Source organism: Opisthocomus hoazin, chromosome W, assembly GCF_030867145.1.
Source record: "Opisthocomus hoazin isolate bOpiHoa1 chromosome W, bOpiHoa1.hap1, whole genome shotgun sequence".
In the NCBI taxonomy this organism is placed as follows: Eukaryota; Metazoa; Chordata; class Aves; order Opisthocomiformes; family Opisthocomidae; genus Opisthocomus; species Opisthocomus hoazin.
In genome coordinates, this window is record NC_134453.1 from 46,937,365 (window position 1) to 47,388,071 (window position 450,707).

At 45.0% G+C, this 450,707-nt stretch overlaps 3 protein-coding genes and 1 pseudogene across 15 annotated transcripts; 1 reads left to right on the plus strand and 3 right to left on the minus strand.

Moving 5' to 3' along the window:
• Nucleotides 1-109,013: 109,013 nt before the first annotated feature.
• On the minus strand, nt 109,014-112,373 carry LOC142365522 (uncharacterized; annotated as a pseudogene).
• Nucleotides 112,374-172,652: 60,279 nt separating this feature from the next.
• Nucleotides 172,653-179,116, minus strand: LOC142365689 (uncharacterized). Of its 3 annotated transcripts, none has more exons than XM_075446747.1 (3): nt 176,852-179,116; nt 175,580-175,701; nt 172,653-175,308 (listed from the first exon to the last, which is right to left on the minus strand). In XM_075446747.1, the coding sequence occupies exon 3, from the start codon at nt 174,839-174,841 to the stop codon at nt 173,759-173,761; it is 1,083 nt and encodes a 360-aa protein (XP_075302862.1). In that variant the 5' UTR covers nt 174,842-175,308; nt 175,580-175,701; nt 176,852-179,116; the 3' UTR covers nt 172,653-173,758. The 3 variants fall into 3 exon arrangements, with proteins under 3 accessions (XP_075302862.1, XP_075302863.1, XP_075302861.1); XM_075446748.1 differs by having other exon boundaries at nt 172,653-172,750; nt 173,714-175,308; nt 175,580-179,116; XM_075446746.1 differs by having other exon boundaries at nt 172,653-172,760; nt 173,714-175,308; nt 175,580-179,116.
• Nucleotides 179,117-180,609: 1,493 nt separating this feature from the next.
• On the plus strand, nt 180,610-407,546 carry LOC142365534 (tyrosine-protein kinase Fer-like). Of its 7 annotated transcripts, XM_075446347.1 has the most exons (21): nt 180,610-180,652; nt 185,134-185,191; nt 190,479-190,560; nt 190,730-190,987; nt 195,818-195,991; nt 204,479-204,578; nt 242,789-242,972; nt 246,286-246,423; nt 247,830-247,949; nt 250,060-250,182; nt 268,190-268,379; nt 277,411-277,503; nt 286,796-286,999; nt 289,949-290,071; nt 321,514-321,570; nt 324,612-324,727; nt 327,138-327,232; nt 355,323-355,446; nt 401,590-401,744; nt 405,054-405,176; nt 406,133-407,546. In XM_075446347.1, the coding sequence occupies exons 4-21, from the start codon at nt 190,781-190,783 to the stop codon at nt 406,273-406,275; spliced, it is 2,469 nt and encodes an 822-aa protein (XP_075302462.1). In that variant the 5' UTR covers nt 180,610-180,652; nt 185,134-185,191; nt 190,479-190,560; nt 190,730-190,780; the 3' UTR covers nt 406,276-407,546. The 7 variants fall into 7 exon arrangements, with proteins under 7 accessions (XP_075302462.1, XP_075302466.1, XP_075302463.1 ...); XM_075446351.1 differs by lacking the exon at nt 195,818-195,991; XM_075446348.1 differs by lacking the exon at nt 185,134-185,191.
• LOC142365535 (uncharacterized) lies at nt 225,437-233,807 on the minus strand. Of its 5 annotated transcripts, none has more exons than XR_012766483.1 (3): nt 229,672-233,807; nt 227,273-228,947; nt 225,437-226,119 (listed from the first exon to the last, which is right to left on the minus strand). XR_012766483.1 is itself a non-coding variant. In XM_075446356.1 (3 exons), the coding sequence occupies exon 2, from the start codon at nt 229,474-229,476 to the stop codon at nt 228,394-228,396; it is 1,083 nt and encodes a 360-aa protein (XP_075302471.1). In that variant the 5' UTR covers nt 229,477-230,336; nt 231,487-233,807; the 3' UTR covers nt 225,437-226,119; nt 227,273-228,393. The 5 variants fall into 5 exon arrangements, 4 of the variants coding, with proteins under 4 accessions (XP_075302471.1, XP_075302469.1, XP_075302472.1 ...); XM_075446356.1 differs by having other exon boundaries at nt 227,273-230,336; nt 231,487-233,807; XM_075446354.1 differs by having other exon boundaries at nt 227,273-229,943; nt 230,215-233,807.
• Nucleotides 407,547-450,707: the final 43,161 nt, after the last annotated feature.

Here is a 450,707-nt window from a genome sequence, read left to right on the forward strand (position 1 = left end):
GGTGGAGTCCGCGTTCACACAGACGACCCCTCGGCACTATAGGTACCATAGGAGCACGCGCGAGCCCTGCTCATCCCGGCTTTGTGCAGAGGGGTTCTCAGATTACATAACTAATTTACAGATATTTAGCCAAGTACTCACACATAAATCTCTAGAGAATTCTCCTCTCTGTCATACCTGCAAGGCACAGTCCAGGTTCCCCAATATATCAAAACTTTTGGCTCTATGTCCATTGTATGCAATGTATCTAGGGGTTAAACTGTTTTCAAATTCCTGTGAGGCATGATTTAGAGCTGGAATAGTGAACTCTATTCTCCAAAGGCAAGTGAAAAGTGTCTTAAATACTCTCTGGATATCTTTAAGTTACTGAATACGCAGGGTTGAGGTTCAGAGTTGGAGTTCAACTTTATATGTCATTTAACATTCATTGCTCCAGAGAGATAGTGTCCTGGGTTTGGCCAGGATGGGGTTAATTTTCACAAAAAGCCAGGAGGGATACAGCCAGGCAGGCTGACCCAAACTGGCTACACAAACGGGGTATTCAATACCATGTGACATCATGCTCTGCCTTGAGTGGGGGAGCTGGTGGGGGGGAGGTCAGTCGTGGCTCGGGAGCATGCTGGGTATTGGGCGGTGAGAGTTGCTCTCTGCATTTCGCTGTTTGTTTTGTACATTCTTCTTATCAGTATTGTTGTTGTTACTGTTAGCTTCCTTTACTGTTCTGTTGAACTGCCCTTATCCTGACCCACGAATTTTTTGCCTTTTTCTTTCCATTCTTCTCCCCACGCCAGCGGGGGGGAGGGGTGATAGAGCGACCGCGTGGTCCTTTGTTGCCAGCCGGGGCCAACCCATGACAAAGTGCAAGATCAAAATTAAATTCTGTTGATTAAAATGTGCACACTGACTGCGGGAATATCAGATTTAAGTTCTAGTCCAGTAAATATTCAGTTATTTTTACAAAGTAAAACAGCTTCAGAAGAAGAAATCAAAGATGACCTCTGTAGTCATCCTGATTGAAAAAACATTGTACGCTGAGGAGTTAGTGATCCACATAACAGGTAAACTGATGTACTGGTTTTAGCTGGGATAGAGTTAGCTTTCTTAAATAGTAGCTTGTATGGTGCTGTGTTTTGGATTTGTGATGAAAACAGTGTTGATAATACAGGGATGTTTTAGCTATTGTTGAATAGTGCTTCAAGGCATCAAGGCCTTTTCTGATTCTCGCACTGCCCTGCTGGTGAGCAGGCTGGAAGTGCACAAGAAGTTGGGAGGGGACACAGTTGACCCCAACTGACCAAAGGGATATTCCATACCACATGATGTTGTGCTCAGCGATAAAAATGGGGGGGGAAGTTTTGCTGGGGCTGACATTGCTTGGCTACTGGCTGGCCATTGGTCAGCTGGTGGTGAGCAACTGGGGGTTTTTTTCATCACTTGTTTTTCTTGGTTTTGGTGTTTTTTGGTTTTTTTTATTAAACTGTCTTTAACTCAACCCATGAGTTTTTACACTTTTGCCCTTCCAATTATCCCCCCTATCCCACTGTGGGGAGAGTGAACAAGTAGTTGTGTGGTGCTTAGCTACCTACTGGTTTTAAACCACAACACCTGAGTAGGCCCAGGCCTGTGCTCTGCTGTGCTGCACATGCAGCTTGGCCTTCAGGCCTGCATTGTGATGCTTACATTCCTTGGCCTCAGGATAAACTTAGCCAGTTCATTGTAACAGAGGAGCCTGAAGGCAGCTCCCACTTGGTACAAGCGATTATGCCACCTGAGTGTCCTTGACTTTATCTAAAAGCACAGCAAGAAGTTCTCATGTGAACATCCTTTCTGTTTGACAGTAGAAATGATGAAAAGAGTCGTTTCCTTGTAAGACAGTCTTATAATGACTTGAATGACTACAATGGGGTAACCCTGCTATGAATGGGATCTGCATGATGTGTTGCACCCTGATTGGAGGCCTATTTGATCCTGCACAACTTGAGGCTCCCAGCATTTAAAGAGATGCAAGATTATCTATACTATTCTCTCCTTCTTTATAGTGTTAGCTCTAATAATTAGCTTTTAAAATTATACTTTACAGAGTCTGACTGTCTTTCTTTCTGGGATCATAATGGACCAGCACTTTCTGGTGCAAAACAACCCCCATCCGTGTATTTATTTTCCTGTGGAAATCAGGCAGAGCAGGGAAATGGGAAAACTGATACCCAATCTCCCAGGTGAGAGAATGAACCTGAAATGAGTTAGGGCTGTCCTCCTGTGATAGGTTGACCCTGGGCCAGCCATTAAGCACCCACCCAGACACTTGCTCAATCCCCCTGCAGCAGGATGGGAGAGAATCAGAAGAGCAAAAGCGAGAAAACTCATGGGTCAAGATAAAGACAGTTTAATAAGTAAAGCAAAGCTGTGTGTGCAAGCAAAGTAAAAGAAATGATTCATTTAGTAATTCTCATTGGCAGGCAGATGTTTAACCACCTCCTGGAAAGCAGGGCTGTATGCTTGTGAATACCAATGGATCCACGGGATCACGGGACTTCCAGCCGGCATCGAGGGATTCTCGAGGAGAACCTCTGATCCCCGGACCGAAGGATTCCAAGTAAGTCCCCTGGAATTTAATTAAGGCATTCTTTTAATAAGTAACGTGGGTTAAAGCCTGCTCGTAAGTCGCGGTGAAAGCCACGCAGGATTGGGCTGAAAAAGGTACCTTTGTGAAAAATCTCTGCTCGGTGAAAGCTGGTGGAGCGGGGCCCAAGGGGGAGGTCTTCAACAGGGGGTTGAAGTCTCCAAGATCTCAGTGGGGGGCTGAGATCCGAGAGGGAGATCTCAGAGAGGGTGGGATCCTTCTGGCTAGTGTCTGTGATATAGTGCACAATCACTGCCACTGGTCGTTTGAAGGATGGGCACCTTTCCGAGTAAAAAAACCATCCCACGGGGCACACCTTTGGGATGTATTTTAAAACACTGGAAAGAGCTGGGGGGGGGACCCTTTAACTCGGAAACAGTTAATTGAGTATTGTAATCATTGGTGGCCGTTGCATACTCTGGATGATTAGAAAAAGTGACCGGAGGACGGGACACTGCATTATAATACCATTTTGCAATTGATGTTGTTCTGTAAAAGGGAAGGTAAATGGAAGGAGATGGCATATGTAGATTTGTTTTTCTCGTTGAGAAATCATCCGGAATGGCAAAGGCAGTGTGGGATACATCCGCGCGGTTCTATGGTAATGGCTTTGAAAAAAGGGAAAATGTGAAAAAGGTTCAAAGAAATGCTCCGCCGCTTGTAGCGTCGGGAAAGAGTGTTTGAAATTTGGGTCTGAGGAGGATGATGTCAAGCTAATGGTGGTGCTGCGTCAGAGATGGGGGGATAATCAAGAGGAAGAATCCGAGATCGGTAGCCCTTCCACCTCCCCTCTGGGGAAGGGGGCGGGAGGATTTAGGCCGGTTTCAGGAAGAACGCAGGGATGGACAGGAGGGGTAGCAGAGCCAGCTCACCTCCAGGCTCCTCTCTGAGAGGCAGTAGGAAATACTGGTCCAGTGACAGTAAAAGTTCCGTTTTCACTAACTGATTTAAGGTCGTGGAAAGAAATAGCAGGCACTTATCGAGAAGACCCTGAAAGAGTGGCAAAGGTCTTTGAGACAATAATTAGGACCCAGGACCCTGATTGGAATGATTTACAGGTGATTTTAGATACTTTGCTTGATGACACAGAGAAAAGGATGGTATTGAATACTGCTAAGAAACAGGTAGAGGGAGCTCACGCCCATGGGGATTTGCAGGGAAAGGTAGATCAGAACTTTCCCTCTTCAGATCCTGACTAGGACCCGAATCAGCCGGGACCCAGGGGAATGTTGACCAGATATCAGAGATGGATTTTGTTTGGTGTTAAACATGCGATGCCAAAAGTGATAAATTGGTCAAAAATTTATGAAGTAAGGCAAGAATTAAATGAATCCCCTTCAGCCTTCATAGAGAGACTGAAGGAAACTGCCTGAAAATACACTAATCTGGACCCAGAAAAACCAGAGGAAGCAGTTCAATTGGCCTCCATATTTATGGGTCAATCAGCCCCTGATATTAGGAAAAAACTCCAGAAATTGGAAGGACCTGAGTCTAGAGATTTGGGTAAGATGCTCGAAGTAGCATGGACTGTGTATAATAATAGAGAAAAGGAAAAGGAAGTAAAACAGGCTTGGAGGGATGGAAAGCTGTTGGCGGCTCTGACTGGGAATAATAGGAGAGGTAGAGGAAGAGGGAGAGGGATGAATATTGGAGAAAGGGGAAGGATAAATCCTCGATTAGCGCCAGACCAATGTGCTATTTGTAAGGAGCGTGGGCACTGGAAGAGGGAATGTCCTAAGACCAGGGAATTAGATCCGACTCTTCATGCGATCAAATTGATGACCTTAGATGAGGAATCATGAAGAGGACCAGGGGAGTCAACCCTAGCTGAACCCCTGGTTACATTAAAGCTAGGAAATGAGGAAATAGAATTTTTAGTAGATACGGGAGCCACTTATTCGGTATTAAACACATGCAAAGGAAAATGCAGTCATCAGTCGGTAGATGTCATTGGTGTGACAGGACAAAGAGAAAATCGGCCTTTTTTGGAACCATTGAAATTTAAATTGGGAAAACAGTGAATAACACACCAGTTTTCATATATGCCTGAATGTCCGTTGCCTTTATTAGGGCGAGACTTGCCAAGTAAATTGGAGGCACAAATAACTTTTAAAAATGGGGAAATTGAACTATTGATACCTGAGTCAAAAGCCATAGAGGCGAAAGTATTTGTGTTACAGGATTCTTTTAAAGAAGAACGAATTCCAGAAGAAGTAGAAAACGCAGTAACCCCTTTAGTCCTGGAACTTCACTTGCCCAAACCATCTAAATTGGCAGAACCGGTAAAAGTGACCTTAAAACCTGGATCCAAACTGGTAAGACAAAAACAATATCCTATTAAGTGGGAGGCTCGAAAAGGATTGGAGGGGTTAATCACAAAATTTTTGGAATATGGACTTTTGGTAGAATGCCAGTCAAAATATAACACTCCTATATTACCGGTAAGGAAATCTGGAGGAAAAGAATATCGACTAGTCCAGGATTTAAGAGCTATAAATCAGATAGTTCAGGATATACACCCAGTAGTAGCCAATCTCTATACTTTATTGACATCCCTGAAAGAGGAGCATAAATGGTTTACTGTACTAGATTTAAAGGATGCCTTCTTTTGCATACCTCTGGATATACAAAGTCAAAGCATATTTGCTTTTAAATGGAAGAGCCCTGCTACAAGACGAAAGATGCAACTGACATGGACTATACTTCCACAAAGATTCAAAAATAACCCCACAATATTTGAGAATCAGTTGGCAAAAGAATTAGAAATATGAAAGAAAAGAAGCCATTTGCCAAATCCCAGAACCCAACAGTCCGAAGGAGCTGAGAACCTTTTTGGGAATGATTGGATGGTGTCGACTTTGGATTCCAAACTATGGACTATATGTGAAGCCACTCTACGAAGCTTTAAAAGAATCCAAAGACTTGTATCTGACATAGACACCTGAATGCCAAAAATCATTTAAGGAACTTAAAAAGGCATTGATGATGGCCCCTGCTTTGAGTTTACCTGATTTAACCAAACCTTTTGAGCTGTTTGTCCATGAGAGGCCTTCGAGAGCCCTGGACCACGGGATTCCTCCCAGTAGCTCCTTGAAGAGGCCAAAGTTAGCCCTCCTGAGGTCCAGGGTTTTGATCCTGCTTATCGCCCTGCTTCCTCCACGCAGGATCCTGAACTCAACCATTTCATGGTCACTGCAGCCGAGTCTACCTCCAACCTTCACATCCTCCACCAGTCCCTCCTTGTTTGTTAACACGAGGTCCAGCAGCGCGCCTTTCCTTGTTGGTTCCTCCACCACTTGCATCAGAAAGTTATCATCGATGCTCTGTAGGAACCTCCTGGATTGCGCCTGCCTAGCTGTATGGTCTTCCCAGCTGATGTCAGGGTGGTTGAAGTCCCCCATGAGAACCAGGGCCTGTGACTGTGAGGCTGCTTGCAGCTGCCTGTAGAAGGCCTCATCAACTTCCTCTTCCTGGTCAGGTGGCCTGTAGTACACACCCACTGTAATGTCACCTGTATGAGCCTGTCCCTTAATTCTAACCCACAAGCTCTCAATTCCTTCTTCATCTGCCCCCGGGCCAAGCTCAATGCATTCCAGTTGCTCCCTCACATATAGAGCAACTCCCCCACCTCTCCTTGTTGGCCTGTCTTTCCTAAAGAGTCTGTAGCCATCCATGACAGCATGCCAGTCATGCGAGTTGTCCCACCACGTTTCTGTGATGGCGACCAAGTCGTAGCCGTCCTGCTGTATAATGGCTTCCAGCTCCTCCTGTTTATTGCCCATGCTACGTGCGTTGGTATAGACACACTTGAGCTGGGCTGTCAGTCTCACCCCTGACCCTGGCACTCCAAGCCTGGGCTCGTCCCTAGTGAGCTGGGTGATGTCCCCTTCCCCCTTCGAACCTAGTTTAAAGCCCTCTCAATGAGCCCCGCCAGCTCGTGGCCAAGAATCCTTTTTCCCCTTTGAGACAGCTGAGTTCCACTTGTTGCCAGCAGGCCCGGTGCTGTGTACACCTCCCCATGATCAAAGAAGCCAAAATTTGACCAATGGCACCAGTCCCTGAGCCACCTGTTAACCAGGTGAGTTTTCCTGCCCCTTTCAGTGCTGTTCCCTGCCACTGATGGGATGGAGGAAAACACCACCTGCACCCCTGATCCCTCAACCAGTCTCCCCAGTGCCCTGAAGTCCCTTTTGATGGCCTTGGGACTTCTCTCTGTGATCTCATCACCGCCAACCTGCATTACCAAGAGGGGGTAATAATCAGAAGGCCGCACCAGACCAGGGAGCTTCTTAGCAACATCCCTAACCCGGGCCCCAGGGAGGCAGCAGACTTCCCTGTGGGATGGGTCTGGTCGGCAGATCGGGCCCTCTGTTCCCCTCAGAAGGGAATCGCCTATGGCAATGACCCTCCTTTTTTTCTTAGTTGAGGCAGTCGTGATACGTGGGGCTGACTGACTCGTCCTGGGCAACCCCCTGGATGGAGCTTCACCTTCACCCACTTCCTCTGTGGCCGGTCCCTCACATTCCAAAGCCCCATGTCTGTTGCTTAAGGGCAACTGGGCAGGTGAGGGAGGCCAGGAGGGGATTCGCTTGCCCCCCCGAGCAGGGACCCGTTTCCATTCCCCCCCATCTCTTAGGTCCCCTCTTTCTGCTCGGTGGCAAGAGGGTAGGGGGTTCTCTGCTTCTCGTGGAGCTGCCTCCTGCTGCCTCGGCCTCAGGGAGGGCAGGGTGCTGCCCCACCAGTCGATCTCCCTCTCACACTCCCGGATGCTCCTCAGCCTCTCCACGTCCTCCTTCAGCTCTGCCACCAGGCTGAGCAGGTCATTCACCTGCTCGCACCGAACACAGCCGTTGTCTCTGCTGTCCGCCGGTACGAGCGCCAGGCTCAGAGACCTGGACAGCTGCGTTCTTGCGCGGGGCCTCCGTCTGGGTCCCCACGCTCCTTCTAGCAAGAGCTTTACCACGGGTGGTAACCAGGGCTAGAATATCTCCTGGAAGGGCGATGCGCACTACTTGAGTTGCCAGGAGGGGGGGCTGCACCCCGCTCGCCTTCCCCGCGCCAACTGCTGCGCCGGCTCTGCTCGCCCGCGCTCCCTGGGAGCTGCTCTTATCCGTGAGGGGGTTTGGCCGCTGTCACACTCGGCTCCGCCCCCGCTGAGTCAGAGCTGCCGCTCCTCGGCACCTCCCGCTTTCCCGCTGGGGGGGGGCGCTGGGGTCTCCTCTCTCTCCCGGCGCTTTTTGCCGCCTCGCCGCTGCGGTTTTGCCACCGGAGAAAGGGTCCCTCGGCGCGAGCCTCTGCTCCAGTACCCTTCACCTTCAGTAGCTTGTTATTGAAATTAGCCACACTACTTAAAAATCGTATTCTGTTCATCAGTTATGTACCGTCAGTTCGGGATGGGCCCTCCATTTGTGGCTCGACCAAAAGTATGGTATAAAGATTTTGGGGAATCGCAGTGGACAGGTCCTGTAGAACTAATAGCATGGGGAAGAGGGTATGCGTGTGTTCTTCTTTTAACAGGCCCTCGATGGTTACCAGCAAAATATGTGAAACCATATCATGAGCTGAAAGAACGTAACACAGAATCCGATGCCAGAGATGACCATGCTCACTCTCAGGGAGCAACCTCTGACGTGGAAGCAGAAGAGATCCACTCTGGATGATCCTATTACACAGGGAAAACTGAAAAAATTACAGCAAACGCAAGTACTCTGATGACTGCAGTGGGTGTACTGTTAGAGATTGATTATAAAGATTGATTATAGAATAGAATAAAATCATAGAACTAGAACATTGATTCATCTGTGTAAATACAGCTGTGTTAAGAAACCATACAGTGTGTATGTTGCAATTGGGACAGAAATCAATTGTATGGATTGTATCAAACAGAATTCACAAAAGAAGCCGAGACGACCCTGAAACCAAGCAAGACCTGAAACCAGCGAGGGAGAATTCTACAAAGACAGAAGAATAGAAAGAACTTAATAAATGATGTACTTAAAGGAACGGAACGGTTGCTTAGAAACTTATGAAGATTCTAGACTTGATGTAATCGGTTTGATAAATGCATATAAACTGGTCTAGCAAGTTAAGCTTTGCCACTCACTGAGGTGGTGGCCCAACTCTGAGTTGTGAATAAAGCAATACCTAGTGTAACCCACTCGTGTGAGGATAAAATCTTTAACAGAATTTGGAGACCCAGATGGGACACTAGGACACAGGAGATGGATACTCAGAATCTTTTCTGGGAACACTCGAGACCAACGCTCAAAGTGCCGGCACAAAACAAAAGGACTAGGTGAGTCCCAGAGCTTTTGGTCTCGAGTGTTTTCAGACTGATTGTTGAGATTTTCTCTTGTGCTTAAATTTTGCTTCAAGTATTTGATATGGGAACTACACCCAGCATTGAAAGGAGGACACCCCTTGCTGAGGTTTTAGAAAATTGGAGTAAGATACCTTTGTCTCAGACTTTGAAGAAAAAGAAATTGATATTATTATGTCAGGAGGAATGGCCATTTCTCACTAGAACTAGAGGAGAGGGACCTACGGATGTGTGGCCCCCTAAGGGAACTTTTAAGATACATAAGTTAAAATTTTTGCGAATCATTCTAGAAGATGCAGGAACTCAAGACATTGATTATTGGTATATTTGGTATAATTGGGCCCAACAAAGAAGGAAACCTGCAGGTAATCATAATAATAGAGGTCGATTATCACCCTCTGCTCCCTTTGCTCCCTCTTCTCCGGAGGCAGACGATGATAATTCTACCTCAAAAGGGGCTGGAATGTATCCCATGAAATTGGATTACATTCCAAACCCTAGGGCTGGACCAGGAGTCCTGCCAGAGGTCCCTGCAATCCAAGCCATGGTAAGACATGAACCTTGGAAACAAGGAGATTTAGTAGCTTGGCAAGCAAAAATGCCGAGACTACGAGATGATGCAGAAAAATGTGCTCAATTATTATCTGGCATCATAACTGATTATTTTCCTAATTGGAATGATGTAAGAACTCTCCTCCGAGAATTATTCCAATCAGACAAAAGAGAAAAAATTTTACAAAAAGCTAGGGAAATTGCTCAGAGGGGAAATGGACTTCATCCATGGCCTGAGCAAAATCCAGGCTGGGATGTAACTACTACAGAAGGACTTCAAGCATATCAAACTGCTGTTCAACAATTAGTTGAAGCAGTTAGACAAACTGGAGAACGAGTCACAAATTGGACCAAAGTAATGGAATGTAGGCAAAAACCTGATGAACATCCCAGTGATAATTAGGGAAGACTAAAAGCTACACTTTTAAAATATGGGGGAATGACTCGTGAAAATTTCAGGAACCATTGGCCGTAAGTGTGTTTGTGGACCAATCTGCTCCTGACATTAATAAATATTTCCGAAAACACATGCCAGGCTGGCAAGGTGAAACTTTGACTAAAATTCTGAACGTAGCAACTTTTGTTTTTGACGGAAAGAGCGAAGAACAACAGAAGCAAGAAGAGGAGAAACTGAAGGCAGAGAGGAAGAGAGAACGTAAAGAAAAAGAAAGAGAAATCGGCTTGCTCTCTGCAGCGAATGTTCAGAATTATAGCCAAAGAGGAAGAGGCCGGGGGTTTCCCCGAAGAGGAATCAGAGGAAGAGGCCAAAGAGGCAGAGGTCTTCCTCCCCCTGTTTCCCCACATTTTAACAATCCTGAATGTTTTTATTGTGGTAATTTAGGTCATACACAGCGTGCATGCCCCTTGAGACCAGTGACTTCGACAGTCGAAGTTAGAAATTATGGAGAAAGACCTCCCAGACCTCACTCACAGTAATTGATGGAAGCGGTTGGAGTTAAGGTAGATCATAATGGTCACGTCACAGCAAAGGTAAATGGTACTTTTGTCAATTTTCTAGTAGATATGGGAGAAACTATATAATTATTAAACTTTTTTGTTCCGCAATTATCAGGAGAAAAAAATAAAGGTAGATGGAGTGGTGGGAGGTAAGGAATTGCCCCTTTCGCTTCCCCTTCCGGTGGTATTGGGAGGAAAAATGGCTTGGGGAAAGTTTGTTGTCTCCCCTGAAACACCTGTGTCTTTGCTGGGATGGGATTTGTTGCGAGAATTTCGCGCTTGTATCTCTTTAACTCCAACTGGTATCCAACTAATAGTAATTGGCATGTCTTTAATCAAAATACCAGAAAATAAAAAGGAGGGAAAAAAGATCCCTGAGGAACTCTCTGATATTCCTCATGAATTATGGAGCACTTCTGGAGATGAAGTAGGGCTGTTAAAATCAGCTGAACCTGTGGTAATCCAAACAAAAGGAGGGACACCTCCTTCTATTCGACAATATCCCATAGTTTCAGAAGCAACTCCTAGTATTAGTAAACAAATTGATAAATTCTTAAAAGAGGGAATTCTAAAAGAATGAAGGAGCCCTTATAATACCCCAATTTTACCTGTGAGTAAAAGCAGGTTGGACAACGACAGAGACCCTGAATACAGGTTTGTTCAAGATTTACGAGCAGTTAATGAACATGTCATTGCACCCCATCCAGTTGTTCCAGACCCGAGTTTAATATTAACTCAAATACCTCCTTGGGGCCGGTATTATACTGTGCTTTATTTAACAGGAGCCTTTTTTTCTTGTATACCAATAGCAGAACAAAGTCAACATATTTTTGCCTTTACTTGGCAAGGGAAACAGTTAACCTGGACACGATTGCTGCAAGGTTTTACTAGTTCACCCACTATTTTCTCTCAGATTTTGAGAAATTATTTACAAGGTTTAAATTTTCCCTGTTTGTCTGTTCTGATACAATATGTGGATGATCTTTTACTTGTGAGTAAGACAAAAGAAAATTGTATACGTGATACTAAATATTTGTGTTGTCAGTTGGTGAAGGAGGGTCATCGAGTCTCTCCATCCAAACTGCAGTTTTGCCAGACTAAGGTAAAGTACCTGGGATTTTTATTAAGACCGGGAAAAAGAGAAATTGATCCTGAAAGAATTAATACAGGAACTGCCAAGACCTACCACTAAGAAGCAGTTAAGGGGATTTTTAGGGCAAGTTGGATTTTGCAGACCTTGGATCCCTGGATTTAGTGAAATAGCAAAACCGTTGCATGAAGCAACTAGGAATGAGGAGGTGGAACCTATAGCATAGGGATCTGAAAGAGAAAAAGCTTTTTGGACACTAAAGAATGCCTTATTGAATGCCCCAGCATTAGGACTCCCTGATTATACCAAACCTTTTAAACTTTATTGTGATGAGATAAAGGGAACAGCCAGAGGAGTTTTAGTTCAAACTTTAGGGCCTCATGAAAGACCAGTAGCTTATTTTTCAGCTACGTTAGATCCTGTAGTAAAAGGAACTCCATTTTGTATCTGAACAATTGCAGCTGCAGCTGAGATGGTAGAAAAATCTAGGTCAATTTTTTTAGGACATGCACTAACCGTATGCGTACCCCATGAGGTGGAAATTTTGTTAAAACAATATGCTGAAAAGTCTCTTTCACCCCAAAGAGCACATCATTATGAATCGGTATTGTTATTAGCTGACAATTTGAAATTGGAAAGGTGCAACATGCTTAACCCTGCAACACTGTTACCTTTGTCAACTGATGGTGAAAAAGATACTCATGACTGTACACAAATTTTAACCTTTACTAGCAAGTTTTGAGACGACATAACAGATCAACCACTTGATAACCCGGAGATGAGTCTTTTCACAGATGGATCATCATATTATGATAAAGGACGATGGGTTGTGGGTTTTGCGGTGACGACAGGAACAACAGTATTAATTGCTGGACCTCTACCTTTGTCTCTGGGAGCGCAAGGTGCGGAAGTTGTCAACTCTGCAAGCAATATGCTACCTTGCGAATTAACCTGCCACAAGGTAAAAGGCCTCCGGCCACCTTTCCTTTTCAAAAGTTCCAAATTGATTATGCTGAGATGCCTAAAACTCTGGGTTATGCATACTTGTTAGTGACTGTAGATCAGTTATCTGGATGGGTAGCAACTTTCCCAACAAGAAGGAATGATTCAAAATCAGTAGTTAAGATTTTGTTAGAAGAATTAATTCCATGATATGGCGTTCCAGAAATAATTGACTCAAATAGGGGAGCACACTTTATGGCAGCTATTTTGGTTCAAATAAATCATGCTTTAGGAATTAGACAACAATTACACACCCCTTATCATCTGGAGTCCTCTGGACAAGTAGAAAGGATGAATGGAACTATTAAAGAGAAGTTAGTTAAGGTTTGTAAACAAACTGGATTAAAATGGCCAGAAGCCTTGAACTTAGTTTTATGGGATATTAGAAACACTCCAAGACAACCTGTAGGAGCGTCCCCTGCAGAAATTCTTTTTGGTGGAATTCTTGCTGTTCCGGGAGCTTATGTTCCAGCAAAAACGAGCCTTTTGGATGGAGATGAGAAAATCACTCAATACCTTTTGTACCTCCAGGATTCTTTTTCCCAGATGAGAAATCATGCTTATTGGTATCAAGGTATATCTCCTAAAGTCCAGGTATTCTTTGTTGCAATATTTGTTGTTTGTCTGTTTATGATTTTTCAGTGTATACTAACTTGTTTAATGTTAATCATTAAGAAGTGTCAAAAAGAAGTTTAAAAATATAATAATTAGTAATTGCAGGGATGCAATAAAAACAAAAGGAGTGTAACCCACTTGTGTGAGGATAAAATCTTTAACATGCACCACCCACACCAATTAATACATTCCTTGCATATTTGGCAATTATCTCCCACAACAGCTCTTTGTATAACGAAGCAATCTTGGAGGACACGGTATACGTGATTTTAGAACTGAGTTTGCACAAGAGCAATGGTCAACTAGCAGACACCGTGAGGAAAGTATGAACCTTCATCTGAGGGCTCCCGACAACTGCCCAGAGGTGCCAATATGCATGTACAAAGGACATTAATATATATATATTAAAAAAAAAAGGAAAATGATAAGCACTTCTCAGAAATGTAATGATTATGTACGTTAACATGGCATAAATATCTAGCAGTAGTGACTTTTTGGTACGCACGTTTGGGTAGAACTATCCCCTGTGCGTCCAGTACTGCAGTAAAGAATGCCTGCTTTCTAAGACTCCAAAATTAAGTTTTAGAGAGTGAATTATTTTGGCGCTTTCCAGTAACAGATTTTGACACCCCAGATGGGACCCTGCTCCTGAACCTCAATGATTCGAGGGATCGCAGGACCTCCAGCCGGCACCGAGGGATTCTCGGGGAGAACCTCCAATCTCTGGACCCAGATGTTCTGAGCAAGGACCATCAATAAGGTAAAGGCATTGTTCTAGTATTATTTCTTGTTGCCTGCCTGTTAGTCGTAGTGAAAGCTTCACAGCATTGGGCTATATCCCTGGGGAGAAGGGAAAGTACCCTTCCTAAAGCAAACTAAAAAGAGAGTACTCTTCCTGAAACCGAGGCTCGGGAATTTGTCTGTTAAATGTTGAATGTTATTGTAAGTCTCTGTCTATTTGTAATATTTGGATTTGTGTTGAAAACTTGGTGTGCTTGTGCATGTACGGTCGTGACTATGTGTGGTTTTATGTGTTAGTTGTCATAGTGTTTGTATTTCTGTGATCTGATGGATTTATTTGGTTTCTGTGCTCTAACGGATTTGTCTGGACTAAGTAACTGCCTTTGCATCTTTGGTTTGGTGAGTTCTGCAGGTATTGTATATAGTTAATGAGTTATGCACTTAGACACATTGATTTTAGCCTAGGTGATTAATATGAATAGCCAATACTAACTGTTATGGATCTTTGTATGTGTGATGAGTATACCTATAACCCAAGTGCAAATTTACTGAGCTTGTATCATTGATCCACCATTATTTCGATTCCTGACATAGTGGGATACATCCCCTCTGATTTGCAATAATGATATATTGTGGTCAGGTGGTGCTTGGATCCCACCATCCACACAGAAAGAAAATTGGATGCAAGTAAATCAATCTACACCCATATGTTAGGTAACAGATTTGCCATCAGTATATATCATTCTCAGGCTAATTTGATCTTTCTTTACACCCGGCAGGTTACGGTATGCACTTCACAACTATATGTCTTTTCATTAGCTTTTATGTTCTTATGTCTGTTTTTAGTATTGTAGTTTGTGTGGGCCTCTGAAAAGGTTGTAGCAAGCTGAAGGCCGAATTATGTCAGCTCTTGTCATCAACAGCGTCTGGCTAAACAAAAAAGGGGGAGATGTGGAAAACCATATAATTTGAGACAGAACAGCGCTGTCTCATGACCCTGAAAGATCATCGCATCCTGTGCCTCCCTTCTCTGTTCTCAGGAGATAAGCTGTTTTCACACATCCAGCTGCCAAAGATCCTGGAAAACAGCAACCGTGAACTGGCATTCGCAAAGCCACGAATCCAAAGCTGATTGGCTCTAGTAACTATTGTATTAGTATATAAGGTATTCACTTGAGCAATAAAATGATTCTGATCGAGCACAAGATTGGGGTCTGTGAAGTCATTCACCACAAAAACACACAAAGCTGTAGTTATGTGGAAACAAACAGATTCATCAGATTTGCTATCACCTATTTTAATCGTTGAAGGATCCACACAAATTGTTGAACTATCAGCGGCCTTGCACGCCTTTGAATTGTTTTCGACTGAACCACTCAATGTTGTCGCAGATTCTGCATATGTTGTGGGTATTGTTCAACACATTGAAGATGCAATGATAAAAGAGGTCAATAACAAACAACTTTTTTCCTTGCTATTGAAATTAGCTACACTACGCAAAAATCGTGTACATGTATATTTCATAATGCATATATGGTCACATACTACTCTACCAGGACCAATAACTGAAGGAAATGCTGTAGCAGACAAATTGACAGTGGCAGCAGTACTGCCACGCAGTTTTCAGAAATCCCGATTATCTCATGACTTCTTTCATCAAAATGCCTCTTCCTTGCATAAACAATTTGCTTTGTCCTGAGAGCAAGCCATAGAAATTGTTCGTGCATGCCCTGACTGTCAACGTATTACACCCGTATCATCATATACAGGAGTGAACCCTCGTGGTTTACGAGCTAATGAGTTGTGGCAGAGTGATGTTACACATATATCAACATTTGGTCGACTGCATTATGTACATATTAGTGTGGATACTTTCTCAGGATTTCTGGTAGCCACTGCACATATGGGAGAAAAGGCACGCGATGTGACACGCCACTGGCTAAGATGTTTTGCCGCTATGGGCGTTCCAAAAACAATTAAAACTGATAATGGTCCTGCATATGTTTCACGGATAATTTCTATTTTCCTACAAGACTGGGGTATACAACATGTTACAGGTACACCCCATTCTCCTACTGGACAAGCCATTGTTGAACGTGTCCATGGGACCCTCAAAGCTATGCTAAATAAACAAAAAAGGGGGAATCCTATGGGCAGTGTTACCTCACAGGAACAGTTAGACAAAGCATTATATGTACTTATTTTTTTAAATTGTTCTGATCATCAATTATTTACAACAGCAGCTGACCGCCAATTCGGGATGGTCCCTCCATTTGTGGCTCGACCAAAAGTATGGTATAAAGAATTTGGGGAATCGCAGTGGACAGGTCCTGTAGAACTAATAGTGTGGGGAAGAGGGCATGCATGTGTTCTTCTTTCAACAGGCCCTCGATGGTTATCAGCAAAATATGTGAAACCATATCACGAGCTGAAAGAACGTAACACAGAATCCGATGCCAGAGATGACCATGCTCACTCAGGGAGCAACCTCTGACATGGAAGCAGAAGAGATCCACTCTGTGATGTGGGAAATTTACGATTAGTTCAATTTTGCTATAGCTTTAGTTTAATTTTGTTATATAACTTTGCATCTGTGTTAAGGTGAGAGTTAAACACTGTTATTTAGTTTAGTTCTGTTCTTTGTAACCTTGCTAACAAAGACTGCTGTGAGCTCAAATGTTGCTAACAAAGACTGTTGTGGCTCAAATGTAGTTAACAAGGACTACTTGCGAGACAAACGAAGAGAAACAAGGACTGATAACCAGAACTTTGTTGTCTGTAAGAAGCAACTCTCTAGCTGAAACTGGTCCTATGGTTTGGGACTCAGCCAATACAGACAACTCAGGAATTTTTGAGCCAAAGGTGAAAGCACACAGCGAAGAAGACTACGAGCCTTCATCCAGAAGACCCCCACAGACGACCACCAGACAACACTGCGCAAGTGCTAAAGGGGGGTGGAGTATGATAATGAATTCCTAGAAATAATTACAATAGTCCAGCCTACTTAGATAAGCTTTGTAATAAATAGGTGCATGCTTCGTGACTTGGTGTGCAAGTTAGGAGGAGCGATCCCCCTTGCACCCGGTGCCGCAATAAACATACCTGCTTTATAACTCTCTGTGAGTTGTGAAGTTTCTCTCCGCATGTCAATTTGGCGACCCAGGTGGGACCCTCTCTGTCTGGCTGCGGGATCTGCTGAGGATGGGACTCCTCTGGGCGCCCCCCGAGATTTCTCAGGAGGACTCACCTACTCACCCAGGTCACTGCAGGGACAGACAAGGACCATCACCAGCGGATCAGGTATGTTTATACTGTAAGGGGATACCTGTAAGTCGTGAGGAGACGTCCTATGTGAGGTAAAGAGCATTGGTGCTTGCCACTGGGGTTGGGGGTTTGAGGTCCCCATAAGGTGGTGGTGGGGTAAGTCTTGTGAGTCTTGTACCCCGACTAATGGTAACTTGGGTTCTCCTGACTGCGGTAGCAGGAGCTGTATTTGGTATTGCTGTGGTTATTGTTATATGCTGTAAAAGTTCGGTACTGTGTGTTGTGTGAAGTACCATACCATCTAACACTATTATAACACCTAACAATAAGGCCTTGATGTTTGTATGAAGTGCTGGGCTAGTCCTAAAAATGTACGTTTATTATTGTGTTGTTATTGTGTGTTAAAAGCGTTCAGTGAGTGAGTGATTGGGCAAGTGAGAAGCAGCCTGGCTGCAAAGTGAGTGCGGAGCTCTGATCCGCAGTTCCATGTTCTCCGTGAGGAGAGCGGCCGGAGACGAACGAAGCGTGAGAAAGGAGTGAATGTTGATTTTAAAGTAATTATCCTAATGTTGATATTGAGAGAACACTACTAGTGATAATTGTAATAGTATGTTGTACTTGTTCTAAGTGTTATATACTGTTCCAGATTATAGAATATAATTGGGGAGGAGTGATATTATATGAGACGGTTTAAGGGTTACAGTGTGTAGTCCTCTGTAAAAGGTGTAAAATTGCAGTCTGGTAACTATTTCTTGGTGCTAAAAGTATAGAAGTTCAGTTAAGAGTTGGAACTGTTAGAAGGATTTGTTTAGGTGCAAAGTTGGTTTGTCGTACGTTGATTGAGGGACAGAGAGGTGGACTTGGTAAATAATGAGAGGTAAACAAAGTGGAGGCATAGTGAAAAAGAGCTCTTTAGGCTGTATTTTGGCTCACTGGAAGGATACAGGAGGACCACCAGGAGGGAGTGTGAACAAGAAGACCTTAATAAAGTATTATAATCAGTGGTGGCCTTTGTATAAATCAGATGATGAAGAAAAATGGCCCCTTAATGGAACACTGAATTATAATACTTTGTTGCAATTGATGTTATTTTTGAGAAGAGAAAGGAAATGGGATGAAGTTTCCTATGCGGACATGTTCTTTACCCCTCGAAATCACCCCGAGTACCAAATAGATTGTGGATTGACGGTCCCACAGGACCCCCTAGTGTTAGCTGTTGAAAAGGACGCTAAGAGAGAGGGAAAAGGGAAATTGGAAAGATGTTGCTCAGCATGTAGTATAGGGCAGAGGTGTACCAAGTTGGATAAAATGAAGGATCCCAGAGGGAATGACTTGCCAGAACATTACAAGCCGCCGGTGGGGGTACAAAAAAGGGAAAGGGAAAGCTCTGACTCGGAAACCTCTCCAGGTAGTCTAGTATCTTCTCGCACCCGGAGAAAAGGGGAGAAGGTAATAATACAAGCACCCCTAAGAGAAGCAGTCAGACCAGAGGGAGGCCCCATTTTCATAAAGGACCCCTTTTCCTCCTTTGACCTGGAGACATGGAAAAATGTGGTAAAAAGCTACCGGAGTGATTCTGTAGGGGTAACTAGACATTTCCAGTTCCTGATGAAGCAGTATAATCATGCATTTTCGGCGAAGCTACTGAAGGTGAAGGGTTCTGGAGCAGAGGCTCGCGCCGAGGGACCCTTTCTCCGGTGGCAAAACCGCAGCGGCGAGGCGGCAAAAAGCGCCGAGAGAGAGAGGAGACCCCAGCCCCCCCCCCAGCGGGAAAGCGGGAGGTGCCGAGGAGCGGCAGCTCTGACTCAGCGGGGGCGGAGCCGAGTGTGACAGCGGCCAAACCCCCTCACGGATAAGAGCAGCTCCCAGGGAGCGCGGGCGAGCAGAGCCGGCAAACAGAGGCGGCGCGGCAGCCGGGGAGCGGCGCGGCAGTTGGCGCGGGGAAGGCGAGCGGGCAGGGTGCAGCCCCCCCCTCCTGGCAACTCAAGTAGTGCGCATCGCCCTTCCAGGAGATATTCTAGCCCTGGTTACCACCCGTGGTAAAGCTCTTGCTAGAAGGAGCGTGGGGACCCAGACGGAGGCCCCGCGCAAGAACGCAGCTGTCCAGGTCTCTGAGCCTGGCGCTCGTACCGGCGGACAGCAGAGACAACGGCTGTGTTCGGTGCGAGCAGGTGAATGACCTGCTCAGCCTGGTGGCAGAGCTGAAGGAGGACGTGGAGAGGCTGAGGAGCATCCGGGAGTGTGAGAGGGAGATCGACTGGTGGGGCCGCACCCTGCCCTCCCTGAGGCCGAGGCAGCAGGAGGCGGCTCCACGAGAAGCAGAGAACCCCCTACCCTCTTGCCACCGAGCAGAAAGAGGGGGCCGAAGAGATGGGGGGAATGGAAACGGGTCCCTGCTCGGGGGGGGCAAGCGAATCCCCTCCTGGCCTCCCTCACCTGCCCAGTTGCCCTTAAGCAACAGGTATGGGGCTCTGGAACGTGAGGGACCGGCCGCAGAGGATGTGGGTGAAGCTGAAGCTCCATCCAGGGGGTTGCCCAGGACGAGTCAGTCAGCCCCACGTATCACGACTGCCTCGGCTAAGAAAAAAAGGAGGGTCATTGCCATAGGCGATTCCCTTCTGAGGGGAACAGAGGGCCCGATCTGCCGACCAGACCCATCCCACAGGGAAGTCTGCTGCCTCCCTGGGGCCCGGGTTAGGGATGTTGCTAAGAAGCTCCCTGGTCTGGTGCGGCCTTCTGATTATTAACCCCTCTTGGTAATGCAGGTTGGCGGGGACGAGATCGCAGAGAGAAGTCCCAAGGCCATCAAAAGGGACTTCAGGGCACTGGGGCGATAGGTTGAGGGGTCAGGGGCGCAGGTGGTGTTTTCCTCCATCCCATCAGTGACAGGGAACAGCACTAAAAGGGGCAGGAAAACTCACCTGGTTAACAGGTGGCTCAGGGACTGGTGCCATTGGTCAAATTTTGGCTTCTTTGATCATGGGGAGGTGTACACAGCACCGGGCCTGCTGGCGACAGGTGGAAATCAGCTGTCTCAAAGGGGAAAAAGGATTCTTGGCCACGAGCTGGCGGGGCTCATTGAGAGGGCTTTAAACTAGGTTCGAAGGGGGAAGGGGACATCGCCCAGCTCACTAGGGATGAGCATAGGCTTGGAGTGCCAAGGCCAGGGGTGAGATTGACAGCCCAGCTCAAGTGTGTTTACACCAATGCACGTAGCATGGGCAATAAACAGGAGGAGCTGGAAGCCATTGTACAGCAGGACGGCTACGACTTGGTCGCCATCACAGAAACGTGGTGGGACAACTTGCATGACTGGCATGCTGTCATGGATGGCTACAGACTCTTTAGGAAAGACAGGCCAACAAGGAGAGGTGGGGGAGTTGCTCTATATGTGAGGGAGCAACTGGAATGCATTGAGCTTGGCCCGGGGGCAAATGAGGAACAAGTTGAAAGCTTGTGGGTTAGAATTAAGGGACAGGCTCATACAGGTGACATTACAGTGGGTGTATACTACAGGCCACCTGACCAGGAGGAGGAGGTTGATGAGGCCTTCTACAGGCAGCTGCAAGCAGCCTCACAGTCACAGGCCCTGGTTCTCATGGGGGACTTCAACCACCCTGACATCAGCTGGGAAGACCATACAGCTAGGCAGGCGCAATCCAGGAGGTTCCTACAGAGCATCGATGATAACTTTCTGATGCAAGTGGTGGAGGAACCAACAAGGAAAGGCGCGCTGCTGGACCTCGTGTTAACAAACAAGGAGGGACTGGTGGAGGATGTGAAGGTTGGAGGTAGACTCGGCTGCAGTGACCATGAAATGGTCGAGTTCAGGATCCTGCGTGGAGGAAGCAGGGCGATAAGCAGGATCAAAACCTTGGACCTCAGGAGGGCTGACTTTGGCCTCTTCAAGGAGCTACTGGGAGGAATCCCGTGGGCCAGGGCTCTCGAAGGCAGGGGGGTCCATGAGTGCTGGTCGCTCTTTAAACAACACTTCTTCCATGCACAGGAGCAATGCATCCCCCTGAGAAAGAAATCGAGCAAAGGAGGCAGGAGACCTGCATGGTTAAACAAGGAGCTTCTAGCAGAGATCAGGCAGAAGAGAAAGGTCCATGGAATGTGGAAAGAGGGACAGGCCACTTGGGAAGAGTACAGAAACGTGGTGAGAGCATGCAGGGATGCGACGAGGAAGGCCAAGGCTCACCTGGAATTGAAGCTGGCAAGGGATGTCAAAAATAACAAGAGGGGCTTCTTCAGCTACATCAGCAGCAAAAGGAAGGCTAGGGACAATGTGGGGCCGCTGCTGAATGAGGCGGGTGTCCTGGTGACGGAGGATGCGGAGAAGGCAGAGCTACTGAATGCCTTCTTTGCTTCAGTCTTCAGTGCTAAGACTGGCCCTCAGGAATCACAGAATCACAGAATAGTAGGGGTTGGAAGGGACCTCTGTGGGTCATCTAGTCCAACCCCCCCGCCGAAGCAGGGTCACCTACAGCAGGCTGCACAGGACCTTGTCCAGGCGGGTCTTGAATATCTCCAGAGAAGGAGACTCCACAACCTCCCTGGGCAGCCTGTTCCAGTGCTCCGTCACCCTCAGAGGGAAGAAGTTCCTCCTCATGTTCAGACGGAACTTCCTGTGCCTCAGTTTGTGCCCATTGCCCCTTGTCCTGTCACTGGGCACCACTGAAAAGAGCTTGGCCCCATCCTCCTGACACCCACCCTTCAGATATTTGTAGGCATTTATTAGATCCCCTCGCAGCCTTCTCTTCTTCAGGCTGAACAAGCCCAGCTCCCCCAACCTCCCCCCGCAGGGGAGACGCTCCAGTCCCCCCACCACCCCCGCAGCCCTCCGCTGGACTCTCTCCAGTAGCTCTTCATCCTTCTTGAACTGGGGAGCCCAGAACTGGACACAGTACTCCAGATGAGGCCTCACCAGGGCAGTGTAGAGGGGAAGGAGAACCTCCCTCGTCCTGCTGGCCACACTCTTCTTGATGCACCCCAGGATCCCATTGGCCTTCTTGGCAGCCAGGGCACACTGCTGGCTCATAGTTAACCTGTCGTCCACCAGGACACCCAGGTCCCTCTCCGCAGAGCTGCTCTCCAGCAGGTCCACCCCAAGCCTGTACTGGTGCATGAGGTTGTTCCTCCCCAGGTGCAGGACCCTGCAATTGCCTTTGTTGAACCTCATCAGGTTCCTCTCTGCCCAGCTTTCCAGCCTATCCAGGTCACGCTGAATGGCAGCACAGCCTTCTGGTGTATCTACCACAGCTCCCAGTTTGGTGTCGTCAGCAAACTTGCTGAGGGTACATTCTAACTCTTCATCCAGGTCGTTGATGAGGAAGTTAAACAAGGCTGGGCCCAGTACTGACCCCTGGGGGACACCACTTGTTACCAGCCTCCAACTAGACTCAGGGCCGCTGATGACAACCCTCTGAGTTCTGCCATTCAGCCAGTTCTCAATCCACTTCACCGACCACTCATCCAGCCCACACTTCCTCAGCTTCCCTAGGAGGATATCATGGGAGACTGTGTCGAAAGCCTTGCTGAAGTCAAGGTAGACAACATCCACGGCTCTCCCTTCGTCTACCCAGCCAGTCATGTCATCGTAGAAAGCTATCAGATTGGTCAAGCATGATTTCCCCTTGGTGAATCCATGCTGACTACTCCTGATAACCTTCTTTTCCTCCACTTGCTTCATGATGGCCTCCAGGATAAGCTGCTCCATCACCTTTCCCGGGATGGAGGTGAGGCTGACCGGCCTGTAGTTCCCTGGGTCCTCCTTCTTGCCCTTTTTGAAGATTGGAGTGACATTGGCCTTTCTCCAGTCCTCGGGCACCTCTCCTGTCCTCCAGGACCTCTCAAAGATGATGGAGAGTGGCTCAGCAATGACATCCGCCAGCTCCCTCAGCATTCGTGGGTGCATTCCATCGGGGCCCATGGATTTGTGGGCATCCAGATCACTTAAGCGATCCCTCACACAGTCCTCCTCGACCAAGGGAAAGTCGTCCTCTTTGTAGGCTTCTTCTCTTACCTCCGGGGCCTGGGATTCCTGAGGGCCAGTCTTAGCACTGAAGACTGAAGCAAAGAAGGCATTCAGTAGCTCTGCCTTCTCCGCATCCTCCGTCACCAGGACACCCGCCTCATTCAGCAGCGGCCCCACATTGTCCCTAGCCTTCCTTTTGCTGCTGATGTAGCTGAAGAAGCCCCTCTTGTTGTTTTTGACATCCCTTGCCAGCTTCAATTCCAGGTGAGCCTTGGCCTTCCTCGTCGCATCCCTGCATGCTCTCACCACGTTTCTGTACTCTTCCCAAGTGGCCTGTCCCTCTTTCCACATTCCATGGACCTTTCTCTTCTGCCTGACCTCTGCTAGAAGCTCCTTGTTTAACCATGCAGGTCTCCTGCCTCCTTTGCTAGATTTCTTTCTCAGGGGGATGCATTGCTCCTGTGCATGGAAGAAGTGTTGTTTAAAGAGCGACCAGCACTCATAGACCCCCCTGCCTTCGAGAGCCCTGGCCCACGGGATTCCTCCCAGTAGCTCCTTGAAGAGGCCAAAGTCAGCCCTCCTGAGGTCCAGGGTTTTGATCCTGCTTATCGCCCTGCTTCCTCCACGCAGGATCCTGAACTCAACCATTTCATGGTCACTGCAGCCGAGTCTACCTTCGACCTTCATTCTCCACCAGTCCCTCCTTGTTTGTTAACACGAGGTCCAGCAGCGCGCCTTTCCTTGTTGGTTCCTCCATCACTTGCATCAGAAAGTTATCATCGATGCTCTGTAGGAACCTCCTGGATTGCGCCTGCCTAGCTGTATGGTCTTCCCAGCTGATGTCAGGGTGGTTGAAATCCCCCATGAGAACCAGGGCCTGTGACTGTGAGGCTGCTTGCAGCTGCCTGTAGAAGGCCTCATCAACTTCCTCCTCCTGGTCAGGTGGCCTGTAGTATACACCCACCATAATGTCACCCTCATGATCCTGTCCCTTAATTCTAACCCACAAGCTTTCAACTTGTTCCTCATTTGCCCCCGGGCCAAGCTCAATGCATTCCAGTTGCTCCCTCACATACAGAGCAACTCCTCCACCTCTCCTTGTTGGCCTTTCTTTCCTAAAGAGTCTGTAGCCATCCATGACAGCATGCCAGTCATGCGAGTTGTCCCACCACGTTTCTGTGATGGCGACCAAGTCGTAGCCGTCCTGCTGTACAATGGCTTCCAGCTCCTCCTGTTTATTGCCCATGCTACGTGCATTGGTGTAAACACACTTAAGCTGGGCTGTCAATCTCACCCCTGGCCTTGGCACTCCAAGCCTAGGCTCATCCCTAGTGAGCTGGGCAATATCCCCTTCCCCCTTCGAACCTAGTTTAAAGCCTTCTCAATGAGCCCCGCCAGCTCGTGGCCAAGAATTCTTTTTCCCCTTTGTGATAGCTGAGTTCCACTTGTCACCAGCAGGCCCGGTGCTGTGTACAGCTCCCTGTGATCAAAGAAGCCAAAATTTGACCGATGGCACCAGTCCCTGAGCCACCTGTTAACCAGGTGAGTTTTCCTGCTCCTTTCAGTGCTGTTCCCTGCCACTGATGGGATGGAGGAAAACACCACCTGCACCCCTGATCCCTCAACCAATCGCCCCAGTGCCCTGAAGTCCCTTTTGATGGCCTTGGGACTTCTTTCTGCGATCTCATCCCCGCCAACCTGCATTACCAAGAGGGGGTAATAATCAGAAGGCCGCACCAGACCAGGGAGCTTCTTAGCAACATCCCTAACCCGGGCCCCAGGGAGGCAGCAGACTTCCCTGTGGGATGGGTCCGGTCGGCAGATCGGGCCCTCTGTTCCCCTCAGAAGGGAATCACCTATGACAATGACCCTCCTTTTTTTTTTAGTTGAGGCAGTCGTAATTCTTGGGGCTGTCTGACTCGTTCTACGCAACCCCCTGGATGGAGCTTCACCTTCACCCACTTCCTCTGCGGCCGGTCCCTCACATTCCAGAGCCCCATACCTGTTGCTTAAGGGCAACTGGGCAGGTGAGGGAGGCCGGGAGGGGATTCGCTTGCCCCCCCGAGCATGGACCCATTTCCATTCCCCCCATCTCTTAGGTCCCCTCTTTCTGCTCGGTGGCAAGAGGGTAGGGGGTTCTCTGCTTCTCGTGGAGCTGCCTCCTGCTGCCTCGGCCTCAGGGAGGGCAGGGTGCGGCCCCACCAGTCGATCTCCCTCTCACACTCCCAGATGCTCCTCAGCCTCTCCACGTCCTCCTTCAGCTCTGCCACCAGGCTGAGCAGGTCATTCACCTGCTCGCACCGAACACAGCCGTTGTCTCTGCTGTCCGCCGGTACGAGCGCCAGGCTCAGAGACCTGGACAGCTGCGTTCTTGCGCGGGGCCTCCGTCTTGGTCCCCACACTCTTTCGAGCAAGAGCTTTACCACGGGTGGTAACCAGGGCTAGAATATCTCCTGGAAGAGCGATGCCCACTACTTGAGTTGCTAGGAGGGGCGGCTGCACCCGGCCTGTCGCCTTCCCCACTCGCCCTGCCTGCGCCAACTGCTGCGCCGCTCCCCAGCTGCCGCGCCGCCTCTGTTTACCGGCTCTGCTCGCCCGCGCTCCCTGGGAGCTGCTCTTATCCGTGAGGGGGTTTGGCCGCTGTCACACTCGGCTCCGCCCCCGCTGAGTCAGAGCTGCCGCTCCTCGGCACCTCCCGCTTTCCCGCTGGGGGGGGGGGGGCTGGGGTCTCCTCTCTCTCTCCCGGCGCTTTTTGCCGCCTCGCCGCTGCGGTTTTGCCACCGGAGAAAGGGTCCCTCGGCGCGAGCCTCTGCTCCAGAACCCTTCACCTTCAGTAGCTTCGCCGAAAATAAGAGGTGCCAATAGACATGTACAAAGGACATTAATATATATATATTAAAAAAAAAAAGGAAAATGATAAGCACTTCTCAGAAATGTAATGATTATGTACGTTAACATGGCATAAATATCTAGCAGTAGTGACTTTTTGGTACGCACATTTGGGTAGAACTATCCCCTGTGCGTCCAGTACTGCAGTAAAGAATGCCTGCTTTCTAAAACTCCAAAATTAAATTTTAGAGAGTGAATTATTTTGGCGCTTTCCAGTAACAGATTTTGACACCCCAGATGGGACCCTGCTCCTGAACCTCAATGATTCGAGGGATCGCAGGACCTCCAGCCGGCACCGAGGGATTCTCGGGGAGAACCTCCGATCCCTGGACTGTTCTTAGCAAGGACCATTAATAAGGTAAAGATTTTTTTCTAGTATTATTTCTTGTTGCCTGCCTGTTAGTCGTAGTGAAAGCTTCACAGCATTGGGCTATATCCCTGGGGAGAAGGGAAAGTGCCCTTCCTAAAACAGAACTGAAAAGAAAGTACTCTTCCTGAAACCGAGGCTCGGGAATTTGTCTGTTAAATGTTGAGTATTATTGTAAGTCTCTGTCTATTTGTCATATTTGGATTTATGTTGAAAACTTGGTGTGCGTATGCGGTCGCGACTATGATTGTGTGGTTTTCTGGTTTTGTTGTCATAGTGTTTGTATTTCTGTGATCTGATGGATTTATTTGGTTTCTGTGATCGAACGGATTTGTCTGGACTAAGTAACTGCTTTTGTGTCTTCTGGTTTGGTAAGTTCTGCAGGTATTGACTATTTCTGGTTTTTGACTTTGGATTGTTGTATGGGGATTCTGATTTCTCAGGGCTGCGGAAGCATTTGATGCAGCAGGGAATAGATGTGGTGAAGTTTGCAGATTTATGCTTTTATGTACATGGATTTTAGCTTATATAGTTAGTGAGTCACTTTTAGACACATTTATCTTAGCCTAGGTGATTAATATGAATATCCAATACTAACTGTTATGGATGTTTGTATGTGTGATGAATATACCTATAACCCAAGTGCAAATTTACTGAGCTCATATCATTGATCCACCATTATTTTGACTCCTGACATGGTGGGATGCATCCCCTCCAATTGGCAGTAATGATATGTTGTGGTCAGGCGGTGCTTGGGTCCCACCATCCACACAGAAAGAAAATTGGATGCAAGTAAATCAATCTACACCCATATGTTAGGTAACAGATTTGCCATCAATATGTACCATCTTCTTTACACCCGGCAGGTTACGGTATGCACTTCACATCTATATGTCTTTTCATTAGCATTTGTGTTCTTATGTCTGTTTTTAGTATTGTAGTTTGTGTGGGCCTCTGAAAAGGTTGTAGCAAGCTGAAGGCCGAATTATGTCAGCTCTTGTCATCAACAGCGTCTGGCTAAACAAAAAAGGGGGAGATGTGGGAAACCATATAACTTGAGACAGAACAGCACTGTCTCATGACCCTGAAGGATCATCGCATCCTGTGCCTCCCTTCTCTGTTCTCAGGAGATAAGCTGTTTTCACACATCCAGCTGCAAATATCCTGGAAAACAGCAACCGTGAACTGGCATTCGCAAAGCCACGAATCCAAAGCTGATTGGCTCTAGTAACTATTGTATTAGTATATAAGGTATTCACTTGAGCAATAAAATGATTCTGATCGAGCACAAGATTGGGGTCTGTGAAGTCATTCACCACAGTAAAACAACAGGGTGCCTTGTGGTGTGTTCCGTCTCTCTTGAGCAAGGGCATGCTTTTTCCTAATGGGTGAGATACTGGTCCATACAGGTGGGGAGTAGGACCTATCCAATTTTTTCAAACAGTTTTTCAAACAGGTTCTCGGATTTTTTGGACAGCCTTTCCACAGCCGTTATGCAGGCCCGTAGGGAAGAAGAGATATTGTCTTTGTAATGCCGGAGTTGGCCAGCCACTTCATTCACCATTGGTGCATCTTCTTTCCAGCCGATTACTGCCAATGAGTTGGCATACGATGGTGGTGCACTGTGTTCAAACTTCCGCCACATGGGTCGTACGCATTGGATTTCATCTGGATCTGTGGGTGGCTGCGGGTTGTCCAAGTCATAATAAATCAGCTCCTGCACAGCTAATTCCCTCAGGTGCTGGATACCTCTCTCCATGGTGGTCCACTTGCGTGGGGGGCACATAATATCTTCCTTGAAGAGGTACCTGTTCTTCACAGCTGACTGGAGTCGCCTCCACAGGCTGAGGACTTGTGTCCTTTTTCCAATCGCCTTGTCAATGCCCCCTTCCCTAGACAGGCATCCCAGCTGCTTGGCTTCCCTTCTCTCTAATTCCAATCTACTGGCCCTATTATCCCAGCACTGGAGTAGCCAGGTAGCAATGTTCTCACCTTCATGATGGCTGAAACCTTTTTGCATATTTCACAGTTCACCCAGAGGTAAGGATTGGGTGGTTACCTCTGGTTCTTCCTCCTGTTCTCCTGATGACCTTGGTTCATCTTGACTCCTGATAACCTTTTTCTCCACTTGCTTGATGATGACCTCTAGAATGAATTGCTCCATCATCGTTCCTGGGATGGAGGTAAGGCTGACCGGCCTGTAGTTCCCTGGGTCCTCCTTCTTGCCCTTTTTGAAGACTCACGTGACACTGGCTTTTCTCCAATCCTCGGGCACCTCTCCTGTCCTCCAGGACCTCTCAAAGATGATGGAGAGTGGCTCAGCAATGACATCCGCCAGCTCCCTCAGCACTCGTGGGTGCATTCCATCGGGACCCATGGATTTGTGGGCATCCAGATTGCTTAAATGTTCTCTCACACAGTCCTCCTCGACCAAGGGAAAGTCTTCTTCTCTGAAGGCTTCCTCTCTTACCTCCAGGGTCTGGGATTCCTGAGGGCCTGCCTTGGCACTGAAGACTGAAGCAAAGAAGGCATTCAGTAGCTCTGCCTTCTCTGCGTCCTCCGTTACCAGGACACCCGCCTCATTCAGCAGCGGCCCCACATTTTCCCTAGCCTTCCTTTTGCTGCTGATGTAGTTGAAGAAGCCCTTCTTGTTATTTTTGACATCCCTTGCCAGATTCAATTCCAGGTGGACCTTGGCCTTCCTTGTTGCATCCCTGCATTCTTTGACAGCATTCCTGTAGTCTTCCCAAGTGGCCTGCCCCTCTTTCCACATTCCATGGACCTTTCTCTTCCACCTGAGCTCCACTAGAAGCTCCTTGCTCATCCATGCGGGTCTCCTGCCTCCTTTGCTAAATTTCTTTCTCAGGGGGATGCACTGATCCTGAGCATGGAGGAAGTGATGTTTAAAGAGCGACCAGCACTCATGGACCCCCCTGCCTTCGAGAGCCCTGGTCCACGGGATTCCTCCCAGTAGCTCCTTGAAGAGGCCAAAGTTAGCTCTCATGAAGTCCAAGGTTTTGATCCTGCTTATCGCCCTGCTTCCTCCACGCAGGATCCTGAACTCGACCATTTCATGGTCACTGCAGCTGAGTCTACCTCCAGCCTTCACATCCTCAACCAGTCCCTCTTTGTTCGTTCAAAAGCCAACACCAATGTTTGACATATACAGCAAAAATGAGAGCATGATGAATCAGTATCGTGACCCGCAACTGTGAACAGATATAAATCTCTTAATACACTCTGGTGAGATCTGCTGTTATCTCAACCCTTCGAGCCCCACGTTGGGCACCAAAAAAGGACTGTCGTAGTTTAACCTGGCAGCTGGCAACTAAGCACTAGGCACTCGCTCACCCCTCCCCTTATCCCCAGCGGGATGGGGAGAAGTGGACAAAAGGTAAAACTCATGGTTGAGATAAAGACAGTTTAATAAGACAACAAATTAAATACTACTACTAATACTACTACTTATGATAATAATGATGATAATAAGAATGATAATAAGGAATATGCAAAACAAACTATATACAATACAATTTTCCTCACCATCCGATGACTGATTCACAGCCAGTCCCTGAGCAACTATTGCAGAACCTGGAAAATCGCAAATTTCACGAAACTCCTGAAAAAGACTGAACTCCTGGAAAAGTTCAAAATCCCATACAACAGAGGATTTAAACTCACGGAAACAAGAAAGCAAAAGATTCCTACCCCCCAGCCAACCCCTGTTCATAAACTGAGCATGACATCCATGGTATGGATTATTTCCCTTGGCCAGCTTGGCTATCTGTCTGGCTGTGCTCCCTCCCAGCTCCTGCACACCTGCTCGTTAACTGAATATGAGGAAACTGGAAAAAAGTCCTTTATTTCATAGCAACAACTGAAAACATCAGAGTTAACATTCTTTTTGTTTGGCCTGGATAAATGCCAGGTGCCCACCAAAACCGCTCTATCACTCCCCCTCCTCAGCTGGACAGGGGAGAGGAAATATAATGAAAGGCTTGTGGGTCAAGATAAGGACAGGGAGATATCACTCACCAATTACTGTCACGGACAAAACAGACTGAACTTGGGGAGAAAAGGAAGTTTAATTTATCACCAATCAAATCAGAGTAGGACAATGAGAAATAAAACTAGATCTTAAAGCACCTTCCCCCCACCCCTCCCTTCTTCCTGGGCTCAACTTCACTCCCGATTTTTCTACCTCTTCCCCCCAAGTGGCACAGGGGGACGGGGAATGGGGTTACAGTCAGTTCATCACACGTTGTCTCTGCCGCTCCTTCCTCCTCAGGGGGAGGACTCCTCACACACTTGTCCTGCTCCAACGTGAAGTCCCTGTCATGGGAGACAGTTCTCCACAAACTTCTCCAACTTGAGTCCTTCCCACAGGCTGCAGCTCTTCACGAACTGCTCCAGCATGGGTCCCTTCCGTGGGGTGCAGTCCTTCAGGAACAGGCTGCCCCAGCGTGGGTGCCCCAAGGGGTCACAAGCCCTGCCAGCAAACCTGCTCCACTATGGGCTCCTCTCTGTCCATGGGTCCGCAGGTCCTGGCAGGAGCCTGCTCCAGCATGGGCTCCCCATGGGGTCACAGCCTCCTTCAGGCATCCACCTGCTCTGACGTGGGATCCCTTCCACAGGCTGCAGGGGGATATCTGCTCCACTGTTAACCTTCATGGGCTGCAGGGGGACAGCCTGCCTCACCATGGTCTTCATCACAAACTGCAGGGGAAAAACCCTCTGCTCCGGCGCCTGGAGCACCTCCTCTCCCTCCTTCTTCACTGACCTTGGTGTCTGTAGAGCTGTTTCTCTCACATAGTCTCACTCTTCTCTCTTGACTGCCGTTTTCACTGTAGGCTTTTTCCCCCCCCCCCCCCCTCTTCTTAAATATGTTATCACAGAGGTGCTACCACTGCTGCTGATTGGCTTGGCCTTGGCCAGTGGCGGGTCCATCAGAGCCAGCTGGCACTGGCTTTATCAGATATGGGGGAAGCTTCTTGCAGCTTCTCACAGAAGTCACCCCTATAGCCCCCCTGCTACCAAAATCTTGCCACGCAAACCCATAACACATTCTTCTCGTACTGAATCCAAAACACAGCAGCTACTGAGAGGAAAATTAACCATATCCCAGCTGAAACCGGGACATCACCACAGAAAAAAATCAATGTCTGGGATGTTGAGTGTAGCTGGGGTCGAATCTGTGGATCATCCATGCAAGGTAATTACTTGCCACTAAAATGTCTGCCCTGTACAGTGAACAAGGAAAGGTAAAGAGGCAATATATAATGGTGTTTTTGAGGGGTCCCAATAAGGCTCTTTAATGGCCTGAAGGCTGTGTGTGGAGGGAATAACAAACCATATAATTTTATCTGCGCATATATGTCTGTAGCAACAAGCTATGTAGGACAGCTAAAGTTGACACTTCGCAAAACATTTCTGCAAGCAGAAAAAGCCTTCAAACTATGGTTTTGCTCACTGTTTAGAATTGCTCCAAATGTTATTTATTCATAAAACCTATGTGAAAGTAAACAGCACTGTTCTTAAGAATGAGGATATTTAGAGCACATGAATTGCCTAATTCAGTGGCAGCTGTACAGTACCTAAGAATTATAAAATTAAGACTTTGTGCAATATTCCCATAATTTTATTCTTATTGATGAATCTTAACGTCTCAGGACAAATTCTCCATACTTTATAAAACCTTTACTGTTACCTAACACGGTCCTAGAAAAGGTATTGTTTCAAGCACAGCCTGCTAAGTTCTCTAAACTCTGCAAATTCCCACCTTTTTACCCAAGAGCTGTAAATTGATGGTTTTCAGCTTGGAAAGCTGCCTAGATTATATTCTACTCTAATATGCTCACAGTTTCTGTCAAGTCAGGAGAAGAGGAAAAGAGAGAAATAAATCAGTGTAAGTAAAAGATGTAATTTAGTTCCTTCTTTTTGCCAGAAAGCTTTGCTGAAATGGAATGGCAGAGGGGTCTGTCAAGAAAACAAGATTCTCATCAGAGATGCCACTTTTTGTTTTGTTTGTGCAGAAATTGTAAAAACTCAGGCTTAAGTGTAAGTCCTGGGAAATGAATTCACCCTAGGTACTGATAATTATACAAGTATACAGATCAACTTTACGCTGAGTTCAAGAGGGTTTAGTGAGCTACAGGGGAAACGTACAGCTCTTATCTGTTTGAGATTCTTATATTACAGTATTTTGGGGATAAGAATCTTTCTAGCATATTCAAGCAACTTGAGCAGCTCGTATTGTATAAATCATACACGATACAGGATCACAGAGCAGGAAAAATAACCCATCCGGGATCATGAAATACTCCAATCAACATTTAGCTCGTATGTTACAGCACCTAAGTCATTCAGTGGATGATTTGTCATCATTTGTTTTCTTTCGCGCATCTTTTCTGTCAAGACCCACTTAAGGGAATTAGCTGTGTTTATTCTAGAATGGAAAAGCATTTCCAGTGATGGTGAGAGGAAATGAGTTACAGTCCTGAGCAACTTTCCCTGCACTGAGCCCAACATTCCAGACTAATCTGCACTTTCACTTCAAAGTGCTGAGGGACAGACATATCTTCTGTTTAACATGTGTTTAGTGCCCTGTCTCTAATGCCAGAAATACAGTGAGGAAAAGTCAGGGCAGGTGTCTGAGTGACCTTCTGCAGACTCCCAGAGGTATCACTATCCAGGCTCCAGCAGACAGAGGTGAGGCACGAGCTATGTATATATATCATGAGGAATGAGACATTTGCAGTAAGGGTAAGCAGGACCATTTATACCCCTCACATTAGGTTGCCAAGGAAATCTGTGTTTTTATTAAAAGACAGCTTTCTAGCAAGGAGACTGATTGGGATTTGTTAGTAGCATTAATTGTATTGAGTGCTAAGCAATGACAGTGCTGAAATACTAAATACAGCACTGGAAAAAGGAAACCTTGCTGCATAGTAGCAGTGGGATGGGAGGAAAAGAGGAAGAGATGGCTGTTAACAGAACACCAGGAACCTACACCAAATGATCATCATTATACAGGCTTGTACTTGAATAAATTCTGTTCTTCCTTTACAGACTGAAATAACAGACTATGCTGAACTTCTCTAACGAGTTTCATAGGCTACCAACCATTACAGTGGGTAAGCGAGGTAAACCAGCATGTCAGAAAAAGGAAGAGCAGCAGTCACAGGGTATACTGCTAATAAAGTTGTTTTCCTGGATGTTAATGCCTTTATGCTGTTTCTTGTAACTCTGACACTACTGAGGTCAGTGGGAATTGTGCCATGACTTTACTAGCATTAGAGAAACTGAATTTTCTTCTGCCTGAAGAAGGATAAGAAATGACCTTTGGAACACAGCAGTATCTGGAAAAGCAGAGTCTGCATATCAAATGCCTAACTGAATTCATTTCAAAGCTAATCTAAAGACATCCATTGATGGGAGTTATATGAGATTATATGGGTGCAAGCCTGAGAAAATGGAAAATATTTGAATAAATGGGCTCTGTTAATATGCAGATGCTGTGGACATGATAGGTCTAAGGAAGAAATCAGGGTCAGTGAATTAATGGTGAGTATCCATGGACCAGTGTAATTTTCTACAGTGCTCTAGATAATGTTTTGACTTTGTAGATCCCCAACTAGTGAGGAATGTATTAATTTGTTCCTCCTGCTGTGCATTTCCTTCTGGAGATTCACTTTTACAGTGTTCAGTGCCATAGGATCTTCATAGGTTCCCTATCTCCTAGATCCCAAACACTAATCTTTCTGGGTTCTACTGTGCTAACTCCTTAAGTGCCTCCAGAACTCACTTTGGGATTGAGAACAATACAATGGAGAGATATAAAATGCATTAGTCTAGTGATAACACTCAGCATCAGCCTATGTCTTAATGTGGGTGTCAGTGACAAGCTTAGGGACTTTCTGAGAAGCAACCCCATGCCCATGTTGGGATCTAAAGATTTTTGCAACTATGGAGAGCAATGCAAAGTGGCAATAAACTCTTATGTGCAGGAGTTGCAAAGTAGGCAATCAGTCTAAGCAACCCTCAGAAATTCAATCAACACTGAGTTCTGCAGCATTGAAACAAGTGAGGATGAATGCTACAGAGCTGATTTAAGCACTGTTGAATGACACACATTATGCTGTTTCCAGCATAGTGTTGTGGCACGGGCTCTAGGACTCGAACCATAACAGTCAACTTAATTAGCAGAGAATCTGGATTATATAGACAGCACTCGGTTATGATTAGTCACTATAGATAAACACTCTATACAGCACTCAGTTATGATTGGTCACAATGCATAAAACATCTATCAATAAAACACCCGGGTTACGTAAGCAGTACTCAAACTATGATTGGTCATTATTCATAGAATGACTATTTACCTGCAGCTGGCCTGAGAATGACTGTCTTTCCCACAGCCAGCCTGGGAAAGGCCTTGAGGCCTGTGCTGCTTGAAGCCTGTGCTGCTACAAACCGATCGAGTCCATATTCAGAGTGTCTGGGTTGCTCACAATATGTCCCTGTTCTTCCAGAAACCCCACAGCATAGTCACAATAAAACCAGCAGAAAGAAAGGGCGTGAATGAAATCTGACATAGACCACATACATTGTAGTTCCTGCAAGAAAGGTTGAACACATTTGTTCCATAGATAAACAATGTACTCTCATTTCTTTTTGGGAGAACCTTAATAAAACTGACACTCATACTGAAGAAAAATAATAAAAGATATTTCAGCTACTGCATTCTATGTGTCTGGCTTAATGGAATTGTGTGGTTGCTGTCAAGATACCAGAATTACCTCATACTGATTGTGGCCAGGATGGAAATTTACTGATGCCTAAAGTCAATCATCTTGAGACCCTATAAACAGCAGTACCAAGTGAGGCCCTTTGAGCTCTCCTGGACTGCAGCGGGCTCTGCCCAGCATCTCCCTCTGAGTGGGATGCCTCTCAGAGCACTTCGTACTCTGAAGTTTGAAGTTACCATCGCTGACGGGACCTGGGCTGAACTACAGGGATCCCTCACTCCTCGAGGTTCAACCTTTGCCCGCTGAGAAAAACCATTTGAATTGAGTATTTCACTGAACTCGAGGGGAATTTTTAACAAGTACCTTTATCTATGCATATTGTCTGTGTGCATGTATGCATGTGAATTGATTCAAATCATAATATCCTATTATTCTTATTAAAAAAATTTCTTGCAAATATTTTTGGCAGTGATTCTTTAGGTGACCTAGCCACTCATTCACGACATGTACAGAAGGTGTATATAGTTAATAAACATGGATGTCTGGACAGACTGTACCCATAGAGTCTGTTATATTTGTCTGACCTCCACAACAAAAGAAATCCTTTATATAGCCTCTTTAAAAAGTAAATTATGAAATCAAATGTAATAGCATGTCCAGAACAATACAGTCCTTAAACAGAGTTCAGAAAATGCTAGGCACTTAGACATCTATAGTGATCCTGACTGGAAGACCATTGTACATTGAGGAGTTAGTGATCCACATAGTAGTTAACCTGAGTAAGCCCAGGCCAGTGTTGTGTTGTGCTGTGCTGCACATACAGCATGGACTTCAGGCCCGTGCTGTGATGCACAAATCCCTTGTGCAAACTACTGGACAGAATCTACTGGAGGGCTACTGGAGGGCTACTACAAACTACTGGACAGAATCCAGTGGAGGGCTACAAAGGTGATTAGGGGACTGGAGAATCTTTCCTATGAGGAAAGGCTGAGGGAGCTGGGCTTGTTTAGCCTGAAGAAGAGAAGGCTGCGAGGGGACCTTATAAATGCCTATAAATATCTCAAGGGTGGGTGTCAGGAGGATGGGGCCAGACTCTTTTCAGTGGTGCCCAACGACAGGACAAGGGGAAACGGGCACAAACTGAGGCACAGGAAGTTCCGTCTGAACATGAGGAAGAACTTCTTCCCTCTGAGGGTGACGGAGCCCTGGATCAGGTTGCCCAGGGAGGTTGTGGAATCTCCTTCTCTGGAGATATTCAAGACCTGCCTGGACAAGGTCCTCTGCGGCCTGCTGTAGGTGACCCTGATTCGGCAGGAGGGTTGGACTAGATGACCCACAGAGGTCCCTTCCAACCCCTACAATTCTGTGATTCTGTAATATTGTCGCCAGTGCACCATCATAGAAGCAATCAGCACCTGCTGTTCTTTAACCTGCAGCAATCCAACAACAGAAGGATCCTCTGAGAGACCAGGCAAGCTAGACAGCTGTTTGATCTTCTCCATACTCAAGGCAGTTATACCAAAAGCCCACTTGTACCCTTTTGGGTCCTTGAAGTACCCTTTATAATCTGATGATATCAGGGTACACTGTGCACCAGTGCCCACCACAGCTTTATACTCACGTGAGTCTGACATACCAGGCCATAGAACCTACACAGTCTAGTAGAACTGGTTGTCCATTTCCTCTGCCTAGATGGAGGCAAGGCCTCTCTATTCCTGGTCTGCCGGGTCTCAGCATCCGAGAAAGGACGGGAACGACTCTCACACGCATTGGTAAGATACACAGCTGGATCCTTTTATTCCCCCGCTTCTGCCCTTATATACATTTGCCATATCTGTACACACGATTACGCTTACATCGGATAGGCTACAGACATAAATCACACACTGTTCACACGCCCCACACTCCCTTATGATTGGTAACTATGCACTAACGCCAATAGCAACAGACTGCCTCCACGTCCTTGAACACATCTTGTTTTGCTAACCCACACCATGTGCACTATCAGAACTTTCTCAATGGCTATTCTTAGCTGTCTTTTACCAGCAGCCTCCTAGTCGTGCTAATTCTCAAGCTACATCGACCCCAACACTGGTCAAAGTATTCATTACTTGATTTTTGTAACTGCAAAACAGCAGTCCCTTCATCAGGGTCAGAAGTAAGATCATCTCTTCTACTCTGTCCAACAGAAACTGGAGCAGTAGTTTTCCTGGATGGATGCCTTTTGGTTGTTGTTTTTGCTTGCAATTCCTGTACCCGAGCTTCTAGTCTCCAGGTAAGTTCATCATCCCACTTCCTCATGTCCTCCCCATGGTCATATAGGTAGAACCATAGGGTGGCACGTGGTGTGCGCCAGTGGTACCCTTTCCCTTGAGCAGAAAAAGGCTGATTCCTAATAGCTGAGATATTGGTCGAGATGAACGAGGAAGAAGACATATCCTTTCTGAATTACTGGAACTGTTGGGACAGTTTCTCCACATCCAAGATGCAGGTCCATAGGGAGGAAGTGAGATTCTCTTTGAATTCTTGGAGTTGGCTGGCCAATGCATTCACAGTTGGTGCCTCTGTGTCTGTCCAGCTCTTCATCGCCAGGGTGTTGGTGTATGACATTGGTGCACTTAGTACAAACTTTCACCACATGGACCAGATGCACTGGCTTTCATCTGGGTCTCTGGATGCCTGGTTGTTGTCCAGGTTGCTGTAGATCACCTCCACCATAGCTAATTCCCTCAGATACTGGATACCTTCCTCAATGGTGGTCCATTTGCTTTGGAAATTTGCAAGATTTTCCTTCAGGGGATACCTTTCCTTCAGACTTGACAGGAGCTGCCTTCAGAGACTGAGGACTGCTCCCCTTTTCCAGTCCCTTTGTCAATGGCCTTATCCCTAGGTGAGGGATCACAACCGCTGGGCTTCCTCACCCTCTAATTCCTGACTATTGGCCCCAGTATCCCAGCATCAGAATAACCAGCTGAGAATTTGCTAGCCTGGTTGATGGCTGAAATCTTTTCACGTATCTCACAGCTCACTTAGGGATAGGGATCGGGTGGTTTCTGACTCATTTATGATTTCAGTCTCTTCCTCCTCCTGTTCTTGTGACTGCTCTGCTGCAGAACAGGCTGCCTCTTCTGATTCTCCCTCCTGCTCCTGCTTAGGAGCAGCTTTTTCCTCCCTTACTAAATGAGTTGACTCTGTCCCAATTAAAACCAGTACAAAGTGATACTGAGATCTTGCTAGATCTTAAATTTAAACTGTTCCTGTCTTTCATTGCTGTTCATAACTAGAAATACAGCTACATCTGAACTCAAATACTTTTAGAAAGAGAGGGAACATTGTTCTGGTTCGGCTGCAGCCGGTAACAAAAGCGCCACGCGGCCGCCCCTCCCCCCGCCGCGGTGTGGAGGAGGAAGGAAAGAAACAGGCAGAAACTGGTGGGTCAGGATAAGGGCAGTTTAACAGAACAGCAAACAAAGGGGACAGGAACAACAACGATACAGATAAGGAGAAAACACAACACAAACCGCACAACCCGGAGAGCCGCCCTCCACGACCGCCACCGCCAACTCCCGGGCCGCGAGTGAGTTCCCGCCGCGCCGCCCCCCCCCACCGGCACCCAGCATGACGGCACATGGTATGGAATACCCTGCTCTGTTTGGCCAGGTGGGGTCAGCCCGCCCGGCTGTGTCCCTTCCTGGATTCCCTTCCTGGATTCCGGTGAAAATTAACCCTGTCCTGGCCGAACCCAGGACAAACATTCATCTACTTGCAAACACTTTTTGTAAAGATTTAAGATTCTGGATAGACTTGCTGGCTGTTCTGTCCTTGAACGTGTGGATTTCTGTTAAGGATAGCTTCCTTGTTCCTTTAAATGTTAATTGGCCTAAATGTAAGTCATTCCTGCTCTCTGGTAACTGACATGATAGCACAGGAACAACCTGCTCTTAATTTGCACGTGGTCATGGGGTAACGCAGTTACCAAATTTAAGTTATATGAGTGCTGCTGATGACATAGCTGTTCAAGCAGGTACAAGGGACGCAGGAATCCTTTTGCAGCCAGCACCTCTCACTGAGCAAACCTTGGCAAAGGAACTGTCTGAGTAACTTAAGAGACATGAAACAACGTTTATGTTTGCAATGGACATCTATTTTAAACTGCTTCTTTAAACCCAAGCATTTTCTTTTGCAATTGTTATATGTTTCATAGTTGATGACAGCTCTATGTGGCTAACACGAGAGGCACTTGATAGAAGCTAATATTGGACAGTAGGTCTGAGATAAACACAACAATTTCAGCCATGAAGATACTTGAGATAGAGGTTACAATTGCTTAAACTGAATTTTTTTTGCCTTTTGTTTTCCTAATACTATCAGGTAGCTGTTTGCCTGTAAAGTAAAATTTCTGACAGGAGCAGAGCAAAATCCCAGTGTCAGAGCTCATAAAATAGTCCCCAGTCTGCTTTCATACTGCTTTAATAATTAGTAAGAAAGGGTTTTGTCCTTGGAATTTAATTGAATAAAAAGATGTTTTAAATTTTCAAGGATCATAGCTCTTATTAATTGTTAAATCAATATAAAAGAAGGCTGGAGACTAATTTAAAGGCTCTGGGTGAGCAAGATCCCTGTGTCAGCAACTTTCTAAAAAGATGGACAGAATAAAGTACGGACTCCAAATGCCATTTATATTTAAGTTCCTTGATTTTAAATACCTACAACATCAAACTCCTGGTGGATAGTTCTTCTTAGCTTTATTAACTTTCAGGTTAGTATGTATACTGGTTTTGTCTGGGATAGAGTTAATTTTCTTCATAGTAGCTTGTATGGTGCTGTTTTGCAAACAGTGTTGATGATAACACACTGATGTTTTAGTTATTGCTGAGCAGGCCTTTTCTGCTTCTCACTCTGCCCCACCAGTAGGCTGGGGGTGCACAAGAAGTTGGGAGGGGATAGAGGTGGAACAGCTGACCCCATGTGACCAAAGGGATATACCATGCTGTATGACGTGCTCAGCAACAAAACTGGGGGAGGGGGGCATTGGTCAGTTGGTGGTGAGCAATTGTTTTCTTTTACAACACTTGTTTTTCTTGGTGGGTTTTTCTTTTCCCTCTCTTTGTTGTCTTTTTTCCTTCCTTTTTTTTTTTTTTTTGTAAATTTTTGAACTGTCTTTATCTCAACCCATGAGTTTTCTCACTTTTACCCTTCCAATTTTCCCCCCCAATCCTACTGCAGGGGGAATGAGTGAGCAGCTGTGTGGTGCTTAGCTGCCTACTGGGGTTAAACCATGACACACACTTTGGTCAGTGGTATCAAAAATTGCTGAGACAATTAATCTGGTCATAACTGAGAACTGTTGTTTATAATTTTATGAAAAAGTTTCCGTGGAAGTCTCTAAAGAGAGCTAAAAGCAGATTGCCAGTGGCCCAAGAAACTTGAAATCTCTAGGTTCTTCAAGGATTGCTTCATCATAGGCATAAGGAGGGGAAAAAATTCTCCCCCAATTAGGAAGTTAATTATTATTGGAGATATTCATGCATAGATGATTGACTTTCTGCAAGCTCTTTGACGGATGAGTGAGCTCTGACAAACCTTATTGCAGTGGTTTAGGATGTTATTTCCCCAGCTGTCTAATTGCTCTTTTGCTGAAGATTATGTCCTCAGCACAGTCAGAAAACAGAAAGAAGTTCTTGAGCTTCAGTTTCTCTGTAGCCAAACCTTTAATGGAAAGTTGGGCTGACAAGGGTGGTGAACAGCTGACCAAGAAGCATGTTGACTCTGCCACACAAAAGTGACTTCTACCAGAAAGTTGGTAACAAGTAACTGCCACTTGGTAATATCTTAGACGGCCACATCTGCTTGATCGTGTAGTTCAAAATTCTTAATCTCTTTCATATCTAATGGATGTTTAGTTTACCATATGTGAAGTAAACATATTTATAATGCATTTCCCACAATCAACAAACAACTTCTTAATGACAAAATTGCACACAAATGATACACTGGTTTGTGGAGTCCTGGCTGGACAAGAGGGGACATAGTTTGGTGCGTTGAGCAACCCAGGTTCTGATCCGGAGGTGAGCCTTGGGAGCGGCTGACACGGAACCCTGCTGGGAAGGCAGAGCGACGAGCTCGGGACACTGGAGCAGGGGGAACGTCACCGTTTCCTGCCACACTGTCACTTCCTTCCTGCCACGTTGCTGTTTCCTGCCACAGTACTGTTTTCACTTCGAGATGCAGCTCTGCACCAATCACAACGAGTTGCAGTAGTTTTGCCTATATATGGGTTGGGGTTTTAACCATTCAGATGCTGTAATAGTTTTGCTATATAAACCTTGTTTTGCTGACTAATAAAGGTGAACGATCATACTCATATTGGGGTCACATCGTTACAACGGTCCGTTACCCACGCCTACATTTGGTAGCAGCGGATGGACGGTTTCCCCTGCAGGAGGCCCTCGGTCTGCGGTGAGCAGCTAGAGAGGGGGGCGTGGGAGTAACGGCTGGGAGGGTCCTGCCTGGGTGCGGATGCGCAGGGCAGGTACGGACGGCCGACTCCCAGGGATTTTCGAGCCACACTGGGGCTGCCTGGCGCAGCTAAATTTTAACGTGGAGGCCGGGGTCGCTGGCATGGAGGTGGATGCCGCGGCAACGTTGTTAGTCGGTATTCTCTCTAAGAGAGGAATAGACGCAACGGCAAAGCAACTCATAAAGTTGATTAAACTGGGGCAACGATGGGGTCACTTTGCGGATACCCCGGTACTGATTTCCGTCTCGGAATGGCAAGAGTTAGGAGAGATGATGTGGGAAAGGACAATAACGGGGGAGGACAAGGAGGAAAAGGAGATAAAAGCCGTCCGCGAGCTCTGGCGAACAGTATTACACACCTTAAAAGCCATGAAAGCTGAACGAGAGGTGGCGTGTGCTGCAGCTCAGATGCTAGCTCCGGAGCCCGGGAAAGATCACGCGCCTAAGCCTGGGACATTAGCACGGGTTTTCGGGCTACCTGCCGTTAGAGGGATGACTGGGATCACTTGTAACACAATTGCCGAGATTCGAGCGAGTGCAGAGTGCGGTTCCGGTCTCGGCGCAGAGGGGGGTGGCCCACCGGAAGTTGCTGCCAGAGACATCAACTCGAAATGCGAGCCGGACGCGATAGTACGACCGCCCCCAGGGAGCGGGGAGGAGTCGGGCGCGGAACTGCGACTGTCTTTCGGAAGAGGGGAGGAGCGGCTAGTACCACCCCCAGAGGGGGAGGGAGAAGGGGTGCGGCTTACGACATCGGCCCCTCCTGGGGCGCGGCCTGCAACATCGGCCCCTCCTCTCTATTCACCCCTGCCACATTCCAGTGAGGCGTCTCCACTCACGACGCCCTCTGATGCCGGCCAGAACGAATTACTCAAAAAAAACCAAAAAAAAACCAACAAAAAAAAAACAACAAAAAAACAAACAAACCCAAAAACCGTGCGATCTGTTGCAGTCAGTTTTGCAGCATCTTCAAGACAAGAGCTCGCAGTTCCAGCATATGTCAATCGTTACCAACCCCCCCACTGGGAAAATGAGGTTTCTTCTCCGAGATGTTTAGCTGGGCCTCTGGCACGGATCACACCTACCCGCTGGAGCGGTGTTACAAGAGATGCCATCCTAGATGGACAGTGGAACGTTGCCACCATTATCTGAGGTACACAAGCCTCAGCCTGTCCTGTGGAACAGGTTAATGGATGACAATCGTAAGTACAGGTGTTTGGCCGGAGGAGTGGCCACTAAGTTACCACCTGAAGAAAGCCGTGAGCAGGGGCTGGGTCTAACAGACCCTGAGCAGGAATCAGGTCTGTTTCCCCCCCCCCCCCCCCCCCCCCCCCGGCTCGCTGGAGAATGGGACAGTCACTGAGAAAAGGAGCGAAGGCTCCATTAAAGAATTTTTTTACAGTGAAGTTTGAAAGAACAAAGTCTTGCAGTTTAAAATACCTGAGGAAATCATTACTTGGAAATCAGTGCATACAGCTTTAAATGCTCTAAAACTTACAGAGACTATCTCAGAAGCAGCTGCTATACCTCTGTCTTTATCTCAAAAGCAAGGACAGAGCAGCAGTCTGCTGAAATTTAACCCTACATACGACGAAATTCCTACCGAACATGAGAAATGCGGGAAGTAAATCTGCCAGAACCTGACGATCCTTTGAATCCAGAGAAACGGGAAGTGGGGTGTAAAAATCCGGCATCCCGAAAGTGTACAACAGGGTCTCTCGACAGCAATTGGCGTACCCGACCTGAGATCAAAACGAGGTGAATTCCAACATAAAACTGCACAGTCCCTCAGACGCTGTACAGCCGCCGCGCCAGCAGTCACCGCATCGAACGGGTCAGCAAACCTTACACCTGGTGGGGCACATGGCTCCCCCCGGGCAACCGGCGGCACGGTTCCTCCCCCACCCCCACCGTTCCCCCCCCCCCCCCCCCTCGATCCCAGCGCGCCGGCCCGTTCCGGCCAGCCCAGAAGCGGCGCGGCGAGAACCATCTTTTCTAACATTCAAGGACTTGGTTACAAAAAATGTATACAATTCAATTACTGCAGTAGAATTCCTTGTGAACAAACAGCTGGACTTTATTATCTTTCCAAGCTTCAGATAGTCTACCTAGATGATGTTATTCACTCTGCTGAAAAGTGAAAATATTGACTTTACAGCTGAAGATTTGTCCCCTCTATTTACTTTGTCAAAAAGGACTCAGATTTATTATTTTCCTGAAGATCAATGCCAAAAGCAAAAACTGTTTTAGAAAAGATTTCAGATAGAATTGCAATTGCCTTTACCTTCAGAATTAATGTCGAATTGCCAACAAATTTGTATATCATTTATGAAGGTTTTGTTTTACAGCCTTACCCTCTTTTCGATCAGTGGTGTGTTAACACGCAGAAGTTGAAGACTCTGGAATGAATCTTTTTGTCTCATACGCCCATGAAAACATTGACTTCAAAGGTACACTTCATAGTGTCCTTAATAGCACAAGGTTGGAATCACTGTCAGCAAGTTGATACTGTTTGCCTGCTGCTGGCTAAAGATGACTTTGTGGCTTTAAACAGTGAATCCTTATCACTGCAAGCCGCTCTAGCTGATTATTTCAATAACATACGTTATACCCTTCCACAACATAAGCTGTTACATTCCCTCTCTCAAATTTCATTGCAGCCAAAAAACCGACGTGTTTCTGTTCCTATTAAAGGAGCATGAACAGTGTTTCGGAAACAAACAAATTCATCAGATTAGCAATCATCTATTTTAGTCGTTGAAGGATCCACACAAATTGTTAAGCTATCAGCGGCCTTGCACGTTTTTTGAATTGTTTTCGACTGAACCACTCAATGTTGTCACAGATTCTGCATATGTTGTGAATATTGTTCAACGCATTGCAGATGCAATTGCTATTGAAATTAGAAAATCGTGTACGTGTATATTTTATAATGCATATATAGTTACATACTACTCTACTAAAACCAATAACTGAAGAAAAAGTTGTAGCAGATCAATTGACAATGGCAGCAGTACTGCCACACAGTTTCAAGCAAGCCCGATTATCTCATGACTTCTTTCATCAAAATGCTTCTTCCTTGCATAAACAATTTGCTTTGCCCCAGGGGCAAGCCACAAAAAATGTTCATGCATGCCCTGACTGTCAATGTATTACACCCGTACCATCGTGTGCAGGAGGGAACCCTCGTGGTTTACGAGCTGATGACTTGTGGCAAAGTGATGTTACACATATATCAACATTTGGTCGACTGCGTTGTGTACATGTTAATGTGGATACTTTCTCAGGATTTCTGGTAGCCACGGCACATACGGGAGAAGAGGAACGTTTCACGGACAATTTCTGTTTTCCTACAGGACTGGAGTATACAACATGTTACAGGTATACCACGTTCTTCTACTGCACAAGCCATTGTCGAAAGTGTCCACGGGACCCTCAAAGCTATGCTAAATAAACAAAAAAGGGGGAATCCTATGGGCAGTGTTACCCCACAGGAACAGTTAATGTACTTAATTTTTAAAATCGTTCTGATGATCAATTATTTACAATAGCAGCTGACCGTCAATTCGGGATGGTCCCTCCATTTGTGGTTCGACCAAAAGTATGGTATAAAGAATTTGGGCAATCACAATGGACAAGTCCTATAGAACTAATAACGTGGGGAAGAGGGTATGCGTGTGTTCTTCTTTCAACAGGCCCTTGATGGTTACCAGCAAAATATGTGAAGCTATATCATGAGCTGAAAGAAAGTAACGCAGAATCCGATGCCAGAGGTGACCACACTCACTCTCAGGGAGCAACCTCTGACATGGAAGCAGAAGAGACCCACTCTGGATGATCCTATTACACAGGGAACACTGAAAAAATTACAGCAAACGCAAGTACTCTGATGACTGCAGTGGGTGCACCACCCACACCAATTAATACATTCCTTGCATATTTGGCAATTATCTCCCACAACAGCTTTTGTATAACGAAGCAATCTTGGAGGACACGGTATACGCGATTTTAGAACTGCGTCTGCACAAGAGCAAAGGTCAACTAGCAGACACCGTGAGGAAAAGTATAAACCTTCACCTGAGGGCTCCTGACAACTGCCTAGAGGTGCCAATATGCATGTACAAAAGACATTAATATTAAAAAAAAAAAAAAAAGGGGGGGGGGAGAAATGGAGAATGATAAGTACTTTGCAGAAATGTAATGATTATGTATGTTAACATGGCATAAATATCTAGTAAGAGTGTCTTTTCGGTACACACATTTGAGTAGAACTATTCCCTGTGCGTTCAGTACTGCAGTAAAGAATGCCTGCTTTCTAGAACTCCGACATTAAGTTTTAGGAAGTTAATTATTTTGCTGCTTTCTAGTAATAGATTTTGGGTACCCAGGTAGGACGCTGCTCTTGAACTTCAATGGTCCGAGGGATTGCAGGACCTCCAGCCGGCACCGAGGGATTCTCGGGGAGAACCTCTGATCACTGGACCAAAAAGTTCTGAGCGTGAACCATTAATAAGGCAAAGGCATTCTTCCAGTATTGTTTTTTGTTGCCTATTTGTTAGTCATAGTAAAAGCTTCACAGCATTGAGCTATATCCCTGACAAGAAGGGAAAGTGTCCTTTCTAATCCAGAATTGAAAAGAGAGTACTCTTCCTGAAACTGAAGCTTGGGAATTTGTCTGTTAAATGTTGAATATTATTGTAAGTCCTGTCTTTGCAATATTTGGATTTATGCTGAAAACTTGGTGTGCCTGTGTGTGTGTGTGTGGTCGCGACCATGAACGTGTGATTTTATGTTGCAGTGTTTGTATTTCTGTGATCTGATGGATTTATTTGGTTTCTGTGATCGAACGGATTTGTCTGGACTAAGTAACTGTTTTGTGTCTTTTGGTTTGGTACGTTCTGCAGGTATTGACTATTTCTGGTTTTTGACTTTAGATTGTTGTATTTGGACTCTGATTTATCAAGACTTCGGAAGCATTTGATGCAGCAGGGAATAGATGTGGTGATGTTTGCAGCTGTATGCTTTTATGTACATTAATTTTAGCCTATATAGTTAATGAGTCATAGTTCTAGGTACATTGATCTTAACCTAGGTAATTAATATCGATAGCCAATACTAAATGTTATGGATGTTTGTATATGTGATAAGTATACCTATAACCCAAGTGCAAATTTACTGAGCTCATATTATTGATACACTGCTATTTCGATGCCTGACGTGGTGAGATGCATTCCCTCCCATTGACAATAATGATATGTTGTGGTCAAGCGGTACTTTAGTCCCACCATCCACACAGGAAGAAAATTGGATACAAGTAAATCCAGCAAGAAAATTGAATACAAGTAAATCAATCTACACCCATATGCTAGGTAACAGATTTACCATCAGTATGTATCATTCTCAAGTTAATTTAATCTTTCTTTATATCCAGCAGGTTGTGGTATGCACTTCACATCTCTATGTCTTCAACTAGCATTTGTGTTCTTATACTGTTAGTATTGTAGTTTGTGTGGGCCTCTGAAAGAGTGGTAGCAAGCTGAAGACCAAAATTAATGTCAGCTCTCATCATCATCAACAACCTCATCAACTATACCTGGCTTGCTCAAAAAACAAAAAGGGGGAATTGTGGAGTCCTGGTTGGACGAGAGGGGACATAGTTTGGTGCTGTTGAGCAACCCAGTCTTGGTAATGGAGATAGACCTTGAAAGTAGCGAACACGGAACACTGCTACAGAAGTAGATTGGTGAACACGGAACGCTGGGCAGAGAAGCAAGCCAGTGTTACCACAAAAGTCTTGCAATCCCTGCTAGAAGATCAGAGTAGTCTACGACATGCAGTATTGCAAAATAGAGCCGCAATTGATTTTTTACTGCTGGCCCAGGGACATGGTTGTGAGGATTTCGAAGGCATGTGCTGTATGAACTTGTCCGATCATAGTAAGTCCATCCACAAGCAATTATAATGGCTTGAACAGCACGCCAATCAAATACAACAAAGCCAGGGATTTTTTGATGGATTTCTCACCTCGCTCTTTGGTAATCTGCCCGCTTGGCTTAACGGTTTAATTATAGAAATTTTGCGCATATGTATCGTGTTACTTGCTGTTGGAGTTATAATATGTATTTGCTTTAGCTGTCTTAAAAAGGCTCTCTCCAAGATGACGAAGCAAACCTGGCTTGCTCAAAAAACAAGAAGGGGGAATTGTGGAGTCCTGGCTGGACGAGAGGGGACATAGCTTGGTGCGTTGAGCAACCCAGGTTCTGATCCGGAGGTGAGCCTTGGGAGCGGCTGACACGGAACCCTGCTGGGAAGGCAGAGCGACGAGCTCGGGACACTGGAGCAGGGGGAACGTCACCGTTTCCTGCCACACTGTCACTTCCTTCCTGCCACGTTGCTGTTTCCTGCCACAGTACTGTTTTCACTTCGAGATGCAGCTCTGCACCAATCACAACGAGTTGCAGTAGTTTTGCCTATATATGGGTTGGGGTTTTAACCATTCAGATGCTGTAATAGTTTTGCTATATAAACCTTGTTTTGCTGACTAATAAAGGTGTACGATCATACTCATATTGGGGTCACATCGTTACAACGGTCCGTTACCCACGCCTACACTGGTTGACCATTTCAACAGAAGGGTGAATAAGTTTAGTAACAGAGCTATTCTTTTGTCCAAAATAGAGATAAAATACAGACAACCCATTTAGCTACTTGCTCTTTAGATATAACAGGAAGGATTACTTTTCAATCATTTTTATTCTGTGAAAATATGTTTATCATCAAAATATCATATTTGTAGTTTTGGATCTATATGCTAACCAGTCAGGACAGTCTTTAATTGCCTATTCAAAGCAAAGACATTTGCTCCCTCCAACATATTAAAGAAAAGTTAGAACAGGTACCCAAAGAACTATACCTATAGAGATTCCCTTTTAATCTCAGGTTCTGAGAGCTGATGAAGATGCTGAAGTATTTTGATATGAGGCTTATGAATATATCTGTGTAACCTTTCTAACACCAGACCACAAAACTGGGTTAACAGGCACAACGAACAGCATCGATTTGCCTCTTTATGACAAATGTATTCAGTTATCAGACCCAGTATAGAGGAATCAGGCAATTCCTAAATGGGCTGAGAAAGCTGAGTTGCAAGGGATTAGGTAATATTCTCTGGCTGACTCTCTACTTTGTCTCAGAAGAGAACGAGCTAAAGGAAAAAGACTCTGGTTACCCAAAACCTACTTCAACTAGTGATTACTTTTGCTTGTATTTACTGTGTAGTTTTCATTTGAGAAATGAGGAATAGAGGGAAGGTCCTGGATACATATTAGGGCTTAAATTGACTCTGGTTGGAGTGATATACCTAGAAATTTTCAGGACTTCTCAAAGAATATTTTCTTCTTCAAGAATCAGAGAACATATAAATCCATCATAGCAGAGAGTTTTGTTGATTATCTGTCACTTTGATGAGCATATATGGTGTGATTAGTGAGTCTTCACTGACCACGGAAGCTGTCTGAAGTGGAAATCAATCATTAGTACAGTGCTCCTTGTTGTATTTATTACTCTCAGCTCTGCTCTGTTTAGTGGCTTCCAGTTCTAGCCGGTCCTTCCCAGCTGCTCAATAATCTGATCCTTTACAGATTTGGGAAGGCTTTGAGATGTGCAGTATTTGTAAATAACAGTTAGTTTGGATCATTTGTTATTTCCAAATGTCCTTATTCTAAAAGTGAGATGATCCATTTTTCTCCAGAGCACAATCCTCCAAGATGGTTGGCCATAGAACACATACACACTCTTTTGTAATTACATGGTCTCTAGTGATAAACACTTGCAGTGCTGACACTAAAGTAATACATAGAACTGATAGTATTGTTATTTTATTAGGAACGGAGATGGCAGGGCATTTTAATCATAGTATGACTTCTTAGTCACATTTGCCCCATGTGGCAGATGCAACACTTCATAAATTTCTCTAGTTTCTTCCACCTTTCCATTTTCCACTATTATTCCATAATAGCTTTTCTGAAGTCTAGTATTTATGCCTTTCTAGGATGGCTTATTATCACACACAGCATAAAAAGCCTTTGAGGTTCCAATTTATAGTCAATTTCTCTCACATAATTTATGCCATCCTCTCTGCAAACTGCTTCATCAGCCTATCCTTGTTCTGCCTAGCAGGAACTCCCCAAATTCTTTCTTTACTAGGTTAGCATTAAACTCTCTCCTTGAGTTGCTTATTCACCTTTCTGGGCAGATAATGAGCACACTTTTTCAACACCACCTAAGCTATGAGTCTTAGTTTTGGTTGTGCTGTGTGGTCAAATTAGCAACTACTACCGTCTTGTCTTCAGCCTTTGTCAGCTCCAGCTCTTTTGTCTCAATCAGTCAGGACAGTCAAACAAGCCTCTCTTGCACTCTTCAAGCTATATAAAGTTTCTACCAGATACTAACTCACTCTTCCTGCTTCGTTTTCACCACAGTCATAAGGTGAAACAGCCTACAGTTGGAAGGAAGTCAAAAGGTCCTTACTATCTCCATAAAGCAATATATTAAAATACAAAACTAGAGCAACTGGTTTCTTGGCAAATATCTCTTCTCATTTTCCCTCTGCTACTGAGGAACAAACTCTTTGGAATACCCAAAACAGTTTACCATTTTTGCCTTAATGAGTTTGGCAAAGTAAAGCTAAGTGTTCTTCAAGGAGTGTGAACTTTTTAATCATAGAATAGTTAGGCTTGGAAGAGATCTTTAAAGGTCATCTAGTCCAACCCCACCTTGCAATGAGCAGGGACATCTTCAACTAGATCAGGTCGCTCAGAGCCTCATCCAACCTGGCCTTGGATGTTTCCAGGGATGTGGCATTTACCACCTCTCTGGGAAACCTGTTCCAGAGCCTCACCACCCTCATTGTAAAGAATTTCTTCCTTATATCTAGTCAAAATCTACCCTCTTTCAACTTAAAACCAGCACCCCTTGTCCTATCACAACAGACCGTGCTAAAAAGCCTGTCCCCATCTTTCTTACAGGCCCTGTTTTAGGTAGTGAAAGGCTGCAATAAGGTCTCCTCGGAGCCTTCTCTTCTCCAGGCTGAACAGCCCCAACTCTCTCAGCCTTTCCCCATAGGGGAGGTGCTCCAGCCCTCGGATCATTTTTGTGGCCCTCCTCTGGACCCGCTCCAACAGCTCCATGTCTTTCTTGTGCTGAGGGCTCCAGAGTTGGACGCAGTACTCCAGGTGGGGTCTCCCCAGAGCAGAGTACAGGGGCAGAATGCCCTCCCTCGACCTGCTGGCCACGCTTCTCTTGATGCAGCCCAGGATACGGTTGGCCTTCTGGGCTGCGAGTGGTCATTGGTGGCTCATGTGCAGCTTTTCATCCACCAGTACCCCCAAGTCCTTCTCGGCAGGACTGCTCTCAATCCCTTCATCCCCCAGCCTGTATTCATGTTTGGGATTGCCTCAGCCCAGATGCACGACCTTGCACTTGGCCTTGTTGAACCTCATGAGGTTCACACAGACCCACTTCTTCAGCTTGTCCAGGTCCCTCTGGATGGCATCCCGTCCTTCTGGTGTGTCTGTACCACTCAACTTGGTGTCACCTGCAAAGATGCTGAGGATGCAATCGATCTCCCTATGTCATTGATGAAAATATTAAACAGTACTGGCCCCAGTGCAGACCCCTGAGGGACACCACTTGTCACTGATCTCAATCTGGACATTGAGCCGTCGACCACTACCCTCTGGCTGTGACCTTCCAACCAATTCCTCATGCACTGAACAGTACACCCATCAAATCCATATTTTTCCAATTTAGAGAGAAGGATGTTGTGGAGGACTGTGTCAAAGGCTTTACAGAAGTCCAGATAGATGACATCCATAGCTCTTCCCCTGTCCACTGATCTTGTCACACCATCATAGAAAGCCACAAGGTTGGTCAGGCAGGACTTGCCCTTGGGGAAGCCATGCTGGCTGTCTCAAAATCACCTCCCTGTCCTCCATGTGCCTTAGCATAGCTTCCAGGAGGATCTGTTCCATGATCTTCCCAGGCACAGAGGTGAGGCTGACAGGTCAGGAGTTCCCAGGGTCCTCCTTCCTACCCTTTTTAAAAATGGGCGCAATGTTTCCCTTCTTCCCGTCACCAGGGACTTCCCCTGACTGCCATGAATTTTCAAATATGGTGGAGAGTGGCTTGGCAACTACATCAGCCAATTCCCTCAGGACTCTGGGATGCATCTCGTCAGGCCCCATAGACTTATGTACGTTCAGGTTCCTCAGGTGTTCACGAACCTGGTCTTCCCTTGCAGTGGGAGGGGCTTTGCCCCTCTGGTCCCCATCTTGCAGTCCATCGACTCGGGAGGGGCGAGGAGAGAGGTTGCCAGTGAAGACTGGGGCAAAGAAGCTGTTGAGTATCTCAGCCTTCTCCTCATCTGTTGATACGAGGTTGCCATTCTTGTTCATCAGGGGGAATATGCTTTCTTTAACCTTCCTTTTCTGGCTGACATACCTGTAGAAGCCCTTCTCGTTATTCTTAGCATTCCTTGCCAAATTCAGCTTCAGCTGTGCCTTGGCCCCCCTGACCCCATCCCTACACAACCGGGCAGCATCCCTAATACTCTTCCCAGGATACCTGTCCCTGCTTCCACTGCCTGTGCAGTTCCTTCTTGGCCTTTAGTTTGACCAGCAGGTCTTGACTCAGCCATGCTGGTCTCTTCCCTTCCTTGCCTGACTTCCTACACCTGGGGACTGAGAGCTCTTGTGCTCTATGGAAAGCATCCTTAAAGATCTGCCAGCTCTGATCTGCTGCCCTGTCCCTGAGGACTGTTTCCCAGGGGGTCCTACTGACTAACTCCTTGAGGAGCTGGAAGTTGGCTTTCCTAAAATTTAGGGTCCTGACTATACTCCTCACCTTTCCCATATCCCTCAGGACTGTGAACTCCACCATTGCGTGATCACTGCAGCCCAGCCTGCCTCCAGTCTTGACATCACCGATGAGCTCACTTGCATTGGTGACCATCAGGTCCAGCATTGCATCCCCTTGGGTAGGGGTGTCAATTACCTGGTTTAAGAAGTTATCCTCAATGCATTCTAGGAATCTCCTGGATTGCCTACAGCTCGCCATGCTGCCTTTCCAGCAGATGTCGGGGTGGTTGAAGTCCCCCAGGAGGATGAGAGACTGCGAGCGTGAAGCCTCCTGGAGCTGGAGGAAGAAGACTTCGTCAGTAGGCTCCCCTTGATCAGGCGGCCTGTAGTAGACACCCACGACCAGGTTCCCTTTGTTGCCTCTGTCTCTGATTCTTACCCATAGGCTTTCACAGAATCACAGAATGACAGAATCACAGAATCACAGAATGGTTGGGGTTGGAAGGGACCTCTGTGCGTCATCTAGTCCAACAGAATCACAGAATCACAGAATGGTTGGGGTTGGAAGGGACCTCTGTGGGTCATCTAGTCCAACCCTCCTGCCGAAGCAGGGTCACCTACAGCAGGCCGCAGAGGACCTTGTCCAGGAGGGTCTTGAATATCTCCAGGGAAGGAGACTCCACAACCTCCCTGGGCAGCCTGTTCCAGGGCTCCGTCACCCTCAGAGGGAAGAAGTTCTTCCTCATATTCAGACGGAACTTCCTGTGCTTCAATTTGTGCCCGTTGCCCCTTGTCCTGTCCCTGGGCACCACTGAAAAGAGTTTGACCCCATCCTCCTGACATCCACCCTCGAGAAATTTACAGGCATTTATTAGGTCCCCTCTCAGCCTTCTCTTCTTCAGGCTGAACAAGCCCAGCTCCCTCAGCCTCTCCTCGTAGGAGAGATGTTCCAGTCCCCTCACCATCCTTGTAGCCCTCCGCTGGACTCTCTCCAGTAGCTCCTCATCTTTCTTGAACTGGGGAGCCCAGAACTGGACACAGTACTCCAGATGAGGCCTCACTAGGGCAGTGTAGAGGGGAAGGAGAACCTCCCTCGACCTGCTGGCCACACTCCTCTTGATGCACCCCAGGATCCCATTGGCCTTCTTGGCAGCCAGGGCACACTGCTGGCTCATGGTTAACCTGTCGTCCACTAGGACACCCAGGTCCCTCTCCGCAGAGCTGCTCTCCAGCAGGTCCGCCCCAAGCCTGTACTGGTGCATGGGGTTGTTCCTCCCCAGGTGCAGGACCCTGCACTTGCCCTTGTTGAACCTCATCAGGTTCCTCTCTGCCCAACTTTCCAGCCTGTCCAGGTCACGCTGAATGGCAGCACAGCCTGCTGGTGTATCTACCACAGCTCCCAGTTTGGTGTCATCAGCAAACTTGCTGAGGGTACATTCTAACTCTTCATCCAGGTCGTTGATGAGGAAGTTAAACAAGGCTGGGCCCAGTACTCACCCCTGGGGGACACCACTAGTTACCGGCCTCCAACTAGACTCAGCGCCGCTGATGACAACCCTCTGAGCTCTGCCATTCAGCCAATTTTCAATCCACTTCACCGACCACTCATCCAGCCCATACTTCCTGAGCTTCCCTAGGAGGATATTATGGGAGACTGTGTCGAAAGCCTTGCTGAAGTCTAGGTAGACAACATCCACGGCTCTCCCTTCATTTACCCAGCCAGTCATGTCATCGTAGAAAGCTATCAGATTGGTCAGGCATGATTTCCCCTTGGTGAATCCATGCTGACTACTCCTGATAACCTTCTTTTCCTCCACTTGCTTGTTGATGACCTCCAGGATAAGCTGCTCCATCACCTTTCACGGGATGGAGGTGAGGCTGACCGGCCTGTAGTTCCCTGGGTCCTTCTTGCCCTTTTTGAAGATTGGAGTGACATTGGCCTTTCTCCAGTCCTCGGGCACCTCTCCTGTCCTCCAGGACCTCTCAAAGATGATGGAGAGTGGCTCAGCAATGACATCCGCCAGCTCCCTCAGCACTCGTGGGTGCATTCCATCGGGGCCCGTGAATTTGTGGACGTCCAGATCGCTTAAGCGATCCCTCACACAGTCCTCCTCGACCAAGGGAAAGTCATCCTCACTGTAGGCTTTCTCTCTTACCTCCGGGGCCTGGGATTCCTGAGGGCCTGCCTTGGCACTGAAGACTGAAGCAAAGAAGGCATTCAGTAGCTCTGCCTTCTCTGCATCCTCCGTCACCAGGACACCCGCCTCATTCAGCAGCAACCCCACATTGTCCCTAGCCTTCCTTTTGCTGCTGATGTAGTTGAAGAAGCCCTTCTTGTTGTTTTTGACATCCCTTGCCAGCTTCAATTCCAGGTGGGCCTTGGCCTTCCTCGTCGCATCCCTGCATGCTCTCACCACGTTTCTGTACTCTTCCCAAGTGGCCTGCCCCCCTTTCCACATTCCATGGACCTTTCTCTTCCACCTGATCTCCGCTAGAAGCCCCTTGTTTAACCATGCAGGTCTCCTGCTTCCTTTGCTCGATTTCTTTCTCAGGGGGATGCACCGCTCCTGAGCATGGAGGAAGTGATGTTTAAAGAGTGACCAGCACTCTTGGACCCCCCTGCCTTCGAGAGCCCTGGCCCATGTGATTCCTTTGGACCTGCTCGTGACTGTTCTTCAGGGACAGCTCTTCACACTGTATCGATTTCTTGATGTAGAGGGCAACGCCTCCACCCCTCTTTCCTCACCTGTCCCTTCTGAACAGCCATCGATAGCCACTCTCCAGTCATGGGATTCATCCCACCAAGTTTCAGTAAGGGCAATCAGGTCATAGCTTTCTAGCAGCACGGTAGCTTCCAGCTCTTCCTGTTTGTTTCCCATGCTGCGTGTGTTCGTGTAGAGGCCCTTCATCTGGGCTGTTGGCCGTGTCACCTTCATAGAGGAACACCCCTTGTTTCCCTTGGGGTGTTTCACAGAAGCTTCCTTGTTGGCTCCTACTACCTCAGGGGCTCCCAGCTCATCTCTGCAAGACTGTGACTGTGCTGCAGTGTCCCCAGCACTCCTCAGGGCAACAGGCTGATGGCCCGTACTAGCATTCTGTCCCTCCAACCGTTGTGTATCACCCCATAGTTTGTCACCGGGAAGCCTGACATGTTCCCCCTCCCCCTTCACATCTAGTTTAAAGCCCTGCCAATGAGCCCCGCAAGCTCCTGAGCAAAGACTCTCTTCCCCCTTTGAGAGAGGTGAATCCCATCTGATGCCAGCAAGCCTGGTGCCGTGTAGGCCATCCCATTATCAAAAAAACCCAAAGTTGTGTCCGTGATACCAGCCACGGAGCCATTTCTTAATAGACTGTGTGCATCCGTGTTGTGGGTTTGCATGGCAAGGTTTTGATAGCTGGGGTGCTATAGGGGTGGCTTCTGTGAGAAGCTGCAAGAAGCTTCCCCCGTGTCTGATAGAGCCAATGCCAGCAGGCTCTAAGACGTACCTGCCGCTGGCCAAGGCCAAGCCAATCAACGACGGTGGTAGCATCTCTGTGATAATATATTTAAGAAGGGGAAAAAACTGCTGTGGAACAGCAATCGAGAGAGAGGAGTGAGACTATGTGAGAGAAACAACTTTGCAGACACCAAGGTCAGTGAAGAAGGAAGGAGAGGATGTGCTCCAGGTGCCGGAGCAGAGATTTTCCCCTGCAGTCCGTGATGAAGACCATGGTGAGGCAGGCTGTCTCCCTGCAGTCCATGGAGGTCCACGGTGGAGCAGATATCCACCTGTAGCCCATGGAGGACCCCACGCTGGAGCAGGTGCATGCACGCAAAGGAGGCTGTGACCCCATGGGGAGCCTGCATTGGATCAGGCTCCTGCCAGGACCTGTGGCCCTGGTGGAGAGAGAGGAGCCCATGCTGGAGCAGGTTTGCTGGCAGGACTTGTGACCCCACAGGAGACCCACGCTGGAACAGCTTGTTCCTGAAGGACTGTACCCCGTGGAAGGGACCCACGCTGGAGCAGTTTGTGAAGAACTGTGGGAAGGACTCAAGTTGGATTACTGATTACTACCCCCTCTTGGTAATGCAGGTTGGCGGGGACGAGATCGCAGAAAGAAGTCCCAAGGCCATCAAAAGGGACTTCAGGGCACTGGGGCGACTGGTTGAGGGATCAGGGGCGCAGGTGGTGTTTTCCTCCATCCCATCAGTGGCAGGGAACAGCACTGAAAGGGGCAGGAAAACTCACCTGGTTAACAGGTGGCTCAGGGACTGGTGCCATCGGTCAAATTTTGGCTTCTTTGATCATGGGGAGGTGTACACAGCACCGGGCCTGCTGGTGACAAGTGGAACTCAGCTATCTCAAAGGGGAAAAAGAATTCTTGGCCACGAGCTGGCGGGGCTCATTGAGAGGGCTTTAAACTAGGTTCGAAGGGGGAAGGGGATATTGCCCAGCTCACTAGGGATGAGCCAAGGCTTGGAGTGCCAAGGCCAGGGGTGAGATTGACAGCCCAGCTCAAGTGTGTTTACACCAATGCACGTAGCATGGGCAATAAACAGGAGGAGCTGGAAGCCATTATACAACAGGACGGCTACGACTTGGTCGCCATCACAGAAACGTGGTGGGACAACTCGTATGACTGGCATGCTGTCATGGATGGCTCCACACTCTTTAGGAAAGACAGGCCAACAAGGAGAGGTGGGGGAGTTGCTCTGTATGTGAGGGAGCAACTGGAATGCATTGAGCTTGGCCCGGGGGCAAATGAGGAACGAGTTGAAAGCTTGTGGGTTAGAATTAAGGGACAGGCTCATAAGGGTGACATTACAGTGGGTGTATACTACAGGCCACCTGACCAGGAGGAAGAGGTTGATGAGGCCGTCTACAGGCAGCTGCAAGCAGCCTCACAGTCACAGGCCCTGGTTCTCATGGGGGACTTCAACCACCCTGACATCAGCTGGGAAGACCATACAGCTAGGCAGGCGCAATCCAGGAGGTTCCTACAGAGCATCGATGATAACTTTCTGATGCAAGTGGTGGAGGAACCAACAAGGAAAAGCGCGCTGCTGGACCTTGTGTTAACAAAAAAGGAGGGACTGGTGGAGGATGTGAAGGTTGGAGGTAGTCTCGGCTGCAGTGACCATGAAATGGTCGAGTTCAGGATCCTGCGTGGAGGAAGCAGGGCGATAAGCAGGATCAAAACCTTGGACCTCAGGAGGGCTGACTTTGGCCTCTTCAAGGAGCTACTGGGAGGAATCCCGTGGGCCAGGGCTCTCGAAGGCAGGGGGGTCCATGAGTGCTGGTCGCTCTTTAAACGTCACTTCCTCCATGCTCAGGAGCGGTGCATCCCCCTGAGAAAGAAATCGAGCAAAGGAGGCAGGAGACCTGCATGGTTAAACAAGGGGCTTCTAGCGGAGATCAGGTGGAAGAGAAAGGTCCATGGAATGTGGAAAGAGGGACAGGCCACTTGGGAAGAGTACAGAAACGTGGTGAGAGCATGCAGGGATGCGACGAGGAAGGCCAAGGCCCACCTGGAATTGAAGCTGGCAAGGGATGTCAAAAACAACAAGAAGGACTTCTTCAACTACATCAGCAGCAAAAGGAAGGCTAGGGACAATGTGGGGCCGCTGCTGAATGAGGCGGGTGTCCTGGTGACGGAGGCTGCGGAGAAGGCAGAGCTACTGAATGCCTTCTTTGCTTCAGTCTTCAGTGCCAAGGCAGGCCCTCAGGAATCCCAGGCCCCGGAGGTAAGAGAAGAAGCCTACAAAGAGGACGACTTTCCCTTGGTCGAGGAGGACTGTGTGAGGGATCGCTTAAGCGATCTGGACGTCCACAAATTCACGGGCCCCGATGGAATGCACCCACGAGTGCTGAGGGAGCTGGCGGATGTCATTGCTGAGCCACTCTCCATCATCTTTGAGAGGTCCTGGAGGACAGGAGAGGTGCCTGAGGACTGGAGAAAGGCTAATGTCACTCCAATCTTCAAAAAGGGCAAGAAGGAGGACCCAGGGAACTACAGGCCGGTCAGCCTCACCTCCATCCCGGGAAAGGGGATGGAGCAGCTTATCCCAGAGGCCATCATGAAGCAAGTGGAAGAAAAGAAGGTTATCAGGAGTAGTCAGCATGGATTCACCAAGGGGAAATCATGCCTGACCAATCTGATAGCTTTCTACGATGGCATGACTGGCTGGGTAAATGAAGGGAGAGCCGTGGATGTTGTCTACCTTGACTTCAGCAAGGCTTTCGACACAGTCTCCCATGATATCCTCCTAGGGAAGCTGAGGAAGTGTGGGCTGGATGAGTGGTCGGTGAAGTGGATTGAGAACTGGCTGAATGGCAGAACTCAGAGGGTTGTCATCAGCGGCGCTGAGTCTAGTTGGAGGCTGGTAACAAGTGGTGTCCCCCAGGGGTCAGTACTGGGCCCAGCCTTGTTCAGCTTCTTCATCAACGTCATGGATGAAGAGTTAGAATGTACCCTCAGCAAGTTTGCTGACGACACCAAACTGGGAGCTGTGGTAGATACACCAGCAGGCTGTGCTGCCATTCAGCGTGACCTGGACAGGCTGGAAAGCTGGGCAGAGAGGAACCTGATGAGGTTCAACAAGGGCAAGTGCAGGGTCCTGCACCTGGGGAGGAACAACCCCATGCACCAGTACAGGCTTGGGATGGACCTGCTGGAGAGCAGCTCTGCGGAGAGGGACCTGGGTGTCCTAGTGGACAACAGGTTAACCATGAGCCAGCAGTGTGCCCTGGCTGCCAAGAAAGCCAATGGATACCTGGGGTGCATCAAGACGAGTGTGGCCAGCAGGACGAGGGAGGTTCTCCTTCCCCTCTACACTGCCCTGGTGAGGCCCCATCTGGAATACTGTGTCCAGTTCTGGGCTCCCCAGTTCAAGAAAGATGAAGAGCTACTGGAGAGAGTCCAGCGGAGGGCTACGAGGATGATGAGGGGACTGGAGCATCTCCCCTACGAGGAGAGGCTGAGGGAGCTGGGCTTGTTCAGCCTGAAGAAGAGAAGGCTGAGAGGGGACCTAATAAATGCCTGTAAATTTCTCGAGGGTGGGTGTCAGGAGGATGGGGCCAAGCTCTTTTCAGTGGTGCCCAGTGACAGGACAAGGGGCAACGGGCACAAACTGAAGCACAGGAAGTTCCGTCTGAACATGAGGAAGAACTTCTTCCCTCTGAGGGTGACGGAGCACTGGCACAGGCTGACCAGGGAGGTTGTGGAGTCTCCTTCTCTGGAGATATTCCAGACCCGCCTGGACAAGGTCCTGTGCAGCCTGCTGTAGGTGACCCTGCGTCAGCAGGAGGGTTGGACTAGATGACCCACAGTGGTCCCTTCCAACCCCTATGATTCTGTGATTGGTCCTTACATGTCTCATCTCCACTTAAAGTCACAGCATTCTCCCTTTTTACTGCGCACTTCGCATGTTTGGTGAATAAGGGTCTCTGCCTGGGCCAGAGTCTCCAGCTCAGGGAGTGTGATTTTTAGTATTATAATGAGGATACTTCATTTAAGGGCACTCTATCATTCGTCTGCTGTTGGTTCCAAACTACTCAAAAACATCTTAGCTTACTTATTGTTCCAAGATATACTTCATTCCTAGGACAGTAGTTCCTGATTAGATGCTCCTGTATCAGCCACTCTTGTCAATATCTTGGTTTTCTGTTAATCCTAGACTACATATTCTAGCTAAATAATTAGGTCAGACTGACCTTCTACGCACACTTGTGTAATGCTGAGTTCAACAGACTACAGTGACACCCATTCTACAAGAAGGGCCGGAAGGAGGATCCCGGGAACCACAGACCTGCCAGCCTGACCTTGGTGCCAGGGAAGATTATGGAGCGATTCATCCTGAGTGTGCTCACCGGGCATGTGAAGGACAAGCAGGGGATCATGCCCAGCCAGCATGGGTTCATGAAAGGCAGGTCCTGCTTGACCAACCTGACCTCCTTCTATGACCAGGCGACCTGCCTAGCGGATGAGGGAAAGGCTGTGGATATTATCTACCTGGACTTTAGTAAAGCCTTTGACACTGTTCCCCACAGTATCCTCCTGGAGAAACTGGCTGCTCATGGTTTGGATGGGTATAAACTTCGCTGGGTAAAAAACTGGCTGGGTGGCTGAGCCCAGAGAGTGGTGGTGAATGGAGCTAAATCCAACTGGCGACCGGTCACAAGTGGTGCTCCCCTGGGCTCAGTTTTGGGGTTGGTCTTGTTTAATATCTTTGTCAATGATCTGGATGAGGGGATTGAGTGCTCCCTCAGTAAGTTTGCAGATGACACCAAGCTGGGTGGGAGTGTCGATCTGCTTGAGGGTAGGAAGGCTCTGCAGAGGGATCTGGACAGTTTGCATCAAAAATATCAATCCAAACAGTATTATGCTTAATAATTTCTTTATGCACAGACTTAAATTAGGGAACCAAGAGGTTAGCCATTTCCATGTCTCTTCAAATGCCAAAGAAGTGTCATCGTTTTGAATTTCATGTAAAATTTCAGTTTGTTGCTAAATTCCATTTAAATCAGTTGAGATTCATCCACTTTGGTCTATATCCTTCCACAGATTTCACCATGAAATATTTGCTGGAATCAGGATCCCTGCCAAGGGGATTCCTTTTTCTGCGTGTTCTGGAAAGTGAGTACATACTCAGAAGTCTGTTTTTTTTGAAATTTTCGTAGTTACTATTCTATTAATCCCAGACGGATGTTAAAGTTCCATGGATTCAGATAACTTACCTGGTTCCCTTGGGTGGCATGTAAAAATATGGCAAGATAGAAGAGGGATATCATACCCTCTGCTTCTTTCACTCCTTACTTTGAAGAAATCAGTATATCTACAAAGACACGTAAGTAACACTGTTGTTCCTAATAGTGTAAGAAAATAGAAGAATAATTCCCCTCTAATACAATCTATGTGAGCTATAGATTCTATTTGAGTCCAAGTACAGTTCATTTAATTCCGAGTCAGCTTCAATTTAAACAGTGCTGTTTCTCTTGATGTCTACTTTTTTGGGGGGGGACGTTTTTCACTTGTGTGTAGTGGATCCAAGAATCGAAAAGTATGCACTGCAGTATCAAGTGCAACAGGTGCTTTCTCATTCAGGTACCTGTGAAGTGAAGACAAAGTACGCCCTAAGGACAGCAAATATTCAGTTAGTATCTGGTGTCACCTTTTAGAGCAGGACGGCAATAAACTGAGTGGCAGATGCTGTCTATTAACCCCCACCCCCCCCCACCAGAGGAAGGGAAAAAGGAGGAAAAGGGAGAGAGACTAACAAATTGAATATAAAAACAGCTTTACTAATAACACTAATCATATGGTCCTCTAGAACTGATAAGCAGCTCATCTGGCCCCCTGAGCCAACAGGTTTTCGAAACCTTGCCAAAGTGCTATCCTCTCGTGAACTTTGCTCATTTTAATATCATTTTAATACCAAAACACACCTCCATCCCGAAGGCTACCCGCCTCCGAGGTGCGACCACTCCTCTTCGAGTCTGTGCCCTCAATTTTTCGTAGACTATACCTTTAAATGTGAAGCGAGAGAATTTTACACCAATCATGATAAAAGGTATGTATGACTACAGTCACTCAAACTCCACCTTAAATGTAGAAAAGATATAAAAATAGCCAGGGAAATAGGGGATTTTCGGAGAAGAATATAACACCGTGAGCAAGTCAAGGGAAACTCCACCTCAGACTGCCTCCGACAACCGGGATTGGCCGATGGGCTGAGCCTTGCTTCTCTCCCACTTGGGACGCCTTGGGTGAGACTTAAACTAAGCACTTTTCTCGGGAATCTTAGAAATCTCTCTAGAGAGTTGCAGAAGACCACTATGAACTGGTTTTGTCTCGACATTGCCATTGTCGTCTCTTCCTGGCCTCTGAAAAAACCGCCACGACCTGCAGGAAAGTGCTTGCGCACAGAGTAGCGCATGGATTTGCAAGAGCGGACTTGTCTAAGCGGGCAGCACGCATGGCACAAACTGCACGTACGTGGACATGCTCTGCGCATGCACAAATGCCCCTATAAAAGGGCAGCACATGCTCCTCGGAGCTCTCTCTCTCTTGCTCTCCTCCTCAGCGCCTCGCTGCTGGGTTCCGCCCTCGCCGGGGCCTCCACGCCTGCACAGAGACTGAGCCGACCGGACATCACTGGACATTGTCGAATCCGTGGTGATGGTAACTGATCCCATCCCCCCGCACTTCTTTTCCTCGCCCGCTGGGGTTTTTCCAAATTTACTCCTTTTTTTTTCTGTCTCGTCTTCTCCTCCTCCTGCTGCTGTCCCTGCCTGACCTCCGATTCCCAGTTCACTGAAATAAAGTTTACAAGGTTGCATGGCATATGACTGCGTTTGTGTCTTAATCTCGTCTCTTGGGATCACATTGAAACCTCCCCGATATCGGATCGGGACAAGAGTTACTATTATTTATATCTTTTTCATGCATTTTATACTTAATAACGTCATATTTGCACATGCTTTCTTGCAGTCACTATCACCGGCAATTCAAAAAACCTATATACCTGTTGCACCAATAAAACTGCACTGTTTAAGTAGCCAGTTGTCACAGTTTCTCACTGAACATGACCAAACACGGCCGTGCCAGTTCATGAGCACGACTGGACTGAAGGTGCAGACCGCTATTAGTGTATCCAGAATCGTGGTAGCTTAATATACATATTAAACGCGACTGGACTGGTAGTGGCAAATTGGATATCACTCAGAATTTAAACCTAGCCGCACCTAGCCTCCCACTCTGGTGAAGAGAGTTAGAACGCAAGGAGGTTTATTTTCTGCCAAATTAACGCAACACCTCGTGATCCCCCAGCTTTAAATGGAGTATGACGTGCATGGCATGGAATACCTCGTTGGTCAATATCGGGTCACCTGTCCTGTCTGCCCCTCTCCGCAAGTACGACCCCTTCCGACTCATCACTTGCGGGACCTAAGAGGTCTATCGGTGACCTTGGCTGCTATAGTAATAATTATAAACAGGGGACTTTTTCTGCCTTCCATTCCTACCGTTAGCTCAGTAAGACTATAAACATTAGGTGTTATCAGCTTTGGAGCAGACACTGTCTGTAAAATATGCAGCCAGCTTCAGAAAAATGCAGTCACTTCAAAGAACTTAGCTGTAAGGAAGATTCGCTAAAAGATAATTGGTTCTGTTTTAACCAAAATCAGATCAGGTCTCCATTAACATGCATTTGATCACTCTTTCCTGTTAGCTTATTTACAGGATATGGTTTACCATACAGAATTTTGAAAGGACTAACCCCTTCCCTGATTCTGGGAGTAATTCTTATCCTTAACAGTGCTATAGGTAGAATTTCTATTCATTTGATTTGGGTTTCCTGGCATAATTTTGAAATTTGTCTCATTAAAGTTTGATTCATCTGCTCTAGTTTCCCACTGGATTGCGATCTCCAAGAAATATGTAAATCCCAACCAAATTCCAAAAACTTAGCAACTTCCTGTAAAATTTTAGCAATAATGTGGGGCCTGTTATCTGAGGCCATTCCTTCAGAGACACCGAATCTAGGAGTTATTTCTTTTAACATTACTCTGACTCCATCCCTAGGTTTGTTGGTCCGACATGGGAAAGTTTCTGGCCATCCGGAAAAGGTATCTACCAGTAGCAGTAAGCATTTAAATTGATTACATCTGGCTAATTCAGAGAAATCTGTTTGCCAGTACTCCACTGGAGTTTGTCTCCTTTTAACTTGTCCCAGAGGAGGTCTTTTTTGTATTTTTGGATTGTTCTTGCAGCATATTAAGCACTGTCTTACAATAATATTTGTTAGTTTTTGCATTCTCGCTCCTATGGCATATCGTCTGATGTTTGCTATTACCGCATATGCCCCCATATGAGTTTATTGATGAGTCTTTTTTATTAATTCCCTCATCACTCTGAACATCCCCCCTTCCTTCTTCTTTCCCCAGATTTTATTGCTGAGCATGATGCCATATGGTATGGAATATCCCTTTGGTGATTTGGAGTCAGCTGTCCCAGCTGTGTCACCTCCCAACTTCTTGTGCATCCCCAGCATACTCACTGGCGGTGTTTTCCCAAAAGTGGGATTGTTTACCTGGTGTGCAGTATGCCAATATACACACAAAGCAGAGGTGTTGTCTTTATTGCATATTTGCACAGATATGGGTGCTAGGTGATAATTCCACAAAGCTAGCACACCGCTTAGCAGAGTCACAAGGACTATATACTCTTACAAAAACAAAGAAATTACTCATTACATTCTGATTGGTTCAGCGTGTTATACCCTTATCTTAGAGGTATACTCCTTCCTTACTTAACTACGCATGCCCACACACTGGGGGGGTTGCAGTCTTTTTGGTTCTGAATTGAGTCGGTGGTCAGGATCTCCCCCTGCCACCTTTACCTTTTTCCTAGTTACCCTTGATCTTTGTTAACTTCATGCTTCTTCAAGCAATCATCCAGCTTTTGGTGCCTTCTGGGCTGGATCTTCCCCTTTTAACAGTCTGTTAGCTCCTCTTCAAGGGCATAATTGTTAGTAAGGCACGCATTGTTTCTACCAAGTAGTCAGGCCTAAGTTAAACAATGTCACTAGGACCTAAGCATTTCTGCCCTATATCCCAGGGTGCGGCGCGTCAGTTAGCATGGCAGTTCAGGCAGGCAGGGCATGCGGGCAGGGCGCAGTCCCCCAGCTCAAGAGGTAAGTTCAAGAAGTTCGGTTGGTGAGAGGGAGCCTAGCCATGGTATCCACCCAGCAGAAGGCTGAGTCCTCTGCACTTGCCAGAAAGGAGGTATCAACCCAGACTGAGCTCCCAGGAAAAGATGCAGCCATCCAGGTCTCTGGCTGCAGGGAGTGCCACTAGTTTGCACTGGAAACGGATGGCAGTGGAGAGAATAGTTGTGTAAGGTGTGATCAGCTGGACTATGTACTCGGCCTGGTGGCAGAGCTAAGAGACGAAGTAGATGATAGGCTAAGGAGCATCAGGGAGTCTGAGCAAGAGATAGACTGGTGGAGCCATGCTCTCAACTCCCTGAAACCTGAATAGGGACAGCTACCAGAAAAAGGCAATGATCAAAGGGATCCAGTATCCTCTCCCCACCAGGATGTAGGCAGGGTCTTAAAGGGAAAAAACAGGTGGAAACAAACCACAATTGGGGCAGCAAGCAAACCCTCTCCTTGCACACCATGCCTCCCCAGGTGCCTCTGCACAATAGGTATGAGGCTTCAGCTGTGGAGGACCAGCCAGTGGATGATGTGGGTGTTGATCCATCTACACCAGAGGAGCTGCAGAGAACAGAAAGACCCATCCCCTGTATTACTACAACATCCACAAGGAAGAAAAGAAGGGTCATAGTTGTAGGAGACTCTCTTCTGAAGGGAACAGAGGGTCCAATATGCCGGGCAGACCCTCCTCATCGGGAATTCTGCTGCCTCCCAGGAACCCGAGTTAGACATATCACTAGGAAACATCCTAGCCTGGTGCAGCCCTCAGACTACTACCCATTACTGCTCTTCCACATGGGAGGGGAGGAAGTTGCAGTACATAGCCCTAGGGTGATCAAAAGAGACTTCAGGGCCTTGGGATGGCTACGGAGGCAATCTGGGGCATAGGTTATTTTTTCCTCCCTCCTTCCAGTTGCGGGCAGTGATGTTGCAAGCAACAGGTGGACCCAATCTATTAAGAAATGGCTCCGTGGCTGGTATCACGGACACAACTTTGGGTTTTTTTGATAATGGGATGGCCTACACGGCACCAGGCTTGCTGGCATCAGATGGGATTCACCTCTCTCAAAGGGGGAAGAGAGTCTTTGCTCAGGAGCTTGCGGGGCTCATTGGCAGGGCTTTAAACTAGATGTGAAGGGGGAGGGGGAACATGTCAGGCTTCCCGGTGACAAACTATGGGGTGATACACAACGGTTGGAGGGACAGAATGCTAGTACGGGCCATCAGCCTGTTGCCCTGAGGAGTGCTGGGGACACTGCAGCACAGTCACAGTCTTGCAGAGATGAGCTGGGAGCCCCTGAGGTAGTAGGAGCCAACAAGGAAGCTTCTGTGAAACACCCCAAGGGAAACAAGGGGTGTTCCTCTATGAAGGTGACACGGCCAACAGCCCAGATGAAGGGCCTCTACATGAACACACGCAGCATGGGAAACAAACAGGAAGAGCTGGAAGCTACCGTGCTGCTAGAAAGCTATGACCTGATTGCCCTTACTGAAACTTGGTGGGATGAATCCCATGACTGGAGAGTGGCTATCGATGGCTGTTCAGAAGGGACAGGTGAGGAAAGAGGGGTGGAGGCGTTGCCCTCTACATCAAGAAATCGATAGAGTGTGAAGAGCTGTCCCTGAAGAACAGTCACGAGCAGGTCCAAAGGAATCCCATGGGCCAGGGCTCTCGAAGGCAGGGGGGTCCAAGAGTGCTGGTCACTCTTTAAACATCACTTCCTCCATGCTCAGGAGCGGTGCATCCCCCTGAGAAAGAAATCGAGCAAAGGAAGCAGGAGACCTGCATGGTTAAACAAGGGGCTTCTAGCGGAGATCAGGTGGAAGAGAAAGGTCCATGGAATGTGGAAAGAGGGGCAGGCCACTTGGGAAGAGTACAGGAATGTGGTCAGAGCATGCAGGGATGCAACGAGGAAGGCCAAGGCCCACCTGGAATTGAAGCTGGCAAGGGATGTCAAAAACAACAAGAAGGGTTTCTTCAACTACATCAGCAGCAAAAGGAAGGCTAGGGACAATGTGGGGCTGCTGCTGAATGAGGCGGGTGTCCTGGTGACGGAGGATGCAGAGAAGGCAGAGCTACTGAATGCCTTCTTTGCTTCAGTCTTCAGTGCTAAGACTGGCCCTCAGGAATCCCAGGCCCCGGAGGTAAGAGAGAAAGCCTACAGTGAGGATGACTTTCCCTTGGTCGAGGAGGACTGTGTGAGGGATCGCTTAAGCGATCTGGACGTCCACAAATTCACGGGCCCCGATGGAATGCACCCACGAGTGCTGAGGGAGCTGGCGGATGTCATTGCTGAGCCACTCTCCATCATCTTTGAGAGGTCCTGGAGGACAGGAGAGGTGCCCGAGGACTGGAGAAAGGCCAATGTCACTCCAATCTTCAAAAACGGCAAGAAGGAGGACCCAGGGAACTACAGGCCAGTCAGCCTCACCTCCATCCCGGGAAAGGTGATGGAGCAGCTTATCCTGGAGGTCATCAACAAGCAAGTGGAGGAAAAGAAGGTTATCAGGAGTAGTCAGCATGGATTCACCAAGGGGAAATCATGCCTGACCAATCTAATAGCTTTCTACGATGGCGTGACTGGCTGGGTAAATGAAGGGAGAGCCGTAGATGTCGTCTACCTAGACTTCAGCAAGGCTTTCGACACAGTCTCCCATAATATCCTCCTAGGGAAGCTCAGGAAGTATGGGCTGGATGAGTGGTCGGTGAAGTGGATTGAGAACTGGCTGAATGGCAGAGCTCAGAGGGTTGTCATCAGCGGCGCTGAGTCTAGTTGGAGGCCGGTAACTAGTGGTGTCCCCCAGGGGTCAGTACTGGGCCCAGCCTTGTTTAACTTCTTCATCAACGACCTGGATGAAGAGTTAGAATGTACCCTCAGCAAGTTTGCTGATGACACCAAACTGGGAGCTGTGGTAGATACACCAGCAGGCTGTGCTGCCATTCAGCGTGACCTGGACAGGCTGGAAAGCTGGGCAGAGAGGAACCTGATGAGGTTCAACAAGGGCAAGTGCAGGGTCCTGCACCTGGGGAGGAACAACCTCATGCACCAGTACAGGCTTGGGGCGGACCTGCTGGAGAGCAGCTCTGCGGAGAGGGACCTGGGTGTCCTGGTGGACGACAGGTTAACCATGAGCCAGCAGTGTGCCCTGGCTGCCAAGAAGGCCAATGGGATCCTGGGATGCATCAAGACGAGTGTGGCCAGCAGGTCGAGGGAGGTTCTCCTTCCCCTCTACACTGCCCTAGTGAGGCCTCATTTGGAGTACTGTGTCCAGTTCTGGGCTCCCCAGTTTAAGAAAGATGAGGAGCTACTGGAGAGATTCCAGCGGAGGGCTACAAGGATGGTGAGGGGACTGGAGCATCTCTCCTACGAGGAGAGGCTGAGGGAGCTGGGCTTGTTCAGCCTGAAGAAGAGAAGGCTGAGAGGGGACCTAATATATGCTTGTAAATTTCTCGAGGGTGGGTGTCAGGAGGTGTAATCGATGGCCTTGCTGGACTTGTGGAATGCAAGACAAAAGACAAACGGACTGAGGCATCAAGAGCCGAAGAGCTGACAAAGGAAGTAAATAACTGCTGCTTATCTTATCAGACCAAAGTAAGGGGGGATAGCCCATCACTGTAAACTCAGTGATCTGTGGGGCGCCGCTGAGGCTGCGCAGCCAGAGATTGCTTCAGAGATTGCTTTGGACAAAGCACAGATGGCCCCCGAATGCACATACCAAGATGCCTGCTCTGAAGGCGTGTCACACTGCTGAGTCCCGCTTCTGACGACACGACATTCCATGCCAAGAGCCAATCGATACACAATAATTGACTTAGTCCCACCTCGCAAAAAGATTTCCAAACATATAAAAATTGGCACTTGAAAACTCTCTTTGGGAGGAGGAGCCAAGCGAGAACTTCACCTGATGGACGGGTCGACGGGCCTGAACCTCTCTTCCCCCCCCAAGAAGGGACGCCTTTTTGGTAAGAGTCGCGCCTCTGACTTTGTCAGACGTATCCCCGGGAACACTAAAGCGCTAAATTATTACTTTGAGCTCAACTTTTGTAGACAGTGAATTTATCAACGGCAATTCCGAATCTGTGATAACTGTCGCTTGAATAAATTACCTATTGTTTCAACTTTGCGAAACTGTTTCAGTGAAAGTCCTTGGAAGGGCTCTGGCAGGCTAGTTGAATATCAGACTCCCCTTACCCCCCCCCTTTAATGCGACAGTAAAAAAAATTGGCGTAGTCGGCAGGATTGCCATGGATAAACTGCTACAAAAATATAAGTGTGCACCTTCACAAGCAGGAATTGAATGGGCCCAGAAATTCTGGAAAGATGAGGATAAAGTGGTAGAACGTATAAAACAGTGTTTAAGTGAGCAAAAGATCAAAGGCACTAAAGGCAAAAAAATTATTTGTGCTGTATTAGGGGCTTGGCTATCTTGCGCGCAGAAAGAAATTAAAGAGTCCCCACCACCTGAAAAAATTGCAGATGTAGAATATGCTGCTCTAAAATCAGAAAATGAAGTGTTAAAAACTTCACTGACTTTTGAAAAGGAAAGTCAAAAGAAATTTGAGACACAAATCGACACCCTAAAAGGTGAAATCGGTTACCTTAAATCGCAATTGTTTTAGGCCAATAGGCGAGAAAAACATTTAGAAGAAAAATTAAATCTCTCATTAATACCGTCCTCGGTCTCAGCTAAACAAGTCCGCAAATTAACACAGTATGCGGATCCCGAGATGTGGGATGGAGACATCTGGGACAGTGATGATAATGGTGAACTGGAGGAAAATTCTGATTATGATTTGGCCCCAGAACCTATACCTATTCGACCATTGATTAAAACAGAAACCACCGATGAGGGTGGAGAACAGGCTCGTACTACTGTACAAACCATTCCATGGTCTCCTGCTGAATTGGCAAAATTGCAGGGAAAATATTCCAGGCGTCCGGAGGAATCCGAGACGGAATATGTGTGTCGAGTCTCCCTTACCGGGGGAGATCGAATCCTCTTAAATGAGGAAGAAGCAGGAGGCTACTGGGGTCCTGGAGTATTCCTAACTACCACTCCAGGTAATCATAATTATTCATTAACTATGCGAGCTGCTTATTGGGCTGGTGGCATAGACCCACATGACAGAGGAGAACCTTCTGTTATAAAAACCTCAGGGTTCTCTGATTTGGTGACATCTGTGCAAAAGGCTGCCTGCATACAAGCAATGCATGAGCGGGATGTGTTAATAAGATCCCCAATGTTAGCCCCTATAGATCCAGCAAGATTAACTCCACTGATCCGAGGCCTCCCAGACAGTTTAAAAACATATGTGGCCAATATACAAGATCGACTTCAAGTCACTCTACCCAGACAAGGCCGACGCCCACATCGAGGGCAAGATCAGGATCAGGACCAAAATCAAAATCAAGTAATCACTTGGAGTGAATTTGTACAAGATATGGTAAACTACGGGCGCAGGATGGGATGGATCAGATCCTCACAGTTATCTGATCCGCCACATCGGCGACTTCACCAGATTCACAGCCCTAAGGCTAAGCCCGAATGCAAATTAAAATTTGATACGAGCTCTGGCGTAAAGCTCGAGCTATTGGGATGCCACGGCATCTACTGATTGGTATATCCACGACTGACCTAAAAATTCTGGTACAGTCGTTAAGCCATAAGCTTAATTCAGCAAAGACAGGTCAGCCGGTAGAAAACAAAGCAACTTTTAACACTGCACCCCCCACCCCACAGCAGGAGCTAATTGATCTGACGGACCCTGAGGCAAAAAACGCCTATCCCCGGGGAGGGCTGTGAGCCTCCTTCCTCGGCGGGTGCTAGCTATACAGTGGCTCTCTGATACACCTCCCGAACCTGTCATTGCCATCCCGGTGGGACCAAAGAAAGTTTTTGTAAATTTTCTCATTGATACTGGTGCTCAAATTTCGGTAATCACCAAGGAGACTGCAACATGCTTAAATGTAAAACCTGGTCACCGTAAAGTAAAATTTACAGGCATTGATGGAGTCATAAGGAAATGCCCTACAGCAAAAATTACCCTGTGGCTCCCGGGCGAACAAAGATTAACCCGCACTGAAGTATTGGTCGGTGCTACTAACACTAATATTTTGGGATTTGATTTGTTGTATGGCAGAGTGTGGAAACTCCCTGATGGTTCAGTTTGGAGTTTTGCTGGGCGAGAAATTAAACAGAATGAGCCTAAAAAAATTAATTTATTAGAAATGTCCATATCTTTACCACCATCAAAAATTACAAACACAAAACAGTACACCTTACCAGCAGCTGCGCAATCGGGTATTGACGGGGTGGTAAAAGACTTAGAAAACCGAGGCATCATCACTCGTACACACTCACCCTATAATTCCCCTGTCTGGCCAGTAAAAAAACCAAACGGGCAGTGGAGACTCACGATTGATTACAGGCGATTAAATGCCAACACTGCACCTTTAACTGCAGCTGTACCGAGCATTGCAGAATTAGTAACTCAGATACAGGGAGCATCTCACACATGGATGGCAACTTTAGATGTAAAAGATATGTTTTTTATGGTTCCACTCCAGGAACATGATAAAGCCCAATTTGCTTTTACCTGGAAAGGGATACAATACACCTTTAACAGGCTGCCTCAGGGATATAAACATTCCCCCACCATTGCTCACAATGCTTTAGCTAAAACACTGAGTGGAATTCCTATTCCATCAGACGTTACTATATATCAATATATAGATGATCTTTTGATTGGAGGGGAACAATTTGACACTGTTAAACGGGCTATGGATGATGTGACATTGCAATTAACAACCTTGGGTCTGGAAATTCCCCCATCCAAGTGTCAGGGACCAGCACAGGAAGTTCAATTCCTAGGGGTCTGGTGGATCAAAGGAGCCTTATCTATGCCTCCTGACACACTGGAGAAAATAGAACAGGGACAGGATCCCTCTAATGTTAAGGAATTGCAACAAGTTTTAGGAACTTTAGTATACTGGCGTAAACATGTCCCTGGATTTTCTATCATTGCTCGACCCCTTTACAATTTGCTGCGAAAAAAGAAATCATGGGAGTGGACAAATCAACATTCTAATGCCCTGGAGACACTGGTAAAAGAATTGAGACTATTTCAGCAGCTAGGTCCTGTACATCCCTCTGATCCAATTCATGCGGAATGGGGATTTAGTGAACACGGTTCTCACTGTAATGTTTGGCAAAAAGGACCTGAAGGGCCTGAGCGTCCACTTGAGTTCAGTTCAAAGTCCTTTAATGATACTGAATCGCGATACTCAGATGTGGAAAAGGGACTATTGTCTTTGGTAGGAGCTGTAAAGCGAGTGGAACAAATAAGAAACAAACAGAGTGTAATCATTCGGGGACCTTTCCGCCTCCTAGACACAATATTTAAAGGGACGGTGCCGCCTGCTGGCATTTCCCAAAAGCCCACGGTCCGTAAGTGGTATGCCTATCTGGAAAGCATCCATGACATTATGCCTATTACAGAGGGCAATACTAAAGTGTCTAAACTGCAAAAAGATATAGATAATACTTCACTGTTCCAAACTCCTCCAAGCAAACCATCTCCAATTCGGGAGGCGCTTCCTCTAACAGAAACCAGCAACCTCGAAGGGGTATGGTTCACTGATGCGTCATCCTACAGGCAAAATAATGAGTGGAATTATAATGCAGTGGCACTGGAAGTGGCCACGGGAGAATGGGTCAGCGAAACAGGTAAAGGAAGTGCACAAGTGGGGGAGCTTAGGGCAGTTTTACTAGCTGCACAACACGGTGCTGACTATATTTACACTGACTCATATGCTGTTTTTAAAGGAGCTACCGAGTGGGTGAGCCACTGGGCAGTCAACGACTGGCAGGTAAATAGAGTCCCAGTCTGGCAAACTGACAGCTGGAAACAATTGCTAAAAATAGGAGAACAAAGGATACTGCACATTGGTTGGGTGAAAGGGCATGATCGATCAGCCTCTGCTGCTGCCCAGTTCAATCAACAAGTTGATAGCCTCACACGGCTACACAAAATTGATATTGTAAGTGATGAATTAGAATGGGAACGTTTACTTGAATGGTTACATGTAAAACGAGGGCACACTGGCCGAGCTGATTTGTATCGGGAAGGCATAGCCCGGGGATGGCCTGAGTCAACAAAACTGTGTGAACAAGTGGTCACTGCCTGTTCACAGTGTCGCCTGTGACTTAACAAAGATCATCCAAGTAAGGCACCTCCCATGCACATCCGAAATAAAAAAACACTGTGGCACACCTGGCAAATTGATTACATAGGTCCATTGCGACCCTCAGGGGGTAAAATACATATATTAGTAGGGGTGGAAGTTGTTTCAGGAATTACCATGGCAACAGCTGTCCCGGCTGCAACTGGAGATAACACAGTTTACAGCCTGAAGGAATGGTTCAGCACACTCCCCCTTCCTGAGGAGATTCAAAGTGACAACGGATCACACTTTACAGCTACAGTGGTACAAGACTGGGCAAAAGAAGAAGGAATTCGGTGGGTATTCCGTACTCCGTACTACCCCCAAGCAAATGGTATTGTTGAGAGAACAAACGGGTTAGTTAAGCGATTTGCTAAAACCCACGAATCTGGGTGGCATCTGCGATTATCCAATGCCATCTATCAATTAAATAATAGATGGGTTGGAGACGGCTGTCCCAAAATGAAAGCATTCTCTGCTCCTGCCACAACTCTGGTGCCAAAGGCAGATGTAAAACCAGAACACCCTACTGGCTTTTACGCAGGCCAGCCAGTGCAGGTTAAAATGCCTCAGATTGGAACAGTGGCACTAGTATTAACAAAACCAAAAAATCTTTACACTTGGGAAGCGAAAGATAGCTCTGGAAAACTACATCGAATCAGTGCTAGATGGATAGTACCTACCTTTTAACCTATTATATGCCGGTTTCAATGACAACCGAGCATTTTCCTTTCTTTTCTGTTTACAGGTATTTTCCAAACGCTGGGAAACTACGCCTGAAAACACAGACTGTCACGTGTCAAAACAGACTGCCATCAAGGACTGCTGATTTATACTTCTAGTCCTAATCTGTGGAATCATCTGTGAACCAAAGTTTCCAGAAGGTCCAAACAATCTGACAAAAAGGACAATAGTGATTTAATTTTGATAGGAATACTGATTTCTAATTTTAGTTGTATATTATGTGACCTTTTTACCTTTTTGCTTTATTGTTTAGGTTACTGTTTTTATAATGCAAAATAGCTTTATTTTGTTGTGGTTTTGATAGTTATAATTTACTATAGAATTGTCAATATGAATCTTCTATCATGCATTGGCAGTGGTAGACAAATATGTGTAAGTTTAACATGTGTTTACATATTGGGTGTAATAATTGTGCATGTGTTCCATAGAAATTATAATCAAAAAACAAAGAAATCTTTGGGTATGATAGAGGAAAACACAGCCTTTAAGTTATTACAAGGATTTCTTAGAATGATGAATTGGACTCAAGGAACCACTTGTCTTATGTTGCCAACGACCCCTGCAGAGGGACTCCCTTTTATGGTTATTCCCCTTGACTTCAAAGGAGCACTGCTGCATTTATGGGAAATGAAAGACAATACCATCTCCATACCATGGGGAAGTGGAATTACCTACAAACATTATACTTATCCTTCAAATCTTAACTATACCAACATATGGTCTAATTCTAACTGCACTCGAGAGCTTGACAAAAATTTCCTGAATTTAAACAACAAGATAAAATTGTCTATCGACTGTACGGAGGTACCCTGGCTTGACCAGCCTCCTCGACCATTCTGGGGTGTACCTATTACCTTTAAATATAGTATCCCAGTACAAGCTGAATGGTGTATTGAATTTCCCTCAAACTATGGATCTAAGTGTAGTCCACAATCTAATGATGTACCTTGTATGTGGACTATTGCTGATCATAGAACTCGTTTTACACAATGGGGAGAAAAACCTCCAATTACCATGCTGCTAGGGCCAGTCCAATTATGGAATTGCACTAACAAGATAACTTGTTCTAATATTGATGACTACCCATGGGTATGGATGGTTGCAGACCTTTACCATGCTTTAAGAAGTGTATGTTTATGTCATAATTATAGTGCTCCAATCCCTAAGACAAGGTCAGAGTGTATGATAAAAGTGGATCCCAAACAGGTTAACACATGGGCATATCATATAGTTTCTAGCAACAATGCTGAGCCACAGGCCAAAAGATGCCGAGTTCCTTTCCAGCATTATCTAAATGGACATAATAGCCTCGATGAACTCGAAAATAGTACGTGTAGCACTTTAATGCTGCCTGCACCACCTGAAACTGTATGGGTGTGTTCTAATGGACAAATATCAGACTACATTCAACCCTACTGGGATGGATTAGAATGTACTCTAGGTATTCCAAGCTTGTGTCCTACTATAGCTTTTAATTTCATTCAATCCTTAACAAAATCACGAGGACATAGAGCTAAAAGACAGTCACAAATGTGGAACTCTATGCAAGAAAATGGTAATCTTTTTGCCTGGCCAAGCTATTATACACCAGCAATGAGAATAAACTTGGGAATGAAAGCTTTTTGGGGTTATTGGACAGTAATTACCAATAATCGATTATATATAGAAAATTTGACATGGCAAGTAGAATCCCTAGCAAACTGGACAAAAACAGCAATTAATGCAGTTGACTTGCAGCTGCAAGCTACATCCAAAATGACGCTACAAAATAGGCTAGCCTTGGATATGATTTTGTTAAAAGAAAGTGGTGTTTGTGGATGGCTAAATGCCTCCTATCCTGATGAAACCTGTTGTGTTTCTATCCCAAATGTATCCGTCACTTTACATCAAGCCATGGATGAAATGCGTAAGATTGCGGAACAGTCTCGAGAACTCCGTGAAAATATGAAGCAGAAGCCCTGGGAATGGACGGGGTGGATCTTGAAAGTTTTTAATGGACTTGGACTAAACATTAGTGGATGGATACAAAGTTTGATTCAATATGTACTGATGTTTATTGTACTCCTTATTGTTATTTGTGTGGGTTTATCATGTGTACAATCTTCATTAGCTAAAACTTTTAGTACGCGTATTAGAATGCTTAAAGTTCATAACCCTGATTATGTTCCTTTAATTCCTTCTCCTATTAGGGAGGAAGATGAGCCCCTCAACCCGTCTGAACCTAAATTCATCTAATATTCCTTTTTGACGAGAACCTAAATTCATCTAATATTCCTTTTTGACGAGATGTGACTAAAGTCACGGGGTGGATAATGTAATCGATGGCCTTGCTGGACTTGTCCGAATGCAAGACAAAAGACAAACGGACTGAGGCATCAAGAGCCGAAGAGCTGACAAAGGAAGTAAATAACTGCTGCTTATCTTATCAGACCAAAGTAAGGGGGGATAGCCCATCACTGTAAACTCAGTGATCTGTGGGGCGCCGCTGAGGCTGCGCAGCCAGAGATTGCTTCAGAGATTGCTTTGGACAAAGCACAGATGGCCCCCGAATGCACATACCAAGATGCCTGCTCTGAAGGCGTGTCACACTGCTGAGTCCCGCTTCTGACGACACGACATTCCATGCCAAGAGCCAATCGATACACAATAATTGACTTAGTCCCACCTCGCAAAAAGATTTCCAAACATATAAAAATTGGCACTTGAAAACTCTCTTTGGGAGGAGGAGCCAAGCGAGAACTTCACCTGATGGACGGGTCGACGGGCCTGAACCTCTCTTCCCCCCCCAAGAAGGGACGCCTTTTTGGTAAGAGTCGCGCCTCTGACTTTGTCAGACGTATCCCCGGGAACACTAAAGCGCTAAATTATTATTTTGAGCTCAACTTTTGTAGACAGTGAATTTATCAACGGCAATTCCGAATCTGTGATAACTGTCGCTTGAATAAATTACCTATTGTTTCAACTTTGCGAAACTGTTTCAGTGAAAGTCCTTGGAAGGGCTCTGGCAGGCTAGTTGAATATCAGACTCCCCTTACACCCCCCCCTTTAACGCGACAGGAGGATGGGGCCAAACTCTTTTCAGTGGTGCCCAGGGACAGGACAAGGGGCAACGGGCACAAATTGAAGCACAGGAAGTTCCGTCTGAATATGAGGAAGAACTTCTTCCCTCTGAGGGTGACGGAGCCCTGGAACAGGCTGCCCAGGGAGGTTGTGGAGTCTCCTTCCCTGGAGATATTCAAGACCCGCCTGGACAAGGTCCTCTGCGGCCTGCTGTAGGTGACCCTGCTTCGGCAGGAGGGTTGGACTAGATGACCCACAGAGGTCCCTTCCAACCCCAACCATTCTGTGATTCTGTGATTCTGTTGGACTAGATGACGCACAGAGGTCCCTTCCAACCCCTACCATTCTGTGATTCTGTGAAAGCCTATGGGTAAGAATCAGAGACAGAGGCAACAAAGGGAACCTGGTCGTGGGTGTCTACTACAGGCCGCCTGATCAAGGGGAGCCTACTGACGAAGTCTTCTTCCTCCAGCTCCAGGAGGCTTCACGCTCGCAGTCTCTCATCCTCCTGGGGGACTTCAACCACCCCGACATCTGCTGGAAAGGCAGCATGGCGAGCTGTAGGCAATCCAGGAGATTCCTAGAATGCATTGAGGATAACTTCTTAAACCAGGTAATTGACACCCCTACCCAAGGGGATGCAATGCTGGACCTGATGGTCACCAATGCAAGTGAGCTCATCGGTGATGTCAAGACTGGAGGCAGGCTGGGCTGCAGTGATCACGCAATGGTGGAGTTCACAGTCCTGAGGGATATGGGAAAGGTGAGGAGTATAGTCAGGACCCTAAATTTTAGGAAAGCCAACTTCCAGCTCCTCAAGGAGTTAGTCAGTAGGACCCCCTGGGAAACAGTCCTCAGGGACAGGGCAGCAGATCAGAGCTGGCAGATCTTTAAGGATGCTTTCCATAGAGCACAAGAGCTCTCAGTCCCCAGGTGTAGGAAGTCAGGCAAGGAAGGGAAGAGACCAGCATGGCTGAGTCAAGACCTGCTGGTCAAACTAAAGGCCAAGAAGGAACTGCACAGGCAGTGGAAGCAGGGACAGGTATCCTGGGAAGAGTATTAGGGATGCTGCCCGGTTGTGTAGGGATGGGGTCAGGGGGGCCAAGGCACAGCTGAAGCTGAATTTGGCAAGGAATGCTAAGAATAACGAGAAGGGCTTCTACAGGTATGTCAGCCAGAAAAGGAAGGTTAAAGAAAGCATATTCCCCCTGATGAACAAGAATGGCAACCTCGTATCAACAGATGAGGAGAAGGCTGAGATACTCAACAGCTTCTTTGCCCCAGTCTTCACTGGCAACCTCTCTCCTCGCCCCTCCCGAGTCGATGGACTGCAAGATGGGGACCAGAGGGGCAAAGCCCCTCCCACTGCAAGGGAAGACCAGGTTCGTGAACACCTGAGGAACCTGAACGTACATAAGTCTATGGGGCCTGACGAGATGCATCCCAGAGTCCTGAGGGAATTGGCTGATGTAGTTGCCAAGCCACTCTCCACCATATTTGAAAATTCATGGCAGTCAGGGGAAGTCCCTGGTGACGGGAAGAAGGGAAACATTGCGCCCATTTTTAAAAAGGGTAGGAAGGAGGACCCTGGGAACTCCTGACCTGTCAGCCTCACCTCTGTGCCTGGGAAGATCATGGAACAGATCCTCCTGGAAGCTATGCTAAGGCACATGGAGGACAGGGAGGTGATTTTGAGACAGCCAGCATGGCTTCCCCAAGGGCAAGTCCTGCCTGACCAACCTTGTGGCTTTCTATGATGGTGTGACAAGATCAGTGGACAGGGGAAGAGCTATGGATGTCATCTATCTGGACTTCTGTAAAGCCTTTGACACAGTCCTCCACAACATCCTTCTCTCTAAATTGGAAAAATATGGATTTGATGGGTGTACTGTTCAGTGCATGAGGAATTGGTTGGAAGGTCACAGCCAGAGGGTAGTGGTCGACGGCTCAATGTCCAGATTGAGATCAGTGACAAGTGGTGTCCCTCAGGGGTCTGCACTGGGGCCAGTACTGTTTAATATTTTCATCAATGACATAGGGAGATCGATTGCATCCTCAGCATCTTTGCAGGTGACACCAAGTTGAGTGGTACAGACACACCAGAAGGACGGGATGCCATCCAGAGGGACCTGGACAAGCTGAAGAAGTGGGTCTGTGTGAACCTCATGAGGTTCAACAAGGCCAAGTGCAAGGTCGTGCATCTGGGCTGAGGCAATCCCAAACATGAATACAGGCTGGGGGATGAAGGGATTGAGAGCAGTCCTGCCGAGAAGGACTTGGGGGTACTGGTGGATGAAAAGCTGCACATGAGCCACCAATGACCACTCGCAGCCCAGAAGGCCAACCGTATCCTGGGCTGCATCAAGAGAAGCGTGGCCAGCAGGTCGAGGGAGGGCATTCTGCCCCTGTACTCTGCTCTGGGGAGACCCCACCTGGAGTACTGCGTCCAACTCTGGAGCCCTCAGCACAAGAAAGACATGGAGCTGTTGGAGCGGGTCCAGAGGAGGGCCACAAAAATGATCCGAGGGCTGGAGCACCTCCCCTATGGGGAAAGGCTGAGAGAGTTGGGGCTGTTCAGCCTGGAGAAGAGAAGGCTCCGAGGAGACCTTATTGCAGCCTTTCACTACCTAAAACAGGGCCTGTAAGAAAGATGGGGACAGGCTTTTTAGCACGGTCTGTTGTGATAGGACAAGGGGTGCTGGTTTTAAGTTGAAAGAGGGTAGATTTTGACTAGATATAAGGAAGAAATTCTTTACAATGAGGGTGGTGAGGCTCTGGAACAGGTTTCCCAGAGAGGTGGTAAATGCCACATCCCTGGAAACATCCAAGGCCAGGTTGGATGAGGCTCTGAGCGACCTGATCTAGTTGAAGATGTCCCTGCTCATTGCAAGGTGGGGTTGGACTAGATGACCTTTAAAGATCTCTTCCAAGCCTAACTATTCTATGATTAAAAAGTTCACACTCCTTGAAGAACACTTAGCTTTACTTTGCCAAACTCATTAAGGCAAAAATGGTAAACTGTTTTGGGTATTCCAAAGAGTTTGTTCCTCAGTAGCAGAGGGAAAATGAGAAGAGATATTTGCCAAGAAACCAGTTGCTCTAGTTTTGTATTTTAATATATTGCTTTATGGAGATAGTAAGGACCTTTTGACTTCCTTCCAACTGTAGGCTGTTTCACCTTATGACTGTGGTGAAAACGAAGCAGGAAGAGTGAGTTAGTATCTGGTAGAAACTTTATATAGCTTGAAGAGTGCAAGAGAGGCTTGTTTGACTGTCCTGACTGATTGAGACAAAAGAGCTGGAGCTGACAAAGGCTGAAGACAAGACGGTAGTAGTTGCTAATTTGACCACACAGCACAACCAAAACTAAGACTCATAGCTTAGGTGGTGTTGAAAAAGTGTGCTCATTATCTGCCCAGAAAGGTGAATAAGCAACTCAAGGAGAGAGTTTAATGCTAACCTAGTAAAGAAAGAATTTGGGGAGTTCCTGCTAGGCAGAACAAGGATAGGCTGATGAAGCAGTTTGCAGAGAGGATGGCATAAATTATGTGAGAGAAATTGACTATAAATTGGAACCTCAAAGGCTTTTTATGCTGTGTGTGATAATAAGCCATCCTAGAAAGGCATAAATACTAGACTTCAGAAAAGCTATTATGGAATAATAGTGGAAAATGGAAAGGTGGAAGAAACTAGAGAAATTTATGAAGTGTTGCATCTGCCACATGGGGCAAATGTGACTAAGAAGTCATACTATGATTAAAATGCCCTGCCATCTCCGTTCCTAATAAAATAACAATACTATCAGTTCTATGTATTACTTTAGTGTCAGCACTGCAAGTGTTTATCACTAGAGACCATGTAATTACAAAAGAGTGTGTATGTGTTCTATGGCCAACCATCTTGGAGGATTGTGCTCTGGAGAAAAATGGATCATCTCACTTTTAGAATAAGGACATTTGGAAATAACAAATGATCCAAACTAACTGTTATTTACAAATACTGCACATCTCAAAGCCTTCCCAAATCTGTAAAGGATCAGATTATTGAGCAGCTGGGAAGGACCGGCTAGAACTGGAAGCCACTAAACAGAGCAGAGCTGAGAGTAATAAATACAACAAGGAGCACTGTACTAATGATTGATTTCCACTTCAGACAGCTTCCGTGGTCAGTGAAGACTCACTAATCACACCATATATGCTCATCAAAGTGACAGATAATCAACAAAACTCTCTGCTATGATGGATTTATATGTTCTCTGATTCTTGAAGAAGAAAATATTCTTTGAGAAGTCCTGAAAATTTCTAGGTATATCACTCCAACCAGAGTCAATTTAAGCCCTAATATGTATCCAGGACCTTCCCTCTATTCCTCATTTCTCAAATGAAAACTACACAGTAAATACAAGCAAAAGTAATCACTAGTTGAAGTAGGTTTTGGGTAACCAGAGTCTTTTTCCTTTAGCTCGTTCTCTTCTGAGACAAAGTAGAGAGTCAGCCAGAGAATATTACCTAATCCCTTGCAACTCAGCTTTCTCAGCCCATTTAGGAATTGCCTGATTCCTCTATACTGGGTCTGATAACTGAATACATTTGTCATAAAGAGGCAAATCGATGCTGTTCGTTGTGCCTGTTAACCCAGTTTTGTGGTCTGGTGTTAGAAAGGTTACACAGATATATTCATAAGCCTCATATCAAAATACTTCAGCATCTTCATCAGCTCTCAGAACCTGAGATTAAAAGGGAATCTCTATAGGTATAGTTCTTTGGGTACCTGTTCTAACTTTTCTTTAATATGTTGGAGGGAGCAAATGTCTTTGCTTTGAATAGGCAATTAAAGACTGTCCTGACTGGTTAGCATATAGATCCAAAACTACAAATATGATATTTTGATGATAAACATATTTTCACAGAATAAAAATGATTGAAAAGTAATCCTTCCTGTTATATCTAAAGAGCAAGTAGCTAAATGGGTTGTCTGTATTTTATCTCTATTTTGGACAAAAGAATAGCTCTGTTACTAAACTTATTCACCCTTCTGTTGAAATGGTCAACCAGTGTAGGCGTGGGTAACGGACCGTTGTAACGATGTGACCCCAATATGAGTATGATCATACACCTTTATTAGTCAGCAAAACAAGGTTTATATAGCAAAACTATTACAGCATCTGAATGGTTAAAACCCCAACCCATATATAGGCAAAACTACTGCAACTCGTTGTGATTGGTGCAGAGCTGCATCTCGAAGTGAAAACAGTACTGTGGCAGGAAACAGCAACGTGGCAGGAAGGAAGTGACAGTGTGGCAGGAAACGGTGACGTTCCCCCTGCTCCAGTGTCCCGAGCTCGTCGCTCTGCCTTCCCAGCAGGGTTCCGTGTCAGCCGCTCCCAAGGCTCACCTCCGGATCAGAACCTGGGTTGCTCAACGCACCAAGCTATGTCCCCTCTCGTCCAGCCAGGACTCCACAATTCCCCCTTCTTGTTTTTTGAGCAAGCCAGGTTTGCTTCGTCATCTTGGAGAGAGCCTTTTTAAGACAGCTAAAGCAAATACATATTATAACTCCAACAGCAAGTAACACGATACATATGCGCAAAATTTCTATAATTAAACCGTTAAGCCAAGCGGGCAGATTACCAAAGAGCGAGGTGAGAAATCCATCAAAAAATCCCTGGCTTTGTTGTATTTGATTGGCGTGCTGTTCAAGCCATTATAATTGCTTGTGGATGGACTTACTATGATCGGACAAGTTCATACAGCACATGCCTTCGAAATCCTCACAACCATGTCCCTGGGCCAGCAGTAAAAAATCAATTGCGGCTCTATTTTGCAATACTGCATGTCGTAGACTACTCTGATCTTCTAGCAGGGATTGCAAGACTTTTGTGGTAACACTGGCTTGCTTCTCTGCCCAGCGTTCCGTGTTCACCAATCTACTTCTGTAGCAGTGTTCCGTGTTCGCTACTTTCAAGGTCTATCTCCATTACCAAGACTGGGTTGCTCAACAGCACCAAACTATGTCCCCTCTCGTCCAACCAGGACTCCACAATTCCCCCTTTTTGTTTTTTGAGCAAGCCAGGTATAGTTGATGAGGTTGTTGATGATGATGAGAGCTGACATTAATTTTGGTCTTCAGCTTGCTACCACTCTTTCAGAGGCCCACACAAACTACAATACTAACAGTATAAGAACACAAATGCTAGTTGAAGACATAGAGATGTGAAGTGCATACCACAACCTGCTGGATATAAAGAAAGATTAAATTAACTTGAGAATGATACATACTGATGGTAAATCTGTTACCTAGCATATGGGTGTAGATTGATTTACTTGTATTCAATTTTCTTGCTGGATTTACTTGTATCCAATTTTCTTCCTGTGTGGATGGTGGGACTAAAGTACCGCTTGACCACAACATATCATTATTGTCAATGGGAGGGAATGCATCTCACCACGTCAGGCATCGAAATAGCAGTGTATCAATAATATGAGCTCAGTAAATTTGCACTTGGGTTATAGGTATACTTATCACATATACAAACATCCATAACATTTAGTATTGGCTATCGATATTAATTACCTAGGTTAAGATCAATGTACCTAGAACTATGACTCATTAACTATATAGGCTAAAATTAATGTACATAAAAGCATACAGCTGCAAACATCACCACATCTATTCCCTGCTGCATCAAATGCTTCCGAAGTCTTGATAAATCAGAGTCCAAATACAACAATCTAAAGTCAAAAACCAGAAATAGTCAATACCTGCAGAACGTACCAAACCAAAAGACACAAAACAGTTACTTAGTCCAGACAAATCCGTTCGATCACAGAAACCAAATAAATCCATCAGATCACAGAAATACAAACACTGCAACATAAAATCACACGTTCATGGTCGCGACCACACACACACACACAGGCACACCAAGTTTTCAGCATAAATCCAAATATTGCAAAGACAGGACTTACAATAATATTCAACATTTAACAGACAAATTCCCAAGCTTCAGTTTCAGGAAGAGTACTCTCTTTTCAATTCTGGATTAGAAAGGACACTTTCCCTTCTTGTCAGGGATATAGCTCAATGCTGTGAAGCTTTTACTATGACTAACAAATAGGCAACAAAAAACAATACTGGAAGAATGCCTTTGCCTTATTAATGGTTCACGCTCAGAACTTTTTGGTCCAGTGATCAGAGGTTCTCCCCGAGAATCCCTCGGTGCCGGCTGGAGGTCCTGCAATCCCTCGGACCATTGAAGTTCAAGAGCAGCGTCCTACCTGGGTACCCAAAATCTATTACTAGAAAGCAGCAAAATAATTAACTTCCTAAAACTTAATGTCGGAGTTCTAGAAAGCAGGCATTCTTTACTGCAGTACTGAACGCACAGGGAATAGTTCTACTCAAATGTGTGTACCGAAAAGACACTCTTACTAGATATTTATGCCATGTTAACATACATAATCATTACATTTCTGCAAAGTACTTATCATTCTCCATTTCTCCCCCCCCCCTTTTTTTTTTTTTTTTAATATTAATGTCTTTTGTACATGCATATTGGCACCTCTAGGCAGTTGTCAGGAGCCCTCAGGTGAAGGTTTATACTTTTCCTCACGGTGTCTGCTAGTTGACCTTTGCTCTTGTGCAGACGCAGTTCTAAAATCGCGTATACCGTGTCCTCCAAGATTGCTTCGTTATACAAAAGCTGTTGTGGGAGATAATTGCCAAATATGCAAGGAATGTATTAATTGGTGTGGGTGGTGCACCCACTGCAGTCATCAGAGTACTTGCGTTTGCTGTAATTTTTTCAGTGTTCCCTGTGTAATAGGATCATCCAGAGTGGGTCTCTTCTGCTTCCATGTCAGAGGTTGCTCCCTGAGAGTGAGTGTGGTCACCTCTGGCATCGGATTCTGCGTTACTTTCTTTCAGCTCATGATATAGCTTCACATATTTTGCTGGTAACCATCAAGGGCCTGTTGAAAGAAGAACACACGCATACCCTCTTCCCCACGTTATTAGTTCTATAGGACTTGTCCATTGTGATTGCCCAAATTCTTTATACCATACTTTTGGTCGAACCACAAATGGAGGGACCATCCCGAATTGACGGTCAGCTGCTATTGTAAATAATTGATCATCAGAACGATTTTAAAAATTAAGTACATTAACTGTTCCTGTGGGGTAACACTGCCCATAGGATTCCCCCTTTTTTGTTTATTTAGCATAGCTTTGAGGGTCCCGTGGACACTTTCGACAATGGCTTGTGCAGTAGAAGAACGTGGTATACCTGTAACATGTTGTATACTCCAGTCCTGTAGGAAAACAGAAATTGTCCGTGAAACGTTCCTCTTCTCCCGTATGTGCCGTGGCTACCAGAAATCCTGAGAAAGTATCCACATTAACATGTACACAACGCAGTCGACCAAATGTTGATATATGTGTAACATCACTTTGCCACAAGTCATCAGCTCGTAAACCACGAGGGTTCCCTCCTGCACACGATGGTACGGGTGTAATACATTGACAGTCAGGGCATGCATGAACATTTTTTGTGGCTTGCCCCTGGGGCAAAGCAAATTGTTTATGCAAGGAAGAAGCATTTTGATGAAAGAAGTCATGAGATAATCGGGCTTGCTTGAAACTGTGTGGCAGTACTGCTGCCATTGTCAATTGATCTGCTACAACTTTTTCTTCAGTTATTGGTTTTAGTAGAGTAGTATGTAACTATATATGCATTATAAAATATACACGTACACGATTTTCTAATTTCAATAGCAATTGCATCTGCAATGCGTTGAACAATATTCACAACATATGCAGAATCTGTGACAACATTGAGTGGTTCAGTCGAAAACAATTCAAAAAACGTGCAAGGCCGCTGATAGCTTAAAAATTTGTGTGGATCCTTCAACGACTAAAATAGATGATTGCTAATCTGATGAATTTGTTTGTTTCCGAAACACTGTTCATGCTCCTTTAATAGGAACAGAAACACGTCGGTTTTTTGGCTGCAATGAAATTTGAGAGAGGGAATGTAACAGCTTATGTTGTGGAAGGGTATAACGTATGTTATTGAAATAATCAGCTAGAGCGGCTTGCAGTGATAAGGATTCACTGTTTAAAGCCACAAAGTCATCTTTAGCCAGCAGCAGGCAAACAGTATCAACTTGCTGACAGTGATTCCAACCTTGTGCTATTAAGGACACTATGAAGTGTACCTTTGAAGTCAATGTTTTCATGGGCGTATGAGACAAAAAGATTCATTCCAGAGTCTTCAACTTCTGCGTGTTAACACACCACTGATCGAAAAGAGGGTAAGGCTGTAAAACAAAACCTTCATAAATGATATACAAATTTGTTGGCAATTCGACATTAATTCTGAAGGTAAAGGCAATTGCAATTCTATCTGAAATCTTTTCTAAAACAGTTTTTGCTTTTGGCATTGATCTTCGGGAAAATAATAAATCTGAGTCCTTTTTGACAAAGTAAATAGAGGGGACAAATCTTCAGCTGTAAAGTCAATATTTTCACTTTTCAGCAGAGTGAATAACATCATCTAGGTAGACTATCTGAAGCTTGGAAAGATAATAAAGTCCAGCTGTTTGTTCACAAGGAATTCTACTGCAGTAATTGAATTGTATACATTTTTTGTAACCAAGTCCTTGAATGTTAGAAAAGATGGTTCTCGCCGCGCCGCTTCTGGGCTGGCCGGAACGGGCCGGCGCGCTGGGATCGGGGGGGGGGGGGGGGGGGGAACGGTGGGGGTGGGGGAGGAACCGTGCCGCCGGTTGCCCGGGGGGAGCCATGTGCCCCACCAGGTGTAAGGTTTGCTGACCCGTTCGATGCGGTGACTGCTGGCGCGGCGGCTGTACAGCGTCTGAGGGACTGTGCAGTTTTATGTTGGAATTCACCTCGTTTTGATCTCAGGTCGGGTACGCCAATTGCTGTCGAGAGACCCTGTTGTACACTTTCGGGATGCCGGATTTTTACGCCCCACTTCCCGTTTCTCTGGATTCAAAGGATCGTCAGGTTCTGGCAGATTTACTTCCCGCACTTCTCATGTTCGGTAGGAATTTCGTCGTATGTAGGGTTAAATTTCAGCAGACTGCTGCTCTGTCCTTGCTTTTGAGATAAAGACAGAGGTATAGCAGCTGCTTCTGAGATAGTCTCTGTAAGTTTTAGAGCATTTAAAGCTGTATGCACTGATTTCCAAGTAATGATTTCCTCAGGTATTTTAAACTGCAAGACTTTGTTCTTTCAAACTTCACTGTAAAAAAATTCTTTAATGGAGCCTTCGCTCCTTTTCTCAGTGACTGTCCCATTCTCCAGCGAGCCGGGGGGGGGGGGGGGGGGGGGGGAAACAGACCTGATTCCTGCTCAGGGTCTGTTAGACCCAGCCCCTGCTCACGGCTTTCTTCAGGTGGTAACTTAGTGGCCACTCCTCCGGCCAAACACCTGTACTTACGATTGTCATCCATTAACCTGTTCCACAGGACAGGCTGAGGCTTGTGTACCTCAGATAATGGTGGCAACGTTCCACTGTCCATCTAGGATGGCATCTCTTGTAACACCGCTCCAGCGGGTAGGTGTGATCCGTGCCAGAGGCCCAGCTAAACATCTCGGAGAAGAAACCTCATTTTCCCAGTGGGGGGGTTGGTAACGATTGACATATGCTGGAACTGCGAGCTCTTGTCTTGAAGATGCTGCAAAACTGACTGCAACAGATCGCACGGTTTTTGGGTTTGTTTGTTTTTTTGTTGTTTTTTTTTTGTTGGTTTTTTTTTGGTTTTTTTTGAGTAATTCGTTCTGGCCGGCATCAGAGGGCGTCGTGAGTGGAGACGCCTCACTGGAATGTGGCAGGGGTGAATAGAGAGGAGGGGCCGATGTTGCAGGCCGCGCCCCAGGAGGGGCCGATGTCGTAAGCCGCACCCCTTCTCCCTCCCCCTCTGGGGGTGGTACTAGCCGCTCCTCCCCTCTTCCGAAAGACAGTCGCAGTTCCGCGCCCGACTCCTCCCCGCTCCCTGGGGGCGGTCGTACTATCGCGTCCGGCTCGCATTTCGAGTTGATGTCTCTGGCAGCAACTTCCGGTGGGCCACCCCCCTCTGCGCCGAGACCGGAACCGCACTCTGCACTCGCTCGAATCTCGGCAATTGTGTTACAAGTGATCCCAGTCATCCCTCTAACGGCAGGTAGCCCGAAAACCCGTGCTAATGTCCCAGGCTTAGGCGCGTGATCTTTCCCGGGCTCCGGAGCTAGCATCTGAGCTGCAGCACACGCCACCTCTCGTTCAGCTTTCATGGCTTTTAAGGTGTGTAATACTGTTCGCCAGAGCTCGCGGACGGCTTTTATCTCCTTTTCCTCCTTGTCCTCCCCCGTTATTGTCCTTTCCCACATCATCTCTCCTAACTCTTGCCATTCCGAGACGGAAATCAGTACCGGGGTATCCGCAAAGTGACCCCATCGTTGCCCCAGTTTAATCAACTTTATGAGTTGCTTTGCCGTTGCGTCTATTCCTCTCTTAGAGAGAATACCGACTAACAACGTTGCCGCGGCATCCACCTCCATGCCAGCGACCCCGGCCTCCACGTTAAAATTTAGCTGCGCCAGGCAGCCCCAGTGTGGCTCGAAAATCCCTGGGAGTCGGCCGTCCGTACCTGCCCTGCGCATCCGCACCCAGGCAGGACCCTCCCAGCCGTTACTCCCACGCCCCCCTCTCTAGCTGCTCACCGCAGACCGAGGGCCTCCTGCAGGGGAAACCGTCCATCCGCTGCTACCAAATGTAGGCGTGGGTAACGGACCGTTGTAACGATGTGACCCCAATATGAGTATGATCGTTCACCTTTATTAGTCAGCAAAACAAGGTTTATATAGCAAAACTATTACAGCATCTGAATGGTTAAAACCCCAACCCATATATAGGCAAAACTACTGCAACTCGTTGTGATTGGTGCAGAGCTGCATCTCGAAGTGAAAACAGTACTGTGGCAGGAAACAGCAACGTGGCAGGAAGGAAGTGACAGTGTGGCAGGAAACGGTGACGTTCCCCCTGCTCCAGTGTCCCGAGCTCGTCGCTCTGCCTTCCCAGCAGGGTTCCGTGTCAGCCGCTCCCAAGGCTCACCTCCGGATCAGAACCTGGGTTGCTCAACGCACCAAACTATGTCCCCTCTTGTCCAGCCAGGACTCCACAAACCAGTGTATCATTTGTGTGCAATTTTGTCATTAAGAAGTTGTTTGTTGATTGTGGGAAATGCATTATAAATATGTTTACTTCACATATGGTAAACTAAACATCCATTAGATATGAAAGAGATTAAGAATTTTGAACTACACGATCAAGCAGATGTGGCCGTCTAAGATATTACCAAGTGGCAGTTACTTGTTACCAACTTTCTGGTAGAAGTCACTTTTGTGTGGCAGAGTCAACATGCTTCTTGGTCAGCTGTTCACCACCCTTGTCAGCCCAACTTTCCATTAAAGGTTTGGCTACAGAGAAACTGAAGCTCAAGAACTTCTTTCTGTTTTCTGACTGTGCTGAGGACATAATCTTCAGCAAAAGAGCAATTAGACAGCTGGGGAAATAACATCCTAAACCACTGCAATAAGGTTTGTCAGAGCTCACTCATCCGTCAAAGAGCTTGCAGAAAGTCAATCATCTATGCATGAATATCTCCAATAATAATTAACTTCCTAATTGGGGGAGAATTTTTTCCCCTCCTTATGCCTATGATGAAGCAATCCTTGAAGAACCTAGAGATTTCAAGTTTCTTGGGCCACTGGCAATCTGCTTTTAGCTCTCTTTAGAGACTTCCACGGAAACTTTTTCATAAAATTATAAACAACAGTTCTCAGTTATGACCAGATTAATTGTCTCAGCAATTTTTGATACCACTGACCAAAGTGTGTGTCATGGTTTAACCCCAGTAGGCAGCTAAGCACCACACAGCTGCTCACTCATTCCCCCTGCAGTAGGATTGGGGGGGAAAATTGGAAGGGTAAAAGTGAGAAAACTCATGGGTTGAGATAAAGACAGTTCAAAAATTTACAAAAAAAAAAAAAAAAGGAAGGAAAAAAGACAACAAAGAGAGGGAAAAGAAAAACCCACCAAGAAAAACAAGTGTTGTAAAAGAAAACAATTGCTCACCACCAACTGACCAATGCCCCCCTCCCCCAGTTTTGTTGCTGAGCACGTCATACAGCATGGTATATCCCTTTGGTCACATGGGGTCAGCTGTTCCACCTCTATCCCCTCCCAACTTCTTGTGCACCCCCAGCCTACTGGTGGGGCAGAGTGAGAAGCAGAAAAGGCCTGCTCAGCAATAACTAAAACATCAGTGTGTTATCATCAACACTGTTTGCAAAACAGCACCATACAAGCTACTATGAAGAAAATTAACTCTATCCCAGACAAAACCAGTATACATACTAACCTGAAAGTTAATAAAGCTAAGAAGAACTATCCACCAGGAGTTTGATGTTGTAGGTATTTAAAATCAAGGAACTTAAATATAAATGGCATTTGGAGTCCGTACTTTATTCTGTCCATCTTTTTAGAAAGTTGCTGACACAGGGATCTTGCTCACCCAGAGCCTTTAAATTAGTCTCCAGCCTTCTTTTATATTGATTTAACAATTAATAAGAGCTATGATCCTTGAAAATTTAAAACATCTTTTTATTCAATTAAATTCCAAGGACAAAACCCTTTCTTACTAATTATTAAAGCAGTATGAAAGCAGACTGGGGACTATTTTATGAGCTCTGACACTGGGATTTTGCTCTGCTCCTGTCAGAAATTTTACTTTACAGGCAAACAGCTACCTGATAGTATTAGGAAAACAAAAGGCAAAAAAAATTCAGTTTAAGCAATTGTAACCTCTATCTCAAGTATCTTCATGGCTGAAATTGTTGTGTTTATCTCAGACCTACTGTCCAATATTAGCTTCTATCAAGTGCCTCTCGTGTTAGCCACATAGAGCTGTCATCAACTATGAAACATATAACAATTGCAAAAGAAAATGCTTGGGTTTAAAGAAGCAGTTTAAAATAGATGTCCATTGCAAACATAAACGTTGTTTCATGTCTCTTAAGTTACTCAGACAGTTCCTTTGCCAAGGTTTGCTCAGTGAGAGGTGCTGGCTGCAAAAGGATTCCTGCGTCCCTTGTACCTGCTTGAACAGCTATGTCATCAGCAGCACTCATATAACTTAAATTTGGTAACTGCGTTACCCCATGACCACGTGCAAATTAAGAGCAGGTTGTTCCTGTGCTATCATGTCAGTTACCAGAGAGCAGGAATGACTTACATTTAGGCCAATTAACATTTAAAGGAACAAGGAAGCTATCCTTAACAGAAATCCACACGTTCAAGGACAGAACAGCCAGCAAGTCTATCCAGAATCTTAAATCTTTACAAAAAGTGTTTGCAAGTAGATGAATGTTTGTCCTGGGTTCGGCCAGGACAGGGTTAATTTTCACCGGAATCCAGGAAGGGAATCCAGGAAGGGACACAGCCGGGCGGGCTGACCCCACCTGGCCAAACAGAGCAGGGTATTCCATACCATGTGCCGTCATGCTGGGTGCCGGTGGGGGGGGGCGGCGCGGCGGGAACTCACTCGCGGCCCGGGAGTTGGCGGTGGCGGTCGTGGAGGGCGGCTCTCCGGGTTGTGCGGTTTGTGTTGTGTTTTCTCCTTATCTGTATCGTTGTTGTTCCTGTCCCCTTTGTTTGCTGTTCTGTTAAACTGCCCTTATCCTGACCCACCAGTTTCTGCCTGTTTCTTTCCTTCCTCCTCCACACCGCGGCGGGGGGAGGGGCGGCCGCGTGGCGCTTTTGTTACCGGCTGCAGCCGAACCAGAACAATGTTCCCTCTCTTTCTAAAAGTATTTGAGTTCAGATGTAGCTGTATTTCTAGTTATGAACAGCAATGAAAGACAGGAACAGTTTAAATTTAAGATCTAGCAAGATCTCAGTATCACTTTGTACTGGTTTTAATTGGGACAGAGTCAACTCATTTAGTAAGGGAGGAAAAAGCTGCTCCTAAGCAGGAGCAGGAGGGAGAATCAGAAGAGGCAGCCTGTTCTGCAGCAGAGCAGTCACAAGAACAGGAGGAGGAAGAGACTGAAATCATAAATGAGTCAGAAACCACCCGATCCCTATCCCTAAGTGAGCTGTGAGATACGTGAAAAGATTTCAGCCATCAACCAGGCTAGCAAATTCTCAGCTGGTTATTCTGATGCTGGGATACTGGGGCCAATAGTCAGGAATTAGAGGGTGAGGAAGCCCAGCGGTTGTGATCCCTCACCTAGGGATAAGGCCATTGACAAAGGGACTGGAAAAGGGGAGCAGTCCTCAGTCTCTGAAGGCAGCTCCTGTCAAGTCTGAAGGAAAGGTATCCCCTGAAGGAAAATCTTGCAAATTTCCAAAGCAAATGGACCACCATTGAGGAAGGTATCCAGTATCTGAGGGAATTAGCTATGGTGGAGGTGATCTACAGCAACCTGGACAACAACCAGGCATCCAGAGACCCAGATGAAAGCCAGTGCATCTGGTCCATGTGGTGAAAGTTTGTACTAAGTGCACCAATGTCATACACCAACACCCTGGCGATGAAGAGCTGGACAGACACAGAGGCACCAACTGTGAATGCATTGGCCAGCCAACTCCAAGAATTCAAAGAGAATCTCACTTCCTCCCTATGGACCTGCATCTTGGATGTGGAGAAACTGTCCCAACAGTTCCAGTAATTCAGAAAGGATATGTCTTCTTCCTCGTTCATCTCGACCAATATCTCAGCTATTAGGAATCAGCCTTTTTCTGCTCAAGGGAAAGGGTACCACTGGCGCACACCACGTGCCACCCTATGGTTCTACCTATATGACCATGGGGAGGACATGAGGAAGTGGGATGATGAACTTACCTGGAGACTAGAAGCTCGGGTACAGGAATTGCAAGCAAAAACAACAACCAAAAGGCATCCATCCAGGAAAACTACTGCTCCAGTTTCTGTTGGACAGAGTAGAAGAGATGATCTTACTTCTGACCCTGATGAAGGGACTGCTGTTTTGCAGTTACAAAAATCAAGTAATGAATACTTTGACCAGTGTTGGGGTCGATGTAGCTTGAGAATTAGCACGACTAGGAGGCTGCTGGTAAAAGACAGCTAAGAATAGCCATTGAGAAAGTTCTGATAGTGCACATGGTGTGGGTTAGCAAAACAAGATGTGTTCAAGGACGTGGAGGCAGTCTGTTGCTATTGGCGTTAGTGCATAGTTACCAATCATAAGGGAGTGTGGGGCGTGTGAACAGTGTGTGATTTATGTCTGTAGCCTATCCGATGTAAGCGTAATCGTGTGTACAGATATGGCAAATGTATATAAGGGCAGAAGCGGGGGAATAAAAGGATCCAGCTGTGTATCTTACCAATGCGTGTGAGAGTCGTTCCCGTCCTTTCTCGGATGCTGAGACCCGGCAGACCAGGAATAGAGAGGCCTTGCCTCCATCTAGGCAGAGGAAATGGACAACCAGTTCTACTAGACTGTGTAGGTTCTATGGCCTGGTATGTCAGACTCACGTGAGTATAAAGCTGTGGTGGGCACTGGTGCACAGTGTACCCTGATATCATCAGATTATAAAGGGTACTTCAAGGACCCAAAAGGGTACAAGTGGGCTTTTGGTATAACTGCCTTGAGTATGGAGAAGATCAAACAGCTGTCTAGCTTGCCTGGTCTCTCAGAGGATCCTTCTGTTGTTGGATTGCTGCAGGTTAAAGAACAGCAGGTGCTGATTGCTTCTATGATGGTGCACTGGCGACAATATTACAGAATCACAGAATTGTAGGGGTTGGAAGGGACCTCTGTGGGTCATCTAGTCCAACCCTCCTGCCGAATCAGGGTCACCTACAGCAGGCCGCAGAGGACCTTGTCCAGGCAGGTCTTGAATATCTCCAGAGAAGGAGATTCCACAACCTCCCTGGGCAACCTGATCCAGGGCTCCGTCACCCTCAGAGGGAAGAAGTTCTTCCTCATGTTCAGACGGAACTTCCTGTGCCTCAGTTTGTGCCCGTTTCCCCTTGTCCTGTCGTTGGGCACCACTGAAAAGAGTCTGGCCCCATCCTCCTGACACCCACCCTTGAGATATTTATAGGCATTTATAAGGTCCCCTCGCAGCCTTCTCTTCTTCAGGCTAAACAAGCCCAGCTCCCTCAGCCTTTCCTCATAGGAAAGATTCTCCAGTCCCCTAATCACCTTTGTAGCCCTCCACTGGATTCTGTCCAGTAGTTTGTAGTAGCCCTCCAGTAGCCCTCCAGTAGATTCTGTCCAGTAGTTTGCACAAGGGATTTGTGCATCACAGCACGGGCCTGAAGTCCATGCTGTATGTGCAGCACAGCACAACACAACACTGGCCTGGGCTTACTCAGGTTAACTACTATGTGGATCACTAACTCCTCAATGTACAATGGTCTTCCAGTCAGGATCACTATAGATGTCTAAGTGCCTAGCATTTTCTGAACTCTGTTTAAGGACTGTATTGTTCTGGACATGCTATTACATTTGATTTCATAATTTACTTTTTAAAGAGGCTATATAAAGGATTTCTTTTGTTGTGGAGGTCAGACAAATATAACAGACTCTATGGGTACAGTCTGTCCAGACATCCATGTTTATTAACTATATACACCTTCTGTACATGTCGTGAATGAGTGGCTAGGTCACCTAAAGAATCACTGCCAAAAATATTTGCAAGAAATTTTTTTAATAAGAATAATAGGATATTATGATTTGAATCAATTCACATGCATACATGCACACAGACAATATGCATAGATAAAGGTACTTGTTAAAAATTCCCCTCGAGTTCAGTGAAATACTCAATTCAAATGGTTTTTCTCAGCGGGCAAAGGTTGAACCTCGAGGAGTGAGGGATCCCTGTAGTTCAGCCCAGGTCCCGTCAGCGATGGTAACTTCAAACTTCAGAGTACGAAGTGCTCTGAGAGGCATCCCACTCAGAGGGAGATGCTGGGCAGAGCCCGCTGCAGTCCAGGAGAGCTCAAAGGGCCTCACTTGGTACTGCTGTTTATAGGGTCTCAAGATGATTGACTTTAGGCATCAGTAAATTTCCATCCTGGCCACAATCAGTATGAGGTAATTCTGGTATCTTGACAGCAACCATACAATTCCAGTACTTCCTAGTATGTACAGTTCTGACAGTTACCAGGCAGGTACGATCCAGGCAGCAAGAGTTCCAGGTGTGGTCAGGGAGTGCCTGATCAGCCCAGCTCACTGCTCTTGTACAAAGACAAGAAAAGTGCCAAGTTGTCCCAGCTCACTGCTCTTTCAGTACAGGCAAGAACACAGTGTCGGCTGGTTCTGAGATCACCAGGTGGCCTGATGGGGGCGGGGGGGGGGGGGGAGCTGTACCACCACAGTACATACATATGCTAGCTACATATATATTTAGTGCTTTTGAAGGGTTTTAGTTGTCTTCTGAAAAGTGGACTTAAATGGAGCCATAAGATCTCTTGTTGTTTTAAAGGGTAATTCAGAGTTCCAGTGGGTTACAATTAATATATTCTGAAAATGAACTACAAAAATATGAAAAAAATATAAATTTGTACTTTGTGTCAAATATTCCAACTAACTAGACATGGGAGGTACTGTACATGGAAACTAATTTTAATTTCCAGATTTTAAAAAATCCCTCATCTGTAAAATTGAGATGATACGTTTTGTTCATTGAGGATAACCAAAATTATTATCAGTGTATTATTACTGATTACAGGATCAGATGCTGTTATCTTTTGTCAAGTGCAGTTCCCATTTATTCAGTAGGAGTTTTTTTCAATTAAGGACCACAGAATTTTGTACCTCAACTGTAACTGCACTCCTGGTACTTCATAATGAGAGTTCTATTATCTTAATGCTTCGCTTCCAAAAATCAAGAAGTTTCAAATGGGCTTTCAGAGAGAAACTCTCTTAAGGAGCAAACTAGGTTAAATCTCAATGTTTTATGTACAAATCTTATTCTCTTAGATCCATTATAATAATTTTAACAAAATTCTTAATTAAAACTGTATTATTGCTTTGCAATTTACCTTTAAAGCCTTTTCATATGGCATACTGTCATGGTTTAACCCCAGTAGGCAGCTAAACACTGCACAGCTGCTCACTCACACCCCCACACAATGGGATGGGGTAAAAGTGCAAAAACTCATGGGTTGATATAAAGACAGTTTAATAGGGAAAGCAAAAGCTGTGTGCACAAGGAAAGCGAAATAAGAAATTCATTTACTGCTTCCCATCAGTAGACAGGTTTTTAGCCATCTGCAGGAAAGCAGGGCTCCATCATGCATAAGGGTTCCTTGGGAAGACAAACGTCATAACTCCAAATGTCCCCCCTACTTCCTTCTTCCCCAAAGCTTTTATTGTTGAGCATGACGTCATATGGTATGGAATATCCCTTGGGTCATTTGGGGTCAGCTGTCCTGGATGTGTCCCCTCCCAACTTCTTATACACTCCCCAGCCTACTCACTGGCAGGGAAATTAGAGAAGCAGAAAAGGCCTTGACTCTGTGTAAGCACTGCTCAGCAATAACAAAAACATCCTGTATTAACAACACTGTTTTCATCACGATTCCAAAACATAGCACCATATAAGGTGCTATGAAGAAATTTAACTCTATCCCAGCCAAACCCAGTGCATTCTCCGCCACGTATTCCATACTATTTACGCCATGCTCGAGTCCTACACTATCCAGTACATCCTCATTAATCACCACCTCCCTTCCCATCCTTTGATATAATATGAAGATACCATTCCTTTAGTATATGGACCACCCCTGTAAAATGTCTGTAAAATATCCACAAAACATTAATTGAGTTCATTTAGTCCATGATTTTGGGCTCCATCTGTTATGGTGGTCACTCAGGACAGGAGAGATGAAATTATTGGGCACCAAAGCCAGCTCAGGTCGGGTCAGTGCTGCACTTGCGCTGGATGATGAGGGAACTGGAGCATCTCTCCAAGTTGGGCTTGTTTAGCCTGAAGAAGAGAAGGCTGAGAGGGGACCTTATAAATGCCTATAAATATCTTAAGGGTGGGTGTCAGGAGGATGGGGCCAGACTCTTTTCAGTGGTGCCCAGTGACAGGACAAGGGGCAACGGGCACAAACTGAGGCACAGGAAGTTCCGTCTGAACATGAGGAAGAACTTCTTCCCTCTGAGGGTGACAGAGCCCTGGAACAGGTTGCCCAGGGAGGTTGTGGAGTCTCCTTCTCTGGAGATATTCAAGACCTGCCTGGACAAGGTCCTGTGCAGCCTGCTGTAGGTGACCGTGCTTCGGCAGGGGGGTTGGACTAGATGACCCACAGAGGTCCCTTCCAACCCCTAACATTCTGTGATTCTCTGATTCTCGTGAGGCTCATCTTCCATTGGTTTGGGTGATTTCTGCTGCAGTGCTTCCTATAACATGCAAATCAAATCAGGGGTTACAAAAATTTAAGGGTAGATCCATTATAATCTCCACCCCTGGTCCCTTTGGACCAGGCCACAGGGTTTAATACTGCAATGAACTCCTCCCCTTGCCTCTAGACTGGCTAAGAAGGTTCCTGCTATAACACCTTTGACATATGGCAGTCACAGCAGTGGTGACATACAGCATCATGTAATACTGCCACTATACAACTCAAATCATGGATCATTTTCACCCGGGAATGGGTTTGCCTTTTCCTGAGTTCCCAGACTGTCTTTCCCAATCAGTTCCTTATATGTACTGTGGGGACCTTATCTCCTTCCACAGTGCGCAGGAGTTTTGATTGGGCGGGGCCAGGTCAACTGGCAGATCCTCTAGTGTTAACTAGCCAAGTGGCTTCTGCTAAATGTGTATCCCAATGCTTGAATATCCCAGCACCCATTGCTCTCAGGGTAGTTTTTAACAGTCCATTACATCGTTCGATTTTCCCGGAGGCTTGTGCGTGACAGGGTGTCCCAATCCAATATCAGGGAGGTTTCAATACGATCCCAAGGACGAGATTAAGATGCAAACAGAGTCAGATGCCGTGCAACCTTGTAAACTTTATTTCGATGAACCGGGAATCAGAGGTCGGGCGGGGACGGCAGCGGGGGGAGGACACGAGAAAGAAAGAAATAAAGAAAGGAGTAAAGTCTAAAAAAACCCAGGAGGCGAGGAAAGGAGTGCGGGGGGGGGGGGGGATCAGTTGCCACCACCACGGATTCGACGATGTCCAGCGATGTCTGGTCGGCTCAGTCTCTGTGCAGGCGTGGAGGCCCTGGCGAGGGCAGGGTCCAGCGGCAAGGAGGAGAGCGAGGGCTCCGAGGAGCATGTGCTGCCCTTTTATAGGGGCATTTGTGCATGCGCAGAGCATGTCCACATACGTGCAGTTCGTGCCATACATGCTGCCCGCTTAGACAAGTCCTCTCTTGCCAGTCCACGCGCTACTCTGCTTTTCATGAGAGAACAGCCAGAAGGGCTTAGCAGTGTCTGGTAATCCCAAAGCAGGGGTGTCCATCAGCTTTTTCTTTAGCTGTTTGAATGCTCTTTTCGCTTCCTCATTTCAGATGAGGAGTTTTTTATCAGATTTTAATAGTTCATAGAGCGGTTTTACCAAAAGTCCGTAATTATATATCCATAGGTGACACCATCCTGTCATTCTCAGGAACGTGCAGAGCTCTTTAGGTGTCTGTGGTCAAGGGGTCTGACAGATGGCCTCCTTCCTCCTTGTCCCCAGTGTTCGTTGGCCCGCAGCTATCTCATGCTCGAGGTAAGTTACTTGCTTTCGAGCTATTTGGGCTTTCTGTGGAGAAACTCGATAGCCATTAAGTCCAAGGAAATTTAGCAGACTGATTGTCCATATTATACAAAGTTATTTCATTTCAGTGGCTATTAATAGATCATGTACATATTGTAATATTGTTCCTGCTCCATGGGGTCACTCCCATTGTTCCAAGTCTTTAGCTAATTGATTTCTAAAAAGAGTGGGGCTGTTTTTAAACTCCTGGGTAACACAGTCCATGTCAGCTGTGTCTTCCTTCCGGAGTCTGGGTTTTCTCATTCAACTGTCTTTCTAGACTTAATGGGATGCAAAAGAAGGCGTCTTTTAAGTCCAGGACGGTAAACCAGGCCAATTCAGGTATCAGTTTAGTTAATAATGTGTATGGGTTTGCCACGACACGGTGCAGGTCCTCAACAATTCTACTGATAGCCCTGAGATCCTTTACTATTCAATAACTACCATCCGGCTTTTTAATCGGTAAAAATGGGAATGTTATATTCTGATTCACACTCTGTTAATAACCCATCTTTGATGAACCGGTCGATCACTGTTCGAATTTTTTCCCTATCTTCCATTCTAAGAGGATATTGTCTAATCCTTACAGGTCGTGTTCCTTGCTTAAGTTTGATTATTATTGGAGAGGCCTGTATTCTTTTTCTCCTGCTCTGCCTTTTTGGACACTCATTTTTTTAATGCCTCCTCTGCCTACAACACACACACTGGTTTCTTTCCAAGGACCTCTCAGGTCCTTCACTTCTGAATCTTTCACTGTCTTGTAACACCGCTACTAACATCCGCTTCTTTTACTTTCTTGTAACGCTGCTAACAACATCTGCTTATCTTTCTTTGGATCCTCCTCCTCCCTGTTACTAAACACTCTCCACGCCTCGTCTAGTAAATTTTCCAAATTCCTGCTGTCTGCCGCTCTCACTTTCTGCATCACTTGCTGACTGCCCAATGAATAATGTTCTGGCAAGTCAGATACATGATCCCTCCGGGATCTTTCATTTTATCCAACTTAGTACATCTCTGCCTTATACTACATGCTGAGCAACATCCTCTCAAATTCCTTGTTCTTCTTTCTTATTTTATACAAAATACAGCCCAAAGGGCTTTTCTTCCGTATTTCTCTGCTCTTTGAAATCCTCGTTATTTACCTCGTCCACCTCTCTGTCCCTCAACCAACATACGACAAACTAAATTTGCACTTAAACAAATTCTTTTAACACCGACAGCTCCAACTCTTAACCAAACTTCTATACTTTAAGCACCGAGAAATAGTTACCGGCTGCATACGAAACCTTATCCCACTTCTTTTTCTGCTCAAAAATAACATCAATTGCAACAAAGTATTATAATTCAGGGTTCTCAAAGGGGGAAAAGAATTCTTGGCCACGAGCTGGCGGGGCTCATTGAGAGGGCTTTAAACTAGGTTCGAAGGGGGAAGGGGATATTGCCCAGCTCACTAGGGATGAGCCTAGGCTTGGAGTGCCAGGGCCAGGGGTGAGACTGACAGCCCAGCTCAAGTGTGTTTACACCAATGCACGTAGCATGGGCAATAAACAGGAGGAGCTGGAAGCCATTACGCAGCAGGACGGCTACGACTTGGTCGCCATCACAGAAACGTGGTGGGACAACTCGCATGACTGGCATGCTGTCATAGATGGCTACAGACTCTTTAGGAAAGACAGACCAACAAGGAGAGGTGGGGGAGTTGCTCTATATGTGAGGGAGCAAGTAGAATGCATTGAGCTTGGCCTGGGGGCAAATGAGGAACAAGTTGAAAGCTTGTGGGTTAGAATTAAGGGACAGGCTCATAAGGGTGACATTACTGTGGGTGTGTACTACAGGCCACCTGACCAGGAGGAGGAGATTGATGAGGCCTTCTACAGGCAGCTGCAAGCAGCCTCACAGTCACAGGCCCTGGTTCTCATGGGGGACTTCAACCACCCTGACATCAGCTGGGAAGACCATACAGCTAGGCAGGCGCAATCCAGGAGGTTCCTACAGAGCATCGACGATAACTTTCTGATGCAAGTGGTGGAGGAACCAACAAGGAAAGGCACTCTGCTAGACCTTGTATTAACAAACAAGGAGGGACTGGTGGAGGATGTGAAGATTGGAGGTAGACTCGGCTGCAGTGACCATGAAATGGTCGAGTTCAGGATCCTGCGTGGAGGAAGCAGGGCGATAAGCAGGATCAAAACCCTGGACCTCAGGAGGGCTGACTTTGCCCTCTTCAAGGAGCTACTGGGAGGAATCCCGTGGGCCAGGGCTCTCGAAGGCAGGGGGGTCCAAGAGTGCTGGTCGCTGTTTAAACGTCACTTCCTCCATGCTCAGGAACAATGCATCCCCCTGAGAAAGAAATCGAGCAAAGGAGGCAGGAGACCTGCATGGTTAAACAAGGAGCTTCTAGCGGAGATCAGGCGGAAGAGAAAGGTCCATGGAATGTGGAAAGAGGGGCAGGCCACTTGGGAAGAGTACAGAAACGTGGTGAGAGCATGCAGGGATGCGACGAGGAAGGCCAAGGCTCACCTGGAATTGAAGCTGGCAAGGGATGTCAAAAACAACAAGAAGGGCTTCTTCAGCTACATCAGCAGCAAAAGGAAGGCTAGGGACAATGTGGGGCCGCTCCTGAATGAGGCGGGTGTCCTGGTGACGGAGGATGCAGAGAAGGCAGAGCTAATGAATGCCTTCTTTGCTTCAGTCTTCAGTGCTAAGACTGGCCCTCAGGAATCCCAGGCCCCGGAGGTAAGAGAAGAAGCCTACAAAGAGGACGACTTTCCCTTGGTCGAGGAGGACTGTGTGAGGGATCGCTTAAGCGATCTGGATGTCCACAAATCCATGGGCCCCGATGGAATGCACCCACGGGTGCTGAGGGAGCTGGCGGATGTCATTGCTGAGCCACTCTCCATCATCTTTGAGAGGTCCTGGAGGACAGGAGAGGTGCCCGAGGACTGGAGAAAGGTCAATGTCACTCCAATCTTCAAAAAGGGCAAGAAGGAGGACCCAGGGAACTACAGGCCGGTCAGCCTCACCTCCATCCCGGGAAAGGTGATGGAGCAGCTTATCCTGGAGGCCATCATGAAGCAAGTGGAAGAAAAGAAGGTTATCAGGAGTAGCCAGCATGGATTCACCAAGGGGAAATCATGCCTGACCAATCTGATAGCTTTCTACGATGACATGACTGGCTGGGTAGACGAAGGGAGAGCCGTGGATGTTGTCTACCTTGACTTCAGCAAGGCTTTCGACACAGTCTCCCATGATATCCTCCTAGGGAAGCTGAGGAAGTGTGGGCTGGATGAGTGGTTGGTGAAGTGGATTGAGAACTGGCTGAATGGCAGAACTCAGAGGGTTGTCATCAGCGGCCCTGAGTCTAGTTGGAGGCTGGTAACAAGTGGTGTCCCCCAGGGTTCAGTACTGGGCCCAGTCTTGTTTAACTTCTTCATCAACGACCTGGATGAAGAGTTAGAATGTACCCTCAGCAACTTTGCTGATGACACCAAACTGGGAGGAGTGGTGGATACACCAGCAGGCTGTGCTGCCATTCAGCGTGACCTGGACAGGCTGGAAAGTTGGGCAGAGAGGAACCTGATGAGGTTCAACAAAGGCAAATGCAGGGTCCTGCACCTGGGGAGGAACAACCCCATGCACCAGTACAGGCTTGGGGTGGACCTGCTGGAGAGCAGCTCTGCGGAGAGGGACCTGGGCGTCCTGGTGGACGACAGGTTAACCATGAGCCAGCAGTGTGCCCTGGCTGCCAAGAAAGCCAATGGAATCCTGGGGTGCATCAAGAAGAGTGTGGCCAGCAGGACGAGGGAGGTTCTCCTTCCCCTCTACACTGCCCTGGTGAGGCCTCATCTGGAGTACTGTGTCCAGTTCTGGGCTCCCCAGTTCAAGAAAGATGAAGAGCTACTGGAGAGAGTCCAGCGGAGGGCTACGAGGATGATGAGGGGACTGGAACATCTCCCCTACGAGGAGAGGTTGAGGGAACTGGGCTTGTTCAGCCTGAAGAAGAGAAGGCTTCGAAGGGACCTTATAAATGCTTACAAATATCTGAAGGGTGGGTGTCAGGAGGATGGGGCCAAGCTCTTTTCAGTGGTGCCCAGTGACAGGACAAGGGGCAATGGGCACAAACTGAAGCACAGGAAGTTCCGTCTGAACATGAGGAAGAACTTCTTCCCTCTGAGGGTGACGGAGCACTGGAACAGGCTGCCCAGGGAGGTTGTGGAGTCTCCTTCTCTGGAGATATTCAAGACCCGCCTGGACAAGGTCCTGTGCAGCTTGCTGTAGGTGACCCTGCTTCGGCAGGAGGGTTGGACTAGATGACCCACAGAGGTCCCTTCCAACCCCTACTATTCTGTGATTCTGTGATTCTGTGGAGAAGTTTGTGGAGAACTGTCTCCCATGAGAGGGACCTCATGCTGGAGCAGGGGAAGAGTCTGAGGAGCCCTTCCCCTGAGGAGGCAGGAGTGGCACAATGTGTGATGTACTGACTGCAACCCCCATTTCCCCGTCCCCCTGTGCTGCTTGGGGGGAGGAGGCAGAAATCAGGAGTAAAGTTAATCCCAGGATGAAGGGGGGGGGGGGGGGGGAAGGTGTTTTTAAGATATGGTTTTGTTTCTCATTATCCTACTCTGATTTGATTGGTGATAAATTAAACTTTCTTTTTTTCTCCCCCAGTTCTGTCTGTTTTGTCTGTGATGGTAATCGGTGAGTGATCTCTCCCTGTCCTTATCTCAACCCACAAGCCTTTCATTATATTTCCTCTCCCCTGTCCAGTTGACGAGGGGGAGTGATAGAGCGGCTTTGGTGGGCACCTGGTATTCATCCAGGCTAAACCATAACAATCTGTTTCTTCCAATGTCGCTGCCTGCAACCGGAAGGCACGAGGAAAAAATAACCTGTGCTCCAAATGCCCTTACCAACCGCCCCAAGGGTCTGAAGTCTTTTTTGATCACTCCTGGGCTATGCATTGCAGCTTCATCACCACCCATGTGGAAAAGCAGTAATGGGTAGTAGTCCGAGGGCTGCACCAGGCTAGGAAGTTTCCTAGTGATGTCTTTAACCCAGGCCCCAAGCAGGCAATAGACTTCCCTAAGAGGAGGGTCTGTCTGGCATATTGGACCCACAGAGGTCCCTTCCAACCCCTACTATTCTGTGATTCTGTGATACTACTGGGTAGAGATCTTCCACGATTTTATTAATTGCCCTCAAATCTTGTATTAACCTGTAACTTTTCCCATCCGACTTCTTCACTGGCAAAATGGGGGTGTTGTATTCAGATTCCAATTCTATTAACAATCCAAAATTTATAAAACTATCAATTATTTTCTTAATTCCTCTTCGGTCCTCTAGCTTAAGGGGGTATTGTTTGATCTTAAGTGGTCGAGCTCCAGGCTTCAATTTTATCTCTATTGGGTCTGCATTTTTGGCTCTTCCTGGGGTTCCCGAAGCCCATACCCCTGAATACACTTGGTCCAGTATATCCTGAGGTATTTCTCCTTTTTCTGTAATTTGAATCAATGCCAGGCTGAGAATTTCGGTTAATTTAGTATCCTCAATTTTAAATTCTATTTGTCCCTTTCTGAAAATTATTGTGGCATTCAGTTGTTCCAATAGGTCTCGTCCTAGAAGGGACTTAGGGGCCCCAGGCATGTACAAAAATCTGTATATTCCAATTTGCTTACCTAATTTGTACTTTAATGGTTTTAGAAAATACGCCTTTTCTGATTGGCCTGTAGCGCCCACAACGGTTATAAAATCCTTATCCAAAGGCATCAGTTGTTGATTTAAAACAGAAAATGACGCACCAGTGTCTATCAAAAATTCCACATTCCGTTTCCCTAGCTTTATATTAACCAGTGGATCCGCTAGGGTGGATTCCCCAGGTCCCCGTCATTCAGTATCCTGTAGGTCAGCAGCTATTCTGGGGCAGGGTGCCTTTCTGTTCTGTGGACATTCCCTTTGCCAATGTCTGAATCCCTTACAACGAGCGCACTGATTGATTTTTAGTCTCCTTTTATCGTAATTCCTCTGTCCTTGCCCCCTTAATATTTCTTCATTCTGTTGGTACAGTGCAGCCACAGTAGCTGAAGCTAATACCTGACCCATTTTCTTCCTATTGTTCTCATCCCTGTTACGATACACTCGCCATGCCTCTTCCAATAGTTTCTCTAAATTCCTTACATCTGGTTCTTTAAGTTTCTGCAGCTTCTTTCTAATATCATTAGCAGCCTGTCCTATAAATAGAGATACCAGCTGCTGTCTAGCTGCATCTGATGCCGGATCTATGGTAGTGTATTTCCGCACTGCTGTTCATAATCTATCCAAGAATTCTGTTGGGGTCTCTGTCTGACCTTGTTTTACCTCATATAAGGCTGACCAGTTTACTGCTTTCGGGATCCCGTGTTCCAACCCATACTGAATCCAAATACGGTATTGCTGTAACAGTCGATACTGGGTTTGATCATTAGGGTCCCACCCCGGGTCTCTGAGTGGAACATGTTGTTCCTCGGTCCCTTGTAAAATACCTGCACTAATTTGTGACCTCACATGATCCCTTGCTGTTTTTAACACAATTCCTTTCTCAATCTCTGCCATTGCCTCTAACATCAAATCCACATCTTTCCAGTCCAGATCCAAATTCTTAACTATCCATTCAAATTTCTTGGCTACCCCGCTAGGATCTTCCCTGTATTCCTTTACAGTTTCTCTCCATTTGTCTATATCTTCCATTTGGAAGGGTATTCCTATCAGGGTCAGCCCCCCCTGCCCCATTGCCTGTCTTAAAGGGGCTTGGATTATGGGTCCCACCTTACTATGAGTACGAGCAGTGATGGGACTTGATCGGCTAGATGGCGTTCCACCCTCATCAGAGGACTCATCCCCGTCTGCGCGGGGGGGGTTCCCGCAGCCGACCAAGCATCAGGGAGGTGGGGGGGGGTGACATAAAATCCTCCATACACTCCTCCAATTTCTTCTGATTCCCTTTTGTTTTTAGACACCTTTGCCCTATGCTGCACGCAGAACAACACCGCTTGACTTTTCCTGGCTCTTTCTTTCTATCCCTTTCTAATGCCAACACAAGGGGATCCTGTGGGGCTAGATTTATACCACTTTCTTTTTGCCACTCGGGGTGATTTCGCAAAGTGAAAAACATATCGGCATGTGAGACCTCATCCCATCTTCCTTCTCTTCTCAAGAACAACATTAGCTGTAGCAAAGTATTATAATCCAGGGTCCCATTCTCAGGCCACTTTGCCTCATCATCTAACTTGTACAACAGCCACCATTGATTACAATACTTAACTAACATCCTTTTATTCACACTACCTCCCGGAGGTCCCCCTATCTCCTTCTAGTGTTGCAAAATACAGCCCAAGGGGCTCTTCTTCAGAATCTCTTTGCTCTGTGAAGTTCCCATTATGCAGCATGTCCACCTCTTTGTTCCCCAATCAATGTACAGCAAACCCTAACAAAAAAACCTAAACAAATCCTTCTAACACCGATAGCTCTAATTACTTAATCAAAATTCTATACTTTAAGCTACAAGAAATAGTTACTGAACCGCGATTTTACACCGGAACTTTGTACGACACTTATAACAAATACAACATACTATTACGATTATCACTAGTAGTATTCCGTCGATAACAACAATGGGATAATTACTTTAAAATAAACATTCACTATTTTCTTACGCTTCGTTTTTTACCGGCTGCTTCCCTCGCGGGAGAACAGAACCACAGGTCAAAACTCCACACTCACCCTTGTTTATATGTCTCATTCACACAGAGGCCTCACACACAGTCACACAATTTTAACCCAGAGTTACTGCAATCTGAACCGTTTACCAGAATCGTAGTCAATTTCCAGAATAATGATCCATATATCAGTCAAGACTGCATCCAGTGGGGACTCAAACCCCTCCAGTGGGGACTTGAACCCCTGTATACCTCTAAGGTGCTAGCAGCCCGGTATATTCTCCCTGCGTAATTAAATTACGACTTAGGGGACTCAAACCCCGTTAGTAGTAAAGAGTAGTAAAAGAATACCTTTACTCACGTATGGTCCTTGTCTGTTCCTGCGGTGATCCAGATAAAACGAGGAGCCCCTTCGGGAAAAGGCTCCCAAGGGCCCAAGGGGGTCCTGTTCTTACCGGGTCCCACAGCCGAACAGAGAGAGTCCCATCTGGGGTGCCAAATTGATTCGAAGATCCGGTAGGAAAAACCTAACAGTACAATGTATACTGTTCAGCAGGTATTCTTTATTGCGGTGCCGGGCACATAGGGGATTTCTCCTCCAAACGTGCGCACCAGACACCCTGTTACTTCAGGTTAAATACAATCACACATGTAAATATTCATTATATTTCTAAGAACTAATTAGCATATGTAAATATCTTTCATGCATGTCTGTTAGCATCTTTGGGTGGTCTTCGGGGGTCCCAAGATGAAGGCCCATCCTCTTCATCACGCTACTGTTCACTGATTGACATTTGTTTCTGTGCAGACTCAGTTCCAGGATCACGTATATCATGTTCTTCGCGTTGTTTGGCTCTAGTCTTGTTGCTCTCTTGGTGCCTCCTTATCTCTGTAGCTTGGCACATTTGCTCTCCCAAGGCCGAGCTGTCTGGAGTAGAATTATTTAGGAGTCTCTTTTATCCCACAATTATCCCAATTATTTGCTGAGAACCAAGACCACTTTTGTTTCACTTAATTATTTTGTCTAACGACTAAGTGATAGCTTGTGCCCATGTCCTTCCACTACATTCCTTAATGAGAAAACAGGGATTAGTGTAACAGTTACATCGTTAGATCACTATGCATGCAGGAATACAAGTTACAGTACTAAAGACTACTAAAACCTAGAAAATATTAAGGCTTTTTTGTTATAGTTTCACGTTTCTTACAATTCCCTCTATCAGGGCCTGTATCTTTTCGGGCGGAATCGTCAATCCTATGCTTTCTAAATGGGTAATAATGTCCCGCTGTGCCTCCCCAGCTTCCTCTATCGGACTCCCTCCCACAAGCACATCGTCTATATACTGATAAATCTTCACCCCTGCTTGTATGGGGATCGCTTCTAATTCCTGCGCTAGGGCATGGTGAGCTAACTTGGGAGAGTGCTTATAGCCCTAGGGAAGCCGCATGAAAGTGTACTGCTGTCCCTCCCATGTGAAAGTGAAACGGGTTTGATCTTCAGGTTGAAGGGGAACCGTAAAGAACATATCCTTAACATCAATAGTTGCCAAAATAGGGTTCCTGAATGGTGCTTAATGAGCTCGGCAATGTTAGGCACAGCAGCGGGTAACGGTCCCGTATTAGCATTCAAACGGCAATAATCGACCGTTAACCGCCACTTTCCATTTGGTTTTCGCACCGGCCAGACCGGGGAATTGTAAGGCGAGTGGGTGGGAACTACGACTCCTTGTTCCCACAGCTCTGCCAGTACAGGAGCTGTGCCTGCCCTGGCTCCTAACGGCAGCCAGTAGGGTTTCGCATTCGTGAGTTTAGAAGGGGAGAGGGCAGGCGCCGCTTGTAGCAGACACACCTCCGCGCTGGGGGAATTTCCCTGGGTATCACGTCACTGTTTACCCTTTAAAACATCCATGCCCAAAAGGTTCATTTGGAAAGGTCCCACAGCTACCATGGTGTCCACGGGGTCTTCCTCTCCCGGTAGCCATAATGTCACCGGAGTCATGGGCACTGTCTGGGTTTTCCCCAAGGCGTTTCAAACTATCAGGTGTCTGGACGGGACTGAAATTCCACATTGTTCCGCCTCGACCCGGCTTAGCGCAGTAATTTGTGCTTTGGTGTCAATCAAAAAGGTTACCGGTCTCCTCTTTGGCCTTACTGCCACCGTAATCGATAAATCCCCCTTGTTATTGAAGGTGAGTTGTCGTACAAACATCCACCCTCCGCCTCCCCCCTCACCCTGGGGGGGCGGAGGGTTTAGTTTCTCACCATCTTCTTCCTTATTTCGTTCCCCCTACAGATTCACCAAGGGTGGGGGACCAGGACCTGGCCCAAAAGTGATTTCTTGCCCTGACCATCTCTGCACAAGCTGTTCTAGCTTCTTGGTCGGGAGCCCATCCATTAGGTCCCGGGGAATGCCCTTCTGAAGCCCTAACTGCCACAGCCCCTGCCGATTCAGGGGCTTTTCTTTCCCGCCTAGATCCGGGCTTTTCCCCGAGGAAAACGGCCTTTTACTCCCTCGTTCTGCAGCTTGCGCGGCTCAGGTTTCAACCCTTTGATATGGCTGGTTAACAGATCCATATCTCCTCCCATAGTTAATCAGCTCTTGAGCTGTCTCCCCCCATGTCCACACTTTCCTCCCTGGCCACCGACGGTCGGGGGCCGCCCCCCCCCTCCAGGGTGTAATAAATGTATACATATAAAATTTGTTCTCAAACCAGCAGATGGAGAAAAGAGGAAAAGCCCCCTCCCTTTCCTTTGGTGTTAGCTTTATTACTGTTGTGCAACGATTGTAAAAACCACTTCTTAAACATTCTTAAATCATAGAACCTTGGGGCGGGGAAGTTTTGGACTTGTTTGCTCGGCGGGGTGCCGCGGCTTCCCTGCTTAGTGCTGGGCTGGCATGGCCGGGAGGAGGGGGAGGCTGGTCCGCGGCGCGGAGGAGGGGGCTGCAACCTTCATCCTCGCGGCCGCCGGAGGGAGCAGGACGACCCCTAGCAACAAGTACGCGCAGCCGCAGGAAGATACCAGGATGGGCTACATAGACCGCCTAGAACCTTCTCCATGAATATGTATTAGGGACAGGGAGAACCTATGGCAAAGTCTAGAACTTTCTCTATGAATATGTATTAGCAGACCATATATAAACTGGGGAAGGGGACTGGGCGGCATGCGCCGTTGGTAGAGCAAGAGACTCCCCGGTCACCCAGCGCTGTTCTTGCCCGCTTTGCTTGCTTAAATAAATTTGGCTTTAATAAATATAACTGGCTCTTAGCCTTTATAACAAGGGCAGCCATGGTTCTCTCCTCGCTGGGGTTGTTTTGAATTCTCCCCTGCAGCTGGATCCCTATAGGTTTCAGGGAACTGGGAAGCCCCCGTATCAGGGCAGTCATTCTTTCGGGGTCTACCGGCAGCAACATTGGGGAGCTTAGATTAGGTTTAAGTTCCCGGTCATACATCATCTGAAGGCAAGCCACTCTCTGCACATTTTCCAATAACTGATCTGTTGTGCCCATTATGGCCAGGGGATCCCCCCTCTCCAGCGGGTTCAACCCCCCCGCCCAGTATATGGCCCTCTGAGTCAACGACCATGGGGCTTGGCGATCGTCGGTGGTTAAGAACACGCCCGGGCCCCAGTACCCTTCCGCTTCCCTTTCCGACAACAAGATCCCGTCCCCCCCCAACAGGGACACCCTCCAGACATATTCGGTCTCCGATTCTCTCGCGATTCTCACAAAATATTTTCGTAGCTTTGCCAATTCAGTTGCCACAAAAGGGATTTCTTTAGTAATAATCTGGGGGCGATTGTCACCATCGTCTTCATATATGTATTCCGTTTTGACGTGCGGAAAGCAGACTCCACAATCTGTAAGACTGTAAACTAGGCATGCTTATTCAGCACTGGGCAGCACAGGGGGTAGTCCCACCAAAGTCGTGCGCACCGAGCAGCAACGTGTCTCTTCAATTTATACAATCAAATAGATTTCCCAATACACCTATACATATGCATCTATCCTCATTGCATATCAAAATCAGTTCCGAGAAATAATTTCCATATTATAATTAGTTCCAAGAAGTAATTTCCATAGACTCCTCCCAGCTGCGCTTGCGCAGTGCCTCCTGGTGGTGGTCATCGGGGGGTCCCAAGATGAAGGCACATCCTCTTCATCACAGTGTCCGCTGATTGACCTTTGTTTCTGCGCAAACTCAGTTGTCTTCTGGCTCCCATCCATACAGCAGGGTCGGTCTTGACTGGTTCTAAGTGACTCCCAGCCCCTATCAGGAACTAACCCCTTTGTATGGAGATGCAAGACCCTCTGCCTCAGTTAATTTACACAATAGATAAGCACTATTGTCACCGAAAATCCCGGAATAAAACCTCGTAACACCAATGTAGTGTTAAAAGGCAGCATTCTTTATTGCGGCGCTGGATGCATGGGGGATAATTCCACCGAACGTGCATACCTCATACCTTTTCCGTGCAGTTTATATAGATCAAAATATACATATTTATTAGGTTACATAACTTATCCCTTTCATAGTAAAATTAGTCCATTTTCATACACTCCTCCCACTCGCGCTTGCGCAGTACCTCCTAGTGGTGGTCGTCGGGGGTCCCAAGATGAAGGCTTATCCTCTTCATCACGGTGTCCATTGATTGACCCCTGTTTCTGCGCAAGCTCAGTCTCCTTCTGGCTCCTGCCCCTGCAGCAGGGTCACCTTGACCGGTTCTAGGCAACTCCTAGTTTTAATTAAAAACTGACTTCTCTGGTGGGAGATGTATGATTCTTCGCTTCAGTTAGTTTCCACAATATAAGTACCCTGAATATGTCTGTGGTTACAATATATAAGTACCATGAATATGTCTGTGGTTAACTAACAACGTTATTCCTATTTACCATTGCTTAATACTTAATGATTGGAAACTTAACTGTTCATTCCTACTAATGTCCAGATAGGTAGGGCTGTGCAAGGGACATAGCAGCATTGTTCATGTTTATGGTTAACTGATTTCATCACTCTGGTTACACTATCAGTTTTTTAAATGCACAGCAACTATTAGGTAATGTCACTTCTATTAAAATCCCTTTTAACCCCTTCCTTCAGTTTTAACCAATGGCTATATGTGACGGGGGCTCTCTACGGTCTCTTTTGCTCCCTTCAAGTCCCCCTGGGGATAGATCGATCGTATCCCTTTCTCTGCCAGTGCTACTTCTGTTTCCGCCAAGGAGTCTGCCTCCCTTAGGAGCTGATTCCTTAACTCCTCCTTCAATATTACGTTTTGGCACCTTTCCTCCTCCAGTAGCCGTTTACTTTCCTACAACTGTTCCCGCAGCGTTTCTATCGCTGCTTGTAGAGAATCTACCACTGCCTCAGCCTGACCAGACCTCTGATTCCTTTCCTCCACTGCAGCAGCCAGACTCGCTCCCAACACTGCACAGATTATCACTTTTCCCTTCCCCCTCTTCACTCTGGCTTCTTTTTGCAACACTTTAATTCTGTCTACCACAGCCTGTAACCGAAATCAATGGTCCCTCGCCCAGTCTTGCCCCTGGAGAGAGGGGCGAGATCGGTGTGCCTCTAGAAAACCATACAGTCTCTCTGTTTGCTCACCCCGCACAGACGCACAACCACACGTATCGGCTGCCTGCATTTTCCTACAAAGGGGATGTCGTCCTGGGAGGGCCACGCTTTGAAATCCGAGCTTCCCCTATACACTCCCGGGAGGCCAAAGCGTAAACTAACACGCAAAATTCCTACAAAGTTCCTGCAAAAGTTCCTACAAAGGGGATATCATCCTGAGAGGGTCACACCTTAAAGTCCGAGATTCCCCTATACACTCCCAGGAGGCCAAGCCGTATACTAATACACAAGTCCATGACAAAAGCAGTACAAAAGGAAACAGAAACCGCCATTCACGCCTTCCTTACACTTCATTTGTCCTCATTCACACGCAATCACACAGTGCACCACAGCAAGGAAGCACAGCACTCTCGTCTCGAGGGATCCTGTCCATAACGCCAATAAAAATGTCCCGATCCAATATCAGGGAGGCTTCGATACGATCCTGTAATCGATGGCCTTGCTGGACTTGTCAAATGCAAGACGAAAGACAAAGGGACTGAGGCGTCTCTCGACTGAGGTGTCAAGCACCGAAGAGATAACAAAGGAAGTAATTAACTGGTGCTTATCAGACAAAAGTAAGGGGGGATAGCCCATCACTGTAAACTCAGTGATCTGTGAGGCGCAGGGAAGGCTGCGCAGCCAGAGATTGCTTCAGAGATTGTTTTGGATAAAGCACAGATGGCCCCCGAATACACATACCAAGATGCCTGCTCCGAAGGCGTGTCACACTGCTGAGTCCCGCTTCTGGACACGACATTCCATGCCAAGAGCCAATCGATACACAATAATTGACTTAGTCCCACCTCGAAAAAAGATTTCCAAACATATAAAAATGGGCACTTGAAAACTCTCTTTGGGAGGAGGAGCCAAGCGAGAACTTCACCTGACGGACCGGTCGACGGGCCTGAACCTCTCTTCCCCCCCCAAGAAGGGACACCTTTTTGGTAAGAGTCGCGTCTCTGACTTTGTCAGACGTATCCCCGGGAACACATTGTAAACTAAAGCGCTAAACTATTACTTTGAGCTCAACTTTTGTAGACAGTGCATTTATCAATGGCAATTCCGAATCTGTGATACCTGTCATTTGAATAAATTGCCTATTGCTTCAACTCTGTGAAACTGTTTCAGTGAAAGTCCTTGGAAGGGCTCTGGCAGGCAAGTTGAATCTGATAAGTGGCTACACACTTAGCCCTTTAGACATAAACCGTTGACCAAGTCTGGGACTAGGAGTTGATCCAGCCGCACCTAGACTCTCCTCTGAGAGAGAGTTTAGAAAGCAAGGGGGTCTTCTCTGAAGCTCGTGACTCAATGGGAGGGCTCTCCTTTTGCCACTTATCAGACTCCCCTTACCCCCCCTTTAACGCGACAGATCCCAAGGACGAGATTAAGATGCAGAGTCAGATGCCGCGCAACCTTGTAAACTTTATTTCGATGAACCGGGAATCAGAGGTTGGGCGGGGACAGCAGCAGGGGGAGGACACGAGAAAGAAAGAAAGGAGTAAAGTCGAAAAAACCCCAGCAGGTGAGGAAAGGAGTGCGGTGGGGGGATCGGTTACCACCACCACGGATTCGACGATGTCCAACGATGTCTGGTCGGCTCAGTCTCTGTGCAGGCGTGGAGGCTCTGGCGAGGGCAGGGTCCAGCAGCGAGGCGGTGAGGAGGAGAGCAAGAGGGCTCAGAGGAGCGTGTGCTGCCCTTTTATAGGGGTATTTGTGCATGAGCAGAGCATGTCCACGTATGTGCAGTTCGTGCCATACGTGCTGCCTGCTTAGACAAGTCCTTTCTTGCTGGTCCACACGCTACTCTGCACGCAAGCGCTTTCCTGCAGGTCGTTATGACGGTTTTTTTGGAGGCCAGGAAGAGACAACGGCAATGTTGAGACAAAACCAGTTCGTAGTGGTCTTCTACACAGGGGATGATGCACCCACTCAATGCCATGCTCCTTGACCCGGGTGTTTATGAGTTTTTTTCAGAAATGAGTCCCGTTGTCTGATTCAATTGTTTCTGAGGTGTCGTGTCACCGTAAAACCTGACTTTCAAGGCCCAAGTTTGTGTTCTAGGCAGTGGAATGGGTCACAGAGTATGTTTCCAGCCATCCAGTAGTCTTTTCCACCACTGCAGAGCACATGGTGCTTGCCATGGTGCGTTTGTGGTAGTGTGATATAATCAATCTTCGAGGCTTCCCCATATTGGTATTTCAGCCATCATTCTCTATACAAGAAAAGCTTTAGCTGCTTGGCTTGTTTGATTATGTCACGTTTTGCATTCATGGATAACCTGTGCAATGGCATCAATAGTCAAGTCCACCCCTTGATCAGGAGCCCATTTGTATGTTGTATCCCTTCCTAGATGTCCTGGTATGTCATGGGCCCACTGAGCTATAAATATCTCACCCTTATGTTCCCAGTCCAGGTCCACCTGAGCCACTTCAGTTTTAGCAGTTCTTCAGTGGCTCGACTCCCGGGTATGTGAGCATCTATGTGATGTACTTTTACAACCAGGTTCTCTAGCCAGGCAGCAATATCTTTCCATAATTCAGCAGTCCAGATGGGTTTACTTCTGTGCTACCAGTTGATCCGCTTCCATTGATGTAGCCACCCCCACAGGACATTTGCCACCACCCATGAGCCAGTGTAAAGTACTGGCCATTTTTATCGTTCAGCAATACCTAAAGCCAGCTGGATGGCTTTGACTTCTGCAGACTGGGTCTATTCACCTTTTCCTTCAGCAGTTTCTGTGACTCATCATGCAGGACTCCACACAACAGCTTTCCACCTTCGATGTTTTCCCACAATATGACAGGATCCATCAGTGAACAGGGCATATTGCTTCTCATTTTCTGGTAATTTATTATACAGAGGGGCCTCTTCAGCATGAGTCACCTCCTCTGGCAACAGTCTGAAGTTTCTGCCTTCTGGCCAGTCCATGATCACTTCCAGAATTCCTGAGTGATTGGGGTTTCCCATTCAGGCCTGCTGTGTAATCAGTGCCACCCACTTACTCCATGTAGCATCAGTTGCATGATGCATAGAGGGGAGCCTCCCTTTGAACATCCATCTCAGCACAGGCAACTGAGGTCCCAAGAGGAGTTGTTCTTCAGTACCAGCTACTTCTGAGTGGGCTTGAACCCCTTCATATGCTGCTGTGCTAGTTTTGGCTGGAATAGAGTTAGTTGTCTTTGTGGCAGCTAGTATGGGACTATGTTTTCGATTTATGCTGAAAACAGTGTTGATAATACAGGGATGTTTTAGTTACTGCTGAGCAGTGCTTACATAGAATCAAGGCCTCTTCTGCTTCTCACACCATCCCACCAGTTAGTAGGTTTGAGGTGCACAAGAAGTTGGAATGGGACACACTTGGGACAGCTGACCCCAACTGACCAAAGGGATATTCCATACCATATGATGTCATGCTCAGCAATATAAAAACTGGAGGAAGAAGAAGGAAGGGGAGGACGTTCGGAAGCGTTTGTGTTCCCAAGTAACCGCTGTGTGTGATGGATCCCTGCTTTCCTGGAGATGGCTGAACATCTGCCTGCTGATGGTAAGTAGTGAATGAATTCCTTATTTTGCTTTCCTTGTGTGCGCAGTTTTTGCTTTCCCTATTAAACTGTCTTTATTTCAACCCATGAGTTTTCCCACTTTGACCTTTCTGATTCTCTCCACCATCCTGCCGTGGGAGGAGTGAGCGAGAAGCTGTGTGGTGCTTAGTTGCCGGCTGAGATTAAACCATGACAGCTGCTAATATATCTTTTTCAGTTGGAGTGTAGCAGGCTTCAGATCCTCTATATCCTTACCTCCAAAACCCTAGAGGTCAACCTCGAGTCTCTCTGGGCACTTTCTACCAGAGACTCCAGGTGGAGTGATGATCCCTGGCTGTGGTGTTGTCACAGTCCATTTGGATCTCTCAAATTTGCAGGACAATGTACTCTGTAGATTAAAATTTATTTTATGAGCTCATTAGGAAAGAAAACAAACATGACAAACAAGGGCTCAATCCCCTTTGCACAGACTAGTCTAACGTCAATTCACTAATTCATCACTTAAGTCATGAGGTTTCTCACTCATGGGTTCTCAAATTCATAACTCACAACTTATAACTCATGCACCAATCAGAAAAATAGGTACCTAGCCAAGGGGGAGAGTGCTCATCCTTCCTCTCCATCATGATGCTGGCATCCCATGTATCACACTGGGAAGCATGAAAGTCTCAGCAGTCCAGCTGCTGTTCTACCCACTTCAAAAGCTTTTAGGGTAAACTGATGTTTTTATACCTTCCTGCTTGGAAGTTTGGTCTATACCATTGCCATGAGATAGCAGATTCTGAGGAAACTGCTGGATAATCAATATGCAAAGATGATGGCTGCAGGAGACAGCAAGTTGCAAGTGATAATGGCTGCATAATGGCAGTGTTAGGTTTATGGTTGGACTCAATGATTTTAAGGGTCTTTTCCAACCTAAATGATTCTATGATTCCATGATAATGGCCTTTTAGCTCTTTCTGGCCAGCTATCCTGACTATGTGTTGCTTTGACCTAAAAGTGCTGCTCCCAGCATACATCAGGCCTTAGTATGAGTTGTGTGTTAGCCAAAATCTGAGCAGGACTTGAGTGAACAGTCACAGGTGTAAAGTGAGGAGATTGACGACATGGACTCCGATATCCAAATCGAAGGCCTTTTATTTATCAGAAAGCTGCGTTTTATACCCTTACAAAGCTGTCCACGCGCTCCAGCCCAAATGCTTATTGGTTAACATACATTGTTTATGCGCCTATTCTAAACATTCAATTGGCTAACTTAGCTGTGCATGATTTCTCTTTCGTTTGCTCCGGGCGTTCTGCCAAAGTCCTCTGTTGCAACTGATAACGTCGTTATTTTTCTCTTGTTCAGAAACTCTCAAGGACATCATGACTTTCGTTGATATAGAATGTTCCCACAGTAAAGCACATTTTTCACATCTTCTCCTGTCCAGACTGGCCCAAGGGCTGCTGCACAAACTATCTCCTGTTTAATTTGTTCAAAGGCTTGTTGCTGCTCGCGCTGGCTATATGGGACTATTAAAGGATGAGTGACTCTTGCTGATCACTCCTTGGCTCTCCAATTGATGAATCAGCTTATAGATGGGAACCAGGCAGCTCTTGTGAGCAAACGAGCAAGGCTGATGTGGCGTGGGCATTGCCAGGAGCAACCACGAGAGATTTAAAGGCAGTGAAACCAGCAGCAGCACTCAGTTGGTGAGGAAGGCAGTGGTGGCAATGGTAAGATCCGCGGCTGGGCACTCCGAAGCGGACAGGGGGGTTCCCGGAGCTAGGGAAACCCAAGAGAAGAGCAGTGAGACCTGACAGGAGCTGGCAGCTCTTGCGAGCGAGGGAGGTTGATGTGGCCAGGAGCAACCGCGGGAGATCTAAGCGGCCCTTAAGGAGCATGAGCGACCAGGAGCACAGTGAACAGGGCGGGCGAATGGGGCATGGTGCAGAAGTCAGGGCGTGGTGCAGCAGTTTGCGCAGCAGATCAGCAGAAGGGCGTGCAGGGAGGGCCCTGCAACCCACCTGTAGGCCGCAGCCCAGGGAAGAGCTCTAGGTCTCTGTCAGAATGGCAAGCACTCACTTCAGAGCTAGAACCAGAGTTCCCACAGTCAGCACCCCTGTGATGTCTGATGCTTCCACCAGATGGAACTGGTAACAAAGGAAACTTCAGTGCAGGTGGCAGGTTCCAGTGAGTGCCCAGACCCTTCTTCTGAAGCATTGGTAAGTGCCTGCACAAGATGCAGGCAGGTTGAGGATCTGATACATCAGGTGGCTGAGCTACATGAAACAGTTAACAAGCTATGCAGTATCAGAGGAGCTCAGCTGAAGATAGATAAGTGATTGCAGAACCACGCTCCTGTGGTGGCCACCACTGAGAATGAAGCACCTTGGACCCTGGTGACCCACAAAAGCAGGACTCTGCTCCAGCCTCCACCCTCCAGCATCACTACCAAAACCAAATATGAAGCTTTAACAACTACAGACACCCAGGAGCAAGATCTGCAAGAGAAATCTACGCCAGCAGCACACAGCGGGTACTGTAAAAAGAAACAACGGGTACTCATGGTGGGTAACTCCCTGTTAAGGGGCACTGAGGCACCCATCTGCCAACCACACAGAGAGGCACGCGAGGTATGCTGCCTTCCAGGAGCTAAGATCCGAGATGTGGCTGAGAGGGTGCCACAACTTGTAAAGAGCACAGACTACTATCTGCTGTTACTCTTTCATGTAGGCACAAATGACACCACAAATCAGAATGTTGCCAGAATTAAGGAAGACTTCAAAGCCCCGGGGGTGAAAGCAAAAAGCTTTGGTGCCCAAGTTATCTTTTCCTCCATTTCATCAGCTGGAGGAAGGGGATCAGCTAGAAACAGATGTGAAGGAATGGGTTAAAAGGGATTTTAGTAGAAGTAGCATTATCTAATAGTTCCATCTTTTCTTCTTTTCTGAAGCAAAGAAGGCATTCAGTAGCTCTGCCTTCTCTGCATCCTCCGTCACCGGGACACCCGCCTCGTTCAGCAGCGGCCCCACATTGTCCCTAGCCTTCCTTTTGCTGCTGATGTAGTTGAAGAAGCCCTTCTTGTTGTTTTTGACATCCCTTGCCAGCTTCAATTCCAGGTGGGCCTTGGCCTTCCTCGTTGCATCCCTGCATGCTCTGACAACATTCCTGTACTCTTCCCAAGTGGCCTGCCCCTCTTTCCACATTCCATGTACCTTTCTCTTCCACCTGAGCTCTGCTAGAAGCCCCTTGTTCAACCATGCAGGTCTCCTGCCTCCTTTGCTCGATTTCTTTCTCAGGGGGATGCACCGCTCCTGAGCATGGAGGAAGTGACGTTTAAACAGTGACCAGCACTCTTGGACCCCCCTGCCTTCGAGAGCCCTGGCCCACGGGATTCCTCCCAGTAGCTCCTTGAAGAGGCCAAAGTTAGCCCTCCTGAGGTCCAAGGTTTTGATCCTGCTTATCGCCCTGCTTCCTCCACGCAGGATCCTGAACTCGACCATTTCATGGTCACTGCAGCCGAGTCTACCTCCGACCTTCACATCCTCCACCAGTCCCTCCTTGTTTGTTAACACGAGGTCCAGCAGCGCACCTTTCCTTGTTGGTTCCTCCACCACTTGCATCAGAAAGTTATCATCGATGCTCTGTAGGAACCTCCTGGATTGCGCCTGCCTAGCTGTATGGTCTTCCCAGCTGATGCCAGGGTGGTTGAAGTCCCCCATGAGAACCAGGGCCTGTGACTGTGAGGCTGCTTGCAGCTGCCTGTAGAAGGCCTCATCAACTTCCTCTTCCTGGTCAGGTGGCCTGTAGTACACACCCACAATGATGTCACCCTTATGAGCCTGTCCCTTAATTCTAACCCACAAGCTCTCAGCTCCTTCTTCGTCTGCCCCCAGGCTAAGCTCAATGCATTCCAGTTGCTCCCTCACATACAGAGCAACTCCCCCACCTCTTCTTGTTGGCCTGTCTTTCCTAAAGAGTGTGGAGCCATCCATGACAGCATGCCAGTCATACGAGTTGTCCCACCACGTTTCTGTGATGGCGACCAAGTCATAGCTGTCCTGCTGTACAATGGCTTCCAGCTCCTCCTCTTTATTGCCCATGCTATGTGCATTGGTATAGACGCACTTGAGCTGGGCTGTCAGTCTCACCCCTAACTTGTTTATCTCCTTCTTTAAGGGCACAGGACTGTTTTGCCAAGGTCATACTCCTCATATACTCCTACAAATCCCCCTTTTTGTTTTTCCATGACCATCACTTGATGGATGAACACTCCCAGCAATAATATTTCTCCCTTCCCTAAGGACAACAACCATCCTCTCAGGCCCCATCCCTGAAGAATTCCCAATCCAAAAAAACCATCGTCCTCTTTTAATTTCTGTGTCTGTTCCATCAGCTTGTGGATGCTGGCATGAATCAATTCCAAACGATCGGACAATTTCATGCAACATATCCCTTCGAAGTTCTCGCATCCTTGCCCATTAGCTAACAACAAAAAATCAACAGCTGCTCAATTTTGTAATGTTGCATGCCTTACAGAACCTACATCATTTGCTAAACTACCTAAAACTTCTGCTGTCAGACTACTCTGTTTTTCTAGCCAACAAGCTAATCTTTTCAACTGTGTTAATGCTTTTGCTGCTGCCACTCCAGGCAAAAAAGGCTAGCCGCTATGGTTTCTCTCCTATTTCACAGATCGACATTGTCCTCAATCTTCAGATAATGCATGTTTGCGGTGACTTCTGCTCAGAAGGGTATGATTTAATATCATTGTTATATTTGGTGGCAGCAATGTTAGTCGACCTAATGTACAAGGTCCCCTCATCGCATTACTCGGAATGCCTGGCCACGCTCTGTCCCCACAAATCAAAGACACCCCTGGGGGTAGCTTTCACGACAAGCTTACTGCTTTTGTCTTAATCCGTGTTTCGTTGCACCACAAAGATGCCTTTTGATAGACCTGTTCATAGGGTGTAACATCTGTCTGCCTTACCAGACACGTGTGAAATGGCTGTGCAGGTGATGCCATGGATGCACAGAATGTGGTTTGATTCAGAGCTTTAGCTAGCATTACCCATATGTTCGAACTGTTCCACGGCATCAGGTGATGCGGATTGTGTATCTTCCCCAGTGCTGACATCGCTGTCAGGGCTGTTCCGAGCAGGATTCATGGCAGGGCGCATGAACCTTGCCGGAATCCACTGAGTGCCATTTCCTGTAGAGACACAAGCATATCCTCTGCCCCAAGTGATTAATGTGAATGGACCTTCCCATTTGTGAGTTAGTAGGGATTTAACTCAAACTTTAGCCTGTTTCCCTGGTTGTGTACCTTCTAATTTTTTCATTGATAGGAAATGTTTCAAAATAACTGGTTCTTCTGTGTTCTCTCCTAATGTTAGATGATGTAGGAAATACAGGGCTTTTTGCAGCCGTGCCTGCAGGGATTCCCCTATCATTCCCCCTTTTTGTTTTTCTAAGGTGTTTTTCAAGGTACGATGTGCTCTTTCCACAATCCCCTGACCTTGGGGGGAATGTGGAATGCCTGTGATATGCTGAACTCCCCATGGTGACAAAAATTCCTCCATTTAACAACATAAACAGTGGTGCCAGTTCCTCATTACTGATCCCCAGCAATGTCTGCACCCAATTGATTGCTCCCAACAATTTCTTTAAGTCATTCAGAGTCTTTACTGATGTTTGCAGGGCCATTGACTGAGGTTCTACAGTGTGTTCGATAATTTTCCACCCCAAATATCTCCAAGGAGCCTCCTTTTGTTCCTTTTCTGGGGCTATTTCCAACCCATATGCAGCAAGACTAGAAATCGTGTCTTGCACCACAGGCGCTAAGAGCTCGGGTGTTTTCCCTGCCAACAAAATGTCATCCATGTAATGATAACAAATAATGTGTGGATGTTTTTGTCGAACCTCAGACAATGCTCCCTCTACACACATTTTTTAACAAAACTTTAACAGGTTTTATTTTCTTTTAAAGCTTACTTGCAAGTCATGTTTTACAGGCAATATTCTACAGCCTAGCTTTGGTAGTGGTTGATGTAACATTTTAAAGAATATTTGCTCTTCACACAGTTTGCATTAGATGTTTAAAACACTGTCACTGAAACAAAAGTTAATTTGTACAAACGGACAGTCAAAGAGGCTAAAAAGATATTTTAGAACAATCATTGAAAGCCTTTACTGTATCATAGTCACTTCAAGTGTTGTAAAGCAGTTTTCTACAATCTTCAGCTTTTCTTCAGAAAGCAGGTTTTCTTGCTTCAGCTGTCCAATAAGAGCTTCCAAGGTGGTTGCCCATTCTTGTCAAATTTTGATCTACATTGATTAGCAAAATGCCTACCCTTGCCACACCGAGGACAAATGCCTGGAGGGCTGCCGTTACCGGGTTCTCCCCTTTGTCTTTGGGGGCAACTCCTCTTGAAATGTCCTGGTTTGCCACATTAAAAGCACACCTTGTTCTCAACTTGAATTGCAGCGGCAAAGGCCTCTGTGTTATAAGTTACTGATCTCACCCTGTTACAGGTTTCAATCATATCTATCAAAGTGTGATTCCTTAAGGACTGCAACAGTTTTTTGCAATCGACATTTGCATTCTCCACCGCCAGCTTCAACATCAATGTCTCCTTGGCTTGTTCGTTTTCTACCTGTTTTTGTAAAGCTTCCTGTAATCTGTCGATAAACTGCATATATAATTCACTTGGGCCTTGCTTAATGCTTGTAAATGATTTAAATGCCTTACCAGTGTCCGGCACCTTCAGCATCGCCTGATAAGCAAGCTCTGCCGACTGTCTCAATATTTCCGGTGCTAACTGCGCCTGCAACTGCAGGGTAGCTACTGGTGCCTCCCCCATGAGCTGGGGAATTCCAGCCAGCTGCAGTGGATCCCCACTCTGCCTTCCCAGATTATCTAAGGCAGCTGTGTGGCAAAGTGTTCTCCAATGCAACTCTCACAGCACACTCTGCATAGGGGTAAAAATCAAGTCTGCCAATGAGCGCATATCAAAAGGAGTCAAAAGGTGTCCTCTCATTGTAACCAGAGTGATAGAGTCTGCTAACCATAGCAATGAACAACAAAAAGGAGGTGGGGGATTGATACCAATTATTGTATTCTTTTAATCTGTATTCTAGTCTCTGGGTAACCATTAATGCTAACAAAATAGTAGACAATGTGTTTCTGTCGAAAGAGAATGATGAAGTGTGGTTTTGTGAAGCGAACTGAGAAAACTGACCAGGACTGCCAAGATTGTGAGTCGAGTGGGTAAAAGGTAATTCCGACAGGGGGAGATCGTGACACCGACTTGTTGACCACCTACCCAAGTAATACCACCCACTCAAAAAGGAACAATGGAAAGAGGGTGACTGAGTCTGTGCAATAATTTACATGTGAAGCGAGAAAATTTGCATGAATCACCGAAGGGAATAATAATGAGTATGCATAAATAAAATAAATATGTATATTTTTGATTTATAGAAAACGCATGGAAAAAAGTATGAGGTATGCCCGTTAGGTGGAATTATCCCCCGTGCATCCAGCGCTGCAATAAAGAATGCCTGCCTTTTAACACTACATTGGTGTTACGAGGTTTTATTACCGGATTTTCGGTGACATAATCACATTCTGCAGCAAGCTTTGCGCATATGGTGAAGTGAGACCGTGCTGCATGACCGTCTTTCTCAGTTCCTTTACTAGGTCCCATTGCAAGGGCTGACATTTGTTCGATCCCTGATTTCTTACTGTCACCAGACAGGCGAGAGCAGCGGCCATTTCAACCTCCCCTTCCCGCACTGCCTGTTTTCGCAAGTTTTGCCAGTGTGCTGCAGGGCCATAGCCTGCGGCCACGCTTGATCGAGTGCCGGCTCCTCCCAGCCAATCAAGTCCTTTCCAAATGGATTTGTCGGTTCTTGAGGGGGGGGGTGCAAACCTGGGGAGCCGCAGCGTGGGCAACAGCACTTCTATCCATGGGCCCGAGGGCGGGCCAGACGGCTGTGGAGTGTCCATCCCAGCGCTCTCTCCCCCTATCTCCGCTTCGGATTCCCCACAAGTTTCTCCGGGTGCAGTCGCTGCAGCCATAGAAGCTGCTCGATTGGACTTGAGCTGTTGCAGCGATTCCTTGACCATCCTCCAGGTCATAAGGACCTTTGTGGCAGTCGGCTCCCCCCTTGTTGCAGCCTCCCATAAAACTTCTCCAGCTTTGTCCCATGTAGATAATTGAAACGCTGTTTGCGAATCTGCTACAATGCCTTTGCTTTTTAGCCAAGCCAGCAACAGGCGTAAATTAGTCTTATCATATTCAATTCCTCTTTTCTCTAGAATCCTCACATAAATGCACAGGGTCAACCTCTCCTCAGCAGACATCCGCGACCCCATCTTCCTACATTCCCAGCCACTCACCTTCTTCTTGGCGATTCGTCGTCCAGACTGCAGCTCTCACGTTCCACTGCTTTTCTCATTCAGCTGGGCTTCTCCACCGGTCGTTCTTCACCACGATTCTTGCCCCACGTTGGGCGCCATTTGTGGAGAATTATGACACGGACTCTGGCGGGGTATAGACCAAATGTTGGCGTGGGTAACGGACCGTTGTAACGATGTGACCCCAATATGAGTATGATCGTACACCTTTATTAGTCAGCAAAACAAGGTTTATATAGCAAAACTATTACAGCATCTGAATGGTTAAAACCCCAACCCATATATAGGCAAAACTACTGCAACTCGTTGTGATTGGTGCAGAGCTGCATCTCGAAGTGAAAACAGTACTGTGGCAGGAAACAGCAACGTGGCAGGAAGGAAGTGACAGTGTGGCAGGAAACGGTGACGTTCCCCCTGCTCCAGTGTCCCGAGCTCGTCGCTCTGCCTTCCCAGCAGGGTTCCGTGTCAGCCACTCCCAAGGTTCACTTCCGGATCAGAACCTGGGTTGCTCAACGCACCAAACTATGTCCCCTCTCGTCCAGCCAGGACTCCACAATTCCCCCTTCTTGTTTTTGAGCAAGCCAGGTTTGCTTCGTCATCTTGGAGAGAGCCCTTTTAAGACAGCTAAAGCAAATACATATTATAATTCCAACAGCAAGTAACACGATACATATGCGCAAAATTTCTATAATTAAACTGTTAAGCCAAGCGGGCAGATTACCAAAGAGCAAGGTGAGCAGTCCATCAGAAAATCCCTGGTTTTGTTGTATTTGATTGGCGTGCTGTTCGAGCCATTGTAATTGCTTGTGGATGGACTTACTATGATCGGACAAGTTCATACAGCACATGCCTTCGAAATCCTCACAACCATGTCCCTGGGCCAGCAGTAAAAAATCAATTGCGGCTCTATTTTGCAATACTGCATGTCGTAGACTACTCTGATCTTCTAGCAGGGATTGCAAGACTTTTGTGGTAACACTGGCTTGCTTCTCTGCCCAGCGTTCCGTGTTCGCCACTCTACTTCTGTAGCAGTGTTCCGTGTTTGCTACTTTCAGGGTCTATCTCCGTTACCAAGCCTGGGTTGCTCAACAGCACCAAACTATGTCCCCTCTTGTCCAGCCAGGACTCCACAATTCCCCCTTTTTGTTTTTTGAGCAAGCCAGGTATAGTTGATGAGGTTGTTGATGATGATGAGAGCTGACATAATTTTGGTCTTCAGCTTGCTACCACTCTTTCAGAGGCCCACACAAACTACAATACTAACAGTATAAGAACACAAATGCTAATTGAAGACATAGAGATGTGAAGTGCATACCATAACCTGCTGGATATAAAGAAAGATCAAATTAACTTGAGAATGATACATACTGATGGTAAATCTGTTACCTAGCATATGGGTGTAGATTGATTTACTTGTATTCAATTTTCTTGCTGGATTTACTTGTATCCAATTTTCTTCCTGTGTGGATGGTGGGACTAAAGTACCGCTTGACCACAACATATCATTATTGTCAATGGGAGGGGAGGCATCTCATCGCGTTAGGCGTCGAAATAGCAGTGTATCAATAATATGAGCTCAGTAAATTTGCACTTGGGTTATAGGTATACTTATCACATATACAAACATCCATAACATTTAGTATTGGCTATCCATATTAATCACCTAGGTTAAGATCAATGTATCTAGAACTATGACTCATTAACTATATAGGCTAAAATTAATGTACATAAAAGCATAAAGCTGCAAACATCACCACATTTATTTCCTGCTGCAGCAAATGCTTCCGAAGCCCCGACAAATCAGAGTCGAAACAAAACAGTCCAAAGTCAAAAACCAGAAATAGTCAATACCTGCAGAACGTACCAAACCAGAGACAGAAAACAGTTACTTAGTCCAGACAAATCCGTTAGATCACAGAAACCAAATAAATCCATCAGATCACAGAAATACAAACACTGCAACATAAAACCACACGTTCATGGTCGCGACCACACACACACACACAGGCACACCAAGTTTTTAGCATAAATCCAAATATTGCAAAGACAGGACTTACAATAATATTCAACATTTAACAGACAAATTCCCAAGCCTCAGTTTCGGGAAGAGTTCTCTCTTTTCAATTTTGGATTAGAAAGGACGCTTTCCCTTCTCGTCAGGGATATAGCTCAATGCTGTGAAGCTTTTACTATGACTAACAAATAGGCAACAGAAACAATACTGGAAGAATGCCTTTGCCTTATTAATGGTTCACGCTCAGAACTTTTTGGTCCAGTGATCAGAGGTTCTCCCCGAGAATCCCTCGGTGCCGGCTGGAGGTCCTGCAATCCCTCTGACCATTGAAGTTCAAGAGCAGCATCCTACCTGGGTACCCAAAATCTATTGCTAGAAAGCAGCAAAATAATTAACTTTCTAAAACTTAATGTTGGAGTTCTAGAAAGCAGGCATTCTTTACTGCAGTACTGAACGCACAGGGAATAGTTCTCCTCAAATGTGTGTACCGAAAAGACACTCTTACTAGATATTTATGCCATGTTAACATACATAATCATTACATTTCTGCAAAGTACTTATCATTCTCCATTTTTCCCCCCCTTTTTTGTTTGTTTTTTTTTTTTTTATATATATATATTAATGTCTTTTGTACATGCATATTGGCACCTCTAGGCAGTTGTCAGGAGCCCTCAGGTGAAGGTTTATACTTTTCCTCACGGTGTCTGCTAGTTGACCTTTGCTCTTGTGCAGACGCAGTTCTAAAATCGCGTATACCGTGTCCTCCAAGATTGCTTCGTTATACAAAAGCTGTTGTGGGAGATAATTGCCAAATATGCAAGGAATGTATTAATTGGTGTGGGTGATGCAGCCATTGCAGCCATCAGAGTACTTGCGTTTGCTGTAATTTTTTCAGTGTTCCCTGTGTAATAGGATCATCCAGAGTGGATCTCTTCTGCTTCCATGTCAGAGGTTGCTCCCTGAGAGTGAGCGTGGTCACCTCTGGCATCGGATTCTGTGTTACGTTCTTTCAGCTCATGATATAGCTTCACATATTTTGCCGGTAACCATCGAGGGCCTGTTGAAAGAAGAACACACGCATACCCTCTTCCCCACGTTATTAGTTCTACAGGACTTGTCCATTGTGATTCCCCAAATTCTTTATACCATACTTTTGGTCGAACCACAAATGGAGGGACCATCCCGAATTGACGGTCAGCTGCTGTTGTAAATAATTGATCATCAGAACGATTTTAAAAATTAAGTACATATAATGCTTTGTCTAACTGTTCCTGTGGGGTAACACTGCCCATAGGATTCCCCCTTTTTTGTTTATTTAGCATAGCTTTGATGGTCCCGTGGACACTTTCGACAATGGCTTGTGCAGTAGAAGAATGTTGTATACCTGTAACATGTTGTATACCCCAGTCCTGTAGGAAAACAGAAATTGTCCGTGAAACGTTCCTCTTCTCCCGTATGTGCCGTGGCTACCAGAAATCCTGAGAAAGTATCCACATTAACATGTACACAATGCAGTCGACCAAATGTTGATATATGTGTAACATCACTTTGCCACAAGTCATCAGCTCGTAAACCACGAGGGTTCACTCCTGCACGTGATGGTACGGGTGTAATACATTGACAATCAGGGCATGCATGAACATTTTTTGTGGCTTGCCCCTGGGGCAAAGCAAATTGTTTATGCAAGGAAGAAGCATTTTGATGAAAGAAGTCATGAGATAATCGGGCTTGCTTGAAACTGTGTGGCAGTACTGCTGCCATTGTCAATTGATCTGCTACAACTTTTTCTTCAGTTATTGGTTTTAGTAGAGTAGTATGTAACTATATATGCATTATAAAATATACACGTACACGATTTTCTAATTTCAATAGCAAGGAAAAAAAATGTTTGTTATTGACTTCTCTTATCATTGCATCTGCAATGCGTTGAAGAATATTCACAACATATGCAGAATCTGTGACAACATTGAGTGGTTCAGTCGAAAACAATTCAAAAAACGTGCAAGGCCGCTGATAGCTTAAAAATTTGTGTGGATCCTTCAACGACTAAAATAGATGATTGCTAATCTGATGAATTTGTTTGTTTCCGAAACACTGTTCGTGCTCCTTTAATAGGAACAGAAACACATCGGTTTTTTGGCTGCAATGAAATTCGAGAGAGGGAATGTAACAGCTTATGTTGTGGAAGGGTATAACGTATGTTATTGAAATAATCAGCTAGAGCGGCTTGCAGTGATAAGGATTCACTGTTTAAAGCCACAGTCATCTTTAGCCAGCAGCAGGCAAATAGTATCAGGATCACGTCCTGTCAATTGCTGACAGCGATTCCAACCCTGTGCTATTAAGGACACTATGAAGTGTACCTTTGAAGTCAATGTTTTCATGGGCGTATGAGACAAAAAGATTCATTCCAGAGTCTTCAACTTCTGCGTGTTAACACACCACAGATCGAAAAGAGGGTAAGGCTGTAAAACAAAACCTTCATAAATGATATACAAATTTGTTGGCAATTCGACATTAATTCTGAAGGTAAAGGCAATTGCAATTCTATCTGAAATCTTTTGTAAAACAGTTTTTGCTTTTGTCATTGATCTTCAGGAAAATAATAAATCTGAGTCCCTTTTAACAAAGTAAATAGAGGGGACAAATCTTCAGCTGTAAAGTCAATATTTTCACCTTTCAGCAGAGTGAATAACATCATCTAGGTAGACCATCTGAACCTTGGAAAGATAATAAAGTCCAGCTGTTTGTTCAGAAGGAATTCTACTGCAGTAACTGAATTGTATACATTTTTTGTAACCAAGTCCTTGAATGTCAGAAAGATGGTTCTCACCGCGCCGCTTCTGGGCTGGCCGGAACGGGCCGGCGCGCTTGGATCGAGGGAAGAGGGGGGGAAAAAAGAAGGGGGGTGGGGTGGGGGGGAACCGTGCCCCCAGTTGCCCGGGGGGAGCCATGTGCCCCACCAGGTGTAAGGTTTGCTGACCCGTTCGATGCGGTGACTGCTGGCGCGGCGGCTGTACAGCGTCTGAGGGACTGTGCAGTTTTATGTTGGAATTCACCTCGTTTTGATCTCAGGTCGGGTACGCCAATTGCTGTCGAGAGACCCTGTCGTGCACTTTCGGGATGCCGGATTTTTACACCCCACTTCCCATTTCTCTGGATTCAAAGGATCGTCAGGTTTTGGCAGATTTACTTCCCGCACTTCTCATGTTCGGTAGGAATTTTGTCGTATGTAGGGTTAAATTTCAACAGACTGCTGCTCTGTCCTTGCTTTTGAGATAAGGACAGAGGAATAGCAGCTGCTTCTAAGACAGTCTCTGTAAGTTTTAGAGCATTTAAAGCTGTATGCACTGATTTCCAAGTAATGATTTCCTCAGGGATTTTAAACTGCAAGACTTTGTTCTTTCAAACTTCACTGTAAAAAATTCTTTAATGGAGCCTTCGCTCCTTTTCTCAGTGACTGTCCCATCCTCCAGTGAGCCGGGGGGGGGGGGAACAGACCTGATTCCTGCTCAGGGTCTGTTAGACCCAGCCCCTGCTCACGGCTTTCTTCAGGTGGTAACTTAGTGGCCACTCCTTCGGCCAAACACCCATACTTACGATTGTCATCCATTAACCTGTACCACAGGACAGGCTGAGGCTTGTGTACCTCTGATAATGGTGGCAACGTTCCACTGTCCATCTAGGATGGCATCTCTTATAACACCGCTCCAGCGGGTAGGTGTGATCCGTGCCAGAGGCCCAGCTAAACATCTCGGAGAGGAAGCCTCATTTTCCCAGTGGGGGGGTTGGTAATGATTGACATATGCTGGAACTGCAAGCTCATGTCTTGAAGATGCTGCAAAACTGCCTGCAAAAGATCGCACGCTTTTTTTCCCTTGCAATTCGTTCTGGCCGCCATCAGAGGGCATCGGGAGTGGAGACGCCTCGCTGGAAGATGGCAGGGGTGGATAGAGAGGAGGGGCCGATGTTGCAAGCTGCACCCCAGGAGGGGCCGATGTTGTAAGCTGCGCCCCTTCTCCCTCCCCCTCTGGGGGTGGTACGAGCCGCTCCTCCCCTCTTCCGGAAGACAGTCGCACTTCCGCACCCGACTCCTGCCCACTCCCTGGGGGCGGTCGTACTATCGCGTCCCGCTCGCATTTCGAGTTGATCTCTCTGTCAGCAACTTCCGGTGGGCCACCCTCCTCTGCGCCCAAACCAGAACCGCGCTCCGCACTCACCCAAATCTCGGCAATTGTGTTACAAGTGATCCCAGTCATCCCTCTAACGGCAGGTAGCCTGAAAACCTGTGATAATGTCCCAGGCTTAGGCGCGTGATCTTTCCTGGGCTCCGGAGCTAGCATCTGAGCTGCAGCACACGCCACCTCTCATTCAGCTTTCATGGCTTTTAAGGTGTGTAATACTGTTCGACAGAGCTTGCAGACGGCTTTTATCTCCTTTTCCTCCTTGTCCTCCCCCGTTATTGTCCTTTCCCACATCGTCTCTCCTAACTCTTGCCATTCCGAGATGGAAAACAGTAGCGGGGTATCCGCAAAGTGACCCCATCGTTGCCCCAGTTTAATCAACTTCATGAGTTGCTTTGCCGTTGCGTCTATTCCTCTCTTAGAGAGAATACCGACGAGCAACGTTGCCGCAGCCCCTATCTCCATGGTTGCGACCACGGCCTCCACGTTCAATTTTTAGCTGCGCCAGGCAGCACCAGTGTGGCTCGAAAATTCCTGGGAGTCGGCCGTCCGTGTCTGCCCTGCGCGTTCGCACCCAGGCAGGACCCTCCCAGCCGTTGTTCCCACACCCCCCGTCTAGCTGCTCACCGCAGACCGAGGGACTCCTGCAGGGAAACTGTCCATCCTCTGCTACCAAATGTTGGCGTGGGTTACGGATCCGTTGTAACGATGTGACCCCAATATGAGTATGATTGTTCACCTTTATTAGTCAGCAAAAACAAGGTTTATATAGCAAAGCAATTACAGCATCTGAATGGTTAAACCCCCAATCCATCTATAGGCAAAACTACTGCAACTCATTGTGATTGGTGCAGAGCTGCATCTCGAAGTGAAAACAGTACTGTGGCAGGAAACAACAACGTGGCAGGAAGGAAGTGACAGTGTGGCAGGAAATGGTGACGTTCCCCCTGCTCCAGTGTCCCGAGCTCGTCGCTCTGCCTTCCCAGCAGGGTTCCGTGTCAGCCGCTCCCAAGGCTCACTTCCGGATCGGAACCTGGGTTGCTCAACGCACCAAGCTATGTCCCCTCTCGTCCAGCCAGGACTCCACAACCAAAGACCTTTATTACCCTTACTTCCCAAGCTTTATAGTAGTTTTCCTTGTGCACGTGCCACCGGTCCCCCGCTGACAGGGTAAAGCCTTGCAATCACCCACCTCTGCTTCACGTCAACTGGTTAAAACTCTCCTTCCTGGGCCTCATCCTATTCGCCACCGCAACTTCCTGGTAAGTTGTTTATCTCCTTCTTTAAGGGCACAGGACTGTTTTGCCAAGGTCATACTCCTCATACACTCCTACATTTGCCCGTTGAAAAATCATTTGATTTGAAGTGAGTATTTCACTGAACGCGAGGGGAATTTTTATGATTGCGTGTGTGTATGTGAATTGATTCAAAACATAATACCCTGTTACCATGATTGTGATAGTAAATTCTTTTTAATCACTCTGTAAATGCTAAGTTAACCAGTGACTAATAACTGAAATTCCTGTGATTCTCTCTCTCTTTAAACTGTGAACACACCTTGAATTGCTGCTAAACATATCCCTTAGAAATAAACTGTTATGGTCTAAGGCCAATTCTGGATCCAGCCGCACCTAGGGTCCTCTCTGAGAAGGAGTTTAGAAAGCAAGGGGGTCCATTCTGAACCTGGTGACTCAACAGGAGGGTATCCCTACCCCCTTACACTTTTCTTTTAGTCTGTATAAATAATTTTCTACTCAAAACCTCCTTCGATTTTGTATTCCATTTATGTAATAAGTAATAGAGTGAACCTTGCTGGCGAACTCTGTAAGACCACATTTTCTAAGCTTTCAGTAAGATCTTTTCTTGCAAAACCTTTGAGTCACCTAACCACTCATTTGCGACAATGGGTTGTGGAGTCGTCTTTAGAGATTCAAAACCCACCTGGTGCAAGGTCCTGATACCCGTAAATGTAAAATTTCCACTTACCAGAGTGATTGTAATTAAACTAAACTAGATCCTTGCTGTTTTGAGAAGACAGGAAAGCTCTAAGATAAAGAGGCTCCTTAATAACACTACTTAGACAAACTTGACTTGCTGTTTTGGGGGAAGATAGGAAAGCTCTAAGATAGAGAGACTCCTAAATAATTCTACCCCAGACAGCTCAGCCTTGGGAGGGCAGATGTACCAAGCTACAGAGATAAAGAGGCACCAAGAGGGCAACATGACCGGAGCAAAACAACCTGGAAGGACATGGTATACGTAATCTTAAAACTGAGTTTGCGCAGAAACAAAGGCCAACCAGCAGACACTGTGATGAGGAGTATAAGCCTTCATCTTGAGACTCCCAAAGACCACCCGAGGACGCTAACAGACATGCATAAAAGATATTAACATATGCTAATTAGTTCTTGGAAAAGTCATGAATATGCTAAGCATTTCTCGGAAATATAATGCATATGTATATTGTGATTTCATTTAACCTGAAATGACAGGGTTTTTGGCACGCATGTTTGGAGGAGAGATCCCCGTGTGCCTGGCGCTGTAATAAAGAATACCTGCTTAATAGTCTGCCGACTATTGAGTCTTCAATTCCGGCTTTTCACGTCATCAGTCCTGTGCAGCCTGCTCTAGGTGAACCTGCTTTGGCAGGGTGGTTGGACTAGATGATCACCTGGACATCGAGCTCTAGTGAGGCCCCATCTGAAGTACTCTGTCCAGTTCTGGGCTCCCTAGTTCAAGAAAGATGAAGAGCTACTGGAGAGAGTCCAGCGGAGGGCTACAAGGATGGTGAGGGGACTGGAGCATCTCCCCTACGAGGAGAGGCTGAGGGAGCTGGGCTTGTTCAGCCTGAAGAAGAGAAGGCTGAGAGGGGACCTTATAAATGCTTACAAATATCTGAAGGGTGGGTGTCAGGAGGATGGGGCCAAGCTCTTTTCAGTGGTGCCCAGTGACAGGACAAGGGGCAATGGGCACAAACTGAAGCACAGGAAGTTCCGTCTGAACATGAGGAAGAACTTCTTCCCTCTGAGGGTGACGGAGCCCTGGCACAGGCTGCCCGGGGAGGTGGTGGAGTCTCCTTCTCTGGAGATATTCAAGACCCACCTGGACAAGATCCTCTACAACCTACTGTAGGTGACCCTGCTTCGGCAGGAGGGTTGGACTAGATGACCCACAGAGGTCCCTTCCAACCCCTGCCATTCTGTGATTCTATGATTCTGTGATTCTGTGACTGTAACTCTTTGAGTGCATCCATCGAGCCAGTTCCTTATCCAACGAGTGGTCCATCTGTCAAATCCATGTCCTTCCAATTTAGAGACAAGGACATCATGAGGGACAGTGTCGAATGCCTTGCACAAGTCCAGGTAGGTGATGTCAGTTGCCCGCCCTTTGTCCACCAACGCTGTAACCCCATCATAGAAGGCTACCAAGTTGGTCAGGCATGATTTGCCCTTGGTGAAGCCATGTTGGCTGTCCCCAGTCACCTCCTTGTTATCCATGTGCCTTAGCATGGTTTCGAGGAGGATCTGCTCCATCATCTTGCCAGGCACAGAGGTGAGGCTGACTGGCCTGTAGTTCCCCGGGTCTTCCTTTTTTCCCTTTTTAAAAATGGGGGTGATGTTGCTCCTTCTCCAGTTGATGGGGACTTCCCCAGACTGCCACGACCTCTCAAATATGATGGAGAGTGGTTTGGCAACTTCGTCCGCCAGTTCCCTCAGATGCATCTCATCAGGCCCCATGGACTTGTGCACCTTCAGGCTCCTTAGGCAGTCTCGAACCTGGTCTTCTCCTACAGTGGGTGGTTCTTCATTCTCCCAGTCCCCGCCTTTGCCTTCTGCAACTTGGACAGTGTGGCTAGAGCACTTGCTGTTGAAGACTGAGGCAAAAACGTCGTTAAGCACCTCAGCTTTCTCCACATCCTGGGTAACCAGGTCTCCAGCTTCCTTCCGGAGAGGGCCCACATTTTCCCTAGTCTTCCTTCTATCACTGACATAGCTATAGAAGGCTTTCTTGTTCCCTTTGACATCCCTGGCCAGATTTAATTCTGTCAGGGCTTTAGCTTTTCTAACTTGCTCCCTGGCTACTCGGACAATTTCTCTGTATTCCTCCCAAGCTACCTGTCTGTAAATATGATTTACAGTGTTTACAAGTATAAAACCCTAGATAAAATATTCACATTGATAGCTTGGTATGCCTTCAAAATGTCACCTTTCTAATTCTGTTTACGTTGCTCAGATTTTCTGATATCTAGATTCCTGCATCATCCCTTATTAAGTCAATGTGGTGGTTTGACATTGGCTGGCTGCCAGATGCCCATCCAGCTGCTCTCTCACTCCCCCTCCTCGACAGGACATGGGGAAAAAATAAGATGAAAAAGCTCATGGGTCGAGATAAAAACAAGGAGATCATTTATCATTTGCCACCGGGGAAAACAGACTTGACTTGGGGAAGATTAATTTAACTTATCAGCAATTAAAATATACTGGGGGAGTGAGAAACAGAAACAAAACCAAAAATTAAAATGAGACCTTCGCCCAGCCCCCTTTCCCAGGCTCAACATGACTCCTTTATTTCCTACTCCTCTACTCCCCTCCTGCTAGCGCTGCAGGGAAGAATGGGAGATGGGGGGGTTATCATCAGTTCATAACAGTTCTTCTCTGCTGCTCCTTCTTCCTCATACTTTTTCTCTGCTGTAGCATGGGTCCTCTTCACAGGCTGCAGTCCTCCAGGAAAAAATCTGCTCCAGCGTGCGTTCTCCACAGGCCACAATTCCATCAGGAAATATCCAGCTGATCCGACATCAGGTCCCACATGGACTGCAATGTGAAAATCTGCTCTGGCATGGGCTCTTCCATATGCTGCAGGGGAATATCTGCTCTGGCACATGGAATACCTCCTTCTCCTCCTTCTTCTCTGACCCCTACTGTTTCTCACTCTTTTTTCTCCCTCCTCCTCTGCCTGTGTGGCATTTTTGCCCTTTATTAAAGGTTAACCCACCACACTCTGTCTTTCTTCTAAATAAAATAATTCATCACATTCCAGATGAGTATCTGAAACAGGCAACTGACCACATATGGATCTAGGTATTAACTCCTGTTTTGTCACATTTTTAATCAAAAGCCAAACTCTTACAAGTAGACTTTATATTTAAGAAAAAAATCAAGTCTACCCTAAATTTTCAAGGCCTTAGTGAACTCTTTGGTATCTTAGCCCTATTTAGCAACCAGTAAATAACTACTTTGAAAGGAAGTAGCTTAAGTTTGGCTTCTAGTGTCTACACTACTCAGCTAAATAGACAAAGCAGCCTAGCTGGCCTCAGCAGAGGGCGCAAGCACCAAACAGGCAGAAAACTGGACAGTGCTCTCATCCCAGATGATATGAATTGCAGGTCAAATGAAACAGAGTAGGGAAGCTCAGAGTGCCAGCACCCTTGCTTTTCCAGGCCTACAGATAAATAAAAACTACTCTGTCCTCTTGTCTCCTAGCAAGTTTGAGGGATCATGTATTAAATGTTTAAAAATAAATGGCATACAAATATCTGCTTCCCACCATCTCCAACTCTAAATGTTAGCTGGAGGTGAACACGAAAGCTAGACCTTTTTAGAATCCTGTTACCAATGCCTCTACTCCTTATTGCAGTAAAATATTGCTACTTTTTTAATAAAGTTGTGTAAAATTTTTAATCAATCTCATGTAAATGAGCCTAATATTAAGATGTGGCACACAACTCCATAGTAATAGAAGGACAACTGATATCCAAGATGTCACAGGTGCCAATGACTCCAGCTTCCAGCAGAAGTCCTGCCCCCTGCAGGCAGTCACATATTCTGCATGCCCCAGAAGACCCCCTCCCCTCTTCCCATCGCATGCTATAACGACCTGGAAGTCCTTCCCCACTACAAGGGGGGGGGGGGGGGCATTTTATTTCAGCCACTATTTTATGACAAGGAGCCACCATTATGTAAAATGTCATACCCCAACATGGTTTAATACTGTTTTGTGATTGGCTGACTGCTGTTTTTGACACAATCACACCCCATGTTCTCAGACAGCCCTGTGATTGGCTGGCAGGACCAGTCACCCCTTCCTGCTGGATGTCAGAGCAGGAAGCCTCTTTGCAATAAATACACAGGGTCTGCCATGCTGTTTCAGCTGCCATTTTATGGCAGGTAGCCACTATTTTTTGCAACTTCATGCCCCATATGTTTTCACATTGCCTATGATTGGCTGCCAGGACCAGTCACCATCTTCCAGTTTACCTAGAAGAATGTCAGAAAAGGACACCCCCTCTTACTGTATACATGGAAGCTGCCATTTTTGACAGTGCAATTCCCCATGTGTCTTCATACTGCTTTGTGATTGACTGGCGGCTTGCCATTTTTTTAAACTGTCATGCCCATGTCATCTCAGAGCATACTCTGACTGGTTGCCCTTTTCCTTTGCACCAAGAATTATTCATATATAAATGTACATACATTTATATACACATATATACGTATTTATGGCTACAAAATGTACATAAAGAGGTGTACAAATATGTATATAATGGGTGTATGTGGCAAGGCTTGGTAACAGAGGGTGGGCTGCAGTGGTGGCTTCTGTGGGAAGCAGTCAGGAACTGCCCTGTGCCAGACACAGCCAGTTCAAGCTGGCTCTGCAACGGACCCACCACTAATCAGCAAAGTTTTGTGGTGCCTCTGTGAAAACATATTTAAGAAATGACAGAAAAGGTTGCATAGAGAAAGGAGAGGAAAACAAAGAGAGTGAGAAATAACAGAGGGAACACCAAGGTCAGAGGAGGTGCTCCATGATGCTAGAGCAGATATTCCCTGCAGCCTGGAGAACCCATACTAGAGCAGAGGAAAAGTGTGACAAGAAAGGAGTATCAGACAGAAACTGCTTTGTACTGATCGTAACACAGCCCTTTCCTGCCTTTGCATTGCTTGTTGCCTCACTGAAGGGACTGAGGGTAACCTGTGGCTATAATAAGGGAGGAGAAAAGGAGCTTGGAGTGAAGAAGTGAAGCTGAGCCAAGGAAAGTGAGGAGGAAAGGTGTTTTCCCTATGTGTTTTAATTTTTGTCTTTTTGTTTCTCAATACCCGAATTAGTAATTAAATATCTACAGTAATTTGCAATAAATTAAGTTAGTTTTCACAGAATCACACAGAATAACAGAATGGTTGGGGTTGGAAGGGACCTCTGTGGGTCATCTAGTCCAACCCTCCTGCCGAAGCAGGGTCACCTACAGCAGGCTGCACAGGACCACGTCCAGGCGGGTCTTGAATATCTCCAGAGAAGGAGACTCCACAACCTCCCTGGGCAGCCTGCGCCAGGGCTCCGTCACCCTCAGAGGGAAGAAGTTCGTCCTCATCTTCAGATGGAACTTCCTGTGCTTCAGTTTCTGCCCGTTGCCCCTTGTCCTGTCGCTGGGCACCACTGAAAAGAGCTTGGCCCCATCCTCCTGACACCCACCCTTCAGATATTCGTAAGTATATATTAGGTCCCCCCGCAGCCTTCTCTTCTTCAGGCTGAACAAGCCCAGCTCCCTCAGCCTCTCCTCATAGGAGAGATGCTCCAGTCCCCTCACCATCCTCGTAGCCCTCCACTGGACTCTCTCCAGTAGCTCCTCATCTTTCCTGAACTAGGGAGCCCAGAACTGGACACAGTACTCTAGATGAGGCCTCACTAGGGCAGTGTAGAGGGGAAGGAGAACCTCCCTCGACCTGCTGGCCACACTCCTCCTAATGCACCCCAGGACCCCATTGGCCTTCTTGGCAGCCAGGGCACACTGCTGGCTCGTGGTCAACCTGTCATCCACCAGGACACCCAGGTCCCTCTCCACAGAGCTGCTCTCCAGCAGGTCCGCCCCAAGCCTGTACTGATGCATGAGGTTGTTCCTCCCCAAGTGCAGGACCCTGCACTTGCCCTTGTTGAAACTCATCAGGTTCCTCTCTGCCCAATTTTCCAGCCTGTCCAGGTCACGCTGAATGGCAGCACAGCCTGCTGGTGTATCTACCACTCCTCCCAGTTTGGTGTCATCAGCAAACTTGCTGAGGGTGCATTCTAACTCTTCATCCACATCGTTGATGAAGAAGTTGAACAAGACTGGGCCCAGTACTGACCCCTGGGGGACACCATGAGTTACTGGCCTCCAACCAGACTCAGCGCCGCTGATGACAACCCTCTGAGTTCTGCCATTCAGCCAGTTCTCAATCCACCTCACTGTCCACTCATCCAGCCCACACTTCCTGAGCTGCCCTAGGAGGATATTATGGGAGACAGTTTCCAAAGCCTTGCTGAAGTCAAGGTGGACAACATCCACGGCTCTCCCCTCATCTACCCAGCCAGTCATGCTGAGGAGATTGACAACACGGACTCTGATATGCAAATCGAAGACCCTTTATTTATCAGAAAGCTGCGTTTTATACCTTTACAAAGCTGTTCATGTGCTCCAGCCCAAATGCTTATTCCTTAACATACATTGTTCACCGCCTGTTCTACACATTCAGTTCGCTAGCCTAGCTGTGCATGACTTCTCCTTCATTAGCTCCAGGCATTCTGCCAACGTCCTCTGTTGCAAGTGATAAAGTCCTTATTTTAGTCTTGTTCAGAAACTCCCAAGGACATCCTGACCTTCGTTAATATAGAGTGTTCCCACAATTCCCCCTTTTTTGTTTTCAATGACCAAGGCATGTAGTTGTTGGTATTGTCGTTGAATCGTTCTCTGAATACACTGCAAGAAACAAGGTAATATCAAAACAACAATCAAAACCATCATTCCTTCAAAATCTTCACCTCCATGTCCCCGAGGTAACAATACGAAACCTATGACTGCTCTATTCGGAAACTTTGCGTGCCTCACTAAATTTACATCTATCGCTAATTCTGATATTAAAGCTGACGTTAAATTCACTTACTTTGCCATCCAACATGACAAGCTATCTATACTACCTAAAGCTTTACCTACACCTACATTTGGAGAAAACATAGCTACCAATACTCTCGTTGCTTCACCCCAATTATCTACCTCTAAGTTCTTAAAATGCCAGTGACATTCACACACTCCATAAGATCTCTAAAATCATTCACCGCCTTTCCAATAAGATATGTTCTAAATGGATCTCCGGGTATGTCTAATGACAAACACAGTGAGTCTTATCCTGTTAGATTTGCAAATGGCACCCATAAGTTTTGCCTTGTTTGGATGGTCCATGGTCCTGCTGCCGTTGTTGTGATAATCACTGCTCCAAAGCTGACCCATCCGACATTTCCTTTTTTACCGCCGGTTTTACCCATTATGCCGACCGGACCCATCACACAGGGAAGTCTGCTGCCTCCCTGGGGCCCGGGTTAGGGATGTTGCTAGGAAAATCCCTGGTCTAGTGCGGCCTTCTGATTATTACCCCCTCTTGGTAATGCAGGTTGGCGGGGACGAGATCGCAGAGAGAAGTCCCAAGGCCATCAAAAGGGACTTCAGGGCACTGGGGAGACTGGTTGAGGGATCAGGGGTGCAGGTGGTGTTTTCCTCCATCCCATCAGTGGCAGGGAACAGCACTGAAAGGGGCAGGAAAACTCACCTGGTTAACAGGTGGCTCAGGGACTGGTGCCATCGGTCAAATTTTGGCTTCTTTGATCACAGGGAGGTGTACACTGCACCGGTCCTGCTGGCGACAGACGGAGTCCAGCTGTCACAAAGAGGAATAAGGATTCTTGGCCACGAGCTGGCGGGGCTCATTGAGAGGGCTTTAAACGAGGTTTGAAGGGGGAAGGGGACATCGCCCAGCTCACTAGGGGCGAGCATCCCTCAGGAGTGGTGCATCCCCCTGAGAAAGAAATCGAGCAAAGGAGGCAGGAGATCTGCATGGTTGAACAAGGAGCTTCTAGCGGAGATCAGGTGGAAGAGAAGGGTCCATGGAATGTGGAAAGAGGGGCAGGCCACTTGGGAAGAGTACAGGAATGTGGTCAGAGCGTGCAGGGATGCAACGAGGAAGGCCAAAGCCCACCTGGAATTGAAGCTGGCAAGGGATGTCAAAAACAACAAGAAGGGCTTCTTCAACTACATCAGCAGCAAAAGGAAGGCTAGGGACAATGTGGGGCCGCTGCTGAATGAGGCGGGTGTCCTGGTGACGGAGGATGCAGAGAAGGCAGAGCTACTGAATGCCTTCTTTGCTTCCGTCTTCAGTGCCAAGGCAGGCCCTTAGGAATCCCAGGCCCCGGAGGTAAGAGAAGAAGCCCGCAGAGAGGATGACTTTCCCTTGGTTGAGGAGGACTGTGTGAGGGATCACTTAAGTGATCTGGACATCCACAAATCCATTGGCCCCGATGGAATGCACCCATGAGTGCTGAGGGAGCTGGCGGATGTCATTGCTGAGCCGCTCTCCATCATCTTTGAGAGGTCCTGGAGGACAGGAGAGGTGCCCGAGGACTGGAGAAAGGTCAATGTCACTCCAATCTTCAAAAAGGGCAAGAAGGAGGACCCAGGGAACTACAGGCCGGTCAGCCTCACCTCCATCCCGGGAAAGGTGATGGAGCAGCTTATCCTGGAGGTCATCAACAAGCAAGTGGAAGAAAAGAAGGTTATCAGGAGTAGTCAGCATGGATTCACCAAGGGGAAATCATGCCTGACCAATCTGATAGCTTTCTGCGATGGCATGATGTGGGAACACTCTATATTAACAAATGTCAGGATGTCCTTGGGATTTTCTGAACAAGACTAAAATAAGGACTTTATCAGTTGCAACAGAGGACGTTGGCAGAACGCCTGGAGCTAACGAAGGAGAAGTCATGCATCTTGCGTCCTGTTGCAGGTCTCTCCAGAGGTATGCAAAAGAAGGCATCCTTTAAATCTAGTACAGTAAACCATTTATGTTCCTCTTTCAGAGATGTCAGTAAAGTATAGGGATTGGCTACTACTGTGTGTATATCTTGAACTATCTGATTTATAGCTCTTAAATCCTGGACTAGTCGATATTCCTTGCCTCCAGATTTATTTATCGGTAATATAGGAGTGTTATATTCTGACTCACATTCTACCAAAAGTCCACAGTCCAAAAATTTTGTGATTAACCCCTCCAATCCTTTTCGAGCCTCCCCCTTAATAGGATATTGTTTTTGTCTTACCGCCACTGATGACAACCCTCTGCGTTCTGCCATTCAGCCAGTTCTCAGTCCACCTCACCGACCACTCATCCAGCCCACACTTCCTGAGCTTGCTTATGAGGATGTTATGGGAGACAGTGTCGAAAGCCTTGCTGAAGTCGATGTAAACAACTTCCACGGCTCTCCCTTCATTTACCCAGCCAGTCATGCCATCATAGAAAGCTATTAGATTGGTCAGGCATGATTTCCCCTTGGTGAATCCATGCTGACTACTCCTGATAACCTTCTTTTCCTCCACTTGCTTGATGATGGCCTCCAGGATAAGCTGCTCCATCACCTTTCCCGGGATGGAGGTGAGGCTGACCGGCCTGTAGTTCCCTGGGTCCTCCTTCTTGCCCTTTTTCAAGATTGGAGTCACATTTGCTTTTCTCCAGTCTTTGGGCACCTCTCCTGTCCTCCAGGACCTCTCAAAGATGATGGAGAGTGGCTCAGCAATGACATCCGCCAGCTCCCTCAGCACTCGTGGGTGCATTCCATCGGGGCCAATGGATTTGTGGACGTCCAGATCACTTAAGCGATCCCTCACACAGTCCTCCTCAACCAAGGGAAAGTCATCCTCTCTATAAGCTTCCTCTCTTACCTCCGGGGCCTGGGATTCCTGAGGGCCTGCCTTGGCACTGAAGACTGAAGCAAAGAAGGCATTCAGTAGCTCTGCCTTCTCTGCATCCTCCGTCACCAGGACACCCGCCTCATTCAGCAGCGGCCCCACATTGTCCCTAGCCTTCCTTTTGCTGCTGATGTAGCTGAAGAAGCCCTTCTTGTTGTTTTTGACATCCCTTGCCAGCTTCAATTCCAGGTGGGCTTTGGCCTTCCTCGTTGCATCCCTGCACGCTCTGACCACATTCCTGTACTCTTCCCAAGTGGCCTGCCCCTCTTTCCACATTCCATGGACCCTTCTCTTCCACCTGATCTCCGCTAGAAGCTCCTTGTTCAACCATGCAGATCTCCTGCCTCCTTTGCTAGATTTCTTGCTCAGGGGGATGCACCGCTCCTGAGCATGGAGGAAGTGATGTTTAAAGAGCAACCAGCACTTTATGTCACCCTTATGAGCCCGTCCCTTAATTCTAACCCATAAGCTCTCAACTCCTTCTTCATCTGCCCCCAGGCCAAGCTCAATGCATTCCAGTTGCTCCCTCACATACAGAGCAACTCCCCCACCTCTCCTTGTTGGCCTGTCTTTCCTAAAGAGTCTGTAGCCATCCATGACAGCATGCCAGTCATGCGAGTTGTCCCACCACGTTTCTGTGATGGCGACCAAGTCGTAGCCGTCCTGCTGCGTAATGGCTTCCAGCTCCTCCTGTTTATTGCCCATGCTACGTGCGTTGGTATAGACACACTTGAGCTGGGCTGTCAGTCTCACCCCTGACCCCGGCACTCCAAGCCTGGGCTCGTCCCTAGTGAGCTGGGCGATGTCCCCTTCCCCCTTCGAACCTAGTTTAAAGCCCTCTCAATGAGCCCCGCCAGCTTGTGGCCAAGAATCCTTATTCCTCTTTGCGACAGCTGGACGCCGTCTGTTGCCAGCAGGCCCGGTGCTGTGTACGCCTCCCCATGATCAAAGAAGCCAAAATTTGACCGATGGCACCAGTCCCTGAGCCACCTGTTAACCAGGTGAGTTTTCCTGCCCCTTTCAGTGCTGTTCCCTGCCACTGATGGGATGGAGGAAAACACCACCTGCGCCCCTGACCCCTCAACCAGTCTCCCCAGTGCCCTGAAGTCCCTTTTGATGGCCTTGGGACTTCTCTCTGCGATCTCGTCCCCGCCAACCTGCACTACCAAGAGGGGGTAATAATCAGAAGGCCGCACCAGACCAGGGAGCTTCTTAGCAACATCCCTAACCCGGGTCCCAGGGAGGCAGCAGACTTCCCTGTGGGATGGGTCCGGTCGGCAGATCAGGCCCTCTGTTCCCCTCAGAAGGGAATCGCCTATGGCAATGACCCTCCTTTTTTTCTTAGCCGAGGCAGTCGTGATACGTGGGGCTGACTGACTCGTCCTGGGCAACCCCCTGGATGGAGCTTCACCTTCACCCACTTCCTCTGCGGCCGGTCCCTCACGTTCCAGAGCCCCATGTCTGTTGCTTAAGGGCAACTGGGCAGGTGAGGGAGGCCGGGAGGGGATTCGCTTGCCCCCCCGAGCAGGGACCTGTTTCCATTCCCCCCCATCTCTTAGGTCTCCTCTTTCTGCTCGGTGGCAAGAGGGTAGGGGGTTCTCTGCTTCTCGTGGAGCTGCCTCCTGCTGCCTCGGCCTCAGGGAGGGCAGGGTGCTGCCCCACCAGTCGATCTCCCTCTCACACTCCCGGATGCTCCTCAGCCTCTCCACGTCCTCCTTCAGCTCTGCCACCAGGCTGAGCAGGTCATTCACCTGCTCGCACCGAACACAGCCGTTGTCTCTGCTGTCCGCCGGTACGAGCGCCGGGCTCAGAGACCTGGACAGCTGCGTTCTTGCGCGGGGCCTCCGTCTGGGTCCCCACGCTCCTTCTAGCAAGAGCTTTACCACGGGTGGTAACCAGGGCTAGAATATCTCCTGGAAGGGCGATGCGCACTACTTGAGTTGCCAGGAGGGGGGGCTGCACCCTGCCCACTCGCCTTCCCCGCGCCAACTGCCGCGCCACTCCCCGGCTGCCGCGCCGCCTCTGTTTGCCGGCTCTGCTCGCCCGCGCTCCCTGGGAGCTGCTCTTATCCCTGAGGGGGTTTGGCCGCTGTCACACTCGGCTCCGCCCCCGCTGAGTCAGAGCTGCCGCTCCTCGGCACCTCCCGCTTTCCCGCTGGGGGAGGGGGGAGCTGGGGTCTCCTCTCTCTCTTCCGGCGCTTTTTGCCGCCTCGCCGCTGTGGTTTTGCCACCGGAGAAAGGGTCCCTCGGCGCGAGCCTCTGCTCCAGAGCCCTTCGCCTTCATTTAGAACAATTAAATAGTGCTGCTTTTTGTCTATAACTTTAGAACGGGGAATAGACTGCAGGGTTCTGCATACTCCACCCCCAACAGCTTTTACAATAATGACATCCAGGTGGAAAGTCTGATTAAAACACAGCTCTCTCCTATAAAGTAAGAGTGCTGACTCAATCTAAAAATTTCTCTGCATTAATATTGCTTAAATTAATAGTGAGAGAATGTAGTCGCGCATGCTAATAGCTTCAAGATGGAGCTGAGCGTAATCACCAGGTTCAAGCAGCTGGCATAAACAACCAAATATTTGCTCTACACCCTGAAGAAATGTTTCATAAACTTCGTGTAGCAATATCCAAGCTAAATTAACAAATCTTTATTCTTCTAGCCCCAAACATCTGGATCAGCCATTCCCCCTGCTGCACATACTCCATGGAAGCCACAGGGCGGTCTGTCACCACCTCCACCACCCCTGCTATGTTGGAGGATGTAGGTAAAGATGGACTTTCAAATGTGCCCATAGGGCTTGGGAGTGCAGCCTGTGGCCCCTCCAGGGAAACATCCTCATTGTAAAATTTTTGGGGCACAGCCTCTTGCTCTGCAGTGGGCTGCAACAATTGAGGAGTCCCTTCCAGGGGGTCAACTTCTGCCCTAGAAAGAGACGTTCACATCCCCATATTACGGTCCAGGAAGACCAGAGCTGTAGAGATTCGTTGTTATTCCCAGAGTGAGATTAAGACACAAACGAGGTCAAATGCCATCAATCAGACAGGTTTATTGATCACCTATTCAAACAAAGGCACAAGGAAACAGCAACAGGAAAGCGAGGAAAAGACAGGAAAGAAAGAAACCTAGCAAGCAGTCAGGATAGAGTCGCAAAAGATAGTCACCACCACAGATCCAGCAGCGTCCCGTCGGTCTGTAGTTCCTGTGTGCGTCGGTGGTGGGGGTCCCCGTAGTTCCTGTGTGCATCAGTGGTGGTGGGGGGGTCCCCTCATCGTTTGGTCGCACAGCCTTTTATAAGGTGTTCAGGGAGTTTGTTCCCTAGGCAATGGCACGTAACCCACATTCCCCCAGTCTAGTGCATGTGGTTTTTTTCTCAGTCCTGGCTCCGGCAGGTCGGGGAGGGGGTCGGTGTCTAGACACATTTTCCACAACAAGGTTCCTGTCCTCCAACTCCCTTCAAAGCTGTTTTGGGGCAGTTGTTTATTCACAGAATCACAGAATCACAGAATAGTAGGGGTTGGAAGGGACCTCTGTGGGTCATCTAGTCCAACCCTCCTGCCGAAGCAGGGTCACCTACAGCAGGCTGCACAGGACCTTGTCCAGGCGGGTCTGGAATATCTCCAGAGAAGGAGACTCCACAACCTCCCTGGGCAGCCTGTTCCAGTGCTCCATCACCCTCAGAGGGAAGAAGTTCTTCCTCATGTTCAGACGGAACTTCCTGTGCTTCAGTTTGTGCCCATTGCCCCTTGTCCTGTCACTGGGCACCACTGAAAAGAGCTTGGCCCCATCCTCCTGACACCCACCCTTTAGATATTTGTAAGCATTTATAAGGTCCCCTCTCAGCCTTCTCTTCTTCAGGCTGAACAAGCCCAGTTCCCTCAGCCTCTCCTCGTAGGGGAGATGTTCCAGTCCCCTCATCATCCTCGTAGCCCTCCGCTGGACTCTCTCCAGTAGCTCTTCATCTTTCTTGAACTGGGGAGCCCAGAACTGGACACAGTACTCTAGATGAGGCCTCACTAGGGCAGTGTAGAGGGGAAGGAGAACCTCCCTCGTCCTGCTGGCCACACTCTTCTTGATACACCCCAGGACCCCATTGGCTTTCTTGGCAGCCAGGGCACACTGCTGGCTCATGGTTAACCTGTCGTCCACCAGGACGCCCAGGTTCCTCTCCGCAGAGCTGCTCTCCAGCAGGTCCACCCCAAGCCTGTACTGGTGCATGAGGTTGTTCCTCCCCAGGTGCAGGACCCTGCATTTGGCTTTGTTAATTCCTTGTCTGGTTTGCATTTGGCTGGCCTGCCAGGGGGTCCTTCAGTGAGCTGGGCTGCAAACAAGCTTTGTCTGGCCTGCCAGGAGGTCCTGCAGTAAACTTTGCATACAAGCTTTGAGGCAATTGTCTTAAGATATGGTCTCAGACACCTCACTAGGTTCAGAAATGCAGTTTCCATTTAAGGGTCCTTGTGGTCACTGTAAACCCTTGCCAAAAAGATACTTGCAGTGAAACAAAATTTGTTTAGCCTCCCTGTTGTAGATGTAAGTCCCCCCCAAGCATAGGCAAAGGGAGCTCCACACCAGAGCCCACACTCTCCATGTGAAATTAACCCTAAAATTCATTCTTCACTTCATGGGCCCATTGGCTAGTTTTCTGGTTCATGTCCTTCTTGAAAAACCCTTTGTGGCTTTTCATTGCTGTCCCCAAATACACATTCTTCTGAAGCTGGCATTTTGTTCCGGTTTTCTATTTTCACAGATAGTGTTGTCTGTGTCTTACAGCACTGTGCAAAGCCCAGTAATCATGCATGGTCATCCTGTTGGTCTGAGCTCAGATGTGGGGGCCTCTTGGTCCATCTCACAGGGTTAGTCTCTTCTTTGCATGGGGTGGGGGGGGTTGTGCAAGGGGCCCTTTGATGGGCCTCCTAGGAGGGGTCTGTAGTCCTTGGGCATGTTCTAACTGGTTTGTATCCCCCACCCTTGTGACACCCCCTGCCCTCTTGACCTTCCTCCTGACCCCAGACATATTAAGACTTGTTCAGCAACCTAGTAAAGCGGGTGGTGGTGGGGAACCCATCTTCTATTTTTTTAATTCCTTCTATTCACATTCAAACTTTAATTATTCATTTCATTAGCTCTTATTAAAGAACATTTTCTACATTTTATCTCTACACATTTATGGATATAAAGATTTAATTTACATATTTTAATATATGTGTTCCTTTATAGATATATGTATACTCCTTTATATATATACACACGCACATACAAACATGTATAATTATGGTTATATAATGTATATATTTTTATATATGAATACTTCTTGGTCCAAAGGAACACAATCAGAGGGTGCTCTGAGATGATGTGGTCATGTCTGTCTAAAAAAAGGCAACCAGTCAATCACAAGGCAATAGGAATACATGTGGCAAATGACACTGTCAAAAATGACGGCCTCCATGTAATTAGACAGAAGGGGCTTCCTTGCTATCCTAGGTTCAGCCAGGACAGGGTAAATTTTCACAAGAAGCCAGGTAGTGATACAGCCAGGCCAGCTGACCCAAATTGGCCAAACAAACCAGGGTATTCAATACCATGTGACATTACGCTCATAGAATCATCAAGGTCGTCCTGAAGTGAAGGGAATACACAGCACAACTCTCTACCTGCCCAATGCTCAACGTGCTCCTGAGTAGCGATTAACCTCCCCCTGGCCAGCTCCCCCACTCAGAACTGACCAATGAACTCAAGTTGCATGGGGGAGCTTTAGACTGGATATTAGGAAAAATTTCTTTACTGAAAGAGTTGTCAGGCATTGGAATAGGCTGCCCAGGGAAGTGGTGGAGTCACCATCCCTGGAGGTGTTCAAATAACGTGTAGATTTGGCACTTCAGGACATGGTTTAGCAGGCATGGTGGTGTTGGGTTCATGCTTGGACTTGATCTTAGAGGACTTTTCCAACCTTAATGATTCTATGATTCTATGATTGTTGTTACTGTTTGCTTCCCAGCCAAACTCAGTACATACAGGCGCAAAACTGTTTGCATAAAGCTGCTTGGAGAATGGTTTTTAATGGGATCCTGACAGAGGAGCAGGATGTATCCTATGGGACATTACAGGACATATGTTGAGATTAGTTTTGGATGGTTTTTCAGTGTTTATGTTTGTAATCCTCCTTTTCAGGATGACTGGTTCAGAGTATGCTTATTAAATTCCTAGACATCAGTATGGCTGAAAGGATTGAAAGTGCACTGGAGGGCAATTGTAGAGTTAAATATCATTTGAGAAACTGGAGAAATGGTCTGACAAAAAATGTTACTCAGCAAGAACAGATGCCATAGCAAAAATAATCAGTAATACCATGTTTCCAGAAAGGCATGCATTTTTAAATTATTTTTTTAAATGAGTTTAACTTGTAGAAGTGTAAAGGGAATCTTTGGATTTCAAAGTTAATAGAACCTCAACTGAAGTATTGTCTGGTTTTGGGTACTGCATTTGTGGAAGGTTGTGAGCCAATTGCAAAAAGAAAACAGGATTTAGAAGACGTATGAGTTGTTTAGTATGAAGATTAGAAGACTGGGCGGAGCAGGAGAGTGTATAATCTTCTAATAAGTAAAAGATGGATTGTAGAGGACTGTAGAATCTATTTTTCATGAACATGTGTCCTGGGTTCGGCAAGGACAGGGTTAATTTTCACAAGAAGTCAGGAGGGGACACAGCTGGGCAGCTGTCCCAAACTGGCCAAATAAAACAGGGTATTCGATACCATGTGCTGTCATGCTGGGTTCCAGGTGGGGGAGCTGGCCTTGAGGAAGTTAGTCGCAGCTCAGGAGAGCGCTGGGCATCAGGCGGTGAGAGTTGCTCTGTGCATTTAGCTGTTTGCTTTGTATATTCTTCTTATCAGTAGTGGTGTTGTTACTGTTTGCTTCCTTTGCTGTTCTGTTAAATTGCCCTTATCCCGATACACGAGTTTTGCCTTTTTCTTTCCATTCTCCTCCCCACCCCAGTGGGGGGAGGGGCGACAGAGCGACTGCGTAGTCCTTTATTGCCTGCCAGGGAAACCACTACAGTCTTTATTTGGCACCCAACATTGGGCAGGGATAACGGCATGGCTGAGTAGAGTGTGTTAAAACAACTTTGTTGCAATTTCTTATATGCATTTATTGTATTAGTTAAATAGTCGCTGGTCAAAATCTTGCTGTCTTTGGTCACATGGTTGTGGTATGTAAATCCTTACTTGCTGTATGTGTTCATCGTGGTGCTGTTCATTACCTCTGGGAAAAGGATCAGGGTTACGATTTTGCTGTACTGTATAATATCGACTCGTGATATGATAACATCACTGGGCATGCTGTTAGGCTTGTACCTGTATTTAGCATTGCAGTCATTTCCATACCTGGGATGCCATCTCTCAGAATTTATTAATAATCGAACCCAATCAATAGGGAAAGCTGGAGGGGACAATTTCCCCCACTCTTTCACCCCTCCTTTCTCCTTCAGGCTAGTCATAACAGCTTTTGAGAATTTTGAGTATCCTTAGGATGTTCGAGCCATCATGCTTCTATTGTTGTATATCCTCAATGGGTTTCAGGTCCTGTTTAGGGTTCAACAACTAGTTAAAAATATCGCACAGAGATCTGCCCCATGGCTGGATAGCTATGAGTGGCAGGATGTGTGGGATAGGATGGGCAAATGCCTAGGATGGTGGGCACCCCTGGTGTTTTTGAACCTCACCCCTGAACAAGTGCAGAATTCCAACAAACTAGTGAAATATTTGGAAAAAGTATGCTGTCACCCTGGGAATTCCAGGGAGATACAAATTATTTCAGTGTGCCAGGGTCTGACCCATGCCCACCGAGCCGTCCTGTTCAACACTGTTCAGTGCTCTAAAGGGGAAGGGGGGGGAAACAAAGTGACAAACACTGAGGCTGCCCCAGTCCCCACAACCAGCTCTGCAGCTGCTCCAGCCTTCGAGACTGCCCCAGCCCCCCCCAGCCGGTGCTGTGGCTGCAGCTGCCCCAACCTCCACGGCAGCCCCAGCCCCCGTGGCCGGCATGGCGGCTGCTCCAACCTCAGTGGCAGGCACCGCAGCTGAACCAGTAAAATGAACCTGTGCCGGTATCAGTTGCCCCTATACAGAAAAAGGAATACACAAAGAAATCAGTTCGCCCAGTAAGGGATGACAATGAGCCAGGGCCATCACAGGAGCTGGAGAAGGAGGCAGAGCCAGAGATCATCGCCCAGTCCCTGTCCCTGAATGAGCTGCAAGATATGCAGAAAGATTTCAGCCGCCACCAAGGCGAGCACATTGTCACCTGGCTGCTCCGGTGCTGGGATAACGGGGCCAGTAGCCTGGAATTAGACGGCAGGGAAGCCAAGCAGCTGGGATCCCTGGCCAGGGAAGGGGGCATTGACAAGGCAATTGGAAAAAAGACACAAGCCCTCAGCCTCTGGAGGCAACTTCTGTCAGCCGTGAGGGAAAGGTATCCTTTCAGTGAGGATGTTGTATGTTATCCAGGCAAGTGGACCAATATGGAGAGAGGAACCCAGTACCTGAGGGAATTAGCCGTGCGGGAGCTGGTCTACTATGACCTGGACAATGAACAGTTACCCACAGACCCAGATGAAGTCCAGTGCACACGATCCATATGGAGGAAGTTTGTGCGGAGCGCACCATCCTCATATGCCAACTCAGTGGCAATAATAGAATGGAAAGGTGAAGAGGCACCAACAGTGGATGAAGTGGCTGTCCGACCCCTGAAATATGATGAAAGTCTCTCTTCCTCCCTCGTCTCAGCCATGGAGAAATTGTCCCAGGAGGTCCAGCGACTAGAAGAGAGTATGTTCTACTCCCCACCTGTATGGGCCAGCATCTCAGACATTAGGGGCAAGCGTTCCTCTGCTCAGGAGAGAGGATACAGAGGCTATACACCATGGGGCACCTTGTGGTTTTACCGGCGTGACCATGGAGAGGACATGAGGAAGTGGGATGGAAAACCCACCTCAAGTCTAGAGGCATGAGTGCATGAGTTGCGAGGTAAAACAATCACCAAAGGGGATTCTGCTAGGAAAAATGCCACTCCAGCTTCCAGTGGGCAGTTCTCCAGACAAGGCAGACAGTTTGATCTTGTTTCTGATCTTCTTGAAGTTGCCTCCAAGCCATTTTTACAGCAAGTGAGTAGCAAATTCTCCCACTAGGATTAGAGGGGCCCTGCCTCCAGCCAGGTGGAGGAAAGAGACAACCAAGTTTATTGGACAGTGTGGATTCGCTGGCCTGGCACGTCAGATCCACAAGAGTATAAAGCTCTAGTGGACACTGGTGCACAGTGTACGTTAATGCCATCAGATTTCCAAGGGGCAGAGTCCATCTGTATTTCGGGAGTGACAGGGGGGTCCCAAGAGCTGAGTGTATTGGAGGCTGAAGTGAGCCTAACTCAGAATGAGTGGCAGAAGCACCCCATTGTAACTGGCCCCTTGCATCCTTGGGATAGACTATCTTAGGAGAGGGTATTTCAAGGACCCAAAGGGGTATCGGTGGGCTTTTGGCATAGCTGCTTTGGAGAGAGAAGAAATTAAACAGCTGTCCATTTTGCCTGGTCTCTCGGAGGATCCTTCCGTTGTGGGGTTGCTGAGGGTTGAAGAACAACAGGTGCCAATTGCTACCACAATGATGCACCGGCAGCAATATTGCACAGACCGAGACTCCCTGATCCCCATTCATCAGCTGATCCGTCAACTGGAGAGTCAAGGAGTGATCAGCAAAACTCGCTCACCCTTTAACAGTCCCATATGGCCAGTGAGAAAATCTACTGGAGAGTGGAGACTGACAGTAGACTACCGTGGCCTGAATGAAGTCACACCACCGCTGAGTGCTGCCGTGCCAGACATGCTAGAACTTCAGTATCAGCTGGAGTCAAAGGCAGCCAAGTGGTATGCTACAACTGACATCGCTAATGCATTCTTCTCCATCCCTTTGGCAGCAGAGTGCAGGCCACAGTTTGCTTTCACCTGGAGGGGTATCCAGTACACCTGGAATCGACTGCCCCAGGGGTGGAAACACAGTCCCACCATTTGCCATGGACTAATCCAGACTGCACTGGAAAAGGGTGAAGCCCCAGAACATCTGCAGCACATTGATGACATCATTGTATGGGGTGACACAGCAGAGGAAGTTTTTGAGAAAGGGGAGAAAGTAATCCAAATCTTGAAAGCAGGTTCCGCCATTAAGCGAAGTAAAGTCAAGGGACCTGCGCAAGAGATCCAGTTTTTGGGGATAAAATAGCAGGATGGGCGCCGTCAAATCCCAATGGATGTCATCAACAAAATAGCAGCTATGTCTCCACCAACCAGCAAAAAGGAAGCACAAGCCTTCCTGGGTGTTGTGGGGTTTTGGAGGATGCATATCCCAAATTACAGCCACATTGTAAGCCCTCTCTATCAAGTGACGATGGCTGAAATATAAATAAGGGGAGGCTTGGCAGATTGACTACATCACACTGCCACAAACCCGCCAAGGCAAGCGCTATGTGCTCACAATGGTGGAGGCCACCACCGGATGGCTGGAAACCTACCCTGTGCCCCATGCCACTGCCCGGAATACCATCCTGGGCCTGGAAAAACAAGTCCTGTGGCGACATGGCACTCCCGAAAGAATTGAGTCGGACAACGGGACTCACTTTCATAGCAGCCTCATAGACACCTGGGCCAAAGAACACAGTATTGAGGGGGTGTATCACATCCCCTACCATGCACCAGCCTCTGGAAAAATCGAACGGTACAATGGGCTGCTAAAAACCACTTTGAGAGCAATGGGGGGGTGGGACTTTCAAAACCTGGGATACTCATTTAGCAAAGGCCACCTGGTTGGTTAACACCAGGGGATCCACCAACCGGGCTGGCCCTGCCCAATCAAACCTTCTGTGGGCTGTAGAAGGGGATAAAGTCCCTGTAGTGCACATGAGGAATATGTTAGGGAAGACAGTCTGGGTTAGTCCTGCCTCGGGCAAAGGTAAACCCGTCCACAGGATTGCTTTTGCTCCAGGACCTGGGTGCAGCCGGTGGGTGATGCGAAAAGATGGGGAAGTCTGATGTGTACCTCATGGGGATTTGATTTTGGGCAAGAATAGTCAATAAAATAAATTGTATAAAATTAATTGCTAAATAACCCTGTCACTGTTATTGCTACTGTAGTTGTTATATGTTGTATCAATAGTGTCACAGTAAGAATCACCCAAACTAATGAAGGATGGACTTTGATGAAACCTAGCAGAGCACAGCGATGATGGACCTGACTTCAGCAACTGGCACCCAGCAACTTCGTCAAGATCAACATCTTCAACCCGCAGACCATGGGCACAGGCCGCACCAGATACACCAGCCGCGAGCTCCGGATGCAGCATGTGACCTTTCATCACCACACATCATCTCTCCTGCCCTGAAAGATTGTTACAATAGATGGAGTCCAAAGCCATGGATTAAATAAACTCAATGGACTTTTTAGAGGGATGATCCATAGACTAAGGGAATGATACCTGTTTGCATGTATTAAAGACAGGAAAAGTGGTGGTGATCAACTAGAAAATAGGGGACCTGGGCATGACGCAGATGGTATAGAATAAGGGGTGGATAATGTCCTGGGTTTGGCCAGGACAGGGTTAATTTTCACCAGAAGCCAGGAGGGGACACAGCTGGGCTGGCTGATGAGTACTGTGTCCAGTTCTGGACTCCCCACTTCAAGAAAGATGAAGAGCTACTGGAGAGAGTCCAGTGGAGGGCTAATTACTTACAATTAAAGTGTTCTGAAGTTATATGCATGGGTGATATATAAAGAAAATCAGTTTTAAGTCAGCTAATCATAGAATCATAGAAAGTTTTGGGTCAGAAGGGACCCCTAGAGGTCATCTAGTCCAACCCCCTAATGTATAATTTAATTTTTATGAACAGTTAAATCACAGATCGGGTAATTCTTCCATGAGGTCGTTATGCTAAAGAAAATGTACCGGATCACATGCTCTTTCCCCTAGTGCTTCTGCAGAGTATTTGCATGTTGGTGTTGCATAGATAGTGCTTCAGTGAGTCAGTGGTCTGAAGGAGACCACAGAATCATGCAATTATAGAATGGTTTGGGTTGGAAGCGACCTTAAAGATCATCTAGTTCCAACCCTCCTGCCATGAGCAGGGACATCTTTCACTATATCAGGTTGCTCAAAGCCCCCTCCAAACTGACCTTGAACACTTCCAGGGATGGGACACCCACAACTTCTCTGGACAACCTGTTACAGTGCCTCACTGCCCTCATAGTAAAGAATTAATGGTTAAACAAGGAGCTTCTAGCGGAGATCAGGCAGAAGAGAAAGGTGCATAGAATGTGGAAAGAGGGACAGGCCACTTGGGAAGAGTACAGAAACGTAGTGAGAGCATGCAGGGATGCGACGAGGAAGGCCAAGGCTCACCTGGAATTGAAGCTGGCAAGGGATGTCAAAAACAACAAGAAGGGCTTCTTCAACTACATCAGCAGCAAAAGGAAGGCTAGGGACAACGTGGGGCCGCTGCTGAATGAGGAGGGTGTCCTGGTGACGGAGGATGCGGAGAAGGCAGAGCTAATGAATGCCTTCTTTGCTTCAGTCTTCAGTGCTAAGACTGGCCCTCAGGAATCCCAGGCCCCGGAGGTAAGAGATGAAGCCTACAAAGAGGACGACTTTCCCTTGGTCGAGGAGGACTGTGTGAGGGATCGCTTAAGCGATCTGGACGTCCACAAATCCATGGGCCCCGATGGAATGCACCCACGAGTGCTGAGGGAGCTGGCGGATGTCATTGCTGAGCCACTCTCCATCATCTTTGAGAGGTCCTGGAGGACAGGAGAGGTGCCCGAGGACTGGAGAAAGGCCAGTGTCACTCCAATCTTCAAAAAGGGCAAGAAGGAGGACCCAGGGAACTACAGGCCGGTCAGCCTCACCTCCATCCCGGGAAAGGTGATGGAGCAGCTTATCCTGGAGGCCATCATGAAGCAAGTGGAAGAAAAGAAGGTTATCAGGAGTAGCCAGCATGGATTCACCAAGGGGAAATCATGCCTGACCAATCTGATAGCTTTCTACGATGACATGACTGGCTGGGTAGACGAAGGGAGAGCCGTGGATGTTATCTACCTTGACTTCAGCAAGGCTTTCGACACAGTCTCCCATGATATCCTCCTGGGGAAGCTCAGGAAGTGTGGGCTGGATGAGTGGTCGGTGAAGTGGATAGAGAACTGGCTGAATGGCAGAACTCAGAGGGTTGTCATCAGCGGCCCTGAGTCTAGTTGGAGGCTGGTGACAAGTGGTGTCCCTCAGGGGTCAGTACTGGGCCCAGTCTTGTTTAACTTCTTCATCAACGACCTGGATGAAGAGTTAGAATGTACCCTCAGCAAGTTTGCTGATGACACCAAACTGGGAGGTGTGGTAGATACACCAGAAGGCTGTGCTGCCATTCAGCGTGACCTGGATAGGCTGGAAAGCTGGGCAGAGAGGAACCTGATGAGGTTCAACAAGGGCAAGTGCAGGGTCCTGCACCTGGGGAGGAACAACCTCATGCACCAGTACAGGCTTGGGGTGGACCTGCTGGAGAGCAGCTTTGCGGAGAGGGACCTGGGTGTCCTGGTGGACGACAGATTAACCATGAGCCAGCAGTGTTCCCTGGCTGCCAAGAAAGCCAATGGGATCCTGGGGTGCATCAAGAAGAGTGTGGCCAGCAGGACGAGGGAGGTTCTCCTTCCCCTCTACACTGCCCTGGTGAGGCCTCATCTGGAGTACTGTGTCCAGTTCTGGGCTCCCCAGTTCAAGAAGGATGAAGAGCTACTGGAGAGAGTCCAGCGGAGGGCTACAAGGATGGTGAGGGGACTGGAGCATCTCCACTACGAGGAGAGGTTGAGGGAACTGGGCTTGTTCAGCCTGAAGAAGAGAAGGCTGCGAGGGGACCTTATAAATGCCTACAAATATCTGAAGGGTGGGTGTCAGGAGGATGGGGCCAAGCTCTTTTCAGTGGTGCCCAGTGACAGGACACGGGGCAATGGGCACAAACTGAGGCACAGGAAGTTCCATCTGAACATGAGGAGGAACTTCTTCCCTCTGAGGGTGACGGAGCACTGGAACAGGCTGCCCAGGGAGGTTGTGGAGTCTCCTTCTCTGGAGATATTCAAGACCTGCCTGGACAAGATCCTGTGCAGCCTACTGTAGGTGACCCTGCTTCGGCAGGGGGGTTGGACTAGATGACCCACAGAGGTCCCTTCCAACCCCTACTATTCTGTGATTCTGTGATTCTGTGAATTTCTTCTTTATGACTAATCTAAATCTACCATCTTACAGTTTAGAACCCTTGCCCCTTTCCCTGTCACTACAGGCCCTTGTAAAAAGTCCCTCTCCAGCTTTCTTATAAGCCCCCTTTATTTATCAAAAGGCTTCAATAAGGTCTCCCCAGAGTCTTCTCTTCTCCAGGCTGAAGAACCACAACTCTCTCAGCCTTTCGTCATAGGAGAGGTGTTCTAGTCCTACAATATTTTTTGTGGCCCTTCTCTGGACCCGCTCCAACAGGTCCATGTCTGTCTTGTACTGGGGGCTCCAGGGCTGGATGTAATACTCCAGGTGGGGTCTCACCAGAGCAGAGTAGAGGGGAAGAATCACCTCCCTCAACCTGCTGGACATACTTCTTTTGATGCAGCCCAGAATATGGTTGGCTTTCTGGGCTACAAGCACACATTGCCAGCTCATGTTGAGCTTTTCATCCACCAGTATCCCCAAGTCCTTCTCCTCAGGGCTACTCTCAATCAATTCTGCAGCCAGTCTGTACTGACACTGGGGATTGCCCGGACCCACATGCAGGACCTTGCACTTGGCCTTGTTGAACTTCATGAGGTTCACATGGGCTCATTCCTCAAGCCTGTCAAGGTCCCTCTGGATGGCATCCATTCTCTCTAGGGAATCAACTGCACCACTCAGCTTGGTGTTGTATTGCGTTTGCAGGGAAAGGTTTTGGTAGCAGAGGGGCTACAGGAGTGACTTCTGTGAGAAGCTGCTAGTAGCTTCCCCTATGTCCAATAGAGCCAATGGCAGCCAGCTCCAAGACGGACCTGCCACTGGCCAAGGCTGAGGCAATCAGCGATGTTGATAGCGCCTCTGTGATAACATATTTAAGAAGGGTAAAAAACCTGCGGAAGACCAGAAGCAGTCAGAAGAGAGGAGTGAGACTATGTGAGAGAAACAATTCTGCAGACACCAAGGTCAGTGAAGAAGGAGGGGGAGGAGGTCCTCAAGGCACTGGAGCAGAGATTCCCCTGCAGCCCATGGTGAAGACCATGGTCAGGCAGGCTGTCCCCCTGCAGCCTTGGAAGAAGTGAAGCAACAGATTAAAAAAAATATGATTAAGTAGGAAATAAAGCAGAAAAAGTACTTTTATCGAATGATATATTCATGGTCTATTACCAGCTGAAAAAGTTATACTGTCAAAAAACAGCAGGCATAGCTGTGCAGTATGTTATACCATCAGTCTTCATGGGAACAGGCAAATAAATTACAGCAGAAACATAGTCCTATATTATCGACTATTAGCAATTTTCTGATGTTCATTATCTTTCCATTTTCACTTTAAAGGTTTTTCTTTTGTATCAGAATATAATATCCTTGCTGGAATTGGTTGTGTGAGAAATAAGAAAGATTCTTCTCATCTTCTGGGATAAGAGAAATAAAGTGAGTATGAAATGAAATAATATCAGGGATTTTTTAAGTGACATTTGTGTCTGACATATTACTGATCATGTGCTGTTAGTGCAAAGTTTAAAGGGAGATATAGTTCAAGGATACAATTTCTAAAATAGGGCTGTGTGAGCCAGCACAGGCAGGACACAGGAACAACCACAAAACCACAGATGAAATGCAGAGACTTGACAAGAGTCTTTATGTACTTCAGCCACCAGCTGCTGACACAGTTCTTTGGGACTGTGACTTAGAAGCCTCATTAGCAGACTGGGGACAGAGGGGAAACCCTGCTGACTCAGCTATGTCCAAGCAAAGCAGTTTATGATAATCTCTTTCATCTCTATTAATATTATGTGCCCTCAGTAGAAAGCCTGTAACACATCAGAGAACCTGAGCATCATGCAATTTGTGCAAGACTAATGTTTTATGTAGTATTTAATAGAAGAGCATACAGTCAACATTAGACAAGATGATTTCTGCTCTTTGAATGATGCTGACATGCTGATTTCTTCAGCTGCTGCAGTGTCAGCAAATAATAATACAGTGGAACGTAGATAAGTATTAAGGAACTACAGCCTGGGACATATTTAGGGAATCAGTAGTTGGGAAGTGCTTTTATACTACTCTGCAGAGATCATTCTGACAAGAGCTAAGTTTTAGATCACTTCAACACGCACAAATAAGTGCCCCTTATAGAAGAAACACATAAATAAGAATCTCTCTTCTCTTTTTACTCCCCTACAGATCTGACTGTACCCTGGAAACACCATAGGGGGCTATCGCAGCTGATGCTAAGAATACTCCAAGGCTTCATCTATACTGGTGTCGTAGTTTAACCCCAGCCAGCAACTAAGCACCACGCAGCTGCTCGCTCACCCCTCCCCCCAGTGGGATGGGGAGGAGAATCAGAAAAAAAAAGTAAAACTCATGGGTTGAGATAAAGACAGTTTAATAGGACAGCAAAGGAAGAAATAATAATGATAGTAATAATAATAGAATATACAAAATGAGTGATACACAGTGCAATTTCTCACCACCCACTGGCCAATACCCAACCCAACTCCGAGCAGCAATCACAGTGCCTGGCCCCCAACTTATATACTGAGCATGACATCATATGGTATGGAATATCCCTTTGGTCAGTTTAGTCCTGGCTATGTACCCTCCCAGCTTCTTGTGCACCTTTTCAGTTGGTAGAGTGTGGGAAGCTGAAAAAGTCCTTGACTTAGTATGAGCACTACCTAGCAACAACTAAAAACATCAGTGTGCTATCCCAGCCAAAACCAAAACAGCGACCTCCCCCCCGAGTTTTATTGCTGAGTATGACATCACATGGTATGGAATATCCCTTTGGTCAGTTGGGGTTAGCTGTCCCAGCTAACCTACTCGCTGGCGGAGTGGTGTGAGAAGCAGAAAAGGCCTTAATTCTGTGCAAGCACTGCTCAGCAATAACTAAAACATTCCTGTATTGTCACAGAATCACAGAATCACAGAATGGTTGGGGTTGGAAGGGACCTCTGTGGGTCATCTAGTCCAACCCTCCTGCCGAAGCAGGGTCACCTACAGCAGGCTGCACAGGACCTTGTCCAGGCGGGTCTTGAATATCTCCAGAGAAGGAGACTCCACAACCTCCCTGGGCAACCTGTTCCAGTGCTCCGTCACCCTCAAAGTGAAGAAGTTCTTCCTCATGTTCTGGTGGAACTTCCTGTGCTTCAGTTTGTGCCCATTGCCCCTTGTTCTGTTGCTGGGCACCACTGAAAAGAGTCTGGCCCCATCCTCCTGACACCCACCCTTGATATATTTATAAGCATTTATAAGGTGTCCTCTCAGCCTTCTCAGTCAACACTGTTTTCAGCACAAACCCAAACATAGCCCCATACTAGCTACTATGAAGAAAATTAACTCTATCCCAGCCAAAACCAGCTCACCTCATATGCTGCTAGTATCTCTTTTTCAGTCAGAGCGTAGGTGGCCTCAGATCCTCAATAACCCCAGCTCCAAAACCCTAGAGGTCAACCTTGGGTTTCTGCTGGTGTTTTCTGCCAGAGGCTCCAGGTGACGCCATGCTCCCTGTCTGCAGTGTAGACCACATTTTGCACTGCTGATCCTGTATGGATGGGCCCAAGGGCTACTGCATGAGCTATCTCCTAGTTGGTATCTTCAAAGGTCTGCTATTGCTCAGGGCTCCATTTAAAATACTTCTTCTTTTGAGTCCATCAATAGAGAGGGCTCACAAGCTGACTGTAATCCGGAATATGCATTCTCCAGAATCCCACAATGCCTAGGAAAGCTTGCATTTCTTTTTTGTTAGCTGGTGGAGACACAATTGTTATTGATCACATTCATAGGGATGTGACAATGTCCATCCTCCAATTTTATTCCCAGGAATCGGATGTCCCATGCAGGTCCTTTGACCTTGCTCTTTTTTATGGTGAAACTAGCTTTTAGAAGGATCTGGGTTATTCTTTTTCCCTTCTCAAACACTTCTTCCACTTTGTTGACCTACATGATGATGTCATCAATATATTGCAGGTATTCAGTTCAGTGCAGTCTGGATCAGTCCATGGTAAATGGTAGGGCTGTGTTTCTACCCCGGGACAACTGATTCCAGCTGTATTGGACACCCCTCCAAGTGAAAGTAAACTGTGGCCTGCATTCTGCTGCCAAAGGACTTGAGAAAAACACGTTTGCAATGTCAGTGATAGCATAGCGCTTGCCTGCCTTCGACTCCAGTTCATATTGCAGCTCTAACATATCTGGTACGGCAGCACACAGCTTTTGTGTGACATTGTTCAGGCCATGATAGTCCACGGTTAACTTCAACCCTGTGTCAGATTGGCCATATAGGACTATTAAGGGGTGAGTGAGCCTTGCTGATCATTCCTTGGCTCTCCAACTGATGATGCAGTTCATGAATGGGAACCAGGAAGTCTCGGTTGGTGTGATATTGCTGCTGGTGCACCATCATGGTAGGAATCAACACCTGCTGATTTTGACCCTCAGTAACCCCACAACAGATGGGTCCTCCGAGAGACAAGACAGGGTAGACATCTGTTTGATCTTCTCTGTATCCATGGCAGCTACACCAAAAGCCCATTGGTACCCTTTTGGGTTCTTGAATTACCCTCTCTTGAGGTAGTCTATGCCAAGAATACACGGGGCCTCCAGGTCAGTCACAATAGGATGCTTTTGCCACTTGTTCCATTAGGCTGAACTCAACCTCCAACATAGACAACTCTTGGGATACTCCTGTTGCTCCAGAAATCCAGATGGGTTCTGCCCCCTTGTACCCTCATGGCATTAGGGTACACTGTGCACTGGTGTCCACCAAAGCTTTATACTTCTGTGGATCCAATATGCCAGGCCATCGACTCCACACAGTCCAATAAACCTTGTCGCCCCTTTCCTCTTCCTGGCCAAAGGCAGGGACTCTCTGCTCCCGGTTGGACTATTCATTGTCTGACCCTTGCACTGTCAGACCAGAGGTCCTTTCACCAAAATCAGGGGAAGCACTCTCAGTCCTTCCACATCTGGGTGATTGCTGGTTGCCTTCTACCATCTCAACAGCAACTAAGCTGACAGCCTTCTTGGGTGGCCCCTTCTTAGCAACTGTCTTGCCCTTCAGCTCTCGTACATGGGCTTCCAGATTAAAGGTGCACTCACCATTCCACTTCCTCATGTTCTGGACATGCAGGAAGAACCAGAGAGTGCATGCAGAAGGCACCTGGAGAGTGTCACACAGAATGTACCTGGGGCTCCTTTTCCCTCTGGCCAGGGAGAGTCTTGCTCCACTGGGCACCCCTGACAGCCAGGGCGTGTGGGGACGAGGAGGGAGAGAGATTTTCTTCAAAATTTCAGACCCAGGAAGATGCTCTCTCCACAGTTGGTGTATCCAAATCATTGTTGCCAAGCTGTTAGGAATATGATGCTGGTGCATTTTGGACCACTTTCCTCCACGTGTCCCGTGATATGGATATCATCCGTATCTTTGGAGACCTGGTTGTCATCCATGTCACTGCAGGTGACTTCCAGTCTCTCAGGTATTGGATGCCTTCCTCAGCAGTAGTCCACTTTCCCTGGTAATCCACAAGATCTTCCTTGAACAGATATCTTGCTCTCATGCTTGACATGAGCTGCCTCCAGAGACTGCAGATTGTTGTCTCTTTTCTGATTTCTTTGACAATTCCACAGTCCCCAGAGAGGGATCCCAGCTATTTGGCTTCCTTACTTTTGGATTTCTGACTGCTGGCCACACTGTCCTAGTATCAGAGGAGTCAGGCAGCAATCTGCTCCCCTGGCTGGCGGCTGTAATCTTTCCGCATGTCTCTAATTTCTCTCGAGGTCAAGAACTGGGTAGTTTCCACCTGTTGGGTGATTTCTCTCACTTCCTTCTGTTTCTTTGCTGAAGGGCTGGCTTCCTGATCAGACCCTTCCTCCTCCTCCCCCTCCCTTACTAACTGATGAGATGAACCCATCAACCTGTGTGTCCACTGTTTCTTTTTCACTACTGGGGTGATTACTCCAGTTGGAGTTTGGGACAACCATGGTGTTCTCAGATGTGGTTTGGTTTCCCATCCCAGTCATGGTGTCCTCAGATGCAGTTTGGCCCCCTGTCCCAACCATGCTCCTCTGATGGTAATGAACAGAGGCTCAGTAGGTGCAGGCTAAGCCCCAGTACAGTGCTAGAAGCTGCTGGTTTTCATGGGGGGTAGGCAAGGCACCCTTCTATCCAGTGGCATACTGATTCAACAATATTACATACCTGTTCAGGTGTAAAATCCCAGGCTATTAGAGGTGATAACCACCCTAGGCACCAGTCTAAACCTTTCTACATGCCCTGCCACCCAGGGACTGACTGCCTCAGGGCACATTTCTCTTTTACCTCACCAACAATTTGTCCCGTCTTATGTTAGGATGAAACCAGGTTCCACAAACCCACAAAAAGCCAACAGTCTTAGATACTAGGATCAAACACCTTACATAAGGATGTTGCATTGGGAGCCCATGCAACAAAACTATGCACATCAATCCCAGAGGAGAAGAGTGTAGGTGTAATCCCTCATTCTCTCTGCAAGATAGCTCACTCAGTACATAAAGGGCCTCAATGTCAGGGCCAAGAGCACGGCCATTGCTTTTATCAAAATGTTCCCAGGCCCAACAAAAATAGAGATAAGCAGTGTAGCAAACAGCAATAGCTAAAACCAGTCACTAACAAGCTCTAGACTACTACAGTAAAGCAAGCAAGATCTATGACCGGCACAGAAGCCTGCCAATTAATAACTACTGCAGGTATATCATGCTCAGATCAAAACTGCCACTGTTTAGAGCACCACATTGGGTGCCAAAAAGGACTGTGGTGAGTTAATCTTGGCTGGCTGTCAGACCCCAAACCCAGTCACTCTCTCACTCTCCCTCCTCAGAGGGACAGGGGAATTGCACAATGTTTTACTGGTCAGGAGCAGAATATTATGGATTAGAAATGTGTGCTCCATAGAGCTAGAGGTAGAAAAAACAGAACAGTGTGTCAGTCTGCAATGCTATCTGATGCACAGGATAAAACTGGAGCTTGTCATTTTAACAATGAGAGTCCAGTGTTTGTCATGATTTTGCATAAGCTTTGTAATTTTTAAGTTGCTCTAAGTGCTTAGGAATGTATCTATGGGGTTTCTGAAAGATGTTGTCCTCTCCGTTATCACTAGTTGATGCATCATTTAGATCCCACATTTAGATTACAGTTGTGTCTATTCCAGGAGTTGAGCAGCATATCTGTAATATAGGTTACAGCCTATGACTCTGTCCTGGGTTCAGTGGGGATAGGGTTAATTTTCACAAGAAACCAGGAGGGGACACAGCCCAGATGGCTGACCCAAACTGGCCAAACAAATGGGGTATTTGATACCATAGAATCATAGAATCATAGGTTGGAAAAGACCTCTAAGATCATCAAGTCCAACCATCATCCCAACACCACCATGCCTGATAAACCATGTCCTGAAGTGCCACATTGACACATTTTTTTGAGCACCTCCAGGGATGGTGACTCAACCACCTCCCTGGGCAGCCTGTTCCAATGTCTGACCACTCTTTCAGTAAAGAAATTTTTCCTAATATCTAATCTAAACCTCCCCTGGCACAACTTGAGGCCATTGCCTCTCATCCTGTCGCTAGTTACTTGGGAGGAGAGACCAACACCCGCCTCACTACAACCTCCTTCCAGGGAGTTGTAGAGAGCCATAAGGTCTCCCCTCAGCCTCCTCTTCTCCAGACTAGCTCCTTTTAAGAATGAAACCATGCCTTCAATTCCCTCAAATCATTGGTAAGCTTCCTGTATGTCTGCTGATTTTTTCTTTGTGACTTTTAAATCAAAGAGAACTTGCTGGCTTCTTTTACTTTTCTGGTGTTGATGTAGTTAAGTTTCCAAGTATGGATTCTCTCTGAAAAGTTCAGTGGCAGATTCCAGTTTGCATATGACTGAGAAATAAATTGTGCATGTGTGTATGTGCACATACACGTGTGCTTGCATATGTGTATACATACATACATATATATATGGAAGGAATGACAAATATGTTTCCCACTGCTAACCCCACCATCTTCTGTTTAGTCACCATGCCCTAGAGAGGTAATTATTCAAAGTAATGTATACAAGGATAGAAAAGCAACAGCAGGTACTAGGATTTAGGAATGCATATCTGTGCCATAGCTTCTGATAGGGAAAACCCTGTCAGGTTATTCTAAGGAAATCTCCAGGCACCTTAATCACAAAATGTGTAGTTTTAAATAGCACAGCATGGAGTTGAAAAGTGCCTGAAGGAAACAACAGTCAGATTGTGGTGTCATAGCAACAGACATTGAAATTCAAAATATGAAATAGAAAATGGGCATGGGAGAAAAAGACATAGTAAATTGAAAAATATCAAGTAATCATGAAAATCCATCTTAAAAAATTACTTTAATGACCAATGATAGAAAAAATGTTTATTCTGCATGTTATTTGCATGTTTAGCTTGCTCTATACAATTTGAAAATGTTTTATAAATATTAAGAATTACTCTTTCTAACATCCTTCAAGTAAAGTATTAATGTTGCCATTTATAGACAGAGATACTGAGGCAGAGAGAGAGTGTTGCTGAAGTCCAATAGAATGTCTATGGCAAAAGTGAAAAGAAAAACGTCAGGTGTTTGCTCTGCTTTATATTCACATGTTCTTGGTTTTATTGGTTCAACATGCCTTGGTTTTATGATGTTATTCTCTAGATATGTAATAGAAGAATCAGATTAATTTTCATACATAATAATAGTAGTAACTGCATTCTATATCTGGCACAAAAGCTCCAATGTTTTTATATATATTTTATGTAGTTATTTAAACCTCTTTACTGTATTTCTTTATAGTAATAGTAATAGCAAATAGAAGACGTGGTAGGAAAGCAAAGAATGAGTAAAACAGTTAACTGCAATTTTTTCCAAGTTATGCAACAGTTTAGAAAAATTAATTCATGCCTAACCCATCAAGGAATTGTAGCAAATATAACTCAACATGAAAGAATTGATGTGCCCTTGTTGAGGATCAAGGAATCTCATTGTTGGTCAAAAGCCTGAAATTATTAGGGAATTTATTAATTTATTTGTATCCCTCACTTCAGTATATCCAAGAGATTTTTTGATGTTGAATTTTTGCAATGACTTGCCTTTTACTTTAGCAATTTAAATGAGTGATTTTGAGGAACACTTACATTTTTATTTCATTCTGCACATGTAACTTAATTTAAAGCTGTCAGCATTCTTCAAGTAATATAATGCTAAAGCGACTGTCCTCTAAGAACAACTTTAAAGTTTTTCAACATGAGTATTAGCAGTATAAAACAGATACTTGCATCTTGCATTCAGGAATCTAAGGCAATGAACCATAAAAAGAATTTAGATGAAGGTAGGAAAAACTATTCAAAATCATGAAAATGTGCTGACTGAATTATAGACTGGCAGCAAAAAAGAAAGGATTCTTGAAACCTAGAGCTTAGCTGAATAGGACAAGACTCACTATGTAAGGAGCAAATCCCTTGGGATTTCTAGGGTTACAGTGGTAGGAGAATAGAATATGATAGAAAGACTGAAGATTCTTCGGTAAGTAGGAAGCTTGCAAAAATGAAATCATGAAAGTTTACAGAAGATGAGTTATGTGAGAAGACAGAACCAGAATAAAAAATTTAATTCTTCTGGTATTTCTACTAGACAGTTGCTATTACTTCAGCTAGTTCAGCCATGAAGCATTCTGACCGGTGCATGTGTTCATATGCTTACCAAGTTTCTCAAGCAGATTCTGTATTTTGCTTTGATGTCTGAAGCAATGCTTGACTGCTACAGTTGTCCAAACTAGCTGATTTAAGGTGCTGATGTTAATGAGCTTATGGGCCCTGTCTCAGGCCAAGGTAGGACTGAGGCAGAGGAAATCATGTATGGGTCTGAACTGGAAAGGAACGCATTTAGAGCAAGAAGACTTGGGCAGGGAAGAGAGGAGAGGATTAGCATCTGCAACCTGTCAGGAATAAAGTTGTTACTTTAGGCTTTTAATTATAAGTGCTAATACAACTTTAATATTTTTCCTATTCAATTATTGGTTGCAATTTCTAAATGAAATTAATTTAAATTTCAGACTAGCTTGCATATTTCTACATGATACTGCAGTGACTACAGTATAGGCCTAACCTTTTTTTTCCCCCTTCCTTCATTTAATAAATATATAAAGGGTTTGAAAACAACTAATTATAAAAAGAAACAAGGAAACCTTTATTCCTCAAAAGTCAAGCTTGTTCTTTGGTACATTTTTTAAACTCTAATTGGAAAACTAAAGGAGAGAGATTCTTCTAACCTCACAGCAGCCTCTACTGGTTCTCATCAGGTTCAAGGCTATCAAGGCTGGCTAAATTACCAAACAATAGCTATAATCATAAAAGATCTTCTTTAGTCATGTGTACAACTTGACTGACAAGTTATCTGCCCAATACAACAGGATATAATCTTTGAGTGTAGCTGAAACAGGACTAAATAAGGCTGTCTGCATCTGCATTTGTCATAAAACCTTGTCATTGATGATTTCTTATGTTAAATTACGTTGAATTCTATGATTCTGTAATTTACAGCATTATGCATGCAAGATTACAAACTGCAATAATACAAACCACTAACAAAAACAGTTTATTTAACCATGACAAATTAGGTAACCAAGAAGTAAGAGTATTCCAAATCTCTTCAAATCCAAAGGAGGTGTTATCTTTAGTTACTTCAGTAACAGTTACTTTAGTTACTTTAGTTACAGACTACCCTGTCTTCCCCCCTCCATTTCATTCCATCTTTCTGTCTCTTGACTTCCAAGTACTCCTCTGCTTTTTCCATTCAAAGCAGCAGCTAGCAAAGAAGCCTGTAACTTGATACCTTTCTGTCCTAATCACTTTACACAACCGTTCGTGAAATCCAGAGGGATTTTCCTCTGTTGGTTTTTTTTTCCAATACTGCGTTAAACTTTTCATCTCCTGTACTATTCTAACTGTCTACAAAACATCATCAATTGTAACAGCATATCATAATGCTTAGTTCCTTTTTTTTTTAGGCTATTTCTCACCATCGTCCAAATCATTCACCAAACATTACAGAACAAATCAACATATGGTACTTCACTGGCCACCAATGAATACAATATTCAATTAATTGCTTCTTTGTGAGGGGATCACCTCCCTCCGAAGCTCGTGTTACAATAAAATAACCTCTTAACTTCTCCACTGATCGGTTAACACAACACACACATCCTCGAGGGTATCTTTTTAAAAATCCATCTGCCTACAAACTGTGTATCACTGAAGTACAACAATATATACAACATACCACCAAACTACCCCAACCAATATGTTTATATGCACATAGAGCTCATTCAAAACCAATATATACAGTATATATGATATATACCCCAAAACCAGAGTGCTGAAATGATCGATCAATGCTAAATAACCAGAGAACTTGTAATCCCACAATATGTAGCAACTTGTAAGTATCGCAAAACCAATTCCCAATTCAGTTCCTAAATCGTGCCAGTTTTTCTTTAAACAAACCAAGCCCCATACATTATTAAGCTGTTTTCGAGTGTGGGGGGGGTCTCCCCCTACTTTTCCCAATGTTTCAATATACATCCTAGGAGAGACTTTTTCAAAATTCCCCCGCGGGAAGATCGTGCACCCATACTTAAGAGATTATAAACTGCAGCCCCAATAAATCAGACTGCAACTACAAAAGTCCAAAGTCAAAAACCGGAAATAATCAATACTTGCAGAACTTACCAAATCAAAAAGCGCAAACGCAGTCACTTAACCCAGATAAATCTGTCAGATCACAAAAACCAGATCACACAATTACAAACACTATGATAACAAACACACAAAAACACACAATTATAGTTAGGACAGCACACACACAGGCATGCTGAGTTTTGAACAACAGTCCAAAGATCACAAACAGACAGAGACTTACAGTAATTATCACTGTGAACAAGAATACACAATTAAAAACACTATATTAACAAACACACAATTATAATCAGAACCGTACTCAACATTTAACAGACAAACTCCTGAGCCTCGGTTTCAGGAAGGAGACCTATTCTTCAGTTCTGTTTTGGGAAGGGTACTTTCCCTTCTCCCTGGGGATATAACTCAACCCTGTGAAGCTTTCGCTATGACTGACAGGCATGCAACAGGAAATAATACTGGAAGAATGCCTTTACCTTATTGATGGTCCTTGCTCAGAACTCCTCAGTCCGGGGATCGGAGGTTCTCCCCGAGAATCCCTCGGTGCCGGCCGGAGGACCTGCGATCCCTCGGATCTGTCGATGTTCAAGAGCAGGGTCCCACCTGGGTCACCAAAATCTGTTACCGGAAAGCAGCAAAATAATTCACTGTCTTAAACTTAAGTTTGGAGTTTTAGAAAGCGGGCATTCTTTATTGCAGCGCTGGATGCACAGGGGACAGCTCCGCCCAAATGTGCGTGCCGAAAAGACCCAATTACTAGCTTACAACCATCCTAATTATTCACAAAGAACCAAGACTTGCTTTTTTTTTAGTTACATCTGTTGTGCAATGATTCTGACGACCTAAAGTGATAACTTCTATCTGCATCCGCTACATCTGTTACATTCGCTACGTTCACAAGTATCAGTAGAGTGGGATATCTTAGCTAGAGGGCTTTCTGTGAGCTGAAAGACTAGTTTGTTATATTTTCAGTGAAACGAAAGTTCAGGGCCTATGGTAGGGTATATCCATTAAAGTGCAGTGTTGTGGGGTTTTTTTCTAGCAGCTTGCAGGCAATATAGACTTAAAGAAATAATTTCTTTCTGCATTCAGTTTTGGAATTCTTCATGACACCTTTCAGTATTTAACCTATGCAAAATGTTTCAGTTTGTGCTTTTGATTGTGAGGGGGATGCTTTTTATTTCATGTTAGTCAAACCTTGAGATTTTCTCCGTATGCAGGTTCTCTGTAAAAAGAATACATTTTTTATAAAATTGTTTTATTTTTCTGGCATGCACTTATATTGCAAGATATAACATAGCAGTTAGCCCAGGGCTCATAACTGAAGTAGCTTAATGGGAATTTCCTGTTTCAGAAACAATAGATTGGAGCCACAGTCATTAGTTTTACCTACTTTATCGTGAAGCTGAATTTGAAATTTGAACAGCTAAACCTGTACCACATCTTGACTTGAGTCTTAAACTTTACACTACAGATACCTGTCAGTACGTGGATCCTTGTCCCACATGATTAGTGTGAGCTTTACACTGAATTCCACAGAGTCAGAATTTCACTGTTTGAATAAAACATAATCTATAATGCAATATAATACGCCTTTGGTCAGTTTGGGTCAGCTGGCCTGGCTATGTCCCCTCCCAACCTTTTGCCTACCCCCAAAGAGAGAAAAAGGGGAGAGAGAAAAAGGAGAGAGAAAGCCTTGGTGCTGTGCAACACTGATCAGCAACAGACAACACACTGGTGTGTTATTATGACTGTTTTAGTCACAAATCCAAAACATAGCACCATATGGGTTGCTATGAGGAAAGTTAACTCCACGTGGTTCCTGCTGCATTATTTCAGCCACTAGTTGCTTCCTTGTCATCTTGTATTAAGTATTGCCGTGAGTGGGCATATGTCGATGGTGCACTCTGCACAACCAGAGACTTTGATTTTCTGCCTTTTCCCCAGTCGCCTTATCAATGCCACCATCTCTGGCCAGGGATCCTAACCGCATGGCTTCTCTGCCAAACTATCAGCCCCGTTATCCCAGCATCGAATCAACCAGGCGGTAAGTGACTCCCCTTCATGACGGCTGAAGTCTTTCTTTATACCTCGCAACTCCTCCAGGTATAAGGAGCAGATAATTATCTCTGGCTCTGATGATGATGATGCACCGCCTCCCTGGTCTGGTTTTCCCTTGTATTTCCTCTTGGCTGCAGTAGCGACTGATACCACTGGCACCTGAGTAATCACAGTACCTGCCGTGGGGGGTTGAATGGCCGCAGGGGCAATCACCAAGGTTGGTGTAGCTGCAGTGCCAGTTGTCAGGGTCAAAGTGGCTGCAGAGCCTGTTACTGGAGGTGGTGTGCCTGCAGTATCTGTTGTCAGAGGTGGAGTGCCTGCAGGGGCTGTAGCAGGAGCAGCAGTATTTGCAGTGCTTGTGGTGGAGGCTGCAGTATCTGTGGTGGGGGTGACGTGCGGAAAACAGACTCCATAATCTGTCAGATTGTAAAGTAGGTATGTTTATTCGGTGCCGGGCGGCACGGGGGGTAGCCCCACCAAAGTCGTGCGTGCCGGACAGTAACTTGCTCCTTTAATTTATACAGTTGAATATTATATTCACCAAATTTCCCAATCCGCCTATACATATGCATGACCTATCCCCGCTTGTATTAAAATCAGTTCCAAAAAGTAATTTCCATAGACTCCTCCCAGCCACGCTTGCGCAGTGCCTTCTGGTGGTGGTCGTCGGGGGTCCCAAGATGAAGGCTCGTCCTCTTCATCACAGTGTTCGCTGATTGACCTTTGTTTCTGGGCAAACTCAGTTCTTTTCTGGCTCCCATCCAAACTGCAAGGTCAGTTTTAGCCACTTCTAGGCGACTCCCCAGCCCTTATCGGGAACTACCCCCCTTTGTAAGGAGATGCAAGACCCTCTGCCTCAGTTAATTTACACAACAGATAAGCACTATCAGTTCTCTGCACAGCAACTATCAGGCAGTGCTGCTTCTACTAAATTCCTTAACTATTAGGCAAGGCTGCATCTACTAAAATCCCTTTAACCCCTTCCTTCAGTCCCCCCTTTTCTAAAAGGTTAGTAAATTCTTTTACTACTGTTAATTCTATTATAGTACATCGTTATTTAACATCTTTTCAAAATACTTATCGGACTTCAGCTTTCGTCGTAATTGGTTTCTTTTCCATTCACTGTAAGAATCTCCCGTACTCTTGCAACACCAAAGGTTACACCTAATCAAAATACACAAAATGATTCCTAGCATTATGATCAAGACCATTGTAACGAATAATTGCCTCAGCCATCCTAAATTAGGTAGCCAAGAATTGAGTTTTTTCCATATTTCCGAGAAACCCCAGGATGTGTCGTCTTTTGTCACTTCATGTAATATTTTAGTTTGTTTCTAAATCTCTTCTAGATCAGTGGAAATTTTTCCACTTTGATCTACATACATGCAACAACTCGTATTTATAACCGTACACACTCCCCCTTGAGAGGTCAGCAATAGATCCAAAGCCATTCTATTTTGCAATACAGTCTGAGATAAGCTAGATATTTCTAGTTGCTGAGCTTTTATTGCATCTGTAGTCTTGTCTGCAATATCTTCGATTACTGCTGAGATGTTAATTATAGCTTTTTTTAATTCATTCACTCCCAACCATGGCAGGAACCACCGTGCAAAACTATGAAAAGCAGTGGTCCTCTCTAATAAAGGATTTTTGGCATTTCGTCTTATTTTTCGTAAATGTGTGCGTACCCATCCTTTTGGTGGAGAATTATGTATGGTCATGTTTGGAACTACTGCCCCTAGAGTACATGTTCCTTTCCAATTTTTTGGTAATACTTTCTGAGCAGTGTTATTACATAGCCAGTACCACCCTCTTCCTTCCGGTACCGGCCATGCGGTAGTGTTAATATCAAATGAAGCTCTAATGCTTATAGTGTTATTACAAGCCGTATGGTTCCCTACATATGTCAATGGCACATCTTTACAATCCAATTTTCCTTTGTCTCTTGGTGGATTGCATCTCTGTACACATGTACAATAAGGTTTCTGGGCCTCAGGACTTATTATCTCTAATTCCAACACTTCATCGTTTTTGTCATTCCATGTGGTGTTTGTCCAGAGGTTAGCCCAGGAGATGTTCTTCGGAATTGGAATACCGATTAATGAAATCCCTTTTCCTCCATGTTCTGGCATGTGTGTACATATCTAACAATTAGTTTTGTTCAAAATCTGGGAAACATTTTGAGTTATTGCTAGATGTGAATTTAGATTCCACCTAGCTTTGTTTGAACCCAGTAATAACCACAGGGTTATTACTGTCTGGAGAACTGTAAACCCATAGGTCCAGTAGGGGTTACCATCCATGGTTTCCCACATGCCTTTTTAACTCTGGTGTGATGAATCCAGGTGCTCTGTTCCTTGATTCTGATGGCCGTGAAAGAGGTGAGTAGTATTTGGTATGGTCCTTCCCACTGTGGCTCTAGAGTCTTTCCTGTAAGAGACTTTATATATACATGATCTCCAGGGTGTATATTATGTACAGGTCCATCTAGGCCCCTCCCCCAGGTCCCAACCACATGTTTCCTGATTTTGTTTCGTTGTTTGCCCAGTGCCACTAAATAAGAAGTCATAATCTCATCCCCAATTTGTATGGCTATCCCCTTCTGTATTTCATAGGGTCATCCATACAGGATCTCAAAAGGGCTCAGTCCCTCTCTTGCCCTCGGCCTTGTCCGTATACGCAAGAGGGCTAGAGGAAGGGACTGAGGCCATGCCAAATTTGCTTTTTGCCCTAATTTCACAATTTGTTGCTTGATTAAGTGGTTTATTTTCTCCACTTGGCCGCTCGACTGAGGGCAGTATGGGGTGTGGAGCTGCCAATCTATACCCAGGTGACAGCTGATTTGTTGTACTATTTTTGAAACAAAACGTGGTCCCCTGTCAGAGGACATAGTTGCTGGAACCCCAAAACGTGGTATTATCTCTTGTATTAATACTTTAGTTACTTCCCGAGCTTTAGCCGTCCTGGTTGGGAATGCTTCCGGCCAACCTGAAAAGGTATCGGTTAATACCAATAGATATCGGTACCCCCCTTTTCTTGGGAGTTCCGTGAAACCAATCTGCCATTGCTGCCCAGGCCCATTACCTTTTCCAATCTGACCCATTTCTGGTTTAGGGTTATTTTTCGGATTAGTCTGGAGGCAAAGATCGCACTGCTGAGTCACCTGTCTCACCGTGGTGTATAGATTTCTGGCCACAATCTCTCCAATAAAGTGTTTGTACAGAGCCTCTGTTCCCCAATGCCTTTTCCTATGTCCTTCCCTTACCAAATGCCATATCAGACAGGAGGGAATGATTAGTTTTCCCTGTGGGGTTTGAGCCCACCCTTCCTCATTATACGACTCTTCTAGATCTGTGAGAAGTTTCTGGTCTTCCTTGGTATATTCTGGCTTACCTTCTAGGGAGATTCGTCAGTCAGGGATTAAAGCCCCTTCAGTTTTTACCTCCGTTTTGGCCACCTGTGTTGCCTCTTTGTCTGCCAGCTCGTTTCCTTTTTTTTCAATTTTGAGCTCACTTTCTGGTGCGCCTTAATATGCATGATTGCCACTTTCTTGGGGAGTTGAACTGCCTCCAGCAGTTTCAAAATTTCTTCTGCATGTTTGATGTTTTTCCCTTGAGAGTTCAATAGTCCTCTTTCCTTCCAGATCGCTCCATGCGCATGCACAGCTCCGAAGGCATGCTTCGAGTCTGTGTATATATTCACAACTTTGCCTTGGGCCAATTCCAAGGCACGGGTTAAAGCAATTATCTCTGCCTTTTGCGCAGAGGTGTTTATGGGCAAAGGTCCTGACTCTATGACTTTTTGACTGGTGGTAATAGCGTACCCTGCGTGTCTCTTACCACTCAGAACATAGCTGCTTCCATCTGTGATCCAGTTTTCCCCATTCTCTATAGGGTTGTCTTTCAAATCCGGGCGACTTGCATAGGTTGCTTCAATGGTCTCCAGGCAGTCATGGTGCACCGGTTCTCCTGTGTTTCCGCTGAGAAAGGAAGCTGGGTTGACAATGTTAGTAACTATAATCTCTACATCATCCTGTTCTACCAGTATGGCCTGATATCTCAGGAATCTTTGTGGAGAAAGCCAGTGTCCTCCTTTTGCCTCCAGTACTGCGGATACCGTGTGGGACACCAAAACAGTCATTTGCTGGCCCAAGGTAAATTTTTGGGCTTCCTGTATGTTTAATATTACAGCTGCAACCGCTCGCAGGCATCCAGGCCAACCCTTCGCAGTTGCATCCAGTTGTTTGGAGAGATAGGCAACTGCTCGTCGATATGGCCCTAGGTCTTGTGCTAGTATCCCCAGAGCAATCCCCTGCTTCTCGTGAGAGAAAAGGAAAAACGGCTTACTCGCATCTGGGAGCCCTAAGGCAGGGGCCGACATCAGGGCTTTTTTCAATAGTTTAACGGCTTGCATGGTCTCCTTGTTCCATTTAAGGTGATTTTGTCCAGTAGCTGTTAGTGCATATAGTGGTTTAACGAGTAGTCCATAATTATAAATCCACAGCCAGCACCAGCCGGTCATTCCCAAGAAAGGCCGTAGCTCTTTCACTGTCGGAGGTCTCTGAGTTTGGCATATTGCCTCTTTACGGGCCTGTCCCAAAGTTCTTTGTCCAGCGCTAATCTCATAGCCCAAGTAAATCACCTCGCGTTGTATTATTTGAGCCTTCTTCTTAGATACCCGCTACCCTTGGAGCCCCAAGAAATTTAATAGACTCACCGTCCAAATGATACAACTGTCCTCTGTTTTGATGGCAGTCAGGATGTCATCCACATACTGTAATAATTTCCCTTCTTCAGACGGGATTTCCCAGGACACCAAGTCTTTTGCGAGTTGATTGCCGAAGATGGTAGGGCTGTTCTTAAATCCTTGTGGCAGCACCGTCCAAGTGAGCTGAGTCTTTCGACCACTTTTGGGGTTTTCCCATTCAAATGCGAATAATTTCTGACTGGCTTCATGGAGAGGGAGGCAAAAGAAGGCATCTTTCAGATCTAAAACAGTAAACCAGGTTAATTCAGGAGCCAATACGGTCAACAAAGTATATGGGTTTGCTACTACCGGGTAGAGGTCCTCTGTTATTTTGTTTACAGCTCGCAAGTCCTGGACCACCCCGTATGACCCGTCAGGTTTACAGACAGGTAGTATAGGGGTGTTAAAATCTGACTTGCACTCTTTCAATAATCCTAATTGTAAAAATCTTTCTATCACTGGCCGGATTCCTTCCTTATCTTCCTCTTTTAGGAGATATTGCTTAACTCTTACCGGTTGCCGGCCTTCTTTGAGTCTAACTTCAACGGGTGCAGCATTCTTCGCTCTTCCAGGCACGTCAGTGGCCCATACCCCAAGGTATACCCGGTTTAGGATCTCCTCGGGAATTTTTCCTTCTGTGGGGGAACTGGTTAGAAATAGACTCAGTACCTGCATATATTGTTGATCCTTCACCTCCAGAGTAATTTCTCCTTTTTCAAATGTAATTTTTGCACCTCATTGTTCCAACAAATCTCTTCCCAGAAGTGCCTTTGGGGAGTTGGGCATATACAAGAATTTGTGGATGCCCCATTGTTTTCCTAATTTGTACTTTAAAGGTTTACAAAAGTATGCCTTTTCACTTTGGCCAGTCGCCCCTTTTACCATCATATAGTCACTCCTCAGGGGCATCAAGGCTTGGTTCAAAACAGAGTATGTTGCCCCCGTGTCAACCAAAAATTCTATTTCTTGTTGTTCCCTCCCTAGCTTCATTATAACCAGTGGATCCACTAGGGTGGATTCCCCAGGTCCCTGTCAATCTTCCTTTACATGGGCTATTGTTTTTTCTATCTGGCGGCCTCGTCCCTTCTCCTTATTTTTTGGACATTCCCTTTTCCAATGACCAAATCTCTTAACACAGCGCACATTGGTCTTTACCCAACCGGAACGATTCCCATCTAGGCCTTCTTTCTTCCTCTTCCCTGACAACCACCACCATTCTCCTCTGCCCTTGCCTGTATCCTTCCTCTCTATTGCTAAACACTCTCCATGCTTCATCCAGCAAGACTTCCAAGTTCCTACCTTCTGTAGGATGCAACTTCTGGAGTTTGCGCCTAATGTCTCCCGTAGACTGACCCAAAAATAGGGAGACTAGTTGTTGTATTCCTACCTCTGACCCAGGGTCCAGTGATGTGTTACGGCGCATTACATCCCTCAGTCGATCCAGGAATTCGGATGGGGACTTGGAAGGACCCTGTTTAACTGCATATAAAGCTGGCCAATTTATAGTTTTGGGAATGGCCCTTTCCATTCCTTTAGAAACCCACTCTTGGTATGTCTGCAACCTTTCCATGTGAGCAGACCTGTTAGCATCCCACTTCGGGTCTTGGAGGGGGAAATAATCCTTAACATCACCCTCCACAGTTTTATAGTGGTCATTATGAATTTGAAGTGTTTAGCGACACCTACTGGGTCGACCCGATATTCCTGGGCTACCTTTTTCCAAACATCTAAATCGGTAGTGGAAAAAGGTATTTTGATTAGCATAGTTCCACCATCAGGTCCTACCGCCTCTCGGAGAGGTGCTTGTAAGGCCGTTGAGGCGGATTTCTTCCTAGTCCGGGAAGATACAGGGCTGTCCGGAGGAGTGGGGATTTCATCCGAGTTCGCATCCTGTTCCTGTGGTCGAGGGGGAGGCTTAAACAAATCAGTTAGTACATTTTTGCCCAATGCTACATGCTGAACAACACCGCTTCAGTCTACCTCTAAGTTCTTTGTTATTTTCTCGCTCAAGTGCGAGTACCATGGGGTCCTGTGGTGGTACCAGTCCACAACCCCTTTGCCACTCCGGATGATTTCAGAGGGTGAAAAACATGTCTGCATATGAGACCTCATCCCATTTTTGTTCTCTCCTCAAAAACAGCATTAGTTGTAAGAGAGTATTATAATCTATTGACCCATTTAATGGCCACTTGGCCCCATCTTCCAATTTATATAGAGGCCACCATTGATTACAACATTTGATAAGGGTCCTTTTACTTTCTGTGCCTCCGGTCCCAACGATGTCTTTCCAGTGAGCAAGTACACAGCCCAAGGGACTCTTTTCCAAAATTCCTCCTTGAGTATTACCCATTTCATGACTTCTTCTATTGTTCTTTTAGTTTGGCCTTTGCTATTCTTTTAGTACGTTTCCACGCGAATCGCTTCTTACAATTCGTCATAGTTTTCTCTCAATCCTTCTCCCACACATCCCAAATTTCCGGGATCAAATTTTCCTTTCCACACACCAATTTTACTACTTCAGATTCTTGTTGAGCCCTTTTCCAATTATAAAACGGTGGGGTTCGGGGAAAGCACTTAGGGCACTCTGCTCTTCGCCTGCTAGATCATTTCCCCTTTTTATCCAATGCCCCCCTTCGTTCAAATACTCCCAAGGTTCGAGCCCAAACTGCCTAAGGAGTGATTTCTTTTGCCCAGTATCCTCACCAACATATAAAGACATTCACGATCTTAAACATACACCTAAAACCAAAAATATTAACATAAAGTTCCCAAACGCACAAAATACCAAAGAAATGTTGCCGGATAATGGAGTCCACCTACTCATCTAAGGCACGGACAAATCCGACTTCCTTAGATGAGAGTCATAACCAATATCCTCCGGCAAAAATTAAACAAACAAAATTAAACATTACACACAGAACAAGAGACTTAACATATACCTCTTAAACATTACCGTTCCAGTTAACATCCACCCAATATCCACAAAATACCCCAAACGCAATTGCGCGGAGGTTCCACTTTCCCTTCTCCCACTTCTTATATACCAGTCATTAGCAGGTCCGTCCTGGCTCCCGACACTGGGATGCAGCGGTACCCTCGGGTTTGCTCGATCTACCCTCAAGATCGCCAGCGGCCGCTCCATCGGTCAGCAAACCCCCCTTCCTTACCAGGGTACCCTTTCCCCATGGGGACTGTGCTGCACGCCAGACGTCTCAGTGCGATTTACCAGCAGCCCCGGCCACGCGTACGACTTACAGGCCCTTCCCTACAAAACATACCGTTTATGTCCACGGCTTCAGGAGGTTGTTGTCTGCTCTCCGGGTGAGCGGCTGGCAGCGGAGGCTCCTCCGAGGAAAGTGCCCGGGGCGCGCCTAGGAGCGTCCGCTCCGCAGTCGCTCCCACGGTCGAGCAGAGATCTCCTGGCTGGCTCGCCAAAACTGACGTGCGGAAAGCAGACTCCACAGTCTGTAAGACTGTAAAGTAGGGATGTTTATTCGGCGTTGGGCAGCACGGGGGGTAGCCCCACCAAAGTCGTGCGCGCCGAACAGCAACTTGTCTCTTCAACTTATACAATCATTACATATGCATTAGATTTCCCAATACGCCTATACATATGCATAACCTATCCTCGCTTCGTATTAAAATTAGTTCCAAGGGGTCATTTCCAGACTCCTCCCGACTGCGCTTGCGCAGTGCCTCCTTGTGGTGGTTGTCGAGGGTCGTGGGGATGAAGATAGGTGACTCCTCTTCGTCACCTCTAGTTAACCTTTTGTTCTTGCGCAGACTCAGTTGTTTCCATATGGTGTTTTGTGGCTCTTGGCTATGTGAAGATTTTCTTATGTGGCTTATAAAGTCAGGAAGGATAGTTTCTCAGGATACAGAAGACCAGAAGCCAATTTTATTGTACTGGAAAATAGTGTTTTCTGTTTGAAATCTTCATATGATTGCATCAGTGTGGTATGTATAATATTCCAATCTACTTAATAAAATAATGTTTTAACAAAGCTTCTGTGTTACACTTGTACATCTGGACTCTTGTCAGTGCCAGCTGTTGAATATAAAAGCAGAGGAAATCTGGCTGTGATTGCCTAGTAGAGAAAAAGTATGGTACAAAGGATGAAGGAACGACTGGGGTTTTTTTGTGTTTGTTTTTTTTTTCTTCTTCTTTTTTGAAGTCTAAGGTATTTCTAAATGCATCTATTAAAACAAAAAGGTTGGGGAAAATTTGGTGGTGGAAACTGATGTACATGGATTTTATTACACCCTTTGAAAAGAAGGCCTTTTTTTTTTGGCACTGTTTACTTCACATTGCAGCTTTATGGGATGGAGTGGTATACAAGCAGGTTACCTTGTGCTGCTGGGACACACTAGCAACATCGACAGGTTTCACCGTATTTCCAAGCCAGTCATGATGATGCCGTGAAAAGCCGGAATTGAAGACTCAATAGTCGGCAGACTATTAAGCAGGAATTCTTTAGTGCAGCGCCAGGCACACGGGGGATCTCTCCTCCAAACGTGTGCACCAAAGAGACACAGTTCCTAGGTATTTATGCTATGTTAACATACATATTCATTACATTTCCAAGAAATGCTTATCATCGGTGGGGTTTTCAGATTATCCTGCAGCCTCCTCATCTCTGTAGTTTGCATACCTGCTCTCCCAAGGCCCAGGCGCCTAAAGGGATTATTCAGGAGTCCCTTATCTTGCAACCCTCCCGTCCCAGTTATTCACAAAGAACCAAGACTTGTTTTGGTTATGCAATGATTCTGACCACCTGAAGTGATAACATCCCCTACATGTCACATTTGTTACATTCACAGGTATCAATGGGCTGGCAGTTGGTTGTCTGCCACAGGTTCTGACATAATAGGTATTACATATAATTCTGATAGCCACCTCTGGTTAGAGTGCTTGATGGGCACAGAAAATCACAAGTTTAATCATGCATAGTAAATTATGCCAGAAACAGCTGTGAACAGGTATTGGGCTCTTTCTCCCTTACAAGTATCTGTAGCAATACCGTTGGTGGCTTTGCCACACCATCTGTAGCATAACCGCACTGCCCAGCTAGCGCCCCGGCCGAGGGGCTGCACTGAGTGGACAAACCGCCTGTGCTACCTTGCCTGCCTTCTGCAGGGCCTAACGGTCCGGGCCTCTAACCGCCCGCACCGTCGTCGCCCTTTGGTTACTCTGCTCTTTAACAAGCAAGAGCAATAGGCACCGGAGTTCAGTGGTAAGAAGGCGAGGGTAGGGCGGTGGCCCTAAGAACACAGTTCACAGGCGCGAGCGGGGGTTGTCCATCCTCACCTCCCCTCAACGGTCTCAGCCCCCTGCGAGGCACCACAACACCCACCGCCCGCGGCTCCCCCTCCGGAAGCTAATCGCGTCCTCCCTCTCAGCCGGGAAACGGAAGCAGCAGCGCCTCTTCCCTCACTAGCCGCCAGTCACAGAGCGTCACCAAGGGACAGTGAGGGCCCAGATTGGTTGACGGAGAGAAGTGAGTCTGGCGTTGATTCGCTGATTCCGCTCATGTGATGCTGGTGGGATCGTGAACCCTGCTGTGGTGGAGGGGCTCGGTTTGTCAGGTAGGTAGGTTCTGTATATAGTGCGGTGCAGTTGATAGTGACTACACCCTAGAAGTGTTGTCGCTGAGGTGGGATGTGGTTACGCTCCGCAGTGTCTTGCCCACCCGCGAGGGAGCCGGGGTGGCGGCCGGCCGGCCCCGCAAGCTGATTTGCCTGCAGGTCGGGCGCACTCGATGCAGCTCGTGCTTTCTTCTGAGGGTGTGGTGGCGGCGCCGGGAATAGTCGGGAGTGCTTCTTGCTTGGTGGCGGCTCTGCCTTGGCGTAGCTGGTAGCGTGGTGGGTATGGAGTCCCGCACCCGTCTGAGGGGCTGCCGTCGGGCCCAGGATACGGGCTCTGCGTTAGGTCGAGTGGACCCCTGGGCATGGGAGGCCTGGGCTCGGCGGTATACTTGGGAATGAAGGGTGAGAAAGGGCCAAGTCAGTTCGGTTCCTGCTGCGTCTGCTCCGCCAGTACCCGGGGTGCCCTGCCTCAGAGCTGCAGCTCCCTTGCTTTGCTCCTGGTGTACTAAGGCACAACGGCTGGGCTGTAACTGCTGTGGCGAGGAGGAAAAATAAAAGGGGGGGAGGGAGCGCCCCAGTCACCTCTTGAAACTTTATGATGCGTGGCTCACCTCAAATAAATGGGAAATAAGCCCATGTTTTTCCTCTAGCAATGCTGTACAGCTTAGACTTTATTAACTTCAAATATACATTTGGAGGCTATGTAGATAGCTGACACAGTTAAACCAAGAAGTCCCTTTCTTATTCATGTGCCTTATTATTGAGTCTGCTATTAGTAAACATGTTGTTTTCTGTTCATGGGTTTGGTATTTAAGAATAATAAATTTTGACATGTTTGGTATGTGAGGGCAAAAGATATAGAAAGGTATTAAAGATACATTTTTGTTTTGGAATATGTTTCTGTTTTGTTTAAGCTTATGTGAACATATGTGCTTGGAAGTGACTCATCCCGTGTGAACATCTGTGTGTGTGGTGTTTTTTTTTATTTTTATACAAGTTAGCCTGTTTTCTGACTCTCTAAATGCAGTGAGAGAGAATATCTTCCAAATACTTGACATAACTTTTTCCCGCTTTATAAGAAAACTATGCAAAGTGACTTGGATATTCTGCTATATCTTGATGTAGTTTCTTTTAACAAGTTGCAATGTAAGAAAAACCTGGGCAACATCTGAAACTTTTTGATTTAAGGTCAAAATAATTTATTGAATATTATTTGAAGTTAATTATTGCACACGTTAGGTTATATATAATAAAGGTATATTGTCCAGAAAAGAAATGACTGTTACATGTGTTACTCTTTGGAAGAGTCAAGAAGGTGGAAAGTTCATACCTGTAAATAGCTCACAGACAAAGCAAATTGTAATTAATGGATATACCATAGGTTGAGTTACCATAATTATTATTGTTGGTGAGATGTGTATGTTGTGTATTATTCCTTTTTAATGTGTTTGTAGCAGATTATCAGTCCTGTTAAAAGTTTAGAGTAAACCTTTGTGGAATGTTAACCCCAAAAGAGTTGAGCTTTCAAAGAAGATACTTTTTCGAAGAAAAAGGTTGTCATATATATAAGGTTACTTTTAAACTGAACAAAGGCTTTGTTAATTATCACCAAGATCCTTCTTTGCTTTCCTACAACTATAACTTTTTGTCACAACTGAATCCTTCGAAAGAAGGTGGTTATTCAGTTGATATTTGGATTCGCAATGTATAAAGTGATCAGCTGCCACTTATCGATGTTTTTTGAGCTGTCTATCAGCAGGGCGAAGGAAGGTATGTTGCTTTCTCTGCATGAAAGCAGAGAAAGCTGGCAGTAAGCCTGCAGTTGCTCCATACAAGGATGGGTTAGCTGCATGAGGTCATCACTTCATAGGGAGGAGTCTTTTTCAGTGTGTGGGAAGCAGTTCTAGGAAAAGGAAGGGGAATTCTTTTGCTTGGTGGGAGGGGGGAATTAGTGGCAGCAGAGAGTTTACGCTCATTCCAGCAGAAAGTAAACCCCTACGTGCTTTTATTTTGAGAGAAAAGACTTTCCACTTAATACTGTCTTAATTATAGTGTTGATTTATTTACATTATCAAAAAAGGTTTTAGAAAACTTAAGAAGGGAGGATTATTATGCAGGAGAAACATGGGGATTGTTGAGTATTCACCATTTTAAGGAATAAAAAGATCTAAAATACTGTGTATGTAAATATGCTGCAAGTTTTTGCTCTGTAACATTTGCATTCGGTCACTGCAGCATTTCTGCAGAAATTCTGGAAACTTTTGTTAATAGTGAAGCAATGGAATTCTTAGCTTTGTTTCCAGAGTTTGAGAAAAGATAGTTAACTTTCTTTTTAGGAGCTTCATGTGTGTGATGGTACATGGTATATAGAAAGTTTTGGAAGTAGTTCTTAGAAAGCAGCAAGGGTGCTTCTAAAATGTTTGGTTTTTTTTTTAATTGACTTAATGTGATGGGGAACTTTGATTCTTGTCATCTCTCATAAAATCGTATTTGAGGGTATGACTTCAATTTTTTTTTTTCATATTATGGTTTTGGAAGTTATTTATGTTAACATGAGGAGCTGTTAACATTAGGCTTAAGCATCAAAATAAATGACCACAGTTAAGACCTAATGAAAAATCAGTTACCTTTCAAGTAGGGACAACCTGTGAGAAGTTTGTGATTTGTTTAGCTTTATGTAAGAGCTCTTTGGCAGAAGCAGCAATACAATTCAGAATAGTATTAAACTGCATTAATCACAAGTCCTTTTTTTTTTCCTGAAATTGCCTGTTGAGAAAATGGGACACTGACAAACAAAAACTGTCCCTTCTTTAATATTTGATAATGTAGTTTTTAGTGAAGAATGGTGTGTTGTCTGCGAGCAGAGAGCAGAAGATAGTTTGTCTGTGTTAAGTGGCTCCAATCAGTAATTTGATTTAATAAATGGAATTTTCAGACAGGGGCATTATACCACATGCAGTTCTTTATTACTTGCTTAAAACTTGAATGCCTTTAGGTGTTAGTGGTAATGTGCCTTTCAAGTTCATGAGTCTCTTTGAACCTGAAAAGGGTGAAGAAAGTGTTCTTGTCCAGTGGCATTCTGGTGTTTCTACCTGATTTGTATTTGTGATAGGAGGACTGGATCCAAATTTACCATAATGTTTTCCTCTAGTAAGAGAAAGCCCATACCAGCAAAAAATTACATAATTGAAAATTCGTCTTTGGAGTGTCTCATAAGATGTTTTTTGTATCTGCTATTAAAAATGTAGTGAATTATGTAATGCTTCTAGCCTGCTGCATTTTTTTTTTATCCTTTCGTATTTGCTGGCATAGCTGCTGTTTCTTTACAGTGACTGAATGTAAGCATCACTTAGTCTTTCCTATTACTGGTTACGAAGAATGGAAATTTTGTATTTGTATTAAGTAGCACTTAGTTTCTAGACTGTCACTAAGTAACCAGAAAGGAATACTAAATAATGTCTGCTTAAAGATTATGAGGATTATCCCATCATAAGATTTTTTTAAATGTTATGACAATGCTATTATAAGTACTTTGTTTTAAATAATGGAGATCTGCAAAACAGCTCTCTTCTTTACCCCTACATAGTCTGTCTGTCTCTTCTTAATTTTTTTTTAATTTGTGTCTTTATTTACAAGGACATATGGCCAAAAAATTATAGAATGCTTTGTCTAAAGATTTAATTTTAAACTGGTATGAGACTGTATGTGAACGCTTATATTGATCTGGATGTAGTTTATATAGATTAGCTTGTAATTACAAGTTATGTGCAAAGCCCATTTTTCACACAAATGTAAAGTATATTAACCCCCCCCCAAAAAAAAACCAACCCCAAACCCACAACAAAACCCACACAACTTCAGAGATCCAGTCTTCATTCTCAGTTTGCTTTACCTAGACTATAATCGGAGTTGCAGCTTGATTTTTTTTTTTTTTTTTTTTTTTTTTTTTTTTTTGGGTGTGTGTGTTTTGAGAAATTTCAGGGTCTTGGTCAGTCATTTTCTCAAGTTGCTGCTTGTTTCCTTATAGTCTATTGAAACAACTGTTAAATTGTCTTTCCCATATAATAGATTTGTTCTCCCATGCTTCTACTTTCCTTATTAATGGGCTTTCTTTTTGTTTTAAGAAATGTAATTTTCACAGATAAATTAATTTACCTAATTTTCCTGATATAATGTACTGTTTCATAAAAAAAGAAAATCTAAGAACTTTAAAAAAAAAGAAAAAAGAATTATCTTTGGTTGCATGTGATAGACAATTATTTCTTCCCTCAGGATTGTATGTATGAAGTCATAGCATGATACTACTTGCAGTAATTGAGAAATCTTTGTTCTTTCTCTTTCTTTCATATATTTTTAAATATGTCTTCTGATAATCTGAAAACGCAAAATAACATATCCAAATTTATTTTTTTGTGATATGTTTTACAATACATGCTGAAATAAAATTAAAATAACTTATTTGGTCTGTTTTTCTTTCACAGAGTTTCTAGAAAACTAAAGTATATTTTAGAAAGTGGAAGTCAGAAGAAGTAGCTGCAGGTATAAAGAGAAGTATACTAAGGATAATTTCTTGGGGAAAATTTTTTTAAGGTATTGTCCTGGTTTCAGCTGGGATAGAATTAATTTTCTTCCCAGTAGCTGCTGTGTTTTGGATTTAGTACAGAAGAATGTTGATAATACATTGATGATTTTAGTTGTTGCTATGAAATCAAGGACTTTTTTCCAGTTTCCCATATTCAGCTAATGAGCAGGGGTGCAGGAGCTGGGAGGGAGCACAGCCAGGCAGCTCACCCAAGCTGGCCGATGGAAATATTCCATACCACAGATGGCATGCTCAGTTTATAAATGAGGGTTGGCCGGGGCAGCAGGAACCTCTTTTCCAGGAGCTCAGCACCTTTCCACCACCCCTCCCTCCCCCCTCCCATGAGTTCAAACTTTTTCAGGACTTCCATGAAATCTGCGAGTTCCTTTATTGCTGGTCGGGGACTGGCTGTGAATTGGTGATCAGGTGGTGAGAAAAGTTGTATCGTGTATAGCTTGTTTAATAAAAATAATAATAAAGAATATACAAGTGTGTGTTTTTGCTGTCTAATAAGACTGTCTTTATCTCAACCCATGAGTTTACTTTTTTTCCATTCTTCTTCCCATCCCACTGGGGGAGGAGGAGCAAGCGAGAGACTGTGGTCCTAGTTGCTGGCTGCCAGGCTAAACCACAACAGGTATATAACCTACATTTTGCAGGGAAACATTGCTGAAAATAAGCTGATTATTTTTTCTTGGGTAGACTTATATTTCAGACCAGTTTTGGAATGATCAGGCTAGCTTTAGATTACTACTATAGATGTCTCTTAATAGCAGTAAATCTATGGAAATATTGTCAGTGAAAGCTAGTTTATATTACATACAATTACCCTCATGCATATATAGATTAATATTCTGACTGTGCGATTAGCATAAACAAATGATAGGTAAAGCATGCATTTTACTTTTCATGGGCTTTTTTTGTACATTCCAGGAGTAGATCCTATACAAAGAGAAATTTTAATTGACTAATTTTTATTTGGAGTGTGGATGGAGGAGTAAGAATGATTTCCTTGCTTTAATGGAATATGACTATTATAAGCCTCACATTCAGAAATCGAGATGGGCTGTCTAGTAAATTGATCACCTGTTGTAAAGTGTTCTTTAAATCATTACTAAAGCATTGAATTTGAGCATTTATTTCTCCTGAATCCAAGTTGTCTTCCTTTTCTGTTTTTGCAGTATTCTTAATGTTTAGGGTAGGGCTGCAAAATATGTGCTATGCTAGGCTGCTTGGAGCCTGTGTAGCATGGGAATTGATAGCAGATCAAGACTAAGTATGAGCCTCTTGGTGTACAATTTCTATTCCATATGCTGCCTTCTTGACGTTCCACATATGTGCTGTGCTTCCCTGTTCTCAATTTAACTGGAGGCCAGGCTTGCTTCTGCTTTGTGGTTTATCACTTGGGTCACACCAACCCCATGCAACGCTACAGGCTTGGGGAAGAGTGGCTGGAAAGCTGCCTGGCAGAAAAGGCCCTGGGGGTACTGGTCGACAGCCGGCTGGACATGAGCCAGCAGTGTGCCCAGGTGGCCAAGAAGGCCAACGGCATCCTGGCTTGGATCAGGAATGGTGTGGCCAGCAGGAGCAGGGAGGGGATCGTGCCCCTGTACTCGGCCCCGGTGAGGCCGCACCTGGAGTACTGTGTTCAGTTTTGGGCCCCTCACTCCAAGAAGGACATGGAGGGGCTGGAGCGTGTCCAGAGAAGGGCAGCGAGGCTGGGGACGGGTCTGGAGAACAAGTCTGATGGGGAGCGGCTGAGGGAGCTGGGGCTGTTTAGTCTGGAGAAGAGGAGGCTGAGGGGGGACCTTCTCGCTCTCTACAGCTCCCTGACAGGAGGTTGTAGTGCAGCAGGTGTTGGTCTCTTCTCCCAGGTAACTAGCAATAGGATGAGAGGCGATGGCCTCAAGTTGTCTCAGGGGAGGTTTAGTTTGGATATTAGGAAAAATTTCTTTCCTGAAAGAGTGGTCAGGCCTTGGAACAGGCTGCCCAGGGAGGTGGCTGAGTCCCCATCCCTGGAGGTATTTAAGAGATGCGTGGATGTGGTGCTTAGGGTCATGGTTTAGTGGTGGATTTGGCAGTGTTAGGTTAATGGTTGGACTCGATGATCTTAGAGGTCTTTTCCAACCTAAAAGATTCTGTGATTCTAGTTCCTGTATTGAACGTTGTTTTAATTTACATGAGAGGAATACTAAGGCTGTCTTCCTTAGTTGAGAATCATCAGCTCAAACTTTATCTCTTTTAGTCTTATAGAATTAGTTTTTTCTCTCTTACAAAACAAATTTTTGTTATGCTGCTTCTGTTGTGGTGAATGGAACGATTTAAAATGAAGATCAGAGTCCAGTATGTATGTATTTTTTGTCTATGTACCCAGGCATCTAATAATGTAATCTGAAAACAGTCTAATTGTTACTTAATGAATGGAGACTTAGCAGGCTTAAGTGAGATATTATTCGATCTTTTGTTCTATTGATTCACTGTGAGTCATTAAAAGCTGAATGAAATATCGTATGCTGAGAACATTTCCTCCCTCCCTTGTTTTTCTGTCTTTCAGTAAAAGATGAAGTCAGCACTTTACTAGTAGCACAGGGCCAGACTTTATCCTGAGATTCAGTTCCATTCTTTTCCGATTCTTAAATGTAACAAAGTAGCTTATAACGCTGAATTGTTGTAGGAGAAAAATGAGTTTAGTTACAAAAGTAGATATAAATCTAAAGCATGTCAAAGATTACAAATGAAGCACCAGTCATGTTAATAAGGGTCTTAAATTTTTTTCATTCATCTTACTGAATTTTTTTGCAAGACTGTTCTTAAACTTTAACTGTAAAAATATTAGCATTAATACAGCTGATGAGATCATCCTTTATAAATAGTCAATATAAATTTAGCGTTGCTCTTTGATAGAGCTCTTAACCATCAGTAAGAATTCTGAATATAATATGATGCTTTTGAAGTTAAGACAATATGAAAGCTTGTGACAGCAAGATCTAAGGCTACTCCTATAACCTTCATTTGTCTCTATTGTGTACATGCGTAACAACACAATACTACTTTTCTTTATAGGATCATGGTTTCTTTAGTTTGTGTTCTGAGGATAAATATGTAGTGAATGAGGCTTATTTCAGTAACTTTTTGGAAGAGCGAACTGAGGCAGGAAACTGCAGGAAGAGGAGGAGTGGTTTTGGGAGTAAGGCTACTCTGGAGATAGTGATTATGCTGCTATTACCATGATGTACATATTGGACAAATCACATAGATGAAAATTTCTTGTGATGACTGTTCTTCATTATCTGATAGCTTTCAAGTTGTAGATTCTGATTTGCAGAAATTCTGTGTGGTAACTGAAGCCAATTATGTCTTTGCTCTAGATGTTTAATATGCTAAAAAGGCTGGGCACTCTGAAAAGTCTCTTTAAGCCTTGCAAATTAGGTATCCAGTATTAGCTGGTACAATGTTGACATGAATTTCTGCGTTTTAGTTACCTGCATAAAATAAGAGTATTAGTCCTGCTTCACCTCTTGGACTGTTGGGAAGATAAATCTATTCATGTTTGTAAAGCACTTGGCTAATTTAAGTGGCAATGAAAAGCCTATGAAAAAACTAGTACTTCTGTGTTCAAAAGAACTAAGGCTTGTCTGGAGTGCAGGAATTGGTGAAAGAGCAGTGTGCAGGGTATGTTTGTACTATGGTCTAGAGCTGTAATTATAGTTTATGTAAGTTTTATCTGACCAAATTTGAAGCTGATTAGTATGGGGATAAGTTTTAGATGGATATACAGAAAATGGGGTTCAGTCCCCAGAGCAAAACCTATGTTAGTCTTTGGGAATTGCTCATGTGTGTGGACTCAACTCTTCTGTCATGTGGCTGCATGCGTATCAGTATCAGAAGCAGGTGTTTTAAAGCTAGCTCAGACATGTCTTTGACCTGCAGTTGTGCTGTAGGATTTAATACAGTAATGATCAATATTTCTTATCTGATTGACAAATGATGTCTTTTTTTTTTTGCACTGAAATGGAACTGCTTTAGGGAGAAATGGTATGAAATTAAGGACTCGTGATGTATGTGTCTCGGGGAGATCAATTTAAGGTAGCTTCTAACTTTTGGGAGGTTGAATCTGAAACTTGCCGCAGTATTTAGGAACAAACTACCTAGTCATCTTCCAGTTATCCATTTCTCAGAGATGCAGTGCTCTTGGGACTTAACACTGGAATCGAATATTTTGAGTCACTAGGACTACGAGGATGATGAGGGGACTGGAGCATCTCTCCTACGAGGAGAGGCTGAGGGAGCTGGGCTTGTTCAGCCTGAAGAAGAGAAGGCTGAGAGGGGACCTTATAAATGCTTACAGATATCTGCAGGGTGGGTGTCAGGAGGATGGGGCCAAGCTCTTTTCAGTGGTGCCCAGCGACAGGACAAGGGGCAACGGGCACAAACTGAGGCACAGGAAGTTCCGTCTGAACATGAGGAAGAACTTCTTCCCTCTGAGGGTGACGGAGCCCTGGCCCAGGCTGCCCAGGGAGGCTGTGGAGTCTCCTTCTCTGGAGATATTCCAGACCCGCCTGGACAAGGTCCTGTGCAGCCTGCTGTAGGTGACCCTGCGTCAGCAGGGGGTTGGGCTGGGTGACCCACAGAGGTCCCTTCCAACCCCTAACATTCTGTGACTAGTCATTTAGAGTTAGGGAGTGTGGTGGGTTGGCCCCAGCCAACAACTAAGCACCCACCAGCTGCTCACTCACTTTCCCTGCAGCGAGATGGGGAAAGAATTGGAAGAGCAAAAGCAAGATAAACTTGGGAGTTGACATAAATACAGCTTAAGTGAAAGGAGGGGGGAAACAAGTGATGAAAATGGAGTCACTCACCACCTTTCGAACACAGACTGATGTCTGGCCAGTTTCTGAGCAATGGCTGCTGTGGAAAGACTACCCCCTATTTTTATTGCTGAACATGATGTTACATGGCGTGGAATATATCCTTTAGGTCAGTTTGGGTCTGGTACCCCAGCTGTGTCCCCTCCCAATTTCTTGCCCATCCCCAGCCTACTTGCTGGTGGGGCAGCGTGAGAAACATAAGGCCTTGACACTGTGGAAGCACTGCTCAGCAACAGCTAAAACATCAGTGTGTTATCAACACTGTTTTAGTCACAAATCCAAAACATAGCACCATACAGGCTGCTATGAAGAAAATTAACTCTGTCCCAGCCGGACACAGTGCAGGTAGGTACTATTATACTACTGTATTTTACAGATGGGAAACTGGAGGCTACAAACTGAGATTAAGCTGACAGTTCAAAGTAACATGGAGGACCTGAGATCTCTTCAAGTCATAGGTTGGTGTTTGAAATTGTTTTGACCCTCCTTTCAGTTGGTTTCCAAGTAGTATATATAAGGTAATGCTTAATCTTATGACTGTTGTTTCAGAGTTTAGGCATTAATAGTTGCCTTTTGTAACAAGTTTTTTTTTCAATATGTTTCTCATAAATCCTGTTCCACTTTCAGATGTGGTGAAGAATCTATCTTGTCACCTGTGTGCTATAGAGTGCCTTAAAAATGGGGTTTGGAAGTGACCTGAAGTATTCTCATGATGCTTTATTAAAACTGCAAGACTGGGAACTACGACTGCTGGAAACAGTGAAGAAATTTATGGTTATGCGAGTAAAAAGTGATAAGGAGTATGCTTCTACTTTACAAAATCTTTGTAGTCAAATAGATAGAGAGAGTACTTGTCAACTGGATTATATCAGCAATGTGTCCAAGGTAAGAAAATCCTTAGAAATCAACAGGGTTGGTTTTTTTCATTAGTTTGGATTTTTTGTCTGTTTTTTGTAAGTAACAAAGTCCAGCAATTTTTTTGTTTTCTAATGGCCTACTAAAATGTGTCAGAATAAATATTATTCTCCTGGCTGCTTTGTGAAGTGACTCTGTCTTATATTCTGTCTACTTTATTTAGAGGAAAATGGGAAAGATAGTATATGGAATGATAACTGGCTCAGCTCAAAATAGTGTTTCTGTTTTATTCCTGTTGATTCAGCCTCTTGAGAATTGCTGCTGCCAAAGTGTTTTAAATACGCTTCTTTTAGTCCCTCAGTGGAATATGCAAAAGTCAAGCTCCAGTCTTGCTTTAAGAACAATAAAATAAACCAGGATCCTGAATTTTGACCTGGAGTGTTTTAGGTTTCTTGGTTGTCTGCTATTTTGTTTAGCATACTCTGTTTTCAAAACATTGTAGTAAGCTATTCTTATAATACAGTTAAATAGGAACTATTGTTTATGTTACAGAATTTGTGGCAGAAATAGAAAAATGCCAAGAAACCAAGGCAAAGGCTAGCATTCCAACTGTTATTCACACCATAATATATTTTTGTGAAAACAAAACATTAATTCAGGATGTTTCTCATAATTGTAGATTTGTTTAAACATAATTTCATACCCAGTTTAAAGTAACTGTCTTGACTTCTTATGAAGGTAAGACTGTCCTCCCCCTAAATGATTATTCATCACATTTAGAGGAAGTACAATTAAGGTAAAGATGACTTAAACTTCACTATTTCACTTGTTAGTAAGCTTTACTTCTGACTTAGATTCCTTCCTGACTAGAGAAAATAATTCTGTTTTAATGGCTTATTCAATTTTTGTCCCTTTTGCTACACAGTCACTTCAGTGTAGTATAAATCCTGATCTCCTACTCTGCAGGAAAGCATCTTTTTTTGGTCAGGTTAAGTTTTAGACAAAGCAGTTCTTAGCTGGCTTATGGAGTTGCTGCTTGAATGCTAGCCTCTATGTATGAGCATGACATATAGTATATCATGCTTATAGGAGTAGGAACATAACTACTCCTTGTTCATCAATCTAGATCTATACTGGATTAAAGTGGTGGTTTGTGTGATTTGAAACCTACTCTGGTATAGCTAGCCTGTTTTGGCTGTCCCAAAAGTATAACCACATAGCATTTAGCTTTACTGGAGAGGAATGGAATTTTTGTACTCTTAAATCGATGCTCTGTTTTTTTTATATGTGGATTTTAATGGTGTATTTGGAATGCTTTTCACCTAGTTGTCTTTCATGCACAGTTTGTTATAGGTTTTATCATCTAAGCTGTGATGATTTTGGTAAACTAATTCAAACATTTTCTGCTTAATGGCAGAAGTCGGATATTTTTTTTGGGATCCATCAGTATAAAATATGGCATAGAAAACTGTTTCATATAGTTTTGTTGATGATATGATTAATAATTCTTCCTACTGCTGCTCCAGTAGAATTGCTCTTATATGCTAGCAAAACTATCTTGCAGTTATTTTAGGCAGTGAAACTGAGAGCAACTTAAGGCTAGAACAATAAAGGAGCATGAATATTAGAGTATTCAGCATTGCAATCTTTAAGCTTTGTGGCTAGCTTACTCTAGTGCAACTTATGCCAGTAATATGGGTATCTTTATTTTGTGAGCAAATAAAAAAAAAAAAAGTGCTGAAGATGTATCTTAAACTATTTTCTCTGGGTTGCAGAGAGGCATCTGTGTCATTTTGAAAATTTATTTTGGACACTGGCACCTCAGCTGTTCTTTCAGGAGTTATTTTAGCCCCCTCCCCCCCCCCCATTTTCTGAGGAGATACCATGTTCCTCAAACTGCACCCTTGATCTCTGTACATCTTTGCACAGTAGCAAAAATATTCATATGCTACTGGCAAATCTTTTGTATGGGCTTGTCTTGAAATTTTGCCGTCAACTTAGATTTTAAGGTTGTGTAGCAATACCTTGTCTTACTGTTTTTAGGCAATTAAAGTGTCCAAATTATTGTTTTGATTACTGATATAATTCTAATTTACTTTGCTATTTCATGATACCTCTTCCTGAGAAGAAAGGTTTTCACGGAACCAAAATCTGACCAAATATTTTGCAGTGTAAGTCTAGTATCCTGTATTTCCTAACATTTGTAAAACTGTACATAAATATTTGATTTTTGGTGTTATGTGACATCAAAAATAACTATCAAGACCTATGATCTTTTATGCTTTTATTTAAGTGTACAGCAAGAGTGAGTAATTGGAGACAGGTGGGTTTTTTTTTATTTTTGAAAATGTGTCCTGTTTTTTTAATGAAGAGGCAGTAAACTTGTTGGAAGGTACAGTGGCAGCCTCTACTAATGCCAGGAGAACAGTATTTTTAAGTGCTTTCCATAAGCTTTTTTCTGTGTGTATGTCTAAAAAAAAAAAAACAACCCACAAACAACTCACCTGTTAAACCAAAAAATATTTTTTTGTTGCTTTTGACAGATTATGGTTTGTTATGGGGTTTTTTTTGGTTGGTGTTTTTTTTGTTGTTTTGGTTTTTTTGTTTTTTTTTTTTTTTTGAAAGGTAATGCTTTGCCTTTTTTGCTATCTGTCCCTTAGCTAGCTTTTTCTTTTTAAATAGATTTTGGTATTTAAAACTAATAAAATGTAAGCGTACAAAACACTGAAACCTTGTTTTAACCAGTGTTTTCTCAGTGTGGAAAGAGATGTAAGGAATGGAGAATGTGCAGGGTTTTTTTTAATTGGAAAGATAATTTTTCACTACGTATATGACTTATTTGGGTTTACTTAGCAAATTGTAAGCTAAGTATTTCTTTAGAGTACATGTTCTGTTGAAAAATGCATTTGCTGGGCTTTTCAGGATTGGTTGAAACTATTTAATCAAAGAGAAAATGTGGAACTCCTACAGTTCTACCTCTAGAAGCTCTCTCATGAACTCTTTTATAACCACAAGACTCATTCCTGTATTCAAGATGTTTAATATTAGTTTTTATCATACTCAACTTTCCAAATAACATCAGAAGACATATTTCAAAGTGTTCTTCAGTGAAAGGATTAAACAGTTTTCAGATAAAACCAGGAAGGTTTAGGCCCTGACCTTTTAGAACATTACTTTTTAAGCAGTCTGAGACAGCTCTGTGCCAGTCTGTGGAATGTGTATGAGCTAAAGGAAATGTTAAAGATAGTTTAATAGCTGTACAGGGTTTATCTGTTTTTCACTTTATTCTTTAAAATCCCACGTGATTTTTAGCGTTGTCATGTAGAGATGGAAACATATGTGATGGGTTGACCTCAGTAGACAGCAAAGTGCTGCAAAGCTGCTCACTTGCTCCCCCTACACCCCAGGGATGGGAGAGAGAAAAGAACAGCAAAGGCAAGAAAACTTATGGGTCGAGATAAGATAGTTTAATAAGGCAAAGGAAAGAGGAAGGAGAAAGCGAGGGGAGGCAGGCAAGTGATGCAAAGGCAATCACTCGGCACCTCCCACAAGCAGGCTGGTGCCCAGCCAGTCTCTGAGCAATGACTGCCTTCCCAAAATCCCCCTCCCCTCAGTTTTTATTGCGGAGTGTGATGTTATATGGTATGGAATATCTCTCTTGGTCATTTTGGGTCAGATGTTCTGGCAGTGTCCCCTCCCAACTCGTTGCATACTCCTGCCCTACTTGCTGTGGGGGGACAGAGTGCGAAAGAGAAAGCCTTGATACTGTGCAAGCACTGTTCAGCAATAGCTAAAACATTGGTGTCTTATCAACACTATTCTGGTCACAAATCTAAAACAGAGCACCATATGAGCTGCTATGAAGAAAGTTAACTTCATCCCAGCCAGACCCAGTATAATACATGTTTATAATGACATGTAAGAAAATCCCAAACCTACCAAACAAATACATTTTCAAATGTTTGATGATTTGATGTTAATTTGTATCTTTAGCAAGAACAAGATTTTAAAAACAGTATTGCAAATAGCCATTCTGCAATTTCAAATGTAACATAGCAGTCTGTTAGTGAATTACCTCTTAGTAATCCAATACTGTTCCTATCAACGAAGTGTAACAGGATTCTTTAGGGTATGAAATACTTTCTTTTCATCTGAACATTAATTTCAGGTCCATATCTGTTGTACATTGGAAATCTTTGTTCACATTGTAGTTTGCTCTTTATGTGAGGTTCAAAGCCACAGTATATTTTGCTGTCCTGAAAACTGACTGGCAGAATGGCCAAGGAAGTTATTAAAGTAAGAGTACAGAAAGATGTTCAGTTACTGTCACAAATGAGTAATCTGTTAGCACCTTATATTTTGCCACTGATGGACTGAACACTGATATCAATTAATATGGAGCAGCTGATGAATAGTATCCTCTTAAATAACAACTCAAATGCGTATTACTGTGAAATACTTAGATAAAGGCAGAAAAGTCAGCTTGAAGAGAGGAACTGTGATTAGAAAACAAGAGAACAAAGAACATGAGGACACAATTGTCAAAAGTGTTGAGGATGTAATCCAGAAAAGGCTGTACAGCTTTCATGGATGTTCAGAAGTACTAAAACACTGCTGAAATGTGACCATGCAATACTATATTTTTTCTCTGATACTTTTTTTTATTAATAAGTTCGAGGGATGGTTTTGCTGTAGCAGAAAGAACTTTTTTAGATCTCAAGATTTGGGTAACTTGAAAAATAAAATTACTAAATTGTTTTACAGTGATGCATTTTCCACACAATTCCTGTTCATCATTTGGTTATTTGTAAGCCAGAATAAGTAACTACTTTTCTGCCTTTTTTTTTTTTTTTTTAATAGTCTTGGTTGCTCATGGTGCAGCAAACAGAACAGCTGAGTAAAATAATGAAGACACATGCAGAGGATCTTAATTCTGGACCTTTGCATAGGCTTACAATAATGATCAAAGATAAACAGCAAGTGAAGAGGAGTTATGTAGGTGTTCATCAACAAATTGAAGCAGAGATGTACAAGGTATTTTATTCAACTGTCTTACAGATTTATTATAGTTTTGCTTAGAAAATTAAAGGTGCCTTTTTAGTTCTTCTGTTTTTGTGCTATGGTACAAGTGATGATATGTGATATGTAGACTGGGTCTAGTTTCAATTTTTGATACTTCCTCCACATTTTCTCTCTCCTGTTGCTGACAAGGCAGAGATTGAAAACGTTCTTCTGTATGAATTTATTTGGACAGACATGGCGAGTTGACCCCAGCCAGCAGCTAAGCACCATGTAGCCACTCATTGCTCCTGCCCCTAGTGGGATGGGGAAGAGAATAGGAAAAGCAAAAGCAGGAAAACTTGTGGGTCAAGATAAAGACAGCTTAACTGGTGGTGGTGGTGAGAAACAAATAAGTAACACAAAGGTGCTCATTCACTACCTCCCACAAGTAGACTGATGCCCAGCCAGTCTCCAGGCATTGGCTCCCTTCTCCAAATATCCCTCCATTCAGTTTTCATTGCTGAGCATCATGTTATATGGCGTGTAATATCCCTCTGGTCAGTTGAATCAACTGTCCTGGTTGTGTCCCCTCCCAACTTCTTGCCCACCCTTAGCCTACTCATTGGCAGAGCAGAGTGAGAAACAGAGAAGGCCTTGATGCTGTTCAAGCACTGTTCAGCAACAGCTAAAACACTGGTGTGTTTAACAACACTTGTAGTCACGTGGAGTATCAGGTTGCCGGAGGGGCAGTGCTGGTATTTGGGATGACCTGCGAGTGTGGAGTGCTTCTGATATGAGTGTAGGAGTGTGTTTCTGTTAATGAGTGCCAAGCTGGACTAGATAGTGGGTAGGAAGGCTCAGGATACAGGCCAGGGTATTGGAGTGTGGTGGGTTGACCTTGGCCACCGCTTCTTCCTCTCCTCATGCACTTCCCCTGCTCTGGCATGACGGCTCTCCCATGAGATACAGTCCTTCACCAATTGCTCCGATGAGGGCCTTTCCCACGGGCTGCAGTTCTTCAAGAACCGTTGCAGCATGGGCCCATACCATGGGGTACAGTCCTTCAGGAACAGACTGCTCCAGTGTGGGTCTGCAACAGACTGCAGTTCTTGCCAGGAGCCTGCTCCAGTGTAGATTGCTCTCTGGAGGCTGTAGCTTCCTTCAGGGTATACTATCTGCTGTGACATCTGAGGAGCTCCTGGAGAGAGTCCAGCGGAGGGCTACAAAGATGATGAGGGGCCTGGAGCATCTCTCCTACAAGGAAAGGCTGAGGGAGCTGGGCTTGTTTAGCCTGAAGAAGAGAAGGCTGAGAGGGGACCTAATAAATGTCTATAAATATCTTAAGGGTGGGTGTCAGGAGGATGGGGCCAGACTCTTTTCAGTGGTGTCCAGTGACAGGACAAGGGGCAATGGGCACAAACTGAGGCCCAGGAAGTTCCACCAGAACATGAGGAAGAACCTTTTCCCTCTGAGGGTGACGGAGCCCTGGCACAGGCTGCCCAGGGAGGTTGTGGAGTCTCCTTCTCTGGAGATATTCAAGACCCGCCTGGACGCGGTCCTGTGCAGTTTGCTGTAGGTGACCCTGCTTTGGCAGGGGGGTTGGACTAGATGACCCACAGAGGTCCCTTCCAACCCCTAACGTTCTGTGATTCTGTGACATGGGGTTCTCCACAGGCTGTAGTGTGTATATATGCTCTGACGCGGTCCTCCATGGGCTGCAGGAGGACAACCTGCCTCACTGTGGTCTTCACCACAGGCTGCAGGGGAATCTGTGCTCCAGTGCCTGGACCACCTCCTCCCCCTCCTTCTTCACTGACCTTGGCATCTGCAGGTTTTTCTCTTATGTGTGATGCGGTTGATATGCTGGAGGGCAGGGATGCCATCCAGAGGGACCTTGACAGGCTTGAGAGGTGGGCCCATGCGAACCTCATGAAGTTCAACAAGGCCAAGTGCAAGGTCCTGCACATGGGTCAGGGCAATCCCAAGCACAAATACAGTCTGGGCAGAGAATGGATTGAGAGCAGCCCTGAGGAGAAGGACTTGGGGATACTGGGGGATGAGAAGCTCAACATGACCCAGCAATGTGTGCTCGCAGCCCAGAAGGCCAACCGTATCCTGGGCTGCATCAAGAGAAGCATGGCCAGCAGGTCGAGCGAGGTGATTCTGCCCCTCTACTCTGCTCTCATGAGACCCCACCTGGAGTACTGTGTCCAGCTCTGGAACCCCCAACAAAGGAAGGACATGGATGTGTTGGAGCGGGTCCAGAAGAGGGCCACAAAGATGATCTGAGGGCTGGAGCACCTCTCCTATGAGGAAAAGCTGAGGGAGTTGGGGCTGTTCAGCCTCGAGAAGAGAAGGCTCCGGGAAGACCCTATAGCAGCCTTCCAGTACCTGAAGGGGGCCTACAGGAAACCTGGAGAGGGACTTTTTACAAGGGCCTGGAGTGATAGGACAAGGGGTAATGGCTTCAAACTGAAAGAGGGTAGGTTTAGGTTAGATATCACATAATCACAGAATGGTAGGGGTTGGAAGGGACCTCTGTGGGTCATCTAGTCCAAGCCACTTGCCAAAGCAGGGTCACCTACAGCAGGCTGCACAGGACCGTGTCCAGGTGGGTCTTGAATATCTCCAGAGAAGAAGACTCCACAACCTCCCTGGGCAGCCTGTTCCAGTGCTCCGTCACCCTCAGAGGGAAGAAGTTCTTCCTCATCTTCAGATGGAGCTTCCTCTGCTTCAGTTTGTGCCCATTGCCCCTTGTCCTGTCCCTGGGCACCACTGAAAAGAGTCTGGCTCCATCCTCCTGACACCCACCCTTAAGATATTTATAGACATTTATTAGGTCCCCTCTCAGCCACCTCTTCTCCAGGCTGAACAAGCCCAGCTCCCTCAGCCTTTCCTTGTAGGAGAGATGCTCCAGTCCCCTCATCATCCTCGTAGCCCTCCGCTGGACTCTCTCCAGTAGCTCCTCATCTTTCTTGAACTGGGGAGCCCAGAACTGGACAGAGTACTCCAGATGGGGCCTCACCAGGGCAGTGTAGAGGGGAAGGAGAACCTCCCTCGTCCTGCTGGCCACACTCCTCCTAATGCACCCCAGGACCCCATTGGCCTTCTTGGCAGCCAGGGCACACTGCTGGCTCATGGTCAACCTGTCATCCACCAGGACACCCAGGTCCCTCTCCACAGAGCTGTTCTCCAGCAGGTCCACCCCAAGCCTGTACTGATGCATGGGGTTGTTCCTCCCCAGGTGCAGGACCCTGCACTTGCCCTTGTTGAACCTCATCAGGTTCCTCTCTGCCCAGCTTTCCAGCCTATCCAGGTCACGCTGAATGGCAGCACAGCCTTCTGGTGTATCTACCACTCCTCCCAGTTTGGTGTCATCAGCAAACTTGCTGAGGGTACATTCTAACTCTTCATCCAGGTCGTTGATGAAGCAGTTGAACAAGGCTGGGCCCAGTACTGACCCCTGGGGGACACCACTAGTTACAGGCCTCCAGCTAGACTCAGTGCTGCTGATGACAACCCTCTGAGTTCTGCCATTCAGCCACTTCTCAGTCCACTTCACCGACCACTCATCCAGCCCACACTTCCTGAGCTTGCTTATGAGGATGTTATGGGAGACTGTGTCAAAAGCCTTGCTGAAGTCTAGGTAGACAACATCCACGGCTCTCCCCTCATCTACCCAGCCAGCCATGTCATCGTAGAAAGCTATCAGATTGGTCAGGCATGATTTCCCCTTGGTGAATCCATGCTGACTACTCCTGATAACCTTCTTTTCCTCCACTTGCTTGATGATGGCCTCCAGGATAAGCTGCTCCATCACCTTTCCCGGGATGGAGGTGAGGCTGACCGGCCTGTAGTTCCCTGGGTCCTCCTTCTTGCCCTTTTTGAAGACAGGAGTGACATTGGCCTTTCTCCAGTCCTCGGGCACCTCTCCTGTCCTCCAGGACCTCTCAAAGATGATGGAGAGTGGCTCAGCAATGACATCCGCCAGCTCCCTCAGCACTCGTGGGTGCATTCCATCGGGGCCCATGGATTTGTGGGCATCCAGGTCACTTAAGCGATCCCTCACACAGTCCTCCTCGACCAAGGGAAAGTCATCCTCTCTGTAGGCTTCTTCTCTTACCTCCGGGGCCTGGGATTCCTGAGGGCCTGCCTTGGCACTGAAGACGGAAGCAAAGAAGGCATTCAGTAGCTCTGCCTTCTCCGCATCCTCCGTCACCAGGACACCCGCCTCATTCAGCAGCGGCCCCACATTGTCCCTAGCCTTCCTTTTGCTGCTGATGTAGCTGAAGAAGCCCCTCTTGTTGTTTTGGACATCCCTTGCCAGCTTCAATTCCAGGTGAGCCTTGGCCTTCCTCGTCGCATCCCTGCATGCTCTCACCACGTTTCTGTACTCTTCCCAAGTTGGCCTGTCCCTCTTTCCACATTCCATGGACCTTTCTCTTCCACCTGATCTCCGCTAGAAGCTCCTTGTTCAACCATGCGGGTCTCCTGCCTCCTTTGCTCGATTTCTTTCTCAGGGGGATGCACCGCTCCTGAGCATGGAGGAAGTGACGTTTAAACAGTGACCAGCACTCATGGATCCCCCTGCCTTCGAGAGCCCTGGCCCACAGGATTCCTCCCAGTAGCTCCTTGAAGAGGGCAAAGTCAGCCCTCCTGAGGTCCAGGGTTTTGATCCTGCTTATCGCCCTGCTTCCTCCACGCAGGATCCTGAACTCGACCATTTCATGGTCACTGCAGCCGAGTCTACCTCCAACCTTCACATCCTCCACCAGTCCCTCCTTGTTTGTTAACAGGAGGTCCAGCAGCGCGCCTTTCCTTGTTGGTTCCTCCATCACTTGCATCAGAAAGTTATCATCGATGCTCTGTAGGAACCTCCTGGATTGCGCCTGCCTAGCTGTATGGTCTTCCCAGCTGATGTCAGGGTGGTTGAAGTCCCCCATGAGAACCAGGGCCTGTGACTGTGAGGCTGCTTGCAGCTGCCTGTAGAAGGCCTCATCAACTTCCTCCTCCTGGTCAGGTGGCCTGTAGCACACACCCACTGTAATGTCACCCGTGTAAGCCTGTCCCTTAATTCTAACCCACAGGCTCTCAACTCCTTCTTCATCTGCCCCCGGGTCAAGCTCAATGCATTCCAGTTGCTCCCTCACATACAGAGCAACTCCCCCACCTCTCCTTGTTGGCCTGTCTTTCCTAAAGAGTCTGTAGCCATCCATGACAGCATGCCAGTCATGCGAGTTGTCCCACCACGTTTCTGTGATGGCGACCAAGTCGTAGCCGTCCTGCTGCGTAATGGCTTCCAGCTCCTCCTGTTTATTGCCCATGCTACGTGCGTTGGTATAGACACACTTGAGCTGGGCTGTCAGTCTCACCCCTGACCCTGGCACGCCAAGCCTGGGCTCGTCCCTAGTGAGCTGGGCGATGTCCCCTTCCCCCTTCGAACCTAGTTTAAAGCCCTCTCAATGAGCCCCGCCAGCTCATGGCCAAGAATCCTTATTCCTCTCTGTGACAGCTGGACGCCGTCTGTCGCCAGCAGGCCCGGTGCTGTGTACGCCTCCCCGTCATCAAAGAAGCCAAATTCAACCGATGGCACCAGTCCCTGAGCCACCTGTTAACCAGGTGAGTTTTCCTGCCCCTTTCAGTGCTGTTCCCTGCCACTGATGGGATGGAGGAAAACACCACCTGCACCCCTGATCCCTCAACCAATCGCCCCAGTGCCCTGAAGTCCCTTTTGATGGCCTTGGGACTTCTCTCTGCGATCTCGTCCCCGCCAACCTGCATTACCAAGAGGGGTTAATAATCAGAAGGCCGCACCAGACCAGGGAGCTTCTTCGCAACATCCCTAACCCGGGCCCCAGGGAGGCAGCAGACTTCCCTGTGGGATGGGTCCGGTCGGCAGATCGGGCCCTCTGTTCCCCTCAGAAGGGAATCGCCTATGGCAATGACCCTCCTTTTTTTCTTAGCCGAGGCAGTCGTGATACGTGGGGCTGACTGACTCGTCCTGGGCAACCCCCTGGATGGAGCTTCACCTTCACCCACATCCTCTGCGGCCGGTCCCTCACGTTCCAGAGCCCCATGTCTGTTGCTTAAGGGCAACTGGGCAGGTGAGGGAGGCCGGGAGGGGATTCGCTTGCCCCCCCGAGCAGGGACCCGTTTCCATTCCCCCCATCTCTTCGGCCCCCTCTTTCTGCTCGGTGGCAAGAGGGTAGGGGGTTCTCTGCTTCTCGTGGAGCTGCCTCCTGCTGCCTCGGCCTCAGGGAGGGCAGGGTGCTGCCCCACCAGTCGATCTCCCTCTCACACTCCCGGATGCTCCTCAGCCTCTCCACGTCCTCCTTCAGCTCTGCCACCAGGCTGAGCAGGTCATTCACCTGCTCGCACCGAACACAGCCGTTGTCTCTGCTGTCCGCCGGTACGAGCGCCAGGCTCAGAGACCTGGACAGCTGCGTTCTTGCGCGGGGCCTCCGTCTGGGTCCCCACGCTCCTTCTAGCAAGAGCTTTACCACGGGTGGTAACCAGGGCTAGAATATCTCCTGGAAGGGCGATGCGCACTACTTGAGTTGCCAGGAGGGGGGGCTGCACCCTGCCCGCTCGCCTTCCCCGCGCCAACTGCCGCGCCGCTCCCCGGCTGCCGCGCCGCCTCTGTTTGCCGGCTCTGCTCGCCCGCGCTCCCTGGGAGCTGCTCTTATCCGTGAGGGGGTTTGGCCGCTGTCACACTCGGCTCCGCCCCCGCTGAGTCAGAGCTGCCGCTCCTCGGCACCTCCCGCTTTCCCGCTGGGGGGGGGGGGGCTGGGGTCTCCTCTCTCTCTCCCGGCGCTTTTTGCCGCCTCGCCGCTGCGGTTTGGCCACTGGAGAAAGGGTCCCTCGGCGCGAGCCTCTGCTCCAGAGCCCTTCGCCTTCAGTAGCTTCAAGATATAAGAAAGAAATTCTTCACCGTGAGGGTGGTGAGGCCCTGGAACAGATTGCCCAGAGAAGCTGTGGCTGCCCCCTCCCTGGCAGTGTTCAAGGCCAGGTTGGATGGGGCTTTGTGCAACCCGGTCTAGTGCAAGGTGTCCCTGCCTGTGGCAGGGGGATTGGAACCAGATGATCTTTAAGGTCCCTTCCAACCCAAACCATTCTGTGATTTTATGACTTCTTTTTTTTTTCCCCCACTCCTCTCTCTCAGATCCTGTGCAGCGTTTTTTACAGTTTCTTAAATATGTTATCACAGAGGTGCCATCTGTGTTGCTGATTGGCTCAGCTGTGGTCAGCAACGAGTCTCTTGTGGAGCCTGCTGGATCTGGCTGTGTCTGACATGGGGACAGCTCCATGTCTCTTCTCACAGAACCTACTCATGCCATATAAACCCAATACATGGAGGGACAGAGAGGCTGTGCCACTCATCAAGGGATCTGTGAATGTGCTTGTGAATCGTGTGGTGTGTGTACTTTCACTGGTGACCTTCAGTCCTTACCAGCCACAGAGGAGGAGGGGGACTTTGTTGTCTGTGCTTGTGTTTCGTGCGAGTCCTGGCTGTTAGTGGCAGTGCCTTGTCTTTGGCAGTCTTTGTAGCCCTCTGTGCCTGGGATGCACACTCAGTGTTGCTACTGATTGTATCTGCAAATGGAAAAGCAGAAGCTACATCCATTGCCCTGGGATGGAGATCCCCAGGTTTCTGGGCTGGGCTCTAGTGGCTTGGCAGAAGGAAGAAGGAATCCCTGGGCTCCAAAGTTGCTGGAGGCGGTGGCCACTTATAACCTCCCTTGACATCCTTGGGATTAGAGCTTTAAGAACTGTTGTTAATGAGTGCTCCTTAACTGTCCAGAATGTTTTGGGTGGAAGTGGGTTTCTAGTCCCTATTATAAAATATAAATCAAGTGTAAACCAAATATTAAGTGTGCAGGTAGAGCTGTTCAGGACCTTTTCTGTTACTTTTAGGATTAGTGGTGGAATAAAAACTGATGTCAGTCATCCTGCTGATGTTGAGAGTGCTGTGTCTAGGCAGTGAAGCTGACAGGTATCGGTTTCATTTGGGTGCTCTGGGGAAAGGTTAGTTGCAACTGTCAAAAATGAGGTCTGAAAAAAATCAATCTGCAAAGTCTGCTGAGAGATGGAAAAGCATCATTTCTTCCAGCAACATGGCTGGTGTTGAGGTGGAGATATAGAAGACCATATAGAGCTTTTTCATGTAGTGTGATCTTATTAAGAATCTTTTTAATCAAGTGGAAAAAAGTACTAAAATGTACTAATGTTTATGATAAACTGTTTCATAAACATTTGTTGTTACACTGTACTGCACTGATGCAAATAGGGAAACTGTTTCAGGCCTCAATTTCATCCCTTACATTTATTGGTTTAGTTTTTGTTATAGCAAGTAATAGCCTTTTAAGATGACCTCAAGCTAATGAAAAAATTTAATATGCTTATTTTGGAAAATAAATCCTGTAATTCTTTTTCACTAATGGCAAGACTGTTTGTAATGTTGAGGTTGAGTGTTTTTAACACACTTCATATTTGTTTTCTTAAATTTCTGTTTTCTTAAAGGTCACAAAGACAGAGTTGGAGAAACTAAAATCTAGCTATAGACAACTAATAAAAGAAGTAAATTCTGCCAAAGAAAGGTATAAAGAAGCTGTGGCTAAAGGTATGACTGACTTGTATTAATTTTATCTGTTTGTTATTGTGGTTTTAGAATGTACTAAAACTCTTACAGTGAAACAAGATAATGTTTTTATTTTAATCAACTCAGTTGATTGCAATATTAAAAAAAGTGTATGAAATAAGACAGGCTAATTGTCATCATATATACTTAATGGTACTGTTTTTGAAAATAAAAATAAATGATAGCCCTTATTTAAAATAAATGGTACCTCTGTTCTTTTAAACTTATCATTCCTTCAGTGGACACATTTGGAATGTAAAATTACTCAAATCAACTGTAATAGTGGTAAGTAGGTTGCAGCTCACAGCTGTCTCTCTGGCCGAGCCCAGAGAGTGGTGGTGAATGGAGTTAAATCCAGCTGGTGGCCAGTCACAAGTGGTGTTCCCCAGGGCTCAGTTTTGAGGCCAGTCTTGTTTAATATCTTTATCAATGATCTGGATGAAGGGATTGAGTGCTCCCTCAGTAAGTTTGCAGATGACACCAAGCTGGGCGGGAGTGTCCATCTGCTTGAGGGTAGGAAGGCTCTGCAGAGGGATCTGGACAGACTGGATCGATGGGCCGAGGCCAACTGTATGAGGTTCAACAAGGGCTGGGTCCTGCACTTCGGTCTCAATAACCCTATGCAATGCTACAGGCTTGGGGAGGAGTGGCTGGAAAGCTGCCTGGCAGAAAAGGCCCTGGGGGTACTGGTCGACAGCCGGCTGGACATGAGCCAGCAGTGTGCCCAGGTGGCCAAGAAGGCCAACGGCATCCTGGCTTGGATCAGGAATGGTGTGGCCAGCAGGAGCAGGGAGGGGATCGTGCCCCTGTACTCGGCCCCGGTGAGGCCGCACCTGGAGTACTGTGTTCAGTTTTGGGCCCCTCACTCCAAGAAGGACATGGAGGGGCTGGAGCGTGTCCAGAGAAGGGCAGCGAGGCTGGGGACGGGTCTGGAGAACAAGTCTGATGGGGAGCGGCTGAGGGAGCTGGGGCTGTTTAGTCTGGAGAAGAGGAGGCTGAGGGGGGACCTTCTCGCTCTCTACAGCTCCCTGACAGGAGGTTGTAGTGCAGCAGGTGTTGGTCTCTTCTCCCAGGTAACTAGCAATAGAATGAGAGGCGATGGCCTCAAGTTGTCTCAGGGGAGGTTTAGTTTGGATATTAGGAAAAATTTCTTTCCTGAAAGAGTGGTCAGGCCTTGGAACAGGCTGCCCAGGGAGGTGGCTGAGTCCCCATCCCTGGAGGTGTCTAAAAAACATGTAGATGTGGCACTTCGGGATATGGTTTAGTAGGCATTGTGGTGTTGGGGAGATGGCTGAACTCAATGATCTTAGAGGCCTTTTCCAACCTTAATGATTCTGTGGTCTACATTGTAGCTGCAGCCTGTTTGCATCCTGTGATCTTTTATGGTTGCTGGAGTGGCAGCGATGTTAATTCTTGACTCTTAGTAGAAGTGATCCAAACTGTTTCCCCTTAAGCAAAAGGGAGAAAAGAATTCATTGGTATGCTGGGATGTTTTAAAGCTCTTAAGGGAATGATGTGTCCAAATTGCATGTTTTTTGATTGCTGTTGATTTGTACTAATGATTACGTAAATGAGGGCCATTGTCCTCTTGTCTGTTCAAATATCTTATCAATGATTGGTGTTTATGTGCCTTTCTAAGATTTCTTTTATTTAAAGAAAATCAATTGGATGGCTGTATGTACATATAATTCCAAGATCCAACTTTACAGTTTGTGTGACTGCCTAAAATGGTACTTACTGTACCTTGCTTCTGTTGTACTATAATACATACTGCAGTATAATAGCTATTGGTGCCGAGAGAAAGATTGCTTCTTTCCAGATTTGTCCACAATTCTGGATGAAAACTGATAAATGAATGTGAGGGATGTTAAGAGCATGGCTTCCTCCTCCAGCTGCATCGGCCCAGGAAGTCATAAAATCACAGAATGGTTTGGGTTGGAAGGGACCTTAAAGATCATCTGGTTCCAATCCCCCTGCCACAGGCAGGGACACCTTGCACTAGACCGGGTTGCACAAAGCCCCATCCAACCTGGCCTTGAACACTGCCAGGGAGGGGGCAGCCACAGCTTCTCTGGGCAATCTGTTCCAGGGCCTCACCACCCTCACGGTGAAGAATTTCTTTCTTATATCTTGAAGCTACTGAAGGCGAAGGGCTCTGGAGCAGAGGCTCGCGCCGAGGGACCCTTTCTCCAGTGGCCAAACCGCAGCGGCGAGGCGGCAAAAAGCGCCGGAAGAGAGAGAGGAGCCCCCAGCCCCCCCCCCCCCAGCGGGAAAGCGGGAGGTGCCGAGGAGCGGCAGCTCTGACTCAGCGGGGGCGGAGCCGAGTGTGACAGCGGCCAAACCCCCTCACGGATAAGAGCAGCTCCCAGGGAGCGCGGGCGAGCAGAGCCGGCAAACAGAGGCGGCGCGGCAGCCGGGGAGCGGCGCGGCAGTTGGCGCGGGGAAGGCGAGCGGGCAGGGTGCAGCCCCCCCTCCTGGCAACTCAAGTAGTGCGCATCGCCCTTCCAGGAGATATTCTAGCCCTGGTTACCACCCGTGGTAAAGCTCTTGCTAGAAGGAGCGTGGGGACCCAGACGGAGGCCCCGCGCAAGAACGCAGCTGTCCAGGTCTCTGAGCCTGGCGCTCGTACCGGCGGACAGCAGAGACAACGGCTGTGTTCGGTGCGAGCAGGTGAATGACCTGCTCAGCCTGGTGGCAGAGCTGAAGGAGGACGTGGAGAGGCTGAGGAGCATCCGGGAGTGTGAGAGGGAGATCGACTGGTGGGGCCGCACCCTGCCCTCCCTGAGGCCGAGGCAGCAGGAGGCGGCTCCACGAGAAGCAGAGAACCCCCTACCCTCTTGCCACCGAGCAGAAAGAGGGGGCCGAAGAGATGGGGGGAATGGAAACGGGTCCCTGCTCGGGGGGGCAAGCGAATCCCCTCCCGGCCTCCCTCACCTGCCCAGTTGCCCTTAAGCAACAGACATGGGGCTCTGGAACGTGAGGGACCGGCCGCAGAGGATGTGGGTGAAGGTGAAGCTCCATCCAGGGGGTTGCCCAGGACGAGTCAGTCAGCCCCACGTATCACGACTGCCTCGGCTAAGAAAAAAAGGAGGGTCATTGCCATAGGCGATTCCCTTCTGAGGGGAACAGAGGGCCCGATCTGCCGACCGGACCCATCCCACAGGGCAGTCTGCTGCCTCCCTGGGGCCCGGGTTAGGGATGTTGCGAAGAAGCTTCCTGGTCTGGTGCGGCCTTCTGATTATTACCCCCTCTTGGTAATGCAGGTTGGCGGGGACGAGATCGCAGAGAGAAGTCCCAAGGCCATCAAAAGGGACTTCAGGGCACTGGGGAGACTGGTTGAGGGATCAGGGGCGCAGGTGGTGTTTTCCTCCATCCCATCAGTGGCAGGGAACAGCACTGAAAGGGGCAGGAAAATTCACCTGGTTAACAGGTGGCTCAGGGACTGGTGCCATCGGTTGAATTTGGCTTCTTTGATCATGGGGAGGTGTACACAGCACCGGGCCTGCTGGCGACAGGTGGAACTCAGCTATCACAAAGAGGAATAAGGATTCTTGGCCATGAGCTGGCGGGGCTCATTGAGAGGGCTTTAAACTAGGTTCAAAGGGGGAAGGGGACATCGCCCAGCTCACTAGGGACGAGCCCAGGCTTGGAGTGCCAGGGTCAGGGGTGAGACTGACAGCCCAGCTCAAGTGTGTCTATACCAACGCACGTAGCATAGGCAATAAACAGGAGGAGCTGGAAGCCATTACGCAGCAGGACGGCTACGACTTGGTCGCCATCACAGAAACGTGGTGGGACAACTCGCATGACTGGCATGCTGTCATGGATGGCTACAGACTCTTTAGGAAAGACAGGCCAACAAGGAGAGGTGGGGGAGTTGCTCTGTATGTGAGGGAGCAACTGGAATGCATTGAGCTTGACCCGGGGGCAGATGAAGAAGGAGTTGAGAGCTTATGGGTTAGAATTAAGGGACAGGCTCATAAGGGTGACATTATGTTGGGTGTGTGCTACAGGCCACCTGACCAGGAGGAGGAAGTTGATGAGGCCTTCTATAGGCAGCTGCAAGCAGCCTCACAGTCACAGGCCCTGGTTCTCATGGGGGACTTCAACCACCCTGACATCAGCTGGGAAGACCATACAGCTAGGCAGGCGCAACCCAGGAGGTTCCTACAGAGCATCGATGATAACTTTCTGATGCAAGTGGTGGAGGAACCAACAAGGAAAGGCGCGCTGCTGGACCTCGTGTTAACAAACAAGGAGGGACTGGTGGAGGATGTGAAGGTTGGAGGTAGACTCGGCTGCAGTGACCATGAAATGGTCGAGTTCAGGATCCTGCGTGGAGGAAGCAGGGCGATAAGCAGGATCAAAACCTTGGACCTCAGGAGGGCTGACTTTGGCCTCTTCAGGGAGCTACTGGGAGGAATCCCGTGGGCCAGGGCTCTCGAAGGCAGGGGGGTCCAAGAGTGCTGGTCACTGTTTAAACGTCACTTCCTCCATGCTCAGGAGCGGTGCATCCCCCTGAGAAAGAAATCGAGCAAAGGAGGCAGGAGACCCGCATGGTTAAACAAGGAGCTTCTAGCGGAGGTCAGGTGGAAGAGAAAGGTCCATGGAATGTGGAAAGAGGGGCAGGCCAACTTGGGAAGAGTACAGGAATGTGGTGAGAGCATGCAGGGATGCGACGAGGAAGGCCAAAGCCCACCTGGAATTGAAGCTGGCAAGGGATGTCAAAAACAACAAGAAGGGCTTCTTCAGCTACATCAGCAGCAAAAGGAAGCCTAGGGACAATGTGGGGCCGCTGCTGAATGAGGCGGGTGTCCTGGTGACGGAGGATGCGGAGAAGGCAGAGCTACTGAATGCCTTCTTTGCTTCAGTCTTCAGTGCCAAGGCAGGCCCTCAGGAATCCCAGGCGCCGGAGGTAAGAGAAGAAGCCTACAAAGAGGACGACTTTCCCTTGGTCGAGGAGGACTGTGTGAGGGATCGCTTAAGTGACCTGGATGCCCACAAATCCATGGGCCCCGATGGAATGCACCCACGAGTGCTGAGGGAGCTGGCGGATGTCATTGCTGAGCCGCTCTCCATCATCTTTGAGAGGTCCTGGAGGACAGGAGAGGTGCCCGAGGACTGGAGAAAGGCCAATGTCACTCCAATCTTCAAAAAGGGCAAGAAGGAGGACCCAGGGAACTACAGGCCGGTCAGCCTCACCTCCGTCCCGCGAAAGGGGATGGAGCAGCTTATCCTGGAGGCCATCATCAAGCAAGTGGAAGAAAAGAAGGTTATCAGGAGTAGTCAACATGGATTCACCAAGGGGAAATCATGCCTGACCAATCTGATAGCTTTCTACGATGGCATGACTGGCTGGGTAGATGAGGGGAGAGCCGTGGATGTTGTCTACCTAGACTTCAGCAAGGCTTTCGACACAGTCTCCCATAACATCCTCATAAGCAAGCTCAGGAAGTGTGGGCTGGATGAGTGGTCGGTGAGGTGGACTGAGAACTGGCTGAATGGCCGAACTCAGGGTTGTCATCAGCAGCACTGAGTCTAGCTGGAGGCTGGTAACTAGTGGTGTCCCCCAGGGGTCAGTACTGGGCCCAGCGTTGTTCAGCTTCTTCATCAACGATGTGGATGAAGAGTTAGAATGTACCCTCAGCAAATTTGCTGATGACACCAAACTGGGAGCTGTGGTAGATACACCAGCAGGTTGTGCTGCCATTCAGCGAGACCTGGACAGGCTGGAAAGCTGGGCAGAGAGGAACCTGATGAGGTTCAACAAGGGCAAGTGCAGGGTCCTGCACCTGGGGAGGAACAACCCCATGCACCAGTACAGGCTTGGGGTGGACCTGCTGGAGAGCAGCTCTGCGGAGAGGGACCTGGGTGTCCTGGTGGATGACAGGTTGACCATGAGCCAGCAGTGTGCCCTGGGTGCCAAGAAGGCCAATGGGGTCCTGGGGTGCATTAGGAGGAGTGTGGCCAGCAGGTCGAGGGAGGTTCTCCTCCCCCTCTACACTGCCCTGGTGAGGCCTCATCTGGAGTACTGTGTCCAGTTCTGGGCTCCCCAGTTCAAGAAAGATGAGGAGCTACTGGAGAGAGTCCAGCCCAGGGCTACAAGGATGGTGAGGGGGCTGGAGCATCTCTCCTATGAGGAGAGGCTGAGGGAGCTGGGCTTGTTCAGCCTGAAGAAGAGAAGGCTGCGAGGGGACCTAATAAATGCCTATAAATATCTGCAGGGTGGGTGTCAGGAGGATGGGGCCAGACTCTTTTCAGTGGTGCCCAGTGACAGGACAAGGGGCAATGGGCACAAACTGAGGAATAGGAAGTTCCACCTGAACATGAGGAAGAACTTCTTCCCTCTGAGGGTGACGGAGCCCTGGCCCAGGCTGCCCAGGGAGGTTGTGGAGTCTCCTTCTGTGGAGATGTCATTGAAAATCCGGGAATAAAACCTCATAACACCAATGTAGTGTTAAAAGGCAGGCATTCTTTATTGCAGCGCTGGATGCACGGGGGATAATTCCACCGAACGTGCATACCTTATACTTTTTCCATGCAGTTTATATAGATCAAAATATACATATTTATTAGGTTACATAACTTATCCCTTTCATATTAAAATCAGTTCCAAGAAGTCATTTCCATAGACTCCTCCCAGCTGCGCTTGCACAGTGCCTCCTGGTGGTGGTCGTCGGGGGTCCCAAGATGAAGGCTCATCCTCTTCATCACAGTGTTTGTTGATTGACTTTTGTTTCTGCGCAAACTCAGCTCTCTTCTGGCTCCCATCCACACAGTGGGGTCGTCTTGACTGGTTCTAGGAGACTTCTAGCCCCTATCAAAAACTGACCCCTTTGTATGGAGATGCAAGACTCTCTGCTTCAGTTAATTTACACAATAGATAGGTACTATAAATGCACCTGCAACTATTGGGTAATGCTAGTTCTATTAAAAATCCCCTTCACTACTGTTGTTTAACATTAATGGTTACCTAGAGACTGGACCCTCCGTTCCCAGACCTAATGTCCAGGTGGGTAGGGCTGTACCAGGAACATAGCAGCACTGTTCGTGTTTGTGGTTAACTGATTCTGTCTCCCTGGTTACAGAGATATTGAAGACCCGCCTGGACGCGGTGCTGTGCAGCCTGCTCTGGGTGACCCTGCTTCAGCAGGGGGGTTGGACTAGATGACCCACAGAGGTCCCTTCCAACCCCGAACATTCTGTGATTCTATGTGTGACTCCTTTCTACCTGGCTTCTGGAGCCCAGCCTGGTCTGCCCAGGTGTTGTCCCAAAAGTGGGATTGTTTACCCGGTGTGCAGTACGCCAATATACACACAGGGCAGAGGTGTTGTCTTTATTGCATATTTGCACAGATATGGGTGCTAGGTGATAATTCCACAAAGCTAGCACACCGCTTAGCAGAGTCACAAGGACTATATACTCTTACAAAAACAAAGAAATTACTCATTACATTCTGATTGGTTCAGCGTGTTATACCCTTATCTTAGGGGTATACTCCTTCCTTACTTAACTATGCATGCCCACACACTGGGGGGGTTGCAGTCTTTTTGGTTCTGAATTGAGTCGGTGGTCAGGATCTCCCCCTGCCACCTTTACCTTTTTCCTAGTTACCCTTGATCTTTGTTAACTTCATGCTTCTTCAAGCAATCATCCAGCTTTTGGTGCCTTCTGGGCTGGATCTTCCCCTTTTAACAGTCTGTTAGCTCCTCTTCAAGGGCATAATTGTTAGTAAGGCACGCATTGTTTCTACCAAGTAGTCAGGCCTAAGTTAAACAATGCCAGTAGGACCTAAGCATTTCTGGTATCAGAAGTGCTTGATTCGGAGGGCTGTGGACTGCCCTGCCCCCCCCAGCCTGCCCTGTTGACTTGTTTGGGTTTGGTGGGTCAGGCTGCCAGCCCAGGAATTCACCACAACCCCTGGCTCCCCTCAGCAGGTATCCACTTGGTCCATGCTATGTATGCCCTGGCAGTCTCAAGTGGTATGAGGGACTACTGATTAGATGGCTTGGGTCAACAACTGCACAAAGGTAGTTGTTGTCACCGAAAATCTGGGAATAAAACCTCGTAACACCACTGCAGTGTTAAAAGGCAGGCATTCTTTATTGCAGCACTGGATGTACGGGGGATAATTCCACCGAACGGGCATACCTCATACCTTTTCCATGCAGCTTATATAGATCAAAAATATACATATTTATTTTATTCATGCATATTCAGTATTATTCTCTTTGGCAATTGGTGTAAACTTTTCTCGTTTCTTATGTAGATTGTTGCGCAGACTCAGTCACCCTCTTCCATCGTTCCTTTTTGAGTAGGTGGTATTACTTCAGTAGGGGGTCTGTGAGTCGGTGGTCGCGATCTCCCCCTGCCGGAATTACCTTTTGCCCACTAGGCTCGCAAGCTTGGCAGTCCTGGTCAGTTTCTTCAGTCCGCTTCACAGAACCACACTCCAGCATTTCTCTTGACAGAAACGCAATTACCTGCTATGGTTAGCATTAATGGTTACCTAGAGACTGGACCCTCTGTTCCCAGACCTAATGTCCAGGTGGGTCGGGCTGTACAAGGGACATAGCAGCATTGTTCATGTTTATGGTTAACTGACTCTATCACCCTGGTTACATTCTCATTGTTTATCAATCAAAACCTGTATTTTGAGATCCTATTTTAAAGTTCAGGTAAAGCTCCTTCATGAGCTTGTCACCGAAAATCCGGGAATAAAACCTCGTAACACCAATGTAGTGTTAAAAGGCAGCATTCTTTATTGCGACGTCGGATGCACGGGGGATGATTCCGCCGAACGTGCATACCCCATACCCTTTCCGTGCAGTTTATATAGATTAAAATATACATATTCATCTGATTACATAAGCCCTTTCTTTCATAGTCAAATCAGTCCATTTTCTTACACTCCTCCCACCCGCGCTTGCGCAGTGCCTCCTAGTGGTGGTCGTCGGGGGTCCCAAGATGAAGGCTCATCCTCTTCATCACAGTTTCTGCGCAAACTCAGTCCTCTTCTGGCTCTTGTCTCTGCGGCACGGGTCGTCTTGACCAGTTCTAGGCACCTGCTCATTTCAATTGAAACTACCTTCTTTGGGGGGGGAGATGTATGACTTTTTGCTTCAGTTAATTCACACAATAGATAGGTACCACAAATACACCTGCAGTCATTTAATAGCACTATTTCTATTTAAAAAATCCCCCTTCACCATTATTGTTTAACATTAATGATTACCTAGGGACTAAACCCTCTGTTCCCAGACCTAATGTCCAGATGGGCAGGGCTGTACAAGGGACATAGCAGCATTGTTCGTGTTTTATGATTAACTAATTCCATCACTGTGGTTACAAGCTCGCTTGCATACTACTGTTGATTTGTATTATTCACATATAGTTTGGAACATGTACCACACAGGTATGCATGTGTAAACCACAGTTTGGGAGCATTTGCTTTAGTAAGAAGTTTGTCTAATCGTGTAACGCATATGCCTCTGACATAGCCAGACCATCAGTTTTTTTGCTTGCTTCATCTTATAGCCTAACTTACTGTTAAAATTTTATTAGGTTAATTGTTACAAAATTTCTTTCTTAGAAGCCAAATGGCATAAAAATCCTTCAGCCTTTGTTGTGCGTTCCATTAAGAAATGAATTTCTTGTGTCTTTCAATTCTTACTTCTAATATATCTGTAGAGCTTTGTCTTTCTGACTTTGTGTCCTTTAGTAGTTGCAAGTGTTTTGTACCCTGTAGTGGATTGACCTCGTCTGGCAGCCAAGCACCCACACAAATGCTTGCTTGCTCACACCCCTTGCCCGAGCAGGATTGGGGAGGAGAAAATAAGAACAAGAGAGCAAGAAGAGTTGTGGGTTGAAATGAAGACAGGGAGATCATTTACCAATTACTGCCATGAGCAAAACTGACTTGACTTTGGGAAATTTAAGTTAATTTGTTGCTAATAAATATTTGAGTACTGATTTGAGTATTGGGAAACAAACACACTCAAGGAAAACACCTTTCCTCCCCCATTCTCAGGCTCAACTTCACTCCAGACTCCTCTCCCCTTGTTATCGCTACTGGCTACACTCGGTCCCATCTGTGGAAGGGATTGCAGAGGAGGTGTGTGTGCAGTCAGGACATGGTTGTTTCTCTCTGTTACTCCTTCCTTCTCACTCTTCCTCTACTCCGGCGTGGGCCCTCTGTGGGATGCAGTCTCTTCAGAAATATCTGCTCTGCCGTGGAGTACATCATACTCTTCTGACCTTGGTGTTCCCTCTGTTGTTTCTCACTTTTTTTGTTGTGTGTCCCCCCACCCCGACATTTTCTGCCTTTTCTTAAATATGTTTTCACAGAGATGCCATCAACATCATTTTGGCCGGTGATGGGGCTATTGTGGAGCTGGCTGGAACCAGGTGCCTCTGACATCTATGATTTTAATCCTGTTTTTTTTGTGTATATATTCAGATCTAAAAGTGTCTTAATCTTTTCACTTCTAATTCAACATATTTTCTATTTTCCTACTCATTAAGAAGTTCACAAAGTAATAATATTCACCTTATACTGGGTGTTGTTCATCCTTCTCAGGATAATTTGTTAGCACCCTGTCCTGGTTTCGGCTGGGATAGAGTAAATTTTCTTCACAGTAGCTGCTGTGTTTTGGATTTAGTAGGAGAAGAATGTTGACAACACTAATGTTTTCAGTTGTTGCTATGAAATCAAGGACTTTTTTCCAGTTTCCCATATTCAGCTAAGGAGCAGGGGTGCAGGAGCTGGGAGGGAGCACAGCCAGGCAGCTCACCCAAGCTGGCCAATGGAAATATTCCATACCGTAGACATCATGCTCAGTTTATGAATGGGGCTTGGCCAGGGGGGGAGAAAGCTATCGGCTCTTCTCGGTTTCTGTGAGTTTTTCGAATCCGCTATTGGCTGGGAGTTCGAACTTTTTTTTCGGGCTGCAAATCAGTCATCGGGTGGTGAGAAAAATTGTATCATATATAGTTTGTTTTGCATATTCATTATTATCATTAGTATTAGTATTTCCTTTGTCTTATTAAATTGTGTTTATCTCAACCTATGAATTTCCCCTTTTGTACACTTCTCCTCCCCATCCCGCTGCGGAGGAAGGGAAGGGGTGAGTGAGTGGCTGTCTAATGCTTAGTTGCCAGCTGCTGAGTTAAACTATGACATACCCTTATATTGCTGAGCTCCAGTAGAGCTCTTCCCAAGTGGTCCTACAAAGATATATCTGCAGGTTTTTGAAACATACGATGTATTTTGCTGACCACAGTTCATTTTTTTTGTCAGAACTGCCTTCCATATTCACATGTGTAACCATTTTTCAATATATCAGTGTATTTCCTTATGGTATTGCCAACACACAAGTGAGTAGATGGAGTTCCTTGCTGCCACTAGTTCCATTAAATGCTGTTCTAATTGCTTGAAAAATAAGTTATCCACCATCCCTTGTTAGTAAGGTATTCTCTACTCCTGAAGCAGCTATTTTGATCTTACACTATACTCTCTTCTTTCTCCAGTAGTCAAATAGCCAAATGTTGTGTCATCAACTTGTGCTCCTATTATAATATTGCCTCTGTTCTATTTCCTACTTTTACCCTTACCAGAAATTTTGAGTGAATTTGCTTCTTGGACTTCTTGGACTACAGAGGTAGTTATATGAATTCTTGACATAATATCGTTTTCCTCCCACTTTGTGGGTTGGACAAGATGACCTCCAGAGGTCCCTTCCAACCTCAACCATTCTGTGAGACTGTTAATCATAATTTTATTTATATATAAAGATTTTCTTCTCCACTGTTACTAAGGTATGGGCTTTTAAGATCTTCAGTTTGCCGTTCTAGTTTTCATTCAGTCTGTCCTGTAATTCTGTTGCTTTTCTGTCTCCACTATTCTAACATATTTAAGGCTTTTAACTGTGTTTCTGTTGGGGGACCTAACCCTGTATTTTCATGTCAGGTATGTCTCTGCCTTCTTTTGAACTTAAAGTCATTATCAAAAGCTGACTTGGGTAATAAAATTATTTTCTCCTTTGCCAGATTGATGTTATCTTCATTAGTATTTCTTCATGGGACAGTATTCTCTGTTCAGTGCAGCCAAAGGTCTTGTCTCAATGCCAGGAGCTGTAAATTCAGAAAGTGAATTCATCTTTTGTGAGCTAAGCATTTACAATGGTTTCTGTTGCCTCTTCTGTTAACACTTTGTCATCACTTCTGAATGGTTGAAGGGTCATACCTGTCAGTATCATTAATGCTGTCATGGATGAGAGACAAGAGGTAGTCTTTGAAATATTATAGCACTGGACTGCAGACAGACATTTTCTGGGGCTTATAAAACTATGGAAGAAGTTACTATAGACATTTCCCTCTAATTATAAATATAGACATTGTAAAATGGACCTAACTGTCAGATTTATGCATTTTGGCAAACAATTAGTATTTTAATCATACTTCCTCAAAAGGCAATTATAATATTTACTGTTTTTTAAGAGGATATTTAGCTTTGTCTTGTCATCTTTTTATTGTTGCAAACATCTCACTCCTTACCCTTCCTCAAAACAAGGACACAAAGAAACAAGCAAAAACAATAAAAGGCAAACTTAAAACTAGATAGCTTAATATCTGATACTTCTAGGAGCTCTTTATAGACAGTTTAATTCACTCTGTAAAACTTAAGTCTGGAGTTCTAGAAAGTGGGCATTCTTTATTGCAAGGTTGGACACACAGGGGACAGCTCTGCCCAAATGTGCGTGCTGAAAAGACACAATTGCTAGGTGTTTATGCTATGTTAACATACATACTCATTACATTTCTGAGAAATGCTTAGCATATTCATGGTTTTCCCGAGAACTCATTAGCATATGTTAATATCCTTAGCGCATGTCTGTTGGCGCCTCCGGGTGGTCGTCGGGGGTCTTCAGATGAAGGCCCATACTCTTCATCACAGTGTCCGCTGGTTGACCTTTGCTTCTGCGCAAACTCAGTTCTAAGATCACGTATACCGTGTCCTTCAAGGTTGCTTTGTTCCGGCCTTATGGTCATCTTGCAGCCTCCTTATCTCTGTAGTTTCACGCATCTGCTCTCCCAAGGCTGAGCTGTCTAAAGGGAGATTATTCAGGAGTCTCTTATCTTACAACCTTCCCAATTATTCACAAAGAATCAAGACTTGCTTTTTTTTAGTTACATCTGTTGTGCAATGATTCTGACGACCTAAAGTGATAACTTCTATCTACATCCGCTACATCTGTTACATTCGCCACATTCCCAGGTATCAATCCCTCCTTTTCTTTTGAGGGCTTGTAGCTTACATGCTACAGTCCTCAATATGTGTACTTGTTATATTTAGGACAGAGGTTAGTACAGCAGTTACAGCATTATGCATGCAAGATTACAAACTGCAATAATACAAACCACTAACAAAAACAGTTTATTTAACCATGACCAATTAGGTAACCAAGAAGTAAGAGTATTACAAATCTCTTCAAATCCAAAGGAGGTGTTATCTTTAGTTACTGCATGTAAAATAGTTGTTTGGTCATTTATGATTTTTAAATCCTCGGATACCCTTCCACTCTCATCAACGTGTGTGCAACAACTTGAATTTACTACTGCACATACTCCCCCATGAGAGGTTATCATCATGTCTAAGGCCATCCTGTTCTGTAATGTAACTTTTGAAAGTTTAGTAGGTTTTTCTTGTAGAGCTTTTATAGTGTCTGAGGCGGCATTCCCTATTTTCTCCATGACTCCAGATATGTTTTCTATTGCTTTTTCCAATTCACTGACTCCTAACACTGGGATTAACTATCTTACGAATGAGTGAAAGGTAGTGGGCCGAGTGATCAACGGGTTATCTATTGCTCTCCTCTGCTTTCTAATTGGGGATCTAACCCACCCCATTCCGTAAAGATGTGTTGTCATTTTGATATCTGGAGATACCACTGCTAAGGTGCAAGAACTTGTCCACCCAGGGAGGTAACACTTTAAGGGCTTGGTCTCCACACAGCCAATACCATCCTGTCCCTTTGGGCACTTCCCAAAGTTTTCCTCGATATTTCTGGGTTGTCCCAAAGGTTATTCCAAGTGGTATTGAAAGGGATTGGTAGGCCAATTAGTGTTACAGCAGGTTGAATGCTATGCTTTGGGAATCTAGTACAGACCCAACATTTTCTTGCATTAGTGGCTGAAGCTACTTCTGCCACTAATTGCACATGGACATTCTCATGACATGGACTTCCTAGTTTCTGCCCAGACACTTCTAAACTTATCAGTAACACAGAAACTAGAGCTGTCATTTGAAAATGAGCTTGAGAGGAGCTGTCTCCTCAGAAGTCCATGGTTTAGGAGCCCTTTTGACTCTTGAGTAATAAACCCAGGGTCCTTTCTTATTTAACTTTACGGCTATATATGTTGTAAGTAAAGCCTGATATGGTCCTTTCCACTTTTCTTGCGGGGGTTCTCCAGTCCACGACTTCAGGTATACCCAATTTCCGGGCTGGAATGGATGTACTGGGGAATCAAGATTCGGAGATTTACTTACAACCACATTCTTTTTCATTTCTTGCATGACTGTCCCTAGGGATACTGGATACTTTCGTAAATGTGTTTCACCTCTGATGTTTAATTCTCCTGGTAATTTAGGAATCTGATACGGTCTCCCATACAACAGCTCATAAGGGCTTAACCGATGTTTTCCCTTAGGTTGAATTCTAATTCTCAGTACAGCAAGTGGAAGTGCTTGTATCCAAGTCATTGAGGTTTCCTGGAAAAATGTTACTCAATTGCAGTTTTAAAGTCTGATTCATGCGCTCTACCTGTCCACTAGACTGTGGGCAATAGGGGGCATGCAGTTCCCATGTTATTTGTAATACTCTACTTACTTGTCAGACAATGTCTGCAACAAAATGTGGCCCCCTATCAGGGAAAATCCCTAAAGGAACACCAAATTGCGGTATTATTTCTTTAAGTAAGATTTTGACAACTTCCCTGGCCTTGTTGGTGCAACATGGAAAGGCTTCAGGCCATCCTGTAAAAGTATCCATCAATATTATATCTTAACCCTCCTTTTCTTGGCAGTTCGGTGAAATCTATTTGCCAGTGCTCTCCTGGAGTGTTTCCTGTTGTTATAGATCCAAAGTGAATTTTGTTCTGTGTCTTTGGATTATTTCTAAGGCATGTTTCACACCTTTCAATTACAGACCTTATAATTTCCATCATGTTACAACTTACCACTGACTTTTGCAGATGTTTCAGTAAATTATCAGTTCCCCAATGAACACTATTATGTGGGGTTTTTTTTCTTTACTATTTCATGCATCAAAATTGGGGTTAGAATTACTTGCCCCGTAGGAGTAACAGCCCATCTATTTTTCTGTATCTTAGCTCTTAATGTTTCAATTAAGTTTTGACCCTGGCTATCATAATTAGGGGATTCTCCTAATTCTATTTTCCTTTTAGATATTATTGCCAACACTCCTTTACCCTTTTCTGCAACCTCACGAGCGGTCAGATTGGCCAAATGATTGCCTCTTTCTTGTGGGGTTCATCCGGTTTGGTGAGCTTTGCAGTGCGTAACAGCCACTTCCTTTGGTTTCTGTACACTTTCGAGTAGCTTCAAAATCTGCTCCGCATGTTTAATTCGGGTCCCTTGAGATGACAACAGTCCCCTTTCTTTCCAAATTGCCCCATGTTCGTGTAATACCCCAAAGGCATACTTGGAATCAGTCCATACACTTGCTCGCTTTCCTTCACTTAACTCTAAAGCTCTTGTCAGTGCAATCAGTTCTGCCTTTTGGGCTGACGTTTTTGGTTGCAGAGCTTCTGCCTCTACGACAGTATCCACTGTAGTCACAGCATAGCCTGACATCCGGATCTCATCTCTCACAGAACTGCTCCTGTCCGAATACAGCTTCCAGTCTGGGTTTGCCAGAGGGCTGTCTTTCAGGTCAGGTCGGCGGGCATGTACTTCCTCGATGGTCTGTAAACAGTCCTGTATAGGTTCTTCCTCTTCCAGTTGTCAAGATGACAGGAAAACTGCTGGGTTTACTACTGTAGTTGATTTTAAACATTCTTCCTGGGTTACAGCTGCAATTAGAATATCATCGACATACTGCAACACAGTCCCTGTCTCTTGTCGTCTTTTCCAGGTTTCCAGTTCTTTAGCTAATTGCTTTCCAAATATTGTGGGACTATTTTTAAATCCTTGTGGCAACACTGTCCAAGTGTACTGTGATTTGCAACTAGTTTCCGGATTTTCCCACTGAAAGGCAAATATATTTTGACTTTCTTGCTCAAGAGGTATGCAGAAAAAAAGCATCTTTCAAATCTATAACTGTGAACCGTTCTTGTTTTTCATTTATTGTGGTACGGGTTTGCAACTACTGGATGAATATCCTGAGCAATTGCATTAATAGCTCTCAAATCTTGGACCAATCGAAAACTTTTTCCATCTGCCTTTTTCACTGGCAAGGTGGGGTGTTGTATTCTGATTCACATTCTCTCAACAAACCATATTTTACAAATTTCTCAATAATTGGCATTAGCCCAATTCTAGCTTCTAGTTTCAAAGGATATTGTTTTTTCCTTACCAGCTTTGCTCCTGCTTTGAGTTCTGTTTTTACCGGTTCAGCATTTTTAGCTTCACCAGGGACTTCTCCGGCCCATATGAGGGGTATTAATGCATTTTCCACTTCTGTTGGAATACCGGTTCCTAAAGTTTTGTCTTCCTGCAATAGGAACACAGTTGCTTGTACAAGTTTAGATTCAGGAATTAACACATCAACTTCCCCATCTTTAAATCGTATTTCCACCTCCAATTTTTCTAACAAATCTGACCCTAGCAAGGGTTTCGGAGCTTCCGGTAAATACAAGAATTGATGCGTTGCCCATTGTTTTTTTTTTAATTTTAAATGCTAAAGGCTCGAAGAATGGCCTAGTTTCAGCATTACCAGTCGCACCAACAACTTTGATTCTCTTGTTACTAAGTTCAAAATCTTTTTCATTCAAAACCAAGTAAGCAGCCCCAATGTCTACTAAGAATTCTATTTCCCTTTGATCTTCCCCCAGCTGCATTTTAACCAGAGGTTCTGCTGGGGAAGATTCCTCCGGTCCCCTTCATTCCTCAGTGTTAACTGCATTTATTGTTGTTAGAGCGGAGTCAGCTCGCTCTATTCCCTGTCGGGATGGGCAGTTTGCTTTCCAGTGTCCCTTCTTTTTACAAAAAGTGCATTGATTTCTCCCCACTATGGGATTAAACCATTTTTGCCTTCTCGAAATCCTCTTCTACTTACTTGCCCTTCTTTGCTGGGGAAGACTACCCTGTCTTCCCCCCTCCATTTCATTCCATCTTTCTGTCTCTTGACTTCCAAGTACTCCTCTGCTTTTTCCATTCAAAGCAGCAGCTAGCAAAGAAGCCTGTAACTTGATACCTTTCTGTCCTAATCACTTTACACAACCGTTCGTGAAATCCAGAGGGATTTTCCTCTGTTGGTTTTTTTTTCCAATACTGCGTTAAACTTTTCATCTCCTGTACTATTCTAACTGTCTACAAAACATCATCAATTGTAACAGCATATCATAATGCTTAGTTCCTTTTTTTTTTAGGCTATTTCTCACCATCGTCCAAATCATTCACCAAACATTACAGAACAAATCAACATATGGTACTTCACTGGCCACCAATGAATACAATATTCAATTAATTGCTTCTTTGTGAGGGGATCACCTCCCTCCGAAGCTCGTGTTACAATAAAATAACCTCTTAACTTCTCCACTGATCGGTTAACACAACACACACATCCTCGAGGGTATCTTTTTAAAAATCCATCTGCCTACAAACTGTGTATCACTGAAGTACAACAATATATACAACATACCACCAAACTACCCCAACCAATATGTTTATATGCACATAGAGCTCATTCAAAACCAATATATACAGTATATATGATATATACCCCAAAACCAGAGTGCTGAAATGATCGATCAATGCTAAATAACCAGAGAACTTGTAATCCCACAATATGTAGCAACTTGTAAGTATCGCAAAACCAATTCCCAATTCAGTTCCTAAATCGTGCCAGTTTTTCTTTAAACAAACCAAGCCCCATACATTATTAAGCTGTTTTCGAGTGTGGGGGGGGTCTCCCCCTACTTTTCCCAATGTTTCAATATACATCCTAGGAGAGACTTTTTCAAAATTCCCCCGCGGGAAGATCGTGCACCCATACTTAAGAGATTATAAACTGCAGCCCCAATAAATCAGACTGCAACTACAAAAGTCCAAAGTCAAAAACCGGAAATAATCAATACTTGCAGAACTTACCAAATCAAAAAGCGCAAACGCAGTCACTTAACCCAGATAAATCTGTCAGATCACAAAAACCAGATCACACAATTACAAACACTATGATAACAAACACACAAAAACACACAATTATAGTTAGGACAGCACACACACAGGCATGCTGAGTTTTGAACAACAGTCCAAAGATCACAAACAGACAGAGACTTACAGTAATTATCACTGTGAACAAGAATACACAATTAAAAACACTATATTAACAAACACACAATTATAATCAGAACCGTACTCAACATTTAACAGACAAACTCCCGAGCCTCGGTTTCAGGAAGGAGACCTATTCTTCAGTTCTGTTTTGGGAAGGGTACTTTCCCTTCTCCCTGGGGATATAACTCAACCCTGTGAAGCTTTCGCTATGACTGACAGGCATGCAACAGGAAATAATACTGGAAGAATGCCTTTACCTTATTGATGGTCCTTGCTCAGAACTCCTCAGTCCGGGGATCGGAGGTTCTCCCCGAGAATCCCTCGGTGCCGGCCGGAGGACCTGCGATCCCTCGGATCTGTCGATGTTCAAGAGCAGGGTCCCACCTGGGTCACCAAAATCTGTTACCGGAAAGCAGCAAAATAATTCACTGTCTTAAACTTAAGTTTGGAGTTTTAGAAAGCGGGCATTCTTTATTGCAGCGCTGGATGCACAGGGGACAGCTCCGCCCAAATGTGCGTGCCGAAAAGACCCAATTACTAGCTTACAACCATCCTAATTATTCACAAAGAACCAAGACTTGCTTTTTTTTAGTTACATCTGTTGTGCAATGATTCTGACGACCTAAAGTGATAACTTCTATCTGCATCCGCTACATCTGTTACATTCGCTACGTTCACAAGTATCAGTAGAGTGGGATATCTTAGCTAGAGGGCTTTCTGTGAGCTGAAAGACTAGTTTGTTATATTTTCAGTGAAACGAAAGTTCAGGGCCTATGGTAGGGTATATCCATTAAAGTGCAGTGTTGTGGGGTTTTTTTCTAGCAGCTTGCAGGCAATATAGACTTAAAGAAATAATTTCTTTCTGCATTCAGTTTTGGAATTCTTCATGACACCTTTCAGTATTTAACCTATGCAAAATGTTTCAGTTTGTGCTTTTGATTGTGAGGGGGATGCTTTTTATTTCATGTTAGTCAAACCTTGAGATTTTCTCCGTATGCAGGTTCTCTGTAAAAAGAATACATTTTTTATAAAATTGTTTTATTTTTCTGGCATGCACTTATATTGCAAGATATAACATAGCAGTTAGCCCAGGGCTCATAACTGAAGTAGCTTAATGGGAATTTCCTGTTTCAGAAACAATAGATTGGAGCCACAGTCATTAGTTTTACCTACTTTATCGTGAAGCTGAATTTGAAATTTGAACAGCTAAACCTGTACCACATCTTGACTTGAGTCTTAAACTTTACACTACAGATACCTGTCAGTACGTGGATCCTTGTCCCACATGATTAGTGTGAGCTTTACACTGAATTCCACAGAGTCAGAATTTCACTGTTTGAATAAAACATAATCTATAATGCAATATAATACGCCTTTGGTCAGTTTGGGTCAGCTGGCCTGGCTATGTCCCCTCCCAACCTTTTGCCTACCCCCAAAGAGAGAAAAAGGGGAGAGAGAAAAAGGAGAGAGAAAGCCTTGGTGCTGTGCAACACTGATCAGCAACAGACAACACACTGGTGTGTTATTATGACTGTTTTAGTCACAAATCCAAAACATAGCACCATATGGGTTGCTATGAGGAAAGTTAACTCCACGTGGTTCCTGCTGCATTATTTCAGCCACTAGTTGCTTCCTTGTCATCTTGTATTAAGTATTGCCGTGAGTGGGCATATGTCGATGGTGCACTCTGCACAACCAGAGACTTTGATTTTCTGCCTTTTCCCCAGTCGCCTTATCAATGCCACCATCTCTGGCCAGGGATCCTAACCGCATGGCTTCTCTGCCAAACTATCAGCCCCGTTATCCCAGCATCGAATCAACCAGGCGGTAAGTGACTCCCCTTCATGACGGCTGAAGTCTTTCTTTATACCTCGCAACTCCTCCAGGTATAAGGAGCAGATAATTATCTCTGGCTCTGATGATGATGATGCACCGCCTCCCTGGTCTGGTTTTCCCTTGTATTTCCTCTTGGCTGCAGTAGCGACTGATACCACTGGCACCCGAGTAATCACAGTACCTGCCGTGGGGGGTTGAATGGCCGCATGGGCAATCACCAAGGTTGGTGTAGCTGCAGTGCCAGTTGTCAGGGTCAAAGTGGCTGCAGAGCCTGTTACTGGAGGTGGTGTGCCTGCAGTATCTGTTGTCAGAGGTGGAGTGCCTGCAGGGGCTGTAGCAGGAGCAGCAGTATTTGCAGTGCTTGTGGTGGAGGCTGCAGTATCTGTGGTGGGGGTGACGTGCGGAAAACAGACTCCATAATCTGTCAGATTGTAAAGTAGGTATGTTTATTCGGTGCCGGGCGGCACGGGGGGTAGCCCCACCAAAGTCGTGCGTGCCGGACAGTAACTTGCTCCTTTAATTTATACAGTTGAATATTATATTCACCAAATTTCCCAATCCGCCTATACATATGCATGACCTATCCCCGCTTGTATTAAAATCAGTTCCAAAAAGTAATTTCCATAGACTCCTCCCAGCCACGCTTGCGCAGTGCCTTCTGGTGGTGGTCGTCGGGGGTCCCAAGATGAAGGCTCGTCCTCTTCATCACAGTGTTCGCTGATTGACCTTTGTTTCTGGGCAAACTCAGTTCTTTTCTGGCTCCCATCCAAACTGCAAGGTCAGTTTTAGCCACTTCTAGGCGACTCCCCAGCCCTTATCGGGAACTACCCCCCTTTGTAAGGAGATGCAAGACCCTCTGCCTCAGTTAATTTACACAACAGATAAGCACTATCAGTTCTCTGCACAGCAACTATCAGGCAGTGCTGCTTCTACTAAATTCCTTAACTATTAGGCAAGGCTGCATCTACTAAAATCCCTTTAACCCCTTCCTTCAGTCCCCCCTTTTCTAAAAGGTTAGTAAATTCTTTTACTACTGTTAATTCTATTATAGTACATCGTTATTTAACATCTTTTCAAAATACTTATCGGACTTCAGCTTTCGTCGTAATTGGTTTCTTTTCCATTCACTGTAAGAATCTCCCGTACTCTTGCAACACCAAAGGTTACACCTAATCAAAATACACAAAATGATTCCTAGCATTATGATCAAGACCATTGTAACGAATAATTGCCTCAGCCATCCTAAATTAGGTAGCCAAGAATTGAGTTTTTTCCATATTTCCGAGAAACCCCAGGATGTGTCGTCTTTTGTCACTTCATGTAATATTTTAGTTTGTTTCTAAATCTCTTCTAGATCAGTGGAAATTTTTCCACTTTGATCTACATACATGCAACAACTCGTATTTATAACCGTACACACTCCCCCTTGAGAGGTCAGCAATAGATCCAAAGCCATTCTATTTTGCAATACAGTCTGAGATAAGCTAGATATTTCTAGTTGCTGAGCTTTTATTGCATCTGTAGTCTTGTCTGCAATATCTTCGATTACTGCTGAGATGTTAATTATAGCTTTTTTTAATTCATTCACTCCCAACCATGGCAGGAACCACCGTGCAAAACTATGAAAAGCAGTGGTCCTCTCTAATAAAGGATTTTTGGCATTTCGTCTTATTTTTCGTAAATGTGTGCGTACCCATCCTTTTGGTGGAGAATTATGTATGGTCATGTTTGGAACTACTGCCCCTAGAGTACATGTTCCTTTCCAATTTTTTGGTAATACTTTCTGAGCAGTGTTATTACATAGCCAGTACCACCCTCTTCCTTCCGGTACCGGCCATGCGGTAGTGTTAATATCAAATGAAGCTCTAATGCTTATAGTGTTATTACAAGCCGTATGGTTCCCTACATATGTCAATGGCACATCTTTACAATCCAATTTTCCTTTGTCTCTTGGTGGATTGCATCTCTGTACACATGTACAATAAGGTTTCTGGGCCTCAGGACTTATTATCTCTAATTCCAACACTTCATCGTTTTTGTCATTCCATGTGGTGTTTGTCCAGAGGTTAGCCCAGGAGATGTTCTTCGGAATTGGAATACCGATTAATGAAATCCCTTTTCCTCCATGTTCTGGCATGTGTGTACATATCTAACAATTAGTTTTGTTCAAAATCTGGGAAACATTTTGAGTTATTGCTAGATGTGAATTTAGATTCCACCTAGCTTTGTTTGAACCCAGTAATAACCACAGGGTTATTACTGTCTGGAGAACTGTAAACCCATAGGTCCAGTAGGGGTTACCATCCATGGTTTCCCACATGCCTTTTTAACTCTGGTGTGATGAATCCAGGCGCTCTGTTCCTTGATTCTGATGGCCGTGAAAGAGGTGAGTAGTATTTGGTATGGTCCTTCCCACTGTGGCTCTAGAGTCTTTCCTGTAAGAGACTTTATATATACATGATCTCCAGGGTGTATATTATGTACAGGTCCATCTAGGCCCCTCCCCCAGGTCCCAACCACATGTTTCCTGATTTTGTTTCGTTGTTTGCCCAGTGCCACTAAATAAGAAGTCATAATCTCATCCCCAATTTGTATGGCTATCCCCTTCTGTATTTCATAGGGTCATCCATACAGGATCTCAAAAGGGCTCAGTCCCTCTCTTGCCCTCGGCCTTGTCCGTATACGCAAGAGGGCTAGAGGAAGGGACTGAGGCCATGCCAAATTTGCTTTTTGCCCTAATTTCACAATTTGTTGCTTGATTAAGTGGTTTATTTTCTCCACTTGGCCGCTCGACTGAGGGCAGTATGGGGTGTGGAGCTGCCAATCTATACCCAGGTGACAGCTGATTTGTTGTACTATTTTTGAAACAAAACGTGGTCCCCTGTCAGAGGACATAGTTGCTGGAACCCCAAAACGTGGTATTATCTCTTGTATTAATACTTTAGTTACTTCCCGAGCTTTAGCCGTCCTGGTTGGGAATGCTTCCGGCCAACCTGAAAAGGTATCGGTTAATACCAATAGATATCGGTACCCCCCTTTTCTTGGGAGTTCCGTGAAACCAATCTGCCATTGCTGCCCAGGCCCATTACCTTTTCCAATCTGACCCATTTCTGGTTTAGGGTTATTTTTCGGATTAGTCTGGAGGCAAAGATCGCACTGCTGAGTCACCTGTCTCACCGTGGTGTATAGATTTCTGGCCACAATCTCTCCAATAAAGTGTTTGTACAGAGCCTCTGTTCCCCAATGCCTTTTCCTATGTCCTTCCCTTACCAAATGCCATATCAGACAGGAGGGAATGATTAGTTTTCCCTGTGGGGTTTGAGCCCACCCTTCCTCATTATACGACTCTTCTAGATCTGTGAGAAGTTTCTGGTCTTCCTTGGTATATTCTGGCTTACCTTCTAGGGAGATTCGTCAGTCAGGGATTAAAGCCCCTTCAGTTTTTACCTCCGTTTTGGCCACCTGTGTTGCCTCTTTGTCTGCCAGCTCGTTTCCTTTTTTTTCAATTTTGAGCTCACTTTCTGGTGCGCCTTAATATGCATGATTGCCACTTTCTTGGGGAGTTGAACTGCCTCCAGCAGTTTCAAAATTTCTTCTGCATGTTTGATGTTTTTCCCTTGAGAGTTCAATAGTCCTCTTTCCTTCCAGATCGCTCCATGCGCATGCACAGCTCCGAAGGCATGCTTCGAGTCTGTGTATATATTCACAACTTTGCCTTGGGCCAATTCCAAGGCACGGGTTAAAGCAATTATCTCTGCCTTTTGCGCAGAGGTGTTTATGGGCAAAGGTCCTGACTCTATGACTTTTTGACTGGTGGTAATAGCGTACCCTGCGTGTCTCTTACCACTCAGAACATAGCTGCTTCCATCTGTGATCCAGTTTTCCCCATTCTCTATAGGGTTGTCTTTCAAATCCGGGCGACTTGCATAGGTTGCTTCAATGGTCTCCAGGCAGTCATGGTGCACCGGTTCTCCTGTGTTTCCGCTGAGAAAGGAAGCTGGGTTGACAATGTTAGTAACTATAATCTCTACATCATCCTGTTCTACCAGTATGGCCTGATATCTCAGGAATCTTTGTGGAGAAAGCCAGTGTCCTCCTTTTGCCTCCAGTACTGCGGATACCGTGTGGGACACCAAAACAGTCATTTGCTGGCCCAAGGTAAATTTTTGGGCTTCCTGTATGTTTAATATTACAGCTGCAACCGCTCGCAGGCATCCAGGCCAACCCTTCGCAGTTGCATCCAGTTGTTTGGAGAGATAGGCAACTGCTCGTCGATATGGCCCTAGGTCTTGTGCTAGTATCCCCAGAGCAATCCCCTGCTTCTCGTGAGAGAAAAGGAAAAACGGCTTACTCGCATCTGGGAGCCCTAAGGCAGGGGCCGACATCAGGGCTTTTTTCAATAGTTTAACGGCTTGCATGGTCTCCTTGTTCCATTTAAGGTGATTTTGTCCAGTAGCTGTTAGTGCATATAGTGGTTTAACGAGTAGTCCATAATTATAAATCCACAGCCAGCACCAGCCGGTCATTCCCAAGAAAGGCCGTAGCTCTTTCACTGTCGGAGGTCTCTGAGTTTGGCATATTGCCTCTTTACGGGCCTGTCCCAAAGTTCTTTGTCCAGCGCTAATCTCATAGCCCAAGTAAATCACCTCGCGTTGTATTATTTGAGCCTTCTTCTTAGATACCCGCTACCCTTGGAGCCCCAAGAAATTTAATAGACTCACCGTCCAAATGATACAACTGTCCTCTGTTTTGATGGCAGTCAGGATGTCATCCACATACTGTAATAATTTCCCTTCTTCAGACGGGATTTCCCAGGACACCAAGTCTTTTGCGAGTTGATTGCCGAAGATGGTAGGGCTGTTCTTAAATCCTTGTGGCAGCACCGTCCAAGTGAGCTGAGTCTTTCGACCACTTTTGGGGTTTTCCCATTCAAATGCGAATAATTTCTGACTGGCTTCATGGAGAGGGAGGCAAAAGAAGGCATCTTTCAGATCTAAAACAGTAAACCAGGTTAATTCGGGAGCCAATACGGTCAACAAAGTATATGGGTTTGCTACTACCGGGTAGAGGTCCTCTGTTATTTTGTTTACAGCTCGCAAGTCCTGGACCACCCCGTATGACCCGTCAGGTTTACAGACAGGTAGTATAGGGGTGTTAAAATCTGACTTGCACTCTTTCAATAATCCTAATTGTAAAAATCTTTCTATCACTGGCCGGATTCCTTCCTTATCTTCCTCTTTTAGGAGATATTGCTTAACTCTTACCGGTTGCCGGCCTTCTTTGAGTCTAACTTCAACGGGTGCAGCATTCTTCGCTCTTCCAGGCACGTCAGTGGCCCATACCCCAAGGTATACCCGGTTTAGGATCTCCTCGGGAATTTTTCCTTCTGTGGGGGAACTGGTTAGAAATAGACTCAGTACCTGCATATATTGTTGATCCTTCACCTCCAGAGTAATTTCTCCTTTTTCAAATGTAATTTTTGCACCTCATTGTTCCAACAAATCTCTTCCCAGAAGTGCCTTTGGGGAGTTGGGCATATACAAGAATTTGTGGATGCCCCATTGTTTTCCTAATTTGTACTTTAAAGGTTTACAAAAGTATGCCTTTTCACTTTGGCCAGTCGCCCCTTTTACCATCATATAGTCACTCCTCAGGGGCATCAAGGCTTGGTTCAAAACAGAGTATGTTGCCCCCGTGTCAACCAAAAATTCTATTTCTTGTTGTTCCCTCCCTAGCTTCATTATAACCAGTGGATCCACTAGGGTGGATTCCCCAGGTCCCTGTCAATCTTCCTTTACATGGGCTATTGTTTTTTCTATCTGGCGGCCTCGTCCCTTCTCCTTATTTTTTGGACATTCCCTTTTCCAATGACCAAATCTCTTAACACAGCGCACATTGGTCTTTACCCAACCGGAACGATTCCCATCTAGGCCTTCTTTCTTCCTCTTCCCTGACAACCACCACCATTCTCCTCTGCCCTTGCCTGTATCCTTCCTCTCTATTGCTAAACACTCTCCATGCTTCATCCAGCAAGACTTCCAAGTTCCTACCTTCTGTAGGATGCAACTTCTGGAGTTTGCGCCTAATGTCTCCCGTAGACTGACCCAAAAATAGGGAGACTAGTTGTTGTATTCCTACCTCTGACCCAGGGTCCAGTGATGTGTTACGGCGCATTACATCCCTCAGTCGATCCAGGAATTCGGATGGGGACTTGGAAGGACCCTGTTTAACTGCATATAAAGCTGGCCAATTTATAGTTTTGGGAATGGCCCTTTCCATTCCTTTAGAAACCCACTCTTGGTATGTCTGCAACCTTTCCATGTGAGCAGACCTGTTAGCATCCCACTTCGGGTCTTGGAGGGGGAAATAATCCTTAACATCACCCTCCACAGTTTTATAGTGGTCATTATGAATTTGAAGTGTTTAGCGACACCTACTGGGTCGACCCGATATTCCTGGGCTACCTTTTTCCAAACATCTAAATCGGTAGTGGAAAAAGGTATTTTGATTAGCATAGTTCCACCATCAGGTCCTACCGCCTCTCGGAGAGGTGCTTGTAAGGCCGTTGAGGCGGATTTCTTCCTAGTCCGGGAAGATACAGGGCTGTCCGGAGGAGTGGGGATTTCATCCGAGTTCGCATCCTGTTCCTGTGGTCGAGGGGGAGGCTTAAACAAATCAGTTAGTACATTTTTGCCCAATGCTACATGCTGAACAACACCGCTTCAGTCTACCTCTAAGTTCTTTGTTATTTTCTCGCTCAAGTGCGAGTACCATGGGGTCCTGTGGTGGTACCAGTCCACAACCCCTTTGCCACTCCGGATGATTTCAGAGGGTGAAAAACATGTCTGCATATGAGACCTCATCCCATTTTTGTTCTCTCCTCAAAAACAGCATTAGTTGTAAGAGAGTATTATAATCTATTGACCCATTTAATGGCCACTTGGCCCCATCTTCCAATTTATATAGAGGCCACCATTGATTACAACATTTGATAAGGGTCCTTTTACTTTCTGTGCCTCCGGTCCCAACGATGTCTTTCCAGTGAGCAAGTACACAGCCCAAGGGACTCTTTTCCAAAATTCCTCCTTGAGTATTACCCATTTCATGACTTCTTCTATTGTTCTTTTAGTTTGGCCTTTGCTATTCTTTTAGTACGTTTCCACGCGAATCGCTTCTTACAATTCGTCATAGTTTTCTCTCAATCCTTCTCCCACACATCCCAAATTTCCGGGATCAAATTTTCCTTTCCACACACCAATTTTACTACTTCAGATTCTTGTTGAGCCCTTTTCCAATTATAAAACGGTGGGGTTCGGGGAAAGCACTTAGGGCACTCTGCTCTTCGCCTGCTAGATCATTTCCCCTTTTTATCCAATGCCCCCCTTCGTTCAAATACTCCCAAGGTTCGAGCCCAAACTGCCTAAGGAGTGATTTCTTTTGCCCAGTATCCTCACCAACATATAAAGACATTCACGATCTTAAACATACACCTAAAACCAAAAATATTAACATAAAGTTCCCAAACGCACAAAATACCAAAGAAATGTTGCCGGATAATGGAGTCCACCTACTCATCTAAGGCACGGACAAATCCGACTTCCTTAGATGAGAGTCATAACCAATATCCTCCGGCAAAAATTAAACAAACAAAATTAAACATTACACACAGAACAAGAGACTTAACATATACCTCTTAAACATTACCGTTCCAGTTAACATCCACCCAATATCCACAAAATACCCCAAACGCAATTGCGCGGAGGTTCCACTTTCCCTTCTCCCACTTCTTATATACCAGTCATTAGCAGGTCCGTCCTGGCTCCCGACACTGGGATGCAGCGGTACCCTCGGGTTTGCTCGATCTACCCTCAAGATCGCCAGCGGCCGCTCCATCGGTCAGCAAACCCCCCTTCCTTACCAGGGTACCCTTTCCCCATGGGGACTGTGCTGCACGCCAGACGTCTCAGTGCGATTTACCAGCAGCCCCGGCCACGCGTACGACTTACAGGCCCTTCCCTACAAAACATACCGTTTATGTCCACGGCTTCAGGAGGTTGTTGTCTGCTCTCCGGGTGAGCGGCTGGCAGCGGAGGCTCCTCCGAGGAAAGTGCCCGGGGCGCGCCTAGGAGCGTCCGCTCCGCAGTCGCTCCCACGGTCGAGCAGAGATCTCCTGGCTGGCTCGCCAAAACTGACGTGCGGAAAGCAGACTCCACAGTCTGTAAGACTGTAAAGTAGGGATGTTTATTCGGCGTTGGGCAGCACGGGGGGTAGCCCCACCAAAGTCGTGCGCGCCGAACAGCAACTTGTCTCTTCAACTTATACAATCATTACATATGCATTAGATTTCCCAATACGCCTATACATATGCATAACCTATCCTCGCTTCGTATTAAAATTAGTTCCAAGGGGTCATTTCCAGACTCCTCCCGACTGCGCTTGCGCAGTGCCTCCTTGTGGTGGTTGTCGAGGGTCGTGGGGATGAAGATAGGTGACTCCTCTTCGTCACCTCTAGTTAACCTTTTGTTCTTGCGCAGACTCGGTTGTTTCCTGTCTTCCATCCAAACTATGGGGTCGGTCTTAACCGGTTCTTTAAGGCGCCTCCTAGCCCCCATCAGACTACACAATAGTTAGCAAAACATTAAGCACCATCAGCCCAGCCCCCCGCTGTGCATGTCAAAGAGCTAAACTGATAGCGCTCAACGATCCACCAAAATTCCTTTTAACCCCTTCCTTCAGGGGAGGAGGTTGCATTGGCACACCTTGCATTGGGATACCTTGAAAAAGCTAAATTAATTCCACAGCACTGAAGGCTGCACCAAGGTTTAATCTGACACAACTCTTGAAAAACATTCAGGAAAGCTAAAAAAAAAAGCAATTTTGATAGCCCCAAGAATATCCAAAATTCCCAAACTCTGTCAAAGTCAGGTTAGCATAACAAAAAAATGTACGATTTCTCAAATTAAAAGTATAATTACTAGTAAAGTCCACAAGGTAACTCTTGTAGTACTCAAATGGACTTGATGGCACTGGTTCAGGTTTTGCACTTTTCATTTTTATTACTTGATGAAAATGAGACATCGGAATGATAATGGCTGCTCTTACCACGGCATAGCTCAGTAATAAACCCCACAGCACAACAATGCCTTTCTTCCTATGGCTAAAATTCATAAACCACATGAAACTACTGGCAAGCAACCCAAACAGTACCACAACACCTGGGTCTGAACTAAGCTCTAGAGACATATCATATAATATCAAGCTTAACGACAAGACACTCGGTATGGTGAATTAAAGCTGCATGTTTTAATTTAAAACTCCTCAAAACTCTCAAAGGAAAAACCTTATACTTTCTCGACTCAGCCTGGTCTCCTGCCAGAGCCTGAATTTGAACTTAGACCCGCTCTCGAGCCCTTGAGCCGCATGTTGGGTGCCAATAAATCTGTCACTGTTTAAAGCAGAGCAGCAATAAACTGAGTGGCAGATGCTCTCTATTAACCCCCCCGCTCCTGCCCCCCCCCCCAGGGAAAAAGGAGGAAAAGGGAGAGAGACTTACAAATTAAATATTAAAGCAAAGAGCTTTACTAATAATACTACTACTAATAATAAGAGAAATAAAACAAAATATACAAAACTGATACTGAGTTTCCTGGAGTTGGGTGCCGGGACGCTGGCATCCCTCCAGCAGCTGCCAGGCAGGCACCAGGAAATCCCAGACTGGCCTCAGCAGTAGATGGGAACTGGACTCAGGAATGCACGGATCAGAATCTGTAAGACTATAAACGTTAGGTGTTATCAGCTTTGGAGCAGACAGTGTCTGTAAAATCTGCAGCCAAGTTCTTAAAAATGCAGTTACTTAGAAGAACTTAGCTGTAAGGAAGATTCACTAAAAGAGAATCGGTTCTGTTTTAACCAAAACCAGGGTAAAGATTAATTCATAAATTGAGCAACCTGAAGGTTTTTCAGAAACACTGTGTTAGAAGGCCAGGTAAGCTGCATGCTGTAATTCAAAAATAAAAAGTGATCAAAAAAACATGCCATAGCTCTATAAAAAGTAAAGAGGCCAACATTGACAGAAGGCTGCCATTTGAGAAAATAAAGGAAAATAGGAAAATCCATAAAACATGGTAGGTAAACAGGAGATTAAGAGGATTTAAGAATTTGAAGAGCATCTTCCAAAGGATGCTTGAGCCAATAGTATAAAGTTCTTTAAATACATCAAATATAGGAAGCCAGTGAGAAAACTTTTAGGTTTCTTTGAAGTGAAAGGTATAAGGGGACACTCAGGAATGACTAAGCCAAGGCAACACAGCTCAGTGTATTCTTTGCATTAGCTTTTCCTGCTGAAGATGCTGGGGAGGTTGCCTACCTGATGCATTATTTGTAGCAGGGAATCTGAAGGAACTAGCTCAATATAAGGATAATATGGGGAACCACTGGACCAGATATATAGTGATTAATTGTTAATATGTCACCAGCGCCAGATGGCCTTCACCTGGGAGCTCTGAAGGAGGTCAGATATCAAATTGTTGAACTGCTGGTTTAGGTGTGTAACCTACCACTGTGCCAGGGGCCTGTTGAATAATCAAGGGTCTAGAAGAGATCCTGGGAGCTACAGAGATGATTCTGACTTCCATCCTTGGCAAGACTGTAGAGCCTACAGTAAATAAGATTTCTGAGGGTGTGAATAACCATGGTCTGTTAGGAAAGAGTCAGAATTATTTCTGTAAAGACATTTGCTAACTTGATAGAGTTCTAGGAAAATGTCAATAAGCATGTCAATAAAAAGATTTCAGTGAACAAAATGGTTTTTTTTCAAAGAGCCTTTCATAAGGTTCTTTGCTAAAGACTATTCAAGTAAATAACTTGCCATAGGTGGGAGGAAAGTCCATTATAGATAGATGGTCAAAGGGCAGGAAGCAAAGGGTAGGGCTTAATAGTTTTTTTTTTTCATAATGGAAGAGACTCAGTAATTAATGGAATTAGTCCTGTGACTAGCCTTTATTCAACATTTTCATCAGTGACTTAGCAAGGGAGTCAGTGACCTGATGAATGCAGAACTGTTATTCTCCAAATCTTTCAATACTCGAACTAGGTGGCACTAGTTGAAACCAGCAGGAGACTGTTTTAAAACAGATAAAATGAAAGTGCTGTGCAAAGCAGGCAGTGAACTTCTGGAATTTGCTGTTGCAGGAAGTTGTGGAGGCCGACAGGTATCAACAGATTAAAAAATGGATTAGACATATTCATGGAAAACTGGTTCATAAGAGATAATACAGGGAATAAGCAGGGGTATATCCTCTAACATACCTAATCCAGTGACAATAGATGATGGGAAAATGCAAGGGAAAAGGGCCACAAATAGCAGCCAGTTTTGCATGCTGTAGTGGGTTAACCTTGGCTGGATGCTAGGTACCCACCAAGCTGCTCTGTCATCCCCCTTCTCAACTGGACAGAGAAGAAAATTACGAAGAAAGGTTCTGTAGGTCAAGATAAGGACAGGGAGATCACTCGGCAATTACCGTCACAGGTAAAACAGACTCAACTCAGGGAAATTAATTTAATTTCTAGTATAGAATAGACTAGACTAAACTATTTCAGTTGGAAGAGACCTACAAGGATCATCTAGTCCAACTGCCTGACCACTTCAGGGCTGACCAAAAGTTAAAGCATGTTAGTAAGTGCATTGTCCAAATGCCTCTTAAACACTGACAGGCATGGGGCATCGACCACCTCTCTAGTAAGTCTGTTCCAGAGTTTGACCACCCTCTCGGTAAAGAAATGCTTCCTAATGTCAAGTCTGAAACTCCCCTGGTGCAGCTTTGAAACATTCTCACGTGTCCTGTCACTGGATACCAGGGAGAAGAGATCAGCACCTCCCTCTCTCTACTTCCCCTTCTCAGGAAGCTGTAGAGAGCAATGAGGTTGCCCCTCAGCCTCCTTTTCTCCAAACTACGGAAGCCCAAAGTCCTTAGCTGCTACTCATAGGATATGCCTTCCAGCCCTTTCACCAGTTTTGTTGCCCTCCTCTGGACACATTCAAGGACCTTCACATCCTTCTTAAATTGGGCCCAGAACTGCACACAAGGTCCTCAAGGTGAGGCCACACCAACGCTGAATACAGTGGGATAATCACCTCTTTTGACCGTCTGGTTATATTGTGTTTGATGCACACCAGGATGTGGTTTGCCCTCTTGGCTGCCAGGGCACACTGCTGACTCCTATTGAGCCTGCTGTCGACCAGCACCCCCAGATCCCTGTCTGCAGGGCTGCTCTCCAGCCACTCCTCTCCCAATTTGTACTTGTGTCTGGCATTACTCCATCCTAGGTGCAGAATCCGGCATTTGGACATGTTAAATTTCATTCCATTAATCATTGCCCAATGCTTCAATCTATCCAGATCCCTCTGCAAGGACTCCTGTCCCTCGAGAGAGTCAACAGCACATCCCAGTTTGGTATCATCAACAAACTTGCTAATGGTGCATCCAACTCCTGCATCCAGATCATTGATAAATATATTGAATGGAACTGTCTCTAGAACTGAGCCCTGAGGAACACTGCCGGTGACCGGTCGCCAGCCAGATGTATCCCCATTCACTACAACCCTTTGAGCCCTGCCCTTCAGCCAGTTCTTCACCCAGCACACTGTGAACCCGCTCATCTCACAGTTGGACAACTTGTCCAGAAGGATGCTGTAACGGACAGTATCAAAAGCCTTAGTAAAATCCAGAAAAAATACATCCACCGCCTTCCCTTCATCCACTAGGTGGGTAACCTTAACATAGAAGGTTATGAAATTGGTTAAACAGGACTTTCCCTTTGTGAACCCATGTTGACTGTGCCTGATGATTGCACTGTTCTTCAAATGCCTTTCAGTAGTACCGAGTATAATCTTCTCCATAATTTTTCCCAGAACTGAGGTTAGGCTAACGGGCCTGTAGTTCCTCAGGGGTCCGTACTGGGACCAGTACTATTTAATATCTTCATCAATGACATAGCGGGATCGAGTGCACCCTCAGCAAGTTTGCAGATGACACCAAGCTGAGTGGTGCAGTTGACATGCCTGAGGGACAGGATGCCATCCAGAGGGACCTGGACAAGCTTGAGAAGTGGGCCTGTGTGAACCTCATGAGGTTCAACAAGGCCAAGTGCAAGGGCCTGCACCTGGGTCAGGGCAACCCCTGCTATCAGCACAGGTTGGGGGATGAAGGGATGGAGAGCAGCCCTGCTGAGAAGGACTTGGAGGTACTGGTGGATAATAAGGTGGACGTGAGCCATCAATGTGCGCTGGCAGCCCAGAAGGCCACCTGTATCCTGGGCTGCATCAAGAGAAGCATGGCCAGCAGGTCAAGGGAGCTGATTCTGCTCTGCTCTGGTGAGACCTCATCTGGAGTACTGTGTCCAGCTCTAGAGCCCCAAGCACAAGAAGGCCATGGAGCTGTTGGAGCGGGTCCAGAGGAGGGCCACGAAGATGATCAGAGGGCTGGAACACCTCTCCTATGAGGAAAGGCTGAGAGAGTTGGCCTTTCAGTACTTACAGGGGGGCTATAGGAAAGATGAGGACAGGCTTTTTAGCAGGGCCTGTTGTGAAAGGACAAGGGGTGCTGGTTTTAAACTAAAAGAGTGTAGATTTTGATTAGATATAGGGAAGAAATTTTTTACAATTAGGGTGGTGAAACACTGCAACAGGTTTCCCAGAGAGATGGTAGATGCCCCATCCCTGGAAACATTCAAGGCCAGGTTCGACGGAGCTCTGAGCAACCTGATCTAGTTGAATATGTCCCTGCTCATTGCAGGGGGGATTGGACCTTTAAAGGTCCCTTCCAACCCAAACTATTCCATGATTCCCCCACACCCTTTTTGTAGATTGGAATAGCATTGGCTAGCTTCCAGTCAGCAAGGACCTCCCCAGACTCCCAAGACCTGTGGTATGTGATTGAGAGGGGTCCTGCCATAACATCCGCTAGCTCCTTCAGTACTCTGGGATTAATCCCACCAGGCCCCATGGACTTGTGAACATTCAGCTAGTACAACTGGTCCCTTACAATTTCAGTGTCCACAAATGGACAGTCTCTGCTCCCACACTCGTGGTCCTCCGACTCAGGGGACCGGGCAGCTCAAGGTCTATCAGTATTGTTAAAAACTGAGGGGAAAAAAAGCATTGAATGCCTCTGCTTTTTCTTCATCCCTATTTGTCAGGTGACCATCTTCAACAAGGATTAGTCCAATGTTTTCCTTAGACCTCCTCTTGCTATTAACATACGTAAAAAAAGCCTTTCTTGTTGTCTGACACAACACTGGCCAGTTTCAACTCTAGTTCAGCTTTGGCCTTTCATGCCTTCTCCCTGTGAACTATGACTCTGTAACTTTCCTGCAAAGCCCGACCTTACTTCCAGAGTTCATGCAATTTCTTTTTCCTCTTGATTTCCATGAGGAGTTGCCTGTTCAGCCAAGTTGGTCTTCTGCCCTACTTGCTTGACTTGCGACACAATGGAATTGCCTGCTCCTGTGCTTTTAAAAGGCGGTTCTTAAAGACTGACCAGCACTTGTGGACTCCTAAGCCCTCAAAGGCAGATTCCCAGGGGACACTGCTAAATAGCTCCCTGAAAAGCTTGAAGTTCACTCTCTTGAAGTCCAGGGTAGCAACTCTGCTGACTTTTTTTTCTCACTACACCAAAAATTTTAAACTCAACTATTTTGCGATCACTGCAGCCAAGACAGCCACCTACTATCACATGTCCCACAAGTCCTTCTCTATTCACAAATAACAAGTCTAGGAGGGCATCTTTCCTAGTTGGCTCACTGAGTACTTGTGGCAAGAAGTTATCATCTCCCACAAACCTCAGGAATTTCCCAGACTTGCTCGTCACAGCAGTATGGTATTCCCAGTTGATGTCTGGGAAGTTGGAATCTCCCATAAGGACAAGGGCTACCGATCCAGAGATTTCTCCTAATTGCCTGCAGAATAGCTCATCAGTGCTTACATCCTGGCTGGGCGATCGGGAATAGACCCCCACTACAACATCTCATTTGTTTTCCATCCCCCTAATCCTCACCCAGAGGCTCTCAAACACATCATCACTAACTGTATGGGCTATACAATCAAACCTCTCCCTTACGTATAGTGCCATACCTCTACCTCGCCTACCCTGCCCATCCCTCCTGAACAGCCTGTAGCCCTCTATCCCAGCACTCCAGTCATGGGACTCATTCCACCAAGTCTCACTAATACCAATGATATGGTAGCTCTGGGAGCTGACCAATGCCTTCCAGTTCATTCTGTTTTTTTCTCATACTGTGTGATCTGGTGTACAAGCATTTCAGATACAATCCTGGGCCCGCCCAGCTCCCAGGAGCAGTGTAAATGCTCCCAATAGCATTGCCACCCTCAGGCAATACCATGCCAACCCTTGGCTTACCTACTGAAGTCCTGTTGCTGTTCCCTTCCCTCATCAATTCTAGTTTAAAGCCCTTTCAATCAGTCCAGCCAGCTTATGCCCAAAGACCCATTTTCCCCATTGGGACAGGTGGATCCTGTCAGGCCCCAGTATAGCTTGTCTCTTGAAGGCTCTTCCATGGTTTAAAAACCCAAAGTTTTGGCGCAGGCACCAGTCCTGGAGCCAGGTATTGATATCCTGAGCTCGCCTGTTTCTTCCAAAGTCTCCCCCCATTACTGGGAGGATTGAGGAAAACACTACCCGTGCTCCCAAATTTTTTTAGCATTCTTCCTAGGGCTCCAAAGTCTCTTTTGATTGACCTGAGACTTTTTATTGCGACATCATTCGTACCCACGTGAAACAGCAGGAATGGATAGTAGTCTGAAGGTTGAACTTGGCTCTTCAGTCTTGTGGTGACATCCCTAATTCGGGCCCCGAGAAGGCAGCAAGCTTCCCTGAAAAGAGGGTCCAGTCTGCAAACGGGTGCTTCCCTTCCACACAGGAGGGAAATCGCCAATGACCATAACTCACCGTTGTTTCTTCTCGGCGCTGGTCTTAATGCAGGTCTTGTTGCGAGGGGTTGGTCCCTCTGATCTTGGCAAGACTACTTGTGCAGGTTCCTTCTCTTTCTCATGATGCGCTTTATCTACTGTACCCAGGGCCTCGTACCTGTTCTGTAAGGGTATCTTAGAGGGTAAGGAGGAGTTTCTCTTACCGCTCTGTGCTGTGACCTTCTTCCACCCCTCCTTATCCCTTGTGACACTGTCTTCCTCCGGGCACAAAGCAGATCCAGGACCTGCCTCTGTAGTGGCCACGCTGAGCTGGCTTCTATGCATCATAGATGGCAGAGTATGGCTCTATTGATCAGTCTCCCTCTCAGACTCTTGAATACTCCTCAGTCTGCTCACCTCCTCCTGCAGCTCAGCCACCAAGCACAGCAGTTCACCAGTCTGGTCACACCTCCCGCAGTCTTGCTTGCAATCGCTTTCCACCTCTAGGAATATCCCTTCACACATCCCACAGCCGGAAACCTGGGTGATTGCATGCTTGAGCAGGAGCTCTGTCTGATTCTACGAGGTGCTAGAAGCTCAGGAGAAGCAGGGGATACTGCTTTTTGCCAGGTGGTCACCATGCTGCCCCACGCCTACCCACTGCAGCACTCCTGCCCACCAATCAGAAGTCAGTCGGGTAATGAGAAATAAAAACAAATCTTAAAACACCTTCCCCTACCCCTCCCTTCTTCCTGGGCTTGACTTCACTCCTGACTTCACTACGTCCTCCATCCAAGTGGCACACAAGGAACAGGGAATGGGGGTTGCAGTCAGTTCATCACACGTTGTCTCAGCTGCTCCTTCCTCCTTGCTCTCTTCCCTTGCTCCAGCGTGGGTCACACCCATGGGGTGCAGTCCTTCAGGAACAGACTGCTCCAGCATGGGTCCCCCACGGGGTCACAAGTCCTGCCAGCAAATCTGCTCCAGCATGGGCTCCTGTCTCCATAGGGTCACAGGTCCTGTCAGGAGCTGGCTCCAGCGTGGGCTCTCCATGGGGTCACAGCCTCCTGGCAGGCATCCACCTTCTCCGATGTGGGGTCCTCCACAGGCTGCAGGGGGATCTCTGCTCTGGTGCCTGGAGCACCTCCTCCCCCTCCTTCTTCACTGACCTTGGTGTCTGCAGAGTTGTTTTCCTCACATAGTCTCACTCTCTCCCAGCTGCTGTGTCACAGCAGTTTTTCCCTCTTCTTAAATATGCTATCACTGTCACTGATTGGGTCAGCCTTGGCCAGCAGTGGGTCCGTCTTGGAGCCGGCTGGTACTGGCTCTGTTGGACATGGGGACAGCTTCTAGCAGCTTCTCACAGAAGCCACCCCTGTAGCCCCCCCCACTACCAAAACATTGCCATGCAAACCCAATACACATGCTTTCCCTAACAGCAGTTCCTGCTATCACTACTGGAGACAGAGTACTGGTCTAAATGGGTCATGGGTCTGACTTAGTGGGACATTTCTTATTTACTTCATTAAAAAATGTTTATTTACTTTGAGACAGATAAAAGATTAACATTTGTGATAGTCTTGTTTGAGTGTTTTTTATTTTATTCTTAATATTTATATTATTTTTATACTTATGAAGATGATGTTTTCATATACTTTCAGATAAAGTATTCTCACACTTCCGCTTGAAGAAAATGCAGCATGTTTTTCTTAGTCTTGATTAAGAACACTAAGACATTTGGTCTTACTAGTGACCTGAGAATTGTCAAGTTTTAGCTTCTTAGCTTAAATGTATTATTGTGGAACAAAGTGCAATCTTATCATGAATCTATTAGATTTATGTCAGCCACAAGTATTGATGTTTGTATACTTTAATAATCACCATATGCATTTTCTTTTTTTCTTTCTTCTCAGGAAAGGAGACTGAGAAAGCCAAAGATCGGTGTGATAAAGCCACTATGAAACTTCATATGTTGCATAATCAATATGTATTGGCACTGAAAGGAGCACAGTTACATCAGCACCAGTATTATGACACTACACTTCCTCTGTTACTTGATTCACTACAGAAGATGGAAGAAGAAATGATTAAAGCCCTGTAAGCTGTATTTTCTTATGTATTTCTAATTTCCACAGTTTTTGTGTAATATCCTAATTAATTCATAGTATTATTAGAAAATAATAAACCATCAATTATTTGTATATCAACGAGTAATGAAAAAGCTGTTTTCATCTTTCCTTTGACAACAATTGTGCATAGAGAAGTCTATTCAAATAAATGCAGATAGTAGTTTTAAGGGGTTACTTAAGCATTTTAGTGAGAGACTGTCTTGTTATAAAACTTTTAAAATCTTAGAGTTTAACTGCAGTGTTTAGAGTTAAGCTCATGCTTTATCGTTTCCTTTAGCTGGAATGCTATGGCAAGTTAACATGCTTCAACTTGGTCAGCCCTGAATTGGTCAGGCAGTTGGACTGGATGATCGCTGTAGATCCCCTCCAACTGAAATTTTCTTTTCTATTCTATTCTATTCTATTCTATTCTATTCTATTCTATTCTATTCTATTCTATTCTATTCTATTCTATTCTATTCTATTCTATTCAAGTTAGTTGCCTCTCCAGTAGCCTTATTTTTATGAAATTCTGCCGGGAACCAATTTGGTTTAAAATGGCCAATAATCTTGAAAGTCATTTGGGAAGAGGGCCAGGCAGATGCATGGTTACTCGTGTGTGCAAATAGAAGGATGATATAAACCTAATTTAATTGTAAGGAATGCAGCCTTAAAAATACAATTACCTTTTTCTGAAAGATCATTCTCCACATCACAGATGAAGATGTGTAAACTGATATCTCAAGAGAATTGTCAATGAGGATTCTAAGCTATCTTTTCTGATTTGAAACCACCATGCTGCCTCTTTGACTTTCCTGAAGAATATGAGTTGGTTTGGGAGACTGATCTGTAGGTCTTTCTCTAAGACCTTATCTTTTCCAAAGTCTACATTCATCTTGACTTCAGCACATATGAAGGAAAGGAGAGTTGGGGGTTTCATGCTTTATGTGCTTGGGTGATGCAGACAATATTAACTGCCTCATGAAATATCATTGCTCCCTTTGATTCTGGTGCAGGTATGTAAATGAAATAGACCTCTGTAGTAGTCTCTGCACAGTCCTTTTAATTTTGTATGTGTCACAGTTTAAAGGAGGGCGTCAATAAACTGAGTGACAGACGCTCTCTATTAACCCCCACCCTCCCACCAGAGGAAGGGAAAGGGAGGAAAAGGGAGGGAGACTTACAAATTGAATATAAGAAGTTTTACTAATAACACTAATAATATTAATAATAAGAGAAATAATGTAAAATATACAAGACCGATGCTGAGTTTCCCGGAGTTGGGTGCCGGGGCGCTGGCGTCCCTCCAGCAGCAGCCAGGCAGCACCAGGAAGTCCCGGACTGGCCTCAGCAGCAGACAGGAACTGGACTCAGGAACGCACGGATCGGAATCTGGGTCGGGATCGCAGGTAGAACAACGAGCAGGGTCCTCTTCAGAAGGCAGCCATGGACGAAGAGAGCGAGACCCTCGTGATCCCCCAGCTTTAACCTGAGTATGACGTGTAATGGCATGGAACACCTCGTTGGTCATTATCGGGTCACCTGTCCTGTCCGCCCCTCCCCGCAAGTACGACCCTTTCCGACTCCTCACTTGCGGGACCTAAGAGGTCTATCGGTGACCTTGGCTGCTGTTGTAATAATTATAAAGAGGGGCCTTTTTCTGCATTCCTTTCCTACCGTTAGCTCAGTGTAACTATAAACATCAGGCGTTATCAGCTTTGGAGCGGACACTGTCTGTAAAATATGCAGCCAGCTTCAGAAAAATGCAGTCACTTCAAAGAACTTAGCTGTAAGGAAGATTCGCTAAAAGAAAATCGGTTCTGTTTTAACCAAAACCAGGACAGTATGTAAAATCACAGCAAGATACTTCAGTTATATTTGTGCTGTAATTAATGTGATTTTTCATAATTGTGAATTATGATAATTCACTGAAGAGTTTTATCATTGAACAAGAACCTTTTGAAACTAATTTTCTTTGTCATCTTTGAAATAAAACCCTGTAAAAATATTATTGTCACTAAATAAACATTTTCAGTGAGATTTGAATTTATTGGAAAATTACTGCTGTCTAATATCTTTGGGCTTAATTCTACGAAAGGAGATTGTGATTTCAAGTGTAGGAGTTGGTGTGGCTATGTCTGTGAAATATACTTCTTTAATAATCTCAGTTTTGCAAATCAATTAGTTTGGTAAACTTGAAGTGTATATTAACATCACTTTTTTTTAGTAATGAACATAGGTTCCATTTCTCTTAGATCTGGCATTGCTGTAGTTGACATTAATGAATTCTCTCGTCTGATTTCTCCTTAGAAAAAGTACTGAAGAAATACAATCAAATAATGTGTTTTATAAAATAAACATAACTTGAGATCTTATTCAGGAAAAATCTGCTGATACTTTTTTTCTGCACATTCCTCTGGGTTGGTCAAAATTCATCAGTATTTTAAAAAGTCCTCACCATGCTTCAGAATGTGGCAAGCCAAGAAGTTTGTGAAAAATAATGATGAAATAGGAAATTATTATGAAGGGCTATTTATGGAAAGCTAAAACTTAAAGAGAGTAGGAAAGCATTCTGGGGAAATATCACTGGATGCCATTAAATGTAGTAGTAAAATATCTTTTCTTTTACCATTCCCTAATTATTTGCTTTTGCCCACTGTTGGGGGCAGGTCATTAGGATAAATGGCTTGTACTTTCTCATGTCAAGTTTTTGTTTGATTTTGTTTCTTCTTGTAAATATATGCAAACTTGTAATTTATGCTTATTTTTGCACTAATGACCAAATAATAAAATGAAGATATGAAAGAGAACAGTTAAAGCAATGGAGAAAGCCAGGTCTTAAAGGAAATGCACACTGACTATTTTTTGATATAATATTTTGATTATATTTTACCGTGTGTCAGAATATACTTCTTTTGTCAGTCAAGGGAACAGGAAAAGCTTCAATATAAATGATAACTAGCATAAGTTTTCTGGTCATAAAGAAGGGTGTCATCAATGAGCTGTGTACATTCCTTTCTCCTATAATCTCTACAGCTTTAGTTTAGCTACACTATATGTAGATGCACTGTAATTAGTATAAGGAGCATGGTCTTGGAGACTTCTCTACTCATAGACAACCTGTAAAGAGGTCAGAATTGATCTGTTATTTCTTTGAGTAAAATATGATCTTTTTTTTTTTTTCTCCCTTTTTAGCCAGTTGAAACAACAGTGTGTAGTAACAGAAAATCGAAAGTTTGAAGAATCGTCAATGCCATCTATGCCTTCAGTGCCATGTTATACACTTTTTTTTTTCTCTCTAGAAAGGGAATCTTGGATGAATATAGCCAGATCACCAGTCTTGTAACAGAAGAGATTGCGAATGTCCATAAAGAGATCCAGACCTCTGTTGAACAGATAGACCCTAACTCTGAGTATAATGACTTCATAGATACTCATAGGTATAAGTTTTCATCTTGGTGTAAATGTTCATGCTTCTTCTTGAGGAAAAACTTGTATTAAATTACAACACTGCTAAAGTGATCAGAGTTGTAGTTGTTTCTGTTTGGTTCCTTTTAAATTCTTATTTGTAAAGCATTGTCCTAATTTGAAAAGCTGTTCCACTTGCATGTACAGAAAGTTGTCTGAATGTCTGATTTTTAACCTGACCATTTCTTCAACCATCCCTTTGACTATCTCTAGAAAAACAATTCCAATCACTATTATCACGTGAAGAGCCATAACTGGTACTGACAGCAGACTATACATAAAATCATAGACGCATAGGATCATTTAGGTTGGAAAAGACCTCTAAGATCATTGAGTCCAACTGTAAACCTAACACTGCCAAATCCACCACTAAACCATGACCCTAAGCACCACATCCACGCATCTCTTAAATACCTCCAGGGATGGGGACTCAGCCACCTCCCTGGGCAGCCTGTTCCAAGGCCTGACCACTCTTTCAGTAAAGAAATTTTTCCTAATATCCAATCTAAATCTCCCCTGGCACAACTTGAGGCCATCGCCTCTCATTCTATCGCGAGTTACCTGGGAGAAGAGACCAACACCTGCTGCACTACAACCTCCTGTCAGGGAGCTGTAGAGAGCGAGAAGGTCCCCCCTCAGCCTCCTCTTCTCCAGACTAAACGGCCCCAGCTCCCTCAGCCGCTCCTCATCAGACTTGTTCTCCAGACCCCTCCCCAGCCTCGCTGCCCTTCTCTGGACTCATGACAACCCAGATTCAGTGTGAGCTAATTTAGTGTGTATTTGGATGCATTTTGCATCCTGGGCTAAGTTAAGTTTCTGTTATATTTCTCTCATTGCCCATATTCTAGATTGTTTAAAATGAACTCTAGGTATCCCTGTATACACTGCAGTTATTGCAGAGTAAGTAGTGCCTGAAACAACAAAATATGCAGGTAATGCAAGAAAGTTTTTAATTTAAAAAATAAACTTTATTTGCTTTTTATTGAACTGATATTGCATATTGGTACATAAGTGGATAGTCCTCAGACTTCTTGCATTATCCTTTGTTATTAATGTGCAAATTGATAATTGTCATGTGCAGATTTATAACTGGATCAGCTAAGGGTCAATCCATGCAAATAGATACCCCCTGAAAACCTTGATTATGTTGTGATCTTAACTGAAAGAATTATTTTCTATTTTGTTCTCTGGTATGTTTTTAAGACTGTGTCCTTTATTTAAAAGAAAAAGAATATATATCCTATTGTTGTTTTTACTTTTATTTCATATGTAAATTTAACTATATTCTAGTTATTAATAATTCAAAGCAAAACAATTTTCTTTATGATCTAAAGATACATGTTAATATTGCAAATATAACTTTTATTTGCTAAATCAGATCATCAGAAATTGTTGAACAAGCAATAGAGTTTGATACGTCTTTACTAGAAGAAAATGAAAACCTTCAAGCTAATGAGATCATGTGGAATAATCTAACAGCAGAAAGTTTACAAGTCACGTAAGTTTTCTTTAAAATCTTTATTACTTTAGAAATTGTCATACACGATGTCCAGGCTCAATCACATAATTGTGTAGTCGTGTCCTGACTTTTAAGGTGCCTTCTGTGGTGGGTTAACCCTGGCTGGATGCCAAGTGCCCACCAAAGCCACTCTATCACTCCCCCCTCACAACTGGACAAGGGGGGAGGAAATACGATGAAAGGCTTGTGGGTCGAGATAAGGACAGGGAGAGATCACTCACCAATTACAGTCACGGACAAAACAGACTCAACTTGGGGAAATTAATTTACTCCCAATCAAATCAGAGTAGGATAATGCAAAATAAAAACTGAATCTTAAAACACCTTCCCTCACCCCTCCCTTCTTCCCAGGCTTCACTTCACTCCCAAATTCTCTACCTCCTCCCTCCGAGCAGCGCAGGGGGACGGGGAATGGGGGTTGTGGTCAATTCATCACACATTCTCTCTGCTGCTCCTTCCTCCTCAGGGGGAGGACTCCTCACACTCTGCCCCTGCTCAGTGTGGCATCCCTCCCACGGGAGATAGTTCTCCATGTACTTCTCCAACCCGAGTTCTTCCCGTGGGCTGCAGTTCTTCATGAACTGCTCCAGCGTGGGTCCCACCCATGGGGTCACAAGCCCTGCCAGCAAACCTGCTCTGGCATGGGCTCCTCTCTCTCCACAAGTCCGCAGGTCCTGCCAGGAGCCTGCTCCAGCACGGGGCTTCCCATGGGGTCACAGCCTCCTTCGGGCATGCACCTGCTCTGGTGTGGGGTCCTCCACGGGCTGCAGGTGGATATCTGCTCGACTATGGGCCTCCATGGGCTGCAGGGAGACAGCCTGCCTCACCATGGTCTTCACCACAGGCTGCAGGGGAAAAATCTCTGCTCTGGCACCTGGAGCACCTCCTCCCCCTCCTTCTTCACTGGCTTTGGTGCCTGCAGAGTTGTTTCTCTCACATTGTCTCACTCCTCTCTTCCAGCTGCTGTTGCTGGTTTGTTTTTTTTTTCTCCCCCTTCTTAAGTTAAATATCTTATCACAGAGGCACTAACACCGTTGCTGATGGGCTTGGCCTTGGCCAGCGGCGGGTCCGTCTTGGAGCCGACTGGCACTGGCTCTATCGGACATAGAGGCAGCTTCCTGTAGCTTCTCACAGAAGCCACCCCTGTAGCCCCCCAGTACCATAACCTTGCCCCACAAATCCAATACAAAAGCGTAACAGAATAAACCTCCTCTGACACTTCCCAAATTGGAACAGTTTTGGGCAATCAGCCTGTGCAGTATAAAGTAAAGTACTACATGCATTTTATCTTTGTTCCACTCTTTACTATAATACCTTTTTATTGTAATTGTGCTTGAAAATACAGGGGAAACAGAGTAAGATACTTGAAGATGGATAGATGAATGCCAAGAAGGAAATGATTTTTTAAAAATTTTTCTCTCAGTTTAACAATTGCTTGAAGTCAAAGTATATTTTTTGATATGCGAACCTGCTTTGTGTAGAGTTGACTTCTGGTATTGGAATGTTTGCCAGTATAATTGCAAAGTGTCAGTAATGGTTTTAATGTGCAACAACAGTTTCTCAGTTAATGTTGAATATTCTTGTACAAATTTTACCTTTATTTTGGACTTACCATTACCAAAAACTGTGTGGCTTAAAAAAAGTTAATAGTATAGAGAATAATATACAGATTACTCATACTAAAAAGTATTGTTTTATCTTGCAATGCAAAACCTGATTCTGGGTTTTTTACTTCTGTAGTTTGATACATCACAACTACTGATTGTACGTATTTATCTAATGTGTACTTCAACAGTCTGACTGCTTCCATATTTCATATAACTTCTCATGAATTAGCAATATATTAGGAAGGCATTAATCCACATAATCATTCTGTAACTTTGTATGTATCCATAATCTAGTACGGATTCTGTAATAACATAGGTTAATATAATATAAAGGTACAGCCACAAAAAAGGCCAATGACCAGCAAATAACATATTTTGAAGACTAATGCTCCTTTTCATCTTTAGGAAAAAAATTTAAATGTTTCCAAATATGTTCAGTTTGTGTATGTATACCATAGATTTCTGAAATGTATGTATTACAGGTTAAAAACAGTAATAGAAGAATTGATTCAGACACAGCAGACACTTTTGAGCAAAGAGAAACTTGTGTTGGAACTAGAGAAAAAATTGGAAGAGTCCTCTAAGACTTGTGAAAAAACGTCGGAGTAAGTATAACTAAAATAACAAAATATAATAATTTGAGATAAATTTGTCTATAATGCAGTTCCTAAGACTTAAATATGAAATAATCTGCACTAACATTGTTTTGCTTTAGTGAGAAGTGATTATTTTCAATGACAACAAAAAGTTAGTTTCCCATGTCTTAAACCTTCCCCACTCCAGATCCTAATTAATTAGAGAACCAAGCAGCTCCTTTAATTTAGTTTAATTGTCATACTATTGGGATGGCTTAAGAACTGGACCTTTGGGTAGCAGTGTCAGTTCAGCTTGATGGAACAAAAGGAGTCAATTCAGATTGTCTCTCTGACAGTTCATTGTATAGATATGATTTTATGAAAGACTTTTCAGAGCCATACGCAAGATATATAAACTTTCTTATGCAATAATGTAGAACCAATGCCCTGTAATACTGAATAGTAAATAATGAAGGTGAGGGATAAATTGGTGTTTTACAGTGCCACAAATAAACATTCATTATAAATAATCATTTTTGATCAAGATCATTGGTCTTTTTTCTAACTCTGATTAAGTTTCACATCAGTCTAAACTGAAGTTATAACAACAGATAAATAACTTCTGTCTGTAGTGATGTTTTTCCAATTCTTGTGATCAGTCGGAATCTTGCTAACTTGGTCATAAATATTGGTTTGCAATACCAGTGAAGTGGAATGCAAGTCCTCAGATAATTCTGTCTTCACTGAAAAAGACTTCTAAGCTGTCTATTGAAGGCATCTTTTAACTTGATACATTGAGTAGCATTTTATTCGTATATGAAACTTTATATATATGTGTAATTGTTCTGATTTGATGATTTCCTGTTCTTTCTTTGATAGTCTACACATATACTCACAGTATGTATATTTTCCATTTTTCAATTCTTGACCTACATTTTTTGCTGCATATGGCTTAAAGGATAAACACTTTGAAATATATGAGTTTTGTGGGTTTTTTAAGTATTATGACTTAGTTTCTCCCCCATGCTGCTTTTTCCTTAGGAATGTTTCTTCAGTGTTGTCTTGTTGTCCATTATATCTCTCTGAAAGTGGTTTTCTATCCCTGCCTTTCCTGCTGTAGGTAGGCTCCATTGATCCTGTACCAGATGTTTGTATTTTTGAGGAGATGATCTCAGTGTAGACTCCAGCTGTATTTGTGGTTTTTTTTAAAAAGCATGGGATCTGGCTTAGATTTCTAGGTGTAAGACATAAGCTTCCCTGAAATCACCCATTCTGTTTTGGTATTGGTTATGTCTTCCACCAACAGACCCCATTTTCATTTTTAACTGCACTGAAGAATGGCCAGGATGTTTTTGATTGTTTAGCACTTCTTATACAAGTACTTATGGTCCCTAGAAGGTCTCAATCAACTGTCGCATATTCTTTACTGCTGTCACACGACATAGCATTAGCCTCAGCACTGCAAAGCAAGGTCAAAGGCAAGGGCAGTTGAGCAATGAATGAAAGCTTGTCTCTTGAGCCAGTGGTCGTACTACTGGTGGATGGGCTGGTCAAGTCAGATTGCTTGGCTGTGAATTTGGCACCTTGTCGCGCTAAAAGGGGTAAAGGAGTCTGATAAGTGGCAAGGGGAAAGCCCTCCCGTTGAGTCACGAGGTTCAGAGCAGACCCCCTTGCGTTCTAAACTCTCTCTCAGAGGAGAGTCTAGGTGCGGCTGGATCTACTCCTAGTCCCAGACTCGGTCAACGGTTTATGTCTAAAGGGTTAAGTGTGTAGCCACTTCTCAGAGTCAACTTGCCTGTCAGAGCCCTTCCAAGGACTTTCACTGAAACAGTTTCACAGAGTTGAAGCAATAGGTAATTTATTCAAGCGACAGGTATCACAGATTCGGGATTGCCATTGATAAATGCACTGTCTACAAAAGTTGAGCTCAAGGTAATGGTTTAGCGCTTTAGTTAACAATGTGTTCCCGGGGATACGTCTGACAAAGTCAGAGGCGCGACTCTTACCAAAAAGGCGTCCCTTCTTGGGGGGGAAGAGAGGTTCAGGCCTGTCGACCGGTCCGTCAGGTGAAGTTCTCGCTTGGCTCCTCCTCCCAAAGAGAGTTTTCAAGTGCCAGTTTTTATATGTTTGAAAATCTTTTGGTGAGGTGGGACTAAGTCAATTATTATGTGTCGATTGGCTCTTGGCATGGTATGTAGTGTCGTCAGAAGCGGGATGACACACCTTCTGGAGTGGGCGTCTTGGTATGTGCTCAAGGGGGCCATCTTTATTTTTATCTGAAGCAACTTCTGGCTGCGCGGCCTCCTTCACATCCTGGAGATTACTTGATTTACAATGGTGGGCTATCCCCCTTTTCTTCTGTCTGTCGAGACAAGTGCAAATCAATTGCTCCCTTTGTTAACTCTTCAGCTCTTGGTGCCTGAGTACAAGCATGTCATTGACAAGTCCAGCAAGGCCATCGACTACATACCTTCAAAGAGCTTTAATGCAAGTCTCTCTTCATGAAAGAAAGTGAGGAGATCACCTACAAATTCAAGAGCTTTAGAGTCTGTTATTGTTGAGTCTCATGCAAGATGCTGAGGTTAGCCCTTCAGTGATGAGGAAATCTTCCCTGGTTCTGCTTTATCTGGGCAAAATGAAAGTCAAGTCTGCAAAATTATGTTTTCTGTCTCTTCACTTGAACCAGTTTGGACTTCAGCTGACTCCTTTTTGACACAGCCCCAGCACCACCAGTTCTGAGCTATCGAGTAGCTTTGCAATTTGTAATAGGTCTGACTGGGATGGAGTTAACTTTCCTCATAGCAGCCTATATGGTGCTGTGATTTGCATTTGTGGCTAGAATAGTGTTAACACACCAATGTTTTTGCTATTGCTGAACAGTGCTTGCACAGCATTAAGGATTTTTTTCCACCCCCCATCCCCCCAAAGCCCAGATGGGTGGGGGTGGGCAAGAGGATGGAAGGGGACATAGCCAGGATAGGTGAAAAAAACTGACCAAAGGAACATTAATATCTTTGTCGGCGACATGGACAGTGGGACTGAGTGCACCCTCAGCAAGTTTGCCGACAACACCAAGCTGTGTGGTGTGGTTGACACACTGGAGGGAAGGGATGACATTCAGAGGGACCTGGACAGGCTGGAGAGGTGGGCCTGCATGAACCTCATGAAGTTCAACAAGGCCAAGTGCAAGGTCCCACACATGGGTCGGGGCAATCCCAAACACAAGTACAGGCTGGGCGGAGAGTGGCTCGAGAGCAGCCCTGAGGAGAAGGACTTGGGGGTACTGGGGGATGAGAAGCTCAACATGACCCAGAAATGTGTGCTCGCAGCCCAGAAGGCCAACCGTATCCTGGGCTGCATCAAGAGAAGCGTGGCCAGCAGGGCGAGGGAGGGGATTCTGCCCCTTTACTCTGCTCTGCTCTGGTGAGACCCCACCTGGAGTACTGCGTCTAGCTCTGGAGCCCCCAACATAGGAAGGACATGGATGTGTTGGAGCGGGTCCAGAAGAGGGCCACAAAGATGATCAGAGGGCTGGAGCACCTCTCCTATGAGGACAGGCTGAGGGAGTTGGGGCTTGTCCTGGGTTCGGGCAGGACAGGGTTAATTTTCACCGGAATCCAGGAAGGGACACAGCCGGGCAGGCTGACCCCACCTGGCCAAACAGAGCAGGGTATTCCATACCATGTGCCGGGGGGGGGGGGGGGGGGGGGGAGCAGGGCGGCGGGAACTCACTCGCGGCTCGGGAGCACACAGCGGCGGTCGTGGAGAGCGGCTCTCGGTGTTGTGCGTTTTGTGTTGTGTTTTCTCCTCATCTGTATCGATGTTGTTACTGTTCCCTCTGTTTCCTGTTCTGTTAAACTACCCTTATCCTGACCCACCAGTTTCTGCCTGTTTCTTTCCATTCTCCTCCGCACCCCGGCGGGGGGAGAGGCGGCCGTGTGGCGCTTTTGTTGCCGGCCGCAGCCAAACTATAACAGGGCTGTTCAGCCTCGAGAAGAGAAGGCTCCAGGGTGACCTTATAGCAGCCTTCCAGTACCCGAAGGGGGCCTACAGGAAGGATGGAGAGGGACTTTTCACAAGGGTGTGTAGTGATAGGACAAGGGGCAACGGCTCTAAACTAAAAGAGGGCAGATTAGATATTGGGAAGAAATTCTTCCCCATGAGGGTGGTGAAACACTATTGCCCAGAGAAGCTGTGGCTGCCCCCTCCCTGGAAGTGTTCAAGGCCAGGTTGGATGGAGCACTAAGCACCCTGGTCTAGTGGAAGATGTCCCTGCCCATGGCATGGAGGTTGGAACTAGATGATCTTCAAGGTCCCTTCCAACCCTTACCATTCTATGATTCTATGAAAGGAGGAGGAAGTGGGGACATTTATGGTTATGGCGTTTGTCTTCCCAAGCAACCATTACGTGTGCTGAGATCCTGTTTTCCAGGTCTACCAATGAGAAGTAGTGGATGAATTCCTCTTTCTGCTTTGCTGATGCATGCATCTTTTGCATTCCCTATTAAACTGTCATTATCTAGATTCATAGCTCTTCTCACCTTCCTTCTGTTTTCTCCCCATCCCATAGGGGAATAGAGTGGATGAGAGGCAGGGTGGGTGCTTGGCTGCCAGACAGGGTCAACCCACTACAGTGTTTTTTGGTGCCTCATGTTGGTCTTCTCACAGAGGTCACACCTGCAGCCTCCCAGCTACCAAAACCTTGCCATATAAACCTGTTGGGGTCGATGTAGCTTGAGAGTTAGCATGACTAGGCCGCTTAAGCAAAACAGTTAGCTGCTGGAAAGGGCAGTTAAAAATAACAATTGAGAAAGTTCTGATAGCGCACATGGTGTGGGTTAGCAAAACAAGATGTGTTCAAGGACGCATTGGTAAGCCGGGCTGCCCGAGAAAGGCAGGAGCGGACCTGCGGCACGCCGGGGGGGGCATGAACATCTGCAGCATGGGTTCCACTGTATCAGCGTCAGAAAACACGGCTCTGAAAAGCCTGTTGGAATTGGCAGATCGAGCCGACGCTAAGTTAACTGAAGGAGACATATCGGGACTATTATTATGGTGCCGCTGCCGAAAGCTGATAACAATGGATCAGCTGTTCGATCCGGATGCGTGGCACAGAGTTGGGATGGACTTGTGGGACTCTGTGCAGGTCGGAAACAAAGAGGCACGGCAATTAGCCCCTGTTTTCCGAACTGTTAAAAATATGATTGCTGATATGAAGGACAATGCTACTGTGGCTGCAGCCGCCACGAGAGCTGTTTCTGCAATCAGTCAACCCGCAGGAGAGTGTCAAGATCCCTGTACAGCGCCCGACACGTACCCCGTTCGTTCCAGTGAAACTGAGTTGTGGGAAGGACCGTGTATAGAATTGGGAGACTGGGCACCGGCGCCACCTACAGCCCCACCACTGCCGGAGAATGTGCCGCTCCCGGACTCCGATTCTCAAGAAATGGATACTGACTTGCCCGAAGGAGCAACATCACTATCATACCCAAAGATTCATAAAAGTGAACTTACGGACATATTGAGAAAGCAGCAGGATCAAATGACAAAGCTGTTGGACGAGATGCAATGACTAGATAAAGGATCCCGTAACGCCACGATTAAACAGGCATATCAAAAGGCTCACCAGGCCATAACGGACGGTTTGCGAGCGGTCGAGCAGCAGATATGTGGGGAGTCGGACGGGATGGGGGAGGTGATTTCAGGGGGGGGTCAAATAATGGAAGCATTAACGAAAGCTCACCGCTAGAGCATTCGCAATGGCGCTGGGTTAGGCTCATGCTGGAAGACAGGGAAATGAGCTTAGCTGACGCCGATCACTATTTACGCAGTAAATACGGTAAGGGGGTGGGGGATGACGAACGTGAGGCGTGGAAGAGGGGCGTGAAGTGGAGAGAGCAAGGAGGAGGGGCATCCGGTGTTCAAAAGCCTGATTGCGCGCGCGGTGGGTGTGGTTTGCAGGGACCCTGCGGTACAGAGGGGGGTGGTGTGGCCACTGGAGGTCGGAGTGGAGACGGGACGCCCCCGATACGCGACCCTAATTTTAATATGGGACAGCGATGGAGGGGGGTAATAGAAAATGCTGTAATTGAAGTACAAATGCTACCAAACAGTTTAACAGCATTCCCGGTGTTTACGCAGGGGAATCAATGGATATGGGCTCCTTTTGACTGGAAAACAGTGAGTCAGTTACAAAAAACCGTAATGAACTATGGTTTGGATAACAAGCAAGTTATGACTCTGGTTACCACCTTTTTCAAAAATCAGATATTAGTGCCAGCTGATGCCCGAGCCTTGTTAGAATTGGTGTTGCCCCCCACTGCCTTTATGTTGTGGAAGGATAAGTGGCGGGATAAATGTGAGGTTGCAATGACGCAAAACCTTCAGCTAGGTGCCGATGATCCTTTACGTGTAGTTACACTAGACCAGCTCATGGGTACTGGCGCTTTCCACGAGGGGGCAGCTCAAGCAGTGCTACACCCTCGAATATTGCAACAGTCACAGAGCTTAGCCCTGGTCGCTTTAACTGAGTTACCACAGATTGGGAAGCCTGTATTACCTTATACACAGATTCGTCAGGGTCCTGGTGAGCTGTACATGCACTTTATAGACCGATTAAAGGAAGCATTAGATGCGGCACCGAATCTGCCAAGTGAAGCAAAAGGTGCAATAGGAAAGGACATCAGCTGGGAAGACCATACAGCTAGGCAGGCGCAATCCAGGAGGTTCCTACAGAGCATCGATGATAACTTTCTGATGCAAGTGGTGGAGGAACCAACAAGAAAAGGCGCGCTGCTGGACCTTCTATTAACAAACAAGGAGGGACTGGTGGAGGATGTGAAGGTCGGAGGTAGACTCGGCTGCAGTGACCATGAAACGGTCGAGTTCAGGATCCTGCGTGGAGGAAGCAGGGCGATAAGCAGGATCAAAACCTTGGACCTCAGGAGGGCTGACTTTGCCCTCTTCAAGGATCTACTGGGAGGAATCCCGTGGGCCAGGGCTCTCGAAGGCAGGGGGGTCCATGAGTGCTGGTCGCTCTTTAAACGTCACTTCCTCCATGCTCAGGAGCAATGCATCCTCCTGAGAAAGAAATCGAGCAAAGGAGGCAGGAGACCTGCATGGTTAAACAAGGAGCTTCTAGCGGAGATCAGGCAGAAGAGAAAGGTCCATGGAATGTGGAAAGAGGGACAGGCCACTTGGGAAGAGTACAGAAACGTGGTGAGAGCATGCAGGGATGCGACGAGGAAGGCCAAGGCCCACCTGGAATTGAAGCTGGCAAGGGATGTCAAAAACAACAAGAAGGGCTTCTTCAACTACATCAGCAGCAAAAGGAAGCCTAGGGACAATGAGGGGCCGCTGCTGAATGAGGCGGGTGTCCTGGTGACGGAGGATGCAGAGAAGGCAGAGCTACTGAATGCCTTCTTTGCTTCAGTCTTCAGTGCTAAGACTGGCCCTCAGGAATCCCAAGCGCCAGAGGTAAGAGAAGAAGCCCGCAGAGAGGATGACTTTCCCTTGGTCGAGGAGGACTGTGTGAGGGATCGCTTAAGTGATCTGGACATCCACAAATCCATGGGCCCCGATGGAATGCACCCACGAGTGCTGAGGGAGCTGGCGGATGTCATTGCTGAGCCGCTCTCCATCATCTTTGAGAGGTCCTGGAGGACAGGAGAGGTGCCCGAGGACTGGAGAAAGGTCAATGTCACTCCAATCTTCAAAGAGGGCAAGAAGGAGGACCCAGGGAACTACAGGCCGGTCAGCCTCACCTCCGTCCCGGGAAAGGTGATGGAGCAGCTTATCCTGGAGGCCATCATCAAGCAAGTGGAAGAAAAGAAGGTTATCAGGAGTAGTCAGCATGGATTCACCAAGGGGAAATCATGCCTGACCAATCTGATAACTTTCTACGATGGCATGACTGGCTGGTTAGACGAAGGGAGAGCCGAGGATGTTGTCTACCTTGACTTCAGCAAGGCTTTCAACGTGTGGTCGGTGAAGTGGATTGAGAACTGGCTGAATGGCCGAACTCAGAGGGTTGTCACCAGCGACGCTGAGTCTAGTTGGCGGGTGGTAACTAGTGGTGTGCCCCAGGGGTCAGTACTGGGCCCAGTCTTGTTTAACTTCTTCATCAACGACCTGGATGAAGAGTTAGAATGTACCCTCAGCAAGTTTGCTGATGACACCAAACTGGGAGGAGTGGTAGACACACCAGAAGGCTGTGCTGCCATTCAGTGAGACCTGGATAGGCTGGAAAGTTGGGCAGAGAGGAACCTGATGAGGTTCAACAAAGGCAAATGCAGGGTCCTGCACCTGGAGAGGAACAACCCCATGCATCAGTACAGGCTTGGGGTGGACCTGCTGGAGAGCAGCTCTGCGGAGAGGAACCTCGGCGTCCTGGTGGACGACAGGTTAACCATGAGCCAGCAGTGTGCCCTGGCTGCCAAGAAGGCCAATGGGATCCTGGGATGCATCAAGAAGAGTGTGGCCAGCAGGACGAGGGAGGTTCTCCTTCCCCTCTACACTGCCCTGGTGAGGCCTCATCTGGAGTACTGTGTCCAGTTCTGGACTCCCCACTTCAAAAAAGATGAGGAGCTACTGGAGAGAGTCCAGCGGAGGGCTACAAGGATGATGAGGGGGCTGGAGCATCTCTCCTATGAGGAGAGGCTGAGGGAGCTGGGCTTGTTCAGCCTGAAGAAGAGAAGGCTGAGAGGGGACCTTATAAATGCTTACAAATATCTGAAGGGTGGGTGTCAGGAGGATGGAGCCAGACTCTTTTCAGTGGTGTCCAGTGACAGGACAAGGGGCAATGGGCACAAACTGAGGCCCAGGAAGTTCCGTCTGAACATGAGGAAGAAATTCTTCCCTCTGAGGGTGATGGAGCCCTGGCACAGTCTGCCCAGGGAGGTTGTGGAGTCTCCTTCTCTGGAGATATTCAAGACCCGCCTGGACGCGGTCCTGTGCAGTCTGCTGTAGGTGACCCTGCTTCGGCAGGAGGGTTGGACTAGATGACCCACAGAGGTCCCTTCCAACCCCAACCATTCTGTGATTCCGTGATTCTGTGATTTAGCTTTTCAGAATGCCAACACTCAATGTCAACAGATAATTGCATCCCTACCTAGTGGGTCTACCCTTGGTCGGTACGTGGAGGCTTGTTCCCGATTACCTCGCTTAGCGGAGTAAAGAGAGAAGGCCAGAATACATGCGGCTGCTATGGCCACTGCTTTACGACCTGCCATGCAAACGGGGAAAGGGGATTGAGGTGTTAAAGCAAAAACTGGTTGTCTTATTTGCGGAGAGGAAGACCATTACAAAAGAAACTGTCCTCAGATCAAGAAGCAAAAGGTGGTGGCTGACAAATTTGTAGGGACATGCCATAGATGTGACAAGTTCGGGCATAAAGCAGCTCAGTGCAGGTCGCAGTTTAAAAAGGATGGTACCCCCCTGTCGGGAAACGGGCAGAGCAGCGCCAGGATGGGGGGGCGCGAGGACAAGAAAGTTCCCCACAGCTATGGCTGTCTCGACGAGCTCTGAGCCACCACAATCGGCTCCGCAGGAGTCGATCTGGCCGTGGGACAAGACATCACTATAGAAGATGATAAGGTGCATGTCGTCCCCTCGGTAGCCACAGGACCTTTAGGTCATGGGCTGAGTGCATTGTTGGTGGGGCGATCCTCTGCATCTAGTCAGGGAATTTTTGTCCTACCAAGGGTAATTGATGCAGATTTCACAGGCCCAATAGGGATTATGTTAAAGGTATTCACGCCACCATTAACCATCAAACGAGGCAGCAAGGTTGCCCAACTGATTCCTTTTATTGCTCAGGTCCCCCCAACTGACCCTAACTATAGGGGAAGTGACACCTTTGGCTCAAGTGGACCCCCCTTGGTGGCGTTCGTACAACCTCTTTCCACAGAACAGCCCATAAGAAAGATCACTATTAAAGGACCGAACGGCATTGTACTAAAAGACCAGAAAATGTTGTTAGACTCCGGAGCAGATGTTACTATAATCCCGAGGGCCCAATGGCCAGAGTCATGGCCATTGACGGTAGTGTCGGGCATGGTGACAGGAATCGGTGGTGCAGCAGCAACACAAATGAGTACTGAGTTCATTACCTTTGTAGACCAAGATGGTAAGTTGCTGGCACAAGCACGCCCTTATGTCTTGAATACTACTATTTGGCTATTAGGCAGAGACGTATTATCACAACGGGGTTGTGTCATTCAGACGCCTTTTTGACAGCGGCCATTGAAGCGAGCGCATCCAGGCCTACACTGAAGCTCACGTGGTTGACAAAAAATCCGATCTGAGTGGACCAATGGCCGCTGTCTACTGAAAAGCTCGCCCATCTCCAAGAATTGGTGGATGAACAAGTGAAGTTGGGGCACTTGGTCCCGTCCACTAGTCCTTGGAATACTCCTGTGTTTACCATTCAGAAAAAGTCCAAAAAATGGAGACTCTTACAAGACGTAAGAGCAACCACTGTGCGGACCAACTAGTGACAGCCACTCCCGTACAGCTGTCCACAAGCTTTGGTGCTGCACGAGCAGCACATGATTTTTTCCATCAGTAGTCGGCGGCGCTGCAAAGACAGTTTTCATTATCTAAAGCAGATGCGCGTGCTATTGTTGCAGCCTGCCCTGACTGTGCGAGACTCACTCCTATACAGGATGGCGGTGTAAATCCTCGAGGTCTACAGCCCAGACAACTTTGGCAAACCGATGTGACTGAGTTCCCCCAGTTCGGGCGTTTGAAGCACATCCATGTCTCTGTCGATACGTGTTCGGCTGCCATCTGGGCAACAGCAGCTACTTCTACCAATGCCAAAGCAACACAACGACATTGGGCGCAAGCCTTTGCTGTGTTGGGAGTACCTGAACAAATTAAAAGTGATAATGGCCCAGCCTACAGATCTCAGGTGGTGGCCCGTTTCCTTCAGCGGTGGGGTGTTAAGCATGTATGGGGCATCCCATACAACTCCACCGGTCAAGCTATTGTTGAGCGTTCCCATCGCTTACTAAAAGATCATTTAAATATTTTTAAAAAGGGGGGAGAGCAATCCCCAATAGACTGTCTACACAAAACCCTTTTTGTCCTGAATTGGTTGAATGTTAGAGGAGGTCATAGTGACCCCCCAGCTGTTCGGCACAGGGCAACAAACAAAAATGTCTATGACAATGATGTGGTGTTAGTAACGGTATTCCGCCTGGATAAAGGGGTTTGGGAAGGTCCAGTACGACTACTCACTTGGGGGAGGGGATATGCTTCTATTTCTACAGATAATGAACAGATGGAGTAGGTGCCGGCAAAATGGATCAAACCCATCTTGAATGAACATGGAAGAAGAAGGGGAGGCGATAAAAAGACAGTGGGCCCGGTTAACAAAGATGCTACATCCTAACGATGTATAGCTGTTATCTGTACTATCTGACGAGTGTCAATATGAGTGCCTGCTTTCTAGGGCTCCGGGGTTAAGTTTTGGAGAGTGAATTATCTTGCTCCTTTCTGGTAGTAGAGTTTGGGTACCCAGGTAGGACCCTGCTCTTGAACATCAATGGTCCCAGGCATCGCAGGACCTCCAGCCGGCACCGAGGGATTCTCGGGGAGAACCTCTGATCACTGGACCAAAAAGTTCTGAGCAGGGACTATTAATAAGACAAAGGCATTCTTCCAGTATCACTTTTGTTGCCTGCCTGCTGTCTGTTCATAAGTCTTTGTAATATTTGGATTTATGTTGAAAACTTGGTGTGCCTGCGTGTGTGTCTGTGTGTGTGTGTGTGTGTGGTCGCGACCATAAATGTGTGGTTTTATGTGTTTGTTGTCATAGTGTTTGTATTTCTGTGTTCTGATGGATTTATTTGGGTTTTGTGATCTAATGGATTTGTCTGGACTAAGTAACTGCCTTTGCATCTTCTGGTTTGGTAAGTTTTCCGGTTTTTGACTTTAGACTATTGTATCTGCATTCTGATTTATTGGGGCTGCGGAAGTATTTGATGCAGCAGGAAACAGATGGGGAATTTCTGGCTGGTTAATGTCACTAATCAAAATGTTATTGCTTATTGTTGTAGTGATTATGGCAGTGATTATGTTGGTCCCGTGTATAATACGCATAACACAAGAGGCACTAGAGGTAACTGTGAAGAAAATTTTTGTGATGCAACTAACACAAATTGAGCAAATGTTTTTAAGGCAATGATAAGATAACTTAGCTTTTTGAAAAGAAAAAGGGGGAGATGTTGGGGTCAATGTAGCTTGAGAATTAGCACGACTAGGAGGCTGCTGGTAAAAGACAGCTAAGAATAGCCATTGAGAAAGTTCTGATAGTGCACATAGTGTGGGTTAGCAAAACAAGATGTGTTCAAGGACGTGGAGGCAGTCTGTTGCTATTGGCGTTAGTGCATAGTTACCAATCATAAGGGAGTGTGGGGCGTGTGAACAGTGTGTGATTTATGTCTGTAGCCTATCCGATGTAAGCGTAATCGTGTGTACAGATATGGCAAATGTATATAAAGGCAGAAGCGGGGGAATAAAAGGATCCAGCTGTGTATCTTACCAATGCGTGAGAGTCGTTCCCGTCCTTTCTCGGATGCTGAGACCCGGCAAACTGGGACATGGGGAATTGAAGAAATTGCTCTGTCTTTACCACCAACAGAACATTATTTGCACACATTGTTACGGTTTGGCTGTGGCCGGCAACAAAAGCGCCACGCGGCCGCCCCTCCCCCCGCTGGGGTGCGGAGGAGAATGGAAAGAAACAGGCAAAAAACTGGTAGGTCGGGATAAGGGCAGTTTAACAGAACAGCAAACAAAGGGAACAGGAAAAACAACGATACAGATAAGGAGAAAACACAACACAAACCACAGAACAGAGCCGCTCTCACCGAGCGCTGCTGCCGCGCGCTCCCAAGCCGCGAGTGAGTTCCCGCCGCGCCACCCCCCCCACCGGCACCCAGCATGACGGCACATGGTATGGAATACCCTGCTCTGTTTGGCCAGGTGGGGTCAGCCCGCCCGGCTGTGTCCCTTCCTGGATTCCGGCGAAAATTAACCCTGTCCTGGCTGAACCCAGGACACACATCCTGCTGCAAATTCATTTGTAGAATTATTACAGGAATTTACAAAGGTGCGATATTTTGCCTTTGAACTTATTGTTCAGGCAAAAGGATAAATAATGTTTTGCTGTAAGTGACATTAACCTATTTGTAGTCCTGAGAAATGTCATCTTCTTGGGCTTAGCTGAATTAAAAGTGCACTATCTCTGTTGAAGAGGATGAAGATACTGCAGGTATAGTAAACAGGACACTATTTTTGCTGTACTTTCATATAATTATTATTCACCAAAAGAAGTTAATCACCAAAGAAGAACTCACAGAGACAAAAGAAGTTGCTTAGCTTGTCAGCATCAGGGAATGTGAGATGCTGAAACATGACTCCTTATATCCAGAAGTGGGTATTACAGAAGCTAATGGATGGTCTAATGCACAATCTTAGTATTATGAGCCAACAGCTCCCCTTGCAGTACAAAACTATAATTGTTCCTAAAAGTACATATATCACAGAATGTTAGGGGTTGGAAGGAATCTCTGTGGGTCATCTAGTCCAACCCCCCCAGCTTCTTTGCTCTTCTCTAGACACACTCCAGCTACTCAATGTCCTTCTTGTAGTGAGACATCGTAGCTCTTGGAACTGACCAATGCTTCCAGTTCATCCTGTTTGTTTTTCAGATTACGTGCATTGGTGTACAAGCATTTCAGATGTGATCCTGAGCCCTGAGGGTCTTGTTCTCTTAGTCCATGGCCAGCTTCTTAAGAGGACCCTGCTCCTTGTCCTGCCTGCGATCCTGATCCAGATTCTGATCCATGCATTCCTGTCCAGTCCAGTTCCAGACTACTGCGAAGGCCAGTCTGGGACTTCCTAGTGCCTGCCTGGCAGCTGCTGGTGGGATGCCAGTTCCCCAGCACCCAACTCTGGGAAACTCGCTATCGGTTTTATATATTTTGCATTTTTTCTCTTATTATTAGTGTTATTAGTAAAGCTGTTTTAATATTCAGTTTGTAAGTCTCTCTCCCTTTTCCTCCTTTTTTCGTTCCCATGGTGGGGGTGCAAGGGTTAATAGACAGCATCTGCCAGTGTATTTATCGCCACCCTGCTCTAAATGGTGACAGGAGCATGCATGCTAATTTACATGAAAAGCGAGGCTAACTTAGCCTATAGCAGAAGAGGTGGTTATCACCATCTAATTAATTAGCATGAGAAGTGAGAAACTCAACTAAGGGGAGGGGGCTAGCTGCCTATAAAAACTGAGAAAATCACTGTAAAGGCTGCGCCCCCTAGGACCTGGACCCCCCCCCCATTTGGCCGGATCAACACTGGACCCAGGACTGGAGATATCTTTTCATTTCTTCTTTTCCTCTCTATATTTTCTTTTCCTTCCCTCCTATGTTCTTTTCCTTCTCCTTTGAATTCATAAAAGCAAGGCTTATCGTAATCATACCACTGTAGTTTGACTATCGTAATCGTACCACTGTAGTTTGCTTGCCATAATTGTACCACCATAATTTGCTTATCGTGCCTCAGTAGTTTTCTTGTCACAATCGTGCCACAACAAGTTTATTTATCATAATTGGGAATAAACATTGTAAAGTGATACAGGATCTCTGGTGTCGTTTCACTGTAATCCAACCAAGGGGATCGGCGAATCTGAGTCACTCTCGTTAATGGAGTGGGACATTTAATCACTCTCATTATTGGGGTGTGAGACCTTCCTCCATCGATCCTAGTTTAAAGCCCTCTCAATCACTCCCGTCAGCTTACGAGCAAAGATGTGTTTTCCATATCGGGACAGGTGGATTCCACCAGGCCTCAGTATACCTTGTGCCTCAAAGACTCTTCCATGGTTATAAAACCCAAAGTTCTGACAGAGGCACCAGTCCTGGAGCCAAGTATTGATGTGTTGGGCACACCCGTCTCTTCCAATGTGTCTCCTCATTACTGGGAGGATTGAGGAAGACACTGCCTGTGCTCCTGAATCCTTTAGCATTCTTCCCAGGACCCCGAAATCTCTTCTGATTGACCTTAGACTTCTTGTTGCAACATCATTAGTACCCACGTGAAAGAGCAGGAGTGGGTAATAGTCCAAAGGCTGTACTAAGCTCATCAGTTGTCTGGTTGTTGGGGTCGATGTAGTTTGAGAGTTAGCATGACTAGGCCGCTTAAGCAAAACAGTTAGCATAACCGAAGAGGCTGCTGGAAAGGGCAGTTAAGAATAACAATTCAGAAAGTTCTGATAGTGCACATGGTGTGGGTTAGCAAAACAAGATGTGTTCAAGGACGTGGAGGCAGTCTGTTGCTATTGGCGTTAGTGCATAGTTACCAATTATAAGGGAATATGGGGTGCGTGTGAACAGTGTGTGATTTATGTCTGTAGCCTATCCGATGTAAGCATAATCGTGTGTACAGATATGGTAAATGTATATAACCGCACAAGCGGAATAATAAAGGAACCGACTGCGCATCGTATCAGTGTGTGTGTGAGAGTCGTTCCCGTCCTTTCACGGATGCTGAGACCCGGCATAAACCAAATACCACTTTCCAATCTGTTGCCCTGATCTGGTCTCACAAGGACTCTTCACACAAGATCTTACTCTGTGAGGCTGATAGTAGCTCTTGTTAGCCACAAGGATCATAAAGTTTGCATTAATGGAAGCCATAGTTAAAGAATTTTATAGGGGCTCTTTCTCCATACATAGAAGGAACAGGGAACGTTCTACATGTGATTTTGGCAAACTGAAAATATTTAGTGTTTCAGATACTTTTCAGCGGATGACCTGGTGCACATCTTGCCATAGTTCAGGAAAGAGAGCAGTTCATGTCTTTTAACATGCAGGATCCGTCTTATTATCTGCGGATTATGATGAGCTGTAACCATTCAGAGTTTGGGATTTTTTCATTTTAGCTGATGTTGTGTATTCACCAAAGCCTTGCTGATAGTGGAAGGCTGTCATTTTCACAGGGACAACTTTTTTTATTTTTTTTCTCTCATAATGAAGACCGGACAATAGAACATTATCTTGAGCAGAGATTGTTCACTTCTTTGTGTGATACTTTTAAACTTCTGCAGTGTCATCCCAAACGTCACTTCCAGGACCTCCAATTGTGTCTTCATACATCATACTGATCCTTTCCCCATGAATGATCATTCTGCTGAGTATCAGAATTATTTTTTTTTATGACTTAGTACAATGCACATATTTAGGGATATGACTTTTTATCTTTTCCTGCCAACAAGGATTTTATGACAGAGTGTTCCCTTATTTTGGAACCTACTTGAATAATCATCTGACTCAGGATCACTTTGTGAAGAAACAATGTCTTGTCATCCATGGCATTTGGCCTGTAGTACATTCAGAATATGTCTTATTTCATGTTCAGTGTTTACATGTACAGGTTATGACAGAGCAACTTATTGCTGCATCAACAAACAAGGTTGAATCAGGTCTCCCCTGCTTTGTTGGAGAGGACTGAAGCTGTGGATGTGTGGAATTGTTGATGAGGTTGATATTTGAATTGTTTTTTTCTGGCTTTTCCAGCTCTCTTGTGGGCAGTGTCAGCAGAGCTGCGTGAACCTCATTCATGAGTGCAACCACCAACATCATTCATAAGAGAGGAATTACATGAACCAGATTTGTTTGTTGCTAGGGCACTATCATGTCTTAAGCACTATCATGTCCCTGAACCATTTAAAGCTGATAGAGCCTTCAGGAGGCTGTGCTACAACTGTTGTTTTAGAAAGGAAAATCTCAGGTTTTACAAGGTGCTATTTATAGGGTAACAATTTGAAGTTTGTCAGTGTACGAATGTAGGTATGAAGTCTCTCTCAAAGAAAGAAGAATCAATAGACTAAAAACTGGCTAGTGGACATGAAATATAACTGTGATTAAATCTTCTTACTCTGAATTACTGAACTTTTTTTTTAAAAAAATCAGTGATCTGGAAGAAAACTATCTATCTAAAATGTTGAGACACTAGTAAATTCAGATTTCATTATTTTCATTAGATTCAGATTCATCAGAACAGATTTTTCATTATGTATTGTGCTTGGCTAATTGTCTTTTTCCAAATGTAAACTTATACACACAAAAAAGAAAGCTTATAGGAGTTGAGAGTGGCTGTTGGTCTGTCTTTGGGAAGGTGTTGGAGTTAATGGGAGAAATTTGAAAATGCTCTTGCGATCTCTAAATCTATAAATGGTGAAATACTGTATCAGAAGACTGTGATATAGGTGAGACTGCTAATAGAATACAGGGTACAGTTCTGATAGATATTGAAAAACGTGTGTGTGAATGTGTAGTGAGGGGGGGTGTCAGTGAAAAGCCATAAAAGCATGTAGAAGACGAGAAAGAACTTTTTTTAGCCCCTTATGGAGTTCAATTTGTTTAGCTTAATGTTAAAGAGTGTTCTGACTGCAGTCCAGAAATACTTATGCAGTACAGAAGACCTTTCAGTCCAGAAGATGGAGACAACAGATATCTCTAACATGGAGCCAGACCAATTTATACTGAATATAAGGTAAGTTTAAAATAGTGAAGATAATTATTATAATGGCTATGAGGATTGCAGTGGATTCCTCATCACTGGAAATCATAATCTAAAAGGGTATTTCTTCCCAAGAGAACAGGGAACCCTAACAGTTGTAAATTCAACTGAAGTGGATGAAAATAATAATTCCTTCTATATTTACTACAACATGATTTTTTATTTTGGAATAGGTAAGTAGGTGTCTGCTTCCATTGTCTTGTAGCTTTGAGAATTTTTTAGTATTTGCTTCATGTTTTTATGCCTTTGAACAAATAATTCTGAGGACTTCTCAAACTGTTACTTATAAAAGGTTAATAATTTCCTTCACTACATGGATGGATGAAGTGAAAAAAAAAACCCAAACAAATTCCAGTGTTGAAAATGCTTTGTTCTATGTAGCTTTCATGAAGCAAAATATGTATTTTAAACCATGTGTTTTAAAATTGTTTGTTATTTTTCTCTACAGTATTGTACTCTTGCTGAGCCGAAAGCATGCACTGGAAGAACTCAAGCAAACAGTTCAGCAATTAAGATGCTCTGAGGCAAAATTTGCAGCCCAGAAAGAACTACTGGAACAAAAGGTTCAAGAAAATGATGGGCAAGAGCCACCACCTGTAGTGAATTACGAAGAAGATGCCAGATCAGTCACTTCTATGGTAAGTTTTGGATTTCTTTAACTATATCATGCAGCCTTGCTATTGTACTTTAGTCTTGGGATCAGAGGCCATTCAGGGTGTAGTGGGCCTCAGATCCTCAATACCCCCAGCTCCAAAACCCTAGAGGTTGACCTCAGGTTTCTCCTGGTGTTTTCTGCCAGAGGCTCCAGGTGAGGCCATGCTCCCTGGCTACTGTGTAGAACATGTTTCTCACAGCTGTTCCTTACTGGACCAGCTCAAGGACTACCACATGGCCTGTCCCCTGTTTGATCTGTTGAGGGCTCCAGTCAAAATAGTTCCTCTTTTGGGTCTCTCGATAGAGAGGGCTCACAAGCTGGCTATAACCCAGAATGCCTATTTCCAGAAAGCTACAATGCCTAGGAATTCTCGTGTTTCTTTTTTATGAACTGGTGGGGACATGGCTGTTATCTTGTTGATCAAATCCATAGGGATGTGCCCATGTCCATCCCACCATTTTATTCCCAAAAACTGGATCTCCCGTGCAGGTCCTTTGACCTTGTATTGTGTACTGGTTCTGGCTGTGATAGAGTTAACTTTTCTCATAGTAGCCTATATGGTGCTGTGCTTTGCATTTCTATGTAAAACAGTGTTGATAACACACCAGGGTTTTGGCTACTGCTGAGCTGGGCTTGCACATTGCCAACACTTTCCCTCTCTCTTCCACCCCAAAAGTCAGTAGGCTGGAGGATGGCAAGAGGTTGGAAGGGGACATAGCCAAGACAGCTGACCCAAACTGACCAAAGGGATATTCCATATCATGTAATATCACAATCAGCAGTAAAAGCTCAGAGAAAGGAGGAGGAAGTGGGGACATTTATGGTTATGGCGTTTGTCTTCCCAAGCAACCATTACGTGTGCTGAGATCCTGTTTTCCAGGTCTACCAATGAGAAGTAGTGGATGAATTCCTCTTTCTGCTTTGCTGATGCATGCATCTTTTGCATTCCCTATTAAACTGTCATTATCTAGATTCACAGCTCTTCTCACCTTCCTTATGTTTTCTCCCCATCCTGTAGGAAAGCAGTGGATGAGAGGCAGGGTGGGTGCTTGGTTGCCAGACAGAGTCAACCCACTACAGCCCTTTTTCGCGCCCAGTGTGGCGCTCAAGATAATGACAGTTTTGACCTGAATGTGCTATAGCTGTCGTAGTTGTTAATTGGCAGACTTTTGTGCAGGTCACAGAGCTTGCTTGCTTTACTGTATAAGAGTCTAGGGCTTGTTAGTGGCTACTTTTAGCTCTTGCCATTTGCTGTGCTGCTTATCTCTCTATTTTACTGTGCCTGGGAATAGTTTGATAAAAACAATGACCATGTGCTTGGCACTGGCATTGATGCCATTCCTGTGCTGGCTTGGCTATTTTATGGAGAGAGTGAGGGATTAAATCTCTTTTTTCTCCTCTGGGATTACAGAATCACACAATCACAGAATGTTAGGAGTTGGGAGGGACCTCTGTGGGTCATCTAGTCCAACCCTCCTGCCGAAGCAGGGTCACCTACAGCAGGCTGCACAGGACCGCGTCCAGGTGGGTCTTGAATATCTCCAGAGAAGGAGACTCCACAACCTCCCTGGGCAGCCTGTTCCAGTGCTCCGTCACCCTCAGAGGGAAGAAGTTCTTCCTCATCTTCAGATGGAACTTCCTGTGCCTCAGTTTGTGCCCGTTGCCCCTTGTCCTGTCACTGGGCACCACTGAAAAGAGTCTGGCCCCATCCTCCTGACACCCACCCTTCAGATATTTATAAGCATTTGTAAGGTCCCCTCTCAGCCTTCTCTTCTTCAGACTAATGCATGAAGCATGGGGAATAAACATGAAGAGTTAGAAGTCTGTGTGCAGTTGCAGGGCTACAATCTTGTTTGGATCATGGAGATGTGGTGGAGTGGCTCCCATGACTGGAGTGTTGCAATGGATGTGTACAGGCTCTTCAGGAAGGACAGGCTGTGAAGATGAGGATGGGGAATTGCCCTTTATGTGAGAGAGCAACTGGAATGCATGGATCTCTGCCTAGGGATGGATGAGGAGCTGATGGAGAGCCTATGGGTTAGGATTAAAGAGAGGACAGGTAAAGATGACATTGTAGTGGGTTTCTGCTATAGGCCACCTGACCAGGAAGAACAAGCAGATGAGGCCCTCTACAGAAAGATAGGAGAAGCCTCACATTCTCGGGCCCTGGTCCTCATGGGGGACTTCAACCACCCCGATATCTGCTGGAGGAACAACACAGCAGGGCAGAAGCAATCCAGGAGGTTCCTGGAGTGCATTGATGATGACTTCCCCCTCTAAGTGACAGAGGCGGCAATGAGAAGAGGTGCTTTGCTGACCTCATCCTCACCAACAAAGAGGGACTCACTGTGGGTGTGAAGGATGAAGGCAACCTTGGCTGCAGTGACCATGAGATGGTGGAGTTCAGGATCCTGAGGGGAAGGAGCAGGGCAAAAAGCAAAATTGCATCTCTGGACTTCCGGAGAGCAGGCTTTAGCCTCTTCAAAGACATGCTTGGAAGAGTTCCATGGGATAAGGCCTGGAGGGAAGAAGGGCCCAAGAAAGCTTTTTGACATTCAAGGATCACCTCCTCCAAGCTCAGGAGTGGTCCATCTCAATGGTCAGGAAGTCAGGCAAAAATGCCAGTAGGCCTGTGTGGATGAACAAGGAGATCCTGGTCAAACTCAAAACCGAAAAGGAAGCACACAGAGGGTAGAAGCAAGGATGGGTAACCTGGGAGGAATACAGAGATGCTGTCTAAGCATGCACAGATGAGGTTAGGGAAGCGTTAGAGCAGCTCATGAAGAACTGCAGCCCGTGGGAAGGACTCATGTTGCAGAAGTTCATGGAGAACTGTCTCCCATGGGAGGGATCCCATGCCGGAGCAGGGGAAGAGAGTGAGGAGGAAGGAGTGGCAGAGACAACGTGTGATGAACTGATCGCATCCCCTGTTCCTTGTCCCCCTGTGCCACTTGGGGGGAGGAGGTAGAGAATTCAGGAGTGAAGTTGAGCCCGGGAAGAAGGGAGGGATGGGGGGAAGGCAATAAATTAAGTTACTTTCCCCAAGTTGAGTCTGTTTTGCCCATGATGATAATTAATGAGTGATCTCCCTGTCCTTATCTTGACCCATGAGCCTTTCGTTATATTTTCTCTCCCCTGTCCAGCTGAGAAGGGGGAGTGATAGAGCGGCTTGGTGGGCACCTGGCATCCTGCCAAGGTTAACCCACCACAGATTCTCATAGAGAAGCTGATGAGGTATATGCTGGTTAAGCAGACAATGAGGTGGATTGAAAACGGGCTGAACAGCCGTGTCCAGAGGGTGGTGATCAGTAGCACAAAGTCTAGTTGGAGGCCAGTAACTAGCAGTGTACCCCAGGGGTCAATCCTGGGCCAAGTCCTGTTCAACATCTTCATTAATGATCTGGATGATGGGGAAGAGTGTATCCTCAGCAAGTTTGCTGATGACACAAAAGTGGGAGGAGTGGCTGATACGCCAGAGGGTCGTGCTGCCATCCAGAGGCACCTGGACAGGCTGGAGAAATGGACTGACAGGAAACTCAAGAAGTTCAACAAGGGGAAGGGCAAAGTCCTGCACCTGGGGAGGAATAACGCCAGGCACCAGTACATGCTGGGGGCCACCCAGCTGGAAAGCAGCTTTTCAGAAAAGGACCTGGGGGTCCTGGTGGGCATCAGGTTGAACATGAGCCAGAAACGTGCTCTTGCAACAATGAAGGCTAATGCTGTCCTGGGCTGAATTAGGCAAATACTGCCAGCAGGTGGAGGGTGGTGATCCTACCCCTCTACTCAGTACTGATGAGGCCACACCTGGAGTCCTGTATCCAGTTCTGGGCTCCCCAGTGCGAGAGAGATGTGGACATACTGGAGAGAGTCCAACGAAGGGCTATGAAGATGATTAAGGGACTAGAGCATCTCTCCTATGAGGAAAGGCTGAGAGAGATGTCTGTTTAGCCTAGAGAAGAGAAGGCTTCAGAGGGGATCTCATCAGTGTATATAAATACCTGAAAGGAGGATGCAAAGAGAATGGAGCCAGGCTCTTTTCAGTGGTGCCCAGTGACAGGACAAGAGGCAATGGGCATAAACTGAAACACAGGAAGTTCTGTCTGAATATCAGGAAACACTTTTTCACTGTGAGGGTGACTGAGCACTGGAACAGGTTGCCCAGGGAGGTTCTGGAGTCTCCCTCCTTGGAGATATTCAAAAGCTGTCTGGACATGGTCCTGGGCAACCAGCTCTAGCTGACCCTGCTTGAGCAGGGGAGTTGGAACAGGTGGCCTCCCAAAGTCCCTTCCAACCTCAACCATTCTGTGATTCTTTGAACTTGTTTGTGAGGTGACAAGGAAATGTGCCCTGAGGTGGTTGATCCCTGGGTGGCAGGGTGTGTGGAAGGATTTGGCAGGTGCTTAGGGCATGTAATCCCATGTTGAATTGGTGCATCACTTGATGTAAGGGTGCCTTTCCTACCCCATGGAACCCAGCAGCTCCTAGCACTGTATCAGGGCTTGGCCTGTGCCTATCGAGCCTCTGTTCAGTACCCTCAAAGGAGTGCGATTGAGACTGAAACCACCTCTGAGGATGCCATGGATGAGATAGGGACCCAAACCCCAGCTACAGTAATTGCTCCAGTAGTCAAAAAGAAACACTGGACACAGAGATCGATGGGTCCATACCATCGATTAGTAAGGGAGGAGGAGGAAGAAGGGTCTGATCAGGAAGATGGTCTTTTGACAAGGAAAATGGGAGGAGGAAGTGAGAGAAATCACCCAAGAGGCAGAAACTACCTGGTCCTTGACCACGGGCAAATTTTGAGATTTGCGGAAAGATTACAGCCACCAGACAGGTGAGCAGATTGCTGCCTGGCTGCTCTGATGCTGAGATAGTGGGGTCAACAGTCAGGAGTTAGAAGGTAAGGAAGCCCAGCAGCTGGGATCCCTCGCTAGGAACTGGGGAATTGACAAGGAAAGCGGAAAAGAGGTGAGAATCCGCAGCCTCTGGAGGCAACTCTTGTCGAGTGTGAAGGCGATATCACAGAATCACAGAATGGTAGGGGTTGGAAGGGACCTCTGTGGGTCATCTAGTCCAACCCTCCTGCCGAAGCAGGGTCACCTACAGCAGACTGCACAGGACCTTGTCCAGGCGGGTCTTGAATATCTCCAGAGAAGGAGACTCCACAACCTCTCTGGGCAGCCTGTTCCAGTGCTCCGTCACCCTCAGAGGGAAGAAGTTCTTCCTCATCTTCAGACGGAACTTCCTGTGCCTCAGTTTGTGCCCATTGCCCCTTGTCCTGTCGCTGGGCATCACTGAAAAGAGCTTGGCCCCATCCTCCTGACACCCACCCTTGAGATATTTATAAGCATTTATTAGATCCCCTCTCAGCCTTCTCTTCTTCAGGCTGAACAAGCCCAGCTCCCTCAGCCTCTCCTCGTAGGAGAGATGCTCCAGTCCCCTCACCATCCTCGTAGCCCTGCGCTGCACTCTCTCCAGTAGCTCTTCATCTTTCTTGAACTGGGGAGCCCAGAACTGGACACGGTACTCCAGATGGGGCCTCACTAGGGCAGAGTAGAGGGGAAGGAGAACCTCCCTCGACCTGCTGGCCACACTCCTCCTAATGCACCCCAGGATCCCATTGGCCTTCTTGGCAGCCAGGGCACACTGCTGGCTCATGGTCAACCTGTCATCCACCAGGACACCCAGGTCCCTCTCCACAGAGCTGCTGTCGATCAGGTCCACCCCAAGCCTGTACTGGTGCATGGGGTTGTTCCTCCCCAGGTGCAGGACCCTGCATTTGCCTTTGTTGAACCTCATCAGGTTCCTCTCTGCCCAACTCTCCAGCCTATCCAGGTCTCGCTGAATGGCAGCACAGCCTTCCGGTGTGTCTACCACACCTCCCAGTGTGATCATCCCTTCAAGGATGATCTTGTAAATTACCAAGGGAAGTGGAATACAGCGGAGGAATGAATCCAATATCTGATAGACGTAGCTGTGCTGCAAGTCGTCTACAGTGACCTGGACGACAACCAGGTCTCCAAAGATCCGGATGATGTCCAGTTTACAGGGGCTGAAGGTTAACAGTGGAATGCTGCGGCCTGAGCCAAGTCATGCCACCTCTGAGTGCGGCCATACTGGAAATGCTAGAATTCCATATGAACTGGAGTCAAAGGCAATGAAGTGATATGCCACAATTGATATTGCCAATGCGTTTTTCTCAATTCCTTCGGCAGCAGAGTGCAGGCCACAGTTTGCTTTTCGCGTGGAGGGGTATCCAATTCACATGGAACTGACTATCCCAGTTGTGGAAACACAACACAATGGAATTCATGCATATTTTGGTAACTTATTTTTTCCTGTCATGTAAGAAGTAGACATTTAGTCACAGTTAAATCCTGTGGCTCACTTGTGAAAAGATGTGTGAAATGAATTTATCATTCCAAGCTTGATAGGCATGCAAGGAAAATTATACACTGTGTTGTCCCCGTTAATAATGCTTTTTTTCAATAGTCAATTTAATTCATCAATACTTAAAAAATAAATATCAACTCTCCAGTCGACTCAGGAAGGAGTATTTTACTGTAAGTAGTTGACATGCAGTACTACTGGAGTCTGATAAAAAGAATAAGAATTGTATTGAGCGGTGTTAATTTCAAGTAGCTAGTAAATTCCCTTTTAGCCTTTTTTCTATTCCTATACGAAATGTTCTTTTTTATACTCTATTTTCATGACATAAAAATTATGGAATATTGCAGAATTTTGCTGCTAAAGAAGTATAATAACAATTTATTTTACTAAGACAATGTTTATCCTATATCTTGTAAACTAAAATATATTTGGGAGTAATTTTCAAACAATGCTTTATTCTGTATACGGATTTAATAGATTTTGTTGCTTATTCAGAATTCTTGGAATAAACTGAAACTGCATTTATTACATCATCAGATTTTCAGTTTCTTCAGTCAAGGGTGTACGTTCAAAACTTTGAAGCAATCTTTTTTTGTTACACTGGAAAACAGATTTATTATGTTTAAATTTTCCCTTTCTTACAGCTTAATTAACCCATAGCTAATTAGAATGAGATTTTTAATGTATGGTCTCTCTGCTTTAGGTTTAATTATTTTTAAAATATTCATTAAAATACCTCATCTGTGTCTGAGGGTGAAGTTATGAAAAATAAACTAAGTTTTTCAGTGTTAAAAATACATTTCTGTATTTTTGAAAGATTCTTTGATACTAAATTTTGAGAGCTGACAATGAATCAGATATTAGGAAATAAACAGTCGTTGAACTAAGTCAAGTTATAAACACTTTGGACTTTCCATTTACTTGTGATGGAAGTAGTTGTAATGAATAGCTCTGTTCTTAAAGGATTTAGAATCCAGATAGTGGTGGCTGCCTGTCCTGGTTTCAGCTGGGACAGAGTTAATTTCCTTCTCAGTAGCTGCTGTGTTTTCGATTTAGTACAAGAAGAATGTTGATAATACACTGATGGTTTTAGTGGTTGCTAAGAAATCAAGGACTTTTTCCAGTCCCCCATGTTCAGCTAATGAGCAGGTGTGCAGGAGCTGGGAGGGAGCACAGCCAGGCAGCTCACCCAAGCTGGCCAATGGAAATATTCCATACCGTAGACATGCTCAGTTTATGAATGGGGGTTGGCCGGGGGGCAGGAATATTTTTTTTTAATCTTTTTTTCCATGAGTTGGAATCCTCTCTTTCCCGGGAGTTCGAACTTTTCCAGGAGTTCGTTTCTTTTCTTTGTCTCCGACTTCTGCGTTCTGCGGTTGCTGCTCGGGGACTGGCTGTAATTCATTCGTTGCATAGTGATAAAATTGTATTGTATATAGTTTGCTTTGCGTAATCATTATTATCATTATTATTAGTGGTATTAGTATTATAGTATTAGTATTTCCTCCGTTGTCTTATTAAACTGTCTTTATCTCAACCCACAAGTTTTACCTTTTGTCCATTTCTCCTCCCCATCCTGCTGGGGGTGAAGGGGAGGGGTGAGTGAGTGGCTGTCTAGTGCTTAGTTGCCAGCTACCGGGTTAAACCGTGACACTGCCCCTGTGGTTTATTGTAGTGCCAGAAAATAAATGGATCCTATTACTTGCACTGATTGGCATTAATATTTAAAAGTAGTGTATTATTAGAGAAGATCAAATTAATAAAAGAAGAAAACAAATTAAGGATAATGCAAGTATGTATCTATGAATTTTATTATGTATGGTGTCAAACCAATACCTTTTTAAAAAAACAGGTATTTCAGGACAGCTGATAATTAAGTCCTCTGTCTTAAAGGTACAAAAGAATTTCAGATCTCTTAAAGTTAACAATAGTGATATGTTGCAGTGGGATCTAGGACTCGACCAATATAATCCATAACAGTCAACTTTATTAGCAGAGAATCTAGATTATATAGACAGCACTCAATTGTGATTAGTCACTATACATAAACACTCGGTGCAACACTCAGCTATGATTGGTCACGATGCATAAAAACATCTATCAATAAAACACCCCGGTTACATGATTAATACTCAAACTATGATTGGTCATTATTCATAGAACGACTGCTTACCTGCAGCTGGCCTGAGAACGATTGTCTTTCCCACAGCCAGCCTGGGAAAGGTCTGTTTTCCCACAACCAGCCTGAGAAAAGCTTTGAGGCCTGTGCTGCTTGAAGCCTGTGCTGCTACAAACTGATCGAGTCCATATTCAGTGTCTGGGTTGCTCACAATATGTCCCTGTTCCTCCAGAAACCCCACAGTGATATTTAAAATAATTGCACTAAATATTTATGGAATTGCAGAATCTTTCAGCTCTTCAATTAGTATGCATTAGCATAGTCCCACTGATGTTGTCACAAGTTTGCTGGTTTATATCAGTAGCATATCAGTCCCTACCTTTTATTCAAACAAAATCAATACGTCTACATTCCATGTCCTCCAGTAATTCAATTATTAATGCACAGAGGTAAATCCATATTGATTTGCTTGGTTTTACTGGAGATATTACTTTTTTCCTAGGACAAGAAGGACAAAGTCTCAAAGTTGGACACTATACGTCACTCCATAGCTGGAATTATAAGATCTCCGAAATCCATGTTGGGCTCATCGTCGGTAAGTAGTATCAACAATGTAGAATTCTCTTATTTTTACAGCTTAAGTAGGATTTTTTTTCTGAAATATCACACATTTCTGTTTACACAGGAAAAAAATAGATTAAAATGACATTACAAAAAGCACAGTTCTGACCGATCAGTGGATATGATAATATTGTGACATAATAGCATGTCAGAACAAATTTATTGCACTTCAGAAATAAGAATTTGTACATTCTTTGCCGCTCCCAGATTGGTGCTATACTTGAAAGATTACCATTTCCTGTGTGGTAGATTTACTAGTGACGCTGTATATCATGATATTCTGCAGTAGGTTAGATGGTCAGGCTTGTTTTACCCATCATTACAATAATTATATTTCCTGAATTTATTGTAGAGGTACCATCATATTATTATTGTTGTTGTTGTTGTTGTTGTTGTTATTGTTATTGCTATTATTATTATTATTATTATACAGAATCACAGAATGGTAGGGGTTGGAAGGGACCTCTGTGGATCACCTAGTCCAACCCTCCTGCCGAAGCAGGGTCACCTACGGTAGGCTGTAGAGGACCTTGTCCACGTGGGTCTTGAATATCTCCAGAGAAGGAGACTCCACAGCCTCCCTGGGCAGCCTGTGCCAGGGCTCCGTCAACCTCAGAGGGAAGAAATTCTTCCTCATGTTCAGATGGAACTTCCTGTGCTTCAGTTTGTGCCCATTGCCCCTTGTCCTGTCACTGGGCACCACTGAAAAGAGTCTGGCCCCATCCTCCTGACACCCACCCTTCAGATATTTGTAGGCATTTATAAGGTCCCCTCTCAGCCTTCTCTTCTCCAGGCTGAACAAGCCCAGCTCCCTCAGCCTCTCCTCGTAGGAGAGATGCTCCAGTCCCCTCATCATCCTCGTAGCCCTCCGCTGGACTCTCTCCAGTAGCTCCTCATCTTTCTTGAACTGGGGAGCCCAGAACTGGACACGGTACTCCAGATGGGGCCTCACTAGGGCAGAGTAGAGGGGAAGGAGAACCTCCCTCGACCTGCTGGCCACACTCCTCCTAATGCACCCCAGGATCCCATTGGCCTTCTTGGCAGCCAGGGCACACTGCTGGCTCATGGTCAACCTGTCATCCACCAGGACACCCAGGTCCCTCTCCACAGAGCTGCTGTCGATCAGGTCCACCCCAAGCCTGTACTGGTGCATGGGGTTGTTCCTCCCCAGGTGCAGGACCCTGCACTTGCCCTTGTTGAACTTCAGCAGGTTTCTCTGCACCCAACTTTCCAGCCTATCCAGGTCTCGCTGAATGGCAACACAGCCTTCTGGTGTATCTATCACTCCTCCCAGCTTGGTGTCATCAGCAAACTTGCTGAGGGTACACTCTAACTCTTCATCCAGGTCACTGATGAAGAAGCTGAACAAGACTGGGCCCAGTACTGACCCCTGGGGGACACCACTAGTTACCAGCCTCCAACTAGACTCAGTGCTGCTGATGACAACCCTCTGAGCTCTGTCATTCAGCCAGTTCTCAATCCACCTCACCGACCACTCATCCAGCCCACACTTCCTGAGCTTCCCTGGGAGGATGTTGTGGGAGACAGTGTCAAAAGCCTTGCTGAAGTCGAGGTAGACAACATAGACGGCTCTCCCTTCGTCTACCCAACCAGTCATGCCATCATAGAAAGCTATCAGATCGGTCAGGCATGATTTCCCCTTGGTGAATCCATGCTGACTACTCCTGATAACCTTCTTTTCCTCCACTTGCTTGATGATGACCTCTAGAATGAGTTGCTCCATCACCTTTCCCGGGATGGAGGTGAGGCTGACCGGCCTGTAGTTCCCTAGGTCCACCTTCTTGCCCTTTTTGAAGATTGGAGTGACATTGGCTTTTCTCCAGTCCTCGGGCACCTCTCCTGTCCTCTAGGACCTTTCAGAGATGATGGAGAGTGGCTCAGCAATGACATTTGCCAGCTCCCTCAGCACTCGTGGGTGCATTCCGTCGGGATATGTACCTAGGGTGGAGGCCAGATGTTACTTGAAAACCTTCCTCCTGAAAACTTGTCTGTGTTTTCCTGAAGCAGAAAGATGATTGTCCCAACCCCATCAAAACAAACAAAGAAACAGTTGAAGCTGAGCAGAATTCTTAAAACTGCCCTTTAATTGTGATTTTTGTCACTGGAAATATTAGATCGAAATAGTTTTTTTGAGAAAGACTTAGAATGAATAGGCCTTCTATTTTATTTGTCACTCAGATTACATCGAAAGACCCAGTAAAATGTATTTTAGTTAAGCAGCGTCTAAGATGTGTGGAAGAGATTACAGTTGCATAGGCATATATATACATACATATATAGAGTGTATGTGTAGGAAAATTGTGTATGGTGATAGAGAAGTGGATTAATAAATATCATGAAATTATAGAATCGTAGAATGGTTTGGGTTGGAAGGGACCTTAAAGATCATCCTGTTCCAATCCCCTTGCCATGGGCAGGGACACCTTCGACTAGACCAGGTTGCTCAAAGACCTGTCCAACCTGGCCTTGAACACTTCCAGGGAGAGGGCAGCCACAACTTCTCTGGGCAACCTGTTCCAGGGCCTCACCACTCTCACTGTAAAGAATTTCTTCCTTATATCTAATCTAAACCTACCCTCTTTCAGTTTGAAGCCATTACCCCTTGTCCTATTCCTACAGGCCCTTGTGAAAAGTCCCTCTCCAGCTTTCTTGTAGGCCCCCTTCAGGTACTGGAAGGCTGCCATAAGGTCACCACGGAGCCTTCTCTTCTCGAGGCTGAACAGCCCCAACTCTCTCAGCCTTTCCTCATAGGAGAGGTACTCCAGCCCTCTGATCATCTTTGTGGCCCTCCTCTGGACCCGCTCTAACAGGTCCATGTCTTTTCTGTGCTGATGATAATATGATAATGAGATAAAATTAGGACAGTAACACTTTTCATATGGAAATTGTGGAAGTTGTTTGACATATTTAAAATGTTACAGGAAATACTCTGCTAAAATATTAAAATATCCCTACTGAGAAATGGAATTTCCAAATTATCATTATCTTTGTATTATAAAACTTATAATTTGTGCAAAATGCAACATTCTTTTATAACATAAGCATATTAGAATTTATGTTGCTATGACCTCTTCTTTGTGTAGGTGAGACATAGCCTTCAACTTTCTGTTTCAATGCATTAAGCAACTTGTTAGGATTTTTTTAAAAATGTAAAAAATCTCTCTAAAACCACTGCAGACAAAAAAATGGGGGAGAGAACAAATTTTAAACAAGAGGATAAAGATTAAAAAATGTAGGATGAAAACAGAAGTTGTCTGTCAAAATTGTCATCAGTTTTCATTAAAGTATCACTTCAAATAAAGAATTTCTGTGCTTCATTCTGATTTTCATGCCAATTCATATCACTATTAACTCCACTGAAGTTGGTGTAAACCTGGGTATAAGTATATGGTAGGCAGGATTACTGAAGCTTTGGAATATGTTTGGAAGAAATGGTATCAGAATTGGGTCATTTGAGGCAAAAAGTCAAATCTAATTAATGAGTGTACTCTCGATTAGCTTTTATTTAAATGAGCTTCAAAGTCAGTGTATATAAAACAATCAGTTTTGGGGTTTTTTTTTGTGTGTTGTGATTTAGTGATTTCTTGTGTATTATAAAAGCTAACCATGCATATACAGATAAAATTTGCTTCATAATGTGGTTAGCTGCTCAGCTTTTTCCTGTTGACAGTTACATAGCTGTGCTGATTGATTGCTAAATGTATAAACTGGTACTTCAAACTTAATAACCATCCAAAAGTATACAACTTGATTCTGGAAGGTTTATTATTAAAAAAAAAACATAAACCAATCGGTTTGTTTATTTGTTTTAAATAGATCAATGCAAAATAGAATCTAGAAGCAGAGTAGAAAAAGGGCCAGTATTGATTCTTTTCTAGAATGTATTCTAAATAAAAACATAGTGTTAGCCACCTGGTTTCATATTATACATTTTAAATATATTTAAAATTTTAAAGGGAAACTATATCTTGGTTTAAACGTAGTATTATTCCAAAAATGTTGTCCCATAATTAATTGGTGAGAGAAGTTTAATTAATTTCGTGTTTAATTAGAGAAAACTAATTTTTTTTAGTGTCACCTAAAGAAAGTGGCAGAGAAACCAACCCTGTACTTCCTCAGGCAACCAGGAGTTTAGCAAAGATGAACTTAATTGTTTATTACATGTTAGTACTTAAATGATTTACAGGTTCTCAGAATAAGAACGTAAAAGGTAATACAGGAAAAAGTACAGTTTTGCAGAAAATACAGTGAGGTTAGGGATTCAATTGGCTGCCTCCCTTCTTCCCGGGCTCAACTTCACTCCCGATTTCTCTACCTCCTACCCCCAAGCAGCACAGGGGGATGGGGAATGGGGATTGTGGTCAGTTCATCACACATTGTCTCTGCTGCTCCTTCCTCCTCACTCTCTTCCCCGGCTCCAGAGTGGGATCCTTCCCATGATAGTCCTCCATGAACTTCTCCAAGGTGAGTCCTTCCCACAGGCTGCAGTTCTTCACAAACTCATCCAGCATGGGTCCTTTTCACAGGGTGCAGTCCTTCAGGAACAGACTGCTCCAGCATGGGTCCCCCATGGGGTCACGAGCCCTGCCAGCAAACCTGCTCCACCATGGGCTCCTCTCTCTCCACGGGTCCACAGGTCCTGGCAGGAGCCTGCTCCAGTGCGGGCTTCCCACAGGGTCACAGACTCCTTCGGGCATCCACCTGCTCTGGTGTGGGGTCCTCCACGGGCTGCAGGGGGATATCTGCTCGACCATGGGCTTCCGTGGGCTTCAGGGGCACAGCCTGCCCCACCATGGACTTCATCACAGGCTGCAGGGGAAAATCTCTGCTCTGGCACCTGGAGCACCTCCTCCCCCTCCTTTTTCACTGGCCTTGGTGCCTGCAGAGTTGTTTCTCTCACATATTCTCACTCCTCTCTCTCGACTGCCATGCCACAGCAGGTTTTTCCCCTTCTTAAATATGTTGTCCCAGAGGTGCTACCACTGTCACCGATTGGCTTGGCTTTGGCTAACAGTGGGTCTATCTTAGAGCCAGCTAGCACTGGCTTTATCAGACATGAGGGAAGCTTCTCGCAGCTTCTCACAGAAGCCACCCCCTTGTAGCCACCCTGCTACTGTGCCACGCAAACCCACAACAGGGAGTCCAAGTATCGCGTTAAAGCGTTTTAAGGAGTCTGATAAGCGGCAAGAGGGGAAAGCCCTCCCATTGAGTCACAAGGTTCAGAGCAGACCCCCTTGCTTTCTAAAGTCCTTCTCAGAGAGGAGCCTAGGTGCGACTGGATCCACTCCTAGTCCCAGACTTGGTCAACAGTTTATGTCTAAAGGGTTCTGTGTGTAGCCACTTACCAGATTCAACATTTGCCTGTCAGAGCCCTCCCAGGGACTTTCACTGAAAAAGTTTCACAAAGTTGAAACAATAGATAATTTGTTCAAGCGACAGTTATCACAGATTCGGGATTGCCGTTGATAAATTCACTGTCTACAAAAGTTGAGCTCAAAGTAATAGTTTAGCGCTTTAGTTAACAATGTGTTCCCGGGGATATGTCTGACAAAGTCAGAGGCGCGACTCTTACCAAAAAGGCGTCCCTTCTTGGGGGGGGAAGAGAGGTTCAGGCCTGTCGACCGGTCCGTCAGGTGAAGTTCTCGCTTGGCTCCTCCCCCCAAAGAGGGTTTTCAAGTGCCAATTTTTATACTTTTGAAAAAGTCTTTTGTAGATCTTGGTGAGGTGGGACTAAGTCAATTATTATGTGTCGATTGGCTCTTGGCATAGCATATTGTGTCATCAGAAGCCAGACTCAGGGGTTCGGCATGCCCTCAGGGCAGGGAGCTTAGTATGTGCTTATGTGGGGCCTTCTGTTTTTTTATCTGAAGCAACATCTGGCTGTGCAGCCTTTGTTGCACCCCATGTGCCACTTATTTTACAGTGGTGGGCCATCACTGGTTACTTCTGTCTGATAAGATAAGCAAAGCTCCTTGTTCAAGTCTAATAGCTTCGTTTTGTTAACTCTTTGGTGCTTGACACACGAGTCCGAGCAAGTCTTCCTCTTGCATTGACAAGTCCAGCAAGGCCATCGACCCACACGAAGTGTCTATATCTTCTCCAAACCTGGTGTGTAGGTGAGTGTGCGTGTGGGATTTGCTAGCAAACTTCAACCTGGACTAGCTGGCAAGTAGGAGGCCCTGGATCTGGGCAGGGATATCAGGCAGGCAAGGCTTCGTGCTGGTATACACAGGAGCACTTGTGAGTGTAGAGTGCCTGTGGGGTGAGTGTGTGAGTGCATGTCTGCTAACAAGCATCGAGCTGGACTAGCTGGCAAGTAGGAGACCTGTGGAGTGGGTAAGAGGTCCTGGGATCCAGGCAGAGGTATCAGACAGACAGAGGGGCTGTGCTGATACTTGGGGGATCCATGAATGTGTGTGGACTTGTGAATCGAGAGTGCCATGTGTGTGCCTTCACTAGTGACCTTCCATCTCTACCAGCCAAAGAGGAGGAAGGGAACTTGGCTGCCTATACTTATGTTTTATGCTAGTCCTATATGCAGGTGCTTTTGAAGGCAGTATTTGACCACCCTTGTAACCAAGGTGATGGAATCAGCTAACCATAAAGCACGAACAATGCTGCTATTATGTTCCTGGTACAGCCCTACCCACCTGGACATTAGCTCTGGGAACGGAGGGTCTAGTCTCTAGGTAACCATTAATGTTAAACAACAGTAGTGAAGGGGATTTTTAATAGAACTAGCATTACCCAATAGTTGCAGGTGCATTTATAGTACCTATCTATTGTGTAAATTAACTGAAGCAGAGAGTCTTGCATCTCCATACAAAGGGGTCAGTTTTTGATAGGGGCTAGAAGTCTCCTAGAACCAGTCAAGACGACCCCACTGTGTGGATGGGAGCCAGAAGAGAGCTGAGTTTGCGCAGAAACAAAAGTCAATCAACAAACACTGTGATGAAGAGGATGAGCCTTCATCTTGGGACCCCCGACGACCACCACTAGGAGGCACTGCGCAAGCGCAGCTGGGAGGAGTCTATGGAAATGACTTCTTAGAACTGATTTTAATATGAAAGGGATAAGTTATGTAACCTAATGAATATGTATATTTTTGATATATATAAACTACACGGAAAAGGTATGAGGTATGCACGTTCGGTGGAATTATCCCCCGTGCATCCGGCGCTGCAATAAAGAATGCCTGCCTTTTAACACTACATTGGTGTTACCAGGTTTTATTCCCGGATTTTCGGTGACACCCTCACAGTAAAAAAGTGTTTTCTTGTGTTCAGATGCAATTTCATGTGTTTTAATTTGTGATCATTGACTCTTGTCCTGTCAGTGGTTACTACTGAGAAGAGCTCTTCTTCATTCCCTCCCATCAGGTATTTATATACAGTGAGAAGATCCCCGTGAGCCTTCTCTTCTCTAGGCTAAACTGTCTCAGCTTTCAGGCACTTCTCATATGAAAGATGCTCCAATTCCTTAATCATCTTTGTGGATCTTTGCTGGTATCTCTCCAGTATGTCCATGTTTCTCTTGTACTTGGGAGCCCAGAACTGGACACAGGACTCCAGGTGTGGCCTCACCAGTGCTAGGTAGAAAGGAAGGATCACTGCCCTCCACCTGCTGGTAATGATCTTCCTAATCCAGGCCAGGAGGCTGTTGGCCATCTTTGCTGCAAGGGTGCATTACTGGCTCGCGGTCAGCTTGGTGTCCACCAGGACCCTCTTCTTGGGGGGAAGATCCTTCTGTGCAGAGCTGCTTTCCAGCCAGTCAGCCCCCAGCCTGTACTGGTGCCTGGGGTTGTTCCTCCCCAGGTGTAGGACTTTGCCCTTCCCCTTGTTGAACTGCATGAGATTTTTCTCTGTCCATTTCTCCAGCCTGTCGAGGTGCCTCTGAATGGCATCAAAACCATCTGGTGTATCAGCCACTCCTCTTAGCTTTGCATTGTTTACAAACTTGCTGAGGGTGCACTCTGTCCAAGTGTTCAGGTCACTAATGAAGGGGTTAAACAGTATTGGCCTCAATACTGATCCCTGGGATACACCACTAGTGACTTGCCTCCAACTGCACTTTGTGCCACTGATCACAACCCTCTGAAGTCCTATGTAGGCTTCCTTTCTGGGGTCTACTTGTTCCTTCTCTGAGACTTTGAAGTTCTTCCTAGTGTTATTTTTTGTTAGATAAGTCATCTTAACCTGAATGACTCCTCAGGGAGATCTTAAATATGCAGGTGGCCTCTAGTCTGCCCAGTTACATTGTGTCAAATTTTTCTCTTGCATGCATCAGTGGAGTGTTTCTGTTCTCTTTCCCAATCCTATATGGCAGAAATATCTTGTTTCATCTGGGTAGATCAGTAGCTGAGGTTCATTCAGAACAGTAGGTTTCTTTTGTATCTGATAGGGTTTTATTGAGGATTCAGTTTTCATTCTGTTATCTAAAATGCAGTTCAACAGGCTTTTCTGGGCCATGTTCAGATATGTGTTCAACTCATGATGCAATATGGAGTCTATTATTTTATTCAGAGATTTATCACTCTAGCAGTGAGAATTTGTATGATCTCTGGCATTAATGATTTTGAATGACATAGAGCCTAAGTAAGGGCTTCTCAGTCTAGCCATAACAAATAATTCCGAAGTAGTCATTGAAATAAGTATATTTTTCTAAGTGTTTTCTTAAACAATGTAAGCTTGTTTAAAATTAATATGTGAAGTTATAGGTTAAAACTCATTACCTTCCATTTGAATAGCAGAAAATTAGAGTCTTTGTGCCTTCAGAAACTGAATGTAAGTTCATAAGCTCAATATGCCCAAGTGCCTATTCTCTGTTATGGTGTAAATGCTAGGAAGAAAATGGCTCTTAGAATTATTAATTGATTTGGAATGGGATTTTTAAATTCTATGAAAATAACTTAGCCAGTATAAATACTTTTGAAAACTCAATTTCTTACTTTCTTGTGTTGCAGAAATTTGTCTCTGGATAAAGACATGCTTAATTTTGATCTGTTGTTAATAGCATGTCAGAATGTGTGAGAAAGGCTGATAGCTTGGTATTTTTTTAAGAAATAGAATGAAAGGTGATCAGTTTTCCTTTAGTGTAAATAAATAGCCTTAATTTTGTTTTTTGATAGAAATATGCAATTTAGATACAGAAATGGAAATTATTGTTGTTTATCATGCTTTTCATGGAAAACTAAACTCTAAAAATGTACTGTTATAGTAACATTTTTCTTTGATTTTTTTTCCAAGTTCTTTGATATAATATCAACTACTGAGAAACCACTGGCAGAGCAAGACTGGTATCATGGTGCAATTCCAAGAATAGAAGCCCAGGAGCTGTTAAAACAGCAAGGAGACTTCTTGGTGCGAGAGAGCCACGGGAAACCTGGTGAATATGTCCTTTCTGTGTTTTCAGATGGACAACGGAGACACTTTATCATACAATATGCTGATGTACGTCTCTGATATAGTACTGAATATTTAATGTTAGGAAGTTAATTATTTCAGCTAAACAATTTAGGATCTTCATAATTTACTATGGCACATAGCTTTAGCCTGTATATGAAAATATGAAAGCTCTTGGAAATATTTCCATCAGTGCTCAAGTTGGAGGAAAAGGTAATTTTGGGGTATAAAAAAAAATATGAAATATGAGGCTATTCTACATTGTTTATCTTATGTTGAAAAAACCAAGATATTTCCGTAAATGTTTTGAAATCCAGAACTTACTACTAATAATTTATGCATGTACATTTATTTTTAAACCTGTTTTAACAGTTAGTGGTTATTAGGGTACTTTTAATTCAGATTGTAAAGATTCCATTGAATCTTCCTAAAAAATGGAAACATTCACTTAGAAGAAAATATTCTGTGCTGTTTTGTATATAGCTGGGAATTGAAGTCCATGCCGCTTTGAAGATACATGAGTTCCTTTTAGCCTTGTGGATGTTATGTTCAGCAGAAAACAAATGCTTGTGAATATTACATAGCATGTATGCTTCTGAGTAAAGACCAAAATTGATCCCCTTGTTTCTCTAACTTAGGAAAAACTGGTCATTTTAAACTACATTAATATTTATTAGCTTTTACCAAATGTATTACTTTTTATTTTTAATGCATTTTTTGTTTTTATTTATATATATGTATTTTTCTTTTTACCTTTCAGAATTTAAAACTCATTCAAAATAAGGTAGCACTCACAACATTACTAGAAATGCTTCTGTCTCTTTACTCTGTGAATGTAGGTACAATATACCAGTAAATCGATCTCAGTTTTGATTCAGCAATATTGACAAAACATACTTCAGTCCGATGCAATAAAATCTCCCAAACTTCAGTCAAACTACACAGACAAATGCACAAATATGGTAGAATAACTATGCTTACACTATGTTTCCCAGTCTAAATCCCCAGATGATGCAGCATACCTGGGGAAGTCGGTACTGTGTTGCTGGTTTATTTGTTTTTAACGAGGGGTAGTGATATTGCTCAAACTTCATAGAAGTTGGAAGGTTTTTACAGGATCAGTATGGACGCTGGTCTGTCTGGGGTTTTTGTTAATTTTCACCCATAGCTTTCCTTTTAGGATTTAATAACTGACAAAAAGTCAGTGTTTATTTTATTTTGTTTTATTTTTATGACCTTAAGGTATTTCATTGTATGTGTCATACTCCAGTGGGGCTTCAAAAAATGTAGGCTGGGACTGGGCTTTGAAGTCAGTTAAAACAGAGATTATTTTTTTTTATAATATTACTTTGAGGCTACCCTTATCTGTAATCTGATGCGTTTTAATATCCACTTTTCCAAGAAAAATTTATAGAACTGTAAATAAATTCACATAATTTCGCTACTTTCTCTTAGGTGTTATATTAGAAATGCAAGACTGATACTGTTTAATATTGCACAATCCAAGCATTATTGTGCTAGGCAGACTCTCTGTACATCAGTACCCTAACCATGCTAAAGTTTTTTGGCTCATCAGAACAGAAATTTGAAGGAGGTTATTTGAAAGGAATGGAGACTAATGTTACTGGGCAAGCAAAGCTGAGTCAGTATTAATTAGTGAATGATGTTAGGGGGAATAAACCACAACAAGTATTTTAGACTGCAAAAACATGTTTACAACAGAGAACCAGTAATAAGATAAAAATCAGTGGCATGACCAAGCTCTCTTTACTAATAGTGCTAAAACATTACAGGAAATGGATGCTTTTACTCCTAATGAAGACAATCTTGGTATAATGCATTCTGCAAAGAATTTAACTGTAGGTGTTAGAAAGAAAAAACATTTGCATGGCAGTGGTAGAGGTTTTCGTTGCCCAGTTTTTTAAATGAACCTGAATCACCATGTATGCTTTTTGTTTATTGTTGCCAATTCTGCTGGCTGGCTTACAGCAGTTCCTCTCTTGTGGGATGAGTCCTCTAACTATAGATATTGAGACCTTACAGAGACGGTAGTTTATTCTGCTTCCCAATCACTTAGCCGTAATGTAGAATTCAAGATAATGAAATAAATACTAATTTACTATTTTTTCCCTCCTCAAGTGTAAGGGTAGGGAAAAGCAATGAAGATATTCTTTTTTTTCCTTAGTACCTGAAAGTACCTTATAGCATACTTTGCTAAGACAATTTTACATGCTTCTGAGAAAATATTAAGGTATCCAACAGTTTTGTTGCTATTATGTTGAATTATGTATCTAAAATGATATAAACTGATACAAAGGGTAGAAGGGGAAAAGAAAGGAATTTTGTCTTGCTCAACTTCTCTATAAATTACACATATGGCCTGCCTTTGTTTGTAGACTCTTCACTCCTGTAGACTCTTCTGGTATACACTTCTTATTAAAGACCAATTATAGGTCCATACTCTGTGCTAGGGATTTGTTAATTTTATGAAATGTTCTAAGCCCAGTAAGATCTGGGTGAGATAGTGTTACTTATCTCTTGTTTATTAGATTGTCAGACATTTATTTTTTAGGGGGGCTATTTATTTATTTATTATTTTTAGAGTCTTAGGTGCTCTGAAAGTTAGTATTATTTCTTACAGTTTATAATCTTTTTATTTTATTCTGTCAGAGCTTAAGTATCCCAAACTGTCCCACCTCTTGCATTAGAAGAGCTTCCTTTTTTAAAAAAATTAAATTTAAATAGTTATTTTACTATGTTGCCTTAAATGAGTGATGCAGTAATTTTGCATTTATTAACTTATCATCTTCCTGATCATCATTCCATTTACTTCAGTAGAAGTGTTATTAAACTGATTAGGATAGAGATTTAATTCTATGAAAACAAACTTTGCTTTATTTTGTTACTAGTGATGAAAGCTTAGTAATGTTCTTTTACAGTTTCTTCTTTGAAATTTTGCTCGTACAGAAACAATTATTTCCTTTTACCTCCATACAGAATCAGTATCGTTTTGAAGGAACTGGGTTTCCAACTATTCCTCATCTCATAGACCATCATTACACAACAAAGCAAATTATTACGAAGAAATCAGGTGTTGTTCTGCTGAATCCTGTTGTTAAGGTAATGCATGCATTCCAAGAATTCTATTAAACTGAAAGTATTTGGGGGTTTGTATTATCATTTAACATATGTTCCTTGTGATGAGAAGCGGTAATATTAGGTTAGGCAAGGTTGTAGAATATTTGTATATGCTATTAAGACAATAATTTGAGTACTGGAACTATCTCAGTTGCTGTCTTCTAAACAGAAGACATTGCAGTTTTCTTTAGGGTTTCTTTCAGCATGCAAATTCTTAGATTTTTCACTCTTTCTCACTGTTCTGTGAATCTCCATTCTTTTTCTGAATGTTTTCAGCCTTCTCTACTCTGCCCAATTCTCTACTCTGCCCAATTCTTTTTCTGAATGTTTTCAGCCTTCTCTACTCTGCCCAATGCATTCCTCCAAAATAATACTCCATCCTAATTTATATAATATATAATTGCAATCCTTAAAGAAAGGCAGAATCTCCCAAACATCCTTATACTTCTTTTTTTTTCTTTTCTCTGCTTTTGAGTTTCCCATTTGTATTCCACTATTGACTATGTAACTGAAACTATTAACTCATTGTCCATAACATTGTAATCATAGACTCCTAGAATCATTAAGGTTGGAAAAGACCTCTAAGATCATCAAGTCCAACCATCCACCCAACACCACCATGTCCTGAAGTGCCATATCTACACGTTTTTTGAACACCTCCAGGGACAGTGACTCAACCACCTCCCTGGGCAGCCTGTCCCAAGGCCTGACCACTCTTTCAGTGAAGAAATTTTTCCTAATATCCAATCTAAACCTCCCCTGAGACAACTTGAGGCCATTGCCTCTCGTCCTGTCGCTAGTTACCTGGGAGAAGAGACCAACACCTGCTGCACTACAACCTCCTGTCAGGGAGTTGTAGAGAGCGAGAAGGTCCCCCCTCAGCCTCCTCTTCTCCAGACTAAACAGCCCCAGCTCCCTCAGCCACTCCTCATGAGACTTGTTCTCCAGACCCCTCACCAGCCTTGTTGCCCTTCTCTGGACACTCTCCAGCAACTCAATGTCTTTCTTGGAGTGAGGGGCCCAAAACTGAACACAGTACTCCAGGTGCGGCCTCACCAGGGCTGAGTACAGGGGCACGATCACCTCCCTACTCCTGCTGGCCACACTATTCCTGATCCAAGCCAGGATGCCGTTGGCCTTCTTGGCCACCTGGGCACACTGCTGGCTCATGTTCAGCCGGCTGTCAGCCAACACCCTAAGATACTTTTCCGCCCAGCAGCTTTCCAGTCACTCTTCCCCAAGCCTGTAGCGTTGCATGGGGTTGTTGTGACCCAAGTGCAAGACCCGGCACTTGGCCTTGTTGAACCTCATACAGTTGGCCTCGGTCCATCGATCCAGTCTGTCCAGATCCCTCTGCAGAGCCTTCCTACCCTCAAGCAGATCAACACTCCCAACCAACTTGGTGTCATCTGCAAACTTACTGAAGAAGTTGTCTGAATAAAAATGGTTTTCTTCAAGTGGTAAAATTCTCAAATCACAGTTTCATCCCTATTTTATATCTCAAATATAAGGTACTGATATAGACATGGAAACAGGTACTGTCCTGCCAGCATCAGCGCAAATTTAAAATAAAACTTTTTAATTTGTAAGCCATTTCAGATTATCTTTCAGAATAGAAACAAAAAGGGATATTAAAATATATTACCATTTAGAATGCTTAACAGTCTCCTTGCATTCTTCCAGTAGTTTCGTGGTTAGTATTTACTCAGTTGATATTTCATTCACAAACCATCTCTTTTCAACTTAATCTTTCCATTTTAACTATGTTAGCTATTTGTTCTTATGGAAAAAAAGTTGACTGGTTTCAAGCACACTTAAGGCACCTTGTACATTCTACAAAGTTTTAGAAAGCATAACAAATTATAATTCAGGGTTAGTTTCCTTCTCCAAAATCCTAGTTCTTTTCCTCTAATAATCCTAAAACATTAAAGCATATTTCTGTTCTTCTCAAAATGAATGTTTTTTAATGCTTACTGGTGCTTGCTTTAATAATAATTTAAAAAAATAAAAGAGCAAGAGTTAACTTTTAAAGTGAAAGCCTTTTTTTCTTCATGGCTTTTAACATCTATGTACCTAATCTTTATGCTGCGTATATGTTCAACATATGTTTTTATGGATACTTGCTTGCTTTGGTAAATGTATATGGACAGTTCTGATCAGATCAAAAATGAAAGTTATTTCTTCTAGGTAACTTTTAAAACTTGAATGACCTTTGCTTTTTGTCTACTTTGATTATAAAGATAATGAAAATTTATTACATCTTACATGAATTGTACACTGTGGTTTTATTGTGAAGTGCATGTATTCTGCGTATTTCCTAGGGAGTTTTAACATTTATTAAAGTTGATATGTGTGGGGGGGGGTTAGTTCTTAAATGATAGATATTTTCTCTATTACATATAATTTTTAATTTTAAAGAATGGGGCTTTTCAAATACTCATTTTCAAATACTCATTACAAAATTGATATTTTATTTATTGAACATAAATTATTAAGTTTGTTATTGAATATATGGGAAAGCTTAGGATTTTATCTTTGATTTGCAAATAATTATGTTTTGATATAAACTGTTTAAGCCAAAGATAACAGGCTGCCAAACCAAAAATGAAATCTTTTTATGTCTGTTTGCAAATTCCTTTTGTAATACTGTAATTACTCTAAAATATAATGTTTTGTCTGTTTCCCGGCTTTTTTTCTGACTTTGTAAAATATACATATTACTGCAGTGTTTAAGCAGTTTTCAGTGTATAAAAGCCTGTGAGAACAGCCCTATTTTAACAAATGTAAAATCATAATGTAGTATGTTACTACATGGTAAATTATAACAGAATTTATTCTTAGTTATTCTCTGTTTGTTAAATGGGCCTAGAAAACATAATTTCTTCGTTCTCTGTTGTTTACTTGGAATGCAAGGAACTTTCATGTTCTTAATATTTTGTTTCATTTTGTTAACTTTGTTTTATAAAGTTAGGTTTTATTTATACATATTTGTATGTAACCATGTATAATTAAAGAATTTATCTAGTATATTATTGGTTAAATATGGTCCCAGATCACTTTCTTGAGCATTTCTGCGTTACTTTACTTGAGCTCATGTCCTTTGAGGTGTAAATGTGTTGTCTCAGAGTTCATTACATGGTGTGCAACATCCAATACGCACACAGAGCCGAGATATCAGTTTATGTCATGTCTGTGCAGAGATGGGTGCTAGGTGGTAACTCCACAAAGCTAGCACACCTGGTTACAATCACATCACATTTATACAGTGAAAAATGTTAGTTTCACCTATTAGCCGTACCCTCCTAACTACGATTGTTTCTTCTTACTTCGGTTTAAAGATACAGTACTCCTAAAATTTACTACGCATGCTCAGTTAAGTAAGGGTCCCTGCTTGGTCTGGGGTCTCCAGCTCAAGGGGTGTGATTTTTAGTGTTATAATGAGGATAGCTCGTTTAAAGGCACTCTTCATCATTCTTCTGATTTTGGTTCCAAATTTTTCAAAAACATCTTAACTAGCTTACATGTTCTTCCAAGATATATTTCGTTCCCAAGGACAGTATTTCCTGATTAGACATTCCTGTGTCAGCCACTCTTGTCAACATCTTGGCCTTCTGTTAACCCTAGACTACACATTCTAGCTAAATAATTAGGTCAGACTGATCTTCTGTGCATGCTTGTATAATGCTGAGTTCAACTGACTACAAATGCACATATGAAGTTTAAAATCCCTTAGTGATAGCCAATCCTTATATGACATAGAAACTGTACAGAGATGTATGATTTTATGTGGCAGGTCTTTTCACGTCTAGAATACATACCACTATAAATGCATCTGTCATATCATAACCTCCTTACAAAACAGATTGAGAGACATTTCTAAAACAGATTTTTTTTTTCTCTTCTACTGTCACTGGGTACAAAATCGGTTTTATGTTTTTCTGTTTTCAGAGGCAAAAAGAAATAGGCCCACTCCCCTTCTGGACTTGATTTGAGTAAGTTTCAGTATTAACTTCAACTTGAGCAAATTTTAGCACTGAGGATGATGCTAGTCTGCTCTCTCATAATCCCATGGTAATTGCTTGCAGTTGTAGTGATGAAGTACTTTCATTACTCAGGTTTTCCCAAGTGCTGCAAATAATCACAGAATCACAGAATGGTTGGGGTTGGAAGGGACCTCTGTGGGTCATCTAGTACAAACCCCTGCCCAAGCAGGGTTGCCTACAGCAGGCCGCAGAGGACCTTGTCCAGGCGGGTCTTGAATATCTCCAGAGAAGGAGACTCCACAGCCTCCCTGGGCAGCCTGTTCCAGGGCTCCGTCACCCTCAGAGGGAAGAAGTTCTTCCTCATCTTCAGATGGAGCTTCCTCTGCTTCAGTTTGTGCCCATTGCCCCTTGTCCTGTCCCTGGGCATCACTGAAAAGAGTCTGGCCCCATCCTCCTGACACCCACCCTTAAGATATTCATAGGCATTTATTAGGTCCCCTCTCAGCCTTCTCTTCTTCAGGCTGAACAAGCCCAGCTCCCTCAGCCTCTCCTCGTAGCGGAGATGCTCCAGTCCCCTCATCATCTTTGTAGCCCTCCGCTGGACTCTCTCCAGTAGCTCCTCATCTTTCTTGAACTGGGGAGCCCAGAACTGGACAGAGTATTCCAGATGAGGCCTCACCAGGGCAGTGTAGAGGGGAAGGAGAACCTCCCTCGACCTGCTGGCCACACTCCTTTTGATGCACCCCAGGATCCCATTGGCTTTCTTGGCAGCCAGGGCACACTGCTGGCTCATGGTCAACCTGTCGTCCACTAGGACACCCAGGTCCCTCTCCACAGAGCTGCTCTCCAGCAGGGCCACCCCAAGCCTGTACTGATGCATCATGGGGTTGTTCCTCCCCAGGTGCAGGACCCTGCACTTGCCCTTGTTGAACCTCATCAGGTTCCTCTCTGCCCAACTCTCCAGCCTATCCAGGTCACGCTGAATGGCAGCACAGCCTTCTGGTGTATCTACCACTCCTCCCAGTTTGGTGTCATCAGCAAACTTGCTGAGGGTACATTCTAACTCTTCATCCAGGTCGTTGATGAAGAAGTTAAACAAGGCTGGGCCCAGTACTGACCCCTGGGGGACACCACTAGTTACCAGCCTCCAACTAGACTCAGTGCTGCTGATGACAACCCTCTGAGTTCGGCCATTCAGCCAGTTCTCAATCCACCTCACCGACCACTCATCCAGCCCACACTTCCTCAGCTTCCCTAGGAAGATATCATGGGAGACCGTGTTGAAAGCCTTGCTGAAGTCAAGGTAGACAACATCCACTGCCCTCCCCTCATCTACCCAGCCAGTCATGCCATCATAGAAAGTTATCAGATTGGTCAGGCATGATTTCCCCTTGGTGAATCCAAGTTGACTACTCCTGATAACCTTCTTTTCCTCCACTTGCTTGATGATGACCTCTAGAATGAGTTGCTCCATCACCTTTCCCGGGATGGAGGTGAGGCTGACCGGCCTGTAGTTCCCTGGGTCCTCCTTCTTGCCCTTTTTGAAGATTGGAGTGACATTGGCCTTTCTCCAGTCCTCGGGCACCTCTCCTGTCCTCCAAGACCTCTCAAAGATGATGGAGAGTGGCTCGGCAATGACATCCGCCAGCTCCCTCAGCACTCGTGGGTGCATTCCATCGGGGCCCATGGATTTGTGGACGTCCAGATCGCTTAAGCGATCCCTCACACAGTCCTCCTCGACCAAGGGAAAGTCGTCCTCTCTGCGGGCTTCCTCTCTTACCTCCAGGGCCTGGGATTCCTGAGGGCCTGCCTTGGCACTGAAGACTGAAGCAAAGAAGGCATTCAGTAGCTCTGCCTTCTCCGCATCCTCCGTCACCAGGACACCCGCCTCATTCAGCAGCGGCCCCACATTGTCCCTAGCCTTCCTTTTGCTGCTGATGTAGTTGAAGAAGCCCTTCTTGTTGTTTTTGACATCCCTTGCCAGCTTCAATTCCAGGTGAGCCTTGGCCTTCCTCGTTGCATACCTGCACGCTCTGACCACATTCCTGTATTCTTCCCAAGTGGCCTGCCCCTCTTTCCACATTCCATGGACCTTTCTCTTCCACCTGACCTCCGCTAGAAGCTCCTTGTTCAACCATGCAGGTCTCCTGCCTCCTTTGCTCGATTTCTTTCTCAGGGGGATGCATTGCTCCTGAGCATGGAGGAAGTGACGTTTAAACAGCGACCAGCACTCTTGGTCCCCCCTGCCTTCGAGAGCCGTGTCCCACGGGATTCCTCCCAGTAGCTCCTTGAAGAGGCCAAAGTTAGCCCTCCTGAGGTCCAAGGTTTTGATCCTGCTTATCGCCCTGCTTCCTCCATGCAGGATCCTGAACTCGACCATTTCATGGTCACTGCAGCCGAGTCTACCTCCAACCTTCACATTCCTCCACCACTTGCATCAGTGTGCATATAGTGTGTGTGCATCTGACCCTCCCCATATTCTTTGCTCAGAGTGTAGTAGGCTCGTATGCTTTCTGTTCTTTAATGTTCTTTCCCAACCTTTGTCTACCAGATTCTCCAATAGAGGAGAACGAAAGCTGTAAGTAATGTACATATAAGGATGGGAGAGTCTCAAAAAATCTACCAGTAAATGTGGTTATTTGTATAGTGCTTATTTGTATACCCATTGCACTGTGAATAATTTCAAAGTGAGCAGTTCAGTCAAAAATAGCTCTTGGATTCCTAAATAAATAGCTACTACCGATCAAACAAAACAAGTTCTTTCATAAGTATCTACAGTAGCATAGCGTTTGTTACAGATGTGTGTGGATCTCCAGGAGCTATCTTGCAGTTGCCAAAACTATGATTACTCTTTAAGGATTTATTCCACTCAAATGCAGTTAACTTTCTTGGTAGTTCATCAATGAGATATATTGTTCTACAAGACCAATCCACAAAAGAATTTAACTTCTTTGGTGAAGTCCATCTTCTGACATTTCATCAAAGGATAAGCTCAGAAGAAGCTGCAGACTTACAAGGACAGGGCTATTTTCTTGCATCAAATATGTGTATCGAATGTATGTAGTAGTGCCTGAATTCTCAAGAAGCTGAATCTGAGAGAAGTATTTAAATGTTGATTAAGAAGTAATTCAGTGACTGCATGTGGTGGGTTGACCTTGGCTGGCTACCAGGTGCCCAGCAAGCTGCTCTCTCACTCTCCCTCCTCAGCAGGACAGGGGCAGAAAATAAGATGAAAAACTTGTGGGTCAAGATAAAGGCAGTTTAATGAAAGCAAGCAAAGGCAGCATATGGAAGCAAAGCAAAGCAGAAAGAAGATTTATTCTCTACTTTCCATCAGCAGGCAATGGCCAGCCACTTCCTGGGAAGTAGGGCCTCAGTAAGCATAGTGGTTGTTTCAGAAAACAAATGCCTTAATAATGAATGCCCTCCTCCTCCTTTCTCTTAACTTTTGTTGCTGAGCATGATGTCATATGGTGTGGAATATCCCTTTGGTCAGTTTGGGTCAGCTGTCCTGGCTATGTGCCTTCCCACCCCAGCCTACTGGCCTCTGGGGTAAGGTGGAGTTGGAGAGACAGCCTTTATGCTGTGGGAGCACTGCTCAGCAGTAGCCATAATACTGGTGTGTTATCCACACTGCTCTAGACACAAATGCAAAGCACAGGACTATCAGGGCTGCTATGAGAAAAGTTAACTCCATCCCAGCCAGACCCAATACAATTTCCAATACACCATCTTCCCCAGGCACTTCCCTATGTGCACTACAGGAACCTTATCTCCTCCCACACTATGTAGGGGTTTTATTAGGGTAGCATCAGGTTGTTCAGCAGATCCTCTGGTGTTCACTAGCCAAGTGGCTTTTACTAAATTTATATCCCAGTGCTTCCATGCCCCATTGCCCAACGCTCTCAACATAGTCTTTAACAGTCCATTATATATCTCAGTCTTTCCACAGGCTTGTGGGTGATAGGGGATGTGATACACCCAATCCATGCCGTGTTTCTTGGCCCAGGAGTCTATGAGGTTATTTTGGAAATAAGTCCCGTTGTCCGACTCAATTCTTTCTGGGGTGCCATGTTGCCATAGAACTTGCCTTTCATAGCCCAGGATGGTGTTTCAGGCAGTGCAATGGTTAACAGGGTATGTTTCCAGCCACCTGGTAGTTGCTTCCGCCATGGTGAGTATGTAGCACTCGCCTTGGCAGGTTCATGGCAGTGGTCCAACATAGTCAATTTGTCGGGCCTCGCCATATTGTAAACCCAGCCACTGCCCTCTACTGCAGGAAGACTTTACTTGCATGGCTCTCTAGATTGTGGTGCATGCTTCACATTTATGGGTGACCTGTGTGATGGCCTCCATGGTCAGGTCTACCTCTTGATCACGAGTCCATCTATATGTTGCATCTCTCCCTAGATGTCCCGATGTTTCGTAGGCCCATGGAGCTACAAATAGCTCACCCTTATGCTCCCAGTCTGGGGCTACCTTAGCCACTTCAGTTCTGGCAGCCTGGTGTACCTGCTCATTGTTTTGATGTTTTTTAGTGGCAGGGTTCTTGGGCAAGTGAGTATCTATGTGACCTGTCTTTACGGCAATGTTTTCTACCCGGGCAGCGATGCCTTGCCACAATGGGGCAGCCCAGATAGATTTACCTCTGCGTTGCCAATTGGTCTGCTTCCATTGCTGTAGCCACCCCTATGGGGCATTTACCTCCATCCATGAGTCAACAGAGAGAGAGACTACTGGCTTCTGCAAACTGACTTGACTCGCCTAGCTCTTCAGTGATTAAATGACTTGATATGTGGGACTCCACGTAGCAGCTTTCCATTTCCGATGGTTTCCTATGACACAACAGGATCCGTCGGTAAACAGAGCATAGTACCTTTCACTTTCTGGTAGCTTGTTATATGGTGTTGTCTCTTGAGCACGAGTCACCTCCTTGGGTGATGCTCTGAAATATCTGCCTTCTGACCAGTCCACAATCTCTTCCAGGATTCCTGGGCAGTTCAAGCACGAGCCCATTGCATGATGAAGGCTACCAACTTACTTACTCTATGTAGCATCAGTTACGTAATGTGTAGGGGGACACTTCTGTTGAACATCCAGTATAGCACAGGCAGTCACAGTGCCAAAAGGAGCTGTGCTTCTGTACTGAGAACTTCTGAAGCAGCTCGAACCCCCTCATATGCTTCTAGTATCTCTTTTTCAGTCAGGGTGTATGTAGTTGGCTTCTGATCCTCAATACCCCCAGCTCCAAAACCCCAGAGGTCAACCTCAGGTTTTTGCTGGTGCTTTCTGCCACAGGCTCCAGATGTGACCATGCTCCCTGGTTGCAGTGTAGAGCACATTTTGTACAGCTGATCCTATATGGATGGGCCCAAGAGCTACTGCATGAGCTACCTCCTGTTTGATCTGCTCAAAGGTTTGCTGTTGCTCAGGGCCCTGCTCAAAATACTTCTTTTTGGTCACTCAATAGAGAGGGCTCACAAGCTGACTGTAACCTGGAATATGTATTCTCCAGAATCCCACAAGGCCTTGGAAAGCTTGTGTTTCTTTCTTGTTAGCTGGTGGAGACACAGTTGCTATCTTATTGATCACATCCACAGGGATGTGACGATGTCCATCCTGCAATTTTATGCCCAAGAATTGGATCGCTTGTGCAGGTCTTTTGACCTTGCCCTTTTTTATGGCAAAACCAACTTTCAGAAGAATCTGAATTACTCTTTCCTTTCTCAAACACTTCTTCCACTTTGTTGCCCCATACGATGATGTCATCGATGTATTGCAGATGGTCAAGGGCATCACCCTGTTCCAGTGCAGTCTGGATTAGTCCATGACAAATGATAGGTCTGTACTTCCACCCCTGGGACAATCGATTTTAGGTGTACTGGATGCCCCTCCACGTGGAAGCAAACTGTGGCCTCCATTCTGCTGCCAAAAGAATTGAGAAGAATGCATCGGCCGTGTCAATTGTAGCATACCACTTGGCTGCCTTTGACTCCAGTTCATATTGGAGATCCAGCATATCTGGTATGGCAGCACTCAGTGTTGATGTCACTTCGTTCAGGCCACGACAGTCTACTGTTAGTCTCCACCCTCCATCAGACTTTTGCACTGGCCATATGGGACAAGTAAAGGGTGAGCAAGTCTTGTTGATCACTCCTTGGCTCTCCAATTGATGATTCAGCTCATTGATGGGAACCAGGGAGTCTCAGTTGGTGTGATATTGACTGTCATGGTACGATATTGACTGTCATGGTAGCAATCAGCACCTGCTGTTCTTTGACCCGCAGGAACCCCACAACAGATGGATCGTCCGAGAGACCAGACAGGGTAGACAGCTGTTTAATTATCTTCTCTATATCCATGGCAGCCACACCAAAAGCCCATTGGTACCCTTTTGGGTCCTTGAAGTACCTTATCCTGAGGTAGTATATGCCAAGAATACATGGGGCCTCTGGGCCGGTCACAATAGGATGCTTTTGCCACTCGTTCCCTGTTAGGCTCATCTTAACCTCCAACACAGACAACTCTTAGGATAACCCTATCACTCAAGAAATCCAAATGGGTTCCACACCTTCATATCCTGATGACATTAGGGTACACCGTGCATTAGTGTGCACCAGGGCCTTATACTTCTGTGGATCCAACGTGCCAGGCAATTGAATACACACAGTCCAGTAAACCTGGTTACCCCTTTCCTCCTTTTGGCTGAAGGCAGGGACTCTCTGTTTCCAGATGGAGTATTCACTGTCTGACCCTTGCATTGCCAGACCAGAGGTCCGTTCACCATAATCAAGGGAGGTGATCTCAGTCCTTTATCTGCATCTGGAGGATCGCTGATTGCCACCTTTGGTCTCAACAGCAACTGAACTGACAGCCTTCTTGAATGACTCCTTATCAGCCATCTTCCCCACCAGTTCATGTACATGGACTTCCAACTTAAAGGTGAGCTCAGCATCCCACTTCCTCATGTCCTCCTCCCTGGTCACACAGGAAGAACCTGAGAGTGCCTAGGGCCTACCCTCTGACTGGTGTGGGAGGGGACTGAGTCCATGGGGAACCCTTGACAGCTGAGGCGCTGGCCCGTGAGTACGAGGAGGGAGAGAGATTTTCTTCAGAATTTCACAGCCAGGAAGATGGTCTCCCCACAGCTGATGTAACTGAATCATTGTTGCCAAGCTGTTAGGAATATGATGCTGGTGCGTTTTGGACCACCTTTCTCCATATGGTCCATGTACACTGGACATCATCCAGATCTTTGGAGACCTTTTTGTTGTCCAGATCACCGTAGCCCACTTCCAGCACTGCTAATTCTCTGAAATACTGGATACCTTATTCAGTGGTAGTCCACTTTCCTTGGTAATTCACAAGATCCTCCTTGAACGGATACCTTGCTCTCACAGTTGACAGGATCTGCTTCCAGAGGCTGTGGATTGTTGCCTTTTTTTCTGATTTCTTTGTCAGTTCCCCAGCCCCCAGAGCAATCCGCTCATCACGCTGGCAGCTGTAATCTTCCTGCATGTCTTGAAGTTTTCTCAAAGTCAGGGACCGAGAAGTTTCTGCCTGTTGGGTGATTACTCTCACTTCTTCCTCCTGTTTCTTTGCCAAAGAACCAGCTTCCTGATCAGACCCTTCCTCCTCCCTTATTAATTGATGATATGGATCCATTGACCTCTGCATCAATTATTTCTTTTTCACTACTGGGGCAATTACTTTAGTTGGGATTTGGATCTGTCTCAATCATGGCATCCTCAGAGGCGGTTTGGGTACCTGTCTTAACCATGCTCCTCTGATAATACTGAACCATGGCTCAATAGGCCATGCTAACCAGTGCTAGAAGCTGCTGGGTTTCATTTGGGTAGGCAAGGCACCCTTTGATCAGGTGTTGCATCAATTGACCAGGATTACTTGCTTGTTCAGGTGTAAAAACCCAGGTTATGGGAGGTGATAACTGCCCTAGGCACCTGCCCAAATCCTACTAAAGGTAAAGTAAGGGGCAACAAAGACTGGATTGCCATAAACCATATGGGAAAATTTTGTCAAGCTAAATTCGGTCATATAGGAGGAAAAAATATGTTTGCCTAATACAGCATTCAGAAGAATGTGTGAGTGCATGGTAATAGAAGCTACTAATATTTAGCAGAGCCAATTCATTTGTCTTTACCACTTTCCTTGGCGTGTTCTTTATGAACTGGCTTTTTTCCTGCTGTTAGAGATTTCCCAGTCCTTTTGTTATCCTGAATAAGAAGTTAATGGTATGTGAGAAGCCAGCAATATCTTGTTAAAAAACAATGTGGAAAGGTGTATCTGATGTAAGAAATTAATGCAACAAGCTTCATTTAAACTATTGGCATTTCTAGAATGTTGTATGACTTCAGGTTCAAAGCTATCATCTGTCTGGCTTGGAATGCAGGCAATTTACTGACACGCACACCAAAAAAAGTATGTTAAGGCTGCAGTTTCACATTATTGCTGATTCAAATGAACAGCTTGCTGCTGCCAAACAGGAGGGGTGGGGTGTGGGGTGGTGTCCTTGCTTCTTTTTCCTTTCTATATGGCTTTACCTTTCTCCTGTTCTTTTCCAATCGCATATTAAGCTAATTCAACTGTTTTGACAGGTTATTTTTTTTTTCCATTTTAGTGATCTTAACATACTATCTGAAGATTATAAAAGCCAGTACAAGATGAGCACATGTGCCTAGGAATGGATAGGATGGAGGATCTTAAACTTGTGATTTCAACAAATTATTAATATTTGGCACAAGTTGTAATATGAAACTGCAGCTCTTTTGTAGGTATTGCCCACTCATCACTATAATTCAGAGATGATTTTGGAAGGATTGTTGGTTATATAAGGGAACAGTTTTGCAGGTAGTATAGCTTATCATGTGGATGTTGCCAAAACAAGTAGTTAAATGTTTTCTCTCCTGGGCAAAAGAAATCATCTAACTGGAAACAGCCAGATGTTTTGAAGTTAAGATGGGACCAAATATGTGGCTAACAAGTAGCTTATGTAGTTCAAGGAGACTCTCTTCGATACCTTTATAAACATCTGTAGTCTCCCAACCCTAGTTGTTCATACCTGTTCATGCACTCTCCATAGCTGGAATGGTGAGAAAGAAGTAGAAGTGTTTGTGTGTGTGTGTGTGTGTATGAAAATATTTTAGTCTATTTTTACAATTCACTTTCTTTAAATAATGCTAAATTTTTAAATATAAAGCTATACATAGTCAAAGTTTTCTTTTTCTTTGAACCTACAGAAGTCTGGCACTGTTTTGGAGGGCATATCTAATAAAGGGCAAATTATTTCTCTATTTGCATATATTTGATTTGTCACAGTTTAAAGCAGGGCGTCAATAAACTGAGTGACAGACGCTCTCTATTAACCCCCACCCTCCCACCAGGGGAGGAGAAAAGGAGGAAAAGGGAGAGAGACTTACAAATTGAATATAAGAAGTTTTACTAATAATGCTAATAGTACTAATAATATTAATAATAGGAGAAATAAAAAAAATATACAAAACTGATACCGAGTTTCCCCGGAGTTGGGTGCCGGGGTGCTGGCGTCCCGCCAGCAGCTGCTGGGCAGCACCAGAAAGTCCCAGACTGGACTCGGCAGCAGACAGGAACTGGACTCAGAGATGCACAGATAGGAATCTGGATCAGGATCGCAGGTAGAACAACGAGCAGGGTCCTCTTCAGAAAGCGGCCATGGATGAAGAGAGCGAGACCCTCGTGATCCCCCAGCTTTAACCTGAGTATGACGTGTAATGGCATGGAATACCTCGTTGGTCATTATCGGGTCACCTGTCCTGCCCGCCCCTCCCCGCAAGTACAACTCCTCACTTGCGGGACCTAAGAGATCTATCAGTGACCTTGGCTGTTATAGTGATAATTATAAACAGGGGCCTTTTTCTGCATTCCTTTCCTACCGTTAGCTCAGTGTAACTATAAACATCAGGCGTTATCAGCTTTGGAGCGGACACTGTCTGTAAAATATGCAGCCAGCTTCAGAAAAATGCAGTTACTTCAAAGAATTTAGCTGTAAGGAAGATTCACTAAAAGAGAATCGGTTCTGTTTTAACCAAAACCAGGACATGATTAGTGTGTGATTCAGAGTACTTCAATTTAGAAACTGGTTACTGTATTCAGTAAAGGTATGAGAAAATACATAGTGAGGAAACAGACAACCCTTGTTAGATCCTACAAATTTCTTTGATCTACTTGAAATATAATAATTTTTACTCAGAGTTTATCCTCCTTTTCCTGTGTTTAAGGATTTCACATTCTATCTCTTTCTGATATGGAGAAGCACTATTAATATGGTGATATAGTCTGCATTTTTTCCTGTATTTCCTGTATTTTTCATGAAAGATTCTCAGGATCTTTCTAGTCATTAGATGAAAATAAGAGACTACAAACTCACAGAAATGCTGTGCATCTTTCAAAAAAATGTGAAGCAAACAGGTTTTGTATATTGAGTTTTGCAATCATTTTGTCTATTGGTCTTTAAGAAAGAATGCTCACGGAAAAGATGTGAAGTTAATCTGAGGTCTGTATAGTAGCTTTTCAAATCTCAGATGTACCCTCTTGGCTTATGACCATTTAGAATTTGATTTAGGAAAAAGGTGGAAGTTCAGGTTGATGTGTGGGGTTTTTCTGTTTTATTTTGTGGTGCTTTTTTTTGCTGTTTTTTTGACAATAACAAGTCAGACAAAAATAGATTTACCTCCTTGGAAAATGTGCTATCTGAACTATTATTTTGTTTTAAAGCTTGCATTGATTTCACATCAGTGCATTCTAAGTTGAGTTAATAGTGTTGATAATGCAGAATAGCTCTATAACAATTTTTACAGCTCATATAAATCTTTATTCTGAAACAGTTTTAAAGTTGTCAATAGTTGTTTTTTTTAAACCTCTCTTGTAAAACACATGTTTTTATGAAAAGTCATTTCCACTAGCTACCTTTTTATCTGTACTTAATCTGAAGGATTTGAAACACATAGTTTATGATTCATGAAATTCATATGCACATTAAATTACTGGCATGTGGTGTAAAAATAGTACTTCTCTTAAAAGATCTGTCATGGTTTAACCCGGCAGCCACCAACTAGGACCTGGCAGATGCTCACTCACCCCTCCCCTTCCCCCCCAGCCGTATGGGGAGGAGAAACAGACAAAAGGTAAAACTCGTGGGTTGAGATAAACATAGTTTAATAAGACAGCAAAGGAAATACTAATACAACTATTACTAATAGTATTGATAATAATAATGAAAATAATGAATATGCAAAACAAACTATTTACAATACAATTTTCTCACCGCCGGATGACCGATTTGCAGCCAGTCCCTGAGCAGCGATCACAGAACATGGATCTCGCGAATTTCGCAAAATTCCCAAAAAAGACCAAACTCACAGAAAAGTTTGAACTTCCTGACCAGAGAGGATTTGAACTCACAGAAAAGAGAAGAGCTGATTCCTGCCCCCACCGGCCAACCCCCATTCATAAACTGACCATGACGTCTATGGTATGGACTATTTCCGTGGGCCAGCTTGGGTGAGCTGCCTGGCTACGCTCCCTCCCAGCTCCTGCACACCTGCTCATTAGCTGAATATGAGAAACTGGAAAAAAGTCCTTGAATTCATAGCAACAACTAAAAACATTCCTCGTACTAAATCCAAAGCAAAGCAGCTACTGGGAGGAAAATTAACTCTATCCCAGCCAAAATCAGGACAAGATCATTTCTCGTTTCCATAATGGTAGACCCTATCAACAGGTATTTGCCTTCAGGTTTTTTCTCTGCTTCAGCAAGTTTTGGCAAATGATATTTGAATACCCACTTAAAAAATTATCTGTGATGATGCAATGTGCACTTGCAGCCCAGAAAGCCAATCGTATCCTGGGCTGCATCAAAAGAAGAGTGGGCAGCAGGGCGAGGGAGCTGATTCTGCCCCTCTACTCCGCTCTGGGGAGACCCCACCTGGAGTACTACATCCAGCTCTGGAGCCCCCAGCACAAGAAGGACATGGAACTGCTGGAGCAGGTCCAGAGGAGGGCAACAAAGACGATCTGAGGGCTGGAGCACCTCTCCTATGAGGACAGGCTGAGAGAGTTCACAGAATCACAGAATCACAGAATCACAGAATCACACAGAATCACAAAATGCTAGGGGTTGGAAGGGACCTCTGTGGGTCATCTAGTCCAACCCTCCTGCTGAAGCAGGGTCACCTACAGCAGGCCGCAGAGGACCTTGTCCAGGCGGGTCTCGAATATCTCCAGAGAAGGAGACTTCCACCACCTCCCTGGGCAGCCTGTTCCAGGGCTCCGTCACCCTCAGAGGGAAGAAGTTCTTCCTCATGTTCAGGTGGAACTTCCTGTGCTTCAGTTTGTGCCCATTGCCCCTTGTCCTGTCACTGGACACCACTGAAAAGAGTCTGGCCCCATCCTCCTGACACCCACCCTTCAGATATTTATAGGCATGTATTATGTCCCCTCTCAGCCTTCTCTTCTTCAGGCTGAACAAGCCCAGCTCCCTCAGCCTCTCCTCGTAGCAGAGATGCTCCAGTCCCCTCATCATCCTTGTAGCCCTCCGCTGGACTCTCTCCAGTAGCTCTTCATCTTTCTTGAACTGGGGAGCCCAGAACTGGACACAGTACTCCAGATGAGGCCTCACTAGGGCAGCGTAGAGGGGAAGGAGAACCTCCCTCGACCTACTGGCCACACTCCTCCTAATGCACCCCAGGATGCCATTGGCCTTCTTGGCAGCCAGGGCACACTGCTGGCTCATGGTCAAGTTGGGGCTGTTCAGCCTGAAGAAGAGAAGGCTGCGGGGAGACCTTATTGCGGCTTTTCAGTACTTAAAGGGGGCCTATAGGAAAGATGGGGAAAATATTTTCAGCAGGGCTTGTTGCAAGAGGACAAGGAGTAATGTTTTTAAACTAAGGGAGGGCATATTTAGACTGGATATAAGGAAGAATTTTTTTGCCATGAGGGTGGCGAAACACTGGAACAGGTTGCCCAGAGAGGTAGTGGAGGCCCCATCCCTAGAAACACTCAAGGCCAGGTTGGACGGTGCTCGGAGCAACCTGGTCTAGTTGAAGATATATATCCCTGCTCACTGCAGGGGGTTGGGCTAGAAATGCACAGAGCAACTCTCACTGCCCGACGCCCAGCGCACTTCTGAGCCACGATTAACTTCCCCCCAGCCAGCCCCCACTCGGAACTGAGCATGATGGCACACGGTATCGAATACACCATTTTGTTTGGCCAGTTTGGGTCAGCCTGCCCGGCTGTGTCCCCTCCCGGCTTCTGGTGAAATTAACCCTGCCAGGACATTAACCATCCTTTATTCTATCCATTTCAGCGAAGCCACAGAGGCGAAGGGCTCCAGAGTGGACAACCGCGCAGGGGAACCCTTTCCTAAAGCGGCAGAATCGCGAAGTCAAAAGCGCAGGGAGGGAGAAGGCACCTCAGCCCCCCCCCAGAGCAGGCAGGAGTCAGCTCCTAACGAGCGGGCAGCTCTGACTCAGCGGGGGCAGAGTCAGCGGTGACGGAGGCGTGACCCTCCTGAGTACAAGAGCAAACCCTAGGGAGCGCGAGTGACCAGGAGTGCGGCGAACAGGGTGGGCAAACAGGGTGTGGCGCGTCAGAAGGGTGTGGCGCGGCAGTTTGCGCGGCAGTTCGCGCAGGCAGGGCGTGCAGGGAAGGCGGAGGCCCTCCCCCAGCCCCCGAGGCAAGCTCAGGAAACTCATCTGCAGGAAGGAAGCCCAGCCGTGGCACCCCACCGTCAGAAGGCTGCTTCTTCTCTGCTGGTCAGAAAGGAAGCCTCAACCCAGAATGAGGTCCCTGGAAAGCACGCGGCTGTCCAGGTCTCTGGTTGCAGCGAGTGCCACCAGCTAGCGCTGGAGACGGACAACAGCAAAGGGAATAACTGCATAAGGTGCGACCAGGTGGACTATCTACTCTGCCTGGTGGCAGAGCTAAGAGAAGAGGTAGATAGGCTACGGAGCATCAGAGAGGCTGAGCAGGAGATCGACTGGTGGAGCCATGCCTTGACAACCCAGGAGTCTACCAAGGAACAACCTGTAGAAAAGGACCGGGACCAAAGGGCACTATTAACCTCCTCCCATCAGGCTGAAGGAAGGGATGCAAAGGAAAACAGCGAGTGGAAGCGGGTCCGCAATCGGGGCAGGAGGCGAACCCTTCCCTTGCCCACCACATCTCCACAGGTGCCTCTGCATAATAGGTATGAGGCTCTAGATGTGGAGGACAAGACGGTGGATGGTGCAGGGGTTGACCCGTCCACATCGGAGGAGGCACAAAGATCAGAAGGACCTCCCTCTCGTATTACTACCAGCTCCACAAGGAGGAAGAGATGAGTCATAGTTGTAGGAGACTCCCAGCTGAGGGGAACAGAGGGTCCGATATGCCGGGCAGACCCTCCTCTCAGGGAAGTCTGTTGCCTCCCGGGAGCACGGGTCAAGGACATTGCTAGGAAACTTCCTAGACTGGTCCGACCCTCAGACTATTATCCTCTGCTGCTCTTCCACGTGGGTGCGGACGAAGTTGCAGTAAGTAGCCCGAGGGTAATTAAAAAAGAATTCAAAGCCCTAGGACGATTAGTAAAGGAATCTGGAGCACAGGTTATTTTTTCATCGCTCCTTCCAGTGGTGGGCAGAGACGTTGAGCGACATAGGCAGACTCAGTCTCTTAACACATGGCTCCGTGACTGGTGTCACCGCCACGACTTTGGATTCTTTGACCATGGGACGACATACACAGCACCAAGCTTGCTGGCATCAAATGGGAACCAGCTTTCTCAAAGGGGGAAGAGGATCTTTGCCCAGGAGCTCGCGGGGCTCATTGACAGGGCTTTAAACTAGAGGTGAAGGGGGAAGGGGAACCTATCAGGCTTGCCAGTGACAGGCTAGGGGCGGATACACAATGGTTAGAGGGATGGGGGGCTAGTAGGAGCCCTCAACCCGTTGCCCAGCAGCATGCGAGGGACACTGCAGCAATGCGGAAGTCTTGCGGAAGGGAGCTGGAGGCACCTGAGGTATCAGGTGCCAACAAGAAAATACCCATGAAACACCTCAAGGGAAAAAGGAGTGCTCTGCTATGAAGGTAACGAGGCCGACAGCTCAGATGAAATGCCTCTATACAAACGCACGCAGCATGGGAAGCAAACAGGAGGAGTTGGAAGCAATTGTGCTGCTGGAAAGCTACGACCTGATTGCCATCACAGAAATTTGGTGGGATGAATCCCACGACTGGAATGTAGCTCTTGATGGCTACAGGCTGTTCAGAAGGGACAGGCGAGGAAGGAGGGGCGGGGGCGTTGCCCTTTACATCAAGAAAACACTACAGAGTGAAGAGCTGTCCCTGAAGAATAACCACGAGCAGGTTGAAAGCTTATGGGTAAGAATCAGAGAGAGAGGCAACAAAGGGAACCTAGTGGTTGGTGTCTACTACAGGCCGCCAGATCAAGAGGAGCTGACAGACGAAGCGTTCTTCCTCCAACTCCAGGAGGCTTTGCGCTCGCAGGCTCTCGTCCTACTGGGGGACTTCAACTACCCCAACATCTGCTGGAAAAGCAACACGGCAAGCTGTAGGCAGTCCAGCAGGTTCCTAGAATGCATTGAGGACAACTTCTTAAGCCAGGTAATAAGCACTCCTACCTGAAGGGATGTGATACTTGAGCTGGTGGTCACCAATGCGAGTGAGCTCGTTGGGGATGTCAAGATTGGAGGCAGCCTGGGCTGCAGTGACCACGCGCTGGTGGAACTAACGCTACTGAGGGAAATGGGAATAACGAAGAGCATAGTCAGGACCCTAAATTTTAGGAGGGCAAATTTCCAGCTCTTCAAGGAGATAGTCAGAAGGACTCCCTGGGAAACGGTCCTCAGGGACAGAGGAACAGAACAGAGCTGGCAGGTCTTTAAGGATGTATTCCACAGAGCGCAAGAGCTCTCAATCCCCAAGTGTAAGAAGTCGGGCAGAGAAGGGAAGAGACCGGCATGGCTGAGGCAAGAGATGCTGGTCAAACTAAGGAAGAAGAGGGAACTGCACAGGCAGTGGAAGCAGGGACTGGCTTCCTGGGAAGAGTGTAGGGAAGCTGCCTGGTTGTGTAGGGATGGGGTCAGGAAGGCCAAGGCACAGCTGGAGCTGAACTTCGCAAGGGATGTGAAAAATAACAAGAAGGGCTTCTACAGGTATGTCAGCCGGAAAAAGATGGTCAAAGAAAGTGTACCCCTGCTCATGAGCGAGACCGGCAAACTGGTAACAGCAGATGAGGAGAAAGCTGAGGTACTCAACAACTTTTTTGCCTCTGTCTTCACTGACAACCTCTCTCCTCACCCCTCCCGAGTTGATGGATGGCATGAAGGAGGCCAGGAGGGTAAAATCCCTCCAGCTGTAAGTGAAGACCAGGTTCGGGACCTCCTGAGGAACCTAAACGTACAGAAGTCCATGGGACCTGATGAGATGCATCCCAGAGTGCTGAGGGAACTGGCTGATGTAGTTGCCAAGCCACTCTCCATGATATTTGAAAAGTCGTGGCAGTCAGGGGAAGTCCCCAGTGACTGGAAAAAGGGAAACATTGTGCCCCTTTTCAAAAAGGGTAGAAAGGAAGACCCTGCGAACTACCGACCTGTCAGCCTCACCTCTGTGCCTGGGAAGATCATGGAACAGATCCTCCTAGAAGATATGCTAAGGCACATGGAGGTCAGGGAGGTGATTCGAGACAGCCAGCATGGCTTCACCAAGGGCAAGTCCTGCCTGACCAACCTAGTGGCTTTCTATGATGGTGTAACAACAAGAGTGGACAAGGGAAAACCAATGGATGTCATCTATCTGGATTTTTGTAAAGCCTTTGACACGGTCCCCCACAACATCCTTCTCTCTAAATTGGAGAGCCATGGATTTGATGGGTGGACCGTTCGGTGGATAAGGAATTGGTTGGATGGTCGCAGCCAAAGGGTAGTGGTCAATGGCTCAATGTCCGGATGGAGACCAGTGACGAGTGGAGTCCCTCAGGGGTCCGTCCTGGGACCGGTGCTGTTCAATATACTTATCAATGACATGGACAGCGACATCGAGTGCACCCTCAGCAAGTTTGCAGATGACACCAAGCTGAGTGGTACGGTTGATACACCAGAAGGACGGGATACCATCCAGAGGGACCTGGACAAGCTGGAGAGGTGGGCCTGTGTGAACCTCATGAGGTTCAACAAGGCCAAGTTCAAGGTCCTACACCTGGGTCGGGGTAATCCCCGGTATCAATACAGGCTGGGGGATGAAAGGATCGAGAGCAGCCCTGCTGAGAGGGACTTGGGGGTACTGATAGACGAAAGGCTGGACGTGAGCCGGCAATGTGCGCTGTCAGCCCAGAGGGCCAACCATGTCCTGGGCTGCATCAAGAGAACAATGGCCAGCAGGTCAAGGGAGGTGATTCTGCCCCTGTACTCTGCTCTGGTGAGACCCCACCTGGAGTACTGCGTTCAGCTCTGGAGCCCTCAGCACAAGAAGGACACGGACCTGTTGGAGCGGGTCCAAAGGAGGGCTACAAAAATGATCCGAGGGCTGGAGCACCTCTCCTATGAGGACAGGCTGAGAGAGTTGGGCTTGTTCAGCCTGGAGAAGAGAAGGCTGTGGGGAGACCTGATTGCAGCCTTTCAGTACTTAAAGGGAGCCTATAGGAAAGATGGGGACAATCTTTTTAGTAGAGACAGCAGTGACAGGACGAGGGGTAATGGTTTTAAACTAAAACAGGGTAGGTTTAGGCTAGATATAAGGAAGAAATTCTTTACAATGAGGGTGGTGAAACACTGGAACGGGTTGCCCAGAGAGGTAGTGGAGGCCTCATCCCTGGAAACATTCAAGACCAGGATGGGCAGGGCTCTGAGCAACCTGATCTAGTTAGTGGTGTCCCTGCTTGCAGCGGGGGGGTTGGAATAGATGACCTCTAGGGGTCCCTTCCAATCCAAAACTTTCTATGATTTCTATGATTTCTATTCTATACCATCTATGTCATGCCCAGGTCCCCCATTGTCCAGTTGATCACCAGCACTTCTCCTGTCTCCAGATATCATTCCCTTAGTCTATGGATCATCACTCTAAAGTGTCCGTTGAGTTCATTTAATCCATGACTTTGGGCTCCATCTGTTGTAATGGTCTTCCGTGGCAGGAGAGGTGATGTGTGCTGATGGGCGGTCACTTGCTGCGTCTGGAGCTCACGGCTGATATATCTGGTGCGGCCCGTGCCCACAGTCTGCAGAAGATGTCAATCTTGATGAAGTTGCTGGGTGCCAGTGGTTGAAAACCAGGTCCAGTCCCATCATCGCTGTGTTCTGCTAGGTTTCCATCGAAAAGTCCATCCTTCTTTAGTCTGGGCGATTCTTACTATGATACCACTGGTATAACATGCAACAATTATAGCAGTGAGAACAGACAGTGACAGGGTTATTTAACAATTAACTTTATACAATTTATTTATGAACTATTCTCCCCCAAAATCAAATCCCCATGAGGTACACATCGGACTTCCCCATCCTTCCACATTACCCACCAGGTACACCCAGGTCCTTGAGCAAAAGTAATCCCACGGATGGGCTTGCCTTTGCCCAAGGCAGGACTAACCCAAACCGTCTTCCCTGACATGTTCCGCATGTGCACTACAGGGACTTTGTCCCCTTCTACGGGGCGCTGAGGTTTTGACTGGGCAGGACCAGCCCGGCTGGTGGATCCTCTGGTGTTAACCAACCAGGTGGCCTTTGCTAAATGAGTGTCCCAATTTTTGAAAGTCCCACCCCCCATTGCCCTCAAGGTGGTTTTTAGCAGCCCATTGTACCGTTCGATCTTTCCAGAGGCTGGTGCATGGTAGGGGATGTGATATACCCACTCGATACCGTGTTCTTTGGCCCAGGTGTCTATGAGGCTGTTGCGAAAATGAGTCCCGTTGTCCGACTCAATTCTTTCGGGGGTGCCATGTCACCACAGGACTTGTTTTTCCAGGCCCAGGATGGTATTCCGGGCGGTGGCATGGGGCACAGGGTAGGTTTCCAACCATCCGGTGGTGGCCTCCACCATTGTGAGCACATAGCGCTTGCCTTGGCGGGTTTGTGGCAGTGTGATGTAGTCAATCTGCCAAGCCTCCCCGTATTTAGATTTTAGCCATCGTCCTCCATACCACTGAGGTTTTACCCACTTGGCTTGCTTGATTGCAGCGCATGTTTCACATTCATGGATAACCTGTGCGATGGTGTCCATGGTCAAGTCCACTCCTCGGTCACGAGCCCATCTGTATGTCGCGTCTCTTCCTTGGTGGCCCAAGGTGTCATGGGCCCACCAAGCTATAAAGAGTTCACCCTTATGTTGCCAGTCCAGATCCACCTGAGCGACTTCAATCTTGGCAGCCTGATCTACCTGCTGGTTGATTTGATGTTCTTCAGTGGCCTGACTCTTAGGGACGTGGGCATCCACGTGACGCACTTTTACAATCAACTGCTCAAGCCGGGCAGCAATATCTTGCCACAATGGGGCAGCCCAGATGGGTTTGCCTCTGCACTGCCAGTTGTTCTTCTTCCATTGCTGCAGCCACCCCCGCAAGGCATTGGCCACCTTCCAGGAGTCGGTGTAAAGATAGAGCACTGGCCACTTCTCTCGACTGGCAATGTCTAAAGCCAGCTGGATGGCTTTCACCTCTGCAAACTGGCTTGACTCACCTTCTCCCTCGGCAGTTTCCGCGACTTGTCGTGTAGGGCTCCATACAGCAGCCTTCCACCTCCGCTGCTTCCCCACAATGTGACAGGACCCATCCGTGAACAGGGCATACTGTTTCTCATCTTCTGGCAGCTGGTTATACAGTGGAGCCTCTTCAGCACGTGTCACCTCCTCCTCTGCCGATACTCCAAAATCTTTGCCTTCTGGCCAGTCCATGATTACTTCCAGAATTCCTGGGCGACTGGGGATTCCCATTCGGGCACACTGGGTGATCAGCATGACCCACTTACTCCACATAGCATCAGTGGCACGATGCGTAGAGGGGACCCTTTCTTTGAACATCCAGCCCAGGACCGGCAATTGTGGTGCTAGGAGGAGCTGTGCTTCAGTGCCAACTGCTTCTGAAGCAGCTCGAACGCCTTCATATGCTGCCAGAATCTCTTTTTCAGTGGGAGTATAGCGGGCCTCCGATCCTTTGTATCCCCGGCTCCAAAACCCCAGGGATCGACCTCGAGTCTCCCCTGGTGCTTTCTGCCAGAGACTCCAGGTTGGGCCATTCTCCCCAGCTGTGGTGTAGAGCACGTTTTTAACATCTTGCCCTGACCGGACTGGACCAAGGGCTATGGCATGAAGTATCTCCCTTTTAATCTGTTCAAATGCTTGAAGGCCTGTGCTTCCTTTTTGCTGGTTGGTGGAGACATAGCTGCTATTTTGTTGATGACATCCATTGGGATTTGACGGCGCCCATCCTGCCATTTTATTCCCAAAAACTGGATCTCTTGAGCAGGTCCCTTGACTTTACTTCGCTTAATGGCGAAACCGGCTTTCAGAAGGATCTGAACTATTTTCTCCCCTTTCTCAAAAACTTCCTCCACTGTGTCACCCCATACAATGATGTCTTCGATGTACTGCAGATTTTCTGGAGCTTCACCCTTTTCCAGTGCAGTCTGGATTAGTCCATGGCAAATGGTGGGACTGTGTTTCCACCCCTGGGGCAGTCGATTCCAGGTGTACTGGATGCCCCTCCAGGTGAAAGCAAACTGTGGCCTGCACTCTGCTGCCAAAGGGATGGAGAAGAATGCATTAGCGATGTCAATTGTCGCATACCACTTGGCTGCCTTTGACTCCAGCTGATACTGAAGTTCTAGCATGTCTGGCATGGCAGCACTCAGCGGTGGTGTGACTTCATTCAGGCCACGGTAGTCTATTGTCAGTCTCCACTCTCCAGTAGATTTTCTCACTGGCCATATGGGACTGTTAAAGGGTGAGCGAGTTTTGCTGATCACTCCTTGACTCTCCAGCTGGCGGATCAGCTGATGAATGGGGAGAAGGGAGTCTCGGTTGGTACGATATTGTCACCAGTGCACCGTTGTGGTCACGATTGGCACCTGTTGTTCTTCAACCCTCAGCAACCCCACAACGGAAGGATCCTCCGAGAGACCAGGCAAAATGGACAGCTGTTTAATTTCTTCCGTCTCCACAGCAGCTATGCCAAAAGCCCACCGATACCCCCTTGGGTCCTTGAAATACACTCTCCTGAGATCATCTATACCAAGGATGCACGGAGCCTCGGGGCCAGTCACAGTGGGGTGCTTCTGCCACTCCTGCCCAGTGAGGCTCACTTCAGCCTTCAATACACTCAGTTCTTGGGACCTCCTTGTCACTTCAGAAATACAGATGGACTCTGACCCTTTGAAATCTGATGGCATTAACGTACACTGTGCACCAGTGTCCACTAGAGCTTTATACTCTTGTGGATCTGACATGCCAGGCCATCGAATCCACACAGTCCAATAAACTTGGTTGTCCCTTTCCTCCACCTGGCTGGAGGCAGGGCCCCTCTAATCCTGGTCAGAGAATTTGCTGCTCACCTGCTGTAAAAATGACTTGGAGGCCCCCTCCAGAGGATCGGAATCAAGATCGAACTGCCTACCTGGTCTGGAGAGCTGGCTGCTGGAAACTGGAGCGGCATTTTTCCTAACAGAATCCTCTTTGGTGATTGTTTAACCTCGCAGCTCACGCACTCGTGCCTCTAGACTTGAGGTAGGTGGTCCTGCAGGTAAAACCACAAGGTGCCCCATGGTGTATAGCCTCTGTATCCTCTCTCCTGAGCAGAGGAACGCTTGCCCCTAATGGCTGAGATGCTGGCCCATACAGGTGGGGAGTAGAACATACTGTCTTTGAATTGCTGGACCTCCTGGGACAATTTCTTCACGGCTGAGACGAGGGAGGAAGAGACTTTCCTCATATTGCCGGAGTTTGACAGCTACCTCATCCACTGTTGGTGACTCCTTACCTTTCCAGTCTACTACTGCCAGTGAGTTGGCATATGAGGAGGGTGCGCTCCATACAAACTTCCTCCACATGGATCGTGTGCACTGGACTTCATCTGGGTCTGTGGGTACCTGCTCATCGTCTGGTTCATAGTAAACCAGCTCCCGCACAGCTAATTCCCTCAAGTACTGAATACCCCTTTCCATATTGGTCCACTTGCCAGGATAGCATACAAAATCCTCACTGAATCACAGAATCACGGAATCACAGAATGGTAGGGGTTGGAAGGGACCTCTGTGGGTCATCTAGTCCAACCCTGCTGCCGAAGCAGGGTCACCTACAGTAGGCTGTAGAGGAACTTGTCCAGGCGGGTCTTGAATATCTCTAGAGAAGGAGACTCCACAGCCTCCCTGGGCAGCCTGTTCCAGTGCTCCGTCACCCTGAGAGTGAAGAAATTCTTCCTCATATTCACACTGGAGACCATAGTTCTGGGTTACAATTTCTGTTCTGTTGATTGTGTTACAATATGTATGCTAATCTCTCATAAATTGTCCGTCAAATAATCTTTGTGTCAGAATCCATTATGAATACACAAAAGTTAGAGACTAAATGAGCGATGAAAAGTGAAAAGTGTGCAAGATGCTAAATGCTGCATCATTTTATTTAGCTGTCTGATTTCAAGTTCTGCAAATGGTGTCTGATGAGTAGTAAAACAACAGTTTTGAAGAAATTCTAAGTAGAAGCAAAAATGATCATTTGAGTGTCTCTTGGAGCTGCACCTGCCTTCTTTTCATTCTGCTGGCTCAGATAACTATCCACAGGAGTGACACATGTATTGAGTCTCTTAAGCCATGGTTTGTACACCAACAAAAGTAATTAAAGATTTCTATTCATAGAAACCTCTTATAGGTAGGAAACTCTCCCTAACTATGTGCCATTTAAATTAATATTCACTTACTGATACCTTGTGAAATTTATACTTAACTAGGCAGCACAATTTGTATATCCTTATCAATAAAGATTTTTTTTCCTAAACCAACAGAAAGAACTTCAGTAACAAAGCTGATCAAACTTTGAATAATCCTTTGACTGTGAAAAAATCTGGCAGGACCAATATACTGAATGTAATGAGTGGGTTACAGGTAGTGATTAATGTACTAATATAGTGATAACAAATCCTTCAGTAGATGATTTGACTGCAGTCTATAGTGCCATTTTGTATTACAAAAGTTAAATTTTGTATTATAAAAGTTACTGGATTTTTTTTTAACTTCTTCATTCCCAGGAGTCAATACTTCAGTGAAAGACTTTTTGAAAATACTGACAACATGACATTTCAAAGTCTTGTTTATGAAGAAAAAATCTGATGCATAGTCCTTCAGAGGAATACTTTTTAGACTTCTTTTGCTTTTACAGTATTTATTTCAATGTTAAAACCATTGTGTTGATACTTCCAAGTAGTCATTTTTGTTTTTTTCTTAAAAGCTTTATTTCTAAATAGTTTTTTTAAACTTGAACTAGAGGAAAGTGTGCACTCAGTTTGGCCATTTCTATGTGTTTATAGTGTAACAGATTCTGAATAAGGGATGCAATCAACAGAAAATATCTAGAAAATCTTGCAGGATTAGAACAGAACATTTTTTATTTTTAGCAAAATCAAAAGGAGGGTATGAAGGAAATATGTTGCTTCTGGATTACTTGCTGAACGGTTTCCTCCTTTCAAAAAAAGAAATAAGTCAATACAAGCCTCCACCTTCCTTATGAATTGACAACAGAATTCACTGGCCATGTAGCCCAAAGGAAATATGCAGCACTGTGAAGGAGGATACTGTGGGGGACATTCTGTCAAAGATTTCAGCCTCTCTCTTCTGATGGGAGAGAAGAACTTTTGGAGTTTAAAAAAAACAAACCAAAACAGCCATCTTTCAGTTCCTTTTAGGATGGTCTCAAGCTTTATATTGCAAAAAGGTTATTGGTCAGGCTCTATACTCAGTTTGTATTCAGTACTCTGTGCTAATTACCTAGGTTTCAGCCAAGACAGGTGGGTTGTGTTTTGGTTTTTTTTAATTAGTTTATTTCCTAGGGAATCAACATTTCCCTTTTTGGTCATGTGTCTCACTAATAAGTAAAAAAAAAATAAAGATTCTACAGCATCATTTACTTTTAAATTTGAAAATTGATGTGTTAAAGGCGATCATGATGGCTGTAATGTCTTCTGTCAGGATTCAGTCTTTTGGCAAAAATAATTTATATAATATCTGGTTCTAGGCAGATAATATGGCTTGACCTAGCATATTAGTCACAGATAGGTTGCACAAGAGAGATATGTCCTGCATTAATGTCTAATTACATACAAAGAGGTTTTCTCTGTTTTTTTGAAGTAGAGATTAAGGGATTTTTTCATATATTAGTTTGACAACTATACAGAGAATGATCATCTTTAAAATGTAAGTACAATAAGGTAGTAATAAATAGTTCTGATGCAGATTAGTCAGACGTACAATTGGTCAGCACAAAATATATGTGAATAAGTTTATGTAGTTAAACTGAAAGATGAAATTTCTACTGTCTTGTAAAGGTCATATTTCTGTAAGCATTTTGCCAAAACCCTGTGTTGTATGTTAAAATTATGTAGCATTTCGCCTAAACTGAAGACCTTCTCCAGCATGTCTTCATTTGTAGCGAGAAGATCATGAGTACAGTTGCAGGTTTGAACATATGCTAAAACAAGAAGTGGTTTTAGTGTATCAGTGCACAATCCTAAATGAAAAATGGATCTTTTGAGAACATGCATTTTTCTGAAATATAAGTAACTGAACAGGCATTTGCAAAAGATTTTGTTGCCAATCTCAGAAATGAAAGACCATTAGTTACAACAGCTCACAGTGTGAGCACAATACAGCTTTATACATGTGTATGGTTCTTGGAATAGAGCACAGTTCTTTCTGTATAGTGAATACAGGTCATCAGACAAGTAACAACTCATGCTAACCTTCCACTTTCAAGACTACCAAGTATTTTTCCATCAACTACCTAGATATCTGCAAGCAGTAGAATAACTGTGTCTTTCTCTATACCACACAGCAGTAAAATTTATTATTTGTGGAAGAGTAAATAAATTGAGTCATGTACTAGATCAACTCATATACTGAATGCTCTGTTCTGTTTTTTGAGTTGCTTCATTTGGAAATTAACAAAAAAAAATTCTTCTGAATATGAGGCACAGCTCTCAGAGCTGCTTGACACAGGATGTACAAGATATTAAATGTTCGTTTCCCTTTGAGATTCCATGAAAATTTCCTTTGCAGTCTGGGCTGCCCCTATTTGAGCTAAAGGACTAACCGCACTAACTGGCAGTAAAAAGATTGCTTTCTTAGCAGAGTGTGTTGTGAGTCACTGAGCCAAAGGTGTAGATGTCAAAAGAGTGGCTAGCTTCTTTTCCCCATCATAAGAATCGGGGAAACTTCCTCAGTAATTCCATAGAATTGCAGTCTGAGCTTGGGCTACTGAAGCTGTGTTTGGTTTATGTATATGGGGAGCACTATGTCCGTATGTAATTTTGTATTTTACTAAAATCTTCCTGTGGAATGTTAATGACAAAGTTGAATTTCTTATTTTCAGTACTTAATTTATCTGAAATAAACTAGAAGATATAATTATTATGTATCACAGTTATCTGAACAGTTTATTGTGGGATAAAAGCAATTTTTTTTTTAAATCATTGGATGTTCATTCATGCTTTCTTTCAAAGACCTGTTACAAATAGAATTGTTGCAACTTTTCCTAAAATGGCTGCAGTATCACTAATAATGAAATGTGTCATATTTTCTTATAGGGTTTGCAACTAGGTTTCTCCTAAAACTTCTCCCCCTTTTTGGCATTCAGGGAAAAAAAGCAGTTGTTCAGGAAAAGCTCCATCCATGGGGTGAGAGGTGATGGTTATCAGTGGCAAGTCCGAGATGAGGAAACAGAGGAGACTATCACAAGATAGATTGTATTGGTACAGATCAGACCTAGGGTGTGTTACAATCTAAAGCATTACCTGTCCTCTCTGTGTGCGGAGATCGTGACCATGAGTTTGTGGGATTCCGTAATACACAAGAACACAGAGGCTTTTACCCTCTAAATTTCTCTATTTTTTTACAGATTGCCACAAATACCATACAAATCACCACTAGCAAGTATACTACCACAAAAATCACTACAAGTATACCTATGGTTAATAAAGCTACTATATATATCTCAAGCTATTACAAATTACTATCAGCAATCAATAATATAGTATCAATCAACAGTATGACAGCAATCAATAACAGAAAAGATCAATAGTATAGCAACAATCACCATTATAGCAACAACCAACAATAGCAACAACCAAGTAGGTATATACTATTACAGGTTACTACAAACTTATCATTAGTGAAGAAAATTTATCAACAATATAACAGCAGATACACTTATGATAGATTACTTATATGGATATATAATATCGGTATCAAAAGAGTTAGACACATTTCAGAAGGGACCAAACCATTCCAGAGGGGAGGACAAAGCGATCCCAGAGGGGGACCGAACCATTCCAGAGGACAAACTGAACTGACCCCGAAAGTGGGCCCAGAGGGGGATCGTAAGGTAAAAGACAGAGTTTCACTTCAAAGATGATCTGCGTCATGGAGTTTCGAATCAGCCAGGCATCCTTGGCAAGGATCCAAGATCCCCTAGAAAGTTTGTGCAAAATTCAACCTGTTTAGGGAGAGGAAAAGTATGTGCAGCATGGAAAGTTCTCAGAGAGAAAGAGGCTCCATTTTGGATAAAATTTAAGTCCTTTTTTAATTAAATATTTATTAAATAGGTCTGTGTAAAAAGAAGTTTATGACTGTTTTTGATGTGTCCGTGGGTTGTTGCAGAATATTTGTGGTATTGGTCATCAGCACTGAAAAAATACTGTAATCAGCACTTGTTATGTTATCTTTTTCAAGTAGTTTCCTGTAATATATCAAACTACCACAGAAGGTTTAAGAGATGCAAATATGCGTCTTATTCATAATAGAAAAGTTGGTTCTTTTTTTCAGTACACTGAGGACAAAAAGAGTTTTTTTGATCTAGCAATATGTTATTTTGTATTCTAAAATGAAGTTGTCCTTGCTGATTTTTGCTTGTCATTTTTTTAAACAGATAGCTAGATACCCTTTTCAGAGCTTGTCTGTAAAAAGTGTATACTGTTGTAGGCATAATCTTCTAACAGAAATTTGCTGCATAGTATATTTCAATATCTTATTGTATAATAAGATTTCTAAAATATGTTTTGCAAACTCTTGAATTTATAACTTCCTAGCATGCTATTGATTGAGTGGTCTGAATAAAATCCTTCTTTAGGTATGTTTCTACTGGCTGAAATTTACTTTATAGAAAGTACACAGACTGAAAATTCTTCTTTCCTTTCCATAGGACAAGAAATGGGCTCTCAGTCATGAAGATGTCACACTGGGAGAATTATTGGGCAAAGTAAGTTATCAAGTGAACTAAATAACGTTTAAATAAGTATCAGTCATGGAGTCTGTACATTTCCTATTTGCCTTATCTTTTAAATTACTGTGGTATGAAATTTTATACCAATTCTTTTACTTTAGTACGAAACACAACATTGTGCTTTAAATAAATGTAAATCACATTTACTGGGAAACAATGTAATGCGTCTGAGTGTTGAAAATATTTAACTCTAGCATACATATTTTTCTTATTTGGAAGATTTTTAAGATAAGTGGATTTCTGTAAAGCATTATGTGGTTGTTTTACTTTGTGCAATCTTACAAAAGAATAATATTGTTGCAAAATAGGAAAGTTTTATATAAATAAAAAATCTGGTATAAGAAGATGATTTAATCAGCAGTTGTTAAAGCAAATGCTCATTGTTTTTGTATGACTTAATGAATTTAGGTAGCCTCACAATAGTATATGTATTAAATTAATTCGTACAGTTTCTATCTCAAATTGTGCTTAGTAGGTGTAAATTTTTAAAACACTCCTACTCAGGTAATGCACATTTTCAGCAGCTTTGCAACTACCAACAAATTTAGTGCAAGTGCCACTTTGGACACAATGTTCCAAAAGATTTCCCAAAATCTGAAAAAGAGGCTTAAATAACAAGTAAAATGAAAGCAACAGCTATCTTAGTATTGAGACACACTGTAAGAATCGATAAACTGTTCAAGAAATGGGGAGTTCTCTACAGGTCTACAGGTACTATGCCAGTTTCACATTCTTAAACAGACAAATATCAAGAAAAGTGTCAAAAATAAAGATGTTTCAGGCATAAAAAAGTTTGTCTTCCTAAAATCAGCTTGAACATCTTGATTAGTAAAGACAGTTAAAGTAATCAATCTGAAAATTGATTACTTCAGTAAAAAGAATTTATGTACGTATTGCATGTTTTTGGCACAAAGCATTTTTAACAACAGTCATAGAATCATTAAGGTTGGAAAAGACCTCTAAGATCATCAAGTCCAACCATCAATCCATCACCACCATGCCTACTAGACCATATCCCGAAGTGCCACATCTACATGTTTTTTGAACACCTTCAGGGATGGTGACTCCACCACCTCCCTGGGCAGCCTATTCTAATGCCTGACCACTCTTTCAGTAAAGAAATTTTTCTTAATAGCCAATCTAAACCTCCCCTGATGCAACTTGAGACCATTTCCTCTCGTACTATCGCTGGTTACTTGGGAGAAGAGACCAGCACCCGCCTCACTACAACCTCCTTTCAGGTAGTTATAGAGAACAATAAGGTCTCCCCTTAGCCTCCTCTTCTCCAGACTAAACAGCCCCAGCTCCCTCAGCTGTTCCTCATCAGACTTGTTCTCCAGACCCCTCACCAGCCTCATTGCCCTTCTCTGGACACTCTCCAGCCCCTCAATGTCCTTCTTGGAGTGAGGGGCCCAAAAGTGAACACAGTACTCCAGGTGCAGTCTCACCAGTGACAAGTACAGTGGCACGATCGCTTCCCTACTCCTGCTGGCCACACTATTCCTGATCCAAGCCAGGATGCCATTGGCCTTCTTGGCCACCTGGGCACACTGCTGGCTCATGTTCAGCCGGCTGTCGACCAGTACCCCCAGGTCCTTTTCCACTGGGCAACTTTCCAGCCACTCCTCCCCAAGCCTGTAGCATTGCATGGGGTTGTTGTGACCCAAGTGTAGGACCCAGCATTTGGCCTTGTTGAACCTCATACAGTTGGCCTCGGCCCATCGATCCAGCCTGTCCAGATCCCTCTGCAGAGCCTTCCTACCCTCAAGCAGATCGACTTGATTTATAATCACTTGATTATAAATTGATTTGATTTATGATCAAGTGATTATAAAAGGAAATATGGTTAAGAAGCATTTAAAAAATAATAAACAGAATAAAAATCTTTGTTGTGCCACTATATAAACTTTTTATGCATCCATCTCAAAAACAAAATAGTCAAACCAAAGGATGACAGGATGATCATCTTCTATATGAGAAAATGTTAAATAAACTGTCATAATTTATCCCGGAAATGAGAAATCTGAAGGATTATTAAATCTTGAGTGGCCTGGAAAAGATTAATAGAAAAATCATGGAAGTTTCATGTAGAAGATGATGCAAACCAGTAAAGAGGAAGATTTTGCTTCACCTCAGGTGTGAATGGTCCATTTATTTACTCTGTGTTAATTCTATAATACCCTGCAAAAGGAAAGTTATATAAAAGAAACAGATATAAAATGATAATTATATATTTTAAATTAAGGGGAAAAAAACAATTTTCAGTACTTAAGTAGTCCTTAAGGTAGCTTCAGTTTTCACTATTAAGTACTTCTAAACAGAAGACTAGAGGAAAAGCATGTTGGGAGTGATTCAGCTACTTACATTTGGGCATCTAGTGCCATTTTAGATATCAAAGGTGGCTTCCTGGCCTCTAGAAGTGCTATTCTAGAATGTTAGCTGGCTGTTAAAGATCCTCTGCTGTGTTTGCCAGCTATGTTGGTTTCTCAAATACTACTAGAGGGTTGCATTTAGGCAACTGAATGTCTTTTCTTGTAACTAAATAGCATTACTATATTCCATCTATGATTTTTTTTTTCTCTTTGTCTCATTCCTTTGGCACTACTGTATTCAAATGCATGGTATAAAGAAATCCCCATCACTAAGGAAAGAAAGGAAAACATTTCCAGCAGCTTTTTGCTGTTTATTAAACTCACGTGCAGCTCCAGAGATTAGCAAACAGGAGAGGGATTAATCTGAAAATTTACCCAACAAATTCAAAATGGAGTTGATTTGGTCTTCGTGAAATACAAAGCTTATCAAAAGGAATGAGGTCTTCAAGGTGGTTTTTTTTTGTTTTCTGGGGGGAGGGTTTGGCTGACACCTTTCTTCAATTTCTGTCCTAAATAATTTTCGTTTTGTTTATTTTAAGTAAGAAAGACAACTGATGGAGGTTATTCTATTCTCCTTACTTTAGTTTTATTTTATGAAAAGGCAAAGACTTATTTACTCAGAATGATTTTTTTTCCTGGTTTCAGGGTAATTTTGGTGAGGTATATAAAGGAACATTAAAAGATAAGACTCCTGTTGCTGTAAAAACTTGTAAAGAAGATCTTCCTCAGGAACTGAAAATTAAATTTCTGTCAGAAGCCAGGTAGGTTTTCTAAATTTAGTTAAAAGATGTGTTTGCATTGTCTTGTTTTTTCAAGTTTTATTACTAGATGAATTTATAAAATCTGACCTTCACAAAAATTTGAAGAAGCTATTCTCAGACTTTTTCCCTTTTATTCTCTCCCTCAGTATGTTCCACAACTGTTGTCCCAATAACTAAAAGTAGGCATTTTTTTTAATGTGTGAATGCAGCAGCATCTGCATTTGGCAAAACCATCTCTTCAGCAAAGCAAGCTATGCCTATAAAACACATTTTTCTTATAGTAAGTGCCTCAACTTAAAACTTTTTCTGCATTTTGACATAAGGATTCAGATAAAAAGACTGAAAGACACTGTTACTTTAAATGTGATTATATCACAGAATAACAGAATGTTTGCAGTTGGTAGGGTCCTCTGAGGTTCATCTTGTCAAAGACCCCTGCTCAAGCAGGGCCAGCTAGAGCTGGTTGCCCAGGACTGTGTCCAGATGGCTTTTGAATATCTCCAAGGAGGGAGACTCCACAGCTTCCCTGGACAACCTTTTCCAGTGCTCAGTCACTCTTACAGTGAAAAAGTCTTTCCTGATGTTCAGATGAACCTCATGTGTTTCAGTTTGTTCCCATTGCCTCTTGTCCTGTCACTGGGCACCACTGAAAAGAGCCTGGCTCCATCCTCTTTGCATCCTCCCTTCTTGTATTTGTGTATGTATGTATATATTCTTATATACACTGATGAGATCCCCCCTGAGCCTTCTCTAGGCTAAACAGTCCCATCTCTCTCAGCCTTTCCTCATAGGAGAGATGCACCAGTCCCTTAATCATCTTCATAGCCCTTTACTCCAGCATGGCCATGTCTCTCTTGCACTGGAGAGCCCAGAACTGGACACAGGACTTCAGGTGTGGCCTCACCAGTGCTAAGTAGAGGGGTAGGATCACCTCCCTCGACATGCTGGAATACTTTGCCTAATTCAGCCCAGGATACCATTAGCCTTCATTGCCCCAAGGGCACATTGCTGCCTCATGTTGAACTTGTCCACCAACTGGCACGTCCTTTTCTGAAAAGCTGCTTTCCAGCTGGGTGAACCCCAGCATATATCGGTGCATGGGGTTGTTCCTCCCCAGGTGCAGGACTTTGCACTTCCCCTTGTTGCACTACAATGTTGCACTGTAACTGTTGAATCATACCAGTCATAAATCCTGCCTTCTCACCTGCTTGATTAATAGAGCTGATCAAATTTGGCCAGGTTATAGGATAGACCCCCATTTACCAATTTTCTCTTGGGAAGAAGAATTCACTTCAGAAGAGAAATTACGTGCTGTGTCAGGCAGCATATGATTGTATACCTATTTTTCAGATTACAATCATACCACAATATGCTAATTATTCTGAATATAGGCTGATTATATAGGTATATAAATATCTTCAGAGTATATAAATTTCATCAGGGTATATAGGCATATCAAGATAATTTTTAAATTGTTTACATTATCTTTCTTCTTGCTATGGAACTTGATATATTTTCATTTTTACTCAAAAATCTAGTATAATCAACATGGAAAACTATAAGACATTGTATAAATCATTAATATCAGCCATTATAGCTATTGAATATCTTTGTGTGGCATCTACTGCAAAGATGCTTCATTTGCTAAGCAGTCTGACACTGAAAGAACAGTCTTATAATGAAAGAAAAATAAATGTGCTGTGTCTAAGTATGTATGTACCAAGTATGTTAGTATTTTACTCTTTCTCTTATGAAAAAGAGAAAAAGAAGACATGGTTTAAGTTAGCAAATAGTAGAAGAAACATTTAAAAGTTGTAATGTCTTTCCAGAATTCTTCCTAGCACTTCATTATACTTGTAAATTGTAGCATGCTGTTTTAGATTGCAAATGTTCTTATTAAAGCATTGTGTAAGAAGATGTAAATGTTTTTCTTTAATTCCCAAAGTTGAAATTGCTGTCTTTATATTCTTTTAAAACTTACTGTACAAATTAATCTCTTAAAGTAAAATTGGAATGAGTGTGCATTTGAACAATGCAGAAGGAAAGTGTAGGAAAGTGTTGTGCAGGCTTTTTTTGACCTAACTGCTATTGGTCCACCACTGAAATGTTTAATTACAAGGGTTCTTTGAGGAACTACAGATCTGTCAGGCCATTTTTCAGTTCTTTTGTCATGTAGACATATAGTAGAACTATAATAAAAATAATATAGCATTCGGTCTTGATTTACGAGTTGATGTACCCTCATTTAAACACAATGACGACTGATTTGTTATATTGATTTTTTTAATGATAACAGTAATGATGTGTTCCATTAAAATAATATTAAGGGTTTAAGATATTTTCATATGATACTTAATCGGTTTATACATTAAAGTTTATTAATATAATAAATTTACTGTATGTTTTGCAGGATACTTAAACAGTATGATCATCCTAATATTGTAAAACTCATAGGAGTTTGCACACAACGACAACCTATTTATATAGTTATGGAACTTGTTTCAGGTATTTTTTTTTCTTTTCTCACAACATATGTTCATATGTATTGTTTCCGCAGTGTAAAATATTTTTGTTTTCTATTTGTCTTTATTTGCATTCTTATGACTGATCTCAAAAGTCACCCATGTTGCAAATCTTTGGAGATCTTGGTTTCTGCCAGCTTAGGAGTGGAGTGAGCTATTCAAATCTGTTGTGAGTTTTTCTGTAACCATTCAAGAGCAGAATTTGCTACAATGTATCTCTACAATATCTTCATTTTTCTCCTGAAAAGATATTAAATAATACTTCCTTTAACAATAGGGTTATATTGTTAATGCTATACTTGTATTTAAAGAAACTTAATGACTGGGTAGCGTCTTAATTATAGTAACTCAAATTTGGATTATCTTTCATATGGGTTTTATCTTTATGAAAATACATTGTTCAACAAAATTATTCACTTTCTTAGGTGCTCTTGATTTATTTTTTAATCTTCAGTTCATATTATTCACCAATGATTGGAGAGAGTTTCAAATCGATGGGATGATGCCAGACTCAGGCAACTGTATTGCTCTGATTCTCTCGGAAGCTGGAAAAAGTGTGGGTTTGGTAGCCTCTGGTATTGGTTATGTCCTGGGTTTGGCCAGAACAGGGTTAATTTTCACTGGAATCCAGGAAGGGGCACAGCCGGGGGGTGGGGGCTGACCCCACCTGGCCAAACAGAGCCTGGTATTCCATACCATGTGCTGTCACGCGGGGTTCCGGTGGGGGGGGGGGGGCGGTGCGGCGGGAAGGCACTCGCCGCTTGTGCGGGCGCAGCGCCGGTCCGGTTTCGGGAGAGCGGCTGTTGTACGGTTCGTGGTTGTGTTTTCTCCTTATTTGTATCGTTGTTGTTCCTGTTTTCCCTCTGTTTGCTGTTCTGTTAAACTGCCCTTATCCCGACCCACCAGTTTCTGCCTCTTTCTTTCCATTCTCCTCCGCACGCCGGCGGGGGGAGGGGCGGCCGCGTGGCGCTTTTGTTGCCGGCGGCAGCCGAAACCAAAACAGGTTAATATGCAGCAATTTGTTTTATATATTGCTAGATTTCTCTTCAAAATTATACTGCAAGCTGTTTTAAGAACCGTTTAATTCATGAAGACTTAGTAAACATTTAGACTGTTTATAATTCCTGAGTACTACCTAGCTTTAGTAGAAGTGCATTGATGAAATATTTGACTTATTGGAATTTTCTGCCTTTATTCCATTAGATTATATGATTACTATATTAGTACATGTGATTGACTTTATTAAAATGGAAACTATCAGCATTGTCCTGAGACATTCTTTAAGACATACACTGGTAGTCAGCTTCTCTAGACATCTCTGCTAATAAATATAAAACTTCATCTTTCAACAATTTTATAATTCTGGTTCAGGGTTTTCAGAGTCTAAATGACAGTTTCTTCTCTGAGAAAACATTAGAAACAGCTCCATAAAGCATGGAATTCCCTGCCTTAAGTATTTTAATGTTCTGTTTAATTGCGCTTTTTCCACAGTTCTTATTTCCTAAATACATGTATACTGCGTGCTTATTGTGTCTTTTTGAGATTGCTTTGATGTGGATTTCAGTGTTTCAGTAGTGGCTTATTCTGCTTGTCATTTCAGATTCAGATTTCAATTCAGATTCTTACTTTCTTCAGGTGTTAAAAAACTTTCCAGAACCTTAGCACTTTACATAGATAAGTGCTTCTCTATTAGTGATTCTGTCATTAAATCTCTCTGCAGAGAAAATATTTTTGTTTGTTTTTTTCCATTGTCCCAAATGTAAATGGAATTAAAGAATATGCATCTGGATAAAGTCATCAGTGAAACAGCAACAGTGGCAAATGCATACTTAAGCATCTGTGCATCCATTGTTATATACAAAAATGTATTTGGTTTATGTGGCAAGATTTTGGTAGCGGGAGAATGCAGGGGTGGCTTCCCATCAGGAACTACCCCCATGATCCCAGAATCAAAGAACGGTAGGGGTTGAAAGGGACCTCTGGGGATCATCTAGTCCAACCCTCCTGCCGAAGCAGGGTCACCTACAGCAGGCCGCACAGGACCTCATCCAGGCGGGTCTTGAATATCTCTGGAGAAGGAGAATCCACAAGCTCTCCAGGCAACCTGTTCCAGGGTTCCGTCGCCCTCAGAGGGAAGAAGTTCTTCCTCATGTTCTGGTGGAACTGCCTATGCTTCAGTTTTTACCCATTGCCCCTTGTCCTGTCCCTGGGCACCACTGAAAAGAGCTTGGCCTCATCCTCCTGACACCCACCCTTGAGATATTTATAGGCATTTATTAGGTCCCCTCTCAGCCTTCTCTTCTTCAGGCTGAACAAGCCCAGCTCCCTCAGCCTTTCCTCGTAGGAGAGATGCTCCAGTCCCCTTATCGTTCTCGTAGCCCTCCGCTGGACTCTCTCCAGTAGCTCCTCATCTCTCTCAAAGTGGGGAGCCCAGAACTGGACACAGTACTCCAGATGGGGCCTCACTAGGGCAGAGTAGAGGGGGAAGGAGAACCTCCCTCATCCTGCTGGCCACACTCTTCTTAATGCACCCCAGGATCCCATTGGCCTTCTTGGCAGCCAGGGCACACTGCTGGCTCATGGTCAACCTGTCGTCCACCAGGACACCCAGGTCCCTCTCCGCAGAGCTGCTCTCCAGCAGGTCCGCCCCAAGCCTGTACTGGTGCATGGGATTGTTCCTCCCCAGGTGCAGGACCCTGCACTTGCCCTTGTTGAACCTCATCAGGTTCCTCTCTGCTCAACTTTCCAGCCTGTCCAGGTCTCGCTGAATGGCAGCACAGCCTTCTGGTGTATCTACCACACCTCCCAGTTTGGTGTCATCAGCAAACTTGCTGAGGGTACACTCTAACTCTTCATCCAGGTCGTTGATGAAGAAGTTGAACAAGGCTGGGCCCAGTACTGACCCCTGGGGAACACCACTAGTTACCACCCGCCAACTAGACTCTGCGCTGCTGATGACAACCCTCTGAGTTCTGCCATTCAGCCAGTTCTCTATCCACCTCACTGACCACTCATCCAGCCCAATCTTCCTGAGCTTCCCTGGGAGAATGTTGTGGGAGACAGTGTCAAAAACCTTGCTGAAGTCTAGGTAGACAACATCCACTGCTCTCCCCTCATCTACCCAGCCAGTCATGCCATTATAGAAGAATAACCTTCTTTTCCTCCACTTGTTTAATGATTACCTCCAGAATGAGTTACTCCATCATCTTTTGCAGGATGGATGTGAGGCTGACTGGCCTGTAGTTCCCTGGGTCCTCCTTCTTGTCCTTTTTGAAGATTGGAGTGACATTGGCCTTTCTCCAGTCCTCGGGCACCTCTCCTGTCCTCCAGGACCTCTCAAAGATGATGGAGAGTGGCTCAGCAATGACATCCGCCAGCTCCCTCAGCACTCGTGGGTGCATTCCATCGGGACCCATGGATTTGTGGGCGTCCAGTTTGCTTAGATGATTTCTCATACAGTCTTCCTCAACCAAGGGAAGGTCGTCCTCTCTGCAGGCTTCCTCTCTTACCTCCAGGGCCTGGGATTCCTGAGGGCCGGCCTTAGCACTGAAGACTGAAGCAAGAAGGCATTCAGTAATGTCACGGTTTAAAGCAGGGCGTCAATAAACTGAGTGACAGATGCTCTCTATTAACCCCCACCCTCCCAGCAGGGGAGGGGAAAAGGGGGAAAAGGGAGAGAGACTTACAAATTGAATATAAAATATTTACTAATAACACTAATAATACTAATAATATTAATAATAAGAGAAACAATGTAAAATATACAAAACTGATACCGAGTTTCCCCGGAGTTGGGTGCCGGGGTGCTGGCGTCCCGCCAGCAGCTGCTGGGCAGCACCAGAAAGTCCCAGACTGGACTCGGCAGCAGACAGGAACTGGACTCAGAGATGCACAGATAGGAATCTGGATCAGGATCGCAGGTAGAACAACGAGCAGGGTCCTCTTCAGAAAGCGGCCATGGATGAAGAGAGCGAGACCCTCGTGATCCCCCAGCTTTAACCTGAGTATGACGTGTAATGGCATGGAATACCTCGTTGGTCATTATCGGGTCACCTGTCCTGCCCGCCCCTCCCCGCAAGTACAACTCCTCACTTGCGGGACCTAAGAGATCTATCAGTGACCTTGGCTGTTATAGTGATAATTATAAACAGGGGCCTTTTTCTGCATTCCTTTCCTACCGTTAGCTCAGTGTAACTATAAACATCAGGCGTTATCAGCTTTGGAGCGGACACTGTCTGTAAAATATGCAGCCAGCTTCAGAAAAATGCAGTTACTTCAAAGAATTTAGCTGTAAGGAAGATTCACTGAAAGAGAATCGGTTCTGTTTTAACCAAAACCAGGACAAGTAACTCTGCCTTCTCTGCATCCTCTGTCACCAGGACACCCGCCTCATTCAGCAGTGGCCCCACATTGTCCCTAGCCTTCCTTTTGCTGCTGATGTAGTTGAAGAAGCCCTTCTTGTTGTTTCTGACATCCCTTGCCAGCTTCAATTTCAGGTGGACCTTAGCCTTCCTCTTTGCATCCCTGCATGCTTTGACAACATTCCTGTTCTTCTGGTTTGTCTGCAGCAGGCAACAAAAGCGCCACGCGGTCACCCCTCCCCCCGCCGGGGTGTGGAGGAGAATGGAAAGAAAAAGGCAGAAACCGGTGGGTTGGGATAAGGGCAGTTTAACAGAACAGCAAACAAAGGGGACAGGAACAACAACGATACAGATAAGGAGAAAACACAACACAAACCGCACAACCCGGAGAGCCGCCCTCCATGACCGCCACCGCCAACTCCCGAGCCGCGAGTGAGTTCCCCCCCACAGCTCCCCCCCACCAAAACCCCGCATGATGGCACATGGTATGGAATACCCTGCTCTGTTTGGCCAGGTGGGGTCAGCCCGCCCGGCTGTGTCCCTTCCTGGATTCCGGTGAAAATTAACCCTGTCCTGGCCAAACCCAGGACATTATCCACCCCTTATTCCATACCATCTACGTCATGCCCAGATCCCCCATTGTCCAGTTGATCACCAGCACTTCTCCTGTCTCCAGATATCATTCCCTTAGTCTATGGATCATCACTCTAAAGTGTCCGTTGAGTTCATTTAATCCATGACTTTGGGCTCCATCTGTCGTAATGGTCTTCCGTGGCAGGAGAGGTGATGTGTGCTGATGGGCGGTCACTTGCTGCATCCGGAGCTCACGGCTGATGTATCTGGTGCGGCCCGTGCCCACAGTCTGCAGAAGATGTCAATCTTGATGAAGTTGCTGGGTGCCAGTGGTTGAAAACCAGGTCCAGTCCCATCATCGCTGTGTTCTGCTAGGTTTCCATCGAAAAGTCCATCCTTCTTTAGTCTGGGCGATTCTTACTATGATACCACTGGTATAACATATAACAATTATAACAGTGATAACAGACAATGACAGGGTTATTTAACAATTAACTTTATACAATTTATTTATGAACTATTCTCCCCCAAAATCAAATCCCCATGAGGTACACATCGGACTTCCCCATCCTTCCGCATTACCCACCAGGTACACCCAGGTCCTTGAGCAAAAGCAATCCCGCGGACGGGCTTGCCTTTGCCCGAGGCAGGATTAACCCAAACCATCTTCCCTAACATGTTCCGCATGTGCACTACAGGGACTTTATCCCCTTCTACGGGGCGCTGAGGTTTTGACTGGGCAGGACCAGCCCGGTTGGTGGACCCTCTGGTGTTAACCAACCAGGTGGCCTTTGCTAAATGGGTATCCCAATTTTTGAAAGTCCCACCCCCCATTGCCCTCAAAGTGGTTTTTAGCAGCCCATTGTACCGCTCGATCTTTCCAGAGGCTGGTGCATGGTAGGGGATGTGATACACCCACTCAATACCGTGTTCTTTGGCCCAGGTGTCTATGAGGCTGTTGCGAAAATGAGTCCCGTTGTCCGACTCAATTCTTTCGGGGGTGCCATGTCGCCACAGGACTTGTTTTTCCAGGCCCAGGATGGTATTCCGGGCGGTGGCATGGGGCACAGGGTAGGTTTCCAGCCATCCGGTGGTGGCCTCCACCATTGTGAGCACATAGCGCTTGCCTTGGCGGGTTTGTGGCAGTGTGATGTAGTCAATCTGCCAAGCCTCCCCGTATTTAGATTTTAGCCATCGTCCTCCATACCACTGAGGCTTTACCCGCTTGGCTTGCTTGATTGCAGCGCATGTTTCACATTCATGGATAACCTGTGCGATGGTGTCCACGGTCAAGTCCACTCCTCGGTCACGAGCCCATTTGTATGTCGCATCTCTTCCTTGGTGGCCTGAGGTGTCATGGGCCCACCAAGCTATAAACAGTTCACCCTTATGTTGCCAGTCCAGATCCACCTGAGCCACTTCAATCTTGGCAGCCTGATCCACTTGCTGGTTGTTTTGAAGTTCCTCAGTGGCCTGACTCTTAGGGACGTGGGCGTCCACGTGACGCACTTTTACAACCAGCTTCTCCAGCCAGGCAGCAATATCTTGCCACAATGGGGCAGCTCAGATGGGTTTGCCTCTGCGCTGCCAGTTGTTCTTCTTCCATTGCTGCAGCCACCCCCACAAGGCATTGGCCACCATCCAGGAGTCAGTGTAAAGATAGAGCACTGGCCAACTTTCTCAACTGGCAATATCTAAAGCCAGCTGGATGGCTTTCACCTCTGCAAACTGGCTTGACTCACCTTCTCCCTCGGCAGTTTCGGCAGCTTGTCGTGTAGGGCTCCATACAGCAGCCTTCCAACTCCGCTGCTTCCCCACAATGCAACAGGACCCATCTGTGAACAGGGCATACTGTTTCTTATCTTCTGGCAGCTGGTTATACAGTGGGGCCTCTTCAGCACCTGTCACCTCCTCCTCTGGCGATGCTCCAAAATCTTTGCCTTCTGGCCAGTCCATGATTACCTCCAGAATTCCTGGGCGACTGGGGATTCCCATTCGGGTGCACTGGGTGATCAGAGCGACCCACTTACTCCACATAGCATTGGTGGCATGATGCGTAGAGGGGACCCTCTCTTTGAACATCCAGCCCAGGACCAGCAATCGTGGTGCTAGGAGAAGCTGTGCTTCAGTGCCAACTGCTTCTGAAGCAGCTCGAACGCCTTCATATGCTGCCAGAATCTCTTATTCAGTGGGAGTATAGCGGGCCTCCGATCCTTTGTATCCCCGGCTCCAAAACCCCAGGGGTCGACCTCGAGTCTCCCCTGGTGCTTTCTGCCAGAGACTCCAGGTTGGGCCATTCTCCCCGGCTGCGGTGTAGAGCACGTTTTTAACATCTTTCCCTGACCGGACTGGACCAAGGGCTATGGCATGAACTATCTCCCTTTTAATTTGTTCAAATGCCTGTCGTTGCTCAGGGCCCCATTCAAAATCATTCTTCTTCCGGGTCACTTGATAGAGAGGGCTTACAATCTGGCTGTAATTTGGGATGTGCATCCTCCAAAAACCCACAACACCCAGGAAGGCCTGTGCTTCCTTTTTGCTGGTTGGTGGAGACATAGCTGCTATTTTGTTGATGACATCCATTGGGATTTGATGGCGCCCATCCTGCCATTTTATTCCCAAAAACTGGATCTCTTGCGCAGGTCCCTTGACTTTACTTCGCTTAATGGCGAAACCGGCTTTCAGAAGGATCTGAACTATTTTCTCCCCTTTCTCAAAAACTTCCTCTGCTGTGTCACCCCATACAATGATGTCTTCGATGTACTGCAGATTTTCTGGAGCTTCACCCTTTTCCAGTGCAGTCTGGATTAGTCCATGGCAAATGGTGGGACTGTGTTTCCACCCCTGGGGCAGTCGATTCCAGGTGTACTGGATGCCCCTCCAGGTGAAAGCACACTGTGGCCTGCACTCTGCTGCCAAAGGGATGGAGAAGAATGCATTAGCGATGTCAATTGTCGCATACCACTTGGCTGCCTTTGACTCCAGCTGATACTGAAGTTCTAGCATGTCTGGCAGGGCAGCACTCAGTGGTGGTGTGACTTCATTCAGGCCACGGTAGTCTATTGTCAGTCTCCACTCTCCAGTAGATTTTCTCACTGGCCATATGGGACTATTAAAGGGTGAGCGAGTTTTGCTGATCACTCCTTGACTCTCCAGCTGGCGGATCAGCTGATGAATGGGGAGAAGGGAGTCTCGGTTGGTATGATACTGTCGCTGGTGCACCATTTTGGTCATGATTGGCACCTGTTGTTCTTCAACCCTCAGCAACCCCACAACGGAAGGATCGTCCGAGAGACCAGGCAAAATGGACAGCTGTTTAATTTCTTCCATCTCCACAGCAGCTATGCCAAAAGCCCACCGATACCCCCTTGGGTCCTTGCAATACACTCTCCTGAGATCATCTATACCAAGGATGCACGGAGCCTCGGGGCCAGTTACAATGGGGTGCTTCTGCCACTCCTGCCCAGTGAGGCTCACTTCAGCCTCCAATACGCTCAGCTCTTGGGACCCCCCTGTCACTCCAGAAAAACAGATGGACTCTGACCCTTTGAAATCTGATGGCATTAACGTACACTGTGCACCAGTGTCCACTAGAGCTTTATACTCTTGTGGATCTGACATGCCAGGCCATCGAATCCACACAGTCCAATAAACTTGGTTGTCCCTTTCCTCCACCTGGCTGGAGGCAGGGCCCCTCTAATCCTGGTCAGAGAATTTGCTGCTCACCTGCTGTAAAAATGACTTGGAGGTCCCCTCCAGAGGGTCGGAATCAAGATCGAACTGCCTACCTGGTCTGGAGAGCTGGCTGCTGGAAACTGGAGCGACATTTTTCCTAACAGAATCCCCTTTGGTGATTGTTTTACCTCGCAACTCTCGCACTCGTGCCTCTAGACTTGAGGTGTGTTTTCCATCCCACTTCCTCATGTCCTCTCCGTGGTCACGCAGGTAAAACCGCAGGGTGCCCCGTGGTGTATAGCCTCTGTATTCTTTCTCCTGAGCAGAGAAACGCTTGCCCCTAATAGCTGAGATGCTGGCCCGTACAGGTGCGGAGTAGGATATATTCTCTTTGATTTGCCGCACCTCACGGGTCAGTTTCTCCACAGCTGAGACAAGGGAGGAAGAGAGACTTTCCTCATATTGCTGGAGTGTGACAGCCACCTCATCCACTGTTGGTGACTCCTTACCTTTCCAGTCTACAACTGCCAGTGAGTTGACATATGAGGAGGGTGCGCTCCGCACAAACTTCCTCCACATGGATCGTGTGCACTGGACTTCATCTGGGTCTGTGGGTAACTGGTCATCATCTGGTTCATAGTAAACCGGCTCCCGCACAGCTAATTCCCTCAAGTACTGAATACCCCTCTCCATATTGGTCCACTTGCCAGGATAGCATACAAAATCATCACTGAAGGGGTACCTCTCCCTCACCCCTGAGAGAAGTCACCTCCAGAGGCTGAGGACTTGTTCCTTTTTCCCAATGGCCTTGTCAATGCCCCCATCCCTGGCCAGGGATCCCAGCTGCTTGGCTTCCTTGCCCTCTAACTCCACGCTGCTGGCACCGTTATCACAGAATCACAGAATCACAGAATAGTAGGGGTTGGAAGGGACCTCTGTGGGTCATCTAGTCCAACCCTCCTGCCGAAGCAGGGTCACCTACAGCAGGCTGCACAGGACCTTGTCCAGGCGGGTCTTGAATATCTCCAGAGAAGGAGACTCCACCACCTCCCTGGGCAGCCTGTGCCAGGGCTCCGTCACCCTCAGAGGGAAGAAGTTCTTCCTCATGTTCAGACGGAACTTCCTGTGCTTCAGTTTGTGCCCATTGCCCCTTGTCCTGTCACTGGGCACTACTGAAAAGAGCCTGGCCCCATCCTCCTGACACCCACCCTTCAGATATTTATAAGCATTTATAAGGTCCCCTCACAGCCTTCTCTTCTTCAGGCTGAACAAGCCCAGCTCCCTCAGCCTCTCCTCGTAGGAGAGATGCTCCAGTCCCCTCATCACCCTCGTAGCCCTCTGCTGGACTCTCTCCAGTAGCTCTTCATCTTTTTTGAACTGGGGAGCCCAGAACTGGACAGAGTACTCCAGATGAGGCCTCACTAGGGCAGTGTAGAGGGGAAGGAGAACCTCCCTCGTCCTGCTGGCCACACTCTTCTTGATGCACCCCAGGATCCCCCAGCACCGCAGCAGCCAGGTGACAATGTGCTCGCCTGGGTGGCGGCTGAAATCTTTCCGCATGTCTCGCAGCTCGCCCAGGGACAGGGACCGGGTGATGATCTCTGTCTCTGTCTCCCGCTATGACCCTGGCTCATTGTCAATCCCTCCCGGAGCGATCTGCTCTTTTTGCGTCTTTCTTTAGTTTTACAGGGGCGACTGCTACCGGCACAGGTTGGTCATTGGGCTCGGTCACTGTGCCTGCGGCTGGGGCTGGGGCTGGAGCACCTGCTGTGCCTGCCGGGGAAGCCGGGACATCGCCAGTGGCTGCAGCAGCCGTGGTGCCGGTCGGGGGGGCTGTGACTGCCTGCTGGGCTGGAGGGGCTGCAGGGCCGGCTGGGGGGGCAGCGCCAGTCACAGTGCCTGCCGCTTCGCTTCCCCACCTTTCCCCTTTAAGGCACTGAACAGTGTTGAACATGGCTCAGTACGCGTGGGCCAGACCCCAGAACGTTGCGGTGATTTGTGTCTCTCTGGAGTTCCCAGGGTGGCAGCACACTTTTTTCAGATACTTTACTAGTTTGTCCGGATTCTGTACTTGCTCAGGCGTGAGTTTCAAAAAACACCGGAGGTGCCCACTGCCCTAGGTACTTGCCCATGCTGTCCCACACACCCAGGCACTCACAGCTATCCAGTCCCGGGGCAGGTCTCTGCACCATCTTCTTAACTGCTTGTTTAACCCTAAACAAAACCTGCAACCCATTCAGGAGGCAGAACAAAAGGAGAGTGCTGGCCTGAGCATCCCATGGGTACTCAAAATTCTCAAAAGCTGTTAGGACTAGCCTGAGGGAGAGAGCGGGGGCGAAAGAGTGGGGGAAGGCATCCCCTCCGGTTTTCCCCACAGGCTGGGTTCGATTATTCACAAATTCTAAGACATAGGATCCGAGGTATGGAAAAGACCGCAGTGCCGCATGCAAATACAAGCCTAATTTCATGCACAGTGATGTTATCATGTCATAGGTTGATATCATACAGTACAGCAAAATTGTCATCCTGATCCTTTTCCCCGAGGTAATGAACAGCACAGCAGTGAATACATACTGCAAGTAAGGATTGAAATACCACAGCCATCTGATCGAAGTCAGAAACATTTTTACCGGCAACTATTTAACTAACACAGTAAATGCGTATAACAAAAAAAAAAATTAACAAAAATCTAAGAAAGCCGTTTTAACACCTGCTGCTCAGCCCTGCCGTTATCCCCGCCCCATGCTTGGGCGCCAAATTTAATGTTCTGGTTTGGCTGCAACCGGCAACAAAAGCGCCACTCGACCGCCCCTCCCCCCACCGGGGTGCGGAGGAGAATGGAAAGAAAGAGGCAGAAAACCGGTGGGTTGGCATAAGGGCAGTTTAACAGAACAGCAAACAGAGAGAACAATAACAACAACGATACAGATGAGTAGAAAAGCACAACACAAACCGCACAACCCAGAGAGCCGTGCTCCTGGACCGGCACCCGCGCTCCCGAGCCGCGAGTGTGTTCCCGCCCCCAGCTCCCCCCCCCCCGGAACCCCGCATGTCAGCACATGATATGGAATACCCTGGTCTGTTTGGCCAGGTGGGGTCAGCCCGCCCCAGCTGTGCCCCTTCCTGGATTCCGGTGAAAATTAACCCTGTCCTGGCCAAACCCAGGACACCTGTATTCCTCCCAAGTGGCCTGTCCCTCTTTCCACATTTCATGGACCTTTCTCTTCCACCTGAGCTCCACTAGAAGCTCCTTGCTCATCCATGCAGGTCTCCTGCCTCCTTTGCTAGATTTCTTGCTCAGGGGGATGCACCGATTCTGAGCACGAATGAAGTGATGCTTAAATAGCGACCAGCTCTCCTGGACCCCTCTGCCTTCGAGAGCCCTGACCCACGGGATTCCTCCAAGTAGTTCCTTGAAGAGGCCAAAGTTAGCTCTCCTGAAGGCCAAGGTTTTGATCCTACTTATTACCCTGCTTCCTCCATGCAGGATCATCAAGTTCACCATTTCATGGTCGCTGCAGCCGAGTCTACCTCCAACCTTCACATCCTCCACCAGTCCCTCTTTGTTTGTTAATACAAGGTCCAGCAGCACACCTCTCCTTACTGGTTCACACACAGAATCACACAGAATGGTAGGGGTTGGAAGGGACCTCTGTGGGTCATCTAGTCCAACCCTGCTGCCGAAGCAGGGTCACCTACAGTAGGCTGCACAGGACCTTGTCCAGGCGGGTCTTGAATATCTCCAGAGAAGGAGACTCCACCACCTCCCTGGGCAGCCTGTTCCAGTGCTCCGTCACCCTCAGAGCGAAGAAATTCTTCCTCATGTTCAGACGGAACTTCCTGGGCGTCAGTTTGTGCCCATTGCCCCTTGTCCTGTCACTGGGCACCACTGAAAAGAGCTTGGCCCCATCCTCCTGACACCCACCCTTCAGATATTTATAAGCATTTATTAGGTCCCCTCGCAGCCTTCTCTTCTTCAGGCTGAACAAGCCCAGCTCCCTCAGCCTCTCCTCGCAGGGGAGATGCTCCAGTCCCCTCACCATCCTCGTAGCCCTCCGCTGGACTCTCTCCAGTAGCTCCTCATCTTTCTTGAACTGGGGAGCCCAGAACTGGACACAGTACTCCAGATGAGGCCTCACTAGGGCAGTGTAGAGGGGAAGGAGAACCTCCCTCGTCCTGCTGGCCACACTCCTCTTGATTCATCCCAGAATGCCATTGGCCTTCTTGGCAGCCAGGGCACACTGCTGGCTCATGGTTAACCTGTCATCCACCAGGACACCCAGGTCTCTCTCCTCAGAGCTCCTCTCCAGCAGGTCCGCCCCAAGCCTGTACTGGTGCATGGGGTTGTTCCTCCCCAGGTGCAGGACCCTGCACTTGCCCTTGTTGAACCTCATCAGGTTCCTCTCTGCCCAACTTTCCAGCCTGTCCAGGTCTCACTGAATGGCAGCACAGCCTTCTGGTGTATCTACCACAGCTCCCAGTTTGGTGTCATCAGCCAACTTGCTGAGGGTACATTCTAACTCTTCATCCAGGTCGTTGATGAAAAAGTTAAACAAGACTGGGCCCAGTACTGACCCCTGGGGAACACCACTAGTTACCACCCGCCAACTAGACTCAGTGCTGCTGATGACAACCCTCTGAGTTCGGCCATTCAGCCACTTCTCAATCCACTTCACCGACCAGTCATCTAGCCCATACTTCCTGAGCTTCCCTGGGAGGATATCATGGGAGACTGTGTCGAAAGCCTTGCTGAAGTCAAGGTAGACAACATCCACGGCTCTCCCTTCGTCTACCCAGCCAGTCATGTCATCGTAGAAAGCTATCAGATCGGTCAGGCATAATTTCCCCTTGGTGAATCCATGCTGACTACTCCTGATAACCTTCTTTTCTTCCACTTGCTTGATGATGGCCTCCAGGATAAGCTGCTCCATCACCTTTCCCGGGATGGAGCTGAGGCTGACCGGCCTGTAGTTCCCTGGGCCCTCCTTCTTGCCCTTTTTGAAGATTGGAGTGACATTGGCCTTTCTCCAGTCCTCGGGCACCTCTCCTGTCCTCCAGGACCTCTCAAAGATGATGGAGAGTGGCTTGGCAATGACATCCACCAGCTCCCTCAGTACTCGTGGGTGCATTCCATTGGGGCCCATGGATTTGTGGACGTCCAGATCGCTTAAGCGATCCCTCACACAGTCCTCCTCGACCAAGGGAAAGTCATCCTCTCCGTAGGCTTCTTCTCTTACCTCCGGAGCTTGGGATTCCTGAGGGCCAGTCTTAGCACTGAAGACTGAAGCAAAGAAGGCATTCAGTAGCTCTGCCTTCTCCGCATCCTCCGTCACCAGGACACCCACCTCGTTCAGCAGCAGCCCTCCATTTTCCCTAGTCTTTTGTTTGCTGCTGAAGAAGCCCTTCTTGTTGTTTTTGACATCCCTTGCCAGCTTCAATTCCAGGTGGGCTTTGGCCTTCCTTATTGCATCCCTTCACACTCTGACCACATTCCTGTATTCTTCCCAAGTGGCCTTCCCCTGTTTCCACATTCCATGGACCTTTCTCTTCCACCTGACCTCCGCTAGAAGCTCCTTGTTTAACCATGCAGGTCTCCTGCCTCCTTTGCTCCATTTCTTTCTCAGGGGGATGCACCACTCCTGAGCATGGAGGAAGTGTCGTTTGAAGACCGACCAGCACTCATGGACCCTTCTGCCTTTGAGAGCCCTGGCCCACGGGATTCCTCCCAGTAGCTCCTTGAAGAGGCCAAAGTCAGCCCTCCTGAGGTCCAGGGTTTTGATCCTGCTTATCGCCCTACTTCCTCCATGCAGGATCCTGAACTCGACCATTTCATGGTCACTGCAGCCGAGTCTACCTCCGACCTTCACATCCTCCACCAGTCCCTCCTTGTTTGTTAATACAAGGTCCAGCAGAGCACCTTTCCTTGTTGGTTCCTCCACCACTTGCATCAGAAAGTTATCATCGATGCTCTGTAGGAACCTCCTGGATTGCGCCTGCCTAGCTGTATGGTCTTCCCAGCTGATGTCAGGGTGGTTGAAATCCCCCATGAGAACCAGGGCCTGTGAGTGTGAGGCTGCTTGCAGCTGCTTGTAGAAGGCCTCATCAGCTTCTTCTTCCTGGTCAGGTGGCCTGTAGTACACACCCACAATAATGTCACCCATATGAGCCTGTCCCTTACTTCTAACCCATAAGCTCTCAACTCCTTCTTCATCTGCCCCCAGGCCAAGCTCAATGCATTCCAGTTGCTCCCTCACATACAGAGCAACTCCACCACCTCTCCTTGTTGGCCTGTCTTTCCTAAAATGTATGTAGCCATCCATGACAGCATGCCAGTCGTGCGAGCTGTCCCACCATGTCTCTGTGATTCCAATGAGGTCATGGTCCTGTGACCACACACAGATCTCTAGTTCTTCCTGCTTATTGCCCATGTTGCATGCATTGGTATACAGGCTTTTCGGAGAGGAACCTAAGCATGTTGGTTTCCCTGGAGGGGTGCAAGAAGATCTGCCATGTCCATACCCACCCTTAAGGTGGTTGGTCTTTTGCTTCTCAGCTTGGGGTTCAGCTGAGGAATATTTGTCACTGCTCTGTTTGGCTACACTTAATCTCCAGCCAGATGGCACGGCTCGAGCATTGTGACTTTGCTCCCCCACCCCCCGAGTCCTTCAGTTTAAAGTCCTCCACACCAGGTTGGCCAGCTTTTTGCCAAAGATCCCCTTGCCTTTTCTAGACAGTTGGGTCCCTACCCTCTCTAACAGGTTGTAATCATTGAAGAAAGTCCAATTGTCATGAAAACCAAAACCCTCATGACGGTACCAGCCACGAAGCCAAGAGTTGATACCCATAATGCGCCTGTTTCTAGCTGATCCCCTTCCTCCAACTGGTAAAATGGAGGAAAAGATAACTTGGGCACCAAAGCTTTTTTCTTTCACTCCCAGGGCTTTGAAATCTTCCTTAATTCTGCCAACGTTCCGACTTGCAGTGTCATTTGTTTCTATGTGAATCACAGAATCACAGAATGGTAGGGGTTGGAAGGGACCTCTGTGGGTCATCTAATCCAACCCTGCTGCCGAAGCAGGGTCACCTACAGTAGGCTGCACAGGACCTTGTCCAGGCGGGTCTGGAATATCTCCAGAGAAGGAGACTCCACAACCTCCCTGGGCAGCCTGGGCCAGTGCTCCGTCACCCTCAGAGGGAAGAAGTTCTTCCTCATGTTCAGACGGAACTTCCTATGCTTCAGTTTGTGCCCATTGCCCCTTGTCCTGTCGCTGGGCACCACTGAAAAGAGCTTGGCCCCATCCTCCTGACACCCACCCTTCAGATATTTATAAGCATTTATAAGGTCCCCTCGCAGCCTTCTCTTCTTCAGGCTGAACAAGCCCAGCTCCCTCAGCCTCTCCTCGTAGGGGAGATGTTCCAGTCCCCTCACCATCCTCGTAGCCCTCCGCTGGACTCTCTCCAGTAGCTCCTCATCTTTCTTGAACTGGGGAGCCCAGAACTGGACAGAGTACTCCAGATGAGGCCTCACCAGGGCAGTGTAGAGGGGAAGGAGAACCTCCCTCGACCTGCTGGCCACACTCCTCTTGATTCATCCCAGAATGCCATTGGCCTTCTTGGCAGCCAGGGCACACTGCTGGCTCATGGTTAACCTGTCATCCACTAGGACACCCAGGTGAAAGAGTAACAGTGGATAGTAGATGAACAACACCTGCTTCAACTGGCTCCAAAATGGACCCACCGCTGCCCAAAGCTGAGCCAATCAGTGATGCTGGTGGCACTTCTGTGATAACATATTTAAGAAAGGGTAAAACTGCAGCAATGATAGAGAGGAGTGAGGAAAACTGTGAGAGAAACAATCTTGCAGACACCAAGGTCAGTGAAGAAGGAGAGAAGAAGAGAGAGACAGAAGGAGAGAGAAGAGATGCTCCAGGTGCTGGAGCTGAGATTTCCCCTGCAGCCCGTGGAGGAAACCGTGGTGAAGCAGGTTGTCCCCCTGCAGCCCATAGAGGACCCCACGCCAGACCAGGTGAATATGCCCTGAAGAAAGCTGCATCCTGTGGAAAGCCTGTGCTATGTGTTATGAACTCACCATGAACCCCATTCCCTATCCCCCCTCAGTTACTTTGGGGGGGGAGGAGGTAGAAGAGTCAGGAGTTAAGTTGAGCCTGAGAAGAAGGTGGGGTGGGGAAGTAAAGCAAAACCAAAGGAGATTTGTTCTCTATTTTCCGTTAGCAGGCTACGTCCAGCCACTTCCTGGGAAGCAGAGCCTCAGTATGTGTAGCAGTTGCTTTGGAATACAAATGTCTTAATAACAAATGCCTACTCTCCTCCTCCTTTCTCTTAGCTTTTATTGCTGAGCATGATGTCATACAGTATGGAATATCCCTTTGGTCATTTCGGGTCAGCTGTTCCATCTATATCCCCTCCTAAGCTCTTGTCCACCCCCAGCCTACTAGCCTTTGGAGGAAGGGGATGGACAGTCAACCTTGATGCTGTGCAAACACTGCTCAGCAATAGCCAAAACATTGGTGCATTATCAACACCGATCTAACCACAAGTGCAGTGCTATATGGGCTGCTATGAGGAAAGTTAACTCCATCCCAGCTAGTCCGAGTACAAAAACAGTCCAGATGTTGCTAATAGATATCAGAGAAATAAAACAAGTTGTCAAAGACAATCATCCCTTATAGCTAGGTCCCTTATTTTTTGTGTGTGTTAACAGAACATAATAAATGACATGCTTCCTAATGAAAGAATCACACTAATAAAGAAAATTCAAGAAAGTTGACATAGCAATGAGTAACTGAAAATAATAAATAAGGTAGCAGAGCATGTTGCAGATAAATAACAAAAATGAAAAGGTCAATCAGAAATTATATATGTTAATGAAAAAGAACCATCATTTACTTACATTTCAGTTTCTTCTAAATTTGCTGTTGGCCATGTTGAACTAACTTCATATGTCCACATATATTTTTCCCTGTCCATCACCTATCAAAAAATAAAGGAAGTCTCTTAATCTAATTTGTGCGTGTGTGTTATAACTTCTTGTACTTTAGGAGATGCATGTGTGGAAAAAATACATCCTATGTCACTTCTCTTGGTTGGGTTGTTAGGGGCTAGATCACTTCTCAGTAATGTCATAAAATCATAGAATCATAGAATGGTTTGGGTTGGAAGGGACCTTAAAGATCATCCTGTTCCAACCTCCCTGCCATGGGCAGGGACACCTTCGACTAGACCAGGTTGCTCAAAGACCCGTCCAACCTGGCCTTGAACACTTCCAGGGAGGGGACAGCCACAACTTCTCTGGGCAACCTGTTCCAGGGCCTCACCACTCTCACTGTAAAGAATTTCTTCCTTATATCTAATCTAAACCTACCCTCTTTCAGTTTGAAGCCATTACCCCTTGTCCTATCACTACAGGCCCTTGTGAAAAGTCCCTCTCCAGCTTTCTTGTAGGCCCCCTTCAGGTACTGGAAGGCTGCTATAAGGTGTCCCCACAGCCTTCTCTTCTCGAGGCTGAACAACCTCAACTCTCTCAGCCTTTCCTCATAGGAGAGGTGTTCCAGCCCTCTGATCATTTTTGTGGCCCTCCTCTGGACCTGCTCCAACAGGTCCATGTCTTTCCTGTGCTGAGGGCTCCAGAGCTGGACGCAGTACTCCAGGTGGGGTCTCCCCAGAGCAGAGTAGAGGGGCAGAATCCCTCGACCTGCTGGCCACGCTTCTTTTGATGCAGTCCAGGATATGGTTGGCTTTCTGGGCTGTGAGTGCACACTGCCTGGTCAATGTCCTGTGAACCTTGCAGAAATCTCTACAAGGGGAAAGGGGAGGAACATTCTTTAAACAGATTGTGGCATCTTTTTCTAGAGTTAGTTGATATGAGGTCACTCTACTCCTTGTAGCGTCTCAGACAACATTTAATGAAAAAGACAGTCCCTTAAATTGACTGAGAAAGGAGAAGGCCTGAGAAGACAGAACTTGTTATTCTAACCATGTTTTCATGATGGTACCATTGATGATGATCTGGACTTGGGAAGTTTTATCCACTGGAGTAAGAGACTTAGGGTTTTTAAATATTAAGCTATACATGATTCTTGTATCAAGTTAACAGAGAGTCCAGGAAATTGATTAAAGACAATTTCTTCTGATGACTCCAAGATCATAACAAATATTTTAACAAAGAAATATTTTATGACTGTCTAACAAAATATGCCCATTGTCAATCACAAGATAAGCTTATTTCTTACAGATTAAAAAACTCTATATTGAGCAACGCATCAAACCAAATGGTCTATTTTAATACAGAAAAAATCAAGTGGAATATTTCTAGAAGAGCCATGTCCTCTTGTTTTCCGGATAAGCAACTGTCACCATTGTCTGAGTAAGGAGGCATAATAATTGTTTCTTTGACTACAAAAGAGAGTGTTCTACCAACTGTTTCTTATTTCTTGTGACACATATACCACAGATAAATATCTCAGTAGGTGTTAGTGGTTACCTAACAAGAAACCCTTGGTCAGTGTTCTACAGATCATTCCCTCTCTTTTCTCCTTTCAGAATGAACCCTGCATCTTTCTATCGAAAAGAAGAAGCTAGAATACCCTTCTGTCTCACCCTTCTTCACTGTTTTCTCCTAGTCCCAAATTTTCTCACGGATCGTGAACCTTACTATGGTATTTCTGCTTTCAGAATAAGGGGGGTTAATTCACTGAAACCATGAGGATCATTTAATTCTGTTTTCACTTGCTCATAATATATCATGCAATCTCCCACACAATCTAAATCAAATTGCAAGAGACCTTCTGATCTCCCAATGCTTTTTCTTTTCCTAGGTTTAGGAAATAGCTAATAAAAATCAAATGTAATCCTTCAGATGCAAAAAGCAATCTCAAGCCACATAATTCTTTCTTCTCCTAATTTATGATCATTTCAATTTACTTGAATTTCAGCTTGCCCTAAAAGAAGGACTTACAGTAGAGGAAGGAACTTCACACGTTCGTGAATTATGTGTTCTAGAGTGGAGAATTTTTAATTTGGTTGTATAATCTTGTGGAGTAACCACTTAATGCAAATACTTTCAAAAGTATATCCTACAGAACCTTCAAAGGTGCCTCCATTCCTTCAGCAAAGAAAATCTATGCAGGCTGTTGAAATATGCACCTTAGTTAAGCCTGTATCAGTTCTCCCTAGAAGGATTTGTCTAATGACAACATGCAAACATCTTCATAAGTTCTAAAATAAGATTGCAGTCACACTTTTCACAACCTACTCCTTTTAGCTGTTGGACTGTTTAATCACAAGCAGATAGGCTATTATCTCTTTCAGGTTTCTGTGTATTTAAGCATTCTTATAATTAACATAGTTAAAATTACATCCCTAGAAATTTTTTTAAAGAATTTTCATTTTGCAAAGTCATGCATTCAAAAATAGACAATTCAAGAATCTGACTTGTCTGTTGAGTCTGAATTTAACTTCCTCTAGTGTATATATTGTGATACAGCCTTTAATAACTGGATTTCCTTTTCATACCAGATCCGTAATTCATACAGTTCTCAATAGTTTTTCAGTATTTGTATCTCTTCTCCAAATCCATTCTATGGCCACAAGCCTTATTTAATGTATTCTATCAGCGATCTGCTCTTAGTAGGATTTTCCCCTCCCCTTCCTCCCTCCCCCCAGTGGACATTTCTGGAGTTTTAACTATATAAAGGGCAAAAGAAAGTTGTCTGAATTTACCATTAGATTCAGGTTTCAACTATGTAAGTCCAGCTTATACCTAGACATGCGTAACTAGTTTTTAAGATGGAATTCAGCAAGGTCATCACATCCATCTTTGCAGCTGTTCAGATTTGGACGGAATCATTTGAGGTGCAAATTCTCTGTGTCGTTGATGAAGAAACAAGTCAGTGGAATGCTGACTGATGTTATGTGATTCGGCTCCTGTGTTCTTTGCTTTGTATGTTATTTTTTTCAATTTTCTATTACTTATGGAGACAGTGAGATCTTTATAAAAGATCATTCAGGTTTTTTTCCAATCACTTCTGTTTTGAGACCCCTTCAATCTTTAATACAGTAGTCCATGATCTGCCTTATTGGTTGTGTTGTGCATCATCAGTAGCCAGTTTTGCCAGCAAATTTGAGATCTTTATACTGTTTTTCAGTAACATCCTGAATCTTTACTTCACACTGTCAAAAATCAGTGCAACAGAAACAAATAGTCAAATTCTAGACAAATTCTAATTAGAAATAAGGTGCAGATTTTTAATGATAGTGACTGTTTTTAATTCAAGTCTTGTTTTTTCCTCTGTAAGATAGGCTTTAATCAAATAAGCTGTTTGGCTCAATACCCAGCCTGTTGCTGAAACCATCTTCCATCTACCGCTACAGTTTCTCTTCACACAAATATGACCTGTCTCTTTCTCTAGTTTTCATCTCTATTACTTTATCCTTTCCTCCTGCATTCAGCTAAGTTTCCAGCTTCCTTTTTTTCTCACTCTACTCCTCTGTAACCTTTGATGTTTCTGCCCCTGCCACTTTCTCTCCTGTTGTGCATATCGCACTATGAGTCAGACACCCCCCTCCATGACTTACTTCTCTGCATATATGTCCCACTTCACCCTCTCCTTCCCAAATCCTCTTGTAACCCTCCCACATGCAAACAGACCCCGTTTCTTTTTCCTCCCCTTTCTTTACTTTTATACATTCATGTGTGGCACTGCCTTCCTCCTATTTGCTGCATGATTTCCATATGTGAGGATATTAAGAGAATAGGGAGAACAGTCAGATTCCTCTGTTGGGGAACAGATTATGATGACTAAAAATTCCTTTCAGCTCAGAGCTTCCCTTTCTGATCATCCAATTTAACTGGCGTGCAGATCTTGTGCTGATGAGTCACCTGTGTTGTGGTCTTATAACAAGTTTTCTGCTAACAAGTCATCTGCACTGCAGTCCTGGTGCAAGCAATATCTTCTCAGTGTTTACCTGTTTTATTGCTGCTAATCATGTCCATGGCTCTCAGTGCATGCCATTCTTTCAGCTCTGGATCTCTTCTTCCATGTTTTGCTTTTACAAGCATGCATTTCCATTCATACTTCATTAATACCAATGTTAATATTACTATTGCAAAACTACATGATTATAGCAACTTTTATTTGGTTTGCTTAGCAAGAGAAGTTAAGTTTTAACTGGGTTTTGCAGCAGTAATACAATTACTTATCTCTGTAGATAGCTGAAAAAACTGGGGTTTATTTACTGGTTCTGTTACTACTTATGTTAAAAAAAATATTGATGAAAGTAAGTACTGCGTTAGACACAAATGATCTATTACTTGAAAAGTGAAAATAAACTATGTTGAGGAAAGTGACAACTTCAGCATTTCTAAAGCCCTAAATTTTTATAGATTGACAAATAGCTGCTTACTTTTTTAAAAAAGTATTTTCTAGAATTGCTACAGATGCATTTTTAGTATTTAAAATTCATAGTTTTAAGTAACTGTGTTTGGGTGTATTCTGTTGATAATAAATAATGTTTTAAGATACAAGGCAATAAAGAAAATATGACTTTCTTGACTTCAGACAGTCTGTATGAATTCTCAAATTTATAAATACTTAAAAGTACATATAAAAATAATTCTAATACTATTATTAAAGCTTGCAAAACAGGTATGGCTATTGAATCATGGAGCTCGTCTGTGTTAGGTGACCATTCAGTGGTACTGCCAGAAGCATCCTGAGTCCAAGTGATTACCATCTGTAAGAGGAATGAAGTGGACTCTTTAAACAATGCTTAATATGGTTGTTATTTAAAAAAGGAAATTCTCCAACTTTTTTATTTCCATTTATATATTTGAATATATAAATATATTTCCCATCATAATTTCATAGCTATATTTTTATCATGTTCAGTATAAATACCAGTATTAGAATGATGCCAAGACTGTCCAGAACGAGTGGATAGGTTCCATTTTAGGCACCAGCTGAAGAGAAAACTGAAGTACATATTTACAGTTGATCATAAATGCCTTAAGTTAGAGATTACCATAATTAAATATTTTGTAAACTGATTTAGCATATTTCATGGCTGTTTCTTGTTTTTTTGTTGTGTTCTCATTCATCATAGAAAGGTTTTTGCTCTTGGAAAATAGTAGATTCTTTTGCTTTCCACATGAAGTGAACTGTTATATTGCCAAAAAATATTACATAAATTATAGCGTAAAGTATGGGCATGACGAGGAGATGCTGACGTGGTATTTTTGCTCCCTTAAAATTTCTGTATATAAAGGGAAATATTTCCCATTCACAGTGAAATACATGAAAAGCTGGTTTTGGATGAATCCAATTATAGTAGGCTGCTCTCATGGAGCTTCCTGTTTGTGTGCTACACTTTATCTACTTAATAAAGTAATCTTATTGTATTAGGCAGACACTCCAGTCCTGTTATTTATCCTTTTGTAAACCCCAAACTGCTAGTTGATTTCTGCTTGTAGTGATGCTATAATGGTCTAATTATTTCTGTAGCAATTATAGCTGTTGGAGCAGGTTTCATTTTCTAGTAGTGTTGTGTACCATTAACTGGAATAACAGGTAGCAATTTAGAACACAACAGAAATTCCACATGTAAGAGCACTACTTTCTATTATGAAATAATCTAGCTTTGTTTTAGTTGTTTCATAGTCTAATTGGTCTGTTTATTTCATTTTTATTAACAGCTATGAAATCTGAGATTGTGTTTTGACACTATATGCTGCGAACAGTGGAGTATTGCTTTTATAGTAAAACTGTTTTAAGAAGCATATAAAGATATCATGTAGCTAGAGTTCTATACTGATGGGCTTGTAGTGAAATCCTCTTAACTTAGTTTTGAAGATATTCCTGTGGATGGTTTCCTGTGAAGATGAATCGATGAATCATTGGCCACAATAGACTGTAAAAGTCAGAATTTGCTAATAAGAGTAATTTTGTTAAAAGACATACAGTTAAGCTTATATTTGTGTTACAGTGATGAGGATAATCAGATTTAACCTGAAATGACATAATATATTTTATACAGTATGCAATGGAAATAATTTATTTTTATTTCATCTGTAACAGTGCTTTCAAATCAAGGTTGAACAGAGCATCTAAAAGACATTTTCATGACCTTTATTCAGTAACAAATACCAGTAAACAGAATTACTAACAAAAATATGTCCTTGGTGACCTTTTTCGCCATTGTAATTTTGAGACATTAGAATTACTAAACTATGTTTCGATGATAAACATGAAATATACTGTATATATATGAGGTGTACTGTGCTATTTTTGCTCAGAAGTCTAGAAATTCATGCAGTGCATGTCAAGCACTGAAGATAAATGAGCAAGTCTAAATCACCTTCTGATGGTATGTTTGTATTGGGAAGTTACAGGCTCATACTCTGACACTGTAATATAATCTGTTAAAAAATGAGCTGATGAAAATTAGAATCTTCATCTGCTTACTTAAGCATATTAGAAAGGAATTTATAAGATTATACACAATTTTTCAATTAAAAGTCCTTGCCAGGCAAGGCTTGCAAGGCAGTTATTGCTGTGATGGCCTGGAGCCTGGTTCTGAGAGGGCCCTGAGGTGTCTGTCTCTCAGGGGACCAAAATTCAGGCATCCTCCAGCACATGATTAATGCTCTTACATGATGTGATATTCAATATTGAAAACTGTTTTATTCTGGTTAATTGTTTTTTAGGATGACCTTGCAGAGTTTTTTTGTAAGCTGCCTTGATTTACTGTTCCCATACAAGCAATGCCACAATTGGTCAACACTGGAAGAATTTCACATTCATATAGACGTATAATCATACTAATTAAAAGATGATTCCTATGTACTGAGCAGTGAGTACTCAGTATATAAACAAGAATTTTAGTCAGTTCTGAATTTAATATTGCTTGTGTGTGTGAGGAGGAAGAATTGCTTAAAAATGATTTTTACATGTCTGCTGTAATCAGAAAAATTCTGTTTACATCTGGAAGAAATGACACCTATTTCAATGGACTGATCATCTTCCTTCTCTCTAGCTATGTTACTGGAAAGCAGCAAAATAATTCACTCTCTAAAACTTAAGTTTGGAGTTCTAGAAAGTGGGCATTCTTTACTGCAGCTGACCACAGTTCATTTTTTTTGTCAGAACTGCCTTCCATATTCACATGTGTAACCATTTTTCAATATATCAGTGTATTTCCTTATGGTATTGCCAACACACAAGTGAGTAGATGGAGTTCCTTGCTGCCACTAGTTCCATTAAATGCTGTTCTAATTGCTTGAAAAATAAGTTATCCACCATCCCTTGTTAGTAAGGTATTCTCTACTCCTGAAGCAGCTATTTTGATCTTACACTATACTCTCTTCTTTCTCCAGTAGTCAAATAGCCAAATGTTGTGTCATCAACTTGTGCTCCTATTATAATATTGCCTCTGTTCTATTTCCTACTTTTACCCTTACCAGAAATTTTGAGTGAATTTGCTTCTTGGACTTCTTGGACTACAGAGGTAGTTATATGAATTCTTGACATAATATCGTTTTCCTCCCACTTTGTGGGTTGGACAAGATGACCTCCAGAGGTCCCTTCCAACCTCAACCATTCTGTGAGACTGTTAATCATAATTTTATTTATATATAAAGATTTTCTTCTCCACTGTTACTAAGGTATGGGCTTTTAAGATCTTCAGTTTGCCGTTCTAGTTTTCATTCAGTCTGTCCTGTAATTCTGTTGCTTTTCTGTCTCCACTATTCTAACATATTTAAGGCTTTTAACTGTGTTTCTGTTGGGGGACCTAACCCTGTATTTTCATGTCAGGTATGTCTCTGCCTTCTTTTGAACTTAAAGTCATTATCAAAAGCTGACTTGGGTAATAAAATTATTTTCTCCTTTGCCAGATTGATGTTATCTTCATTAGTATTTCTTCATGGGACAGTATTCTCTGTTCAGTGCAGCCAAAGGTCTTGTCTCAATGCCAGGAGCTGTAAATTCAGAAAGTGAATTCATCTTTTGTGAGCTAAGCATTTACAATGGTTTCTGTTGCCTCTTCTGTTAACACTTTGTCATCACTTCTGAATGGTTGAAGGGTCATACCTGTCAGTATCATTAATGCTGTCATGGATGAGAGACAAGAGGTAGTCTTTGAAATATTATAGCACTGGACTGCAGACAGACATTTTCTGGGGCTTATAAAACTATGGAAGAAGTTACTATAGACATTTCCCTCTAATTATAAATATAGACATTGTAAAATGGACCTAACTGTCAGATTTATGCATTTTGGCAAACAATTAGTATTTTAATCATACTTCCTCAAAAGGCAATTATAATATTTACTGTTTTTTAAGAGGATATTTAGCTTTGTCTTGTCATCTTTTTATTGTTGCAAACATCTCACTCCTTACCCTTCCTCAAAACAAGGACACAAAGAAACAAGCAAAAACAATAAAAGGCAAACTTAAAACTAGATAGCTTAATATCTGATACTTCTAGGAGCTCTTTATAGACAGTTTAATTCACTCTGTAAAACTTAAGTCTGGAGTTCTAGAAAGTGGGCATTCTTTATTGCAAGGTTGGACACACAGGGGACAGCTCTGCCCAAATGTGCGTGCTGAAAAGACACAATTGCTAGGTGTTTATGCTATGTTAACATACATACTCATTACATTTCTGAGAAATGCTTAGCATATTCATGGTTTTCCCGAGAACTCATTAGCATATGTTAATATCCTTAGCGCATGTCTGTTGGCGCCTCCGGGTGGTCGTCGGGGGTCTTCAGATGAAGGCCCATACTCTTCATCACAGTGTCCGCTGGTTGACCTTTGCTTCTGCGCAAACTCAGTTCTAAGATCACGTATACCGTGTCCTTCAAGGTTGCTTTGTTCCGGCCTTATGGTCATCTTGCAGCCTCCTTATCTCTGTAGTTTCACGCATCTGCTCTCCCAAGGCTGAGCTGTCTAAAGGGAGATTATTCAGGAGTCTCTTATCTTACAACCTTCCCAATTATTCACAAAGAATCAAGACTTGCTTTTTTTTAGTTACATCTGTTGTGCAATGATTCTGACGACCTAAAGTGATAACTTCTATCTACATCCGCTACATCTGTTACATTCGCCACATTCCCAGGTATCAATCCCTCCTTTTCTTTTGAGGGCTTGTAGCTTACATGCTACAGTCCTCAATATGTGTACTTGTTATATTTAGGACAGAGGTTAGTACAGCAGTTACAGCATTATGCATGCAAGATTACAAACTGCAATAATACAAACCACTAACAAAAACAGTTTATTTAACCATGACCAATTAGGTAACCAAGAAGTAAGAGTATTACAAATCTCTTCAAATCCAAAGGAGGTGTTATCTTTAGTTACTGCATGTAAAATAGTTGTTTGGTCATTTATGATTTTTAAATCCTCGGATACCCTTCCACTCTCATCAACGTGTGTGCAACAACTTGAATTTACTACTGCACATACTCCCCCATGAGAGGTTATCATCATGTCTAAGGCCATCCTGTTCTGTAATGTAACTTTTGAAAGTTTAGTAGGTTTTTCTTGTAGAGCTTTTATAGTGTCTGAGGCGGCATTCCCTATTTTCTCCATGACTCCAGATATGTTTTCTATTGCTTTTTCCAATTCACTGACTCCTAACACTGGGATTAACTATCTTACGAATGAGTGAAAGGTAGTGGGCCGAGTGATCAACGGGTTATCTATTGCTCTCCTCTGCTTTCTAATTGGGGATCTAACCCACCCCATTCCGTAAAGATGTGTTGTCATTTTGATATCTGGAGATACCACTGCTAAGGTGCAAGAACTTGTCCACCCAGGGAGGTAACACTTTAAGGGCTTGGTCTCCACACAGCCAATACCATCCTGTCCCTTTGGGCACTTCCCAAAGTTTTCCTCGATATTTCTGGGTTGTCCCAAAGGTTATTCCTTTACACTTTACAACCTTTCTAAAGGCTTCAGTGGAGAGTTTGAAATACACCACTACAAATGATCAATTACAAATCAATTACTTCAATGCATCTAAACCTACAAGTAGAAACTAATTACTTTATTCACAATTTTAATACAACCTTCGAGCAACCATTCTCTAATTAGAAAACTACATTTATCACAAATTATCAGTTGTTTTTGTCAATACTTTTCATATAAATGTGCGTTTAATGTATGATAGTGAAGATTTTTGATATAAGAAAAACACAGGTTTTGCTTAACTTCTGTCATGCTTTGCGCAGTTTTCACTTTTAAGTACTTAATATTTAAGGAAGCTTAAGGAAACCACATCTGGTGACAGTGCATTCTTTCCTTTTTCTTAAATTAACTTCAGACTGATACGTTGAGGAGAATAGCTGATAGTTGCATTTTGTTCGGTCTTGCGTCCCTAATAATAGATACAATACTAACATTTCCCTCTCGTCTCATTGTCTGTCTGTCTGTTTCTCTAGGAGGAGATTTCCTGTCCTTTTTAAGAAAAAAGAAGGATGAGCTAAAAAACAAACAGTTAGTGAAATTTTCGTTAGATGCTGCTTCTGGTATGGCATATCTTGAGTCTAAAAACTGTATGCACAGGTAAGGAAGATATTTATTTTCAGTATTGTAATTTTGATCACTTGAACGGTTAGCAGGTTAAATGTATAGTGGTGTTTAATAATGGCAATGAATTTTAGTGTCAATGAATCATGGCAATCTATGCGTCTTAAGTCCTCCCTGAAATTTTAAGATACTTGCATAGCCAATACAGAAATTCAGGTATGTTTGCAATGTGTTTCAGCGAAATCCATTGATATCTCAGATGATCAAAGGAGAGAAACTTGAGTTCTGTATATTAAAACATTATTAATTGTCTTGACTGCTTTCTCTGCAATATTGAAGATGGTCAGGCCTAATGCTTTTGGGGTACCTTTTTTCCTTTTTGTTGTATCTTCTCCAGCTTGACTCTGTTCTGGAGCTGCTTAACTCAGTGTGTATCAAAGGGAATGTAAATTTTTCTTTCAAAAAAAACCCACCGAAAAATTCTCTAAAAATATGACAGTATATAATCCTGGTACTATCAATCATATGGCTGAAATATGAGACAGAAACATGATGATAATTCCCTTTCCAGAAGAAATCATGAAATAACATTTTCATTTGTAATAATGATGGTTTCCGGTTCGCTTTTTCAAACATTTGTAGCTAAACTCTGGGCCACTTAACTTAAAAAATCAGCCCATTTCATACTTAGCACAGTTCTAATGAGAGCTGAACAGCATTTCTCTTAGGTTTTTATCAAAAATGAATTGTTCTACATGCTGCCGGTCAAGAAGTAGATTTATCTTTAAACATATACTTCCAAAAAGATTAAGTTTAAAACCTATTTTTAAAATATTATAGTATTATTGTAAGTATCATTTATATGTTTTTATCAGGTTTTTTGTGTTTGACTTGATTTAAGTATACTTAAATGAAAGTTATCTTATGCTCTTTATAAATTATTCTGAAGAACAAATTAATTGCAACACTGCTGCCAGACCATAATATGTAAGTAAGACTGAAGCAAAAAACCCATACTTCTACGTAAAACTGTAGAATATTCCTTATGGGAAATCCCAGAAAGGTATTGTAACTAACATGAGTGTCGTAATTTAGCCTGTCTGGATGCCCACCAAAGCCGCTCTATCATTCCCCCTCCTCAGCTGGACAGGGGAGAAAAAATACGATGAAAGGCTTGTGGATTGAGATAAGGACAGGGACAGATCATTCATCAATTACCATCACGGGCAAAACAGACTGAACTTGGGGAAATTATTGTAATTTATCACCAATCAAATAAGAGTAGAGTAATGAGAAATAAAAAACACATCTCAAAACACCTTCCTCCCACCCCTCCATTCTTCCTGGGCTCAAATTCACTCCCGAATTCTTTACCTCCTCTCCCCGAGCAGTGCAGGGGGACAGGGAATGGGAGTTGCAGTCAGTTCATCACACGTTGTCTCTGCCACTCCTTCCTCCTCACTCTCTTCCCCTGCTCCAGAGTGGGGTCCCTCCCACGGGACACAGTTCTCCATGAACTTCTCCAACCTGAGCCCTTCCCACAGGCTGCAGTGCTTCATAAACTGCCCCAGTGTGGGTCCTCCCCACAGGGTGCAGTCCTTCAGGAACAGACTGCTCCAGCATGGGTCCCTCACAGGGTCACAAGTCCTGCCAGAAAACCTGCTCCACCATGGGTTTCTCTCTCTCCATGGGTCCACAGGTCCTGGCAGGAGCCTGCTCCAGCAGGGGCTCTCCACGGGGTCACAGACTCCTTTGGGCACATCCACCTGCTCTGGTGTGGGGTTCTCCACAGGCTGCAGGGGGATATCTGCTCCACCATGGACCTCCATGGGCTGCAGGGGGACAGCCTGCCTCACCATGGTCTTCATCACAGGCTGCAGGGGTATCTCTGCTCTGGTGCCTGGAGCACCTCCTCCCCCTTCTTCTTCACTGACCTTGATGTCTGCAGAATTGTTTCTCTCACATATTCTCACTCCTTTCTCCTCTGGCAATTTTTTCCCCTTCTTAAATATGTTATCACACAATTGCTACCACCATTGCTGATTGGCTTGGCCTTGGCCAGCGGCAGGTCCATCTTGGTGTCGGCTGGCTTTGGCTCTATCCGACATAGAGGAAGCTTCTAGCAGCTCCTCACAAAAGCCACCCCTGTAGCCCCCCACTACTAAAACCTTGCCCCGTAAACCATGTAAATTGGGGAAAAATATAATTAACGTCCCAGCATTCTGTCATCTTAGAATGCATTTTAGCCTGACTGTTAAGAAAATAATGGCATATAAATCAAAGTAATTAACAGCATCAGTGATTTTCACTGTCCTCATAAATGTTGTAGTATTTACCCATTTCTTTAACTGTTGGATCAATGTTTGATGAGAAGGGCCTATTTAGATCTCATGCATTCTTGTAAAATAAAATCAAGGGGAAAAGAAATAATAACTAAACAACTAAACTGTATTGGAAGCATATAGTGTAATGTCTTGGTAATTACTAATACTGAAAAAGTTTACTGTATTTATTCATTAAATGGTAATGTGACACCTTATATTTGTGTGCTAATTTTTCTGAATATGATAGGAAATACAATGAAAAAATTTGAATCAGGATGACAAACAACCAAGTTTAGTGATTTTTAGTAGTAATACTACAATCACTACATAATTATTGTTCCCTTTTTGAATTAGTAACACAGCTTAATTGGCAAATGCTCACTCCAGGAAAGTAGCTCATGAAATTTTAAAATATGTTTTATGGAAGACTAAATTGCATTTTATTAGGATTAGCATACATAAAAATTTTCTAGGTATGTTCTCTGAAATGTTGAGAAGCTTGAACATTTGCCCAGGATTTCTGGGCACCCTGGGGAGTGGTTGGAGAACCTGTTGTCTAGAAACCTTGGATATGTCTGCCATAGAAGCACAGAATGTTTATTACTTGCTGGGTACTTTGAATCTATTGCACGCTACTGGGTGCAGCACTCTGGTGCTATTCTGCAAATGTATTAAATGAATGACAGGCTACCAGGGAAAAGTCAAACTCTCTAGTCCTTTACAAGAAAACTTTTAAGTGTACAGGTCTCAAGCCCATTAGAGTTTCAGCCCCTCCTTACTTGAGCACCAAAGGTGCAACTGTGTGACTGTATGGTATGTACAAGAAATGTGGGAGCCCTCATTCCCTCCTTTATGGGTCAGGTAAAACAAAGATGCAGTCTAGTCATGAATAAATTTAATGTTGAGACTGTGTAGATTAGAATAGAACAACTTAATTTATAGTAGGAAGAATATTCAGCATTATGAAAAAATGAAAAAAGTTTTAAAAGAACAAGAAACACTTGTTTGTCAGAAAATTCATCAACTAAAAGTAGTTCCTTTAGAGAAAACAAAAAAGGTAAGAAAATTAAATAGAGACAAAATCGACTAAGCAGCAAATTTTATTTTTTTTTTTAATTAAAAGTCAAAAGGCTTTGATTACTGTTTTGGCCAAGAAAAAAGGTTCTTGAACAATACTTAATTAGAAATGGTTTCTACTGTATAGGTTGCAATATAAAAGAAATTGTTTTGCTGCTATGCTATGCAGTACGCCTATTTGTTGTATCAAAGATATTTTTGGAACCTTTGTGTAGGGTTTTTTTGTTGGGATTTTTTGGGGGGTTTTAGTAATTTAGTTGACATTTATAGCAGCATGTGCATTTGATTTGCTGTTAATGTCAAACTAAAGACTTCTCAGCAGCTTATTAAAATTATTTTAATGTCACTTTTCAGTTATAGTGCACTGGCTATACTTAGTTTTTATATTTTAAAGTTAAATTTAAATTTGAACTGGCTTTTTTAAATTGCCAATTAAGTTATGCTTTTGCTTAGTCTTTCAGCAGTTGAGACAGTGCAACAACTAATCTGCTCTCTGTTTTCTATTTTCATGTGTGCTATGGTGTTTTAGTAGGTGCAGATATAAAGTTTAAATTTGTCAAACTTAGAATGCTTAATGAATGATTCTTTGATCCACATTTTCATCTCTGTTGTGAATGAGTGATTTAGATCGCTTAAAGAACCACTACCAAAGGTGTTAGTAAAAGTGGTTTTAATATGATGTTGTAAAAGTGCGACTTAACAAAGTTTGATGGCAAGGTTCACTCAATTACTACATGGAAGAAACATACAAAGGAAAACTGAGTTACACTCGAGTTAGAATGATTCACAGAGAGACCAGAGACAAAAGGGTAAGGAAGACCCTCTCATTGAGTCATGAGGTTCAGAATGGACTCCCTTGCTTTCTAAACTCCTTCTCAGAGAGGAGTCTAGGTGTGGCTGGATCCAGACTTAGCCCCAGACTTGATCAGTGGTTTATGCCTAAAGAATTATATATGTATGCTTCATTAACATCAATTCAGCATGCAATCAGTTTCCAAGGCAAAATGCGCGATATTGCTCACTTACCAAAGATCTGCCTTTGGTGAAAGATCTCTCTGCCTCGAGGAGCAACCTTGAGGGGTGTCCCAGCTCAAGGGGAGATCACCGCCATGCAGCCATGCTGCCTAGCAAGTAGAGCTCAAAGAAGGCTCTAGATTCCATAAAACACTATTTTTTTTGCTCTCTCTCTGTGCTGATTAAAGAGCAGAAATCAGTGGGCTTAAATAAGGAAAGTTGCAAGAAAATTAACTCCATCTCAGCCACACCCAGTACAATCTCCACCCCTTATTCCATACCATTTGCATCATGTTCAGATCCTACAGTATAAAATACATTCTCATGAACCACCACCATGCCCTTCCCTGTCCTTTGAGATATGCACAGATATCATTCCCTTAGTCTATAGGGCCATCCCTATTCAAACATCCATTCAGATCATTTAGTCCAAGACTTGGGCTCAATCTGTTGCAATGGTCATTCAGGACAGGAAAGATGGTGTGTTGTGTTGGATTGTTGGGAGCTGAAACCTGCTCAGGTTGCATCACTGCTGCACTTGCTCGGTTCCTTACAAGGTTCATCCTCCATTGGTTCGGATGGCTCGTGCTGTAGTACTTCCGACATACAACTGTGGCATCATACAACTATGGCATTGTACAACTCAAGTCATGGGTTATTTTCACCAATGAATCTTTTTTGCCCACTATTTTTCCTCACACTACATGTATAGGAGCTTCTAGGTTTGAAGTAGGTGCACCTCACTTCATGTTGTTCTCCCTGTGGTCATGCAGATGAAACCACAGGGTGGCACATGGTGTGGGCTCATGGTTCCCTTTCCCTTGATCGGGGAAAGACAGACTCCATGCGACATTTGATAGCTGAGATGCTGGCCTGTATGGGTGAGGAGAAAGATCTGTTGGGACAGTCGAGATAGCTGAGACATAGACCTGTAGGGTTGGGGAGGAAGAGAGATTCTCTTTGAATTGCTGGAGCTGGCAGGCTAGTCTATCCACATTTGGTGCCTCAGTCTGTCCAATCTATTATTGCTAGGGTGCTGATGTATGACATTGGTGCACTCTATACACCTTCCACCACATGGACCCACGTGCACTGGACATCATCCGCACCTTTGAAGGCCCGTTTGTTGTCCAGGTGGCTGTTGGTCACCACCACCGCTAATTCCCTCAGATACTGGACACCTTCCTCTGTGATAGAGTACTTGCCTGGTAGTTTACAAGATCTTCCTTGAGGGGATACCTTGCCTTCATGCTTGACAGGAGCCGCCTCCAGAGGCTGTGGATTGTTGCCCCCCTTTGTCGATTCCCGAGTGCCTAGTGAGGGATTCCAGCTTCCAGGCTTCATTACTCTAATCCCTGACCATTGGCCCCAATAACCCAGCATCAGAGCAACCAGGTGATAATTTTCTGGCCTGGATGATGGCTGTAATCTTTCCACGTATCTCGCAGATTGCTCAGGGATAGGGACCAGGTGGTTTCTGACTTGTTCATGATTTCCGTCTCTTCCCTCTCTTTTTCTTGTGGCTGTTCTGCTGCAGAACAGGCTGACTCTTCTGGTTCTTCCTCCTGTTACATCTCAGGAGGAGCTTCTTCCTCCCTTACTAACCAAGTTGACTTTCCCTTCCATTGTTTCTTCTTGAATAAAGAAGCAACTGTTATAGTCGATGGTTGGGTCTCTGGCTTAGAGATCTCTGATGAAATTTGTCTTTATCTCTAACCTCTCAAGCCCTGCCAGCAGCTAAGCCCCCACCCAGCCACTCAGTCACTCCCTCACAACAGGATGTGGGATAGAATCAGAAGGGCAAAAGCAAGAAAAACTCATGGATTGAGGTAAAAACAGTTTAATAAGTGAAGGAAAAAAGAGAAAAAAGCAAGTGATGCAAAGGCAGTCATTCGCCACCTCCCACCAGCAGACAGATGCCCAACCAATCTCCAAGCAACAGCTACGTTGGAAAAACTCCCACCTACCAGCTTTTATTGCTGAACATGACATTATATAGTATGGAATATCTCTTTGGTCAGTTTGGGTCAGCTGTCCTGGCCGTGTCCCCTCCCAATCTCTTGCGCACCTCAGCCTACTCCCTGAGGGGGCAGAGTAAGAAAGAGAGAATGCCTTGACACTGTGCAAGCACTATTCATCAATAGCCAAACTCTGGTGTGTTATCAACACTGTTTTAGTCACAAATCTAAAACACAGCAACATACAGGCTACTATGAAGAAAGTTAGCTGCATCCCAACCAGACCCAGTACAAGATTAGCATATATGTGATAATCTCAGTTGGTTCAATAAGCGTTTATGACAGATCTTCTTTTCCAGTATTTGATTGCATATGTTAAATCCATTTGTCCATAATTTATTTTTAGTTTCCAAACCAACCCTGTGGCAATACAGGAGAAAAGGTGCAGGTATGTGGTTCAGAGAATTTGAATATATTTGTTGTTTGTTTTATTTTATCCTCTCCTTACCCACCATCTTCTCTTAATGAAAATAATTCAAATTATTACTGGATAAAATATTTTAACATCAGTAGAAGAAGTTATCTTTTGGGTTTTTTCTCTGTTTTTGTCATTTGAAAGTCAGTAAAACCTCTTAAAATCAAAGGGATAGTTAGGTTTTTAAAATATTATTTCTGTACAAAAATTTTGTTCCACTTGTATCTACAAGTAAAACATATATGATTCTAACTGAAACTAGCAGAAAAATTTTTCTTCTTTCTGTTAATTACTTTGCATATTGACAGTGTTTTGTACACAATTTCACTGTTTTACTTGAGAAGTAAATTTATTTTTCCCTTGTGGAAGGGGTTTACAGCCAAATAAGAATCAGCTTACTTTTTTAAAATAACATAAACAAAATTAAAGATTAATTATTAGTTGTATGCTATAATAAAAGTTTGAATCTTAAAAGTAATCAATTAATAAACATTCCCAGTGTCAGTTTTTCACTGAAATTATCAGCAATAGCCTTCAACTATGCATCTACCAGATATAGCATAAAGTTGGTATCAGATTCAAATCACTTCTTTTCCTTATACACACACCATGCATGTGAGAAGATGAGTACAAACAGAAAACAAGGTATATTCCTTACTCAAACTTTCCTTTCAGTCACTAGAGTTAATGTTCTGGAAGTTTCTCATATCTTAAATTAAAGAAGACTTATTCAATAGTGAGATGATGGAGGTCTTTGATCCAGTTCTTCCATGTCATTATTCATATTACTGCTGCTTCTTTTTTAATTACTCTGAATCTTTTATTTCTCCCTGGGTTAGTGGATCAGTTAATACATGAATAATGTGTTCCTTTTCAGTTTAGTGTAGATCCTGTTCAGTTTAATATATGGATAGGGATCTAATTCTCTTGGGAAATAGAAGGTGATGGTTTGAACTCCAAAGCTGAGCAGGTATCCTTCCTAAGGAGATGGAGGAACTTCCCTGCTTGATATCTCCACCTAAATCATGCAGAGAACAGGAGCTAAATACATGTCTGTGCCTAGTGCCTCATTTTGGCTGCCTCCAAACAATTCAGTTCTCAGTAGAATGGCTGATTCAGTTCTGTTCTAAAGTACATTATTCTCCACAAGCACAACGTGTTTCTTTGAATACTATATATCTTCCTGGGGTAGAAAGTGTTTAAAAGTTGATATTGCAATATCCAAGATATTTACAGAATCATCGAATCATTTAGGTTGAAGGAGACATACAAGATCATCGAGTCCAACCATTAACCTAACACTGTCAATTCCACCACTAAATTATGTGCCTAAGCTCCGCATCTATACATCTTTTAAATACCTCCAGAAATGGTGCCTCAACCACTCCCCTGGGCAGCCTGTTCCAATGCCTGACCACTCTTTCAGTAAAGAAATTTTTCCTAATATACAATCTGAACCTCCTCTGGCACAACTTGAGGCCATTGCCTCTCATTCTATCGCTAGTTACTTGGGAGAGGAGACCGACACCCACCTTGCTACAACCTCCTTTCAGGGAGTTGTAGAGAACAATAAGGTCCCCCCTCAGCCTCCTCTTCTCCAGACTAAACAGCCCCAGTTCCCTCAGCCACTCCTCATCAGACTTGATCTCCAGTCCCTTCACCAGCCTCGCTGCCCTTGTCTGGACACGCTCCAGTACCTCAATGTCCTTCTTGTAGTGAGGGGCCCAAAAGTGAACACAGTACTCCAGGTGCAGTCTCACCAGGGCCGAGTACAGGGGCACGATCACCTCCCTACTCCTGCTGGCCACACTATTCCTGATACAAGCCAGGATGCCGTTGGCCTTCTTGGCCACCTGGGCACACTGCTGGCTCATGTTCAGCCGGCTGTCAGCCAACACCCCAAGGTCCTTTTCTGCCAGGCAGCTTTCCAGCCGCTCCTCCCCAAGCCTGTAGCGTTGCATGGGGTTGTTGTGACCCAAGTGCAAGACCCGGCACTTGGCCTTGTTGAACCTCATACAGTTGGCCTCGGTCCATTGATCCAGCCTGTCCAGATCCCTCTGCAGAGCCTTCCTACCCTCAAGCAGATCGACACTCCTGCCCAGCTTGGTGTCATCTGCAAACCTGCTGAGGGAGCACTCAGTCCCCTCATCCAGATCATTGATAAAGATGTTAAACAAGACCAGCTCCAAAACCGACCCCTGGGGACACCACTCGTGACCGGTCGCTAACTGGATTTAACTCTGTTCACCACCGCTCTCTGGGCTCGGCCATCCAGCCAGTTCTTTATCCAGTGAAGAGGACACCCATCCAAACCATGGGCAGCTAGCTTCTCCAGGAGGATGCTGTGGGGAACAGTGTCAAAGGCCTTGCTAAAGTCCAGGTAGATGACGTCCACAGCCTTTCCCTCATCCACTGAGTGGCTCACCTTGCCATGGAAGGAGGTCAGGTTGGTCAAGCAGGACCTGCCTTTCATAAACCCATGCTGACTGGGCCTGATCACATGGTTGTCCTGCGTATGCTGCATGATGGCACTCAAGATGATCTGCTCCATAACCTTCCCCGGCACTGAGGTCAGGCTGACAGGTCTGTAGTTCCCCGGATCCTACTTCTGGCCCTTCTTGATTGTAGTTTGTACAATTTTCTGTGCTGGTGATGACTATGAAGAAAGACTACATTTGCATGGAATGAGTTTGCCTTTCCATTAACTACATAAACTCATTAAGGTTTATTGTGCATGCTGCAATTTCTTAACAGATGATATCCACTCCTATAATTCATAAGATTTCCTGAGGGAATACTGAGGACTTCATAAAAAAAAGCAGTAGTGAAAGAAATATTAAATTTATGATTGAATTTATTGGAGTTTTTTTTGAGAAGTATTATAGAAACTGAAGTTGCAGATCCTCAGAAAATTTATTAGTCTTTTCTGTCTGTATACTCCTGTGTACAGTTATTGTCATTATTAATTAGCTTTTCACAATTCATTCAGCAATGCATGTAAAAAATTAAATGATCATACAAAGTTCTTTTTCTGTACCTTTTTCATAGCTAGAAAACATTTAATCATTTATTACTGAATCAAAACATTCTATACTGTTGGTGGTTAATAATAATAGTTGATCATGCTTCAGTCAATAATTCTTTCAGAGAATTGTTGTCAGTGGTATGGTTGAAACAGCACATAAATGTAATGAATAAGGCTTAAATTTTCACAGAATCACAGAATGGTAGGGGTTGGAAGGGACCTCTGTGGGTCATCTAGTCCAACCCCCCCTGCCAAAGCAGGGTCACCTACAGCAGGCTGCACAGGAACTCGTCCAGGTGGGTTTTGAGTATCTCCAGAGAAGAAGACTCCACAACCTCCCTGGGCAGTCTGTTCCAGAGCTCTGTCACCCTCAGAGGGAAGAAGTTCTTCCTCATGTTCAGATGGAACTTCCTCTGCTTCAGTTTGTGCCCATTACCCCTTGTCCTGTCGCTGGGCACCACTGAAAAGAGCTTGGCCCCATCCTCCTGACACCCACCCTTAAGATATTTATAGGCATTTATAAGGTCCCCTCTCAGCCTTCTCTTCTTCAGGCTAAACAAGCCCAGCTCCCTCAGCCTTTCCTCGTAGGAGAGATGCTCCAGTTCCCTAAGTTTTAATTATTCGTAAGATGATGTCTCTGGTTTATATAAAACAATGTTTCAAACCATAATGTTTTTACAATATGAACATTAAAAAAATTTCCATTCTATTTAAAGTCAAAACTGCAAATGTGAACTTTGATGAAAGAACTGTTACTTTCTGTTGGCCGCTTAATATAGGTATATTGTTGTTTAAAAAAAAATCCCCCCAATTTTATTCACTCTCATATCTACAAAATAATTTTTAGTCAAATTTTGAATTTGATTGCCACATTGCAGTACCATGTACTGAGCTTTCGTTTCTTACTATGCATATCCATTATGAAAACTTCTATATCACCTCTTACCTAATAACTTTTTTTCGCTAAAACAGAATTTCCTCTGACTTTGTTAGATTATAAACACACCATGCAGTTATAACATTGCAGTTTTAGCACAGGTTGTTGATTATTTTCAGTTTGGTCTGTTTAATCATAACAGCTATTAATGGAAGAACTATTACAAATACATTACATATATGTGGAGAAGTGACACAGACTTGCAACAAGTATACAGGAACACTGCAGAAGCCCTCCTTCTCCTAGTCCTATTGTGGGTGTCTGAGGATCTCTCTGCTCTTTAAAAAAAAAAATAGATTTAGAGAGCAGCTCTTGGGACTCCTAGTTGTTGCTGAACAAAACAAGGAAGTGTTGACTGCTGCCAAAAAAAATGGTGCTGCTCCCCTCTCCACACCAGTTGGCACTCTGCAACAGATGGAGTCCAGCTGTCTCAAAGGGGAAAAAGGATTCTTGCCCATGAGCTGGTGGGGCTCATCGAGAGGGCTTTAAACTAGGTTCGAAGGGGATATAACCAGGTTCACTAGAGATGAGCCCAGGCGTGGCATGCCGGGGTTGGGGATGGAATCAATAGCCCAGCTCAAGTGCATCTACACCAACGCACGCAGCATGGGCAACAGAGGGGGCTGGAAGCCATTGTACAGCAGGAGAGCTATGACTTGGTCACCATCACAGAAATGTGGTGGGATGACTCTCATGACTGGAGTGCTGCAATGGATGGCTGTAAACTCTTCAGAAGGGATAGGCGAGGAAAGAGAGGCGGTGGGGTGGCTCTGTATGTGAGGGACTGCTTTGATTGTATAGAGCTCGATAATTGTGATGACAAGGTCGAATGCTTATGGGTAAAGATGAGGGGGAAGGCCAACAAGGCAGACATCCTGCTGGGGGTCTGTTATAGACCACCCAACCAGGATGAAGAGGTAGATGAAGCATTCTACAAGCGGCTGGCAGAAGTCTCACAATCGCTAACCCTTGTTCTCATGGGGGATTTCAACTTACCGGACATCTGCTGGAAATACAACACAGCAGAGAGGAAGCAGTCCAGGAGGTTCCTGGAGTGTGTGGAAGATATAACTTCCTGACGCAGCTGGTAAGTGAACCTACCGGGGGAGGTGCCTCGCTTGACCTGCTGTTTACTAACAGAGAAGGACTGGTGGGAGTTCTCGGTTCTTGGTGAAGTAAAGAGGGGGGCCAGCAAAACCACCACCATGGACTTCCGGAGGGCAGACTTTGGCCTGTTCAGAATGCTGGTTGAGAGAGTCCCCTGGGAGAGAGTCCTGAAGGGCAAAGGGGTCCAGGCAGGCTGGACATTCTTCAAGGAGGAAGTCTTAAAGGCACAGGAGCAGGCTATCCCCATGTGCTGCAAGACGAATCGGCAGGGAAGACGACCAGCCTGGCTGAACAGGGGGCTCTTGCTGGGACTTAGGAAAAAAAGGAGGGTCTACCTCCTGTGGAAGAAAGGGCAGGCGACTCAAGAGGAGTACAGGGGTCTGGTTAGGTTGTGCAGAGAGGAAATTAAAAAGGCAAAAGCCCAGCTAGAACTCAGGTTGGCCACTGGTGTAAGGGACAACAAAAAATGCTTTTACAAATGCATTAACAACAAAAAGAGGGCCAAGGAGAATCTCCATCCCTTATTGGATGTGGGAGGGAATATTGCCACCAAGGATGAGGAAAAGGCTGAGGTACTTAATGCCTTCTTTGCTTCAGTCTTCAATAGTCAGACTGGTTATTCCCAGGGTAGTCAGCTCCCAGTGCTGGAAGATAAGGATGGAGAGCAGAACAAACCTCCCATAATCCATGAGGAAGCAGTTAATGACCTGCTAGGCCACCTGGACACTCACAAGTCTATGGGGCCGGATGGGATCCACCCAAGAGTGCTGAGGGAGCTGGTGGAGGAGCTGGCCAAGCCACTCTCCATCATCTGTCAGCAGTCCTGGCTAAGAGGGGAGGTCCCAGAGGACTGGAGGATCGCCAGCGTGACACCCATCTACAAGAACGGCGCGAAGGAGGATCCTGAGAACTGCAGGCCTGTCAGCCTGACCTCGGTGCCAGGGAAGATTATGGAGTGATTCAACCTGAGTGCACTCACCGGGAAGATGCAGGACAACCAGGGGATCAGGCCCAGCCAGCATGGGTTCATGAAAGGCAGGTCCTTGCTTGACCAACCTGATCTCCTTCTATGACTAGGTGACCAGCCTAGTGGATGAGGGAAAGGCTGTGGATGTTGTCTACCTGGATTTTAGTAAGGCCTTTGACACTGTTCCCCACAGCATCCTCCTGGAGAAGCTAGCTGCTCATGGTTTGGATGAATGTATACTTCTCCGGGTAAAAAACTGGCTGGATGGCCGAGCCCAGAGAGTGGTGGTGAACGGAGTTAAATCCAGTTGGCGACCGGTCACAAGTGGTGTCCCCAGGGGTCAGTTTTGGAGCTGGTCTTGTTTAACATCTTTATCAATGATCTGGATGAGGGGACTGAGTGCTCCCTCAGCAGGTTTGCAGATGACACCAAGCTGGGCAGGAGTGTCGATCTGCTTGAGGGTAGGAAGGCTCTGCAGAGGGATCTGGACAGGCTGGATCAATGGACCGAGGCCAACTGTATGAGGTTCAACAAGGCCAAGTGCCGGGTCTTGCACTTGGGTCACAACAATCCCATGCAACGCTACAGGCTTGGGGAGGAGTGGCTGGAAAGCTGCCTGGCAGAAAATGACCTTGGGGTGTTGGCTGACAGCCGGCTGAACATGAGCCAGCAGTGTGCCCAGGTGGCCAAGAAGGCCAACGGCATCCTGGCTTGTATCAGGAATAGTGTGGCCAGCAGGAGTAGGGAGGTGATTTTGCCCCTATACTCGGCCCTGGTGAGACTGCACCTGGAGTACTGTGTTCACTTTTGGGCCCCTCACTACAAGAAGGAAATTGAGGTGCTGGAGCATGTGCAGACAAGGGCAGCGAGGCTGGTGAAGGGACTGGAGAACAAGTCTGATGAGGAGTGGCTGAGGGAACTGGGGCTGTTTAGTCTGGAGAAGAGGAGGCTGGGGGGGACCTTATTGCTCTCTACAGCTCCCTGAAAGGAGGTTGTAGTGAGGCGGGTGTTGGTCTCCTCTCCCAAGTAATTAGTGATATGACAAGAGGCAATGGCCTCAAGTTGTGCCAGAGGAGGTTCAGATTGTATATTAGGAAAAATTTCTTTACTGAAAGAGTGGTCAGGCATTGGACCAGGCTGCCCAGGGAGGTGGTTGAGTCACCATCCCTGGAGGTGTTCAAAAAACGTGTAGATGTGGCACTTCGGGATATGATTTAGTAGACATGGTAGTGTTGGGTTGAGGGTTGGACTTGAAGACCTTAGAGGTCTTTTCCAATCTATGATTCTATGATTCTAGTGCAACAAAGGAACACTGCATCCGTCTAAAGGCTGCAGTGTATGCTGATGCTCTGCTAATGCTGTACCAAGGTGTCTGGAGTCTTCAATTTCTTTCTGTGCTCCAAGGGAGTGATGCTATTGAGGTAGTCTTTCTGAACAAGAACCTTAATTCAACAGTGGCTATTAAAACCACATTATGGACCTTAACGTTTATTTTAAGCAGAGTTAGGCAATGTGAATATGTCAGTGCTTTGCAATACTGCAGAAAAATATTTTCAGCAGTTTTCACACTATTGTGTGCACTTTGAAGTGTGGTAATTCCAACCCTGTAGTAATTAACATGATGCTCTTTGACTGTTGTCATCTAGGAAGAGAGAGAGGTGGGTGAACACTGTTCCATTTCATTCTGTTTGCCATATAGCAATAGACTGGAGTATCATAGACTAGGTTTCAGATTTTTAAAATACATGTACTTATAAAATCTTACTGGAAATTGTTGATTTTAAACAGGTGATTTGAAATGATTCTGTTGATAAACTTTTGCTGTATTGCTGTCGCATTAAAATGGGTAAGGGAGTCTGATAAGCGGCAAAAGGAGAGCCCTCCCATTGAGTCACGAGGTTCAGAAAAGACCCCTTTGCGTTCTAAACTCTCTCTCAGAGAGGAGTCTAGGTGTGGCTGCATCTACTCCTAGTCCCAGACTTGGTCAACGGTTTATGTCTAGAGGGTTAAGTGTGTAGCCATTTATCAGATTCAACTTGCCTGCCAGAGCCCTTCCAAGGACTTTCACTGAAACAGTTTCGCAAAGTTGAAACAATAGGTAATTTATTCAAGCGACAGGTATCACAGATTCGGGATTGCCGTTGATAAATGCACTGTCTACAAAAGTTGAGCTCAAAGTAATGGTTTAGCACTTCAGTTAACAGCGTGTTCCCGGGATACCTCTAACAAAGTCAGAGGTGCGACTCTTACCAAAAAGGTGTCCCTTCTTGGGGGGGGAAGAGAGGTTCAGGCCTGTCGACCTGTCCGTCAGGTAAGGTTCTTGCTTGGCTCCTCCTCCCGAAGAGAGTTTTTCAAGTCCCAATTTTTACACTTTTGAAAGTCTTTTGGCGAGGTGGGACTAAGTCAATTATTATGTGTTGATTGGCTCTTGGCATGGTATGTAGTGTCGTCAGAAGCGGGACTCAGCAGTTTGACACTCCTTCAGAGTGGGCATCTTGGTATGTGCTGAAGGGGGCCAAATGTTTAAGCAGCCTCTGGCTGGGAGGCCTCCTTCACGTCCTGGAGATTACTTGATTTACAATGGTGGGCTATCCCCCTTTTCTTCTGTCTGATAAGCACAAGTCAGTTGCTCCCTTTGTTAACTCCTCGGCTGTTGGCACCTGAGTCCGAGCATGTCATTGGCAAGGCCAGCGACTACAACTGCTGAGGGATCAGCTCAACAAACTAACATTTCTTTTGGCTTCTCTTCCCTTTGTGAGCTCTCCTTATATTTACTGTGTCTTTCATTTATGTAAATAACATTGAAAAAGTTATTCTTATGTTAGTACAGTTCCAGTTTGATTGCTTCCTCAACATTTAAACTACTGAGTTGTGTAATTCCTAGTCATTCATTAATCATTTTAATCTTCTTGTGGAAAATTTTTCTTGCTCAACCTATTTCCTTTACAAACAACACAAAGAGCCAAACCAGCCTGAACTATCTGAAGCATTTAAACTTTTGACAGCACAATGCTGCATTGTAATCTGTGTCTAAACAAAAGCATTCATGCTAAGTTAGTATCTTATTTTGAAGTTCATGTACTATATAGTGATGTGGATCTCTAAAACAGTTTATGTCTGATATACATCTAATGAATATAAAATTCAGGAAAACATTCTAAATATTTTCACATTTTAGCATCAAATTTTATTTTTATAGTTGTTTATATATAGTCTAACGAGCTTAAACGTAGGAAGATAATCATTGACTTAAACTATATTTTTGTAGTCTGCCTACTTTCTGTATAAGTCAGTCTGTACTGCTGATGCCTTGAAAAGCCGGAATGGAAGTCTCAATAGTAGGAAGGCTATTAAGTAGGTATTCTTTATTACAGCACCAGGCACACGGGGGATCTCTCCTCCAAACATGTGCACCGAAGAGACACACTTACTGGGTATTTATGCTATGTTAACATACATATTAATGTTACTAGGTATTTATGCTACGTTAGCATACATATTAATTACATTTCCAAGAAATGCTTATCAAAGTAATGGTTTTCCAAGAGAACTCATTAGTATGTGTTGATGTCCTTCCATCATTGGGGGTCTTGAGATCATCTTGCAGCCTCCTTATCTCTGTAGTTTGCATACCTGTTCTCCCAAGGCCTAAAGGGATTATTTAGGAGTCTCTTATCTTACAACCTTCCCAATTATTCACAAAGAACCAAGAATTGTTTTGGTTGTGCAATGATTCTGACCACCTAAAGTGATAACATCCACTACATGTTACATTTGTTACTTTCACAGGTATCAATCCCTCCTTTTATTTTGAGGATTTGTAGCTAGAAAGCTATGGATCGTCACTATTGTATTCTGTAGGTATTATTTTCAAATTTCTTCAGTCTTTCATGCCAAGGGTCCGGGAAAAGTATTTTCCGGTTTCTATTTGGTGCCTAATCTTGTTCCTTTTCCAATCACTGTGTGTCTCAACTGAATCCTGACAATGCCAAAGGAAACATTTGAGAGATATGTAAATAAATATTCCTAAAACCATCAGTGTGATCATTCCCATGAATAATTGTTTCAACCTGTCACTGAAAATCCGGGAATAAAACCTGGTAACACCAATGTAGTGTTAAAAGGCAGGCATTCTTTATTGCAGCGCTGGATGCATGGGGGATAATTCCACCGAACGTGCATGCCTCATACCTTTTTCATGTGGTTTATGTAGACCAAAAATATGTATATTTATTTTATTTATACATATTCATTATTATTCTCTTTGGTGATTGGCGCAAATTTGCTCGCTTTGCATGTAAATTATTGTGCAGACTCAGTCACCCTCTTCCATTGTTCTCTTTTGGGTAGGTGGTATTACTTGGGTAGGTGGTCAATGGGTTGGTGATCGCGATCTCCCCCTGCCGGAATTACCTTTTACCCACTCGGCTTGCAATCTTGGCAGTCCTGGTCAGTTTTCTCAGTTTGCTACGCGAAACCACGCTCCATCATTCTCTTTTGACAGAAACACATTGTCTACTATTTTGTTCACATTAATTATTGCCTACATCTATCCCGAATGACTTATTTCGTATACTCAATATTCCCAGACTTAATGCCCAGTTGGACAGGGCTGTACAAGGAATATAGCAGCATTGTTCATTGTCATGGTTAGCTGATTCTATCACCCTAGTTACAAACCCTTCTGAATTAATGAGCCAAGAGGTTACTTTATCCCATAAATCTCGAAACCCCAAGGAAGTATCATCCAAAGATACTTCATGGAACACTCGTGTTTTCCCCCAGAACATATTAAAATTTGCTTCTATCTGTCTGTCTTTATTGATATATGCACAGCAACTGGTACTGATGATCATACATACTCCCCCTTCTTTGGCAGTCAATAAATCTAATGCCATTCGATTCTGTGGCACAACGTTACTAAGGGATGATACTTCTGTCTGTAAATTTTCTGTAGTATTTATTGTTAGATTTTCCATCTTTTTTAAAACTGTGGAAATGTTTATTATGGCTTTCTCTAGTTCGCTTACTCCTAGCCACAGTAAGAACCATCTGACAAAGCTATGAAATTTTGTTCCCCTACTTACAAGTTGGTTGTCTTCCCATTTGGCTCGTCTCCATGAGGTTCTTAAAATGCCTCTAGGTATTTGGGACTGGTTATATATTCAGTCCTGGCTGACTAGGTGACCTATGGCACACATTCCTTCCAACCCGCAGGGAGTCGCATTCTGCTAATGCCATTGCTGTATATCCACCAATACCCATTGGGTAATTTACAGGGCCCGTCAGTGGCTGTGAGATTAGCTCCATAAAATGTTCCATGCTTTACCCAGCCAACTGATACATTTCTAAAATAATCCCAGTTCGAGGGGCTATAGGTTTCTAATTGAGTTCTGTTATCGCACCTGTCCCTTTCAAATCCCAAGTTCCTACTTCTACTGTAGTTTTGTTGATCCAATAATCATTCCACCCGTCCCTGCAAGTACAATTTTTGTGTGTGTGGAAGGGGGGGTCGGCACGAACAAGTGTTGGATCTTGCTTTCCATAGGCAACTATTATTGCTAACCAATATCTGGGTGTTGTTATCTAATATCTGTAGGTCAAATCTTGGTCCAGTCATGTAGCTCGAGTTGTCGTAATCGCAGTATCCTCCATCGTGTCTTCTCCAAAACTCAGGCCAAGTATTATTGTCACAATTCCAGTGAGTAGATCCTACCCCGTATAAAGGGAGTCTCATGTCACCTTTTGGTAAGGCAGTACAAATCCAACAATCCTTAGCTCCCGTGGCGTTCCCTATCATCTGAATTGCATTGTAATATAAGTTCTCACTCCAAGTGTTCACTAATAAGCCTAGGTTGAACAAAGTTACCGCCGCAATCAGTAGTTTCAAACCGCCAGCCTTTTCAACCATCCATCCTGGTTTAGGAGCCTTCTTCACTCGAGAATGATGGATCCAGACCAGTTGTTCTCAAATCTTGATTGCGGTGAAAGTGGTCAGCAATACCTGGTAAGGTCCATTCCACTCCTCTCTCAGTGGATCACCTGACAAATTCTCTTAACATAAACCCAATCTCCAGGGCTAAATGGATGGATCGAGTGATCTAACCCTTTAGCCCTGGTACCCAAAACATTTTTATTACTCTTTTCTAATTGTTTTCCTAAGGGTATAAAATAATTTTGTAGATACTGATTTCCCAACTGGTTCAAAACTTCCCCTTGATATTTAGCCTGATATGGTCTCTCATATAGTATCTCAAAAGGGCTCAAATTTTCTTTGGCCCTAGGTTTTACACGTATCCGAAGTAGTGCAATAGGCAATGCTTGATACTAATATAGATTCGCTTCCTGACATATTTTTGCTATCTGTTGTTTTATCATGTGGTTCCTCTTTTCTGCTTGCCCACTGGCTTATGGTCTGTAGGGCATATGTAACTGCCAATTGATTCCTAACAGTTTTCTGACCTGTTGCACTACTTCTGCACAAAAACGTGTCTCCCTATCTGAGGAGATAATTGTTGGTACCCCAAACCGAGGTATTATTTCATTTAATAATACCTTAGTTACTTCCCTTGCTTTATTTGTTCTACAAGGGAATGCTTCTGGCCAACCTGAAAAGGTATCCATAAGTACTAATAAGTATCTGTACCCTCCTTTTCTTTGAAGTTCAGAGAAATCAGTTTGCCAGTGGTCTCCCGGTACACTTCCCAGTACTTCCTAAATGTACCTGGTTACCTGTATTTGGGTTATTTTTTAAACATTTCACACCATTGGGTTACTTGTCGGACTGTAGTATACAAATTGTTCCCTATTAATTTCTGATTTAAAAATTTGTACAGGGAGTCCGCTCCCCAATGTGTCCTATTGTGTTCTTCTTTAACCACCCCCCATATCTGTTTAGCAGTGATTATAATTCTGCCATCACTTAAGTGGGCCCATCCCTGGGACGGAACTTGTCCTCCTAATCCCTCTATTAATTATTCATCAGCTTTAGAGTACTCAACATTTTCTTGGTCACTCAGGTTTCTATTTCTGTTATCTGGAATTAAGGCTAAAATCTTTTGCATTCTCTCTGCTGCCTGTTCAGCTTCATAGTCAGCCAACCCGTTACCTATTTCCTGGTCAGTGTTACCCTTCAGGTGTCCTTGGCAGTGCATGATGGCAACTTTTGTTGGTAGTTGAATGGCTTCTAACAGGCTAAGGATTTCCTCAGCATAATTAAGCTGCTTCCCTTGTGCAGTTAGTAGTCCTTGCTCCTTCCAAATTGCCCCATGAGCATGGACAACTCCAAAAGCATATTTGGAATCTGTTCATATTTTTATTCTTTTTCCTTTTGTTAACTCCAGAGGCCTAGTTAGGGCAATAATTTCAGCCTTTTGAGCTGATGTTCCAGCAGGTAGTGACTGAGACTCAACTACTTCATCTGTTGTTGTCACTGCGTACCCAGCCTTTCGAATACCTTGTCAGACAAAGCTTCTTCTGTCTGTGAACCAGGAGTCCTGGGCATCTTCTAGGGGTTCCTCTTTCAGATCTGGTCTGCTGGAGTATACAGTCTCTATGGTTTCTAAGCAATCATATACCGATGGTTCAGAGATTGACCCGCTGAGAAAAGAAGCTGGGTTCATAACATTAGTTACTGCAATATTAATATCATCTGATTCAATCAGAATGGCCTGGTATTGTAGGAATCGGGATGGGGAAAGCCGGTGGTTCCCTTTTTGTTCTAGTACAGCTGATACCGTGTGTGAGACCAGTACTGGGATCTTTTGGCCCAAGGTGAATTTTCGGGCTTCCTGAATAGTCAAGACCACCGCCACCACAGCTCGCAGACATCCTGGCCATCCTTTGCTTACTTCATCCAGCTGTTTAGAGAAATAGGCCACAGCTCTTTTGTAGGGTCCCAGCCATTGAGCTACGATCCCCAGAGCTCATGAGAAAACAGCCAGAAGGGTTTAGTAACATCAGGCAGGCCCAGAGCCGGGGCCTTCATCAGTTCTTTCTTAAGTGTCTGAAATGCATTTTGAGCTTCTTTGGACTAGATCAATCGGGTGGGGTTATTTTTCAAAAGTTCATATAAGGGTCTCACTATTATTCCGTAGTTATAAATCCATAACCGGCACCAACCTGTCAGTCCCAGAAAGGTCCTGAGCCCTTTTACCGTCTGACGGAGGGGAGTCCTGAAGATGGCTTCTTTCCTTTCTCTTTGTCCTCCAGACAGCTTGTATCCTAGGTAGGTTACCCGTTGGCGCACCATCTGAGCTTTCTGTTGAGAGACTTGATACCCATTTAGTCCCAAAAACTTTAACAAACTGATAGTCCACTGCATACAGTCAGGTTTTGTTTCAGTTGCTATTAATAAATCATCTACATACTATAAAAGGGTTCCATCTCTGGAGGGAGGGTTCCATGCTTCAAGTTCTCATGCTAGTTGATTTCCAAAGATCGTTGGGCTATTCTTAAAACCTTGGATTAACACTGTCCAGGTAAGCTGGGTTTTTCTACCCGTGGTAGGATTTTCCCACTCAAATGCAAATAAACTCAGACTTTCTTTGGCTAAAGGCAGACAGAAGAATGCATCCTTTAAATCCAATACCGTAAACCATACTTGCTACCACAGGGTGTATGTCCTTAACAATCTTATTCACTTCTCTTAAATCCTGTACTACCCCGTAACTTCCATCTGGGTTTTTTTTACTGGTAACACAGGAGTATTGTATTCTGACTCACACTCCACTAGCAGACAAACTGTAAAAAGTTACCTTGTTTCCCCCTTTTTCATTCCGTCCTTCTGTCTCTTAATTTCTAAGAACTCTTTTGCTTTTTTCTTTTTTTTTCTTCATTCAGAGCAGCAGCTAGCAAAGAAGCTGGTAACTTGATACCTTTCTGTTCTAATCACTTTACACAACCCTTTGTAAAATCCAAAGGAGTTTTCCTTTGTTTGTTTTTTTTTTATCTCAATACTGCGTTAAACTTTTCATCTCCTATACTTTTTAATTGTCCACAAAACCGCATCAATTGTAACAACTTATCATGATTCAGTTAATTGTTTCCTTCTGAGGGGATCACCTCCCTCCGAAGCTCGTGTTACAATAAAATAACTTCTCAACTTTTCCACCAATCGGTTAACACAACACACACACACACACATATATCCTAGAAGGGATCTTTTAAAATCCTTCTGTTTACAAACTGTATCAACCTAAGTACAACAATATATACAGGCAAACCACTTCAGTTAACATGTTTATATACATATATACATAGAGCTCATTTAAAACAATATATACAGTGTATTTAATACATACCCCAAAACCAGAGTCCCGAAATTATTGATCAATGCCAAATAACTAGAGAACTTGTAACCCCACAATATATACCAACTTTTAAGTATTTTAAAACCAATCCCCAAATTCCCAATTCAATTCCTAAATCGTATCAATTTTTCTTTTAAACAAACCAAACCCCATACAGTATTAAGCTGTATTTGTGTGAGGGGGTCTCCCCCTACTTTTCCCAGTGTTTCAATATACATCCTAGGAGAGACTTTCTCAAAATAAATCGCAGTCCCGATAAATCAGAGTCTAAATACAACAGTCCCAAGTCAAAAACCGGAAATCAGCAGAACGCACCAAACGTACGTGGGTTTTTTGTTGTTTTTTCTTCCCTTTGTTTTTGACTTATTTGTCATTCACACAGAGGCTTCATACACAGTCATACAATCTTTCCAATGTGCTAGGATACATCCTAAGGGGCTTTTCTTTAAAATACCACTGCTTTGTTGTCTCCCATTTTACTTCGTTGATTCTATACTTCTGTTAGCTTTCTACAGATTATCTTAAAAATTTTAACCTGTTGTCCCCTTCTGTCCCGCTCTGACCACATTCCACAAATTTCACAACTAATATTATGGTCGCAGATAAAAAAATTTAGGAGAAAGAGAGGTTCACAGTGAAATGCGCAGTTTTTCAAGTTTTGTTTTTTGTTTTTTTTTTCTCACCCCCACTTTACAACCATACTGCCTTTCAGTTACTCATTCATTCACCAGTTAACTCACATTCACACTCATTCACATTCAATTGTCGTTTTTATGATGCCTGACGGGTATGTTAACAAGCCAGTATCCGAGATGTCTGATATCCGAGTTCAATACCAACAAATCCATATCGCCAGAAGTACAACTTAAGCGGGTTTCCTAAGCGTACCAATACCAGAAGTACGTTATTACAGAAGTGCAAAGCTTAACTCATGCTTGTATCAACGTACCAAAATGTATACCCTCAGGCACCAGGAGCCTGGGATACAGCGCTCAGCATAGGACGTCTCCTATGACTTATGAGAACTCCCCAAATGACTGGTCTCCGATTCCAAAACAGAGGAAGAAAGGAAGAAAAAACTTAAAGAATACCTCTACTCTTTAGATGGTCCTTGTCTGCTCCCACAGTGATCCGAGTGAGGCGAGGAGTCCCTCCGGGAAATCCCGGGGGTACCCTAGGGAGTCCTGTTCCCAGCGGGTCCTGCAGCCGAGCAGAGTGGGTCCCATCTGGGTCGCCAGAAATGATGCTGTGAAAAGCCAGAATTGAAGACTCAATAGTCGGCAGACTATTAAGCAGGGATTCTTTATTACGGCGCCGGGCACATGGGGGATCTCTCCTCCAAACGTGTGCACCAAAGAGACACAGTTCCTAGGTATTTATGCTATGTTAACATACATATTAATTACATTTCCAAGAAATGCTTATCATAGTAATGGTTTTCCAAGAGAACTCATTAGTATGTGTTGATGTCCTTCCATCATTGGGGGTCTTGAGTTTATCCTGCATCCTCCTTATCTTTGTAGTTTGCATATCTGTTCTCCCAAGGCCTAAAGGGATTATTCAGGAGTCTCTTATCTCACAACCATCCCAATTACTCACAAAGAACCAAGAATTGTTTTGGTTGTGCAATGATTCTGACCACCTAAAGTGATAACATCCCCTACATGTTACATTTGTTACATTGACAGGTGTCAAGAGTTGGGACTGTTCAGCCTGGAGAAGAGAAGGCTGCGGGGTGACCTTATAGCAGCCTTCCAGTACCTGAAGGGGCCTACAGGAGGGATGGAGAGGGACTTTTCACAAGGATGTGTAGTGATAGGACATGGGGGGATGGCTTCAAGCTGAAAGAGGGCAGATTTAGATTAGATATTAGGAAGAAATTCTTCACCATGAGGGTGGTGAAACACTGGAACAGGTTGCCCAGAGAATCTGTGGCTGCCCCCTCCCTGGAAGTGTTCAAGGCCAGGTTGGACAGGTCTTTGAGTAACCTGGTGTAGTGGAAGATGTCCTTGCTCATGGCAGGGGAGTTGGAGCCAGATGATCTTTAAGGTCCCTTCCAACGCAAACCATTCTATGATTCTATGGTTTGAAGTTATCTGAACTGAAATGAATGACATTCTAGAGGTAGTATCTGTAGCTGAAAATAGCTCAATGTTTACACCACCAAGAAAAATTTTTATTTTCTTGAAAGATCATGGTAGTAACTCAGGTTCTGATCTTTTGGGGCTCCTTTCATAGCTTGGGTTTTCCATTCTGCTTGTTCACAGGCAAACTACCAGAACAAAGTTTACCCAATGTAACTCATTATGATAGACGTTTAATTTTTTTTCTTCAAGATAACTCTCATTAATCAAAATGAAAACCAATAAAGTTGAATTAATAATTCTAGTATTAGCATAGTATGCAAGTTCATTTGTAAATAAAATATTTTGCAGTAAATAAGAACTCATTTTAAAGCACTTATATTAATTGAATAGACAGCCTTCATCATTCAAGGATCTCAATCCTTGAATGATAACGTGACTGAGAATCACTGAGACATAAGCTCTATAATCAGAATATTCAGGGGAGAAGGAGCTATAGGAGTACTTTTTTCAGATGGCAGATGATGATAACTCTCCAGGTACTTGCACATTTTTTTGTGGGAAGGAGCTAGGCTGAGCATCAAGACGGGTTCCTGGGAAGAATGAATGGAAAAATGATTCATTACTGCTTTTGATGGGATCAGGAAGGAAGGACGTGAGAAATCCTTGCAAATCTGCATGGGTTGTATACAAATATAGCAAAACATAATAAGCTGTAGCAGTTTGCTACATCACATTCAGCTTGCTGATTCACACAAATCAAATTACTGGCCAAGTGTTATTCTGTTCAGTGGGAGACGGAGTGTCTTGATGGATGATTCTTATCTCTCTCCAAGAAGAGCTGCTGTTTTTTATAGTTGTAATGTTATATTACCTATCCAATAAATGCCATTAGATTCTATGTGCACATGATCAATGCATGATAGACACAATTAAAATACAGAGATTTGGCAAGACAGTAAATTCATTGTAGTTTCAGGTTGAGCTATCTTGGTTTCATATCAAAGCTTTTTGCAGCAGAAGTTTCATTTCAGTAAGCTGATAATACCTACTAGTTGAGGGGTGGGGGGCAAAGTCACAATGCTCAAGCCATGCCATCTGGCTGGGGATTAAGTGTAGCCAAACAGAGCAGTGACAAATATTCCTCAGCTGAACCCCAAGCTGAGAAGCAAAAGACCAACCACCTTAAGGGTGGGTATGGACATGGCAGATCTTCTTGCACCCCTCCAGGGAAACCAACATGCTTAGGTTCCTCTCCGAAATGCCTGTACACCAATACATGCAGCATGGGCAATAAGCAGGAAGAACTAGAGATCTGTGTGTGGTCACAGGGCCATGACCTCATTGGAATCACAGAGACATGGTGGGACAGCTCGCACGACTGGCATGCTGTCATGGATGGCTACATACATTTTAGGAAAGACAGGTCAACAAGGAGAGGTGGGGGAGTTGTTCTTTATGTGAGGGAGCAACTGGAATATATTGAGCTTTGCCTGGGGAGAGCTTATGGGTTAGAAGTAAGGGACAGGCTCATATGGGTGACATTATTGTGGGTGTGTACTACAGGCCACCTGACCAGGAAGAGGAAGCTGATGAGGCCTTCTACAAGCAGCTGCAAGCAGCCTCACAGTCAGAGGCCCTGGTTCTCATGGGGGATTTCAACCACGCTGACATCAGCTGGGAAGATCATACAGCCAGGCACATGCAGTCCTGCAGAATCACAGAATCACAGAATGTTCGGGGTTGGAAGGGACCTCTGTGGGTCATCTAGTCCAACCCTCAAAAACCCTGCAGGTTCCTGCAGATCATTGATGATAACTTCCTGATGCAAGTGGTAGAGGAACCAACAAGGAAAGGCGTGCTGCTGGACCTTGTATTGACAAACAAGGAGGGACTGGTGGAGGATGTGAAGGTTGGAGGTAGACTCGGCTGCAGTGACCATGAAATGGTGAACTTCAGGATCCTGCATGGAGGAAGCAGGGCGATAAGCAGGATCAGAACCTTGGCCTTAATGAGAGCTAACTTTGGCCTCTTCAAGGAGCTACTGGGAGGAATCCTGTGGGTCAGGGCACTAGAAGGCAGGGGGGTCCAGGAGAGCTGGTCGCTGTTTAAACATCACTTCCTCCATGCTCATGATTGTTGCATCCCCCTGAGAAAGAAATCGAGCAAAGGAGGCAGGAGACCTGCATGGTTGAACAAGGAGCTTCTAGCGGAGATCAGGTGGAAGAGAAAGGTTCATGGAATGTGGAAAGAGGGGCAGGCCACTTGGGAAGAATACAGGAATGTTGTCAAAGCATGCAGGGATGCAATGAGGAAGGCTAAGGTCCACCTGGAATTGAAGCTGGCAAGGGATGTCAGAAACAACAAGAAGGGCTTCTTCAACTACATCAGCAGCAAAAGGAAGGCTAGGGACAATGTGGGGCCGCTGCTGAATGAGGTGGGTGTCCTGGTGACAGAGGATGCAGAGAAGGCAGAGCTACTGAATGCCGCCTTTGCTTCAGTCTTCAGTGCCAAGGCAGGCCCTCAGGAATCCCAGGCCCTGGAGGTAAGAGAGGAAGCCTGCAGAAAGGATAACCTTCCCTTGGTCGAGGAGGACTGCATGAGGGATCACTTAAGCAATCTGGACGCCTACAAATCCATGGGCCCCGATGGAATGCACCCACGAGTGCTGAGGGAGCTGGCGGATGTCATTGCTGAGCCACTCTCCATTATCTTTGAGAGGTCCTGGAGGACAGGAGAGGTGCCCGAGGACTGGAGAAAGGCCAATGTCACTCCAATCTTCAAAAAGGGCAAGAAGGAGGACCCAGGGAACTACAGGCCGGTCAGCCTCACCTCCATCCCGGGAAAGGTGATGGAGCAGCTTATCCTGGAGGCCATCATCAAGCAAGTGGAGGAAAAGAAGGTTATCAGGAGTAGTCAGCATGGATTCTTCAACGGGAAATCATGCCTGACCAATCTGAGAGCTTGCTACGATGGTGTGACTGGCTGGGTAGATGAGGGGAGAGCAGTGGATGTTGTCTACCTCGACTTCAGCAAGGCTTTTGACACTGTCTCCCATAACATCCTCCCAGGGAAGCTCAGGAAGTGTGAGCTGGATGAGTGGTCAGTGAGGTGGATTGAAAATTGGCTGAATGGCAGAACTCAGGGAGTTGTCATCAGCGGCGCTGAGTCTAGTTGGAGGCCTGTAACTAGTGGTGTCCCCCAGGGGTCAGTACTGGGCCCAGCCTTGTTTAACTTCTTCATCAACGACCTGGATGAAGAGTTAGAATGTACCCTCAGCAAGTTTGCTGATGACACCAAACTGGGAGGAATGGTGGATACACCAGAAGGCTGTGCTGCCATTCAGCGAGACCTGGACAGGCTGGAGAGTTGGGCAGAGAGGAACCTGATGAGATTCAACAAAGGCAAATGCAGGGTCCTGCACCTGGGGAGGAACAACCCCATGCACCAGTACAGGCTTGGGGCAGACCTGCTGGAGAACAGCTCTATGGAGAGGGACCTGGGTGTCCTGGTGGACGACAGGTTAACCATGAGCCAGCAGTGTGCCCTGTTTGGCAAGAAGGCCAATGGGATCCTGGGGTGCATTAACATGGTATAAATATTCTCTTTACTCTGATGGTCCTATTACAATGGAGAATAGTTGAGGAAATATAATTACTTTGTATGGTGAATGTCAAAAGTTTAGTGACATTTGCTGTTTAAATAACAAACCTTAAGTTCATAGAATGTGAATTTGTCTTGTGTTATACAAGATCAATAAAAGCATGTGTTCCAGAATTATTGGCATAGGACATACTTATATCCTTTATCCAAGAGCAACTACAGAAAATAAAATGTTATACTTTTGACATGTATGTAACACACTGAGTGTGCCACTACCATGTAGAACATTTAGACATTTCTACCTCATATCTTCATTTTAATTGCATGGAATTAATTTTTAGCTCTTAGCTTTCATTGTTTTTAATTTCCCTGTGCTTACCATTGGATTTTTAAGAGACAGAACATGTAGTTCCAGGATGCCATTAGATGTGTTCTTCCAGATTTTGTTATTTTGTGCAAACTGGATTCTTTGAGCAGGAAAAGACATAATTTGCAACTTTAAAATTCCCTAATTTCTTCCAGAGAGAAAAATGTACCCTAATATTGAACAATTTGAACATTTACATGCTCTTTCAGGAATAGCTTCATTATACACTTTCTTATCTACTCCACTCCTATTTCTTAAACAATGTTTTCTGAAAGGTTTTAAAAATGAAGTTTGGAGAATATCGTAGCTTTAATAATAATAATTGGAAGGAAATGGTAAGGTGTGAATCTGAAACTATCAAGACATATCATTAAAAAAGGAAATCATTATTCAACCAAGGGTCCTAACCTCCCACTGAAATTGAATAGCAAATGAAAAGCTCAGACTTCTTACAGCCAGATGAACTCTCATTCCATGAATTAGAAGTGAATTAATTTGCTTTTAACACTGGCTATCTGGTTGTATTTCAAAAAAATAGTGGTTTGCTTGCCATCTTTGTAGTAAGAATTTCACTATTAAATTGTAGTGAAAAATGAACCAGTTCCACAGAGCAAAGTCTAATTACAGGAGACATTGCAAAACCAGTGTTGTGTGTGTATGTAAGTGTATTAAATATAACTTGCCATGCTGAAATCAACAGAAAAAATTGTCATTGAATTCAACTGGAAAAGAAGTATATCCGTAGATGGTAATAATTGCTTTTGCTATACTTCAGATGCGTTATTTAACAATTTGCCCAAAGTTACAGTAGTACTACTTATTTTTACCTATTTAATGTATTTTGGAGTTCAAAGTTTCATATAAAATCTGTTCAGAAAGTTGAGAGGCCCTCTTCTATATACCATCAAATACCAACATTTCATAGCCAGGAGATTTAAGAATGCATGGTTCCAGCTGATTGGTAGTGGTGGTAGTTTCACAGAATTTTTAAGCTATTTTTTTTAATACTTTGTAGCAAAAAGATTGCAGGATTTAATTTTTACAGTGGGTAAATGAGGCATTAGTGCAGATGATGAACAACCACTTAGATCACAGGATAAGAAAAAAATGAGAAGTAGATGGATTAGGGAGGGGGGGGAAGAAGGGCAGCCAAGAAGGTCACCTCAGAAATGAGATATAGAATTCTTCTCCAAGCATAGATCATTGACCAAAAAGTAACTATATACATCAACATTTGCTAAGCAAAGCCAAAACACTCTATACTTTTCTTTCCAATGTAGAAATTTTCCTGGTTTTGCTTTATAATGGAAAATTCTATTTATTGTTTCTAGAAAAGGAAACATTTGCTGCACTGAGATATAACATATTGGTTCAATGTTCTATTGGCTTCCTGATACTGATTCTTGACAGTCCAAAGAGGAGTGAGGTGTCTCAGACAGCAAGCTAATTTTAAATGAAAATTCTTAGGCTGTATATCAGTGATGATGAATAATAAATTCCTATATTGCTTTTATCAGGAAAATAAACATATTTCCCTTTTCTACTTGCTTGTACACACACATATATGCATACAAGGTTGTAGCTGTTTTGTGAATTTGATAAATATTTGTCCACTGTTGTGTTTTTGGTTGGTTGATTTGTTGGTTGGTTGTGCCCCCCCCCACCTGATAACACCAATGATTTTATACCTTGGTCTAGTGTAGTTGTTCCCTGTGTCTTGAGAGGTTTTTCAGAAGCGCTTCAGGGCCTTACATTGCTGTAGTTTTCCCAGTGAAATATTATATTCAGTGTAGATGTGTTGTAGGGTTTCTGGAAGAACAGGGACATATTGTGAGCAACCCAGACACTCTGAATATGGACTCGATCGGTTTGTAGTAGTGCAGGCTTCAAGCAGCACAGGCCTCAAAGCTTTTCTCAGGCTGGTTGTGGGAAAACAGACCTTTCCCAGGCTGGTTGTGGGAAAGACAATCGTTCTCAGGCCAGCTACAGGTAAACAGTCGTTCTATGAATACTGACCAATCATAGTTTGAGTATTAATCATGTAACTGGGGTGTTTTATTGATAGATGTTTTTATGAATAGTAACCAATCATAGCTGAGTGTTGTGCCGAGTGTTTATGTATAGTGACTAATCATAATTGAGTGCTGTCTATATAATCCAGATTCTCTGCTAATAAAGTTGACTGTTATGGATCATATTGGTCGAGTCCTTGATGCCGCTGCAACAAATGGTGCCCGAACAGGGACCCTCAGACTGGCATTAGCATCTACGAGTGATTTTTCCAGGAAGACCGAATCCTGAGGGATTGTATTGCTAAAATTAATGTATATAAAAGCACAAAGCTGCAAACATCAGCACATCTAACCCCTGTTGCATCAAATGCTTGCAGTCCTGCTAAATCAGAGTCCAAACACAAGAGTCTAAAGCCAAAAAAGAAAACCAGAAAATAATCAATACCTGCAGAACTTATTCCAAACCGGAAGACACAAAACCTGTTACTTAGTCCAGACAAATCCGTTAGATCACAGAAACCAAATAAATCCATCAGATCACAGAAATACAAACACTGTAACATAAAATCACACGTTCATGGTCGCGACCACACACACACACACAGGCACACCAAGTTTTTAGCATAAATCCAAATATTGCAAAGACAGGACTTACAATAATATTCAACATTTAACAGACAAATTCCCAAGCCTCAGTTTCGGGAAGAGTACTCTCTTTTCAATTCTGTTTTAAGAAGGACGCTTTCCTTTCTCATCAGGGATATAGCCCAATGCTGTGAAGCTTTTACTATGACTAACAGGCATGCAACAAGAAACAATACTGGAAGAATGCCTTTGTTTTATTAATGGTCCGTGCTCATAACTTTTTGGTCCAGTGATCAGAGGTTCTCCCCGAGAATCCCTTGGTGCCGGCTGGAGGTCCTGCGATCCCTCAGACCATTGATGTTCAAGAGCAGGGTCCTACCTGGGTACCCGAAATCTATTACTAGAAAGCAGCAAAATAATTAAATTTCTAAAACTTAATGTTGGAGTACTAGAAAGCAGGCATTCTTTACTGCAGTACTGAACGCACAGGGAATAGTTCTACCCAAATGTGTGTACCGAAAAGACACTCCTACTAGATATTTATGTCATGTTAACATACATAATCATTACATTTCCGAGAAGTGGTTAATGTTTTCGTGGCCGTATGATACCAAAAGATCCATTCCAGAGTCTTCAACTCCTGCGCATTAACACACCACTGACTTAAAAGAGTATAAGGCTGGGAGAAAAAACAACCCATAAATTATATACAAGTTTGTTGGTAAATTGACATTAATTCTGGAGGTAAAGGCGATTGCTTTTAGTGCCGATGTTCGGGAAAATAACAAATCTGAGTCCTTTTTAACAAAGTAAATAGAGGGACAACTCTTCAGTTGTAATGTCAATATTTTCACCTTTCAACAGAGTGAACAACATCATCTAGACAGACCATCTGCAGTAATTGAATTATGCACACTTTTTCCCAACCAAGGCGTTGAATGTCAGAAAGATGGTTCTCGCCGCGCTGCTTGTGGGTTAGGCCAGGCCAGGCTGGCGCGCTGGGCTTGGCAAGGGGGGGCGCGGGCTGCGCCACTGGTTGCCCGGGGGGGACCGCGTGCCCAACCAGGTGTAAGGTTTGCTGACCCACCCGATGTGGTGGCTGCTGGCGTGGCGGCTGTACTGTGTCTGAGGGACTGTGCAGTTTTATGTTGGAATTCACCTTGTTTTGATCTCAGGTCGGGTACGCCAATTGCTGTAGAGGGACCCTGTCGTACACTTTTGGGATGCCGGATTTTGCACCCCACTTCCCATTTCTCTGGATTTAAAGGATTGTCAGGTTTTGGCGGATTTACCTCCCGCATTTCTCACAGAATCACAGAATAGTGGGGGTTGGAAGGGACCTCTGTGGGTCATCTAGTCCAACCCTCCTGCCGAAGCAGGGTCACCTACAGCAAGCTGCACAGGACCTTGTCCAGGCGGGTCTTGAATATCTCCAGAGAAGGAGACTCCACAACCTCCCTGGGCAGCCTGTTCCAGTGCTCCGTCACCCTCAGAGGGAAGAAGTTCTTCCTCATGTTCAGATGGAACTTCCTGTGCCTCAGTTTGTGCCCATTGCCCCTTGTCCTGTCACTGGGCACCACTGAAAAGAGCTTGGCCTCATCCTCCTGACACCCACCCTTCAGATATTTGTAAGCATTTATTAGGTCCCCTCTCAGCCTTCTCTTCTTCAGGCTGAACAAGCCCAGCTCCCTCAACCTCTCCTCGTAGGGGAGATGTTCCAGTCCCCTCATCATCCTCGTAGCCCTCCGCTGGACTCTCTCCAGTAGCTCTTCATCTTTCTTGAACTGGGGAGCCCAGAACTGGACACAGTACTCCAGATGAGGCCTCACTAGGGCAGTGTAGAGGGGAAGGAGAACCTCCCTCATCCTGCTGGCCACACTCTTCTTGATGCACCCCAGGATCCCATTGGCTTTCTTGGCAGCCAGGGCACACTGCTGGCTCATGGTCAACCTGTCATCCACCAGGACACCCAGGTCCCTCTCCGCAGAGCTGCTCTCCAGCAGGTCCACCCCAAGCCTGTACTGGTGCATGAGGTTGTTCCTCCCCAGGTGCAGGACCCTGCATTTGGCTTTGTTGAACCTCATCAGGTTCCTCTCTGCCCAGCTTTCCAGCCTATCCAGGTCACGCTGAATGGCAGCACAGCCTTCTGGTGTATCTACCACACCTCCCAGTTTGGTGTCATCAGCAAACTTGCTGAGGGTACATTCTAACTCTTCATCCAGGTCGTTGATGAAGAAGTTAAACAAGACTGGGCCCAGTACTGACCCCTGGGGGACACCACTTGTTACCAGCCTCCAACTAGACTCAGCGCCGCTGATGACCACCCTCTGAGTTCTGCCATTCAGCCAGTTCTCTATCCACAGTCGTATTTATCAATGACATGGACAGCGACATCGAGTGCACCCTTAGCAAGTTTGCAGATTACACCAAGCTGAGTGGTACGGTTGATACACCAGAAGGACGGGATGCCATCCAGAGGGACCTGGACAAGCTGGAGAGGTGGGCCTGTGTGAACCTCATGAGGTTCAACAAGGCCAAGTGCAAGGTCCTACACCTGGGTGGAGTAATCCCCGGTATCAATACAGGCTGGGGGATGAAAGGATCGAGAGCAGCCCTGCTGAGAGGGACTTGGGGGTACTGATAGACGAAAGGCTGGACGTGAGCCGGCAATGTGCGCTGTCAGCCCAGAGGGCCAACCATGTCCTGGGCTGCATCAAGAGAACAATGGCCAGCAGGTCAAGGGAGGTGATTCTGCCCCTGTACTCTGCTCTGGTGAGACCCCACCTGGAGTACTGCGTTCAGCTCTGGAGCCCTCAGCACAAGAAGGACACGGACCTGTTGGAGCGGGTCCAAAGGAGGGCTACAAAAATGATCCGAGGGCTGGAGCACCTCTCCTATGAGGACAGGCTGAGAGAGTTGGGCTTGTTCAGCCTGGAGAAGAGAAGGCTGTGGGGAGACCTGATTGCAGCCTTTCAGTACTTAAAGGGAGCCTATAGGAAAGATGGGGACAATCTTTTTAGTAGAGACAGCAGTAACAGGACGAGGGGTAATGGTTTTAAACTAAAACAGGGTAGGTTTAGGCTGGATATAAGGAAGAAATTCTTTACAATGAGGGTGGTGAAACACTGGAACGGGCTGCCCAGAGAGGTAGTGGAGGCCCCATCCCTGGAAACATTCAAGACCAGGTTGGACAGGGCTCTGAGCAACCTGATCTAGTTAGTGGTGTCCCTGCTTGCAGCGGGGGGGTTGGACTAGATGACCTCTAGGGGTCCCTTCCGACCCAAAACTTTCTATGATTCTATATCAAATAACTAAGTAATTACTGTTTTCCAACCTCTTGTTGATCTTTTTTAGAGCATCAAGATATTTTCCTCATAAAACTGAGAGACGCTTAGGTGAGGTTATTTATCTTCAGCTCTGTTGAAAGTTAGATTCAGTTCCAATAGACACTGGTAAAAAATAAGACTTTGAACAAATTTGAGCAAATGCATCCATCAGAAATTGAATCCAGTTGGATCATACATCTTAAAGGAATCACAGTTACTCAGAATTAATAAAACTTACAGTAAGCTAAGTGCATGTTATTTTCCTTCATTAAATTCTGTAGTTTTCGGCCTCTTTCTATTTTTTTTGGCAGAATTATAGTGTGAGGACATACTTTCACAAAACATTTTTATACCACTGTGAGTACTGACTGAAAAAGGGAGTTACTCTTTGTCAAAGGATATTTCAAAATCCCTTATGCAAGGCTGCAGTCAGTGAAGAAAGTCTTATCGGCATGTTAGCTGATTTGGAAGACTGAGAGAGATAGTCAAGGTACATGGAGATGTAAGAATTGCTGAATCAATATTACAGTATTTTGTTGTTCACAGATTCAAGGTGAGTCACTCAAGTCTGACAGAAAAAGATCAAAAACCTGGCAAAGTTGGATATCAGATACTTCATCAAATCTCATGGGTTATGGGAAATAAAAATAAATCAGTGAAACAAGGGCCAAGTCATAGTTTTGAAAAACTTTACATAGGCATTAAGACAGCAGAATAAGTAGTGTCAGTTGATTAGAAAGGCTTCCTGCTTTTGGAGTAATTTCTGGGCAGGATTTTGGATATCAGTATGATGAGTAAGCTTATAAATGTTCAAAAGAGAAGTTTTTAAACTTACCTTCTATGAATATCATTTCTTCATAGTTGGTTACAAACATCTCCATTCCCATTTACTAATAATTTAATTAACTGTCCTGCCTATTTGGTATCATAGACCTTCCTGACTCATTCACTGTCAGGAAGCTGCCCTTCCTTCCCATTATTGCTTGTGCAGACTGTCTTCTCCTGCACATGATTATCTGGACTAATTTGCTTATCCTGCTTGTAAGGGCATAGATGGAATCATGAACCCTCACTCCCCCCTCATTTCCTTTTACTGGGAGTACCTCTGCTCCCTTTTATACTTCAAATAATCCTTATGGGAGCTGAAGTAACAGCTTACATGAAAAACTAGTAATAGAGAAGGGTTTAATAACTTTCTAGCTTGAAATGATCAGGAAATATCATGTTCCTGAACAGAAATTCTGAGTCTCAAGAAAACTAATGACAAAACTGAGATGACAAGACCTCCCATGCCCACTATTGTTTTATTTTAGTTGAATTAAAGTGTGAAATAATATTACTGTGGTTAACATATACTTTTCTTAGTTGTTTATTCATTTGTTTTATTTTACAAGTGTTTGTTTAACTTCCCAGGGTATGTTGTTCATCTTCTATAAAACAGCTGGGCTTGAATTGTAATGGAAATTAGCTGTTTATATGTTTGCAAGTGTGGTGGATAGACCCTGGCTGGACTTACTCCCCCTCCTCAGCTGGACAGGGGAGAGAAACTATAATGAAAAACTTGTGGGTTGAGACAAGGACAGGAAGAGAAATCACTCATCAGTTACCATCATGGGCAAAACAGACTTGATGTGGGAAAATTAGTTGAATTTATTACCAATCAAATCAAAGTAGGATAATGAGAAATAAAACCACATCTTCAACAAAGAGCCCTTCTTCCTGAGCTCAAATTCACTCCCAAATTTCTCTACCTCCTTCCCTTGAGTGGTGCAGGGGGACCAGGAATGGGGGTTACAGTCAGTTCATCATACACTGTCACTATCACTCTTTCCTCTTCACACTCTTCCCCTGCTCCAGCATGGGATCCCTACCATGGGAGACAGTTCTCCACAAACTTCTCCAAGGTGAGTCCTTCCCACGGGCTACAGTTCTTCATGAACTGCTCCAGCGTGGGTCCTTTCCACAGGGTGCAGTCCTTCAGGAACAGACTGCTCCAGCATAGATCCCCCACAGGGTCACAAGTCCTGCCAGAAAACCTGCTCCACTGTGGGCTCCTCTCTCTCCACGGTTCCACAGGTCCTGCCGGGAGCCTGCTACAGCATGGCTTTCCTACAGGGTCACAGCCTCCTTCAGGCATCCACCTGCTCTGGTGTGGGGTCCTCCACGGGCTGCAGGACAGATATCTGCTCCACCGTGGGCCTCCATGGGCTGCAGGGGGACAGCCTGCCTCACCATGGTCTTCATCATAGGCTGCAGGGGAATCTCTGCTCTGGTGCCTGGAGCACCTCCTCCCCCTCCTTCTTCATTGACCTTGGTGTCTGCAGAATTGTTTCTCTCACATATTTCCACTCCTTTCTCCCACTGTTGCCCAGTTGTGTTTTTTTTTCCCCTTCTGAAACGTGTTATCACAGAGTTGCTACCACCATTTCTGATTGGCTTGGCCTTGGCCAGCATCGGGTCCGTCTTGGAGCCGGCTGGCTTTGGCTCTATCGGACACAGGGGAAGTTTCTTGCAGCTTCTTACAGAAGCCACCCCGGTAACCCCCTGCTACCAAAACCTTGCCCTGCAAACCCATTACAGTAAATAAATGTCTTTCCTACCACAAGAGAGCATTGTAAGCTTCAGAAAGAGTCAAGCAGAGGGAGTCCTCAGAAAAATTTATGGAAGAACTTCCAATCTAAAAACTAAAGACACATTTACATCCTTAAACATACAATTCCATCTTTTTATTAATCAGGAAATAGCCACTATATTGAAGTCCTTCAGCTTCCTTTTGGAGTCTTGCTATAAGTAACTGTTATAGTGCCTAGTAATCTTTTTTATTTGACAGTGAGACAGCATTTTTCTTTGATAGCTTTATTCTATGATAGTTTTAATCTATTCTTTAAAATCACACAGTTCATTCCTGCTGGTGTTTTGATGCCTTGCAGTAGATGCTGTCCAAACTTTGAGCTGGAAGGTAGGACAGTCATCAGGCACAATAATGTAACTCAAAATTCCATGAGGATGAGCAGAAATAATAATGAGTCTTTTGTAAGCAATGATGGCAAGGACTCTGATGTAGCACTGATATGCTGGACAAAATGGTGCTCCCTAGAGAAGCCTGCAGTTTAGGAAGCCAAAATTTGCCTTGCTGCACACAGTTTGGGACCATGTTTGGCACAGGAGATCAGACTACATTTAATACTAAGTAAACCTCTCTGACTTCATATAATGGAAATCTGAGGAGCCTCAGCACCAGCTACTTCAGTCTGTTTATCTGCTTTTCTTGTACTGAATTATTTTATAATGTAAACATACCTGTTGGACACAGTTTGGATCCACTTCAGCGAATTTACTAGTTGCAGCTACTGATTTAATATTAACAGACAAACAAATAAACAAACAAAAAACTTGAAAATATTGTTCACTTATTTCCCCTAAAATTCTGGGCTACGTACAGCACTTTCATTTCACTGATGAATTGTATACTTTATTTATATTCTGATATGCATATTCATGACAAATTTATTTCATATCCCCTTTTTCAGAGTTAGCATAAAGAATTACAATAGGTATCCACACACTAGTAATAGATAGTCTGTAAGGCAGCGGTGAGTCACATTGAACAGAATACTACATGCGGCTCTGGACACTGATATTAAAAAGTGGTAAATAAATTGGTAATCCAGAAAAAAAGCAAAAATAAAGGCAAAATTCACATTCAGAGAAAGCTAAATGACAAAATTGTAAAGGAGGAAAAGTACTTGAATTAAATAATCCAATAAATGTAGCAAAGTGCATTGTGATTAAAAGTACGAAAGGGAAAATGGTCCGATTATTGGGCAATCTAATTTAAAAAATTTGAAAATGGAACCTGAAATTCTATCACTTTTAGCTTATATGTGTATCATAAAAACGTAGAATGGTTTGAGTCGGAAGGGACCTTAAAGATCATCTAGTCTACCCCCCTGCCAAGGGCAGGGACATTTTTCACTAGACCAGGTTGCTCAAAGACCCAACCAACCTGACCTTGAACACTTCCAGGGAGGGGGTATCCACAACTTCTCTGGGCAACCTGTTCCAGTGTCTCACCACCCTCATCGTAAAAAATTTCTTCCCTATGTCCAAGTTCAAAACTGTTGCCTCTTGTCCTGTCACTACAGGCCCTGCTCCTGTCTCTCTCCGTCATTCTTATAAGCCCCCTTTAAATATTGAAAGGCTGCAATAAGGTGTCCCCGGAATCTTCTCTTCTCCAGGCTGGAACAACCCTAACTCTCTCAGACTTTCTTCATAGAGCCTTTCTTCAACATACCTATAAAAGATCTTGTTGTTATTCTTCACATCCCTCGACAAATTCAGCTGTGCTTTAGCTTTCCTAATCCCATCCCTATGCATCCAAGCAGCGTCCCTATATTCTTCCCAGGATACATGTCCCTAGTTCCACTGCCTGTGCATTTCCTTCATACACTTTAGTTTAACCAGGAGGTCCTTACTCAGCCATGCCAGTCTCCTGCCTTCCTTACCTGATTTCTTACACGTGGGAAATGAGAGCTCTTGTTGTCTAAGAAAGATGTCCTTAAAGAGCTGCCAGCTCTCTTCTGCTCCTTTGTCCCTGAGGGAAGTTTCCCAGGGGATCCCATCCACTAATTCCTTAAACAACTGAAAGTTCACTCTCCTAATATTCAGGGTCCTGACTCTACTCTTCACCTGACCCATATCCCTCAAGACTGTGAACTGTGTGTGTGTGTATGTCTGTGTGTGTGTCTAAAGTAAACTTCAGACAAGTTATGTAAAATAAGCATTTAGATTTGGAGAATTTCTTTCTCTTTTTATGATACTAGTTTCCATTATTGCTTCCCAAAAATACTAACTGTGTGCTACAAAGGAACTGATATTTTTATTCTTTACTTTAAAAAGGGCATTTAGTTTGTCCTGTCACCAGGTTATTGCTTTGGTTTTGTAAATTCTTATGCTCCACTTTTCTATGCATGACTCCCCTGTGTTATATCAATTCATTTTCAGAGCAGGTTTGCAGAATGCTTTCCTCTCAAGAAATTATGTGTTCTTTAGAAAAACTAAACAAAACTGGAAAAAGTAGAGTCAAATATTTGAACAAATTGATTTTAAAAACAATTGTTGAATTCCTCATTCCATTAAGTTATTCAACTTTAGTAGAGCCAAGATTTCACATTGTGCATCGTATTTACAGTAAATAGTTAAGAAGCAGGCATTGACTGTTCTTAACTGCATGGAAAATACTTTTTTCCTTTCTTATTTTTATATAGGAAGATTTAGCTCACAACTCCAACTTCATTAGCAGTTTCATAATGTTCCAGCCTCATCTCTTTCACACTTTCTATCCTGGGATTTGCTTTCGTCTTTAAAACCAACTACTAATATTTTCCCAAAAGTGGGATCATTTACCCGGTGTGCAGTATGCCAATATACACACAGAGCAGAGGTATTGTCTTTATTGCATATTTGCGCAGATATGGGTGCTATATACGCTTACAAAAACAAAGAAATTACTCATTGCATTCTGATTGGTTCATTGCGTTATGCACTCGTCTTAAAGGTATATTCCTTCTTGATTTAACTACACATGCTTGCAAGGTGGGGGGGTATAGTCTTTTTGGTTCTGAATTGAGTCGGTGGTCATGATCTCCCCCTGCCCCCTTTACCTTTTTCCTAATTACCATCGATCTTTGTTAACTTCATGCTTCTTTGGCAGTCATCCATTCTGGGCTGGATGTTCCCCTTTTATCAGTCTATTAGCTTATCTTCAAGGGCATAGTCGTTACTAAGGCATACATTGTCTGTACAAAGTAGTCAGGCCCAAATTAAGCAGTGTCACTATGACCTAAGCCTTTCTGCCCGATATCATTAAGGCTAAGCAGACTTACATTTGATTTGCATTTCCAAATGACACTTACAGAACTTTAGTCCCATGAAAGTTGTGTCTGTGTTGCAATGACTATTCCATGCATTTTACATTACAGCCACCACAGCTGCTGTTCACCCTTCTTTTCCCTAAATATTCCATATACTCTAGCTTAATGTTTTTCAGAGAAACAGAGGTCCAGGAGAGCAGGAAAATCTATTCACCAGTAATGTGATTATAAATTGCAAACAAGGCTAGAAGGGTAAAATTTTAAAAAACCCAAGGACTTCTGTTATTATTATATTCTGGTCAGAGTCTGTCTTGGATAATCACTTTTTGGACACTTAATTTTCCTTGTAATTCAGTTGGATATTGAATAGATTTTAATGAAGATTAAAAATTTTATGGTTATCAAATTTATACATATTTGTGCCTGTTATGTTCTGCAGTGTTTCAGGCAGTTCAAGAGCATAGGAATGGCTGCATTTTCATTTTAATAATGTTTATCTATAGATCATCTAGCACAGGAAATACTGAAATCCAAGAGGCGATCCAGCAGTGGTATTATTCCTGTGTGTAGCATTAAGCATTCCTAAGTCTCACATTTTTCTCAGCACGTTACATGCCATCAGATGTGCATGGGAAAAATGTGTTACAAAAATCAACAGGGATATCAATGCAAAGACTATGTTATAGACTAAAATTACTATGATGCAGTTTTCATCAAAATAATTGTTCAGAAAAATACAAAAAATAACTATTAAGTTCTTAAAAAGTTGGAAAACAATGCAGATGAAAAACTTGTAGATGCTGCTAATAGGAACATTTCTGTCCCACATGCAGACATTGTGAAGGTAACCACAGAAATAAGGAAATGGTGGGAAGAATAAATCATATATTGTTTTATTGCTCCTTTTCCAGGTTCTCAGTCTGTGATGATGATATTTGCTTCTCTTCAGGAACTGCTCATTGTCTACCATGCCCATCTTTGCCGCTTTTAAAATAGCTGATACAGAAATCCTGTTTTACTAGGAAAATCGAGAATACATGGTAACTTACCTGAGTAAAACTCAAAGAAAGTAAAAGTTTTACAGTGTGTCAATAGATCTGTATACTCACTGGAGCCTTCTCCAGGCTGCAAGCAGTAAGTTTACAGTTGTCTAATTTTCCTCTGTTATTTCCTCTGTAGGTGACAGGTGCCATATAACATGTGGTAGTAACTTCAGTTTCTTCCTAATAAAAATGCACCCAGAAATAGGAAGGTGAGACAGCTCCAAGAAGCAGGAGTGACCCTGTCACTCATCACAGCAGGAGGCCGGATTAGCTCCACTCTCTTCCACATCGAATTACCAATCTCATTATTTAAAAAAAATACTGCATCACTTAAAAATGTAAAACATTCAGAAAACAGGAAGCCTGGGTTTTGTTTTATTTCTCTCTTCTTAACTCTGAAGTAATTTTCAGTCTCTTTTTCACAGTCATCTAGCTTAAACTGTTTCTTTTTTAATGAAAATTGAGATTCATAATTCACACAGTTATTCAACTCATAGAACTAGAGTCTTCATATCCGACTCCAAGTATTAGAAGATTAGAACAAAAAAAAAGAGGTGATAACATTATATAGAGCTTGTTTATGCCCTTTGAGATATGAGTGATCTCTATCATCGTCAAGAAGTGAAATACCAAGTTTGTCTCTGAAACACAAACATACTGGGGAAGGTATTCTTCCTAAAGTCCTACTGCTACCCCTTCTACAAAAATAATTGAATTATATATCTAATTTAGTATGTCAAATATTTTTGTATCTACCTCAAAGTATACCTTATTGCAATTACGTATTTTTTCATTAGTAGCTGACCTTTTTGCAGACTATAAAAATGAACATAATCTTCTGATTCTCATACTACATTGTTCATCAGAAATGATTGTACATTAAGTAAACTTTATACCTTAATTTTGTTTCAGATATGTGTATATGAAGGCATTTGCAATAACTGCTGTAGAGAAAATATGAATATAGTTTTCTGTACAATGCTTCCTTAAGACTGTTTTTTGTTACTGTGTTTATAGAGTTCAGGACAACTTTCACTTGCTCAAAAAAACTAGCAGTAGAAAAGGAAATAGCATGAAGGTGTGTAGGGTGGAACTGAGGGTGAAGTTCACTGCATGCAATGGTTTCCTTACTGAGCTGTACAGTCGTCAGTAGGTGAAGCAATTGCTTTGTCCTAGTGAACCAAATGCATTCCATTCTGCAATCCTGTATGGGATGCTATAACTTTCCATCATCTACTACCATGACCCATGCCACAATCTAACACATATTTAGTGAAGCACTTAGAAAAAATCAGGTACATAATGGTTATCAAGTAAGTTCTTAGAGGGTGGGGATGATGACAATAATGTACATAAATTTGCAATTTTGAATTAAGAACACTATTATACTCAATAGTGTGTGTGTGTGTGTACATATATATATACACACACCAGTATTTATCCTTACTTAGAGCATTTTTTTAAAAACTTAACACCTCCTTCCAATATCTAGTGCATTTTATATTTCAATATAGTTATTTTCTAGAAATCTGACATTTATGAATAGACTATTTGTTTACCAACTTTGATTTCTAGTTAGACCACGTTATAGTGCACTAAAGTAAATGAAATGCTTAAGCTTTATTGGCAGTTTTTATTTTCTCCTGTTTTCTTTGACCTGTATTACTTCTAAAGTTTGCCTTTTGATTATTATTATCTTTGTAACCCTAGTTCACAGGAATGTGTCCACCAAGATGCTATAAATAATTTTATATGATAGCTCTCACTATGATTACGGTGAGAGTGAGCAGTGCAATGCAGACTTCCTGGAATATAGGATACATTTTAGTCTTACAGGGACACATTTCAGTCTTACAGGTGGAGAAAATAAAGGTTCTGTGGAAGAATGTGGTTTTAGATATGTCTGCTTTTTGTGTTTGTGTTCAGTCACTGAAGACAGTTGTTCGGGGCTTTTTTTGTTTTGTTTTTCATGAGTGCTGAGGGAGCTGCAAGGTCACTCTCGATAATCTTTGATCAATCATGGCAACCAGGAGAAGTGCCCAAAGACTGGAGGAAGGCAAATGTCACTCCTATTTTCAAGAAGGGCAGGAAAGAGGACCCAGGGAACTACAGGCCTGTCAGCCTCACCTCCATCCCTGGGAATGTGACGGAGCAGCTAACCCTGGCAACCATTTCCAGGCACATGAAGTGCTGGAAGTCATCAAGAGTAGTCAGCATGGCTTCACCAAGGGGAAGTCATGCTTGTTCAATCTGACAAATTTCTATGATGAAGTGACTGGCCTGGTAGAAGAGAGGAGAGCAGTGGCTACTGTTTACCTGGACTTGAGTAAGGCTTTTGATGCTCTATTCCGGCAGGGGGGTTGGACCAGATGACCTCCAGAGGTCCCTTCCAACCTCAACCATTCTGTGACACTTCTGAGTTGTTTTTGCAAAATCTTTAAATCCCTTTTCTGAAAAATCTCAAAATGCTTTACAGGGAGTAATTAAATGTCACTTCTGCTCTGAGGTGGGAAAATCTACTCATTTTATGGTTGGGAAAAACTGAACAATATCCAACAATATGGACAGCAAGTAGAAGAGTTGAAATTATTGAGAAATCATTACTGCATCTAACTTGGATCTTCTCTAGTTTCCTACACTGTTCATCTGTGATAATGAGGATGACATTAGGAACTGAGAGGAGTGATTAGTATTACAGTTAATATTTCCATTATTAATCACTATGTGATAACTACAACAATATTAAAAATAAGCAAATAAAAAATTTAAAGGAAGAGGCTAGCACAGAGAACTTGGAAGGATCTGCTTCTGTCCCTTTAATGTTTATTTTTCCTATCTGTTATTAGACACAGACTAACTGATATGACACATACTGTTGATATGATCTCCACATATAGCAAAAGTAGCAGCACATGAGTAGCAAGAAACTTCAGAAACAGGTATGTTTTGATTTAGTTAGCCGGCCAGCACTGGAAGTTACCTGAAGTGGCTGGAAGAGAGGAAGTGTCTGTAGTCCACAAAAAAACAAGTTTCACTTGTAGACTTGCCATCCCTTCTTTTTTTGATCAGATAATGGACTATTTTGGTTGAATTAAATGTGCAGTGGATGTATACTGATTCTGTTCACTAATTAATTGCTTGTTTTTATCAGCTGAAGGTGTTTTAAGTACCTGACCCAGGGAGAAGGTATAACAAGGCTAATTGCTTCAGTGAGGCAGTCTGTCCTGCTGGTTTAATAATGATTGTGGTTTTAACTGATGGAATTCAGTTGAAATACTAGGTATTACCTGCTGTGTGGTTCTTTACAGGGGTGTTCTTAAAGAAAATTTTATTAGGTTTAAGTCTTCACTGATAGACAATTCTTGGCATGAAGAAATTTCCTCCATTTCCTCTTTAATTTGCTGTTGGATTTGCAAAAGTGTTGGGAGCTGTCTGCTGTAGTTTCAGCGTATTCAACTTATATTAGTGACATGTGGTCACTGTGTTGTTTGTGTTTATAGAAACTTCAGATTAGTGTTTAAAAATTAAATATTAATTTTTACTCTTTGGTAGTTGGAGGTTTTTTCTTTCATTCTTAATAATCACTAGGAACTTCCATAATCTTGGTATGAGAAAGTGAAAGTCATGGTTATTCTTTTACTAATTAACTTGTTCTGTAGCAACTCAGTGTAATTTGTGCTCAATTTGTACAGCTTTCACAATGGAAAATAAGGAATATTTGCTGCTTTTCGAAGTTAAATACTGATTCTATAGAATTACCACAGCAAGTAGTAATGCTGTAAGAAAAGAAAAACAATTGCCCAGAGAGAGAGAGGCACCTAAACCCATGCAATCATATCTATACTTCTTTGGGGTGTTTGCTTTGGGGAAAGATAAGGAGAAGGAAGAGAAAACAGAGCATATTTGTGGGGTTTTTTTAAAAGGCCATCTAGAAAGTGTGATGAGTTACTACAAATATTTAATAGCAAAGTTATCTGTAATATTTACTCTTCACAGTGGTCGTCTATCAAAAGCCCTATATATTTACAGTTTCTTGTTGTTGAAAAGCATATTTGAGACACAGGGAGGGAAAAGAAGGATGTTGATTTTTCTAAGCTTCTCATCCAACACTGATCCAAAATACTTTTTCCTGTAATGCTCAGTAGCTTTTGATTTTTGATGGAAACTGTAATGATAATAGAAGTAAGATAGAGCCAATTCTCTGGCTTCTCAGCAGTTTTCACAATTACAAAAGCACATCTTGGGCTGCTTCTTTGAGTTATGTCTCATTTTGCATCAAGTAAAATTCAGTAATCTGCAGGTTTATTTCTGTGACCTCAATGGGTGGTATAGCAACAGCATTTCTTTGCCTTACATCTGCTTATTTCATCATTGAAATGAGTATCTATTTGGTCTCTAGAAGCCTAGTCTACATTGTGACATACTCACTTTTACTGATAAATAATTCAGCTATGATAGAAAATATATAAGAACCTGTTTGTGGGGGGTTGACCCCGGCCAGCAACTAAACACCCACCAGCCACTTTTTCACTTCCTCCGCAATTAGATGGGCAAAAGAATCAAAAGAGCAAAACTGAGAAAAACTTATGGGTTGAGATAAAGACAGTTTAATAAGTGAAGAAAAAAAGAAAAAAAAAGAGGCACACAAGGGAAGTTAGTCACAACCTCCCACAAGCAGACTAATGCTCAGCCAGTCTCCGAGCAACAGCTACCTCGGAAAAACTCCCCCCCTCCCCTCCAGTTTTATTGCAGAGCATGACATTATATGCCATGGAATATGTCTTTGGTCAATTCAGGTCAGCTGTCCCAGCTGTGCCCCCTCACAACCTTTTGCCCACCCCTAGCTTACTCATTGACAGGGACAAAGAGAAGCCCTTGACAATACGCAAGCAATAGCTAAAACATTGCTGTATTATCATTATTGTTTTAGTCAAATCCAAAATACAGTACCATATGGGCTGTTATGAAGAAAGTTGACTCCATCCCAGCCAGACCCTGTACACTACTTAAGATTTTTCTTCACATTTTAAATGACTTTTAGTAATTTCAAATATGTGAAAATATTGGGGGTTATTTCTTGTTCTAACTTAGAGATCTGGCTGCAAGGAACTGCTTGGTGGATGAAAAAAACATTTTGAAAATAAGCGATTTTGGAATGTCTCGGCAAGAGGATGATGGAGTTTATTCATCATCAGGCTTAAAGCAGATTCCTATCAAGTGGACTGCTCCAGAAGCTCTCAACTATGGTAAGGATATATCTTTATCTTCTTGGTATAAAAAATATACAGTATAAGGTGCAAGGTGACTACATCATGGACAGTATTTGAGCATATATATATATATAATTTTTCCTTTTTCCCAGTTCAGATCAACAGATGTTTAAAATATTTTAGTTACCTTAAAAATAATATTTCAGCCTCATTTAAGTTATGTAAAAATACTGTTTTCCTTTCAAAAAGAACAAGGCAGAGACATCTAAATTGCTACTTATTCAACAGTAAAATAATGCTGTGGTTATGTTGCTAATTCATTCCAGTGAGTGGGGAGTTCTGCATATTTATGGAATTTTAAAACAAAAGGCAGAAGATTTTAACATTCTAGAGCACTCTATCAGATAAATATTAGATAAATCATTGCACTGGAGAAAAAAAAGTTTTATTTATTTTTTTAAACTGCAGCTTTTGTTTATATGCACTTTTATGTATTGCTATGCTGTTATGGGGGGAAAAATCCATTCTTTCTGATTGAGTGAAGTGGTCCATACTATGTGGGTAGCAGTTTCAAAACAAAGATAGAAACTGCTGGATTTAGCTTTTTAGCTTGTAGGTGAAACTAGAAAAATTACTTCTTCGAAGTAAAGTGAGCTGTGAAGAAGCAGCAACATATTAAATGATGAGGTAATATTTTGAATGCACTTCTGTAAACCAATTCTTTACTGGAGTTCTCAGAAAAAAAATTTAAACATTTTATATCTTCCTGTTAAGTTTCTGTAAATACTTCTCCAACCTTTTAGAGCTTTTGTTTAAAATCATGCATTCAAAATCATAATTTTCTGACTTATGATTGTTAGAAGAAGAATCCCTTTCATTAGCACTTTTGCAGAAGTGAATGCCATAACACAATAATGTAAATCTTTCCCTTGGAAAGCTAATAATAAATGTAGTTAGAGTGACTGACCCTCTATTATCTATTTTTCTAAGAGTTGCTAGTGTTGCTAATGTTCACTATGGAATGCTTTTTCTGTTTTGGGTGTTTATTCCACTATAAAAGGTGTTTTGAATTATTTTCATTGTTTCAAAAGTACTTGTAATTCATTTGATATGTAATGGAAACCCCTTCTCCACAGCCATGCCAGTCCAATCTACTACATTAAGTAGGAAAGTAGTTTTTATGACACCTTCATTTTGTACTTCTGAGTCTTTGCTATTTTCCACACCTTACAGAAGAACGTATAGCTGATTAACATCTTTACTTATTTGCTGTTTCCTAAAATTAATCAATACCCAGCCAGTTTTAAGTGATTTTCTGCAGTGTTTGGAAAATAACCTCAAACATTTGTTAAAGTATTCAGCAGTCTAATATTCAGCTTTCAAAATATGGTTAAAGCTTTCCATGTTGGTTTTTTTTTGATGGATGATTTTTTCCACTCCCTTGAAAAGTGCAAGTTAAAATAATTGGTTTGTGTTTTGCCATTTTAATAATATGGTTATAAATATTGTATTCATTTGTGTAGGTAACACTGAAAGTAGTTAAGGATACCAGAGAGAAACAGAACTAAGCATGCAATATTTCAAAACTAGATGACAGCCTTTGGGCATGTCAGTTCTTAATGGCAAAATTTAATGTTTGGAGGAAAATGAATTATTTTTACTTGGGACTATACGATTTCCATCACTTCCAGCAAGTGAAAAATTGCTTTAAATGCACCTAATAAAATTACATATTTAGGCCAAGGTGTAGGTATTTTTTGCTTCCAGTTCTCTCAAAATTAAAATGCACTTTTAATGCATATGTTTTTCCAGTGCAACTTTTCCAGTTCTTTGTAATGTTAATAAATTATTGTATTTGTTTATGAAGGAGCATGCCCTTTTTTTTGCCCAGATAATATCATAGTGGGAAAGACAATTAACTATTTATAAGTTTAACTTTCTTTAAAAAAAGTTAATCAATCACTTGTATCTACCAAATGACTTTAAGGAAAAGTGTTAAATTACTGGATGCCAAGCACTGAACACAGTTGATATATAGACAAGAAAACTATTTTTATTACAAAGAGCAAAGTGAATGTCCATAATTACTGTCTACTAAGCACACAAGCTAGATAGATTTGTCAGCTGGAAGTGATATTTATTTCAAGAGTAAACTGGACTTTCTGACATCAGAACAGTTATCATATCACCATCTGTCACTATAATTTACATGTATTTTCCTTTTTTCTAGTGTAAGTGGATTTAAAATGTTTAGCTGAAAAATTGACACAAGCGCTGGGATTATAGGGCCTTTCTGGAAGTGCGGCAGAAGAAGAGGGAAATAAGAAGAGTTAGTTTGGTTTGTTTAATGCTCAGAGATGAGCAAACATGCATTTGCAAGCATGTGTATGTTTTTAAGAATAAAACCACTCATAGAATGTAACAAAGAAATACAGTCATGAAAAATGATGACAGAAATATGATAAATGGATTTTTAAGGTAACATTTTCATAGACCCTGCTACAAAGGGCTAGGAGCCTACACTTTCTGATATAGTGTGCATCTTGATGTGAATCCATCAGGGACAACAGAAATATCTCCTCCAAGAGTTGTCCTTCTTCCATAATATAAAGCTTTGATTCCACAAAGAGGTTTGGATTAAAATTATCTTAATTTTGCCATCTGTCTGAAGCATAGCTGAAGATAGTAGTAGGCCAGATTATTTTTTTTAATGTGATTGGGTACATCAGTTCTTCAAGGTCCAAATTAAACAACAGTTGAAGCAACTGTAGATTCATTTCTAGACGGTAGTTTCTCAGAGTAAGAAACACAGGTCCTCTTTGCAGTTAAGAACTACATTGATTTTAGCTTCTCTTGGAGGACTCATTGCCATGCTATATTAGAGAACTGTAAAAGGTAATTTTTTTAAAAGTATCTTCAGAGTTTAAAGTGATTATAAACAAGGAAAAAAAAAAACCCTGACATTTTTATGTCCTTTTATATTAAAAGAAAATTTAATAAATATTTTTGGGCAGTAAATGGAAAGAAATTCTTAACTTATATGGAAAATGACCAACATGGTAAGATCTTCTCAGCCACGTACTTTGTGTAACAAGTCCCTGTCAAATTACAGAACTTTAGGTTATCTTATATTATTCCTAGGTATTGACTTTGAGATAATTTATGTTTAGAATTTGAAATACAGGAGAACATGATATCTGAAGAATGTTCATTAGGAGGTACAGCTTTATTATGCTTAAAGCTTGCCAAAATAACACTTACCTCTGCAGAAAATATGTGGCCATAATTGTGTGAAATATGAATTATTCTGTAAGTTAAGCCACTGGTTTTCTTTCCTTTCCTTAGGGAGATACACATCTGAGAGTGATGTATGGAGCTTTGGAATCCTTTTGTGGGAGACCTTCAGTTTAGGAGTATGCCCGTACCCTGGAATGACAAACCAACAAGCACGAGAACAAGTGGAGAAAGGTAGTTAATTGTAGGGAGCAAAAGAGATGCTGTGTAGATCCATAGGGATGTAGGTACACACAGTGTAAAAAATAACAAAGAAATAACATATGGCTTATCTAGCAACTTCAGCAAAAATATGAGATTATTTAATTGCTGTTTAGCTTTCTGGGAGAAGTAGCATGATTTATAGGCTTCTTGCAAAAAGGAAGATAATGACTAGTGACTTAAAGGAGGACAGAGTTATAGCATGTTGGCTTTCATGGCTACAGAACTAAAAGGTAAAATAGAGAGGAGGGATCGATTGCTGTGCAAATAGAGGCTTAACCAGAATGAAGTAGTTAAGGTAATGCAAGTGGAAATATCCCAATCTGCTAGAAAAAAAAAAATCATTCTATCTTCTCTATTAAAGCATTTAGGACAAAATTTTAAGTTACAGTGGAGATTGGCAAGCTGGTTGAACAGTGAATGCTACATTTTTTTCTCTTTAACAAAATAATCAAAGGACTTTTTTTTAAAAAAGTAACAAATAACTGTGAGCAGGGTTTCAGGTCTTTGATTTCATCACCTTTAGTGGCATTTCAGGACTCTTCCTCCTCTACATCTTTCTACTGCATAATTCATAAACAGGTTCATAGCTAGTAAAACTACCAAATGATAAAAAAGCTAGTTTGCTGAGTTATATAGAATGCTATTGTTAATTATAGTCACTTTAGATGACCACGGAAGTTTGTCCTTAAAAAGCCAAAAAAAAAAAAGATGTTTTTCAGAGCACAGGAGTGTTTATAAAAACGAGCCTTGCTACCTACATGCTGCAATTCTGAATGAACCCACTGAGAAAGATATTACAAGTCATACAAAATTTACCCTCAATTTTTTTTTAGTGCAATGATATTGAATTTGCTCATTTCTTTTTAAATTTGCCAATATACATCATTTTACAATGCTATATATTTTTCCCTTTTTTTGTATACCAGGATACCGAATGTCAGCACCACAAAAATGTCCAGAAGAAATATATAAAATAATGCAGAGGTGCTGGGCCTACAAACCTGAAAACCGGCCAAAATTCAATGAGATTCAGAAAGAGCTGTCTTCAATCAAAAAGAAAGTGACATAGTGATAAACTAATGCCAAACTCAGTCTGCAGGACTTTATTTTCCAGTGAAGTAGTATTTTCCCCTTAAACACTGCATTTATACAACATTATTTGCAATATTTGTCTAATTACTTTAAAATTAACTGGATTTTTTTTATATACAAATCTACCAATGATGTCTACACCTACATTAAACACATATTCTGCCAAATGCTATCTATCCAGTCACAGAAATATTGCAATTTAGGATACATGTAAATAGAAAAGCACATACTGTAGATTTAAGTGACTGTGGCTTCTATCTATTTTACAGCAAGTAAATGCTAGTGACATTTTTCAGAGTTTTTCTACATTATGCTGTGTTCTTGCTCTCCTATCCCTGTCCCAGATATCAACACTATGGCACTGTAATGTGGTGACTGTGTCACACTTGATGGTCTTAAAAGTGAAGACAATTTTTGATAAGTATATCAATGAGACACTTTTCTATTTTTTAAATTCTTTATGCAACTAATATTTTTAAATGATACCTTGTTTAAGGATGAAGGTCAGATTCTGGATGTAAAGAGAAATCCAGAATTTTCTTTTCTAGAAAACTGAACTACATGTGCATTTCTTATATGGTAAATACTTCTGACTTTAGATGTGATTTATTAAGCTACTGCTTTTTTCCTATGAAGTCATCAGAATTCATTAATATGTCTCCTTTGCAATGAACTACATCTATAAAAAAGCCAATATCAAGTCTTGACTACATGTATGTTGTTAACAAATACTGCGAATCTTCTGCCTTACAAAATAAGTAAAAGCAGTAGGTGCACACACGTAGAAAAGGTCTACAAGTATATTTGCTAATGATAACTGCATGTTATAGATAACAAATAGGATTGGTTTTAGAGGAGTAAAATAATGTGAAATACTAGATTTGCTTTCGGTCTTGACTTTTTCTTTCAGTTTGCAGTAATTCTCAGCATGCAGCTGGAGCCTGCAAAAGCTAAGCAAAACTACATTCAATGCATAGTGTCCAAATAAAAACGCTGCTTCTCTATGCCTTAAGGAAATATGTTTTAAGCCTCTAGCAGGCTGAACAAGGCAGAGTATAAACACTAACCTTTTAACTTTTTAAAATCTTTACAATCATATTTCAAAAGACTGGGGATGGTGGAGCTGTAAACACCACCAAGAAGGAAAAAGTTTGTATAAAAACATTCCTCCAGAAAGAATAACGTCTCAACAGTCAGAGGAGGAAAGGTACAAAGTTTGTTACTATGACTCTTGTTTTTCTTTACAACTTGGGCTATAATGTCCCTTTCTCTCTTCTACATAAAATTCTAACTGGAATATAATGTCCAGGTGTAGAATTTGTCTGTTAATTCTGAGTTCTTTCATTTTCAGGAAGTTGTATATTACTAGCCATTTTAGAACACCATGTTTTTAGGCATTTAGACAGCGAAATCATCCAAGTAGCCAGGAAGCAAGTTAGAAAAGCTAAAGCCCTGACAGAATTAAATCTGGCCAGGGATGTCAAAGGGAACAAGAAAGCCTTCTATAGGTATGTCAGTGATAGAAGGAAGACTAGGGAAAATGTGGGCCCTCTCCGGAAGGAAGCTGGAGACCTGGCTACCCAGGATGGGGAGAAAGCTGAGGTGCTGAATGACTTTTTTGCCTCAGTCTTCAACAGCAAGTGCTCTAGCCACACTGTCCAAGTTGCAGAAGGCAAAGGCGGGGACTGGGAGAATTGAGAACCGCCCACTGTAGGAGAAGACCAGGTTCGAGACTGCCTAAGGAGCCTGAAGGTGCACAAATCCATGGGGCCTGATGAAATGCATCTGCGGGTCCTGAGGGAACTGGCAGACGAAGTTGCCAAACCACTCTCCATCATATTTGAGAGGTCCCCACCGACTGGAGAAGGGGCAACATCACCCCCATTTTTAAAAAGGGAAAAAAGGAAGACCCGGGGAACTACAGGCCAGTCACTCTCACCTCTGTGCCTGGCAAGATGATGGAGCAGATCCTCCTCGAAACCATGCTAAGGAGGTGACTGGGAACAGCAAACATGGCTTCACCAAGGGCAAATTGTGCCTGACCAACTTGGTATCCTTCTATGATGGGGTTACAGCATTGGTGGACAAAGGACGGGCAACTGTCATGGCCTACCTGGACTTGTGCAAGGCACTCGACACTGTCCCACATGATGTCCTTGTCTCTAAATTGGAAGGACATAGATTTGACAGATGGACCACTCGTTGGATAAGGAACTGGCTCGATGGATGCACTCAGAGAGTTGCAGTCAATGGCTCGATGTCCAGGTGGAGACCACTGACAAGTGGTGTGCCTCAGGGGTCGGTACTGGGGCCGGTGCTGTTTAATATCTTTGTCGGCAACATGGACAGTGGGACTGAGTGCACCCTCAGCAAGTTTGCCGATGACACCAAGCTGTGTGGTGTGGTTGACACACTGGAGGGAAGGGATGACATTCAGAGGGACCTGGACAGGCTGGAGAGGTGGGCCTGCATGAACCGCATGAAGTTCAACAAGGCCAAGTGCAAGGTCCCGCACATGGGTCGGGGCAATCCCAAACACAAGTACAGACTGGGCAGAGAGTGGCTTGAGAGCATCCCTGAGGAGAAGGACTTGGGGGTACTGGTGGATGAGAAGCTCAACATGAGCCGGCAATGTGCGCTTGCAGCCCAGAAAGCCAACCGTATCCTGGGCTGCATCAAGAGAAGTGTGGCCAGCAGGTCGAGGGAGGGCATTATGCCCCTTTACTCCACTCTCGTGAGACCCCACCTGGAGTACTGCGTCCAGCTCTGGAGCCCCCAGCATAGGAAGGACATGGATGTGTTGGAGCGGGTCCAGAGGAGGGCCTCGAAGATGATCAGAGGGCTGGAGTACCTCTCCTACAAGGACAGGCTGAGGGAGTTGGGGCTGTTCAGCCTGGAGAAGAGAAGGCTGCGGGGTGACCTTATAGCTGCCTTCCAGTACCTGAAGGGGGCCTACAGGAAGGATGGAGAGGGACTTTTCACAAGGGTGTGTAGTGATAGGACAAGGGGGGGATGGCTTCAAGCTGAAAGAGGGCAGATTTAGATTAGATATTAGGAAGAAATTCTTCACCATGAGGGTGGTGAAACACTGGAACAGGTTGCCCAGAGAATCTGTGGATTCCCCCTCCCTGGAAGTGTTCAAGGCCAGATTGGATGGAGTTCTGAGCAACCTGGTCTAGTGGAAGATGTCACTGCTCATGGCAGGGGGGTTGGAACCAGATGATCTTTAAGGTCCCTTCCAGCCCAAACCATTCTATTATTCTATGATTTAGGCAGGACTTAAATTAGAATTTTCAGAGTGTTGGGGGATTTTTTTGGAGGTGAAGGACTAATTAGATAGCTAGCTAGTTGCATTACTGTTTTGCAGCTCTCAGATTATATCTGTAAGAGAGTAGCTCATTTATAGTTCTCAGATCATCTTTATAAAGGCCTCTAAAACAAAAACTGTTAGATGTACTTAAAATAAATTAGTTAATAATATTCTCTAATGCAGTTGACTGAGGTCACAATGAAAACATAGAATAGGTGAACTTGATACTTTCCTCCCCTGCCTTCCCAGAATTGAATGCTTTTTAAGTAAAGCTGCAACAACTGGCTTGGTGTTTTATAGGTAAATATGAACTGTTATCCAATAGGACAACATAGGATGCATACTGCTACTAGCAAAAAAGGCTTGGGGGAAAAAAGTCTTCCTAAATTGCCACTATTTGGAACTCTCATCTAGTTTAAGAACTACAAAAGTATATAGATCAGCTACATAGCTGAAATTTTATGAATGGGTTAATAGAGACAGCACATGCTTCTCCATTAAAATCCTCCATCAATTTAAGGCAATTATGCTTTTAAAAGAAAAATCAGGTTGATAGAGGTTGCTTCTAGATTGCACATGTTGCGGCTATTGAGCAAGACATTTCCACCACTTTCTTTATACAGTCAGCTCAGTCATTTCAGTCTTTCTCAACATATAAAAAATTCCAGAAATATTAAATGCAATAGCAACAAAAAATCCTTGGATTACTAATATGTAAACCAGTTGTCTCTGAACTTGTGCTCCAGTTATTAATCTTTCTGCTCTTTGAACAGGGCTGCAGTAGGCTTGTTGCATTATAAGTGATGGAGGAATTTGGCAGAAAGTACATCCCCTTGCTTTCTAACTCTCCTCACCAGAGTGGGAGGCTAGGTGCGGCTAGGTTAAAATTCTGAGTGATATCCAGTTTGCCACTACCAGTCCAGTCGCGTTTAATATGTATATTAAGCTACCACGATTCTGGATACACTAATAGCGGTCTGCACCTTCAGTCCAGTCGCGCTCATGAACTGGCACGGCCGCATTTGGTCGCGTTCAGTGAGAAACTGTGACAACTGGCTACTGAAACAGTGCAGTTTTATTTGTGCAACAGGTATAGAGGTTTTTTGAATTGCCGGTGATAGTGACTGTCTGCAAGAAAGCAGGCGCAAATATGATGTTATTAAGTATAAAACGCGTGAAAAGGTTATAAATAATACAGCCTGGCTATAAACATTAGGGAGTAACTCTCTGGAGAGATTTCCAAGATTCCTGAGAAAAGCACTTAATCTAAGTCTCACCCAAGCTGTCCCAAGGGGGAGAGAAGCAAGGCTCAGCCCATCGGCCAATCCCGGTAGTCAGAGGCAGTCTGAGGTGGAGTTTCCCTTGACTTGCTCACGGTGTTATCTTCTTCTCCGAAAATCCCCTATTTCCCTGGCTATTTTTATATCCTTTCTACCTTTAAGGTGGAGTTTGAGTGACTGTAGTCATACATACCTTTTATCATGATTGGTGTAAAATTCTCTCGCTTCATGTTTAAAGGTATAGTCTACGAAAAATTGAGGGCGCAGACTCGAAGAGGGGTGGTCGCACCTCGGAGGCGGGTAGCCTTCGGGATGGAGGTGTGTTTTGGTATTAAAATGATATTAAAACGAGCAAAGTTCACAAGAGGATAGCACTTTGGCAAGGTTTCGAAAACCTGTTGGCTCAGGGGGCCAGATGAGCTGCTTATCAGTTCTAGAGGACCATCTCTTCCCACTTTATCATCACGGAGCATGGCCACGGAGTCTCCACTCCGTGGCATCCTCTATGGTATGTTGCAGGGAGTTGCTGTGTTAGTGGATTCCTCGCATGCCTGCTGCAGCTGTGTCCCATCCTCAGAGCTCCTTTTGATTTTATGCTTTTCCTCAATTGGTGAACACTGCTATGTTTTTCATATAAACTTTAATTTTCAGATGTAAAACCTTAATTTTACTAATAATTCCACAAGGCTAACAGCTCTAGCTGCACTGTACTGCTAAAGCAGAAGGATCTGGCCCTTTGCACCTCCCAAACATTTCTTAACTCTGACAGCTCTATCTACCACAGATACTCCCCTTTCACTTACTTCAGGAAAGTTACTCTTGAGACCAAAAAGTTACTCTTGAGACCAAAGTTCCAATATATCCCTGGTCTTGTTTGCCTCAAAAGTTTCATAATGTTGTTATACCTTCATACCTGTGGCAATGTGCTTGTATGAAAATTTAAGTAACCATGAATCCAAGGTGAAACACATAGTTCAAATCATGGTTTAATCAAGTTGCGAACCCTAAATACATAATGAATTGTCCACATCATAGAAGACATCAGAACAACAACATTCCCCAATGCCTAGTTTACAACACAGAACATCTTTTTCCTATTCTTATGGAACAATATTAACCCAGTTATGCCCCTTTCCAAATGAATGATATTGCTGTCAGACCAGATCCAAAGCACTATCTTTTAAATTAATGCCAGTTCCTCAATTCCATTTGAGCTTCACTTTAAACATGCCTTCTACTTATCAGAACTTTCCAAATAGTATTAATTTTCATTATTGTCATCCATTTTGCTTTTAGAAATCTGACCTCTTTATATCATATAACCTTTAATTATGCAGGTAATTATACATCCATCCCAAATTCTGAGACTTGCAACTTCAGACAACAAGCATTGCTAAATCAATAAAGTCTGAAAGGGAACCTAATTTTTCATTAGATGACTAAGTTGATATGGCTTAATGCATTTTAAACATATAAAATTTTTAATTGAAACAATTACTTTACTGGTATTTTGAACAGCAGTACTGCTTCCACAAAATATCTCTTCAATAGAAATATTTACATTTCACTTGAATTCTACACAAAGGTAAACCTTTGTTCCTCTCCAGTTTTTCAGTGAAAAGAACTGCTGAATTAAAGTAACCAATTCAAGTGCTTTCAGCCATTCTGATATGTAGCATAGATGCAGCCAGGATGTCATAGAGAAGGTCTTGCACTCTGTATGGCACCTTTTTATAGCATGCTTATGCTTGCTACAAACTGCTAATAAATCCACTGGAGACTCTGGAAGTTTCTTGTATCTCTGAATGTAGCCAATTCCTTACGACATCTGAAGTTGTAGCGCTTAAGGAGAATTAGTGACAACATTATTTTCCTTCCCTCCATCTTCTTCTTGGTCATGACACAGATTCAGACTCTTCAGTAGACCTACCAACTGGAAGAAAAATATCTGTTTCCACTGTTAGTTATATCATAATCTGTAATTGACAACTTATTTTTTCCACTGAGCTTCCCACCTCATTTTAACTAAAATGCTAAAAACATGCAATAGAAAAAAATCAGAATTTAGGCTCATCATGTGGGACACAAAAGACAGGCAGACAAAGACATCTTGAGGACTGAAAGCCAAAACCAAGCACCTATTCATCCGTTCTATTAAAGAATTGTGTAGTTATATGCATATTCAAAAGCCTTCCAGATACAACAATTTGAACTAATAGTTGTAGGACTGCTGTTGTTAATTTTCCTTCATTAAGTTTTAGGCATCTGGAGAAGGAGGAGGGATGTTGAGGAATGTGGGAAGGTTGATTCACTGACCCACTAACACACACGAGAGTTTTGACACTTGTAACCTTGAGTGGGGTACAGATATAGTTTTCAAACGTGTTTAATTTTTTTTTCAAGTTTGTGCCAGAGTATGCATCATCAAGTTTAATATCAGGTAAAGCACCTTTTATACTCTTTGTTGTTTAAAAAATAATATATTTGTGAAACAGATCGATAATGCATAACACTGGAAATGGGTGCTTCTTCCCAAAAGTACACATGTGAAAAAACAAAACAATATTTGTGAGTTCATCTGGCTTTTAAACAAGTCTGAAAATGATAACTATGTAATACAATTGTTAGTTGTCTGTCCTTTATAGTTTTAAATAGATATGTGTTTAAACTTTATTTATTTGCCAACTTTTTTATACACTTTAAAGTTACACTTTTGAACTTAAGCTAGCTTTTTATTTTCATAGACTGTTACAAAACAGAATTTCAGTATTCTTTTAAACTGCAGACCATTTTTGAATAGTCCTTTGTCTTTTCTGCAGTCCCCTTTTTACTGCGCCCTTCCAATAAATGTAAAATATTTGCATTAAGTGGTCTCAAATTTAATTTGATGTTTAGAGCATATTTTTATTTATTTGCTTCTGTAGTCAAATGGAAGATCAACTTCAGTAACACTGCTCTTGGGTATGCTACAATCCAAAACATTCTGTATTTTGCAAAGAAAAAAGTAATTATGTGAATTCTGTTGGCAATTTCTGGAATTAATACCTGTGTGATCCCTGCTCACAGTTTGACTGTCACTTGTGGCTACCTTTTGTAATTCATAAGGGACTGAAAGAAAGAGTAACCCAATGGGCACAAGGGAAAGGATATGTCAAAACAGGTTCAGAACTTTGGGACTAGAACCTTGCAGCTCTGAGGGTGTGAGACCATGCATTATTTTTCCTCAAACCAGAATTGTGTTAGGAAGCTAAAATCCCCATTTCTACAAGCATTTCCAGTTAAGAGGAATGCAGCAATCTGAAGATATATACAAGCTTTATACTGTTTCTTTTACCCATGACCTAGTGCTCTGTTTACCTTATATTAAAAAAAAATCTTATTCCTATTAATTATATTTTAAATGCTAGTTTAGTTTTAAAACAGTTTCTTTAAAGCCACTTTATGCTCTGTAATTACTGCTGTTTTCACCATGCTTTGATGCAAGTTCTTTGATTTCCATAATTCCTTCTTAGTGTTAATATAAAGACTGAGATAGATACCAAAATTATGACTTGAGTAGAAAAAAAATTGAAAATATTTTGCTTTAAAAATGTTTTAATGAAATCTTCCAAGATCTCATGGTTAATGTAAGGTATGAATACTCAATTGAAAGAACTTTTTCTGCAGATGCACCTTGTTTAAACACATAACAATGGATGGAAAAGCAGACTTTTGTGTACTTTTGCCGTTACACAGCATTAGGTAAGCACTGTGTGCGGGCACAACACTGGAATTTGCAAGATATAATGCCCGACTGAAGAAAGGGTTAGCAAAGAAGCTAAGTTCTGGCACTGGCTTGTAAGTGGGACTAAGGTGCCTATTATTCCCCCCCACACAGAAAAAAAACAAAAAAAAATATTGCTGCTCACTCTTATAAACTTGGGTAGTCTCACCACAAATGAGAGAGATGTAAATCCAAATTTGCTGATCTGTTTTGAAACAGAAGACAATGCAGCATGGAATTGCATGTAGACTCTGGTAGAATTCTGCTGGGACACTACATTATTAGCAAGATAGTTTTAGAGAACATTCCTGCAACTAAATCTGTTCTGCTCATTGATACCTGCTCTCCAAATTATAAAAACATTCTTGAAAATCTGCTACAGCCAAACACCGAGCCTCACAGAGTCATCAAATCTTCTGATTTGAAGTATGACTACTTAATTAGGAATGAGCCTAAAGAAAAGAGAGGAGCCTCCAAATGATCAGGGCCTTTGTGCAGTCCTAATTTTTGTACAGCTTAGAAGTAATGTATCCAAATAAGGAACAGATTCTTGTTGCAGCATTGCTGAGATTATTTGACAATAACAGTCAGTGTGTTAAAGAGCAGAGAGATCCAGATTCATTTTATTGGCAGTGTGTGCAACGAAAGGAAAGTGGGCAAACGTAACCACCAAAGTCTTCACAGGTGAAATCATGAGTACAGTAAGTGAGTATCATCAATTAAAAAATACGTAGACCACTAGGTTGGAAATGGAAAAGTAACAGGATCTCCATAACCTGGATTGGACAGCAAGAGACAAGAACATGAGAGTCAAGACACCCAGTAATTTAGAATGCAGGTTTGAAAGGGAAAAGCAAAAATATTGGAAGCTTTTTTAAAGGAAAGAAGGGGAAAAATCAAAATCAGAGAAACTGCAAAGGAACTTCTGGGACTTCAGAGAAAAGAGATGCATAGCAGATGCTCAGAGATGAACAGCACATAGGAAGCAGTTCTGCATACATAATGCTACACAAGTATGTATATATGAGTATGTAACATACCCCTAAGTATGTAACACTACCTTCCTAGTGCCATCAGAGAATGATCCAGCAGGCAAGCAGATCACAATGACACAGAGAACAATAGAGGGAGACTTCCCAGTTGAAAGAACGCAGTCTGTAGAGAAAGTATTTCAAGTAGTATGGTAGTGGCAGGAAAAGTCATAGCTAAAGGGCCTTTTTGGAAGCAGTAAGCTGTTACTTATCAGAGGGGAATATGGTTAATAGAGATTTGGAGATGCTGAGACATTTGGATATGATAGAACTTAATCAAAAGATGAGGAGAAGCACAGATACGAATAAACAGGATCTTGGAAATAAGCTTCCTAAGAAAAAGTGCTGTTCATGTCTCGCACTCCACAGAGGTAAATGAATACTGGAACATACAGAAAAGAAAACCAGATAATGAGGAAAAGGGTCAAGAAATATGCAGCAACTAAACTCAGTAGGTGAGTGGAAGCACATGAACATTCCTCTAAACATCAGTCAGGAAGAATATTTATACAGATAAATTACTCTGTAGAGAAATATCATATTTCTAACGTGTTGAAAGAAAATCTCATCTGTAATTGCACAAGTTACATCAAACAGGAATACAGGCTAGGAGGAAGTTGTGCCAGCCAGAGAATGGTTTATGGTACAGTTTGTTAATTGTTTCTGTGTCTGAAAGCAGTCAGTCATGATTCTGCTTTTCTCAGCATCTGCTCTATCAGCCCAGTCTTCTGAGTTTTAAAAGGTATTCATTGCTTTCAAATCCCATAATATTTTTGTCTGGGTACTAGGTAGCCCCATACTTAATCCTTACTCATAGTTTGTGTTCTCCAGTTGCAGGGTGGAGCAACCATCTCTGAAGCTCATTCCTTTTCCTGTACCCTATCTGGAGTCTGGCCGAAAATACATTTGCTCCCACTACATATTTGTGACTTCTATTTAAAGAAATGGAAGTTTGAGGATTTTTTTCTCTGAGATACTTGATGTTCATATTCCACATCACTAAGTGGCCCCTAGCTATACTTCTGTATTATTCTTACGTATCATTTCAGCTGGGTTTTAATGAGTTACTACAGTGAGATTGCTATAATTTCCCACAGCATCACCAGAAAGTTACTGAAGGTAAAATGTCCCAAAGACATGGTGACAGCTTTTCCATGCCAACATGTCTTCAGTCCTGAGATCAAGCTCATATAAATAATTTATATGTTTAGGGGGATATTGCTGCTCACCTTCAGGGACAAGCTTCAACCTGTGCTATCTTTCAGGGGGAAAATTAGAAGGAAGAGCATCTCAGGAGTGCTAGGCAGGTATATCTTGCTACCAAAAGGCTGAACCAGAGAGTGAAATGTTCTCATATTTAAGGTCTTTGGTGGATCTACGCCCAAAACAGTATAGGACTAAGAAAACCTGCAATAAGTCACAATCAGAATGGAGACAGGATGATCACAGGACAGTGGGTGTGAAGTTTAAAAGTGTAAGGATTACAAGATACTAATGTTAAAAAAGTTTGGAAGGGCTATATGGTCCCCATCACACACACTCACTGAGGCTACTCTGCAGCCAGATTTCAGTCCTCTTTCAAGTCATGTTCTAGTCATAAGAAAGTTCTAGCTTAGCCTTAGCCTTCCTGACTGCATCTCTGCATGCCCTAGCAAGGTTCTTGTAGTCCTCATCCACCCTGTTGCTTATGGATATACAGGTGTCACAACTGTGGACTCTACCCCCCCCCAAGTTTGTTAGTTTAAAGCACGATTCACTGTCAGCCAATCTGCTGGTGAAGATTGTCCTACCTCTTCTAGATAGGTGGGTCTAGGATCAAAGACCTTATATAAGGATGTGCAAGAACCTCAGGAGCCCATGCAACAAACCTAGCCCTGCCAACCTCAGAGGAAAAGAGGGAGGTGTAATCCCTCATTCTCTCCACAAGATAGCCCACCCAACACAGGAATGGCATCAATGGCAGACCACCCATAGTGCATGGACATTGTTTTTATCAACATTTTCCTGGGCATAGCAAGATACAGAGATAAGCAATGCAGCAAACAGCAAGAGCCGAAAGCAGCCACTAACAAGCCCTAGACTCTATTATACAGTAAAGCAAGCAAGCTCTATGACCAACACAGAAACCTGCCAAATAACAACTACAACAGCTATAGTAGCTCAGATCAAAGCTGTCCTTAGCTCTTAGTGATAGGTTGACTTTGGCTAGCAGTCAGGTGCCCAACAAGCTTCTCTCTCACTCCCCTTCCTGGTATGGTATGGAATATCCCTTTGATCAGTTTGGTTCAGCTTTCCTGGCTGTGTCCCCTCCCTACCTCTTGCACACCCCCAGCCTACTGGCCTTTGAGGGGTGGGGTGTTGGAGAGACAGCCTTGATGCTGTGTGAGCACTGCTCAGCAGTAGCCAAAACTTGGACGGGGCTTTGAGCAACCTGGTCTAGTTGAAGATGTCCCTGCTCACTGCAGGGGGGGTTGGACTAGATGACCTCTAAAGGTCCCTTCCAACTCAAAGCATTCTATGATTCTACAAATAAAAAGCACAGCACTGTGAGGGCTGCTATGGGGAAAGTTAACTTCATGCCAGACAGACCCAATACACTCGTGCCCCACTTTGGGCATCAAAAAGGGCTGTGGTGGGTTGACCCCAGACAGCAGTCTAGTAGCCACCCTACCTCTTGCTCATTCCCCTCTCCCACGGGATGAGGAGAAAGTAGAAGGAATGCGAGAAGACTCATGGATCAAGATAATTACAGATTAATAGGGAAAGCAAGAGTTGCATGCATAAGCAAAGCAAAAAGAGGAATTAATTCACTGTTTCTCATCGGCGGGAAGATGTCCAGCCACTTCTTGGAAAGCAAGGCCTCAGCACGTATAACGGTTGCTTGGGAAGACAAAAGCCATAACCACAAATGTCCCCCCCCTTCCTCTTCTGTTTCCTGGGCTTTTACTGTTGAGTGCAACGTCATATGGTATGGAATATACCTTTGGTCACTTTGGGTCACTGTTCAACAGTAGCCAAAACACTGTGTTTTAGCCACAAGTACAAAGGACAGCAGCATACGGACAGCAATAAAGAAAGTTAACTCCATCCCAGTCAGACCCAGTACAATAACCAAGAGTTTCCTCCATCCTATCAGTGGCAGGGAACAGCACTGAAAGGGGCAGGAAAACTCACCTGGTTAACAGGTGGCTCAGGGACTGGTGCCATCGGTCAAATTTTGGCTTCTTTGATCACGGGGAGGTGTACACAGCACCGGGCCTGCTGGCGACAAGTGGAACTCAGCTATCTCAAAGGGGAAAAAGGATTCCTGGCCACGAGCTGGCGGGGCTCACTGAGAGGGCTTTAAACTAGGTTCGAAGGGGGAAGGGGACATCGCCCAGCTCACTAGGGATGAGCCTAGGCTTGGAGTGCCAAGGCCAGGGGTGAGATTGACAGCCCAGCTCAAGTGTGTTTACACCAATGCATGTAGCATGGGCAATAAACAGGAGGAGCTGGAAGCCATTATACAGCAGGATGGCTACGACCTGGTCGCCATCACAGAAACGTGGTGGGACAACTCGCATGACTGGCATGCTGTCATGGATGGCTACAGACTCTTTAGGAAAGACAGGCCAACAAGGAGAGGTGGTGGAGTTGCTCTGTATGTGAGGGAGCAACTGGAATGCATTGAGCTTGGCCTGGGGGCAAATGAGGAACGAGTTGAGAGCTTATGGGTTAGAATTAAGGGACAGGCTCATACAGGTGACATTACGGTGGGTGTGTACTACAGGCCACCTGACCAGGAGGAGGAGATTGATGAGGCCTTCTACAGGCAGCTGCAAGCAGCCTCACAGTCACAGGCCCTGGTTCTCATGGGGGACTTGAACCACCCTGACATCAGCTGGGAAGAACATACAGCTAGGCAGGCGCAATCCAGGAGGTTCCTACAGAGCAGCAGAAAGTTATCATCAATGCAAGTGGTAGAGGATTCAACAAGGAAAGGCGCTCTGCTGGACCTTGTATTAACAAACAAGGAGGGACTGGTGGAGGATGTGAAGGTTGGAGGTAGACTCGGCTGCAGTGACCATGAAATGGTCGAGTTCAGGATCCTGCGTGGAGGAAGCAGGGTGATAAGCAGGATCAAAACCCTGGACCTCAGGAGGGCTGACTTTGGCCTCTTCAAGGAGCTACTGGGAGGAATCCCATGGGACACGGCTCTCGAAGGCAGGGGCATCCATGAGTGCTGGCCGCTCTTTAAATGACACTTCTTCCATGCTCAGGAGCAATGCATCCCCCTGAGAAAGAAATCGAGCAAAGGAGGCAGGAGACCTGCATGGTTGAACAAGGAGCTTCTAGCGGAGATCAGGCAGAAGAGAAAGGTCCATGGAATGTGGAAAGAGGGGTAGGCCACTTGAGAAGAGTACAGAAACGTGGTCAGAGCGTGCAGGGATGCGACGAGGAAGGCCAAGGCCCACCTGGAATTGAAGCTGGCAAGGGATGTCAAAAACAACAAGAAGGGCTTCTTCAACTACATCAGCAGCAAAAGGAAGGCTAGGGACAATGTGGGGCCGCTGCTGAATGAGGCGGGTGTCCTGGTGACGGAGGATGCAGAGAAGGCAGAGCTACTGAATGCCTTCTTTGCTTCAGTCTTCAGTGCTAAGACTGGCCCTCAGGAATCCCAGGCCCCGGAGGTAAGAGAAGAAGCCTACAGAGAGGACGACTTTCCCTTGGTCGAGGAGGACTGTGTGAGGGATCGCTTAAGCGATCTGGACGTCCACAAATCCATGGGCCCCGATGGAATGCACCCACGAGTGCTGAGGGAGCTGGCGGATGTCATTGCTGAGCCACTCTCCATCATCTTTGAGAGGTCCTGGAGGACAGGAGAGGTGCCCGAGGACTGGAGAAAGGCCGATGTCACTCCAATCTTCAAAAAGGGCAAGAAGGAGGACCCAGGGAACTACAGGCCGGTCAGCCTCACCTCCATCCCGGGAAAGGTGATGGAGCAGCTTATCCTGGAGGCCATCATCAAGCAAGTGGAGGAAAAGAAGGTTATCAGGAGTAGTCAGCATGGATTCACCAAGGGGAAATCATGCCTGACCAATCTAATAGCTTTCTACAATGACATGACTGGCTGGGTAGACGAAGGGAGAGCCGTGGATGTTGTCTACCTCGACTTCAGCAAGGCTTTCGACACAGTCTCCCATGATATCCTCCTAGGGAAGCTCAAGAAGTGTGGGCTGGACGAGTGGTCGGTGAAGTGGATTGAGAAGTGGCTGAATGGCAGAACTCAGAGGGTTGTCATCAGCATCACTGACTCTAGTTGGAGGCTGGTAACAAGTGGTGTCCCCCAGGGGTCAGCACTGGGCCCAGTCTTGTTTAACTTCTTCATCAACGACCTGGATGAAGAGTTAGAATGTACCCTCAGCAAGTTTGCTGATGACACCAAACTGGGAGGAGTGGTAGACACACCGGAAGGCTGTGCTGCCGTTCAGCGTGACCTGGATAGGCTGGAAAGCTGGGCAGAGAGGAACCTGATGAGGTTCAACAAGGGCAAATGCAGGGTCCTGCACCTGGGGAGGAACTACCTCATGCACCAGTACAGGCTTGGGGTGGACCTGCTGGAGAGCAGCTCTGCGGAGAGGGACCTGGGTGTCCTGGTGGACGACAGGTTGACCATGAGCCAGCAGTGCGCCCTGGCTGCCAAGAAGGCCAATGGGATCCTGGGGTGCATCAAGAGGAGTGTGGCCAGCAGGTCGAGGGAGGTTCTCCTTCCCCTCTACATTGCCCTGGTGAGGCCCCATCTGGAGTACTCTGTCCATTTCTGGGCTCCTCAGTTCAAGAAAGATGAAGAGCTACTGGAGAGAGTCCAGCGGAGGGCTACGAGGATGATGAGGGGACTGGAGCATCTCTCCTACGAGGAGAGGCTGAGGGAGCTGGGCTTGTTCAGCCTGAAGAAGAGAAGGCTGTGAGGGGACCTTATATATACTTAGAAGTATCTGAAGGGTGGGTATCAGGAGGATGGGGCCAAGCTCTTTTCAGTGGTGCCCAGTGACAGGACAAGGGGCAATGGGCACAAACTGAGGCACAGGAAGTTCCGTCTGAACATGAGGAAGAACTTCTTCCCTCTGAGGGTGACGGAGCACTGGAACAGGCTGCCCAGGGAGGTTGTGGAGTCTCCTTCTCTGAAGATATTCAAGACCCGCCTGGACAAAGTACTTTGCAGCCTGCTGTAGGTGACCCTGCTTTGGCCGGGGGGTTGGACTAGATGACCCACAGAGGTCCCTTCCAACCCCTACTATTCTGTGATTCTGTGATTCTGTAAAAGAAAGCCTATGTTCTAATTTGTCATGTTTGTGAAATTTTGCTTGCCACCAAAAAGTTGTAGGGTAATATTTCTGTCATGTAAACTGTCATTCATCCCACAGCAAGAGCACTCCAAGGCATTCTGGAGAGTCAAGGCTAGCTTTATTCTGAAAGACTGTAGTGAATTACGCTGCCTTTAAAAAATTTATGTGAAAATCATCTGCTTAGTTTAAGTAACAATATATTGGTTCTTAGATTCTGTTGCTTTAATCAGACTTCACCATCAACCCAGTGAAGTGTAAAAAGGAGATGGAGGGGAATGAATATTCACCTTCATCTGTGTAAACCACTTCCTTAAGCTGCGAAGTCTATGAGGAAGGGAAAATGTCACAAACTGGAACTCAGAACAGTGGGCAGCATCCTGGGCTGCAGCAGGAACCACCAAGCTGCACGTCTCAGGGTGCCAGATGCTCGTACCGGGTGCAGGGGAGTCATCCTCCCCAGGCAGCTGTGACTGTGTGTAGAGGACGGGGACAAAAGCAGATTGCTGTAATAAACAGAAGAGAAAAATGCTGAAGTAAACAGGACTTGTGGATGTGCTGAAGGAGCCGAGTACATGATAAGGAGTGAAAAAGCAGCGATTGTGTACTGTCAGCCAGCGCATGGACAGCGCGTGATCAGCAACCTCATTGGCTGAGCTGGCGTGTGATATGGCTATGGATTGGACAGAAGTAGAATAGAGAACCTCGTGCAAATAGCTGCCTTATCGGGATAGAAAGCTCCCAGGAACTAACGTCTGGGTAAAGATGTATAAAGCACTGCCTGCAAAATAAACTTGGTCTCACTTGCACCACAAGCTGAGTCCATGCCGTAATATGCCACAACCGTGCTTTTTGAACTGGTCTGCACTTCACCTTTTCTCTGAGGCTGGAAGGAAGATGGGAGAGGTAGGAGAAGTGTTCCTGCCTACACTCCAGTGCTAGGAGCACCTCTGCTGCAGACCAGGCTCTTAGCCCTTATTCCAGTCAACGTTGGAATAAAATGTGGAAATTTGGCTTCAAATACATAATGGGGAATTGGGCTTTCAAATAACCATCAGGGCTTAGATAGATAGGGCTTTGCCCTTAAGCGTCTAGTCTTCAGCTAGACTTTTTCCAGGCAGGCCTCAAACTTCCTGACTTCAGGCACCAGGTTTTTGTCAAAAAGGCCCTCTGTCTTGGTGGGCTTTGGGAATCACCCAGGCTATGTGGCAGCGTACCCGGCAACTGGGCAATGAAGTGTCGCAGTCACTTGTATCTAGATCTTAGTTTAAAATATGGAAATATATTAGACTTTGATTTTTAAGAAGCATTTTTTTCTTCACAGTCTGATATAATTGTCTGAATTATATGATAGGAATTGGAATTTCTAAACAAGGAAATCTGACTGTGGATTCCACCATGCCCTCTGTATCTGTTGGACGGTGCTCTGGATCCAAGGTGTCTTGTGGAAATAGTGTCTTAAGATACAGTCAGTTACATCAATACTGATATCCTCAGTACATTTTTTCATTTATACCTTCTTGTCACTCCTTGCTGGGCAGGAGAGGTTATAACACCTTATGAACTGGTGGTGATAATGCTCTATAAAAGGTAATATCCAGTAGTCTGTGTTCCCGCTATAATATCAAATAGCTGGGTATAGAAATATCTGAACTTTGGTTTTTATGCAATTGTATGGCACAAGTTTTATTCTGAAACTTGTCCTTAGTGAACTGATGCCCTACCCTTCCTCCACTGTAAACCAGTGTAGATGAATATCAAACTGCAAAGCAGATACTACTTACAAACGGATCATGAAAAGAGAAAGTACAGAAAAATGAAAAGGCTAAATGAATTTTCCAGTTTCCTAGTTTTGCATTCACTTAAATCTTGTATTTCACAATGATCTTGGAATTAGTGGAGTTCTAGCAATAAACCTAATAATCCCTGAGTGACAGTGTCTTGGTTTAACTCGGCAGCCAGCAACTAAGCACTAGACAGCCACTCGCTCACCCCTTCCCTTCCCCCCAAAGGGATGGGGAGGAGAAATGGGCAAAAGATAAAATTGGTGGATTGAACTAAAGACAGTTTAAAAAGACAACAAATACTACTACTACTACTAGTAACAACGACTATGCAAAATGAACTATACACAATACAATTTTCTCACCACCCGATGACCAATTCTCAGCCAGTCCCCCTCATGGAAAAGAGAAAGAAAAAAAAGGAGATTCCTGCCCCCTGTCCAACCCCCCTTTATAAACTGAGCATGACATCCATAGTATGGAATACTTTCATTGGCCAGCTTGGGCTATCTATCTGGCTACGCTCCCTCCCAGCTCCTGTACACCTGCTCATTAGCTGAATATGAAAAACTGGAAAAAGTCCTTGATTTCTTAGCAACAATTGAAAACATCAGTGTTATCAGCATTCTTCTGATACTAAATCCAAAACACAGCAGCTACTGGGAGGGAAATTAACTCTATCCCAGCCAAAACCAGGACAGACAGATTGTGGCATATGCTGTTTATGCTTTCCAAGGTTGTCTATAGTCTCTGCTTCACAGGGACTTGCAGGAATTGCTTTCAAGTGATGTCTTTCAGTTCAGAATAGAGCATGGGACAGACTTGTAGAAGGATGCAAGTGCTGAAGGTGAGACTCCGCTTGCTGGTAGCCACTGAAGTCCAAGGCTGCAGATCACAGAGTCTGCTGACATCTGTAAGTGTTTGCAGGTAAAGTAGCTGTAGCATGTCCAGCCCTGCCTTTGTGTCCACCGAGTGCCTTGCATGCATTTTGGGCTGAAGCCCAGCTGGGATCCTCAAATGGTGTGCGATGCTCTCTGCAATTAAGTAGCCACAGCTGCAACTGTGTCTGCAGGGATTTCAAGAGCAGCAACTCATTTAGTATAAAAAATTGTGCTAATGTATTCATAAGTCTGGATAAGGTTAGACACAAAGACTAAATCTGCAAATTTGGATTTATCCACAAACCAGCTTCCACTTCAAATGTGAAAATTTGGATGTAAGGGCTTAATATGTGTGTTGCTCTAACTCTACAGTGGCTTTGACTTCTCTGCATTAGTGTTAACACTATAGGCATTCATAGTTACTGCTGCACAGACTGTATTTTAGCGCTTCGATTACCCTTTTTGCCCCTCTCTATGCCTTCTCTTTAGTAAACTATACTTAGTAATGTGAGCAAATGAGACAGGAAGCAGAAAAATATTTCAATATAATTCAGATATAGCTAATGCCATCTCGTGTTTGCTTAAACTGTGGTGGGTTGACCTTGCTTGGCTGCCAGACTGCCCCTCCTCAAAAGGACAGGGGGAGAAAATAAGATGAAAAAAATTTGTGGGTCGAGATAATGACAGATTAATAAGAAAAGAAAAAGTTGTGCATGCAACTTTATACAATTTATTTATTTATGGACTATTCTCACCCAAAATCAAATCCCCATGAGGTACACATCGGACTTCCCCATCCTTCCGCATTACCCACCAGGTACACCCAGGTCCTTGAGCAAAAGCAATCCCGCGGATGGGCTTGCCTTTGCCCGAGGCAGGACTAACCCAAACCGTCTTCTCTAACATGTTCCGCATGTGCACTACAGGGACTTTATCCCCTTCTACGGGGCGCTGAGGTTTTGACTGGGCAGGACCAGCCCGGTTGGTGGATCCTCTGGTGTTAACCAACCAGGTGGCCTTTGCTAAATGGGTATCCCAATTTTTGAAAGTCCCACCCCCCATTGCTCTCAAGGTGGTTTTTAGCAGCCCATTGTACCGTTCGATCTTTCCAGAGGCTGGTGCATGGTAGGGGATGTGATACACCCACTCGATACCATGTTCTTTGGCCCAGGTGTCTATGAGGCTGTTGCAAAAGTGAGTCCCGTTGTCCGACTCAATTCTTTCGGGAGTGCCATGTCGCCACAGGACTTGTTTTTCCAGGCCCAGGATGGTATTCCGGGCGGTGGCATGGGGCACAGGGTAGGTTTCCAGCCATCCGGTGGTGGCCTCCACCATTGTGAACACATAGCGCTTGCCTTGGCGGGTTTGTGGCAGTGTGATGTAGTCAATCTGCCAAGCCTCCCCGTATTTAGATTTTAGCCATCGTCCTCCATACCACTGAGGTTTTACCCACTTGGCTTGCTTGATTGCAGCGCATGTTTCACATTCATGGATAACCTGTGCGATGGTGTCCATGGTCAAGTCCACCCCTCAGTCACGAGTCCATCTGTATGTCACGTCTCTTCCTTGGTGGCCCGAGGTGTCATGGGCCCACCGAGCTATAAAGAGTTCACCCTTATGTTGCCAGTCCAGATCCACCTGAGCCACTTCAATCTTAGCAGCCTGATCCACCTGGTGGTTGTTTTGATGTTCTTCAGTGGCCTGACTCTTAGGGACGTGGGCATCCACGTGACGCACTTTTACAATCAACTGCTCAAGCCGGGCAGCAATATCTTGCCACAATGGGGCAGCCCAGATAGGTTTGCCTCTGCGCTGCCAGTTGTTCTTCTTCCATTGCTGCAGCCACCCCCACAGGGCATTGGCCACCATCCAGGAGTCAGTGTAAAGATAGAGCACTGGCCACTTCTCTCGACTGGCAATGTCTAAAGCCAGCTGGATGGCTTTCACCTCTGCAAACTGGCTTGATTCACCTTCTCCCTCGGCAGTTTCCGCGACTTGTCGTGTAGGGCTCCATACAGCAGCCTTCCAACTCCGCTGCTTCCCCACAATGCGACAGGACCCATCCGTGAACAGGGCATACTGTTTCTTATCTTCTGGCAGCTGGTTATACAGTGGGGCCTCTTCAGCACCTGTCACCTCCTCCTCTGGCGATGCTCCAAATTCTTTGCCTTCTGGCCAGTCCATGATTACCTCCAGAATTCCTGGGCGACTGGGGTTTCCCATTCGGGCGCGCTGGGTGATCAGCGCGACCCACTTACTCCACATAGCATTGGTGGCATGATGCGTAGAGGGGACCCTCTCTTTGAACACCCAGCCCAGGACCGGCAGTCGTGGTGCTAGGAGGAGCTGTGCTTCAGTGCCGACCACTTCTGAAGCAGCTCGAACGCCTTCATATGCTGCCAGACTCTCTTTTTCAGCGGGAATATAGTGGGCCTCGGATCCTTTGTATCCCCGGCTCCAAAACCCCAGGGGTCGACCTCGAGTCTCCCCTGGTGCTTTCTGCCAGAGACTCCAGGTTGGGCCATTCTCCCCGGCTGTGGTGTAGAGCACGTTTTTAACATCTTGCCCTGACCGGACTGGACCAAGGGCTACGGCATGAACTATCTCCCGTTTAATTTGTTCAAATGCTTGTTTTTTGCCCAGGACCCCATTCAAAATCATTCTTCTTCCGGGTCACTTGATAGAGAGGGCTTACAATCTGGCTGTAATTTGGGATGTGCATCCTCTAAAAACCCACAACACCCAGGAAGGCCTGTGCTTCCTTTTTGCTGGTTGGTGGAGACATAGCTGCTATTTTGTTGATGACATCCATTGGGATTTGACGGCGCCCATCCTGCCATTTTATCCCCAAAAACTGGATCTCTTGCGCAGGTCCCTTGACTTTACTTCGCTTAATGGCGAAACCGGCTTTCAGAAGGATCTGAACTATTTTCTCCCCTTTCTCAAAAACTTCCTCCGCTGTGTCACCCCATACAATGATGTCTTCGATGTACTGCAGATGTTCTGGAGCTTCACCCTTTTCCAGTGCAGTCTGGATTAGTCCATGGCAAATGGTGGGACTGTGTTTCCACCCCTGGGGCAGTCGATTCCAGGTGTACTGGATGCCCCTCCAGGTGAAAGCACACTGTGGCCTGCACTCTGCTGCCAAAGGGATGAAGAAGAATGCATTAGCGATGTCAATTGTTGCATACCACTTGGCTGCCTTTGACTCCAGCTGATATTGAAGTTCTAGCATGTCTGGCAGGGCAGCACTCAGCGGTGGTGTGACTTCATTCAGGCCACAGTAGTCTATTGTCAGTCTCCACTCTCCAGTAGATTTTCTCACTGGCCATATGGGACTGTTAAAGGGTGAGCGAGTTTTGCTGATCACTCCTTGACTCTCCAGCTGGCGGATCAGCTGATGAATGGGGAGAAGGGAGTCTCGGTTGGCACGATACTGTCGCCGGTGCACCGTTGTGGTTGCGATTGGCACCTGTTGTTCTTCAACCCTCAGCAACCCCACAACGGAAGGATCCTCCGAGAGACCAGGCAAAATGGACAGCTGTTTAATTTCTTCCGTCTCCACAGCAGCTATGCCAAAAGCCCACCGATACCCCCTTGGGTCCTTGAAATACACTCTCCTAAGACAGTCTATCCCAAGGATGCACGGAGCCTCGGGGCCAGTTACAATGGGGTGCTTCTGCCACTCCTGCCCAGTGAGGCTCACTTCAGCCTCCAATACACTCAGCTCTTGGGACCCCCCTGTCACTCCCGAAATGCAAATGGACTCTGACCCTTGGAAATCTGATGGCATGAAAGTACACTGTGCACCAGTGTCCACTAGAGCTTTATACTCTTGTGGATCTGACGTGCCAGGCCACCGAATCCACACCGTCCAATAAACACGGTTGTCCCTTTCCTCCACCTGGCTGGAGGCAGGGCCCCTCTAATCCTGGTCAGAGAATTTGCTGCTCACCTGCTGTAAAAATGACTTGGAGGTTCCCTCCAGAGGATCGGAATCAAGGTCAAACTGCCTACCTGGTCTGGAGAGCTGGCTGCTGGAAACTGGAGCGACATTTTTCCTAGCAGAATCCCCTTTGGTGATTGTTTTACCTCGCAACTCACGCACTCATGCCTCTAGACTTGAGGTGGGTTTTCCATCCCACTTCCTCATGTCCTCTCTGTGGTCACGCAGGTAAAACCACAGGGTGCCCCGGGGTGTATAGCCTCTGTATTCTTTCTCCTGAGCAGAGAAACGCCTGCCCCTAATGGCTGAGATGCTGGCCCGTACAGGTGCAGAGTAGGATATATTCTCTTTGATTTGCCGCACCTCACGGGTCAGTTTCTCCACAGCTGAGACAAGGGAGGAAGAGAGACTTTCCTCATATTGCCGGAGTCTGACAGCCACCTCATCCACTGTTGGTGACTCCTTACCTTTCCAGTTTACTACTGCCAGTGAGTTGGCATATGAGGATGGTGCGCTCCGCACAAACTTCCTCCACATGGATCGTGTGCACTGGACTTCATCTGGGTCTGTGGGTAACTGGTCATCATCTGGTTCATAGTAAACCAGCTCCCGCACAGCTAATTCCCTCAAGTACTGAATACCCCTCTCCATATTGGTCCACTTGCCGGGATAACATACAATATCATCACTGAAGGGGTACCTCTCCCTCACGCCTGACAGAAGTTGCCTCCAGAGGCTGAGGACTTGTTCCTTTTTCCCAATGGCCTTGTCAATGCCCCCATCCCTGGCCAGGGATCCCAGCTGCTTGGCTTCCTTGCCCTCTAATTCCAAGCTGCTGGCCCCGTTATCCCAGCACCGCAGCAGCCAGGTGACAATGTGCTTGCCTGGGTGGTGGCTGGAATCTTTCCGCATGTCTCGCAGCTCGCTCAGGGACAGGGACCGGGTGGTGGGCTCTGTCTCTATCTCCCGCGATGACCCTGGCCCATCGTCATCCCTCCCGGAGCGATCTGCTCTCTTTGCGTCTTTCTTTAGTTTTACGGGGGCGACTGCTACCGGCACAGGTTGGTCGTTGGGCTCAGCCGCGATGCCTGCAGCTGGAGCTGGGGCTGGAGCTGGAGCTGCCGCAACTGCCGTGCCCGCAGGGAAAGCCGGGACAACGCCAGTGGCTGCAGCAGCCGTGGTGCCGGTCGGGGGGGGGGCTGTGACTGCCTGCTGGGCTGGAGGGGCTGCAGGGCCGGCTGGGGGGGCAGCGCCAGCCGCAGTGCCTGCCGCTTCGTTTCCCCCCCTTTTTCCCCTTTAGGGCACTGAACAGTGTTGAACAGGGCTCGGTAGGCGTGGGCCAGACCCCAGCACGTTGCGGTGATTTGTGTCTCTCTGGAGTTCACAGGGTGGCAGCACACTTTTTACAGATATTTTACTAGTTTGTCCGGATTCTGCACCTGTTCAGGGGTGAGTTTCAAAGACACCGGAGGTGCCCACTGCTCTAGACACCTGCCCATGCTGTCCCACACACCCAGCCACTCACAGCTATCCAGCCCCGGGGCAGGTCTCTGTATGATGTTCTTAACGGCTTGTTTAACCCTAAACAAAACCCAAAACCCATTCAGGAGGCATAACAAAAGGAGAGTGCTGGCCTGAGCATCCCACGGGTACTCGAAATTCTCAAAAGCCGTTAGGACCAGCCTGAGGGAAAGAGGGGGGACGAAAGAGTGGGGGAAGGCATCCCCTCCGGTTTTCCCCACAGGCTGGGTTCGATTATTCACAAATTCTAAGACATAGGATCCGAGGTATGGAAAAGACCGCAGTGCCGCATGCAAATACAAGCCTAATTTCATGCACAGTGATGTTATCATGTCATAGGTTGATATCATACAGTACAGCAAAATTGTCATCCTGATCCTTTTCCCCGAGGTAATGAACAGCACAGCAGTGAATACATACTGCAAATAAGGATTGAAATACCACAGCCATCTGATCGAAGTCAAAAACATTTTTACCGGCGACTATTTAATCAACACAGAAAAATGCGTATAACAAAATTTAACAAAATCTAAGAAAGCTGTTTTAACACACGCGGCTCAGCCCTGCCGTTATCCCCGCCCCATGCTTGGGCGCCAAATTTAATGTTCTGGTTCGGCTGCAGCCGGCAACAAAAGCGCCACGCGGCCGCCCCTCCCCTTGCCGGGGTGCGGAGGAGAATGGAAAGAAACAGGCAGAAACCGGTGGGTCAGGATAAGGGCAGTTTAACAGAACAGCAAACAAAGGGAACAGGAACAACAACGATACAGATAAGGAGAAAACACAACACAAACCGCACAACCCGGAGAGCTGCCCTCCACGACCGCCACTGCCAACTCCCGAGCTGCGAGAGAGTTCCCGCCGCGCCGCCCCCCCCACCGGAACCCAGCATGACGACACATGGTATGGAATACCCTGCTCTGTTTGGCCAGGTGGGGTCAGCCCGCCCGGCTGTGTCCCTTCCTGGATTCCCTTCTTGGATTCCGGTGAAAATTAACCCTGTCCTGGCCGAACCCAGGACACTAAAACATTGGTATATTATCAACACTGTTTTGGTCACAAATCCAAACCAGAACACCATACAGGTTGATATGAGGAAAGTTAGCTCCATCCCAGTCAGACCCAATACAGTCTCCACCCCTTATTCCATGTCAGGTCCTACATTGCCAGATACGTCAATGTGTCTTCTGACCACTCCATTGTATCTAGTTCTATCTATTCCTGAAATCCTCTCTTACCAACACTTAAAACTCATACTACGTACTTAAACTATATTTACATCCAACATGCAGGTTTATATGTCCTCATTAATCACTGTCCTGTGTCCCATAACATATAGACAGATATTATTCACCCATTCCACGGACCTCCTCTGCAAAATATCCATAAGAAGACGCAACGACTTGATTCCCTTTTTGTCAGGGTGGTTGATCAGGACAGGAAAAGCAGCAGGTTTGATTGTTGGATGCCAGAACCAGCTTGGTTTGGATCATTGCTGAACTCATCCGGTTCTTTGCAAAGCTCATTCTCCGTTGGTGCAGGTGGTTCCTGCTGCATTACTTCCTACAACATGCAACTTAAATCATGGATTATTTTCCCTCAAAGTTAAATCTCCTTGAGGTACACACCAGATCTCCCCATCATTATGCATTACCCACCAAGTACACCCAGGTCCTTGGGCAAAGACAGTCCCACAAATGGACTTGTTTTTTCCCATGGGAGGAGCAACCCACACCGCCTTCCCCAGGCACTTCCCTATGTGCACTACAGGGACCTTATCTCCTCCACGGTATGTAGGGGTTTTGTTTGGGCAGTACCAGGGTGGTTAGCAGATCCTCTGCTGTTAACCAGCCAAGTGGCTTCTGCTAAATTTATATCCCAGTGCTTGTATATCTCAGTGCCCAGTGCTCTCAGCAGTCTTTAACAGTCCGTTGTATTGTTCAGTCTTTCTGGAGGCTTACAGATGATAGGGAATGTAATACGTCCAATTAATACTCTCTTCCAGTATTTGAACTATATGACTTTATTTGCATGACTCACTTGACTGCAGTGCATGTTTCACATTCATAGGTGACCTGTGTGATGGCCTCCATGGTCAGGTCCACCACTCTATCATGAGCCATCTGTATGTTGCATCTTTCCCTAGATGTCCCGATGTTTCGTGGGCCCATCGAGCTACAAATAGCTCACCTTTACACTCCCAGTCCAGGTCCACCTGAAATACTTCAATTTTGACAGCCTTGTCTACCTGTTCATTGTTTCAATGTTCTTCAGTAGTGTGGCTTTTGGGCATGTGAGCATCTACATGATGTACCTTTAGAGCCATGTTTTCTACTCAGGCAGTGGTGTCCTGCCATAATGCAGCAGCCGAGACAGGTTCCAATTGTTCTGCTGACACTGCTTGTAGCCACTCCCACAGGGCATTTGCCACCATCCAGGAGTCAGTACAGAGGTAAAGTTCTGGCCACTTTTCTCGTTCAGCAATCTCTAGGGCCAACTGGATGGCTTTCACATCTGCAAACTGACTCGATGTTGTGATTTAACCCCAGCCAGCAACTAACCACCTGACAGCCACTCGCTCACTCTCCCCCGGAGCAGGATGCAGGAGATAATCAGAAGGGTAAAAATGAGAAAACTCATGGGTTAAGATAAAACCAGTTTAATAGGTAAAGCAAAAGCCATGCACACAAGCAAAGCAATATGAGGAATTCATTCACTATTTCCCATTGGCAGGCAGGCGTTCGGCCATCTTCAGGAAAGCAGGGCTTGATCATGCATAGCAGTTACTTGGGAAGACAAATGGCATAAGTTCGAACACTCCCCCCTTCCTCCTTCTTCTCTCAGCTTTTATTGCTGAGCATGACGCCATATGGTATGGAATATCCCTTCGGTCATCTGGGGTCAGCTGTCCTGGCTGTGTCCCCTCCCAACTTCTTGTGCATCCCCAGCCTACTCGCTGCTGGGGTGGTGTGAGAAGCAGAAAAGGCCTTGACTCTGTGGAAGCACTGCTCATCAGTAAATCTCTGTATTATCAACACTGTTTGCAGCACAAATCCAAAACATAGCCCCATACTAGCTATTATGAAGAAATTAACTCTATCCTAGCCAAAACCAGCACACTTGACTCTCCTTCTCCTTCAGTGTCTGCAACGACTTGTCAGGTGGGACTCCACACAGCACTTTCCATTTCCGATGGTTTCCTACAACATAACAAGATCCATCAGTAAACAGAGCATAGTGCCTTTTACTTTCTGATAGCTCGTTATATGGTGGTGCCTCTTGGGCACGAGTCACCTCCTTGGGTGGTGCCCCAAAATCTCTGCCTTCTGGCCAGTCCACAATCTCTTCTAGGATTTCTGGGTGGTTGGAGTACCCCATTGCATGACCAACACTACCCACTTACTCCATGTAGCATCAGTTGCCTGATGTGTGGAGGGGACCCTTCCTTTGAAAGTCCAGTGTAGCACAGTCAGTGACAGTGCCAAGAGGAGCTGTGCTTCTGTACCGAGAACTTCTGAAGCAGCTCAAGCCCCCTCATATACTTCTAGTATCTCTTTTTCAATAACCCTGGCTTCAAAACCCTATAGGTCGACCTTGGGTTTCTGCTGGTGTTTTCTGCCAGAGGTTCCAGGTGAGGCCATGCTCCTTGGCTGCAGTGTAGAGCACATATTGCACAGCTGGTCCTGTACGGATGGGCCCAAGGGATAGCCCATGAGCTATCTCGTGTTTGATCTGTTCAAAGGCCTGCTGCTGCTCAGGGACTCACTCAAAATAGTTCTTCTTTTGGGTTACTCGATAAAGAGGGCTCACAAGCTGACTATAACCCTGAATGCCTATTTCCAGAAACTCACAATGCCTAGGAAAGCTTGTGTTTCTTTTTTTGTTAGCTGATGAGGACACAGTTATCTTATTGATCACATCCATAGGGATGTGATGCCATTCATCTATCCATTTTATGCCCAAGAACTGGATCGCTTGTGCAGGTCCTTTGACCTTGCTCTTTCTTATGGCCAAACCAGCTTTCAGAAGAATCTGGATTATTCTTTACCCCTTCTCAGACACCTCTTCCACTGTGTTGCCCCACACAATGATGTTGTTAAAGTATTGCAGATGTTCAGTGGCTTCACCCTGTTCCAGTGCAGTCTGTATCAGTCCATGACAAATGATAGGGCTGTGCTTCCACCCCGGGACAGTCAATTCCAGGTGTATTGGATGCTCCTCCAGGTGAAAGGAAACTGCAAACTGTGGCCTGCACTTTTCTGTCAAAGGGATTGAGAAAAACGCATTAGCAATATCAGTGGCATACCATTTGGCTGCCTTTGACTCCAGTTTGTATTGAAGTTCTAGCATGTCTGGTATGGCAGCACTTAACAGCCATGTGACTTTGTTCAGGCCATGATAGTCTACTGTTAGCCTCCACCCTCTGTCAGATTTTCGCACTACCCATATGGGACTGTTAAAGGTCTTTCTGATCACTCCTTGGCTCTCCAACTGATGATTCAGCTCATGGATGGGAACCAGGGAGTCTTGGTTGGTGTAATATTGCTGCCAGTGCACCGTCATGGTAGCAATTGGCACCTGCTGTTCTTCGACACACAGCAACCTCACAACAGAGGGATGCTTTAAGAGGCTGGGCAAGGTAGACAACTGTTTAGTATTCTCTTTATCCGTGGTGGTGACACCAAAGACCCACCAGTACTCTTTTGTGTCCTTGAAATACCCTTTCCTGAGATAGTCTATGCCAAGGATACACAGAGCCTCCAGGCTAGTCACAATAGGATGCTTTTGCTACTTGTTCCACGTTAGGCTCACCTCAGCCTCCAACACAGACAACTGTTGGGATCCCCTTGTCACTCCAGAAATCCATATGGGTTCCTCCTCCTTATACCCTGATGGCATTAGGGCACACTGTGCACTGGTACCAAATAGAGCCTTATACTCCCAATGGTCCGATGTTCCAGGCCATCAAATCCATACAGTTCAATAAGCCGGGTTATCTCTTTGCTCTGCCTGGCCAGAGGAAGGGCCACCCTGTTTCTGGTTGGAGTATTCATTACCTGACTGCTGTGATTGCAAACCAGAAGTCCCTTTATCAGCATCAGAAGGAGGATCATCCCTTCTACTATGTCTGCAACCACAGCAGTAAACTTCCTGGATGGACCCTTTTTGGATGTTGTTTTTCTTCATAATTCACATACCCAAGCTTTTAGGTTCGAGGTAGGTGCACTACACTACTTCCTCATGTCCTCCTCATGGTTACGCAGATAGAAACACAGGGTGGCATGCAGTATGCACCCACAGTTCCCTTTCCCTTGAGCAGAGAAAAGCACACTCTATGCAACACTCTTGATAGCTGAGATGCCGGCCTGTATGGGTGAGGAGGGAGGCATACTCTCTTTGAATTGCTTCTTCAGTCTTCATTGAGTTGTGCTCTCAAACACGTTGTGAAGAGAGGTACACATGAATGCTCCATTTTACCAATAACAGTGAAGCATGTAGAAGGTCCACCCCGAGACATAGCCTGAATTTCTGGATAAAACCTGAATCTTGTCCACTGAGAACCTGCCTCTGCTTTTCCACAGGTTTCAGAGGATTCATAACTGACTTCAGGTCTGCGACCTGACGAGTTCCAGGCCATAAAGAGACTAAAGCTGTTTGAGTACAAATAAAATCTTAAAATCAGTGAAACTGTTTATTTAAGCCTCATTTTCAGAACAGCTGGACTAGTTTTGATGAAATCCTTAAAAAAATAAATCCCTCCACAGGCAGTGGGGGATGCAGTGCGACTGTGGCAGCATTTGAGGAATAAGTCCAAATCATGGAGCCATTGCCAGACACCTTTGTGCCTTCTCACACTACGCAGGCAGCAGTTAGGGGAATACTCATGAGAATGGTGACGGATAGTTACTAGAGCAAAAATGGGAAGAAAAGGGAGGACATCCTGGAGAAGCCTGTCCAAAAGCCTCATCTTTGCCCCAGCACTTCCTCAGGGACTGCAGTTCTAGAGTGACCTCTCAGATTCCAGCTGCTTTGGCCTGTCACTCATCAGCATATGTCTCTGGAGCAGCTCTTACCAGTAGCCGCTTCCTAGAACATGCATCGTTTCCAGGGCAAGAGGCATTTGTAGCCCAGTTCACCAGAAGCTTTTGAGACATAGGCATGTTTTCAAATGCCAGAATATAAAGAATGCAGCATTTCCTTCTGACTGTCCATGCATTCTGAAGTCACTCAGCTCTCCTACAGCTCCTTACCCCTCCCCTCCTTCTGTTGCTCTTTTTACATCAGCTCACAGACCCACACATGGCCCTGTTCAGTCCTTCTCTGCTGTTTGCCCTCCATCTACTGCCCCTCCTTTATGTTCCCTTTTCCCATAGGCAGCTGCACTACATCCCAGTATCCGTTAGTCCACATCCCTGTAATGTCCAAACACAACCACCGCTTACCTTATCCTTTTTTTTTTCTTCTTTCAGGCTATGCTTTCTCATCAGTGTTTTCACCCTCTCCTTGTCCAGTTCCTCTTCATCCATTTTCCCTTTCCCTTCTCTGTTCCTTCTTTTGTGCTGCTTCAGCACCCCTCACTGGAAGGACCAGGATAGTGCACACAGCACCGTATAGAGACAAGCTGCAACATACTAGGGATCTCTAAAAGATCAAGCCACTTTCACTGGGGAGCCCAGGGCCCTGGGATTTTAAGTTCTGTAGATATAATTGGTCCCATCAGATTTGTTTAGGCTATAACGTCAATAAAACTACACACTTTAACCATCATTTGGAAGCCCAATGTGCTTAGGTTTGAAAACTCAGGCCTTGAATGACTGGAGCTAAAACTCTGCATGATATTAATTGAGGGCTCATTCCAAGGAAAAGTGAGCTTTCTGTGTGTGCAAGGACTTGTGTGTAGCAGCAATTCCAGCTTGACTCCAAAGATTTAAGCTGTCTTTCATGTTGGGAAATGGAAACAAAGGCTTCGTGTCAGCACAAAACCAAGCAGCTTCTTAGTATGGCAAGTTTTGCAAGGGCTAACGGGAGTACTTGATGGAGGCCTACTAAAACTGCACACACCTTTAAGCTGTAGCAGGATAGTTGTTGTAGCCATGAGGTATCTGTACAAGACAAGGATTTGCAGGATAGGTAACCTCTTTTATTAAGCCAGTTGATATAGTTGGAAAAAAAACCAGAGAGGTATTAAAGGACTTGTGAGCCTGGCAACTTGTCTTGTTTGGGTTGGAGGAGACCTTTAAAGATCACCTAGTCCCAACCTCCCTGCCATGGGCAGGGACATCTTTCACTAGATTAGGTTGCTCAAAGACACATCCAATCTGACCTTGAACACTTCCAGGGTGTCCTGGGTTCAGCTGGGATAGAGTTAATTTTCACAAGAAGCTGGTTGGGCTGACCCAAACAGCCAATCAAATGGGATATTCTATACCATGTGATGTCATGTTCAGTATTTAAGTGGGGAGATGGCTGAAGGAGGGGGATTTGCTACTCAGGAGCAAGCTGAGCATTGGGTGGTGAGAACACTGCATGTTGTATATCTTTTTATCAGTATTATTGATTGTTATTTTCTTCTCCCTTTGTCATTCTGTTAAACTGTTCTCATGCCAATCCACAAGTTTTTTGCCTTTTTCCTTCTGATTCTCCTCCCCATCCCACCATGGGGGGAGGGGGGGGAGGAGTGAGAGAGTAACTGCGTGGTTCTTTTGTTGCAAATTGAGGCAAAACCACAACAGTTCTTGGCGCCCAACGTGGGGCAGGAATACAACAGCAGTTTTGTACTAAATGTGCTATAGCTATAGTCATTATTAAGTGGCAAGCTCCTGTGTGGGTCACAAATTTGGTTGTTTGTGCTGCTTATCTCTTTATTTCGCTGAGCTTTGGAACATGTTAATACAAATAATGGCTTTGTGCTTTGCCCTGGCATTGACAGCTTTACTTTGCTGGGGGAGCTATTTTGTAGGGCAGGAGAAGGAATTCGTGAGCCTGTTGGTACAAACAACGGCTATGTGCTTTGTCCTGGTGTTGACAGCCTCGCTGTATTGTGGAAGCTATCTTGTGGAGATGATGAGGGAATACATCTCCCTCTCCCTATCTGGGATTTCTGTGGATGGTTTCATTAGGCAGGCTCCCGAGGTCCTTGTTCACCCTCACATGAGCTGTCTAATACTACTAGTTAATACTACTGGCATATTATGCGTTTTGTGGAATATGGTCTTGTCCTGGTGTAAGAGAAAACAGATTCTGGGTGAGGCGATACTGAAACGTGCCCTAAAACAGCCAGTCCCTGGGTGGCAGGGTGTGTAGAAGGATCTGGGCAGGTTCCTAGGATGGTTATCACCTCCCATAGCCTGGGATTTTACACCTGAATAGGCAAACAACCCATGCAAATTGATGCACCACCTGATAGAAGGGTGCCTTGTTTACCCCGATGAAAATCAGCAGCTTCTAGCACTGTACTGGAGTCTGGCCTGTGCCTATCGAGCCACAGTTCAGTACTCTCAGAAGACTGTGGCTGAGGCAGGGACCCAGACTGCATCTGAGGACAATAGAGTTGAGGTAGGGACCCAAACAACAACTACATTAATTGCCCCTGTCGTGTTAATTTGGCAGAAAATAAACCCCCTTGCTTTCTAACTCTCTTCACCGAAGTGAGAGGCTAGGTGCGGCTAGGTTAAAATTCTGAGTGATGTCCAATTTGCCACTACCAGTCCAGTCGTGTTTAATATGTATATTAAACTACCACGATTCTGGATACACTAATAGCAGTCTGCACCTTCAGTCCAGTCGGGCTCATGAAATAGCACGGCCGCATTTGGTCGCGTTCAGTGAGAAACTGTGACAACTGGCTACTGAAACAGTGCAGTTTTATTTGTGCAACAGGTATAGAGGTTTTTTGAATTGCCGGTGATAGTGACTGTCTGCAAGAAAGCACGTGCAAATATAAAATGCGTGAAAAGGTTATAAATAATACAGCCTGGCTATAAACATTAGGGAGTAACTATTCCCGAGAAAAGCACTTAGTTTAAGTCTCACCCAAAGCATCTCAAGGTGGGGAGAAGCAAGGCTCAGCCCGTCGGCCAATCCCGGTTGTCGGAGGCAGTCTGAGGTGGAGTTTCCCTTGACTTGCTCACGGTGTTATCTTCTTTTCCTCCGAAGATCATCTTCTCCGAAAATCCCCCATTTCCCTGGCTATTTTTATAGCCTTTCTACCTTTAAGGTGGAGTTTGAGTGACTGTAGTCATACATACCTTTTGTCATGATTGGTGTAAAATTCTCTCGCTTCATGTTTAAAGGTATAGTCTACGAAAAATTGAGGGCGCAGACTCGAAGAGGGGTGGTCGCACCTCGGAGGCGGGTAGCCTTCGGGATGGAGGTGTGTTTTGGCATTAAAATGATATTAAAACGAGCAAAGTTCACAAGAGGATAGCACTTTGGCAAGGTTTCGAAAACCTGTTGGCTCAGGGGGCCAGATGAGCTGCTTATCAGTTCTAGAGGACCATCTCTTCCCACTTTATCATCACGGAGCCTGGCCACGGAGTCTCCACTCCGTGGCATCCTCTATGGTATGTTGCAGGGAGTTGCTGTGTTAGTGGATTCCTCACATGCCTGCTGCAGCTGTGTCCCATCCTCAGAGCTCCTTTTGCTTTTCCTCAATGGGTGAACACTGCTATGTTTTTCATATAAACCTTAATTTTCACATGTAAACCCTTAATTTTACTAATAATTCCACAGCCCCACTAGTGAAAAGCAAAAAACAGTGGACAAGGAGAGCAACGGGTCCATATCCTCGATAAGTAAGAGAGGAGGAAGAAAAGGAAAGATTTGATCAAGAAGCTGGTCCTTTGACAAGGGAAGTGGAGGAAGGAGTGAGAGAACTCAAACAGGAAGAGGAAATTACCCAGTCCCTGACCTCAGCAGAACTTTGAGACATGCAAAAAGCTTACAGCTGCCAGCCAGGTGAGCAGATTACTGCCTGGCTGCTGGGATAATGGGACTGATAGTCAGCAATTGGAAGGGAAAGAAGCCCAACAGCTGGGATCCCTTGGTAGAAACTGAGGAATTGACAGAGGACTTGGAAAGGAGGCAGCAATTTGCAGTCTCTGGAGAAGGCTCCTCTCAACTGTGAGAACAAGATACCCATTCAAGGCAGATCTTGTGAACTCCCCAGAAAAGTGGACTACTGCAGATGAAGGTATCCAGTACCTGAGAGAATTAGCAGTGCTGGAAGTTATCTACAGTGATCTTGAGGAGGAGGAGGTCTCCAAAGATCCAGAGGATGTCCTGTGTACATGGGCCATGTGGAGGAAGGTGATTTAAGGTGCCCCAGCATCATATTCTAACAGCTTGGCAGCAATGTATTGCCTGGATATGGATACACCAGATGTGGAGAGAGTGTCTTCTTGGCTCCAAAACTTTGAAGATAATCTCTGCATTTCCTTATCCCCACAGGACAGAGTCTCGGGTGTCAGGGATGCCCCAAGAAATCATAGAATCATAGAGTGGTAAGGGTTGGAAGGGACCTTAAAGATCATCTGGTTCCAACTCCCCTGCCATGAGCAAGGACATCTTCCACTATACCAGGTTGCTCAAAGACCCGTCCAACCTGGCCTTGAACACTTCCAGGGAGGGGGCAGCCACAGATTCTCTGGGCAACCTGTTCCAGTGTTTCACCACCCTCATGGTGAAGAATTTCTTCCTAATATCTAATCTAAATCTGCCCTCTTTCAGCTTGAAGCCATCCCCCCATGTCCTATCACTACAAACCCTTGTGAAAAGTCCCTCTCCATCCTTCCTGTAAGCCCCCTTCAGGTACTGGAAGGCGGCTATAAGGTCACCCCGCAGCCTTCTCTTCTCCAGGCTGAACAGCCCCAACTCCCTCAGCCTGTCCTTGTAGGAGAGGTACTCCAGCCCTCTGATCATCTTCGAGGCCCTCCTCTGGACCCACTCCAACACATCCATGTCCTTCTTATGCTGGGGGCTCCAGAGCTGGACGCAGTACTCCAGGTGGGGTCTCACGAGAGTGGAGTAAAGGGGCATAATGCCCTCCCTCGACCTGCTGGCCACACTTCTCTTGATGCAGCCCAGGATACGGTTGGCTTTCTGGGCTGCAAGCGCACATTGCCGGCTCATGTTGAGCTTCTCATCCACCAGTACCCCCAAGTCCTTCTCCTCAGGGATGCTCTCGAGCCACTCTCCGCCCAGCCTGTACTTGTGTTTGGGATTGCCCCGACCCATGTGTGGGACCTTGCACTTGGCCTTGTTGAACTTCATGCGGTTCATGCAGGCCCACCTCTCCAGCCTGTCCAGGTCCCTCTGAATGTCATCCCTTCCCTCCAGTGTGTCAACCACACCACACAGCTTGGTGTCGTCGGCAAACTTGCTGAGGGTGCACTCAGTCCCACTGTCCATGTTGCCGACAAAGATATTAAACAGCACCGGCCCCTGTACCGACCCCTGAGGCACACCACTTGTCAGTGGTCTCCACCTGGACATCGAGCCATTGACTGCAACTCTCTGAGTGCATCCATCGAGCCAGTTCCTTATCCAACGAGTGGTCCATCTGTCAAATCTATGTCCTTCCAATTTAGAGACAAGGACATCGTGGGACAGTGTCGAATGCCTTGCAGAAGTCCAGGTAGGCCATGTCAGTTGCCCGCCCTTTGTCCACCAACACTGTATCCCCATCATAGAAGGATACCAAGTTGGTCAGGCACAATTTGCCCTTGGTGAAGCCATGTTTGCTGTTCCCAGTCACCTCCTTAGCATGGTTTCGAGGAGGATCTGCTCCATCATCTTGCCAGGCACAGAGGTGAGAGTGACTGGCCTGTAGTTCCCCGGGTCTTCCTTTTTTCCCTTTTTAAAAATGGGGGTGATGTTGCCCCTTCTCCAGTCGGTGGGGACCTCTCAAATATGATGGAGAGTGGTTTGGCAACTTCGTCTGCCAGTTCCCTCAGGACCCGCAGATGCATTTCATCAGGCCCCATGGATTTGTGCACCTTCAGGCTCCTTAGGCAGTCTCGAACCTGGTCTTCTCCTACAGTGGGCGGTTCTCAATTCTCCCAGTCCCCGCCTTTGCCTTCTGCAACTTGGACAGTGTGGCTAGAGCACTTGCTGTTGAAGACTGAGGCAAAAAAGTCATTCAGCACCTCAGCTTTCTCCCCATCCTGGGTAGCCAGGTCTCCAGCTTCCTTCCGGAGAGGGCCCACATTTTCCCTAGTCTTCCTTCTATCACTGACATACCTATAGAAGGCTTTCTTGTTCCCTTTGACATCCCTGGCCAGATTTAATTCTGTCAGGGCTTTAGCTTTCCTAACTTGCTTCCTGGCTACTCGGATGATTTCTCTGTATTCCTCCCAAGCTACCTGTCCTTGCTTCCATCCTCTGTAGGCCTCTTTTTTTTTTCTGCTTGAGTTTGGCCAGGAGCTCCTTGTTCATCCATGTAGGCCTCCTGGCATTTCTGCCTGACTTCCTCTTGGTCGGGATGCATCGCTCCTGAGCTTGGAGGTGGTGATCCTTGAATACTGACCAGCTTTCCTGGGCCCCTCTTCCCTCTAGGGCTTTATCCCATGGTATTCTACCAAGCAGATCCCTGAGGAGGCCAAAGTCTGCTCTCCTGAAGTCCAGGGTAGCGAGCTTGCCGTGCACGCTCCTCGCTGCCCTAAGGATCTTAAACTCCACCATTTCATGGTCACTGCAGCCAAGGCACTTTCACATTCCCCACCAGCCCCTCCTTGTTGCTGAGAACAAGGTCCAGCATCGCACCTCTCCTCGTGGGCTCCTCTATCACTTGGAGGAGGAAGTTGTCATCAACTCAGTCCAGGAACCTCCTGGATTGCCTATGCCCTGCTGTGTTGTCCCTTCAACAGATGTCGGGGTGGTTGAAGTCCCCCATGAGGACCAGGGCTTGTGAATGTGAGGCTTCTCCCATCTGCCTATAGAGGGCCTCATCCGCTCGCTGGTGCTGGTCGGGTGGCCTGTAGCAGACTCCCACTGTAATGTCGCCCATCCCTGCCCTGCCTTTAATCTTGACCCATAGGCTCTCCATGGGCTCCTCATCCAATCCCAGGTGGAGCTCCATGCACTCCAGCTGCTCTTTGACATAGAGGGCGACACCTCCTCCTCGTCTCCCCTGCCTGTCTTTCCTAAAGAGCCTGTATCCTCCCATCCCAATACTCCAGTCATAGGAGCTGTCCCACCACGTCTCCGTGATGCCGATGATATCATAGCCCCGCAGGTGTGCGCACATCTCTAGCTCCTCTTGTTTATTCCCCATGCTAAGTACATTTGCATAAAGGCATTTGAGTTGAGCCCCCATGAAGCTGCACTGTTGCTGCTGCACAGCTCCCTGTTCCGTACCCTCACTGACTCAGCAGAGTGAAGGTCCTCACTAGCACACCATCCACCAACAGCTGAGTTGCCACCCTGTTACAGTTTGGTTGTGGCCGGCAACAAAGGGGCCACGTGGCCGCTCTGCTGCCCCTCCCCCTGCTGCAGTTGGGAAGAGAATGGAAAGAAAACAGGCAAAAACTGGTGGGTCAGGATAAGGGCAGTTTAACAGAAAAGCAAACAAAGGGAACAGTAACAACATCGATACAGATAAGGAGAATTCACAACACAAATAGCAGAACCCACAGAGCCCCTCTCACCGCCCGCTGCCACGTGCACGCTCCCAAGCCCTGACTGACTTCCTGCTGCCCAGCTCCCCCCCAACTAGAACCCAGCATGACGGCACATGGTATGGAATACCCTGCTCTGTTTGGCCAGGTTGGGTCAGCCTGCCCGGATGTGTCCCCTCCTGGCTTCTGGTGAAAATTAACCCTGTCCTGGCCGAACCCAGGACACACCCCCAGGCTTTTCACTAGCTAGCCTGGTTTCATCCCCTTCCCCCTTCCAATCTAGTTTAAAGCCCTATCAATGAGCCCTGCTAGCTCCTGAGCTAGGCTCCTCTTCCCCTTTTGTGACAGGTGTACCCCATCTGTTGCCAGCAGGCCTGGTGCCATGTAAATGGACCCATTATCAAAGAACCCCAAATTTTGCCTATGACACCAGGCTTGGAGCCAGGTATTGATCTGTTGACTCCTCCTGTTTCTTCCCTCATCTTCCCCTGCAACTGGAGGGATAGAGGAGAACACTATTTGTGCTCCTGATCCCTTAACCTGTTGCCCCAGAGCCCTGAAGTCCCTTTTGATTGCCCATGCGCTTTTGTCCCTAATCTCATCACTGCCAACCTGAACAACTAAGAGTGGGTAATAGTCAGAGGGCCGCACCAGATCAGGGAGTTTCCTAGTGATATCTCTCACCCCGGCCCCAGGGAGGCAGCAGACTTCCCTGTGGGATGTCCCTCCTGGCCCGATCAGAGGAAAAGGAAGCCCCAGACGCATGCCGCGTGGTGCACTGTGGTTCCTCCTGCATGACCACGGGGAGGATATGAGGAGGTGGGATGGTAAACCCACCTTTAAGCTGGAAGCTGGTGTATGTGAACTGAGAGGGAAGACAGCTGTTAAAAAAGGGCCACCCAAAAAGGCTGTCAGTGTAGTTGCTGCTGAGACACAAGAAGGCCATCAGCAATCTCCCAGACACAGAACAACTGAGATCACCTCCCTTGATCCTGGTGAGGGGACTTCTGGTCTGACACCGCAAGGGTCAGACAGTGAATATTCTGACCAGGAACAAGAATAGAGGGTCCCTGCCTTCAGCCAGGAGGAGAAAAGGGATGACCAGGTGTACTGGACTGTGTGGGTTCGATGGCCTGGCACATCAGACCCACAGAAGTATAAGGCTTTGATAGACACTGGTGCACAGTGTACGCTAATACCATCAGGATATAGGGGCACAGAACCCATCTGGATCTCTGGAGTGACGGGGGATGCCAAGAATTGTCTGTATTGGAGGCTGAGGTGAGCTTGACAGGGGACAAGTGGGAAAAGCACCCTATCGTGAGCGGCCCAGAGGCCCCTTGTATTCTTGGCACAGATAACCTCAGGAGAGGTTATTTCAAGGACCCAAAGGGGTACCGATGGGCTTTTGGTGTGGCCACTGTGAACACAAAGAAGATCAAACAGCTCTCTACCCTGCCTGGTGTGGGAATCAGCTGGGCCGCAGGCGGCCTTGATTGTCTTGATGGATTAGTGCCATATCTTTGACCTAATTATTTTGTGCACCTGTGGTTGAAAAACAGGAGGAAAGGAACAAAGAAACAGGATGGGAAAATCCAACTCTTTGATAAGCGTGAAGGTCGAGTGAACAGATGCATGATGACCAATCAGAAGAACAAAGGAGCTGCATGCCAAAAGACCCTCACCAATGAGACTCTGGGGGTGGGGAACAAGGGGATATAAAAATGTTATGATTAACCAATAAACTGTTTTTGCTTGCTTTTGCTTGCTTTGTGACTGCTGTAAGCTGTTGTGGCGTGCTGCCACAAATGGTGCCCCGTGTGAGGCTATCTCTGAGGCATCAACCGCGGACGGTGAGCGGTGATGGCAGAGCCCAATGAAGCTGTTGGATGGACGAGGAGAGTCTGTAGCTGGCCGGCAATTTCGACACCTGGAGAGGTGAGCCATTTGGAACATGCGCGCGCAAATTTCTGTAGAAGAAAAGTCTATCCTGAATATACTAATGCGTATACTCAAAAAGCACAGCATTAAGTATGAAGAACGAGCTGTGTGCACGCTTTTGCTTTGCTGTAAGTGTAATGAGCTGCCTGCTACTGCTAAAACTGCCTTTGATGTAGAGACATGGGAGGAAGCAGGAAAGAAACTGTTTGAGGCTGCTTCTAAAGGGGATCAGGTTGCAACCCAGTCTCTGACGATGTGGCGATTGGTTAAAGACTCACTAGCTCAGCTGCGGGTGGATAGAAAAGTAAAAGCTGCTGCTGCGAGTACTACCGACCCTGAGCCTTCTCCTCAGCCAGTGTCGCCTTCTACCTTCTCCGTGCCCATGGCACCACAACTACCCCTGTTGAAGGGGCTCAACAGACTGCGGGAGAATTGGTTGATGCTGCATCAATATCTCTCCGAGTCTGGTCCTGATCCAGCTAAGTTCTGGAAATGCCTACGCCAACAGGCTTGGGATGATGGCGATGTAGAAACAGCTAAAGCAATGGGGGGGTGGAAATAGCTGCTTATCCGGTTCCTGGGGCCAACGGTGCAGCAGCAGAATGGGAACCTTTTCAGTGGGGAATCATTAATGAATTACGTTCGACATGCATGCAACATGGCTTAGGATCCCCGTATGCTCAGTCACTATTACACTCAATATTTACCGCTGATCTCACACTGCATGATTGCAAGGGTATCTCACAAACCATCCTAACACCGATACAAATGGTGCTATGGGAATCATTATATAGACGATTATGTGAGGCACAATCGCTTGCTAATTTAGAGCTGTCACAAGACGACCCACGTTTTGGAGCAGGATTGCCCCAATTATATGGGGATCACCCCATCAGCACCCCTCAGCTACAAGACAGGTTACATCCTTTAATCTTGCAGCAAGGCAAGCAATTAGTCTTCCAAGCCCTAGCACAAGTGCCTGATAACGGAACTCCACAACAGTCGTGGATGACTGTTAGGCAGAGGCCTGATGAGAGCTACATGAGCTTTTTAGATCGATTGCGAGAAGCCTTAGAGAAGCAGGTTGCTAATATGTTTGCGAAAGAGGCATTAATATTACAGTTGGCCAAGGATAATGCTAATGATGAGTGTAAGTGTGTTATCGCTGTCATGCCTAATAAAAATCCTGGTTTGTTAGAATTAATGGAGGCATGCGGAAAGGTTAGGACCACTACATATCACATGGAACAGCTAACAAAAACTTTTGCACTGCGGTACACGTAACATCAAAATGTTATACATGCGGCAGCGAGGGGCATTTGAAAAGACAGTGTTCGAGTAAGCCTTCTCTTAGTCAGCTGGTACAATCCGTCACTTGTCATCGTTGTCACAAAGGTGGGCATTATGCCAAACAGTGTAAGTCTCAATTTATTGTTCAGGGTCAGTCAAGGGGTGGGAAATATTTGAGAAACGGGAAAGCGAACGCGAGGGGCAACCGCGTGATGACACAAATGGTTCCCTCCACCACACAAACACCGTACCAGGCTTATACCATCAACTCACAGCCTGGACAAGTGGGAGTGCCGGTTTGGATGTCACCTCAACCACCGACTGTGTGATAAAAGATTCTAAAGTGGCTAAAGTCCCTCTGGACGCATATGGACCCATAGGAGAAGGTTTGAGTGCCTTGTTGCTTGGACGATCTAGTGCTACTATACAAGGTCTTTTTGTTTTGCCTGGAGTAATAGATAGTGACTATATGGGACAAATTAACGCTATGGTGTGGACCCCCACACCACCGGTAACCGTTCCAGCTGGATCCCATATCGCACAGTTAATCCTTTTTCAGGCATGTATTAAAAATACACAGACTGTAAAAAGAGGATCAAGGGGTTTTGGGTCCACCGATGTGCCACAGATTTTTTGGGCTCAGGAAATTAACCATTCTCGACCTACTCTTACATGTACGTTATTATTTGCTAAAGGGCACCCCCCCTGCGGTGGTAATAACAGGCATGATAGATACAGGAGCAGATGTAACCATTATTTCTACCCGCTCTTGGCCTAAAGGGTGGCTGACTATCTCAGCAACTTCCAATTTAGCTGGAATAGGAGGATTCACTCAAAGCCTTCAAAGCAGATTTATGATTCAAGTCCAGAGCCCTGAAAAACAAGTGGCCACCGTCCAACCCTATGTTGTAAATGCACCGCTGAACTTGTGGGGCCGTGATGTGTTGAGTCAATGGGATGTCTCCATTCAGACCGGTGCGGGTTTTCAGTAGGGGCTGCTGTTGTTGAGGGCATCTGTAGACCCACAATCGTATTGCAATTGCTAACAGAAACGCTGGTGTGGGTAGAACAGTGGCCCCTCCCAGAGGAAAAATGTACCGCCCTCCAGCAATTAGTTCAGGAACAACTTGATCAAGGGCATTTAGAACCTTCTAATAGTCCTTGGAATACTCCTGTATTTGTGGTAAAAAAGAAATCAGGAAAGTGGCAACTATTACAAGATTTGCGAAAGGTCAATGAGGTGATGGAATCAATGGGGGCGTTACAGCCCGGGATGCCCTCACCTACGATGTTGCCTGCAGAATGGAATATTTTAGTGATTGATCTTAAAGATTGTTTTTTCACTATTCTCTTACATCAAGATGACAGGTGCAAATTTGCTTTCACGATTCCCAGTCTCAACAACAGCGTCCCTGCTCAATGGTATCAATGGACCGTTTTACCCCAAGGTACGAAAAATAGTCCAACCATTTGTCAGTGGTATGTGGCACAGGCTCTATCGCCAATTCGTATACAGTTCTCTCAAGTTTATTGCTACCATTATATGGATGACATTTTAGTCACGTCTCCCACACCAGAACTGTTTTCTACTGTTTTTGAGGCCTTGTAAAAGGCATTGAAATTGTATGGACTGTGTATTGCTGAAGAGAAAGTACAACAGCAACCCCCATGGAAGTACTTAGGATTAAAGATTTTGGATCAGACAATACAACCCCAAGCAGTTCAGCTGAACACGCAGATAACAATGCTGAATGACTTACAGAAACTTTTAGGAGCTATAAATTGGGTACGGCCTTATCTGGGCGTAACCACCTCACAGTTACTGCCTTTGTTTACCTTGTTACAGGGAGATCCTGACTTACTATCACCCAGGACATGAACAGAGGATGCTAAGCTCGCATTACAAACCGTTGAACATACAGTGAACTCGAAACAAGTGTATTGTATTGATTTACAAGTGCCTATTACTCTCTTTGTTCTGTTGGTAGAATATCATCCTGTAGGAATTATAGGACAACTGAACGATGCCTGGGACGACCCACTTCATGTATTGGAATGGGTCTTCCTGTCTGCCCACCCTAAGAAAACTCTAAGTACACAGATTGAACTGGTTGCTCACCTCATTATGAAGGGTCGACCCCCCTGTGTTCAATTGAGCGGTAAGGAACCAGATACTCTTATAATTCCTATTGAAAAGGACTATCTCACTTGGTGCCTTCACAATGCCATTTCTTTTCAAATTGCCTTAGAAGGATATATTGGACACGTTTCATATCATCTACCCAGCCATAAATTTTTACAACTGCACTCCGAAGTTCAGGTAATACAGCGCCCTCTGGTGTCATCAACTCCGTTGAAAGGACCTACAGTGTTTACCAATGGATCCGGAAAAATGGGTAAAGCAGCAATTACTTGGCATGATGGAACCCAATGGCAGTCCATTGTACAAACTGTGTCTGGTTCCCCTCAGATTGTTGAATTAGCCGCAGTTGTGACAGCATTCAATCAATTTCACTCTACTCCTTTTAATCTTGTTAGGGATTCTGCTTATGTTGTTAATATTGTCATCCGAATTGAACGAGTTTTATTGGAAGAAGTTAATAATCCTGTTTTGTTTTTTCAGCTAAAGCAGCTTTGGACTGTTATTTCCCAACTGTTGCATTAATTTGGCAGAAAATAAACCTGCTTGCATTCTAACTCTCTTCACCAGAGTGAGAGGCTAGGTGCGGCTAGGTTTAAGTTCTGAGTGATATCCAATTTGCCACTACCAGTCCAGTCGTGTTTAATATGTATATTAAACTACCACGATTCTGGATACACTAATAGCAGTCTGCACCTTCAGTCCAGTCGTGCTCATGAAATAGCACGGCCGCATTTGGTTGCATTCAGTGAGAAACTGTGACAACTGGCTAATTAAACAGTGCAGTTTTATTTGTGCAACAGGTATAGAGGTTTTTTGAATTGCCAGTGATAGTGACTGCCTGCAAGAAAGCACGCGCAAATATGATGTTATTAAGTATAAAACGCGTGAAAAGGTTATAAATAATACAGCCTGGCTATAAACATTAGGGAGTAACTATTCCCGAGAAAAGCGCTTAATCTAAGTCTCACCCAAGGTGTCCCAAGGGGGAGAAGCAAGGCTCAGCCCGTCGGCCAATCCCGGTAGTCAGAGGCAGTCTGAGGTGGAGTTTCCCTTGACTTGCTCACGGTGTTATCTTCTTCTCCGAAAATCCCCCATTTCCCTGGCTATTTTTATAGCCTTTCTACCTTTAAGGTGGAGTTTGAGTGACTGTAGTCATACATACCTTTTATCATGATTGGTGTAAAATTCTCTCGCTTCACGTTTAAAGGTAGAGTTTACAAAAAATTGAGGGCGCAGACTCGAAGAGGGGTGGTTGCACTTCGGAGGCGGGTAGCCTTCGGGATGGAGGTGTGTTTTGGCATTAAAATGATATTAAAACGAGCAAAGTTCACAAGAGGATAGCACTTTGGCAAGCTTTTGAAAACCTGTTGGCTCAGGGGGCCAGATGAGCTGCTTATCAGTTCTAGAGGACCATCTCTTCCCACTTTATCATCACGGAGCCTGGCCACGGAGTCTCCACTCCGTGGCATCCTCTATGGTATGTTGCAGGGAGTTGCTGTGTTAGTGGATTCCTCACATGCCTGCTGCAGCTGTGTCCCATCCTCAGAGCTCCTTTTGCTTTTATGCTTTTCCTCAACGGGTGA

Excerpts from the sequence above, each read along its gene's own strand:
- LOC142365689 (XM_075446747.1), bottom strand. The coding sequence starts at position 174,841 with ATGACCGGCTGGTGCTGGCTGTGGATTTATAATTATGGACTACTCGTT.
- LOC142365534 (XM_075446347.1), top strand. The coding sequence starts at position 190,781 with ATGGGGTTTGGAAGTGACCTGAAGTATTCTCATGATGCTTTATTAAAA. Across the intron at positions 195,992-204,478 it reads TTGAAGCAGAGATGTACAAG|GTCACAAAGACAGAGTTGGA; the intron begins GTATTTTATTCA and ends GTTTTCTTAAAG. Across the intron at positions 250,183-268,189 it reads ACTTGTGAAAAAACGTCGGA|TATTGTACTCTTGCTGAGCC; the intron begins GTAAGTATAACT and ends TTTTCTCTACAG.
- LOC142365535 (XM_075446356.1), bottom strand. The coding sequence starts at position 229,476 with ATGACCGGCTGGTGCTGGCTGTGGATTTATAATTATGGACTACTCGTT.